The 576,716-nt window shown below is 44.8% G+C and overlaps 3 protein-coding genes and 1 pseudogene across 7 annotated transcripts; all 4 read right to left on the bottom strand.

Moving 5' to 3' along the window:
- Window positions 1–8,638: 8,638 nt before the first annotated feature.
- On the bottom strand, window positions 8,639–11,126 carry LOC121439261 (annotated as a pseudogene).
- Window positions 11,127–60,385: 49,259 nt separating this feature from the next.
- Window positions 60,386–71,327, bottom strand: LOC121439327 (cell division cycle-associated protein 7). Its single transcript, XM_041639816.1, has 9 exons — window positions 71,246–71,327; window positions 68,229–68,351; window positions 64,853–65,089; window positions 64,389–64,472; window positions 63,554–63,754; window positions 63,072–63,209; window positions 62,275–62,424; window positions 61,756–61,892; window positions 60,386–61,469 (listed from the first exon to the last, which is right to left on the bottom strand). The coding sequence occupies exons 1-9, from the start codon at window positions 71,264–71,266 to the stop codon at window positions 61,439–61,441; spliced, it is 1,122 nt and encodes a 373-aa protein (XP_041495750.1). The 5' UTR covers window positions 71,267–71,327; the 3' UTR covers window positions 60,386–61,438.
- A 37,362-nt stretch (window positions 71,328–108,689) lies between these two features.
- On the bottom strand, window positions 108,690–264,058 carry LOC121439270 (mitogen-activated protein kinase kinase kinase 20). 3 transcript variants are annotated; one of them, XM_041639723.1, is made up of 20 exons: window positions 263,959–264,058; window positions 252,112–252,302; window positions 193,179–193,266; window positions 186,309–186,410; window positions 182,428–182,493; window positions 179,505–179,533; window positions 179,252–179,389; window positions 172,237–172,323; window positions 167,149–167,223; window positions 161,898–162,004; window positions 153,493–153,628; window positions 141,811–141,855; window positions 139,905–139,935; window positions 139,673–139,812; window positions 134,923–134,985; window positions 133,473–133,565; window positions 118,422–118,538; window positions 115,946–116,020; window positions 114,702–114,852; window positions 108,690–110,036 (listed from the first exon to the last, which is right to left on the bottom strand). In XM_041639723.1, the coding sequence occupies exons 2-20, from the start codon at window positions 252,268–252,270 to the stop codon at window positions 109,336–109,338; spliced, it is 2,403 nt and encodes an 800-aa protein (XP_041495657.1). In that variant the 5' UTR covers window positions 252,271–252,302; window positions 263,959–264,058; the 3' UTR covers window positions 108,690–109,335. The 3 variants fall into 3 exon arrangements, with proteins under 3 accessions (XP_041495657.1, XP_041495655.1, XP_041495656.1); XM_041639721.1 differs by lacking the exons at window positions 108,690–110,036; window positions 114,702–114,852; window positions 115,946–116,020; ... (4 more) ...; window positions 139,905–139,935; window positions 141,811–141,855 and adding an exon at window positions 149,426–149,825; XM_041639722.1 differs by lacking the exons at window positions 108,690–110,036; window positions 114,702–114,852; window positions 115,946–116,020; ... (5 more) ...; window positions 141,811–141,855; window positions 263,959–264,058 and adding exons at window positions 149,426–149,825; window positions 254,279–254,284.
- A 20,142-nt stretch (window positions 264,059–284,200) lies between these two features.
- Window positions 284,201–546,127, bottom strand: LOC121439272 (rap guanine nucleotide exchange factor 4). 3 transcript variants are annotated; one of them, XM_041639726.1, is made up of 31 exons: window positions 545,793–546,092; window positions 509,747–509,889; window positions 507,539–507,627; window positions 493,638–493,784; window positions 401,438–401,510; window positions 398,274–398,293; window positions 360,987–361,040; window positions 360,570–360,676; window positions 357,563–357,684; window positions 355,767–355,950; window positions 342,723–342,807; window positions 342,163–342,223; window positions 340,163–340,239; window positions 339,677–339,823; window positions 337,735–337,850; window positions 332,482–332,570; window positions 329,786–329,864; window positions 317,800–317,950; window positions 315,674–315,762; window positions 315,024–315,054; window positions 314,730–314,808; window positions 314,069–314,215; window positions 312,198–312,295; window positions 306,894–307,019; window positions 306,307–306,485; window positions 303,418–303,508; window positions 299,368–299,418; window positions 298,518–298,605; window positions 298,044–298,108; window positions 288,452–288,506; window positions 284,201–285,428 (listed from the first exon to the last, which is right to left on the bottom strand). In XM_041639726.1, exons 1-31 carry the CDS (start codon window positions 545,855–545,857, stop codon window positions 285,301–285,303), a joined length of 3,036 nt encoding a protein of 1,011 aa, XP_041495660.1. In that variant the 5' UTR covers window positions 545,858–546,092; the 3' UTR covers window positions 284,201–285,300. The 3 variants fall into 3 exon arrangements, with proteins under 3 accessions (XP_041495660.1, XP_041495661.1, XP_041495662.1); XM_041639727.1 differs by lacking the exon at window positions 360,987–361,040 and having other exon boundaries at window positions 545,793–546,091; XM_041639728.1 differs by lacking the exons at window positions 284,201–285,428; window positions 288,452–288,506; window positions 298,044–298,108; ... (17 more) ...; window positions 342,723–342,807; window positions 360,987–361,040 and having other exon boundaries at window positions 355,763–355,950; window positions 545,793–546,127.
- Window positions 546,128–576,716: the final 30,589 nt, after the last annotated feature.

Raw genomic sequence — 576,716 nt, 5'->3', positions numbered from 1 at the left:
ATTTCATCATGTTTATCTGTCTGGGCCTTTTTATTCCACAGCTGTTTGTTTGTTTATTTGTTTTCTTATGTCGTTGGTGTTTTTTTCTGCACGTATGTCTATGTGAGGGTGTTGGACCCCTGAAACTGGAGTTACAGACAGTGGGTATTATATAGGTAAGGAGTAAATCTAATTATTACTGGTTATTGTTGTTGTTTTATAAGATAACCTTTCTCAAGGTAGACTATTAAATTGATAATACAAATTTTTAAAATACAAAAATGACCTTGTTAAAATAGGTTCTGTGTTTGCAGCCTGAAATTCATGTTTGGAGCCACCGGGGTCCTTGTCTGGAAGTTCTACGTGGTTCTTTCTTTAGCATTGTAATAATAGCCGCCTCATTACCATTTTAAATAATTCTTCAGCATCACTCATTATGAAATGTTGTTACAAGAATTGCTTTCTCCAAGACCATTTCACGACCATCATAAAATTCATTTAATTAGCATATTTCAAAAACGAGTACACATTAAAATAATGAAACTCACAAATTAGATCAAGACTCGTTGTTTTCAGATATATTGATACCTTTCTGGGGGAATCTTCAGAGCCTGCAGACCAACACTAGGAACTATTGTCCCCCTTTCCCAGAAAGCCCAACACTGAGACTCGGCCCTGAGGAAATAAGAATATGCCAAAGATTCACTCCCAGAATAGTAACGCAGCACCCACTAAGGAAGCTCTGAATAAGACAGGATCTCAGTTTCCCCAAACCTAATATGGCCCACCAGGCCCGGCAGCACACACCTGTAATCCTGGAACTCCAGAAGCCGAGGCTGGAGGATCATGGGTTCAAGACCAGTGTATCAAGTTATTTTCTGTTGCTTTGATAAACCACCATGACCAAACATGACTTATGGAACTGTTTATTTTGGTTTACTGGTCCATAGTGGTTCCATTGTGGTGGGGAAGGCATGGCCGCAGGAGCAGGAAGTTGGAAGCTCACATCTTTAACCCAGAGCATGAGACGGAGAGGATGGGGTGGAAGCAGGGCAAGGCTGTGTACTCACAGAGCCCATCCCTGCTGGCATAGTCCTCCAGCAAGCCTGCAGCTCTTAAACTTCCCCAAACAGTACCACCCTCAGGACCACATGTCCAGATGCCTGAGCCTATGGGAGACATTTCTCGTTCAAACCAGCCTGGACTACACAGAAAGCCTCTCTCCCAATCGCCACGCCCCCCACCAAAGCCATGGATCATTTATAAAATGGATCATCATATGCCCATTAAAATACTGTTGTAGGGGAATTTTTTACCTAAATGAATTCTTGGTATTTTGATACAGATCACAAAATGAAATCTATGCTTGGATCTCAGTCTGACAATTTATTGTATCTCTGCCTCAACTCTGCCTCCAGTATCTCTCCTGCTGCAGTGGGCTAACCCCTTAAAGCATTTGCTCTTTGCCGGGGAACATGATCCTAAGCTTGTCAGTAGAGGTGCGAGGTCCCCGTGCCTCCCTTTTTTCTTTCTTGTGTTACCAGCTGCACCTCCAGACCCTGCAGTCCCTCCGCAAGCACTCAGAGCATCCCAACAGTGGTTCTCCTAAAAGGGACACCGCTCACCTCTGTCTTCCACCTACCCTGTCGACAAAGTAACTCCTGATGCCCCAGCTACCTCTGATCTGCTTCACGGTATGCTCCCTACCTCCCCAGTAGCTAAGGTTCAGTCCTGGCTCAGGAAACTCAGTGAACTTCACCGTGATCCAATGCAGCGTAGACAACTTCTCCATCATGGACCCTTCTATCTTAGGGAGTGGGTTTCCTATGATGCTCTTTCCTTACACAGTCTTCCTTCACCACAGGGTTCTTTAGCCTTTTCTTTTCACCTTCCTAGTTACCTTAATATTGTATTTAATGGTTCTTTAAAGTAAATTTTCTCTGCTCAAATGGCTTTGGGGGGTTTCTGTACACTGTTTGGGCTTTGACCATAAGCATATTAGCACATAGGAGTGGGAAGAGGCACTGAGACAAAGAGCCAAAAAGTTCACAGTGACTAAGTGGACCCTGAGATTGTATGTGTCTTAAATGCTGGTCTTTGGGATTTAACAATAGTTTCCCAAATTGTTTATCCTTTTTTGTTTGTTTTAATTTCTGTTTCTACATTCCGTTGTCAACAATGAATGCTAGCAAATGGCGAGCTTTGATGACAGATCCTGGTTTGGCTACGAAATTCCAAACCAAAATTAATTTTGGTTCATTGGTATATTTCAAAAATCATCAGACATTAAAATAAAGACCCCCCCTTTATTTTAAATTCTTAACTCTAATTCTTAATCCTACTAACTCAACTTTCTAAGTGCAGGGGTTACAGATGTTCACCACCAAACCTGGCCCAACTCCACTTTTAAAGTCACCCCTTTATTGCCAAGGCATAAAGAACTATTTTTATAAATAGTAAGATAATTTTTTAAATACTATAGCAATCTTGAGAAACATATCAGGAGATCTTACTGCCGTATTCTGGTCTGTAGAGAGATCCGGCCAGAGATGGAAAACTGACTTGCTGCAGAAGTCCCGGGAACACAAGGAGGCTTTGACAGGTTCTGCGAGGTTCCTAGCTCTTGCTGTACAAATGCCTTTTCCCACTTATTCCACCAAACGCTTCATAAAGGAATTTTTCAAATATAATAAGGTCCCAAACCTGTTGTTCTTAAAGCAGGGTGGCTATCCCTGGGAGCCGTACCTCGTTGAATGGACCCATTAAAAGCAGAGGCTTCTGTCTTGGCAGCTGCAGGAGAAGATGAAATCAAGAGATAGGACACATGGGGCTGGGATTCAACATGGAGAACTGCCCCGTTGTTGAAGTTAAGGGTGACCAAGTGGCAGTCTGGACAGTCGGGGATGTCAGGCCAGGACCTTCATCGTCTGACAGGCAGGAAGTAAACCGCGGGTTTCAGTTTCACAACCTCAAAGAATTGAATTCTGCCAATAACCTAATAGAGCTTCCCGGAGTCTTCAGCTAGCCGCAGAAACCAAACAGTGAACAGACTGGATCTGGCTGCTGGCCACCTCCTGGTTTCCAGGATGCAGACTCCCGTGGCATCGTCCTCAAAGGAACTACAGAACGTTTGGAATCGTGAGCCCTAGTCCCACTCGTCAGTATGGTGTCCTTGTTGACAAACCACCCTGAGCACCCTGATACAAAGACGGCTCTAGATTAGGGAATCTGGGCTCTGGATTATAGAGTGTCAGGTTAATTGCTGGACATATTTCCTTTCTGTTCCTGCAGCTAGAGGATATCATGGCACAGATGAGCTTCTCAGATGGTAAAGACTCGGGAGACAAAACCACACTACCTGTGTGGAGTAGAGTTGTATCAAGCTCATAGCCCTCCTTTCCTAACAGCTTCCTCTTCCTTTCTATCACCTTTTCCCTTCCCCCACTTCCTACAGTGTCTCTCTGCAGTTGGGCAGCATTTGTGTACACAGTCATTTTGTTGTTTGGTTGGTGTTTGTTTTGTTTTTGTTTTTGTTTTTGTTTTTCTACTCTATCACTTCTGGTGCTTGCACAAGGGTAGGAATAGAAGAAGCCTTTTTTTCATCAGGAACTTGAAGTGATTTTGCCAATGAGTTTCGAAATCCGCTCTGGGAATTAAAATCTAAATCTACATTACCTTGGATTATTTCTGCTGGTTATGAGAAAAAGGAAAAGCAAAGATTTTAATTGGGGATAATAAACTTGGAAAGCTCTGAACAGAAATCTGTCACTCGGAACCGAGAGGAAAGAAATCGCTCCTCCTAGGTGGGCCCTTCCTGCTGTTGGCAGCAGGGTCTTTGTGCCGTAGTCTCCTGATAGGTATTGATGCTGGCCCATTAATGCTGAAGGCCTTGACAAAGAGTCACTTCTCGTGTTTGCCATGTCACTTCAAGGGAAAGGCGAAAGAAAGTTTCATTTCCCTCCCGACAGTGGCCTGGAAATTGAACCGTGGAAGCTGTGAAATCGCCGTCAAGCCCAGCCAGAAGGGTGGCCAGGCACACTTCCTCTGTTGACAAGAGTGACCTGAGGTGTCGGAAAAGCCCGTTATAGGCACTTCAGTCTGCACTCTCCAAGAAAGAAAAGGATTTCGGAGTCAAGATGAAAAGTCAGTGAGGAGATGCCACCTGTTTGTCTTTCATTTCCTCAGAACCTCAGGAGCCAGTGCTTTCCCGGTAGAGAAGCTGGGAGCCGCCCAGCGCCCTTGTGGGTCCGATGCAGGTTGACCCATGGGAAGTCTTTCTGACAAATGCCGCAACTGGACTTGTGCCCCCTAAAACGCATAGGCCCTAGCTACCAACACCTCAGAACGGGAGCCGACTTGGAATGTCAGAGCTCCTGATGTAATTAGACAAGACTTTAACACACACTAGAAGAAAGCAGCCCTTTGTGCCGTGTAACCATATCTAAAGAGAAATTCTTCCTCATGTACAGAAGCCACATGAACATTAGAATTATGTGGCCACAAGCTAAGGAACTCCTGAGAACTGGGAGGGAGGCCCAAGCCAACCCAGCCTTCCTGGACCTTGGTAGGAACATGACCCTGCCAACACCTTGAGCTCACACAACAGATCTCCAGAACAGAGGCACAACAGATTTCTGTCCACTAAAGGGTACCTATTTTGTGACATCTTGGTTCTTAGGAAATGTGTACGGTAAGAATAACGATTTTCCTTTCCTTGCTTATCTCTGATGATCATGGCTAGCATGAGCCCTCAAGCCAGCTTCAAGTCACAGGACATCAGAATTAGGAGGCAGGACAGGGTTTCCTAAGATGTCTGATTCAGGACTACATCAGAGATTTCAGGGAGGTGCTGTCTGAACAGGCAGTGGTCAGGTCTGCAAGTATGACCCCTTGCTACACCGTCTTGCTTGGGTGACTTTGTCAAAGAGCTTCTGTTCCCCACTTACCACCCAATGTCCCAGTCGGCTGAGGGCAGATAGGGCCATGGAAAAGTCTTGAAGACACTGGTCTGGAGACAGTCCTTTGCTCCTGCTAGTAACTATGTATCTACAGACATGTTTTAAATAAACTGGAGTGCATGCGTGTGCTTCCCACACAGCCCTGTGGCTATTTGGAAAGAGGTTTAGAACAGGGAGCTAAAGGCCCATGTGACTTCTGCCCGTTTCCATTGTTAATATAGGACACAGGTTGTTTTTGTCCTATGGACATTTTTTTTTAATTAAAAATTTACTGGCTCATGAGAAAAATTAGGATTTTTTATTTTTCCAACATAGAATATAATAGAGCAAAAGTTTTATGAGTTATTTATCTTACTTTATGTGTATAAATGTTTTTCTGCATGTATGGATATGGGGCGAGGCCGAGGTGGAAGGAGCCTTATACTGACCTTGAGATCTTAGGATCTTTGGACTATTGCTTGAACTAAACCCATTTGGCCTCATCCTCCAACATCTGTGTAAAGGAATGCTACATGTATGAAGTAAAAGTGGAGAGGGTGCCTTCAGCAAAATGCAAAGGGGCCCCTTCTCAGAGTCAAAGGCTAAAACTAATAGAGTTTATGGTACATGATAATTTACATACTTGAATGAGAAAAGAAGTTAAAAATAATTTTTGTACATCATTGGGCAGCTTTTTTTTTTCCAATCTCAGTTTCTTCTAGATTATGTTTCCTTGCACATTCTGTTATCTCTTAAGAATCACTCAAGGTCCTACTGCACGTACTGGCTTTGTAGGAGCCTAGGCAGTTTGGATGCTCACCTTACTAGACCTGGATGGAGGTGGGAGGTCCTTGGACTTCCCACAGGGCAGGGAACCCTGATTGCTCTTTGGGCTTTCAAGGGAGGGGGACTTGATTGGGGGAGGGGGAGGGAAATGGGAGGCGGTGGCGGGGAAGAGACAGAAATCTTTAATAAATAAATAAACAGAAAAAAAATAAAAGTGGGTTTTCCCTCTTCAAATGACTTAAATAAAAAAAAATTCCTCACATGTGTAAAAAAAAAAAAGAATCACTCAAGGGTGCTGGATGGGGGGGGGGGGGGTGACACGCCTTTAATCCCAGCAGAGGCAGGTGGATCTCGGAGTTTGAGGCCAGCCTCATCTACAGAGTGAATTCCAAGATAACCAGGGCTACACAGAGAAACCCTGTCTCTAAACAAAAACAAAGAGACAAACAAAAAGATCACTCGAGCGCCTGTCCCAGAAAATTCTTCAAGGAATCTCAGTGTCATTTTATGCCCTTAATCTTCCCTGGGAGCCTCCTGTAGCTCAGTGACAAAGGGAGAGAGATCTGGGCTACTTAGAGGGACCCCTTCCGGTGGCAGCAGAGGCTGCATTGAGAGGCATCCCTTCTTGATGAGGCCACCGCTCTGCAGATGACACACAGCACACTGTACCTTCAAATCTCTGGCTACAACACCCAAGTTTGACTTTAGAAGGCAGGGAGGGAAAATCTTTTTTAACCTATGGAAAGTGGAATAAAACTTTCCAAAAAAAAAAAAAACAAAAAAACATGACCAGTAAGCAAGACATCCTAGTTGGAAGTAGATCCTCCTCTTAACTCAGGTTAGGACTGGAAATGTTTGCTCCCAACTAAAAATAGTTGGATGGAGATATGTCTATTAGCTTAAGCCCACCTTCACCTTCTCTTAGAGAACTTCTGAATCTACTGCCTCTAGAGAGTCCATCAATGAAAGCTAACATATTTGTGAAAATCCAGACCAACACAGTGCTGTGTGCTTCCCAGTTTTATGACCCATCAGGACGGATTGAAATAGATAACACTCTCCGGATGAGAACAATTTACTCTTGTCTCACAAGTAGGATCACAGACTAAAAAACATTCAGAAGGCATGATATTCAGGTCACATGGCTCTCGGACATGAGGTTCTGCCAGTAACTCGGTCAGTTGCCAACCCCTCCTGTTAACTTACTGTGCTAACGGGTCTTCTGTGGCCATTCAGTCTTCACCCATATCTTGAAGCATAGGCTCACTAGAAACCACAGGTTATTAATCAGACCAGCCTCTGTACCCACAACCATCCAGAACACAAGAGGTTAAACAATTTCAAGTTTGCCATACAAGGTTGAGAGGGGGGGAAAGCAGGCAATACAGACCTTTGAGGACTCTGCTCAGAACTCAACTTTATGGCTGCCCCTCGCTAGCACATCGTGTGAAATTAGCTCTTTGACAGGGGAAAGCTGATTTTACAGCTTTCCAATAAAGATAGTATTTAAAATATTTATACTATTTCCTGAGTTATTAACAGTTGATGCAATGGCTAGAGGGGAAATTGCCTCCAGGTAACAGCGGGGCAGACAAAGTTCTACCTACCATCTTCACATACAGACACACACGTCTCGTATTTAAAACTAGTGACAGGGAGGAAAGAAACATCACAGATACAAGGAAGTGCAGTATTTTTAAAACACAGCAAGCTTTCAATTAAAGCTGATTTAAAATGTACCACCAAATGGATTTAATCACAGGGAAGAAACCACCAGCCAGGAACAAAGGCCATGAACTGCATAAGATAGGAAGTGTGGGGAGGGCGTCACATGACTCTTTAAAAGTCACCCAGACAGCTCTTTGTAGGTGACGACATCCTGCATGTGTGCCAGGCCCTAGTTCACACCTCTGGCAGTCTGGAACATTTGCCGTACATCTGACACGGAAAGACTCTGAGGCTGTTTTGTAAGTAAAAACAGGACGAGAGCTTGCTGGGACAGTCTAGAATGTAAGGGAGGAAGGAAGTGAGTGTGGCTTTAGCAAGCTTCGAGGAAGAGCCCCGCCATTAGCCGGGGAACGCTATCTAGAAGTAAACAAAATCCTTTGCGACAGCTGTGTTGCAGAACTCAGCAATGTTAGGAATTTAGAGTCATAATTCAGGGCACATGTCACATATTATAGATATGTAATATCCCCACTAAAGGCTGGGCAGCGCTCCATACGCTGACTGTATAAATGTTTGTCCTGAACGGGATAAATAAAAATAATCAGTGGCCTCTTTTCTGATCATACCAGGTTTTCCTGCCAAGGGAATTACGCAATAACTTCCCACTCTTAGATTGTACTTTTTTAAGTTTTAATAAAAACGCTGCTTTGGGCCTATTGCAGTGCAGAATAGGGCAAGTGCAGAATTCCAAGCAGAGAGAAGAAGAAAAGTAGGTGGAGTCAAGGAGACAACATGTAGCCACTGAAGGAGAAAGAGGCCCACGGGAGCCTTTTCAGACCTTGCCAGTAGGCCATGCACAGATTAATAGAGATGGGTTAATTTAAGATAGAAGAGCTAGCTAGCAATAGGCATAAGTGATTGGTCAAGCAGTGTTTTAATACAGTTTCTGTGTGATTATTTTGGGTCTGGATGGCCAGGAATGAACAAGCAGCCTCCAACAACAACGTGTGAATGAATATATGAGTAAACAAGCGCTAGAAGCAAGAATTACAAGCAAAGCCTGGGAACGGCCATGAATGCAGGTGTGATGGTCAGTGGAGGAGACATGCTCACCTGGGAACAGCCATGAATGCAGGTGTGATGGTTGGTACAGGAGACATGCTCACCTGGGAACGGCCATGAATGCAGGTGTGATGGTTGGTACAGGAGACATGCTCACCTGGGAACGGCCATGAATGCAGGTGTGATGGTTGGTACAGGAGACATGCTCACCTGGGAACAGCCATGAATACAGGTGTGATGGTCGGTGGAGGAGACATGCTCACCTGGGAACGGCCATGAATGCAGGTGTGATGGTCGGTGGTGCAGAAGACACGCTCACCTGGAAACAGCCATGAATGCAGGTGTGATGGTTGGTACAGGAGACATGCTCACCTGGGAACGGCCATGAATGCAGGTGTGATGGTCGATGGTACAGAAGACATGCTCACCTGGGAACAGCCATGAATACAGGTGTGATGGTTGGTACAGGAGACATGCTCCCACAGGGAGGGAAAGGCTGAGCATATCTATTGTCTGTGCTGAACAAGCATCCAGAGCCAGGGTTCTTGTTACTTGAGAAAAGTAAGTCCGTGTTGACATAAATCATCACTTGTGAGAATTTTGTTGTTGTTACTTAAAACAAGAAGCGCCCTAACAAATTGAGCAGTTGTATAGTCTTTTCACTGTTACCCCCTTGCCCACAGCGCACCTTGGCAACGTATTGAGAGACTTTGTAGTCTTACGAAAAAAAAATTGAGGTTTTTCAAATTGCAAAATTTTTGCATTAAGTTTTCTGGTATGACTTAGTTACAGGTGTATCTGAAGACTATAAATAAAATGTTTTAATACTATGTGTTAATGTTGTATTGAAGGAGCACGTATGTGCATGTATGTATGCACACACACACACAATTACTACTACTAAAACTCAGAATGCTAAGTACTCTGTATTTTCTATTCTCAGGGACAGGAAATTCACACTGGAAACTGAAGCATTCATTAGTCTAATTAATCTTAATCAATAAAAACCCGGGAGTCAGATATTGGGGTAAAACCTGGAAGATGAGAGAACCAGGAGCAGTTACCAGTTGCTTCCTACCTGTCTCCTTCCCCATCCAAAAGACCGGAGATCCTGTTTCTGTCCCACCTTATCTCTCCCTAGCTGGAGTTAAAGGCAGGAGCCACAAGTGCTGGGATTAAAGGTACATGCCACCACTGCCCAGCTTCTATGGTTAACTAGTTCCACCCTCTGATCTCTAGACAAGCTTTATTTGTCAGAACATAAACAAAATATCACACAACAGGATCACCCCCATACAGCCCACCCACCCCCTTCCACCCCTACCCATCCCTATCTCCTGCCCCTTCCTATTTCCTGCCAAAACTCTGACTCCACTTGCTTCTTACTGGGTCTTCATTACTCCAAATTCAGGAAATTCATAGAGGAAATGATAAGCAAATAATACACAGTCTTCATCATATTATTTCCTCATGAGTATGTTTTGTTAATAAAACCACACACATATGTATATATGTATATGTATATATGTGTGTATATATATATATATATTTATTTGTGTGTTGATGTAAGTATTCCTGTGTGTGACCAAAAAGTTGATTCCTGTTCAAGTTGACAATATCAAAACAAATCGCTGTGTTAGTGTGAATGACTGATCTGCTCTAGGGGAAGTCTCTCCACTGCCTTTCCCCAGAACCTTCCTTGTCCTTTCTGCCCACATCAGCTCATCCCCTGTAATCTTCCAACAGGGCTGGGACTCTCCAACACTGTGACGGAGCCCATCAATAATCTGATTGATGTCTCGTCCATGTCTCCATGGTCTCCAGAGACAAATACATCTCACTCAGCTTCCTGGCAGGCATTCTGTTTCCTTCCATCTTCAGATAGAATTCTTGCGGGTGGGTGGGAGCTCATTCCAGGAGCACATGCTCTGGACTACATTCTCCCACACCAAAGTTTGGACGAGCAGGCTCCTTAACGCTGCTCTTCAATTCACCTGTCTGGAAGACACTTACTCTGCAGGTCCCCAAGGCATCTGTGATACTACTTGATAGAGGGTTACATTGAATTCCATGGCAAGACCTCTGCCTTTCACAAAGAACAATAATGCAGAGTCTCTAGGCAGAGTGACCATCTAAAGATACAGATAATTGAGGAAGTGTTGAGGCAGGTTTGATTATGTATTAGTTTTTCTATTATTATTATTTATTTAAAGTGATTTTATCGCTCCGGTACACAGAAGAATGTAGGCCACTAGACAAGAGACTGTGGGTGACTCCCGTTTCCAACTGGGCTGGAAAACTCGCTTAGTCCTATAATAACAAACCAGTAGGTGAATCGTACTCTCTCTAGATGCAGCGGGATTTAGCATCCTTATCTTTCTGCTCCTCTCAAGATGCCTGGGGATAGCAATGGCTTTCCTAATCAAATGCAGAGAACCTTGGGGAGATCAGGAGCAAAGCCTTTGGACTTAAGGATTCTCGAGCTTTTATTACCAGTCGTGAGATGGACCTGCACCACACCATGGGAGTCCTTTAGGATCTCACCTATTTGCAAGGGAGGTGGGCTTTTCTTGCCCGGTTTGTAAAGTTCTTCCTTCACATGTTAGATGCCAACTTCAGCTAGATGGGGATGCTCCAGAGGTAGAGCAACGCCAACTGGGACAGGCCCATTCCAGGAGCATGCATGCGACCCATCATGGTGACAGTCTGGCAACAAAGAGAGTGTTAGCGTTTGTAATAAGACAATGTCTATATTTTTAATCTTTTGCATGAATGAAATATTTAACTATTAACAAATTCCTGTGAGCAGTTGTTGTTGGAAGACAGACACGATGCAATTGTTGCCTTTAAAGAAAATTGTATGAAATTATCAAAGGATGAATTAAATCAGTTTAAAAAATTTAAATGTCCTCCTTAAGTCTGTTGAATAGTAGCACAGTTGTCTAATTTTCTGGAGGGAAAAAACATTTCTGAGGCAACAAACAGTTATAAAGTAGTTGGAAGGGGCTAAGCCCTCAGGTGGACAGGCACAGAACCTAAGGCAGCATGCTTAAGCCTTTCAAATGAGGGAAGAAGGAGGACGGGGAAGAGGGTAGGGAGGGCATGATGCTGCTCCATATGGATGCACTGGACAAAAACCATCTGGAACACAGCAGATGGTCTCGGGCTACAAGTCCTGCCAGGTCACAGGAGTCCTGGGATTTTCTCTGCTCTCTTAGGCAGGCCAGAAACACAATTTTTATAAAGTGTAATCCTGGTGATCACTTTTATCTTTGGGATGTAAACTGTGCATCCTTTAACTAAAGAAGGCGAAGGGGCCTCCTTTTATCCGTTCAACCTTGACTAACATCGTAGAAGAATAAATCTTTGTCGAAGGTGGTCTAATGGTCACCAAGAATTGGCAAAGCACTCTGTCATCCGTCTCCAGGAGATATGTAATGTAAAGAGTAATCTTAAGACTTCAAAGTGTAATAGATTTGAGGAGGTGAACATTTCTTTTATTTATCTAAGTTCCAGGACTATTCTAAGATTTCCTTGGGGGAAACGTTAGAGAAGGACAAGAGGTAAGGCATGGGTTCCACAGGCTTCTGAACCCCCAACGAGAGACACACTTCTATAAAACCAGCACCTAGTGCTCTTGGGAAAGGCCAGCCCTGAAAGGATCAGGCCAAGGAGTTATCCGTCTCAGCAGTGTGTGTTGCCTGCAGATCTTAATGGAACCTGTACTTCTGCAGATAGGATTTTACTGTTAAAAATGGATTAAGACAAGATAGGCTCGACAGAAGCTGTGGGCAGTGCCCTCTCACAATGCAACTGGACTTGCTAAAGCCAACTTTGACCCCTCTATGAAAAAAAAACGAAAATAAGACATGAGCACCCAATGGGAACTATCTGATATGGAACCATTGGATTCTGAAGTACTTTATAAAGGAAAGGGAGAGATCAGAGAGAAGGGAAGAAAGCAATGTACTGTTGAAACCCCAATCTCGGGAGGAGAGCATTCTTTATTCAAGGAAAGGAGGAAGGAAATCAAGTTGAAGGAAGAACCTTTTGCTTTCCCTTGGGCTGTAAGACTGGGTGCTCCAGGGAGGGAAAACTAAGCCAGTGCATTGGAGAGAAGGAGGAGGATGTGATGTGGGATGTCCTTCTGTTTAAATGTTGCTCTTATTGGTTAGTGAATAAAACTGCTTTGGCCTCTGGCAAGGCAGAATATAGCCAGGCTGGAAGAGATAGAGAGAGAGTATACAGAGTCAGAGAGACACCATGAAGCTGCTGAAGGAGAAAGACGCTGCCGCTGGAACCTCGGGGCAATACACAGATTAATAGAAATATGTTAATTTAAGTTGTAAGAGTTGGTCCACCGTGGGGACTGTATTCTTAAATCAAGAGCCAAAATAAGTTCACTTTTGTTATAGCAACATGATGTGGGAGGCCCCTCTGTATGCTGTGATTACCATTAATGAATAAAGAAACTGCTTTGGGCCTGTTGATATGGCAGAACTTAAGTAGGCAGAGAAAACTAAACAAAATGCTGGGAAAAAGAAGACAGAGTCAGGGAGACACCATAGAGACGCCAAATACAGACACTGGGAATTTTACCCAGTAAACTACAGCCTCATGACGATACACAAATAAATAAAAATGGATTAAACTAATAAGAGTTAGCCAATAAAAAGCTAGGAGCTAATGGGCCAAGCAGTGGTTTAATTAATACAGTTTCTGTATGTTTATTTCAGGTGTAAGCTAGCCGGGCAGCCGGGAAGAACAAGCGATCCCCTCCCTCCAACAGCAACAAGCATAGTAACCAGTATACCCTGCTTTCTGGAACCACTTAAACATCAGGGATATGTTATATTGTGATCCATCATTGTCATGTCAGTTGGTCATCTTCTAGGGCAGCTCCTTACATGGGACAAAGTATTTTTAAAAACAGGGGTATTCCACAATACTTCCAGAGACATGTTTACTCTCTGTTGCTAAGCAAACGTTTTAGAACACAGAGCCCAGGAGGACCTCACTTAGGCAGAAACTGAACTCCCCTCATACAAACCTAGCCTGGATTCTGTTTTTAAAACTGGCATGATAATTTCTCATAAGTAAAGAGCAGCAACCAATGTAAGACCAAAATTCAGTTGGATTGGATATTGACTCGTTACTGAAAAAAAAAAAATAATCCACTTTGTAAATACAAATTAAGATTAGCTGGATCAAGTAAGGGGAGCATGGCAAAACCAAGCTGTGTTAACACCAAGGATACCGTGAATATTAACTCAGAGCGTGTGGTTCGGTGGGGTGTTCGGGGGACCAATTTGCGTAAATCCAGAGTCTCAAACACCTTTTTAAAATGTCAAACGTGTGTAGGCTATAAAGAAAGACTGAGCAGTGAATGCAATTAGCAAAAATAGAAAACTGGGCAAAGTGAAAGTCTGGCACTTGTGTTTGGACCCCACATAGAGATAAGTAGGGCTGTGAGTCACCTGAGTACCAGGGCTTTGTGTCCAGACCCAGACTTCCACCATTGTGCCATAGAAGCCCCCATGGAGGAACGCCTGCAATTGGCTTCTCGCTGTGTTGTCACTTTAAACACAGCTAAGTGAATAGCAGCAGTGCCCAGAGTTTCAAAGTGGGACATGGGGCATGCTGCTTGAAGCCTACTAATCACGCAGTTTTTGATCAAGCATGACTTAGTTACATCTTAAGGAGTAATAAGGGACATTTCAAAAGTAGCATTCAATGACACATGGTAGGTCAACTTCATTTCTTCTACGGCATCTTTGTGAACCCCACTATGAGTTGTTGTGCCTTTGTTTTTGTTTTTTTCCTTCCTGGCTTTAAATTTTGTCTATGTCTTAGTGCCTCTACTATTTCTAAGGGGCCCTTAAAACAGAAGACACGTAACGCTGCAGAAGAATCAGGGTAAAAGAACTAAGTTATATCTGCCGAAGTCTACCAATGGTATCTGTTGACTAAGCAAGGAAGAAAGCATGAAGAGAAACCTAAATTGAAGACTTTAGTGAAGGGCATTTGTCAGTACATAGCAAGAGATTTGAAAATGCACATTCTGTTCCATAGCCACAGCCTTATCATCAGAGAGCAATGGTGGGTTGTGCAGATCTGGGACAAAGGTCAGCAACACTCAACATTATAGCTGGTATAGGGGTTGAAAGATGACTCAGAGGTTACTAGCATTTCAGGGGATCAAAGTTAGGTTCTCAGTGCTTATGTCTGGTGATTCACAACCACCTGTGACTCCAGCTCTGAGGATCTGACAACCTCTTCTCTTCTGGCCTCCATGGGGAGACACGCACACACAACTAATAAAATAAATCTTTCAAAAGCCCGTAAATGGTTTACCTCCATGGTAGCGTGCTGTCAAGCATGTATAAAGCCCTGAGTTCAATCCCCAGCACATCTGAGAAACAAGAAATTATAGACACTGGAAGCAACCAGAACTTTGAGCAACAGGAGATTAAGGAAATAATATATAGAACATTCAGATAATAAATAAGCTACAAGTCATTAAAAATAATATTAGAAATATTACTGGTCTTTCTTTGGACTGCCAGCTCCCAAATAATGACATGGAGACTTCTTATTAAGTATGAAAGTGTTGCCTTAGCTCAGGCTTGTTCCCAATTAACTCTTAAAACTTAAATTAACGTGTTTATATTAATCTACAGTTTGTCATGTGACTTGTTACCACTCCTCAATATCATAATCCAACATCCACTTCTGGCTGGTGAATCTCCTAAGCCTCCAATTCTTTCCAAGAATTCCTTTCTCTCCCCAGAAGTCCTGCCTATCCTCTCCTGCATAGCTATTGGCTGTTCAACTCTTTATTAAACCAATCAGATGGTACCTTAGACAGGACAGAAACTTCAACAGGACAGGAACCTGGAGGCAGGAGCTGATGCAGAGGTAAAGGAGGGATGCTGCTTACTGACTGGCTCCTCATGGCTTGCTCAGTTGGCTTTTTGTAGATCCTGGAACCACCAGCCCAAAAGTAGGCCCACTCAGACTGGGCTGAACCCTCCCCCATCCGTGACTAATTAAGAAGATGCCCCACAGGCTTGCCCACAACCTGATCACAGAGAGACATTTTCTCAATGGAGGCTCCCTTCTCTCTCTAATGAATCTAGCTTGTGTGGGGTTGACATAAAACTAACCAGGGCAGACCCACCTGGAGAAAGGAGACAACCAACTCCCACAAGCTGTCTTTTGATCCCACATGCATGCTGTGACATAGGCACACACACACAAGCACACACACAAAATAAATAAATCAATACTAGCAAAAAAAGCTTTAACATCTCTTTCCCTTCCCAGGACAGTGAAATTGCGCTGGTGGGCAGAAATGAGCCACGGTGGGAATATTTAGGATCTTCTTTATCAGCATCCAACTGGAATAATCCCAGGCTCCATACAGGGGGAGACTGTGCATGTGACCCCCCAGAAGCTGTAGGCAGTAGCTCCAGGCCTTCCCCTCAGCAGCTGCACTTTTTCAAAAGAGTCTCTCTGATGCCTGCTCCAGAAATATGTTGCCTTATGATCACCTTAAATTCCCTAGTGAGCTGTCTTAGCTCTGGCTTTTAAGTTTTTCAAGGAGAGAGAAACATGAGGATAGACGGTACACCTTGCTCAAGCAGCTGATGCGCCCACGGGAGAAGAGGTGGCCGTCATTGTATTGTTCTGCTGGGGCCAACACTTGGAAGGCAGACCCCTGAGCCCTCCTTGGCTTAAATGCCAACAGTTGAAATAGCTTCATGTTCTTCCCCTCCCTGTGCGGGTAACACTTGAAAGCCCTCTTGCCACAGCGCGCCCAGATCCGTGTATACAACCGCTTCTCAGTCGTGAGCGCTAACGTGGACTGGGGTTCAAAGAAATTAGAGCAAACCCAAGAACGATTAAGTTATTTGTATATATGTGCGTTACATGCATGCCTAGTGGCCAACGGGGCTAGAAGACCCTCTGGAATTAGAGCTGCAGATGGTTGTGAACCACCACGTGGATTCTGGAAATGAAGCCAGGTCTTCTGCAAAAGCAACAAGTGATCTCAACTGCTGAGCCGTCTCTCCAGTTCCACGTTATTAGATACAAATAATTTTGAGTGGAAAAAAACAAAAGCTCCAATCAAAACTAGAATTTTAATAATAAAAGGGAAAGACTAACCAAAAAAAAACCCAATGTAACCAAACAGAATGTTTGAGTAGCCAGAGTACTTCAACTCTTAATATTGCTTAAAATCAGCTTAACAATTTCAATTTCACATATACAATGAAAAAAAAATTTAAAAAAAGACAGACATTCTAAGGGCTTCTCCTCTACTAATTTATTTTTTTTTTATTTTTCCGAGATGGATCCTCTCTGTGCAGCTCATGTTGACTCCAAACTCCCTTTGTAGACCAGGCTGGCCTTGAACTCACAGAGATCCACAGAGGCCTTTTGAGTGCTGGGATTAAAGATGTACACCACCACTGCCCAGATCACAGTAACTCTCTTGATGCAGTTTCCCCAAATGCTGGGGTTACAGGTGTAAGCCACCCTGCTCAACCTCAGTGTAAAATTTTAAAAAAGTAAATTCCCCAAGGAAAGTATTAAAATGGAATTTAAAAATCATATTAGACTTAAATTTGGCTGTTTAAAGAGTTCATAAATAATTTAACCCTTAACATTTAGAGCTGAAAATTGGTACTTCTATAATTTGATGCATAGGCTATTTATGCTATGTATAAAATATATTACACACCAGGTGGTGGTGGCGCATGCCTTTAATCCCAGCACTCAGGAGGCAGAAGCAGGCAGATCTCTGTAAGTCTGAAGCCAGTCTGGCCTACAGAGTGAGTTCCAGGACTGGCTCCATAGCTACTGAGAAACCCTGTCTTGAACTACTCCCCCCCCCCATATATGTGTGTGTGTGTGTGTGTGTGTGTGTGTGTGTGTTACAATACCAGAATGATACAGCCAAATTTTAAGTCAAAGTATCTAATTTAACCACGCATATTCTGCAGTAGGAGATTTAAAGTTCATTGAGTCCCTAAGGAAAAGAATTGAGGTGTTTAATAGCAATTTATATTTCTAGCTTTATAGAGGTACTTCAGGTACTGTAAGCATTAAATTCTCCGTTTGGGCATGGCTTGGAGGAAGAATGCTTGGCTGGCATGCACAAAGCTTTGGGTTTAAGCTCTCCGGCACCAAACACAAACAAAACCCATAAACTTTCTGCTCGACTGATGAAAACTCTAGTCACGTGACAGTGATGGCTACTCAATAACACGTGCATCACACACACAATGCTGAGCTGCCACGCCTACTGCTTCACTCCTGCTCAGAACAGTAAGCTTTCATTAGAAGGCAAAGTTTCAAATTAATTTCGAAACATTGCTAACTTTATTCCTTTATTCTAGCTGTCAAAATATGATCTAGGGATGTCATTCTAAGAATAGGGAAGCCCTTATGCCCAAAGATGTGGATGTCAATATTAAACCCAATAGGAACCAGAGTAACCAATGACAGCAAAGGGGGCATCTAACCAGTGGCTCCTCTACACCACAGAACGGCAGGAGGCCCAGTGCGGAGGTCACAGTGTTTGCCTCTTCATGGAGGTCTCAGTCAGCCACTTGCCCCCTCCCCCCCAACAAAAGATGATTTTTTTTTAACGTTTGTAATTAATCTTCTGGATGTGATTCTGTATTTGTAAATCTAAAATGTGAATTAACCCCTCAAAAATAAAAATATTTCTGGAGAGAGGTCTCAGCAGTTAAGAACACTTGTTGCTCTTGCAGAGGACCAGAGTTCTGTTCCTAGTACTCACAAAGCGGCTCACAAATGTCTGTAACTAGAGGTTCCAGGGGATCTGTCACCGTCTCCTGGCCTCTTTTGGCATGAGGCGTACACACACCTGCAGGCAAAAAATACTCATGCACGTAAAATAAAGTAAATCTTAAAAAAAGAAAAAAAAGTATAACGAAACCCATTATTTTGAATGCTAAGTTAAAATGATTTAGGTTGGGGGAGGTACCATCAAATTGTTCTACATATTTAAGGGTACTCCTGGTCGTTTTGCCCCCTGGTAAGTAAGCACAGTATGGAACTGATTCTGTGGGTGGCCGAAGGAAAGGGTAAGTACAAGAAACAGAAAACACACCAATCTCGACTCAAGTACACTCTGCCCAGACTGGCATGCTAGAAAGACTTCGAACTTAAGGGTTTTTCAGTATGTTATGAACAGTGTGCCCAGACACTGAGCTAAGGCAGTCCAAGGCTACACGGAGCAGGTGGTACCCACTCATGTCGCGGTCCGTCCGTATGTGTCTGTCCGTGTGTCCTTCCTCCCTTTCCCTTCTCCAGCTGGCAGAACCCAGCAGGGTCGGCTAAGATGAGCCTCAAAGTTTTCAGGTTGGACGAAGTACAGTTGCTGATCCAGCCGGCTGCGTGTTTACTCCCGTCCTAATCGGCTTCCTCCGTAAGATGCTGCTGAACGGCGAACGCGTGCGAGCACACCCAGTCTGAGGACAGATGGCGCTTCTGTGTGATGAAGACAAAATGAGGGCGAGAGGAACAGCGCTTTAAAAAAAAAAAGAGAGAGAGAGAGAGAGAGAGCGCTGTCTTCCCCTGCCCCCCTCATCGCCTGGCTTCCTCCCCAGCCTCCTCCTGTGAGCCACGGCTTTCTCCTCAGCTCCTCCCACCTTTGTGAGGGATGAAAGATGCTGTAGGTTGGAGAGGTAGAAGACAACGCTTAATCCTAAATCCCCTTTGTGCGCTTTAGTGGAGCTCTTGTCCCCCCAAGTCAAATAAAGAGGCCCGGGGCAGCTGTAAAATGGCAGCAGAACGGACACAAAGAGCACGGGGCATATGGTGACCTTCCTTTCTCTGATGGGTTGAGACTCAGTTGTCATGCTGGGGGGCTGGTTTTAAATATCATTTGAATGCTATTGTTTGTTAGAGGCCCAGAAAAATGCGACTGTCTTGCTGAGCTGAAGGGAAGAGTCATCTAAAAGGGATTTATGGAAATGCCTGGAAATTTTGCCAAAATGTCAGTGTTGTTATTGTCTGCCGACACACATCTGAGGCTGCCCTGTCTCTACACAGGGCTGAAGTGGAAAGTATATTTGGACTTTCACCTTGTCCCTTAGTCCTGCCTGCCTTGTTTGGAATCAGGACTCTATAGCCTTCCATCAGAAGTTGGTGGTGGGTGTCACAATGTCCATGACGTGCTTCGGTGACAAGGGACCCACAAATTAGGTTTCCCATAGGAGTTACCATTCCAAGTGTTCCGTTTCTGTAGAAGTCAATCAGCGCACGCCTTCTTACCCAGCCATATGTCACCCGTGTTTCTGAAGCCACAAATAACTCAGTAAAGATCCCGTTTATTGCGAAATGAGCAGAGTGGGCATGCATAAATACTGAGCAGAGGAGAGGAAGGATGGGAGGACCAACCCTAACCTGGGGCAGTGGATGAGGCTTTAGTTTTAACTTCTCTGTTTCCTGGTCACATGGCACTTGTCCAAGAGAAGTTAGCTTCTCAGTCTTGGCTTTTTCATCTGGAAAGTGTGTGTGTGTGTGTGTGTGTGTGTGTGTGTGTTGTCCTGGAACACACTGTGTAAACCAAGCTGGCCTTGAACTCCCAGAGATCCACCTGTGTCTGCCTCCCACGTGCTGGGATTATAGACGTGCCCCAGCACACCCAGTTTCCTTTTTTAAAAAAAAAAAATTCTTATGTGCATTCAGATCCCAAAATATATCTTCTAATAAGAGCATAGTCCATCCAAGTCCCTAATGTACTTTTTCCCCGTGCCTCCTGGCCAGATGAGTCAGTTGTGTCTCTAGGGTTGACCACTCTGCCAAGCAAACGTGGGCTACCCTGTGTAGGCAGCCAGCCCATAGACGTCACCCAAGCCCAGAATTATTTAGGTCTATTGCCTGCCTTCCTGGAAAAAGACTTGTTAGCATCAGGAGAGGGGACTCCAGGGCACAAGAGGCTAGAATTAAAATAAATTTAATTAAGAATTCAAATAAACAGTTTAAGAATAAAAGAGTAAGTGAACAAAACTATGAAAGTAGAATATGAGCAACTTGAGGGCCTGCACGGGGCTGTCTTATGATGCAGAAAAGACATATGAATGTATAGTTATAGAAAGAATGCTTTGCCCTTAACTGCATGCATTCAAAATGTGGTCCAGCTTAGAGGACAGAAGGAGAGCTTTGGAAAACATTTTCAATCTCATATTTAATATGCTAGAAAGAATGTTACTATACCACGCCATCATTAAGTAAAAGCTGGCAGAGATACAAGAAACATGCCTCGTATATAGATATGACTCAGTAGAGAGCTTCCCTAAGCAAGTCTTGGCTTGGGCCGTAGCACTGCATGACCTAGGCATAGTGGCACACGCCTGTAATCCCAGAACTGGGTACGTAAAAGTAGGAATATCAGAAACTCAAGGTGACTTTTATTACACACAGAGTCCCAGGTCAGCCTAGGCATGAGACACTGCCTTAAAATAAATAAATCATAACTTAAAACATTCATTTAGAATTCCTGGGCTCAGAGGAAATCTCAAAGGCGAGGGAAAAGCAAGAAGCCCAAAGCAAATAAAACACCTGTATTATTACCTGCCTGTAATACACCACGGCCTGGGGCCCAGGGAGGAAGGAGAGCTGCCTGGAGGCTAAGGGGAAGACACAGCCTGGGAAATAGGGAGGAGGCATGTTTGGGCAATGACGGTGGAAGAGCCTGGACAAGGCTAGGAAGCAGGCAGCACGTGAACAACACTGCTGCTAACCTTTCAGTTACCTCATTATCTGATTCTGTTTCTACAGAGGTAGTCTTTCTTTTTTAAACATCTATTATTTTTAATAATATGTCTGCCTGTAAGTCTGTGTGGGCATGCCAGGCCAGCAGAGGCCAGAGGCATCAGATCCCAGGAAGTTAGAGTTAAAGCCAATTGTTAGCCCAGGACGTAGGGGCTGCAAAAACAATACTCTTCACAACTGAGCTATTTCTCCAACCCCAAAAGGAATTTTTCTTAAAGAACTGATCCCTTCAATACCTGGAGGAGATCTGGCCATGGTGATGCACACCTCTAATCACAGAATTCAGGGAACTGAGGCAGGGAGACGAGGGAAAGTTCAAGGCCAGCTTGATTTACAGAATGAGCCAGGCCAGGCCTAATGAGACTGTTTCAGTTAAAAAGGAAAAGAAAAAAGAAAGAAAGAAAGAAAGAAAGAAAGGAAGGAAGAAAGAAAGAAGGAAGAGAAAAAGGGAAGGGGAACTGGGGATCTAGAAAGAAGGAAGGAATAGAAGGAGGGAAAGAATATGTACTCTGCAATCCTCTAAAACTCTTCGTATTTTCTAGAAGCGCAGTGTCCTCGGGTCCAAGCCAAGAGAGCTAATTGGTGGTCCCCATCTTCAGCATCTGCTAAAGTTCCTAGTACAGCATCCCTGAATGGAACAAAGGTCGTAGTGCAGCATCCCTGAATGGAACAAAGCAAAACAAATGAACAGGCACTGAAGTATAACACGAACAAGAGGGAGGTCTGCTTCCCTTCATCCTTGCCCCATGCATCCTCTCAGGGCTTAAAAAATTCAGTAGAGAGAAAAATCCTTTTAAAAAAAAAAAGCAGGCCGGGCGGTGGTGGTGCACGCCTTTAATCCCAGCACTCGGGAGGCAGAGGCAGACGGATCTCTGTGAGTTCGAGGCAAGCCTGGTCTACAAGAGCTAGTTCCAGGACAGGAACCAAAAGCTACGGAGAAACCCTGTCTCAAAAGTTCAAAAAAAAAAAGCAGACTATTCACATTAGACACACAGCTGTTCCAACTCTGCCACAGACCTAAGCATCTTTTCTAGCTAGAACAACAGTTCTCTACCTGTTCAGGTAGTGGTCTAACCATCCCACACAGGTTATTTCACAGCTGCCACTAGTCCTCCCACAGTTACCCATTAGGAATCCATTAGTCCTCCTTTTTCCAAATAAAGCAAAGCGATTAAGGCCTACCCAGGTCACATGACCCGTATCAACCACAAGTGTAGCCCCAGTGAATTGTTCGAGTTTGGCTTTTAGGTGAGTGTGTTCACTAGGAATGCAAGCACAGGTGGAGGCCAAAGAGAGCTCGTCTTCCTCTATTGCTCTCAACCTTATTTTTGAGACGGTTTTTCGCTGAACCCGGATCTTGTCACTTCAGCTAGACGGGCTAACTGGCCAGTGAGCCTGACAAACCAGCCTGTCTCCATCTTAGGCTTAAAAGCCATCTTGTAGTAAAGACAAAACTAGGCTCATTCCTGTTTATGACTAAATCTCTGCTTCCAAAGGGTGGACTATGCCCCGCCTGTAACCTTAGCTACAAAAGGTTTTGTACTGCCTGTTCCAGGAAACAGCAACCATAACTTAGTTTCAAAAAGGTGTTTTGTAAAACCATACCTTTGTTTCAAAAGGTTGTGATGACTACCTGTTGTTAGGACTACTTTGTTAGGACCACCTTGTCTTTGTTTCAAGAGGGACTAACTTGTGTTTATGTTCTGCTCCTGTAACCCCAACTATTTTTTTTTTGTTTTTGTTTGGTTGGTTGGTTGGTTTCTTTTTTGAAACAGGGTTTCTCTGTGTGCATTCCTGGCTGTCTTGAAACTGGTTCTGTAGAATTCACAGAGATCCACCTGTCTCTGCCTCCCACGTGCTGAGATTAAAGGGGTACTCCACCACCGCTGCCAACCCCACCTATTTTGTCCACCAAATCCCCCATTTGGAAACTCCTTATTCCTGAGATATAAAAATCTTGTGTTCCTCACACCCAAAACTGACCTTTTGAACCCTGCCTTAAGCACACACACACACACACACACACCTTGCTTTAATTAATTGCTTGCTTTATTTAATTTGGTCATGATGATTTGGGTCAGTGGTTTTTCCTCCTCCCATCTTTGGGACAAACAAACCCTCAGGGTCCTTCTTTCTGTGTTCCCCAGCATCTGGGGTTCAGGCTTGTGGCATCATTCTCGTCTTTTTACATGGGTGCTAGGAATCCCCAATCAGAAGGGCAAGCACCTTACCCACTGAAGCATCTCCTCAGCCCAGCATCTGTCTTCATAGTCTTTACTCAAGATGCTGAAAGCAGTTTGCTAAAATGACACGTCTTTATTTTAATATATCTCCTTCCTTGTGAAACCATCTGTAAAGCCTCTGCTCCCATTTCTTCAATGAAGTCCGCAATTAGAATACGGTTAAGAAGTGTGTGTGTGTGTGTGTGTGTGTGTGTAAATAGAAAAAGAAAGACGAAGTAGTTCAAAGAAATCCAAGTTTGAGAAAGTGTTGGGGACATATTTGTTCATTTTGAATTATTTTTACAGCAAAAACGCTGATGTTTTTCATCTCTACCCCATATGTTTAAAATAAAAGGCTCTTGCTAAGGCAAAAACGAAAGCAAGAACTGAGATACAAACGATTTGTCCTCAAAGAAAAAGAGTGCTGGAAACAACCCAGGTCATTGTCTGTGAAGAGAACAATAAACAGGGCACAGACAGAAGCAGCAGGGTTTTAGTCTTGTTCTTTTTTTTTGTTTGTTTCTTTGTTTGTTTGTTTTGTTTTGTTTTTTATTTCATTAAAATGTTTTAGGTCTAATTTAAGTCTTTTCTGTGTAGGTCTCTAGTAATAAGGAGAGCCATTGATATAATATCATTTTAAAGTCCTACCTCAAGTGATCATCAGTATTCCTAGCCATAACCATAGTGCTTAGACAATTTAATTTTTATACTAGAGATGCCTGAGGGGGTTGTTGCTGCTATTCCTGTCCTTTGCTTTGTTTTTGAGGGAATTTTGAATCTAATAAATAGCCCTCAATGGGCAGGGTCTGTAGTTCAACTGAGTGTTTGTCTAGTGAGGAAGTGGTCCTGGATTTCATCCTCAGCTTGGAGGGAGAGAGGACTGAAGGAAGGAAGAGAGGGAGGAATGAAGAGAGAGAGGGAGAGAAAGGAAGGAAAGAAGGAAGGAAGATCCTCATAGCCTTAGGGGAAAGTGATTGCATTAATATGTAAAAAGAGACCCCTCCCTCAAAAAAAGATTGTGTTGAAAGAGAATACACATGGCATCCCAAGAGAAAGTCCTTGGAAAAGCTAGCTCTGGTTGAAGTACACATTTAATATCTTAGGCTTGGGTTTCACAATTTCTCTTCCCATCATAGGCCTCCACAGCATCAGAACAGACAAAAGACCTAGATCCTGGTTATTAAACAAAACAACAGCCTAATCAAAAAGAGAATTCTAAGATCATGAAAGCGAGCAAAGGAAATTAACCGTTGGAAACGTCTCCATTTTACACGCTTAACCCAGGGCGTGACCCTGTCGAGACGCGGTTTCATTTGATCGTTTCCTCCGCAAGTTCTCTTTAATGTGCTTGACATGTATAACCACTCCCGGATATAACTCAATGAACCTTTTTAAAAAACATCTGAAGATGAAAAATAAAAATAGAATAAAATAAAACATCTGAAGATGGGGGGAGAAAGCAAGGAGAGGCCTGGACAGCCACTGTGGCTAAAGCACATGAAGTGCCTAGAAAGGGAAGGATGGGTGATTGAATCCAGGCCTGGCGGACATTGCCTATGATCCTCCTTGGGATGCTACGCAAAAGGGCAGCGAGTTCGAGGCCAGCTTGGAAATCTTCGGAGGGGAGGAAAGAGAAATGCTGTTCGCTTTTTACTTTGAGATGTTCTGACACCTAGACACGTGTTCCTCAACATAAGCTGGAGTCAATCCTGAAAACTCCCCCAGAAAGCTGAAAATATCAGGAGACAAAACACATTTAATGCACCTTATCTGCTGGCCACCCCAGTTTAGCCGCCAAGTCCTCTCTAGAGCACCCTTGTTTCCCCCGGTCACTGCCTGGCTGACTGAGGACCCTGGCTTACCGTCGTTGCCCAGAATCATGAGAGACTATTGTACGGTTTAATTTTTATTACTAGCCTGAGGGGGAATCAAAATATGTCACAGTTTCCACGGAGGGCATATTGCTTTTGCACCATCACGAAGTCTAAAACCATGCATGAAATCATTGTGAATCAGTAATAGATTCGAAACTTTGCAGCTGGGGTGTTGACCCCTGGGTTTCTTAATCAGGCCATTTGTTAGTATCACAGAGTAGTGGTACTTTCTTAAGAAATACTGAGGGGCTGGAGAGATGGCTCAGTGGTTAAGAGCATTGCCTGCTCTTCCAAAGGTCCTGAGTTCAATTCCCAGCAACCACATGGTGGCTCACAACCATCTGTAAAGACGTCTGGCGCCCTCATCTGGCCTTCAGGCATACAGACAGAATATTGTATACATAATAAATAAATATTAAAAAAAAAAAAGAAAGAAATACTGATACCTTGATGCAACCCAAACCAACTGCTCCAGACTCTCTGGTCACGGAGCAAAGACAGTGATATGTTCCCTGCAGGTGTGTCGCCGCACGGTTTGAGACACGCTGACACAGACAACTCAGCCTTTAGAGACCCCCCCCCCCCCCCCCGCCCCAGCATTGGGTTCAGGTCACAGCTCCATTAGAATGATTTGCACAAAGCTGAGTCTTGCCGCCTTGTCTGGGAAAAGGAGGTGTCAAGTCCTCCTTTGAAAGATAATTGTAGAGCCGAGTGTGGTGGCATGCACCTTTAATCCCAGCACTCAGGAAGCAGAGGCAGGTGGATCTCTGAGTTCCCGAGGCCAGCCACGGTCTACAGCAAGAGTTCCAGGACAGCCGGGGGTACACAAAGAAGCCCTGTCTCAGAAAAACAAACAAACAAACATTTAAAAAGACAATTGTAACTATTAGAAGAGAAACTAAGTGGAAGACATTCATAATCAAAGATATTAAGTCTAATTTCTCCCCTTCATTCCTTAACTGTTTTGTACTTTGCAACAAATCTAATTTTACTTGACTATTTTAAGAAAGTGGGGGCTGGAGAGATGGCTAAGTGGTTAAGAGCACTGCCTGCTCTTCCAAAGGTCCTGAGTTCAATTCCCAGCAACCATGTGGTTGCTCACAACCATCTGTAATGAGATCTGGTGCCCTCTTCTGGCCTGCATACATACATGCAGACAGAATACTGAGAATACTGTACACACAATAAATAAATAAATCTTAAAAAAAAAAAAAGAAAGAAAGAAAGAAAGTTACCCAGCTGGGTGGTGGTGGCACATGCCTTTAATCCCAGCACTCGGAAGGCAGAGACAGGTGGATCTCTGTGAGTTTTAGGTCAGCCTGGTCTACAGAGGTACACAGAGAAAGCCTATCTTGGCAGGGAAAAAAAATTACCCAAATGGCCAATGTCTTTTCATTCCTCCCAAAGAATCGACTTTCCAATACCTGCAATGAGTGATCTAATTCTACCATTGAAACTGCCCGTCTCTAAATAGGTGGGCTGTGGATGCTTGACTAGCATGCCTAAGGCCCTGGGTTTCATCCTCAGCACTACATCCCCCAGGTGTGGTGGATCACACCTGGAACCACAGCACTCGGAGGTGGAGGCCAGAAGATCAGAAGTTCAAGGTCATTCTCAGCTACCCGGCAAATCCAGTCTGAGAATGCATGAGATCTTTTCCCCAACAAATAAATAATACAGAGTTGAACATTTTCCCCTAACAGTACCCCACAAACATGGCACGTAATAAGAGTCTGTCAGAGCCGGTTCCCTTAAAATAAGGTCCACAAAGTGATCTTGAGACCACAGCAGATCTTACTGCAATGACTTTAGAAGCCCTGGGAGATTTTTCAGTGGTCACTGTCAACGGCCAGCACAGATTGCTGGTACACAAGGTAGCCGTGTATAGCATCGGGTGTACTTACTCCCTGTGGCTTAAACCAGAGGAGCGTGAGAAGCCAAGTGATGAACCTTCCCCTCGATGGAGCCTCTCTTCTACAGGTCTTGAGCCAAAATACTTCCTGACCCACTTAGGAGTCCAAGAAGAATCTGGAACTTTGTTGACTTTACTGCAGAAAGAAAGGAAGAACTTTTTGTATTTAATCATGTCTAAGCTAAACACATGGTGTTTAATATATATATATATATATATTATGCATATATATGTTCAAGTTTGGATTTTCATCAGTCAGAAAAAGCTGGTCCTGTCCTGGGGTTCAAGCCAAAAAGCATGGGCTAGGAATTTAGTTCAGTGGCAAATTGCTTGCGTAGAAAGCAAAAGACCCTAAATTTGATTACAAACACCATGCACAGAAAATGACCTCCAACATAAATAGACACAGTAACTCCATCAAAAGGACACCAGATTCTACTCAAATAAGTGTACACATCTCATTACATCTGTGCTACACTGCGGAACTCAAATCTAGCTGTAGACGTGTCTACACTTCTCACTGTAAGACGTGTCTAGATTAAGCAGTATTAAATAATCATTAAAATCTGCCTTTTCCTTCATGAAGAACAGCTCCCAGCTCCAGTCGAGCTGTGTGTGTTAATGGAGCATTAGGTATTGTGTAAAATGTGAATGGTAACTGTCTTGTGGGGAAGACAGTTGGCTGAAGTATTATCTGGAACACGTGCTGATTTACTAACTTCTTATCCATTAAAAAAAAATCCCTGGGTAAATAAACGTGCGACTAAAGGATTGTTGCTCTGCATAATCAGATGAACAGATACGACCAGCCAAGATCGCTGTCATTACGCCTTAGACGGTGCTCAACAGATGCTCGTGATCCCTTTCAAACAGTGTGCGGTACCAACCTGCTCCCTTCTGTCTGGGCTCTGCTTTTCATCACTGCGATGCTCCGTATTCCAAGTAAATCATTGTCCTGAGATGAGAAGGTTGTTCTGTGTCTTCTCCTTCCACCCTTCTGCCCACCCTGCATCTTGTCATCTTGTGGCTGCTGTTGTTTGTTTTGTCTGTCCAGCTCTAACCTAGTTCTTCCCCATGTGTAACCTTAAAATCAAATCATCACAACTTAGCTTGACAACAGCTGAGAAGGAATAAGCTCAGTAGGGTGGGAGGATGATGGATTCAGTCCGAGATGTGCTAGGTGTAAGATGCACAGTCGTCGATAGACCTCCAGGAGCAGAGGTGAGCAGAGGAAGAGGCACCTACAGAGGGAGGGGGAAAGAACTGCCAAAGCTGGGGCGAAGGACCAGGAGACGGTGGTCGGGGACCAAAGCCATATGCTCCATTCTCTTTGTATCAGTGATAGCCTTGGCCATGTAACTGCCTGGGGACTCAGCATGTCCCCTAACTGCTTAGGAAACCAGACAGGCTGCTTCCCACTTAAAGTCAATGAGAACTTGCGGAGGGCCAACCTAATCAAGGTAGGAGAAACACCTGCATGGGGGAAGGCAGCGCTCTGTTCCCAGACTCAAGGAGAGCTTGCCGTGCTAGCTGGTGCCCAGTGACACTTACATGACCTGTTTAACCTCTTAACCTGTACAGAACAGGACGATGGTGGTCATGGTGCAGACCAGATAGGGTTCCCGATGGAGAAGCCTCAGGCAGTGCTGTGAGATCTTGTTCCAAACTGCACTGGGGAACCAGAGAGTGCCACAAGGATTTCTGTGCTACTGTGGTTACTATGTGGTTAAACGAGATGAGAACATTCCCTCATATACAAGGAGGGCTGTGCTGAGGTGACCATTGTCACCAGCTTGCCTGTGAGAGGGAGCCCTACCTCTAGTCCCAGATCTTCCAATTATTTTTCTATTCACAGCCAAAGCCTAGAAGGATGCTTAGGAACCACGGCTCAAGTCAAAGCGAAGGAGGAGTATTAGAGGAACCAGCAGAGTTTTGGCCCTGCCACTCCTTCCACACTGATACAAGTCCCGGATCCCTGCCTCTCAGATGTGTTCACTTCCTGGGTGGTTTACTACCTCACTTGACATCTCATGAATGACTTGTACGTGCACACAGCGCACAAAGGTTACAGTCTGAGTGAATCAGGAGAGAGCAGTCAGCTTCAGCTTTAGGAAGCAGCCATCAATATTTCTCTTTTCTTTTCATGGAGCTACATACACATTGCAGAGGTGTATGCAGAGGCTCCCTCGATGAAAATCCAGGAGAGTGGAGGTAAAGCACTCAGAGGTGGGAGGTGAATGCCCCCAGGAGAGGCATGAGAAGGGCAGAGATAAAGTCCACGACCGCTTCTTATTTCCCCATGGGCCCTCTCAACGTCCCAGCCACCACAGCCCACAGATCTTCCCTGGGCCACCTGGGACGCTGGTGCCGTCTGTGGCTGCAGCAATGGACCGAAGCCCTGGTAATTACCCAAAGTGGTGAGACAGAAAGCCAGGGGGAAAGACCACATCAGTGCAAGCTGAGACGACTTTGGACCACCCAGAAAGACACTTAATTCTGTCAAGTTCAAGCAATCTTCGGACGCAACATTATCAATAGCAAAATAGATGTAAACCCCAAATCAGCGCCTCTAATTATGAAACTGTTGGGAACAACCGAAATCAAGGCAGCGGGCTTCTGAGCTAGCTGTCAAGACGCATTCAGCGCCACACGGACTATTTACTCAAAAACAGGATCGTTTCAAAGTGCAGACTCTGCGGTCATTGGCTCTGATTAGGTGATTGTATTTACGGAGATGTCATGGACAAGGCAAAGATTGTAAGGGTGCAGCCCTGTCTCTACTGAAGCCTGCGTCCTAGGAACCGCAGCAATTGGGCAGTATATAAGGAGTGCTAACTAGTGTCACTTTAGCCGGAACAACGCAGAACTGGCAGGTCCCCAGGGAAAGTTCTGTAGAAGAGCCAGAAATTGAGCCAGAGTTGGAAAAGATGACTTTCCACTTAAGAGGAGTAAGCATCTGGCACACAGGTGTGCAGTCAGTACTTGCTGGATAAGCATCACTGGACAGGGACATCCAATGGGCAGCATCCTACTACGAACCTACCTTCCCCCGCCTTCCTTCTGCTACAGTTTATCAACACATCCCCAGGGAAAAGCATCAACAGGCTTCATTCCCCCATCACTCTTTCCACTCTAAGTGAAGGAGAAAGAGTCCGTCTAGCTTCTACAGAGGACCTGACTATACCCGCTACTGTCCTTCAAAACCTCATAAAAATAAGCCCTTAGGTACCACTTTATAATCTGTACCATTTTCTTAACTGGCAGTCCCTACTCATGCAGTATGAGTTAGCTGTCCCTTGCTGTCCCTTCGAGGACACAGTAGGTGCTTGCAATCTGTCGAAACTCTGATGAGGCCCTGACTACGCCTCCTCGCAATACAATTCCCTCATTACATAAGTGAAAACAAAAACGTTCGTGGTCTTGCGTGTGAAAAGCAAAGAGCCGTGCCTGCAGTGATGTACAATAGAGAAAGCGAAGTAAGATCCCAAAATGGCCACGGGGCTTGCAATTTATAAACTAAACACAAGGAAATCCTCCTGTCCTTGTGTACACCGAAGCCTACAATCTACTGTCAGCGTAAGTGTGTGACCAGTCTCTGTGTATTCACAGGGACACGTTTTAGGAACTCTGAGTGTGTTTAGAGCACTGCCAGTTCCTCAATTCAGGAACCACCAGAGTCTATAGAGCAGAAAAGAGAAGCCCAGAGAGGCAGCTCTTTCCTCGTGTTCTGCATTTCTCAAAGTGTGCACTGGCATCCTGAAGATAAGCTCTCTATTAAAAGGGGGTCAGGCCATGATCAGATACAGTTTGGGAATTCTGGGTTAGACAAAATTGAGTGGGGTTTTCCTTGGTTTATTTAAACTATAGAGTTTATAGGAGTTGTAGCCAGCTTTCTTTCCACAAATTTAGGGACAATGGGACGGAAGAAGTTGAGGACCCCTAGGGACAGCAATGCTCCAATGCTCCAAGCAGCACAGCCTTGAGCTGCCTCTTAGGTACACGATGGGCTGGACCGCTTTTCACATGACCTGCCCACATTTTGTTAGGCTTCCTCCATCTGCCTGCTCATCCCCCAGAGTGGAACGCGGAAGACATGACGGAAGAGTCCCTTAACCCCTTGTAATTACAGTGTGAGGGTCTTTTTGTTTCTCATTCTAGAACCAAGAGAGAGCAGCAGGAACCCAGCACTGACTGGAAGCCCAGTCCATCCAGCAAGCTTCGCCAGCCCCCGAAGCTGCCTGGGGTTGGCGCCCTGCCCAGCACACCGACACAGAGGAAGGAAGCATCAGAGCGCATTCCCTGCGGAGAGCAGAGGTGTGCAGGGGAGGGGAGGGGCACGCGGGGAAAGTGCGCTCTTTTTCCCCCCCCTCATTTTTTTTTTTCTTTTACTGCTGATCACCTGTTTCTGGAAGGTCTGTTCTGCTGTGTTTCTCTACAGGTATTAACCACTTTCCTCATCCAGGGACCGCGCAGACCGAGACCTCTGTTTCTGGTTCAGCGACATCATCTACGGACCGTGTTACCAACCTCTGTGGCAGGGAATGCTGAACTCAGAAAGGGCAATGGCCGTGATAACCCGCGGACAGCGAGCAAAGTCGGGTTCTCAGAGTTAGGGCTCCCCCTACTGGAATCAGAAGCCAAACCCGGCTGTAATTTTCTTCTCCGGAAACCCAGTTTGAGCCTGCCTTCAGCCCTCCACTTCACATTCAGACACGGCTTCTTCCCAAAGACTTGACTGGCATCTCTATCCAGACATCTGTGAGTCCCCCCTCTTCGCCTGTGTTCTCTTTCCTAAAGGATGATCCAGCTTGCCCAGCCCAGGCTAAACGGGACTTCCGATGCTAGAAATTTAGGACTGGGCTATTTCCCAACTTTTCCTCAAAGTAGATCTTTGTAGGACAAGTTTTCCCTAATAAGAATTACATTTTTCAAATGTTTGAATATCGGATCCCTTGTATTGCTCAGTTGAATGTGAACGAAAGGAGAAGGGGGAAGGGTGGCCTGTGGGTTCTAGAGGGTGGAAGGTGAATGAGAAAGGCCTTCGGAGGCCGGCAGCTCAGCCCTGCAGAGGAATCTAGTTTTACTCCGTTCTGGTTGCTAAGCCCCTTCTGTGGCGCGGGAGAATAAACAGTTAATCTCGCGGGTCTCTAGCTTCCTCCGGCTTCTGAGACTTGAGTCTCTGAGAAATTGCATGGCCCTCCATCTGGAGACTCTCCCCCCCACACACCCCAGGACGCCACTATTTGTAATTGAGAAGTCTGCGTTTCTTTTCGTTTGTCAAAGATGAGGGGAAAGGAGGAAGGATGAGCCGCATTGAAATGGAAATCCGGCTTTACCGTGCCGAGGGCAGCAAGGTTTCTGGCTGTTCCCGGTCGGGTGATGACCCATTATGATGCGCTGGCCTAGAACTGGTGCCTCCTCAAGACCTGAGAAGTCAGGGCCTGTTAGCTGTGCTTTCCAGCAGTAGAATTTGTACCCACTTGGGGGCTCACTGAAGAGAAGGCACGGAGGGCGAGGAGCAGTAGCTCAGTTGGTAGGTGCTGCCCTGGGTTTGATCCTCAGCACATCATAAACCAGGTGTAGAGATGAGACAGGCCCACAATCCTAGCCCTTGGGAGGCAGGGGGAGCAGGGTGAAAAATTCAAGGCCATCCTCAGCAAGTGGAGGCGACCTGGGATGTGAGACCTTTTTCAGAAGAAATAAAGGCAGCAAATTCAACCAAATGAAGGCATACCTCTTTCAACCCCATGAATAATTATTCGCGTTTACGAAAACGAATACTAAAATGAGCACATCTTCATTTTAGAGCAGGCTGCACTATGGGATCCCTTTACATTCCAAGTTCCCCTGATGCATAAAACATATGATTAGATTTACAAAAACTTGATTTACACAGGTTCTTTTTTTTTTTTTAACATCTTTGCAGAAAGATTAGGTGTGATTAGATGCAATAGGAGCCCCTCTGGGGCTTCACTGATGGGCGATAGTAGAATTAATACCCAAACACTCTGCAGGCCATTTGTCAGAACTGATGTCAGTTCTGTGAGACTCCTGGAGAAGTCTTAGGGGAGGCCAGATGACTGCTTAACAAGGGTGGGATTGTAACTCCTGACAAGGGATGCTTCGGGATGTAGGTGCTGTTCAACCTTCACGAACTGGCCTAGGAGGTAGAGCATCACGGGTGGGCAAATAGGATGCAGGAAGACAGCTCCACTGGTATGGGGTCGTTAACAGGAGAGGTCCCAGGTGGCCAGAGAGCTAAAGGAAGGAAGCTATCACACCTAATTAATCGATCCATTCTGGGAATTCTAAGAAGACCCTCAGAGCCCACACTATTGTGCAAGTTATTGAACTGGGCTTCTGCTTGCAATTCCCACCCTTTCTGGGCTTGTCTTTTTCCCCATGAAGCTCTGTCCTGAACACAGCAAACAACCACATAGTAAGGGATATGGTGACGTCTCACCTTGCTCTCCTCGAGTGGTCAGAATCAACTTTATTTTTAAATACAGATTAGGGATAATTAGCCGTGATAACCCTGAAAGAGGAAGAGAAACAGTTCACAGATGTCTTTTCTGATAAAGAGCTCCTACCCTGCACCGTTTTGGACTGACTGGGAATTTCTGTGGTGCTGTGCTCTGACTCCCGTTGGTTTTGAGCCTCCTGAAGGGAGGAGAGCAGGGGCTCTGAGCATCCACATCCAAGCCCCTTTCTCACCCTGCCTCCTGCCCAACACACACACTCACGGCAGCATTTGGAGACGGACAGAGAAGGCAGTTCCCGATTTCCCTGTCCTCTCATCTCTCTCCTCACAGCTTCAAGGCTGCAGCAACACTGAACAGCTGTTCACCCCTGGCCGCCACTCCCCGGAGCTGCCATCCTTGGCCTGTTTGTTTCTGATCGTGCACCCATTCTGGTGACACAGCACACTTGTGGCTCATGAATATTTGATACCAAATTAAACGATTTGTCATTCTAGTACTTAAAGAAAACAATGTAGTCCAAAGGAAACCATTTGAAAGAGAACTCATTATTACGTACCTGGATTTTTTTTTCTTTTATTGTAATGCTTTGATTGTTGTATAGACAATACATGACTTCCTGCCTCTTTCTTTTAATTCCTCTTTTTGTGTCTTAAAAAAAACCCTGTCTTTTTACATTATGAACTACAATACTTGTTTTCATTTAAATAAGAAAAAGTATTTTTCCAAATTATTAAGTTGTTTAATTTAGAACAAAGAGATTAATAATATTTTCCCAGGAGAGTGCACTTTGAAAATCAGGGAGAGCATACATGCTCCTAAAATAACAGTTTTATCTCATGATTTAGCCAAAAAGACACTTGTGAGACTTAACAACCAGTCCTTCTGAATGTTTGTCAGTGGAGAGTCTGTGCTGGTTTGCACGGGTAGGTTTATGATTCAGTATGGATGTGTTATAAATGTCGGGTCTTTTTCAGAACTATCTGGAACTGTTTCTTTGCATATCCGATTAAATTCCGGCTGTGAGCAGTGATGAAAATAACTGGAGTTTTGTTCGGCGTGCCGAGCAAGCCACGCACTCTGATTTTTAGAACTACCTGGGTGCAGGAACGAAAGGCAGCCCCCCAAAGCCTGCCTGGTGTGCCTCCCACCCCGAAGACCATAAATTAAGTACATGATTTGCTGTCTATAACTTTGGGCAGCCTGAGTACCCGTCACAGTGAGTGGGATGTCACCAGTGGTGCCCAAAGGGAGAGGGTCATTAATGTACAGAGGAACAGCATTGTTCCCCAAAGTGGCAAGCGCACACATGCTCCTGCATGGTCACCAATTCATTTAAAATAACTGCTTTCTTGTTATTTTTCTTTTCCTTTTTATTTGACCAAGGAAATGCAGGAAATGGTTTTAGGGCATTAAAAAAAATCACCCAATAAAATAAATCAAGTGATTTAAAGCACTCTGAAATCAGTCACTTGTAATGCTTACCCACACAAGCTAAGCCACAGAATCAGACTGTAGGATGTCATCAGCAGGCTTAACAATATTTTCATATTTTCATTTCATTTTCCTCCCTATGAGGTTTTTTTCTCCTTTCCAAGATCTAAGATAATACTTCTCCTGCTCAGCATTTGCCAATTCCCATACTAATATTAAATGGGTTTTCTTAATTAAAAGGCTTCTTTGGGTGTATAATTTAGATTAACTATATTCAGACATAACTAGGGGAATCAGACTCCTGCATTCTACTTCATTGTATAAAGCACCAAAAAGTCCTTGGTTGTTGCTTACCCATGATGGTCCTATTATGTGATTTTCCTTATAAACTGACAGAAATGTCTGGTGTGTATCTGCTATTAATCCTAGAATAGCAAATGGTTCCCCGTGGTTTTTAATTATGCTTCCAAGAGTCTGGAGACAGAATGGTGCTGGTCAAGTTCCACTGCGTCTTTAATAATCTGTGGAAAGTAAACAGGGTCTATACATTGCTGCAACCATTTTATCCCCATGATTGGGCTTCTAGTTAAGTGATGAGGAACGTCTGATTAGTCCCATACCAGGCCCCTCCCATTACAGTTTGTATGTTAATATTAGTTGCCCATTGTGGACAGATGACTCCAAGGAGTAACTAACTCAAAGGTGGGCTTTGTTTTTAGAAGTTAGACACAAAGGTGGAGTTGGGTAAAAGGAAGGCCTATGTCCACAGTCTCTGACGGGTTTCCATTTGGTTTGTGAGCAGCGTGGTTGCTGGGTTGCTCCATCGTGATTGCTTCCTTGAGGGTGCAGTGTCCTTGACTGAAGACTAAGGAAGTCAGAAAGCTTGATTTCAGGTTGGGTCAACTGCAGTACCCTTTAAAGACTGGTTTATAAAATGAAACTTGGATTTGGGAGGTGGGGTTGTGAGATGACCTAGGTTGGGTTTGTCAGCAGCCTGGTTGGTGGCGCTGTCAGGTCACCCGGCAGATGTTTTGTGTTTCAGAGGGCTGAGGCCCTCTGAAGTCTCTGCCTTCTGCTGTTTGTTGCTGTTGTTTGTGTTCGGCACACAAGCCCCCTGACCTCCCACCTGGCTGCCTCCTTTCTTCTCTCTCCTCTCCCTCCTCAGCCCAACATAGACTCCACAGTCACTCTTTTTGATTTCCCTGGTTCCTCTACCTGGTTTGCCCCCCTTCTCCCAACCCTTGCAAGTGTCTCCTTTTCTGTGACTTCAGCTCATTTTGCTCTTCCTTTTAACCTCTTGTTCCTAAGCCTTGTCTGCTTCTAAGTCTCCTTTAAAATTGAGTTTGGCCATGAGCGGTGCCATGTGCCTTTAATCCCAGCACCTGGAGGCAGAAGCAGGAGGATCTCTGCGTTCGAGGTCAGCCTGGTCTTCAGTGAGGACTAGGCCAGCCAAGACTACATAGTGAGATCCTGTCTCAAAAATATGAACTAACAAATGGATAAAACTGAGTTTGCCTCTGTGTTCCTAAAAATGAGGGCTTCAAAATCTATGAGGGGATTACCACCCTCTTCTTCTTACCGCCTCTTCTCCTTTTTCTCCTTTGTTTTCTTCTTCTTTTTTTCCAGTGCTAGAGATGGAACCCAGGTTCTGTGCATTCCAGGCAAGGGTTCTGCCACTGAACTACATCCCAGCCCTCGGGTTTTTCTTATTTAAAGAACATAGTTGCTCATGGACATAAAATAGAAGAAAATAAAGAGAATATTTTTGTCAGTGATCTGGGCTCTCTAGGAACTCAAAGGTGTCCAAGATACCATCAAAAATTAAAGATCGGCCCCCCAAAAGGAAGCCAGTTTCTCTTGTGATATGCACCTAAGTGAACGTGGCCTCCTCCCATGGAGCAGGTAGGACTTCACATTGGCTTTGAAGGCACTGAAGTACCTTAGTGTTGAGACTCACTTGATTATATCATTCCCATTGGCCAGTGAGGCTTGTCTTATTGCTCAGTGTGGCAACTCATCACCAATAAAAATGACAGGAAAGGGTACCCATTCCTTCTTCTATCCAGCCACCCTTACGTGAACAGCTTTCAATGAAATGCAAAGCGCCATGGAGTTAAAGGCTAACCATATGAAGATTCAAACTGTCCAAAGTCTCGGTAGAAAGTAAGGCATTTAAATGCAATGCTGAAGGCTGTAACAAAGAGGTTAGTATCCACGGAGTAGGAAGGAACGCTATTCGGGTGTTTATTAGCCACATTTTCTAGCAACACACAGTGCAGACAGAACATGAGATTCTCTATCTGGCTAGTTTTCAAAAAACTTGGGAAATCCTTACCCACTTCTGCTAGTACCTGGCTTTTCCTGGCACACATAAGATTCCGTCTTCATTCTTCTTACAAATGAGGGAGGGCTCTTAGGGCCAAGGCTGTCCTGGACCTCAACAACCCTTGCCAGAGTCTGGGGTTGAATTGTCCCTTCTGGAAATCCTCACAGTAGGACCAAACATTTGTTCTCCACAAATATGTGCTGAATTTGGCCAATCAAGGAGACTTGTATAAGGGCTAGATTTAAGACTGTCTCCTGTAATTGGACACTGGTGATGCATACCTTTAACCCCAGCACTGGGGAGCAAGGATAGGGATCTTTGTGAGTTTAAGACCAACCTGGTCTACAAAGCCAGGGCTGTTACACAGAGAAACCCTGTCTCAAAAAAACCATTAAAGAATAGGGGAAAAACAAAGAAAATCACTAGCTCCCATAGGTACGCTAGGAAAGCCATGGGTGATGGTTAATCTTGTTTGCCAGCTTGATTTTGATGAAAGACACCTGGAAGATTGGTAAAATGCATTTGTGGATTGTCTCCTAGAGGTTGTTTCCAGACAGGGTTAACTAAGGGGGAAGATTGAGATTAGGTTTGGAGGCCGGGCAGTGGTGGCTCATGCCTTTAATCTCAGCACTCGGGAGGCAGAGGCAAGCGGATCTCAGTAAGTTTGAGGCCAGCCTGGTCTACAAGAGCGAGTTCTAGAACAAGCTCCAAAGCTAAAGAGAAACCCTGTCTCAAAAAAAAAAAAAATAAAAAGATTAGGCTTGGATGGCAAGGTCCAATTGATGAAATAACTAGATGAAATAAAAGAGGAACGAGGAAGCCCACTAGCATATTCTCTCTCTCTCTCTCTCTCTCTCTCTCTCTCTCTCTCTCTTCCTATTTCCTTCCCTCCCTTTATGGTCTATCTCCACTCCCTCTGTCTCCTGCCTCACTCTCCTGTCCTCCATGAAGCAAGTCGCCTCTACCACATGTCCTCATTATCATGAAGATACCTCATGTTTCAGGGTGTCCAGAGCAGCAAACCAGCCCCTCCCCTCCCCATTCTATGAAGCCAAAATTCTATGAAGCCAGGAGCCAAAATAATCCCTCACTTGAAGTTATTATTTTTCTCAGGTATTTATCACAGCGATGCTCTACTCACTACACTTAATGTGTCTAAAAACATCTCTTTAGATCTCCAAAAGCCAAAGTCCAATTAGGTCAGTGAGGGGGAGGCAGGATGGTTAAAGTCCTTGAACTTGACCGAGGCATGGAGAAAAGAGCCAGACTCCACCTGAATCCTGATCTTGAGCTCCATGGTTAAAGCAACGCTGCCTCTGAAACCTCAACACAGCTGAGCCAGTACAGGTCAGTGAGCATCCACGGAGGTCCTTGCGGGCCAATTCTGAGTAAAGCCATGAAAATCTACAGTAGCGACTGCTGCCTGGAGGTCAGGTTCACAGAGCTTTGAGGTCCAGCACCGCTTCAGTTCAGGTCACAGGAGCCTCTGTTAGGCACCTCTGGCTGCCTTGGTCGGGCTCTCCGGGAGCATCTGGGGACTGGGAGTGATGCTGGCAAGGAGAGAAGGGAACAGGCACCCTCAAGATGCTCCAGAACTTTAACCATCTGTGGCACGGTTTAGAAAGCAAGTCTGCCCAGATGACCTGAGACCCCTTGAAACTGCTGCCTTCTCTGCCGTTAATGAGGGGTGACAGTGGCTGCAGTCATGAGTAAAGGCTCTCTGGGGGACAGTATCCTGTTTGGATATACTCGGGTTCATTCTGTTTGTTTCCAAATCTTAATAAACACCCTCAGTGACTCCAGTGCACAAATTCTTATTCTCGGGGCACTGCCAGGTGCAGACGGCACTGAACGTAAAAGGAAAGACTTTTGCCTCCTGCTCATCTGTTTCTTGCGGGACTGTGTCTCTTGAACAAGCCTTAGCATCAAAGCAGTGGGGCAGGACCAGGAGGGCAAGTCCAATATATTAGATGTGTCTTGAGAGTGTTAGCGGGATTGTTTAAAAAGAAGTACCCTGCCATCCAAGACATCTGCAGGCGCCTGCATTGTTCAAACCAGCTCACCTTTCTAAAATAAACAAGCCTCTTCCAGTTGTGCTGGCTGAGGTTTGCTCTGCATCTCACGATTCAGCTACCTTAGGTGTTTTTAACCAGCAACCTCCCTCCCGCCCCTACCCCACCGTTTATCACGTCATCTTATCACAGTCTCTTTGGGAGACGCAAATAGCACACTAATGTTTCCTTTTGTCAGGGTTAGTTGTCAATCTCCTCCGGGAGGGAGCAACTACAGACAGCTCTTCCTTTTGATAATCTTCCTGACACTTGCGGGGAAACTGGTTTATCCATCACACAAGAACCCCACTCCGGGGAGAGAAAACATGCCCAGACAGGCAGTCAATCAGTGTGGATGTCACTTTGTGTCCATCAAGAAAATATGTAATTGTGAACTATCACGTGTTTTGTTCTAGTAAATAGCCTTCCTTTCTCCCCGAACCTTGACTGTGTGTCGAGGGCTGACGACAGTACAAACACACGCACACAGGATTGTGCCCTTTTGAACACGCAAGTCTGAAAGCTGTCTTTTGTGCAGGTTTCAATGTGCCAATGTACTCCGTTGTTTTCCATGATAAAGGGGATGGGGGGGAGGTCACAGACACGGAGGCTCCAAACGCCCCACGCCCCACGTCCCACGCCCCACGTCCCACGCCCCACGTCCCACGCCCCACGTCGGGTTCCCTGTCTGAATTAGGAGTGCTGGGTTTGGTGAGAGACTGTTTCTCACCCTCATCAGCCATTGGAAAGCCTCATGCTGGCCAGCTGGTGGCGGCGCACGCCTTTAATCCCAGCACTCAGGAGGCAGAGGCAGGTGGATCTCTGGGAGTTCGAGGCCAGCCTGGTCTACAAGAGCTAGTTCCGGGACAGGCACCAAAAAGCTACAGAGAAACCCTGTCTCGAAAAACCAAAAAAAAAAAGAAAGAAAGAAAGCCTCATGCTTGGCAGCTGTGAATGAGCCGAGGGCCCTGCGTTAGAGAACTAGGAATACAGAGCCAGAAAAATAGGGCGAAGCCATTTCAGCAAACAAGTTTGTGGAAGTCAGCCTAGTACAGGTCTGGAAAATTCTCTCAGATGCATTCCTCCTCTCAAAGGAGAGAGAATCATCATATAGGAGGGGTTTTTGTTTTTTGTTTTGGGGGAGGGTAAGAACATGAAAAATTTTTATTCATCTTTCTTCCTTCCTTTCTTCCTTCCTTCCTTCTTTCCTTTCTTTCTTTCTTAGTTGGCTTCATGGTTGATCTGGAACTTTCTATGTAGCCCAAGCTGGCTTCAAGTTCAGAATCCTCTGTCATCCTCCCAAGTGCTGGACTGCAGGGAGGAAATGAAAGAAACTATTTATATTTGTGTACTAGGTGAACAGACCGGCCACTTACTCTGCTAGGTGGGCAGACTGGCCACTCGCTCTAGTTAGCCCCATCCCTTCCAGTGATGGAACCAGCAGCCACCCAAGATCCCTCGCGACTGTTCTGAAGCCTAAGATCTGTGACTCGTACAGTGACTAGAGACCCGTGACACACGTCTACCCTGTATCTAGGCTTTGAAAGAGGGTGATCTGGAGAAAGCCAAGTTACCTGGTGGTAGGAAGGGTTAATAAACAGCAGGAAAGTAGACTACGGGAGCATCAACAGCCCCTCAAAAACAAGATAGATCTTGGTGCCTTGCCTTGGAGAAGTGCCCACCACCATGTGGAAGTACCCAGCTTGCTGACCTATGACACAGACACTGCCCCCCATGTTTTATTTCTAAAGGTTGACGGTAATGCCAGCTGCCTGCGATGGACTTTTCGGAGCTACGCGCTTGCATTTTCAATGTTTTCAAATACTTATTTGAGTTTTTAAAAGTAAACGGGTATTTGCCTGGCTGCTTCTTTTAGGACAGTAAGAGTCATTTGTCTATTTTCACTCACACATGTTCCCTGGTGAAGGTTTTTATCCGCCTTCATTGCTGTAGAAAAAGAGGGACATGTGGAGTGTGGGGTGTGTGTATGTGTGTGTTTGTGGGGAGGGGTGATAAGATGGAAAAAAAATCTATTTTTTAAAAGTTATCAGGTCCAAAAAAAAAGCTATCAGGTCAACTTTGCCCCCCTTTGGCTGAGAAAATTAAGATTTTGGTGTGTCCTGCCGATACAAGAGAATTGAATTGAATTGGTTTAAATGGAAGAGAAACTAGTTCCTGTACACCTTCCACAAAGGTCTGGGGATTCCACGACAAAGAAATAATAATCCTCAAGGCTTCCAGACTAAAAAGAATTCTGTAACATTGATGTAAACCAACAACCGCATAAAAACCCATCTACACGAATCCCTGAGATTTATTTCTACTGGTCTCTTTGACTGTAACGTTTCAAAAGCCTTTTAAAAAGTTTTTTAAAAAAAAAAAACAAAACTGATCAGGAAAATAAACCCTGAGTGAAAATTCAGCCAACATGCCAACCACAGCCTTGGAGGGCTGTAAGAGAATCTCCTCCTCATAAGAAGCATGGAGTGTTTACACAGAAAGCCTGGGGTTGGGGCCCGAGACGCTGGAGCAGTGATATTCATGGCTTAGAGTGGGAAGGAAAGTATCGTGTGTGTGCACGGGGCGCTTTCCAGCCAAGCGGAAGAGGCCACATGGCAGGGGCCTCACTCAGCCACAACCCTGCAGTCAACCCGCTTTTTCCTTTGGGGTTTGTTTTTTTTTTCCCTTCTGTGGTCTGAAGGAATCGAATGATCTATGAACAAACTCTCCAGCAACTCCAAATGAAACCCGGCGAGAATTTCTGAATGACTTGAAAGGACATGACACATTTAGCATCGTAAGCAAATCCACCGTGTTTGAACTCAAATATGCCTTGTGTCTCCTGCTCCAAGGTTGGGCTAGACGGGGACTACTAGGAACACGTACACACACGTGTGTGAGTGCACACTCACAGTCCTTTAGCATGCACCGCAACATGGCTACACGCTGAACAGAAAACAAGAAAAAATGAACAGTCTAAAATATAGTGCTTATAGGGCTGGAGAGATGGCTCAGTGGTTAAGAGAACTGTCTGCTCTTCCAGAGGTCCTGAGTTCAATTCCCAGCAACCACATGGTGGCTCCAAACCATCTGTAATGAGATCTGGCACCCTCCTCTGGCGTGTGGGTGTACATGGAGGCAGAAAGTTGTATACATAATAAATAAATAAATCTTTAAAAATAAAATAAAATATAGTGCTTATAAATGCTTGTAATTGGGGATGGGGGCTTAGCTTAATGGTTTATAGACTACTTACCTAGCAGACATGAAGTTCCATGCTCAAGCTCCAGTCACACACACACACACACACACACACACACACCAAAAATATTTATAATTAACTGATAAGTTAGTAGATGTCTATAGTCCTAGCTACTAGGAAAGTTGTTTCTTGAGGCCAGGAGTTCAAGGCCCTGTAGCAATTTGTGAGACTCCATTTCAATAAATAAAGCAACCCCCCCCCAAAAAAAAGCCCCAAACACCTCATAATTAGTAATAGCAGGATTAAGATATGGTTATAAAATCTTGGAATGCTTTTGCTCATAATGGTATCCTAAGGGCAATTGTTAAACATAATTATAACAGAATAGAGCTAAATGCCCGTCATTAGTTAAAGTAGCTTACAAATTAGGCTATACCTAATAGTAGGATACAGACATTCAAGACAGGTGATGGTCTGGGGATGAAGCTCAGATGTAAAACACTTGCCTAACATGCACAAAGCTCTGAGTTCAACTGCAGCATCTCACACACACGCACACACGCGCGCACACACACAAGCTTGGTTTTACTCGTATATAGGTGTTATATAAAACAATAATTATATACTTATAATATATGTGTGTGACACTTGTGTAGCTTGGTCTGTTTGTGGGGCTCCTAGCAGTAGGATCAGGACCTATCCCTGGCAATTGAGATGGTGTTTGGGAACCCGGCCCCCAAACTGGGTTGCCTTGCCCAACCTGGATGCAGGGGGAGGTTTTGGTCCTGCCTCAACTCGATGTGCCTTGCTGTGTTGACTCCCATGGAAGGCCTGCCCCTTTGTGAATGAAGAGGGAGAAGGAGTAGATGGGGGGATGGGGGCAGAAGGGTGGTGGTGGGAGGAAACAGGAGGGAAGGAGGGAGGGAAACTGTGGTCAATATGTAAAATAAATGAAAAAAATTAATAAAGTATTTTTTAAAAGTGAGGTCAGACTGAAATATCATACGATAATATGACCCATTCTAGTAACAACGTGGGTCATACACAAAACAATTGCAGGCAGGGAAGAAAACAATAGCTAGATCTTTGGTGTGAGCTATTTTACACTATCTGTGTGCCATTATAAGGTATAAAATAATGGGCATGAGATCTGAGAGTGACCACCTCTGCCATGGCGTTAGGAAGAGGGACAAGGCAGTTGGTAGGACTCAAAAAGCATTTTGCTCTAGGAAGTAGTGACATGGTTTGGATGGGTTTTTTTTAAAAGCTGTTTCAAGTGTTGAGATACTTCCTTGTGGTCTGCGCAACTTTCTGTGTGCGTACTATACTTCAATTTGGGGGGAAAACATATCACTAAAATGTCTTTGAAAAACACTGTTTTTAAAATTCTTACCAACTCTGCTACTTTCTTACTTAATGACCATATATATGTGATTTATAATATATGTAAAATTATCAAAATCATATATAATATACTATATATACCACTTACATATGATCTTTTATAACCCCCAAAAAGCAATTATTTGGAAAAAAAAAACTCAAGCCGTAAAGATAGGAATCCTAATGATTTCTCAAAATTGAGATAAAATCTCCTTCTATGGGACTCTTTTCTGAATTTGCAGTAGATATTCAACGCCCATGTGTGTTTTCCATCCCTTCTAAAGATGTCCCCCAGCCGCAATGAAATCAAGTTTTCCCTCTGTGGTTCAAGGTGTAAGGAACATGGAGACCTAATCCTCCTGCCTCATTAGGAAAATTCCCAGCCCAAAGAGGTCACCCAACAGAGCAGTGTCCAGCCCTGGAGGGAAGTGAATGGGGAACGGGATGAAGGCAGCCCTGTCTCAGATTCCTGCCGCTCTGGCCTAGAAGTTGAAGGGATCCGTTGAGGGATGTTGCTGTGTCCTTGCCAGGTTCTGTTTATTTCATGTTCTGAATGATTTCTTTTTAACCTACCAAGTATTTATAGCCCATAGAAACTCAGAGATGAAAGTTTTCCCAACGTTGCAAAAGCCACAAATGACAAAATCTTGTTAGAGTGGCCGAAGCCAGGAGGGCTATCAGGCTCGTGTGTGTGTCCATCCGTCTGAAGCCCCGTTCATTACGACGGGGCTTTTCTGGGCTGGTCCTCAGAGGAGAATGGGTGACCCTAGGAAACCACTACCACCACTGTGTTGTGAGCTGAAGGAGAGCCATTGAACACAAACAAAAGGGATGCTTCAAGGGCGCATCGCAACACAATCAGAACCATGCCACGGGCTCTGATGGCTGGAGGGGACAGCAGGAGTGACACAATTAGGGACAGGAGTCGTTCAATTTAGGGGGAAAAAAAACTAACAGAAGTGTGCGGTCTGCCGGACAAAGAGGCCGAGTTCTAAAGCACCCCCAGTAAGCAGCTTCCACAAAGCACTGACCATGGGCACGGAGCAGCCACCGCAGCCGGCTCTTTAAGCCCCACTCAGAGCTGGTACTCTAAAAAGAGTTCGGGGGCAGCGGGCTTGCAGGCAAGGGAGCGAGGAGCTGCGTGAGAATGTGCGTGTGCCCTCATGTACCACAGACAGTGGAGGCCAAACAAAGCCTCACCTGGCGGGACTGGTGAGCCTCCAGCCTGTTTCTGCTCTCTTCCCCTTCTTCCTGTTCCGGCCTCCCCAGCACTTCCCTGGCTCATGCATTTTGAAGTGATGAGCCAGTTTAGAATTCCCACATCTCATTTGTTCAACCGTTTTGGTTACAAAGCTTGCTCGACCCATGCTTTTGCTCCTAGCAACAGTTTTCAGAAAACAAGGGCTATGTTCTGGAAGAACAGGCTGGAAAAGGCTGTGTTGCATCTGCCGGGAACCCTGTAAGGTCCATTGCACCCCTGATGCCAATGACTGGTATTGGAATAACTAGAGAAAGGAGCTAGGGAGCTGGCTTCATCAGCAAAGGGCCTGCTGCACAAAGACTGGAGTTTGAACCCCATAACTCACATAAAATGCTAGATATAGTGGCTCACGCTTGGGATCTCTGGACTATGGTGACAGAAAGAGACATGAGGATCCCAGAGTCTAGTTCATCAGCCAAGTTAGCCCAGTCAGTGAGCTCCAGGCTCAGGGAGAGATGATGTAGGATTGAAAAACATCAACCTCTCACCTAAACACACACACACACACACACACACACACACACACACACACACTATTAGAGAAGGAAAGATATAAGTGGCAACAAATGAAATGGACATATGCTTAACCCAGCCGTTCTCCTGAACACCAGACCCAGGTCCATTCTTCAGATGGTCATGACAGATGAATCGGGACCAGCCTTCTATGATCTGTCCTCCTCCCCCTTCCATGGAGGGGGGATGAGGACCTACCCTGCTGTTGAGTTTAGAGCAACCTGCCCTGAATAGCCCATGGCCAACTCTTCAGCCACTAAGTGCCAATGTTTGATTTCTCTTACAGTACGTGGGGCACATCTTCAAATAAGAGCACAGCTGGCACTAACATTAGTGAGAGGAATGTACTTCCATCTTTCAGGAAACATAAACATTGTGAATTCTGCCCATTTAAGGAGGCAGACATTCTGGAAGCTTACGGGAAGATTCCTGCCTTGAAAAAAAAATGTAGACTTCAAATGCATCACAAAAAGAAAAGAAAAAAGAAAAGAAAGATCAGCCATGCCAAAAAACAGCCTGTTGTATTAGACTTGGAGCCTCCGAATATGGCTGTAAGTTTATGTCCTGAAAAATATCTTGGGGGAAGTGGGGAAATTCTCAAATAGACTTCAATGGGCAATGTGGCCTACAGTGTGAAGGTATGTTGCTTGGTGCAGCCAAGGCGAATGAAGGTGCATTGTAGAATACTGGTATCCTGAATCCATGCCCGCTTCCATGTGGTGACTGGGCAGTGCCAGGCTTGCACACACCTGTCCCTTTGTGCATGCTATACCCCAAAGCGCCTCTATCACTAAACAAGGATGTGAAAGATTTTGCACGGTCATGTAGCCATAAGCTTACCATATACCCCTCAATAATAGCAATTTTCCATGTTTTAAGATTCTACTATGAACCAGGGTCTGACAGATGGCGTTATTTAGTCTCTTACTTCCTGAGCTCAACTGACCTAAACACAAACTCGGGGCTGCCCAAGCCCAGGGACCACCACTTCCAGCCAATCTCTCTGACCTTCGTTCAGTTCCCAGGGACTCTGATCTGTGGCTGGTGTTTTTCTCCATCTTAACTCTTCAACATGCATGAACCATGTCAGTGCTGTGTGTGTGTGTGTGTGTGTGTGTGTGTGTGTGTGTGTGTGTGTGATTACACCACCTCAGGCGCCATTCCTCAGACACTGGTTTGGGTTTTTTGTTGTTGTTGTTGTTGTAGTTGTTATTTGCTTCTTTTTTTGTTTTGTTTTGGTTTTTGGTTTTTCCAGACAGGGTTTCTCTGTGTAGCCCTGGCTGTCCTAGAACTTAGGTCCTCATGTTTGTGAGACAAGCATTTTTAATGATTGAACCGTCCTGGCACCTCCTCCTTTGAGTTCTCAGCTTTGTTAAGCCTTTCTCCAACTATGTGAGACACCCCCACCCCCTCATTCTGTTCCCCTCCTTGCAATGGCTCTGTGGCTTGTATTATGCCTGTCCTAATTCAGCCTCCACACTGAAGCACCGTGAGCCTTACAGAGGCAGAGCTGTGCCTGTCCCGTGGATCCCTGGTCACCTATTGCCTGGTGTATACTTGAGCTTATCCGTGTCCCACTGAAAAAGGATCAAATGAATGAATGACTGATGAGGGCCTATATAAGGTGACTGCAGCTTCCACTGTGGTGTCTTGAAATGACTTCTTGTCTGCCAACGAACTTGCAGTCAGCATTTGAGCCCTCTGCAGAATGATTTTTTTTTGTGTGCCTGTTAGGGTTCGAATACCTCAGCCAACACGGCCCAGGAGCCTCCTTTTTGCACGGCTCTCCCTGGGACTTCACTCAGTGGGCCACCTCCTCATCTTCTGCAAAGAGAGCTCCTTGGCCTTTCTTGAATGCTGGGATTCGGGCCTCTTATCCCACAGGATAGACATCTTCCCAAGACACTCCTGGTAAAATGGAGGACTGCTCACTGCTTTTCCCGTCCCCGTGACTCAGTCCCGCCACTAAGTACAATATTATTCATTAGTCTCATGTACAATGATCATATTATAGTGATATAATACATTCTGACAATCTTGATACTTTCGTTTGACAAGCCAACAAACCTGACAATCTCTTTTTAAGGTATCTGCAATTTAAAGGGAAAAAAATGTACACTCTAATGTCATTGTGCCCTCCCCAAAAGAGGAGGGGTTGGACCCACTCGGAGTACGACATGCTGAAATGCTGTCAGAAATCTTAAAATTAAACAAAAACCCTCTTGGTGTTACAAGCGAGAAGACAATAGCAGCCACTACCTGAATAGATAGCTGTCACTCTAGAAGACAACCTGCTGGCGATGCAGAGAAGTTGCTTCTGAGGGGCTGTTAAAGCTGGGGCTAAAGAAAGTGCTTTCCCTGGGTACCACATTGTGGGTGGGTGGGAGATCTTCCCCTGCTGTGTGGTGGTTGGGGATGTCACTCATCTCACGCCACCTTTCTGTCTGCGTCCGGAAAACAAAAGCTGCCCGGGATGGACTGGGAGAGACGGGTTGTGTGGTGAGGGCACGTTCATCCAGAAAACTGCCCACCAGGGCTGTGGACACTCACTCCTCCCTAAGATTTTATGATTCCATTGAACTCGTGTTTTTTTTTAAAAAAAAAAATACTAATATGGCTGCCCTCAGTTCAGTCTGGTTCCTTTTCCCCTACCTCGTTCAACACGTACAGTCTCAATCAAAATCAATTATTTACATCCTTAAGGAACTTAGCTCATGCTCTGAAGGAAAGAGAAGAATTCGAACCAGTACTGATCCTCCAAAAGAGGAAGAGTCCCAAGGAGCTTAACGAGGGACACACACACACACACACACACACACACAAACCAACCATCTCTGCGCTTGCATTTGTGCAGGCGCCATGCTCCACAGCTGGCTTTGAAAAAGCAGAGCAGAGCTCGCGCCTCAGCGGTCAGAGTCAAGGCCTCACACTTGCAGGGCTGCGTGTGTCTGGAATCATGTCCCAGGCTTAATCAGAAGCTCTGTCCTTCCCAGGCAGCAGATGTGCGCCCCTCTGTGACCCCAGCACGCGGCAACGCCGCGCTCCTCGGAGGATGCTCACCTTTGGGGAAAAGAAGGCTCTAATCTTGATCCTGTTCCCACCGCTGCAAGAATGGCCCTGGTTGTGTGGCCCCAGTCTTTTTTCTTGCCTGGCTACTCTGATCCTTTCTTACCCGGGTAAGAGAGAAAGTGGTGCGGCCGCGGGGCTCCCTCCCTCCGTCCTCATCTGGGTAGCAGGCTTTTTTTTTTTCAACCCCCAGTCCTTCCTCACAGGTAGGAAGCACATCACAACTCATTAGTAATTTACTGCTACAGTAATTTTTATAATTACTGCCAGGAGGCCTCATTAAATTTGATCTAATGAATAAATATTGTATTTTTCAACGTGATTACCAGAACAGCTTAAGCTGAGTGCCATAAACAATTATTTTCCTCAGTACTCAGGATGTTGGTGACTATTGATTTTTATTTCATAAAGAATTTACTGTAGTAATATACCAATATAAATGATTTCAGAAATAGGCACCATCCCTATGTCAATTCACAAGCAACTCCGAGCCCTGGAAACAGCAGCTTGAAAGGGCTACAAGGTAGACAAATAGGAAAATATGGCAGAAGAGAGAGACCCCGGTGTCTGTGGGTCTGCTGGCTGTGTACAGCCAGCCAGGTGCCACCAGCCTCAGACCCTGGAGGGCTGGTGAGCACTTGGGCTGGACACAGAGCTGGAAGCTCTGTTTTTATTTTAAAAAATAGAGTCAATAAATTTACCTCACTTAAAAATTTCCAAAGTAAAATATTCACGCCAGAGCACAACAGGAGGCTCCCATCAGACACCCTTGTTCATGTGCTTCTTTCTTCCCGCGGCTATTTTGGGCTTGTTTTGTTTTGTTTTTCGGTGTAGGGTTTCTCCAAGTAGCCCTGGCTGTCCTGGAACTCACTCTGTAGACCAGGCTGACCTCAAACTCACAGAGATCCACCTGCCTCTGCCTCCCAAGTACTAGGATTAAAAGATGTCCAGGGCGGTGGTGGCGCACGCCTTTGATCCCAGCACTCAGGGAAGCAGAGGCAGGATGATCTCTGTGAGTTTGAGGCCAGCCTGGTCTACTACAGACTGAGTTCGAGGACAGCCAGGGCTACGCAGAGAAACCGAGTCTCGAACAAACAAACAAACTAGCAACAACAGCAAAAGATGTGCTACCAAGGCCGCCTGGCTAAGGGTATTATCTTGATGGGTCGCCGATGTGACAAGTCCCAGTCTGAAAGAAGGCAGCACCATTCCCTGATTTGGGGCCCTCAGCTGTATAAAAGCTAGCTGAATACTAAGTGCATGCATTCATTCATCTCTGCTGTTGTTAACCTAGGGGACTAGCTGTTTTCAGTTCCTTTCACCCCAGCCTCCCTGCTATGCTGAACTCAAACCTGGAACAGTCAGCTAAAATAAACTCTTTCTCCCATAAGTTGCTTTTTGACTGGATATTTCATCGCAGCAACGTCCAGCGGGAGGAGGATCAGACTGGGTGGCAAAGGCGATGAAAAGAAGGTGGGCCTAGCAGTAAGATGCTAGGGCAATTTCTTGGAAAATGCCATCTACCACGCTTAGACAAAATGTCAGTTCTGTTTCCTTGTTTGGTTGATTGGTTGGTTTTGGTTTCTCGAGACAGGATTTCTCTATACAGCCCTGGTTGTCCTAGAACTCACTCTGTAGACCAGGCTGGCCTAGGACTAACAGAGATCCACCTGCCTCTGCCTCCCAAGTGCAGGGATTGAAGGTGTGAGCCACCACACCTGGCTGTTTCCTTGTTCTTAAAGTGGAATATGGCAAAACCTCACGTGCTTTGTTGGCGTGGACCCCACGACGACCACTGCTGCTTGGCCAAGTTCCAGCACCCCAGCATTGCAGATCGGTGCGCCGCCACCTTTACGTCCATCTTTAATGATTCTCGTCGTGCCTTATGGGAATTCCTTTATGCCTCTTCCTTTGGGAAGTTTGTGTGAGTTTTGGTGAAGGATGAAAATGTATACAATGACAGCCTCATTAAACAAAATAATTCATTAGAAAAAAAAAATCCCCACCACTGTGGAACCACATAACTCTGCCGACTCCCCACACAGGACTGCCCATTGGGCCCCCACCTGAGTACACCAATAATAGAAAAGTTAAAGATTTACTAACTGGGCATACCAGGTCCCGGGGATGAAAAACACACCATCAAGAGAAACAGTGGGCCCAGGGCCTGAGGTCATTTAGGGCAAGAGTTCAGTTAATAACTGTACTAGAACAGTGCCCAGGATTAGTGGCTCACAGAATGTGTGGCAAGATATGGTCTGCCCCGTGGGGAGCAGACTCTATTAATAAGTTAGACGGGCTTGATCCCCCTCTGCTGTTTTATAGGAGCATAAAGAAATCAGAATGGTCCAGCACAATGGAAAAAGAGTAAGCTTATGAGGGGAACAAAGTCCGCTATCATAAGACCAAGGCACAAAGGAATGCAATTAAAAAACAGCTCAATGCATGTTGGTCTATACATGGTACAAACGCTGCATCATTACCCTTGAAGAAGGAAAATTGCTCTTCCGGGTGTGTTTCTCAGGACTCAATGGCTGACACCGCCTGACCACAAGGGCTGAGACCATGCAGTAGGCAGTGTAAAAGGGTACCTAGTGGGGTCACTGAACCTTGGAGAACAACAGGCATTTAGATTCTTGCTACATTTAGTGAGTTTTGTTTTTCTGTTTCTGTTTTGTTTTGTTTTCTGAGACAGGGTTTCTCTGTATAACAGCCCTAGCTGTCCTGGAACTAGCTCTTGTAGACCAGGCTGGCCTCGAGCTCACAGAGATCCGTCTGCCTCTGCTCCCTCCCCCCCACTACCACTACTGGGATTAAAGGTGTGCACCACCACAGCCCGGCCTAAACTTAGTGTTTTGCTTTAGGAAAATGCTGTGATGATGTTGCTACCATCCTGACTCACTCAGATCCTCTCAGTCTCCTTCCCTGGACAACTTCACACTTCCTTTTTGGGACCTAAACCTGGAGATAGACTCTGGACTCCCGTGTTTGGTTGTTGAAAGGGTTAAGTAAGAGTTCTAGAGCACAGTGCCTGTACCCGGCAAGGGATTGGGAAACCCCAGTTACTCTAGCATTTGGGACCAAGCTCTTTATGCTAAACACACCTAGAGGGATGATCGCAAGCCTGAGGCTGGTCCCACCAACCCAGAATCATGGCAACCCCTTCATCCCATCCCCATGGCAACCCCTTCATCACATCCCCTCTCCAGTCACATCCAGTTCCTCCTTGCTCAAAGCCCAGCCTCCTCATCCCTCAGAACCCAATTGTCTCCACAACAGTGCAGGAATGGGAACGTGGGACTCCATAGTCTCCTTTAATTAACTCAGTTCTCTCTTGCCTGAGCCTGCTCAGGGGGATTTGCTTGTGCAAAAGAGGAAATTGAACACGTTTAGGCAAAAAAACTAATTTGAAAATGTGCATTGCAAAAACAGTATCTCCATTATTTCAAGCAAATAAATGAAGGAAGGAAGGAAAATGCACATATATGTCCAGACACAGAGAAAATGCACATATATGTCCAGACATAGAAAATTTTAAACGTTGAATCTTATGAATGTTTATGCCTGCTGGGCAGTGGTAGCACACACCTTTAATTGCAGCACTCAGGAGGCAGAGGCAGGTGGATCTCCATGAGTTCCAGGCCAGCCTATTCAGAGCTAGTTTCAGAACAGCCAGGGTGTTACACAAAGAAACCCTGTCTGGAGGGGGAAAAAGGAGAATGTTGATCTCAGGGTGATGAGGTCCTAGGTCTCCTTTGTGCTTTACATCCCACATCCCTCACAATGAACAGATCATCTCTGCAGCCACAGCAGCAACAAAAACAACACTGATGTATTTGTCCTTTAGGGGTCGTCATTTCTACAAAGTGATAGATGCTGGGACTGACACTGTGGTGCAGGGAGACCTCTTAAGGTCCCCAGCAGTGACTACCTTACGATCACTGACTCCTCATGCTACTTCCCCGGTGTTTGAAAAAGAAAAATAAAAGGTATTTTATAAGCGCTTATTCTTTCAACATGGTTGAACACTTGGTACTCATTTCTCACGCTGGAGCACAGGGTGTTCTGTGCATGTTTTCCTTCCACACCGATAGCAAGGCACACTCCTGGATGGTCCAGTTTTGAGCAGATTAGGGAAAGAGAATTAGTATGTGATTTGTTGGGACCAGGCAGGACAGGGCAAAGCCCTTGTTATGTAGGAGAATGCCTCGACCTGTGTGTGAAGCACAAGGCAGCTTGGAAGTCTGGCACAGAAAGAATGGAGGAGGTTTGCTTGTGTCTCCCGACCCCACCCCCGACCCTGAGAAACAGAAATGAACTGCCCACGGACGGAGGAGAAGATGGATTAACGTACACTGGGCCCTTCCGGTAACACCCACCTCAAACTAGAACTTGGAGGTTGGGTCTCTCAGAGCCGGAGTCAGCTCCCAGCCTTTAGCCTGAAGTCACGTCCCCTCACAAGGCGGCCCGGCTCAGCCAGCCAGGGTCAGCCTTCCCATGGCCCCATTCCTAAAGACATGCTGACTCTGAGAAGCATGAGGATGCTGAAAGAGAACCTGCAGCTGGCAGCAGGATAAAATGAACTGAGCTGAAGGGGCTAAAGAAAGGGCGTTCTTCAAGAAATTGGAAATAAATTCCATGCCAAAAAAATGATGCTATGAAAATGAATAATCACAGGACAGTAGTGGACTCTTGGAAGTTAAAAATATGGCTAAAAACACAACTGTTAATTGAACTATATGAAATTGGTGATATTTGACCATGTTGTTGTGCATAAAAAGCAATTCTACATGACCAGACCTAGGTTGAGGATTTGCAGCCTCACTAGGTGTCCACAAAAGAGAAAGATAAAAACAGGGGACCAGTGCAGCAGATCTGGTACGCAATAACGAAGAATTCAGGAGTAAAAATCCACACACAAAAGTAACAACAAAATTGACGGAAGTAAATTATATTTAATATGGAAAAAGTTTCCCTTGGCAGAATAGGATCGTTTTAATTAAAGAGTATCAGTCAGAACAAATTGCGGGCGGTGAGAGGGTGGAGAGAATCAAAGCAAAAGTCACCAAGAGACATCATTGTGAAATTTCGGTACCCAGAAAAATCAAACCTCGGAAGCTTCCAGAGAGAAAAATACAGGCTTCTACCTGAAACATCTTTCACTGGCACAGTAGATGCTGGGGGGCAAAGGCCCCAGCAGGAAAACTGGGAGAAACAATTCGGCTTCAAATCCTCCTTTCCTTCCAAGCTACCCATCAGGTTTGTAAAGAAAATAATTACCAATGCACGCAGGGATGTTCCTCCTATACTTTCTGGAGAAATCGCCTGAGGATGTGTTCAGTAAAACTGAAAGGAGAAACTGGTGCAGGGGAAAATGAAAGTTAGGGAATGACGGATCTCACCACAACCACCACCATCACCACCACTCTTACGCCCAGATCCGCGAAGTCCCCCAAAAACCAACAAGGAGAGCAAGTCCCATATGTAAAAGCAAAGAGCCTCTATTTTATACAAGTTTGCAAACTTGGTCTCTCCATGTGTCCAACGTACTGGAATACTCAAGAGCCCCAAGCTCAGTTAGAGTTGGGTTTTTATAGTAGTAAAGGTGGAGGTGAGGGATTTCTAAGGTTCAGGACCCCTGATTGGCTGACATTTGTCTAGGGGTGTCCTGGTGAGTATGTGCTGGCAGGTGATCCTATCTACAGTGGTTGGAACGTTAGGCATTTCCTTTGGATGGCTTGTTCCTGGGTGGTGCTCAGGTAATCTCAGTTTGTGGTTCTTCCTGCAACCAGGTATTGCTACAGGGTAAACTACTGAGACTCAGGCCTCCATTAAACTTATCGAAGGCTGAGTCCTACACTGGCAGGTGATAATGGTTGGAAGTAAAGAACTTCCTTTTGGGTGGTCTGTTTCTATTTGGTTTATCAAGACTGGCTCCTACAACCACCTCCACCACCTCAGCGGCAGCTGCCACCACCACTCCCTCTGCTCAACACCCTCCTTGTGTGTTTAGCTACTTTTCCTGTTGTCCCTAAGAAAAGGAGCTTGATGGGGAAGCTCCCAGCTCCAGGGTACAGTCCATCAGGTCAGAAAGGCTTGGCAGCAGGAACCTGAGGCACCTGGTTACATCAGTCCATGTTCTGCTCAGTTTTCTTTCTCCTTTTCTTTCAGTCCAAAAATGGTGCCGCCCCCTGAGGACCTAATCTAGGTAACCCCTCACCGGGATGTCCAGAGGCTTAGCCTGGTCCCCAGGGGGATCCTAGATGCCATCAGGTTGACAAGGGACATTAGCCACCGCATCACCCTAATTAAGACACCTGTGCGACACAAAGGGGATCACAGAGTGGACTCTAGCGAAAAGGATGCTGTGCAAGGTAGGATGAGAAAGAGCCACGGGCAGAGGAGAGGACTGGGATGGACGACAAGAAGGGAAACATGTTAGTAAGGGAAGGTGAGTTCTAACCTGGGAGAGACGCTAAGGTGTCTAAAATGGGAGAAGAAAATTTAAATTCACAAGTTGTGTGTGTAGTTCAGGGAGAAAACACCAGCCTCACTTGTATCAGACAGTGGGTTTATTCCCCACTACCGCACACACTTAAATACAATTTTTCTTGGAAAAAAAAAAGTGACACAATTTTGAAGAATCACTGCAGTGTGCAAATAGAAAATTGAGCCAGTGAGATGGCTCAGCGGGCAAAGCCACTTGCCACAAAACCCGACAAGTTGTCCTCTGGCCTTCCCGCCCGTGCTGTATATACATATGTACATGTATGGAGACATATATTGCACACATACAATAAGTGATAATCTCAAAAAATAGAATAGAGTGGGGCTGGAGAGAGGGCTCCATGGTCAAGAGCACTGGCTGCTCTTACAGAGGACCTGGGGTTGAGTTCTCAGCACCCACATGGTGGCTCTGGCTGTAACTCCAGTTCTAGGGGATCCGATGCCCTCATCTCATTTCTGAGAGCACGGTATGGACAGGGTACACTCAAATACATACAGGAAAACCATTCAAACTGAAGGCAGTGCTACCCCTGAGCAGGTATCCCTGGGGTATATAAAAAAGCAAGTTGAGCAAGCCGCTGGAGGCAAGCCAGCGCAGCACTTCCTCTATGGTGCCTGTCTCTATTCCCCTCAATGAAGGACTGTAAGCCAAATAAACCCTTTCTGCCCCAAGGTGCCTTTGGTCACATCATGTTGACCCAAGCAACAGAAACCTAAGTGGAACACTATATCTTGTGCATGCCAAATATCCAAAATCGGCAGTTGTAGAGAAAGGAAACAGATGGGTCCAGGAGCTTGGAGAGGGAAGAAGAGAGAGGACAGGCAGTCTTTAGATCCGCGTTTTCAACCTGTGGGTCGAGACCCCACAGCTCTCAGATATTTAGATTACAATTCACGGCAGTAGCAAATCTGCGGTTATAAGTACTGAAGTAGTTATGAAGTAATTTTAAGGTTGGAGGTCACCACGACGTGAGGAACGGTATTAAAGGGTCACAGCATCAGGAGGTTCAGAACACTGTTTTTGGAGTAAGAGACTTGGGAATGTTTTGCAGTTAGTGAGGCGCTACACAGCACCGTGAATGTGCTGGAAGCTAACGAACTGTAGGCTTTGAAATGGTAAATTTTATTTTTTTTTAAGTTAAAAAAAAAAAGAGTAACAAAACATTGAACACACCAGGGGCCCAAGAAGCTTGATGCTAGATTGCTTGGGTAACTTTCCTGCCTGGTTCTATGGTCAAACAAACTAAATTACCACAGAAGCTCTACCATTCAGGGTAGCCCTCCAGTGGGTTAGTCCCCTCATTGTGCCGGCTAAAATCAATTAATAGAGTTCTTGGTGTCTACCCTAATCATCATGCAGGCTGAGAAAATTTAGTTAATATCTTCTTCTCCCTCCCCAACACTGAATAAGATAAATAGGCTCTATCTCCATAATCTCACTTAGTCATTTAGCTCAGTAGCATCTGTTTATCGTGATTTACAAGAATCTGGCTCGCAATGAGAGTTGCTGGAAGCATTTGCATAAAGGAATTTTATTTACATATTTTCCTCTCTAAGCACCAGAGGACTCAAATGGTCATGTCTTCGAAGCCCAGGCAAGCTCGGGAGACGGTTTCTGCTTTCTGACCACAGTGGTGGTCATTGAGAAGCAACAGAACAGCTACTCAACTTGGAAGAAAAACTTGAGGACCGGTCTATTAAAATACGGGCAAACAAACAAAAACGAGAGAAAGCAAAAAAAATATGGACTCCTGTTACTGTCAGCAAGTGAGGAAAGGGAACAGGGCAGGTTTGTGACCTCACACCGCCAACTTCTGTGTGGCCGAGGAAAGCATTTTCCAGATTGTATTTCTCTGGAACTTTTAATTATATGTTCAAACACTATTTGAGTATTACTCCAGGATTCTTTCTACGGCATTATTTTTTAATTAACTTGTGTGTATATGTCAATGCTTCCCACGGCACATGTATGGAGGTTTGGAGGACAACTCGGGGGTCTTTCTTTCCACCATGTGGGTTCTGGGGCTCAGATTCAGGTCGTCAGCTTTGGCGGCAAGCACTGTGCGTTCCTCCTTTAACAGTGTGTGTGGCTGAGATAAGTGCAGTTTCTATTCTTCAAAGAATATGATAGGAGGCTGAAGAAAGGGCTCAGCCGGCAACAGTGAAGACACGCTGTATCCGGCAGGCACGAGGTTAGAGAAACACAGGTAGATCTGGGCAGGCATAGTTGTGAACATCTGCAATCCTAGGAAGGAGGATCAGGAGTTCAAGACCAAGTGGGTTTAACAAAAAGCAAAGCAAAACAAACTGCACACAGTGGCTGACTTACCACTCCTAGGAACCCAAACAAAGTCACATTGCTCTGCCACAATATTCATGGTTTGGAGATCATGCTTCTGGGAGGATACGTTGCAATAACAGTCATTATAAATATCTCTTAAGTAGATACATGAATACTTACATGCTCATGTTATCTTCATTTCATTATTTGCAGTGATAAAATATTCTGGGAAAGGCGATTTAGAGGAGAAAAGGTTTCCAAGTTCACTGTTGGGGGGGGGGGCGGCGGGTCCTTTGGAAGAGCAGCCAGTGCTCTTAGCTGCCGAGCCATCACTCCAGCTCCTGCCCCCACCCCAAATTAAAGCTTTTTTTGCTTCAGGACAGTGGTTTTCTTTGTAACCCCGGCTATCTTGGAACTCACTCTATAGACTAGGTTGGCCTCAAACTCAGAGCTCCACCTGCCTCTGCCTCCTAAGTGCTGGGATTTAAAGGTGTGCACCACTGCCCAGCAAAATTAATTTTTTTCTTTTTAAAAACAGGGTTTCTCTATAGCTTTGGAGCCTGTCCTGGAACTCACTTTACAGACCAGGCTGACCTCGAACTCACAGATATCTGCCTGTCTCTGCTCCCGAGTGCTGGGATTAAAGGTGTGCGCCGCCACCACCACCTGGCTTAAAATTGAAGCATTTCCAGCAATGTTTATCCCAAAGTATAAGAATGCCTACAGGAGGCCTGGGAGGCTGGACCCTGGAAACTCATCCACAATAGAAAGCTCAATTGGGAATTCGGGCTGACTACCTCACTTTCCCCAGTTTCTGCTGGATGTCTGGAAGCCCTCAGCGGGACACCACAGTATTGCAAAACCCCAAATTCCTGAGATTGAATAAAAGTCAAGTGAGTGGCTTTTGCTTTTGTTCCTTGTTCTTTCCTGCTAATGTCTTCACCATTCAACTAGCACCTAGTGCCTTTGGCTCCCCCTTAGATGGTTTTCATTCATGCAGGCCTGCAGCGAAAGCTCCTGGTTTCTGTCACCCATGCGAATAATCCATCACCCTGGGTAGCCATCATTCCACACCCTCGTCCTGAGCCTTTCTCTCCAGCAAGGCCCCTGGTCCTCAGGAGCCTCCACTTCCTCTCAGCATTTGCTCAGCCAGATTGGGCTGGGCACCCAGCCTTCCTCTCCAGACTGAACTTAACCATCTTCCTAGGCTTTCTTGTTCCTGCTAGGGCAAGTTCAGTTTCCTTTCCTGGGGTTTAGGAGGAGCCTGGGCAACATACAAGTTCCTTTCTCAAAAACTGGGAGGGGAGCATCTATGGCAGAACTGCCTGAGGAGAAAAGTGCTGCCTCCCTTCACTCCACAAGGGACGTCACTTGTAGGCTTTTTTCAATAGTCCCTCTGGTAGACTACATAGCTCCTTTAAGATAAGGTGTCACAGTGAACAACTGCTGATCATTTTAAAGGAAAAACCGTATCCTTTACACTAACATCAAAAGCTATGCAAATCAGCTGGGGGTATAACTCAGTGGAAGACCCTGGGTTCATTCAATCACCAGTCACAAATGTCAAATAAACCAACTTATATGAGCTCTGGCATTTAAGCTCCTCAATTACACTCAATGGGGTTGAATTACAACTTGGTTTCTAAAATGTGGCTGACTTCTGGATCCATGTACCAAGTGAATGACTTTCAGTCTTGTCCTACCTAAGAGTGTACCTCCATAGTTTACCACTGTTTACGATATAGTATTTTCCCCCTATAAAGAGCCAGGCTTGACAAGTCAAGAGGGCATTGTATCCCCTGGAACCGGGGCTATGAATGGTTGTGAACTAACACATGGGTCCTTCCAAGAGCAACGAATGCCATCTCTCCAGCCTGCCGAGTGCTTTGAAAATGAAAAAACTTTTACAAATGTAAAAAGGTACACGCAGTAGGATGTGCATGCAGACTGTAATTCACTAATCCTGGTTAGAAATTTAGTTATAAGAGCTCTGTACAGGAGTCTGGATGGCTCAGCAATTGGAGTGCTTGCTGCTCTCCATGGACTCCGTTCCCAGCATCCGCATCTGGCGGGTCACACTTCCTGTGATTCAAGCTCCATGGGATCCCACATCCTCTTCTGACCTCCCGAGGGCAACTGCACATATGCAGAAGAAACCCATGCAACATATAAAACAAAATCTTCTCTAAAAAATAATAATTTTTTTTGAGGCTTGCCTCAAATTTGCAATCCTCCTGCTCCAGTCTCCTGTGAACTGGGATTCCTCGTACCATCACAACCTGCTCTAGTGTTTCTGTCTTTTGTATGTTCTGGTTCTTACAGTCTTGAAAACTCAAGGCGTGGAACACATTTATTAAGTATTTGATAAAAGTGGGCAAGTCCTGTGAACAACAAAGGAAAACAATACAAGACTTGCCAAGCACACGCGTGTTCTGCTAAGAGTCACATCATCAAATGGGACCCTGCTCAAAAGAGCTGCCTGTGGGCATCAGAAACTTAAGCCAAGAGAGAAAAGTTTTAGTAGAAGAGGCAGAAATGACCTTTCAAAACACAAGGGGAGAAGGGGACTAAGTACAATAATACTGATTTTTAAAAAGCAAAAATAAACACACAAGCTTAAGCAAAATGTTTTATTATTAAAATAAAAACCTTTGTATAAAAGCATTAGAAAGCAAAAGCTGTATTTACACCGAATGATTCAAGGCCCAGCGAGCATCACAAACAGAGCAGGACACAGCGACAGGAAAGGGGCGGGGGGCGACTCACGGCATCTGCCCATAACTGGCAGGGGTAGCTCGCTACCCATCTCTAAGAGGTCACCGCTCACTGTCACAAAACTGTTTAGAATCTAAAGGAAACCCTGGACACAACCCCCGGGGAATCCTCTTCAGGAAACTTCCGGAACCAAAGGAAGCTATTTAAGTTTCTGAAATCACAGCAAGATTTCAATCGGCCCATCACAGAGACGGATCGTCTTCTCTTCCTAGAAGGCTTCTTCTACAGCAGTTTAAGTAATTCTGGTACCACGTTACCACAAACCTTTGGAGACTGTGCATAGATGGACCACTCTAACTTAGGGACGATCTTAGCAGCAATCGAGTCTCCACTGCGACAGGGTGGACGTTGAGCACAACACAAAGGAGTTCTGTGTTTCCAGAAAGTCATTCAATGTGCTACTCCACTTCCCAGCAATCACCTAATTTCCCACATTGTTTCCAGACCTTTGTTTGTGCCTCGGCCTGATCCATTTCAAACGTCAGCCGACAGCACGCAAGACTTAGCTAAGCAAGCATCGATTCTGTGCAAACAAGTGGAGGGACTTGTTCTCTGCAATCTAGCAGAACCGTTGTTCCCAACACTACTGGACCCCTAAGTGCTTGGGTTTACTGGTGTGTCCTGAGACGATTTCAACACCAATAAAACAAATCTGCTTTCGAAAACTGCCACTTTAAGAAGAACTCAAGTGGTGGCAAAGGACCGTGGGAGTGGGGAGGCTACAAGGTAGGGGCCAGGGCAAACTTTGGGGAACTACATGTAGCTGAAGAGTAACTAGCGGTATGAGGTCCCGAAACAAGTGTGAATCCCACAAGATTAATCTGACTGACTTCTAAGGGCGATGGGCGTCCATCAACGACAGCGTCAAGAAGACAGCATTGAGAAGCCGAGAGCAGGCAGTGGATCTTCAGGCCTGCATTTCAAATTCCTGCTTCAGACTGTGAAGGGCAAAGAGGAAGATGTCAAGATGGCTCTAAACCAATAATTCGCTCTGGAAAGTCAAATTTATTTCTTAAAAAAAAAAAATGGAGCCCTAACATATATACTGTCAACACACGAGTACTAGTCATCCAACCTATGTTATATCCATGGCCTGCTCAACTGAAGACGCATTTCCGCTAACCTGCCCCGAGAGAGCCTCTCTCCAGACGTCTATCATCTTATTAAGGCGCATAAATGCAACCAAGACTCAGACATGAAAGAGGAAAAACACATGGCGGTTACCTTTTCAAGTAAGCATGCACATTCCCAAAGCCATGAAACTTGGCTAAATACACGAGGACTCCTGTGGCGCACCGTCCATCCCGCTGGCGGCAGAAGCTGCAGTTGCAAATTCCTCGGCAGGGCGGGCAGTGCCAGTTCTGAAGAATTGTGGGAAAGCACCCTGAGGCTAAGCATCCCTTCACCTCCATCCATTGGTTCCGTTTCTTTAGCCACTCAAGTACTCAGCATCAACTCATTTACCCTGTGACTTTTTTTTTTTAATGAATAACTAAGTCATAAAACAGGAATCCAAGTTTCTGGCTCAGCATGAGAGCATTTGTCTAGCGTATGTAAAGCCCTGGGTTCTAGAGCCCTGGCACACACACACACACACACACACACACACACACACACACACACAGAATCGACCTATGAGCAGCAGCCCTGAGCTCTCTGGACAGTTACATCCATGCAGAACCACAACATGGACTCCTGACACCGCGAGTTCAATTCCCTCCCCCAATCTTTTCCAGCACCTACTGGGTCCAGCAGAGCGTCCTTGACTTCTTCCCCATAGCGGTTTCGAAGGCAGGGCCCACAGAACTGGCCCCGGATGCCCCAGCAGTCTGGGTTCCTGCAGTTTGTTTTGGTGTCAATGGTTTTCTGGCGACACTGATGACATGTAGAACCCTGAAAGGAGGACCAGATGAGAGAAGAAGCAAAACCTGCTGCTGTTTGCAGAGAAAAAACAAAACAAAACAAAAAATGACACAAAGAACACCCACACTCTAATAAGGGACCTGAAACTCGATCTTTGAAGTTCACTTAGCACCCGCACACACAAATATGAAAATAAGTACCTCAAGCAAGGCTTCCCACTCTATTGGTGGGACGATAGTAGTGTCATCAAAACTACTGGGGTGAGGAGGAGGAGATGCGACTCAGACCAGAGTACACGTTTAACACACTCAAGGTCCTGGGTGTGATCCCCAGCACAGGAAAAAAAATGCCACCAAATCCATTTTTCTTCTCCCAAATCCATTTGAACAACAACAACAACAAACCCCTTTGGCTCACCATTGCATTCCAGTAGCTACCGATACACACACCCTAACAGTACACAGTAAATCCAAGCTGCACGAATCAACTTCTATGTTAAGAAGATATAACCCTACTGCAGACTTTCCAGGCATACTGTAAAACTCTTCTTCCCTTGTATAAAAAAACAAAAAACGTGCAGGGCTGAATGTCCAGACCACACATATACCATGTGTGGCAGGCACCCTTAAAACAGGGGCTGTCTGTCCTCTGGAGGGGGACAACCCCGGGGCACTCACCAGCGACCGGTTGTAGATCTTCTCCCGAGAGTTGCTGCAGATGTTCCTGATCTCTTCCTCGGTAACTTCTTCCACAGGGCGGATTATATGCGGGAGGGTCATGGATCCAGGGCGACGGCTTCTGGGCATGTCGTCGTCCTGCAGAAGAAGCAGGAAATCGAGTTCCTCTCTGTAGCCCTAAATCTCAAGATGCTTCGTGTAAAACTTTTCACAGGAAATTCAGTCTGGGAAATCTTTCTGGCTCATGAAGAGAGGGGGCAGCCCGCATAATTTACTGTCAGGATAACTAGCCGGAAGCGTAGAAACAATTCTTACAAATATTGGGAAGTTGAAAATCTGGCTCTTGTCCGAGAACAAAATGAAGGACGCTTACGTAGCATTAATGGCTTAGGTAGCGTTGATGGCGTGGAGTGGCCTCAGGCTGTGTGTTCAATGCTAAGCTTCCCGAGGGGAAACAGGAGATATCATGGAGGAGGACTCACATTCATGTAGCCATCCATGGACTTCCTCCTCCTCACTAGCATGTATTTATCCTCTTCCTCTTCTTCCTCCTCCTCCTCTGTGGGCAGAGCGCCCAAAGACCCCAGGATCCGGGACCTTGACCTGGTAAGAGGCCGGGCTCTCCGTTCAGGGTTCTTTCTGGAAGCCACGCCTGGGAATGTGCGTCTTCTAGGGGACTTTGACTGGTGAAGGAAACACACAATACAGATCCACTTCTTAGTAGGGTATGACTTGACAAAGAAATTCTGTGTACTTTTACCTCAATATGTCTTAAAAAGACCGATTTTGAGCCAAGCGGTGGTCGCACACACACCTTTAATCCCAGCACTCAGAGGCTGGTGGATCTCAGTGAGCTTGAGGCCAGCCTGGTCTACAAAGTGAGTTCCAGGACAGCCAGGACTATGACACAGAAAAACCCTGTCTTGAAAAATCAAAAGCAAACAAAAACAAAACACAAGCAAAAACCCTATTTTGCATATAGCATGTAGGAAAAAAATATGCTGCTTGAGTACACAGAAACAAGTTATCAATCTTCCCTGCTGCTAGTATGGAGAGAACCCATCAAAAGGGGCATGGTCAAGGGTGGCAGAGGCAAAGCAGATCTCTGTGAGTTCAGGGCCAGCCTGGTCTACAAGAGTTAATTCCAGGACAGGCTCCAAAGCTACAGAGAAACCCTGTCTTGAAAAACCAAAGAAGAAAAAAATAAAAGGGCTGTTTCTAATGACCCCACCCCCCCCCATACAAAAACAAGACTCTAAAATCTCAGAGATCTGTTCTGGGCGTGTCCAAAACAAGAGTTCAGGAAGAAGCACTTACACCTTTGGATCCATGACCAGAGAGAGAATGTCTTCCGGAGAATATGCCAGGGAAGCTTTCTAATTCTGACATCAGCTTTGCAAGCTAAAGGGGGAGAAAGTAAACAGCAATTGTAACTGGTGACAAGAGGCAATTTGTGGGAATAATACTAGCCTATCCCTCAACCTTCTACTTAGTAAAAGCACTTGCTCTTGCCGAGGACCCGGGTTCAGTTCCAAGCGCCAACATGCTAACGCACAACCAGGCTTAGCTCCAGTTCCAGGGGATACAAAATGCCCTCTTCTGGCCTCCAAGGGCACTGCACGCATAGCAGAGCCCCTTCCCCCACGTAAATAAAAACAAATATAAACATTCAAAACACATCATTACGTCTTCACAGCTACATGCAAACACAGCGGTAGAAGAAACTCAACTGCTTAGAGAAAAGCCGGAAAGGGTTCCTTCGGGTGCATCCAAACACCTACCATTGCTTTGTTTTGCTTTATATTTAAAGCCCTCTTCTCCAGAAAGTTCATACCGTCTTCTTCCTCAGAGTCAGAATGGGAATCATTTGCAGAGTTCTCAGGGGGTTTTGAGGGGACAGCTTTTTTGTTGGCTGGCCCCCGCGGGTTTCGTGCTGGGAACTTCATGGCTACCCTGAGAGGTCCCGAGGGACGGCACTGACTTCGGGTCCTGCAGCCTTCCCTGTCCAACTGCAGTCTCTAGTCAACCAGAGAAAGGGAGTTGGTAAGGACCTGCTGACTGGCATATACAAGCGAAACCAAAGACCACTACAAAATCCTTTTGGGGGGCGGGTAGCGGTGGCAGACGCCTTTAATCCCAGCACTCAGGGAGGCAGAGGCAGGTGGATCTCCATGAGTTTGAACACAGCCTGGCCTACAGAGTGAGTTCCAGGACAGTCAAAGCTACGTAGAGAAACACTGTCTCAAAAAAAAAAACCAACAACAACAACAACAACAAAAAAATCCATTTGGAATAAAAGACAAGGACAAATCAGCCGTAAGTGGACAGCAAGGATCATGGGTAACAAATCAAGACTTGAAAATGAATACAACGGAGAAGAGCTCCACTCGGTTGCTCGTCTCAGACACTGTCTTTACAGTCTTGAGACCTATGCTTCTGATTTTTTAAAACATGAAAACTCCTTCGGGCGGTAGTGGCACACGCCTTTAATTCTAGCACTCGGGAGGCAGAGGCAGGCGGATCTCTGTGAGTTCGAGACCAGCCTGGTCTAAAAGAGCTAGTTCCAGGACAGGCTCCAAACCCACAGGGAAACCCTGTCTCGAAAAACCAAAAAAAAAAAAAAAAAAAAAACTCCTGCCCTCTTCCCATTTCCTTAAAACCAATCCTTAGTCATTTTCATAAGGTCCTCTAGGAGCACCTATGCTCACCCACGAACATGGTTTCAATGCCTCCGATGGCAATAAATGATCTCCTAAACTGTCCATATCAAATTCATTTTTAATTGTGATTAAAATGCACATCACTATGTGCAGACCATTTCAAGATTTTTCTCTTCCCCAACTGAAACTTCAGGTTCGTTCAACAGTATGGTAGGTTGTGTATGGGTGTGTAAACTCTACATGTAGGAACCCTGAGCTACACAGCGAGTTCTACACTACACTGCCAGATCCTGTCTCATAAACAAGCAAATAAAGAAAAATTATCCGTTCTCCCCACCACCAGTCCCTGTGACAACCACCATCTTTCTAGTCTTTGAATTTGACCAGTCTAGGTACTGCACAACTTAACTTTTTGTATGTCAAAAAGATCTAGATAGGATACCACTTCGTATCAACTAATACAGCTTGCTCAAAAGTTAAAGTCTCTAGAAATCCCAACCACCTACTCCTAGGTCTAGACCAAAGAACACAGTCATACAAAAGCTTTGGACAGGACTGCTCACGACAGCGTTACTCTCATTCTTGCACGTGTGCACACGTCAAGCCTGAGTTTAGTATCAGGAATCACCCTTGACCTTGCTGATTGAGACAGGCTCTCTCAATCAAAGCCAGAGAGCTCTTGGATGTGCCATAGCCATGCAAGCTGTCTTGCCAGCCAGCTTGCCCTAGCGACCCTATCTCTGCCTTCTGAGAAGCTGGGATTACAGATGAGCCACTACACCCACTAAGCATTTATACATGGCAAGCAGAGTCATCTCCCCAGCCCCTCGAAAAACTGAATGGGCTGTGGATGTAGTTCAGCGGCAGGGTCTATGTTTAGCGTGTCTAAGGCCCTGGGTTTGCTGCGCAGTACCCACTAAGGATCCCCATGGGCAGCTTTCATTGTTCCCGGACGGAGGTCATGAAACAAAACTGTCATGAATTCTTAGCACTTTCAATCAGCCGCCACTTTCTTCATCACAAGTTAATACCTACAGAGAGTTAATGGACTGCCTAGGACAGTCAGGCCACAGACAAATGGGTCACACCCAGATCTGCACACTGTCCCCAGCCACCAACTGGGACGAAAGTCTTTGATTAGGGGAAGCATGCATTGTTACGGACGGTGATAAAATAGTCCCAGGGCCAGTGCTGTCCCTCACAGCAGTGTCACCCGATGGGTGGCCTGTGGGGACCGTTGTCAGAGATGGTGAAGATAGTAGCATGCAGGTGGTTGTAATATACACCCCGCTCGCTTCCTTAGGGGAAAGTCCAAGGCTGCTACACTCGCTCCAGCGTATGCGGGCCGGCGAAGCGGACCAGAGAGCAAGCAAACACAGAAGCGGCAGAAGCCCTACTTGGTATCACCTACACGATGTCCTTGGCAGTTCTCAAGATGCAGGCACAGCTACAACTATGGAACCTGCCTTTGTCAGCTCTGGGCCAGCACTGGGCCGGGTACCTGCATCTACGTGCCGATGGAAGCAGTCTAGGACATATGCATTTCCTGTGATTAGGCCAGATCTGAGGCTAACAGCCATCGGGAGGCTAGCCAACCTTGTTGAACAAATTTCCAAGATTTGTGGAACCTTAAAAAAAAAAGTCTAAGGCCTACAAAGAGGATATGAGTAAACATGGCTTTAAGAAGCGAAGAAAGCATTTGATCAGGGGTACAAGTCTGGCAGCTGAACTGACAGGAGAGCTGGAGGGAGGGTGATGATGGGGGGGGGATGGGAGGGTCAAAGAGCAAATCTCTCCAGCCTCTGCATGCACCTCACTTCTTGATACTGGTGAACTTCTCAAACTCACCATTCCATCCTGTATCTCACTCTCTGAAAAACCGCAAAATGATTCATCATCAGAGTCGGCATGAAAAATGCTGGCCAATTCGTTAGCGACATCTGGCCTTGGTTTCTGCAAAAATCCACAATGGCTCAATGCATCTCATACCTCACCCTTTGGAGAGCCGCAGGAAGATTATCAGAGCCCTCATAAAAAACATTAGCCAGTTCTCCACTGATATCTGACCTGAATTTAGGTTTCTGTGAAATAAATAAATGTGGTTGTAGATTTTTTTTTCTTCTTTCAAGAACCAATTTTCCATAAACCGTGCAGAGAGCAAATCACATTTACAAGTGCACTACAAGAGAATGGCTTTTGTTACAAAGAAAAACGTTTCAGAGGTTTACAAATGATTTCTGAGTTGTTACAGCGAGTCATCAGTCCTGTTGGGTTAGGCGACATTTCAAAAGGACACAACAAGCAGCTAATCTACCTCCAACAATTACTACCTAGAACCACAGCAAAGAGCGAGATGAAATTACAGCGCATGCCATATTTTCCTAGCGTCTGTACAGAAATGCAGGCAAAAAGCAAGCGGTTTTAATCGCACACAAAGCATGTTGGGGCATTTGGAGCATCGCAGACTCAATTCTGTTTATTCTCAGGCCGCACTTACTGTGTTTGCAAAATTATCGGAAGCAAAGCTGTCACAACTGTCATCAGAGGAGGACGACGTTTCCATGGAAATCAGCTCCATATAGCTGACGTTCTTTGAGTCCTTCACTTTGAGAGCCTTTTGCTGCAAGGAGAAATGGCAACACTGTTGAGTGGTATGCTTCCTGCAGCACAGGACCACTAAAGACATCTTTCTCAGTCTGCAGAGGAGACAAACACATTGCTATTCCAGGCCCTACAGAGAAAGAATGAGATTGGCAATGGCTAACCCCCCTCCAATCAACTCAGGTCAAACTCTGAGAAAGGATCACTCCCGGAGAACATTTTAATGATATTTATCAAGTTATCCAAACATCTGCAGTACTTCTCTTCCCACCCTATAGTCCTAAGCATCAGCATTATATTCAGCTCCACTGACTTTAATGCCAGCTCCCAAAATCCAACCTCATTTTTTTTCTGATTGAACTGTACTTCTCAAAGGAGATTTCGAAAGTGCAAGATGGCAGAGCAAGTTTTCTCCTTCAGCCAAAAACCAAGCTAATGAGGTCTTTTTATGTAGGCTTTGAGCGCTGCACTGTCATGCTAATTTCCCAAACTACAAAAATTGGGCAGGTCCTGTGCTTTAAGATGGCAGTCATCCAAACAGCCCTGTTCCAGTGAGGAGGGGTACGGAGGTGCTGCACGGCCCTTACAAATCAAGGATTATCAGCCCACAAACACATGGCCCAAGAAGCCAAGTTAGAGGGCAACTCATACTCAAAGTCCAGCTGAGCTCTCCATGACCGTCTTCATGCAGAGCCCTCTCACGGCTCCTTAGGCCTTGAAATGGTGTGTGTGTGTGTGTGTGTGTGTGTGTGTAGAGCCCAGTGGTAAGCATTTGCCTAGTAGGCAAAGTCCTGGGATCAATTCTCAGCCCATGGGGAAGAGGTGGTTTTTTTTAAGTTTTCATAAGGTAAAATTACTTGGAGATACAAAAATGCTCCACTCAGTCCCATTTACAGCCCTGTACTGTTCACTAGAAAATGTAACTTCACTGGTACAGAACTAGTTCTGCAGACCAGGCTGGCCTGGAACTCAAGAGATCCATCTGCCTCTGCCTCTGCCTCCCGAGTGCTGGGATCAATGGCACACGCCACATCACCTGGCCAGATCTTATAGTCTTAAATAGATTCACGGAATAGCACTGAAAACTGGAAAGGCAAGCTGTTACCAGCTCCACAAGAGTGCCCAGATGCGTTAGGGGGAGAGAGAATGCCTAGATGTGGAGAGCTGGACTTCCTCACGAAATTCTGTCTCTCAGAGTCAATAAAATTATTTCCCAGCCGGGCGATGGTGGCGCACGCCTTTAATCCCAGCACTCGGGAGGCAGAGGCGGGCGGATCTCTGTGAGTTCGAGGCCAGCCTGGTCTACAGAGCTAGTTCCAGGACAGGCTCCAAAGCCACAGAGAAACCCTGTCTCGAAAAAAAAAAAAAAGATTATTTCCCAGATGATGGCAACCCAACCTCCCCTCATTCCATGTGGCGAATGGGTAAAGCTATAAAATATAGAAGCTGTATTTACAGTAAATGCTCGAGCCAGTGTGTTGTCTGGAGTCAAAAGGAAACCCAAAAGTCTCTGCTCCGTTTTCCAGATGAGAAAGCCCAAGACAACACAACGCAAAACCCAAGAGATCCCCTAAAACAGCACCGCTCCTTAAATGACTTCGAGTCTCTTCACTTTTCTAATCAATCTATGTCATTAGCCCTCCATGTCAGCCAAGAAAACAGGCTAAGCTTTAACAAGCCACGGCAGGCCAAAAGTCATCCACCAGCCAAATATATCCTAGAGGGAAAAGGCACAGAAAAGCAGAGGAAATGGCCACGCCTGGGGTGAACTTTCTTGGCAGACATAACTCTAATTCCATTTATGGCGAGCGTTTCTTGGCGGCAGACTTGCTAGCGATGTTTGCTTAATATTTTGAAGCAAAGGTGGCATTATTACTATCACTTAAATCAGGAAAACTGACGGCAGACTTGCTAGCGATGTTTGCTTAATATTTTGAAGCAAAGGTGGCATTATTACTATCACTTAAATCAGGAAAACTGAAACTCGGAGGGGTGAAACCGATTCTTCCAGCCGGGTGCCCAAATGCGCATTCAGTCCAATTCCCCACGGGCGGAGATAATCGTAATGATAATGATCAAACCACGACCCCGCCTACTCACCCAGACCTCCCCAGAGGGTCCCGAACCTCTAATATTTATTTTAAGTCACTGTCTTCCTTTCCGCCCATCCCCCTCACTTTTCGACCCTCTTCAGGGCAGGACCTAAGTTCAGGCTTCCGTTGGAGCAAAAAAGTAACGTTCCACTCGGGGCAGCTCGCAGCTGCAGTGAGGTAGAAAAGGGGTGGGGAGGAGGGGACAAGGAAGCACACTTTAAACCGCCGTGATACACGGCTTGCACCGCCAGACCCTTGAACTGGGCTCAGTCACAGCCTAGGACTAAAACAATACCTTCCCCCACGTGCACAACCCAAGTTCTCAAGAGATGTTCACAAGGCCTTCAATCCTAAACCCACAGATCCAGAGTGGTTGAAGGGGCCTCAGAGCAGAGGAAGCGGGTTCCAGGGCCACCGGTGCACGCGTGAAAAGTCACGCACCCGTCGTGAGCAAGTAATGCAGAGCTAAGTCCCAGGGGACGGAAAGGCTGGGGATTCGTCCGCCGGACACCACCACCAGCCACCAGCGCCCCCCCCCCCCCCGCGCCGCCTCCGGCGCGCACGTGTAGCACGAGCGCACCTACCGTAGGCTCCTCCAGCACTGCCAACCCCGCGGCAGGCGCATCACCTTAGCCCAGAGTTATCCTGGGTGCAAAGATTATAAGAAAAGCAATCGTGACTTCCCCCAACCTGGCGACGAACAGAAGCACCGTGGGACAAGAGTGCGGCGCTCACCCGCGGAGTCGGAGGGAAGTGGCCCCTGCCCGCCGGCGTCCAGCCACCCACCAACTCCGCCCCAGTGCACCCGGCCGGGCCTCACCCGCGTGCGGCGAGCCTCCATGCTGGCGGCGGGTACCAAGCGGGGACAGGTCTTCGGGAGCCCAAAAGCACTTGCAGGCGGAGCAGAGGGAGCTCCGGGGCAGAGGAGGGGCGCGCACTCTGCCGCCGGAGGGGCGGGGCCGCCGACTTTCCCGCGCCGGCTCACAGGTCCTGCCAGCTAAGATGACTACTCTCTCAGCGTCCGTAGAGCCCAAGTCCCGGGGGGAAAAATACCGAAGCGGTTTCGACCATCGTAATCTTTAGTGTCCTCGGGAACTGCTGAATGCGCTTTGAAACATGGCATTTGGGGGACTTATTGCTGCCTTTTCTTTATGAAGCTGCGCGGTCCTGAGAAAGTGGCGCGAAAGTGACTGCCGTGGTCCTGGAACTGGCCCGCTGATTTGCAAGCGCCACGAGGGAGGGGAGGGCTGGCAAAGACTGCGTGCAGAGCCAACCCCGGCGTTCTCTTTTCTGCTGTGGTTTAATCTTTTAAAAATGGACAAATGTCAAAGAAGCCAGCAGCGACACCACCCACAACTAGCTGATTTATCCCGGGCGTAGCACCTCTTATCTAGCAAACCACACCATTATCTGTCTGAAGTCTTTAGCTGTGTTAAGTCTTGGTGCTTCCAGAAAGATTCTGAAGTCGACTGTTTGACCCTTGACTCATGGGTTTTAAAGTAGCAAACATTCCTTGCAGGTCCAAAAAGACTTACCTGGAGGGTAAAAGTCTTTAGAGATTTATCTTTCTGAGATACAAGCTGCTTCAGGTAAAATTGGAAACTACCCGGGTTAGTTTGAAAGAAGACCTGTTTTTCATAACCCTTCCTGTCAAACCAGCCACACCAATAAAATAAGTGAGGCTTCCCTCTTTTTGTTTTTTTTTCAAGACAGGGTTTCTCTACCTTTGGAGCCTGTCCTGAAACTAGTTCTTGTAGACCAGGCTGTCTTAAAACTCACAGAGATCCGCCTCCCTCTGCCTTGCAAGTGCTGGGATAAAGAGTTCTGGGATTAAAGGCGGGAGCCACCATCTTCCGGACAGGCTTCCCTCTTTTAAAGGGCAAAAAAAAAACACTCGCTTAAAGAAGAAAGAACCGAATAAACTGTGATGCCTTAAAAAAAAAAAAAGCCTTTAATTATAATCATAGATTTAAAACAGTGCTTGAAGTGAAAGCATTTTCCCTCATTTCAAAACTTTCCTTTGGTATGATGCCACCACAGTCCATGGCTGTGAACAGAGCATGGAAACATGCGTGCATGTGCACATACAGTTTTCTCTAGATATTGACCATAAAACCTTATAAATAAATAACGTGGGAAGACAACGGATGGGAAGAAGCTGCCCAAAGGTCACCCTCCATCTGTGCAAGAGACAAAGAACTCCAGAATCAGCGTTTGGTTTGTTTAGAAAAATTCCTGGTAGCAGCCAGGTCCTCAATCAACATTTGTCGGTCAAATAAACAACTAAGTGAACGATGAGATAAAACTATCCTTCTGCAGTGTTCTTGTGAATATAGTTCTGTGCAAGTAAAACAGAACACGTGGGGTCACAGAATGAAGGGAACATCCAAGTCGCTTTGCCTGTTAAAGTTCTGATAAAAGCATTCTTAGTCTTTTTATTTATTTATTTATTTATTTATTTATTTATCTGGAGACAGGGATTCTCTGTGTAACAGCCCTGGCTGTCCTGGAACTACCTCTTGTAGATAAGACTGGCCTCAAACTCACAGAAATCCTCCTGCCTCTGCCTCCCGAGTTCTGGGATTAAAGGTGTGTGTCACTGTCACCCAGCAGCATTCTTTATCTCAAATTTAGAAGTGGGGTAGTGGTGGTGGCAGCAGGTGGTGGGGCACACATTTAATCTGAGCACTTGGGAGGCAGAGGCAGGGCGATCTCTGTGAGTTCAAAGCCAGCCAGGTCTACAGAGCAAGTTCCATGACAGCTAGGACTATACAGAGAAACCCAGTCTCAAAAAGCCAAAAAATTTGGTTTACATGTTTCTTTTTTTGTTCCTTCTTTGTTTTTTTGTTTTGTTGTTGTTGTTTTTTGGTTTGGTTTGGTTTGGTTTGGTTTTTCTAGACAGGGGTTCTCTGTATAGGCCTGGCTGTCCTGGAACTAGCTCTGTAGACCACACCCCAAACACACAGAGATCTGCCTGCCTCTGCCTCCCAAGTGCTGAAATTTAAAGCATTCCCCACCACCTGGCTGGGTTTACAGGGTTTTGTTTTGTTTTGTTTGGATAAAGTATCTTTTTGCGTCTTTTTTAAAGACTGCTAATCTTATTAGTGATCAGGAAAATGCACATGAGACATAGAAATATAATTTTGCTACCAGAGAGAAAAAGTTGCCTGCTGAGAACAAGCATTAAGTAAGAATAGATCAGTTCTTACAAAAACATTAGTACTGTGGATTCCACTTACTGGAGAACAACTCAAGAACAAAACCACTTCAAGACAGGTGCACTAGAGGAATGGTTTCTGCTGCAGGTTCAGACCTGTAGGTAGATTATGGCGTCAATTCATTGGGCTTCAACCAGCATATTTTCTTCTATTTTGGTGTGTGAGCTTGTAAATACATTAATTTAGTAATTATATTGTTATTGGCAAGACTAATTGATACAGTCTCTACTTAGAATTTGAAAATAGAGTCTATGGTGTTGTTGACAGTGTTGAAACAGCAACCTTTTAGGATCAGTTCAACTTGTTTCCCTGGATGGTCACTGTATTAGTGACTCCCCACTTACCCCTCCCTCCAGGCCCCTGCACCAACCCCACTCTGGCTCCCATGACCACAACAATTTCAACTACCTGGTAGATAGTGTTTGTTCTCCTATGTTCCTCTGTTTCTTTCTCAATGAAATAGAATGTGAGCACAGGAAGGGTGGGTATTGTTTCCTTGACGAAACAATTGTAATGTGCTTGTGTGTGTGTGTGCAGGCTTCACCATCAGGGGCTTTCAAGGCCCTGCCCCTAACAGTGTTGGAGGGCTAGTGCAGCAGGTGCTGTTCTGAGTACTGGGGATACGAGGGCCAGAGAGTTTACATTCTGATGGAGGAGCTGGAGTACACGAGAGAGTTTCTGGTGTAATCATTGTAAGAAAGATAAAAGCAAAGGGAAAAGCAGAAGGTAGGAAATAAAGGATGCTTACCGCTGTGGAAGTTATACAACCAGGTACTACGCAACCAGGAGCCTGAGCAGTCAGGGACGCCACAGGAAGAGAGGAGGTACTGGTTTCAGGCAGGTGGCATCTGGTCTCAAGGCTACAAAGCAGGAAACCCCGTCTGTACGACTGAGAACGAGAAAGAGAGAGAAAGTAGACATTTGCTAGACATTTGCAGCTTCCTAGCTATGAAAGAGCTCTGCCTTTATTCCAGGCATGATGGGAAGATGCTGATGGATTTACAGACTGGGGCCCCAATCTGACCCCATGGATGGTGTAGATGGAGGATTGGCCAGGAAGGGGTAAGAGCTGGGAGGCTTAAGATACTAATGGTCACTGTAGAGCACAGAGAAAGTATTCAGATTTAAGAGATGTAGGGATAAGTCCCGCCCCTTAAGGGGCGTGTTCGCCTCGGGCTAATGTCTGCCTATAAATTTGGCGAGCAAGCTCCGAGCTTCTCCCTTCTGCTTTCCTGGTCTCCGCAGGAACGGTGGTTCTGTAAGTCTATTTATACATTAAAGCTATATATATATATATATATATATATTTTTACACTCTGTCTGCATTCGTTTACGCCGCTACATTTTTGCCCCCAACGTCGGGCTATTTTGCCCCCGACTCAAGCGGGTAGCCCTCTAGCTAACACAGCACCCTCCCGGGTGCTGTTTTTCAGTTCATGACTCCGGCCTCAGTGCCGAGTCCGAGACACACTCGGCAACACAGGCCCATTCTGCCTGCCTTGGCTAAGTTTTGCAGCGGAACCCCACTGCCTGAATTAGCAGAAGCTCAAGTACTTGCGGTTTTGCAACAAAAGCTGCCACAGCGTCAGATTTGGTCTGTTACAAAGTGACTTGGCCGGTTGTGGTGGCCCACGCCGGTAGGATTTGCTGAAGGAGGCAGAGGCAGGAGGATCACAAGTTTGAGGCCGGCCAGGCAGTGGTAGAGCACGCCTTTAATCCCAGCACTTGGGAAGCAGAGGCAGGCAGATCTCTGTGAGTTTGAGGCCTGCCAGGCCTTGGTAGTGCACGCCTTCAATCCCAGCACTTGGGAGGCAGAGACAGGCGGATCTCTGTGAGTTCAAGGCCAGCCTGGTCTACAAGAGCTAGTTCTAGGACAGGCTCCAAAAACACAGAGACCACCACTGGCAGGAACCGATCATTGCAGGTAAAAAAATTTTCTTTTATAAATAAAATGTCTGAACACATTACTGTTCAAGAATTTAATGATTTTTTTAATTGTACCATGTGGGAGATTTTACAAGAGGTGTCTATCACCCCACATATATGGATCCTTCTGGGATTCGTAGTTTTCATTGGCACCAAATGGTTTGATAATAGAAATATGATAAAGTCTTTACGAGACGAATCCAGGATTCTTAAGGTAGAGATTGACCGCTTAAAAGCAATTGAGAATGACAACAATCTTCTCAAGAATCAGTTTGAAGTTCTCCAGGCTGATAACAATCTTCTCAAGAATCAGTTTGAAGTTCTCCAGGCTGATAACAATCTTCTCAAGAATCAGGTTGAAGTTCTCCAGACTGATAACAATCTTTTCGAGAATCAGTTTGAAGTTCTCCAGGCTGATAACAATCTTCTCAAGAATCAGATTGAAGTTCTTCAGGCTGATGTTAAGGAGAAATTCATTATTATGGAAGAGGGAACAGCTGATCTGGACCATAAGATTCAGTCCCTTTCTGTAGGAAATGAAACATTAACTGAGAGAATCAAAACTGCTGAATGTGACAATCGGATTTTGTCTAAAGCTTATGACAGATTGACGGAAAGATTGTCAATACAAGAAGGCACGGTTTATGCCATAAAAATTATGTCCAAAGATGAGATGTTATCTCTAACGGACAAACTTCATACTTTAGAATCCTCAATGAAGGCTTTGGAACATAATTCTGGACAGGAGATTCAGACATTGCAGAAGGCAATGGTGAATAGAATTGAAAAGATTGAGGAATTTCTAAATTCTGATGAGGAAGAGCAAAGGGTAGAAAGGCAAATTTTAACTACATCTGTGGGTAAGTCTCTCCGGGACAATTTCCACAAAGCTCTACCTACAGCTCTACCTGCCTTTCCAGTAATAACAACAGAGAAGGTGATTGGTTCCAAAAACCCTAGGGTCATCAAGGAGGATACATGGGAGCCTGTGCGTATGAATGATCTCAACGAAATAAAACAGGCTGTCATGACTTTTGGGATGCAAGCCTCTTTTGTTAAAGAGATGCTAAGATCTTGGGCCACGACAAGCAGAGCAACCCCCTCAGACTGGCTCCAGCTGAGCTCTGCGGTACTCGAGAGTGGACCGCAATTGAAATGGAAATGCTTATTCAGGCAAGAGGCTAGACTCTTAGAACAGCAGGAAAAAGCGAAGGGAATTGACATTTCCCTAGATCAAATTCTAGGTGAAGGGCTCTTTTCCGATCCTCAGGAACAAGCTAATTTGGATGAAAACACACTCTCCATGTGTACTACAGCAGCCTTAAGGGCTTGGGACAGGGTACAAGACCCAGGACAGAGAATGGAATCATTTGTCAGAGTTAAACAGGGTCAGAGAGAACCCTTTAGTGACTTTTTACAAAGATTAACTAAGGCTGTACAAATAGGAATATCTGACCCAGAAGCAAGACGTATAATGATTGAGTCTTTGGCTTATGAAAATGCAAATGTGGAATGCAAAAGGATTTTGGGTCCTTTAAAGCTCAGATCAGCGCCGTTGGAAGAATGGGTCTTGCATACACTCAATGTTGATACATTTGATTATGGCACTGAAGCATGGGTAGAAGAAGCAATTTCCAATGGTAAAAGGAGACACCAGAATACCAAATGTTTTAATTGTGGAAAAATGGGTCATATTAAAAGGAATTGTAGACAACGGATTTTCAGAAATAATAATAATAATAATAATGCATCTTTCAGAAATAATAATAATAATGCATCTTCTAGAAATAACAGAAATAGGAGGACTCAGCCTTCAGGTTTATGTAGAAGATGTGGAAAGGGCAGACATTGGACGAATGAATGCAGGTCTACAAGAGATAGACAAGGCAACCTGATACAGCCGGGAAACGTGAGAGGGGGGGCCTCACAGGCCCCCATGGCAAACATGGTTCAGTCATATCCAGTTTCTGCAGAGAACGTGCCTCATCAGGACAATTAGGAAGTCCCATGCCTACTGTTACAAGCAATAATGATCAGAAAGATAAGTTACGTGTGTTTTGGCAAACTTCTATAAATGATCAAAGACCTAAACTGAGAGTGTGTGTAAATGGCATTTTTATTACTGGCCTGCTGGACACAGGTGCTGATGTAAGTATCATTACCCCAGAATCTTGGCATCCGTATTGGCCTCTTCAGAATGTAAATGTTCAGCTCCTGGGAATTGGAACCCTATCTCGAGTAAGGCAGAGCACGAGATGGGTTGAATGTATAGGGCCAGAGGGACAAATAGGAAAATTAAAGCCATATGTAGCCAATATCGCAATGAATTTATGGGGTCGTGACCTATTACAACAATGGAATACTGAAATTAACATTCCTGCTAAATCTAGAGCCTATATTTCTGAGAATAATATTAAAAGATATTACAAACGGAGAAAACCGGCCATTCGGGCTGTACAAGAACAAGCAATTGATGTCCCTTCAGAGATACCAACAGCCTTGCCTCTAAAATGGTTGACTGAGAAACCAATATGGACAAAGCAATGGCCTTTAGCTGAGGAAAAGTTAACAGGCTTTAGAACAGCTGGTACAAGAACAATTAGATGCTGGACATATAGAAGAATCTACCAGCCCTTGGAATTCTCCTGTATTTGTGGTTAAGAAAAAATCAGGTAAATGGAGAATGGTGACAGATCTCAGGGCCATCAACAAGGTTATTCAACCTATGGGCCCTCTGCAATCTGGAATTCCTTTGCCCTCTTTATTACCAAAAGGATGGCCTCTCATAGTTATTGATTTAAAGGATTGTTTTTTCACTATACCTTTGCAAAAAGAAGATAGAGAAAAATTTGCCATCACAGTGCCTACTTATAACAATTCTCAACCTTCGAGGAGGTACCACTGGACCGTTCTCCCCCAGGGTATGTTAAATAGCCCTTCCCTGTGCCAATATTTTGTGAACCAACCATTGCAAATAATACGCAAGAAATTTCCCAAATCTATAGTATACCATTACATGGACGACATCTTGTTATCCGATTCAAACATGGATACCTTGAACAGACTGTTTGAAGAAATAAAGATACTTTTACCTAAATGGGGATTGCAAATAGCTCCTGAAAAGATTCAGAAGGGAGATTCTGTTAATTATTTAGGTTATAAAATAGGTTTGCAAAAAATTAAGACACAAAAAGCACAAATTAGGAGAGATCGCCTACGGACTCTTAATGACTTTCAAAGACTGTTAGGAGACATTTCCAGTCTACGACCAGCTATTGGAATAACACCTGATCTAATAATTCATTTGAACAAAACCTTGGATGGTGATAAGGATTTAAACAGTCCCAGAGAATTAACAGCTGAAGCAGAAAAGGAACTGACAATGATTGAGGAAAAATTACAACAGGCACATGTGGACAGGGTGAATCCAGAGCTCGATTGTATTCTCGTCATACTACCATCAAAAATTTCTCCTACAGGAATTTTAATGCAGAGAGATGATATTATTTTGGAATGGATCTTTTTACCACATAAACCAAGTAAGAAACTGAAAACTTATGTGGAAAAAGTCTCTGAGTTAATTATAAAAGGCAAGCTGAGACTTCGTCAACTAGCAGGCATAGACCCAGCAGAAATTATAGTGCCTTTCACTGCTGATGAACTAAAGAAATTATGGGAAGATAATGAACCATGGCAAAGAGCTTGTGCTAATTTTTTGGGAGACATTAATAACAACTATCCAGCCGGGCGGTGGTGGCGCACGCCTTTAATCCCAGCACTCGGGAGGCAGAGGCAGGCGGATCTCTGTGAGTTCGAGACCAGCCTGGTCTACAAGAGCTAGTGCCAGGACAGGCTCCAAAGCCACAGAGAAACCCTGTCTCGAAAAACCAAAAAAAAAAAAAAATAACAACTATCCAAAAAGCAAGCGGCTTAACTTCATAAAGAGAACTTCTTGGATTCTTCCTCGAATCGTCCGTGATGCTCCAATAACTGGAGCCCGTACATTCTATACTGATGCCAATAAATCAGGGAAGGCAGGTTACAAATCAGAAGACTTGGATAAGGTGGAACAAAGTCCGTATACTTCTGTCCAGAAGGCGGAATTATATGCCATTCTTATGGTGCTAAGGGATTTTAAAGAACCTATTAATATAGTTACAGATTCACAATACGCAGAAAGAGTTATTTTACATATTGAAACTGCTGAATTTATACCTGATGATACTGAACTAACCTCATTGTTCCTCCAGGTTCAAGATTTGATCAGGAACAGGCTTTGCCCTATGTACATAACACACATCCGATCCCATACGGGTCTGCCAGGTCCTCTAGCACAAGGTAATGCAGAAATTGATCAATTATTGATTGGTAGTGTGCTACAAGCCTCTGAATTTCATAAAAAACATCATGTTAATAGCAAAGGTTTGAAGAAAGAGTTTTCAATTACATGGCAACAAGCTAAGGAGATTGTAAAGAAATGCCCTACTTGCTCTTTCTATAACCAAACGCCACTGCCTGCAGGGGCTAATCCAAAGGGCACCCAAAGGAATGAAATCTGGCAGATGGATGTGTTCCACTTTGCAGAATTTGGCAAATTAAAATATGTACACCACACCATAGACACATATTCAGGTTTTCAATGGGCTACTGCCCTGAGCTCAGAAAAGGCTGATTCAGTAATCACACATTTATTGGAAGTTATGGCCATCATGGGTATACCTGCGCAAATAAAGACAGATAATGGTCCAGCATATGTATCTAAGAAAATGAAACGCTTTTTTGATTATTATAATATAAAACACATTACAGGTATACCAAATAATCCTACAGGTCAGGCAGTTATAGAAAGATCAAATCGTACTATAAAGGATATGCTGAACAAACAGAAAGGGACTGAAAATACCCCCAGAAATAGATTACATAATGCTTTATTAACCTTGAATTTTCTTAACGCTAATGAGAAAGGAACGACAGCAGCAGAAAGACATTGGATAATGGAAAAGTCTGCTGAACTAAATCAACCGATTTATTTCAAAGATGTGCTGACCTCTCAGTGGAAGCCAGGAGATGTGCTACGTTGGGGAAGGGGTTTTGCTCTTGTTTCCACAGGAGAAGAAAAATTGTGGATACCATCAAAATTAATAAAGATTCGATTTGAAGAGGAGAAACCTCTTGGAAAGGAGAAATGACAACTCATCCACAACGATGATATTCATACAGGTGGTAAGAAAAACATATAGAATGGGGGCAGGGTTCTGTTCTTATCTCCACAGGAAAACACTCATCTTTGAGAAATTCAAGGGACCCTGGATGTTTGGATACTGACAGATGGAAAAATACCTGCCCAATAGGAAATATCAAGACAACTGAATGGGTTGTGTAAGTAATATTAAACCATATTTCTAAATTTATAAAGCTGGTTTTGAAGTTGGACTCTGGCTCAGTCCTTCTCCAATTCCAAGCCTGTTAGTAAGAGAAAAACCCAGAGTTTCTGGAGTTTCTGTCTCATGTCAAGAGCCATCATATGGGACAGAAAGAAATATGAGTTTAGAAAACATCTATGCTTTTCTTCATATCTATCATACTTTTCATTGAATATATCTATCATGTCTTTCATTGAATATATATATATATGTCTATATATGTCTATATGATTAATGTTTAAGTTTTTTATAATGAACAATGAGTTTTTCCTGAAGTGACATTTGAAGTTTCCAGGAAGAAGATGGGGCCCCATAACAACAACTCCACCTGGTTGATATGACGTCATGATACTGATAGCGCTACTACAAGACCTGCTTTGGGTACCAGCTGCACAAGACAGTTCCAACTTGGTTAGCTGACATGGTGCACATCTTATACAACATTTTGGCCAGACCTGCACGAAAATACTCAGAGACTATTTGCAATTTTAAAAGACATTATCTTGAAATTTAACCATCATTTTACTTTCACAGGATCCCCCAGAAAGAGCGTCGCCCCTGTGACAGCTGGAAGTAATTCTAGAGAATGACGTCCCCTCTCCCAGTAAAGTTTGCCCTTGGGTTTAGGGACATCATTCAGGGGTTGATTATAATTAGTATATGATTGAGGGTTGGGGGAGGAATTTTATAAGCTCAGGGATCATTTTGAAAAAAAAAAAGAGGGATGATGGGATAATAGACAAATATATTGGTATAGATTCTTGTATATTGATACAAAGTTAAATTATATTGACTATTGTATGCATGCATGTTTCTACCTCTGTTTAAAACATTTTTATGTATTGACATATATTGTATTGATATATATATATATATATTGTATATATTTACCATATTGCAGTGTACATTTCTACCTCTGATTAAGATACTTATATAATATTTGTGTATTGATATATATTTACCTACTGCAATGTATATTTGTACATTGTTTATATTTGGAGGTCATTGTCCTCATTTGTTTCACAGTCGTTTATTGTCTTAGTCTTTAAGTTAGATAGATATTGAGAATTATATAGACTAATTGTCATCTAAGTTTGTCATTTATAATTAGACTAATCAGGTTCTTTAGATATATAGAGATTATACTCAGTATAGATAGATAATCTTCAACCTCTTCAAAGAGCTGTAGAAAATGGCCTTTAATCTAACTCAGAGTTTCGTGATAGTGAGACACAATTGCTCCTGGCAACACCGCTCTATTCCCGAGAGAATGTTGAGCACCAAAACCACTCCACCTGGAGCCTTTCTATTTGGCAGAACTGGCCTTTGGGCAAAGAAATGCCCATACCTCAACCACTGACACAGATACAGAGCGTGCATCAATGGATAAAACAGGACTGTCATATCCTGCCAAGACAGGGTAAGATAGTTTTGAAAAGTTCCTTGCCTTTAATAATGGTATGTCAGTTATGTTAGGCCTTAGCCAAAATTGGTTGACTCAACGTTGCAAACGAGACTTTGGGTGATTGCCCAGGTAGTCAGTTGTCTCTGTCAATTGTTGCACATTTTGGATATATCTCGTTTGTTGAGTAGTGTTTATTCCCTTCTCAGATCTTTGACTGAGTTGAAGATTATATAATTGTAGTTACTCTTTACATTATTTGGACTTCTTGAGATAGAATGTTTAGCAAAGCTTTTGTTCTCAATATTGTTTGTTGTATTTATTATTTGTTGTTATTGTATGTAGTTGTATTTGGTTTAGTTCTGTCTTATTTAGACAAAAAGGGGAGATGTAGGGATAAGTCCCGCCCCTTAAGGGGCGTGTTCGCCTCGGGCTAATGTCTGCCTATAAATTTGGCGAGCAAGCTCCGAGCTTCTCGCTTCTGCTTTCCTGGTCTCCGCGGAACGGTGGTTCTGTAAGTCTATTTATACATTAAAGCTATATATATATATATATATATATATATATATATTTTTACACTCTGTCTGCATTCGTTTACGCCGCTACAAAGAGACTTTATTTTGAAGTTGGAGCCCAGTTGGGCCAGAGGAATAGCGGGCTTGTTCTTATTATCAGGGCAAAATACTGCAAACAAGCTAAGTGACACTTGTGTTTGCGTGCCCTCCCTAAAACAAAAGTCTGACGTAAACATGGAGGTAGGGAGACGAAGGAGGAGAAATGTATTTGGCTCAGGCCTTCAGAAGGTCCCCATAGGACGGTGTGAGGAAGGCCAGAGTGCCACAGACAGTATGCATCTGTCTTAGCTGCGCTCTCCTTTCCCCTTTGGTTTCAGTAAAACCCCCAGTGTGTGCAATGAAGACCAGTTCCTTTTTAGTTAACCCTCTCTGGAGACACCAGAAGACACACTCAGGGTTGACAAGATTAACCACGGCCACCCCTCAAAAGAGATACGATTCTGGGAGAGAATAGTGGCACAGGCATATGATAGAATTCAAACAGTGGTTCCAAGCAATGGAGTACCAATTCGTGCATCCATGTGGCCAGCTCCTAACACAATGTTGAGCGAAAAAGGGAACTGCAAACCCGTCTGTAAGGGTTACCCCCTAACGAAATTTTAATTGCATGAAACAGATAAACCGTGAAAGAGCAAACATGGGAACCAGAGGAATAAGATAGATGTTCACCCTAAAGAGAGAAGGAAAGGAAGGCGTGGAGGAGGAGTGATTGGGACTCTTGGATCATGAGTGCAAAGAAGAAGAGGCGGGAGGGGGAAAGGGAGGAAAAGGGGAAGGAGGAGGCAGAGAAGACATGGCATCATTATCAGGCACATGCCCATTATCCTAGCTCTTGGGAAGGAGAGGCCAGAGGATCTATGCTCAAGGTCGGCCTAGCTCATAGACATAAACAGCATGGAGCAAATACGGCAGATTAATAAAAGAGATGAGTAAGAGTACCTTTATACTTTTAGTCTCTGGGATTTTTTACAGTACGAAACCTTTCATAATATTAAAATGTCAAGTTTTAGCCAGGCAGTGGTGGCATACTCCTTAATCCCAGCACCCAAGAAGCAGAGGCAGGGGATCTCTGTGAGTTCAAGGCCAGCCTAGCACAGAGCTAGTTCCAGGACAGGCTCCAAACTATACTGAGAAACCCTCTCTCAAAAAACAAACAAAGAACCCTTCAAGTTCTGAAAAATGTGTGCATGTATTTTATGTCACTAAAGGCATGGCTAGACTTACATATGCATTTCCTTTACAGGGTCTGATGAGTGGGGATTCCACATTACATCACGGTGCAAATCACACACTGGTGCGCTTTCATTTTGAATGGGAGGCTCCCGATGAACTAGTGTTGGGGAAAGATGAGGACTCAGACTTCCACAGCAGGAGAAAGGAATGTCGTTTCCCAAGCCTGACACAGACAGACAGCATCAGAGTGCTGGGAAACAGCAGGCATTCGGTAAGCACTTGCTACTAACTAAAATGATTGGAAGTGGACTTTTAAACCCGTGAAGCCTTCGAAGCGACCCACCTCCTGCGCAGGGCTTTGCCTTCCTTGGGTTATCATGCACTTTAAGGATGGCACTGGGCATTGTCTTCAAGCCTGTGGCTTGTCTTCCCCTTGCAGGAAGAATTCCACTGCCTCCTGTTTGAAACCCGAGAATGAGGCCCTAAGCCTTCAGCTACTATTATAATGAGGTGAACCAAAGTCAGACTTTAACTTACAGTGGTTGGATTTTGAACAAAGAGAACAACAAGGAGTAAAATATATCATTTTCAGATGAAATTTCAAAACAGTGTTGAAGTCTGAATGGATGCTGGCTCTACCTACCCAGTCCTCGGGTAGTAACACAATCCCAGGCGGCATTGGCGAGCAAACCTTTGAGTAGACCAGACGCACCTGGAGACAAAAGGCCCGACCCACAGTTTTTACTGTGTTGGTGGGTATGTCAGACCACAAATCTCTACTTTCAATCACCCTTTAATTATAGATTTACCTCCCCTGTGTCCGCTTTCAGAATGCATAAAGGGAAAAACCCCTAATAGACCTTCTGGCTATGAAGGATAACTCAGTGGGAGGGCTCAGCCCCTTGCCACCCAGGGACTTCTGGTAGTTCACAGATATTTCCCTTGGATTGTACTGAAATGTTGGCTATTCATTCTAGGTCAACACTGTCTTACTAGGTCAGTTTGCTGACAACGGATACTTGATTACAGAATATTAAAGAAATGAATGAAAAGATGTGTGTGTATCCATTCTTTCTTTTTTAAAGATTTATTTATTTATTATGGATACAGTGTTCTATCTGCATGTATGCCACCAGACCAGAAGAGGGCACCAGATCTCATTATAGATGGCTGTGAGCCACCATGTGGTTGCTGGGAATTGAACTCAGGACTCTGGAAGAACAGGCAGTGCTCTTAACCTCTGAGCCATCTCTCCAGCCCCCGTGTGTATCCATTTTTTTTTTTTTGATTTTTCGAGACAGGGTTTCTCCGTAGCTTTTGGTTCCTGTCCTGGAACTAGCTCTTGTAGACCAGGTTGGCCTCGAACTCACAGACATCCGCCTGCCTCTGCCTCCCGAGTGCTGGGATTAAAGGTGTGCGCCACCACCGCCCGGCCGGCCTTCCATTCTTATCAGGAATGAAATATATTTTCTTGGATGAATGTTTTCCATGGTGAACTGCAGGTGTTAGAACACTGCACTTTTTAAAACTGTATTCTGCGGATCTCTGTGAGTTCAAGGCCAGCCTGGTCTAGAAGAGCTAGTTCCAGGACAGGAACCAAAAAGCTACGGAGAAACCCTGTCTCGGAAAAAAAAAAAAAAAAAAAAAAAAAAACCTGTATTCTGTGTGTGTCTTCAAATATTCAGTGTAAAGCTTAACTCTGATCAGTTCCATCCAGTCAGTTTCAACACTAAGGGACCTCAATTACAACTCAAACCTAATTCTGCCTCTCAGAGAAATAGAATATTTTTTTTAAACCTGTTTTGTTTGTTGTTTTCTTTTGTCTTTTGAGATAGGGTTTCCCTGTTTAGTCCTAGCTACCCTCGGTCTCACTATGTAGAGCAGGCTGGATTCAAACTCACAGAGGTCCTCTGCCTCCCCAGTTCTGGGATCAAAGCTGCACACACCACCACACTCCAGCTCTTCCCTATTACCTTTTGCTTGTTTGATTTTGCAGTTGGGAAAATTTTTGGTTTTATTCCATGGACCTACTCTTTCAGTGTTAGCAATGGCTAGCAACAACTAAACTTCAACCAACAAATCTTAGTGGAATGCCTTCTTAATCCCTCCTCATAGGGAACAATGGTTTGTATGCTCTTAAACTGCCACCCATGGGCCACTTCTGGAGCAGCGCCTTCTCTCTCCTTCGTGGACCACGGGAGCAACCTTTCACATCCCTGCTCTAGTCCCTCACCTTGGTACCCTTCCAATCCCACACAGTAAATCAATTCATACTTGTCTTTCTTCTTCCAGCTTCATGAGAGAGAAGAGTCTGGCATTGGCACCTGTGTGTGGCTGCCTGAGGTAACCTCTAGCCTCTAATATAGAGACTATTTCTTTCCAGAGACAAAGGCACTTTTAGATTACCTGCCCTGCCCCCATAACCGTCAGTACTACAGGAAATCTATGACAGCTTTGTCTTAAAAGAGGAACTCATTTGCAGTTGAGACTTCCTTATGAAAATGTAACATCTGTACCATTTTATTCTAAAGAAATGAAAACTATTTATTGACCACTGTTCACCATTATCCACAATAAAGTAAACAATATACAGTTGGATGATATTCATATATTAATATTACAAAACTATTTTTCTGGCTTCTGTTGAACCAGTAACACTGTGGGATTCCCCTGTGTATGCTGTGAATATGATTTATTACCATTGGTTAATAAAGAAGTTGCTTTGGGCCTATGGCAGCCCAGAATAGAGCAAGGCAGGAATTCCAAGCAGAGATAGAGGAGAAAAGAAGGCGGAGTCAGGGAAACACCATGTAGCTGCCTAAGGAGACAGACACCCTGGATCCATACCAGTAAACCACAGCCTCGTGCCAATAATGAAATAATGAAAATTAAAGAAGAGCCTACCAGTAAGGAATGAGACAGGTCAATGCTTTGTGTTACCAAATGATTGTGTTACCAAAATCTGTCCATTTATGCCAGCAGGTGCTAGATTGCCGACATCTCTAACCATGATTCCATTTTCACAAACCTTCTTAGCATAAATCTTTTAGTATATATATGACATCTTTCTGTAAAGGAATAACTCACAGGAGGAAACTGTGCATGACCATTTAAGCCTTGGTTAGTGTGATGGTGAGTTTCTGTCAACTTGATACAAACTAGAGTCATGTAGTGTCTTAGTCAGGGCTATCATTACCGTAATGAAACACCATGACCAAAAGCAAATGGGGAAGGAAAGAGTTTATTTGGCTTATATGTCCACGTTGTAGTCCATTATTGAAGGAAGTCAGGGCAAGAACTCAAACAGGGCAGGAGCCTGGAGGCAGGAGCTGATGCAGAGGCCTTTGATGGGTGCTACTAACTAGCTTGTTCCTCATGGCTTGCTCAGCCTGCTGTCTTAAAGAACCCAGGACCACAAGCCCAGAGAGGACACCACTCACAATGGACTGGGCCCTCCCCATTGATCACTCATTAAGAAAATGGTCTACATGGTTGCCTACTGTATTAGTTGGGGTTTTCTAAAGTAACAGAGCTATATACATTAAGGGGATTTATTAGAATGACTTTCAGGCGGTGGTTCAGCTAATCCAACAATGTGTGCCTATGTATGGAAGGTCCAAGAATCCAGTAATGTTCAGTCCACAAGGCTGTGTATTTCACTGGTCTTCAGTGTGCACTGGGATCCTGAAGAAGTAGGCTCTCACGCCAGTGAAGGAACGGACTTGTTTGCAAGGTGAGAACAAACAGGCAAAGATCAAAACTTCCTACTTTATGTCCTTATATATACTGCCAGCAGAAAGCATGGCCCAGATTAGAGGTGGGAATCTACCTCAAAAGATCTGGGTTAGCAGGAGGCAGAGGCAAGTGGATCGCTGTGAGGTTGAGGCCAGCCTGGTCTACCGAGTGAGTTCCGGGGCAGTTTTCTCAGTCTACAAAGAAAAACCCACAAAACCAAAACCAACAAACAAACAAAACAAAACAAACAAAAACCCCAAACCACCCCAAAAGATCTGGACTAAAGGTTGTCTTCCTGTCTCAAAGATCCTGATTGGAAGTGGACCTTCCTGCAAAAATCCCTAGCAGGGGCTGGAGAGATGGCTCAGCGGTTGGGAGCATTGCCTGCTCTTCCAAGGGTCCTGAGTTCAATTCCCGGCGACCACATGGTGGCTCACAACCATCTGAAATGAGATCTGATGCCCTCTTCTGGCCTGCGGGCAGACACACGGACGGAATGTTGTATACATAATAAATAAATAAATAAATAAATAGTAAAAAAAAATCCCTAGCAGGTGCATCCGTCCATTTTGGGGTTTTAGTAAATTCCAGATATGGTCAAAGTTGACAACTAAGAGTAGCTATTACAACGACAGTCCAGTCTTATGGAGATAGTTTCTCAGTTGAGGTTTCCTCTTGTCTGATAGCTCTAGCTTGTGTCAAGCTGACATACAACCAGCCAACACATCCAGAGAAAAGGCATCCCAGCTGAGAAGATGCTTCCTTCAGATCGGCCTGGAGGGATATCTGTGGGGCATTTCTTGCTGAATGGCTGATGTGTGAGGACACAGCTTACTGTAGGTGGTCCTGAGCTGTAGGCATTTTCTTAATTAGTGAGCTCCATTTTGGGGGAAGGAATTCTAGTCAGTTTGTCCTTATAAAAAGCAATTGCAATTTGAGGACACTTCATGTATGCGCTTGCCAGCCCCAAGTTGGCCTTATTTGAATTCTTCCATTTCATGAGAAACATCAATTCTCCACAGCTGTCTGTGGCACCAGGGATTTGTTCAAGATCCTGACCTCCAGCCGGGTGGTGGTGACGCACGCCTTTAATCCCAGCACTTGGGAGGCAGAGGCAGGCGGATCTCTGTGAGTTCGAGATCAGCCTGGTCTACAAGAGCTAGTTCCAGGACAGGCTCCAAAACCACAGAGAAACCCTGTCTCGAAAAAAAACCAAAAAAAAAACCAAAAAAAAAAAAAAGATCCTGACCTCCAGCAAAGTCTGTTGGCTGTCAGCAGCTATTCTTTTCTTCTGTTTACTACTGTCAAAGTCACTGTCAGATAAAGATTCCCCGTCTGTTTCATCTTCACCAGCTTTTTGACAATTACGAAAAACAATTCGATTAATTACACATGTAGCTCCACCTAGATATACGTTGTGCAACAGTTTCCTCCCATAGTCAAACCTTCAGTCCCAAACCGAAGCTCGAGATACAAAGTGAACAACTCAAAATAACTTCAGAAAGTCCCTGAAACTGACGAGATTCACCAGGCCCCTCTTACCCAAGAGTAAACAGTAAAAACTTCTGAGCGTTATTCTCATACCACTAGGCTGCGAAGAACACTCTGAGACCAGATCAGCTGCCTGCAGTAAGCAGAAGTCAGCCTAGCTGTTTGGAAGGCACCTGCAAACCTGAAAAATCTGTTGAGCTGCCTTCAGGCAGTGCGGCTTGCTCCAGGTTCAGCTTTTGTGTGCTGGGTGGGCTGTGGTGATACAGCTGTTTTTGAGCCGATATTCCTCTTATAAGGAACCCCTCACCCTCCTCCTGTAAGTCACCCCAATAACACTCATAGGTTCATCAAGCTGGAGCTTGTCATACAATAATATAAAAATTATGGCAAGCAGAGCACCCAAATATAGCTGATTGTGGTGGAATACACCTATAACCACAGCCTAGGAGAGATTGCACTCCAGGCTAGCCTTAGCTACATAAATAAAACTTATCACAAATAATCGAACCCCAGAAGTTAGAGTCTGTATGGTTCTGCAATAATAAGTAATGGAAACAGAGAAGAGACTAATGGTTGACAAGGGCTAAGGCGCTGCTTCAGGCAGAAGGAAAGCAGATGCAAGAATAAAAACAAAACTTGAGGGACACTCTATCAGTGTCAGTCATGCAGTGATACTGTACTATTGTTATGCCCACATCACGGGACCCCCAAACAAGGCCACTACAGAGCCCGTTATCTGATGCAAACACACTAAAGTTTATTGATTTTTTAGGCTAGCCTGGTTGGAGTTGCAACACAGGGGGTGGAGAAAAATGGCCCCAAGGCTTTAGGGTAGGGGATTTTTAAAGGGACAAACCACAAAGCAGGGTGGTACAAGCCTTGGCTTTTTAGGATAGGGTATGGGCATGCGATTTTTAAAGTCATTGGTTGGATACAGTGGAATTTTCAAAACAACAGTTTGATCTGATGCCCACAAGGACGTCTGAGTCTAGTGGATGCAAACAGATATTGTTTGGGTATCCTGATAGGGTCATTCTGACCAGTGCAGACATAGTGGGTGACTTTTTCTGGACTTGTTACGATATGATATATCATATGATAATGGTGTTATGATAATGGTGGTGATATTTCATCAGAGTCATATTATTACTTAAAAATTGAGAAACTTTGGAGTCTCAAGGTAGTAGCAGAATAGCAAGAGAAAGAACTCTGAAATGCCCAGGTAGCATAAAAAGTTTTGCTAGTACAGGCAGACAGCCAAGCTGCTTGCTATCTCCTGCGGCTGCAAGCTGAATTCCAAACCTCAAGCAGTTTGCAAGTTAACTCTTTCTTTCCCAGTGAATACAAGTAGGCCTAGGGTTCCAGGCAGAAAACGACATTTAGCTTCAAGCCTTAACAATAACAGTTAATGACCTGGTCCTCAAGTGGTAGGGATTGCATGAAAACAAAGGTTGTTTCAAGCTCTGACCTTGAATCAGCAACAACACGTGGGAAGATGACCTCGTGTATTTGTCTCTAGGGGCAACCTGCCTGCTCCTCCACATTATCTGGGAAATATTAAGGTTGTGGGAAGCAACTAAACAGTAGTGAAATCTCTATAGTTTCTTCTGGCTGCATGAAGAGACTACAGTTATCTCAAAATGGAAGAGTTTAATTGTTTGAAATGAAGCAAATTGGGATATAGCTCAGTGGCAGTGTCTGCCTGTCACTTCCGTTCTCCAGCATTATATTATTATGTATTTTATCATTATATTATAAAATGATTACAAATATAATTATATGTAACATAGAGATTTTTAATTTAAATGATGTCTGTGTGTGTGTGTCTGTGTGTGTGTGTGTATGTGTGTGTGTGTGCGTGCATGTGCGCATGTGTGCATGTGTGTTCGTGCGTGTGTGAGTGTGTGTGTGTATGTCTGTTTGTGTGTGAGAAGCTGTCTGCAGAGACAAGAAGAGCATGTCAGATCCCCTGGAGCTGGACTTACAGGCTGTTATGGGCCACCAACATGGGCTCCCAGTATCTGAACCTGGGTCCCCTACAAGAGCAGTCTGTGCTGGTACCTACTGAGTCACTTCTCCAGTCCTGCTATTATTTTTTAAATGAAGCTAATATGCAATTCAAACCTAAAGGAAAAGCCTTCCTGAGCTCGCCCAGATTGCTAGAGGACTGTAAGACAACAGAGCAGGACAGAGATTCCAGCTGTTGGTGTCTGAGCTTGAGCCAGGCCCAGTTAACTTCCTGTTAAAGCCAACAGCTGGGACTCTTTGGGACACTAGAACACAATCCAGAGTCTCTAGGGTGTCTTGGATGAAAGTCCCAAATCCCTAGATATAGAAAAACGAAAAAGAAAATCCAATTTAACAGTCAATGCAGACTGACTTGAAATTTCTCTAGATGTTGAAAGTAAAAATGAAGGCTTTTAAAACATTAAAACTAAAAAAACCTAAAAACTAAAAATAAATAAATAAAACATTAAAACTATGGTTAAGGGGATGGAGAGATGGCTCAGTGGTTAAGAGCACAGACTGTTTCTCCAGGGGACTTGGGTTCAGTTCCCAGCACCCACATGGCAGCTCACAACCGTCTGTAACTCCAGGATCCAACACCCTCACACAGACACACATACAGGCAAAACACCAATAAAATAAAGTTTGAAAATAAACAAACAAGCCACGCTTAAGGGAAGAAAGGAAAATACAATAAATACACAAACAGGAGATGTTAGCACAGAGACCAAAGGTATAAAAAGGAATCTAGTGGAAATTCTGTGACCAGAAACACAGAGTAACTGAAACAGAATGAGGGGCTCATCAGATGGCTGGGGAGGATGCAAAAGTAAAGAATCCTAAAAGCAGATTGTTTGGAATTATCCAACCTGGAGGACAGAGGGAACGTGCTTGGCAGTGTAGGAAAGAAAAGTAGCTTAGTGTCCTCTGCGTCCAGAGAAACCTATGAGTAATTAGAGACCCAAGAAGAAAGGGAAGTGAACGGAACAGAGGAGATATTTGAGAAGCCGTAACTAAAAATTTCCCAAGCTTACAGATGGAGGAAGCTTATTGAACCCCAAGCAGGATCAATACAAAGAAACCAAATCAGCAGTTTCAGGAAAATGTATGAAAACCAATTTTAAGTCTTAAAAGCAATTTTACTAAACGAATACATAACATACCCAGAGGTGACAACACAAATGGCTACCAGCTTCTTCAAATTCCTTGTCACTTAAGTGTTCTAAAGTCCATGTTCTAGGTGTCACTCAACTTTAGCAGGCCACCAGTCAGAAACGGCAGTTGTGCATACCCTCGGCAGATTTTTTTTTCCCGCCATTCCATCCTCCAAAATAGATCAAAGAGCCAGTTGCTCCATGGAGACTAACAAAAACCTAGTTGCTTAAGAAAATAAAGGTGTGCCTTTGTTGAATAAATATTGGCAGTAGGTTGTCATATCAACCCTTGAAAAGCCAAGGTAGGGAAGACAGGTAGAGGGGAGATCAGAAAAAAAAAAAAACTACAGCTGATTAAATTGGATTATCATCCTGAGAGCCCCTTCTTCTAATCTCCGGTCAATGCTGTCTCTCTAGGGGTTTATTTTCTTTATATTCTTTGGCTAACAGAAGTGTTCGTTTTTCAGGTGATATTGACCTGGTCCAGGACTAGAGTCAAATAGCTTAAAAGAAAATTTTACAACTCTTTCAGCCTCAAGATCAATGTAGCAAAAAAGAAAGGTAACAATGGATACTTCTGAAATGGAAGAAGTTTTCATCAGAGACATTCATACAAATGAACTTAGAGAGGTATTTGAAAGTTATTCTCACAATGGTCAGAAATACAAAGCAAGAATCAAATGAAAAAACATAAATCAGAAGTGCAATTGAGCATTTTATACTGATTCTTACAAAAATGTAACAACCTGTAAGGATAAAAACATCTCAGGGGACCAAAGATAGACCCTCTTAGAATGGCTACATTCTCAACAACCTTTATAAGTTATAAGACCTGATTCTAACAATGGCACTGGACTGAAGGTCTCAAGCCTTTGAATTCTCAAGTCCACATTTCTTGTCCTGACTTCTCTTCCAAATTCTAGATTGTCTTCACCTCTGGCTGCACGTTCGGGGAAGAATGTTATCGAACAATGTTTTCCTAGCTTTGCTAGTTCACTCCTGTCTTGCTGTAACCATGTGACCCTTAGACGGTCATCTAACGGTCATTAAGTTTTAGTTGAGATATTTTTGTATACGTAAATTTTTGAAGTCATGGCTAAAAGTTAAAAATCCATAGAATTTTCCAGTAATAATATGGTGGAGAAATGCATAAAACATGATTAAGGGTTAGTTGCATGTTGCTGTCTTCTGAAGTCTGACTCCCATTCTGGCTTTGCTAACCAAAAAGAATCCAGTGATAAAGAGCATATGAACATCAGATTGAGACTTCCTTAATGTATTTAGGAAGACTTCTGTAGGATTAGAAGAGAAATTATGTTGCATAATTTTATGTCCACTTCACAGTAAACTAAAGTCATTTGATGGATGGGAACCTAAATTGAGACAATGCCTCCATAAGACTGGGCTGCAGGCAAGCCTGTAGGGCGATTTCTTAATTGGTGACTGATGAGGGAGGGCCCAGCCCATTATGGGTAGTGCCATTCCATGGGCTGGTGGACAGGGTTCTATAAGAAAGCACACAGAACAATCTATTAGGAGCAAGCCTGTAAGCAGCACCCCTCCATGGCCTCTGTCTCCAGGGAGCTGGGATTAAAGGCGTGCGCCACCACCACTGGCCCCCAAAGTTACCTTATGCAGGTCTTTTGTCTCTCAACAAAGATGTAAAATATTGTAAGGCTTCAGAAATAAAAGAAGGAGGAAGGCAGGTTGGGGGCCAGGGGAACAGGAAAAACACACAGTCCTGTGGGTAGAGACCAGAGAGTTCTGGTGCTGGCAACAGTGCAATAAGAACTGCAGTAATTCTCCCATAGGAAACTGTAAGGAGCCGGACAGGATCGCCATTACAAGATGGCGCAGACATCCTGTCTTGTTGGAAATAAACAACTCCATATTTGACTATGCCTTTGGGAGCTGTGCGTTCCCCCGCTTCCCGCATGCGGGGTGGATAAGGGTCCTTGGGCCTATCCGATGCAGTCTGGTGTCAGCTGATGGTGGCAGCCAATCACAGGGCGACCCGTGTGCCAATTTCCTATATAAGCAGCTGCCTTAGTGCTCTGGGGCCCCTCGTTCCCTGCCCCTCGTTTCGTGCCTCTCGTTTCCTGCCTCTTGCTTCCTGCTCTCCCTCAACCAAGGGCACTCCAGTAAAGCGTGATCTGAGAAGAATCCTCGTGTGGTGGTCGTTCTTCCTCGCTGGTCGAGAAGTTCGCAGCAGGAAACAATCGTCAGTTCTAGACAAAGCTTCCCAGCTCTTCAAAGAATCCAGAGAGGGAACAGGGGGCAGAAACTGCAGACCTCTAGCCTCAGAAACAGGAACCACAGAGGCCAGCGGAATGCCGCATCTACCTCGCCCCTTCCCGCATGTACAGTATGGCAGGCAGAAGCCTCTGAAAACCCCATTTTAAGCGGTTAGAGACTGAGACCTCGGAGCTACAAGGCCTGACTTGAAACCTAGGGTGAACGCCCAGAAAAGGAGGAGCCACAGAGAAGGGGGTCCCCACATCTACAGCAAAACTGTCAAATAGTTTGTCCGCCTCTGAACTCTGCTTATTCACCGTGCTCAGTAGACAGGGAAAGTTGGAAGCTTGGAAGAACTGATCAGGCAAACCCGCTGTTGTCTACTGCCTTTGAGGGCTGCCACATTAAAGAGACCGAATAAACACCTTGGGTTTTAAGTAGGCCCACGGTGGTGATGGTGGTGGTGGGGACATCAATCAAGACTCTTAAACTTAGCCGGGCGGTGGTGGCGCACGCCTTTAATCCCAGCACTCGGGAGGCAGAGGCAGGCGGATCTCTGTGAGTTCGAGACCAGCCTGGTCTACAAGAGCTAGTTCCAGGACAGGCTCCAAAACCACAGAGAAACCCTGTCTCGAAAAACCAAAAAAAAAAAAAAAAAAAAAAAAAAAAGACTCTTAAACTTGAGGTGGCCAGCCAGTAATTTGTTTATAGAACGGAAATCTTCAGAGAAACGTAACAAAAGCCAGAGTCCCCACAAAGTATCACTCGCAATGTTCAATAAAGCAGGAAGTAGCTAGCACATGGAAACAGGAGAATTCCACCTTACAGGCAAGGAAAAGGAACTATAAGGTAGAAGCGCACCTAGAGATGGCACATGTTCGAATTAGCCATCAAAGAATGCAGAGAAGTTGCTGGACGGAACACTATAAAGAAAGTCACAAGGAGCAAATGTGGGGGGATCTCAGCAGAGAAACAAACATGTAAGGAAGATTACACTGAGAAACGAAACCTGAGGACACAGTTGCAAAAATTGCTAGTTTACAGGATGCATTTAGGAATAGAGTTTGGCTTGCTAAATATGAAGAGAGCAATATAAACTAGTCTACCTTTATGATCAAGGCTTCTTATATGCAAATATGACAGTGGAGCCTATGGGTCTGAAAGAGTACAGCAACAGTACTGAAAACTAAAACAAGTTGCCAAGCGTCCTGAATCATACGTGACGTGATATCAAACAAACAGGCCCCCACCTGTATTTTGTGTATTTTGTGTCATCTCCTTTTCCCAAACCTGTCACTCTTTCTCATCCACTCTTGTCTGCTTTACTTCTCTCTCTTCTTCCCATCTGGGAATTTACATCCTCTGGGAATAATATGCAGAGAGCACGTGAGTTTTGCTATAAAGATGTTCATTGCAGCATTGTGTATAACTTGGAAACAGTCAAGCAATCTCAGTGCTCAGGACAGGGAATTCATTAAGAAGAGACAATAGGGTATAACTGAGAGTGAAAATGTCGCCCAATTTTCAACCACGCAAGGACGGGAGTGTAATATTTTAAAAATTTCAAGGCTAGGTACTGCGGTGCACATCTTTAATCCTAGTACTTAGGAGGCAAAGGCAGGAGTTGTGTGAGTTTGAAGTCAGCCTGGTCTACCTAGTGAGTTCCAGGCTAGCTAAGGCTACACAGTGAGGCCTATACTAGGGGAAAAATTCTATTAAAGAAAGTAATTGTATATACAGTCTGTTTAAACTCTTAGCTGGGGTCATAATTGTTTATTGGAGACATGAGAAGGGAGAGGAGGCCCTCACCCTGGCTCTCACTGAAGCCTCTTGCTAGCAGAGAAACGAGAATTCCAGCACTCTTAACTGCTTGAGGCATTTCTTCCCAGCTACAAAGGATGTTCTGGGAATCTCCCCAGAGACCTCTTTTTACAGGGACAGGACTTGCACTCACTAAAACCCTTGTGTAACCCTGGGGCTTCTGGTTTTACCTTATCAGATGATCACTTCCCTAAGATGTCTTCAGAGCCACCCTATAATCTTCCTTATCAAAAGCCAGCAAGCCAGCAAGCTTCCTAGCAACCAGATAAGATATAACTTGAAAGCCCAGAGAATGGTCTATAAGGTTAAGGCTAAGACATGAATGGAGCCATTGTGCCTCTTCCTCGAGCCCATCCCACAGTGGGACGTATCTTACGTTCTCTGTGTTCTCTGTTCTCCCATGGGAAGCACTTGCCCACACTTGGATATGCCTTACTTTTTCTGGGCACCTCTTTGTCTCCTAAGCCTCACTGACTCCTAACTTTATAGCAGCTAGTCCAGGAATTCTTTTCAGGGTTGACACCTTGAATCAGTGACCAATGCTACAGCACCACATGCAGTCTCTGACAAAGTGTCCTCATCATCACTGTCTTGGGGAACGTGATCATTGGTAGACAGGAAGCGTCAGGAGGGCCTTCTGGCTCAAGCTCTTTTCCTCTCAGTGACCAAATGAGGTGGTTTTGTCTTTGGTGTTTCAATAAACTAGCAGTGAGATCTCAAGACATTTCCCTAGAGAGGTAAAATTTAGATGTGGTCTTTGAAGCATGGCCTCAGACTAAGTGGGGGTTGGGTGTGTGGAAAACATGGGCTTTAAGGGACATAGGTTTGGTCTTCAGCCCCATCTCTCAAACCCTCCCAGATGCTGGCACATGCAAACACCTGTGTTCCAGACAGAAGGTATACAGGAAGCAAAGGAGCAAGAATGAAGTCGGGAAACGCTCGTGCAAGCCCCTAGGTAAGTGTTAGACAGTAACTTGGACATGCCTGTCTCTCTGTGCAGCAAGTTTCAGCAAGCTGAGTTGGTTGTTTTTTTGTTTTTAACAGCTTTTGTATATGTGGGAACATCACTGGGTGGGGCTGAAATGAAGGTGGTGTAACCCTGGGCTGCAAAATAATAAGGGAGAACACATTCCAGCACCTGACTGGACTTTCTAGCCTCAGAACTTAGGGGCTAGCACTCTAGTTTATTAGAGACCCAATCAAGTTTGTTTGCTGGGAAGCTAACTTCCTGTTAACTGCCAGTTAGCTTCCAGTATTGCCTGTCAGGCAGAAATTGCTTTGGAGATTGTGTGCGGCCGATTCCCTTCACTATGACAATTGTGAGCGCGGTTTACTGATTTTGTGACAGTGGTTTTCATGAACCAGGGCCAAGCATGGAGGCAGTGTGCCACTCAATGGACTGATAGGTGTTGGAGTGGATCTCACTTTTATAATATTGATTGTATATTGTAATAGCTACTTGTATGCAGGGCTCTCACGGTACTAAGCAATTTAGCTTATGCGATGGGGTAGGTACTATTATTATCTTATTATGCTCTTCATGAAACCCGAAACACAGTTTGGGTAGGTAATTGATCACAGTTTGAAAGTGTGAGTTGGGGGACTGGAGAGATGTCTCAGGCGTTTTAGGGCTGCCCTTCCAGAGGTTTTGAGTTCAATTCCCAGCAACCACAAGGTGACTCGCAACCATCTCTAGTGGGATCAGATGCCCTCTTCTGGCCTGCAGGCACACATGCAGAGCCCTCACCCATAAAAATACAAATAAATCAAATAAAAAAAGAAAGCATGTGTCTGAGTTGGCGCTCAGATAATCTGGTTTGCCCTCATACCTGTGGTCCCCTGAGTTCCATCCTGAGTTTTTGTTCTTCGTGATAATGGCACCAAATTCAGAGCCTTGTGCATACAAAGCACGTGTTCTGCCACTGAACCTCTGCCAACCCCAGGAGTTTTATCTTTTTTTTTTTTTTTTTTTTTTTTGGTATGTGTGTGCAAGACAAGTTCTGCTGTCAGCTCTTACTTGAGAGACAGCCTTTCTCTTGGATGTTGTTATTTGATGCTGTGTACTCCAGGCTAGCGGGCCTGAGCATCTGAAAATCTGAAAATCCTGTCTCTGCCCTACATCTCTCCTGAAGATTACAGGGGTGAACACAGCCTGGTGAAGCTTCTGCGGGCTGTATTTCCCAAACTGTGGCTGAACTCGGCCTTGTCCTGCGGTGACAGTGTGGTGAAGGAGAGCACAGTGATTGGACAAAAGACGAAAGTTAGGTTCCTCTGCATTCTAATTCGGATGGCTTTCTTGCTTTCCCTAACACCTCCTGGAAATTCTTTCCACATCTGGAAAGCGTAGATAAGGTGTCTTAACACAGGCAGCCCCTGGTAGCTCCCACATCTGAGGCTTGCTTGTTTAGCACCAATGACGGCCAGGCACCGTTCCATCTGATAGGTTTCCTGTTTGTCTGAGAAACTCCAGCTGTGTAAAAGTGATGGTCTTAGGTACCAGGGGCAGGATGTTTTCTTTGAGAGAACCCGGCTGAGGGAAACAGAGCTCGCAGCAGAACACGGTAGAATACAATGACCTCACAAGTATGCAAACTGGCTTTTATTGAGAACCAAATCACCACAGTCATATACCAAGGAAAATGAACCATCTCTCTTTAAGGACAACAACAAGCTCTCAAGATAATGACTAGACAAGTATCATTAATTCCTGGTGCCTGTAACAAGCACAATGGTCTGATACGGGGCCACCCTGCAGGAGCACTCAGCTGCTATTCAGCCTGAAAAACTGTCCTGCTAGAGAAACTCCAGCCAGACAAAGGCTCAGAAAAACAAAATGGTCAACAGAACAGAACTGAAAACAATGCAGGACTTGTGAGGTCCAATGACACACTGAGAAAACACTTGACACACAGTGACTGATTCTGATGATGGCCACTTCTGGGGCCGGGTGAGAATAAAGGCGGAGACCTCGGGAAGTGGCTACAGCCAGGTGATGGGGAGGCAAAGAGAAATCGCTTCTGGGTCTGAGTCTCCAAAACAAAGAGGTCTAAACAACAGAGATCTGTCACCATCTTCCTGTGGCTTCCACCATAGTTCACTGGGACCCAAGTACCCAGCAGGTAGATAAAAACAACAGTTTGGGTCTCAAGTAGCTCAGCAGCTTTCTTTACACCCCAGGGTCCTGCCCACCATCTGAAAATGAGAAAGGCTGAGCTAAATTACTATTGTCTAAAGTCAAACAACTTTATTTATTTATTTATTTATTTTTGGTTTTCGAGACAGGGTTTTTCTGTGGCTTTGGAGCCTGTCCTGGAACTAGTTCTGTAGACCAGGCTGGTCTCGAACTCACAGAGATCCGCCTGCCTCTGCCTCCCGAGTGCTGGGATTAAAGGTGTGCGCCACCATCATCTGGCTTCGAACAACTTTTTAAATTATTTACTTATTTAGGTTTTTGCAAGACAGGGTTTCTTTGTGGAGCCCTGGCTGTCCTGGAACTCACGCTGTAGGCCAGGCTGGTCTTGAATTTACAGATCTCCCTGCCTCTGCCTCCTGATTGCTGGGATTAAAGAGGTATGCTACCACTGCTGGGCAATTTATTATATTCCTATAAAAGGAAGAACATGGGCTGGCAAGGTGGCTCAGCAGGTAAAGGTGTTTGCAGCCAAATCCAATGCCATGAGTTCAATCCCTGGGACTCACTTGGTAGAATTGTCATGGTATATACAACCTGCCCCCACCTTTGCATAAACAAATTAATAAATGTAATAAAAAATTTAAAGGAGTGTTTGGAAGAAAGAGATTATTACATTCTCTAAGTATTATTACTCTGGTTATAAATGTTTCTTAAACACCACCACTGAAAAGAATATCAGCGTCGTAATTTACAGTTGTCTTTCAATGTTTTACCGCCCTGATGAATCCATAAACTAAATGTAAACAAAATCAATGCCATTTCATCATGTTTTGAGACAAGGGCTTACTCTATAGTGTACTCCAGGCTGACTTTGAACTTAAGATCCTCCTGCCTCAATCTCAGTGGTAAATTATAGCCAGGAACTACCATATCTGGTGTTGTGAAGACTTCATGTCCTTTAGTATGTGTGCAGGATGTTTGATCACACTGTGTGAAGATGTGTTGCTGTTTTACCTCACCTGCCTAAGATACCTGATTGGTTTAATAAAGAGCTGAATGGCCAATAGCTAGGCAGGAGATGACAGGCAGGACTTCTGGGCAGAGATACGAACTCTGGGAAGAATCTGAGAGTGGGGGATTTGCCAATGAGATGTGGAGGAAGTTGGACATATGGTACTAAGGAAAAGTAATGATCCACAGGGTAGAATGTAGATTAATATAAACAATTTAAGTTCCAAGAACTAATTGGGAGCAAGCCTAGCCTAGTGTAGGAGGTCCTTCTGTTTGTGTGTTGTTTTCATTGGTTGAATAAAGAGACTGCCTTGGCCTTTTGATAGGACAGAACTTATGTGGGTGGAGTAGACAAAACAGAATTCTGGGAGGAAGAAAGCAGGGTCATATCTTTTGCAACCCTCTTGTCCTTTCCCTGTTGGCTACAACTGACAACTTAACTGCATCAATGGAATAACACCAGCGCGAGGGCTTAGCATCCCAGGCACCTCAAATTCTGAGGCATTCTCTAGTCTTTGTGGGTCCTACCCTCTTATGGTTCTTCTTTTCTTCTAATTACTTTGGGTAAATAGCTAACCTCCTCAAGTGGAAAATGGAAACAATAGTAGCATCTAATTCATAGGTTTGGGTGGTTAAACAAGGAAGGAATTTAGAACAGGCTTGGCACAATACAGTGAGTAAATGCTAACTATAATCAGAAGCACTACTTCTGTGAGTTTGAACAGATACAGTGTCTCTTTCACTGGCAACCATGCAGCCCAGGGCCTGGCACATGCCAGGCAAATACTTTACCATTGAGTCACACCTCAGTCTAATGTCAAAGCCATTTTTAGGGTTCAAACGTTTGTCATAGATTAGGCTGCTGAAAAGGAACATTTCAGGGGCTGGAGAGATAGCTCAGTGGTTAAAAGCACTGGTTGCTCTTCCAAAGGACCCAGGTTTAATTCCCAGTATGCACATGGCAGCTCACAACTATCTATAACTCCTTTTTCCAGGGGATCTGACACCCTCACACAGATATACATGCAGGCAAAACACCAAAGCACATAAAATACAAATAATAAATAGATTAAAAAAGGAATGTTTGATTTGTTAATCCAAAGATTGGAGAAGAAAGACCAGACCCAAATCATACAGCCAAATTAATTAAAGGAGGCATTTTTATTTGTGTACATGGGATGCTCCCCATAAGATGGTGTTTCAGAAGTCAGCATTGGATGTGAGGAAGACAAGGCTTTTTATAGCTCAGGGGTGGAGCTTTCCAAATGTAGATTTGGCAGGCAAAATAGGGGGGAAGCAGGAGCAGAACATAAGCATAACAAGTTAATCATAATGACCTCCTGAAACAAACACTTGATTGCAAGGTGGTCATAAGAACAGGCAGTCATAACAAGGTAACCATAGCAACCCTTCTGAAACAAAGGTAAGGTTGCAAGACAGTTATTAACTTTTTGAAACAAAGACATGACTGTCATTCCTGGAACAGGCAGTGCAGAACCATCTGTAGCTAGATTACAAGAAGGGCATAGTCTAATCCTTGAGAAACAGATTTAATCATAAACAGGAATGAACCTAGTTTGTCTTTATTATAAGATAGCTTTCAAGCCCAAGATGGAGGCAGGCTGGTTCTTCGATTTCTTATAGTTCTGGAGACTGAGAAATCCAAGTCCAGGGTACTAGCTCTTCCTGTTCTGTGTCCAAATGAACTATGCTCACATTTAACTTATAGATTGTGGAAAATGTAAAACAAGCAAAAGAGACAAAATTAAGATTCAAATTACAAAGGGGAATATGGAGACTATGGGTGTCCGTGGTAGTCAGCTTACAAAATGACCTTCCAAGGACTTTCACTGCCCGGTGTTTTCTTCCTTTGAGCCTGAACAAGGTTAACCTGTGCAAGCAGCAAGATAGTCCATAAAGAACTTGGAAAGGAGCAGGGCGGTGGTGGCGCACACCTTTAATCCCAGCACTCGGGAGGCAGAGGCAGGCGGATCTCTGTGAGTTCGAGACCAGCCTGGTCTACAGAGCTAGTTCCAGGAGAGGCTCCAAAGCTACAGAGAAACCCTGTCTCGAAAAACAAACAAACAAAAAAAAGAACTTGGCAAGGGTTCTGAAACTAAGCGAAAAATATAGTGTGTCTGTTCTTAGCCTCTTGGGTAGCTCTCTCCTAAGAATCCAGTCACTATACCACAAGTGCTTAGAGCTTGTGGAAAGACATACTCAAGGAGAAACTGAGGCATTTTGCCAACAACCAGTACCATTAGAGAGACCATCTTGAAAGCAGCTTCTCCTGCCTCCTTCATAGGAATGCAACTCGATCAACCCTCTATTGGTACTTCTTCAAAAATCTCAGAGCAGCCCAGCATGATGAGACATGTGCAGTGAGACATTCTAGAGGCTGAGGCAGGGGGATCACAAGTTCAAGGCCACTCTGGACTAAATTCAGTTCCAGGAGTGTAAGAAACAGCAAGACTGTGGTGGTTTGAAAGAAAATGGCCCCCAAAGAAAATGGCACTATTCGGAGGTGTGGCCTTGTTGGAGGAAGTGTGTCACTGTGGGGGCGGAGCTCGAGGTCTCTTTTGCTCAAGTTGCCTTCAGTGTGACTGTCAGTCAAATTCCTGTTGCCTGCAAGATATAGGACTCTCAGCTATTCCTCCAGCACCACATCTGCCTGCATGCCGTCATGCTCCCTGGCATGATAATAACGGACTGAACCTCCAAATTGTAAGCAAGTCTCTCATTTAAATGTTTTCCTTATAAGAGTCGCTGTGGTCATGGTGTCTTTTCACAGCAACAAAACAAAACAAAACAAAACCCTCTAAGACAAAGACCCTGTCTCAAAAAACAGAACCAGCCATCAAGGCCACTCCTGAATTTTTGACCCATAGAAACCATATGGGATCATAAAGATTTAAGTTATTCTTGGGGGACATTTGTTACACAGCAATCCAAAGCTATTACAAGGTCTGTAATAAAGATGTGATTGCTCCCGAGGGACATTTATATAACACAAAGGATTCTTAACCTTTCTTAGATGTATTCACGCACCAAAGCCTATCAAGAAGCCATTGTTTGTTAGCTGGAAGACATGCAAGGAGTTCAGAAACAAATGAAGCTGGCTGTTTTCAAGAAGATCAGAAGCTGGGGATCTGGGGTGGGGTGCAAGCTTTAAGTGCCCCTTGCAGATGTCACACCCCTGCTTTGATGTCACATTTTCCATCTGTGTTGATGTTTTGAGGACATCGACTTTGGCTGGGGCTGCGGTGGCTGGAGAGCCTGCTCATTCTTTCGGCTGTACAGTTGTTTGGTTTTAATAAGAGTGATCAATACCGTTAGTTTTCCCTTTAAATGCTAATGATGGCTTTAACACAGCAGATGCAGACATACAGTGTAAAGCAGATTAAAATTAGGCTCAAAATTAAATTGCTTACACATAGCAAAGGAGCTAGTTTGGACATCTTGATAATCAGGCACAACCAGCTGACAAATCTTGAATTGTCCTGATCAACATAAAACCTCCCCAGCCTCAGTGAGAATGGGCATTGTGAGGCCCTTAGAGTGGTCTTAGGACCTGGGACGGGTAAGGACAACTGCCAGGGGCAGGGTTTGTGCATAGTTCTGGGTACCATACACGCAGTATCTTTGTTCTTTGTCCCTCCTGTGACAGCAGTAACTGAAAGCCGGCACTCAGAGTGCTATGCTGAGTGTACGACTTCCAAACAAACATGAACCCAGTTTCCTCCAAGGCAAGGAGAAGCATTTTGGGAAAACCAGGCTGTTCTTTCCTGTGAAGGCCTCAGGACACCCAGAAGTCACTCCCATGGCCCAGAACATAACCAATGTCTCATCTTGGGGTTGTGTTCAGGGGCAGACTCGTGAGCAAGTTCTCAAGAGATGGATGTAGATGATATTAGAAAGGCAGCTGCTTTAACACTAGATCTACTTTTTGGTTTGGAGGCTCTATTAATGACACTCGATGAGTATGTAATCAGAACAAGAATTTAGAGGATTTGAAGGTCTGGTAGCCACGTTAGTTACCATTCCACACACTTAATAGATTGAGTATGTTTAAAAGCTCTGTTAGTGACCAAGATACAATAATTAATATAGTATAATATGTAACAATATACAATATATGATATGACCATGCATCTCACAGCCTAGCCATGCAAGCAAATGCAGACAGACCTGGGGAAAATTCCAATAGAGAGATCGATATATGTGACTGTGTTGCCAAGCAGGGCAGGACAGGGCGGCGGCTGGAGATCATGGAACACTCCCGACAGAGAGCAACCTTTCTGCTGCAGGCTCAGGCTGCCTGTGGAAGTGGGTTGGTGTACAAAGTTTCAAAGTTAACAGACAAAAGGGCGGCTAATTTGCGTGGCTGAATGGGATGCCTGAGTGAGTCCCTGAGGGCCTGAGGAAGTGCAACACAGAAGAGGGGCTAGAGCTTGGTCACATGATCACCACCACCACAGCTGTGTACTTTGCAGACCCAGTGGATCCCTATGTCCCTTTGGGTGGGCCTTGCTGGTGATTACTGTTCTGCTTATGTGAGCTTTGACAGAGGGTGGCCTTTGTGAAGGCTTTGCTCAAATCTTTTCTCTCAGCCGGACTCCGAGGGCTGAGAGAAACACAGCTGTTGGTAGGAAAGGGACTCCTCCGGTAGACTGAGTTATCAGGGCTGAACTTTAGCTGTGAACAGAGGTTGGAGAAGCCTCCAGTTTTGAACTGTGGTGGCTTGGCCAGGCATGACCACTGGTTAGGTAAGAGGGTGAGAAAGAAGCCACTGGCATGAGTAACTGGAAACTCTCTGCCGTGGGTTTGGCTCTTCATAAGGCAGTCGCAGAACTGGCAGGTGGACCAGAGGAGCTAGGCCTAGGCCTGAGCTCTCATCTCCTCGGGGCAGCCGGGACTCAAGGTAGTTCTTAAATTAAGGTAGTTCTTAAATTCAACAATAGCAAGACATTGTTTAAGGCTCCTAAATTGCAGTCTCTGTAATTTCAGAATTAATTGATGCTCCATTCCGGACAAGTTCACACAACCAAGCCCTGGCAGCTCATGACATCAGTTTCTGGAGCCAGAGTTCCGGAGCATACCACATCTGTACCAACCTGTTGAGGTGGAAGACTCCGTGGAAGATGGCTCCAAGGAAGTTTATAAATTATTTTGGGACCTCTGCCTTGGAAGAGGCACAGTGGAATCAGAGTACTTTGAAGACGTTTCAGCCTTGCCATGTTGAACTCCTGGATATTCTGACCACTCTGTTCTGACCCCAGGATACTTTGATGCTGTTTTTATAGATAATTAGATCAGTTAGATAAATATTGAGCAATGGTCTTGTTAATACAAATACAGAGTAAATATTTTTATCTATTTAATTTCCTTTGTGGTATAACATATTGATCATTTCTCTGTGTGTGTGTGTGTGTTATGTATGTTGTGTGTGAATGAGTGAGGGCATGTACCTGACAAGGCATGAGCGTGGTGGTCAGAGGATAACATTCAACAGTCGGTCCTCACCTTCCACTTCATGTCAAGAAGTCTCTCATTTCTTTGCCTCCCCTTGTTCTCGAGGCTGGCCAGCCCTCGAGCTCCTGGGCCATTCGCTGCTTTTGACCTCATCGTGTGCACACCAAGTTTGCAGTGCTGTCTCACTGTCAGGCTTGAGCAGCAAGTGAGCCCTTTCCTTGGCTCTTTGATATTATCATTTTCCCTCGGAATGGGTTTTTCCCATGGGTTTAATATATAATTTAAAGTTTACAAGGAACATATTTTATGTAATTTGAAACTTTTGCTTCTACTTTGCCCAACTCCAACCAGGAGCTGGCTTTTGCGGGAAGTTCCTTAACCCAATTTCCTGCAGAAGCATTCCACCTCTGTACCAACTTGCTCAGGTAATATATATTGCAGAGAAGGGTATTAGGGAGCCGATAAACTGCTTTGGTACCACTGCACTGGGAAAGGTAGTGAAGGTAGAGTTCCCAGGTAGATTTTACTGACCTAAAGTTCACTCTCCATCATTGAAAGGACATTGTTGTTTAATTTTTCACATTCGCTGTTAAACCAGATGAAAACAATTATTGGTCTGCTCGCTTGTGAATGCACGTGTCCTGCTACGTGCTATACCTTAAGTTCTTACCTAGAAATTTTCCCGTCTGCCCTAACCTCAGCCTCTTCCAGCTAACACATTTCCTGACTGTTGGAAAATGATTCACTTTGTTGCTTGTTTTGAGAACTGAACCCAAGGCCTTCCGGATGCTAAGTATGTAACTAAACCCTAGGCTGCTATTTTTTTACATTTCTGTTTTACCAGTTATTTTGATGATACATGTCCTGTTAATTCTGTTCTGCTTTTAACTTACATTCGTCTTCTAACCTGGCAAATTATGTTTGATGAGTAAGCATCAGAGAGAGAGAGAGAGAGAGAGAGAGAGAGAGAGCCAAGCCAGAAAAGCACATCCAACTCTTCTGTTTCTTTACAACCCAAAACCAGACTGCAGCTGTTCTTGTTTTGATTTTGACTGGAAGCATCAATGCTGACAAGTATTTTTCCATGAGACATTACAAAGTGGTCAGTTTGTTGGGCTGCTGCAGTAACTTTTTTTGTATGCTCAACCACTGTACAAAAGAAGGCTGAGAACATGCCGTCACTTTAATGCCAGTTTGGATTTTCTAACTCGGGATCCACAAAAGCAAGATGGTGGCGAGGAGCACGACACCAACGGGTCATTTTCACAACACCTTTTAAAAGGGACGTGTCACCGCTTCCCCACACTGTGTATTTGCTGTACCGACTCACACTGCGCTTGCTGTTCCTTTCAGAGTGACTGATTCAAGACAGCATCCAGCTGTTTATCCAAAAATTCTCTAATAATGGACTGCCTATTTGGAAACAGCATATAAAGATAGCACTTTGCTCAAACACTTTTTGTTGCTGTTGTTCGAACATGAAGAAAGGCCATAGGGAAAAAAGAACTGGAGACAGGCTTGGCTTGATATAAAGGCAGGGAGAAGAGGAAGAGTAGGGGCTTTACGAGTTGGTCCGCCATGATGTACTGCATAACCACCAAAATGATCTTGATTTGCACACCCCTTGCTTTGCTTGTGAGTTAGTGCAGACGGTCAATAAAATTAAGTTGCCGAATCAATTTTGGGTCATGACATTTCCCTTGTCAATGAAAGTTATTTCCTACCGTCTCGACTTTGATGCTACAAGATCCTTGATGATCCCAGCAGACCCCATGTACTGCACTGGAGTGTGTACACATACAGTGAATCAGCCTGCTCTCTCTAACATAAGACGAGAATTCAACCCTATAGAACACCCATGACTCATCTGGAACCCCACGGGGCATCCAGAATCCCGGAGAGACCAAAGGGCACCTAGTGTTTAGTGCCAATGAGTACTGAAAAGAATCTTAGCATACCGAGGGTAACATTTATCTATGTAACGCACAACAGGTTTGTTGTCAACATGACTTTCTGATTTGCAAATCAGGAAGCATTTCACAGTGCTGTATTCTCATCCTCGTATTCTCGTGTATCACAAGCTTCCGGCTCTAGACTACACGCAGCCTCCTCTTAACTCCCTGCTGCTCCATGCCGACTGGCTGTAAGGCTGGGATTTATTGTCTTGCTCTAACAAGGCTAATGGTAATTTCCCTGGATTTTAGCCTGAGATGGTATATCCTGCTCCATCTGTTTTTTTTTTGTTTGTTTTTTTTTTTTTTTTTTTTTAGGTTTTTAGAGTTCTGACATCCCAAGGATGCTGTACGGACTGTTTCCCCCCTCCTTGCTCCTTCTTTGGTGAAGGTGGGAACTAACACCCAACCAGAGTCCCGGGAGCTCAGGAAAGGAAGCAGTCACAAATCTCCAGGCCATTCAGACCTTTTGTCTGATGAGCCTCAATAAATGAAACAAATACCATACAGTCAACATTAACTTTAACCATCTTTTTTATTACCTAAAAATGACAAGCCAAATCACTTCAGTTCTGACCACGACAGAAACATGAATATCTCACTAAAATAAATACTAACAGGGTTGAGATGAATTGGGCACAAAATTTAGGGAGGCATTTTAAAAATATCCCTCAACAATAAAGATGATATATTTTTTTTATCGCAGTAGTTAAATCAACGCAAAAAACTCACGATGAACAAAATATCCACATTTTAAATAAAGGATCAGCCACAGTGCCTTGCGGAGTATTCTTGGGACCTTAGATGAAAGGGAAAATAAGACATGTCCTGTTTTCATCTAGAAATTTGATATTTCCGTGGCCCACACTAGCTAGCTTTATCCTAGTCAAGTTGGCTAGGGAGAACCTGTCCAGCATGGAATTAATGGCACAGCCCTTCCTGTTTCAATATTAATTCAGGGTACGAAACATAGACAGTTATGGTCAGGTCTAATCGCCACCACTAGAAAACCAACGGCCATAATTGTGACCCTGCTTTGGTTGTCCTTTCAATTAAAAGGTGTTTCCTAGCCCCGAAACTAGTCTTTTTTGGTTTCTGGAATCTGAAGATGTCTTGTTACCAAAAGTCTATTGCACAAACCACAACAAAACCCGCTTGGAAAAGCCCATCTGATTCAAATCATCAAAAGTTCCTCCGCCCGCGGTAGATGCCCCGGGTTCTCTCCTTGCCACTCTTGGCCGGAAGTTGCCTGTGTGTCTTCTTCCGGTTCTCCACTTTAGTCCATCCCCCTTCGCTCACCCTGCTCTCCTCTTCGCCTCCTCTGGAGGCAGCCTCGGGGTGCAGAGGCATCCCGGGGATGGTCCTGGGCTCACGACGGTCATTCGGGTTCCTCTTGAAGTCAGGGGACTGATGAGTGTTCAGTGCTGGCTGGGGCACCCTGTAGTACTTTCCAGAATACCTTTCTCGTGAAGGTGCGGAATGCTGACTTTTGCCCCCGTACCTTCCCCTGGGGGAAGAGTTGAGGGATGCACTCCCGCGGCCGTATTTGTTTCTGCTGCGGTCTGAGTAGCGGCCCCTCTCGGAGGAGCTGTCGGTGTTGAGGCTGGAGAAGCCGCTGTCCCTGGAGTTGAGGTGCAGGGAGGAGAAGTTTTTGGTGAGCCCGTACTGCGTCGGGGAGGAGCTCCTGGAAGGGTTGATGGGTGTGATCTGCTGGTACTTGACGGGCGTCTGGGTGCGCCTCACCGCGGCGGCATAGGAATCTTGGTTGGCAAAGTATGAGAAGAAAGGGGACCCCAGGATGGGGTTGCTCTGGGAACGCTGTAGAGAAGTGTGGGATGCAATCTGCCGCAAGCGCAGAGTGTCTAACCACTGGCAGTCCGCACCTGCAGGGGAAATGGAAATGAGCATCTTCCATGCCACAAAACTGAATGCCTAATTCATAAGCCTGGCCCAGGAAATCAATCTCCGGGCTGCTTGGGGGGCGTGCCAAGCATTGCCATGCATGGAAGTGTCAGGCTAGGTATATAGACCTTTTTCTTTACTGCCACGAACCCTTGGGCAGACCGGTAAATTGTCATTAAGAATACATAATGTGGTTTTCTATTTCTGCTGCCGTGATTCTAACTGTATTAGGAATCTCATCTCCAAGGAATGATACAGTATCGCAGCACCATTTCCTAAACTGCCACTTCTCTACGGGTTTAGCTTCCAAGAGGCCTGAGTTTGGGCTCCTGTCTGCAGCCATGTGTGCCAAGGGAAGCTAGGCCTCTTCTGCCCACGACAGACATACAGTTGGCAGCAAAGGACATATTGCCGTTCCGTGCAAAGCAGAATTGGTGTGGGGTAGTCGCCTGGATTCCAGGAAGGCATTTCTACTAAATAGGAGAGGAGGTCAGGACTGACACCTGGTGCCTTCAGGGCATCACTTGTGTTTCCAGGGCAGCAGACTCAGCAGCGAGGCCGTGGGCAAAGCCAGTACAGCGAGGATGATGACAGGAAAGGAAGAGGCCATCCCTTAAGACTCCATAGTCAAACTTGCTTGTCGTATTGCATTCAGAGCCTATCACCTTTGGACTTTTAGCGATGGAAGGCAATACATTTTATTCATTTAAATCAGTGTTTGAGGGACCTCAGAGGGTTCCTTAAAATGCAGACTGCTGGTTCTAGACCTAGAACATCTGCTTCGGTACATCTAGAGATGGGTGGGAGGGTGAGCATCTCTGACAGGTTCACAGAGGACATTGCAGGACCAAACTGTGAGACCCCCTGAGATAAGCCAGGTGAAGCTGGGTTTTCTGTAAGTAATATATAGTAATGAAGCTGGGTTTTCTGTTACTGGCAGGCAAAATAGGGTGTGACTGATCTAGCAGGAGATCTGGAGTCTTCCCATCCCACTGGAAAAGTGAGTCAAAGGTGTGTGGAGGGAGACAGAAGGGAGAGACACAGGCTGAAAATTGAAGGAAGCCAGATGCAGCTTTTCAGAGGGAATCAGTCTGGAGCAAGTTCAGCCGGAAGTAGAAGGTGCTGACTTTTCCAGTGTACACTCTTCCAGGAAGAATAATTTACTGTTTCTTAAAGATCCTGCTTATAAGATGTAAAGGACATCTATTTGGGGTCTGGGCAGAGTCCTGTTTGGGGAAAGGAACGCCATTGTCACAATGGTAATGGCCTCACAACCCACCCCCAACCCCAGCCTTGTGCCCTGCTATCTGCCACCATCACGCCCTGGTGGTACAGTTCATTGGTTATGGGCGCATGCATGGAGGAAGTACTTCCGTCAGTGTTAGCACAGGGATCTGGAACTGAGAGTGATTAAAACAAATGTTTATTTGGTGACATGGTAGGATTTGAGTCATGTAAAACTTAGAAGTCATTGGAAGCCCTTTTGTGTAATACGAATTTGGAAATGGGAAGAACAGCCTCACAGAAGAGGAAATATAGGAGAACAGGATTCATGGGGGTGTTATTAGGATGAAACAGGATGGTAGTTATAAAACCCTATAGAAGTAAAACGTGCCCTACAAACAGGAGTGTTAGAAGTCGTCCTTTCCTCTTGGTCTCACTCTGAGAACACACTCTGTAGCCTCTGATGACCTTGACCTTGCACTGCTCTGCCTGCTTTACTACAGGGGTAAGCTGCCACGCCAGCTAAATGAAGTACGGAAAGGATCATAGCAGACATACCAGGCAACATACACAGACTTAAACATAAATGGGTTTAGAAGTAGTTGCACGAGAGGAGCATGGAGCCAGACCTACTGTGTAGAATAATCTCAGGAAAATAACAAACCCTGAAAAGCCTGACTGTGTGCTGTGCTTGTAGCTAAAGAGTACTGACAAAATGCCAAGCCTAACCTGGTGGTAAATGTTAGTATTCTGGCGCCCCTTGGAAACCTGGCAGTCATCCCTCTGCTTGGCAAGCAGTTCTGGCTGGACACAGGCGCAAGGGTCCCTTTAAGAGACAAACTCCACCCACTCTCAACTTCTCTTCCCAGGAGGCAAGCTAGTCTAGGTCTTTCTACCACTCTCTTCTCTCTTTCTTCCCTCTCTCCCCCCTCTCTGCCTCTCTGTCTCTCTCGGTCTCTGTGTTTCTTTCTCCCCTACCCTCCCAATACCCTCTTCTCAACAAACTCCACATTCACGCTCTCTCTGCATGGACTATTCTGTCACCAGCTGCTGTCCCCACGTGCAGTGGGTCCTGCCAGGAGTCCCACTTGTGTGCCCCTATCTTTTTTGGTGTTGTTTTTCCAAACAGGGTTTCTCTGTTGCTTTGTTGCCTGCCCTGGAACTAGCTCTTGTAGACCAGGCTGGCCTCAAATTCACAGAGATCCACCTGCCTCTGCCTTCCGAGTGCTGGGATTAAAGGTGTGCGCCACGACAGCCCGGCTTGCGCCCTTATCTTAAAAGTAACACTGTACCCTGATGGTTATTTGCAAAACAGTGTAACCAAACCAACTCTGTTGACAAAGGTGGTCAGACCTGGCATGATGTCAAACAGTTTGCTGATGGCTTTTGAATGTTCTTCAGGATTCTGTCCACCCTGGCTGGTGGCTATTTAAGGATATTTGTCCTGCATGGCAAGTCAGGCCTTACAGTGGTCAATATAAGGGCCAGGCTGTCAGAATTCAGTGACACTTGCCACTGGGGACAGTAGGTTAGAGTCCTGTCTTTGTCTCTATGCCTGACAAAGAGCCCTCTGGTATGCTGTCACAAAAGTACTCTTCTCTTGGAGAGGAAGAAGTGCTGGCTAGTAAGGCTGCATCTCTGCTGTGCTTTGTGGGGCGTCTCATGGGTAAGAGGGAACTGCATACAACTTTGTATCTGAGCACCTTCAACATACTTGTGAGCTTGTCTTGGTCCTGGAGTTATTAGAGTTCCGAGCCTACAAGTAGGGAGTAAGAACCTTTGCTTGAGTTCACCAAATAATGACCAATTTCCTCACCAGTCAGCTGACCTTCAGTGCTTTTCAATATTTTTTAAATTACTATCACCATTATTTATCATGTACATTAAATTTTTTCTCTTTACTTTAAATTTCTCAGCAAAGAGAAATTTTCTCTTAAATTTTAAAAAACATGTATTTATTGTGTATGTGTGTGTGTGGGGGGGGCAGCACATGCCATGAAGTCTGTGTAGAGACTAGAGAACCACATATAAGAAAGAGTCATTCAGGCTTGTGGGCCTTTGTATGCTGAGCTGTCTTGCGGAACCTGTCATCTCCGTTCCTACGTTACTCTTGTTTTGTTCATCCTTCTCTTCCCCTCCTCAGCTCCCTTCCTCCATCATTGCTGTGTTTTGTTACTGGTGTTCGAGACTCATGAAGTACTCGTGGCTAGAGATGTATCTGGGTTGGTAGTGTGTTTGCCTAGCGTACGGAAAGCCCTGACTCCATCCCCGGCACCCATCAAACTGCGCGTGGTGGCCCACGCCTATAATTCAGAGCCTGGAAAATCAGAAGTTCAAGGTCATTCTCAGCTATATGAAAACCATTCCAGGCCAGCCAGGGGCACACAAGACTCTGCCAGAATGAAAAAGCAAAGACAAGAAATACTGGTCACAGCGGTGGCTTTGTAGGAATGTTAGCTAGAAGACTTTTAGGAACTAAACAAGCAGATGTTTTTGCCATTGCAATGTAGCGAAACTACTTTCCATCATTTGAGTTATCCAGATAGTAAATCTGGGCAATGTGCTCACATTTACATTTATGTCTACAAATATGACTCTCTAATCTATTTATAAAAACAATATTAATGGGTGAATATGATTAAAGTGCACTGTACATATGTATGATGTTCTCAAAACTTAAGACACACTTTGAAAAAGCAATATTAGAAAACTGAGAGGGAAGTACTGTTAGACAGCTGAGCCACACGCTGCCTGGCGCTCACCTCCGTGGTCATGGCATAGCTAACCTTCTGGACTCAGTCACACGCTGCCTGGCGCTCACCTCCGTGGTCATGGCATAGCTAACCTTCTGGACTCAGGCACACGCTGCCTGGCGCTCACCTCCGTGGTCATGGCATAGCTAACCTTCTGGACTCAGGCACATGCTGCCTGGCGCTCACCTCCGTGGTCATGGCATAGCTAACCTTCTGGACTGAGCCACACGCGGCCTGGCGCTCACCTCCGTGGTCATGGCATAGCTAACCTTCTGGACTGAGCCACACGCGGCCTGGCGCTCACCTCCGTGGTCATGGCATAGCTAACCTTCTGGACTCAGGCACACGTGGCCTGGCTCTCACCTCTGTGGTGGGCATAGCTAACCTTCTGGACTCAGCCACACGCAGCCTGGCGCTCACCTCTGTGGTGGGCATGGCATAGCTAACCTTCTGGACTCAGGCACACGCTGCCTGGCGCTCACCTCCGTGGTCATGGCATAGCTAACCTTCTGGACTCAGGCACACGCTGCCTGGCGCTCACCTCCGTGGTGGTCATGGCATAGCTAACCTTCTGGACTCAGGTGCACGTGGCCAGGCTCTCACCTCTGTGGTGGGCATGGCTAACCTTCTGGACTCAGGTGCACGCGCTGTGCTCCGACACTAACTTACTTGAGTCAGATCTGCTGCCAGGGTTGCCGTCCGAGTTGGAGAATAACGTCTGGATGGCAAGCTGGACCGCTTTCACTTCATCCTGAGGCTTCGTTCTACTCCACTGAATGCAGTGGACATGCTTGGTGAGTTTCGGAGATCTGACGTCACTCTGTTAAATCAGAGTTGAAATATATTTTCAGAGAGATATTTTATAATGTTAAATATAATTTAACAAATATAATTTAATTTTATTATTAAATATAAAATAAAGAAAATTTTAAATGGTAAAAGACATGAAACTTTAAATCTCTCTTAAACAAAAGTGCAAGGTATTGCTAACTGTTTTGTATTGTACAGAAGATCTTGATTTTTACAACACAATCAGGTTCCCTTTAAGGCTTAAAATGCCTCTACTGACTTCCTACTATGCTCATAGTGAGTTCTTACTGGGTGCCCGGATCTAACCTTGCCCACCCTTCTGGCTTCATCCTTGTTCTCTGTGTCCTAGGGACTTGCACTTGGCGTCCGTATTGCTCTTCTCTGACCACACAACCAACCATTTTCACCTCTCACTCTCTGACAGGGTTTATTTGTGGCTGGGTTATTTTCTACCCCTGTCGACAGGTAGTGCCAAATGTGTACATTTTAATAGTATGGGTTTTTTTAAAGGTTTATTTATTTATGTATGAGTGCTCTATCTGCACGTAGAACTTTATGCCAGAAGAGGGCATCAGATCCCACTACAGATGGCTGTGAGCCACCACGAGGGTGCTGGAAATTGAACACGGGACCTCTGGAAGAGCAGCTTTTAACCATCTCTCCAGCCCCCATGTTTTCTTTTCTTAATGTAACCTTTTCTTTCTTTTCATATAAAATTCATGGACTCCATTAATTTGGTGATAACAATAAACTCCCCAGAGTTGGGATGTGTGCTGGTCTTTTGAACAGTCACTGATCTTCTCTCCTGAACTCTTACTTCCAAATGAGTTCTACTCACTTTTAACATTATTAGATGGGATATACAAAGTGTTCAATCAATATCTAATAAAAGTATAGGAAAGGCATTATCCCCAATTCTATTGTGTTATCTTTCCTTCCTAATACTTCATTAGAGAAATCTCATTCATCTTTGCATATGCATGCCGGTATGTAATTTGCCTCCCAGTAAACCCACATACTAACGTGTAAGCACCCTGAGAGACCAGACAGATCCCGGCTCACTAACAGAGGGTGGAACTCCGCCTCTGTCTTCAGGAGCTTACCTCATACGTGACCGTGCACTCCACAGTCTGATCCTCCACTATCCCTAGAATCCACTTTTCCATTACAAACGGTGGCTGAAACACAGAAGTTAGGATAGCATAGTGTCAGAAGACAGCCGGTGCTGCAGAAGTTAGGATAGCATAGTGTCAGAAGACAGCCCGTGCTGCCGTGTTTCATAGAGGTCAGCTGTGCCACACACAATTTTCAAGCAGGGACAGAATACTAGATTATCATAAAATCATGCTGGCTTACAACATTCTTGTATTTTGGGCTTTACTATTTTTATACATTTGCAACCAATATCTTTGAGTGACTGAATGAATTAGTGCTTGTCCTACTGATGGGTAGGTGGTAAGTCCTGATTTCCCAGTTTTCTGTGTTTTTTTTTTTTTTTTTTGGTGGGGGAGATAGGGTCTGGCTGTATAGTCTTGGCTCAGAGTTAGTTGACGATCCTCCTGCCTCAGCCTCCCAAGTATTGGGATCATAGTTATACCACCATGTAGGTCCTCAATCCTCTCTGGGGTGATAAAACATGACTCCATCCTTTCAGTAGGTTGTTAATTCATGCTGCTGTTTGAAATGGTAGCCTAAAGCTTTGTCAACAGTAAGATAAAGCCATGACAACATGAGAGGTCCCAGAAGTATCTTCCAGAGGGTAGGCCGTAGCTTGCATAGTGTCTTTGACAATCAGTTTTCTATCTGCCAGGCTATTATGCCAGAGGCTTGTACCAATGAAGACAGCGTGGTGTTATTTTACCTTCAGATTAAGACAAAAGACTAATGAGGCCTATATTTTGGATCTTATGCTAATTCTGATGAAAATTATTTTTTTCATTTTTTTCTCTTTCTCTTATCCTTCCAGGTTGGGGCTATAAAACAATGGCTGTATATAAGTTGGGTATAGATTATAAAACAGATTTAACTGGGCTGGTTTTATATAAATTAAGACTGTTATTGCTTCTATTGTTTTTATAAGGTTCTGTAAATTTCGAATGACTTTTCCAGTTCTGTTTTTCCTGTAAGCCCCATTGATGTGTGTTGTTTTGCGCTGGCGCATAATGGCCGAAACAGCCAGTTCTACAAATGCATTTTTTTATATTTATTTATTATGTATATAATATTCTGTCTGTGTGTATTCCTGCAGGCCAGAAGAGGGCACCAGACCTCATTTCAGATGGTTGTGAGCCACCATGTGGTTGCTGGGAATTGAACTCAGGACTTTTGGAAGAGCAGGCAATGCTTTTAACCACTGAGCCATCTCTCCAGCCCCAATTGCATTGTTTTTGCACTGAGCAACTTCTTTCTTATGGCTACATCTTCTTAAGGACATAGAAGCAAGGGGACAACAGTGGCAACTAGAGAGGACAGAACTGGGACCCAGGGGAGAGCATCTATCCTTTCTAGACATCAAAATACATTATATCCCTACAACATAAGGAAACATTAAGCCAAATCATAGCCTTATGTTAAGGTAAGCAATACTATGGAAGTTATGTAGAGGGATCCAACAATGAATTCCATACTAGCCTCCTATGAATCTACTCAAGTTACAAGGACTCGGTCATTTAACCATCTTACGTCTGTGCAGAGAACACACAAGTCAAATGCCATGGCTTTGTAGACTCATTTTGTTTCCTACTTATGTCTGTAGTCTAGTTCTTTGCAAAAAGCTTTATTTTTCCACTGAAATTCAGTGCACAGTTAGGTTAGTCATGGGCCAGCGCTGATGGTTACTTGAGGTCAGGATGACCGTCCTACTGACACTCTACCTACCACGCAAATTTTATGCTTTTTGTTTTCTAGTGTGGCTGGGAAAAAAACTGAATTCTTTCCATTCTGAGGAGTAACTTAAGCATTTCTACTGGATTTTCTTGGGGTTCCAGTGACTCTGGACTAGTAACAAGCCCTCCAACCACTCTAGGAACTTCTGGTGTGAACTCGGAGAAGCTGAAAGGCAGCAACATGTGTCCCCCAAACAACCTTATCTCAGTCCTAGAAACCGACTAGAGCAGCCCGGGGATACGGCTCAGGGGTGGAGCCGGGGATACGGCTCAGGGGTGGAGCCATTGTCCAGCCTGCCTATCACCAGCAGCGAAGGGGAAACAAACGAGGTCTTCATCATCACAAGTTTTTTTTTTTCAAAGTTTAACTCAATCCAGTTTGAAGTAAATATTTTCATTGATAGCATTCTCTTTAATAAATGGTAAAGTATCAAGAAATGTAGGATTAAAAAAAAAACTTAAATGATACTTTTTTTGTTTGCAGTGCTTTTCAGTTCACACAGCATAAGTGGAATTTTAACACAAAAAATTATTCTCTCAATCTGCTAAATAAAATGTGTCTTTCAAGAGCTAGCCCGAAGCTGAGCTGATGTGAGCATCCAGAAACACAAAAGCCCACTGCTGGGGCATTTTAATGTCTTTGTTTGATATCTGCGAATTCAAAAAAGCTTTTAAGCTGTAAATAGAACCTTACCTTTGTCATCTTTAAAATCTCGGCATCAGGGAGGCTTGTGTTGAAAGTCACGTCTTTTATGTAAGTTATTGCGATTTCGTCCCCATCCATCTCCATATACATTTTCCATTTACAGTCCTGGAATTAAGAGTAAAATTATACAATCGAGAGAGTGAAACAATTTTATTTTCATTTTAGTGTTTTATAACACACAAAGTATTCTGAATGAAGTAGTGTGGGAGTGTTTCATTTTTCCTCTTTCAAAAGAAGACATGAAATTAGCCCCTTTTGTACATCTAATAACCCCAGTTAGTGCAGCTTTGAGACGACATTTGTCAGTTGAGGGGTTTTGTTGGAGGAGTCACAAACCCAGAATTCTAAAGGGGCCAGGCAGAATACAAGTTTGAGTAAACCTGTGCAGTTACGTTATGGAGCCTTAAGATGGAACCTCTCACAACAGATCTATATAGTGTACATATTAAATATCACAATGACATTTTAATTTTATCATTCATATAAAAATCTTATTCCTCCTTTTCCTTTTTTTTTTTTTTTTTACTGTGTTGCCCTCTTGATCTGCCTTCCTCCATTTTCCAGAACTGATAATGGTGTGGGCTGAAGACACAGCTCACCGTCCTCTCGGTGAGGACAGGAACACTGCAGATGGGATTACTTATGGTAGCTGACAGCTGAGCAATTATGGGAGGCACAGGGATCCTGGAAGTCTGGGCAGTCGCCCTAAAGACATAGTCACTGCCCAGCCTCCATGATTGTTCCCACGAAGGAATATGAGTCCAGTTTTGCTTGGGCCTTCAATGTTTCATGAAAGCTAGAAATTTGGATTCTTGTGTGCAGCTACTTCATTTTTAATGATGGTATATCAAAATTAGAACATTACTATGATATAGTTCTGTATATCATTGGTCAATTCAAACCACAGGGAGTTACTATCACACACCAGTGGAGTGCCTAAGGCTGATACCATCAAATGTTGGTTAGGGTTTGAAGCTACTGGAACTCCCATGCTCTGCTGCAAACATATAAACAGTATAATCACTTCAGAAAACCTTTTGGCAGTTTATTACAGAAGTAAACACACACACATGACTAAGAAATTTTACTTGTAGAGGTCTTTAACACATGGAAATGGAAAAGGGTTTGTGTACTTTCTTAGAAGCTTTATTTTAATAGCTGGTACAGTGATTAATGTTAATTAAAAAGGGAATAGAATTACTGCATATACCTAGAATGGACAGTACGGAAATTGCTGGTACACTCAGGAACATGCATGCATCTGAGAACACAGTGAGTGAAGGGAGAAAGAACCTGAGGGTGAGGGCACTTTGCCCTCAACAACGTTCCTCTGGGATGGTGAGTATGAGAGAACTTTCTGGAAATGGTAGGGATCTTTTGACAGAGCTTAGGGTAACATAAGGGTATGTGCATACTCGTCAAAACCAGTATACATAAGCTCTATATTTCTTATTGAATCCTAGTGAGTTCTTTTGGAATGTACTATGAAGTCAGTATTGCTCAGACAGCTGGAGAGATAGATGAGTGATAAACGAAGTAAGCAGAATAAAATGTTAATAGTTAGGTCAATACAAAAAAACACTAGTGTATAAAGAATTTAGCAATAAAACATTACATGTGTATGTAATTCAGATTCTACCTCTGGACTATAAATTGACAATCTCTCTTGCATTTTTTTCCCAAGTCAGGGGTTCTCTGTAACTTTGGAGCCTGTTCTGGAACTAGCTCTTGTAGACCAGGCTGGCCTCGAATTCAGAGACCCGCCTGCCTCTGCCTCCTGAGTGCTGGGATTAAAGGTGTGCACCACCACCACTTTGCAGTCTCTAGCATTTTTTGCGGAGCCAAGGGTTGCTGGCTGCTTAGACCATGTTATTTTATTTGGCATTCATAATAAGCCTTAATAAGAATCCATAATAACTCATAAATATCCAAGTCAGGTTTCTTTCCCCTTTTAAATCAGTGAGGAAAATGAGGCCCAGACAGATGAAAGAGTTTTCCTGATGGAAAACTTGACCAGTGGTGGTAGAGATGGATGGGACTCCATCTGGGAAAGGTGGCTGAGGGGACACCAGTGGGGAAGGCAGTAGAGGGGGACCGAGCTCACTGCTGGTTCTGCTCGAGAAAAGGATTCATGTATCCCAGGCTGGCCTCAAACCTAGTGCTGGCAGCACAAGGCCGGCTCAGTAAATAGAAGGACTATGTTATTAGCTTCTTCCATAAATGGAACATGTACAACTAATTTGGTCCTCCCCTGCGCCAACATGTCTCAATACAGCCTTGTTAATAAGACCCAGATGTCTGGAAGTACAGTGGCTATTAAATGTGATTGACAGCCAGAGAGTCTCATTTTTGGTCAAGGTAAGGCGCACAGAAAGACGAGCTAATTTGACTGCGATCACAGAGGTAGCTAATGGCCAGCTGAGTTTGGACTTGAATTAGTGTAGTCTCTTTTGGTGCTGTGAAGAGCCCGTCTCCTGTGTTCATTTTTCCATCACTCTGATAAATATATGATATAATCAACGTATAAAAAGGTTTGTTTTGTCTCACAGAATTGGAGGGTTTTCATTCATAATCATTTGGCCATTTCCTTGGGGCCCATAGTAGGGGCGGTGCCTCATAGTGGGAGCTATGTCCTGACCAGGAAGTACAAGAGAGGTTGAGAGTACGCCCCCCGTGACTTAAGCCCCCACTAGGACAGCTCATTAAAGGTTCCACCACCTCCCAATAGCTCTAAGCCGAGGACCAATCCCTTCAGACATGGCTTCATTCCAGATTTAAGCCACAGCGTTTGCTCTCTGAGTCCTGAACTTTTCCCTGTTAACCAGTTAGTACTGGACAAACATCGGTATGAGGACGTTCCGTCCTACAAAGAGAGAGTTGGGGCAAAACTGCAGACAGCCCAGGTTCTCCTGGTTAATCCATCGTCAGGACCCTATCTCCACGAGGTTCAACATAGCCAGTTTCACTCCATCACTGCAGCAGGTATTGTTGGAAGTGCATATAGTACTACTGGAACCACTGAGCTCCATGCCCAGCTGGCAGTGAACCATCCAAACCAGAAACAACCGGCTTGTCTTGTTGCAGATGCAAAGACAAGGCAGGCCACAATTACCCTGGATCTTAATTTCTTTTTTTTTTAAGGGTTATAAATTTAAGCATTTTCATGTAGCATTTTAAATTGTTTTTATTGAGCTATATATTTTTTCCACTCCCCTTCCTTCCTCTCCCCTCCTCTCCTACCCTCTCTCATGTTCCCTGTGCTCCCAGTTTACTCAGGAGATCTTGTCTTTTTCTACTTTGCATGTAGATTAGATCCATGTATGTATTTCCTAGGGTCCTCTTTGTTGTCTCTGGATTTTAACTTCAAACCTAGATTCCTACCCAGGATGACTGCACATGACAGGAAGGATCATCCTGGTGTGCCTTTCTAGAGAGAATCACCCTGGCCCACAGGGAGATAAGAGCCCAGCTTAGCAGAGGGCTGAGCACAGGAACTGTTTATGCTGGAACTCTGGGACTTGGGGCAGCAAACATCGTCCTTGCAATTGTCCATCAACTAGCAGGTGCACTGCTCTGCTGGTCTGTAGGAGAAATGTGGCATCCTGTTGGGGAGAGGGCAAGTTTTGCATTTGGAATGTGACAAACCGGAGAATTCTTCTCGCCGCTCAGGACACGGACACTTCTCTGATCACCTGTTGAGACACCTGGACAATTCTAGGAGCCCGTGTGTGCCTGATGGAGGATGAGAAAGCATCCCAACTAACTGCTTCAGGATCGCCAATTATGTGGAAGCATTTCATGAATTAAGATTCTAGGCCAATTAAAACGGTGATTCTTGCCCCGTGGAGATAAAATCCTAAACAACACGCAGTTGATGCTAACTGAAGTATCTCTTTGTGAGAGCTCACTGTTACCCACTTTGTGAGCTGCTTACAGGTCCTTGGAGTTCCAAACTAGCTGAAATGATCAAACACAGACAAAGAAGGAGGGCGGAAGGAATGGAAGAAAAGAGAATAGTAGAGATGATGGTAGCTTTTCTAAATAGGAGAAAACCCAATATTAAAATAGCACAAGCATACCAAACTTCAAAGTTCTGGGAATTCAGAGGCAATATGTTGTTGTTAAACATACATTTTCCCCTACCAAATTAATTGGTGCCATCAACACCATAGATTAATCGTCAACAGTAAAAATCCAGTATCATTCTGGATGCTTCAGAGAGAAAGTGGCCCCCAGGCTTTTCCAGATTACCTTTTCCTAAGAAAACAGACATTTAGAATCAACGTGCTTTCCCACCAAGGTACGATCTGCATGTAGTGAGAACACAGGTTTTTATCTGTAGAGGTCACAGAGTTGGACTCGTATCTACTATACCCATGTAGCCAAAAAAGCCAGTAAGGCATCTCCAGTCCTCTAAAATTTCCCTTGCCCCAGCATGCCCGCTTCCCACCAGCCGGAAGCCGCCACGATTTCCATTTATGTTGCACAGATTCAACGTTATGCGGCCACTGCATTCCTTGGGCATCGTGGTTTCAAGATCTATTTAGGCTATGTAACCCTTATGGTCTACGCTGTTCTAGAGAACACAGTTCCCATTTTATGGATGAAGAAATTGAGGCTTGGATACTGGAGAAATACAGCCAGCCTCGTGGAACAGGAATTTGTGTCCTAGATACATCAAGTTGAATCTTAGAGGCACTGGCTTCCAAAACCCCCCACCTGCTCCGCGCTTTGCATAAATGGAGAAAAATAAAAAAATCACCCACTGAGGAAGTGCTTTAAAATATAAACTCGAGGGGTCAGAAGAAACTTCCTGAGAAACCCGAGCAGGGAGAGAGAGATGCAGTCATAGCAACTGACTGACTTTTGCGGAGTGTAAGAAGCAATCCCAGATGAAAACAAAACCCACAAAAATAATCTTGGTCAGGGCTGTCTAAAAAGTAGGGGGGATGCTGCTGATGGGGGCCTCTGAAGGCGTCCTTACATGTGTCACCATTATCCAGCTCAGCTGCCGGAACCTGCTGTGCCGAAGGCAGGAGAGTGGCACGTCCCAGGAAAGCACCTGGGTTATTTATCATTAAGTATAACCCCGCCACACTGTATTTTATTACGCTGTCTTTGGAAGGGAGATAATACAAGTATGGTTAATTTGCTTCTCTTCTCTATCCATACAGTGTCATGACCCATTGCGGCTTTGTCCCAGGAAATTGTTTTTTTTTCAACCCCAAAGAAATCCACAAGAAAGTCCCCCTAAAAATTCCATTAATAACCTCTTTCAGCCGCGTATAGGTTGCAGGGTCTGGAACTAAGAATGTTTTAATCTCCCCAGCAAAACAATGTCTCATAATGATGTACAGGACTATTGCCGCACTGATGAAGAATCATACATAATTCAGCACCTTTCCCTTTGGCACAACTGTGATATCCTCATTAGCCGTGGCTCACAGTGTCTGTCAGATGGTGTCCATGCGAACGCAGGCATTATATTGTCTTTGAGATGTGCAGCTGCTTCCATGACACTGCCAGTATATAAAAACATGACGCCAGTTTGTTTTATTTAGTGCTAAACCTTCCAGTTTGTAAAAACAAGGCTGACACGGAGCCTGACATGAGGCAGTGGAAATAATTAGCTCCCATTTTCTCAGCCCCCGATCTCCTTCTCCCTGCTGTGTTCTCTTTCCACTAAACCACCACATGTCAGTCGAAATGGGAGGCAATTAGTGGGCTCATTTCAGTCCCCACAACTGTGCTGAAAAGAAAGTATTTATGATGGCACAATGAACAGCTGAAAGATTAAATAACATTTGCCTTTTGAAAAGAAAATGACTTCTAGCTAAATGGGCAATTTTTGATTATTCTCAAACAAGCTTAGAGTAGTTGGTTTTTTAAAATACAAGAAAGGAAAATGAGTCATTTTTAGGTGAAAGAATCAAATAAAACTTGACACAGTAATGCAAATAACTGATGTTTTATTGCAAAATATGTAAATGTGTTATACCCTTAACAATGGCTTGTGTCTAAGGTCAGGGCAGACCGGTGCCAAGTAGACACCAGTGGAGATAAGGTTGTTCTGTCGCCTTTCGGGGGTTTGTTCTTGGAGGTATGGATGAAAGGGGACCTCAAGGAAGATAAAGGGGAGCAAATCAAGTGAGACACACTTTCACAGGATGCATTATACTTGAGTACCTAAGGTGGTTCGGGTGCTAGTTAGCAGGCTCAGAAAGGGCTTTAAAAATTGTATTTAAAAGCGGAAGGTAGTTGTCTTTAAAAAAAAAACAACAAATAGTTTTGCTATTTATTAAGAATATTCTGTGTTGGACTGGGTTTCTTAATGAATATAGACAGAACCTGACTTACCTAACTACTCATCCAATTCTTTCAATACTGAGAGATTTGTTGCCTTTATAATTTTGACTCAGGACCCTCAGAATGTAAAAACAGCTACCGTTAAGGTGTTCTTCTATCCCTGACTCTAGGGATGGTGGCAAGCGGTAGATTTCTGAAAAAGCCCCGACCTGGGGAATAGGCACTGTTTGCCATTTGAGCCATTTCTGATCCAAATTCCAACGTCCAGGCTTAGTAGAGTGTCTTGTATCCTTGTATTCTAGTGCTTTTAATTTGATTGTGACTAATCTGTTCATTTCTTTGGAGTTCATTATTCTCAAGACCTGGAAGTCGCCTTCTCAATACAAAACTAACCAGCGGCGCTCAGGGGCTTCTCAAAGCAAAGGCCGCAACTGCGCCTGCCGTGTGGGAATCACCAACTCTGCTGACCCCAGAGGGTTTTAAAAGACAGGCACAAATTTAGATATTTGTTTCCCTGTCTCTATTTTTACTTCTCGCAAATCCAAATCTCGGCATTTGATTCAGACAACATGGTCAGTGTGAGGCAATGCGAGCCCCTGTTGATTCAGGAGAGCATAGAGCACGGCTTCATTAAAAGACTAACGCTGTCCCCAGGCTAACAAGATCCTGGTAAACAGCAAGAACACGGTCTGTGATTGATTTGAGCCGGCATTTGCTCACATGCGCTACACCGCCGTTTGCTATTTTTAAAGTTGCTCCTAATCCAGAGGAAGACTAAGAATGATCCATCCGATGGTGTGCTAGAGGCAGCTCTCCTAAGCTGACTCTCACATATGGCTTCCCAGCAACGTTCAGTGATGTCAGATGGAGAACTTGCAATCAGTCATGGCAGAAATATTTACATCCCAAAGTCTGGAAATGTGACATAGCGTGGCTGCTTCCTCTGGTTGACAGACAGTCCCCGGCATGTACGAGTGGCTGTCAGCCGTCAGCCAGCACGTGCTGGGCACCGCACCCAGTCCGGCTCTAGCGCTAGAGGTGGCTCTCCCACGCATCGGACAAGGCACGGCCGCTTATTAGAATCAGCAGTGACTTAGGAAGCTGCAAACGGCGTTTGCTTCGGTGCTGTCAATTAAAACCGCTTTTCTTTCTCTTTTTAAAAGACAACTTTATGGAGGTTTGATTGACATGGTAAAGCTGGATATACTTAATGTGAAGAGCTGGACCAAACCATCACTGCAGCCTGCGGCTTCCTGGCCATCACTTCCCTAGTTTCCTCCCCCTTCCTTCCTTCTTGTTAATTTTGTGATACAAACACTTAAGATTCCCCATCCTACCTCCGATGGTGTGGTGCATGCCTTTAATCCCAGCACTCTGAGGCAGAGGCAGGCAGATCTCTGTGAGTTCGAGGCTAGCCTGGTCTACAGAGCGAGTTCCAGGAAAACCAGGGCTACACAGAGAAACCTTGTCTCAAAAAATAAAAAAAAAAAAAAGAAAGCAAGAAAGAAAGAAAAGAAGAGAAGATTTCCCCTTTCTTGTGAATGTTAATTGTGACACTGTGCCATGCTGTGGCCCTCTAGGACTTACTCCCTTTGCAGATCAAGCCTCACATGGTTTGGCTAATCCCTCCTTGTTTTTTCCTCTCTAAATCCTGCATGTCTTCTAGAACTCTGGCACCGCAAGTTTCAGCACTCAGGTACATGAGCATAGACATGGCTGGGAGTACAGCCCTCCTCCAAAGCTGAAGAGGGGATGCACTTCCTTATACGGACTTCATGATAAATCCAGTACCCATCAGAGTGAGAAGCTTCCCTCTCAGCTGTTCTGAAATGGACAGAAGGCACTGGCTGTATGCTTGCTTACAGAAACCTTTTCTGGGGGCCCTGTTATTTCAGCCATTTTTATCTATCCATTTACAAAAATTGCATGCTAATAATAAAAAAAAAACCCTATTTGACAGTTTCTGATATTTATGGTATTCTGAGAAAGGGCCAGGTTCTCACAGGACAAGAGTTGGGGAGGAAGAGGAAGAAAGTCAGGGAGAGCCTTCCAGGGACAGCCAGCCTTCTGAGGGACATTGCCAATCTGCTTCAAAATCCTCCTCATTTTCTCCTTCTGGGCCTCTCAGGAGAGCTCTTCTGCCTCCTTAGAAGATCCCTTAAAAGTGAATCCCGAGTGACGGCCATTTGGAAAGGGTTCCCTGACCTGGACCCAGCTCCCTTTTGGGAGATGCTGAGAGACGGGCAGTGATATTTCTGCTATGGCAGGCGATGTGCCCAGGCCTGCGGGGACACAGCCTCTGTCTGGGGACAGGGACAGATAAGGACTCCAGGATGAAGTCTGACAGTTTGGCACTCACAAGTGACGGATGGCATCCCCGTAGTTCCTGCCTCTCTCTGCTCTTGCATTTGTATGGCACAATGTGTCGGAAGCGCTTGGTGAGAAAAGTACCGGGTGATTTGGTAGTTTATCCCGTGGCAAATTGAGCATCAATATTCCTCACTGGTGAGCTGATAAGAGACATAATACTAAACTCTATGCAGCTGAATATTTCAATAAAAAAGGGTGGCTGCTGCCCTGGGGAGCGCACGAAGCTGCCTGAGTTGCTCGACGCGGCTTTCTTTTGTGCCAAGCCAAAGGCATTACAGCACAACACACAAAGCATTCTCCACACAAAACGGAAATTGTCAGAGTATAGTATTAACTCATCAAAATCCAATCGACCAGCAATGCACAGACCCTGAGGGGATGCCGGCACTTTCCAGAAGGAGGCGGTGGAGCTGCCCCTTCCCAGGTAGGGGATCTGGGCAAGGCACCTCAGCTCTCCTTGGCTTCCTCCCAGGGAGGCTAATACAGGGGTGCTGCCCCCGTCACGCTGAGTTGAAAAGATGGCATTCAAAATGTTCGCAAAGTGTCAGTCAGAAGTAGGATATGGGCATAGTTATCAGAGGAGTTAGAGTCATCTCCCACCTCTCACACGGGACATAGTCAAGCTTAGGAAGACCCAATTTCTCTCCGTTTGATTACATAATTTCCATATTTATATATGTGTGTGTTATTAAAATAAATAATTAACTTTGCTCTTTAGAGCTGGTCAAATAGAGCAGCAGGTTGTCAGCCAGTGAGCCGAGACCTCCATAAGGATCATATTTCAGATATTTACATCACAATTCATAAGAGTAGCAGAATTGCAGTTATGAAGTAGCAAAGAATAAATTTTATGGCTGGGGTCACCACAGCAGGAGGAACTGCATTAAAGGACGGTAGCATTGGGAAGGTTGGGGACCACTGTCTAGAGTAACCCCAGGACCACTGAACCAGAGGAAGGCTCATCTTCATCCGAGTACCACTGGCATAAACATGCTTTTTCCTCCCTGCTAGGTTGTTTTAGGGCAGGGAATAAAAAAGGACATTTTGCTGGTGGGAGAAGGTCTAGGATGTTTGTAGCGCTGGAGGCTGACAGGAGAAATAAAGATCGTAGACCAGGTGTCGTGTGGACATTTTGGCTCGTGGTGAAGACACACACGTTCAGATAGGGATGAGTTCCTAAGGGTCTTTGAATCAACCTCAGGCCAGAAGCCATTTGGTGAAAAACTGAAGCTAAGAAAAGTCATTTAATATAAACTCCTAGGACAAATGACCTCTTTGCCCTCTGAAGCTATTTGTATATAAAATTAAATCTTCATTTTTGTTTTGGAGGCCATCAAGTTATTGAGATGGAGTAACACTTGAAATGACCTCTGCGGGCTCATGTTTGGAACACATTTCTTTAAATGGTGGTTCTCTCTTTTTTCTTCTTTTAAGATTTATTTGTTTATTTAATGTTTGGAATATTTTTTCCTTCTTTCTTATTTTATTTTTTTAAATATTTATTTATTTATTATGTATACAGTGTTCTGTCTGTGTGTATGTTTGCTGGCCCAAAGAGGGTACCAGATCTTATTATAGATGGTTGTGAGCCACCATGTGGTTGCTGGGAATTGAACTCAGGACCTCAGGAAGAGCAGTCAGTGCTCTTAACTTCTGAGCCATCTCTCCAGCCCCTTCTTCTCTCTTTTTTCTTCTTTAAAGATTTATTTATTATATATATATGAGTATTCTATCTGTATGTATGACTTTATGCTTGAAGAGGGCATCAGATCCTATATGTATGGTTGTGAGCCACCATGTGGTTACTGGGGGTTGAATTCAGGTCTTCCAGAAGAGCAGCCAATGTTCTTAACCACTGAGCCATCCCTCCAGCCCCAGTGGTTCTCTTTTAGAAAGTTGTGGAATGTTTAGGAGGTGGGGTCTGATTGGTCGAGGAAGGTCGCTAGGGGTGGGCCTTTGAAGGCTATATTTGCCTGCCTGTTCCCATCATGCTCTTTGCTTCCTGGCCCACCCTGATGTCAGCGGCCTCGACCCCAAGCTCCCTGTTAAGAACTGAACTGCTGCACATGCCTTTCCCGCCACAAGGGACTGAAATCCTCTGAAACCGTGGGTCCAAAATGCATGCATCTTCCCTTGAATCCTTTCTGCCAGGCACTTTGTTACAATAATGCAAAGGCCTAGAGACTCCACCGTCAAAGGCAGAGAGGAGGGGTGGCCGTTATTCCCACGAAAGGACTCACTGCCACGCGTTATTCCCAGTGACTTCTGTTGGGACATCCTTCTCATTTTACTTGTGAAAGAAAAGTGACATCAAGCAAAGGGTTTGGGGAGGACTTCAGAATTCCAGTGTTGTTGGGAGCTGTGACCCCTCAGATTCGGAATTTTTTGTAAAGAACTTGTTTTCCTCTGCTCTGAGACAGCTTTCAGCTGCTCTGAGCACAAGACCCTCAGGAGTTCCTGATGGCAGGGGAGTGGTTTCTGGTGCGTTTGGCTGGGGCGTGGCTATCCCTATATAAGCTGCCCCTGGACACAATAAAGGGGGCATTCTTGGAGCATTCTGGCATCAAGGATGATCCGTGTCACTGTCTTATGTGTTTCAATCTCCAGCCCCTTGCCTGGTTCACGAACTGTATGGTAGCGCATGGAGCGCAGACGGGCGTGGTGCGCTACCGTGTTTCTTGCGAGGGAAGTTTCTTTCTAGTCTAGGAGCAGGTTGCAGAGTAGGGTTATGAGAACCCAGTTTACAGGAATTTTGAGGAAGTCTTTTTCCTCCCTAATAGGTTCTACCTTTAAGGGTCCAGACTTCTCATATGGATCTCATTGCCATGCAAAGCATGCTTATGAAGAAGTATTTTGTTATTTAGGGTGTAGAGTGCCATAGTGGGGTACTGTAGAACGAGACAGTAATCTATTCTCTGGCTGTTTTATGTGGGTTTAGAGATGGCTTCAATGAGTTAGCACATACACAATAGAAACAAAAATCAAGCCATAATTTTTGGTTCTGGCTGTGGCCGCCTCATCCCAGGCAAGGCACATACTTTGTCCTGTTATCTGTTTCTCGGTCAGCGATGACACCATTGTGTCATGTGCACCTGGCATAAATGCCAAGGGACTGGTGAGATGGCAGTCATACAATAGTTAAGATTTCTAGAAAGTCTCTAAAGACGGGTTTCATTTGTGGTGTTCAGGTAGCTATTTTGAGGTGGCCCATCAACCTCTTCCTCAACCTCTTCCTCAACCTCTTTGAGCTCCAGCTCAAAACTTAGGCCTTCCCCAAAGTATTTCCTGCTTATCCCATGCCAGCTACTTCCTTCTGCTCCTGGCACCTTGACAGGGCACCCACACAATAGGGTTTCCTTTTGATCTGTTACTTTATAACACCATCTATCCAGCTGCTCAGTTAGAAACCTTTGTCCCCGTCCTGGCTCCTCACTTTTCCTCTCTCTCATCCCATCTCGAGTGAGTGTTAAGTCTCATGGCTTCCATCTCAATGTGTCCTGGGGCCCAGTTTGTCCTCATCACTTTTGATTTTGTACGTTTGTTTGTTTTTTTGAAACAGGGTTACTTGGTGCAATAGCCCTGGCTGTCCTAGAACTCACTTTGTAGAATAGGTTGGCCTCGAACTCAGAGATCTGCCTGCCTCTGCCTCCAGAGTGCTGGGATGAAAGGCCACCACTGCCCAGCTTTCCTCCTCACTTTTAGCTTGATTCTCTCTTGACTCACAGATCTTCCCCACACTGGCCTGGCCTTCCCTGGATTCGCCCTTCTCAGATTCTGAGCAATGTTTTAAAAACACATGCCAGCCCTTACCTGTTCAGTTTGAAACCTTTTGGTTCCTTAGCTTGGCACAGTAAATGGGTCTTTTTGTGTTCAGCAGCCCCTCTCCGGCCTTCCTTTTCATCACACCACTTCCCTGCTCTGTGCCAAATCTTCCCAAGGTCCATGAAAAGGAGCCCAAGAGGAGCTTCCTGTGTTTGCCTGGCTTCATGAATACCGGTTCTTCTGCCTTCCATACCAAACAAATCCCAGTGGTTCTACAGTTTGGATTTTGGCATTTTATCAGGGAGACTTTAAGACCATCCCTCACTTCTTTCTTACCTACAAGTAGACATATATCGTGTGTGTGTGTGTGTGTGTGTGTGTGTGTGTGTGTAAAGACTGATGTATGTGGCACTGGTCTGTATCCACTCACAGATCTTGTCTATTTCCCTCAAGATGCTGTGGATTCCTTGTAAGCCAAGGCTGTACTTTCTGACTTTGTATTCTGAGCACTCAGCAAAAATACAGGCACACAGTAGGCCCTTGGTTCTGTGTGCTGAATGAGTGTGGGGTGACAATTCTAAGTGGGTGACCAGGGACTCAGACTATCAAAAGTTGTACTTGTCTAGAGCCCAGAACTTAAAAGGTACACATTATAGTAAAAAAAAAAAAAAAACAAAAAACCAGCTTCTGAGTTTTACTGAAAAATATGTTTCGGATTTCCAAATTACCAAGTACATATTTTCAGTACCTGCACACATTTTCCTGTTTGAAGCTTTTCTTGACAAGTTTCTATCAAGGTCATTTTCCCTCTCTCCCTACAAATCAGGTTACATTAAAAAGGCTTTAGATCATCACGGAGTTGACACTAAAGGAGGCAGATGGGAACATACACCTTGTTTGCTATGCACAGACCCGAGTGTGTGGCACGGTTGGAAGGTCCTTCAGTGCTGCCATAGAGGAAGGGACTCACTTCCACCCTCATTCTTTCTGCCTCTAACAGGAGCGAGTAGACAGACAGTATTTGCAGAACAGCTCTCCCGTATTTACATGTTATGACCAAAAGAGAGGACACACAGAGCCCCCTCCCCCCACCCTTAGTTCATCAACACACTGCGGTGGTGAAGGCGGAACGTTCCCCAACAGGTGTCCAGGAAGAGCAGCGTTTGAAGTTCCAGGTGAAACTCAACCCTCACAGTTTACAGCCATTCCCAGTTCCCAGCACTAGAGCCGGGACTGGCTTGAGAAAAGCAAGGTTTTATTAAGCATTGGCCTGGAGACCAGCCAGGCCTGTGCAGAACCTTCCCTAATTATACAAGCTACAGGTGGGAGGAGTTAGTATCAGTCCCTGACGCCGCCAAGCAAAAGTACAAGATATACAGTGGTCAGACACGGGCTGGGGCTGGAGAGATGGCTCCGCGGTTGTGAACACTTGCTGTTCTCCCAAAGAATCTGAGCTCTAGGGAATACCCTCTTCTGGACTCTGAGGGAACCTGCGTGCATGTGCGTGCACACACAGACACAGACACACAGACACACACACACACACACACACACACACACTGTAAACATACAAAACCAAACCTCAAATCAAACAAAATTTTAATCCAGCTACTTTCTGGTTATGTATGTAACCCTGGGATGGCAAGGCATTTAGCCCTTCCGCGTCCCAGCATCCACATCCGCAAATTAGGGAAGAGTCGCATTTATATGCTAGCTTTGTGACAATTCATCTCCACTGTCAACTTGACTGGATTTAGAAATTATCTAGGAGACATCCATCTGGGTCTCAAGAAGGCATTTCCAGAGAGAGTTAAGGCCCTGGGGAGGAAAAACCCACCCTGAGTGTGGGGGGCACCATCCTGTGGGCAGGGCTCCCAGACTGAGTAACAAGTGCAGGCATTAGCATTCCGTTTCTCTGATTCCTGAGTGTGGCGGCAATGTTTGCCACGTCTTCCCCCTGTGATGGATTGTATCCCTTCTTCTTACACCACAAGCCCAAAGGATCCCTTTTTCTTAAGTGGCTTCTACCAGCATTTCTTTGCAGCAATGAGAAAAAGTAATTCATACAAATACTCTTTGCATATAACAATTAATAGATACTATTAGCTATTTACAGTAATCTGAGGTAACACAGGCCCACGTCCTACCTAGGCAGATCACCACCACTGCCGCCACCTCCCGATCCCCCGTCCCCAGGCCTCACTGGATGAGCGTAGGTCAAATGCCCTGCTGCCCTCCTGGAGCTGATAACCCAGATCCCGCGTTGTCTCTGTTCTACTCTCAGTGTGGTTTTATTCTGACCTTCCTCAAGAGTCAGGAGCCAGGAGGCAGAGTGAGCAAGCGCCAAAACTCACGCGGCCTGTGTTTTGCTATGTGATCTGGAGAGTTTGGGTGGTCTCCCCCAGGATTCTGTACTGACAGAAGTTATACGTTTCCTGATTGGATTCCAGAGGAAGTTGGCAGCCTGTCAGCTAGGTTCTGTTTGACGAAGCCTTTAGTCTACACTTTTATTACCAATCATGTTACCAGGTGGTTGGGGCTGGGGCAGAAAAACCACTGAGTTACAGATGGAAAATACCCAAAGGGTTGGAAACTTGTTACCTGTGGGCCAGTTCCTGGCTTCAAGTGAAAACCAAAGACAAGTTCAAGGTTCACAAGTTTTTCCTCATTTTCTTCAGGTTCCCCTCCTGAACCCTAAAATAGAAAAGCCGATACGGTTCTTAGAGACGGTGTCTTCACTTCGACTTCTCAGGTAAAGCAGGCCACCCCCCCGCCCCACACACACACAGGGAAGAGCCCACCAGGCCCCTACTGCTCAGCCCACACTTCATGGTCAGTCCCACGCCTGGTTCTGTCAAGGGGTCCCTAGGCCTGATCGCCTGCCTGCACTTTTGTAGTTCTCCAGTGCCTGGTGCTAACAGGGTTTCCATTCTACTCTTTTATTGAACTTTTATCATTAGATCAAGATATAAGCTGCAACTAATGGCTGAAAGCAAGACAACCGACACAGCCTTGAGAGCCCCGCGGAGTGACTTCTCCTCTGCTCTTCCCAACGGTGTCACCTGGGTGGTTTTCTGCATGCAGCTGGCATTGTGCATTTCTTGCTGGAAGCACATTTTGCACTGGATGCGTGGTAAGATTCCAGACCGAGAGAAAGAGTCAAAACACTCAAGGCATCTCTACCCTCTTTCCAGAGAGGAAATCTGTAGCTTCTCCAAGGTATGTGGACTGAGAGACCCAAAGGCTGAGAGCTGGGATGCCATAGCTGCTGGCGAGCTAGCACAGCTCTGGGGAGTAGTCCCAAGCATTTGCTAATTTTCTAATGAATCATGTCATGCACCCTTAGGCTATGGCCACAACCAGATGTTAAGTGCAGTAGGTCCCTCTTGGTTCATGGTTTTGTTTCCCACATTTTCAGTTACCTGCAGTCAACTCTGGTCCAAAAAATGTTTTAAATAGAAGTTGTAGAAATAAACAGTTCATAAGTTTTAAAATAACTTATTTTATTACTGGTTATTGTCAGTCTGTCACTGTGCCCAGTTTATATATTAAACTCTCTCACAGGCATCTTGGAGCAGGAGAAAGCAGTATATTTGGGTTTGGTGCTAATCTTGCTAATCTCAGTTTCAGGCATCTGCAGGGAGGGGTGCTGGGGTGTATTCCCATGGATTGGAAAGGGGACTGTCGTTTAATGTTCTACATGAATGACACTCCTCCACCCCCAGGGTAAGTGGCAACCCAGAGCTCTGGTGTGTGACTTCCTTTAGTCACTTAAAGACCTCTAGAATCAGGCACGAGGCCAGAGGCCTTCACCTACAATGTCTGTGAGGGGCACTATTCTTATCTTGAATGTGTTGTTAATATTCCAAAGTGTGGGAAACACATGCATGTAACTTATAGAGATCATAGCCATCAAAGGGGCTTTTGTTGGACAGATGTAATTAAATTTCACATCAAACAACAGTTTGAGACATTAGCAAACTTGGGTGTGGACGTGGCAGGTGCCCATGCCAATAAAAGTAGGGGCCTTCGGTGAGGGCATCTCACTCACCTTAATTAGTGGTGGGAAGTGGAACAGGTTCAGGTAATCGTGGGCTAGCTTCTCAATAGCTGACTGCAAGGAGAAAGATCACATGACTTTATTAATGATTTCAAGATACCAAAGGTGGTTAAAATTACCGAGCCTACTCCCCCCCCCCCCCCCCGCCCCCGCAAAAGATTCTCTACATAGTACATAGACTATTTTGGGGATGTTAACATCTCCAAGATGTTGCTTGAACATATGTCTGCTCGTCAAAGTAGAGGTGGTAGTTTGCTATTATTGGAAGGAACAGGATACTACTTGAGGGATGCGAAACCACGGCCTATGTAGCTCCTGCCCCACAGGTGAAGCCTGCCAGGCCGCTACTGCTGGGGTCACACTTGCAGTCAACTTAATGCCTGGCTGCAGCTATGAAGGACTCCCTGGCCCTGACGTCCCTGCCCACACATCTGGTGCCAGCAGGTAAACAGTCGCCACCCTACCAGACCTGAGCCCACACTCCTGCTTAACCAACCAATCCCAAATGGGCAAATCTGAAAAAAAAATCCAGAAAAACATGTCTTCTCCAAAAATTACTTATCCCAGAATAAAGGACCCCAGGGGGAAATGACCTCAAAGAAATCCTAAATAATTCAAGAGAATGATTAAACAACCCAAGATAAAATCTAAGAGATGAATGAAATAGAAAGTCAATATAAGATGTGAAAATATAATTCAATTAAGAAAACGAATGTGGGAAAGCCAAATTGAAATGATGCTGGGAATGAAACATCCGATAAGCTGGACAGGGATGCTAAACCTCAGAGTGAACAGTAAATAGAGCTGGCCTTCAAACCTGGGCTGGGCAGGACAAGTTAGTGCATCAGTGTTTAGCACACAGCTGTCCCAGCGATGACTGGGAACACAACTGGGCATAGGAGTGGACCAGCAAAGCCATCAGGAGGGCTGCAACCTCAGCACGAACCAGCAGGGAATGCTAAGAATCGTACAGAGGGCGCAAGCCTTTAATCCCAGGACTTGGACTTGGGAGGCAGGCAGATCTCTGTGAGTTTGAGGCCAGTTCCAGGACAGGCTCCAAAGCTATAGAGAAACCCTGTCCCGAAAAACAAAAAAACAAAACAAAAAAAAAAAATGTGGGTTGAGACCCTTTTTTGGGGGGAAGGAATCAAATGACCCTTTTACAGGGGTCATATATTAGATATCCTGCATATCAGATATTTGCATTATGGTTCATAACAGTAACAAAATTACAGTTATGACGTAGCAATGAAATAACTTTATGGTTAGGGGTCACCACAACATGAGGAACTGTATTAAAGGGTTGCAGGTTAGGAAGGTTGAGAACCCCTGCTCTAGATAGTGAGCCATTACTCAGCTTTTCTGGGAACTGACCATGCACAGACTAAGAATCCCAACCCAGGAAAACTAGATACATTTTTTTTTCTAAAGCAAAATGAAACTTCCAACAATGTAAGGAGTGCTTATGGGACACTTAGTTCTCTTCCAGACATTGGCTCCTCCCTAGGAGGCTGGGGGAGAAGGCAGCTGACAGGCTGAGTGGGGGGACCCCGGAGAAAAGCTACGGTGCTATTCTGAGCCAGGTTGCAGTTTTATTGTTCCCTTAGGCTGAGAGACTCAGAATACATGTTGACTGTGCCTTCCGCGGTGACGGAACAGAGAAGGGGGACAGCTTCTTCCTGGAGTATGTTCATGTGTGCAGCAGACAGTTCTGGCAGAGACCAGGAGGCTGCCTCTGGTATGGAATGCCCATGGGCTCTCATTCCGAAGGCCCAATGGAAGCCCATTCATGCCCGATGTCTCCAAGAGCTCACAAAGAATCAGTTAGAAAAAGTTCCCACCGTCTCTTCCTTCTCCTCTTCCTCTCACGGAAATCTCCCTGCCCAGGGCTCAGCCAGTAGGCCAGGCTGGTTGGCTCTGGAGCCTCCGGCACCTGCCCAGCTCTGCTTCTCAGCCCTAGGGTTACACATGCATAGTACCAGGCTCAGACTTTTGCAGCTTTTACTCAGGTCCTGGGAATTGAACCCAAGTCCTCATGCTTGCGCAGCAAGCACTTTGCCTCCTGAGCTATTTCCTCCGCCTTGTGTTATTTTTAATGGGGTGAAATTCACATACCATAAAAGTAGCCATTTCCAAGTGTTTCCTTCAGTTGCCTCTACTTCCTTCACACAGTTATGTAGCCCTTTCCTCTCCAGTGTGTTCCAAACTTCCCATCATCCCAAGGGGCTGTGACACTCATGAAACAATCACTATCCCTCCCCTCCCTGTCCTACCCCCTGGTGACCACCACCTCTATTCTGTTGGGATAATCTTTTTGTATACAGTGTGCTGTGTCTCTGTCCTTCCTCACCTGCCTGAGGCATCTTCTGATTGGCTTAATAAAGAGCTGAATGGCCAATAGCTAGGCAGGAGAGGATAAGCAGGACTTCCAGGGAGAGAGAGGAACTCTGGGAAAGAATATGAGGTGGAGGGGATTCACCAGTCATACCCAGATGATAGACATACTGTACTAAGGAGAGGTAATGAGCCACATGGCAAAATGTAGATTAATATAAACGGGTTAATTTAAGTTTTAACTTAAGTTGGGAATAAGCCTAGCTAAGGTCAAGCCTTCATCATTTGGAGCTGGTCCAAAGAAAGACCCGTTATAACATTCTGTCTCTGTGGTGTGCTATTCTGGCTACATTATGTACATGGAATACCAGCGTGGCCCTCTGTGCCTGGCTTTTCCCACAGATGTTGTTTCTGGGCTCATTCCTGCTGTAGCGTGTGTCTGCATCTCACCACGGCTCCTTCATCAACAGCCCAGCTGGCCTCCTCTGTTCGCCATGCCTATTTCTGCTAAGGAGTCAGGCAGGCCGTATTTCTCAGTGTTTTAATTTCCTACCTGGAGTTTCAGACCCAGCCTCTCCAGAAGTCAAATTTAAACTCTCTAGCTCTGGTCACATCCAGACATCCAGCCTGAAGCTGGAAGCAGTCCAGGGGCTGGACTTCCTTTCCTGCACTTCATCCTGCACTGCAGCCACCCCCAGGTCTGCTCCAGCCTTATGTTCCACCAGTGCAGTGAGCCACCCACTGCTCCTCTGAACAGAGGCAACCACCCCTTTCATTTTCTTTGGTCCATCATCCCCATCCCTATGGACGTCTTCTGTTCTGTCCTCCCCCAGGTCATCCCCATCCCTATGGACATCTTCTGTTCTGTCCTCCCCAGGTCATCCCCATCCCTATGGACGTCTTCTGTTCTGTTCTGTCCTCCTCCAGGTCATCCCCATCCCTATGGACGTCTTCTGTTCTGTTCTGTCCTCCTCCAGGTCATCCCCATCCCTATGGACGTCTTCTGTTCTGTTCTGTCCTCCCCCAGGTCATCCCCATCCCTATGGACATCTTCTGTTCTGTCCTCCCCCAGGTCATCCCCATCCCTATGGATGTCTTCTTTTCCGTCCTGCCCCCCAGGTCCAGATCAAAGCCCCCCTCATCTTCATCCTCTATCACGAAGTCTCTCCTCTCTGTCTCTCTCCACTGTCCCTTTCTTCCAACTGCTTGTAAGAAGTTGTCCACTTGTGTCTCTTCTCTGGGATGTAAATGCCGTTAGGGCAGGGTGATTCTTTAAATTCCCACAGGCCCAGTCTTGTAGGCAGACATGCACTGAATTTAATAAGCCATAAATAGGGAGCTGGGACATTACTTGTCTAATGACACCAACCAGCACGGATAGGACCCTTCCGTGTCCCACTTGTGTCTAGAAAGAGTTAAAGCACTTCTGGCTTGCTAAAGTCTCACAGCGTGTAAGTCCCTTCCCCTGGAAGTTGGTGAAGACAGAAGAGGGTGTGGTCGGTGGGAGTCTCTTACACAGCATCTGCTACACAGGACAAGATTTACAAAATGTTTCTTTGGCAGCGCAGACACCTCTGTCCTGAGGAAAGTAATTTTCCTGCGGTGGCACACCTAAGCCAGGAGAGATTACGTGCTCGGCCAGTTTTTGCAAGGGATGTTTGTGCATGCGTCTTCTTGTCTACCTTGTAGGGAAGACGTCATGGTCCTGCTTCGCCTTGCAGATGCTCTCTGGTAGGTTAGTGCCCAGCCATTGTCCCGAGGTCACTGAGACACTACAGACATGGTTTGTACAAGGTCTGGGCTCTTTGGAACAATGTGAACGATTGGTTCTCTTTGGACTTGAGTGGGACAGGCATAGGAAAACGAGGGTGAGGTACTCTGAGTAAAACGGGGTTATTGGCAGAACCTTTGTGGGGGTGTGGCTTTAGGTGAAAAGCCGTGTTTTTGTCATTGTTTCTTCCCTTCCCCCTTTCTAGTTACGGTCCTCTGGCCCAGGAGGCTTCCTCCCTCACACACCTGCAGTGCAAATTCCTTCACCTGGCTAATGTTCCTTGTTCTGAGCCTTTACGACTTCCTTTCAGAGATCCGCCCCCAGCCCAGCCCCCTCCTCTTTGAGGCATCTCTCTTGCTGTCATTCCACAGGATAGTGTACAGTATTTCTCCCACCCCACCCCCAGACTAGAGGCTTCCTCACGGTACAGGGGTGTTACACCATGGTGGCCAGGTAACTGCTGTGGGGTTTTGCGGTGGGAACAGGGGTGGCACAGGTGTGGCAGCTGGTTAGGGACAAGCCTGGAGGCATTTCAGCCCCTGATGTCCTCCACTGTGATGGGTTCATCCCTACTCGCTAATGACCCAGTGTCCAGCACATACTCAGCTGACTGACTGATGCTCTCCCACCGGGTACCTTAAAATGAATGATGTGTCCCCTGGAGACAATGCCCATGTCTTTCAAGTCCTCCTCATCCAGAAGCAGCAACCGCTTGCCTGTGATGTTGTTTTCCTTAAACAAGCTCGCGTAGCTGCTCATCTCTACTGAAGAGTCACCTGGGGGAGACGTGTAGAAGGCAGGAAGTGAGGCAACATCATAGCTCGACAAAGTTAACTCCATAAATGAGAACGTAATTTGTGTCACTTGCCTTTCCGGACAAGCTGCTGAACCCAAAAGTACTGCGAAGAGAGGACACACAAGGTTCGGGAGGGTCACATACGGGCCTTAGCCATTCTCAACAAGAAAACAGTTTTCAGTAGATTCAGATGTCTCTAACTTAGCCACAAGGGGAAGATGAAAGAGCCCTCTTTGTAGTTTTAAAGCCTCAAGCTTTCAAATTGGGGATATTCCTCCTGCAGGAGGCATGGGGCAGTTGAGAGACTTCCTTGGGAGAGAGCTTCTATCTTTCCTAGAGGAGGCTCAATAATGACGTTTCAATTTACACATGCAGGTAGTGACTGCCACGGTACTTATTTCGGGAACTGTATGAGTAGCAAGGGTCACACGGCAGTGGACAGAGAGATGGACAGAATGAGGACCCCTACTAGGCCTGTTCAGCCTTGGCAGCCATTAGGGGAGGGGCATGCGAAAGATGGTACTTTCTGTGTCGAGTGAGGTGGTTCTATCCAGGGGTCCTTGTCTCTGTATATCATCTGACACCTGTTTACTGGTTGCCTAACATTACCTTGGTGAAGACACACAGAAAAGAGGCCTGGCTTAGTCATGCTGGTTCCCCCGGTCCCTTGACAATAGACTTTTAGTTGAATGGCATGGAAGTCACTTAACCTTGCAGCAAAGACTAAAAATAGCCCAGAGAACTCAGTTCTTTCAAATTAATTTCCTTTCAAAGGAGATGGACCACCCTCGTAGCTGGGGAGGAAGCAATTAAGTTCAGGGCCGGGGCTGGCAAGAGGCTCGGCTTCTAGGATTCAGGGAATGGGGAGAGACAGGAAGTTGGTACCCAGCTTCTTTACTTTGTGGGGTCTATGCAGCTGCCTTCTGTTGATGGAAGCTCACTTTATAAAAAACAAAGGGTAGAGGGGGCATGCCCCAGCCCCACACCAGACTGAGGTGTAAAGCAGGTATCCTGGATTTCCCAATCAGACTCTTTCCCTTGAGGTGCCCTGGGGTGTCTGTCTCCCTGGGGTGGAGCCCATCCTTGCTAGGGCTGGCTAGCATTTCACCTTTATTTCCTTCTTCACGTAATGATGCCCTTGAGCTTGTAAAATGGCTCTGGACAGGCGCGGGTCCCCGAAGTCTCTCATCAGCAGCTCTCAAAATTGTTTTGCCATTAAGGAAGCAGATATGGAGAGAGAACTGGCTACCTGGGATTGCTCCTCAGGGAGTCTACCCGGAGCTGCACGCAGCCTTCCTGCAGACTTAAGTATCCTACCTCCTGGGATGTAAGATGATGGGGCGCACTCTGTCCATTCCTCCTGGGGAAGGCCAGGGTCAGGGAGGCGGTTAGGCATCTTGTCATGTAATGAGCGGGCCTGGGGGGGGAGGGGAACCTGTGCAGGGAATTCCAGCCTGTCATTGTCTCTCTCCTCCATGCTCAAGTATAGTGCTGGCATCGAAGGAAAGTTTAAGAATTGAATATTTTTTCAAGAATGTGTATTTGGCATCCTGAATCATAGTTTTTATCTTGCTATTGGTATTACTATATTCTGGAGTATATATATATATATATATATATATATATATACACACTACACACACAACACACACACATATATACATATGTGTGTGGTATATATAGATATATATTATATATAATATAGTATAGCTTTTATCTTGCTATTGGTATTACTATATTCTGGAGTATTTTCACAGCCAGTTAGGAAGATGGAACTCTCATAATATCTGAAGAGCTAGTTGCTTTTGCTATTGAGTCCCTATTTCCAACCACTACTAAATTATCTATTTATGTAAAAGAGAAGCTTGTTAATTTCTGCTCGTTAGCTCCAGCTCTCCCTAACTGCACTTCCGAACATGTGGACAATTCTGCCTGCTTCCTGTCTAGGTCCGATGGGGCATTAGCAGAAGCAGCTTACCACGTCGTCTTCGTCCCATGCACTGATCTCAAAGGAAGGCAGCAGCTGCGTGGGAGATACGAAGGACATGAAAAAGGGAAGCGACATTACCCTCACCTTTCTGGTGTGTCCTCTCACCTCAGCTCTTCCGCTGCTCTGGCTTCCTCTGGCTCGGCTGAGAGGAAGACACTTTCCCTCAACCTTCTGGGGAAGTTTTCAGTGTCCAAGGACGCTGAGCCCAGCAGCCAGTTAGTAAATCAGTTCCTGGCAACAATGCATGCTACCTTATGAGCTGCTTTAAGGGGGACTTGGTAGAGTCTTCTTTGGCACGGGCCTTGAGATCAAGGCCTTTCTGACATTCACCAGCCGTCAGAGAAGCCTTGGAATTCTCGACCAGCAGTAGGATAATAGGAAAATTTACCACCGGAAATTCCAAAACAACCATAAGTAACCAGGTGACTTGTTTTGCCTATTCTCACAGGGATTCCTGGGGCTTAAGCATCTCCCTTGCATGGAGGAGGCAGAACATGTGAGGTTGGAATTGTCCTAAGGTATCTGGGTTCCGAGTTGCTCCAAAACAGACTGACACATCTCCCTGTCAGGGACACGTGTGGAATGGGGATTTGCAGAGCCTGTCATCAGTGTGGTCCATGGTTATGGGCTAAGCAGCACATCCTTTCATAACTTGAAAAGGCCTGTATCCCGTGGGCTAGAGTGTGGTGTAGCCAGTAGCTTCAAGTAACTTGACTTGTCAAGATGTGTATTCATGATTCATGACTCATGATTCACGAAAGAATATGCCAAAGTATCACTGGGTCTCTGTTACAGACTGTCTTTCTTTGTGAGCAGAGAGGGAAAAGGGATTAGACCGGGGGAGGTGTGATCTAAACACTTTGTACACATGGGTGGAATTCTCAAAGGACAGCAAGAAAAAGGTAAGAAAGTTGAATGCAGTTGCTTCTGCTAGTGCGACAGTCTGATGGTGGCTAAATTAATCTTCCCAACTTAGAGATATTTATTGCAAAACCGCAAGCTCAGACTGCTAGGAAAGGCATGATCCCTATAAAGAATTTTACTAGACCCGAGTGGAACATCTGTGGATTATATTCAGGAGAGGCCACTTTTATCATTGTTCTTTTAGTTACTAATGCATAATGTTTGGTACATTTGCATATTTGTATGTGTGTGGGTACATGCACATGTGTACCCTTGGAATTCTTGACCTTGGTGCATCTTTCCTCAGGTCCTACTCGCTGACCTGGAGCTCATCAATTAGGCTGGGCCGCCTGGCCAGTGAGCACCAGAGACCTATCTGCCTGTCTGCCCCATATATATCCCTGACTGGGATATGAGGTCATGTCACAATAGCTGGCTCTTTATTTATATGCTGGGACTTGAACTCAGGTCCTCAGACATGTAGAGCAGGCATTCTGCCAACCCAGTTCTCTCTCTGGCCCCACCTGTGTAATCTTTCTCATGCTATCTTATAGAATGAAACGGTAGCATGAAGGACATATGTATTCGGATTATTTGGTAGTCTGCTCTGTGTGGATAGGCATACGAAGACTGATGTCCCACAGCATATAACGGGGGAACGGAAGGCAAGTGGCTTGGGCTGAGGATTGCAGGCCCTGGGGAAAGAGAAGGCAAGGAAGAACAACTGGGTAGATACTGGCCATGGGGCTGCCATAGGTGTGGCATGCTCACTTAACTGGAACACAGGATGCAGTGAGTTTGTGTTGGAGTAAAAAGAGAAGGAAGCCAATTCTGGGTGTGGCAGAGCAGATTTTATTATTTTGAACCCCACTGTTGAAACATGCGTGGATGTGCAGACTCTACGTACCACATCTAGATTGCAAGGCTATAAAGCGTGTGTTGAAGTCAGCCACGTTCCCTACATACCCCACTACTCGTGTGCGTCCTTCCTCTGAAACACACGCTCTACGAAGGAGTCACCCAGCATGCTCGCCTGCTTGAACCGTGTGGATGAGTGGATCTCAACCAAAGAAAACACATGACAGGTTTTACCTCTCCGTGGGGCAGCTGGCTCCAGCTGCAGAAACATTCCATCCCTCCCACCCACCGCAGATACCAGTGTGAAGGAAGAGACGTAGAGATACTACCACAGAAGGATTGTCCTACGTTAAGGCTCGTCTCTACAGGATGTGTGTCAGTGCCTGTGTGACTGTGATGTGGGCTGTGTGGGGTGTTTTGACTTTTATATAATTTCCAAATGTGCTAACAAGACTGAGGAATAACTATTTCTTGATAAAGACTGTAAACAAAACAGCCGACATCTTCAGTTTTAGTGTGCAAAGGACAGCGAAGTGCTCGCCTCTCCAGGGCTGGATCGTCAGCGTCATGGCGCAGGAAGACCCGAGCCTTGCCTGCCGAGCCTTCCAGCAGGAGTCAACAGAGGCTTGCAAAGATCAGTGAGAGGAGGGCTGGGACCAGGCGCCACAGCAAGACGGTTTGAATTCGGCAAGACAGGGGCTAAGAGTTAACGATCTCCAGCCACACAGAGGCTCGCGTCTCCTTCATGTTCCCTGTGCCTTGTTAACATATCAGCGCATCTGCCGGGGATGAGTTCTAAGCCTCTCTCTTTTCTTTGGGGATAAAAAAAAAATCCCTCACGACTGCCCCATCACTTTAGAAATTCATTATTTATACTCCGTCAGACTTGAGAAGAGAGAAGCTAGCGCTCGCGCTTGTGTGCGTGTGCGTGACACTGATTTCCTCAAAGGATGTTGGGAATCCAGTCTAACAAAGATCTTACGTACACAGCGACACAGCACAGGGGTTTACTGTCAAAACGTTTATTGCAAAATGGAGTCTTAGAACAAAGGAAAGCAGAGAAAAGTTCACATCAGAACGAAATGTATGACACCAACTTGGATTTCAGAACACATTGTGGACTCGGTGCTGGAATATCAAATTCCAACTATGAAGCCGGCAACTACACAGTCTGACCACACAGGATCGCAGTTTAATCTCCCATACAGACATTATACATGGCATTTGGCATAAGACTTGCTCAGAATAACATTGCAGTAGAGCGGGGGGGGGGGGGGAGATTGTTATGGAAACACAGCGGTGATGCCGCCTATTAAAACTCACACTCAAAAAGGGTAGAAACGTTTTCTATAGCAGTTCCCTAGAGTGCAAAAGCAGTGTGTCATGTCGGAATTAAGAGTATTCGCACACGCTGTAAACCAGTTGCCTAGTGCCTGAACTCTAGTTTGAAATAGCTAACCACATGCCAGAAAGTTTCTCACACAAGCAACACAGTGCCCACAAAGCTGGGGTCCGAGAAGACAGGGCCTGTCCCGATTTCCTGATAGACATTCATCTTTCAATCACAGAATGCCGCCAGGCTACCCTACGTCCAGCAGGGTGGAGCCTCTTGCGGCAGTGCGGAAGTCTACCCAGGAAAGCGGCCTTTCTCGAAAGCAGCAGACGGTGCCTGATTATAGAAAGAATTAGGCTCTACTGTGTGTCTGTGGTGTAGCGGGACTTGACGAGTTTCACAAGGCTGCCCCGGTCTAGTGTGGCAAAATCGTTTTCAAAGTATCCGTATTTAACTCACTAGGTTTTAAAACCATCTTTCATCTTAGCATGCTAATGAAAAACTCAAGTTATATACATACACAGTAACTTGAAGGGAAATGGGTCTGAGTCTCTGCTAAGCCCCTCCCTTCCTCTAGGCCCTTTGATTTTAATGGGGATCAGGTGTGAATACCTCAGCTGGTGTTTAAAGTCTAACGAATTCATTGCATTTTGTTTTTAAAGTTACGGGTTGAAAAAAAAAACAAAACAAAAAACAAACCCAAAACAGTCCTCAGTATTTTCAGAACATCAAAAGCAGTGTGCCCTGTACCTTCAACCGTATCCCACTGGCGATTCATGAAACAATAAAAATGTGCTTTTAAAAAAAAAAAAGATGAGAAAAAATTCCCTTGAAATGACTGTGCAGAATGACAGCGTCTCCACCCGGGCTGTACCATTGTGGAGCCTCCTTAATGGGCCAGCACCCCTCCCGCAGGTGGGTGCAGTCATTTCAGAGCGTTCCTGCCAGCAACTGGAAATCATTTCCACAACCAGGGTTCTGGGAAAAAGCTATAACTTCCTAAAATGCAGGAGGTGTTGTTAGCGTTCTGAAAAGGCTGGGGTAATTTTGTCTGGGGGAAAAGTAGAGCTGGACTCGCAGACGTGTGAGGGACTGGACAGTGCTGTGGGGATTTCAGATGGGAATCTTTGCAAGGTGGGGCTGTCCTTGGCCAGCTGGGTGCCATCAGGCTAGGCAGTACTCTGGACGGTCAAGGTGCCATTACCTCCCCGCTAGGAACTTCTGCAGGGGTCCTCAAATTCTACCTGCTCAGCTTTATGAGTAAAGAAAGCTAACTGGTGATGTATTCAGCCGTCAGGCTGACAGTTGTTAAGACATTCTAGGGTTCTAATTCTCATTCTGAACCTTGACGTTGTTTTGGGATTTAACTTCTGAATTGTGTTTCTTTGTAAGTCAGGTCTTTGGAATGAAATCTAACACTGATCGTTTGTCCTTTCAAAAACTGATCCAAGCACTGAGCTAGCGCCACGTCTGCATTATTAGAAATTCTGCACGTGGCTAATAGACATTTCTTTATAAAATTAATTGAATCTAAAGCTTTCTAGTAATTTTTACAGATGGTGTGAGACCCCTAAAGGATCCTGTTTATATGAGCCAGATTTCAGGTATGCTTGAGCAATTTTCCCCCACACCCCAAACCGGGTTTCTCTGTGTAGCCCTGGCTGTCCTGGAACTCACTCTGTAGACCAGGCTGGTCTCGAACTCACAGAGATCCTCCTGCCTCTGCCTCCTGAGTGCTGGGATTAAAGGCGTGCACCACCACGCCTGGCATGTTGGAGCAGACGTCAAATAGCCAATGGTGTATTATATGGCTCCAGACAGAAGCTTTGGAAGGTCTTCACCAAGGCTGGTTCTGCCCTGCCCCAAGTCCTCCATGACTGAGTACTGAGCTGTGAGCATGGCTGCAACATTGGTGGAGAAGAAGCAGCAGTTAAGAAATGGCAGACATATGCCTGGTAATGGTAAACCTAAGTCTGCAGCTAGAACCCAGTACCTTCCCCTCAGTGACACTATCTGGCTGGCTTTTCATGCACTAAATTTTTTATATAGAATATGGATTTAGGTATTAATTTAGGAAAACAACATTATTTCGATGGTGTTTGTATGTTCTAACCAACTCTTGATTAGCGGGTGGTGAGGCGTATGTGTGTTCTTCCTTCTAGGGGAGAACTCATTCCTCATAGAGATCCCTTCACCTTCGGGTCTGCAAATGGTACCCATCAGCCAGGCCTTTTCTGACCACGCTTTGAAGGCCTCTCCCACCAGCCTCCTCTTCAGTCTTGCTTTAATCTCTAGCACGCACTTCAAACCACAGCATTCTGTGACGCACGCTTTCCTGACAGCGCACTCCTGCTCACTAGCACACATACTCCATGAGTGCAAATGCTGTCATCTAGCTATTCTCGAGAACTCGGTAGACCTGTTGGTCAAAAGCCTTTATTTTTTCCTGGGCAGATGTGCAAGAGGCTTTAAGACCCTGCATCTGCTGCCACTGTCTCCTTCAAGTACTTGCAGCATGCTGGGGAAGTAGGAATTGCTAGGCATCCCTTCTGCTCCCCCTAAGTTGTTCTGTTTGAGTGGCCTGGCCACCAGTCTAGAATACATATGTGCAGAGGATTACAGCAGGACGGGCACGAGGGGAGCCATCTCAGGCAGACTGTACCCGTACTGCCCGTAAACACCTAGTACAGGTGGACCTGGCCACGGCGCACAGGTTCCCAGAGCAACCGAATTAAATCTGTTTGCACACTTTACATCCTAAGAACTGCTCTCTCTATTTCTCCTGGAAGCTCTCTACTTTTAGCTTCATACTTCTGAGCAAGCCTCACTTGCAATCGATGGTTTGATAACCCAGAAGGTTACTGAACCCACTCGTTTCTCAGTGTCCCTTTCACTTGGCAGTTAACTGTCGCCGGTGTGATGTGGCACCTGCTGTGGCTTGGCGCTATGCTACAGGGTCACACACCTTCTTCTGATCCTCTTCCTGTCATGACCATGACTGCCCAGCAGACAGACACCTAGAACGCTGCACTGGTTACTTCTCCCCTGACGAAGCTGTAGTGTACGCTTCTCATTTTGGGTGATACTTTTCCATTCTCCTGGAGGATTAGAAGCACATCTCATCTCAGATTCCCAAAGACTTAGTAGGCGACCATCCTCGTAGATTAGTAGATGGCTTCTAATCCTTTCTTGGGACAGAGTCTTGCTGGGCAGCTCAAGCAGGCTGTTACTAAACTCCCTGTCCCTCGGCCTCAGCCTCCAAGTGCCAGGATGTGGACACACCCACCTGATGTTGGTGCTTCTAAACAAAGAGGCCCACCACAACTGCTTCATTTTCGTTGTCTAGTGAATGACACTAGTTCTGAGTTAGGCTGATAAAGAGTTTAGTTTTGTTTTGCCTTTGATCTGGTTGTAATTTTTATAGGAGTTTATAGCTTAAATAGGTTTTGAGAGATAAGCTTGTCTGCTGAGAGTGTCTCTAGGTAGCCTGGCCTTCACGGTAAGTAGCACCTGAATTTATTTCTCAAACCAACATCACAGAGCACAGGGAAAAGGAAAGAAAGAGGTGGGGGCGACGCTGTGTCAGAATGCACTTGTGTCTAAGAAGGATAATTTGTATTTCCTTTTTATAGTGTTCATTTTTCCTACACATAGATTAAAATCTAGGATTATTATTATGTACCTCTGGAAAACAAAAAACAGAATGTCTTTGTTGGATGTTCAGAGCAAGAGTGTGCTCAGCCTGTTCGTGCCTAGACAGGTCCCTGTGGGACCATGTGCTTCTGTGCAAAGGACAAGCTAAGCCTAGGGTGACAGTGTGTTCATATTAGGATGTTTCCAGCCAGCATGGGGGATGCAAGCTTGCGCTGTCTGCTGCTTGCTTCAAATCAGAGTGTTTCTCCTTCAAATGTCACTAGAGAACACCATTCGGGTTTTACTTGGAGGAGCTGTGTGCTATTTGGTTTGAAAATTCTTGGCATTTACGTATTTCTGAAGAAGCATTTTTTTAAAAAAAATCTTTTATCTCAGCCTTTTTTTGTGTAACTGGGTTTTACAGTCATCAATCACTTCTGCCATTACAGTGTATTGTACAAGGAGGAAACCTCAGTGTGCTGGGGAAGAAACAAGCGTCAGAGTGGAGTCAGGAGTAGAACTTGTCCCAACCCACCGAGTGAAGAAAATACGATATTGTCAAATACAAACTACACAGTATGCACTTTAAAGAGGAAAGGCCCAAAGGTCGTTAGCTTAAGAACGTGATATGTATATAACTACAAATTTCTATAACCAGGCACCACACTCGCTGATAAATATGCTTTTAGCTTAATTTCCCTGCCTCGATTTTCTGGATGCAAAAGCAAAGTCACCCCATGAGGAAACTGCCCTCTGTGAGCTTGGCCTAAGATGCAGTGCTTGGTGCTCGCCTCCCTATGCTGCTTTTTGCACAGACTGAGATAATACATTTCTTCTGTTTGTTAAAAAAAAAAAAAACAACCATTTTCGATTTTATTGCTTTCTGCCGTCATTCACTATTATTCTCCATGTCATTCTCTTCCTCACCACCACCATCATCATCATCATCGTCATCACCTTCTGACAAGTCAAAATCACTGAACCCCAAGGCCATGTTGACTTTCTTCCCCCGCCTCTTAGATGTGGTTTTGGATGAATTCTGCTTGGCTTGCATGTTTATCTGCATCCCAGAATGCAGCACAGCTCCTGCTTTGTTCATTGAGAAGACATCCCCAAAGCCCATGAGCATCATGGCCTGCAGACTTGGCTTCATGCCATGGCCCTCCCCGTTACTTGTTGCTGTGATCTGGCATGACACCTCTGCACTGTTTGACTCCTCTGTCTTAGATTCAAAGTAAGACTCCTCAGACATTCTTGCAGCAAGAGGCAAGAGAAGCTATCAAAGGGGAAGAAAGGACAGAAGTGAAAAGAGAAATTAGTACCAGTTTAAATCAGGAGACAGATACCACAACATCAGTTGGTACTATGCAGGAGGTGAATGGTGAAGACGGACATCCTAACAGGTTCGGCACGAGTATATTGGCCATAATTTACAAATGACAGCGGAAATAATAACTGAAAGATGGCAAAGCACCAACCGTGAGCCAAATTCCAAATGGACAGGTAGGGACCAGCTTTAAGTCCTTGCTTCGCTTAAAACAAAAAAGGTTTTAGGATGGTCTCTTTATAATTATTCCCAGTTTCACCTCCGTACAGAAACATTTGGTTAACCACTCAATTAATTAAAAAAAAAAAAAAAAAGAAACGAAGCAGAGATTAAATCTCAAGTTAAAAAAAAAAAATCTAGAAACCCTGTCCCAAGAAAGAGCTCAGAGGAAGGGCAGAAGCAGCTAGGCTGTGTGTCTGGCTGGGGACCTCACGGGCTGGTGCCCAAGCACACTCTGAAGGTCACTATTCTCGCTCCCTTCCGTTCATTACTCAACTCCAGCTAGATCTGACGCTGTGTAGTTCATTCAGGTTCTTCTATAGCCGACCTGGGAACAAATTCTAGAGCCTGTCTAACTTTTAAGTCTGGGGAAACTGGGTGAGCATGCTTAGGATCCCCGAGACTGCTCCTTGCTGTCTCCACTGCTCACGGCAGCTTTGTCTATGTGTTCTTTCTCACGCTGTCGTGGGGTAACAAGTGTTTATCTTCTTCCTTGTGTAATTCAACAGCCAGCCTAATCTCTAATGTCTGGTTCTATTTCTTTTACAGTAAAACTGTCAGGATATAAAAATGATGTTTTTAGCTGGGCAGTGGCGGAGCACACCTTTAATCCCAGCACTCGGGAGGCAGAGGCAGGTGGATCTCTGTGAGTTCAAGTCCAGCCTGGTCTACAAAGTGAGTTCCAGTACAGTCAAGACTGTTACACAGAGAAATACTGTCTGAAAAAAGTTTTTTAAAATAATGTTTTTATATCTCCTTTTGAGAACTAAGCAAATACGGTGCGTACTCTGCACATGATGTCACATGCATGAACTTGGGGAAATGCACGGGCCGTGAAATTCCCGGATGAGCTTCACATTCTGACTGTGAAGGCACCAAATATTTAGTGCCATTTTCTTTTTAATTTTAAGAACTTACAAACCTTATCTACTATTGCTGCAGGCATGCGAATGCCTCAGGTGCATGTGTGGAGGTCGGAGGACACCTTTGGGAGTCAGGTCTCTCCTACCCTGTGGTCCCCAGGGACTCCACTCGGCTTGCCCTGGCAAGCACGTGGAGCCGCAGAGCCATCTCCATGGCCTGGTTTTCTAGTTTGAGTTCCTGTTGAACTGTTTTCAAAAACCAGCTCATTCTATTAGAGAATTTTGGCGCTGTAGGCTCTGTCTCAAGGGCATGGCGTCCAGCCAGTCTCAGGTCCTGCCTCGTGGGGCAGGGCCTCACTCCCCATGGCCATCCTTCCCGCATTCTCAAATTGGCTCTCAGCTGATGGGAACTCTAAGGAGCTCTTCGCTGTTCACTTGTTTTATCATCGCTGAGGTCTCGTCTCATGTAATGTTAGCCTGGAAGGCACTCCATAAATATTTCTCAAAAAAGACTTTATCTCTAAGACAGCAAACTGCAACAATAATTAAAAATCAGCATCACCCCTAGTTATGCACAGAGAACGCATCGTTCCAAGCCTCTTTTATGTGTCAGCTTTAGGAAGGGAACCGTATCCCTGAAATCAATGTGATAGTATTTTTGTGCAGTCGTGCAAATGTTCGGCTGTTGTATTTCAGAAGAAGCTACCTATATATATATATATATATATATAAAAGCCCAGTCTTGCCACTTTTAAAAAAGATGTCTCTTGTTCTCAGCAGTCAAGTTTAAAGCCAACTAGAGCCTGACGTGAGGATAAAAGGCAGCTGCTCATCAAATACCTGAGCATAAACTCCTTCCCCTTAGGAATAGCGGCTCTAGGCAAAGAAGCCGTTGAAAGCAAGTATTATAAACAAAGAAAACTTGGGCCTCGGAGGGAAAAGGGAGGGAGCCACGCGGAGACATGCACCATGCTGTCCCTTGTTAGCTGGTGGCCCGCAAAGCACTTTCTTTAAACGAAGTTTTCTGGAGCTTAAAAAACGCAAGATACAACCTACTAAGCACCCGTGGCGTTTTATTCTTTAATCCACAACGGTGTTACCAGCAGCAATAATGTGTGAGAGGCAGCCCATAATTTCTTAGCAAAACTGATGCCAATAAAGCCAAGGCGAGGTTCTAAAGCGCACTCTAATAGGCGGTTGAAAGTTTCCTGACAATACTGCGTTTAGATGGAGTCAAGCCATGCAGCGCTTTACAGTTAAGGTTTCAGTGCACTTAAAAAGCAAAACAAAAGAGCCCTCAGCCTTCAGCGGATGGGCTCTAGGGACAGGCTGCATTCTCACTCCTGCTCCCACCTGCCCTGGGTGCACCAACTCATTCTGAACGGGAGACTCGCCCCTTTACTGGTTAAGTCCACAGGACTCACTCACAAGAGTGAGGTACCTTTTTAGTACCCTGTGACAGTCTTATGCACAGCAATGCAGTTCTGACCTTGGCATTCCTGGGATTACCAAGGGCATTTTTGAAAAGGGGTAAATCTGTAATATTTAGATGCATTCTCTTTTTTTGGGGGGGGGGGTTAGAGGGCTTCTCCATAGGAATTGGAGATAGAAACAATTTCTCTTATTCTTTAGACATGGGATGGCATCTTGCAGTATACCACAGGCTGTTCAATGGAGGTTAAGACTTGTCTAGATACGAAAGGTCTTTGAGGAACACAAAGTGACGAGCACGGAACTTTTTCCTTGATAAATTTGTCAATCACTTTATTTTAATCTCTCATTCCTTGTGATTTGAAGTGGATAAAAACTGCCCACTTGAAAATTCTGGAAAGACCAATCGTAAGCTTTTCTTGCTTTCTGAAAGTCTTGCTTTCTGAAAATCTTACTTAAAATCTAGAAGAATGATGAAACGCGATCTCAAATTTAACGGACAGCTTAAACTCGAGGTTAGAAGATAAAGACCCAGGGCTCCTCTGGGTTTAGGAGAGAGTAAGAGTCTTTCTAAAGGTAAAGCAAGCAGGCTTCCTGTCCCAGGAGAAGCCTTTGCCCCATTTTATGCCGCTCATAATCATAGCACTAAATTAATAAGGAATATTAATGCTCGTCATCACTGTCAGCGGCAGGCCGGCTGGATCTTAGAAAGCAAATGTGGCTAAGTTCTGACACACCCAGACATTCCTGGCTGCCCTGCCATTCCAGTTATCCATTGCTGAACAGCAGCGTTCCAACAGCGTGCTAAGACCCTAATGGATGGCCCAACAACACCGCAGAGTGTACTCTAGTAACTTCAACGTACAAATGCTCCGAGAGAATACCAGTTCTTAAGGAAAGATCCAGAAGGAGGGATTCCCCTCTTAAATAGGTTTTTCCTTTAAATATGTGGTGTTTTGGTGTTTTATACACTTTACGACCAGAGCAGGCCTTCAATTCTCAGGAGCAGGGCAGGGAAGAGCTAGAGGTGGGGGGATTAGGCATGTTGCCATGCTCAGCCAGGCTTGCGCGTGCTGCAGGGAGCCACTAGGTGGCGTACTCACCGGGGTGTTGGACTGCTCGGTCAGCTTCTGTTCCCACATCTTCAAGCGTCTCTCTCGTTCTTTGAGCTCCTGCTCTTTAAAGCTGAGGTCTCGCTCTAGTTTCTTCAGCCTCTCCAGGGTGGCCTCAATCTCGCACCTGCAGAGAGGTAACTCAGTGAGTCTCCGCTGCTGGTGGGACTGGGGACACTCAGTGGGTGTATCGGAGTGCTAACCAGGTGAAAAGCTAAGGTGTGGGCTTGGAAATTGGCCAGGAACCAACCAGAGAAGCAGGACTCTTTAGCCTTCAAAATCAACAGGCAGTTTCTAGTTGGGAAAAAACCAAAAACTCAAAGCATTTCAACAAAGCATTGAAGAGATCGGGAACTACGTAGCTCAAGCCAGGAGCTGGCATTGTGGACTGGTCATTTAGTACCTGCTTGTTGTTTATGAAGCTTTACAACTCACAAGGCACTGTCTCAAGGTCTCTCATCTTACTTCTACAACAGCCCCAAGAAATGGGTACCAATCTGTGGACCGGATGGGTGAGTTACTGGGCTAGCATTCTTGCCCATGATGGGGCTCAGCAAGGCTGCTTAACCTAGCAGTTTCTTTGGCTGTAAGGGCAATGGTTATAAGATGCCAGGGTTCTAAGGTGCCTCATCCTGAGAAGTCCTGGGCCTGCTTGTTGAAAAAAATGAAACATGGATGCCTACGACTCTATCTTAGAGCAAGTGCATGAATTGCTGGCTGGGCAAGACTTGACTTTTTCCACCATTTAACAAGCACAGGTAGGGTTTTTTTTTTCTCTATTTTTCTTTTATTGAAAATGGACATTTCTCCAGCTGGGCAGTGGTGGTTCACACCTTTAATCCTGGCACTCCAGAGACAGAGGCAGGAGAATCTCCTTGAATTTGAGGTCAACCTGGTCTACAGAACTAATTCCAGGACAGCCAGTGCTACCAGAGAGAAACCCTGACTTGAAAAATAAAACAAAAAGTCATTTTTTTCCTACAATATTCTCTGATTATGGTTTCCCCTCCCCAACACCTCTGAGATTCCTCTTGCCCATCCAAATCCAAACTCTTTCTGTCTCTCCTTAGAAAACAACCAGGAATCAAAAGAATAAGTATAAAAATAGAATAAGATAAACAAAAACACACAAACTAGAATAGGACAAAACAAACAGAAGAAAAAAGGCCAACGAAAAAGCACAAGAAACATATACAGGTGCGGACATACAAGTTTGTACACATAGGAATCCCAAGCAAATGAGTTTTATAATCTAGCAAGCATGAGTTACTTCAGTCCAGAAAAATTCTGCATTTCTTTTAGACTCTATAATCTTAAAGAAAGTTCCTTCCCTCAGGTCTGGGCCACTTAGGACACTGTGCCCAGTAACAGAAACTGAAACTGGCAAGAGGCTTCAGCAGGAACGCTTCCTCCTTCAGGGCTGTCACAATGGGAATGTCTAAATTTATGCCCTGAGAACTGGAAGTTCTCTCCCTTGGGTTTCTGAAGAGCTTGCACACAAGCCATGAGCCAAAGGAGTGCTAGAAGGGCCGGGGTGGGGTGGTGGTGCAGAGAAGCCTGCAAAGGAAGCCAGGAAGCCTGAAGGACACACCTCTGGTGTCCTGAGAGGACTCTCCCGTAGGCTGCTGAGACAACGCCCTCTACACACTACATCGTCACTGCGAGACCTTGGGTGTGGAAGGAAAGGCAGGGCCCCCAGAGCTTAGCTAAGCAAAACCTGCCCTGCATTTCCAGGGAAAGTCAGAAGAAGTGGACACGTTACTCCACTCCTTAGGCATGAAAAGTGAGTCGCTCAGCTCACGGGGAAGCCTGGAGGAGGGTCTGCATTTGAACCAAACTATTCTTTCCCTGCCTGTAGGGAAAGTCCTTCACTGGGGCCGTGTGACAAAGCACGGAGGGACACTGAGGTCACAGTGCAGTTCCAGAACAGCCACGAGAGCAGAATCTTTCAGAATTATGACTTTACCGTAAAATCCAATATTTCTGAAAGACGTCTCAACTGGGAGGATAACCTTCTGCAGTGCTGCAGGCCCGGCTTCCTGGCACTACGCCCTCTTGAATGCCAGGAGAGTGAGTGGCCCATGCCCATGGGCATGAGAAGGCATCACCCCCTCGTGGTGTCCTTTGTTCTGAACGGGCGCATCACTGTCATGGATGTGTTGATATACAACCCTTCCACCCCTAAAACCTGTCGGTAAAAACCGATTCTCTAACACCAAACCCAGCCAAGGTTGATTTCAGCTAGTATCAATTTTCCCTTCCCAGGAAATGAACTGCAGTTATTCTCCTCTAGTTAGACAGATTTACTGGGAAATCGTGGGTCAGTCTGAAAAACTACCCATATGGCTTGTGGATTACACGGTGAGAAGAAGTATATTCGAGTTGTGCTAAGGAACACATAATGGGTCCTAATTCGCACATGGCAAAGATTACAGTTTTGATCTCTGCTTTTTGTTCACAAAAGGCATATCACACCAAACAATACTTTGGCCACCATGGAAAAACAACCAATAAAGTGTTTTGCTAACAGGCAAAACCCGAATTCTCCATTCCAACCCCTCGGTTCATTCATGTATATTACTGCAGGCTTGTAGAGTCATTTGAGGTGAACAACCGGAAGCAGGAGCGTTGGGACGCAGGCTCTGCTCCAACTGCTTGGACGTCAAGGGGAGGGACAGCCAAGGAATTGATGAACTGAATCACACGCTCACTCTTTCCTTACACAGTTTGAGTGGCCTTTAGTAAGCTAGTTTTACAGAGGATTTTTAGAATCATTTAATTTTCTAAATTGGGCGTTTTGTCTGCCTGCGTGGAGAGAAAGTTCGAGCAGGAGGCCATCATCTGCGTGTATCCCAGCATGCCTGGACTTACACTTCTCTGTGGCTCCCATTTGCTGAAAATCTTTGGACCCTGATGAACGTTAGGGCAAAGGAAGCAGTAGTATAAATGTCCTCTCCTTTGACCGCCGGGTGATCTGAGACCCTACGGCATTTCTTTTTGGCATGCGGCACGCTGGAGGACAGCTTTTTGACTCGATTGATAACCTAAGATGATCACACCCTGCAATTTGCTTCTGAGCTAAAAGGAAATCAGGTGAAAAGAACCCTGCGTGTTAAAGGGCAGCGGGCGTGACCGACGGCCACAGTCCAGTGTCACGGCGCATGCGCCTCATTCCGGCTCCACCGGGGTACAGTATAAGTTCAGGTGAGTTACCCAGGCTGTTGAGGCCTCAGAGAGATGTTAGCTCCTGGGATCTGAGTAGGGCTGTTATGGAGATTAAGAAAGATAACCCGGATGAAGTGTGGGCATCTGGGGGAGCATGACAAACAATAACTCTTATCAGTGTTACAGCCATCATCCCCCGGGCTTTAACCCATTGCCAAGTTCGGTTACCTGAGCTCGAGGCTCTGCTGCCTCCAACTATTGACGACTCAGGTGAGGCTCACTCGCTCTGTCAGCTCCTGAGAGGCCCCTGAGGAAGCCCCTCGAGAAACGGGGCCCTCTTACTGATCAGGGCACCCTCCCCCCATTCTTACTACCCATTCTCTTAATTTCCCACCTTCAAGTGTGGGGTTTGTTCGCCCGTGTTTGTTGTTGAGATGCAGTTCTGCTATATTACCCAAGCTGCGCATGAGCTTGTGATCCCCTCTCCCTGACTCTCTTGAGTAGGAAGGTCTCTAGGCATGGACTGCTCTAGCTGGCTTTCACCTTGAAGTAGTTTAAACATCACATTTATCATTCAATTAATCCAGGCTTAATGTAGAAGTATTTAAAAAAAAGGCAAATAAAAAACTACCATTACCCAGTGACTCACTCTCTCTCTCTCTGACACATTTTCTAATGTGCATACACACATTAGTATGCACTGGTTTTATTTTGAAAATTCTATCATTTTGAATAACTGAGACCATAGTCTCCATTTTATGCCCATTTCTCAGATCCACTGATCAGAGCTCCTGGGCAGGGCTGCATCATTCTGGGGGAGGAGACACTGTTTTTCCAAAGCCATTCTTTTCTTACACAACGTTCCGTCTCCAGCTTTGGTGTTCTGAACGGGGCTCTCTGAACAAGCACCCATACACTCCGCCAGAGCTTTCCCATTGGTTTGCTCTGCAATGACATCGTAACTATGGCAGCGCACTGGGCAAAGCCTTTGAACATTTTTAGGGTGTCTAACTGTACCACGCATGCGTGCGAAAGTTTGAAACTCTGATAAATGAGCAGTTCTCCCTTATATTTACTTGTTTGCTGAGTGAGGTTGATTATTTTCACATGCCTATTTGCCACTTGACCTCTTTTTAAATTAGGTTAGGTTAGCATGCAAAGAATGCGTTTCATCACGGTATCTTCATACATGATTCACTGTACTTGTTCTTACCGGTCCCACCACCCACTGTCCTCCTCTGTGCTCCAAACTGCCCAGCTAGCGGCCACTTCTGCCCACTTGTCACAGGTACACTGTTGCCTTTTCTATTTCCCTCCTCCCTCAAAATCCTTCAGCCCTGCCGTGAACCTTTTTCTTTTCCATTCAGCAGCCCACACATATACAAATATAAAAATAGACATATAATTTTATCTTGCATATATGTGTGTGTGGTGTCGTGATTTACCATCTGTTCTTGTGAGCACGCACAGGTGTGTGTATGTGTGCGCGCGCATGTATAAGCTGGAGGTTAATGTTAGGTATCTTCCTCAATCTCTCTCAGTTTAATTTTTCTTGCTAGGGTCTCTCATTGAACTTGAAACCCACAGACTTGCCTAGGCTGGCTGGCCAGTGTGTATCAGGGATCTGCCTGTCTCTGGCTGCCCAGCGTTGGGGGGTTTACAGACACATCCTACCGAGCCGCTTTAGACACACACACACACACACACACACACACCCCACCTGCATGCACTTGTACGTTCTGCCTATAGAGAAAACACATGAATCAGTCAGTCTTGTTAGCTTAACACAGTGATTTCCAGTTCTATTCATTTTCCCTTATGGTTGCATGGAATTTCCTTTATCCGCTCATCTGCTGGTGGGCACCAAGCAGGTAACGGTCCCTGGCTATTGTGTGTAGTGCAGTGGATGTCCAAGTGTCTTAGTGCTGTGTTATTCTGACCTTTGTTGTGCTTAGAATAAGAATAATGCCCACAGCTAGGCAGTGGTGACATGTGCTTTTAATTCCAGCACTCATGAGGCAGAGGCAGGTAGATCTCTGAGTTCAAGGCTAGCCTGGACAACAGAACAAGTTCCAGAACAGCAAGGGCTACACAGAGAAACCTTGTCTCAAAAAAAACCAAAAGCCAAAAGAAAAAGGAAAAGAAAAGAAAAGAAAGAAAGAAAGAAAGAAAAAGAAAAAAAGAAAGGCCCCCATAGGCTCCTATTTGAATGCATGCTTAGCCATCAGGGAGTGGCACTGTTTGAGAAGGATCAGGAGGTGTGGTCTCATTGGAGGAAGTGTGTCACTAGGGATTGGTTTTGAGGCCTCAAAAGTCCAAGCCAGGAGCTGGCGTTACAGTCTGCTCTGAGCCTCCTGATGTGGGTGCTGGGAACTAACTGCAGTTCAGGAACAGTAAATGTTCTTAGCCCCTGAGCCATCTTTTCAGCAGCATGAATTTACTATTTTTAAATGAATTTTCAGTTCTATTTTATGTAATAAATACTATCATATATGACTCATTTACTCAAAGATTTTTTTGGAGTCCCCATAATATTTTAAGAGTGAAATCGAGATGCGTGAGAGACGGCTCTCTGGGCAGGGGTATTGAGGACCGGGCTTGGGATCCTGGCACACGCACACAAAGTTGGCGGTGGCCGTGTTTGTCTACAGCCCCGGTACTGTCTCTGCTGGCCAGAGACAGGAGGGTGACTGGGACTTGCTGCCCACGGCTTAGCTCCAGTTTCAAGGGAAAGGAAAGAGTATGATAGGGTCACTCAACATCCTCCTTCTGTTTCTGTCCACATGTGTGCACTTGTGCCCGCACACACCCATGTATACAATCCCACCATGCTCGCTCACACACAAACAGTGAACCAAACAGTCGAGAAGCTCTAGTCTACCACACAGTGGAAGAAAGTTATAGCGGGATGCCATTTCTCTTGCAAAATTATTCAGGATAGGTATTGGTTTTGGATTTAGGAAATTTCAATTCTTTTTTTTTTTAGGAAATTTACTGACTTTGCTTTGTTTTCTTTCTTGGAGCACTTAAAGAAGCCTATCTCCGACACACTAATACTCACGGGCTTAAAATCCCGCTAATCCTTTGGATAACACATCAAATAGCATTTCCTCAGGGAACCCCTGCATTATACACCCAGATCGGAGGATCAGATTTCACTGCAAATGCTCTATTAGCCATGGCTTCTCTGTCCTATGGCTTACCACACACAATGCGGATGGTTATCAGTGTTCTTACGTCTAGCATTGTAACATGGATGCTTCTGAGGCTGCTACTGGAGAATGCCACCCATCTGGGGACATTGTCCACATGACTGCAGCCCAGCACCTAGGGAAGGAGCAGCCTCTCTTGCACCAGGAGAGGTTTCAGGAATGTGATTGTAAGCGCTGTGCCCAGGGTATGAGAGCAGGGTTCCCTGTGTCACAAGTGCCACTCTCCCTGCCTGCCTACCTGCTTTCTTTCCCTGCTGCCTCGCTTCCTTCCTTCCCCATATGTTTCCCGAGCAATTGCTATTGGACAAGATGGAGACAGAAATACAGCCAACAGTTTGCCTTTTCAACCCTCCAGCGGCGAGGTACATGAACTCAGTGATCTCAGAGCCCGGTGGCACTGACTGGTGGGTGGGTGTTGCTCCCTTGCAGGTGAGCTAGGTCAGCAGTTACCTAGACGGCTAATGGGAGCTGGGGGAGAGGCAGGAGGAAGGTGCAACCGAAACAGGGTGGCTATGAAAAGGAGACCGCATTGCAGAGGTTCTGGAAGAGCGAAATGTGCCTTCGTGGGGGGGACCAAAAGCCCGAGGCTCGGGGCATGCTCAAGATAACGGGGTCTTCTGAAGGGCGAGCGTTTCCATCTTTGTCTGAAAAGCAATGGAGCCCACATACGGAGTTTGAGGGGGAGTGATATGATTACATGTGCACTGACCTGTCACCATAGGAAACAATGTCTCACCGGGGTTTTGTTATTTTAGACCAGGAAAAAAAAAGCCCTCAGCTCTGGATTAGAGCTCGCTGCATTAATTTTGTATTGCCAAGAAAAATTCATGAAAGCGACTGGTATTAGGCACTTATTTCAAAGGAATGAAAATAAGTAAGGTCATTGTAAAATATCAATCAAACAGAAAGCCCAGGGTAATGTGTGCTGACTGACAGCAGTCAAGATCCAGAGGCTCGCCATGTGCACGCAGTACTGACTTAGGACCAGCAGGTGGCGTAGGGCATTGCGTTACCGCCAGAGATAGCAGGAGCAGGGATGAAGTTACTTCAGATCTCTGCTGAGTCAGGGGAGGAACGGCGTCCAGCTCCCAAACAGGCTATTTATATTCCCTGCGTCATTCGGTCTAGTCCAACTGTTTCATCTTGGATTTACTTTTTCCACTTACACAATACAAATCTCTCTTTACTGATTTGTTTAGCTAGGATTTATAACATCTAACGTGTTTTTTACAGGTTCCCCATTCCCTGCACTAGCAAATACAGTGCATGGTAAGGCTATCAGGATACATACCTATTTCTTATTTATTTATTTATTTATTTATTAAAGATTTCTGTCTCTTCCCCGCCACCGCCTCCCATTTCCCTCCCCCTCCCCCAACCAAGTCCCCCTCCCTCATCAGCCCAAAGAGCAATCAGGGTTCCCTGTCCTGTGGGAAGTCCAAGGACCACCCACCTCCATCCAGGTCTAGTAAGGTGAGCATCCAAACTGCCTAGGCTCCCACAAAGCCAGCACGTGCAGTAGGATCAAAAACCCATTGCCATTGTTCTTGAGATCTCAGTAGTCCTCATTGTCCGCTATGTTCAGCAAGTCCGGTTTCATCCCAGGCTTTTTCAGACCCAGGCCAGCTGGCCTTGGTGAGTTCCCGATAGAACATCCCCATTGTCTCAGTGTGTGGGTGCACCCCTCGCGGTCCTGAGTTCCTTGCTCGTGCTCTCTTTTATTTTTTTATTTCTTTTTCTGGGCAGAGGCTAAAGCTTCCTAACACAGAACGTATACAGAGAAGGTTCTGGAAATGCCCTTTGCTTCAGAGTATGTGATTCGACACTCTTCCCAAACACTTAGATGCATGCTATTTAAGAAAACAAACACAGAGAAACTCTTGCTTCCTTATGCATGAAAGGTAAATCTTAGCCTGCGCCCAGCCCCAGTAGTGCTTAGAAATCAGGACTGTCCATCAGCTCTCCAGTCTTATCACTGAAGCCGTGGGCGGGGACTCGCGCTGCACCGGAGCTACTCACCTCCATTCGGCCTTGTTGTGCAGGAACGAGTTACACTGGTCGGGAAGGTTCGTATCGTTGGACATAGACTCCAGGATCGAAATGATTTGCTTGAACGATGGCCGTTTCTGAAGAAGAGAAAAAGGAACCACCGTGAGACTTAAAGGAAATGGGAGGAGGGAGCGGAGCCACAACCAAGGAAACCAAGGCCGGGCTCCCTCTTAGCGTTTATAGCCATCAGATCACACAGGTGTAGGGAGCCGAATTCTTCATCTGCGGTGAATTATCCAAAGGATAGATATTATTTTAACCACAGGGCATCAGGGTAATGAGTACTCTTTTGTAGGTAAGAAGAGAGGGACCAAGTCCTTCTTTGAGAAATGACCAAGAACTCTAATCAAAAAAAAAAAAAATCTTAAGTCACCAGAGACCTACCTATGTGGGAGAGATAGTAAAATCTTAACTGGATTATTTATTTTGAATGTTCTGCTATTTACTACGCAAATGTTTCCATCTTTTGCCTGTTTTTTTTTTTTTTTTTTTGTGAAATGTGTGTGGGCAGGCAGTATCTGCTTACTGACCTAATGGAACTAATAAAATTTCCCAAATCAATTGGTCTGAAAAAAAAAAAAACTTAACGCCATAATAACATCATGGTTCTGAGGGTTTATCCCACACTGAAGCCTGCTTTAGTCCAGGACGTTACCAGGCTGTAGACAGAACTGGAAAAGCACGCTCCACCTGTCTCTAACAAGCACTGTCTACGCTCACCTCTCTCCGCTCCAGCCAAGGCTGAGACAAAAGGTTAAAACAAAAATGGAGAAAGATAATAAAAGGATGATGCACATCCTCTCCTCATCGTGCCTCATAATTACACCATTTCAGAGCAAATTACAGCTACAGCAATTAAAACACGCATTTTAATTTAGGAGCACAAAAACAGGAAGGAACAGTGTTGAGGTGGCTTGCTCTCAGGACCTGGGTGCCTCTGACATTATTAAGAAAAGCACTTTCCCATAACTCAGGAATACAAAGCTAGGATATTTACTGACTTCTGCCTTGTTTGTTTTAGGGGAAGGCGCACAGGTGTGTGCATCCACAATGCTGCGTGTGTGTGTGTGTGTGTGTGTGTGTGTGAAGAAATCATGCATAGTCAAATGTTACCGACGAACAAAGGAACGTGCTTTAAATAGGACGCAGGAAAAGGAGCCAATGTTCTTAAACTCTGTTCCTATCTTCATGTCTTCCACCATGTGTCAGGTTTTAAATGGAAAAAGAAAGAAGTGTAACTGCTTAAGAACTGATTATAAACACAGGCGACATAGGATTTTCATTTTGCAAGAAAAAAGTAGCAAGGGAAGCTAATGGTTCCTGTCTTTAAAGAAATAAACAGAACAGCATCACCAATCCTGGTCTCATGGATCCCGGGCTAGCCTCCAACTCTGAGTCTGAGGATGACTCTGAACTCCTGATCTTTCTTCTACCTCCCAAATGCTGGGCTCTGTAACACACCTAGCTCATATAGTGCAGGGGGCTGAAACCAGGGCCTCGTGCATATGAGGCAAGCATTCTACCAACTGGGCTACATCCCCAGTCCACCTAATGAACCTTTAAAGACTTGTTTCCCCCTACATGTAAGTATTTTTGAGATAAAATTAAACTCCTTCATATTCAGATCTCAAGCATCCCCTTAAAAAAGTCATTACTGGGATAAGGATTAACCTCCACCCACAGCCAGCTGCAGTGGGACATTCCCGTAGTCCTAGCTATTTGGGAGGCTGAGGCTGGAGGATTACTGGAGCCCAGGAGTTCAGCAATGTACAGTTCTTCAGTGATGGTTTAAATGTGCTGGGGACCTGTGGCTCCTCCTCTGAAGGGCTTAGCTGCCTTTGGAATGTCGTTACAGATGGCTTATTTTAAAAAGAAGCTACAACGAGGACCACTTATCCCACTAAAGGAATGTCTTCACTTCTTACATCTCTATTGGCTATTTCCATTTCATACATAGGGCATCTAGTTCAGAAAGGCATATGTTATCCAGCGTGACACAGGAGCTGGTCACAGAACCTGGACTGTGCTCTTAAACTTCCAATCTTTAATCTCATAGAGTATGATAACAACTCCTCCCTGCTTATCAGCTCCAGGGATGTCATTTAAAGACAAATCAATACTCATCTTTCTTTTCTTATTTTCATTCATACACACACACATACAATTTAATTTTTGAGGTAGGTTTTGAATATCCCAGGCCAGTCTTGGACTTACTATGTAGACTTCTAATCCTCTGCCTCTGCTTCCCCAGAGCTGGGATTGTAGGCATGACCAACCACACTTGGTTTATGCAGGGCTGGGGTTTGAACCTAGGGTTCAAACCTTTGTGCATATTAGATAAGCACTCCACCAAACTGAGTTACATTTCCAACTCCAAGAAACAATTTTGAGCATACGATATAGGCGACCAGAATGCTCTGTCATTTACACAATGCCACGTTTTTCCTACATCTCTCTTATTCACTGCAGAAGAACACCAGCCCCGCAGGGAAACTGCATAGTGTAATCTGTGTTAACACTCTGAAGTCTAAAGACTGAAAATGGGAATAAACTACTTTAACCAACCCCTGCTCTCCATTTACCATAGGACGGCACCAACTTTGAGCATGAAAATAAACCTCTCAGAAAATTTACGGTGGTCTGGCTTCTGCATCTACTTTCTATTGCTGCAAAGTGCCACAGGAACTCGTGTGTGTATGTGTGTGTGTGTGTGGTGTTCCTACATGTACACACACACACACACACACACACACACTCCCTCAATCCATTTAGCAAGAAAGGCTAGGACTATACAAGCTAGGGTAGCAATCCAGACTGATTCTGGGTCTGGAAAAGGGTTAGCAGGTGTCAGGGAAGACTCAGTGGAATGCCACCCGAGAATGAGCGTGCTCAGGGCATGATGCATGTAAGATGTGTGTGCCGATTAGCACGTGAGGACTGAAGTGTGAGCTGCAACTGCTGTCCAATCAAATCAAATGCAATGGCCTGCAGTACTTCTTATCAGAATAAGATGTCAAAAACTTAGGAAACAAAAAAATTAGTTTCAGACTTCTTTTATACTTCATGTGATTGGAACATAGGATTCTTCTGGTCCTAAAAAGGGCTCTACTTCCTACATGTTAAAGACATGCCAGTTTCATAGGCTCTGCTTTGGGCTTAGATTCCTTGTGCCATATTAAAATGTAAGTGCACATTCTCAGGATTTTAACTAATACAGTATGAGGTTTTTGACTGAGAAACTAAATCATACTAAAATGATTCCAATCTAGCAATCTGGCTGCATTAATCTAACTCAATGCAAATAATCTGAGGTGAAATTTTTAATTAAGCACAGGTAAGATTTCAACGCTATTGAAATCACTGTATATATTTTAACAGACACAAAAGTTAAACAGCACAGGTTTGAAAATAAACGTGTAAACATCTGCTTACAGCTTAACCTAAGTAGCTGTAAAATGTACATTTCTTCTGTTTTTGTTTTTGTTTATTTTTTTTGGTTTTTCAAGACAGGGTTTCTCTGTAGCTTTGGAGCCTGTCCTGGAACTCCCTTTGTAGACCAGGCTGGCCTCAAACTCACAGAGATCTGCCTGCCTCTGCCTCCCGAGTGCTGGGATTAGAGGCGTGCGCCACTACCGCCCGGCCATTTCTTCTAATGCTTAATGCAACACCACATTCTGAAAAAAATCACACACTGGAAATAAGAGGGTCTATTCAAGGGTAGGACAGAACACTCAACTTCTTTGCCAGTGTACTAATAAAAATAGTAACAACGCAAACATTGCATTCTTTAAGAAAAAAATAATACTAAGGTATAAAGGACTCCACTTGCAAAGAGGCTGCAGAAAGTCTGAAGAGCTGCACTGGAAGCCGGAAGCTGCAGGACACTGGGGCCAAGGCAGGCTGTGCATGGCTGCGGAGCCCAGCAACTGAATCTTCCCAGGATGGAAGCAAGGCACAAGGTGGGAGGCTTCCCCACCACGGCGGGCTGCTGCAGCACCACTGTGTTTTGTCTCTTTGGAGACAGTGTGCCGGAAATACTCTGCATACATCAACATGAAGTCTGCCCACACGGCCAGTTTGTCTCTAAGCCATTTCCACCAAAGAAGCACATTGCCCTGGAACAGACTTCAGTCATCAGTGTTTGTTCCTAGGGCTCTCGGGGGGAATGGGTATAAATTGAGGAAGAATTCCATGCTTTTTAGGTTCCTTTGCTATTTTTTTAGGCCTCTATTTCTGAATCAGTTGCAATATCTCTAGTTCCATGAAAAAAAACTAAATAAATTTGAACTGTGAATTTTGCTTCTCTCTTGAATTTGATCTCTCGATTGTTTTAATATTTAATCTGTGAGACTCATTTTAAAATTACAAATTTTAAAATGACTTTTATTATGAAAATCTAAGCACGCAAAAAGCAATGTCTCTATATTCTATGACTGGGATCAAAACTCATCACTTCCAGTCATATTTAACAGTATTGCTGTCCACAAACCTTCACTTGCTTTTGAAGCAAAGCCAGGACCAGCTATCATTTTATCCATGACTATCTCCATATGCATCCAAGAGTATCTTCTTAAAGCTGATCTTTGTGGGGAAAAGACATTAGCTACCGATGCTTACAAGTGACAACCGCATGAAGGCCTAGTATTGGAATTTTTTCAGTCTTATTGTGACGGCCCTGGGAGGATACACTAAGATTCTTCTAATGAAGTATAGCATCTGCCTTCTTCTCTGTTGGACAGAAAGGTAGCAGAGTCGACGCTAAGAGCCATGGCAGACTGTCTGGGTTCACATCCAGCCCCACCAGGGCCCCAGGCCATGGGGCCTTGACTCATCTTTAATCTGTGTGTGCCTGGGCTCTCCATCTGTGAGCCGAGGGTGAGCTCAGCTCCTCTATCCAAGAGTTAGTAGAAAGTGCTCGAAACACAGCCTCACATAGAGTACTGTGTTAGCTGTTCTTACGAGGCACAATGGTGGTGATTAAAAGCAAAAGAACAAAATTGTCTTTTGAGTCAAGAATGCCAAGGAGTTCTGTTAAAGGAAGGAAGAGTTGATGATAATCACTTGATCCAGAAGTCGAGCTGTAGAGGTGTCATCATGGGGCTTCTGGGGCTGCAGGCTCGGCAGTTCCCTGCCGCTGTGTAAGGCTTTTGGCTACGCCAAGTTTTCAAAACCCCAAAGTGAACAGGTAAAACTTCAGAAGTTTGAACAATAACACAAGTACCTTGGCATCGGCTTCCCAACACTGATGTAACAGCTCAGCAAAGCTCCTAGGGCAGCTGCTCGGAATGGTTAATCTCTACAAAGAGAAGGCAAACAGAAGAAGAAACAAGGCTTTACTCTTCGGGACAAGGAAGTGCCCTTTGCAGAATCATCAAAGAACTAATTTAGAAACCCAAACAAGACACGGGATCTAAAGCATCCCTGGATTCATAGATGACAGGAGGATTGACGCACAGATTTGTCCTGTCCAATCTCCGAAGGACCCCACTTGCACACATGGAAATCATGGACGATGGATGGAAAGGTCAGGTTCGTCATTAGGAAGAAACTACAGCCGGAGAGGGGCAAGCTGGAACATAATGCTACATCATCTAACACCACCAATTTATTGCTCTGTTTTTATAGGCGACTTGTGATTCCAGCTTACCAGCCCGGTAACTAGGAAACAAGTTGAGTTTTGGCAATAGGTGTGGAGCTCTGAAAACATCTTTGGCACAGAAGATCACTCCGCATTTGGGAAATGGTAATTCTGAGTGTGTCATTCAGAATACACGATTCATCATGGCTCTACCTTCGCGAGGATCAATTCTACTCTCACATCCCACCGTTCTGGTTCTCATAGACCATGGCACGTCCCTATTCCCAGAAGAATTTTTGTTTTCAAAGGCTTGAGGGGCCAATAACTCAGTGACAGCGACAGAAGGGCCTGGCATGGATGAGGCACTGAGTTTGATCCTCCACGCTATGAAAATAAATGATGACCAGACATCCTTCAATATACCATAAAAGCACCATATAATCAAGGACTCTCTTACAAGCCATCAAATTGCAAATGTTCCACGTGGGTCTACATTAGCCTAGTAAACAAAACCAAGTTTATATAATTTTCTGGACCTGGCCTCAAACTGAGTTACAAATAAACAGAAATATTTTTGAGCAGTTTCCAGATGCACCAGACTTCCCAAGAGTGCAACACCCACACACGAGAAATCAAAGGGCAGTGATCTTTGCATTATTCATAACCTAACTACGATTTTAAGGACTGTCACTAGCAACCGTGCAGGTCTCGGAACTAAGTCATTAGCACCGCTTACTCTATCAGGCGGTCACTTATGGCCATTTCTGCACAAGGCTCAGCACCTTAAATGGCCCCATCATCTTGTCTAGCAAGATCTTGCCTGAGCATGTGTGTACTGCAGGATTTCCATTTATTCTTCGCATTACAGGGTTCCACTGACTTGAAGCATGGTGCCCATGGGCGAGCTGAGGCTTTCTGGCTTTCTTTTCAGCAGAGCAAGTTTATAACTATAGTTGTTAGGAAGAGAGCCCTGGGGTTGGAGATGCATCAGTGGCAGAGCAACGGGCGTGCAGGAAGTCCTGGACCGCATCTCCAGTACAGTGTGTGTGTGTGTGTGCGCGTGTGTGTGTGTGTGTGTGTGTGTGTGTGTGTGTGTGTAAAAAGACATACTACAGTGGCACGCATTTACCTGCATGCACTCTTTATAAACAGAGTGGGTTTCAGATGGACACACTTCAGCACAGCCTAACCTCAGTGGTTAACAAGGAAGCCACTGTCAACAGGCTTGGGTGTCCTTTGCTCCTCTTTTCTTACTGAGAAGCCTTTTTAGACACGACATTTCAAACATCACACGCAGAAAAAGTAATGTTTGATCTCTAACACTATCAAGTATTAGCTAATCACAGACTCAGACACATTGATGTGAGGGATTTTTTTTGGGTGTCTAAAAAAGTACTTCCAAATAGAATCTGAAGTATTTATGTCCTGATCACACAACTTTAATGCGATCCTAATGATTCCAAACATCTCGAAATGGCCAGATACTATATGGAGCATTACTTACGGTTTAGATGTTTTGGAATAAAGGCTTCATGTTTATAAGAAGAGTACCTACTAATTTAGAGTAATCAAATTAGGTGGGGGCATTTTTTAAAAAAATATTTCTTGTATCATTTTACACATGAGATGTGAAAACAACTACGTTTTTATTTTTCTGAAGTTCAAGAGTAGTAAATGAAAATTTAAGTTTAAAAAATTTGTAGATAAACATATTTTAATTAATTAATTAATTGTGTGTGGGTGTGAATGTGGGGGAGCATGTGTGCATGTACAAACACACAGCTGTGCTGTGGTGTGCACGGGGAGGTGAGGAGACAGTTTGAGAAAGTAGTCTCTCTTCTACCATGTGGGTCCCAGGAACTGAACTTAGGTTGTTAGGTGTGGTAGCAAATATCTTTACTTGCTGGTCCCAATGAAATTTTTAGTTTTATTAAGATTTTTTTACACTAATTAATTTGCTATTTACAACAAAACACATTTTATGCAAGAATCCAAGTGTTTATAAATGTAGAAATTATACCCTAAAATTTTCTGAAGGCCCACTGCTTTTCATGGAAACCCTATATTAAAAACCGTGTCTTAGCAATGCTCTCATAAGCTCACGCCTTCTGTAAGGTTCACTGCTTACTTTGTAAGGCGTAACAAGGGTTTATGAGTCTATTCCTAATAGAAGTTAACGTCAGGGAAAATGATGAGTCAAAAGCCTTATCCATAAGAGTCAGAGGCAAAGATCCTCAGATACGATGTTAGCGTGATTGTCATACAGATCTGTGTGGAGGAAGAGATGACTGCCACCTGGGTAAGAGTCAGTCCCCATCCTCACTGCCCAGCTCGGTGCCACTGCAGCCATATAAGGGATTAGCAGTGGGGAAGCTGGGAACACTGGATTCTCTGTAATATTTTTACAGACTTTTAGGAGTCCATAATTATTTCAAAATAAAAAGCTCTTTAAAAAAGCAGCCCTACTAATTGGCTGTAGATGTTACACAATGACTAGACAGTCCACACTATCAATTCCTCCTTGGCAGTTTAAACGCCATTCTTATTTAAATGAAGACGTGAAAATATGGGAACCTTCCTCCAACCCAATAACTGAAAGTATTCAACAGTAAAGATAAAAAAATTATTGGAGGCTGAAGAGGTTTTATGAGTTACGCTTCTTGAGGTCTCGGGTTTGTTCTTACGTGAACTCAATCTCTGGGAATTGCCTTAACACTGTGTGAGCGGAATTTGTTTGGATAGTCAGTGCCTCTAAGGTGGTGGGATGAAGAAACCTTCTGGAACGGCAACACTGGAAATCCCATCTAGGCTTAATTTCCACATTGTTTTTTCTTTGACAAGTAAGTGCTGTGCAGATAATTATCCTTAATTCAACCGGTTTTTCTTCAATTCATTGGCAAGCTGAGAGAACTTTTGTCACCGTGTGGGTTCTCTCAACTTCCTACTTCAGTTAATGAACAGATCAGGAAGTCTTGGAGTCTCCCTCATCGCAGCACACCACGGTATGACCCATGGGATCAGTAGGGGGCAGAAGGCAGTGGCTTCCTGCATGTGATGCTATAGAGTTCTGAGGGGTGTTAGTGGGGGCATCCCAACTCTCAGGCAGGACGGAAGCTGCCATTCCCTTCCCCTTTAAATACCCAATGCTTTGGAAATGCTTTGGACTGGACCTATTCTGCTTTTCTCTAGATTGAAAAAAATTATTGTGAAATACTAATTATTCTGTCAACTTTGGAGGATCTGGATGACTCTCTAAACTCCTCTCCTAATCTATCTTGTGTGGTGTAGAAATTGCTTCGAGGTCAGCTGAAGGCCAATGCTCTCTTCATTTGGATTCATCAACCTGAACGAAATACTCAACCATCTCTCTGGCAAAAGATACTGAACAGTGGATCTCGCGCCCCAAACCATTAGTTATCTTAACCGAACAGCACGTGGAAATAATGATTATCTAATTAAAACCTAACAGCTCTTGTGAAGCAATGAAGGAGGCCTGGCCTTATGTGGAAGTCCTTCCATCCCCTAGCCTGGCAGTCCTCTCCCACCAAATTCAGCCACCGCAATGTGCCGCCCTTTTCCAATGAGTCGGGAGGACAAATGAGCCAAATAGCTTGGGATCTGGGAGACAGAATCTTGGTTTCTTCTGGTCAACAGCGGCTTTCTGATTAACCTAGCATACTCCGTAGTCACTCAGGGTACAGATCAATCCAGTTCTGCTAACACGCTAAAAGGGGGCTATCTTTAAATATTCTTCTGGAGAATATTTTTTCCTTTGAGGTCTCTCTCAGCCTTTGTATACAGCTATGGAAATGAAGAAGTTCTGGGAAATCAGTTACTTTGCCTGGCAAGCACCAGCGTGCACGGCCGCAACACCATCTAAGTTCTCCTCACGCCGTGAGATGGGATGCTGCGTCCTTATGCTGTGCGATTTCCATGGCTGTGCGTTTCAGCGACAATTTGAAACCTTTCAAAATGTAGTTGCTCTCTTTGATATGGATGTGGCGTGTCCTCTGATGTAGGCTCATAGGTCCAACTAGCTGAAAGCCTCAATTTGTGGGAAGAAGAAAAGCGAGGCCGGGGACACAGCACAAACGGTGTTTACGCCACTGAAGTCCCTTTGAAATGGAACGACTCTGCATGAAGAAGCCAGCACTTGTACCACTGCCTCGCCAATTCCAGTGAGGAGCTCATCTTCAATGTAGTGCTCAACGTAGGTGGCAAAACTGTAATTTTTCCCCTTTTTGAAACTATTTTTTCTTCTTTTATTTTTGAAATTCTCATCTAAGCGACAGTTTCTTGTACTATAGTGACTCCTGCTGGGAGAGGTAAGTTGAAGTAGCTGAAGGTCTCTTACAGATATATCAACTCCCGGCCAGTAAAAAAGATGTCCTAAACGCAGGAGATGCAGTTAAACTGTTCCCCTACCTTGGACGCAATGGCTTCTTTCATCACTAAGAACAAACCCCCCGGTTTTACAATTGAGACTGAGAAACTAGTACAGTACTTGTACAATTTTTGATCTACAGCATCACGACGTGAAGCTGCAACAATTAGATGTAAAGGGGCCATTCATGAGGAATAACATCACTTTGACCCTTTGTGTTAGCTCCTACTGCTAATCTTTCCATAAGCGTGAACTTACTTTCAATTTGAAGAAGATGAAAAAGTCTTTTGCAAAACCCCAATACTGTTTTCTGATCTATGCACCTGAATGGAGAAACGGAGTCTTACCTCGTTTTTTTCCACTACAAGCCAAGCTACTTGCAATCCTTCCAAACCTTTAAAGGGGACCTCCCTTGTTAGCATCTCCCAGAGAACCTAGAACAAAAAGGAAATGGAATTTTTATTCTGGTACTTTATATTGGTATATTACTGAAAAATGTAGCTAGCATTTAATTGTATCCAATTACTAGACGTAGCCAACCATCTGTAGAAACTTAGACTATGTATGTATATATTCATACATAGGACTTTTACCATATGTTATATACTTTCATGTTCTTCGTATGTAAAGAAAAAAACTTGTCTTAGGAATTGGAATGTCTACACTTAAAATTTTATATTAGTGATTAAACTTGATCTTTACACTCTGTGGAATTTTCACATATTCCCAATTTTGTATTTTGTTAGAGAACAATCTTTCTGCCTTGAGCCTCAGATACATTTTTTATTAGATAGTAACCAAAAATTCAACACAGTTTTAAAGGTTCAACAATGGCCACATTAAAAAAATCAAAGTCCCCAGTTCAAATCCCTAGCAAACTCCTCTGCCCCATACCAGAAGATAGTTTTAAATTATAACATTTGGACTTTGTGATTTGGACAAATTTCCCTCAGAATGAGTCAGTCTGAAGGATCCATTCCTGTATACACATATTATAGCATATTCTCAAGTACGGTGCACATTTAGTACACATACATGCTGACTGTGTGCTGACTGTGTGCAGGAGTGAATATGGGCCCCCAACTGTGTGTAAAGCTCAAGGTGAGTGTGGACATGACCATCAACCCGGATGCTAAGAAGAGCCAACTGGTGCTAGCATGGAGATCTGGGCTTCTCTCTAAATACTGAATAATGGGGATTTGAACACCCAACTGCCATCTCTTCTTATTCAAACAGACATCCAATTTCTTTTTTTTTTTTGGAGACAGAGTCTGGCTATGTAGCTCAGGCTAGCCTTGAATTCATGATCCTCCTGCCTCAGCCTCCGAAGGGCTAGAAGTACAGGCATGTGTCACCATGCCAGGCTGACACCAAACATTTAGTCTACTAGTACTGGGCAAAGCACAGAATCAATTCTAATTTTGCTGATAATCATGATGTGACAACCACTATGATTTACTGAGTGCCTAATATGCTCCAAATCCCATCACATGTTTCACCTTGATCACAGTCAAGCCTCAGATACCATCCTTGATTTACAGGTGAGGAAATGGGTGTCTAGGAAAGTCAGATGAACTTGCCTACAGACACCCAGCCACCAAATGGGACAGCAGGGACACACACTGTTTTCTTACTTGGAGGCTGTGCTCTCATTCCATGTAATTCTAGGGCTGGGGAAAGCCCGGTGGTCGACAGAACACACCAGGCTCTGATGTAGGCATGGGACAAGGCAAACTCAGGGCGACAACTCTGCAAGGTAGGCTTTGCTCTCCCTGGCTGCAACTCCAAAGTCTGTTTCTACACAGGAGTCTAGATTGACGGCACGGCTCACTTTGAGTAAGTCCTGTAAGCCTTTAACTGTATAGCCATTATATCCCCAGCCAGCCTGCTGCCGTCTTGTTCAAGCTATAACATGTCAAATGAATGCTGGCTAATACGAAGATAATTAGCAGGAAAATCAGGGAAATTGGCAGATGCTCCTCAAGAGTGAGGGGGAAAAAAGTCCCTGAAGTCTCTTTGGGCTTTTAATCAAGAGCGTAAGGTACTTCTTCAGAAAAACTACTGCGTAATTCCATTTGAGTCGCTCAAGCGATTAGGAAAAGGTAAGGGGCTACCCTGGAAGTCTAGTGCTGGCTGGGAGGGAGGGTGAGAGTCAGCACAGGGAGTCCCGTGCTCCGCCTCCGCAGGGGAGAGGGCAGAGCTAGGCTGAGCGGGAAGTGAAGTCCCTCACTTTGCTGTGATGGCCACACTCTGTTGGTACTGGGGACAGAGGGGGAAAGGAGGTGACGAGTGGGAAAATTGATCGATTGGGCATTGGCTGAGGGGAGGGAAACAAGGAGGCAGCGTCAAAGAAACCAAAGGCTCCAGGCCCCCCCCAAAAACACTCAGGTGAACCTTTCAGGCCTCCCCCTTTCATAGTCTGGGGGAGGGCAAGCACAACTCATGCACAAATATGTGCCCACGTGTGGAATCTGCCTGCATTCTACAGAGCAAAATGCACCCCCCAGAGTCTGATGCAATAACATCAGAAGGCCACCTTTTCTTCGTTTTTTTTTTTTTTCCAGACCAAAATACTTGCCTGGACAATAACAAAAGTCGAATAAATTAGGAGTTATAACCCTGAAACAACTGGACGGTGTCACTCTGCCTGTGTCTCTGAATAGATGCAACAGCCAAGGGAGGTGCTTGAGGGATTTAAAACTGGGGAGACTGAGGTGCTAACCGCCAGAAGCCTCCAGTTCTGGAACCTTCACGAGGCCTTCTATTTGGTTCCAGTATCAACGCCTCCCATGAACTCCCTTTATTAATTCCCCAGATTTGGGAATGCACCCAAATGAAAGCAGAATGAGCTAGGGTGGCTTTTTTCTGCATTCAATAAAAATGACATTTGGCAAAAAAAAAAAAAAAAAAAAAAAAAAGTAAGTTTGTTGAGGAAGTCACTTGGAGGTCTAAAAATACATGAAGCCGATGCCTTAAAATACCAGTTCCAAGGACGCAGGCCAAACACGGCTGTGAGCTTTCACCTCCAGAATATTTTCCAACTCATTGTATACTAAGACGTCCTCTCAGCTAAACTGCACTCACAAGGAGAATTTCTATTTTCAGTTTACAGAGCAGAAACTTGGATGAGACTGTATATTTCTGCCTTTTCTCTCACAAACAATAGGAAGCCATTACCTGAGCCCGGCTGGTTCTGGAACAGGGCTCCAGACAAGTCTCAGAGGCTGCCCCTTTAGCTAGTCCAGTCCAAAGCTGGCTTTGGCTGGAAGTTCCTGGGAAGGTAACCCTGGCCACTGGGGAGGGCGACGGGCCGTGGGGTCTCCCCAGGCTGTCCTTTCAGCCATCTGGGCTCTTTTTCTTAGCCGGTCATACTCTAAACCTACTCCCAATCTTTCAGGAGACACTCTCTTGGGGATGTACAAACATCTCCTCTCTTGTAAAATGAGGAAAGGACAATTGCCTGCCTAGCACTGCTTGGAAACAAGAAGTTTCTCGGAAGGCAGGGCAAGGCTAGTTAGTCTTGCCACGTGTTAAGAAGCAACACAAAATTACCAATCCGAGAAAGACGAAAAGCAAAAACCTATCTTGGCTTTTTGGGGTGAGTTTCAAAAACCAACTCTTCGATGGCTGTGCTCTTCATGAACTATGGGATATTTTATGTTAGAATGATGCTTTTCCTTTATATATATATAAGTATGTATATATTAGGTTGATGTAATTTTTAAACTTTGAGGATTGCAAGCTCCTATGCCCAAAATGGCCACAATTGGAACAACTACCCTTTCTCTCTGGTGTCCAACCCACTGGGAACTCATAATGGCTTTTCAGGTTTGTTTGTTTACAACAAAGGGTTCTGGAGAGCAAGCCTTGGCTTTTCCCTGTCACTGATGACGCTTATTTAGAATGAACAGAAAGAGAAGGGGCAGTGTTAGATGCAATCCCGAATGCTTATCATTCAATCAGCACAAGCGCACTTCCCTGGAGTTCTGCTGACAGAGTTCTCTGTGAGGCTCGCCGGCCTTCTCGGTCAAACCTCACTTAAAGAGAAACTAATGGCAGAAGATGATTTTCCCTTCACTTATTTTAGCATGGCACGCATGCGGAGGTCAGACGAGAACTCGTGAGAATCTGCTGTCTCTTAGGGATTAAACTCCTCAGACTTGCCAGCAAATACTTTGACCCACACAGTGACATTTCTCGGGGCCAGAAGCTGACTTTGTTGTTGTCTTGAGATTTATATTTACTTTTATTGTATGTTACATTTGCTTAAAGGTATGTCTGTATCTGACATGTGTGCAGTGCCTGCAGAGGCCAGAAGAGGGCATCGGATCCCCTGGGACTGGAGTTACAGAGAGTTGTCAACATCCGTGTGGGTACTGGAAAGTGAACTGAGGTCCTCGGAAGGAGCAGCCACCTCTCAGCCCCCTAGAAGCTGTTTTTAAAAAGACACGGAAACATTTCTGTTTCAGGAACTCAAGGGCAGGAAGGCTCTTGAATGAGTTTGGAATTAACATTGATAGAGCCAGGGGACTGGATAGCCAGGTTCTCCACCACACCTGGTGTGTGGTGTAGTGTAGTCCTGGCAGCGCGGGTATTTTAGGAAACGGTCTGTGAAGTTCCTGTTAAGTCCCTTCCTCAGCCAGCAGGACAGCCCATGTCTTTAATACCAGAGGTTAGGTAACAGGCAGATCTCTGTGAGTTCCAGGCCAGCCTAGCCTCCACAGGAAATTCCAGGTCAGCCAGAGCTACACAGTGAGCTTTTGACTTAAAAACAAAAGAGAACAAAACCATCCTTTCCCCCAAGAAAGCCGAAGCAAGGCAGGCAAAGGTAGGGGTGGTACACATACAGACATGCAGAGACCCTTCTCTCAAAAGTGGCACGTAGTCTCTGGAGTGAAAGGTTTTTACAACAGATGGAAAACCCACTGCACCAGAAAGATGGATTCAGACTGTGCTTAAGGAAGTGATCAGTGAGACCTGCCACAGGGATTTAAAGACGCGGGAGAGATCCTTAGCTGGGTATCAGAAGTCATGGCTCAGCAACTATGGTTTCCAAGGCAAAAGGCATCAGTTCCTGGCTACAGGTACCGAGAGGGCACAGTCTTAAGGAAAAGGAAGAATGGTGTTTCACACAAAGCCCAGGCATCTGGAAGCATTCGAAAGAAAGCGACACAGAGCTTATTTTCATAAATGCAATAATATTGAAACTAAACCTTCATTCTATACATAACTCATAGCTGTGAGTTTAGGTCAAAAATTTCTAATAGGGAAATTCCAAGGCTTGGGGAAAGTTGTCAAAGTAAATACAATACGTGGATTGTGGGAGTAGAAAATAAACCTCAAAACCCATCTGATGAACAAAACGGTGCAAGCTACTTTAAAGCCACGGCTGCCTAAATATGGTTTTCTCTTTTTATACACTCCTGCACATGCGAGGAAAGTCACATGATCAGCTGGACCATGGCCAAATGACCCACGTATGTCAGCCACTCTGCTGTCTTCCCGAATCCCCTTGCTGCATAGAGGGCTCTGCAGAGTACGGCCCTGCTGCAAAGCACAAAGTGGTTCTGCCTGTTAAGGAGCTGGGAAGCAGCCTCAGCTGCCAGGTGTAAGCAGTCCTCAAAGACAAAGCCATGGCTGCCTGGTCCCTTATAGAAAACACACTGGCTTCTGTTCAACAGCATGAAATGAGATACCGGTACTGTCAAACACGCTATGTAAAATGTAGTCAAACGTGCTATGTAATATGTATACCATCCAGCCCACAGACTAACTCAATAAGCGATCATTTTCCCTAAAGTAAAGGAACGTGACTTGGTAAAAGAAAACAATTTCACAAAAGGTTTAATTTTTTTCCTTCTGTAGGTTGGGGATTGAAGAATTGAACCTAGGGCATATTGCTAGGCAAGTGTACCAGTACCCAGCTAAGCCCTAGCACAAAAAGTCTTAAATTGCAACAAAGCTCCCATTTTCGGAATTTCTAGATGAGTGTGAGATAATAATTCCTGTTACAGAAGGCAGCTTCAGAAGCTGGTGCCCTCCGGAACAGTTATTCTGTTTCTTCAGAAGCTGGTGCCCTCTGGAACAGTTATTCTCTTTCTCCCCTTCTTTCATGGAGAAATACTTTTTCATTCTCAGTAGTAATGTGGTTTTTATTCTTAGAAACATTCAGAACTAAGGGGAATTAGCTACTTGAAGTGGTTACTATTGCCATCCTTTAACCTTCAAAACCCTAGATTTGCTGGGCCTGATGGTGCATGCCTTTAATCCCAGCATTTGAGAGGCAGAGGCAGGCAGATCTCTATGAATTCCAGGACAGCCAGGGTTGTTACACCAAAAAACCCTGCCTTGGAAAACAAAACAAAACAAAACCAAACCCCTAGACTTTAGGCAAAAATACATAATCTATTCTTGAAACTGTTTTCAATAGCCAACAAAAGTCACCTGTGCATAAGAGGTTCATGACTTAGGAAGCACTAGCCAGCTGGAAAGGCCCACATGGAAGGAAGCCAGCAGACTGATCAGAGAACGGGGTGTCCCTGAAAAGTGTCCTTCTCTGGTCATTACCTCCCACCTCAGGTAAAAGGGTGTGCAGAGGGGGCGTGAGCTGTTCCTTACAACCAGTGTCTCTTCTCTGCAAGGTAAGGGGAAGTAGCATCTGTGGCACAGCTGGAAATATGACCTAGAGAAGAAGCATTCCCCATGATGTTCTGGGCTTTTTTCCCCCTTTACAACATTTTAAGGAAAGCATCTTTAAAAGGGGGGCCACAAAGAATTCCTTCCTGCAGCAGGAGCTACCCTAGTAGAAGCCTTTCCCTACTACACGATCCTTCCTTATCTGTCCCCCCATTCTACCCTTGCTCCCATCTGTCAGCTCACGTAGCAACGTCAACACTTGTTTTTGTAGGGTGTGCAGCAGATCTGGACAAGGTTATCTGGCTTAACTACATGGCCTTTTGTAGTTTGGGAAATGCATAAGTGTGGCTCACTTAGCAGCTACTGGTGGTCACACACCATGTGGGCAATCTATTACAATCAAGTGTACTGCAAGAGACCCTCAGTGTCAGTGAATTACACAGCTCTTCTGCCCTGTTCCCACTCCTCACAGCAGCATCCCGGGAAGCGGGCAGCACTGATCGGGTTCTGGATTACTTGCTTCTTGGAAGTAGTGATGGTTCTTCTCAGTGCGGGACAGAAGTGATCAAGCCACACATCAGACAGCTAGAAAGCTCTGTCCCTATGCCGCCACCGTAGATGATCCTCCTGTCTGAGACACAAGCTAAACTTTGGCCCACTTTCTTCTCTAGGCTGTTTGCCCTTCCTATGTCCTTTGGAAAACAAAGAAATAAGAAACACACTCACCACACCATAGGAATATGTGTCACAGGTTTCAGACACAGGGAGACTCTGGATAACTTCTGGAGCCATCCATGGGAAAGTTCCAACCAAGGACATGTGTGTGGTGTGGTTATGGAATCGAGAGGCACCGAAGTCACAGATCTGAGGACACAGGAACCAATGTTAGCCTTCTACCCAGCACTGATGAGAGATGATTGGTCACAAGACCTCCATCAGAAATGAACAACTTTCTCCAAAGTAAAAGATTCGGCCCTACCTTCAGGACTCCATCAGCAGCAATAACAACTACAAGAGAACAGAGAGGAATTAGGATAATCATTTTGTCTGAATTGTCTTACACTGAAGAGAAGCAGAGCTTCACATTTCTAAGTTTGATATTACTGCATTTCTAACTTCACATTATAATCCGGGTATGGTGGTGTGTCCCTGTAATCCCAGGCTGAGGCAGGGGGACGATCATGAGTTTGAGGCCAGCCTGGGCTATAGAGCAAGAACCAAACCTGTCAGGGATATAAAACAAGACTCTGTTCTAAACACACACACACACACACACACACACACACACACACACACACTCTGTTCTAAACACACACACACACACACACACACACAGAGAGAGAGAGAGAGAGAGAGAGAGAGACAGACAGACACTGAGATACACTCAGACAGAGAGAATTTTATATTATAAAGGGTAAGATGAAAATATTTGCTGCATCTGAGAGTTTGTATGAGGGAGGAAATATTTTTTAAAAGCTTAATTCCAAGAGGTGCTGCTCTGAGTGGCTTTTAAGACACTTGCATCACACAGATGCAGTGAGGGTAAGCCAAAGCAGCTGCACCGCACTCGCCAAGAAAGGGGATGTAGGAATGGCTTTTTCAGGCAGGAGGGGTGGGGAAGAAGGTCAGTCTGGAAACAATACATTTTAAACTCATGCAAAATATCTATGCAAGTATTTCTGGTAAACAGTTTCAAGGCTGACATTAACCTGGGAGTGTTGACACGGCGGGGGGGGGGGGGGGGGGGGGAGGAGAGGGAAGCTGTTACGGGAGAGGGAAAACCATCGAGGCCTGAGCACGATAGATCATCAATGCAGCAGCTGTTCCTCCTAGTGATTTTGGTAACCGGAGAAAGGATTCTGTGTGATCTAATCCATAAAAATAGCCTCAAAGTAAATGTGGGATTGGGAGGCATGAGCTGCATGCTTTTATAAATAAAAATGTAAATAAATATTACTATTCTATCTGCTCCCTATTCCTCCTTCTTAATGTGAGATTAACAAGGGCTCATTTACAAAATCACATTATAAAAATACTTCCTTTGGGGGCTGGAGAGATGGTTCCCTGGGGACAAAAGAACTTGTCATGCAACCAGGTGACCTGAGTTGGACCCCAGAGACCCATATAAAGGCGGAAGGAGAGAACCTGACTCCACAGAGTTGACCCTGCCTTTCAAAGGCACATCATTGCATGCGCGTGTATGCAAACATGCACCAGACATGCATGCACACTAATAATGTGTTTTTATTTTTATTAGATTTATTTACTTATTTTATGTATGTGTATAGGTGTGTGGGTGCATCTAGGCCACGGGAAGCACATGGAGGTCAGAGAACAGCTTGTGTGTGGGGGGGTCAGTCCTCTCTTCCTAATGTGTGGTTTCTGGGGACTGAACTCAGGTTGTCTGGCTTGGTGGTAAGGGCCTCTACCCACGGAGCCATCTTGCTAGCCCATAACTTAAGCTTTCAAAAAACACTACAGAAAATGAAGTCTCTCTCTCCTCCCAGTAAAAATAAATTGCCAGCGTTAGGCTGATATTCTTTTCTTGCTAATGTTTCCTATTAGCTACAGAACTTGTAATTTTTTTTTTTTTAAATGAGGAATTCGCCATCATTGTATAGCCTTCATGGGCTTAAAAAAATCAGAGATTAATAGTACAAACTGAAGTTTTGGTCACAAAAGTCTGCTATTTCCTATCTGGTTAGAGATTATTTTCCATTAACTTCCTGTCAGCTAGCTCTGTATCACAACTATGTCTGTCTCAGAAGAACCAAAGAGCAAGTGAGGACGGAAAGGGAGTGACAGTCAGCCGAGCCAGCCAACCAGGTTAGGAGGGGCCAGCTTGGATTCCTGATGGTGGCAGCTGCCTACAACTTCCTGTCCTTCCTGCCTACCACCTGTCAGACCCAGGCCTGGAGGTCCCGAGTGTGAGCAGCGCCCCTGGGGCTCTGCCCAGGCTCCTCTTGCCCGCTTGCTGTCATCGCCCATTCTCAGGACCACACGGCTGGTAAATTCCTGTTTTAGCTGCAGCGATCTTAAATTCCTAAAACTAAATGCTTTTCTGCCTACCAAGAGCCACTGAAGAGTGCAGAAATAACCGATAGCAAGCAAGGGCTGCTTTCTTTCCTCTCTTAAGCAGAACCCTCGGACACTTATTTAGCTCTGCTAAGTAAACAGTCCTCCTGTCTTTCTGCTAGCTCTGAGGTGACGTCATGGAAGAAGGTAGCATCTAATCCTGGGAGCTATTTTAAGGAGCTCGCTTTCCAAACGATAAGTATAGGGCTCATAAAGTATAGAAAGCCCAGAAAAGAGAAAGAAAAAAAAGGAATGCCTCTACATTCTGAACTCTCAAGCATGCTGGTTATCTTTGGGCGCTAGCTACTTCAGGTAACATGGGCATGAGTGACCAAAAGATGCAAACCATTGGAATTCAGAAATAAAACTCAAAGTTGCTGGCAGAAGGAAGGATCTAAAAATAGGAGGCTTAAAATACACGACTACACACTCTGACCTGGTGGTGCAGATTTTAGAAAAGGACCCTAAGCAAATAATTAGAGATGTGTTTTTTTTCTTAACAAAAAACAAAAATAAAAAAAAACTTGGCCAAAAGGCATTAAACATTTCTTATTTTAGATAAAAACAAAAAACAAAACAAGCCAAACAAAGAAAGGAAACGAGGAGCATAAGCAAATGCAGTAGGCTCCATCCTGTGTTAGACTCGCCCAGAGCATTAGGCAAACCTCAAATAACACACAGACGTCGATCTCTGCTGACAGTGAAAATGTTTCCAGGGTAGTGCAGACCACCCACGAGCTACAAAGCCATGGGAAGCATCGTGCTGGTTATTTCCTGGTGCCAGTGAACTGGGTAAAGTAGCAAGGTCAGACGGTGTGACCACTTACCGTTTCTTGACTTGAGATCTCTGTGGATCACCTTGACTGGAGCCTCCATGTGTAAGTAGTGCATCCCTTTCATACAAGAGGGGAAGAGGGTTAGTGGTTTGCAGTATCACATCAGTAGGAACGTTCAGAACTTTGCAAAGAAATCCACAGCAGAGAATACGCCCATGTGTTCTGCCCGTCCAGGCCCCACAGAAGAAGAACCACCTCTGCCCACATTAGTGGCAGTTTCTCTAGCAAGGCCAATGCGGATCTCTACTGTGGATCATCTTATTTCTTACAGTACCTAAGAAAGTCACCATCATTTTCTCAGATCTGCAGCAAAATGACCAAGATGGCCTCTGAGCACCCACTGCCAGGTACATGCTACGTCTGCCCAAGCTGAGGCTCCTCGTCTCTCACCTGGACGTCTGCAGCTTGAGCTGCAGTGACATTATTCTCCAAGACCTGAGCTTGAAGACAGAATGGGTGGCCAGCAGGCCCACTGGTGGATAAGGGTGCTGTGGTCTCCTAGTAGATGTACAATGCTTACATCTAAAGATAGGTTTTTCTCACAAGAATAAATCTCCAAATTCACTCTGATCTATTTATAATATGAATTAAGGTACTCTATATACTGCGTGAATCAAATGTCAATAATTTCATTATTTTGAATGAGAAATTATACTTTATGATATATTTCATGGTTATCCCCTTAAAAGTATTTGGTCTTTTTTTTTTTTTTTGCCAAAAACAGAAAATAGAGGGAAAAATAAATTTTCTACACAGTATTTCTGAAACAGTCCTTTCTACATCAAATCAAACAGGACCTTTTTTTTTTTTTGATGAGATGCTCATGAAAGTAATTTATTAAGTACATTTGGGTTTTTATTAAGTACACAGAACATTACAATTTTATAAAGATGAATTTATTAATAGCTATTCTTCTACTACTCTGGTTATTCCATACGGAGGCATCAAAAGAACAAAGAAAATAAGAAAAGAGTTTCAGCTCTTGTTACATAATGATATCACTGAAAAGAATCAAGTTAGCAGAAGTATTAGTAGCTTAAACGATCTTAACCCATGTAACTGGGATAAAGGGTCTCATTTAATAGCAAGTTCCACATAGTCAAACTGCAGAGCTCCTTGTGTGGCATTTCACAGTCTATACGCCTGAACTTCACAGTCACGCCCTCCTTGCTTTAAAATTAAATCTCCAAATAATTTTCAGGTAGAGTCTATTTGACTATGATTAGGAGGAGGAACAGATGGTTTTCATACTTGCTGACAGAATTTCAAAGGGGACGATTTGACTAGAAAAAATTTAAAATATAGGCATTTTTTTACTCCATGTCAGATTATCAGAAGAAAAAGTCTAATAAGTTATTGGTGCACAGAGCATAGTAGTGGTCAACTCTGGAAACTCAGGAACATCTCATTATGTAATCAGAAAACTCAATTATTTTGTAGTCACTTGCTTTGTTTTTATTGCAAAACCATTGAAAAGGGCTGAAAAATACTTTCATCTGGTTTAACTATCTGTGAATTCTCTCTCCTTGTGGGGGGCTCGAGACAGGGTTTCTCTTTGTAACATCTCTGATTGCCCTGTAACTTACTCTGTAGACCAGGCTGGCCTCAAACTCAGAGATCTGTCTGCCTCTGCCTCCTGAGTGCTGGGAGTAAAGGCGTGCGCCACCACAGGGCATATTTGTGAATTCTTAATAAGATCTGACAGGTACCAGGGAGGCTTGGGGGACTTGGGATGGAGGCAGCATTCGAGTCCGCGCCCTAATTGTCCCTCACATACAACTGCGGATGCACATGCCTGCCCGCTCCCCTTCCTCCTCCTTCTGGGAGGGAAGAGCACCCTGGCAGCTTTGAGTGCAGCTCCCAACAGCAAAGACGTTGAGCAACGCCTATTTCCAAATGTGTGAGTCAACTCTCAGGATGAATTATTCATTCTCTGATGTCTCAACATGTTATTGCTTCAGTGGCTTCAATCATGGTGAACCCAAAAGGCTCACAGGCTGAATTAGAAACAGCACCAAACAGAGCCAAGCCTTGGTATTTAAAATTTACACTTAGCTGTAGGGGACAGGGTTGAAGTCGATCTTAAAGTAGGGGTTCCATCTTCCTTTTTCAGACCATCTGGAATAATTCCTACATATTGCATATCACTTAGGATTATGAGTAAATGGGTCCATTTTCTGGGGCCAAACACATGGGAATTTATCTTTTCGATTCATTCTCTAATTGGGCAAGGAGGTTTTATTAGCTTGGGACCGGGACTCTCCCCACCTTCATTTCCCTGGATCTCTGCTTTCATTGTGCTACTTAACTCTGCTCCTTTTCTTCCCTGTTCTTCTGCAGTGGAGAAGCAGCTCTCCTGAGAAACTCAAAATAACAGTGCTACTCTGGAGCCAAGAGAGGTGGCCCTCAGGCAGGACCATGTGACAGAGGGCCAAGTGGGTGCTGCAGCTGGAATGGGGGACTGTAAGGCAGAGGGAGCACAGCTGGAAGCTGCCACTTGATTTGTTTGCTGCCTATCCACCCTAAGTACCACTAAGTCATAACAGGAGTGTAATTAACTGAGCACCCAAAACATAACGTCAGTAGAGTGCAATAAGGACTGTGTGTGTTTCCATCCGTGTAGGCGCATTTCCACAATGCTGCAGGCAACCGCCAGCATCACCATGGCCTTGCCTACTCGCAGGTGCGCCGCGTGTACTATGGACACTCACGGGTGCTCCTTGTGTACTATGGACACTCACGGGTGCTCCTTGCGTACTACGGACACTCATGGGTGCTCCTTGTGTACTACGGACACTCACGGGTGCTCCTCGTGTACTATGGACACTCACGGGTGCTCCTCGTGTACTATGGACACTCACGGGTGTTCCTTGAGTACTATGGACATTTAGAGAAGTGAGTATGATATTGCATGAAAGCATCTTCAATAACGTGGAATGTTAAGATAAATTTAAGATGTCTGATGCATGGATACATAAATAAGCTCATCACCACAGCCCTAGAAGTTTGGCATCACATTCAAACATAGGGTTGCTTATATCTAACTCACAGGTAGCCAGTAGCAGCATTAGCATAAAAGTTTATTTGCTTTCTTTTACTTTTCCTGTTTGAGGAATTTGGTCGGTGCTGGCGAAACATAAAGCATTCAAGATAATCCCCCCACAAAACAGTTTCATCCTGAAGTCACTATGTATCTTTATCTTTGCCATGAGAACAAAATATAAGCTGCTTCCCTTACCGAACACTAAGCGACACTATATATATTTGCTTTGTAAAGAGATGTCTGTAGGAAAAGTGTTAGGATGCACAGGAGCTACCTGCCCAGGTAAAGTGCCAACCACTTGCTACCTAGAGGATCCCAGAATACAAACGTGAAGACCACAGACATTACTTAGATAAAGCTGATTCCAAGGCAGTTATGACGAAGACCTGGTCAGGTAGGAAAGTGCAAACAAGGAGAAAAATTACATATTCAGAGCCAATAAGACCAACCCTACCATAAGTCACATTTTAGAGACTCATGGAGAGACTCTCAGGACAACAAAACTGTGATTTTTACATATAATATGGCAAGAGAGTTTGCCAATTACAATGTCACAAAACAAAACAAAAAAATCTCTGCCCTGAAGCTTCCTGACTTTGTAAAACTTGATTTATGGAAAGAAATGAAGAAAGAAAAGGGGGGTGGTATTCAGTAATGGAAAGGCAATGACCTAAAAATATTATCTGAAAAAATAAAAATATTATTTGTAGATTGAGTTGAATTATATTTTACTATATCTGATCTAAAAAAAAATACCTAAAGACATAGAATAAAGAACTTCCTGACATACGATGACTCCGCCCACCGCTGTCGGTGCTAAGCAGCCTACCTTTGGCTACGTCGGTGGCCCAGGTCATGATGTGATCCATGTCCATCTCCTCGCTCCTGTTGCTGTTGATGTAATCATACAGGGATCCCAGAGAAGCATATTCTGTTTTAAAAAGGAGTAAGACACAATTAAAGCTGTGCTTTGGAAACAAGACTCTATATTTTCATTGAGAAAACATATTAAAGAGTTTAATAAAAGATGATATTAAGACTACGTAAGAGTCGCCTTGATCATGGTATCTCTTCTCAGTAATAGAATAGTGACTAGGACAGTTTTATTCTTTTTTTTTTTTCCCCAACTTGAGGCTTTTTATCTCTTTCTCTTGTCTGACTAGACTGCTGGAGCCTTCAGCACAATGCTCGATGAATGTGGTAAGAACAGAATCCATCTGTGCCAGCTTTTCAATCATCGAGCGTGATGTTAGCTGTGGAGTTCTATAGCTGCTATTTACTGAGACAATTCATTTTTACTCCTAGTATGAGGGGACTTATCATTATCAATGGAGGTCACAGTCTCTCAAGTGCTTTCTGTAAGGACTGCAGATACAGCTCAGCGATAGGACACTGTGCTAGCATGCCCAAGGCCCTAGGTTCAGCCCCTACCACCACCAAAAAGAACCAATACAATCAAATCTTCTCTTGTATCTTTTGAAGTGTCCACATTTTGTTTTCGTCTTATATTCTATTACCTGTTATTGTACCCTCTATTAACTGATTTCAGATGTTAAGCCAACACCTTGTATTCCTGGAAAATATTCCACTGGTCATGGAGTACAATCTTTTATTATTGTCAGGATTTTTTAAAATTTAATTAAGGCAAAAATTATATCATTCCTCCTCTTTCACCTCCCTTCTACCCCTCTCATGTCTGGCCTTTCTCCCAAATTCGCAGTTCCCTCTTCTTTAACCAATATTATCATATATAATGCAATATAGATAAATATATATTATATACTATTCACATATATATAAATATATATGAATAAACACATGCACACTCCACTGAGTCCCCTTATAATGCTTGCGTGTATATGTTTCTAGAGATGACCATTCTGTACTAGCTAACCAGTCTGGGGCTCATCCCTGGGGTAGACTATTGCCTGTAGCTCTTCATCTAGGGGTGTGGTCAGTGAGATTTCCCCCTGTCTACCTTGGGATGTCCACTGTTGTTGGAATTATTCAGTTCTTGCTTACACAGTCCTGTGATGGAATACAACATTTTTTAACATGTCACCAGTTTCTTTATGCTAATATGGTTACAAAGTTTTGTATTGAATGCATGAGGGATGTTGACTTTGTTTCCTGATCATGTCTTTGTGTGGTTGCTTTGGTGTAGGTATAATACTGGCCTTATAGACTACTGACCTCTCTGTCTTCAGACAGTATGGGGAAGGAAGGTTGATATTATTTCTTCTATAAATATCTGATAGAATTCACTAGCAAAAATAATCATCTTTTCTTTATGGAAATATTTTAAACTACTAATTATGTTTTTATTATACATAGATCCAGATTTATTCCTTGAGTCAGTTTTATTGTTGTTGTTTTATTTTGTTCATTTGAGACAGGGTCTTAGGTAGACCAGGCTAGACTCAAACTTGCTACACAACAAAAGCTTGCCTTAAACTCCTGATATTCCTGCTTGCACCTCCAAGAGCTGATATCATTTCAGAGGTCCAGCTCTAGAGTCAGGTGGATCATTGCATCATCTCAGGAGACGGCTGATTGCATGCAAGCAGGCTTATTTATTAGTACAGCTGCACGTGTCACTCATGAGCTTCTGGAGCTCCCTCAGGAATCACAGCCTTCTTTTCTCCCCATCCATGGCTTTGCCAGGGTCTCTCTTTTCTTAGTCAATCTGGCTAAAGAGTCACCAATTTTGTTAAGTGTTTAAAAACCAAGTCTTTTTTTTTTTAATTTTTCTCTGCCATTTCAATCTTCCATTTTATTGCACCTGTCCTGATGTCTCACTTTTTCTTTTCCGTGTCTTACTTCGGTCCTCTTGGATTCTCCTTTCTGCTCTTTCTTCGGGATGAAGATGCTGATGGTACCAAGCTCAAACTTGCTTCTCTTACCATACAGCTGCTGGAGATTACACACTCCCTGCTTAGTGCTGCATTTGATAGTTCTGGCATGTTTCCGTTTTATTCTATTCTAGTCTAGTACAAATCTTTAAGGCATTGTGATTTCTTTGGGGATCCAGTAGGCATTTAAAAGCATGGCATTTAATTTTCAAATACTCAGTGTTTTTTTTTTTTTTTTGTTTGTTTTTTTACCATGTCCTTTGGTTGCCCATGTTTAATTTAATTCAACTGTGGTTGGAGAAAATGCATTGTACAGTATCAATGATTTCTGATCTACTGAATATGATTTATGATTTAATGACCTCACGCTATATCTGAAGAGCATCCCTTGTAGATGGTGCGCTATGCAGATGTGAGTTAGGGGCATTTGGCTGAGAAGGTTCTTCAACTTCTTTATACCTCTGCCAATTCTGTTTAGTTATTCTACCAATTATTGAAAGGAAGATTGAAAGTAATTATTGTTGAATTGCTACAATTATTACAGATCTCTAGTATATTCACCCCTTTATCATTACAAATTGGCTTTATTTGTTTCTAGTATTATATAAATTCTATTTTGTGTGATGTTAGCATAGATACCCTGGTTTCTAATGAGTATTATTGGCATAGAACATCCTTCTCTTTCTTCTTATTTTCAACCTGTGTCTTTGACTCTGATATATGTATTGTAAATAGTGAATACTTTAACCCTGCTTTGTTATCATACCTAAAAAGTCTCTGCCCTTTGATTGGAATATTAAGACCACTCATATTTAATGTAATTAATGACAAAATTGGGTTGACATCTGCCATCTTGTTTTTTTATGTCTCCTGGCTTCAGTCAGATGTTCCCTATTTATTGCACCCTAATATATCATTTTGATTCTTTGACTATTTTACAGATTTATTTTCAAAATTGTGGCGGGCGGGGGGAGAGATGGGGATATGTATACACGAAGAGCCCATCGCCATTAGATACAACCCTGGAGATGGAGTTACAGGCAGTTATGAGCCAGCCAACATGGCTGCTTGGAACTGAACTCAAATTCTCTGCAAGAGTAGTATGCATATTAAAACAGGCTCTCATTATATATCCGTGGCTGGACGTAAGATCACTCCATAGACCAGGCTGGCCTCAAATTCATAGAGATCTGCCTGCCTATTCTCTTGAGCGCTGGGATTAAAGGCGTGCACCACCAACCAGGTTCTTAACTACTGAACCATCTCTTCATGCCTTTGATTTTTTTAAATAAGGTCTTCCTGTACAGCTTGGGCTGGTCTCAAATTCACAGTCCTGTGCCTCAGCTTCCTGTGCACGTGGATCATAGACTCCTGCCACCTCCTGATCAATGTGTTTTTAATTTCTTGAGTGACGTCTTTGTGGCGACTCAAGAAATGATATAACACATTTCATAGCACAATAATTTCAGATTTATACTAATCTAAAATCTAAAATATGTTATACTCTTTTCTCCACTATGACTATTGCTCCCTGATCTTTTATACTATTATTGTAATATGTTAAATTCCTATGTTTTAATCAATAAAACATTCATTGCTCTATTAAATTTTGTTTTTAAACATGTTATGAACGAGACATGAGAATGTATTTAAAGAGTCTTATATCAGGTCACCTTTTCACCCTTTTTCTTGCCATGAGTTCTTTCCTGAGATTCTTTCATTATTTAGTGTCCTCCTTCAGCTCAGAGGACCTACTTTAGTATTGCTTTCATCTGTTGTTTCCATACGAAGGCTCACACCGAAGGCCTCCTTGCTGACTACATGTTCTACGTGATGCCCTAAGCCCAGTATTTCTATTAAGCAGATCTTCCTGCAATAACACCACTCATTCTCTGTCCCAGAACAACTTTATAGTTATTTCACCATTAGGAGACATTTTCTTTCGCTTGATGTGCTCCTTTCTTTCCATAGGTACATATCATTTTATTGGCATCTGGCCTCCATTCCTGAAGATGAAAAGTCATCGCTGATCATTTTGTCTTTTATATTTTGGGGCTGTTTCCCCCTTACTTTCTTCAAAATTTTCACTTTGGCTTATCAGTGGATTGGCCATGGTTTGGATGTGAGCTCTTTTATAGTTAACATTAGATGACTTTAAATCAGTGACTAGCAAAACTAACATCTTAACTACTCTACCAAGGGAGTGAACTCATCCACCTTTCGTCTCATTGGGAACTGAAGACTCACCATAAATCCATACGGTTCTCAAATCACTTTATGTTTCCCTAGAAGTTAGTTTATTGAGCTTCAGTGTAAAGTATTTGTTCTCTCTCTCTCTTTCCCTCTCTCTGTCTCTTTCTTTCCTTTTTGTGAGTAAAGGTCACAATTTTATTGTTTTTATAACAGCTTAGAACTGGATCACTTGGTTCTTTCTCTTATCGACTCCCAGTTCAATGCTCACATTTCTTACTAGCCAGCATCCTCTCGGATGCAGGTGGGCTCAGCAAACTCAAGTCTCACTGCAATCTTCTTTGTAGTTTTGCCCTTTGGTGGAAAGTAGGCTCAGTCTGTCCACCATAGCTACTCTGCTTCCTGTCCTAATGCCACTTTCCCTGGGAATACCAAGAATCCTTGCTCTTCTTGTCCTGTGTCCTGTGACTCCTGCTTGCCGTGTTGTTCTGCAGAATGTCCAGTGGGTCTTGGGAACGTTCACCATGTTAACAGGAGCAATATTGGCACAGAAAGCTCTGCTTTAATTCTTTTTTTTAAAAAAAGTTACTAGCAGGGGCTGGAGAGATGGCTCAGTGGTTAAGAGCACTGACTGCTCTTCCAGAGGACCCTGGTTCAATTCCTAGCACCCACATGGCAGCTCATACCTGTCTGTAACTCTAGATCCAGGATATCTGACACCCTCATATAGGGAAAACACATCCACATATTTTTTAAAAAAGTTTTAAGGAAGTTAAATATGTTCTTTGATTTCCAAGCTGTTTTTTTTTCTTTTGAGTTTTATCGTAATGGTAGCAGGCTCTGAAAATGCAAATGTGTATATATATATATATATATATATATATATATATATATATATATATATATATTTATCCCTTAGAATCCTTAGGGGATTGAGTCCCCCCCATCCAGGTACTAAAATGTCTATATAGGTTTTTTTCTATAAAACAACAGTGTTTGCATAACTATGTAACACACACAATGTAAACAAATGTATTTTTGTTTTGTTTGCTTTTCTTTTTCATTTGTTTTTGGTTTTTCAAGACAGGGTTTCACTGTGTAGTCCTGGCTGTCCTAGAACTCACTCTATAGACCAAGCTGGCCTTGAACTCACAGAAATCTACCTGCCTCTGCCTCTTGAGTGGTGGGATTAAAGGTGTGCCCCACCAATTCCCAGCACAAATATTTTTTTTAACTGAAATATTTTAATTGACACATATTCTATAGAAAACATACTTTGAATTATGTTCTCTTTTTGATGGTCTTACTATCTTGCCCTACTGAACAGCAGCGACATCAAGTCGTGGCCTCCAGTCTGTCGCAAGGGTCACAAAGGGTACCCCTCATATCTTACAGTGTGCTGTGTTGCTGAATTATAATGTTTAATAGGGTAGGTACGCTAAATGCACTTTCGTCTTGGATACCGGCCATTTATGGCGGGCTTACTGAGATTTCAGCCCACTGTGGATGGAGGAACATCTGTTCTTAGAATCATTTCTCTACCCCTCACACTAGCAAATGGAACGTAGACGCTAAGCAAACAGTGGTTATAGTACATTGCTTTCCATCATCACTGCCCCCCTCCCACTCTGGTCTCTTTCTTTCTCTCCTTAGTTGGTTAAATTCATGAATCGGGAACCTTTGCATATGGAGAACCCAGCGTTCTACTGTTGCAACAAATATCATTATCATGAAACTTCCTCATAAGGTGCCACCAAGATGACGAACCTTCGTATAGATTACGACCAGTGAATGTCTGCAATCTGTTCTAAACTGCGAGACTTGCCCCTAATTAGCTAATGAGAAGGACCAGTCAATAACAGAACACGCAAATGAGATGTGTCTGTGATTAAAGCAAACCAAGGTCAAGCTGAAGGAAATGAGTTTGGGGACTTACAATTAATATGCTCTGTGGTTGAATTGAATGAGGACGCGGCTGGACCTGATCAAAGCTGTTTACTGTAAAACTGTAAAATCCAACGTTACAGGTACAGTGGCCCTATCTCTGCTCACTAGGACGTACAAACGTAAGTGTAAAATGTTTACAAGTATATCTTTTGTAGTTTCTTGTGGCCAAATTTTCCATGTGCTCATTCTCAGAAAGGGTATTTCCATCAGCTAAAAATTCCTGCTCAAAACTACGTGATAACTTAGCTCAAGGTCGTTATGAGCGCAAATGACCAAACCTGAAAAATATGATCCTCACATCAGGGACCCGAATAAAGAGCGCCGGTGGGATCAGGATGCGCTGCAAGACTTACAACACGAACAGCTCCAGAAATCTTAATTTATAAAAGGTCACAGAGTTACAAAAAACATCTCTCACTTCAACTAATTAAATGAAATTTTAGTTAAGTGGCACCTTACATATCGGCACTGAGCTGCAGGTGCATTTGCATCTACACAGGTGTAATTAGCACAATTAAACATGGGAGAGTGGAAACACCATTCTTAATTATATTGATATAATCAGTTTTATTAATGCTTTATGGCAACAAACGTGGCATCTGTCAGTAGTGCACACTTCATGACAGAACCTAATATTAAGCATTTTAGCACATGAAGGAATCAAAAGTCAGGCACCTGGGAGGGAAGACAGAACAACAGTGAGGTCCTACCTGTGACGATACCGTAGTTGGGAGGTTCCAGAATGACTCCATAAAACTGGATGATGTTCCTGTGGCTGAGGACGCTCAGGATCTCAGCCTGGACGAAAACAAAAGATGGCACGGTGTAAAAGGTCACCTGTGTGCGTTTTATTACATAGGCTTCACACATCACATGTGTACATATTAATACATAGGCTTCACAGTCACCTCTATGAGTCTTATTACATAGGCTTCACACATCACATGTGTACATATTAATACATAGGCTTCACAGTCACCTCTGTGAGTCTTATTACATAGGCTTCACACATCACATGTGTACATATTAATACATAGGCTTCACACGTCACCTGTGTGAGTCTTATTACATAGGCTTCACACATCACATGTGTACATATTAATACATAGGCTTCACAGTCACCTCTGTGTGTCTTTATTACATAGGCTTCACACATCACATGTGTACATATTAATACATAGGCTTCACAGTCACCTGTGTGTGTCTTTATTACATAGGCTTCACACATCACATGTGTACATATTAATACATAGGCTTCACATGTCACCTGTGTGTGTCTTTATTACATAGGCTTCACACATCACATGTGTACATATTAATACATAGGCTTCACACGTCACCTGTGTGAGTCTTATTACATAGGCTTCACACGTCACCTGTGTGAGTTTTATTACATAGGCTTCACATGTCACACGTGTGGGTCTTAATACACAGGCTTCCCATCCGTGTTGCTTTCACTTACATGGAAAAGACACATGCATGCTCAACAAGAATGTGATGCTGACAAGACTGCCTTCAGAAGCATAGTTCAAAGTCTAAAACTTCCTGACCGCGACTGAGATGGCAACAAGCGTCACAACTACTAGTCAGTCCACGTGGCAGGGGTGGAGGATGAAGAGGCAGACAGAATATTTATGTTCAGTAAAAGCCCTTTTCTAAGCAGCCAAATATATTTTTCCTGTATACTGTCTCTTTGGTGCGGGGGGGTGGGCAGCAAGCCTGGACTTTTATCAGCTGAGTGAGTCAGAATTAAGCTAGAAGTTCAACCTTCCTAACGCTGGGACCCTTTCACACAGGTCCTCATGTTGTGCTGACCCCCAACCATAAAATTATGCCATTGCTACTTCAGAACTGTAATTTTGGTACTGTTGTGAATCGTAACGTAAATATCTGATATACAACTCCCCGGAGGGGGTCACAACCCCCAGGTTGAGAACCACTGCACTACTGGAATAGATTCACTTAATTCTGTTATTTATAGTGTACCCAAGGTATAGTGATTTTCCAATAAGTAATTAGAAATACATTATCACCGTCTTCGCATGTGAATGCAGAAAGGTAGATCCCTGATGTTTGCTGGAGAGCTAATAGGAGGCCATGTTGGTACAGTTTGAAATGTGTTACTGCTAGGAAACTTTTCACGAATGGCATGGCAAAATAAGTTACATTTATTAAATTTAACTTTTAACTTAAAAACGTCATAGTGCATATTTGCTAATATCTAAAAGAGGACATTGTATTGCCGGATAGTTTTATGCCAACTTGATGTTAGAGTTATCGGAAAGGAGGGAACCTAAACTGAGAAAATGCCTCCATGAGACCCAGTTGTAGGGCATTTTCTTAATTAGTGATTGATGTGGGAGGGCCCAGCCCGTTGTGGGTGGTGCTACTCCTGGGCCGGTGATCCTGGGTTCTTTAAGAAAGCAGGCTGAGCAAGTCACAGGGTTAAGCCAGTAAACATCATCCCTCCATGACCTATACCTCTGCTCCTGCCTCCAGGATCCTGCCTTGACTTGAGTTCTGGCCTTGACTTCCACCAGTGATGGACTATTACCTGGGAGAATAAGATGAAATAAACCCTTTCTTTCCCTAAATTGCTTTGGTCAGAGCATTTTATCACAGCAATAGTAACCCTAGCTAGGACAGAAATTGGTACTAGAATCATGGGGTATTGCTGTGGCAGACATGACATGCTGCTGGGGTAGGGGCCATGTTTGTGGGGACTTTGGAGGGACTCTGCCACTTTGGGCAAGAGACTTCAGTGAGTCTTCAATGCTTGCGAGCTGTTTCGTGGGAATCTGGGAGAGAGAGAGAGTGTTGACGGCAATGTGGAGCATGAGATCCCGGGTTGTGAAGTTTCAGAGAGAAGTTTAAAGACTCTATTGGCGCCATTTGCTATTTTGAATTTGGATTCCGTGGTTCTGGTTACTGGGGCTGAGGAGTTGGCTGTGGCTAACAAGATGTCAGAACTCATTAGGACATTATGTACATAAATCATATATATATTACAGTCTTATTACACTATGGAGATAAATTATGGCTAATCAAGAAATTTAGAATGTAAGGAGGCATAAGTCAAATATAGAAAAGGTTTAACATTTTAAGTGTACAGCATATTACTGGCAACCAGAAAACGGAGTTTTAATTCTCCAGCCTAGGAAGGGGCTACCAAGAGGAAAGTCAGAAAGGGCTCCCCAAGGGAACCTATTAACTATGAATTAGTGAGGGATTTCCTACATATTTATTTCCATAAATAAGAGTTGTGATTTCATCAAAAACACACCCTGCAACTAGTAAGTAGGTAGAAAATAAATGAAGTTTTGAGGGTTGGTGTGAAGTTGATACTGGCAAGTATAAAATACTGGACAGCTCAGTTGTGTCAGTAGCCAATCTCTTCTTCGACCTAAGCTAGCTGGAAGGGTCCCTTGAGCTAGATTTCAGAAAAATGACTGTCCAATGATGCAAAGGCCAGGTGTGAAATTTATGTTCTACAGCTCACCCTTGTCTTAAACTTTGGGAGCTAGGATTTGATGGCAGTGCTTCAAGTGTCCCTGTCCAAGACAAACAAGCACCTTTGCTAGAGACGCCCCGCTTGCTTTTCTCTCTTTGAGCACACCCTGTGTCTGGAGTGAACCTCTTAGGGACTCAATGCTAGCCATGTCATGGTCATGGGAGGAGAAGCCTCAAATGCTAACTTACTAAAGCCAGCAGCATCCCTATCAACAACCTATAAACACTTGTCCTTAGACCCACAGGTAAGTGTAGTCTTCACCACGTGCTAGGGAGACTTCTCTTTGTAACAGACAGAGACCACCATGAAAAACCACAACTAACCAAAAACCAAAATGCAGAGGTGTGAAGCCAGGCCCAACAGATAAGTTTCAAAACATGCCCAAGCCTACAGCTCAGGGAATATTGCAGAAGAAGGGTAGAAAGCTTGTAAGAACCGGAAGTTCAGGGAGTTTGCTGGCAGATTGTGTTTCCTGGTAATGTCAGAAGCTACACCCATCAAGCCTCACCAACATAACTACTTAAACATGAAGTGAACAAGAACAATGGTACACATGTCAAAGTGGATGGGGAAATGACCCCGAGGCTCAGTCCTACAGAAAGAACTCTAGGCCACTGAGGGAACCTGGGAACAGGAGAGACAGCTTTCCCCAGGGAAGGGCACACTGGTTGTCCAGTGCCAAAACATACACCTTAGTAATATTACATGGTCTAAAAGGTTATATTTAGGAATATATTATAACACACACATATACACATACGCATGCATAACAACTAGTGAAAAAAGAGGCCATAAATTTGAAGGAGAGCTGGGAGATATCTATGGGAGGGCTTGGAGGGAGGAAAGGGAAGGGATAAATGTAATTATATTATTTCAGAAATTAAAAAAAGGCAGACGCTTACTCAGCCTTAAAGCTTCTGTCTGCTCCATCCTGCCATCTATTTCCAGCAGGTGAGCTGCGTGCTCTGCTTCTCTTCACGTCGCTGCAGCAAGTGCTCCTCCCCAGTGCACGGAGATGGAGCCCCAGTGCTCGGCAGGGGAGCCTCTTTATGCAGGCTGCTCGTGGTGAGCAGCAGGCATACCCAGCAAAGATGCAGCAGGCCCTCCAGCAGAGGGAAGCTTGTATAAAGGGAAAGCCCTGGTTCCTGGGTAAGGAGCACTCCTTATCTTCATGACCACAGAGCCCACAACTGTTGTCCTTAGTAGGATAGTGGACAAGGAGCAAGAGATCTTGGAGCTCTGAAGGCAGTACTTGGAGACCTGTGAGGCCAGACTGCCTACTTCCTTCAGGCCGGGGCAGACCTTCCCTTTCCGTCCCTTCTCTGCTAACTGCATCACACTCTCATCACCAAGACAAGGACAGTTCTCAGTCTCAGGCAAAAGGCTTGTATGCAACAAGTTTTGGGGGCTCAAACGGACCCAACCCTGAAACATGCCGCCCGAATCACTGCATTCATGGCTTGGAACATTTTCCTAAAATCAAACCCCCTTTTCAAAAGTGACTCATACATAGTGGTAAAATGGAAAACTAGCCCCTTGACTTTGGAAAAGCTGTCACAAGAACAACCTACACAGCAGGATGGGGGGTTTAATCACCAGAGTGTCAGGCACAGGTCAGGCCTTTTGAGTCACTCCAGGTTTAATGAGACCCATTCCCTTTCCAGCGAGGCTCCCCAGGTACTCAGGGAGGAAGAAAGGCTAAATGAACTGAATCCGGGCTCCATAATAGGAACCCTATATCCCTAAAGAGATTTGACGTCATAAATACATGTTTTTTTCCCTTCTAGGAAACTGGTTACAGATGCTAAGAAAAACAAAACCAGTCATTTTCCCCGTGTTTCTTAAAAACTGACCCCAGGTCGCGTGAGGCTTTCGTCAGCCACGTCAGCAGAACTGAGAAGTTTCTGGTTGCTCAACCGTTTTCCTGGGTGGGATGCTACAGCCAACTCAGCACCTGGAGAGGGGCCTTGGCCCTCTAGGTTAGTGCATGCCTAACTAAACTAAGATTAGACTAACCTGGCTGAACAGGAGGGTGGTAAGAACTTAGTGGAACAAACAGTGTTCAGGCCCAAGACCCAAAGAATGTCTTAAACCACATGTTCATTGTGCCTACAACTGGGTATAGTTGTAGTTTACATGAAAAAACAAAATACCAAAACAACCTGTGCTTAAATTTGGATGACCAAACCACATGTAAAAATCTGGCTTTTGATCACAATGTACTTACCCTGTCAAAGAGTTGGTCGCATTGTGCTAAACTATTAAACAAAAACGTATAATTCCAAAGAAAGTCTTGGGTCTTGCTTTCTTCCTTGAAAATGACTTGGATGAACACATTTCCCGATTGCTTTAGTTTTAAAGTCTGATGATAAGTAATGTATTATTAATGATAATTAATATATTATTAATACCATTTTTCATGGAGGAGGCACTCAATAACTACCCAGTGAACTGGACAGGGTATATTAGGACCTCCTTCTCTGCAGAGGGACTGACTTTTGTGTTAGCCTGCCTGTGCTACTTAATGGGGGACTGATAGAGTTGCATTTTTAATGCCCCAAAGCTCTATGTGGTAACTAGAGGCTCAGTCTCTTGTGTGGTGCTACTGGGGGATAGCGAGATCTTGAAGTGGAGGGCCTGGAGGGAAGTCTTACCCCTCAAGAGGAAAATGGGGTCCTAGACTCTTCCCCTTCCATTTCTCCAGCATCCAGACATAAACAAGCTCCCTCTACCAACATTCTCATCATATGCTGTGGAGCCTCAGGAGATGGGGTCAATCAGTCATAGACTGAACCCTCCCAAACTGTGAGCCACACTAACCTTGCCCCCGGGTTAAGAGAATTTGTCTCAGGAGTTACATTACAGTAATGGAAAGCTATCACTACCAAAGGACTCTGGGAAAAATTAAGACTCTGAGACCCACTCTTCTCACTTGCGACACAAGGGGACAGAAAGTCCTACCCCATTTCCAGCAAATGCCAGGTGCTCACCAATGTCAGTCTTTCCTCTGCTCCTCTGGCCTCTTCCCTGCTCCTTCCATCATGAGTCAACCCACATTTTCAGGCTGATTAATTAATCTCCTCTAACAGTGGATTCCACTGACATAAGTTGCTTGATTTAGTTTCATATACTTATACTTGTCTTTCCATGTTTACCTATGGTTTCACCTAAACACAATGCAACATTTTCAAAGCATTTATCTATTTTATTGTATTTAAATGTTGGAGGAGGTGGGCCTTAGATGGGTTAATTAGCTCAATTACCAGGGGCCTACTAAATATCAGTAATAAAATCTGCTTTCCCACTTCTGCCTCTTTTATATATGTTTCTCGTCCTTGTTCTCTTTAAAGAATGGCCAATAAAGTTGTCTATCTTGGCTTGGTGTTGCACATCTATAATCCCAACCCTAGGGAGGTAGAGGTAGGAGAATCAGAAGTTCAAAGTCATTGTGAGCTATACAGGCAGTTCAAGGTCATCATGGATGCTGTGCAGCACTGTCTTAAAAACAAACAACAACCCCACAAAACCTAAATAAATAAAAATATTTTAAAAATTATTAAGATAAAATATTTACTAAGAACTGCCTTGCTCAAATAGATATGAATTTGCAGAGTTCCCTATATCAAAGGCTACCATTTTTTTGAGTGCCTACTCAGTATGAACTAGACTAAGCGTTCCTTTTCTCACAACAAACCAGGGCTCCTGTCTAGTTCCACACTTTCTACAGGGGAAAGAAACCTAGGTAAGGAGATAAGCCCAGGGCACAGTGGATGACAAAGCCAGATTTTAAACACAAGTTGTGTAATGTGGGATTTTCCCTCTGTATGCTGTGATTACCATTAATGAATAAAGAACTGCTTTGCATCTATAGGAGAGTAGGGGAGGCAGAGCAGAGCTAGGTGGGGAGGACAAGACTGAATGCTGGGAGAAAGAAGGGTGGAGTCAGAGAGAAGCCATGTAGCACCACTGGAGACAGATGCCTGGAACTTTTCCCAGTAAGCCACAGCCACATGACAATACACAGATGAACAGAAATGAGTTAAATTGAGATGTAAGAGTTAGCCAATAAGAAGCTAGAGCTAATAGGCCAAGCAATGAAAACAACCAAGTGACTCTCTTTCTACAAATTGGCACCCACGTGACCAACAAGAATCCACTTAAAAACCTGAGAGAACTTGAAATTCTAGACACAAAAGAACAGAGTTTAGCACAGTTTCTTGGCAGTCACAATTTTTTTCTAGAAGGGCTTGTAGCAAGCAAGGCACCCTGGAGCACAGTAAAAAACTGTGAGGCTTCTTTTTAAAAAGCGGTAGTTTCCGATAGAACATCCCCATTGTCTCAGTGTGTGGGTGCACACCTTGCGGTCCTGAGTTCCATGCTCGTGCTCTCTCTCCTTCTGCTCCTGATTTGGACCTTGAGATTTCTGTCCGGTGCTCCAAATTGGGTCTCTGTCTCTGTCTCTTTTCATCACCTGATGAAGGTTAATATTCAGGAGGATGCCTATATGTTTTTCTTTGGGTTCTCCTTATTTAGCTTCTCTAGGATCACTAATTATAGGCTCAATGTCCTTTGTTTATGGCTAGAAACCAAATATGAGTGAGTACATCCCATGTTCCTCTTTTTGGGTCTGGCTTACCTCACTCAGGATAGTGTTTTCTATTTCCATCCATTTGTATGCAAAATTCAAGAAGTCCTTGTTTTTTACTGCCCAGTAGTACTCTATCGGGAATTCACCAAGGCCAGCTGGCCTGGGTCTGAAAAAACCTGGGATAAAACCGGACTCGCTGAACATAGTGGACAATGAGGACTACTGAGAACTCAAGAACAATGGCAATGGGTTTTTGATCCTACTGCACGTACTGGCTTTGTGGGAGCCTAGGCAGTTTGGATGCTCACCTTACTAGACCTGGATGGAGGTGGGTGGTCCTTGGACTTCCCACAGGGCAGGGAGCCCTGATTGCTCATTGGGCTGACGAGGGAGGGGGACTTGGTTGGGGGAGAGGGAGGGAAATGGGAGGCGGTGGCGGGGAAGAGACAGAAGTCTTTAATAAATAAATAAACGGGGAAAAAAAAAAGCGGTAGTTTCCTGGTCTGCCAGCACTAATGGCTCTGGCTCTTTTGTGAGGTTTGGCTATTGAGCATTTAAATGGGGTTTATGGACAGTGTACTGCAATTTACTTGGTGGCAACATGGGCAGACTGGTTATCAGAGTCGATGTGGTAGGATGGCTCCCACCAGCAGTCTCAGGCATTAATGGACTTCCACAATGTTAGACTGTGTGGAGCAAGCAGGAAGTACTGTATATCCTAGTAATGCCACAGCTTAAGTTTTTAAGAAGTGCTTAGCATTTTAAGAAGTGGTCCTGGACATTAAAGAATTACAGATATGCAATAAAGACAAATCCAGATGGAAAAGACCTCTAAATGGGTCACAGTGTTAGATAAATGTATGTAAGCTTGGGAGATAGAAGAAAAACAAGTAAAGACGGAAACTTCACAGAGTCTGGATTATGTATATTACTGTGTCTTCTTTGAATTTTTTGACTGTGAAGGAGCTAAGTACAGAGAGTCATTTCATTGTATGGACTGCTAAACTAAGCCAGCAAGTATATTATAAAGGTATCTTGACTTCAGAATCTGAGTCTAAGGATATGTTGTTTGGAAAAGAGGTTCTTTTGTTTTCACAGAAGATGAGAACCTGTGGATTAATTCCAGACTAATATAGTTTGATGGATCAAGACCCCTTGAAAGGTCTCCTTGAACACCTCTCAAAATTTACTTCACCCAATAAACAGCAGGAAGCAGTTTGGAGGAAAACTATGCTCATATTCCCAAATATTGTTTATAAATGTTTGTTTACATTTAAAGAGGGATATGCTATAAAGATTTGCATTGGTATGGATCTTGGTTTATTGATACAAACTTAAGGTCAATTGTGTTATATGTCCACTTATGCTCTTAATTAAGGTATTGTGTTTGTGCAGCTCATTTAAAAATGTAATGTATAATTTAAAAATACAGGTTAATAGATAATCATCTATAATAGTCAAGCTTGTAGTCATGTTAGTTAGGTTTTCTAGATATATAGAGAGATATTTCAGTTAGGTATTCTTCAAATATTTTAGAGACCTTCAGAATATGGCATTTAAAATGTTTTAAGAACATAGAACTTTTCATGACAATGAGACACATCTGCTCCTGGCAGCACCAATTGCTTCAAGAGGAAGATGGGCATTGAAGAGGCTCCTTATGGAGTTGGTTAGCCATTTGGGCAAGAAACTGCTCTTGCCTGGACTGCTTGATGAACTGGACATGTAGGACCCACAGAGAAATGACTGTTGAATTTGCCTAAAGGTGAGACGATCCTTTGAGGTTCCTGCTTCATGAAAGAGTCTGCCAGACATTCTGCAGGACACAGAAGAAAATGACTGACAAACTGCCAACATAGGCAGAACTGTCATTGAAATTTCCTGCTTTGTGGAAAAGTCTGCTGGATACTATGGGCTGAAGACAGATGCCCCAATGGTATAGAAGAACTTTGGGTGATTGTCCAAGTCACAAAATGTCTGTCAATTTTAGAGTTTTGGACATTGCTTACAATGCATTTCCTGTTTAGTTAGGTAATATTATATCCTTCTGGAGTCTTTGATGGAGTTGAAGAATTTATAGTTACAGTTATAGTTTTCCTTAGTTATGATAAAAGATAAAATAGATATAAATATTGTAACTATAATTCTTGCTTGATACTTTTTTGTTATATGTAATTTTTTATATTAAAGTTAAAATATTCCTTTTTATTTAAAAAGAAAAGGGGAGGTGATATGGGATTTCCCTCTATATGCTGTGATTACCATTGATAAATAAAGGAACTGCTTTGGGCCTATAGCAGAGCTATAGGGGAACAGCGCTGGGTGGGGAAAACTAAAGTGAATGCTTAGAGAAAGGAGGTGGAGTCAGAAAAAAGCCATGGACCTTGTGGTGTTGAACAGATTAATGGAAATGGGTTCAATTAAGATGTAAGAGTTAGAAAATAAGAAGCTAGAGCTAATGGGCCAAGCAGTGTTTTAAATAATATAGTTTCTGTGTGATTATTTTCGGGTCTGAGCTGCCGGGCAGCCAGGAAACAAGCAACCTCCTTACTACAATTAACAACTGCCTTGCTCAAATGGACATGAATTTGCAGAGTTCCCCATATCAAAAGCTACCATTTATTGAGTGCCTACTCAATATGAACTAGACTAAGCGTTCCTTTCTCACAACAAACCAGGGGTCCTGTCTAGTTCCACACTTTCTACAGGGGGGGGGGGGGAGGAACCTAAGTAGACAAGCCCAGGGCACAGTGGATGGCAAAGCCAGATTTCAAACACAAGTTGTGTGATTTCAGAACCCTGCTATCAGCACCCATACTCTTTACCTACAAATAGGATTTAAGAACAGAAAGGAACATGACTTTATAGAGAACCAGACATTACAAGAGGGCTGGAAAATTCCAGAGCCCTCCTAGTTACGGAAGTTTAAGGGAACCTCTCAGTGACTCCCTCTCAGAGGCTGGGCCACTGTTTCTGCTACAACATGTCCACACCTTCTTGACATGTGACTGTGCAAGATCCAGTTCTCCCCAGGCACCGGGACATAAGGCCTGCCAGCAACCACGGATTTATAGCTAATAAAACCCGTTAATTGCACAGCATGAGACAGCCTCTCTCTATGCAAAAATTACATGGTAGGAATTTTGAGCAACTTCACAATCTGATTAGCTAAGTGCTTTATAATATTACTCTACAGTGCAACAGAGTTTGATTATTTACATCCCATAAGAGAAATGTTTGCCACATTTATTATGGAAATCTACAAAATCACTTAGAAGAGTTTAGGCAAATTTAATTTTAAAATAGTCTGAGAAGTCCCTCAACATCTTCTGCACTCCAATTAGACAGTATCTTGAATACCTGGATACTTCAGCTAAATTAATAGTGATTTTACTCTTTTGGTGTTCTGATAACATACTCAATAACTAAGGATGTAAACATGTTTGATATCTGCCGTTATTGATTGAAAAACAACAGCACCAAACCCTACACATACGGTTTGGAATTATAGGATTTTAAGAGCTATATAAAAGGGCATGGTACCAATAGCAAGCAGATGTGTACACCAAAAGAGGACCCACTATAGCCACGTGCTTCCTTATAAGGTACCAGAAACAAATACTGGAAAAAAGGCAAACTCTTCAACAAACAATGCTAGCAAAACTGAGTCTCCACGAGTAGGAGAATGAAATTAGATCCCTATCTCTCACCCTGCACAAAAATCAACTTAAAAATGGACAAAAGAACTTAATATAAGACCCAAAACTTTGAAACTTATATAAGAAAACATTTCAAGACATAGGCATAGGCCCAGGTTTTCAGAAAAGGACTTCAACAGCTCAAGAGATAATTGCAAGAACTGGCAGAATGGGTTCTGTGAGATTAAAGAGTTTCTGCACAGCGGAGAGAACAATTAACACAGTAAAGAGGAGGAAACTTCTGCCAAGTAGCTGGCAGTGGACTAATATCTAAAATATATAAAGAATCCCAAAAATTAAACATAAAAAACATCCCCCAAATGATCCCATCAGTCAATCAATCAATGGGCAAATGAACTGAATAGTTCTCAAGAGAAGAAAGTCAGGAAGGAGTTGGGTGGATGACTCCTGGGTAGGGTGCCCTCTGTGCAAAGCTGGGAACTTGAGTTGGGATCCTCGTGACCTAGATAAAAGACCAGGTATCAGGGAGTGTGCCGGTAATCCCAGAGCTGGGAAGACAGAGACAGGAGAACCTCTGGGGCTTGCCTGCGTTTTAGATGAATTGGTGAGCTACACGTGCAGCAGGACACACTATCACAAAAGTTAAATTCAAGAAGTGATTGAGGAAGACACTCGGTGTCAACCTCTGATCTCTTCTATGTGCATATACACAACACAGAAAGCATACAAATGACAAATAAATATCTGAGAACATGGTCAATGGCCTTAGCCGCCAGGGACATGAATATCAAATGTATATTGAGTGCCCATCTCACCTCAGGCAGAATAATTATCGTTAAGAAAATTGATCAAAGAAATGCTTGGGAGGTTACAGGAGAAGAGACCCTAACACGCTGCCAGTGTGCAGCTATTATGCAAACCAGTCTGGAGAAGGTTCTTCAGAAGAACTAAAACCAGGACAATCACATCATCACATCATCCAAATAATTATATATATATATATATATATATATATATATATATATATATATATACTCAAGGGAATCTAAGCCAACACACCAGAGATCCATGCACACCCTTGTTTATTATGGTACTACTCACAATGGCCAAGATACATAATGTGGATGCCCATAGAGAGGTGAATGAGGTTGGGTTTGAGAGATGGCTCAGTAGTTAAGAGCACTTGTAGAGGACATGGGTTCTATTCTTACTACCCACATGGTGACTCATAACCACTTGTAACTCTAGCTCCTGGGGATCTGAAAGCCTTCTCTGGTCTCTGCGGGCACCAGGCTTGTAGTGCATATACATGCCGCAGGCAAACACACATACACATAAACCAAAAGTAAATCAGGATTTGAGTTTGATCTCCAGAATCTATGAGAAAATCTGGGAATGGTGTGTGCTTGCTATAGCAGCACTCAGGAGGCAGACAGACAGATTCTTGGAGCTCACTGGCTAGCCAGTCTAGTCTAATTGGAGACCAAACAGTTTCTGGTGAGAAAGCCTGTCTCAAAATCCAAAACCAACAATGTGGATGACCCCAGAGGAACAACTCTGTACCACATATGTTCGTGTGTACTGTACATGTGTGCACACGTGCACATACATGCATAAACAGAGAAAGAGATGAGTGGATAAAGAAAATGTGGCATATACATACACAATGAAGTTTTTACTCAACCAAAGAAAAATAAAATTTTGACATTTGCTATCTTTAACATCACAGTTTGCCTTTCTTTTTTTTCTTTGTTCTAGACTAGAAGAAACTGTAGTACACCATGCTAAATAACATAACCCAGACTCAGAAAGACAAATAATCACATTTTTATATGTGGAATCCAGACTCTTCAAAGTATATGGTATTTTCTGGGCAGTGGTGGCACACGCCTTTAATGCCAGCACTTGGAAGGCAGAGGCAGCTGTGGATCTTTGTGAGTTCGAGGCCAGCCTGGTCTACAACAACTAGTTCCAGGACAGGCACCAAAGCTACACAGAGAAACCCTGTCTTAAAAAAAATAAAACAAAACAAACAAACAAAAAAAAGGGACATGAAATAGAAAAGTGTTTGTTTAGGGGAAGGAAGGTATGGAGAATGAAAGGGAGGAACAAGAGAGGGAAATGGGGGAGGAAAGACAAATGTGTTGTGTTCTCTCTTATATGAGAGAGCAGAGTAGAGACACACATGCATAGAGAGCATATGTCTATATCTATGGAAACAGAAGGATGATGACTTTGGGGATAAAGAGAGGATAAAAGAGGGCGGATATGAGCAAAGTACAATGAGAGACATGATTGAAAGTGTCATAATGAACCCGTTATTCTGTAGGCTAATTTTAGACAACGAAATACAAAATAGAATCTTAAGGATGAAAGAGATTAGATAACTTCCAATCTTTTCCAGCCTAGTGTTCACCCACAGCCTAGGTAAGCTCCACTATCAAAGGGAAGCCTGACTCATACAGTGGGCACTCTAACTCAATCATATGTAAGGTTATAACATTAGCATAATGATCGTAGCAAAAAGAGTCTCTGTGATCGTGGTCCCCAATAATCGGCTTGCTTTCACCCCATTGCTTCGGTGACTACTTCAAGTCGGCTGCTAGGAAGGTTAAACGGAAACTTGTTACCAACAGCTAGAAAGCATACCCAGCCCAGGGGCACGTTTTTATCAGGTAACCATGGTTCACTTTCTGTATTACTGCTTATTGACTGCACCTGGCTCCCGTGATGCAGGGCCTGCTGTGGGAGTGTACCAGAGAAGAGCTGCCATAGCATACCAGGCAACCTGAGACATTTAGACAATTTACAGAAGAAGATGGCTGAACTGGGCTGGGCTGTAAAGGTTCAACAGCGAGCCCAGGAAAGATGCTGGACAGGAGAATACAGATTCTACAGAAAGATACACAGCACCCAACACACATGAACCCAATGACATAGTTTCATTACTATGATCCTTTTGCAATCCATGAATGTAGTAACTACAAGTTTCAGAAGTTGTACGCTGAGTGCATTCTTATTCATCCATTACAGTAGGTATCGGGTATGAAGCATTTCCTATGGATCACTGTCATCATATTGTTCTGCATGCACCAACTTGTTTGATTAATGACTTAAGTATCATTCCTATCTCTAGTTTATCGCAAAGAAACTAAGGAGCAAAGCGTTAACCTGCACACGGCCAGACAGTTAAAACACAAGGAGGCCAAGATTCAAACCACACAATCTGGCTTCAAAGCCATGGAATGTGAGCTCTGACCCTGAGAACACAGAGATGCACATAGATGCACATGCATTTCTTCCACAAAGGTAGCAAACAGACTCCCCTGAAATTTCACACATGCCAAGGACTTGGGTCATAATAAAACCCCAGCTTATGTATTGAATCTGGGGATGAGAAGAACGACATAATCATTTCTCATCCTGGCTGTGGTGCCTAGGCGAGGACATACGGAATGACCTATAACCTCTTCACGCATTATAATATTCTGAAGTCAGTTTGGCTTATTTGGTAAAGGTCTGGCCATCTTGGAGTTTCTCTGGGTGAGTCTGGCATGCAGCCAGGACTTAGAGCCGCTGAACTGCAGCCTAGTTGCTTTGGAGTTAGAAAGCCCTTCAGCTCAACTTCCACTCAGCCGATAGTCTTGCTATCTTTAACATCACAACTTTGCTCTTCCTATGGGAAATAAGAAAGCCACTATCAGCTTAAAACAACGGCACCATGCCTTCATCAGGCGATGAAAGGAGACAGAGACAGAGACCCACATTGGAGCACCGGACAGAAATCTCAAGGTCCAAATCAGGAACAGAAGGAGAGAGAGCACGAGCAAGGAACTCAGGACCGCGAGGGGGTGCACCCACACACTGAGACAATGGGGATGTTCTATCGGGAATTCACCAAGGCCAGCTGACCTGGGTCTGAAAAAGCCTGGGATAAAACCGGACTCGCTGAACATAGCGGACAATGAGGACTACTGAGATCTCAAGATCAATGGCAATGGGTTTTTGATCCTACTGCACGTACTGGCTTTGTGGGAGTCTAGGCAGTTTGGATGCTCACCTTACTAGACCTGGATGGAGGTGGGTGGTCCTTGGACTTCCCACAGGGCAGGGAACCCTGATTGCTCTTTGGGCTGATGAGGGAGGGGGACTTGGTTGGGGAAGGGGGAGGGAAATGGGAGGCGGTGGCGGGGAAGAGACAGAAGTCTTTAATAAATAAATAAATAAATTTATTAAGAAAAAAACAAAACAACGACACCAGACTCAAAGGTGAACCTCAGGTAGACACGTCTCAGTCTTAGCAGTTAGCTACAGTGAGCTGAGAAAACCGCCCCAAAATGTGTAGAGCGTGATCTGTAAGATGAAATTTCTTTCTTTCCCAAACTGTTTTTGGTCACGGTGTTTTATCATGGCAATGGCAACCTAACTGTGTCACACAGACTCTTCTCCACGTGTTCCTAAGTCAGGTTTCTGCCGCATTGGTTTAACCAAACGGGCCCCTAAAACAAGTACGATATTATGCATTCAAATATGCAAGGGCTTCTGATTCAAAGTCAACAAGAAATATATCTTTGAGTTATTTTTTCAGTTGTGAACATGAATCATCATGAGCCCTTATCTGTCATGAAATGATAAATGTTTAAGGAGATGGAAACACTAATCACCGTGGTTTGCTCATTACACGTATACGAAATGATCACACTGTACCCCATCAATAACAATTAAAGCATAAAACAGACCAGGGACAGTGTGGCTTACCTGAGAGGTGGAGGTAGAAAGATCAAGAGTTCAAGGGCAGCCTCAGCTCCATAAGATGGGGGTCTCAAACTAAATTATTTCTTAGCGCGCCTGTGTGTGCGCAGACACACTTGTGGGGTGGAAAGAAGACGGTGATGACCTTGGGTATTGTTCCCTAGGCAACATCTACCTTGTTTGAGACAGGGTCTCTCATGGCCCTGGAGCTCACCAAGTAGGCCAGGCTAGGTTGGCTGGCCAGCAAGGCCCTGAGATCCACCCGTCTGTGTTTGTTTCTCTATTGCTAGGATACACTGCCTCCATACCAGGTTGTTTTCTTTGCGTGGGATCTGAGAATCAAACTCAGGTCCTCACAAGCACTTTGCCGATGGGGCCATCTTCCCAGCTCAGAGAAAGTTTTATCTCTTAACCCCCAGAGGCTACAGGGCCAGAGAAATGAAACTGTCCACAGAGGGCAATGTGGAAGGCAGCATTCGCGGGCATGGCAGAGTCTGACCACCTCTGGTGTAGGCCGGACTCTTCAGCCTTTCTAGACGCTGGAAACCCAGAGAGTGAGAATAAGAAAACTTATTTTCATTAGATCACATTTTTAAAACAATCTTTTTATTTTGTAGAAATTTTTGTCCTAATATTCCCAGCAGCCAGTTCCCACACTGTTACATCTTCCCCACCACAGAACATAACTATAAATCTAAGCTCAGGCTTTATTTAGATTTCTGGCAGTCATGGGAATCAAACTCAGGGCCCTGTTAGGCACGCATGCTAGGCAAGGGCTCCAATACACAGCCACCTCTCCAGTCTCTTTACTGAGATTTTAACAATGTCTTTTGAAGGTCCTATTTGTGTTCCAGGACCCATGTAGTTGTCATGTCTTCCATATGTGCTCTATCCTCATAATCGTAAGTTTTAATAAGTATTAAGTGGGTGTGAACACACTTGGTAAAATACCACAATAACACAACTTCCTGCGGTTAAACAGCACATGGGTTCATGCATACAAAGTACCAGAAAACTCATTGACACATGTTGTTCACCTTCAATTCCATGAATAAGAACAAACCTAAATATTTATTCCTGCATTGTGGCTACTTGTACATGGCTCTAACATGTTTCGGAGTTCAGAACCTCATCTATGACTACAGATTCTATTTCCTGATGAAGTCAGTCTTAAGAACCCTACCAGACCTTCAGAAGTACCCTGCTCAACCTAAAAGGACAGGAAACACAAGGTATAGGCAGAGGCACTGCTAGACCTCAGAGGCCACCTCGGTTTGACCTCATCAATCTCAGTCTGTATCCCAGTGTTACCCAGTCAAAGACACTAAGCACTCAGGCAAGCTTGATGATGCATTAGATAAAGGCAGGGATGACCTCCTAAAACCAGCAAAGAAACTGATGTTTTCTTATTACGCCACCTGCACACAGCATCCGAAGACCACAAGGAAGGCAGGAAAGACGACTGTGGGTGAGGGACTTCATTCCCCAGCACGGACCTTAAAAAGGGCTACGCATATCGCTCACCTGCACATGGGGGCATAGTGAGACCAACTTTCTGTTCCTTTGGAACAGGGAAAATCCAGAAGAGATCCTGCATCCAAGCCTTTACTGAGGGCACTCAGCAACCTGCCTCTTACAGCGTAACATTTTAACCGAAAGTTCTCAGAAGACTTTATGACCAAAAGGGAGGGAGGAAGAGAGGAAGGGAGGACATTAAATCATTTCTGAGGAGAGAGGCCAACATGTCCACTTAAGGGTAAGTAAGTTCGTCAAGACCATTAAATATTGCACAATATTAGCAGATGGACAAGAATTAAGGTGGGTTTGGGCAGCAAGGGCAAGTAGTTGAATAGAACTAGAACATAGGAAATAACTAAATTCTTAAATTATAATAAATGCCATTCTCTTCTAGTTTCTCACATTATCTTTGGGGAAAAGATATATTTAATAAAAATAACAAAACCCCATTTTCTCTGCCCGAAAGTCAAACCTAAGCCTTGTGTTGCCAAGAAAATGCTCTACCAATGAGTTACACCCCCAGACTCAAAGAAAAACTTTGGAAAAGTCTTATTGTGAGACTACTTATGAATACTACTTCTTTAAAAGATATTTTGCTATATTTATTTATTGTGTGGGGGCACGTGTGTGGAGGTCAGAGGACAATTTGCAGGAGCTGGTTCTCCCCTTCCATGGGCCCTGGAGAGAGAACCCAGTGTCTGGCTTGGATCAAGAACCTTCATCTGCAGACTCACCACACCAGCCCTGGATACTTCTTAATCAAGTTCATGTTGACTACAGGTTTTTTGGTCCTTTTTGAATTACTCATAGGAGATGTTTTTGCGTCAGATTCCCATTTCAGCAAGGTTAAGGCAACTGTGGCGTCTAGCGGCACGTCACCTCAAGTTAAGTCTTTTTTTTTTTTTAATATTTATTTATTATGTATACAATATTCTGTCTGTGTGTATGCCCGAAGGCCAGAAGAGGGCACCAGACCCCATTACAGATGGTTGTGAGCCACCATGTGGTTGCTGGGAATTGAACTCAGGACCTTTGGAAGAGCAGGCAGCGCTCTTAACCTCATTTCTATCCCAAAAAGAACAGAATGAGCAGCTCAGCGTGTACAGCTTCAAGACTGGCTCAAGTTAAGTCTTGAAGCTGTACACGCTGAGCTGCTCATTCTGTTCTTTTTGGGATAGAAATAACCCCAAACAAAAATTTCACGTCCCAGGCTGGAGAGACGGCTCAGTGGTTTAGAGCAGAGTATTGTTCTTACAGAGGGGCATTGGTTCAATTCCCAGCACCCACCTGGTGGCTCACAAATGTCTGGTAACTCTGGGTCCAGGGATTCTGATGCCCTCTTCTGGCCTCTGTGGGAACTGTACACACAGGGTGCGCAGATATACATCCAAGCAAATGCCAATACACATAAAATAAAAATAAATAAATCTTTTTTAAAAATTCTAAATCCCAAACTACTTTTAAAGCTACTTTCTACATGCAAATAAAGGAGGGAGGGCTGGACCCCTTCCTTAAATAAACATAAAATTAACTTAAATGGATCACAAGCATAAACATAAGAGCTAAAATAGTAAAACTCTCTGTTTTTTTTGTTTGTTTGTTTGTTTTTGTTTTTGATTTTTTCGAGACAGGGTTTCTCTGTAGCTTTGGTGCCCATCCCGGAACTAGCTCTTGTAGACCAGGCTGGCCTTGAACTCCCAGAGATCCGCCTGCCTCTGCCTCCCGAGAGCTGGGATTAAAGGCATGCGCCACCACCGCCCAGCCTAAAACTCTCTGAAGAAAATTTAAGACTAGGTCTTAAGGACCTGGAGTTAGGCAAGGGCTTCTTAGATATCACATAAAGGATAAGCAAAAAGGAAAAGATAACTTGGACTTTCCCCAACTTCAAAGTGCTGTGCTTGGGTAGATCCCATCAAGAAAGGAGAAGGGTGACCACAGAACAGTTTACAGACACAGTTTAAGATTTTCTACACAAGCATGATACGTTCGTCTGCAAATAAAATTTTATTTTGGCCTCTAGTATCTATACCTTTGATTTCTTTGATCTCGGTGCACCGAGACCTCCTCTATCCCTGAACAGAAATGTGAGAACAGGCGGCCTGTCTCCTTCTTGATCTTCTAGAAAAAGACATTCAGTATTTCACCCTCCGGAGGAAACGTGGACTCCAGGTTTTGTGGTAGAAGCTAAGCATCAGACTAGAACTTATGGAAACTCATGAGGCCATCATATGGTCCATCCTGGAGAAGGTTCCATGTGCACCTGATAAGAATGTGGAGCTTACAGGTGTTGAGGATAATGTTCCAAGTTGCTTAAAGGGAGACACATTTAAAAACATAAGCCAGGCGTGGTGTCACATCCCGTGGTCCCACTTACACAGGGGTTTGAGGAGGAGTGAGAGGTGTCACATGAGTCTATGAGCTAGAGACTATAATCTGGGTAGCATAGCAAGGCCTACCCAAATTAATAAAAAAAAATAAGTAAACGAAGTAAAAAGAATCTCACAAATACAACTGTGGGCTTGTCTGTTGCTTCCTAGTTCATTACAATTGTTTTACTTAGTTTGGAAACTCTGCTGGTTGGCATTAAGGGCTGTTAATATTTCATAAGTAAATCACATCATCCACACTGTCTATGAGGAACTCTTGGCTTTCAGTGTGGACCTTAGCTATGCTTTCCCACTGCTCATCTTGGTACTTTCTAGCAACCTGTGTCTTATACTTAACTTTTCCTATAGACAGCACATAGCTGGATGCAAATCAACAATCTCTGCAATTAATGGGGCTTAACACACTTCTGGTGCTGTTGGGTTTAAGCTGATGGTCTTGTCTTTCCATTTGTTTACCTGAGTTTTCTTGTTGCTGTCCTATTCTTCCTATTGTTTTTTTGAACTCCCTTTTTCGAAGTATTTTACCAGTTTTGTAGTTCTGTCTTTTTGCTTTTTACTTGCTTTTTTTGGTGTGTGTGTGTGTGGGGGGGGGGTATTCAATGTCTGCTCTAAGACGCCAACCTTATCTTTATAACAGTCCACCTAGTTTGTAGATGTAGAACCTCTCCATATATATTCTGATGGTTCTGCATATAAAACCTATACTATAACACTACAAATATTCTTTTAACAAGACAGTGCTCTTTTGAAGGAATTAATGTAACAAAAAAAAAGATATTTATATTTCCCCTCAAACAAACCATACTGTGTCATTTCTTGTAGTGAGGACCTGCTGGCACAAATTATCTTATATTTTATCTAAAAATGCTGCTGTCCTGCATCTCACTCCCATTTTCCAGGAAGCCCTAGCTGGATATAGAATTCTGATTGGCAGCTCCTTTGCTTTCTTTTTGCACTTAGCTGTCCTCTGCTCCCCCTGGCTGCCACCACTTCTGATGAGCAGTTACCAGTGATCTGCGTTGGTTTCCTTGATGCAATGTGTCATTTTTTTTTCCTTGACAGGTTTCATAATTTTCTCTTTAATTTTTTTTTATAAATTTAACTTGGCAATACTTGAGTATGGGATAACTCAGCAGTAACTGGGCATGGCATTTTGTTTTTGCTTTAAACTTACCTTGCTTGGGGTTTGTTGAACCTATTTGAGCAAGCTTAGTATTTTGCACCAAAATGGGGGAATATGCCCATTTTCTCTTTTTCCTTTTCTCCTCCCTTCTTCCCTCTTCCCTCTATATTTCCAATCTATTAATCATGTAATTGAATATTCTATGTGTTGTTGATCTATTGTGTTGAGATGGGTTTCACTTGGTGGCTTAGACTGCCCCCCCCCCCAATGATGCTCCCACGTCAGTCTTTATGGGATCACAGGAGTGTGCTGAAATTGAGCGTTTGGGTTTTTTTCCCCAATCTTGTCCCTTGCATTCCTCAGATCTGACCATTTCTATTATTATCCTCATATCTACTTAACTTTCCGTTTGCTGTCCTCAATCAGCTCTTAAGAGAAGTTCCATTTCTGATACTGTAGCTGTAGAGTTCCAGAATTTTCATTTGTAGACTCTGTTGAACTCCACACTGTCCTCTCATTTTAATTATATTTCCATTTAAGTTCTTGGACATTGATAGAAGTCACTTTAAAGACTAGGACAAATGCAATTTCACATGCTTTATTATGTAATGATAAGAATGCAATTTTGTAAAAAAAAAAAAAGCAAGCAGATACCATGTAAATAAAACTTTGAAGGTAATTTTTAAAAAGTAATGAGTTGGTTCTACATATAGTTATATGAAAAGATGCTGTGCTCTCCTAAGTCTAAAACCCAAGTTATACAACCTGTGTATATAAAATATGATGATCTCATTTTTTGTTTTAAGGTGATTGTAGGTGACTGTAGTCGGAAATAACACAAGGAAGTCCCACTGTTTCCGTCGTTTGATAAAAACCTGCCGACGTCAGCAGAGTTTGTCAGGTGCCCAAGCGCCTGGGTCCTACACCCTTGGTCACATGTATGCATTTGATGGCTACCACCACAGTCGAGACACAGAGCAGGACCACACAGCTCCCGGGGACCACTCTTTCCAGAGCCTCCATTTTTACAGGCAACAGTATAGCTGAACACGGGAGTGCGGGGTGGGGGTGGGGGTGGGGCACAATTCTGGGGTGCTACAAGATGGCGGTGTAAAGTGTGGGGTTTGCACAGAAGGAGGCGTGACTCTTTGCCACCATGACTATGTCACCTTCGCACACAAGAACCTGGAAGACGCACATACCTGCGTGGGCGTATGTGGTGGCGACCTGCGCAGATTCACCATGAGCAAGTCATCGGAGCAGAAGTTTCACGACACTGTTCTACTGATGTTCAACATGATGGGATCATCTGGGAACCTGCCTTTCTGTTACGGCCACACATTGGCTCCCCGCACTAAGTGAGGAGCTGTCACTTTGGGTTACTGAGGCTGACTCTAAAATGTAACAAAAAGACCAAAAAATTTGCAGAAAAGCTAAAAAGCTAAAGTAAATGTAGTTCTTTTACTTACAAATAAGAATTAAGGGACAAATGGGCCCCCAGCATGTGCCTTTTGATAAGCGCTTCCATGGAGTCTAATTTTAATGTTGGTTTTTTTTTTTTTTTTGAAAAAAAATCACATTACAGTATTATAATAATTCTTTTCTCCTTGACCCAAAAAGCGCTATTAGGCAGCATGCGCAGGGGCTCAGAATTGCAGAGAACTATCTAAGTGCAGAGTTTCCACAGACGAAATGGACGTCCCAGGAGGTTAGTGAGTTCCCAACGTTACCAACCAGAATTCCAGCAGCAGCAAAATGCCCATTTGTGGCAGGAATGCTTGCGAGGACACTCAGGCATGAGAAATACAGTCAAGAAAGGGCTTCTCCAATGCTGTGAGCCTACCAAGGGCAAAGGGCACTAGGCCCATGGCCAGGGAATTTAGATCAGTTCTGGTTTTTCCAGTGTGATGTAGGGCATGGCAGAGCTTGCCGCATCATCTGGAGAGGGAAGACTGTAGCCACAGAGTTTAATAAATGATAAAACAGTGTCTGAATCATCATGTCATTCAACCCTGGGAATGGTGCAAGGCATGCCAGGTTAAAGTCTTAACAGGAGTTACATAAGCCAGGCACTAAGGAGAACTTCTGGATGGTAAGGATTAGGGAACTCACCTCATAGAAGCCTGTGCAGTTTTAGCAACAAATATCTAATTCTCAGTATCTAGGGTAATCTAAATAGAATCTTGATCTAGAACAAAAGGCTGAACTGGAGATTTATGGGGCACCAGGTTCCTGATGGCTGGAAGTACCAGAAGGAAACCAGGTGGTTTTGGCTGCTAATGCAGAAGTGTTATTAGATGCCGATCATTCAATAAAATTGCCCTTCTCTCTTAGGACAAGCATGGGGAGAGAGTTGCAGGAATCCTCCCGCCTTGGCCTCCTGAGTACTGGATTAAGGTGTACTCTATCTTGTTCCACTTTCTTTGTCTTTAAAATAACCACCTGCCCGGCACCAGTGGGGAAAAAAGGCCAGCGGAAACTATTGGATCACCTTTGTGTAGGTTCATGGCTGAAGAATCTTCTTAATTTTCTCTTAAATTGGTGCCCAAGAGCTGAGAGTGTTAGGAAATGCTCTGCAGGCTGCAGCTCCTGCCAGCACTTTGAGTACTGAACAGACGATGAAGTAGGCCTTGGCCCCTTTGCTCGGGGGCTGCCATTTTTTACCTTTTAGGACACCTAGACTTGGACCAGAGTAGTTTACAAAAATATATTAACAGCCACATGCCGATTGACTGATAGAAAACACTAACTTTTCATTATTAAATACTCTCCTTATCACAGAAAATTGCTTATACGAAAAAAAGAAAGAAAGAAAGAAAGAAAGAAAGAAAGAAAAGAAAAAAGAAATCTCAGACTGACTTGAAAGCAAACAGCTGCTTCTTTTTTGCTTGGGCCAGGACACCGATGCTGCCTTCCCTGAGAACTTGTGGTATTTACACGGTTTTCGCCTCATGCCGCATTGCATGCTGCACCTCAACATCACGGACACTCTCACAATGCAAAAAGTTCGCATAGCCATAGTCTCTATTATCATTTGGGTTAAGGATTCTGGCAGATTCCTAGTCTAGCTTGTGAGAATAGACAGGAATTCTGCATCCGAATTTCATGGTAAATTAGTCTTACATTTAAAATGGAATAGATAAAGAATGAAGAGCTTAAGAAAGCCTAACATCTTGACATTCTCCAGTTGTAAACGCCAGAAACCACACATTCCCATGCAAAGTTCACCCATGGAATTACTAACCCTTTTTAGGTTGGGAGATAAATTGGCAAGAGCACAATCTTCTGGATATTTCTGTATCCCTAAAAGCTAGGGCTTCTTGCAAGAAAAAGATGGAACAAAGATCCTAATGTCGCAGGTCTGAAAGCCGGCCACATCAAAACCAGGTAGAGTGGTCCCAACCTAAGCAGCTGGCGAGCTGCAGGAGAGATGTGGGCACTCCTCTGCCTAATAAAATCTGAATCAAACACTTTGCATCTGATTCTCCATGTGAGCTTTTATGCAAACTTCTAAAGTGCACGGAATCCTGGGGTGGAAGAGCTATTCTGAGAGATCTCACATAGTTCGTGTAATTAGGGAAAGCACTTCCTTTGATTGTAAGTGTTCAAAACAGCCGAATCCCTCCTATCAAAGGCTCTCTGTGATTTGGGTCACCTCCCTTCCTTCCTCTTTCATGTCTCTCAGGATGAGAGGTGAAGCTGGAGAGCACATTATTTAGGGGAAAAAAAGACCTGGCTTTTTGTTTTAGGGATTGAACTGGCACTATTCAAAAGACCGTCATTAGAATCCCCCTCCACCTCACCCTCTGCCTCTTTCCTCCTCTACAGGCTCTTGGGGCTGCAGAGCACACCAGCCCAAGATGCCAATTTAAGGCTGGTGGAAACCATCGGATTGTGTGGAAAAGGCTTCTTCTAACACTCGTGTTTGGTTTCAAAACATTGCTAGAAAAGCAGATAGCTGCAGGACATTGATCTCCATATTATGAATTTTTATCATTATAACATGGAATGAGGAGAGAGGAGAGAGGAGAGAGGAGAGAGGAGAGAGGAGAGAGAGAGAGAGAGAGAGAGAGAGAGAGAGAGAGACCGCACCATCAGTAAACAGAGCAAGAAGGTACCGCTTTGCTCTGTTCTCCTAAAGGTACCCTTTCTCCCTAAATGTGGAACACAGGCTCACTCAACGCTGCTCTTGTCAGGGCTGATTTTGCACTGATGTTGTTAGTGTATCCAGGACAACTTTCTAAAATACCTTGGTCAGCTTAGCACAATGACCTCTGTCAGCGAGTGTGCAAAAGAACTCACTATCGACCATCGCTCTCGTGGCAACATTCCCAGAGAATGCTCTCTGCTGCCATCCTCGAGATTTTCTAATTAATTTTAATTTGAGTTCATTGGAATTCTAGGTGTACTAGAAACTAGTAAGCAAATGTGATGAGGTGGCCTAGAGCGGCAACACCGGCACCATGTTCACAGCACTTCCCCTTCACAACTCAAGGGTGTCACTGGGCCGGAATCAGACCCATCCCATGAGCTCCGGACACGTAAGCAGAGCAACCAAGCATCCCAGTTAACAAGTGCAAAGGGAACGTGATTAAGAGATGAAGGGGAACAGCGGTCATGGCTCCGGGTTCCAAATGTCTACCATGATTGGAAAATCACAGTAACTTCTCTGGCAAGCATCTCACATTATAACATATTAAAAACCAACTGTAAAAGGACCATAAAGTCACCTCTTCCTCATAGTCTACTTACAGTTACTTTTCCAGGATTTACACGGGCTGCTGCTGCTGGTGGTGTGTCTGTTTCCACCCCCTGGGCTCTTGCTTTAATCTGCGGGTATCTTTTTGGGCTCATACTGAATCTGTTAATACAGTCTTCCTACGATCACAGCAGCAGAGCAGAGCAGATACTGACTAACCTACCAACACAGGTACTCAACAGGACTCTGAGTAAAATTAATTATACAAGAATTGTGTGTTCTTTTTTTTATTTATCTTTATTTTATGTGCATTGGTGTGAAGGTGTGAGATCCCCTGGAACTTGATTTTCAGACAGTTGTGAGCTGCCATGTGGGTGCTGGGAATTGAACCTGGGTCCTCTGGAAGAGCAGTCAGTGCTCTTAACCGCTGAGCCATTTCTCCAGCCCGAATTGTGTGTTCTTTATGCACTAGAAAAGTTACTGACAAATCAGCTAATTTACTTATGAAAACATTACCTCTGTATTTGAATTTCAGGACCAGATAAATTTTGCCTTCCAAACAGTAATCCAAACTCCTTGTTCAGATACTTCAGCATTTTCTTTAAAATAGGTAAAATGTATCGGATACTTATTATGAACCAAGCATTGTGTTAAGACAAATTGTGGTTTCAGAATGAGAACTCCAAAGCAAAGCTGTCAGAGAGCTTACCTATAGACCTGCCTAGTCAAGGGGATGACCTAGGGATTTCAAAGCAGATCTTTTAAGGCTAGAGCCCACATTTTACAGCCTTGCTTATGTTTGGAAAACACTTAGGAGTATATCATTATCAGTTCAACTGTAAGGTCCCTGTGGGTCTCCCATCCTTCAGCGTAGGTCTAGAATGTATTCCGCTTTTAGTAATTGCCTTCTGAATTAAGTTGGAGCTAGTACTTTAAGGATGAAGAGGTCTCTGCAGCTTAAATAAAAAAAAAAATAAAATAAAAGGGGGCATCATGGCTGCCTCCAAAGACAGTGTTTAATGGCTGCCAGAGGGAGGAAGTAGGAGATCTACTACTAATTTATATAGTTTGAGACAGGCTAGACCTAATAGACAGAATTACGTCTACAGCTAAAACCAACTAAGACCCTTAAGAGAGAACAATTCAAAAGAAGAAAGGATGCCCTGATTTAAAAAAAAAAAATTCCCACAACCAGAAATGAGTCAAGCGTCCATATAACCAAATGATTTAGCAAGCAGTCACTGTCATATTGAGAGTCTCCCATTGTGGCCCTCACATACCTGTCCACTCACCCTGAACATCAAGCATGAATGCTCAGATAGGGGAGTGTGTGTGTGTGTGTGTGTGTGTGTGTGTGTGACCGCACACGTGCGCACACACACACTCTCTACTCTGAACTGAGTCAATCAGAATCCTTGTGGAATGTTTTCATATGCCCACCAGGTCATTTCAATATATCGTTAATCAGGGAGACTGGTCTCCTGAAGTTTTTTTTCGGTTTTAAGATCCTATAGCCCATGAAGCTTGTTCTCAACTGTCTCTTAATCTCATGATTATATTTCAAATTTGTAAGCCCACGCCATGTTCTGGTTCCTGAACGATTCACTCTCCACGTTAAACTCTGGCCTCTCCTCCCTTTCACTAGAGCCTTTCTAGCGGTCAGCAGGACAGAGAATCTTGTGGCAGTGGCAGTTTAGAAAGGGCGGTTCCCAGATGCTCATCCCTCCAGACGACTTTATCAGCTTTCAGACCATACTCCTGTTATCACCATGGACAAAATGCTGGATAGCAGCTTCCGGCAGTAAAGGAGCCCAAAAGTTTACAGCGCTTTGCTACTGCGCTATTTCATAAGTTTACAGAATAAAATTAAAAATATGTACTATTAATTGTAAAATATGGGGGAGGGCTGGAGAAAGCATTCAAAAAGATTATCCCCTAAAATGGTTATTGTGGCACAAGACCATAAATCCAGTACTTGAGAAGCAGAGGCAAGAGAATTATATCTGTCTCCATCATCAACTTATCAGAGAAACACTTATTCAGAGCTGTACATAAAGAAAAAAAATCACATTTCAAAGTCAATAAAGACATTTATTACTATCTGTAAAGTATAATTCGGAAGGGAGTTTAGAAGCAAAAAGAAGAGAGAAAAGCCTAGCACACACAAATCCCTAGATTCTCAGCTGTGGGGGGGGGCACATGTACATTTTTTATATGTACTTAATATTCCTATGTACTAGGAACTGAGTAAAATTCCTTTTGGGCACTAGCGTAGTTCCCTTAACAAGCCTATATGATTGGACATTTTGTAAATGAAGAATGTGAGATTTGATAACGGCTGAGTACTGGCCTCGGGTCACACAGCTAAGGAAGTGGTGTAGGTGAGGCAGATTCAAGCCGAGGGCAACCACTTGGTCTTGTAATACTACCCTGGGCATCTAACTAGGGAGGGGAGAGTGGCCCAAGCACCCCAGGACAAAGGCTCTGAGGAGGAAAACACCCATGAAAACACACAGGGAAAATGTTCTTCCACGGGGAAGAGAGAGGGCAGGGCAGCTGTTGTTTCAACTGGCTTCTTATTGTTCTTACTAACACCACGACTGTAAGCAGCAACGTGGGGCTGAAAGGGCTTCCAGGGCTCACGGTTATACTCCATCATCAAGGCCAGAGCCTGGTGAGAGGGATTAAGTAGGGACCATGAAGGAACACTGCTTACTAGCACTCTTCCTAGCTTGCTCTCCTTTGCTCGTTCCGCCTGCCTTCTTAAGCCAGCACCATGTGCCCAGGGATGGCACCTCCCACAGTGGGCTGGGGGCTGGGTCCTCCATATCAATAATTCATCAAGAACAGGCCCCACAGACTTGCCCACAAACCAATCCTGGAGGGATTTTCTCGACTGGGTTCCTTCTTCTCAGATGACCCCCTCTGGTGTCACCTGGCTGGACCCAGGAAGCAGCACAGCTATGAAGAGGGGGTGCTGTAAAGACAACTTCTGATAGCTCGGGAGGAGGAAGATCACACCCTGCCCGTTTGGAGATTGTCTGTCCTCCCCCATGCTCATCCTCGCCCTGAGGGAAGGAGCAGAGAAAGAAAACTTTGGCTGGGGGTTGATGTTTTTAAAGGGCATAAATGCCTGATGGAGGACCGAGGATTTTTTTGGTGCAGATGTGGAGAGTCATCAGAGGTCTGGTCCAAACCTGGCATGGCCTGATCTGGCTTTCCTCTGTCTTAAATGTGGTATCCCTGAGGCAGAGGGATCAGAAAGGAACAGCAACAAGCTGTCGGGTGGTGATGGTAGCCTGAGTTAAGGGCAGCGGGGAGGGAAGCGGAACTTTAAAAACTGTTTCCATTATTGACAAAGCTCACACGGTTGGGAACAGCTCGTGTACACCCATACCTTCAGGAGGAAAAGACTCCCAAAATAGAGTTCTTCTAGTCCCTAAAGACTTTCTTTGAGAGTTTGGAGGTCCTAGCAGGCGGGTGAGCTGCACATAGACCCTTGACCAAGGAACGATCTCTTCCACTAGGAAAGACTACACTCTTCAGCCAGCTTCAGGAGACACGTGGAGGGATGAGGGAAAGAGGTGTTACCTAGCCACTGTGATCAGACAAGCTAACCCTGGTGATCAAAGGGTGACAGACAGCCAATCAGAGCACCTTTCCATCCCAGGGGCTTTGTTATAGAACCCATTGGATTCGCCATGAGATTTCTGCCAGGGTGGTTTGGGGGTGAGGTCATGGCTAGTTCCAGAAATCAAAGCACTAGACATCTAATACCGGTTGAAACCTGCCTGTAAAAATGGGGAAATATATAAAAGTCACATCAAACCAGTGAGCTGACCTCTGTGTGTGCCTGTGTGAGTGTGTGACGCCATGTGTGTGTCCCAGAGGTAGCGATCTTCCTCAATCATTCTCCATCTTAATTTCAAGACAGGCTTTCTCACTGAACCCCAAACTCACCGATTCAGCTTAGCCGGCCGGCTAGAAAGCCATGTGTATCCTCTTTGTCTCCACCTCCCAGTTCAGGATTACAGTTAAACGCTGTGGCCCTTGTGCCCTGCTCTTTGACGTCCTGGGAATCTGAGCTCGGGTTCTCATGCTTGCATGGCAAGGCTTTATCAGTTGCTGTCTCCCCAGTCCTAGCTGCCATCTTGTGCCCTGCTTCTGTCACATTGTAGTTGTCTTAAACCAGCTCTGTTCCCAGAGTTTGCTTTGTCATCAATTCAGAGGCCACTGAGTGTCCCTAAAAGACGCTTGCAGCTTGATGGGCCGCCATCCTTTCAGATTTCTCCATTATTTGCTGGATTTTACTCATCTTTGATTAAAATATTTCCTTTCAAATGTATCTACTATGTCACATAGCTAAGGAGAGACTGCCCAGTCCTTTGGCTTATAAAACAATAAACAATATTAAGCAACGACCACAAATTAATATTCTTTTTGAAACATGTGTTTTCCTTTTAACTATTTTGAAAACCGCACACATATAGGAATGGTTTAATGGCTCCTACCTCTGTATAGTTTATTTTTCGCATCACCTCAAAAGGAAATTGGTGAATTCCTAAGCAACTCTTTCCCCATCTCCATCACACTGGGTATCCATGGCAACAAGTCCTGAAGAACTGGTATTCCGTGGCATTTCATTGTTTAATGGAGCACCTAATGTCAATTACTATACATATAACTTTATGTGTGTGTATGTTACTTAATCTCCTTTATATTCTCTAAGGCACACAGGCATCTCTGACTCCCCGGAGACAAAGCCTTCTCCCCTCGAGTGGAGAAAAGCCAGCGCAGGAAAACAAATGAGAGCATGCACGGAGATGATTTGAGATCTGGGGCTGCTGCTGTTTCTGCCATTTCCACCAAGCCAGAAGACAGAGGCAAGGTTTTTACCTGCACGAAGACACAAATGTTCCTACTCCATGGCATAATTATATTCTCTCACAGGCTGCGTGCACATTGTTTCCAAGGTGCCCATAAACACATCAAAATCTGTTTTTTAGAAGCACCATATTTGTGTAGTTAAAACTATTTGTTTCTGTAGACTTTTGGTACATCTGAAAGCCGTGACACCTTCTGAACCCTGCTGTCACTAGAGCGCTGGCTGTACACTGATACAGTGGTACTCTGTATACGTGACGTGCTGGTGGCAATGACCACCAGCAGCCAGGACAAAAACAGGCAAGGGCAGAAATGCAATCTGTCCTTGAAGGAGCACTCTCCTAGGGAAGTCGTTACTGCTTTTCCTGACCAATCACACCCCAGCATTCCAGTCCTTGCGGTTTAGGGGCAAACACAAGAGGGACACTCCCCTGTCATAGGCAATTCTGCACATCTTAAAGTCTGCACTTACGTTTTGAACCAGAAAGTTTTAATCACAAGTGTCTCATGTTACAGATGAAACAACCAGGCAGGAGAGGCGACTCATTTCAGAGTCGAGGGTAACCATGTGAACGCTCCTGTTCCTTGACAGCTTACAACCCCCTGCCCTGCTCATTATCCTTCCTGAGACCTGAACCAGGTATCACCTCCAAGCTGCCCTTCGCTAAAGCAATGCATGTTGTCTACCGATGTTTTATAAAATATGTAACAGCCATGATTCCATGCCAGCAGATATTGGTCTAAACCACTGTTTCCCAAACCCGGTTCATCGGCAGAGGATACCAGGATTTATTTACTCAATCCTGAACAGAATTTAGGTTGTGTTGAATATTTCATAAAAAAAAAAAAGGTAACATGAGCATTGTCCCACTTTTCCCAGGTGTACTTGTTTACCCATGACTAGGGTATATAATTAACTGTGAAATGTTTAGGCCAAGAAAGTATGAACATTCCAACAGATAACGCATGTTCTTCAGAACTGGCAATTTACGATCGCCAACAATGAAGACAATGCCTGTTTCCCAGGCTCGGTAGATATTAGCTATGTTTGCTCTCTCTCTATATTAACAGCGAATAATCTATTCTTTTGTGAAACGCTCCTTCACTTCCTTTCCCCGTTTTTATAACAGTGTATTTATCCCTGTGTTCTTGACTCCACTTTAGTTAAGTGGGTCTTGATTATAACTTTAAGTTTTAGAAATGGCAATTTTTACGTGCTTTTCATATTTCAAATTCAAATAACCTACCTAATGAAGTTTCCTTTCCAAATATCTCCACATCGCTTTTCCTAATGGGATTTTGTCTCTGGAAGCACAAATGTAACTAGTAAACCCCAGGTCTGCAGTCAGGGAACCAGGCTTGGGGCTCAGCTCTGCTGCCCGAAAACTTTGGGGATTATTGACTTCTTCAGTCCTGGGTTCCTCAGTGGTAAAACCACTTTAGGGCCCCTGTATTGCAGATTCTATGACGAGTGTTTCTTCTGGTGTGGCTAAAATTGTTCTGTATGATAACTAAGGATCACGCAGTTTTCACTGGCAGTATTCCTTGGTAGTGCACGCAAAGCCACCATACAGTCAGTAGCACAGAGCAGTGCCCACCTAGCCAGTCTGAGCTAAAAGGGAATGAATTTAGCAGGCAGAAGGTGCTCTAGGTGGCCTCGTAGCCTTACAAAACTCTACAATTTGATCTCAATGTTTACGATTTGCAAAATTCAGTTCCTGGGTTTTATCAAACATGTTTGGAATTGCTTCATTTTCAAATGACCACAGATACAACGGCTCTTACTTAGAGCAATCTGACAGGAATTCTGACCGAGTAGGAAGTGATCTATTATTCTGGACTTCCAGGAATGAATCCTCTCCCAGCGTCCCACCGCCAGGATCTGAAATGGATCTGAAATGGAACCTCCCAGCAGTTGTGGGAGAAATAATCCCAAGAACAGCATGGGAACATTTGATTAAGGTCGGCTTGACCCTAATGTTTTCCATGTGCCGCCTGTCACACAGTTTTCTGCAGCTGCGTTACTCAGCATCATTTCCTGGAAGACAAACTAGAAATCTACCATAGAAAATAACAGAGGTGACGTCTAGCAGGAACAGAAGTTGAGAGTAACGTGAGGGGGGACAATGTATTTCATAATCTTCGTGTTTTTGTCTTAACATAAAGCCATGATATTTAACTTGTCCGTCACAAAGAAATATGTTAAGAGGTTGTGGGAGGAGCTGGCAGAGGATATGAGCTCAGGCTAGGGAATGCCTCAGTTGAGAGAGAAAGTGAAGAATCTGCACGCCAGAGGCCAAGCGAATACCAGCGGAGTTTTAGTTCGATCCCAGATTGACCAGAGGACTTGGGGCTCACAAACTCACTGCCCTGCACTTCCTTATCCGTGCCTTGGATATCACGTCCAAACTCATAGAGGGTGTCCCTGTGCTCAGATCAGATCAGCCAAGGGACAGTCGTGCCGATACTCATCCGCACGCGCGCACTGTAGAGCTACTGGTTTAATCTCTACTCTTTCTGTTCTAATTTAGATTAGATCTCCCCAACATGTTTCCAACCAACACACAAATTCTGGAATTAGCATTTTCCTTTCCAACTCCACTCCCATATCATTTAGGAATTAGGCGATTTGAATATTTAAAAAAAAAAAAGATCCCCCAAACCTGGTCCGTTTTAGCAGAAACGTAGCAAGCTTTTCCTCATCTCCCACGCCAGCTGCTTCTCATCGGCTTCCCTCCCCGCCAACACTCTTCCAAATGAAACCAGATCTGTTTATAGCTGAGGCCCTGAATTTGAAGTGTCATATCTTCACCAGGATCCTCAAAAAAGTGCAATCCCTGTGTCTGAAGCTTCAGAGGAGTGACATGAAGGCCCTTCCCCTCCCGTTTTGTCCTTGTTAGGAACAGCACGGCGCATCTCAGAAGGCCCGAGAAGGCAGCAAATTGTTAATTAAATGTTTAAATCATAATTAAATAAATTTCTGAAGTGAAGGAGGAAACGGAGGAGGCGAGTGGTTCTCCTCCCATGGATGTGTCTCAGCTCTTCTGGACGTCCTGAGGTAATCAGCGGGTCGATGGCTGCTGGGTGGTCCTCCCCAGAGGAAAGCTGCTTTCCTGTGACCACTGTATTCATTTGGTAATCGCAGTCCTTCTGTTTACAGAGTGGCCACAACGCGAGTCCCTATTTCCTGTTGTGTGGTGAGGACAACCACAAAAACCAAGCCAAACAGGATTGTGGTTTGGTAAGGAAATAAGTGTCCGTTCTAAAACCGCAGGACCCCGCACGACCGGCACAGTGAGAATTGCCGTTGGGCTCTGGCTCCACCCCGCTGAGATCCAGAGAACTCGAATGCCCTGGCGGGAGACTGAGGCCAGCATTGGCCTGAGCTGGGTGGGCACTGCCTATCTGGATGGCTACCTTGCTCTGCTAAGCCTTCCCAGCGAGATGGTAAGGGCATTCTGCACCCCAAACAGTCCCTACACCTCTTTGCTGGAAAGTGACATAAAAACAGGAATGAGAATCCTCATAAAGTTCCATTCTTTCTGAACTTGGACACCACCTGGAGACCATGGCATGTTCTTACCTTATGCTTATCTGTCTTTCCCCTGACATGCTTCCTAGCATGAAATTCTCACATTCCTATAGTCACTCCGAGTTATATAAATCCTACTACGTGCTACTGGCAAAATCACCACACTGGATGCTTTTTAAATGTATGCATTTCGAAACAATGCCTCTTTCTTTGCATTAAGAATAAAGAAATGTAATTACAATCCTTCAAAGCGGTTGTTCTTAATCATTCCCGTGGTATAATTTCCTGCTCTTATAAAGGACAGCATACTGAAACACAGTCCGGGGGGAAACGTACGCCCTTCAATTTAACAAATGACAAGGAAACAAAGACAGGCCTTTCTGAGGAGCCTCCCTGGAATGAAACGCACCTTCACTTCCACTCCTCGGTGTGCTGATGGGCTTGAGGGCTCGACAGGAAATGCTGGCGCATTCCATGGCGTAAGGTTCTATTTTCAAAGTGCAGGCATGACAGCTTACTGTGAGACAGGGGGGCGAAGCCCATGAAAGCTTGCGGGGCTACTGGAGGGCCCCCGCTCCTTGCCTTGATGTGGTGTCAAGGGGGATGGACTCCCCACAGTAGGAGCTCTGAGGCTCTGAGTTCTTCATGTTCAGTCCCAGGGTTTCTAGCCATGTGAACGGAGGCTGAAATACCAGCCAAGAATGTTTTAGAGAGCAATACATGTGACCTTGCACAAGGGGTATTTTTCAGAGTGGATTCAACATAGGAATCTTCCACAGAATGTATTAAATAACAACTACACAGGGATTTTTCAACATATTCATTTCTTCTACTTTATAAAATGTGCCAGGAATGAATCATTTGCCCCTTGGTTCTAAGTCTACACTGTGGCCTCCTGTGTGGTACCTATGCCAGACCCTGTGGACATTTCTTCCTGTCCGTTGTTATAACTGCAGGTTTTGCTACCATAGGCATGGGAGGTCATCACAGAGACTCTCTGGTCCCTGCTGCCTTTTCCTTCCCTTTCAGCTCTGTTGCCAGCAAAGTGAAGGGGGCCTCGTGTACCGCATCTTCCAGCAAGTTCTTCTGACTCCCTAGCTGCTCGATTCTTGTATCCCAGCTGTAGCATATCACAACCTGACGGTAGTGTTCTGTCTACCAGCTCTGGACCAATGTCACCAGCACCCTAGCAGGGAGCTTGGGAACCGCCCCCAGCCCATGGGATGCTAACTAACTCCTCTATGGTCCATTCATAGCTACAGCCTCTTTAAGAGTCTCAGCCACAGCCTGGGCCTGGGCCTTCCCCCACATCTGCTCATCTTTGAAGAAGCTTCATCAATGCTAGAGCTTATACCTGCTCTCTATATCTGTGACCCCTGTATTCCTGAGTCTGCTATATCCCATTTGGTAGCCACCTTTACCAGCTGATAATTCTCTATACCAATTATCCTGGCTGAACCTGAGCAATGTAGGATTCGTCTTCTGATATTCCCAGAGATATTCTCAAGAAGAGAACTTTGGGGTTAGTTTGGCTGTGACCTTTGACTGGAATGTGGTACCCATTCCCTGCCAATGGGAAATGGAAGACTTCAAAGTAGACTCAAATTCAGCCAGTTACCCCCTGTGGTGAGCTTCGATGAAGTACTGGAGCCACCAAAGCTTCTGTCCTGGACTCTTAGAATACGCGACATGGGTTTGTAAGAATCCTTTTGGATGCAAAGAAGCAGTTACTCAAGGGAAACAACTGTGGGGCCGGGAGATGGCCCAGTTGTTAGCGCGCTTGCCACTCTGCCGAGGACCTGAGTTTGATTCCCAGTACTCAGGCTGCTCACAACTGCCTCTAACTCCAGTTCCAAGGGATCTGATATTCGTGTGACCTCCACAGGCACTAGACACATATGTGGTGTACATATACACAAGCAGGCAAGACCACTTCTACAAAAAAAAAAAATCTTTAAGAAAAATTCTTTTAAAAAAAAAAACAACCATTAACCCCCATGCCAAGTGATGATCCAAAACCTGCCCGACGGCTTCTGCCTCGGCTTTCATTTTTCATAGTCATGGGGCTCAACTTGCCAGAAACCAAAAATAAAAAGTGTTCTGCATGGCTAAATTACAAATCTGTTGAATTCTTAATTCCAACGAGTGTCTCCTGTGAGAGTTAGTACACTAACTCTGGGAAAGAAGGGCACTAGAAGCCAGAAGAGGGGCATCTGGTTTGTTTCATGATGGAACCAGCAAGTCCAGCCCCCAAAGAAACTCTGTGGGTACCTAGACCATGGAAACAGTTTACTCTTGTACCTCTCAAAAAAAGTAGTCATCCTTTGTTGGGAAATTTTTGTTGCATAGCCTCCCCTGGAGTAGATACCACTTAGTAGGGAGGGAGGTGCCTGTCCCTTTAGGGTTTGTCATAACCAGTTACTGTTTTCAATCTCAACATGCTCTAGGGGCACATAGCGTCAACCGAGAAGGAAGTAACACATACACACACACACACACACACACACAAAATCAAATAAACACACAAAAAAGCGAAATCCCTGGAAATGTGTTTAGGAAATCTCAGTGCTGTTAGAAGGAGAACAGGGAATATACACAGATGAAGCTGCTTTCGTGACTGAAAATGTGAAATGTCTTAGCTCTGGAAGCTTGGAAGCATCTCTAACAGTTTATATGGCTAGCTGACTGAAACTTGAACTCGATGTCATAGGATTGAGATGCCAGACCTCCATTGGAGAAAAGCCAAAGGCATATGGATATATGGCTGTTGATGAGATGAACCATGTATGACTACATATGTACCGGCCTGGGATGGTTCGTTTCCATAGTTAACGTGACATAATCTAGAATCATATGGGGAGAGAGTCTCAGTGACTCTGTCTGCATCAGGCTGGCCTGTGGGAACATCTGCAGCAAGGGGGCGGGGTGCGCTGGTCTTGATTAGATTGGGAATATCCACCCACTGTGGGTGTCACCATTCCCTAAGCAGAAGATTGTGAACTGTGGAAGAGTGGAGGAAGCGAGCTGAGCACAAGCGCGCATGCATTCCTGGCTCTACATCTTACTACGGGCATGCTATGACCAACTCCCTCAAACTCCCGACACCTGACACCGTGACTTTTACGATGGACCATAACCTAGAGCTGTGAGGTAACATTTTCCTCTAAGTTGATTTGTCAGGGTATATTATGACAGCAACAGGAAATGAAACTAAGTTATACCTCAACCACTATCTCAAAACTACACTCCTGAGAAGGACCGGAGACACTCCCCTGCATTGAGACCCTAAAAAATGCATGCATCAGGGGGTCACCGCATCTCTCAAAGTTCATGACATTTGATTTTGTAGACCAGATGTGACCAAAGGATATGCCAGCAAACACTTCAGAGATTCTTTAGGCATGATTGCATCTATCAGAACAGCAGAGGCTAGGTACCGAAGACATAGTTGATACACTTAACATCAAAGGCAGCAAGGATGTACTAACCAAATGCTCAAGCCCACAGGAATATCCACTGGGAACTAATTTATCCTGTTTCCCAGGAATAAAATCAGTGTGGAACATATTAGAAGGTTGCCTTATCGACACATTAGAAAACAAACAAAAAGGGTTGAAGAGCTGGCTCGGTGGTTAAGAAGAGCCCTGACTGTTCTTACAGAGGACCCAGGTTCAATTCCCAATATCCACATGATAGCTCATCACTGTCTGTAACTCCAGCTCCAGGGGATCTGACACCTTCACACAGACATGCATGCAGACAAAACACCAATGAATGTAAAATATAAATAAATAAATCATTAAGAAAGAAAATAAGCAAAAAACTGTTATATTTGACAGCCATTAAGTCACCTCAGTGGAGAATGACAGCATAATGCCCAGTTTCTAGGCACTGGCCAATTGAAAGGCCCAGGACCCTCTGATGGAAAGGAATGTTAGGTGAGGTCACCCACGGTACAGCACAAACCCTCCAGGCCATCACCAAACAAACCTGTTGCCATTGGTTAGACAGAGAGAGCAAGAAGGCGGACTACTCAGAACTTCAAGGATTACGAACCAACAGCCTTGGATCAGCTTGAAGTCCCCCACATACCCACCACAGTTAGCGGAAGAATCAAACGTGAGCTCAAATTTGAAGCGGTCCTGTGTGATATGCTGGTACTAACTGGTTGAGAACACTTTATCTTGAGCGTTCTATCCCAGTTAGGGATGACCCCCACGGAATAGCACTTCAGGAAGGTCCTCCCAGAAAGCAGGACTTTGACAATTTATTTGGTGACTCACTTGGTCTGGAATGTGAAATGACCCAAACTCTGACTTTCTGCTAACTCGCAGCCGGCCGAGCGCTTACAGTTTGGCTGGGTGACAGGCACTCTGATGGGTAAGGATCAGACGATGAGGGTCAAAGAACCTGGGAAGATGTATGTATAGAGACCTTCCACCCCAGGGAGACCGTGTCCCACATGAAGGCTCAGAGAGCATCCATGGCAGGGGAGGGTTCAGGCATCCAGTGAGAGTAGATGACAAGCTCTGCAGGTGTCGCCCAGCCTCTTTCCCAGCGGTCCCATGCTCCATGGGCCTGAAAACAGACTGGCCGTGATAGCAAGTCTGGGGACCACAGATGGGGTTACTAAATGCAACTTTCCCATCACGGGGCTGAACCGTCTGCTAGTCCTGGTGAATACATCTATCAAGTCTGCTAATGGACTTTGAGCCCAACCGTCACCATTCCCCAGAGGACATGTAAAGGGCACTGGGCACGGGGGAGGAATTTATCTTCACTGACACAAACACGGCTCCTTGACAGGATTGTGCTGCTGACATTCTTCGTCCCCTGCCTTGCCGAATGCCTCATCCACCGTCTTAGTATTCCACGGCCGGCCGGCTGCAGATGGAAACCACTCATAGCACAGGAAGTGAGGCAATCGTCTCATAGCAGTGGGATTAACTGAGCCAAACTCGCCATGCACCACACAGCCCTCCCCTCAAGCAGCAAAGTGGAGCGGCTGGCTCATTGCAGACTCCGTTACAGGGCTGGGCCAGCTGAGGAGCAACAGCTGCGGGCGATTCTGGCTCGTCTACAGGAAGAACTAGATATGCTTTGCATCAACCTAGACACATGGGTTTGGACTGAAGGGGAGGGTGGTTCCTATCTCTGTGATGCTCAATGACCCACTCATTTTGGGGAAGCGAGAACTTCACTTGTGCAAAGGACAGCTGATCTCCACAGGCGAAGGCGTAGACCTGTGTCACTGGTGTGTGGCAGTCCAAATGCACGCACAGGGTGTGTGCAGAAGCAAAAGGCACGGCATTGCACGCAGCACCTTTTGCTCTGACTCATAATATCTCTATAGATAATTTTTCTCTGCCAGATGGCACCATGTCGGCCCGTGTCAATAAATGGTGCTGAAGACGCCACGAGGCACAGGCAAAGGAAGAATATTTCTCGGGTGGTGGTTTTCCCTCCAGTGCAACAGGTGCAAGAGCTGTGGTTACACACCCTTCGGTGAGTCTTATCAGCGCCTTGTGAAAAGATTCTCCAAGACTGGCTCCAGCTCCATCCCTCCAAGCAGGCAGCCTCCCACGTGGCAACAACAGCCTAGGAATTCAAAGGGATACCACAGCAAAGCCTCCCGCCACCCAGGGGGCTACACCACATCATCCTCCCAGATGAAACCCAGATTCCAGGATTGGGGCCGGGGCTTCCCCCACTGTACAGGTATCACTGTGCTGCCTCTGATTTTCCTAGGTGGTGAATATAGTGCTGTGTCTTTCTCCATACAGTCTTTCCTAAAATTATTTATTGTTTTATGTATACGAGTGCTCTTTCTGCAAGTATGCCTGTACGCCAGAAGAGGGCATCAGATCTCATTACAGATGGCTGTGAGCCGCTGTGTGGTGGCTGGGAATTGAACTCAGGACCTCTGGAAGAGCAGCCAGTGCTCTTCACCACTGAGCCATCTCTCCAGGCCATTGCACAGTCTTTTAGTGGTTAACTATCTTGTGGTCTCCTGACTGGACCCTAATTGATGTAATCTACCATTTCTGTACTGAAGGGTCTATTATGTCATAGCATATTCCTTGGACAGAATATACAATTGAGGCAGCATACACCCAACATTTAAGTACAGCTACTCCTAGGACTATTAGTTTTATAGTATTTGAAGGAAAAAACAGGAAAGGATGTACTTCCTTGAATGAAAGATGAGAGAAAGCAAGTTCAAGTGATGTAAATACAAAAATGATGGTGAGTGATCATAATTACCACTAACGTCTGGGCTGAGCTGAGCCATTAAGAGTTCTGTCACCATCAAGGAATCTCTGTCAATTACCTTCTGCAGCCCATGCGTTCCCTGACACTGTAAAGTCATTGTATTCAGAACCTGCCCCTCTACACACGTGCTTGTGGCTCCCTGGGGTTCAAGTCCTCTGCAGCCAACATGTAAAAGATTTCCATTTTTGCCACCTGTTGGTTTTTTCCAATCGGATTCTCTATGACAAAGTTGGAACAGAAAACTAGACAGTAGGAAAGCACCTCAAAATATTAAGCTGGCCCGTGAGAGCCCGTGGCTAGTTCTCACTCCCATGGCTAAATCCGTTAATGTTACTAAATTCAGCTCTCGTTCTAAAAGCACATGATTCTGATCTCCTTAAAAACAACAACCGAAGCCGGGTGGTGGTGGCGCACGCCTTTAATCCCAGCACTCGGGAGGAAGAGGCAGGCGGATCTCTGGGAGTTTGAGGCCAGCCTGGTCTACAAGAGCTAGTTCCGGGACAGGCACCAAAGCTACAGAGAAACCCTGTCTCGAAAAACCAAAAAAAACAGCCGAGGATGAGGAGTTCAAAACCATCTGCGACTCACATTGTGAACTGACTGCTACATGAGACCCTGCCTCAAACTGTGATGAAATATAATCAATCTTAAGACCTACTAAATAGTCAAGTTCTCTGCCTCTGAATGGGCAGACGCAGCAGCTGGCTGCAGATCACGTGCATTAGGGCTCAGAATCTCCTGATTATCACTATATACAGACCAGAAAAACCTCTTGGGGTAGGTCTTCAGCCACAACAAAGATTTAGACGCTAGAGTCTGGTCATGTCTCTCCATTTACCACATATACAGACATCCACCACCCCAGCTCTCCCTCCACAGTGTGAAGAACGACAGGTACATCACCCTGAGGCAGGGGAGGTCTTTATAGAACTTGATGTCTTCACATAACCTAGGAAGGAGGAGCATTGCCACTATGAGGTGCCAGAAATGAGTCGCAAACATGGTTTAAATCTGCCTCATTCAGACACGCTCTCTGGGTAGAGCATCCCACCCAACAATGTGTTGTGGAAACCTGGAAATTATTAGCCAATTCTCATCATGCAATTAAGGGTGAACGTCACTATACTTTATTATGAAGAACATAAATGAGGAAGTTTTAAAGTTTATTAGAAAGGAACTCCTGACATAACTTGTTTGGTTGTATAATGATATGTTATTTGTGTTTTAATAAATAAGGCTTGCCTGAAGACCAGCAGGCAAAGCAGCCACACTAGTCAGCCACACAGGCCAGGGAGTGGTGGCACACCACAGACGGGTCTCTGTGAGTTCAAGGCCACCCTGGGCTACACAAGATTGAATCTATCTAAAAGAGAAACAGAGCTCACACAAAGGTGATCCCAGCGCTTGGGATCCCATGTCTTTAATCTCTGCACTAGGGAGGTGGAGACAGGAGCGATATGGCTGGGCGAAGAGAAGAATATAAGGAGAAGAGATAGGAACTCACTGGAGTGCGGAGTTTAAGGAGTCATGGAGACAGGTCTCGCCCCTTTGGTCTGAAGATTTGGTAGAGATAAAAGGTCTCTCTAGTGTCTGGCTGCTTTGCTTTTCTGATCTTTAGGTTGAACCCCAATATCTGTCTCTGGGTTTTTATTATTCGTGCTACATGGTTGTGTTTTTGTTTTGTTTTGTTGTTTTGGCTGAGCTGTGGAACACAGGGCCTTGCATGTGCTCTCTTTTGACATTATTTTTAAAGTTTATTTTATTATTACTATTATTATTTTATTTATTTTTATTTTATCTATTATCTATCTATCTATCTATCTATCTATCCATCATCTATCTATCTACCTAGTATTTTGAGACATGGTTTCTCTGTGTATCACTGACTGTCCTGGAACTCACTCTGTAGAACTGGCTGGTCTCAAACTCAGAGATCCACCTTCATCTGCCTCCCGAGTGCTGGGATTAAAGGCGTGCGCCACCACCACGCGGCTTAAGCTTATTTTTCTTTTAATTACATTCATTTACTTGTGTGGGAGTGGATGGATTGATGGATGGATGTGCACTGTGTGGGTGTACATGGGGCACAGCACACACGTAGAGGTCAAAGAACAACTTAGGGGAATTGGTCCTCTCCTTTCAGGGTGGGGGTTTTGGGACTGAACTGAGGCTGTCAGGCTGGGTGGAAGCACCTTTAGCCAGTGAGCCACTTCACCAACTCCATTCTTAAATTCAACTGAAACAGTTCTCAATCTTTCAGATATATTTCATGGATAAATTTTAAAGGAACTAATCCTTTTCTTGATTTCACTGTCTGCATTACTAAGTACTAATGAAAATACGTCCTATTAAGTGACCTATAATCACAGACTAGAGATGCTCTTTCTGAAGTCTCTTAGACCTGCTGCTGCCTCCAGACAGTCTTGCTCTCAGCAACAATCTAAGTAGAACCTCCAGGGGCTCAAGGTTTGGGACCCACTCTGCTTCCGTTTCAAGTAGGCCAGGAACCTGGAAGTTTTTTGCAAACTCATCTGATTTTTTGAAGATCACTGATGCATTTTAGAGAGGTGGAGGATAGATGTGCCTGCACAGCACTGGTTTCCACCCGACTTAAACAATGGGCCAGCATGTATGCTGTGCACAGTGGTGGTGCCCTGTGCGCTTTCCCACAATTCCTATCACTTCTCATTGTGCAACGCTTGGCTGGTTTTATCCTTTTACACTGCCGTGTGGAGACACTGGAGTTTATAGGCCTGATTAAGATCGAAATTCCAGTTCTTGGACTTCTCGGTGTTGCAATGTTTGTCCAATGGGGAATCTATTTTTTTTTTTTTTAACGAAGATGAAAGTTACTGAAATTGAACTTGTGAGCAGACATGCTAATACTTGTTTTCCTTTCAGGAAAGAGGAGAACACGGAGCTAGGAGATACACCTGAAGTTACTGTGCTTGCCCTTAGGTGAAGAAGACAAGGAGCAGGATGTGAGCCCAGACACAAATGCATGATGGGAAACAACCAGGTGTGGAGGCGAGGACATCCAGAAGGGAGGGCGAACCTGGGACTCATGGCTGGAGGCCCTGACGAGGATGAAGCCTAGCTGCTGGGAGGGTGGGTAGATAGATAAGTGCAGCGCGGGCTTCTCATAGAGTGGTAACAGCCATTCCAGCGAGTGGCTGAAGGCAAGGGGAGCTGCAGGGGACGGTGGTAGAAAAAAACAAACAAACATTTAAAGGGATTAATTTTTTTGTTAGTTAACCACCTAACTCAGCCAGCCATGACACCATTCCTTTTTATTGAGAGGTATATTAAAGTCAACTTTGGCGAGACTGAAGAAATGCTGATCAAAATTCTACTTAGAAGGTCTAAGTTCAAGTCATCTCTTGGGCCTCACAGTGACAGAGCCAATCTGTTCCCAGAGCAGTTCTTAAATGTTCTCACTACAAATAAGTACATGAGGAAACACCTCCGCTAAATAGCTGGATTTAGCTCTATATAATGTACATATTTCAAAAGGGAGAGAATTATACTTTAATTATCAATTAAAAACATAATAAAAATGATTTTGCTTCTGCTTAAAAATGGAAAGCATAGTAATTTTACTTATATCCTACTTTCTATCCAATTGAATTCTTAGCTAAGAGGAAGGAGGACACTCCTACATTCCCCTGAAAAGACAGCCCATCCTCAAGGGATTTCCTAACCTGCTAGAGTAAAAGAAGCATCTGCTGAATCAAGTGTGGACCAAAGCTACAAGGTAGATTTAATAATAATAATAAAAAAATCTCAAAGCCTGATTCCCGGAAAGTGTATTATAGGAAGATCTGCTAGGGAGCTGAAGGACCTGCATGGGTGGGCTCTGCAGGAAAAGGGGAGCTGGGGAAGGGAAGGCTTGTTGTGCCCAGATACAACCCCCAGCCTCTCTACACTCTTTTGTTTTGTTTTTCGAGTCAAGGTTTCTCTGTGTAGCCCTGATTGTCCTGGAATTTGCTTTGCAGACCAGGCTGGCCCTGAACTCACACCTGCCGGGATTAAAGGTGTGCACAGCCACCTCCCAGCTCCTCTGTACACTCTTGAGGTCTGCGGAGTCAGACTCCACGTTTCTGCTTCTTCCCTAAACTCTGAACAGGGAGATGATGGAGACTCTCTCCTCCTCTGTAGACCAGGCTTAAAGAAGCAGTTGTGTGCACTTTTCTCTTTGTATTGGATTCTTCAAAAGGAAGATTTCTTCCTACTTACCTTGACAAGTGGCTGTGGGGAAACATTCCGAGCTTTTTATAGGTTTGCTAAAATAAACACAGGGTGTGTGTGTGTGAGGGGGAGTGCCATAATAAAGAAAAAAAAACCAATCGAAGTACTATCCAAGTACTGCTTACACATTCTTTCTGTTTCACCTACAGAGCAAATACAGAAGCAGATGGAGCAATCCATAAACAAAGGCAAAACTCTGAAGCCTTGCTTGCTCGTGAGAGCACTGGCTGTTCTAGCTGTGCTCCTCGAGGATTCTAAAAGAAGAGAAGCACCCAGCATCCAGGCAGAATGCTAGAGACACATTTAAAAAAATCCTCAGGGGAAGTAGAAAAAGACAAGATCTCCTGAGTCAATTGGTAACATGGGCACCTTGGGGAAGGGCTGAAGGGGGGAAGCTAGAGGCAGGGAGGGGAACAGAGAAAAATATAGAGCTCAATAAAAATCAATAAAAAAAATCCTCAGGATTTCCCCGGCAATCAACTAAGACCTATAGACACTTACGTGGAACTCGTGTTAACTTTCTACCATACCATGCAGGCCTTCATGATGGCAAAGAGACAGGAGGCTAGGGGTGGGGGTGGGGGGATCAGAACTCTGCCATCACTGACATCCAGGAGAGCTGAAGCAGGGAACACCCCAAGCGAGTAGTCTACTTTGAAGGCATTCCCTACCCTATGAGTGAGAACTAAACGGGGATGAACTTCCCATCCGCACAGAACAGTAGAATTAATATAATTTCCTTTTGTGCTTTCTACCCCACCAGATGGCATGCATTGGGTTTCTTTCTTTTCTTTTTTCCTGTGTGTTTATAAAAGAACATGCAGGGCTAGGGAGAAGGCTTCATGATGAAGCATGAGTTTGGATCCACAGCTCACACATGAAAAGCCAAGAGTGGAGGCTTCTCCCAGTGGGTTGACAAAGATGGGAGAATCCAGGGGCTCACTGGTCACACAGTTTAGCCAATGAGTTCCAGGTTCGGTGAGAAACCCTGCCTTAAAAAATCAAAGTAGCTGGGCAGTGGTGGCGCAAGCCTTTAATCCCAGCACTTAGGAGGCAGAGGCAGGTGGATCTCTGTGAGTTCAAGGCCAGCCTGGTCTACAAGAGCTAGTTCCAGGACAGGCTCCAAAGCTACAGAGAAACCCTGTCTCGAAACAAACAAACAAAAACAACAACAACAACAAAAAATTAGAAAGTGATTGAGAAACACACCCAGTGCTTGCCTCCCGCCCACATTTGCCTCCTGTCCACACACCACCTCCACGTACTTGCACACACAGAACACATACACATGAAAAGGATATCCGTACCATTTCCAATTCGCACCGATCAACAATTTTACTCTGCAATTTCCAGCGGACATGGGGCATGTATAGTTAAGGATGCTTAAAATAATCCAGTTTATAATACAAAATGCAGAAAGTAAAAGACAAAAATATCGTTTGCTGGTTAAAACGCATCCTTGAGATTATGGAGTTTTAGACTTTGGGAATACCACAGGACGACGTGATGTAAACAGCTTGCAACAGGAAAGATCCGCAGTAATGTGTGCTAACAAGCCACAGAGAACACTGGGTGTGTTCAGACGCCAGGCTGCTGACGAGAACAGCACTAACAGTTGTCCCATACAGGAGCACTGACCAGGTGCCAGGAACTACGTGCATGGACCCACACGGACTACTTCAACTGATCCCCACAGCATCTTTAGGAAGCCAACCCCATTATTATCTGCATTTTATAGCAGAGAAAACTAAGGCTTGCCTAACTTGTCTAGATGCCAAACAAGCTGGGGAACTGGGATTTGAATCTCCACGGACTGGGTGAAGCCAAAGCCTGAGCTTTTAAACACCACATTACACAGTGTCTCAGGAATCCAACAAAAGATGGAAGATATCTCTCAGAATATATACTTCATTTTAAAATATGCAAGTGGAAATCAATCTGTAGTTTTCATAAATACGTGTCGGCTATCTTTGCCAGTGGAGTAACTTCTCATTGTGAATATACAGACAAGGTTTGGTTGGGTTCACATTTCCTAGTTTCTCAATCACTACTTTGCTCTTAGTGATTGCTGAGTCACTAAGAACCCAGATCACACAAACCCTAGCATTTGGAGTTAGGGAAATTTTGTCTTTGGAGAGATTTTTTTTTTTCAGTGCATGCACTTGTAACAGGTTTCTCAAGTCCAGTTCCAGAGGCCAGAGAGCCCTAACACTACCCTGCCCTAAGCTGACCCCACACCGTCCACTCTCATGGCTCCAGGGCCAATCTCACTGTGCCTGTTTCTCCACGCTTGCATAACCACCACAAAAGTGGCTGGGCAGCCCTGGCGCTCTGCCCATTAATCCTTCTGTGGCCACACGTTTTTCCAGCTGCTCCCAATCCCCCACCTTTCCATTCTCCCTCCCCGGCAAGCTCGGACTCTATCATCAACTACATGTCCACAGTCCAAACACCGAACCTCTTTTCTCAAATTTCCTCCTCTCCTCAGAGAGAAGTTGGTCCCCAGGGCAGGCCTCTCACTGGTTGCTGCTCTAACTCTTGGCATGTGTTCCACTGGGCCAGGCTCAGCAATACCACTTCAACTGTGCTCCTCACCTCTCCCTAAACGCTGAGCCTTCTGCCATCAGACCGCATCGGTCACTAGGCTTCGTCGTACACCAGTTCTCAAGATGCCCATCACTGGGAAGCTGGATGAATTTAGCCCCTAACTCATAGCCACATCTTCTCATCACTATTCCCAGTGGCACAGCGGCACAAGCCTATAATCCTGGCACTCAGGAGACTGAGACAGGAGGATGGCGACTTCAAGATCAATCTGAAATACAGAGACAGTGCCTTAAAAAGCAAAAGGACCTTCAGGTGGTGGAGGCACGTGCCTTTAATCCCAGCACTCAGAGGTAGGTTACAGCCAGGGCTACACAGAGAAACTCTGCCTCAGGAAAAAAAAATTTGCCCAGTAGCAGGTGTTAATAAAATGTTGTATCATATTAAAAATACATATCCAATGATTAAAATGAGTGTGTATTTCTTAAAGTCAACTCTACATTCCAGTAACAGAAGCAATTCAGTTCCCACCAAAGGACGCACTGCCCTGCCAGAGAGATGACTCAGTGGGTAAGGGCCATGGCTGCCAAGCCTGACCATCTGAGTTCGGTTTCCAGAACCTGTGGGTAGAAGGAAAGCATCAAAGCCCCAAAGTTGTCCTCTGACCTCTGCCCTGTACACACTCATATAGAAAAGAAATAACTGCACGAATGTTAATGTCGTGAGTTAAACAGATTTTGTGCACTAACGGCTGAACCCGGTCCCTCTCACGGAGCATGGGAGTGTTAGTCTCCTCCCTCTTTGACGGAGGCAGCGCCAATGTCACCACATGCTTCCCCTCTTTTCGGGGGAGCTTATCTAAAGCAGCTAATTTTATCAAGCACCGTTTTCCTAAAGGACTGTACCAAGGAAAGAAATCATTTTTATTTCAAGCCATTAAGATCCTGTTGGGTTCATGTCACTGGGACACTATCATGATCCCCAGATCATGAATCAATGAACATGTGAGGTTAATGGGGGCTAACAAAGAACATGCTGGGGGAGTCTTTTTGCAAATACAGACAAAATGCAAACAGATAAAGTACCATGGCCATGAAAATCATTCTTCCCGGCAATAGAACAGCCTTTCATTCAAAGACAAAGTAATTTACTAAGAGCTAAAAAAAGAAAAAAAAGAAAAAAAAGAAAAAAAAATCAACCAGACGTGGGGAGGGCAAGGCCATGAGGAGAGACAGAACAAGCCAGGTCCCTTGCTATATAGATGTAGAACTAGCGCAATGCTCTATAAATTGAGACTATTGCATGTGTGACTTCACTCAGTCATGCACACACCAACTGCTGTCTCGCGGTGTGCAAGGCACTCTGTGTAGTCCAGAAGACGGTGATGAAGAAGACACAGCTCCTGCCCTCAGGAAACTCACATCTGAAAGAAGTCTATGTGGTCCCAAAGGCATGGACCAGTGCCAGCCCAGGAAGTGCCGTGAGGAAGAACTTTCTGGGAACTAAAATACTCTAAGAGCATGCATCTCACACCACATACAGCATTGACGGCCATGCTAAAAAACCAACTGGATGTCCTGCTGAGGAGTGGGAGTCAGGCGTCGGTAGAAAACCCTTGGCCGTGCGGTACTGATGCTTGAGAACCACAATGAGAGTGACTTCTCGTCTACACCAAGGAGAATTTATAGGCACCTTTCACAGCCAAGTGGGAAGATTCTAGTTTTGGAGACTAAAAAACAATCCTATGTATTTCTAAATTTTATATATACATACATATATATGTATATATATACATATATATGTATACACACACACACACACACACACACACACACATATATATATATATATATATATATATATATACAGAGAGAGAGAGAGAGAGAGAGAGAGAGAGAGAGAGGGCGCACTTGTGCCATGGTGTGCATGTGGAGGTCAGCTTGGGCACATCTGTTCTCTTTCGCATGTGGGTCTGAGGCAGGCCGGGTTTGGTAGCAGGTGTCTTTCCCCTCTGAGCCATCTTGCTGGCTGATCACCCCTATTGTGACATGCTCAGTGAGAGCTTTCTGAAACCTTTTCAGATGTTTAGAGGCATTTTTTCTCTCTTCTAGAATGTTTCAAGTGTCTAGCTATTCTTCATTCCACTTAGGCTTTCTCAGACACTGGGGTCCTGGGATATGCCGTTTTTCTTCTGTAGCAAGGGCCTGACTTTATGTAAAATCAGTTAGTCTGGACATAACATTTTTACTGGGAGACATTAATCGGTTTGATTTCGCCACACTGTTTAGAGCGTGGCTGAAGAATAAACATTAACTAACCGAAATGTTTATTGCTCAATATACCAAGATCAATAATACCTTAATGAGAAGCTGATATGACAGCTGTAACAGTGCTCCCTCTGTGACCAATGAAAGCAGTCTCCACACACAGCAAATATGGAATCTTAGCAGAAGGATAGATTTTTTTTAAGCTTTTAAAAGAATAAGTAGCAAAAAAAAAAAAAAAAAAGAAAAAAAAAAGAAAGGGCTTTTGCTAGCAAATAAAACGTTTCTTGGTCCTCTCGATGAGGTCAGAAGCAGCACACAGTGGTGCTGTCTTCATGCATTCACAGAATATGGTGGGTCCTTTGTAAGTCTTCTTGGCCCTGGGGAAGGCTGCCTTACTGACTGCTCCCGTAAGTTTCACCTTATCTTCAGACATAATTGAGAATGTGTGGTCACTCATTTAACTCATATATTTGTTCAACATGGGGCCAATTTTCCCTATCTCTTTTATTGCAGGTCACATTGGCGTGGCTTTGATTATAAGCTCCTGGTAACAGAACTGCCTCACAGAAGAAGGCTGAGTGAGAGATGCAGTTTGGCTTGCACTTCTGGAAGATGCCCATATCAATTATCAACAAAACTATTATTATTATTATTATCTTGGCTCTTTTCAAGACAGGGTTTCTCTGTGTAACAGCCCTAGCTGTCCTGGTACTAGCTCTGTAGACCAAGCTGGCCTCAAACTCACAGATATCCGCCTGCTTCTGCCTCCCAAGTGTTGGGATTAAAAGCGAGCACCACCACTGCCCGGCCACAATTCATTATTTTACTATGCTTAATTTTTAATTCAAAGCATGATTTTTACATGAAGAATGTAGTTAAGACAGAACACTATAAAGTGCATGAAAGTCCTTAAAGAGAAATGGCAGGTCAGTCTTAAAGGAATGAAAATCAAGAGGTTTTATAGATTCAAACATCAGGTCCCCTAAAGCGAAGTCATACCCAAGAGCCCAGTAAGTACATAGCTGAATGCAAGCCTGCTATTGTATTTACAGGGATCCGGTAAAGACAGATGTGTTCTACAGTGGTTACAGCTGAAAGCATGTAATAAAGAACATGCATGTACATCAATATAAGACACCTCTTTAAGATGAGCAACATGAGAGGGGAGTCCTCTGTTACACAACAACAATACCAAACACCAGGACAGATATTTCAGAGTTTACCATGAGCAATGCACAGGGCCCAGCACCATGAGACTTAGCAAAGAAAACCCACACGAAGGATGCTACGTGCGTCAGCTAGGAGTCAAATAGAAATCAGAATCCTGTAAGGCGACTATGAAAAGACCAAGAGCAAGAATTGTGGCAATGTGCTTGGCACACTGGTGTATGGCCAAGACGGAGACAGCACCAGCTAAAGAGACAGACTTGGCCTTCTGAGACTGTGCCACTAGGATCCTGAGCATGCTGTCTGTCTTGTTTCTTGTTCTACGGCTGTGACAAAACCCTTAGACAAGCAACTCAAGGGAGAAAGGGCCTATTTAGCTCACAGCTCCAGGTCACAGTTCACTACGGCAGAGGAATCACAGTGGCAGGAGCTTCAGACATTACGTCCACAGTCAGACAAGAATTATAAATGTGTAATTCTACCCGCTGAGGTCCAATATGCTGAGGAAATGGTGCCGCCCACAGTGGGCAGGATGAAGATCACCTCCACAGTTGGGTCCAACAGTCCGTCTCCCAGGTGATTCTAACTTCCGCCACGTCGACACTAAGTATCACACCACCCATGGGCTTGCCCACACATAGTTACCTGGGTCTTGCCAAGGCTCTCTTCCTGTTGGCTGTAAATGGAGTACCAGCTTCCTGCCCAACATAGACCCTAGGTATGAATTTGTTAAAAGCTTCCAAAAAGATGATCCCCGCCTGCTGGTCTCACTTTGGAGGGCAGCTGAAGAGAAACGGACGGCTGACGGTTTCCCAAACCGATCCTCGCGTTGAGTGCTCTTCCACACAGTTGACATCCATTGTCTCATTTAATCCTTCCGGACGGCCCCGAAACGCGGGCACTATAATTAGCCCCACTTTTCAGCTGAGCAGCCACAACCAGAGCACACGGAAAGTTAAGTGACCACTTCTGACAGGAATGTTACCATCACGGGCCAGCTCTAATCCTATGTCAAATTAGAGGTTTGGATGTTAAATGGTATAAATTCAGAAGAAAGAGAAAATTATCATGGGGCTGAGAATGTTCATGAAAAAAAGAGGAAATTGAACCTGAAAACTTAGTAGGACCTGCCCGGGTGGAGAAGACAATGATATTACAGGTAAAGGAAAGAATGTGGCCCGGGTTGCGGAAGTGAAAGCCTACAGAAGGATGATTGACAGGCTGGGAGTGCAGGTCCGCAGGTGACAAGCCCAACAGAGGAGTCAGGGGAGCACTGGGGGTGAGGAGCTGAGGAGTCAGGGGAGCACCGGGGGCGAGGAGCTGAGGAGTCAGGGGAGCACCAGGAGCAATGAGCTAAGGAGTCAGGGGAGCGTCAGGGATGAGGAGCTGAGGAGTCAGGGGAGCACCAGGGATGAGGAACTGAGGAGTCAGGGGAGCACCAACGATGAGGAGCAGGGGAGTATCAGGCATGAGGAGCTGGGCAGAGGTGTGGCCCTGAGGGCTTTGTTTTGTCCATGTTTGTAAGTCAGCCAGCCAGTGGTCCTCTATGCTCCCTGAGACTGGCCAGCAGGACCTGGGAACAGATGCTCCTCTGCACAGGGAGAGCTGAAGGGTAGCCCCAAATCAAAGGCCTGCTAATACCGAGTGACGAATTCTCAACACAAGATCGCCACAGAAACCATGCCAGAACTTTATGCCAGGGATATGCGGCACCGACATTTTATCCCCGGGCCCATCAACATGCCTAACTATTGAAAAGACTTACAAAGGGTGTGAGTTCTTCTTTGTCATGTTCGGGGACAGAGAAAATATTAAAACCAGAGAACTCATTAATAAAAATGCTCCAGAAATGCACAGACAGGAAGGAAGGGTCCCCTTGGGCTAATGAGCAATAATATTTAACTGGTTTTTCCCCAGCGGAAATAGCACCACACTGATCCACTCGGCATAACAAGGCTTTCGTTTTTAATCTGAGTTCTAGTGGTCCCCATATTCGACTTTCTAACTCATACAGAGAACCTCTCTCTACACACAAGTTACAAATAGCTCCCATCATTATGACCAGTTAACTCTCAGTTGTCCTCTACTTACAAATATGTACAGTACTAACCGGTTTTAAAATCCGAGCTTACTTGGCTCTCAATATTACTAAAACTTGGTAGGAGTGAGTTTTTTCCCTAAAGGGAGGGCGTGGCATAAACCAAGGCCAGAGAAGAAAAGGCGTTCTTCTCTTTTCCTTCTTGAGGAGTCTGCCTTCTTTCAGTTTGGGGGAGAATGTTTTCTTCATTCCTAATATGAAGTGGTGTGTCAACATCGTTAAGTATCAACAGATTTCAATGTAACATAAAAGCAGTAATGGTTAGTGCCATCTTGATTGGCTTGAGGCATGCCTTGGGAATTAGCAAAGAACAAAGCTATGAAAAGAAGAAAAGAAAGAACAAAGCTTTGGGGGCATTTCATTTCCAGAGGTTAGCTTGGAAGAAAGCACTACCCTGCATGTGGGCAGTACCATCCTATTGAAATTGAAATAGAAATGTATACCCTGGCAATGCTGACACAAGCATGGGCAGCCCGTATATGATGGTCTGTTGAACCCGTATTTTGGGTTTCATGGTCTAAGCTAATGAGGACGACTGACCAGGTCTCTCCCTCAAGAGGACACCAGACCTCATTACAGATGGTTGTAAGTCACCATGTGGTTGCCGGGAATTGAACTCAGGACCTTTGAAAGAGCAGCCAGTGCTCTTAACTGCCGAGTACCATCCTATGAGCTGGGCTAAAACAGGGAAAAGGAAAGCTAGCTAACAGGTATACTCTCAATCAACATCACCCTCTCCCTTCCTCCCTTCTTTTCCTCCTTCCTCCCTCCTTCCTTTCTCTCCCTCCCTCCACTCTCCTCAATCCCTTCATTCCTTCACTGTGAGCTGCCCTGTCCCACCAGGCATTCCCTGCCATGGAAAAGTATGGACCCAAGCCACAAGCACGGTCCCCCCCAGAGCACGGTCCCCCAGAGCACAGTCCTCCCAGAGCTTCTGGCCTTAAACTGTGAGCTGAGGCCAGGTTATTGGGAGTGGCAGCAAACAGCTAACACAAAGGCCTGCAGGTTGCCATCTGCACCAGATAGGGACAAAGTCATGTGTAGACACACCTGTGCCGAAACATCATGGATTCTAAGCTGCCATGTTTAATCCCTTTTAAAGGTTCACAATGTGAGACTGGCGACCTCTTCCTTGCATGGGGACGGTTCTCTGGGCCTGTGGTGGCAAATAAGACAGGCGATCACAATGACTTTCTCTGGCACTTCCGCTCCTTGCTGAACTACAGCCTGAGCAGCTCAGCTTCACCCAAGACAACCAGCAGGTACCGGGAAGACATGTTAATGACGTCTCTCCTTACTTCCGGTGCATATTCTAAAGATGGCATGTTTTCCTGTCATAAACATCTTTCAGACAGAAAGGAAACTGCGCACTGTAAGAATATCCCTAACAAACGTAGACAGCTGGGTCCTGAGCTCTGGGGGCTGCTATGTATGGGGCAGGAATGTGAAATGAAATATCCCACATCTCAGAGAACGTGAGCCTGGACAATGAGTGTTGTGTGGAGCTCCGTCCACCCACCATTCCCAAGGCGCTGCTACAGACTGTCAAAACCGCACTTTTTAAAATGCATTTTTCCCAGTTAGAAACGCAAATCTATGTCCCGGTCAATCCACATCTCTAAAAACCTCATGACACACAGGAAAATCAAACCGCAGCTACGCCTGAGCTGGACCAGTAATAAACACGACGACGTATTTAAGGGATGCTGGCTGCCGGGGTGAAATGCATCAGACAGAGGGATGAGTAAGAGGGTAGAGAGTTGGCCATACAGGTGATGAAATATTTGTGTTAATTATATATTCTATACATTGTGTATAGGGATGGTCACTGTGATAGTCACTTTATGTTTGAAATTTTTCATAATAAAATATTGAAGGAAAACATGAAATCATAGAAAACCACAGACATTCAAGGAAAATAAAAGCGGCCCACAGACACCGAGTATATGCCCGTTTTATAAACTGTCTTCCCCACCTCACCCCCAATATACTCAGCATTTTCCGAATGGCATATGATGTCACCGTACAGGCAGCACTGTGTAGCCTCCAAGTCTTCGCCATCACCCACCTGACACGAATCCCTATTCTCCGCATCCCTGACGGACTTAGAATAAAGTCCCGGAAGTACAATTTCTGACTCGGGAGGGAACCATTTTGAGGCCTGCTTTCGCGTGCTCCCTTTTTCTAAGCCCTCCTCTGGAATAGCAAGCACATCACAGAACCTGTCGACCCAGGGGCCTCTGAGCCTTAAACACTCTCATAAATAAAACCTCTCACTCTCATTTCTACTAAGAAACAAAGGCTCTTTTTCAAAAAAAATATCTAAAATAGGTACCGCTAGTACTTCCCAGTTTGTTTCCTAAATCCAAGTCGGGGTGCTGACTCAGGACTTCGCCCCAGCAGTGGGACAGGAGCTAAGTGAGAATGGGGTACCTTTCTGTGTCAGTAAGTAAAGAGAGGGCCAAAAATCAACAGGGCATGTCAAAAGACACAGAAGCCAGCCTGAAGAAGCCCTTACATGCTGGGTCTAATTTAAATACAAAAGTGCATAACTGTAATGGATTGTAATTGGAGTGTAAAATTGTCTATAAACAAATAAACCAAGTGGCCAATATGTAAAGGGAGGGCAGAAGGAGGAGCAGGGAAGAAAGGCTCTTGCTCTCGGCACAATGCACTAACACGGTAATGTTCTACCTAAGACAGAATCATCAAGGGATGCAAGGCTGAAGAACATTTACATAGCCTCAAAGTAGCTCCCAATAGCTAATCACAAAAGAGAAATAGGTATTTTCACTGCAGAGGAACTGAGTGAACTCATAACTACAGGCTCAAAAGTAGCATCAGAAAAACTAAGCCAAGCAATACCCATGAAACTGCACCAAGGACCACCAAGGACACACAACCCCTATGACATTCCCACCACAGCCACATAAGCCAAACGAAGGGGAAATCGTTAAGTCCAAAACAAGGGTAGTCTGCGAAACAAGTGTTCTCTGCTTTGCAAAACTGCCCAAGTCTTAAAAGGCAAAGAAAGGCAGGGAAACTGTTCCCAAATAAAACAGACTAAACAGACACATCAGCTAGATGCCATCTGTCGTCCTGGAGTGCATCCTGGCTTGGAAAAAGTTCCCATAAAAGTCTCTTGGGACAAAAGGCAAAATCTGAAGGCAGACTATCCAATAAAGTAATATGATCATTCAATTTCCTGGATTTTTAGGAGATGCTGAAATACTTTGAATAAACACATATCGCATCTGTAACTTATTCTCATAGCCAGCAAAAATAAAATAATTATAACTGCATATAAGTCAATAGCATAAATAAAGAGAAAAGGCAGATGTTGCAAAATGTTGTTAAGTGGTAGGCTTTAAGTGGTATTATAGAGGTCATGGCAGTCTTGCAATTTTTCTTAGTGTTTGCTTTAAATGGTTTCTAAAGACATTTTAAGTACATGTAAATTTTGCTATTTTCAGCAGAAAGGTAACATGTACTTTTTTTTTTTTTTTTTGGTTTTTCGAGACAGGGTTTCTCTGTGGCTTTGGAGCCTGTCCTGGAACTAGCTCTGTAGACCAGGCTGGCCTCGAACTCACAGAGATCCGCCTGTCTCTGCCCCCCGAGTGCTGGGATTAAAGGCTTGCGCCACCATTGCCCGGCTTACTTTCTAAAAGAGAGGGAAGTACCGTACCTAACTACACTAGAGGTCACAAATGAAGGAAAAGCCAATAGTCACACAAGCCGAATTTAAGAATTTGGCCTGCAGCCGGGCGGTGGTGGCGCACGCCTTTAATCCCAGCACTCGGGGGGCAGAGACAGGCGGATCTCTGTGAGTTCGAGGCCAGCCTGGTCTACAAAGGGAGTTCCAGGACAGGCTCCAAAGCTACAGAGAAACCCTGTCTCAAAAAACCAAAAAATAAAAAAGAATTTGGCCTGGGCTGGACAGATGGCTCAGTGGTAAAGAGCACTGGCTGCTCTTCCAAAGGACCCAGGTTCTACAGCACCTACATGGCAGCAAAAGTTAAAAAAAAAAAACCCAATACACATAAAATAAGTAAATAAATAATTGTCCAGGTGGTGGCGGCACACATATTTAATCCCAGCACTTGGGAGCCAGAGGCAGGTGGATCTCTGTGAGTTTAAGGCCAGCATGGTAAGCAAAGCGAGTTCCAGGACAGCCAGAGCTGTTACACAGAGAAACTTGAAAAAAAAATTGTCATGTATCATGTACATTCTCCACATTTGACTACGTTCATAGAACACACATTTGTCAAATGTCAGGTAATTCTCAGAGTCCTGTGAAGTGAGTTACAGGAGCTGTATTAAGCGGTCTGTTCCTTCTACAACTCATTGGAAAAGTAACGACCCAGGAGTGGATTGAGAGTACAGACATGGTGTCGGGGGAGGGAGGGAAGCTGGAGCTCATCACCTTTATCACTTAAAAAGCGCTTAGCCAGTAGCCACCACACGTCTTGTGAAATACGAGTCCATGGGGACGCACGCTTCCCCTCCAGTAGCTGCGGGTGCCCCAGCAGACTTCCACGTAGAACTCCTTCCTGTGAGTTTAGCTGTGCGGGGTGCCTTGTCGGGAGCCAAATAATGACCATCTCTGACGACTACAGGCCCCTAAGCGGAACTGGAGTTTCTGCTTTTCCCCCCTCACACGTTCATGAGTTATGCTCTTGCCATAGCAAAGCAGGATTTGGCAGCGTCCTACGCTCGCTTTCGTTCTGCGCTTTCCTGTGTCGTTTCCTTGGCCTCTCACACTGTAAAAGCGGGACGATGTATGTATACAGGCAAGAGAGGTAGGAAGAGAATGGGCTACAACCTCCTTTCAAAACCCGCGTCCTGCCTCATCCAATAACCATACAAGAAGTTCGTTGTATCCAAGTCCCAACCTACCACGTAAACATCCTTATGTAAATGGATAGGACTGGCCTCTTTTGTGTTCTTACCTGGTCAGAGTGAAATCCTAACGGACAGGAAGCCTGGCCTCCTGAAATCCACCTGCTCCTACTGGAGTGGCTATTACACTTCTCAATGCTCCGCTTCCCAATCTATAAAATGGGGACAATAAGGCAAACGTACCAGCTCCAAGAGTCCAGTACCAGAAACGGTTCTAATGCAAGAACTGATCTTTACTTAGCACCGCTCTACTTCATGTGAAACCTACAGACAGACAGTCCCAGCCACCTCAGTGTTACTGTCCCGGCTTCAGCACTGGGCACGCGAGTGGAGTGAGGAGCTCCAGCCACTGCTGGGGGAACCTGCGACGCTAACACTGGACGGACATCGCGAATCAGTCATGATGGTTCACTGGTGGCAGTCAACGACAACACTAAGATACTCACTGGGGGAGAACGCATATTTATGGAAAAGCTTGCTTGAAAAGAACAATACTTAGCAAAAACTGTACATTAAAAAAATGGCCAAAATAAGCACCAAAGGGTAAATATTAGAAGCTACCAGCATGGCAACGACAGACAATGGTAATACACTGTGTATCTCAAAAAGCCAGAGGGAAGACATTTGGATGTTTACACTGAAGAAGAGATGTTACACAAGGCAATGGATACAATGACTTCAACATACAACGCATGCACGTGTTGAAACCTCATAACATGGCAGGCTCATAAATTTTTTTTGTGTGTTCGTAGGATCAGTTAAAAGGATCAGTTAAATTTTTAAAAAGAACTTGAAAGAGAAAGCTACCATGCTTAACACCCATGGGTCACTTACACAAGTTATTTAATTCCTGTGGTACCAAACACATCCACGCCACATCCCTATGAAAGATGAAGACCCCAAGAGTTCAGGGCTCACCCACATCGAACACAAGTTCCAGACTCTAAAAGACAAGACCTTATTCTAATTTTACAAAGAAAGGCAACTCTGCCAAGTGCCTAATTCTTTACTTCGCAAAGACTCACCACTGTGAGCCAGTAGAAGTGAAACCTAAGAAGCCAGTATTGATTAATTCAGTAGAAAAATAATACTCTTATTTTTTTTAAGACAACAACTAGGGACCACCCCCAACGCGAGGGGTAAAAATAGTAACCAATGTAAATGTTACCTGTTACTCTGTGCTGCCCCCTCTTGGCTGCCCCGGAGAAGTGAACCGCTCAAACGTGCCTGTTTCTGTAGGCCAGCCAACACAGAGAGCACGGGGCTCTTTTATACCATGGAATGAAATCCTCTAGCTTCAGATGACCCCTAGTAGAACTCAACCCTAAAGCACACACTACAATATTTTCTATTTATGAGGTTCCCAAAATGGAAATTGGGAAAGAGCCTCTTGGAGCGGTCCCAAAGGACCTGCCAGATCCCTTGCAGCTCCGTGACCCCTGGGGCCTATGACATCCAAGCTGCTGCGACGCCTCTGGTAGCAGAAGATCTTACCTCTTTCTCTATCTTGAGTAACTTCTTTACAGCCACCTCCTTGTCCTGTGATATCCATTTGGCTCGATAAACACTCCCAAAACTTCCTCCACCGCAGTTTTCGAAAAACTGCAAGTCGTCGAATTTAATTTGCACAAAGGAGGCGCCGAGAGACGACATCTCATAATGACAGTAGTAAGCGTCCTCACAGTCTGGAGAGAGAAAGGAGAGACACGCTGGATCACAAACAAGTCAGAGTCCTGCTGCCGATATTTATACCGAGTCCTGTGAAACTTCCAGAAAGAGCAGGATGACTTCAGAAAGAAAAGCGAGACGAACACATCGAAATGAAAGCGCTCACCCTGGCAGCCGGCGCAAAATTCAACAACGGCTTGTCCAGGCTTGGGACCGGCTCAGATTCCTCCGCCGCAAAACCTGTCACAGCGCTTCCTACACATCCCGAGGAGCTCTGCCTAAAGGCTTCTGTGTCACCAGGTCTCCTACCAGGAAGGCCTGACACACAGAAACCATGCTTTCTTTCAACAGTAAGCTAGCATAGCTCGTCTGGCATGTGCGGCATGCCGTCTCTCCGTGTTGCCCTTACTTCACGGGAAAAGTACCCAGCCTAAGCCGGTGCACATCCTAGCGCCAGCACAGCCAAAAACGCTGCAGAGTAAACAGGCATTCAGTGTTTAGACTCCAAACAAGATTTCACCGAAGAGTGAAAGAAAAGGTGGCCAAGTGCTGCCAAACGGGTCTCACTAGGCTGCACACCATAGCAGAACCTATTTTCTGAGACGTTGTCTCTGTTTACAATATATTAAGTTACCCAAAGAATACTGCCAAAGATGTTAAATTATATATATATATATATATATATATATATATATATATATATATAATGCTTGTTTCCAGAGGAACCCATGACTCCTCCCGGAGACTACTTCAGTGAGATGCGCTGTGACTGAAGGGCTCTTACTCTTGCCCAGGTGTGTGTCCATTCCTAATCCTCTATGCCAAACCATAAATTAGCAGGAAAAGCAAAACCCTAGACACACAGATGATGGCATAAGCTTCTGAGCAGGCATAAAAAGCTGCAGGTGGTAGATGAAAGAATCTGCATGCGCGCCCTTCCTGGGACTGTAAACCAGAATATTATAATCATGGAGTGAAAGGTGGACCTATATTTGAGGACCCATAAAACAATTGGCTTATGCTCCCAACGGTCACCATCATGAACGACTTTTAACAAATGAAAAGAAAACAGCTATATAAGAACTTAAAGGCATCTATGATAAAATGCAATGTGCGGCCACTCTGCATGTATCTTCTATCTATAAACATTGAGACATACTGAAACATGACGCCTGCACCTTTCCTTCAGAGCATTCTGACACCATCCCCCAAAGCACACGAGGGAAGGGGAACACAGGCGTGTAAGAGGGAGAAAGAAACGTGACAGAATTAAGAGCAAATCAGAAGGCTGCACGGGCCTTTTACTACCCTGGCCATTTTCTATGAAGCCTGAATTTTTTTTTTCCTTCCAAAATAAAAGGTAGAAGGAAGCAGTCTGCAGCACTAGAAAGCCAGTGTCTCCATGTACAATTCAGCGCTTTGCCAAGAGACGCACGCAGGCGGCTAAGAGAGTTCAGTGTGCAGCTGGCTTAGCCATCCCATTTTAGGAGCATCGGCTCACTGAAGAATGCTGATTCCTTATACCAAGTCCAAGTCTGCTCCACGTTAGGGAGAAGGCAAGAAAGAAAAATGAAGCGATTTGTTTATCCTCAATGTTTAGAGCCTTCCACTGTTTAGAAGACAGAGCGGCCACAAAAACAAAGGAGGGGGACGGCTGTGGGGATCGCAGGCGCAGTCTACTGACACATTTAATTTAGCGATATTTCATACAGACTCCCTACAATCCATAGTTAACTGCAGAAAAGAAGGTCTATAGAAAATGTAGGAGAATATGCCCGACCAACGCAGAGAGTGTGTGCAAAGCAAAAAGCTTTTATAATAAATGTCAAACGCTATGCTAGCTCTCCGCGGGGCAGCAGAGGATAGGTCTATGTTTTTATAATCAATTTATCAGGTATAGGAATTTAAATAGGCCTGCAAAGCTTATCAGATAATGCAAACCCACTGCCTCCCTGTCCCCCACTTAACTCTCACCGCTGAGAAAGCCACTCACGCCGGCTCCTTTGAGGATTTGCTCTTCTTTACCACATTTCTGGGGGACGTGATTAAACACCGTCGCTTCTTAACGTTTCCCATTTCAGATCTTGTTACAACAATTCCCTGCAAGGGATTCAGCTCTTACACATCATCCTCAGCCTCCACAGGCTCAGGCGCTAGGGTGTTCTAAACCCTCTGTTCACAACCCCAACATTTGGCTAAGTCAATATTCACAGTTTGTAGTAGTCTCGCAAAGTCAATATTGTTCCCAGCACCGTCATGCGGCGATTATATCTTACTTAGATAACTTTTGTTTCTTCTGGAGTTACTAGTTGCCCTGTGTTTTCTTCTATCGTTTGTTGAGCTTTTCATGCTACTGACAAACTTAGCCAACCCATCAAATTCTCCCAGGACTGCAAAACTCTCAATGAAGTAAAACAAAACAACAACGACAACAAAAAACAAACAACAAAAAACACCAAATCTCTGTTATCCTGGAGGAAGGGAGATGCTGGTTTTGATAGAGACATTCTTTCTTAACACCTCATCTTGATTCAGTCTGGCTGGAATGGCTGCTTCCCAGGTCAGACTGTAACTGGGATTTCTTCTCCTGTGCTATTCAAAGACCTTCCTTCTCCTTCACCCTCTGAGGGAAAACCTTGCCCTTGGAGCTTCAGTTTCTCTTTCTTGGTTTACTTCTGCACCTTGACGACATTCGTCTCTCATTGACTCTTTGAGTAGAGGGCACAGAATGGGGTTTTTGAGTCTCCACTAGCAACCTGTCTGCTGTTCTAGGAAGAGTATTATCCTTTATGTAGTTGTGAAAGTATATTTTATTTTTTTCACATTTTTTAAAATTAACTTATCCACTCATTTTATGAGTGCAAATATTTTGCCTGTATGTATGTCTGGGGTGCACAGAAACTAAAGGGGTCATCAGATCTTCCGGAAATGGGGTCACACAGATGCTTGTAAGCCACCAGGTGGGTGCCAGGAACTGAACCCGGGTCCTCTGCAGAGTACCAAGGACTCTTAATCAATGAGCTATCTCTGCAGTACTCTCACTGAATTTGTTTTTCTCCAAGACTTATCTCTTTATTATATGTGTATAAGTGTTATGCTTGCATGTATGTATGTGCACCACGTACATGCCTGGTGTCTGCAGTGTTTGAAGAAAGCATTAGATCCTCTGGGATTCGCTACAGTCATCAGCTTCCATGAGGATGCTGGGAATGGAACCCAGGTCCCCGGAAAGAACAACACATGTTCTGAACCCCTGAGTCGTCTTTTTAGCCCCTTCTTCATTGCGAGGGCAGCTATGGACAGGTGGACGTTACTCCGGCTTCTAAACCCTTTTACTTTTTTTTCCCTAAAAGCTTTTAGAATTACTTTTTATCTGTAGCATTCCGCCTTGGAGATGATTTGTTTGTTCCCCTCTCACCGATAGGATACTCAGTTCCAGTCTTTAAATCGTGTCTTTGAGTCTCAACCGTCCCATGTTCTTTACCACTTGAGCCCCGTGTATGTCACGTCTCATTCCTCACACAGGCATGAAACCCTGCTCGCAGTCCCCCTTATGTGCTGACCTCTGCCACATCTGCATGATGGGTGCAGGCAACACAGCTGCTTCAGACGCCCACCTCCACCTAGCAAACCTGTCCCTCACATTGTCTCCGAAGCCCATATGAAACATTACACTCTTTCTATGCAGCCGTCTTTCCCATCACACTCCCACCCGAACATAAACCTCCTAAACCCAGAGTTCATTTCTGTCCATCCTGGGTTTTCAGCACCAGACACGCAGTACAGCACCTTTTCTGCTCTAGCTTGTCTGTTCAATTAATTAATGGCTTTTAGATAATTTTCCCATTATAATTCCCGGAGCTGCAAAGATTTCAGTCAAACTCAGGAAACTCAGACCTGCAGTTTTCACAGCGCCCGCAGAGGACTCTAAATCAAATCTGTTTGAGAAGCTGCCACAGGCTTCTTGGGGAACCTGGGGCCTCCAGTACTGGGTGCCTCTCAGTCTGGGTTGAGACAGAGGAGAGGAGGAGAAACCCTTTCCCAAACAGAGAAGAAGGATGTGACCAACAAGAACTAACTTGAACCCCCTAGCCAGGACCCTTGGCTATGGTGGCCACCCTGACGAGAAGCAACAAGGTACATTTGTTCACATCAGTTACTCATACTGTAGTATACCCCGCTGTTGGGAATTGGCTCTACATGAATGAATGATGCAATTACTTGGATGTTTTATTGAGACTGTAAAAAAATTAAGTCCCTTCTAATTTCTGAAGAGATTAACAATTTTAAGAGTGTGTCAGTGAAGGTTTTAACTCCAGTGAGCTCAGCAAGGCATCAAAACCCTCAGTTAAAAAATTTGGTTTAGATCTCCATCCCTGTATACATATGTACATATGTGTGCATACATATATGTGTGTGTGCATGCGTGTATGTATGTACGCATATATTTCAGGCTACATATGTATATTGCTTCCCCTTTCATTTTAACTCGCTATTCAAAGATCAATTTACAAGGAGAATGAAATATGAGTTGCCACTACCCAAACCCAGAGCATCTGGGGAAGAAACTGATCAAATCACAGCATCAAGACTTGATCAAATTATGCTAGAGTTTCTCAGAAACATCTCTATTGTTTAGACCGATAAAACCATCTATTAGACAGGGAGCCAGCTATACCCATTTGTTTACAAAGGCTACCAGATGACACACAATGTTTTCAACCCACTCCCCCGGCTTTTACATAATACAGACAATCCCACAGCCCTGCAGGTGGACTCGGAATAGGAACGTCACGAAAATCAGAACATAATAAGGGGTCACAAATTTGAAAATAAAAGCAAGTTGGTTAAATTCAGCCATCCGCTGACTTGAGCAGTAGCCAAAACTTGGTGATTTCAAAAACGTCCCTAAATTAAAAATACAAAACTAATTTCAATTATTAACTAAACAGATAAAAGCATACATAGTATCATTTAGTTAATTGTAAAAGCAGAACCATATAAAGGTGGAAAAGTCTTAAACGGAATATTATTTTACATTTTAGTTTCCCATCTTCTCAATGAGGGAGCTGGGGTCAGGACTTAGCTCACGGGTCTTTAATTCGCCTCTTAATTTTTCGAATTGGTATTAATCTCAGGTCAGTTGTCTGTCACTTTATTTCTGTCACAGATAAATACAAATAAAAATAAAAGACTACTTGGATGTCTATCATTTGAGAAGCAAAGTTTTACAATTAGATGGGACTGAGTTGAATTAATTCTGTCTCCATCTCTCTTGAAACAGCCACGTTTCTTCCAATGATGCCATTTTTAAACCTCGTAAATAAGGGTTTTGAAATCACCTCCATCTGATAATCCTGATGGCACCGGAAACGGAAGCATCACTTCTAAGCACAGATAAGCAACACAGCCAAGAGCAAAGACCCAGTTAGCCAGAGCGAGCCGCAGACTCCAGTTCAAGCTATCTGAGCTCAGTCAGGCGAAGGACTGTGTCTCTGCAAAGTAGGCTTCCCGCGGCTTCCCCCAGACTCTTCATGGGGAAGCAGGGGAGGTGTGGAATCTACACACAACAGGTGGAAATGGAGGCCCTCTAACTGTTATCTAAGCTTTGATGCCACCCATTCTTTCAGCCTTCATAATCAATCAGTCATGTTTCCCCCTCCCATGTTCAGAACTGCATTCTATTTTATTTCAGTCGCTTCTGCTGCCCAACTGTTGACAAACAGCCTGTGGATTTCTAAGTGCTTTTCAGTTGTGTTTATGTGTCTTAACTTCTTCCTACCCTTGTGTTTCCTCTCCCTTTGGAGGTTGTGTAACTGTGCAAAATCTATCTTACTAGCAAGGATTATTTAGTTATTTCCCACACAAGGTCTCACTATATTGTCCAGGCTGGCCTTGAGCTTGGGATGCCCCTGCCTCAGCTTCCCAAGTGCCAAAGTTAAAGATGTGTACCAAGATGCCTAGCTATACGTGTAACTTTTTTCCTTTCAAACTGTTTTTTCAAAGAGATGAATCCTATTTAAGTTACTAGAAGGTTTTTTCTTTTACTTTTAGATATTAGTATTTGTAGAACATATTTATTCTATTACAGTACTCACTTTCTGTCATCTTCCTTCTGACTCAAGAAAACTATAATCTGCCTTATCAAATACCTCCAAATCATAATGAAAATATTTTTTAAATTAACTTTACAAATGAAGTCTGGAATTTCTCTGGACTTTTCTCTTTTGGATATATATGAACCCATTATTTCTAATGTATATACTTCCTCTTTTTCCATCCCTAACTTAAACTTTTCTTTCTTCACAAAAGTAGTTCTATATTTATTTCTGGCACAACATAAGAAGAAAAACTAATTTGTGTCACTGTGATCAAAGTAAATTTTTAAAGAGATTTCTCAGGCTGAAGAGATAGCTCAGTGGATGAGATTATTTGCTATGCAAACAAAAGGACCTGGGTTCAAGTCCCTGGCATCTAGGTGAAAGTCACGCACAGCAATGCAGGCCTGTAATCCCCAGCACTAGCGGCGGGGACTCTGGGAGCTTACTAGCAAGCCAGTCTAGCCAAAACAGCAAGCTTCAGATTCAGTGAGAGACCGTGCCTCAAACAATAAAGCAGGGAGAGACAGAAGACACCTAGCATCATCCTCTGGCCTCTGCATGCAGTTGCCCATGTATATGCACACATAAACATGCATATACCACACGCACACAAGGAAGGACGGGAGGGAGAGAAGAAGAAAGGATTTGGGGGTCAGCAAGATGGCTGGACAGGTAAAAGCACTTGCCAGCAAGCCTGAGTTCGATCCTAGGAACGCACGTGGTAGATGACACTCCCACAAGCTGTCCTCTGACCTCCATACATTTTGAGCATCCAAACATATATATACATAAACAATAAATAAATTTTTTAAAAAAACTTAAAGGTAATTTTGCAAAAGCAGCCCTCAACCTCTAGCCAACTGATGTGTGTTTCTTCATACAGTTCAGTAAGTAAATGTATCAAAACCACATATCGTCGTGTGCTTTATAATGCTGTTTGGAATTGCTGCCCTGTATTCTTTTAAGGGCATATTTTTTTTCTAAGAAAAGGGAAGTCTTTGGTTTGATATATTTCTTCATAATGTCAGGGTCAGAGATTTAAAAACACAATTCTTGAACAGACTGCTCTGTGCCCGTCTTTAAAAAAGAAAATCATTAATGATAACTAAGTCTATTAGGAAAACTAACTAGAAGCATGTCTACTTTGCTATTTTCTTCTAAACGGCTTTCAGAAAAGAACCCCTCACATAACATAGGTTGGACCCAGGAAACAGGGCTCCTTCTGGCATGTGTATGAGAAATTCAGCTTTAAATGAGTCTAGACGAGAACGGATGATCTCCCTCTCTCTCTGTGCTTCGCCATCTATGTAACATGACTCTTCAGTTGGAGCAAAGGTTACAGTAAAAACAAGCTAGTTAAATGAAACATTCTTATGCATCCATTAATATTCCAATAAATGAAAATCAACTTCCGTGGCCTACTACCTTGCCAGAAACGCTGTTAGCAGAAATAAAATCAATGAGAAAGTGCATCCACGTCCGGGGCTACTGGAGCAGCTCTTGTGGGAAAAGAGATGGGACTGCCGCTGAGTAAAGACGGAGAACACAGAGAGGACATAGTTCTGGGGCTGCCTAGACGAAGGCCAGGTGCCTCGGAGTGGGGCTCTTCTGGGGGCAAGGCCCAAATCCTAAGCCAGCCTCCCACTCATCCTGGGGATTTGCTGTACAGTTCTCTCCTCCAGAACTGTCCCTGTCAATCAGGAAACACCCAAGCAGCCTGGCTTCTGACAAATAAGGTGCAAGCTCAGCCTGGGTAGCTGGAAGGAATGCCTCCTAACAAGGGTCAATCAATATGCAGGTCAGAACCGGATCAGCTGAAGGCGGATGAAAGATAAGACAGACACCAGGAAATTCAAATTAGCCAAAAGCAAGATCCAGATTACGCTTTGCTGACTGAGAGGTAGAAATTAGCTGTGGGTACAAGTTGCACAATTGCTGGTGACTAGGATAGCCCCGCAAGAATCTATTCTGCCCTCTTAGCAGTGCGTGACGCATGCCTGAGTGTTCAGCAGGAGGTGGGGGCGTGGAGAAGAGATCCTGCATCAGCGAGGCAAGAATGGGTGTGTCTGTAAAGCCTGCTCCAGCCTCACTAGCATGACTAACCAGGCTAGTATGAGGTCCTGAGAGACCGTCTTCCTTTCCTGGGAGGCGCATCTGACAGTAAACGCGAGGGGATGTTCAGCAGTCTACATGGCTGATGGAAATAGTAGAAGTTCCGGGGCCACACTCTTGGAATTCTTCTCGCATAGCTGGAGAGGTCCAATTCCAATGTCCGTCTCAAACTCTTCTCTCCCATCCCCAAAGTAAAGCGCTCTTTCCATCTTGAGACCATCAGGAGAACCACAGACTCTATAGACTCCTGGGATGGATGAACTAATTCCATTCTTTCCCTAGCAAAATGGAGTCACTTTACCTCTTCCATCAACCTGGGGCTACAAACCTCAGCAGGGCCGACCCCATCTTCCCGTCTGCATATTCCCACATAAGTAGCATACGACATTGCAGAGGAGGTCAGTGAATCCTACTTTCTGACCTTGAAGCAACCATCTGACTCTAAGATGTGGAGGAGTAAATGTGTCTGTTTATATTGCTTTGCTTAGTGGAGTTAAGAGAAGACTGGAAAGCCCACATGAATTTTTAGGGTTAAATGAAAGATTTTTAAAGCAAATGTCTGCCTACTTTGGAGGTGCTTATTGGCTGCAGACCCGCAAAGGGACACAGTCCTTCTCCTTCACAATAGGGTATCCTGATAGAAAAGCTTAAGCAAGTATTTACTCTGTGACCTAGAGATAAACTTGTTCCTTCTCTTTTAGGGTTTCCTATGTGAAGTCCAGAGATGGGTCCAGAAAGGATTGATGGACCCTAGAGAGAGGAAGTACTCAAAAGGAGCCCTACAAACGGTTCCAAGAGATCTTAGCTCTGCTTCTCAGCCATAGCCTTCCCATGTTTCCCTAACTTCCAAAGTCTTTATCTATGTGTCCCCAACACAGAATATTACAGAATTGCTTTAGAAACCCTTGTACACAAGAGGAGTGGCTAGTATGACCCCATCTCAGCATATGCATTTAAGTACGACAGGAACAAGGCAAAATACTGTGTGTGGGCAAGCCTTGCCGGGCAAAGCTGAAGCAAGCCCCCAGCTTGAGAAACGTGGGAAAGCCCTTTCTGCACTCAGTCGCGGTAAGCTGGAGTTTCCCGGACTAGCCCCGGCATTTCCACACGCTGTCTCATAGACATCTCCCAGGAAGCAGGTATCACTGCCTCCCAAGGGTGTAAATGTCAGCCAAGCCTCATTTACAAACGACAAAACTGGGATTCACCTTGGGTCACCTCCTTTTCTTCCACCGCATATTCTACTCCATCATTTACTGCCTCCTGATTTTCCTCTTAAATAGCTCGATGGTTTACCATCCACGTATTTGAGGCTTTAGTTTTCTACAAGCAATGGTGTCAATGAGTAAAGTATCAGATGTGCCCCTCCCCCCATTCTCACGGTGTATTAGTAGGCTGGGATTATTTAACTCCTGTTTTACTCAATGCTTCAGCTGTCTCTCCAGGGTCAGCAACAAAAGCCCCTGAAGTGTTAGTCAAACTATCTGGCATACATGGCTCTCTTCCCTCACAAGTAACAACTTCGGATACAGATGTAACTATATTTGTTTATGTGCAGTGGGTCAAGGTTAATAGGCACAAAGGAAGCAGCCTAAATCTTCCCCATAGTAAGACAGAAGGTGTCTCAGCTGTTGCTATTATATTTAGATAGACCAGTCCCCGTCCCTTGTCAACCTGTCCAGGGCAGAATAAAATGGAAAACAAATGATCCCAACTTTTATCCCCAACATCTGAGGGTACAGAGGCTTTCTTATTCTGATAACACTGTATCACCATGCACACCTTTTCCCAGTGGAACAGGGGATCTCACTGGCTCTTCTCTGAATGTGTCAAGCTCTAAACTCCACTGTCCGTTTTGCTGGGCGCACTGTGAGCTTCCTCTGACCTCTTTCACGAAACGTCCCTGCAATTTCTCCAGTAGATCCTCTGATGATTCAGTTGTTCACTCCACGCCCTTCGTAACTCCTGTTGATAATTCTACAGCCCTATCAGACTCAGTTCCACTGCTGAGCCCAGATAGGCACGGAGCCAATGTATTGCCAATAGCACTCACTCTGCACTAACTTAAAATACACAGCGCAGCTTGCCAAGTTTCCTTATTTGGCTAGAAGGTCCCTCAGTTCCCAAGATCTTTGACCATCCATTTTTAGATCTAAATCTGTGCGCTTAATATTTGGTTATTACTTCTCTTAATGTGTTCTTATGCATATCCCCCCTCCCAAAAAATACTTTTAAAGGATCAATCATCTACTCGCTTCCCTGGACAATAAAATGTTCCCCACTTAAACTTTTGACTTGCACATTGTTAAGTTTAAAACACACAAACACGCTTCACAATAACTCCAAAAAGTACTTGTAGAAATTATATTGTAAAAGTTTAAAATAAACAGTACACAGTGTTCCAAACGACCATTTTCCTCTATCATAATTCTCTTTCCAAACAAGCTAAATTCATGTTCATTTACAATCTCCCAAATCTCTCACTATTGTAGCAGAAATCTAAAACAAAGACTTCACAAATGACCATAATTAAAATGCAGCCGTCACTTTTTAAAAAAAAAAAAATCAAAGAAGGCATGAAATGTCAGTGTAGAAACAGGCCTACGACAAAGAAGTCTGGTCTTGGACCATTTGTTTATTTTTACCGTTAAATATTTTGGTAGGTTTGGATCCACTAAATCCTGATAGTCGTTTTCATCTACGGTCAAGAAAGCCATCTGGGGTAAAACAGGAAGACACTTTAACCACAGCCTGAACTCAGATATCCTCAATCCATTCTGGAAGCCGGTTCTCATACGCATTATTAATGAAGGCTGCTTATTGTGAAATCGCTGGAACGGGCCACCAAATGGTGCGCTTTCATTATTAACGAAACTAACAAAAATAGCAATTATGTTCCCCATAAACAGTGCTTATGCAGGATCTCCAGGCGCATGAGAAACATACACTTTTGAGCAACCCAACAATGACGTGCCACATTGTTTTTCAGGCAGTTCCATGTCATCTGGGCAGTTTAGAATTAAAGTTTTTCGGGAAGCTGTCACAGCGGGGCGAGGCATGGCTGCGGCCCGGAGACACTCACAGCCAAATCGGGTGTGGGTCCCCGAGCCCACAACACCCGCGTGTGCTCCCACGGAAGGGAAAGGTGCTTGGGAAGGGCAGCCGCCGCAGGCGCCCGGGCTGTGTGAGGCCGGGCTCTTCCGGGCACCGACTGCTCCACGGGACTGTCCCGGGCATGCCCAAGCCGTACTCGGCCCAGCGACAGAGAACCGCGGGGCCTCAGGGTACCGGGCGCAGGGCTGCAGGGCACAGGGCGCGGGCCGAGGACAGCCGCCCGCAGAGCCCCGGCCTCCCGCACCCGTGCAGCCCTAGTCCCCACAGGTCCAGGTCCGGGCCCGGGCCCGAGCGATCCTCCAGGGTGGTGCTCCCTCCCTCTTCCCCGGTCCCCCGTGACCCTTACCTGGCTCCCGGGCCGGGTGCGAGCGGCGGCGGGGGTCGGGGACGGCGGCCCGCGCTGCTCCCACGCTTCCGCCGGAGTCAGGAGTTGAACATTCCGCCTCTCCGCGCGGCGCCAATGAGGACGACGTCGCTGCAACAGCACCACCTACCTACGGGCGCGGTACCGCCAGCCCCCCAGCCTCCCGGCACGCCCGGCCCAGCGCCCTGAGGAAAGACCAGGGCTCCGAGTCACACAGACCCCAAATGCTGCACGCCCCCGCGGGACCTGGTGCTCTGCCTGGGAGGGGGACAACAGGGAAGTCGATTTCTGTGGAGACAGGGTTGCAGGTGCCTCAGTTGGGACCATCAACAGGTACTTTGGGAATTTTGAGGAGGAGTCACGGACTGCTGCTCTGGTTGGTGACTTTAAGGTGAAGTCCCTGAGATTTCACATTGAGGTGACAGAGTCCATTGCAAATGTGGAAGAAAAAAAAAAGTGGCACCGGACTTTAGGAAATAATAATAATAAAAAAATTGGCTGGGGAGAATGGAACTGGAGAGGAAAGAGAGAAGAGATTGCAAAAGTAGGAGAGTCATTTTCTGAATAAGAATTTAGTCATGCACACACTTGGAGAATTATGGAAAGTGGGAGCGGAGTAAAGTGGGTGTTTGTTTTAGCGCATTGCTTGATATTGGAGCGCGTGGCTTACAAGCCCTAAGATTTTAAGTCACGTTCTTTACTTCCCATTCATTTTACTGGTGATTTAGAGAGTTGCTTGGGGATGGGAAACAGGATTAATGGGAGATATTGTCACTTCCTGCTTACAGATAGGACCGCGAGGACCTGAGTTAGAGGGTGCAACATAAAAAAGAAAACTGGAATTTTGAGAGACATGTTTCAGAAAGAGGCCACAGAAATTGGTGACCCATTCGATTGGGAAAGAAGAAAGCGATGATGCCAGGATTTGAGACCTGGGTGTCAGGAAGAATGATGGTGTCATTGACAGAAATAGAAATCTGTGGAGAGGAAACTGGCTTCCTGCTGAGTTTTGAAGCCATGAGAGGAAGAACAGGTAGAGATGAAACAAGAAACGGAAATCAGAAGGGAGGCCAAAGGAGAAATAGAAATTTTGAAAAGCGTTCATATATGTTTAGGGTATGAATGTGGAAGGGTGGGTAAACATAAATTAATAATTTTAAAAAGCCCTTCTGGTCTGTTATTACAAAGACTGAGGGTTTTAGATTAATAAATTACATCTTGGTAACCGAGAAGACTGAAGAAAACTTCCTCACTAAAAAAAAAAAAAAATTCTGTGCAAGGTGATCAAACGATTGTAGAAGCCTCCGGTCTACTCAAAAAAAAAAAAAATGGATGATGGGCTGGCTCTTCAGGGCACTGTGAGCATGAAGAGACACTGGCACCTACCTTAGCTTTATTAAAGGTGTTGGATTGTGTCGTGACCCTAGCATGGGAGTCAGAGAACCTGGCGTTGTTGTTGGTCCTCCGGGTTATCAGGCAGGACACGTGGCTGGACAGATTTCGATTTCTTCCTTACCAGAATGAGGTGTTAGGCTCCAGCTCGGCTACCAGCCAGCCAGACACACATTACTGGGAGCATGCAGCTCCAGCATAAGCCTCCATAGTTTAACCCAATCATCCCTCCACCTCACTCACTTTTCATTCATTCTATTTCCCCTCTGTAATTAGGCTGCAGGAACAATAGACGCTACAAGATAGTTTCGAAACCATACTAGACGGAGCATCTCAGACATCCAATTTATGTTGCAAGTTTCTTGAGGCTATACCTTGTGTCCCATTGAGCAGGACCACGACTGTAATAAAGGCACAGAGATTCTGTGATCAACTGCCTGCCTCAACCTCTTTTTAAGAGTTACTTCTATTTTGTGTGGATGACTGTTTCGCCTGCACGTGTATATGTGCACCATATGTGTGCCTGGTGCCTACAGAGGTGCCTACAGAAGAGGATGTCAGGTTCAGTGGGATTAGAGTTACAGATTGTTGGGAGCCTTCATGTAGGTACTGGGAATTGAACCAAGGCCCATTGCAAGAGCAGTCGGTGCTCTTACCCTCCGAGCCATCTTTCCAGCCCCGTGGCCACAACCTTTGATTCTCCCAACTGCCTGTTTACTTGTGACTATGTTGCTCTCTTAAGATCCCAGAGCTGACAGAGTCTATTATCATGCTTATTCCTATCACTTATTCGGCTGTTTCAAACTTTTAAAAAAATCTTTTGGCAGTTTGATTTTTTTGGCTAATCCTCACTGGGCAGAATATAGATTTACAAATGTAAACGGCAATAGCAAAACAGTTCTGGTCAAAACTCAATCAAACCTTGTTATTCTTTCATTTCAAAGGCTTCCACACAAAAACATAGATGTATTCTCAGCAGTGATATGGTTCAGAAGTCCTTAGCACCCTCTCTCTTTTTTTTTTTTTCTTTTGGTTTTTCGAGACAGGGTTTCTCTGTGGTTTTGGAGCCTGTCCTGGAACTAGCTCTTGTAGACCAGGCTGGTCTCGAACTCACAGAGATTCGCCTGCCTCTGCCTCCCGAGTGCTGGGATTAAAGGCGTGCGCCACCACCGCCCGGCCTTAGCACCCTCTTATAACCAAGAACACCCTCAAAAATCAGCATGCATTCTAAGTGTGTGTATGTTTTAAATATACTCGAACAAAAATATTACCTAATCCCTTATTCAATGAGATTGTTTCCTCTAAACTCCCCTTTAATAGAAGTCCCGGAAGTGCCACTAGCTATCAGAAGAAGAGCAAGGAAGCCATCCCTCTGCCCGCCTCCCCTGCGAGTGCCAACAGCTGCAGCGCAGGCTATTCTGGGGCATTTTCTCCAGCCATCTTCGCCCTTCATCTCAGATTGAGAAACTTTGATGTCTGGACCACAGCGTCACATCTCAGAGTTACCCACCTTGTCTCCAAAGGCCAGTGCTTCAGCTGCGGGACAGCTGTGAGCGCCTAGGAAATTAAGGCATGCAACCAAGCATCCTAGGCGGTGAGTATAGTCGTTGCCTTAAAGTCAGAAATGACGCCTGCATCACTGTCTGCAGAGGAAGGCTCGCTGGAGATGCTTCTTCCCTCCCACTACGGTTCAGTAATGAACACCTTGATGTGCTGCTATCTTTCGGCCCCTATATAACAGACTTTAAGGAAGAGCCGCCAGGTGTGGGGTTCACAACAGTAACCCCAGCATCTGGACGGCTAAGGCAAGGTGACAGTTGTGACGTTCAGCCAGCCTAGGCTACGGAGAGAGACCTTGTCTCAAAAACCAAAACAAAATGAAAAGTAACCATTGGTAAGGCTTCTCTCTCTCTCTCTCTCTCTCTCTCTCTCTCTCTCTCTCTCCCCCCCCCCTCCCCCCTTTTCCGTTTCAGAAAATCTCCTTATTTCCTAGCTTAAGTAGAAGACATGGGTTCTCACTCTGCTTCTTCATTTAAGGTATTACACCACACACATGTGCCCTCTGGAGAACTCTACACTCGTGGAACTACACAGTAAACTAGTCTTAGCCAAGCCCCTGAAAGGGTTGTGGTTGCTACTACAGAGTCTAAGGATGCCCCATAAGCCGGGGGGTGGGGGGGAGTTAATTGCTCGTATGCTGTCTCGGGACAATGTCTTAGCTGCCTAAAATGGGGGAAGAAAGTGCTTTGCTAGACATCAGAACTTGTGCAATGCAGTGCCACCCTTATGAAGCTCTCCAGCATCAAGTCTGGCCATCTTCAGATCCCCCCTCTGCCTTTCTTGACCGTGAGAAACCGAGAGTCTCCTAAAAGCTGTGTCTTTTTAGTAATAATCCCCTTCCCTGTGGGTTCTCATAATATTTTACACTAGGATTTTACTCCACAATATAACCATTTAATAATTTACATGCCCGTCATTTCCTGCTCTTCCTGAACCTTAAAAGCAAGATCCATGGGTATCATTATTGTGTCTGGGTCCTATGCGTACCCGAACTGACACAAAGCAGTATTTAAAAGCACTCAAATATTTAATGAGGAAAAGAAAAATGAATTACACTTGGGTTTATGATTCAATTAGTTCCATCTTTAGCTATTAGAGACTAGAGATGGATGGAAATGAACAATGTGTGATCATTAATTCTGTTAGGCAAATTACTAGGAGCATTGCAAATACATGGATTGTTAAATGTATTTAATCCATAAAGGAGGAGCTGAAGGCTCATATGATGCTGCTCAGTTGGCTCAGTATCACATAGCTCCTGAGTCAAGCCGAGATTCGAGTAAACCGCAGTTGGCCGGATCTCGCCTCTCCTTTCTATTTCTACTCCTTTCGTTTCCTTTCTATTGCACTGTGCATTAGAGGAAATGTACTTTTAGAAATGGCTGATAATGTGTGGCTTTTCAAGTAGTGGTTCTCAACCTGTGGGCTGTGGCTCCTTTGGGACTCGAACGACCCCTTCACAAAGGTCACCTAAGACCAGCAGAAGACACGGCTATTTTCATTGCAATTCATAACAGTAGCAAAATTACAGTTATGAAGTAGCAATGAACATAATTTTATGGTTGGGGGTCACCACCGTGTGAGGAAGTGTATTAAAGGATCACAGCATTAGGATGGTGGAGAACCACTGGCTCAGCAGCATCTGCCGTTTCCATGACTCTTTCCCAAAGGGTGCAGCCGTCGTGAAAGATAAGGTAGTTTGCTGTGCCCATACCTGAAGGCTTTTATGTATAATCAGGAGGAAAAATACATATATTCCCTGCCTTCATTTTTTTCCTGAAAGACTTTAAGCTTCTTTGGTGATATTTAGTAAAATTAAGTTTCCCAACTAAATAGCAAAACTGCAAAGGTACTGGGTATCCCTTCAGGTAGGATGCTTCACAGGGTGAATACACAGTTTCTCATTATAATGGTCCAGGAACAGACTCCCAGACCTCTGTCGAGACTCTCTTACAGCTCGGTGGTGGTGGTGAACATCTTTAATCCCAGCACTTGGGAAGCAGAGGCAGGGGGATCTCTGTAAATTCGAGGCCAGACTGGTCTGCAGAGTGAGTTCAGGACAGCCAGGGCGACACAATAAAACCCTGCCTCGAAACAAAACAAAACAAGAATATCTTCCTATATATGAACCTGCCATACTAATGAAGTATTCAAGAAAGTGAAACACTCTACACACCTCGGAGGGTGGGGGCATGTCTCCTCAGGACCTACTCAAGTCTACTCACTACCTTCGATTCCTCTACCACTGTCTCCCTCCCAGCATCTTTACCTTCTTGACGTCTTTCCGTATCAATTCTTACCCTTGGCATTGCACCTGGCAACCGAACATGCTCTGCCTCCATCACAGGTGTGATGGTAGAAAACTGTTTACAAAGAATGCTACTGAACTCTGAAGGCTAACATGTAGAATAAAATTACCTACACCCAAAGTGTAGGGACGATAGTCAAGTTTCTGCAGTTGAGGCTTCTGTGCCAACAGATGCAATAGAGGTGGAGAGGTGAGGCTCCATCCCCAGATGCTGCATTTGAGACTCGGATGAGCTGCTAAGACACTGTGTTTTAGTTGTAGGCAAGCTGGTAAGACCCACTATTATTTTTACACCCTTGTATCTTCCAGGAAAGAACCCTTGTCATCTTGGATAAAACAGATTCTCAGATTCAAACTTCTAGGTATTTTAAGAAGTCAATGGATAAAATCTCATATGACATTAAGTTTTATTACCAGTTTCTTGAATTTAGAGCCACTTTTTCCATTGCGAAACATCTGTTGTTATTTGAAAAATCAGCAATTCTATTCTATAAGGAAATAGCTAATTCCATTTAGTAATTATGCATGAATCAAGTGATGTAAATAACCTTATATTAAAATTTTAGGTATCTATACATTGTTTGTGCATGCCTTTCTTTTTGAAAAAGAATCTTGCTCTGTAAGTCAAGTTGGCCTGGAACTCACTATGTAGCCCAGGCTGACCTGACCACCCTACTGCTTTTGCATCAGACTCTCAGGTGCTGGGCTCACAGATGGGAGCCAACCACGCCCAAGCTTACAGCCTTTTTTCAGTATATATATAATTAAAAGATACTGTTAATCCCAAAGATGCGAGGAGAAAGACCACTGACCCAAAATCACCAGGGCAAAATTGATTAAATTAAGCAATTAATTAAAGCAAGCTTTTTTTATCCTTGTACACGGGCTGCCTTCCCCTAAGGCAGGGTTCAAGAAGTCAGCATTGGATGTGAGGAAGACAAGATTTTTATAGTTCAAGGATAGGAAGTTTTCAAATGAGAGGTTTGGCGGGCAAAATAGGTGGGTTATAGGAGCAGAATATAAGCATAGCAACTTACAAAAACTTGATTGCAAGGTGGTCATAACAACCTTTTGAAACAAAGGTAGGTTTGCCAGATGGTTATAATATTTTTATTTTGAAACAAAGACATGATTGCAATTTTCTGAATGACCAGTACAGAATCATTTGTAGTTAGGGTTGCTGGGAGGCACAGCCCAATCCTTAAGAAGCAGAGGTTTTCATAAGCAGAAATGAACTTAGTTTATCTTTACTAGAAATGACTTTTAAGCCTAAAATGGAAGCATACTGGTTCATCATTACCTATCGCCAACAATAATTCCTTTCTCTCTCGTCTTCATTTATCTTTTACCGTTAAGCCTGATTCTGTTTTTTTTTTTTTTCATTTCACTTGCGCCTTCCCCCCAAAGTACACAAGTAAGCAACCTAGGTCCGCTGCTCTGCTCACACGCAGGACCTAAGGATCGATTGCTCCTCACAACCCGGGCCAGATCCTGCCCACGTAGACCTACCACACCAGCTTTCAAGATCGAAACGTCTGGCCAACTATTGCATTCATTTGCTCTATACTTCTTATGTATTATTCTTCCTCACGTTGAAATTTACCCAACTAATATTTTTGTTAAGTTCCAATTGCCCTTTTCTTTGGCCATCACCGGCTCTTCTCTTACTTTCTAAGGTCCATTTGTATTAAGGCTCTGTCCACACTGTTGTTCGTAACACCTTCTAATTTAGCAGCATCTGCAAATTTCATTAACATGCTATTTACTCCCTCTTCCAGATCATTAAAAAAATGCAATTTCTTATGTATTAAATTTTGCGGTCGAATAGATTTAATTTGCTATTGTAATTTCAATGCGTGTTTTCTAAAGACACAATGCCTTTAAGAATGGCCTTAACATAGGCTTAAATCCATACCCAGTTTATAGTTATTTCACTATTATGCAACCCATTTGTGTTCCTTAATCAGCACTGTTGTGAGCTCCATTGAAGTTATAATCTATTGATTTTCTCGTCCCTATTTTTCAATACAGTCATCATCGTGGCTTTAAATGCACAGCAATAGCACAGTTAGCCATTGTTGTGCTCAAATCCACAGCTATTTATAAAAGGAAATTAAGTCTTTTTTTTCCCCCCGTGGATGTTCTTCCACTGATGTAAGAAATGTTCTACATTCAAAACTCTAATTCATAGTCATAATATTTGTTTTTTCTGTGCACAGTATTGATGAAGTAGATCTACAATCTCCTTCATGTTTGTAAGCAAGGAAATAATGCATTAGGTATAAATGCATTATGAATTTTATAAAATCCATTCACTATTCTGTATATTTATATATTTATATAAAGATGGTTATGCTATGTATTTATGTATTATTTAACTATGTCCGCTGGCCCCTAGGGATCTGAGGTGACTTTGTTTTTTGACAACCGACTCCAGCAAACCGCCGTCAAATCAGGGTGTGAGATTTATTAGGCCTTCGCTTCCCTTTTTGTCACACATCGCCCTCTTTATTAGCGTTCTCCGGTACTAGTTTGCATTTTCAGTAAGACGAGTGTCTCCGCCTGCCACTTCTGGACATATGTGGCAGTTTTAAGTCATTAGACAGCCAATTAGTCTTGGTGTCCTCATCTTTGTTTTCTCTCTGTCTCTTTATTTCTTTCCTCCCTCTCGCCCCCTGCATCCTTACAATATGATCCCATAGTGACTTTCTATTTTATACCATGGAAGGTTTTTTGTTTGCTTGCTTTTGTTTTTACTTCTAAAGTGCAGTTTCCCCATGTGAGCTGCTCTCCTAATAGCTGTGTGAGCCATCTCAGGGTACAGTCATAAAGTTTACCCGTAACTTTAAGACTTATTTCTAATTATGTATATCTGTGGGTGTCTGCACCTGAATGCAGGTGCCTGTGAAGGCCCAAAGAGCGGGCTGGGTGCCCTGGAGCTGGATAACAGGCAATGTGAGCCCCCCAGTGCTGGTGCTCGGAACTGAACTAGGGTCCTCTACAAGAGAGGCGTGTCCTCTTAACTGCTGGCTGCGCCATCTCTCAGGAAAAGGGGATTATACGTTTTATAAAAGCAAATAAAATAATATAGTAAAGACAAATTCGTGTTTTTACAGAGAGTTTAAAGGCTGCCTTCCTGATAAGTTTTGTTTGAGAGCATTTTCAGAGCCAATGCTGATTTTTCTCAGTAAATGTCAAAATTATCTTATAGCTGGTTTTGGATACAGTCAAACATTGAAACCACAATTTTGAGAGAAATTTTTCAGTATTTAGAATTTCCCTCTTTTAACATAATTTTATTCCTCAGATTTAAAAATAACTCCACAGTAGACATAGAGAGTAAAGAGATAAAGACAATAAACTAGTTAAAAGCCCGGTGTGATGGCTTAGTCCTTTAATCCCAGCACTTGGAAAGCAGAAGAAGGAGGATCAGAGGTACACAGTAAGACTGTCAAAGAAAAAAAAAGTGAAATTTGTTTCCCTGTGGAAACCCATTTCTTTTCTTTCTCCTTCAGGTCTTCCTCTTTTTCTTTTCTTTTTTCTTTTTCTTTTGGTTTTTCAAGACAGAGTTTCTCTGTAGCTTTGGGGCCTGTCCTGGAACTCCCTCTGTAGACCAGGCTGTCATCGAATTCACAGAGATCCACGTGCCTCTGACTCCTGAGCGCTGGGATTAAAGGCACCATACACACAGGCTTTTCCTATTGTTGTTAACTTTTTTAAAGGTTTCAATTTTTTTTTTTTGAAGACACTAATTGGGCCACTTACTAACTTCATTTCTGTTTAGAACAATGTGTCTTATAATAATAGTTGTGTGTCTGTTTGTAACAGAGTTTCACCCACAGCTTTGACCACCCTGTGTAGCCTAGGTTAGCCTGGAATCTGTGATCCTGTGCCTCAGCCTCCTGAAAGCTGGAATTAAAAGAATGGGCTGCCACCTACGCTGAGAGTTGATTCCTGAGGACACTTGACTCACCCTCTGCTCTTAGCATCCACCTTCCGGACATGCTCCCATTCATTTCCTGTCCTATTTTATGATAATTCTTCATATAGTTATCTTCATTTTCAGCCTTTTCTTTGAAATTGTCTGAGGTAGTCAGAAAGTTGCCGTTTCCTGGCAGAGGAAGAAACATCAAACACACAGGTTACATGCTAGTAAGTAACAAGTGGGCAGGGCACATTTTTGTTCCTGGAGCCTGGACTGATACAAAGGGCTTCATTGGAGGGAGTGAAGTGGAGAGCGCAGCTAACTAGCCTCGTGTTTCAGGCGTAGACACTTCTTTCCCAACATACTTGAGTATGCAAATACATTTTCCCCTCCGTTTCTTAAACATTTCACTCAAGATTCTCTTGTGGCCCGATGTCAAGAGAAATGTGAACGAGTAGAAGTAGCTGGATAATTGTGTTAGTTTTTCGCAGCATTAATGTAGAGGGAGTCTTATTAAATCTTTGTGGCAGACATTTCAAAGTGATTGTAAGTCATATTTGCCAAATTCCACTGAATTATTTCAGTTGAGTAATCACACTTCTGCCTCACTTAGCCGGTCTGCCGATGTCTCGACAACCAGTTGGTCTAGGTCATTTTGCCATGAAAATTAGTTACACAAACCTTCCCCCAAGTTTCAGTGTGTTAGATTACATGTTGGACAACATAGCCAACATTTCCATGTCTGAAGGAAGTTGCCTTTAGACGTATCTCTTGATGGTAGAGATTATTCCCGACGGATCTCGATCTGGTCCATTTTAGAGTCAACATACTGTTGCAGAACAAAATTCCTAGAATCTTCACTTCCTGGACCTGATTTCAGCCCCATAATACAATTGCTCTAAACAGACATATAGAGCGAACCAAGTTCTAACTCTCACTCTTTTGCAGCTTGGGTAAGTCAGGACGAACCCTGGGTGATCTTATTACAAGAGAACTTGAGACTGGTGGGTCCTAAGAATAAATGTGGACACAGAGATGCCCTGAATTCAATAAGAATCTGGGGGCTGAGGAGAGGGCTCAATTGGTAAAGTCCTGGCTGAGCAAGCATGAAGACTTGAGTTTTATCTCCAGACCCCATATGGAAAAGCCAAGCATGGACGGAGACACATTAATTCATGGGGCTTGGGGCCTAGCCAAATCATCAAGCTCCAGACCACTGAAAGACAAAACCAAAACCAGATGGATAGGACAGGACCGGAGGATTAGCACAGCATCTGACATCGACCTTTGGCCTTCATACACACACACACACACACACACACACACACACACACCACGTACACAAACACACAGTGCGTATACATATATACACATAGCAAAGATTAAGGCATCATGGAATAGGGACTTTCAAAAGGAACTCTGGCGCTAGATAACCCTGCAATAAGAACTGGACCATCTTCTTTTGTGCTCCAGCACTTTGAATATTTTACTTAGCCTCTCTGGGGCTCATTTCTTCATCTACAATTTGAGGGTAATAATTAGGTTTTGTTTTGATTAATATATATACTATATATATAGTATATATATTATATATATTATATATATATATATATATATATATATATATATATATATATATAGAGAGAGAGAGAGAGAGAGAGAGAGAACACTAAAGACAAGACCTGGCCCAGAGCCCATGATCAGTAAAGTTAGTTATTGTTATGATTAATTGTAGCTCACATGTTAAACATTTACTATTATTGCTGTTTTTCAATTCCCTGAGTTCCTTGCTTTCCCTAGAGTCGAGTTTTCTTTTTCTTTAGGTTTTACACTACTATGTTCTCAAGTATCTCTAATACTACTGGTTATTCCTTATATATATATAAAAGGGAATTACTATTCTGGCGATTTGGGAGAGCTGGCATGGATTTTCTTCTGCTGTTAAGACTAGATTTCCCCTCTAGGCATGTCTCTGAAAATATCTAGCATGTGGTAGGATAGGCTGGTTGACTGGCTTACTTGAGGAAAATTGCTATAGCTTGGTCCTGAAGTTCCCAACAGCCCAATAATGAAGCCTTGAGATTGGAACTCAGCGAAGGGGTTTCTAGTTTAGTAATTAGGTTTATCTCCTCAAAGAAACCAATGGGACCACATCTTTTTCTTTCTCTCACTTTCCTATCCTGGCCATCAGGTGAGGAATTTTGCTCTGTCGTGGGTTTCTGCTACAGTATGCTGCCACACCACAGGCCCAAAGCAATGGTCCAACTGACCATGAACTGACATCTTCAAAACCGAGCTGAGCCAGGTGGGTAGCGCCCCCTACAATCTCACACCCCCGGAAGCTTGTGGTCAAGGTCAGAGCTATAGGAAGGAAAAGAAAGGAACAACAACAAAGACTTTGTGCTAGGTTTTTTTTAAAATTTATATGCATGTGTGCATGCCTGTGCGTGTGTGTGTGTGTGTGTGTGTGTATGTGTGTTTATATGTGGAAGTCAGAGAGGTAGAGAGGTGTCAGATTCCCTGGAGCTGGAGGTACAGGCAATTGTGAGCTGCCCGATGTGAGTGCTGGAACCCAACTTAGGTTCTCTGCAGGAACAATATGTGCTCTTAACCACATCTCTCCAGCTTCCAAATGACTATTAAGGAGGTAAAGATCAGGGGAGGTTAGGAGGTGGCACAAATATTTTGACCTGATGAAGGGCACAAAAACATCTCTCTTGCCTCTGAGCAGCTACCAAAAATAGCAAGGGCTGGGGGACAACCTACCCCTTAATGAGTTCATTATGACTTGGTGGCTTTAATGAGAAACACAGAGTGACATCAGTGTGTATTCTGGGAGTTTGTCTCCAAGTGGAGTGAGCGGCAGTGACTTGGTAAGGCTCCTATTTCTGTGAGCATGTCCCATGCTGAGAAACACTTGGGTACAGCCTGGCTCAGGGAGGTTTGGACACTTCACTTCCCCCGCCCCCTCCCCCAATCTCTGAGTGCAACTAAACAGGAAAGAGATTTGCTGCTCCTGATAGGAATGTCACACACACACACACACACACACACACACACACGGGAGGAAGAGCTGGGGACAGTGGGTTTTAAGCAAGTGTGTTTTCCCGATTTTGTATGAGACCAGAACTGCTTCAATTGTTCTGAGTTAGGGGCTTGTTACCCAGGCTGATCTCCAGGTATTGCTCTGTTGTTTTGTTTTGTTCCTCCTTGCTTTTCTGTAACTGTACCTTGCTGTACATACAGCCTTGGCTGTCCTGGAACTCACTATGTAGACCATCCTGGCCTCGAACTCATAACAATCCTCCAGTCTCTGCTTTCTGTCTCCTAAGTATCCTGGTCACAGGTGTGCGGCACTGTCCCTGATCATAGGTGTGCGGCACTGTCCCTGGTCACAGGTGTGCAGCACTGTCCCTGGTCACAGGTGTGCGGCACGGTCCCTGGTCACAGGTGTGCGGTAAGGTCCCTGGTCACAGGTGTGCGGTAAGGTCCCTGGTCACAGGTGTGCGGCACTGTCCCTGGTCACAGGTGTACGGCACTGTCCCTGGTCACAGGTGTGCAGCACTGTCCCTGGTCACAGGTGTGCGGCACTGTCCCTGATCACAGGTGTGCGGCACGGTCCCTGGTCACAGGTGTGCGGCACGGTCCCTGGTCACAGGTGTGAGGCACGGTCCCTGGCCACAGGTGTGCGGCACGGTCCCTGGTCACAGGTGTGCGGCAAGGTCCCTGGTCACAGGTGTGCGGCAAGGTCCCTGGTCACAGGTGTGAAGCACTGTCCCTGGTCACAGGTGTGCGGCACTGTCCCTGGTCACAGGTGTGAGGCACTGTCCCTGGTCACAGGTGTGCGGCACTGTCCCTGGTCACAGGTGTGCGGCACTGTCCCTGGCCACAGGTGTGTACCACTGTCCCTGGTCACAGGTGTGTACCACTGTCCCTTGATCACTATGACCAGTCTCATTCCAGCTTATTTATTTATTGATATGGTCATGGGTAGCACCTATCTCTAGCAAATGGAGCCTCATACCGGAGGCTCTCCTCTGTTCTGCAGCACAGACAACAGTCTTTAGCAAGGTAGAAAATCTCGAGTTAACATGACTCAAGGACCCCAACAATGACCTGCCAGCCTCTAAGGTGGGGTGGAGAGAACAGGAGGAGATAGAAGAAACCAGGTGACTGGCAGCCACGATTGCCAAATAGGATTGTGCCCAATGAGGAAGTTTTAGCATCAAACACTCTGGGAGGCTGTGATAAAACGCCCTTCTCCATATTTTCCACAAAAATCAGTGGTGTATGTGTATGTGTGTGTGTGTGTACAGTTCAGTTATGTGTTGACTTCTGTGGAGTCAATTTTAATAAATAAAGCACAGGGAAGAGCAGGAAACCCCAGGGGACTGATCACACTGCCTTAGAGGAAGTCCTACAGCTTTCCTTAAAGGGGCCTTTTCTTCATGGGCAAAGCCTTTCTGTAGCTGACTTACGACACATGGAGGATCTATGGAAATTTTATATAAGGGCTGTCCACACATACATGCACACACACACACACACACACACACACACACACACACACCCCTCTGTATTAAAAACTCCAGGGAGGGAAATACTCATAGGTTGTTAGACTAAAACCTCACTGACCATTTTGCAATGGATAACCAATTTGTACTCTTCCCAACTGGTCAGCCCTGAAAACACATACAGACTGAGCAGGCTGTATTTAGGAATATATATATATATGTCTATATACGTAACAACAATTAATTTTAAAAAAGGCCCCAAATTCAAAAGAGAGCAAGGAGAGGTATATGGGAGGTTTTGGGGGGAGGAAAGAAAAGGGGAAAATGATGTAATTATAATCTCAAAATAAGAAAAGTAATAAAAAAGAAAAAATCGTTCAGCTAGAAGATAAATTACCTCTTAAAGTACTGAAGTTAATTTTTTCAGACAAATAAACAAACCAAAAGAAAACCACAAAATACCTCCCTGAGCTATTTTTCAGGTGGTCTCAGCTACTCAGGAAGGTGAGCCAGTAAGTACATCACTGGAGCTGCACAAGCTGAGGCCAGACTGGGCAGCATAGCCAGACCCCAGCTGGAATAAGTAGATGCATATATACATGTATACACACACACACACACACACACACACACACACACACACACACAGTCTCAACTGCGATGTTTTGCAAAACTAAATCTCATTCCTGAGCTTCCAAATATATTCCACTGATTTTACTCTGTGGCATCAAAAGTATACAGTATCAGTCCTCTGGGGGCAAAAAGATGGGCACCCAGAGCAATCTCAGCATGAATGAGGACACCAGAATTCGGTCGATTGACTAGCGACCCCAGCTTTGGTTAGACTCTGAGCATGCAAACTTGGCTAACAAATTTATTTCTGTGTGATTCCTCAGCCTTATTCATCTTCTGGACATTTAGAATAAAATGCCAGGCATATGTACCGGGCACAGAGTGGGTGTTGAATACACGGTAGAACTGATGGGCACAAAGCATTGGTAACTGAACCAGCATAGCCAAGGCCATTCCCTTCCAAAGTCAACATTTAGAAAACCTCACTTTTAAAGCTCTGAATTCCTTAGCGACCTTTCTTGTCCTCCGACTAGGGAATAAAATAAGAATTTCCTTCTTCTCCCTATGGCAGGCATGTCTTGGCATGCCAAAGAGCTTCAAATCCGTGTTCCAGACTTTCCAGTTGTTCTAAAGACGCACTGTGAAAGGCTTATGTGACATCTGTACAGTAAACCCATAGTACAGCCTCGTATCTTAGTCATCCTCACCCCACCCCCACTCACAACTGTTTCCCTGTTGACTTAACGTTATTCATTTGCTTGTATTGCTATTGAGAAGGAATTCTTAATTAAAATGGCCTGGCATCACCCAGGTCATGTGGAGTGTCACAAGCGACAATCCCTAATTTATTGCAAACTTGGCTTCATGCTTACAATTTAATTTCTGAAGCCAGAAATATGAATGGATTTTAGAATGACGTTTGTGCATGAGAGGAGAGGGGACAGGATTGTTGACGAAGAGCTGGTTTGTTAGGTGAAGTCTCAGAACCATGCAGAATTGTTTCTAGATTGTGTGGGCTGAACTTCTCAATGAACACCCAGGCCACATTGAAAACTGAATTTCTAGTATGATTTATACGGGTAGGAGCTGTGTTTTTAATTTAACATTTTGTATTTGGTTCTCTTTCCTTTTTTATCACTTGATCCGTAGGTAGGAAGTATGAATTTGGGGGTGGAGAGATGGCTCAGAGGATAAGCGCACTTACTGATCTTGCAGAGGACCAGGACGCAGTTCCCAGCACCTATATCAGGAGGCTCACAGCCGCCTGTAACTCCAGCTCCAGGGCTCCAACAACGCCTTCTGGCGTCTTTAGGCATCTACACACACATGGATGGTGCATACAATCCCATGCAGGCACACACATATACACAGAATTCTTTAAAATCATGTTTAATAAAGAAGCCCAAGTCCTTTATCCTATTTCTCCTTCTCTTTCTCTTCATTCAGCAAATTTTAAAGTGCTAGCTGATTGCTGCAAAGAATTTTTAAGCCATCACTGCACATGGATATCCATAGGTCCAGAGGAATCCTGGTTTAGCACATCTGTCTAACCGTAGTAACGCAGGTTCGGGGAATGAAGGGCAAGTGCTTGCCATGATTCCCAAACTGTCCCTCTTCGCCAAGTCCTTTTCAATGACTCAGAGCTCTTGTGGAGGTTTCTCTCTGTTTCCATCTTTTTGGAATATATGAGCCCAAGTTCACAGCCCAGGTCTGTCCACCACAGCCTATGATAGGGATGGTGTCATCCACAGGGAAGTCCAGTTGATGGCCACTCCAGCAAGGTGGCAATAACTAGAAAGAAGCCCCTCTCCCCGACCCGTGCATAGGAAGTATTGATGTTGGGGTGAGGGGCAGCAGGAGGGGAGTCCCAAGTCAAACCCAGACCTAGCAACGCTCAAGCTTGATTTCTTTCTCTTGTCCTGTGTTGCTGCCCCTGGACTGCTAAAGTCACCAAGACAAACACTTGAAACAGGTATCAGCACCAGGTCTGAGTAAACCCCAACAAACAAGGGTGGCAGATTCTCCCGCGTTCCCACCATATGCTGCGGTCACTCTAGCAGATGGTTTGCAAGACGGTAATGACATCCCATTCCCTGCTTCTACCGTTTGGGCAGGGCGACCCTGAAGCTCTGCCCTGGTGAGGTGGCGAGACAGAGCAAAGTGTTCAGTCTAGGTGCGGAAAGGGTGTCGGATAAAGTGTGGTGACCTCTGTCTGACAACACCCACAGATTTGAACAAGAATTACCTGGCTTCAGTGTGTGAGCATCAGCTCTGGGCTGCTACGGAATGGAAGAAAAAAGGAAGAAAGATCTAGAGTTACACAGTATGCAATTGGGAAGATTTATTGAGAAGACCCTGGTCTGAGGCCGTAGCAAGGAGGTACGGAGCCCTGTAGCTTGGGCCAGAGGAAGACTATGTCCATTGATCAGGTTGAAAATGACGTGGCCCTCGCTGGAACATATAATCCCTGGTTTAGCTTAAGCTCGTATCAGAGTCAAGCACATTCCCGGCTCCAAGGTCCAGTTGTAGAGTCCCACATGCTACTGACTGTTTTGGCTTCTTATGGTCTGCCGGGAAACCAAGCAGAAAACTGACAAGTGTCACTCTGGGACGGCCCCGGCAGCTGCAACTCAAGATGGCTAGAGTCTGGTCAGGATGGAGCCGTCCAACACAGCGCCATTGGGCTGCCCACTCGCTAAAGAGTTTTAAATGGGAAGTTTCGGTTTCTTGGGTATTATCACAGTAAGTTGACACATGTCCTACAGAAGACTGAGGTGGGCACGTGACTGTAGGAATCTTGATCCACCTCTGGCTTGTCACATCTGAAGGTTTTTGTAGCCGTCTCTGCCCTTCCTTTTAAAAACTGCATAATGAAGTAACTAAGGTGTTCTCCATAGGTCAGGGCACCGAGAGATCGGGTCCAGGGTCCAGGAAGTTTCCACAGCACTTGGTCTCCACTCTCCCCCTAAAAGTCCACCTACAGGTTGTCCCTCCCTGTACTGTCTTCCTTTGTCCCTCCCTCCCCCACCTGATCCCCCTGTTTCCATCCCTACCCACTCCCACTGCTCCCATAGAAAGGGATAATCACACTACAACCCACAAACCCAGAGAGGCTAAGGAACAAGTTCTCCCTGGGAAGGGGAAATGGAAACATTTCTCTCTTAGAACACATTCTCTTCCTCTCTCCTTCAGCGCTCAGCCCAACTGCCAATTCCACTGGCCACACTTCCTCACCTCAAGTTAAATCCTCATTTTACATGCTAACCCCATAACCTCCCTTGAGGGGGCTTTTATAGTTGGCGGTCTGGTTATGCAAGTGGTTTCTCCTCTTTCCCACACTGGGTGAGAAGCTCTGCGAGAAGCGGAACTCTCTGCGGTTTGTTGCAGCATCGAATCCTCGGTCCGCAGAGGCCTCCTAAAATGCTTAAGATCTGAGGAAGAAAACTATATTTTGGTTCATGGTCAGCAGTTCCAATCCATCATTCCTTTGGCCACATTGCCTTATGGTCTGTTGTAGCCCATCGTAGAGGAAACTGCTGGCATCAAGATGGCCCAGTAACAAAGAGAGAAAAATAAGAGAGCTGGAATCCCAACAACGCTTGCTCCCAGTGACCTCACTTCTTTCCATAGGCTCTGCCCCATAAAGGTTCCACTATCTTCCAATGTCACCATGAGCTGGGGACAAGCCTTCAACATATAGGTACTTTATAGTCACTCAAGATCCAAACTATAACACATCCTAACTATCATCTGCTAACGAATCAATGAACCAATGAGCAAATGGAAAAAGTGACCAGCGAGAGTTGAGTTGAAGGTTTCCCCCAATTTATAAATAAGTAAAGGCTGCTGGGGCCTGCTCGTACCATCCTCCACTCTGCTATGTAGGACAGATTCAAATCACTTGGAAGCAAGACGTGTAATGCATTTGAGATCGACAAGCAAAGGAAAGCTATTCAAGGCAGGGGCTTTTTTACCACACTGCTCCCTCTCTGCTGAATTTTTATTATCATCAGGAGCACAATTTGAAGCCGAGTGACACTTCTTTTAATTTCCCCACACTGGTAGTCATTGATCAGCATGCATAGCTGGAGAGGCGATGCCATTAAATTCAGGAGGGGAGAATATTGAACCTGCATGGCATTCCAGCGCTGCTGTGAGAGCTTAGGTACCGGACACTACGTTGGTGACCTTGCTGAGCAGTTATGTTAAACACTTAAATCTATAATTTTCTACTGGAGCTTTAGAAAAGAAAAGAAATATTCTTTTTCTCCCCCCCCCCCCACCCCACATCTTTCAACAAACCTCATTATCCTTCTTATAACCCCGTAAGCATCTCATTTTCTTTTGGCCTGTTTGCAAGTTTTGCAGGATTTACCACATTCTCCCCATTCAGGAAGGGTCGCCTGGCTCTATCCTTTTCAGAGTATCAAGCTTTTGACCTCATCATTTCTACCTGGAATAAAGGAATTTAATGTATTTATATTAAAGCCAGTCATAATTAAAACCTCTCTTATTTTATAGTAATTGTTCTTCTCATTTGGGAGACCAAGGGTAATACACATGGGAGACGATGTATTCATTTTTAATAACGTTGGAAGCAAATTAAAATGAGGTTATAATGTGTCAGTCACCATGGAATTGGGAAATGGAGCTGGTGAGCTCAGGATACCAGCGTCCAGGGAATGTAGGAAGGAAGAGGGTAAAATCAAAGCAAGGAAGAGTGCACAGTCAGCCTTATTAAAGATCTTATAAATTATCCAGAAATCCATACCGGTGAAAACTTTGCAGCTGGTTGATGCCTTATGATATAGTGCAATATTGAATAGTCATGACTATAAGAAAATTTACTCTGTGGCTTTAAAAATATTATTACCGTGTAGTAAATCCAAGGCATTGTATGTGTGTACTTCTGGGCAGAAATCAATACCGCACAAAATAACACCTCTATTCTTTAGGGCAGTAAAAAAATAAATAAACACAGAAATCCGTTTACTTGTTTTAGTATTTGGCAAGGTGGGTTTTAATTGTGAGATGTTACACACATTTTAAAAGGACCTCTTAGCACCCTTAATATGTTAATGAGAACCAGGGCTTATTTGTAAGAACTGGATATACTATGTAGTGGCCTTCAAACTTATTTGAAGATTGTCTTCATATTTTCTTGTCTTCATGGTTGTATTTCGGTCTATGGAGAAATAATGTGAGTTTGTGAGACTAGTGCAGCCTAAAATACAATATGGACAAAAATAGCTTCCTTAAGAAATGAGCAGGTCCATAACAGGAAGAATTTGGGTATCTCCTTCTTCAGTATTTATTAACAGCTTCACACTGAGAGATAAGAAGATACCCCACACATGCAGGGCCACCACCCAGAGCCTCTTCCCGCCAGCAGCATCTCTGAAGGCCAAAGGGTGATGAAAGGGTGAACAAAATGAGGCTGACCCATACAACACGTATTGACCAGCCGCGGAAAGGAACGCACGACTGACCCAAGCTGTAATGTGAAACAATCACAAAGGCATTATGTTAAATGAAAGGAGCCAGACACCAAAGGCTTGTATTGCGTGATTCCAATTAGCGGAGGTTCAGAGCGAGCTCTTATTGACGGAAGGTAGATTAGGGTTGCCTGGGGTTGGGAGGAGAAATGAGAAAAGAATGCTAACGACTGTCCCTTCTGCAAGGTGACAGTATGATGTCAGACAGTGATACTGGTTTTTACAACATCATGAGCATACTCACTGGAAGGATTATTGTATGATTTTGTTTCAAGTAAACAACAGCAACAAAAACCAAGTTCAGGCTGAGTGTGAACTTAGCATGTACAAGGCCCTGAGTTCTGTCCTCAGTACATGCACAAAAATAAATAAATAAATGGTAAAAAAAAAATCCAGCACCCACCATACTTGAAAGTGAGACTTCCTGTATCCAAGAAAATGACAACACAGCTATGTCTTGTCAAGGGTATTTAATGAAGATACTGGCTGTTATTTACAGAAGAGATATGTACAGACAATGCCTACACATTAAATGTAGTCTAATTGTGAAAACAGGAAAAAATGTATTCCAAAATTTCATACTAAATAAAATAAATAAAAAGGAATCATTTGGCACAATGTCTATCATGTAGCGAATAAATAACTCTATACCATTGATTGCACGACCTATTTACAATCTATCTGAAAGTGCAAAACAATTGCTGAAAATTAAGATTTTTTGTAGTAACATTTAAGTCCAGAAAATACGGTTTTTTTCATCAGTAACAATAAATTTGTAGAGGAAAGGTTTTTAATGCCCAGGAAAATATCTCAATTTTGAAAAACGTTTTGTGCATATTGTGCTCTTCTGGATGCTGTTCTCCCTCTTAATGCCGACGATATTAAGAGCTTCAGTGTTTCTTAGCAGTTATTACATACGCGATCCTGATTTGTAAATTTGTAAGAGTTACAATTTACAATGTAAACATATTTTCTATAGTATCATTCGGAAATTACAGACCAAATAGCCACGATGCTTCATTGTATTGTGGTGTGGGCTCTAGTCCTTCAGAGGTAAGATTATGAAGATGGAGGAATACGACCTATAATTTGGACTTTTATGGTTCCTCCACACCCACCCCAGACCCCATGCCTCAAATCAAGGTGCTAAGTGAAAAAAAAAAACCCATTCAATTATATCATCATCAATGTATCTAAGTCAAACCCACCAGGCACAGTCTCCTACCACAGCCTGGAAGGGGATGTCAGGGGCTTGGCATTCCTCAGCAATCGCGTTTCTTCGTGTGAGCCTGATGACGGCATGGCTGGAAATGAAGAAGGGTGACTATAACGGATGACCCCTAAGCTACGGCAGGTCAGCGTCACACAGGTCCAATCTCTTCCTCTCGTGTGGGATGCTCGGAAAGCTGGGTGTGGCCCTGAGGGGGTCTCGGGATGTGTCTCTGCTCATTCTGGAGAATTCTCTAGTGACAACACAGTCAGTAGTCACACGCACACAGGGCGTTTTGGAGAGATTGTGGACCGGAGACAGAACACCGCTCAGAGCCCTTCGCGTGCCTATGGCCTGCGAGGCTCTAATCTGTGTGACATCTGTGATAAAGTTCTCTGGTTGTCAATCACGTTTAATTGCCGTACATAACTCCGGACATCCTGATGGTTTTTATTAGCTTGAGCGGCGTCGGGATCTGTTAAAAGAAGAGCAGGCAGAGTTGGCGTTGCCTACTATCTGCATGTGAGATGCTGGCTGACCACATTCATCACAGATTCCCTGGGTTCCGCCAAGACCTGGCCACGCACCACATCCACAGAACTGCTTCGACTTGGTTGGTCCCTCTGCTCCCTCCTACCCTCCAGTTTCCCTTTCTTCCCTGGAACCATCTCTTTTGATCATTTTCTTTTGCATTGCACACCGGGAAAAAAAAATTAAAAAGGGTACCAAATAAAAAGGGAAGCATCTGTCTGATGGCCCTGGTGGCAGATGAGAATTGTTTTCCCTTCCTAGCTCACCTCTGTGTCTCACACCCTGTCTCCACCTCCTTTGATCCGGATGAGGACCAATGTCAAAGATACAGTTTCATTAGTAACTCCCAAGAATACTTAACACCTGGACCGCATTGAAGCGAGCCCGTGGGCATCAGGCCTCGTGGGCCCCCTGAGCTTGCACGCACACACAGCAGCACTTCACTGTATGCCCCTGGGCACGGTCCAGACTTGGGACAGGCCACCTTCTGGCTAATTGATGACTTCTAGTACAGCTTTCTTCTCTGATGTGACTTGCTCTGATCTATTTTGATCTATCCATGTGAGCACCTGGGCTATCAAAAAGGTAAATGGATTTTATTCAAACCAGGACTCCAAGGAAATCTAACACCCATAGTTCCTACACACATTATTTATTAGAATGAAGAAGGCCAGATTCAAAAGCAGAGTGGAAAACTGGAAACACAGAACCTTGGGAAGCGGCTACCTGGTGGCTCCTGAATGCAGCCACCACATAGGAATCTGTGTCCAGACCAGCCGGGTCTTCCCTGTGTTTCTCTGTTTCTTCTTTTTATCCCTCTTTTCCTTTTCCTTTCATTCTTTTTGAAACAAGGAGTCTGAATTTTTCCCCTGTAAAGTTCCCCAAATTGAAATGGAGCCCCTATAGGCTGTTTATACACAGCCCAACCCTCTGCTGCAGTCCATGGGTCAGGGACTGATCCGGGGAACTATTCCTTTCTCTAGCAGTCAGCAGGAGTGGCCAAGTTGGAAACTGGACTCTGGACTGAGTTCTCTCCTCCCACCCCAATGCTGCTTTCTGAAGTCCAGTTGCTCCTGCTAGATCCACCCACAACTCCACAAGACAATCAGAACGCCATCTGCTTAAGGAGTTGGAGGGGGGTGAAGCAGGTCTGAGCACAGACGCAGAGACAAGCTACAAAGGCCCCTGCTTGCTGTAAGAACAAACTCATCAGTATAATTATCACATATAAATAATACCACAGCGACCCACAGAACACATTGTGCTTAATTTCCTCCGCTTCCCACTGGCAGTATACTCTGCATGTACAATGTACTGTAATTACATTGTATATATCCCCACAATGTTTATGAATCTATTCCTATAGCTTTATCTATAGATTGTTGACTTCAGCGACGAGCAGCTGCTGTTTACCCGCAGTTCCTGATAAGTTCAACAAATGCACTGGAAATTTATAACAAAAACATGAAAAATCCCTCACTTTTCTCAAAGATATGGAAGAAGGTAGAATTTACTGCCCGAGAGACTGATGAAGCAAGGCTGAGTCTTCTGTGGCTCCTGTTTGGTTCTAGAACCTCCCCGAGAATCCTTCCCAAAGGCTCTGAGCCCTCTCCAGCACACAGGACTTTGCATGTGATTTTGAGAATGTTTTGGAATCTTCTGAAGGGACGTGGATTCTGGCTAGTAAGGCCTGTTTGTTGTAACTGGTACTGCTTCTCCCCACTCTCAGCCGATGTATGGTCCCACCTCTCACCCACAGAGTAAATCACTATAGGGAAGGATGTGAGGTGCTTGACCGTTGGCAGGATCCAGGCCGAGGGGTTGGTAACATGCAAGACCGTTCTCATTTTCAGGAACGAGAGGGCACGGTTGTATGAATTAAGCTTTTTTAAAGCCCTTCTCACTTCCTAAGCCAAGATTACTTTCTCTAATTGTCTGTCTGTCTTTCTTTCTTTCTTTCTTTCTTTCTTTCTTTCTTTCTTTCTCCTGAACGTTTAAAAAAAAATGAAGTGTGAGGCTCTGACATTCTATGTTAGCAAGCTCTGGCTTTGGGCCAGAGCCACACTACAAAGAGCATACCACTGTGATTTTTAAAACAAGAACCTGTCAGTCTCTTAGGACAGGATCTGCTGGAGAGGATGGTGAGGTAGGCTGCTGTCTTATCTGTGCCATTGGCTCATGTTGAGCTAAAATGCCAGCCTCTCAGATGACTCACACAGTGGCATTAGCACCGAACTTCAAAGGGTTCACCTGCTCTCTCCCAAACCAGACCGAGGGAGGAAAGCTCTAGACCTTATCCCGGGTCCTAGGCCAGCAAAGACAGCAGCACCAACCTAGTGTGGCCAGTTGGCACGATGAGGAAACTGAAGTCCCAACAGTTTAAAACAGTCATCTGCTAAGAGTAATATTTTATACCTACAAAAGCATAGCACTGGTACTTATGACATATGGCCAACATTTAAAAGAATACCTGGGAACACTACAAACGTTATATAAAATTCTGCCATGGGACTTTTTGCCAATGTGTTATAAACATTAATGCATTTTCGAGAAACAATAAATTATCTTCAGTTTATAAACAATGGTGCTGATTTTCCAAGGGTTGCTAAGTTCCTTGGCACTGAGCAGTGCGTCACATCAAGAGCGGCACGGGGAGGCAGGCTTTCACGGGCCTTTGCAACCTGTTCTAGCTACATCGGCATGAGCAAAGGAAGCTCCTTCAAACCCACTCACTGAAAGAGCATTCTGACCCATATTTTCTTGTGTTACAGCAACGTGACTATATCTTCTTAATCTTATAACAGCCAAACAAAGTTCTTAGACCCAAGGCACATGTGTGCTTCATGGTCCAAATTCCATTTGACACAGTCAAATGCTATCCAGACTCCTAGGGTGTCTTGAAAGTCTCATTAGAAAGGACTTAATCGCAACCACATGCACGGCAGCATGCCGTAACTCAGAACTTACTGAAGGGCTGGCTTCTGTAGTACCGTACGGTTCTGGCAGTATTGGCGATCATGCGCTGTGAGGAAGAAGAGAAGGGAAATGGCAGTCAGTTTAGTGTGTAATCTGCCAAGGGGGAAAACATTAGCTATTCCAACAACACTTGGTATCACCGGAGACAGCAGCATGCCCTGGCATGTTGATCCTCGGAAGGCACCTGGTTGATATGTAACTTGCAGAGTGACGTTAATGAGGCATCCTAGTACAAAGCGCTTGCAGGTAACGAATATTCATGGCTTCATGACACAGCTCTTTGTCTTGCCCTGGGCCTGCGCCTCATGTTGTAAAAGTGCACCTGACACTCTACTTTGATGCTGAGAAACTGCTTCCCCCGTCCTTTGAAACTATCTAGGATCTGAAGGAGGTTAGCTTTCAAGTTTCTCCTAGTTAGCAGGCAGTGAGGTGGTAGATTACACGGAAAAGGAAGTCCGAATATTCTGCTTGGGATTATTGCTGCTCACTATGCCTTCCTGACCCTTGTCAGTGCCAGAAAAAGTTTCTGTTTCAATCTGAACTCTGTTTCCCTTCCTTCTTTGTTTTTACCTCCTTATATTTATAACACTGCCATATAAACATTGTAGGAAACCAAAATGGTAAGAATAAGTAAAACCATGTAGGTTATAAACTCAAGGGGCAAACACATTTTTATTCTGGTGCATTTTCTTCTGATTTTATAAATATATATATGTATTTGTATATATGCTTGTATCAGGCATATATCTGAAAACAATAAAAAAATAATAAAAATGGTTTTGGTTTCTTGAGAAAGGGTTTCTCTGTGTAGCCCTGGCTGTCCTGGAACTCCCTCTGTAGACCAGGCTGGCCTCAAACTCAGAGATCCACTTCCCTCTACTTCCACCGAGTCCTGGGATTAAAGGTGTGCGCCACCACTGTCTGACTAGCCTTCTAATAGTTTAGAAATGAACACACAAATTCATTAAAAAAGTTAAGTCATACTCTGCATGTATATTTGATTTTGGTTTTCACTTCTACATTGCACTGACTTATTCCCCACGCCATTTGCATCTTAAACATTCTCTAAGCAGGACCAAAACTCAGTTGGCCTTTGTTAATTTTGTCAGTCAGAGATCTTAATTTCTTTAAGGCTTTGGTTGCAATAAAAATTTAAAAGAGCATTTTTTGTGTGTGTTGCATACAGGCACAAAGGAAGCAGAAGGGCTGGGGGATGGGGCCTAGTGGGAAAGTGCTTGCTGAGCAGACGAGAGACCCCAGACTTGGTGGGCAAGTGGAAGAAAAGGATAGACACCTCTACCATGAAGGCTAGGAACCGAGACCTCAGACTCCCACAGAAAAACCCTGGTGAGGCCTAAGCACCATTCTTCAGCCAGATGTCAGGGTTTGTTTAAGCTACTTGAGCAGCAGCTTGGCTTGGAAGTCCCTGCTACTGGACTTGGATTCTCAGATTCTGAAGGGAACTCTGCAGAGCGGTGGATGAATAGCTCTCTCAGCAGACAACTGGAAAGGTTCCATCTGGGTAAAGCAACCCCCTATTTCCAAGGAGCTATGTAAACCAGTCCCCACTTTTCGCTCTCACAGGCCTTGGTTTTGCTAATGTGCAAGAAGATGCCTTTGAGGCGATGACGGAAGAGCCAAGGCCCACAGATGTGTATACAAGAGCATCACAATGTGCCCTTGCCGTTCCCTTCCATTGCAGGGCTCTGGCAAGCGGAGGCAGCACGTGTTTGTGCGGGATGCTTTCTCCCACACAGAGAGGCCATCGGAAAAGTTGCTCAAACTTTACTGTCATAAAGGATGCTAAAGACCAGCAAGACTGTTGATGGGCATGAGAAACAAACGACCAGAACCTCCAAGGAAACGTAGCATACAATGTATAATTAGCCCCTGGTATACGGAGCCCCAGAATAAACAGTAACTATGATAATTTCCCTGCTAATTTACTTTAAGCTGTTTCTTCACTCCTCTGAAGGCTCTGCATCGGAAGGGCACAAGTATATTCCATGTAGAATTATTGTAATTCTTCAGATATTGAATGGAGTGTAATTACCGAAAACTCCATGAAATGCTGCCAGTATGCCCCTCTGAAGAATAATAAAACAATTAGCAGAGGTCAGAAACCTCTTCCTATACCATTTTGTAGGGAGTAATTGTTCTGCTTTTTAGTTTTGAAAGATAAAACACCTCATTCTGACTTTAGTTTTAGTCTACTCTTTATAGCTATCCTCTGAGGCTTCATAATTTTTTAGCTCATTATGTAGTTTAAAATGTGAGAACAATTGTTCAAATCTGTAATTTCTAGCCCCGAAGTTCATTTTACCCTTCCAAATCTTTGATTAATTTTCACAATGGTTTTAATTTTGACGTATCCTTTTAATTGTATTGCCAAGATAACTTCAGCTTAACTTCAAAATCCAAATTGGGCTTTATAAGGAGGTCCATTCTTTCTCCACGTGAGGTCCACACAATAATGTTTAATGGTGTGAACTCCGTGATGTTAAGTGAGGCCACCAGCATTGCTGGCCAATCCGTGCTTATAGAATTTTCCAGGGGGCTGAAAAGGGGGGGGGGGTTAACATATTTTAGCTCCAACCTCTTTTGCTTTGCACCCATTGACACGTGCAATATTTAATATGCTACTGAGACTCCAGGAATCACCCCCCCCCCAGCATTCCAGGTGCATAACGCCTTCTATAGTCTGCTTATACGCCATGGCTTCCGGGTGTTCAAGTACACCCAGCAGTGCGAACGCACCACCTCCAAAGTCAACCTTCTCATCTATAACCATTTCTGAACTAGAAGTTCATTGCTGGTTGGAGTCAAAAGTATTTCTCCTTCTTCTTTCCAGTCAATGAGCTCTGGAACCTTAGCAGAAAGGTTAGTTCCTCAAACACATAGAATCGTTTCCTTGGTCTCCCTTATTCAACCTAAACACCCTGATTTTCCAGAGTTTTTTATTCAGCAGTTTTATTCATTTTGTGTGTGTGTGTGTGTGTGTGTGTGTGTGTGTGTGTGTGTAAGCGGGGGGAGGTTTGCTTGTTTTTTTCTGAGACAGGGTGTTTCTCTGTGTAACAAACCTGGTTATTCTGGAACTCACTCTGCAGACAAGCTTTCCTCCTTTTCTTGAGCTGGCTCAGTTATACATCTAAGTCACAATTTGGATAAAATTACGTAGCTGACATCTGTTGGACGTTGGAGAACTAAACCTCACCGCCTGGTTCACTGGGCTGCTGCCCGGGTTCAGCTCTCTGCTCTGGCCATGTGCAGCCGATTTTGAGGACCAAGAGGGAGGATTTTACACTCATCTCCACTAAAACTTATCTAGTTAGTCTATCTTTTGTGTCTCAAAGGACCTCGCTCCATGTGTCATCTTTGGTGGCAGACAAGATTATCCATGGTTGCGCTCAACTGAGGCTGGCTGAAACTGAAGTTCAAGAGACCTGGGTTTCGTTATCCAATTCCCATCACAGGCAGAAAGCAAAAAAATTACACCCTAGATTTGGAGGTTTTTGCCAGAGCAGGTTGGCCAGGCTGGAGCCGGCCAGGCAACTCTCCACAAGGCCAGGCCTAGGGTGGGGTGGGGGTAGTACAGGGGGGGGAGATGTGGGGGGCAAGGGGGGGATGCTTGATTACTCCAGAGCAGAACATCAAACCTTTCTCCATCCCAACAAAGCTGAGGATTACGACTCCTATTAACAATTGCCTCATCACCAAAATGATTTGTAATTTGGGGTGGTTGTGAGAACACCTCCATTGGAAGATGTTCCACGTTGGTGGGGTGGACAGGCTGGAACCCCTCATCAGAACCCCTGAAATAACTCTCTGGTTCCAAGTGCAGGCCTTTGGGGCTTGTTTACACCATGCAGGGCTGAGAGATGGACCCAGTTGAGGCTGAGGAATTGTCCCCAGGATGAGCATGTGCTGAGAGCTCTCAAAGGCAAACGGTGGTGCTGTGTGAAAGACTGTAGCCGCGTCCAGGTATTTATTTCTCTTTACAGCTGAAGACAGATGCAGAAACAGATGTGCTGCCCGGGGCCTAAGAGAGCAATATGGAGACAAGCAGTGCCTGTGCTTCACATCTGGGGTGATAAGCCAGACACGAATGTCCCTCAAGCTCTGAGGTAGATATTTATCCTCGGATCCAGTGGGGTGGGAGGTGTCTTGCTCAAGGCCTCTGTCTCACCCATTTACTGACCTGTCAGCTAGCCTTTCAGGAGAAGAGTCGCCCAACCAGGTCTTATCACTCATCTCTCCATACCTGTATGGACCTGGGCTTATCTGCCAGGCCTCTATGCTTCCCAGTCTTTCCAGCTTCTTCCTGCTGACCCTTGGCTCTGCCCGAGCTAGCTCACCACTCCCGGTGTTGCTGAGAAGGTTTAGGCTTAGGTGTCCAGTGTTCAAGCTCAGACTTGCAGGCCTCCTGGCAAGACCACCTGCTACAGGCTCAGACACCACCGCTACAGCCTCCCTGGCCTTAGGCCATTGGCTTCTCAGCTAGGAGCATCCTGAGAGTGCCTCTTCTAGCAAGTGTCTGTGGGAGCAGTTTTTGCCTCTCCTTCTGTTGACAGTTAAGATATCAATACTTCTTATTCTCTTTATTTTGATTTTCAAAGAAGATCTTGCTCTAGTCCAGGCCGGCCTTGAACTCATGACCCTCCAATGCCGGCACCACTGCTCTCCTTGCTTGCCTGGCTCTCTTTTTTCCTCTGACATTTCTGTCCGGCCTGCTTTGAATCTCTCCGTCTCTGTGCTTATCCAGGATAGGCCGCCTACAGCTCTTCCATGCTTAGCATATATAACTAATAAAATTTATACACAATAGACTGCTCCATATTCAGGACACAATTTTCCCCAATAAGAAGGTACAGAAATATATAGTCGCTCTTCTACAAAGATTATGCCAATAGTAGCAACAACTGGTTATGCACACAGTAAGGCCCAACTTCCCAGAACTCAACCAGCCTTTGCTGTATACATTCCTGAAGAAGCCTAAACTTTGTCCCCAGGGGTGGATCTTTGTGACAGACACACACATCTGTCATATATAATATCCACAGTCTGTTGTACATAGGAAGGCCATGGGACATCACAGCTCAGGCATATGTGGAATGTTGTGTGCATCTCTGCACACACTGAAGGAGATCGGAAAGATCCTGAAGGACAAAGTGCCATGGGGTGGGGGAGGGGAAGAATAATGTCCATTCTGGAACAGATAGCTAAGGGAAAGAGAAAGACATCCTGAGTCAACTCTCAGGTTCGTGAAATGCAAAACATGACACCCTTGCTAACTCAGTTTCTAACAAACAGAAAATGCTTTTGGTTATCATTTTTTTGTCATAGAATCCTTTCCAAATGTCCTTCTTTATCATTCTTCTATTTAATGATTATTTCTTGCCTACTTAGAATACACTAGACACATTTATGGACGCTCATGAAACAGCAGAGGACAAAACAGACAAGATCCCTGGTCCACAGCCCTCACCTTCTAGTGGGGCGGACAGATGAAGAAGAGCAAGCATGACCATCTCAGACGGTAAGAACTACTCTCAAGGCTGAGCAATCACTCAGAGCGCTTGATGCGAGAGAGCAAAGGCAGATGGGGAGTCAAGGGCACCCACTCAGAGAAGAAGCATGGGTTCAAGCCTGAACCATGGAAAGGAGCCCGATACCTGAAAGCTGGGGAGAGAAACCTCTCAGGCAAAGACGGCAGTTAGAACAAAGGACTCGAGGCTGGAAGAGAAAGAAAGAAGGACAGCTTTGCCAACGTGGGCTCTGTTCAGAGTTGAAGTCTGAGAGGATGCCTGATGGGTACTTAGCATGGCTGGATCTTCTTATGTGACTGTATGCAATGCGGTTTTCTCTGCTGCTGACATGGCTGCAGGAACTTCTCAACCCAGCTGCTTCTTTAGTGCATGTCCTTCACTACTACCATGACCCCTGCTTTAATAACTTGTTAATTTTTAGTATTCCATGTGTTTTTATCTTATCTTTACAACAGCATATATTCTAAAGGACAAGGACTACTCTGTAAGGTTTTCCCCACCTAGTGAAATCCTTTCCCTGGGCACTCTCATCTGCTCTGTTGCTTTGAAGCATTCTCTTTGGAAAATCTGCATTTGTCTTAGTCTGTGAAGTCTATATAAAGTGTGTTAGTCCCCAAAGTATTCCTATAGATTTCCTTTGAATTGAGAAGGTCTTGGGCACCAGGCAAATTTGAACGCTTAGATTTTTACCTAAGGACTCTTTTCCATTGCTGCAGGTAACAAAGCCAGCATTCCACAACTGCTGCTGGAAGTCACACTGTTGCTAATTATATAATGGAATGCCTAGAAATGCCCAGCTGAAAGGATTCAAAACATCTCTCTTCCTTAATAAGCTTCTGTTCATGTTTCCAGAAGTCTAGAAGTTTCCTCTAGGCTTCTCATTCCAGAAAAAAAAATGACTACTTCCAAATCTTATTCTTAAATAAATATACCTAAATATGGCTATGTCTGAAATAGAACCAGCCTTCCAGTATTGCAGCAACTGTACCTATCTGTGTGCTTTCTGTAGCCAGGGAGAGTGGCAGCAGGCCAGCGCTTATCCTCCAATCCATAGCCAGTCTACCTTCCGAGCCTTATAAATATTCATACAGGCCATAGAAAGCTATGAGGGGCTTTATTCAAACATACTCCTTTATGTTTTCCCCCAAAGAAAGAATGCCTGAGAATTTTTCTTTTTTTGCACTAGGACCAGAGTGTGAATTCTCTTTTGTTCATACCCACAGATCCTGAAAAGCAGTATGCAACAAATTCTCTAATCCTCATTCATACCTCAAGGGGGAAGACACTCAAAACAAACAAACAAACAAACAAACCAAAAATTTAGCATTGGCATGCTGGCTTGCTGTCCCCTTGTGAGGGCAGCTCTACCGAAAGGCATTGGTGTCCCTGGCTACCCTGGTGTCTTCTGCCCCTGTCAGGGATTCCCACTGAGGACAGAGCCCAACAGGTGCACAGACTGCCAACCCTGCTTGCACCTGGGCCTTGCTGATGGATGATTGACAAGAATCGAGAAAAGACAATGCAACCTTCTCCAAGATACTTAAGAGGAACCATGTATAATAGTGATGGATGGGGTGGTGCCTGGAGGGAGGGTGGGCTGCCTGAGGGGAGGATAGAGTGGGAAGTGGACCAACACTGATTGGTCAGTGTTGATGGATAAATACCACATTGATCAGTCAATTTTGAAATTCATTTTCTGGTAACATCTAACTCACAGAAGGGCATTTCCAAAATCGAATTATCTGGTAACACAGTTTATCAAGTCAAATCAAATCAAATCAAACTTAGAAAATTGCCGGTATAAAGGACTAAAGGCACTTGGCCAAACCTCTCCCTCCCTCTCTTTCACAGCAACAGCCTCTTTAATTTCTAATGAGGCACACACAGAAACCCCAAATAAGAGCTATGTTTTCTAGCCTTCCTTTCAAGTGACGACATTTCTAGCCACAAGGTGATGAAAGTGACCAGTACAGCTTCTTCCACCGCTTTAATGGGAACAAGCGTGCCCTGCCCCAGCCCTGTCCCCTTCTTCACGGCTGGAATGTGGGCGTGATGGCGTCCCATCATGGACCACGTGAAATGAAAAGAGGGTTGAAGCCAGGAGCATCAACTGCTCCTCTGAGCAAAGCTGCTATGCTCACTGAAGACTTTGACATGCAAAGAAACAAACTTAGCTGTGCTTCTAAATTATAATAATGACATCCAACCCGTCATTAATCTAGGCTTGGGCATTGTAGCTGTGATGCCAGCTTAACTAATCAGTGGCTGTTGAACAAACATGGCCACCCAGAGAGCAGAACAGTTAGGGCCTCTTTGCTTACTGCCTAGCAGGGAGGAGTTCATGGCTGTGGATCTGAGGTACAGGACATGAGGAGCCCTACTCATGGGTCATCTTGACTTTCCTTCTGCAGGCTATGGAGAGGACACAGCTCTGGGAACTCAGAGACAACTCTCGGCCTCCCTGGGAGACGGCTGGCTCAGCTCGTGCTGCCAACCTTGCTTGCTCTGGCCCGTCTTGTTCATGTTAGCAGTCCTAAAGTCAGTCGATTCTCCAGGGAATGCTGGGCTTCACATCTCTGCTTGTATTTTATAACCCAGTGGTTGGCTTAGCTTTTCCTTGATCTAAGAATGTTCTGTATAAGTGACTCAGGAGGCATTTTCCTACTTGCTAAACTGTCCACTTTGGAAAAACAAGCATTTGTCTTTCTCAGAAAGGCTGGGGAATGTTTAGCTCTCTATGCTAACAAGTGAGCAAGGAATCACTATTTGCCCATGCTGCAGTGTCTTTGAGGAGGGTGTGCTTATAGTCTGCTTCCTCAAAAGTCTAAGGCAGTGGACTTGAGTTGTGCTTCCTAATCACAAGCTTATATGAGCAGGGCTGAGCCTTAGCCCGCATACAGTGGGGTGTTTCAAATTCTTCCACAGACATACACACTAGCTTGACTTCAAGAGACAATTGGAATTACAGGTTTCTGCTAAGCCCTCTCCAGCACTTTCTGACATACAGGAAGGCTCATGCACCACTGTCATCTACCATCTATCAGCCTGGAGGTGGCTAAAGCAGGCACAAGCCCCATTTTTTTGTTGGGGAAACAGACTCACACAAATCATGAGGGATGCAAGGATGGAACTGAGTACTGATCCCCATATGTCTCCCAAGTTCCAAATCCCAGGCCGTGTTCACAGTGCAAAACAACCTTGGGCAAATGCTTACCCCTTGGGGAAATGAAGCTCTACCACTCTGTCCCTCCGGGCGACACGCAGCCCAGGGATTCATTCGGAGACAGTGTGACGTTCCATTGACACGGACTGTGCGGCTAAAGAAAGGCTCTGGCAAGGGCCGGCCTTATTGCTTCACGGAGGGTGAGGACACAAACTGCAGGGCACCTTCGCCAGACTCCCTCTTCTCTGCGTGGGGGTGGGGCGGAGGAGAAGGGGCTGGGAAATACGGACTAGGCAAGGGCCAGTTTCCCATTTGTTACTGACATTTCATTGTTGTTGTTGTTGCCGTTGCCGTCGTTATGGAGATCTCGGAGCCTCCAAGTCCCCTCACTGAACTTGAGTGAACTTTATGAGACTAAGCAATCCACACTTAGATTAATACTCTGCAATAAAGACCCGCTCAGCTGCGGGCGCTGCCTTTCCCCTACAGGCACTCCCGTCAGCCTTGGCAGAGAAACATTTCAAAGGCGTCCTGGGGCGGTCTAGCTGCACAGACCTCACCAAACAACCAGAAACCCAGAAGTCACTCTTGAACATGCGTGCATTTTAACAACAGGCATCGGAGGGACGGAAACACGCGGGCATAAAAAGCCGGCTGCCGCTGAGAGCCAAGGCACAAATACCATTCAGCTCCACAAAAGCGTACTGACAGCAGAAGGGGGAGCCAATCGGAACCAAATGTTTCAAAACTCCTTTCTGTATAACTACCTTTGTAACATGGCAGCGCACACAGACGTTATTTGCCTGATTAGTACAAATGCAAATTTTATTTAAAAAAAAAAACATTGTGGTTAAGGTTATAATACGGCACCTACCATTTTTTCAAAGTTTACTAGATTGTCAATGAAAGTCTTGTTCCCCTCATGAGTAAATGTCATATCTGTAAAGAAATAAAAGCCACATTCCAGTCACTAACCGAAATATGTCACACTAAGAAAGCACAATAGCACCATTAGCATATGCGGGCGGATTTGCATAATACTGCCGTTGAAAAAGCTGATAATAGTTTCTTTTATGTTAGGTGTTTAACTTTCCAAATCACTTTTGCCTGAGGTTAGTAAAATCTCTAACATAAACCGTTTTTTTTCACTCACAAGGCTTCAGAAATCACAGGCGTTTCCTACCACTGCCTTCCCACCTCCCAACCCTTTCAGGACGCTTAGACCCAGGAATGGGAATCAAGGCAGGCAGTGTCTTTCTGCCAGACAACCCTCCCAGAGGGTGTCTGTCCTTCATCCTCACCCCTCCAGTGCTCCCTCCAGCCTGGCCTGGGTGTGTCTTGAGATTACCTTTAATGAGCAAGGGCATGAAAGGGATGATGGGAGGATCCAGTTTCGCTGCTGTCAACCTGTAGGCCCTGTGGTTTCTGGAAGGATCCTTGGGAGAAACAAAGTGTGGCTGGTCAGTGGTGAATGACAGAAACCACACCCCCCTTTCTAACCTCCTAGGACACATAGCCTCAGCATCCCACAAGCGGGGTATTTGGGATGAGATGTAACTATGGAAGAAAGGCAGATTTAAACAGGTTTGATTGGGTTTTAAAACAACTTCACGGATGGATGAGACAGTATTGCATGTTTGTTCTCACTAAGAAGCCTACAGGAGCCAAGGAGAGGCATCCTTTTGAATGTAAAATGAACCCGTAGGACAAACTTCCACAGATTCCCCACTCCCTGAAGCCCCACCTCCTCCCTGAAGGTTGGCTCCCCACCCCATCCCCTACCTTGCAAAGCCAGTTCTAACTCGCCCTCTGAACCACCCCCTGCCTCCCAGCAAGACCCATTCGTCCCGTTCCTGTCTGGTTACACCTCCCAGACAACGGGGAGACATAATTTTGGCAAGCCAAGAGATGTAGCTTCCAACCCCTGGGCAACCTGAGCTGTGTTAGGTAGGAACCCTATTACACTGCTTTTCTAAGTTACGCAAATTGACCTTATGTGGGACATAAGTCCTCTTTAAGTTAGTTCCTGAGGGGGCCGTTCATTAGTCAGGCATGCTTGTTTTAGCAGCACTAAAAGGGATCATAAACTTCTTAAAGTCATACAAGGACAGATAAAATTTCTGCCACGAGAACTCGAGCTAATGGGAAATTGGATTAACGCGGACGGCGGAGGGAATGGGAAAGCTACTGTCACTTACCATTAAACTCTCGAACTCCGCGTAGAACTTCTTAAACTTGCTTGGCAGTTTCTGTTCATCAAATGAAAATGACACACACATCTGTCAGAGACTAGATCTAGATATGGATTGTGTGCGCTACCGTTTCTAAGGGAGATGCATTTCTTCTGGCCCTCAGTCAACCGCCTCTGAGCCGGGATGAACTATCGTGCGCCCCGTCGCCTGGGAATCATCTCTGGCATATACGGAACTTGCCTTTGAAAGGTCTTACTGTTGTTGAACTCCACGAAGCTATGAATGCATTGGCCTTACTGCTTTTATAATATATTCTTGACTGGACGGTTCATAATCAGGATTGCCTGCATTCCTGAGACTATAAGTGGCCTGGACCCTCCAAAGTCTTGTTTCTGTTAAGTCTTTGATTTCCCCAATTAGACATTTAGCCTGGAGAATGTTAGGATTCAGAGCCTTAGGAAAGATGCAGCCCTTCTCCTTCGTTATGAAGACACGAAAAAAGGGCCTTCTTATGGTGTTTCTTTTTGTTTTTATAAACTGGTTTCTCCTTGGTTCCCAACAGTGCTGAGGTACAGAGACGCTCAGTTTCCTTCGAAAAGTTGAAGCCTGTGTGTTACCTACGGAAGAAGTTAGTCTTATAGCCTGCCTATCCCTAAGCCACGGCTGGCCGTCCCTGGTTCCTCCGGTTCATAGTCCCTGCTTGCTTTTAGATCACTTCCCTTCTGTGCTCCGAGCTGCCCTTCCAACCAAGCCCTCTGGCATAGTTTCTCTGCCTGGCTCTATTGGAAAAGGCGAGAGGCTACCAGGATGCTGGCTTCTCCCGTCTACACATTGGTGCTTGGCAGCACCACTCAGAGCACCTGTCAAGAGAGGCCAGGAGATCAGGACTGGATCCCTTTTCAATCCACTGCTTCCCATTTTGCTCCGAGTTGCTTTGGTAAAGCTGAACTTTCTACCGAAAAACCCAGATGAAGCAGAGCAATGTGTTTCTGCAGCGCACAACGCCTGTCTGCGCTCTATGCGCTACTATACAGTTTGCAAGCTTTGGGCAAGGGGCTGGAGGTTGAAACATACAAAGACTCACACAGACAGAAAGACAGAGACACAGACCTCTAGTCACTGGTAAGAAGCCCTCTATGCAATAGCACCAAGGAGGCTTATATACCCAACAGACAGGTGGGCCAACAGGTGAAAACCTTATGCTCTGATCCCCAAGGCCAAGGCAACCCGTGCTCGTGAAGCAGAGCTGGTAAACAACTTTGACACAGCTTTTAGCCACTCAAATCAGAAGGAAAGTGAAGTTCTCTAGCAGGGAAGAGCAGCTGGAGGCCAGGACTCCAAACGGTCCCAAAATGTGTCTCCAGCGTGAGAGTGGGTGGGTGGGACCTGGAGACTCCCAGAAGCCCTGCTCTGCTCCCTGTGGTCCCCCTTCTTCAGCTGTTCCACCCACTAGCCTCTGCAGTCCTCAGAGAACTCTTCCCTGGGGGTGTGGCTCAGGCTGTCAGATTCCCATCTAATCACCCATAGACCTTCTGTTCTGTTTCTGGAAGCCAGTGCCTTGCGCATCCTCCACATCCTCTAGAACCCATTTTCAAGGATGGGAGGAACCTTGTATTATCTCGCAGAAGATGAACGCCAGGCTGAAAGCTGTGACGGGCATTAGGGGTCTGAGGATGTCACGTGGAGCATCACCACGCTGGATAGTAAATATGGTCCATTTTAAAATCTAAACCTTCCTTGAGCTGGCCATGGCAACACACACCTTTAACCCAAGCACTCTGGGAGCAGAATCAAGGGGATCCCTGCGCATTCCAGGCCAGCCTGGTCTCCATCGTGTGTTCAAGGCCAATTAGGGCTACATACCCAGGACTACACATTGAACAGACTTGTGTGTGCTAGAACTATTTTTTTTAATCAACGTTCATGGAAACAGTCTGCTTTGGATCACACCTCTGTCATTTAGCCCTCTTAACTCAGCCAGATTCTCAGACAAAGGCAATACCCAACATAGTAATAAACCGTTTGGGGGCTCTTAAGATTGTTCTCTAGCCACACAGTTTCCAAAGATGTGCCTCATTGGGGCCTTTAGCCAATCCAGGGATGGCTAGGAAAGTCAGCAGGCATTTCTGCTGTCATGACTGCGAGGTGGGGGTGCTACTGAAGTAGAATGGGTGTGGTCAGAGAAGGAAGCTCAGTACCCTACAACATAGGGAGCCCTCCACTACAGGGTGCCAATGTCTCACTAGGCCAAGGCCCGCACTTTCGGTGGCTTCCCCTCAGATATAGGTTGCTCTCCCGCTTTGAGCCCTTCTTACCACAAGCGTTTTCACTTGCTCCTTTGCACCCTAACTGTTCTACAGTCCCCTGAGATCGTGCACCACCGTTCCTTACACTGCCTGTGACATCACTCTGGGGCTCACGGGAGCTGTGTGAGAAGCCCTTGCGAGGTTTTCATCAAACACAGAGAAATAATCCAAATCAAGATGCTCACGAGCGGAAGTTCTCCTTACAAAATCACATAATCACACTTCAACTCAAAAAACAAATGAAGGTTTATCAATCAGGAAAAGGCTGACTTTTTCTGTCCGAGACAGGCAACGACCGAAATAGAAGTTCATACCCGTGGCACTCTTATACTCGGGAAAGTAAAGGACTGGCCAATCAGCTGGCTGGATCCTCTCTAGGGGCTTCCGAGGCAGCCGGAAGGGTCCAGATTGTGCTGTCTCGCTATCTGGTTGCTGTTACGTGGAACCTACAGCTGGCCTCCATGGGCCCTCCTCGAAAACCTCTAGAACTTTCCTTTCTTCTGACCCACCCTTTTGGACTCTGTGCGTGGGATCAGAAGCCAGAGACCTACTGCGGAGGGCCGACTCTCTGAAGGGAACCCTGGGTTTCTTGAGATCCCAGGAAGCATGGGCAGCAAGACGGGCGCTGCACAACGGTTTCCCTGCTCGATTATTGGCACGCCCACGCTGCTCTTCGGCTTGCTGGAAGCCGATATGGCCTCGCATGGCTCGCAGGCCTCACCAATGCCCTCATGCCTATATTCAGGGGATGAACGGCTGCAAGCTGCATGCTGCCTGGAATTTGAAGGGAAACTCAAGACAGAAGGACGTGTGAGGACTTGCCATAGAAAACAATGGAAATATTTAGGGAAGCGGGGGGGGGGGGGAGAGCTTCAAGGGGGAAATGGGTGGGAAAAGAACGCCAAGGGGAACGGGGACGCAAGCGGTGGCTATTAAACACCGTGGCAGAGAGGGTCTCTCAGACACTCTTTGCCCTCTTCCGCTGCGGTCCCTCCCTCTTACACATGCCTGTGTATGTTTATCAGGACTCTATTTTCGTGAGTATGTTCTTAGAGTTTAGTGATTCTTCAACTATGTCACACGGAGGGGGATAAGCACTTCCCGAGTGCTGAGCTAATGACAGCTGAGCGTGTTTTTGAGCGAGTCAATGAATCACTCGCCCTGTTTGCTGCAGAAGTTTGTAACACACCTGTATAACTTTAGCTCCAAAGACAGTCCGTGCCAACTGTTGCTCCTCTCTGGAGGGAGGAGTCGCCAGGTGGTTATGAGATACTGGGTCCTTTGCTGTTCCCAACAGCTGACATTTTTTTTTTTTTCGGAAGCAAAATGACTACTTGGATAAAAATGGATCTTCTGCCCTCTTTCAATCATAGGGAAGGCCCCGTGCAAAAGCAATAAGCAGACAGTTGGGAGACAATTGAACCTGTGTGCAAAGCGACTTTTGCCGCCATCAGATCTAAGCTGCTCCTTCGTGTTATGCCTAAGACCTGCATTTACGACTATTTACAGTGTAGAGCCGGAACCGCTAAGGTTTTCCGCCCCTCCCCTTCCTGCCCCCACCTGGCCAGTATCTTTTTAAACTCTCACGCTGCGGTAAGTAGAAAGAGAGGACTGGTCATCTCCCTCCGAGGGTCCCGCCTTTTCCATTGTTCCACCAGCGCAAAAGCTATTTCTATAGAAGAGCTCACCGGAGAGCCTCTGTTTTTATGCCTGTGGCAAAAGTCACAGCTGGATCCCAGCAGCGGCTTACCTCCCACGTTAGTGCCAAGCGGCTCACGGCGACGTTGCTGAGTCCCATGACGATGGCAAAAAAGGAATTTAGGTTTTTGTACTCCTTGCAGCTGGAACACAAAGAGGTGCATGTTTAAGTAGAATGCCACTTTTGAGTGAGTTTTTTTTTTTAAAAAAAGTTAGAGTTATATTTTCTGATAGTCATTAATATTCATCAGGACTCGTTTATATAACAGGCAATGAGAGACTCAGCACCCTGTAGGAGTTCTGCTTGGGTAGCTAGGCTCTGCTGTTTGACACCCCCCTATAGCTTTAGAAAGTGTATGGTTTGGGCCATTGAGGTTTGAGTCTTGAATATTTAAATTTACATCCCCAGAAGGTTGTTATTATAATCCGAAATCTGCTGAAAGCCGTAGTGAATCTGGGCGTGGAGAGGGGAGAGACATCCCATGGGATTGGGAAAGGGAAGGCAAATGTTGGAGAATTTGAGACCTGGAGGTGGGAGCTCGGACCTGGCAGGTAGAAAGAAGTGAAGGATGTCACAAGGCTGCGGTCACCCTGCCTCCTGCACGCTAAGTTAATGACACTAAATTGTTGAAAAGTATCAGCTTCCAAGGCATGGTCCCGGTGGCTTGGGCACTAGTTCTCCAGGAATTTGAAGTTGGGAGATAATTTATAGCATCAATAACAAAAATAACCTTACTTTCTATTTAGCTGACGTTAGGGAGGCTGATAATTTTGAGTCTATGCTTATGCCATTATGAGAATTTATTTATATTTTGGAATGAAGCACATGGACCAAGCCTTGAAATTAACTTCTTATTAAATTACAAATTTAATAATAAGTATATTATAGAAATTTAATTCTTATTAAAATGGTGATATTATCCCAGGTACTTGCTCTACCTGGTGGCAAACAACAATAACCACACCCTAAGTTCTTCATATCAGGCCCCTAAAAAGGGAACACATTCATTTCATAATAAACACAAATCAATATGGCTATCTAAGTTGAACAGCATCATAAATAAATGTTTGAATAAACATTTTTGTAGAAGGCTCACTAAATGGTTGCTTTGGCTGCTCATATTCAACTCAAAAACCAGCAATGAGCCCTTCTCTGCGTCTGTGGAGATGAGAAAATGCTCGCCAGAGGAGCTGTGGTGGTCAGATGGCACATGAGAAACAAGCTAAGGCATGCCAGTGCTGGGATAGCAGCTCCCAGGCGAAGGGCTAATGCTATTCCGTGGATGATTTGTCTAAGTGGCTGTGGGAGAATGACCCAGAGCCCAGACCTGCTCTGTTACCTATTTCGCTTACCATTCAAGGCAGGTCAGGAGAGGACTGTGTGTCTCATTTCTTCTCATGTGAGGCAAGGATAAAAAACATTTACCCCTGGCCTGTGCCTCATCTTTCCTAAGCTCCTAACAGGGCTGAGAGCTTAAAGAAAATGCTGTAGCTCTCTACAGACAGCAGGCCAAAGAGACCCTATTGCCTTTCTGTTTCCTTCTTGTAGACTCTGGGTTCCGAAAGCCTGCAATCTTTAACAGCCAGGCTGAGTAAATGGGTTCACTAAGGGACAGTCGCCTTAGAACGAGGCTGAAATGATGCTTAAATAACCGGTTGACGTACAGGGAAGGCCAAGTCCATCTAAATAATTAACAGGAGTCAGAAGGATAAATTACAAAGGCAGAAACATGAAAAAAAAACATATATTCCTGAGTATTTTGAAAGGTTCATCTGTGTGGCCTCCATAAAAACAACAGGCAGGCCTCCTCTTCCCTCGGCGGGGCACTTGGCACCAGCAGGCTAAGGTGAAGAGAGAACACGCTCTCGGGGATGGGAAAGCACCACCCAGTCATAGTTTCCATAATCCACTCATTCCAAACACATGAAGGCATTCGCCCACTGCACAGAGGCCGTTCACGCTGCTCGGCAAAGTGGCCACACTCGGCTAACCCTTTCCTCAGACAGACAGCTTTTCCAGAGAAAGAGCAAGCAGCGTGTGCATTCAGAGGACCTGGTATTCTATTGTGCCCTCAACATTTTTGGCAAAACAACTCCAGGCATTTGGCAAGCCGGCACCTATAAAGCACCAAGTAGCTTCTCCTTCTTTGTTTAGCTCTGGAAATCAGCCGCCCTGTGGGATAGGAACTGTTTGGCTCAAGCAAATTGCCTGGCTGGGGCCACTTGTTCTCCCAACCTTCCCGAGCTCGCGCTCGGCGTCTAGAAGGGGAAGAAGTCTCACAGCCACAGGCCACATTTAGCTTTTTTATTTTTAGTACTGTGGTGATACCAAAAACATGGAAGTAAACAGGAGGTCGTCAGGCGTATCTAAATAGCCAGAGAAGATTAAATTCATGTCAGGGAGAAACCTAGCTGGCCCCCGCAGTAAATAAACGGTTTCCCAAGAAGGGCATTAAAAGAGAATATTTATAAGATGTTTGCTTTCTCTGATGTGTATGGAGATGATGGCCTAGTACCAGGTTAGCTGGCCTTTATGCATTTTACTGATTTTTATTCTGGCCGAGTTGGATAAACTGTTGTTACAGTGTGTTCTACTGCCCTCTACTGGTGAGAACGTGTTATGTGGGACAGGGCTTCAAGAGCCTTGCAACAGAAATTCCTGCAGAGGAACGTTTGTTTACTTAGAGCCCTCTTCAAACACAAGGAGGTTTAAAAATCTGAGGTGCTCAGAGCAAAACTGAGCCCCCCTTTGACTCCAGCACCCGTATTACAAGATGTGAATTTACGTATTGACGCTAACCTTTAGAAAGCCAGAAGACGGTCTTCTCTCACAAGAATCAGCTGCCTTCAGCTCCTCCACCCTGCTCTTCATTTTAAGCTGTATTCCGTGAGAGCACAGCTCAAAGACTATTATTTTCCCTCCAAAGTTAAGGCTACTTACTGAGCTGCTATCTTGATAAACTTCTTCAAAAGCTGAACACGCTTGCTGAGCTGGGAACAAAGGCAGATCTCAGTGACAACCCAAAACTGAATTTCATTAAATCTCCTCAGGAACAAATCCAAGTTTGCTGTGGTCTTTTTAAAATTATGCCTTCCAAATGTGTGGTAGATTAGCTCCAGCTAGAACAGAAAGGAAAACAATTTCACTTATTTGTTGGCTTTTAAATCAAAACGCCAGCCTGGCTCCTCTATTTGTCAAGAAAGCGTTCTATGGAGCAGCAGATGTGAATTCAATCACTAACCCGGATGTGACTTGTCATATAGATTTGAAGGGCCTTCATGAGGCTCGTGGAATATATAAATATAAACTAGGTGTTATCGGCTTAATATACTCTGGAAGACATAGCATACCATCACAGAGATTTTTTTCTTTAATATTTGAGGATTTTTATAAGCTCGGCATTCACAAAAGCCCTCATGTGGCTTCCAGATGGCAGAGCCCAGAAATGCAAGTTGAGTGGAGCAAGCAGACCCCATCTAGAGTCTCCCGGAACCCGGAACCCCTGGATGCTCCCGGCATGACCTCACCTCGTGCACGCAGTTGAAGAGTTCCCAATCATACGTGGTCATCTGGTACGCCAAGTCCTTCGAGCTCATCAGCTCAAAAGTTCCCACTGTCCCAGTGGTGGGGCCTTCTTGTTCTGGCAAGGGAGTCTGGGAATAATTGTGGGAAACTGGATCAGAATCACAAAAGGGTTAAGTGCCAAGTGTCAAACACCTTCAGGAGCTTTTGAGGGGAAAGGATTTGGGGAACACGGTCAGGCATATTTTGAAATGTTGGTTTTGAGGTTAAAAAATGCCTTTGCCGTTTGCTGTGCTTGCTTCAAGGCCATCTTTGTCATCACCACCACCATCATCATCAACTGCAAACCATGGCAAATGAGATTTGGCAAAGGATGACCCAGGAAGGTTCTCTGTTGTAGGATGTTTAGATTGCAGTCTGACAAAGTTTGTTTTGAGTCAGAGTGGAGCTAGCTATGAGCTGACCAATAACCATAGAGGTTTTGGAGGACTGCGGGCAGATAAAGAGACAGGAAGTAGTAGGGTGGGTCTTAGAGAGGGTTTCAACCTTTTGGATGGAGGAACGAAAGGGATGAGAGGTCACTGGTTAGCCGGGCTATGGTAGCGCACGCCTTTAGTCCCAGCACTCGGGAGGCAGAGGCAGACAGATGTCTATGAGTTTGAGGCCAGCTTGGTCTACAAGAGCTAGTTTCCAGGATAGGCTTCAAAGCTACAGAAAAACCCTGTCTCGACGACCCCCCCCCCCCCAAATTGAGGTCACTGGTCACTTTCAGGTTCTTACCCTGGTATCTGACTCCTGAGTTTTTGTTGCTAACGAATAACTAGATAAACACTTCAGGTCTCCTTTGCCTGGGGCTTGGAGGTTCCTGGAAACTTCCTTTTCTGTGGTAAAGATGGAAGATGATCTTGGAGACCTTCCGCTTATGTTCTTATGGAAACTATTATAAAGCCAAGTACTAGCATGGGAGCTTGAATGTCTACCTGCAGTACCACTTAACTGCTGGTGGTGATGGCAGTCAAGTTGCCACAGCCATGTCTGCGCACACCACCTGGAAAGGTGAAGTGGTGGCAAGTGTGTGAACTGAGACTATGCAGGATTTCCAGTTCCCTGAGCTGAGAGTGTCTGAACATTAGTCACGTGTTTGGGCCAAGCCCAAACTCTGTGGCTTTGGCCAAGACTCTTGGTCAGAAGTTCTCATTTGGTCCACTTATCTCCCTCTGTATTTGGAGAAATGTACTATAAAGTGTCTTTACCTTGTAAAATGTGTGACTGGAGCTTATAAAACCTTAATGCTTATCTGTAAGCCAGTGAGCATATAGTGATGAAAAGAATGTCTGCCAATATGATGCTAACTGTATTTGGATATTAAATATTCACGTCCCGGTGCTAGGGATACAACTCTGGCTGTGTACTTTCTTTGCATGTTCAAGGCTGTGTGCTCCAGCCCCAGGAAAGGGGCTCATGTTAGAAGCACTAATATTATACAGGTTTCATCCGCATCTCCGTTACCACTGTGCTCTACAAATGCCCCTGCTTTCTAGACACCAAAGAAATGACATGGTCAAGGTGTAGGTGATACCTGCATTGCAAAGTTCAGTCTATGAGATGAGCAGTCAAGCTTACTATATAGTAGTCACCCTCTACCAATGGGTGCAATGCTACTTGTGGATACAGTCACTTGCTGGGCTGCTGTTGCACATCTGGAGACAGAGTGTCGACATACTAGACTACTAGGTACCCAGACAGGCAGGCGGAGGCACCTGAATGGAAAGATGCTGCATACCTGGGGTCACTGTGTGATGGAGGATTACAAGAGCCAGGGGGCAGGTGAATGAGAGAAGCCTTGCTCAGGACGGTCCATATTAGGCTGATAGCAAGGGCGGCTTGGAAGTGGGGAAGCTGCCAGGAGACTTGATTTGCAGGAACAGATTGCACAGAGGGACCAAATAACAGCTTTTAAAGAGCCTCCGAGTAGCAGCTTAGGAGACGGGGTTTTGTCACAGGCAAGATAATAGACCATGTTAGCGCCGGCCTCGGCAAACAGCAGACTGAGCATAAACCGCACGATAGCAACACATGCTTGAAATCGTCCCCTAATCTTTTGACTGTCTCCAGCTCCAGGAAATCAGGGTTATACTACCTAAGTTGGCAACTTAGGGTATTAATACCAAGGTTTGTTAAGAGGATTAAATGAGAGCGATTTAAGTGCAGCATGTAAGCCCAGTCCTTGGCACAGGGAGGGCCCCTCTCTCAAATTAGGTCTCCTTTCCAGAGCGGCTCCAGGGCTACACACGCACAGGAAAGAAAGTGTGGTTAGGGCACCATTCAGGCTAAGAGCTGGGCATGGAGTCACTCTGCAGAGTGTGGAGGACAAGGCAGAAAGCAATGATTCCAAATAGACCTGACACCGATGGGCAAGTAGCTTATGGGACCAGGTGGGAATGGTTTCAGCCAGGGCAGGAATTTAGTAGAAGGCCTTAGGACCATGACTTAGGTTGGACTGGTTCTCTGTGATCTCCCTTGCCCTCCTATAGCGGCTGCTGTGAGCACAACCCTTCTGCTCCACCCCTCAACGCCCTCCCCCCACTCTATTCACCGACTCTGTCTCGAGGCTCGGTGACTCTATCTACCCACTAGCAGTTTCCTGGAGATTTTATGGTATCTGATAAACAGGACTAATTTACCAGACAACTCCTGTGGAGATTTCAATACTAAGAAAGACGGGGAACTCTTTTGGTCATGGGTGCTGGGCTGGTGTCTGGACATCACTCCAGGGTGTAAAAGAAAGCCCTGTAGACTCTCCATCTTCCTGTGGTGGAATCTGTCATAGTGGGCTCTCTCTGATGGCACACCGGTCATCACAAGCTCCGTGAGGAACATGGACTATGAAAGGTTTGTCTTTCCCACAGCCAGGAACGTCCACAGAACACGGAACAATGTGGCAGATACTAAATAAAAGTCTAAGGAACTCAGTGAGTGGATACAAGGCGAGCCAAATTACAGTACACTGAAGCTCTGTTGTAATTGGTTTTGTACTAACATTTATACTCAAATAAAACTTCAAGAGAGTAAATCTCCTGAATCCAAGCCCTGCTCTAGTCGGATCAACGCTGGCACTCTACTGGGTGTAGACAACACAGTTTAACACCAAAATTCATTTTCTCCCGGACTGTTTGGGTTACTCGCATCCTGATTTGACTGTCATTGTCGTAAGGACAATGCTCCGGGGCACTTGTCCTGTTGGCCACAGAAGCAGGCACAGCACTGAGTGCTTAGCAGACACTAAAGTGTGTGCTGATAGATCTGAGGGTTCTGTCGACATGCAGCCCTGCAGTCGCCCTCTGGATGACTCTTTCTAGAAGGGCGATCCTCACAGGAATGCTTCAGCAAGTCTGAGAGGGAGGGCTTCAGGTAAGGTCCGACCTCTGTGAGCACAGAGACATGGCACCCCCCCAGCTGAGAGAGCTTCCTGTCCAGGGTCCTAGTTGCCAAGCAAATTCCTTCCAACCAGTCAGGCCTTAAAATGGAAGATAAGCAAGAGACCAGAACTTGGAAGGCCGAAGGACTGTGTTCAATAAACAGAAGCTTAAAACGTTAGTGTCTGCCCCCAGGGAGCTGGAGACATTCCACATGCCTATCTATCTACCCCCCTGGCTCAACACAGCGGCCAAGAACCAGCTGGCAAGAGAGGCCCCAGCACACTGTGTGGCAAACACATCACCCAGCACCCTCGACGGAACATCAGCAACACTGGCTGTTCGAGACGTGAGTCTCCAGGGGAGGGTAGCAATTTTTAAAAATTATATGTCTATGCATGATATGTGCGGGGAGAGGAAGGATAAATGGTTCATGGCCATGACCAGTGGAACACTTTGTGGGAACACTTTTCCCCTTCTGTCTTGATGTGGTTTCCTGGGTTATTCATTTCATTTCTTAATTGCTCCCTGTTGAGAGATGTTTATTCAGAGAGGAATGAAGGCAGGTGACCGAGGAGCTCAGGGATACACAGACAGGAGTGTGACTCCATGCTGAGATTCCTGGGCTGGTAGCTAGGGTTAGGGCTTGGTTAGGGAATCAAAAGCACCATGTCACATTTGTTCTTCCCTAAGTGAAAGCAAGATGGTCAAAGGAGCTGTCCCACTGGGTCTGGCTGCACACACCCATAATCCCACAACACGGGAGACTAAGGAATGAGGATTAAAACCTAGCAGAGGTGTCTCCTTTTAATCCCGGCACTCGGGAGGCAGAGGCAGGTGGATCTCTAAGTTCGAGGCCAGCCTGGTCTACAGATCGAGTTCTAGGATAGCTAGAGCTGTACAGAAAAAACCCTGTCTTGAAAAACAAGCAAGCAACACCCCCTCCAAAAAATAAAAAAAAAAAACATAAAACAAAAAGCAAAACAAAACAAAAACAAAAACCCCAGGGTTCAGCATGGGCTACATGGCAAGCCCACATCTAGAAAAATGAGTGAGCAAAGACCTGTGGCCTTCCCTGAAGCAGAAACCAGTCTCCCGAGCAGGAAAAACAAGCTCCATGGGGCCTCAAAGGCCACCAAGGACTCTGAGTCCACCCTCCAGCCCGACTCCCTCCTGAAGTTCCAGCAAGATCTACTTGCTAAGGAAATGGAATGTTCTTCAAATTTTCATGTGGTTCACCTCTCACTTACTTACATACTGATATATATATATCAAGGGAAGCTCATGGGTCCAGACACAGGAAACTCACTTTGTGAAGCTAAAACTGGTCCTGCGGCTTCTAATATCCTTTAATAGCTGGTCAATTCCACACTTAATTTCTATAGGATAAGCAGAAATGAATGTGTCCTTTCTTCACAGAAGTTCTGGGTGGCTGGGGACAAGTGCTCTGACCTCTAGTATCCCTACGAAGGTTCTGAGAGTGTGCTGAGGGAGAAGCCCTTCTAGACCTGCTGCTGGCCCCGCCACCCGTCCTCTTTCAGAAGTCTCCGAAGACTGGTACTTCCCTTATAAGCAATCACTGCCCTCCTGATCTGAGCATCCCGATTTCAAACGCTAATACTGAATTTAAAGACGTTTCAATGAAATGAATCACCCCCAAGGTTCCTAATACTAAACTGTCTCCGTGGTGGTGCGGCTTGGCTAATTCCCACAGATCATCTGCAGCTGGGAGCATCTCTAGAGAGCACCTGAGGCTTTCCGGGCAGACCACAGTGTAGAACAAGCCACACCGCAGTCGCGATTTTTCAGCCTCAGTGTGGCTGTGAGATTAAGCTGCAGACAAGGTTTTCTGATTGCACACACCGCTCCAAGGCGGAGGCCATTCACACCTACCAGTGAGTCGAATTGCTCTCGCGGGCAGGCAAACAGGCGTCCATTAATGGTGAGCGTCGTAAATACTGAAACATCATTAGGTTTGAGCACCACCTTTTCTGTGAACATAAAAAGCATGAGATTGCCTATTAAATCCATCTGAGATTCGCTGCACTGCCCTAATCACACCAACAAATTGCCAGCTCGGTGAATTACCGGAACACGCAACGCGCCTGCATAAAACGCAGGGGTGAGGGGATCCACTGAATAAAAAAAAAAAAAAAGACAGTGCTTCGGATAGACGCATGGTGTTCGGGATGCCGTCAGAAATGACCACACAACAGGAGTGCGGACACCCAAGGATCCATTTGCCCTGATCTACTCTGCAGCCATTATTATTTATAACACCTGCACAGTCGTTTAGATAGCAAGTTAGGTTTCTTGAGGGTAACAATGCCTGGCCTTTTGGAGAGAGAAAGAGCATTGCTAAAAACCTTGGTGGATGTTTCAGAGATCTCACATGGTTTTAGTTGCAAAAATATATGTTTTTTTTTTATTTGTTTCCAATTTGGAAGGGAACAGCATTAGCTACATTCAGCCCTTTTCTGTATTTTACAAATTAGTTTATTGAATATATACTTAGTACTTACTATGTACCAGACACTGGGGACACACAAAGAAATGATGGGAGGATAAACTATAAATGATAGAGAGATATAAAGCATAAATTAAAAATTCCAGTCAACACAGAGGGTTAACGAATGTGTGTGTGTGTGTGTGTGTGTGTGTGTGTGTTAGTGAGATGGGATAAGGGCCACAGAGAACAGCAGGGAAGGGGGTTAGACAGTATGTGGCAGGGGAGCAGTTAAGATTTTAGATGGGACATCAAGGAACAGGCGTCAACAGCAACAATATCATTTAGGCGAATACCCAGTTTACCAGGACACCTATGGGAAGAGTGTTTGGTCATCCTGGGCCTGGACCAACTGGGACAAAAACAGAATGCAGGGTATTGAGAATCCATCATCCACTTTAAACCCTGAATCATTGGAATCATCTACCTTCATATGAGGCAGAAATGCTCCGCTCCACTCCTAAAGGGCCCCTCAAATGGCTGTGAGGCCTCCCCTGGGGAATTCATACCCTGGCTCCTTCCCGCACTCTCTCAATGCATTGTGGGTGACCACTGTCCAACCCTGCTGGCATGGGGTGCAGGTGCTCATTTACTTCCTAACCCCTCCCGGCCTGGAAGTGACTCACGCACACAGAGTGTGTCTAATTCACCCTTTTCTGTCATTGCTACGTGCAGCTTCCCAGGGCATTCAGGATGACACAAAATGACATTTCAGGTATGATATAAGCAGGGACAAGGGAAGGTATTTTAGTCCCAGGTTGGGGAATGATGTACTCCTCATGCTATGAGGGCAGCTGGGCTGGCTGGCTCTAACAGATAAAGAAGAAATTGTAGTCGCTTGAAAAGAGTGAGCCCTCAACTGACCCAAGCTTCAGGTTTGCAGACACCAGAGCCTTAGCTGGTCAAGCTCCATGCACCTTTCTCAAGGATCTTAGGCCCAGAGAGTTCTTTTATGGTTTCCAAGGAAGGAGCCCCAGGCTGTCACATACGCCAGAGGTTACAGACACAGCTGCCTCCCCAAAATCCCTTCTCTTCTTCCTCTTTTCTGTGCGAAGCTCTGAGGCAGGGAATGTCAGACATCTGATCAGTTCACCTCTTCCTACAATGTTTCTGTCATTCTAGGAAGCTCACAATGTCTCTGCCATCCTCCCGGGTCAGCCACGAACGGCCTTGCTAACTTATGGTTAGCTAACAATGGTTCTTATTGGACAGGATGGTTTCTTTCACAAAAGCCCAAGATGCTAATCCAGGCTGTTACCTCCTCCGGAGTTCATCTTGACTATGATCAGCCCTTCCCCAGAGCCGAGTTTGTCAGCCACCGCACTGATGACTTCCTTCACCGAGGCAGCTACGGGCACCCGGATGGTGGTATAGGTATGGTCCACGCAGTACACCTTAAACAAGACTTCAGAGATGGATGACAATGTGAGAAAGTGGTCACAGGCATTTAGAGAAAAGCATAAGCAATGCAATAGTTAGATGTCTGTGGTCAGGGCCTGAGCCCTGCTCTTACTAATGACCGGTGTGTGTGTGTGTGTGTGTGTGTGTGTGTGTGTGTGTGTTACACCTTGCTCTGGGAATCTATAAGGTTCCCACAGCCTTCCCACCAGTTCTTCAAAGAAGTGATGATCTTGACAACCACGCCCTGAGAGAACCCACATTCTTTTAAGAGATGGTGACAACTGTGGAGAGGCAGTGCCAGTCAGGTGTGGGCAAGCATTTCAGTTCTGTCTGGGTACCAGACTCCAAGAACATAATTTATCAGGAGACCGAGGGGCACATCCAAGAGCCAAGAGCTGGGCTTTTTTTTTTTTTTTTTTTTTTTTTTTTTTTTTTTGTGGTAGTGGTGATTTCAAGGTGATGATATCCAGGGACAGATGTTAGCCTGATTATAAAATTCCACACAAGAGATTGCTCACCCTCATCAGAGCCACGAATCGGCTGACGTTTCTGGGCCCTCTCGTCACCTGTGTTGAACTGCTGCAAAAGGACCTTGTGCTGCAAAAATAATAACCGCAAGTGACGTAAGGCAGAGCGAGTGACTAACATTCCCTAACAACTCCGAGAAGATGCGCCTGAGGAGCAATTAGGGCCACGGAATGAAGCAAGTAGATTTGTGTGTACAGAGGAGACATCACTCCAATATACTGTAATCCGGGGCTTCTGGGTGATCATAATGCTACAGATAGAGCCGGGCTCTGGAGACCCCTTACCTTCTTCTGTGGCGCTTTCACATCTTCTGAGCTACAAGAAGCAGAGAAAACACACTGTTGAGTACCATTGCTGCTGTTCTTTTAGCTTCATTTGTACATCACTTTCATCTTGTGATTAGCAATGAAGTCACACAATCCCTCTGGGCAGCAATGGGAGACATCCCATTCTCACAGGAAGAGGCCAAAAATGCATGGAGGTGGCAAAACCATTAGCTCTCGTCACAGGCAGATTCTGAGCAGACCCGAGGTTAAATGCTCTGGCTCCTGGCTTTCAAAGTCAAACTCCTAACTCACTCTCTTAATCTACCAGTTCACTGACAGCAAATATTTTCAATCAACAGCTTTAGCAGCAGAGAGTGAATTTCCCATCTAGGTAAATGTCTTCAAATACCCAAATGCCCATGGACTATTTTATTGCTAGGTGGGCTAAGGGGCCCATAGCCTGCTCGCACAGAAGGCATCCAGCCCTCTGCTCATCCAGCCTCACTACCACCTGTGCCTGGGGCCCGTGACACAAATCAGAACACTGTGGCTAATGATAGACCAGCCTCAGCCACTTTTGCAGGCGAAGACTTTTTTGGAAGATGTTCTAATCACGAGGCTGGCACTCACTTGGGGAAAGCGCACCCCAGAGCAAAGCCCCTCCTTACATTTGTTTGACGATCTTCTCCAGCTCCGGCAGCTGCTCCTTGAAGGCAGCCATCATCCGGGCGTCATCTGAGACAGACACATAGAACTCCTGTAATCGGCAAAGGCACAGGATCTTAGTGAGAACGGAACGGAGCACGGCTCTCTAGAGAGCCTGGGCCGTGAATGTGGCTAGCACCCCCAGCTTCATGGCCAGGAGAGGTTAGAAGGGGGAGGAGGACGGGAGAGAAGAAGGAGGAAGTCAATATTTACATTGGAAATTTTTAATGAGAAAAGGTCCTGGAAATAGATAATGGTGATGAAATGACTATCAATGAATTATATATTTTAAATTGGTCAAAATAATAAATTCTATGCTATTTACATTTTACCATCACAAAAATTAAAACAATAAACAGCAAGTGAACTTATGTGTCACCATGTGAAAGAGGGTGAACGGCGGTGTTTTGGAATAGACCACTTTACAATCTATACTTTAAAAGCTTTTTTCTTTTTTGTTCTTTTATCTCCAGGGAATTTTAATATTTATTCTTTTTCTTTTTTCAACACATGGTTTCTCTGTGTAGCTCTGGCTGTCCTGGAACTCACTCTGTAGACCAGGCTGGTCTCAAACTCACTGAGATCTGCCTGCCTCTGCCTCCCTGAGAACTGGGATTAAAAGCGTATGCCAACTCTGTCCAACTTAATATTTATTTTTGATATTACTGTAGTATTTTCTGTTTATCTAATATACCACGGGTGTGGTTGTTAATGGTACAAATGCAGACACGGTCCTCACACTGTGGGCTTGTGCCGCCATCCCAGCTGACTCCTCAGAGCTGTGCCGAACACCTAGTAGCAACAGCAGCACCCATTCCCTGTGTCTCTCAGGAGCAGCGGTCTCCATGGCCAGCCACCACAACCATGGTAGTTACAGAGAGGGGCCCCAAGTCAGCATATTTCTTATTTTCAAAATCCTAACCCCTTGAACAACGCCCCCTCAGAGTCCACTTTCCCTGATGCTGCATCAAAGACAGCACGAGTCAAAAGGAGGCACAGTTCCTTTGGGAAATTAATTTTAGAGTAAACCGACTGGAAATTTTGAAACAGAACCGCACTGTCTTCTCCCTGTACCGGAGTATTCCTGGAGAGTTGTGCGGGGGGGAGCATGAGTACAAGTGTCCCCCTTCTCTTGGGAGAGTCATGTCCCACTGTGTCAGTTACCTGTCACCAACTGCAGTCTGGGAATACTACATGGAGAATCCCAGAAATACATAATTTATCAAATTTAAATACTTTGATTACAATATAGGTAGTATTTTCCTACTGGTTACTGTCGTTTACCTCCTAGTGTGCTGAGTTAAGAAACTTTATCCTGGGTAGATATGTGTAGAAAAAAAACCCAGTAATATTCAAAACTTTGTTCTATTAGCAGCACAGGTCTCTGCCAGTGGACACTGGGGCACTACTTACGCTAGGGTTAAAACCCAAAGCCCATGCTGCAGTGAACCACAGGAAAGAAAGTCAGCTGAGCAAGAAGAAGCATTGACCAAGGAAGCAATGCCCATTCAGAACTGCCCCCTGGCTGCCCTGAGAGTTCCTCCTGAAATCAGCCTGCTTCTTAGCAGCCAGACTCACCTGCCGTTTGTCTGAGCGATCTTACTCCTAAGAAGGAAAGGAACATGACAAATCTACATGCACAAAATATTTGTATTCCAGGGAGGAGAAAATGGAACAATACGGCACAGATAAATACATTTGTGGGTGGTTTACTGGCTGGTCATCAGAACTTTCTATTACAAAGACCATACTGACATGGAAAAATCTTTACAGAGCTAAGTAGGAAACTCAGCCTGCAAAATGCTGGACACTAATGTGTTTATATGCCTTTCAAACATACAAAGAGAACGAGAGCAGACGATAACACGTTGCAATGCCACCGCTCGCTGAAATAGAATAGCCGTATAGTAGATGATGGTTGTTTTGTTTTCTGTTTTTTTTTTTTTTTTATCAAAGTACCTCTCTGGCAGCGAACATGCTAACAAAGCCGGGAGCTGGCAATCCCAGCATCTCTATAGAGTTTGCTGTATAACCCTGTATTATGAGACGGGAGAATATTCTTGGAATGAATGACCTCCCCCCCACATACCTCCAGGAAAGCCATGGCCACATCATCTTCTTGGAGCAGGTCCCCGTACATGGCAGCCCACTGCAGAACCAATCGGATGACCCGCCTCTTGTTGTTGAGAGCATAGTCCATTCTCTCCTGTTCTGTGCCTTGAGAAGGCTGTGCGTGGTAAGTGCCAAGGAGTCAAGGAAACCACAGACAGAGCTACTGCCCACCCAGTTCTGTGTGCTACTGGCAATGCAGAGAGTGAGAAACCCCAGCTGTAGACGGCTGCGATCTCCTATGTTGGTCCTCAAGGAGGCTTCCCATCATAGGGTCTGAAGCACACACATACACACTCTTGGGAACTCCGGCACACTTTCCCCCTGATAGCTGATGGAGGAGTTAGACTATAGACTACATAGACTAATGTGTTGACAAAGATTCCTGTCGGCTCTACTTTCAGCTCCATTCCCCCTGCCTGCCCTCTACCCCGCCCTTCACCTCTCAGGATAGTAATGGGATTTCCCATAGCTTATTTCTGGCTACTTTGCTTTATCCCGTTGGGTCTCATAATCGTACCTACATCTTTAGGATCCCCTTCTTTACATGAATTTCAATTTCACTTTGCTGGGTGGATGCCCTTTCCTGCCAGGACCATGTTCATATGAGCAAGCAAGGTGGGGGTAGAACAACTCACTTGGTATCAGGGAGAGAACACCTTTATATAATCAGCCCCTGATGAGGGCGCCAGACCCTCCTGTACCACACCTTCTTCTCTCACCTAGAGCCACATCCTACATCATTGTCAGCTTGGACACAAATGGCCAGCCCTCCGGTGCAAGCCCTGTGAGGCTTGGGCTGATGCTGTTTGCCCTATGCTCTATACCAGGCCCAGTGCCATGACCTTCATCTCAAAGTTTGACTTATTCACCAATAGGACTCAACACTTTGTTGAGTGCCCACCACATGTAAAGGGCCACGATGTCATTGACTCTCGTGTGAGGATGATACAAGTATTTTAGACAGACTTTTCCTTTTTGAGTGATTTATAGTAGCGCATATCGTCATCACCTAGTTCCTAAAACAACTAGAATTTATAGTTTATGCCATAAACTACACCGGAAGGACCCTGGCGGAGCTCTCTTTCCCACCTGTGTAGGAACCGTTGTTTCCTTTCTGAGAGTGAGCAGAGCAACACGAAAGGGCTATGATGACCTAGCGACAGGGCACCGCTGGTTTCGAGTCCAAGACTCCCAACTCCAGATACAGTTGTTCCCATCGAAGCACATTCCTCAGCCTTGTCGCAAGCCACGAGACCGCCCCCATCCTAGCTGATGGCCAAGGCTTAAAAGGCAGCTTAGAAAACTGCCTTGTGGCAGGACTGCGGCCCGGAGCTGAACCAGAAAGGGCCTTTCGGAGAGAACCATAAATAATCATGATCAAGGGGAATGACAGGACCTTAAAGCAAAGGTTTACTGCATGTAAATGGGTTGCAAAATGGCTTTCATAAATTGAGCACGAGATTCATAAAAAAGAAAATTGCTCAAGCTGTATTGCTACAATTCTCTCTGAGCTTACAATAAAAAGAGGGAAGACAGATCACTTTATGTGAAAATTATTTCTTTTCTGATTAACCCTTTGGTCTCTTGAATATATGTATACACACACATATACATAAAAATGCATAACTTAGATTTTCTTTCTTAAGAATTACAGCGCTGGTTATAAAGTCGTGTGGCCATCGTATACGGCAGGCGTCAGCACTGTTGGGAGTGACTGACGAAACTCAGATACTGGTTGGCTCAGCAGAGGCTGAGAATCTGGACTTGTGCCCTTCTGTTCCCACTGTCAATTGCTTTGATTTGGAGTGAGTCACTGGGAACTAGACTTCCGTTTGTTCACCTGCGGGACGAGGTGAGATGAGACAACTTCCAGCTTCTCTTCAGATATATTTAATGACACCTGCGTGAGGCTGATCCAAAGAGAATGAGAGACCACAAACCAATAAAGCATAACACGGTCTCTTTTGCTTAATTTTAACAGTAACCCGTGTGTCGTGTGGTGCTAGTTTTGATATGGTATGCTCCCACTAAGATTCAAGTCTAGGTTTCAATTCTCTAACGCAACAACACCACAAGGTGATGTCTTTTAGGGACGTTAATGTCTTTGTGGAAAGACTGTATGACTTCTCAGGAATGGATTGGTTCTTTCTAGAGTGAACCATTGTGAGGCATGTGAACTCCTTTCTTGGCTCCCTCTTTACAATTCTGCCATTTGCCCTTCTGCTTAGAGCGGGATGATGCCTTTGGCAGACACTGAGCAGATGTGGCCCCCTGGAACTTCCAGCCTCCAGAACTGGGAGCTAATACAGCTCTTTTCCTTGTAGCTGCCCCAGTGTCTCGTGTTCTAGGGCAACAGCAAAATGAATCTCAACTCAGGAGGTAGGAAAAAACTCGGCTTAGGCCAGGCTTTGCAGAGTTCCATTTTAAAATTTCATCTTTGGAGTCAGTAAGATAAAGTAAGAATGGCTAAGTGTGGGGTCTGGTAAGTATGAGGTAGTAAACTTATGAAATCCAATAGAGTGTGTTTTAAAGCCCCTGCTATGCTGGGCTTACTCCGAGCTCTCTCTACGCCAGCTATCGTGACTTCAGGCTGTTCCCACTTCACTCTTCCCCTCAACCCAGGCCTCTCTCTCTCCACTTCGCTAGGACTAAGTGATATCGCCTATGGAAAACATCTTTCTTAAAGCCCTACACTGTTGAAGTGTGCATATATTCTTGAACGCGTCGTTTCAACTTTAAGAGAATGTCACACTATGTCCTGTCTGATCAGACTCTTTAAAAAGATTTCATTATACATGCTGTATGATTTCGAACCACTCGAAGACGGCGACCCCATACAAAGGAAAATGGAAGCAACTACGGAGCTGCTGTACGGGATGGGAGAGCTGCCTATCTCCTACCCTATCGCTATTGCTAGGTTACAAGTCACACCTGGCTTTACATGGGTTCTGGGGACCTGAACTCCATCCTCCTGTGTTCACAGTAGTCATTTTGGTAATTGAGCCATCTCCCCAGGGCCTGGAATCTGTTCCCTAAGGGACGCAGAGAAGACTTCATAGGTAATAAGCTAGTGGTTTCTGTTCATTCCCACAAAAATCTACCCCAAATTTGAGAAGGGTTGATGGTCTGGAAGAAAATATATTGTTTAAATGGCCAAACTTGTCACTTATACGCAGCTGGCTTCAGATGGGGCAGGTATTATAGTTTCCATAGCCTTTTGATAGCAATTCCTTCAACTATCAAGAGACAGAGCAAGATTAAGCGATTTCCCAGATTTTAACAATGAAACTCTTAGGACTGGGGCTCAAATTATCACATCCCTACAATAGTCTTCCCCCATGTAATATTTCATGTGATACTCACTTCCTTAGCAAACATGTGCTATGTAGTAGATTTAAGTCTGTTGGGAATCAGGAAAATTCACTGGAGATGGAGAGAAATGTACCCGAATTCTCAAAGCATGCCCAGACCATACAAAAAATAAAAGTACAAGTGCTACTGCTTGCTTGGGTAAACTGAGTCAGGGAGGCAGGAGCTGCTAATGTCTGAACTAACATCTGCACTGTGTTCATTGCTGTCAGCGTCGCCATGACTAAGCCAACCCTGTCACATCTACCAGCTCTTCCAGTTCCGGCCCCAGCCTTCTCTCTAAAGGGGAGTGCGCTGCAGGCAGGAGCACCGAGTCGGAACCCTTAAGAGCCAGGTCCAGGTTTTAAAGTCACAGTGGATCTCCACATTTACTATTTGGGGACTAGGCCCAAAAGAGACTCAAAATGCTGGTTGGGTAACTATCTTAAGTCAATACACCATTTGGAAATACCAACACAGAATGTACTTTCCCCAAAAAAATTACTTCAAAAATATCACAGCTTCTCCAGACTTTTATCCAAATGACCTGAAATCTTTCTCTGCGAAGATGTCAAACACAGCTCACAGAGCTGTTTCTAAATCAGTTCCCAGTGATTTCAATGCTACCAGGTACAGGAAGTCCACGCAGATGTCAAAACATCTGGCCCATCTCTTAAACGGGAACTTTCAGTATCAGTTGCCGAATCTACAAGATGACAAGTAAGCCCTCAGGGCGGCTGTCTCCATGGGAGAGGACCAGCTGGTTCGGCACTGGGTCCTAGGGCTGCGGACAGACCGGGTGTGTGCTCAGGGTTGAGAACGGAAGAGGTGCAGGCCGGAAGGCAGGCCGCACTCTTTTTACTCTTCCCGACAGCAGGCTTGATGTTCCATTGAGTCATTTTCCTCACGCCGGCTCTGCCGTTCAAACACTGTAATTATTTCATATATTTTTACCTAGTTATTATCTTACTCACCACAGGCACCTGTAATTTTTCTGTATTTTTTTTAACTGCTCATTTACTTATTCTTAATTCAGCTAATAATGGTGCCATGTATTAAAATTATCACAGGGAAAGTAAGTGAAAACCTCCTAGGATGTGGAGACAGCAGATTCATTACAGCCTACAACGGGGAATAAAATATTATGTATACTTTTTGCAGTAAGTACATGCTAATTATGCAGCTATTTATAAAACACTTATCAACATTCAGACTGATACTCCTCAATGTTGTTGTTTTCGAAAACCCTGCTTTGCATACAAGATCTCTGCTTGCAACCTGAAAACAAACTTTGGGGGTCACCTGCCCCCCGAGGAGGCAAAGCTTTAGCCGGCCTTGCCCGGTGCCAAACTCCTCTCACGATGGCACGCTCGTCATGGCGGTATTTAATGGGATGCCAAGGTTTATAATGTGCGTTCACACACAGAGCCCCATTTGATCTTCATGGCACGCCGGAGAGTGGGGAGGGCAGGGATAATTCCTCCTATTATACCGAGGGTCACCTCGGGGTTACACATAATTGCCCATGTGGTTGGGAAGCTGCGGACCTTCCACATGACCTTCTGGCTTCAGAACACTTGCTCTTCCCTCTCTGACCTGGGACCTCTTTGCTGCCTGTATGCCCTGGGGAGCAGTTCAACACTCTGGCCACTGTCCTTTTCTCAGATGGATGCTCAGGCTCTAGAATGGGATGGCCAGGTTCACACGTGAGCTGTCTGCATAGATGCTCTTCGGTTAGCTTCAAAGCCAAGGGTGGAATGGGCTAACGTAAGACGTCAGGCCTACTTCTGCAGCAGATGGAGTGTTAAGCAGACCTTAGCCATGGTACTTCTCGCTGCCCTACCTTTGGACCGACTCTAATCAGTGACCCTGTTCAGACCAACACACATTGCTCCTGTGTTTATGTGCAACTGCTAACTCCAGGCTTCCAGAAGCATCTACGGTGCTGTCACTATCTTTACACATCTCTCATTTTCTTGCTTAGACTGGTTCTCCTTCGTTGATTTTCAGAATTTCTGCCTTTAGAAGCCCCTGCCTCTTAGGATTCGCCTTTCAAGTTTCAAAGGCAGGGTCTGCACTGACTAGGGTTCACACTTTCTGTTAACACTGGGTGAAATTGGGAGCACCTTTGTATACTGCCTAATCTCAGCTCTCCTACCGGAAGAAGCAGGTTGAAGAGGCCACACCCCACAATGCTGATATGAGCTGAGAAAATGTCTTTGAGGAACTTTGCTGCTTATCTTCCAAGACGGTTGTTTCCTTCAAATCAAGGCATCACGTTCATAGCAGCAAATCAACATTTCCTTTCCAGGAAGAAATCCTCAAGCTGCATGACTGCCGAGGGGAAGTGTTCTGAGGGCGATAGACAGACAGACTTTCCCAGAATTAAATAGGGGTTATAATGTATTCAGCTTCCAGGAAATTGAAGTTGGCAATTTTTCCTTTTAGAAATCTAAAGAGGGTCTGGGGAGAGGGCTGAGAACTTAAGAACACATCTGCTGTTCCAGAGAACTCAAGTTCAGTTCCCAGCACCCACACTGGGCAGTTCACAACAGCCTGGAACCCCAGCTCCAGGGGTATCCAATGCCTTTGACCTCCATGGGTACCCACACTCGCTTGCACATACCCATATGCAGACATACAAATGCACATAATTAAAAATAATAAGTCTTAAAAATAAATCTAAAGAATGTCCCCGAAAGCTCACTTCATCTAAAGACTATGAACTTAACTGCTTTATTAATCTTCTGTCTGCGACAGAAACAAGCTTTGATACGCAGTCCCGTTGAGAGGCCCAGCCAATTCATAAAGACAACATTTCCTGATCAGGTACACAGAGCCATGACTGATGGGGACACTGTCTTCTCAGAACGAGACCCTGTTATGTTTGTTTCTATATAGGAACAAGATACATAAAAAGACAGTTTTAGCTAGAACTTAGTAGCACATCTATATTCCATTTTGCCTTTTTAATTTGGGAAACTAAATAAATTACTTTCATATCAAAAGCATAAAATTTGTCCTGATACTCAGCCAAAGAAAATTAGTATGCTAATAGAAAATATTGAACTAAAATTACTGCTGTATTTAAAATTCTATACATTTAAATATAGCCCATTTATCACTTAGGATCCTTTTAGCTTCAGTCAGAATTCATTCTAAATAACAAAGACTGGTATTCACTGACATAAAAAAAAAAACAAAAACTATTGGCAGGGTAAGTTCCAGACTGGTCCAAATGCTGACGATGCCATCACAGCCCCCACCTTTGTGACTGCAGACTCTTCTCAGGTTTATCCTTGAGTTCTTCACTTTCCTTACCATCCCCAGATGGTTAGTCCTAGAAACTGGGCTTAGAGGCTTCCTGTTCTGTCTTACATATTTCCATTGTTTTTGGCCAGAAACCCAAGAAGCCTTTCTCTGAATGTTCACTGGCCCAGTCTACATGGGGGCCTCGAGATTGTCTGCAAGGGCAGCTAACACTAAGCCTGCCAGCCTGGTCTCCAGTGGTGGCTTACGTACAGGTGAGTCAACCAGAACACTGACTGCCAACAGCTATGTCCCTGTGACATGCCCTTCCTGGCAGTCGTGTTTTCCTTGGTCCTCCCGGCCTCAATCACTCTTCTGTGTCAAAGGAGATAAGTAATACATCCTTTCTTTTGGCCTCGTGTTTGAGAAATGGATATTAGAAAAGCAAACAATATGAGAACACTCAATATCGGGCGGTAGTCATCAAATTTCAAATAGAGTTAACTCCTAGCGGTCATCCACTGGGCTGAGGGCTATGGTAGAGTTTAATCTCAAAATCTCAAAGCAGAAAATGAAGACACCAGGAGAGCAAATTGGTTAAAAAAAAAAAAAAGAACCCCCAAACACTGTAAACAAAACATTCCATCTCTCCCCTTTCCTTCCCCCATTTTCCCCAAATCTTGGCATGTTTTTTTCATAAAACTCTTAACAGTAGAAAGATGTCAGGTGGAGTTTTCTCTTGCTCTTTCCATGGCAACCGGAAAGCTTCGTGGGAACAGTGTTGTGAAAATGGCAACAACCGTTTATTACCAGAAAGATATTCCATGGCCTGGAAAGATATTCATAAAACCTTGTAGTGAAAAAGTATATGAAATGATAACACGGTCCCATTCTTTTATTTACAACTATATATCAGGCTGGGGAGATGGTCAAGCTGACGAAAGCCTTGTTGTATAAGCGTGAGGATGTCAAGTTGACACCTAGCACCTGCCTAAAGAAGCCAAGCATGGTGATGTGTACTTGTAAGCTCAGAGCTGGAAGGTATGGGCAGGTGGATCCCTAGGGCTCACGGACCAGCCTAGCCTAATGACCTAGCCCGGTGCCCTAGTGAGAGACCCTGACTCAAAAACCAGCATGGATGGGTCCTGAGGAACAGCACCCAAGGCTAACTTCTGGCCTTCACATACATACATGTACATGTATGCCCTTGTGTGTGTGAACACACACGCACACACACACACACGCGCGCGTGCACACACACACACAGGAGTGGGAGACAGAATGAGAATTTCCTTAAAAGTATTTATCTACATGTATTAAAAGGATGACTAGAATACACACCGAAATGTTAGTCATAGTTCCATCTGGGAAATGATAAGGTTTTATATACGGGCAGCTTTAATTTTCTTTTTAAACTAAAGGAAAATTGAATTGAATTTTAAATGCAGATTTTTCAAAAGATTTTAAAAGCTGGCGATGAAAAGTATAGAAGTGAACAAATATGATTTTAAGACTCATTATAAAGCACTTGTATTCATCAGGTCAAATCATGTCCAAAGTGTATCTAATGAATAGAGTCTCTCTCATTAGCACATAAAAGGGCTCATATATTAATGTTAAGCTGAGTTCTACCACCTTTTTTTCCATGTTAAAAGCAAAGCTGGAAGAGACACACAATGTGGATTAAGGACAGAAATACGTGTCAGTGGCTCGGGCTTGAATCTTTTCTGTGCTGGTAATTACCTTTCTCAGAGCAAATCATAATTTTTCATTATCCTCGTTTATTGATTTGGAAAAAGAACAGGGAAAAAATACTGAGTACTTCTTTGCAGAGCTGCTGTGAAAAGTCAGGGATGTCAAGCGCTCTGAAAACACTCTGTACTTTACCAAACCCACCAAGTTACAAAATGTGCTTAAGTAATTTCCCATCTCTGTGCCTGTGCTAGGAACGAGGGAGTCAACTGACTTACCTGAGTGCCTATTCAACATCCCTGCTGCTTCTGGGGTGCAGCAAACATGCACACACACCACATACATACATAATGCATACATGCATATACACATACATGTTGCTGTTGCTTTGCCTGATCATCAGCCATTTCTCCATTCATTCTCTCTTGTCAGGCTTCCTCTATAAGCCTATACAGAAAGTCTTTCACCTCCCCTTGCCCAGATGCCTACGGATCGCAATGCCAAGTAGACCCTCATTCCCAAGGATGTGGGAAAGAGGCAAAGGCACAGAAGGTTTGGGGTGGATCTGTCCCACCAGTAAGGCCTTATGTTCCTGCTTGCTCAAGCCCCTTCCTAAGGATCATTGGAATATCTCTGTTGCCAAGTTACCCCATTACCTTCGGATGGGTTCCTTTCTTCCTTAAGTTGGTCACAGTTGGTTTGTGTTGCTTGTAACCAGAAAAGTAGCTCACCTACGGGCCCTGTCCACGTCATCTCCTTGAGAGGAAAGGAGGACTAAAAACTGTAATATACATACCCTTAATCATATATGCCCTGGAGAACAGAGCCCCTCCCCTTTTCTTATTCATGCCTTCCTGGGACATCATCTCCAGCCATCACAGAACAGTCCTCATTAGAATCTCCTGCCCTCAAACGTAAGGCCGAAGCTTTTGCAGCCTAATGTGGTAGCCACTAACCTCATGCCGCAATGTAAACTTAAGACAAGGACAGTTAATCAAATCAAATTCAGTTTCGCAATCCCAGTTTAACTTAGTAGCCACTGAACTAACATTAGATTGAACCGTGGTGACTAGACTATATCATGGCCCAGAGCCTCACTTTCAATCCTCTCCACTTGCAAGGAAAACTCTTTATTAGTTTGTTGGAATATCCCTGGGTTCTCTAGGGAAATATCCAAATGGGATCCCTTAATGGTCTTCACATTCTAGAAACTATTAGAACCAAAAAGGCCTCTTCTTCCTCTTCCTCGCCCTTTTAAAGAAGAATCTTTTAAAGAACCCCAAGAATGTTTAATACAGGTAGAAGTTCTACAAGACATTTTCTTTGATTTAAACAAGGCCCTTTTGTTTTACCCAGCTGAAGCAAAGATAAACCTGTATAAAATGCAATGTATAGTCAAGAAATGTCCTTTTTTTTTTGAGACAGGGTTTGTGTAACAGCTCTAGTTACTAGCTATCCTGGAACTCACTCTGTAGACCAAATTGTCCTTGAACTCACAGAGACCCACCTGCCTCTGCCTGCCGAGTGCTGGAATTAAAGGCGTGCATCATCACTCTCTGGCAAGAAATGTTCTTAAACTGCAATTAAAGGTTATAGAATCACTAAAAATTTAAGTAAGCTTTTAAAGAAATCAATTATAAAGAAACCAAATGATAAATTCCAGAGGAGAGTTGGGGATACTACTCCATGTTTTGAGGGGGGCTCTAAGGTCCACATTTGCAAAGGAATGTAAAGGCTAACTCAACAGAATCTTGTACAGATAAGGTGATGGAATATAGTCCAAAGCTCTTAGAAGAGTGTCTGAAACTCGGAGCTGATCCAAACTAGAATGGTGAAGAGAATTTAAGTCTTCATAGAGCCCGGTGGGAAGGAGGAAGTCAGGAGGTGCCAGGTAGTGTTAGTTACAGCCCTTTCCATAGCCTAACTTTCCCTAGTCTGCTGAGAAAGGTCCCCTATGACTGTGTTGTTTACTTTCTTTCTTCTTCTCCTTGCCAGCACCATCACCCCCACCCCTCTCTGCCTGGGCATGGCATGAGCCTTCCCTCTGGAACTGCTCTTTTCAAAACAAGCCTGCATCATGAACGCTCTGAGTCCCTCTTAAAGGGAGAAGCTAAGAAATGAAGAGACAGGCACAAGCTTCGTGTGGAAGCTTTAAGTTAGAAAGCCAGGGCTTGGCCCACCTGAACTCTCACATTCTTTTGGTTTCTCTTGCTTTAGGCTTACTGGCATGCTAACCACTGAGAAAAAAATAAGGCGTGCTCAGTAGCGGTTTTTATTTTCCTTCTAGCAAATCTCAAAGGTCTCATAATGATCATCACGTATAGAGAGGAGAGAGCATGAAGAGACCCTGAATATGTTAATTTTACTTTACAAAACTGAAGATGAGCCCGAAAGAATACATAATATAGGTAAGACTCATTAAGCTGTCATTACTTGGAAATATAGTTTCCAGGCAAATAAACACCCAAATCTCACTCTCGCAGCTCCCTCCGAGTAATGCATTCAACTCAAATCTCCCATCCCCACATTCTGTTGACTTCAGAGAATTACGGGTGAGCAAGGAAATGAGAATGAGGTAGGACAATTAGAATTCTGAGAAAGGAAAACATGGCATCATTGATTGGCTTGCTCAAAAAAGAAATAAAGTGACAATCTCTTTGAGTATATTTAATTGCTCAAGAAGGGCAAAATGTTTGGGGGTCAAAGCTTTTTTGTGACTTTAGAAATAACGCAGAATTGGAAAATAAACTTTCACGTCTCTTCCAAAATCGAGGGAAACTCCACCCACAAAATTCACTTCTTTTCTTCGGTTTAGCGTTTTGGATGCCTACAATGCCAAGCTCACCAACTGGTTGGCTCACACCATCTTTGAAAAGTTGCCATAAGCTAAATGGAGTCTTTGATCTATCTAGCGGATTGCCCTTAGTCCTGTGTCTTTGTTTTAAGACAATGTTATGTAATGGGGGTGGGGAATCAATCTCAGAAGAAATGTCAGCCTTGCCTTCCTGAGTGCACGGTTTATGTTGGGTTCATCTTTTCTGACATCCGGTTGAAGACTGAATGACATTTAAGGTTTTAAGCAGTAATGAGATCTTTAAGGGACAATTAGTCATGGAGGTGCTGTCCTCTGGATGGATTAATGTCTCTCTCTGAGGGCAGGGCTAACACCTCAGGGAGCGGAGTGATGTCTCACTCTCTGGGACTGAGGAGTCACTGAGAGGACTAGCTGTTCTGAGTGAGGAAGCCACACTTTGTGTTTTGTCTCTCTTGCACATGCCTGCCCACAATTCTGCTTTTGTCATTTAATGCCACAGGGCAAAGTCTTGACAGATGCAGCTCTCTGGTCCCCACAACTTCCATCTTCCAGAACTGTGAGCTATACCAACTTTGTTCTTTATAAACAGCCCGGTGTTGGGAATTTTGTTAGTGCAATGGAGAAGCGGATCGAGACACTGAGGTAAACTGGCTGGTACTTCATACACCTAGTAAAACCATAGACAACAACAGGCAGATGCCCTTCTAACCCGGGAAAATGCTGGCATCTTAGAGTCTAATATGAGTAAAAAGTAGAGCACCACCTAAGCCACGACTTACCTTCGGCAGATGGAACGAGGCAACGGCTGGGTACGTGTGGGGGTTTCTGAGAGTAGACACTCACCACAGCAAAAGGATATTGGGCCACCAGGGCAGGGCAAAGCTGGGTATTTGGCATAAAAACACAGTGCATCATAACAAAGTCGTTTAAAACCGAGTCTGGAAAGGTGAAAAGAGAGGAGATTACGTTCTTGTGGTCATCTCTAGGCAGCAAGAGGATACACCTGTTCTTAAGGGTTATTCAGGTATGCGTGTCTGTGTGGGAATGCCTTATTCTGAAATTAATGATACAAACAAAGCTTGAGATCAAAATTCAATTTCTTAGGACAGCGAAAAAATATCTACAAAAAAAGTTAGCCTTGTGTGAGCAGCTTTGGTCGCTTTAGCCACAATTAATTTTTTTTTTTTTTCTGTGCTGGGACCTTACAAACACTAAGCAACTCTACCATGAGCTATCACACCAATCTACATGCCTAAATATCTATATCTATATATGTTATTTGCATGTTGAACATATTTGTATGTTATTGTACGGGACAGGAGCTCGAGACTGCATTAACAAACAGCCATTTGTCTATTTTATACCCACTTTGTTGCAATATCTCTCTTCTTTTATCTTTGTTTTTACTTCCCTCCAGAAGGAGCAGGACAGGTGAGAGTAGGCTAGAACCTTGGGGAAATGGAGAGAGTAAAAGCACAGAACTGGGGGGCCGAGGGACTCAGCCAAAACAGACACGATAAGGCCTGTGAGCTGTGCCGGAAATGGCAAAAGCCAGCCCATGGATGAGAGCAGCGACCTGCTCTGTGCCGGGTAAGAAGGGAAAGGTGAGAGAAGGAAGGCTTGTCTCAGGACTGAGTTCTATTTACCGCAGAGCCAGCACGCGTGGTGCTTCTTTAGTGCAAGGATGACATTTTGCAGGCCTTCTCGAAGGGAACGAGTGTTTCAGACAAACCTAAAAGCCCCGGAAGGAACTTTATCGAAACTCAGAACCCAAGGTGCTTTTTTTAATTAAAAGGAAAAAAAAAGGAAATGGAATGGGTGGGGGCGGTGGACTTTACCCATCAAGACTTGTGGAACTTTCTGAGTAGGAAATGGGGGAAATGTGAAATTTTAAGTTAGATTTCCAATCCAATGTCTTTAGCTATAGTATACCGCAGAGCCCGAATCTATGGCTAAGATTTAATCACTGTATGCGTAATCAGTGTAGTATGTTGTAAAGTCAAGCTGCCATTCCCTGGTGTCACTGAGCATTCTACGCTGGCTCCTTACGCTCAGTCTGCGAGGGGGCCTGAGAGAAGCTGTCTTGACCTTAGTTACAGAAGGACACTTCTGCTCTGGCTTTGGGGAATGCTTGCCTTTCGTGACACCCAGAAGGTCTGTGCTCCACAGTCGTTTAAATTCTCTTTATTTGCTTATTTGTTCTTGTGGTGCCCGGGATCAAACCCACACCCCTGAACACACTTGGCAAAGGCTCTAGCAATGAGCTATATTCCCAGCCCTGCAGGACTTTCTGATTCGCCAAGGCAGAGATTGGCCACTGGTTCCTGAAGGCTGAGGAGCTGGTCACATCATGACCAATCTCCCAGCACTCCCCTTCTCCCCCTCACTTTATTTTGTTTGTGATAGGGTCTCTCTACATAGCCCAGGTTGTCCTGGAACTCACTAGGGAGAATCAGGCTGGCTTAGAACTCACAGAGTTCTGCCCCACAAGTGCTGGAATTAAAGGCATACGCCACCACAGCCGGTCTCACGTTTCAATGTGGTCTTTCTCTCTATTCATGGACAACAACTCTTGAAAATTTATTTCAAATAGCCATACCCTAGAAAAGACTGTCCCAGTGATTTGCTGACTGATGCTGGTCACAGAAGTCAAAGGCTCGGACGCTCACAGATCTTAAGTAGGAAGGCACACTGATGGTCTGGTACCTCAGGAGGATGTACTGCCACAGCCAGCCGTGTTCATGTCCTTAGTGCATCCAGGCTCCATGTACTCCCTACACTGTGGATCCACAAGTTCCTTCCCACTCTATCCACAATTCATGGACCTGACCTGGAATTATTTTTCGTGTCTGCAGCAGTAATGGGGATTACTTATAAAAAACATCAGGGAAACTGCAGTGAATGAAGTATTATATTAAACGGGACACTGGCCATGGAGACAGATACGCACAGAGGAAGACCATGTGAGGACTCACTGGCCAGTGTGACACTGGGGTGGTACATCCACATGTAGAGAAATACCAAAGATTGCCAAGGGACACCAAAAGCTACTGAGAGGCATGGAACAGACTCGTCAGAGCCCTCCAAGCCCCCATAATGAAATCAGCCTACTACCACCGCCATCTTGAATCCAGAACTGCAGGGCAATCGGAGGCCATTTTCCCGAGCATTAGAGCAACCAGCAGTAAACCAACACAGCTGGCACTTAGTTACACTCTGGAATAAGACCACCACAGAGAGAACGGGTTATCCTTGGGGTGGGCAGCTTCAAATGTTCTATGACAAACTAACGGACACTTTCAGGGTGTGGGTGGAACTGAATGGCATTTTAACAGATGTCTACAAAAGTCTACGCCTAATGAGCTTGAACAAAACCGCATCACAGCTAGGGATAGGTGAGCTCGGCACCACCCAGGGATGCTCTTAGAGAAGGAATGCACCTGACACCCCTCTAAGACTGCCTCGGCAGCACACACTGACAGAGAATTGGGGTTTTCTTCCTCACAATTCCACACGTGGACTTACTGGACATACAAAACTCTCGTGGGCGCGTACCTGTTGCTTCATTCAAAGACGGCTCGAGGCGTATTGTTTCTAAAAAATGCTCTAAAATTTTTTCAGGCGTTCCTGACATCACAGTGTACCTGGACAAGAAATCAAAGGGCATTAATTTTACACCAGTGAGCATTCACGGCGAGAAACAAATTACTGACGTATAGTTTTGAAAACTGAGATACCATATGACTACTCATGACTAGTATGTTCTCCGTGGTGAGGGAGATTGTGTGCACTGCCCAAGAACACAAGAAGGCAGGGGAAAGACAGTCAACAGAAGCGGTTACACAAAATGTTCTTTCTCCCCCCACATGGAACTAGAGGACCATCTCAGAGAGCAGCCCCCACAGCTGGAGCTGAGGAATGCCAGCCTTATTCCAAGAGAGAATGAAAAGTAGTCTATAACCCCTGGAGCAGGACAGGGCCGGGCAGGGAGGGGAGCTGCTGGGGAAAAATGATGGTGGACTGGGTTATCCAGACATGGGTCACTCCTAGAAGATGTCAGTGTCACACTGGATTTCCTTATCGGTTTCTAGAATGTTCCGTCTTTACCAGCTGCACGCTGCTGTGTGCCTTGGAACTCAGCTAATAGTAAACAAAGCAAAACAAAGTCCCCAAGTGCCAATGAGCAAACAAACCCAGAGAGCGTCAGGCATGGGAAATGAATCAGAAATAGGAAACTACATGTAACTTATTCAATGTCAAATTTGAATTACTTTAGGGGGCTGCATTAGTCATTACTTCAGGGGATCTATTTGGGGCACTCTCCAATCAATGAGAGAAGGTTTACTTTGAAAATTGGATGGGGGTTAAAGTCAGAGTGGAGACAGGGGCGACCAGCAAGTGATAGCTGTAGGGGGGCAGAGGACATGAAGATGATGCAGGTGTCAGTCAGAACTCAGACCTGGCCATCCTGCTTGGCTCAGTGACAGAAAAGGAATATCACAATGTAAAGAACATTCTCTTGTGTTTGGAAAGCAGAGACAGAATGGAGCTCAGGGGAACCCTGCTTCCTTTGCTTCTTTACCAATACGCTTTTCCTGCCCATTTGAGACTGGGGAGAAGGTGTGGGGAGAAGACAAGAGCATCTGCAACATCACTAGGGTCTTACCTCCTGCCCAAGGGATGGAAGAGACACGAGAGAATGTGACCCTGTGCATACGAAACAGAGCGAGTAAAACAGCCCCGGAAACAGAACTCAGGGCCTCGTGTGTACCAGGCAAGCGCTCTGCTACGGAGCCACAGCTCAGACATATGAATATGATTCACAGACGAGCTGCCAGGGGAGGACGACATGACCATGTTAGCCAGGAAATGGAGGGGCAGTGGCAGTGGACAGGGCAGCTACACCTGCCTGGTGTTTACTATGCCCCGACAACTAGGTGGGGTCTGGAATAGGTACCCCTGTTTATTCATGCTAGTTAATACTACCTCTGCTCTGCCGGTGGGGAAACTGGCAAGCCTTAGAGAATGTGATTGTGTGTGACTGTTTGCTCGTTTCTATCCAGCAAGACGCTCTGGTGGAGAGAGGCCTGGCCACCAGGAGCTCACTCCAAGCAGGAAATTCCCCACATCACAAAGAGTCTTGCTCTTTGATGGGACTTCCCTGTTCTGTTTGGAAAGCAATTTGTATTTAAAGAAGAGGTCAACGCATTCTTTAACTGAACACCGAGTGGGTCCAGTCACGTCACTTGTTGTTTGGGGAGCCAGATCCGCTGGTAATGCGTCCTTTGTCAGAACTTTAATTCTGAAGCAGTTTGTGTTTACATAACGGTTCTCCTTGTTTGGACTTCCCTTAGGCAGCGTGCTCTGCCTGCTCACACAGACTAACGACCCGCTGGCAAACCACACAGGCTGCCACCTCAATAGAGAGCAAGTGTCTTCTTTAGGCTCTGCCTGCCTGGCCAGTCACACCCCACTGGATCTTTCTTTGGTAACTGACTCCCTCTAGTGGTACAGCTCTGTGGTTTCTTTACCTAGCCTCTAGCTCCACAGAACTCAGGAGTTTGGACGGGGACTGAAGAGAAAAAGAAGGCGTGGAACTTCTAGATGGCCCCAGTTTGACCTAAAACACCAGATTCTGGCTTTACGTCCCACCACAAAGAGGCAGGTGCCCGCTGCTCAAGTCCTTGTTATGTGGGGTCGTTAGTGCTTGAGACCATAGAGTGCAGCTCCTGTCAGGTTCTGGTAAGGAACCTGCCTCCTTTCAGTCAAAAGCACACCCCAGTCGGCTACCTTAGATCAGCCAGCATGGTGTCCTAAACTTGTGAGAGGAAAATCTTTTCCTAATCCCAAGTCTGCATTTAGAACAAACAAAGCAAGGTGCTGGGGGAGGAGGAACAAGAAAGTGGATCTTCCTGTGACCAAGCTGAGAGCATCGCAAGGGAAACCAGTCTAAAGAAAAAGGCAAGTCCCGGAAAAGGACAGTCATCTCAAGGGCTTGTCTTATTACAGTCTCACAACCCAGCACCCAAGCCATGCCACCAAAGGGCATGTCACAGTGAATCTGTCATCACTGCCACTAACTTGATATCCACATTGATGCCACTCTCAATATCTAGTGGTTTGGGCGGAGTCAGGCAGTTTTGGAAGCTTAACGGGTAGACATCAGCTAAGCTGTATTTCTCAGGGGGAAGAAGGTAAATCAGAAAAATAACGTCATTGCTACCAAGAAGGCGATGTTCTCCGAGTTCAAAACTGTATGTCTCTGCAGACATGGTTGTTGGCATGTTATCGAAGTCATAAATTTTACTTACAGGGACTGTCCTTTTAGCTCTGGTCGGTCTTGGAACGTGACCCCTTGAGAGACTAGCTTTCCATTCTTTGGGGAGCTGACTGTGTGGTGTATTGTTTGGTACTCAGTGAGTGACGTTTCATAAATGGCTTGCTACAAAAATGCAGGGTGCATTATTTTTGAATTATATAAGAAATTTGGACTGGATGACAGGACGCAAATGAAAAATTGATATGATACTAAAATAAATGTAAGACACATGGTGTCTTCTTTGATATAACCTTTAGTTCAGCTTTTCATTCCACTGAAATTATAAATTGGAAGGCACCCTCAATAGAAGACTTATAATAAACACAGGCTTTTGATTCCTCCTTTGTATAGGCAAGAGGTAAACAGAGGCCTCAAGGGCACTTTTTGATCAAATGTTTTAAAGTTAAAGAGAATTTTCCAGATAGCACAATTTCCCTGAGACAGTATTAAAGAAGCAGGCATCTACAAATCATCTAGCTGTAAATAAAAATCTTGGAAGTAGCATAAACCCTCACACACACACACACAAAAATTGTTGTTGTCATCTTCCTCAGTAGGCTACAAAGATAACTATCAAAAGTGGATAATAACAGAGATAAAAGAGCTGGGACCATAGCACAGTGGGAGAGTTCTTATCTAGCACTTATGAGACCCTGGTTCTACACCCGGCACAAAAAGAACAGATAGAGGCAAAGATAATTAATAAGCAATAGAGAAATCTGGAAGGGATGTTTAGAGATTGGTAAGCGAGAGAACAGATTCTGACGCAGTTCTTTCTAAGGGCACCCCCTTTAAATTTGCAGCATTTACCACAGAGTGCTGAAGATTCACCATTTACCTAGTTACCACTCTCTCTGTTGCACTTGGTACTGCATGCACACTGATATCAAAACATGCAGCTGTCCCGGTCCCTCGTACGGAAGAGCATGCATGCACCTTCCCACTTACTTTGATTTGCTCTAGGTTGCTGATAGCACCATATATTCACTGAAGAGATAATGTGATATAAAGAGCTGCCATTCTGGATTGTTTTTAAAGAACAACTGTAGGGGGAAACACGCGGGCATGTTCAGATGACTCTCTGAGTATTTGGGGACCAGTGGAGCCAAGGACCCTACCACTCTGTTTTGCTACTGTAAGCTAGAAAGTGAGAGGAGCAGAAAGCTGGTCAGGCTGCACTTCCCTTTAAGGCAGAGTTCTTGGCCTCCTGTGGGTCCCTTTGGGGTCGAACGACCATTTTACAGTGGTCACATATCAGACGCCCTACAGCTCAGATACTTATATCTTGATTCATAAAAGTAACAAAATCACAGTTACGAAATAGCAGTGAAGACAGCTTTATGGCTGGGGGGGGGGGGGCGGGTCACCGCGACATGAGGGCCTGTATTCAAGGGTCGCAGCGTTAGGAAGGCCGAGGACCACTGCTATAAGGAGTCATATGCGTTCTGAGTCCTCGAGCAAACCACTTGCCAACGAGAGCTGAAATGCCTCCGTCCCTTTCAGAGGGGGTTGTTGTGAGGATTCGACAAAATTTGCAAAACATATTGTGCTTATTTAATAATACGTTTCTTCCCGCCTTCTCAAGTGTGTTGACTTATCCAGATGAAAACATCTGAGTCATAGGCTTTTAGTCGAAACAATAGAAACTCATCAGTTTTGGTGAGCGCTCTGATAAAGGGAGCCCCACTTTCCTTGGCAACAAAGGAAAACGCTCTTTCAACATATTATTTGGTGATGTTTCTTGAGCAAATAAACATTCATTTGCTTTTCTTACATACAGATTGAAAATTAATCCCCACTTAAAAACCCAGAAGCCCTGATTTCCTACAGGCGCATTTCTAAGTCTCCTGTCTCGGCGCTCCATTGTGGGTACATTTCATGACACAGTCTGAGGTAGGGAGCTACAGCAAGAGCTGACGCTGAATCCAGCTGGTCTGGGAATGACTCGCGCTAAACAAGAAGCCCAAGAAATTGCGAAGTGAAATTCCTACTTGGTGCTGGCGAGAACGAGGACCCGGGAAGCCCGTGAGATAGCACATGGTTTCTATTCAGCCTCAGAGCTTCATCCGTGATACTTAGTCGCTCTGATAACCAGGTGAAAGTGCTTTTAGAGAAACCTCCCTCGGATATTCAGATAGCACAGATTCTCATCCCTGGGTGGGGCCTGCGCCCTGAGCTGCCTGGCAATGCCTCCTTGCATTGTTCTCGTAGGGTCTTCTTTCTGAAGCTATTATGGCTGAACAGTGTGGAGGGAGAGGCTTCGGGGAAGGACAATATTCTCTCTGGCATTGCTCTACACAGCACCAAGCTCAATGCAGTGCCAGAAATGGATACATTATATGCCACAAGATGTGTGATTAGTCAATAGAGAGAAAAAAAAGCCATACACTGCCATCTTCCACAAAAAGGGAGAGCACGCTATTGTAGACATGATACCATGTGAAAGGTTAATCATAGTCTGGCAATTACAGTGTTGGATGCAAACATACTTTTGCTGAGGCTGTGAGTTTCCTTGATTAGAAGCTCTGCTCCCCGCTGGGACCTTCTCCAGCACCAAGACATCTTGGTCATGTTCTTTAAGTCTGACTGTATTCGCCTCAACGTCCTGCAAACACAAATTATACCACATACAGATGCTGCCGTTCATTCAGACAATGACAGAAATTTCCAAAGCTTCAGAAACTCATTTGGCGCTTGTGATGTTAATTGTCGCGTCTACAAATTAAGCCATTTTCAAAGTCAAGGGCTGGAATGGTCAGAGGGAGGACCAGATGAGGTTTGAAGCATATGGTCTGAAAAACTGCTTTTTTACCCTAGTCTCAGAAAATCTCCGGAGGGGCCTGGTGTGGTGGTGGGAAATCTCTGGGGAGGGCACGGAGCAGGCTAACTGAGAACCAGAGGCATTTGTTCTTCCTAGAAATATGTGGCAAACAGCACCGAGCTTCAGCAAAGTCCTTTCCTGTGATCCTTAGGAGTGGCTCGTCTATCTACATAAGCAACTGCTTTGTTTTGATTTTGACACATGTGGGATGTGTGTGCATCCATGTTCCTTTGTGTGCACTCCACCTGTGCAGTTGTACACGCAGAAACCAGAGGTCTACACCTCAGCCGCTCTCCACCTATTCTTTGAGACAGAGTTGCTCACCGAACCTGGAGCTCTCTGACTCAACTAGACTGGCTGGCCAGCGAGCCCCAGGGGTCCGCCTGTCTATTTCCCAGCTCCAGGGCTACAGATGCACGCTACTGTGGTTGGCTCTCTAGGTGAGTTCTGGGGATCTGAACTCAAGGCCTCTGGCTTGTGCAGCAAGCCCTTTACAGACTGAGCCATCTTCTGAAGCTCAAGCAACAGTTCTTTCAAAATCAAACTGAAATGCGATCCAAGCCCTTCTCAGTTGTTTTGCATGGCTTTATAAATGATGTCAGGGATAAAAACGCTCCAAATATGACTCTCTCAAATAATTTTTTTGGCAGAGTGTAACCTCATGTGTATAAACGCCAGAGTTAGTCAAGTTCACCTAAACATTAATATACTTTAAAATAGTCACTCTGAAAATTTTACTAGTTTTTCTTAATATTTATTTATTAAACTCACAGCCTCATGGAAGAGATTTTGAGGCTAGCCTGTCAATAATAATATTTTGCCTCCATTTTAAATGACACTAGATAAGGACCAGATTCCTATGATTCCCTATATTATCCAAAGGTATAAATTTTATTATTATTAGTTCATTATTCATTATCATCATCATTATTATCGTTTGTTGTTTTGTTTGTTTTGGTTTTCAAGACAGGGTTTCTCTGTGTCGCACTGACTGTCCTGGAACTTGTTTTGTAGACCAGGCTGACCTCAAACTCACAGAGAGCTGTCTACCTCTACCACCTGAGGGCTGGTAAGATTAAAGGTGTGTGCCACCACCACTGCGCAGATGAATATACTTCATTGGATCACTAGACTAGGCATTAATTTCCATTGACAAGCACTCAGTAAATCGAGATATGAGATAGATATGAGAATGGCTCAGAATTGGGAAGAGTTAGGACATGGACCATAAGAAGACATGGGGCCAAGGGAAGCCGCCACTCTGCTGGACAGTAGGGTAGAAAAGGGCATAAAAAAGGATGAAATCAAGACCAGTGAGAAGCTTCTTATTAGACTTTATATTTTGCTAAGGCAACTGCTATTATTGTCCATTCATATGGATCAGTATAGGCAAATGTAGAAGTATTTGATACAGAAAAATATTAGGCGTCTGCTGCTGGTCTCCAGACTGTACACCAGCACACGGAGCAGGCCCGTGTCACAGCTAAGGCCCTTGGTTCAAGCATCCCTTTGCCGCAGTCCTGTGGGGTGAACAAGCCACTCAAACCCTTTCTTCTTCAAGAAGGGGGAAAACAGGAGATCCTTCTGCCAAGGGTGGGCTCTCAACTCACCCTCAAAATCCGGTTGAAATCTTCCTTGTCGACTCTTAGGAAGTGACAGTTATCTTCTCGGAGAACAATGGAGGCCGCTCGTGGGGCATCGTTCACAAGAGCTAACTTGCCAAAGTCATCTCCCTCATGCAGGGTGCAGACCACACCCTGGGGAGAGCAGGACATTCAGATAAAACGGGTCAGACACCCTCCTTCCTCACCCCCAATCCCCCCAAACACCGTGTATATAAATGGGCTGCATCTAGTATTATATAATTCAATTAAAATGGCTCAATTTTTCTTTCACGGAGTAAATACAGTCAATGAATGGCTGAGTGCAATAATTGAGAAAATTTATGATCAAAGATGAAATTATGTCTTTTCTACAGGTAGTAACAATACCATGGTAAGTTCGATTGCAGCAACGTTTGTTACTACTTAGAGACACACTGGCAAATGGAACACAATTAAGTTTCAAAAAGGAAGACGATATATATAGATATATACCTTGCCATAAATGACTACATTCACCGATCCTTTTAGAATAATGTACCAGGAGGTACCTTCTTCCCCCTGGTTAAACACTAGACACAAAAAGATAAAGAGACTTATGACAAGAATAGAAGCACATCAATATAAATTACAGCTTATCAAATCATCACTTTTAAGTCCCCAGAATTACGCATACATAAAATACAAAAAAAAATTTACTGGCAAATCCTAACTAATTCAGGTGGAATATCATTGTCTTTCTGTGGAACATGAAAGGACAAGAGACGGTACGATTTGCTCTGCCCTGAAAGGCAGGTGTTTACTGGGTATCAATTTACCAACCAGCCATTTCTTAATGGAATGCATGTTTCCCCCACAACTCATAAAGCATTGTGTCGTAGAAAATAGGTTTTAAAAGTGACCTGACCAGTAATGCAAAGTTTGAAAACATGCAAATCGGTGCTGTCGCATGTTGATAAATATATACCTCCACATATGCTTTCAATTGGTTAGATGATAACTAAGATATTCAAAGTAGGAACCCCCGGGGGGAGGAGAGAAGGGCAGACTGAAGGAAGGGGCATGTATACTTCTGTAGAGATGGAGTGTTTGATAAAAAAGGAAATATTTCAATAGTCTGTGTTTTCATCCAAAACATAAATATTTTATAATACAGTGGAAACAATGCGTGGATCTGAACGAAAGAATTAAAAGACAAGCAAAAATTGAATTAGATGAAAAAGAATTAAGAGACAAAAATTAAAAAAAAATGGGAACGTGATTCTGGAAAGGCAGAGAAATCAGTCTCTTGCTGACGGAGGCGACAGAGTTGGAAACAAGACTCCTAATGACCAAAATAACATATTTTAAGATACGATTTTTCAAAACGCATTTTGCGTCTATAATTCACATTTCCTATTTAATTTTAGCGATTGTGATGTAGCTACCAAAGAGCAACACTTTCCTGGAAGTTTGTCTCATTGATGTCGACTAGCAAAGTGTTCTGTGTCACCGGGTTTAGGAAGTGTCCGTTTATACCTAACTGTCATTTTCTCTTTGGCACAGAACCCCGGAGAACCTTCGCCTGCTGATTCACCTCCTGATTCTGCCACCGATTAGACAAGGGGGCATTTCCTGGCCTTAACCCCAGCTGTGGGAGGATTTTGTAGGACTAGCCGAAAGACCAGCTTCGGGAACACCGCTTGTCTCTATTGGTACCAGAGTTTCTTGCCTCCAGGAATGAGCACAGGGCTGGATGACAGCTTAGATCTTAGAGAGATGCCCCACGTGATTGACACGCTGGAAGTATCTGAGGCCAAGAAATTCTCCTGGGCTTGGAGCCCATGGTGCAAAGTGAAGAAGCCCATGAAACACAAGACTTTAACTGTAACAGGAAATTTCATAAGCCAAGCTAGTTCTTTAAAAAGTTAATTTAAACTCTTTGTGACTGGCTTTTATGTAGCCCAGGCTGGTTTCAAACTTGCTATATAGCCAGGGATAACTGTGAACTTCAAACTCTCCTACTTCCATCTTCCAAGTGCTGGGATTATAGGCATGAGCCACCCTTCCAATTCCATCCCCTGATCCCCTGGGGTTTATGCAGGGCTGGGGATAGGGACCAAAGGACTGTTTCACATGTGCTAGGTTCTGCTAACTGAATGATCCCCCAGTCCCAAATTAGTTCTTCCAAATCCACAGCTTGAAATGAAGTCACCAAGGAAGCTACCACCCACAGCCCTGTGAGGAGAGCAGAGACTTCATCCCACCCATTTTGGACACTGTTGAACCAGTGGGTAGACAGCCAGGAGGACCAGACAGGCAAGTGGTACACAGATGGTGCTGGGAAACCACCAAACTTCAGATTAATGGATGCAGCTGGAATAGCCACAGGTCCAGAGAAGGGCGAGTGCCCCGTGCCATCCTTCCAGGATGGGACCAACAGGGAGAGTACCGCATTGACCTGGAATAGCACACGGCGTGGCCAGGCACAGCGCTTCATTAGGGCTCACACTTACGCACAGTTCCTCCTTTGGCGTGAGACTCGAAGATGAGAACCCCTGCTAACTCCCGCTTCACCTAGAAGGGAAAGAAGGGCTGTGGGACGGGGAGGTAAAGGAGAGGGCTCTTGTGTTTTGTGTGGGTGCCCGTCAGCTGTTGTCCCCAGCCAGGCTCACCTCAAGCTGTCTCTCTCACCTTGATTATACAAACTCCTGTCATCCAGAACTACTTTCACTAGACTGGGATCTTTGCTGCTGGGATCTCAAGGTCTGTACTAAAACAATAGAAACTCTTATAACAAATTCCCCTGGGTGGCATTTATTGATCTCGTGGGGTGCCAGCAGGCCACAGTGAACATGCGTGAGAGTTTGCTCTCTCCTTCCACCGTGAGGATTACTGGAATGGAGTTCGAACCTTAGGTCTGTACCTACACCCATGCTGGGTCATTTCTTAGGCTCAGATACTGTGTTTTGTTGTTGGTCTGTGATTTTTTAAATTTATTTATTTATTTATGTTTGTGTGTGTACAGTGTTTGAATGTATGCCCATGTGTCACAGCTTGACTAAGAGAGACTTACTGTGGTAGAAAGATGGGATAAGGCTTTGATATGAAGGAGCTCATCATAGATAATCTCTAGGTCATCCACAGTCCTCTGGCCAGGTCTACAAAGAAAGACAATGACAAAACATGCTGTTATACAAGATTCAAATAAGGAAACGGATCCCGTGGTCAGTAACATGTCCAGGGGTTTGTTCTACATGGGAAGATGCTGACTGAGGGAGACATTGTGCCATAACAACCCCCAAGGTACCAGAAGTGAATGTACTCACCAGTGGGAAGGATATGGGAGGAGCTCTGTGTACCCAGGCTCCTCTCCCTTCCAATCTCAGGGGGACAATCACCCTACATGGTCATTGGTTAACTTGCCTGACACTTCATACATAATTATAAAACTTTGCTTCTTATTACATCCTTCATCAACAATGATAAAACTTGCCTCTAACAAGGGGACACTTGGTTGATGAACTTGACAATAGATTGACATTCCCTGAACTCTGGTGTAGGATCTTAGCCTAACGAAACGGTAACGTTGCTGCTCTTATTGTTCCAGGTTACGCTCAATATTCCTCCCAGAGGACTCCAATACGGAATGATTTCTTACCCAACCCTAAGGAGCCATGTGCATCCGGTGAGAACAAGGCAAATCACAGCGCCTGGGATTTCAAAGAGAGGGAAAGGGAAGTACGCCCATATATCTGAAACTCTGTTCTATGGACTACCATGGCCCACAAAGGGTTAATGATTTGTGTTACTGATTTTTTTTTTAATGCCAAAACTTAGTACTATATAAAGTTAGAAATATACTTCTGATGTGTGGAGTAAGGGGTTATTTTTAGCATAAGAAGTTTGAATAAATTCCTAACCACTCTTTGTCTCTAAAATTATTTTGGAGCCACTAAGGGCATTTGATAATATTAATGATAAGAGATAAGATTAGTCAGTAATTTTTTTTTAATGTTCCTTGCAATATAAGGAAGTCTGACTAACATGTTCTTGAAAGTTGTAGCTAGGTTATTAATCCTGAGAAGGCTGGGAAGTTAGAGAAAAGGCTTGTGTAGTGACACTCATCATCTGTGGGGCTGAATGAGGGTGGCCCCACAGGCTCCTGTATTTGAACTCCTGGTCTCCAGTGGGTAGAACAAGAAGTGTGACTTTGTTGAAAGAGGTGTGTCACTGGGGGTGGGGTTGAGGTTTTAAAAGTCCATGCCATTCCCAGTTAGCTTTCTCTGTCTTGTGGATTTGTTTCAACATGGGAGCTCTCAGCGACTGCTCCACTGCCTGCCTGCCTGCCGCCATGCTCCCCACCATGACGGTCCCGGACTCTAACCCTCTGCAACTGTGAGCTCCAACAGACCTTTTCTTTTATTAATTGTGTTGGTATGGTGTTTTATTGCAGCAATAGAAAAGTAACTGCGACACCATCCCTTTAACCTTCCATGGGAAAACCAGAGATGGTTCCTTCTTGAGAGAGATGTGAGATTTACGCAGAGCCGTGAGTGTTAACGAACCTCCATAGTTATTCGTGTACGTGGAAAACAAAACCCAGCAACATGCTACCCAAACCTCAAACCAAAGTGAAACAAACTTCAGGGAGAGTATGGCTTTAGTCCGGTGATTTAGATCGGGGACTTAAGTCAACTGTGGAGTGTTCCGAACTGCGCTGTAAATACGCTGGAATGGGTAGCTGGATTAAATAAATTTGCAAACACATAATCGCACAAGGTAAGTGTCAGGCCTACTTGGAGACAGCTGGGGAAGAAAACATTAGGACTCACACATGACCTTCATAAGGGCAGCTTTGTCATGAACAAAAGAATTCTACGTCCTTGTTACCCAGACTCAAAGGAAGATGACCTGTTTATTAATCCTAACTGCACAAACACGAAATCCAGGACTTGGGAGATGCCGACCACATTCATTTCCTGCCAAGGATCATCGCTGAAAAACACAATGGCACGCTGGTCTAGCGCTTAGCTGTGTCACCTGGGAAGTGCAGACCCTCAAAAGACACCGAGGAGAAGCTGGGGCCCCAGGGGTGCCAAAGAGACAAGCCCTCTTAGCAAGTGCCCAATCTAGCACTTGACTTACTCATGGGGATTTTGTAAGGAGTACCCTTGGGGATTTAAAAGTCAATTAAGTCAGCCCCATGCATCTGCGGCCATAGAGGCAGCCATGGGGGAAAGCACAGGTAGGTATAATAGGATTACAGCTCTTCAGCCGGAGGAGCAGCGGAGAGGTCCCACTGTTTGGGCTTCTTGACTTCAGCTGCGACAGCACAGTTGTTCCTAGATGTTTGTCTAAAACAGAGGGAAAGACTGGACAGCCTCAGGCTGGAGAAATACTCTTTATCTTAGCAATAAATGGGAAGTAGAGGCATGACCTCTTTGACCCCACACAGCTCTCGTGAAGCAGAGCCTGCTGGGAAGAAACCTAGTAGAGAGGTCCACCTTACTGCTTTCAGGAAAGGCTCTCGTGGGGTACCACTAGAATACAGACACCCGAGTGGTAGCCTGCCCCAGCCCTGGCCATCTATCTTCAGTAACCAACCCATGGGAATAATACCTTCTACAGGGACTGACCAAGTGCTGTGGTGAAATACGTGGGGGGCCCTTTGAAACCAAATTAAACAATGTCTAAACACGGGCTAGCTTTCAAATGAATGGAAAAAGAAAAGGAAAACATTGCAGCAACAACAACAACAACCAAACATTTCCGTGGTCTGAAGTGTTCAATGAGAAGACCAGGCTGACTGCTGCCGTTTGGCAAAAGACGGAGGTTGCCAGGAGTTCTTTGGTCCTGTTTACAGCAAGTGCTGTAATGAGGTAAGAGAAGTCAGGGTTGCAAGACAGGAAGAGACTTACTTCTTAAAAACGAGTCTATTCACAATTCACAAGTGATTTAAAAAAAAAAAAAAAAAAACATTCGTAAGAGATTTGCCCAGAGCCAGGACCCTGTCCCTCTGGGGCCTCAACATGTCATTAGGATTGACAGTTGAGGTTAATGCTAGGGAGAAAGCCAGACGGAGCTAAAATCAGTCTAGTCAACCTGCACCCACCTAAGCAAATCAAAACGTGAATCCCTCTCCTAGCCTGAGTGAATCTCAATGTCGGCCAGCCATAGGAGTAGCCACAACGCATCTGGCTGCTCCCAAGGGCACCAGCTCAAGGCTGCTGTGCCATCTAGTGTCTTTGGGAAGGTTCGTCTCCCCTCTCTTGCTCTCAGATGGAGGTACTCCCATTGATCTGCCCCAAGCCCTCAAAGAGCACCTGAGAACATCTAACACTGAACCTTCCCCACCACAACCTCTGAACAAAGTCATAGTTTTAAAAGCTGGTCTCTCATAGCGAATAGTGGCATTAGGCACCTTTCGTGCTTTGGTCTTTATGGGGGTGACAGGAGGAAATGGAGAAGCGATCCTACAAATTAGTCCCCAGCCTGTTCAAACGGCCATGAAAGGGTCCCAAGGGCTGAAGGCAATTTGGCTTTTAAGAGGAAAAGGAAACGGGATGTGCCGGGGGGGGGGGGGGGGGGGGGCGGATAACTCCCATGGACCTTCAGAAGGGGTACCTACAAGGCCAGGGAAGTGAATTGACTCTCTGGATATTCTGAGTGGCAGCTGGTGAATGTCCCTGGTCTTTACTTGTCCTTCTCTGGATGTCACAGGGAGAGATGTCAGGCATTCCTGCTTCTTTACAAACCTGCGTGGTGCCAGACTGATGTGGATTTGCTGCATCCCGCTGGGGAAAGGCCTAGTTTCTGCAAGGGCTGCATTCTGGCAGTGATGTCTAGTTACAGACAAGATAATAAACAGGGATGGAGGGAGAAGCAGTTTATACATTAAAGGATGGGCGGGCTCAGGTGATATTGGACGCTGCTGGTAAATACCGCTTTATCAAGGAATTTATCAAGGTCAGAGGCAGTTCCTCAGCTGTCGGGATGTGGGTAAAATGAGGGATTCACCCATTTACCCAGAAGCATATAGGCATGGCTGGGGGTTAGGGGAACAGGACAATATGCAGCTGAGAAAGCAAATAAACTGGTTCCAGTAGACCTGCTATCTGGTAGACCCAGTTTGGTGTGGAAAGTCAACAATAGAAATACAAGCACAAGTCATGTTTAAGCTTCTAGTTTCCAACAAGTGCTTTGTTTACCTCTGGAGGGACGTTTGTTTCTGATGGAGGATTTTACCACCATCCACTTGACACTCTACTTGTATACGTCATGTTTTAGCCTCCCATTACTTTCAGGTGCTCTTGAGACTGTGTATAAATCTTACTTCTTCCAAGTGTGGTAGGGGTCTGTGCTCTTGTCTAGAGAAACAGGTTGCTGTTGTTGTTTGTTTGCTTGCTTGCTTTTTCCACCTCCCAATATCCTTCTTCATGCATGTCAGGGGCATTACCTGTGACTAACAGGGAAGTGCCCTGCCCAGCTGCCACCCTCTCAAATTAACCACCAAGAAGTTTGCTAGATGCAAGTAGCTATTTTTCGTTCTAACTGGCAAGCCTATGTAGTCGGGCTTTACATGTCTCTATGAGATTAGAAACCTATATAAACTCTCAGCAAACAGCAAAAACTTTCTGCTTGTAAGAAAGAGTGCCATCCCATAAGACATGGGGTCCTAGTTCCATAGGTCAGAGACTCTACACCCTAAATGCTTTTAGGACAAGGTGTTTGGTTGAGCTCAGGAATAGAATATGCCTAATAGTCTTCCAGAAAATGTCTTACAAGAACACTCTACTATTTAAAAAACGAAAGAATTGTTTGTTTTTATCTTCTATGTATGGGTGAATTCTTACATGTGTGTATGAGCACCATGTTCCTACCTAGTACCCAGAGCCCAAGAAACCCAGAAGAGGTTGTCAGAACCTCTGGAACTGGGATTACAGGCAGTTGTGAGTCACCATGAAGGAATAAGAACTAAACTACAGTCCTCTATAAGAGCACTTAAGTTCCCGTAGCCACTGAGTCATCTCTACAGCTCCTAACATTAAACTTTGTAATAAGTACAACTACTGGTATTTTCCTTTGAAATACCCAAGTATTAAGTGAAGGAGGACACACCAAAATTAGGAAGGATTCAGATGGAAAGCTCACACTTTGCCTTTGGGTACAATAGAAAATGTAAACTTTCAGATGTGCTACAAGGACATATTGTTAGCTTTACTTTTTTTCTCAGTAAATTGTCAGTTCTTATCTGGGATAGTTGAATTATCCCATTTTCCCCTTATCCTCATCCTCTCCTTCCTTCCTTCCTTCCTTCCTTCCTTCCTTCCTTCCTTCCTTTTTTCCTTTCTTCCTTTTCCTCCTCCTTCTTCTGTAATTCTATCCTAATTTATTAACTCTACTAGAAAGGAGAAACCCAAAGCAACATTGTAGGAAGGAAAGAATCAAACAAGAGAAGCCCTTGACATCCATTAAGCACAACTTCTTCTGAACACAGAAAGTTATAATTAGCCATGTAGAGTTTGTAGAATTATTTAATGCTTCAAAGGGATGAAGGATGTGAGGTCACCATGTAAAATACCCAGTGTTATTCAAATGTGAGTCACTACATCTTGTGTGTGGTGCTGAGGGAGTAAAGTGGTTCCTTTCAGTTGTGGTTTGTTTTCCAGTACCTCTCCTAGACATCTGTAAAGACAAGCCTATTAATAATTCCAAGTCAGGGACCAGTTTTAGCAATATGCATGAGAGCCAGGCATGGTTGTGGACCCTGTTAGTCCCAGCACTCCAGAGACAGAGGCCAGCAGGCATCTGTAAGTTTGAAGCCATCCTGCTTTACAAAGTGAAACTCTGCCTCAAAAAATAAATGCATGAAGCACATATAATTTTAAGAAAGCATTGTTTATCTGAAATCTAAATTTAGTTGGGCATCCTATATTTAATCTGGAAATATGAATCATAAGTCCCTTCATTTCTGTGGCATCAAGTTTTGACAATGTCACAACTACACAACCATGTGGACTCTGCTACTGACAACACAGAGCAGAACTCAGTGCACCAGATACACATAAGAGGCTCCTGAAGCCTATGAGGAAAGAATAATATCCATTATTATAATAACCCTTTATGGACAGAAGAATCATCAGGACCTCTCTCAAAGCAGAACACTCTCTCTACAGCAGACGGTACACTTACATTCTATTCTACAGGGTAATAATTTATTGAATGAGTTATGCTGGTATTTCAGATTTATAGAGGAATGATTTAATGAGATGAGGTAATCTTGTAATAACTACTTTAAAATCCAATTTCCATGATGTCGTTCTTCACCAATGCCCAAGACATAACCTACAAAGCCATTCTGAGACCCTTTAGGACCATGGCAGCACCAGAGTTAGACATCTGGATCAAATTCGTAGTCTACCATGGTCTGGATAACCACAGGCAACAGCGTTTGCCTAAGCTTCTGGCTCCCAATCTATAAGGTGGGAAGTACGTGCATTAACTACCCCTCTGTTGGTTGAGAGAACGGAATTAAAGAAGTATTTAGCCCAGTGCCTAGCACACAGGCTCTTAATACATGCTGCCTATCACTAAGTGTAATTGCATTTGTATTTCCATTTACAAGCCCTTGGAAAGGAGGGAGAGGCTTAGCAGGCATTATTAAATCTTTGAGATTTGCACCCAAGAGATGTTGGATGCGTGGTGGCAGATTTGTGAGAATAGAATCCTGGCTCTCATGCTCCATATTACTGACAAGTTATTTAGCAGGCTCTTGGATTGCATGCATGTATTTCAAATGGTATCATTAAGTTCTCCAAAAACCATTAATTTTAATCTCATACAAACATCTAGCTGCTCTCAGTCTTGGCCCATCTAGTCCATTCTCTACAGTTACTATAGTTGTCAACTTCAGAGAAGTCAATACAGTGCATAGCTGACCATTCACACTGTCCGTTTATGCTCTTCCATGGTTCTCTAAAAGGACTGCAAATTCCTTCTAATGTCCAATGATGGCATAACTGGCCTTCCTTCATCTGACTACCTTAACTCTGCACCTGGTCCGGGAACTCCTTAAACATCCAGCAGCTCTTTATTTTCCGAGCAGGTTTCTGGCCCACCCCTATGCTGTGCCCCTACCTGGCTGGAAGCTCCTTCTCTGTTCTGAGAGGAAGAGCACCAAGGCAATAATAGCCTTTACTGCTCCTAAGAAGCAGAGAATCAACCCACATAGGTACCCACCACAAAATGAATGCACGTGGGGACATTCAGAGGTCAGATAGTACATTTCATACCATAAAACCCTCATATCAGTCCTAAAGACCCTCATATCATTAATTGTAGAAGAAGAAAGAGGAGGAGGAAGAGAAGAAGGACAAGGAGGAGGAGGAGGAGGGCAAAAGGAAGAAGAAGGAGGAGGAGGAGGAGAAGAAAGGCTTGAAAATCACCAGATAGCTAGCTCCCAAAATACTAATCACAATTTTATATCTGGGAGGTTCTATGGATTCTTTTGAAACTCCTGGTAGTTTCCAGATTTTCTACAACGAAGAGATCAGCTTGAACAATAGGAAGTGATTAAAAACTTGAGCTAATCTTACCAGGAACCCAAATATATAAGTGTTTAGCTATAGTACTGCTGCCCTAGACCAGTTCCAGTTCAGTTTCCAGTACCACATCAGGCAACCCACAGAGAATCCAATATCTTCTCTGGCCTCTGCAGGTACCTGAACACACACACACACACACACACACACACACACACACACACACTTCAGTGCACTTTCTTGGGTATGCAGGCATGAACAGAACATAGCACACTGCTATTCTACAGAGATGTAATTCTAAACTCCAGAAATGACCCATTTAGTGGAATCACTTACGCAGGTCCACTCTCTAAGCTTTCAATAAGGTCACAGCGACCTTTGCAATGAGAAGAGAGGCTGTACGCTGAGCACCGAAGGGTTCAATATGGGAAGGGCCCACAGTGCATCCTGTTTCACAGCTTCGGCTCCTGGGCTCAGGCTTCCTCTCTCCTCTGAGCACCATGTGGAGATGAATGGCCCGATGGTGAACATTCTCCCGGAGAGTACATCCTCCCCAGAAGTGAAAACCACCAATGACTTTTAGCTGGAGAATCTGAGATCTAAAATATCCTCATATCCTCAGAAACAGTCTGGACAAAGAAAGATCCAGTTAAGACAAGTGGGGATAGAGAGATGGCTCGGTGGTTAAGAGGGCTTCCTACTGTTCAAGAAGACCTCAGTTCGGTTCCCAGTGCTCACAACAGGCAACCCACAGGGAATCCAATACCCTCTTCTGGCCTTTGTAGACACCTGACACACACACACACCACCACTACCACCACCAATAATATAATAATAATAATAATAATAAATATTTTAAAAGACAAGTTTTGCTAATTAAGAAAAAGCACACAGCCCCCCGATGTCCCCCTAACAACTGTATAGAGCATCCCGTCGGCAGGGCTGTTGGGCATTAGAGCCACCAATTGGCACGGGTGGACAGCCTTTGCCTCTTCCCAGTGCTCATTTGCTTTCCAGACTCAGATGCCTAAAACCTTTCACTGATCACATAAAATAAGCGAATTGCAGTTTATGAGTTTCAGGCCCATTTGGAAGACAGCAGAAGATGCTAACAACTTTCGATATGGCAATCTAATTTTCCTGTGCTGTCCTCCCTACCCCCGCTCTTTCCAGGCTTAGTGGATTTCTTTTTTAGGAAGTTTCAGGAGGGCATAACTCGAATGAGATTTGAGAAATACAATCTTCATTTCTCTCCCATGGCAGGCCTCCGTGAGACCCCTGTAAAGAGTGGGACACAGTGTCTCTCTCTTCATGGAGGGAGCAGGAAGGCTTGACGGCAGGAGAATCCTGCATCCGTGAAGCCTTTGTTTCCAGGTGGCTCCACCTTTTACAGTATGGTATCCACCTGGCCATCTCTGTATCTTTTGGCCCATGGCTTCCTATCCAAAGTGCCTGCTTCAATTGTACCCAAATGCCCACATCCGCGAGGAAGCACTCTGCTGTATCTGTGTGCGCAGAGTAACCTCCTGCATTCAGGCTTATAAACAAAGCGAAGTCAAAACAATAAGCTCTGAGAGTTCGTTTGTGTTTGATGGCCCTGTCTCAAAGCTACAACAACAGCACTGTCAGCTTGTCACCGTTCTGCAGCATTTGCCCCCAAATGCCACGCGGGTCCACACCTGCGCAACCACGATGGGCATTGTGAGCCACTCTGTCTGCCACCACATAAAAAGCTAATTTCACATTCAGAATGTATGTTTTTTTTTTTTCCTTTCAATACCAATAGCAACAAGAGTGTGCCAAAAAAAAAAAAAATTCCCCCTGAAGCTCTATTCTGTTTTTTAAACTGCGGAACATTCTTTCATAGTTTGACAGTTGAAATGCTGCAGTTAATGTAATAAACAGAGAATTTTTCTAAGTAGCCTGTCAAAACAAGTGACACTTTTTTTTTTTAAGCTAGCGAGTCTCAGCCTCAGAACAATGGGAAGTACCTTTCAAAGCAACATCTTCATTATACAATCAAATTCTCAAAGTAATCTTCTCATCAAAGAATATTGTGTTATTTCTTCCCCAGTAATTATCAGAGTTCTGCAACCTCTCTGGCAGTGGCGACTATCACAAGTGCAGCTGTGCTGAGTTCAAAAACTGGGGGTCTTGGCCCCACTGACATACAGCCAACACATGCCGTGGCTCCGCGGTTCTCAGTTACTTGGCGGTGTGCACCATAAGGAGCCAACTGCCCCAGGACCCACAGAGGTGGCCTCAGTCTCCAAGAGCAAAGTGCTTCGTCGGTCCCTTCAAGAACAGACCGGGTGTGGGTGATTTTTGATCAAACTGGCTTCTTTTCTTTCCTCTTATATAGAATCAAGTGAGATTACCAATGATTACTAGAAAATTGAAAAATAACTAACCAACAAACAGAGGGGGGAGTGTGTGTATGTGTGTGGTTAGAACTTGAGTGTCTATCTCTCTCAGAATTAGATTCCTTATTTGTCACTTTCCCATCCTTAAGAGCTGTCATTCAAATAGGAAGAAAGTACATACGCCTAAAGAAGCATCGCCGGTCCAATCCCAATGATTGTCAAATTAAGAAAAAAAAAATGCTGGGAAGATGCGAAGAAAATCCCAAGTCATACGTCTTGGACTATCAGTGATTGCTTTTTTTTTTTTGAGACAGAATCCCCGTATGTAATCCAAACTGGTCTGAAATTTGCTACATTGCCCAAGATAGCCTCCAGCTCCAAATCTTCCTACCTAAGCCTCTCGAGTGCTCAGACCCAAGGCCTGTGCCACAACACCAAGTGCAAACAGTTCAATAGCCAGAGTTTGGGGAATCAATGTTTCTTGAAGACTTGAGTATCTGGGGTTCATGCAATTCACTGGATTGTGGACGAAAATGGGAACAGCACCATCTCTCCTTGGGGGCGCTGGGAAGTGAACTCATAGCTTCACTTACATGTGCTAGACCGGTGGACCCTATTTCTAGGGATGACTCATGAAACCTAGGCCAGAAGTCTCGAGCATACAGCACATACTCAATAAATGTCTGTCCCATTTGACTCTGACTTGGGACTGCTTCTCTCATTGGCTTACAGACTCCTCAAAGGAGCAGTTACTCTTTCTACATTTTAATCCACTTGGTAAGCGCTTGAAGTCTTAGTGAATTCAACGGCAAGAAAGAGCTGAGAGGGAGGCTTGGCAGGGGCTCTGAACTCACTCAGTCATTCAAAAATGTTTATTGATGGCTTCCTTGTTGGGGACTGTGGTGGTTTGAAAGAAAATGGCCCTGACAGGGAGTGGCACCATTAGGAGGTGTGGCTTTGTTGGAGTCAGCATGGCCTTGTTAGAGGGAGTGTCTAATTGTGGGGGCAGGCTTTGAGGTCTCCTATGTTCAAGCTACACCCGGTGACACCATTCGTTTCCTGCTGCCTGTGGATCAAGATGTAGAAGGATCTCAGTTCCCTCTCCAGAACCATATCTACCTGTATGCTGCCACATCCCACCACGATGATAATGGACTAAACCTCTGAACTATAAGACACCCCAATTAAATGTTTTCCTTTATAAGAGTTGTTGTGATCATTGTATCTCTTCACAGCAATAGAAACCTCATCTAAGACAGGTACATAGCCTGACTATTTCACACTAGGGAAACCCTCCCCCACAGTATAGAATGCTAACACACACTCCCTTGTCCATTATAGGATGTCGTACAGCCCTGATTGCATCCCTGCTCATGGGTCTCGAGCTATCTTCTGCTCACACAGAGCTCCAGAAAGAAGGCACACCCTCATGTTCCTGCTTAACTCAACTCCAGAGCATTCAGAACAAGTTAGGTGGTCAAGAAGTGCTGGCGAACAAGGGGTTAATGAAGAAAACTGGCACTGTGTGATTGCCTTTCACAGACTCCCAGTGTCTGGCTGCTTCTCGGCAGCGAGAAAGCAAATGTGCAGGGCAAACGCGGCAGGGATCCTTGACATTGGATGCCTTTAGTATCCCCTAGAGTCTTCACCGCCGTCCAACGGATGCCCACAGCCTGTGTGTCCACTCGTGTTCTGACAACCCAAACATCCCCACGCATTTAGGGGATGCCTCAGCCGGACTCCGAACCTCAGAATGATGGTGGCTTGAATGAACGTGACAGCAAGGAAAACAGAAAAAAAAGAGAGAGATGAAGCCAGGAGAGATGAAGAAGGACAGATGGTGAGTGAACTGGTCAGGAGGAAGGGAAACAGTTTGCCTGGAAAGAAAATGTGGTTTCTGAGGCCATTATTTATTTGATTTCCACAGCCCCGGGGAATTCTTGTGCCCTCAGCCATCCTCCCCATGATCCTGCAGGGCAGACAGAGCACAAATTGGCTGGGCAGCTTCCTTGGACCCCACTCCTGCTTAGGTCGGTGCAGCTTTGGCTTTTCTATTTGATATTTTGGATCCTTCTATTCAATTTCTGTTTGAAAGAAGGGGATTGAGGCTGAAAGAGCTGAAAACCATGGTTCTAGAGTTAAGGATGACAGTACCAGCTGGGATGAGGGGAAAGGCCTTTGAAATGCTCTGTGTAGAAGATTTGGACAAAGGGGACACGGTGTGACAAAAATGACATGTGTTGAAAAGCCCATGCGGCCTGGAGTATGGGCCAGCGAAAGCGAAAGTGTCCTGGGGAAAGGAGATAAAGCTGCCCTCAGAGGCCACTGTGAACTGGTCCAAGGGGCAGTTGCTGGGGAAGTCCGTCTGAGGGGCAGCTCTCACTTGGAAAGTGCCCAGTGGACATAGCAGATGTAAAATCGAATGTTCTTGCAGAGACCCGAGCATAAAGGAAGGTCGGCAGAGCTAGTGGCTCAGGGTTGGCATCCATAACCGCCTGGCACTGGCTGTACGGTGGAGGGGGCTTCGTTTCCAGCATGAAGCAGCAGCCTGTGTGTGGGGTTTCCCAATCTAGTGCCAAGCCACCTTGACTGCAAAGGTTTCCCTGAGAAAGACTGGGAGCGGCCATGTGCTTTGCAGGCCATGGAGCAATAACAGAATGCCTGGGGTCGAACAGGAGCTTCACACTTTTCTTCTTTGACCTAATTAAATACCTCAAGGTTGTCAGCTTGTGGCCAGCTGTGGCCAGCTGTGGCAGACAAGGGGGCTTCCAGCTGCCTCACTGACTGAATGGCGGCCATGAAGGAGTTTTACCAAAAGAAGAAATGAATGATTTAATGAATGAAAGAACGTAACACGGGCTTGGGAGCCTTGCTTCTGGGGTACTTGCCCTCTAGAACTATGAAGAATGGGGCTGCCTCAGTCTGGCATAGAAGCAGAACAGTTTCTGCTTGCCATTGGCAAAGGCCATTAGTATGGGCGCTCTGGTTTGATATCCTGAGTCACCTGCTAAACTCACATGAGTGGACAGTGGAGTTTGGGGAGGGGATTGAAGTTTAATAAAACAATGACAAATGCCACTGTGGTATCACCCCCTTAGTCATCCCTCCTCTGACGTGAGGGATGGCCAGGACTTCTGCCACCAGCCTGCACCCCTCCCTGGATGTGCGTGCGGCAGCCTGGGACCACCAGGCGAGCCGCGAGCTCCCACTTACGGTTTGCGCAGGATCATCCTCATGTGGGCATCGGGGCCCATCTGAGACAGCAGCAGCATGGTGTCCTGGAGCTCCTCATCACACTCCTTCTTCTCCTCCTCAGTAGGCAAAGGGGCATCCTCGTGCTCGTCATCCAGAAATCGATAAAATAAATATTTGTCTTGGAAATGGCGCTCCTGGTCCACTGTGGGAAGCATAGAGGCCAGGGTCAGCTGAGGCTTGAAGCTATGACCCACGGCTCGCTGGCAGGAGTACAGGGCTGGAGTCCTGCAGGACAGCCATGCAGCGGCTCAGTTGGGAGCCTGAGTCCTTCGAACTCCACCTCACTCAGGCGGGGCAGCTAGAAGACCAGACGTCCGTCTACAGTCATCTGAGCCACAGCCTCCTGGACCCGCCCGATTCTGCCTCTCTGAGCCTCCTGTGGGCACCCACCAGCTTTTTTAGAATGAGCGAGCAATGCCTTGGTGGCATTTTCTACAGTGTGGGGCGTATGTCCCAAACTGGTAAGCTCACTGTCAGAGCTTGCTTGCGGACTGACTTTGGGAGTGCGGTCTTACAAGAGGCATTCCTTTGGGAGGTCAGAACTTAGGCTTTTATTGCTCAATGTACCCGTTAAGACACAGTTTTCTTCCCACTAGGAGGGGGAAAAAAAGGTTTACAAGAACACAAAGATCTGAACAAAGCCGAGCAGACCAAGCTTCCAGGCCATAGATCCCTCGAAGGAATTGGTGGTCATTTTTCTCCAGTTTCGGTTTCCAGAAAGCCATTCCCTCACTTTCTTTTGGCAAAGCTGGGGAACTCAGACCCAGGAACTCACACATCCTAACTAAGTGATCAATAAGATTTAGGTCTTTGTTAGAAAAGAAGGTGGGCTGGGCTAGAACCCCTCATCTAAATGTCTAGAAATCACTTAGTCCGTCTATAGCACGGACCGTCAAGATAAAAGACAAAGAACAGTGGTAGACCCTGGCGGATCCCTGAAATAGGGATGGCAGCAACACATGGGCATTATTGCAGCACAAGGTGCTTAGAACCCATCCCAGACCTGCAAAGTTGGAATCTGCTTTGAGCGAGAGCCCCAGGTGATTGGTACGCACATGCGCAATGGACGTCTGAGGAAACTCGAACAAAATTCTTTCTCCCACATTCCCAGATGCTGGCGGATGAAACGGCTGATTTGAATATTTTCATGTTTAGAAAAGTGGGCTTAAGCAAGTGGTGTGAGCAGTTCAGTGGCGGTCACACCCCGGCCCTGAAGAGCTCTTCTGTTCAGCGAGAGCTGCGGCAGTTACTAGAGACCGCAATTGCAGCGCACAGCTCTGATTTTAAACATGGCCATCCGGCGGGGATACAAATCGGCTTTCCCAGACAGCGGCGCAGTGAAAAGGCAGCTTCTGAATTCATTAATGACTCTTGTGTCATCAGCCCGGCCACACATTCCACTGCTCTTTCATCCTGCGCCTGCCTCGGGACCGCGGTGCAATGCTTGGAGTCTAATCACACCATCAATGAACCATGAATGCAAACTAATAAACATAATTGGAGCTGATGCACTCTGGTTGCAATTTCATTTTCCTTTCCTTCGGTCTCGGAAGTTAGGAAGGTACAGTGGTGGAACGCGGCAATCAATAGCATCCGCTCGCCGCATTTGTATCGCTAAATGAAGATGCTAGCGTGGTGGTTCCTTAAGGAGATCATCATTCTCTCTTGCCCCTCTGAGAATGCAGCAGTAGCTTACCCAGGGCAATACACTTCACATGACTTGAGAGTTTTGCAGAGCCTGGGGCCCATCTTACCGTGGTTGAGGACGCCGTCTTCCAGCAAGACCTGCCACATGCCAACAGCTTGAGTCCGGGAGTGAACACAGGACGTTTGCTGTACCATCCAGTCTACCAGTTCAGTCCCGACACAGCATTGTCTAAAGGGGATGGTTGAGACAGAGGATGGAAAAGTCACACCCCTTTGCGGAGAGAGTGGGAGATAGCCTTCAAGAGGAGAACCTTCCGAAAACTGTGGTACCATAAGCGGTATCAAGGAAAAGAAAGTGTTGGGTTTTTTTTTGTTTTGTTTTTGTTTTTTTTTTTTTTTGTTTGTTTTAGGGTTATAGCCTTAGGCTCTTGCAGCAGCCATCTAAGCAGGGTCGTGTAAATAAAAGAACACTAGAAGACAGAGCACCAAGCTACTCAAAGGGCTGCTAGAGGGAAAATATTACCCTCCCTTCTAAGTCTAACACTGTGAGCTGGCCCTGGGACAGCTCAGGGTGAGGGCTGCTGGGAGAAAGAAGCAATTAGCAATGCAAATCTTTCCGAAAAGGTTCTGTGTCATGAGCATTACCGTGGCCACAGAATCTGCCACCTAACAACACCAGATGCTCCCTGTACAGCCATGTGTTAGTCCCAAAGCTGTCCCCTGGTGTGGGCAGACAGGCTATGAGTGTTAGTTAGGAGATACACAGTTAGACACTTATGTATTAGGAAACTCTGAGGGAGGTGAAAACAGGGCAGGTGTTACTCATGTGTACAGGAGGAAAGTGCAGTCCTGAAATCCCAGGGACAGATCTCAAGGGACAGTGGAATAGGGCAGGGAGGCCCAGAGCAGATGGCGGCCTGCAGCTGGGCCTGACTCATTGGTGGCCTCGCTTGGCAGGCCAAGAATGGGACCGCCTCTGGGGATGAGCAGAGACAGGGCCAAACCTGAAGAACTCTAGCATAAACTGAAGCAGATTCCTTGTCCCGGGCCACTGGGAAAAATCTTGAAGTGGTGGAGTTATCGAGTTTTCTACTCATTAACTATGTGACTTTGGCCATCTCTCTGGTTCTGTTTCCTTCTCTGTACGGTAAGGGAAGAACAAGTGATGGCCTTGCAGGCCTTCTCCAGTTCCAATATTCTAGAATCTCAGAAATCTATCAGTTCTTGGGATGCAGTGACCCTGACCCAGGGAGGACGGTTGGGAAGGCCAGCTCTACTCATCCGTCACAACTTCAAAGGGTGAAGAAACACCTACATCTTCACTCTGAAGTAACCAAATACTTCTGAGCTAAACATACAAAACAAACATTTCTCTTATAATTTGGTAGATTATTAGTGGAAAAGTTCTTATAAAAGTATAGAAATAAATTTTATTTGGCTTTTAATTCAATGATTGCTCTTTTAAAAAAAAAAGCGACAAAGCTGATTCAGAGCATTGAATTTCTAGGAGAGGCACAGGGACTTTGGAGCCAGAATGCACAACAGGGGCACATGGCAGAGTCCCTGGGTATCATTTCCGCTAAAGGACACCTAATCAGAACTGACTGTCATCCACTCTAGCATCGTGGTCATTGGGACGACACTGGATCTGGCAGGGCCTCAACTCTCTGATAAGGAAGCAGACACACAATGAGATAAAGAGCGGGAGGGAGGAGACGGAGCTTGCCAGCACGGATCTGGGGCAAGAACTCAGACCGCTGCTGCAGAAGAAACCGTGCCCAGGGCTTCCGGTGGGGCCCACTGGTCATCACCAACGATCATCAACTTATGTCATAGGGTGTGGAGCAGACATAACACCTCCGTGTCAGGGACTTAAGTCTCCGCAGGATGGCATCAGGAAGAGATCAGCTTCTGACTTCCCGTTTCCAGGATGGGTCACCAAACATGACATTATTTAATGGAATTTCCCCAACACGAGTCAATAGTTGGGCGAGCATACTCACATTTTAATGGGAAAGAAAAATAACTAAAACATTCAACGAAAAAGATCTTTTCAGTCATGTGAGCTTTTAAGGTCCATGTAAAGCAAAAGAGTCAAAGGGCTAATGGGGTTTAACTCTGGGGACATGTAGCACACGTGTTTTAGTTTTGTTTGGCTTTGTTTTAAATCTTGACTTTCCTTAGAACTATACTGCATGAGCCACAGAGTCCAGGCAGATTAGCTCTGAGGGCTGCAGAACAAGACTGAGCCTCTGGAAGAGACGGAGAAAATGTAGCTCTGGGGAGCTGGCTCGGTGGGCATCTGCCCCACAAGCGTGAGGACCTGAGTTTGAATTGCCAGTGTAAAAAGCACATGCCTGTCACTCCGGTGCTGTGACAGGAAGAGACAGGGAATCTTGGGGGCTTTCTGGCTACCAGCCCAGCTCCAGGTCTAGTGAGAGACCCTGCCTCGAAGGAATAAGATGGACAGAGACTGAGCAGGTCACCCAGTGTCCTCCCACAGCTTCAGCAAGTGCACACCCGCCCCCTGCCAGGTTAAGTAGCTTACTAAAATAAAACTTCACTAGAAAACAAACTCCATAAATGATTATATATATTTTGTTCACTTCCGTATACTTAGAGCTTGTAACACTATGACTTAAAAATTAAATTAAAAAAATTTTTTAAAAAAATCACTGAATTTAGAGATCAACCATACTTGGTGTAAAACTTGCTTGTGTGCTCTCTGGACACAGGACTTAGTGAAGGGATACTATTTGCTCTCTTTGCCCGGGGTCAGTTTTGTCATCTGGGAAATGAACACATACCCAGATACGCCTTTCTGAAAGGGATGCGGTGGAGATAAACTTCATGATCCCATGTGGGAAGTGGCATGGTGCCACCCTTGGTGTGTAAGAACTGTGTGAGTGCTAGCTGAACTTAGTAGGGCCACCAAAAGATGCTAGCAAAAAACACAGGGGCTCCTCCTCTTTGTTCATGCCTGCACACATCAGCTTGCAGTGTTGGGGCTAAAATACGTGCAGGCTGGAACCCCGGGGTTTATAACAGGCTATTTGTCCCACTTTTATAAAACATGAATTGGAGGGGCCAAGCCGTGAGGATGAACAAACATACCTGTACGTCTTTAGGTGGTATTTTCTGTCTCTTATCATGTGGGGTGCTCGAGAGAGAATGGCAATTCGTAAGATTTTCCCAGCTCGGAGGATCTTCTCTGAAGGGACCTGGGTTTTAATCAGATGGGAGGAGAAGAGGGGAAAGGAGAGTTTACGGAAGGGAGTAGACCTGGTGAATTCTTAAACTGCTTTCTAATCAGAGTCCGGATAGAAAAACACAACTCACTCATACATATTTACATTGCTCACTCATGAGACATGTCACTGTTATGTTGAGAACTGAGACACGCTGCATATTTATTGGTTCTGGGAAGTGGCTCTGAGGGGCCTTGACTTGACGCTCTGACACAGGAACCACCTCCAGTGGTACTTAAGAAGCGAGCTTGGATGGCTTATCAACCCACCTACGTCCCATTACCTTGGTAATGGTGTTAGCAGGACGGAGAGGAACGTGAGGTTCAATGAGAGGTGTCTGAAAAATAAAATGTTAAGGCAAAAGAAAATTAAACAAAAAATTCAGTAAAGAAAATTATGGGTTGGGGATAATAAGAAACACCAATTTTTATGAAACTCAAAATAGAATTGAGAGAGAGAGAGAGAGAGAGAGAGAGAGAGAGAGGCATCCTAAAGAACTTGAATGCACAGGCATTCAAAGGGCAAAATTGGACCATTCAGTTTGCCAACATTTAAATATAAATTGTTTATAAAAAATGAAAAAAAAAAAAGAACCAAACAGGAATGATTTAATGTTCATAGGCTCAATGAGAAGGGAAAAGGCAGCTGGTTGAAGCATAACAAACACCACAGCAGGGAGAAAGCAAACAAGGTAAACAGTCAGAGGTTACAGTGACCTGCCCTGGGCTGTGGATAAAGTATTGATTTGGGGTGGGAATGCTCCGTTCCCTGTTCTCTTGTGCAGTTAAGACTCTTTCTCGGCAGTGGTTTTTTTGTTTGTTTGCTCATTGTTATTTTCACATGTAGCTTCCTGCACTCAAGCTCCCAGAACCCAAGAGAGGGAGGCAGCTGCTGTGCATCTCTTTCCTGAGAAAACTGCAGCCTTCAAGAGTCTATGCCAGTCAGATTAGCTCCAGGACCTAGCTGGCACTCTTCAGACGGAACACATTCTGTGGATGGATGTGTTGCATCTGAAACAATGGAGAAGTCCAGTTTCTATAAAATGGTAGCCCCCAGCCTTCATTATCTCACATGTCTAACAATGACCTTTCCAAAAGTGTCAGGTCAAAGGTGGAAGAGTCATGGATACAATGTTAAAAGGTCAGTGGTGGAAGAGTCATGGATACAATGTTAAAAGTGGTGGAAGAGTCATGGATACAATGTTAAAAGTGGTGGAAGAGTCATGGATACAATGTTAAAAGTGGTGGAAGAGTCATGGATACAATGTTAAAAGTGGTGGAAGAGTCATGGATACAATGTTAAAAGTGGTGGAAGAGTCATGGATACAATGTTAAAAGGTGGTGGAAGAGTCATGGATACAATGTTGTTTGTGACACTTTTGAATAGCATGATTTGATTTGATCTGATGAGTCCTTGGGCACGTTAGTAGTCTGGGGTTCCTTACCTACAACCCCCAAAGATGCACACATCTTTATGCTCAGAACCTTCGCGTATGGGGTTACATGGCAAAAGGATGCTGTAGGCATGGTGATCACAATGTGGAGACCAGCCTGGTGTTTCTGAGGGTTGTGTTATCAGATGCAAAAAGGAAAGGCAGAGTCAGCACCCAACAGCGGAAAGAGGAGGAGTTGGCAACTCAGGGGCCTTGAAGCTGGAAAAGTCCAGGATCCAAAAGCACAGAAGTCTCCCCAGGGGAACAGACAAAAGGAAAAAAAGAGCCCCCTTGAGTCTCTGAAAGCAGCATGATCTTGTTGAGCCTCCATTTTAACCCAGAGGCTCACACTAGAGGTCTGGATCACAGCAGGGAGGGCTCATTGATTTGATTATCTCAGTGAGTGACAGTTTGTTATGACGGCCCCCAAGCACTGACATAAAGATTAACACACTGTATAGCAACACCTTCCTGCCTTTTGCGAATAGGAGTTAATTACAGCGAAAATACATTGGTGAGTTCATTTCTACTTCTCATTTAAAACACTTAACCACTGAGGGAGATGAAGGTCACTCATAGTTTTAAGAAACGTTTTAAACCTCAATGCGAATATACACACATGAACATTATATTTGCCTTTTATCAATGGCAAATTTTGGACGGGCTGGTGCTTTTAGCATTATAAAAGAGTTAAAGGGGTAAATGAACACTGAACTTCAAAAACCAGCAGAGATGAGCCATAGATTTGCTTCTAAGACTGTCTCCTTGAACTCACCCATTTCAACATTTTCTTCCTGTGACTGGCATCCATCCGGCAGACCCCACCCACTGAAACGCACGGTGTGTCTGCAGCACGCCACTTAGAACAAGCATAGACCAAAGGATATCAATGTGGTGTAATTCAAAATGGCGAACCCTGCCAGCTCCCGTGTTCTTTACAGTAGACCTGCTGATGGGTGAGAGGCTAAGACCAGGCAACTCTCATTCTCAACACAGAACATTGGCCAGCCAGAGAAACAGGGCTATCGTCCATCAGGTCCCTGGAAACACACAGTTGAAGCTGGCTGTGAACTTCCCAGTTATGAACTTCAGCTCCAGTGATGATCCAGTGATCCTGTCCCTGCCATACACCTGTGAGGCTTCCTGGCTACAGATCTAACTGTAAAAGCTTCTGGTTGTTCCAGAAAAAGATGCTAGGAACCTGTCCCTTCTTCCCGTTCTAGAAGAAGTCTAGAGCAGAGGGAGGCGGGGTTGTTTTCCGGACCCCGCCCCATGAAAAGCTGACATTTATCAGTTTGTCTCTGAGAAGCTGGCCAAGCTGGAGGTCAAGAGGAGGCCCAAACTGAGGACGACTAATAAATGTTTTTTCTTTTTGTTCCTGGTGAGCTGAATGAAACTATTCAAAGATTAGAGATATTTTTAGTTGCTTCTTACTATAACAAAAAACTAACAAGTGGTACCTAGTTTAGTTTACTTCAATGTGATGGAGGAAGGTCATTGGCTAATAAAGGAACTGCCTTGGCCCATTTTATTGGTTAGAGGATAGGTGGGAGGAGTAAACAGAACAGAACGCTGGGAGGAAGAGGAAGTGAGCTCAGTCTCGACAGCTCTCCTCTCTGGAGCAGACGCCTGAGGAAGAGGAAGTGAGCTCAGTCTCGACAGTTCTCCTCTCGGGAGCAGATGCCTGAGAGAGACGCCATGCCCCGCTCCCGGGATGAAGCTCCGACCCAGGATGGACATAGGCTAGAATCTTCCTGGTAAGCGCACCTTGGGGTGCCATACACAGATGATTAGAAATGGGCTAAATTAATATGTGAGAATTAGCCTAGAAGAGAATGGATCAGGCAGTGTTTAAATGAATACAGTTTGTGTGTTGTTATTTCGGGCATAAGCTAGCCGTGCGGGCGGCTGGGGTGCTGGGGACAAAGCCCCGCCGCCTCTTATTACTACATATGGCGCCCACATGGACAACTGAATCCACAGAAAGCCTGAAAAAGCTTGGGAAAGAGTAAAGCATGTTTTCTTGATAGTGACAATTTCTCGGGTCTGCTCTGCTTGTTAGAGGCAAGCATGCACTTTCTTCTAAGAGAAGCTTCCTGACTCAGCTTTAGCTGCAAAGCCTGCAGCTCATTAAGAGGTCCTGCCACGAAACACTTAAACGGTGTTGACGAAAAGCTGAACGCATGCTTTTCGGTTTTCAGCCATAGCAGGAAAAAAGCTGCGCCGTTTAAAAATGCCGGCTTTCTGGGCCATCCTGCCAGGGCAAACTCTGACTGTTTGAGGCAGGAGGGCCAGCTACCGAGAGAGGACTTGAGTGTTGTCTGTTGTAGCTCACTTGCTGGCAGGGACCTTGAAATGCCATACAGTTGTTGCAGTAAACATGGCTACAGCCTGTATATCCGCCATGAGGCTGGAAAGCTAACGAATGGACTGAATCTAGCTGGCAAAGCCATGCCTTTAGTCCTACTGAGATTGCTTGGTAAATTAAAGATTCATGTGGTCAGAAAAAGAGAGATATACAGTAAAGAGAGATTCAAAGACAGAGAAAATTTCTGAATGGTTTAAAGTGTGTTAAAAATATATGCAGACTAAAAGTTGAAGTTCTTAAAGTAAAAAACAAAAAAAAGGAAGAGAGTTGTTGTGTATGGTAGCACACGCCTTTAATCCCAGTGCCTAGAAGGCAGAGGCAAACACTTTTACTATCTGAAATCATATCCATTGACAGTATGCAGCATGCTTAGTCAGAATTAACTTTTTTAAAAGCAACTTTATAAGAATAAAACATTTACACCAAGGAATTGATCTCTAGGGGATAAGATAAATGTGTCAGAGAAAGGATGTCACAGAAGTCCACCCAGGAGAACAAAAAGACACTCAGAGATCTGATCAGGGACAGATCTCTCTGCTGGCAGAGGGAGATGGGGAAGCCAGCTGGATCCACTCAGCCAAGCCCCAGGTTGGCAGAAGAAAGCCTTTGGAAAGAGTGCAGAGGAGGAAGGAAAAAGCCACCAGGCCTTGATCTAGGTACCGGAACTTGGAGGGCATCAAGGAGCCCTTGAGGCATAGCAATGGTCAGTGATGCCACCAGTCTACCCACTGTTAAGAGGAAGGCAGGATTCTCCATGCCCATTCTCCCTCTGGACAGAAACTAGAGCTATGAGGAAATCATTTCATTATATCAATTATTTCATTATATAGACTAGATTAAACAGAAGAGAGAGAAACAGCAACATAGCAATATTAGCGAGAACCAAAGGAAGAAAACCAGCCTGAAGGTCGGGGAGCCAGGAAACATGCCTCCCGCAGCTTTTAAGAGCACTGGAAGGACAAAGAGGTGCCCTGAGGGGCCAGCCCTACAAGGCGGTCACAGCAGCCACAGACTTGGGCAGAGCCTCACCGTGCAGTACCCCAGTCCTCTTGTTGGCCTATATCCTCCAGGCACATTTTCTGTGCCGAAGAGGAAGGCAGATGGGAAGCCAGTATGGCACAGGGACTTCATTAATGATGCCTTAGTTTGTGTCCAAGAGCTGGCCTCTGCTTTGACCTGTAGCTAGAATGCACACAGCACAGGGAACTGGCTGGGCAAGGAATGGGCCTTCTCTGATTAAACTGCGTACATTTCAACACATTCTCGAGTTGATAGAAATTCCTGTGGGCACGAAGGAGTCCAAACCAGGCTGCGAACATGTGACCCTCAAAGGCAGGCAGGAAGGACAGATAAGGGCAGAAGCCTCCAGCATTTTCTTGGCTGTCTCCCCTGAAGGCTTCCCTCAGGATTAACCATAATTGGTTTTTGTTTGTCTCAGGGAAGGGTTTTCTCTTTCAGCAGCTTTTTATTATGTTTCTATTACCAGTGAAAGGGGAAAATAGTGAGAGAGAAAAAATATTCCTTTTGGCATCCGAGCCAATTCAGAAATACTAATCAGGTGATGAAAAATATGAATTTAGCTTCCATTACAAGGTGCACAATAACCCCCACGTGGATATAATGAGGTAGACGAGGCCTTGTAATAGGCCTCACGGAAAAGCATATTCAGGCCCCTTTGAAAACAGGGTGATTCTTTTTAGTCAAGTGTTTGCTCACAGACGCCTTTGCAAGACACAACATCTTAAGCCAAGAGGAGACAAGAATAACAAGCCAGAATGGGGCCACGGAGCTCAGAGCAGACGCTGGCAATCCGGGGCAATGAAAAGTCATGGCAGTCGCATCCAACCAGATCTGGAGATTTAATGAAGGCCTACGGTGTGGGAAGCAACGGGAAAGGCTAAACTAGGGATGAGGACGGAGAGCGTGCCCGATTTAAATGAGCTCTTGAACTTTCTCTGGGTTCGCCAGTCCGCAAGTCCAGCTGAGGCCATAAATAAATGCTACAGCACCGTGGCTTTCAAATCCCATCAGTTTTCTTAATGCTGATGAACAAAAGAAAAGAACATTGAATTTCTTAGTGAAAATGACACACTTCTCGGAGTTAATGTCCCTTGTTTTGATATTTTGAAATAATACAACCAAGCCTTTGAAATGTTTGCTTTGTTCTTACCATGCCCACCACGCCACCACCCTGGTCCTGAAGAGATGAAATACAACTCAGGACTAAGACACATAGGCAGATTCCACGACTCAGAAATAACCAAACTTTTCCACTCCTGAAACCATGGGAACAGCATCTCTAGACTCCTCTGGCCTCTGTCTGCGAGGCTTTTCTTCCTCTGAGACTTTCCTGGTTCAAAACTGGTCTACAGAGAAACGCTTCAATGCAAGAAGTTTGGAAGGCTGAGCAAAATGAAAATCACTTCTCCTGGGCACAGAGAGCTGAGGCTGCAGTCTACACAGACCATCTGGGAGCTGCAGATATAGACAGGCACTCCCACCCGAGCCGAGGTCAGCTGACCTATGGCAGAAGCAGCACAGGGGCAGGAGTCCTCGAACTTGGGTCCTGCTGAACTGCTGGAGGCCAAATGTGGACCAGTTTTCATGGGAACCCTTGGTAGTGGGCAGCAGTCTCTGGTGGGCCCCGTAGTTTTGTGTTTATTTCACCCCTAGTAGGCTCTCATGGTTGTGGCTCAGGAAAGAAGGGGCTGAGTGTATTGTGAACTACACTGAGGGCATTCTCCAAAGCAAAGGCCCACTCTCCAGGAAGAGATTCCTTGGAGTCTGAGCCCACCTGGAGGAGGGGATTTAGCATCCACCATCCTGCATTACCTGAGAGGGAGAACAGAAGCTAAGAGGCAGTCGTGGGAACTCACGGAGTCTCACTCCTAGCTGAGAAGCTCTGTGCAAACTGACTGGAGTGAGGGCAAGTTGTCTCCTAGAACAAAGCTCCAAAAAGACTGCTCATACTCTCCAGTCGATAGTCCTACCCCTGCACATCCTGATGGGACTAACTTGACTCAGTCCAGAGAGAAACAAGGAGGGGAGTTGGGAAAGAATAGGAGTAGAGGGATGGAGGAAGAGTTGGGGGTGAGTAAGAGTGGATTTGATCAAAATGGTATGTGTGCATAAATCTGCAATAAAAATAATTTTAAAAAGGAAGGTTCCAGACTCAGAATCTGGAAGTTTAAGAAAAGCTTATGAAATGAAAACAAACAAACAAACAAACAAGCAAACAAACACATAACCAGTTGTAAAAGTCACAGACTGGAAGTTCATGCTATCGAGGCTGTGGAGTAAGGGGAATACTCATCCATTGCTGGTAGGACTGCAAATTTATATAGTTATTATGGAAAACAATGTGATTGTTCCTCAGGAAGATAGAAATCAATCTTCATCAAGGTCCAGTTATACCATACTTTAGGCATATACCTAAAGTAAGTTTTATCCTACTACAGAGATACTTGTTCAACCATGTTCATTGCTGGTCTATGCATAATAGCCAGCAACTGGAAACAACCTAAATGTTTCTCAACAGATGAATGAATAAAGAAAATGTAGTACACTTACATGATGTATGTGTAACCATCAGAAAACTATGTAGCCATTAGAAAAAAAATGAAATCATGAAATTCACCAGTAAATTAATGGAACTAGAAAAATTCATCCTGGGTGAGGTAATCCAGATCCAGAAAGACAAAGAGGGTGTGCATTCACTTATATCTGGATATTAGCTGTTAAGCCAATGAGAGCCAATCTACAATACATGGAACCACAAAGCTTAGATATGGAGTAAGGGGCTGGAGAACAAGGAGAGAACAGATATATATCCCTAGGAGAGAGAAATAGAATGAATGATTATGTATGGATAGGGGTACTGAAATGTGAGAATCAGGGGATAGGATAAAGGGAGGGACTGGGGGGTGGAATGTAGGGAGAGACAGCTAAAATTGAGGGTCATTTGAGGGGTGGTATGGAAATTTAATACAGTAGACACTTCCTAAAATATATGCATATACGGAGGTGACCTAAATGAAATTGTTGATTAATGGGGAGAGGTTCCAACTGGCCATCTCTTGTCATCAAGTGAAGCATTCAGTCCTGAGACTGGGTTATATCTAACTGAGTTGTTGGCCAAAGAGATCCCATGGAAATCCCAAACAACCCAGGTCAGGCTGTCGCCGTGACTACAGGTTGTTCTACACAAACTGACAGCAAGGGCTCATTGTTGAAGACAACATCTACACAATTCGTTGAACGCGGAGAGGTTGAGGTGGTGCCTACCCAGAACCTTCACCCACTATGTGCTATTCTCTTGGGTACAGGAAGGTATTCTGCGCGCTACCAAAAGAGAAATGTACACACCAACCGAGCTACAGACCCTTTGTCTACAACGGTGTCCTTCCTGCAGGATATACTAGCGCAATGGTGGCACAACGCTTATGGGAGTCACCAACCCCTCTTTTATTTGACTTAAGGCCCACACTCCACAAGATAAAACCCACACCTGACACGCCTTGGATGACCAATAACCTGAGACTCGATGTCCCAGGGGCCTAAGGTAAACCAAATACTATTGTTTTAAAAAAAAATGTAACAATAAAATGACTCCTAGTGGCAAAAAAAGGAAGTCATAGATGGGGACACAGGCCATCTACTAACAGGACTCTTACCAGCCCTCTCACACCTCCCCAGCACCAGCATAAAGACACTGCAGTCTAGTGGAAGGAGTTGCAAGACTCGAACTCTTTCTTTCATTTATTTATTTACTTTCTTATGTGTATAAATGTTCACCTGGACATACATTTATGTATCACTTGTTGCCTGGTGCCCCCAGAAGCCAGAAGAGGGCATTAGATTCCCCTAGAACTGGAGTTACAGAGGGTGGTGAGCTGCCATGTTTTTGTTTTGGGAACCAAACCTGGATCCTCTAAAAGAGGAGCTAGTCCTCTTAACTCTGTGATATCTCTCCAGCCCCTGATTCTAACTCTTTTTAAGGAGATTTTTGACTTCTCATAATATAGCAAACATTAAATACCACCCATTTCCTGGACAGATTAGCAGAAAACTTTAGGCTAAAGGAATGAGAAAGCCCCCCATAGGCTCACATGTTTAAATGCTTGGTCCCCATTTAGTGGAACTGTTTGGCAAGGATGAGTAGGCTTAGTTAGGGTTTCTATTGCTGCAATGAAGCACCATGACCAAAAAGCTGGAAAGGAAAGGGTCTATTTAGCTTACACCTTCCACATTCTACGTCGCTGTTTATCACCAAAGAAAATCAGGACATAATCTCAATTTCTCTCTCTCTCTCTCTCTCTCTCTCTCTCTCTCTCTCCCTCCCCCCCTCGCTCTCTCTCTCTCTCTCTCTCTCTCTCTCCCTCTCTCTCTCTCTCTCTGCCTGCTTCCTATGAATCAGGATGTAAACCTTTCAGCAACTACTCCAGTACATGCCTGTCTGCTTTCCACAGTGATGATAATGAACTAACCCTCTGAAACTGTAAGCAAGCCCTCAATTAAATGCTTTCTTTTATAAAAGTTGTTTGGTCGTGGTGTCTCTTCACAGCAATAGAACAGTAACTAAGACAACAGTCTATTTACCTCCATTCTTATTACAGATTCCACCATGTCTGGCTTTCAATAATAAAAGTCACAAGGCAAGATAAACAAGAGAAATTTCAGTTTGAAGCACAAACCAAGCACTGGAATAAAATGTAGCTGTAGCACCAATTTTTGAATGGTCAAACAGGACATTTAAATTAGTAATGTAAGTTAACGATGGAATATTAGTCTATTGATAGCACTAATTAAATTATATGCAAAATGCAAAAAATTGGGTAACATAAACCAGAGAGATAAAAATATTAAGAAAAAATCCAACAAAACTCTGCACATCAAAGCCCTATAAAAGGAAGAACGACGTTGACATTCTTAGTAGTAGAATGTACACGGCCACTAGGGAAAGAGTCAGTGATCCTGAACATGGGTCAGCAGAATCTTTCCAACTGAAATGCAAAGAGGAAAAGATACCGTCCCTGTGTCCACACCCAGAATATCTAAGAATACGGAGACAATTTCAAAGGCAAAATACACATGTGATGAGAAACACACATGTACATGTGATGAGAAACACGTGTATATGTGATGAGAAACACGTGAACATGTGATGAGAAACACATGTGCATGTGATGAGAAACACATGTGCATGTGATGAGAAACACATGTACATGTGATGAGAAACACACATGTACTGTACATGTGATGGAAACACACGTGTACTTACAATACTACAATGGAAAAAGTAAAGAGAATAAATACTTTAATGGCTCAGAGTCTCTCAAAAATTAAAGGCGGACGCCAAGTTACAGATCCAGGAAGCTCACACAGAACACCAAACAGAATAAATAAAACCAAACAAGAGCAGCAACAACACAAAAATCCTGCACAGAGGCACATCAGATGCACACTGCAGAAAATCTAACACAGAGTAGGCGAGATAGCCCTGCAGGTAAAGTATTTGCTGAGCAAATCTATGGCGTGGGTTTGACCCTCAGTACTCACGTAAAGGGGAAGGCCAGAACAGAGTCCCCCAAGTTGCCTTCTGACCTCCATATACAGACCATGACAACACGTATTCACCTCTAAGCCGTCTCTCTCTCTCTCTCTCTCTCTCTCTCTCTCTCTCTCTCTCTCTCTCTCTCTCTCACACACACACACACACACACACACACACACCATACAAGGAAAGAAAACATCAGCTTTCTGAGACAAACAATCCCCAAGCCCCAAGGGGAGATGAGATGTGTGTCAATCAACCACAACATTCCACAAATACCACCGCCTTCTCGACCCTCACAACTGTAATTTTGATGGAAATCTAAGTTCTGTGAAAGATTACTAAACCCTCTTCCCTCCCATCTTACAGATTTAAGCCTTGACCTCCATCACCCTGACTTCCATTCTGAGAAATCCTAGCACCAAAGTTCAAATCTGGGAATAGTGTGTTCTGTAATCTCGGGAAACAGAGACCATGATTGAGAGTCACATCAATATTCAGCATGCCCATGGATGGAGACTTATTAGTGGTAAGTCTAGGGCCACTATTTGCACCATTAAAGTACCTAACCTAAATCTGGGTGTGGTAAAATACTGAAAGTTTTAGCACTTACTTAACACTTAAAAATATGCTGGGCATGTAAAGTGGATATGAAAAGACATGATAGAAGCTCCACCCACTCGGAACCCAGGCTCCAGCTCCTGCTTAGCATGCTTCCAAGGCTGCAAATAACTTGCATAGCACGTTTTAGAAAATCTAATTGTGCCGAAATGCTAATTACTATACACAAACTAACATGGAAATATATATGATCTCCCCTACTCTCCTACACAAATGATATAAACATTGGCCTCATTCTTGTGTTTATCACCTTAAAAGGGTCCTCAAAAATTTTCATATCAGAACATAAAGAGTTTCCTCATGTGGTTTTGCACTTCCATGCATTGTTTTTGAAGCTGTTTGGTGATCACAGCATGGGCACGGCATGACTTGTTGAACGATCATCTACTGAGAGACACTGAGCACTGTTAACCTGAGTTTGGGGCCCATCAAACAAAAGATAAAACCAATGAAAAGTTATGGGATGTTCTGTTATCTCTGTGCTCCTGAAAACCCAGGATTCCACGGTGGGGAGAAGTATAGTTTTAAACAATGACACAGCAATAACCACAAGTGTACGACATGACTTCCTGAGGGGCAAGTGATGCAGCTGCAGCAAGCAGACTTGCAGCAAATCCTTCAGACGCTTTGTACAGAGCTTGTTAGAGCAATTTTCCAAAATTCTACTTCACTGCACACTTGGCATGCAAGGAAAAGCCGGACACTAAGACGAGACATTGGAAATGACAGTGTGTGTTATTTTTCTGGTATTTTAGTGGGTTTTTTTCCCCCACAGCCCATGGAACATCTGCTCAAACACAGTGGATGGCCTGCGTGACTGAAATGTTCTCAGAATACCAACTGTAGTGCCAGTCATGTAGAAGACACTGGAAAAGGCCAGAATAATTTTGGCCCCAAACATAAGTGTTTTAGGATTGATTGGGAAACAGTCTTTTTAATTCATGAATTATTACTAAGTACTACCTGTCAGTAGCCCATGACTCCACAAGCCAGGAATCAAAACCATGGTGATATTATCTATGAAGTCAAGAATTACACAGTTCAATATATTAGCCACTGGCCTTATATAGGCATTTACATTTATAGTAATTAAAATGTAAAAATTCAGCCCCTAAGCTGAAGTTCATGAACCACATGCCAAGAGCTAGTATCAGGATGTGTTTTGTCCCAGCCAAAGACTTCTCTTGCCTAGAAACTGTGATGGTGGCGTTAGAAGTTTGCATGTCTCCATCTTTCTATATTCCCCATCATTCTCAAGTCCATAGCTAGCACATCTTACAACAAACACAGATCAGAAGATGTTGCTCTGCAAAAATCCAACGCTCCGACCTCTTCTTCCTACTCATAATGCAAACTGAACTCTACAGCCTGAGCCGTTTAGCTCCTGGCCGCTCTCTGATCTCCTCTGTTCTCTGGTCCCTCCTTCCCTGTCACTTCCCATTCTTCCTTCTACCTAGACACAGTTCCAAGATGGTCACTGGCTCACACCCCTTCCAAGTCTCTGTTCAAACACCCCTTACCAGAGAGGATACTCTGCCCATCCTGGAGGATGCTCTGCCCATCCTAGAGGATGCTCTGCCTGTTCCTGCTGGATGGAAATCAGTATTCTGCTCCTCTTGCTACACACACAGCCCCTTAAACCTTTGATACAAATGTTATCATTTCTTTTTTTTTAAATATTTATTTATTATGTATACAATATTCTGTCTGTGTGTATGTCTGCAGGCCAGAAGAGGGCACCAGACCTCATTCCAGATGGTTGTGAGCCACCATGTGGTTGCTGGGAATTGAACTCAGGACCTTTGGAAGAGCAAGCAATGCTCTTAACCACTGAGCCATCTCTCCAGCCCCAAATGTTATCATTTCTTGTCTGTCCTCTCCACTGGCTTTGTGAACTTCTCCATGCTCACTCTTTTGTCCCCCGGCTCTTGCCATACAGAACTACTTGAGAAGCCATTACTGATGAATGGATGGTTTTCTTCATTAATGAATTAAAGTCTCTTAGCAGACTTCATTTATCTGTGACCAAAAATGCAATCTGTGTGTTTGAGTATGTGAAGGAATGTTGGGAGGAAACCGGGGCTGTTTCCACTGAGCTGTGATTGGTCAGAATCTCACGGGGGGGGGGGGGGGCAGGGGAGACAGAGGAGACTTAAGTCAATGTTTTGCACATCACACAGGGATCTCATTACAGTGCAGATTTGGGCTCTGCTGATCTGGGATTCTCTACTGACTAAAAGGTATTGATCCTGCTGGTATGTGGGTGTCAATTTGAGCACTGGAGAATTCAGGGTGTGCTAGTGCAGTCTGCACATCTGTAACACAATTCTTCACTAAGATGATGTTTCCTGAAGATTGGGCCAAGGTAACATAGTCAAGAGGTTATCACACTAGCAATATTCACCTACATAAACTGAGATGACTCCTTCAAAGGAATCATTTCCCAACCAGGTTTTGGTTATTTGTTTGGTTATTTGTTTTATATAAAAATATTTTATATGAAAAGCCAAATACTAGTAATTTAGTAAAGAAAATATAAGCCTATTTGAGTAATGTACTTAATATTCACGAGTAAAGGGCTTTATAATTTCTAAATTACAAATAACTAGTTTCAATCCAAATTATTGCACAAACATAAGGATTTCAAGAATAGTTAAAATACAACAATCTATGTTGGCTATTTTTATGCCAACTTGACACAAGCTGTAGTCATCTGAGGGAAGAAGCTTCATCTGGAAAACTGCTTCTCTAAGGCTGAGCTGTAGGCAAGCCTGCAGACCATTTTCTTAATTAGCGATTGATGGGAGAAGGGCCAGATCCTTGTGAGTGGTATCACCCCGGGCAGGTGGTCCTGAGTTCTGTAGGAACCCAGTAAACAGCACTCCTCCATGGCCTCTGCATCAGCTCTGGCTGTAAGGTTCCAATGTAGTTTGAGTTCCAGATAAACCCTTTCCATTCCAAGCACACTTGTTCATGGTGTCCCTTTACAGTAATAATAACCCTAACTACAACAACATCCTAAAGGAAGACAGAAAAAGATTCCACATTTATAAAACTAGTACTTGAAAACGGAGGGAAATGTTTACAAAGTGAACCTAAATTTCTACAATCTATAGTACTCTCAAATTGGGGGCAGACATAATAGGTTATATTCTTGGTCTGGCTAGTTAGGGTAGAACGGAAATGTATTCATGGATAATAAAAATACCAGAATCTCTAAAAGAGCCACAGAGAGCCACACTGGGGGTCGATAGACTCAAATTCACCCCTTGACTGCGACTTCCCCAGAACAGACAGTGGACTGTGAAAACCTGCTCCACCCCTGATAAAGAAAACGGATTCTGTTAAGGACGGCAAGAGTTTAGGCCACATACCGGGGGCTGAACTGTTTTCAGGGAAACCGAATTCTCAAGTGTGGCGACACCTGGATTCAAGTTAGCATCCGTCCCTGAGCAAGGCAGGAGGAATGACTACCAGGTGTAGTTCAAAATCTCAGTACAGAGAACAGTTACAGATCCCACAAGCGTTGACATGTGTGCAATTTGTAACCAAGATTGCAGCAATCTTAGATACCCTCAAACACGGTTAAAGTTTCACGTCTTATAAAATTGTAGAAATACTTTCATAACCCCCCCCCCCCCCCCCCGGGCATAGGCTATTCCTTAAAGTCGTGCAACATAATGACACACAGTAACACCCTATCTGTAACAACATGGCATGACGTCATTGTCTGTCATTTTAATTTGACTCCAAATGTGCAAATGTCAACCTCATGCATATTTTAGAACATCAGCAGAGCAGCACTAAACTTAACCCAGAAGAATTCGAAGACGACTATTCTGGTAAATGATGCCAAGCTTGGGTTATAGTCCCAGGTTTGGGTGACAAAATCCTTAAAAATAAAATCGGTCTGATTGGGACACACAACGGAATGACCTGAGAAGCTCTAGAAACTCGCTACAGGGGACTTTTCTCATCCTTGGAAGTTTTATAATCAGGGAACTTGGTGAGACAAAGAAGAGAAGCAACCTCTGGAGAAAAGGGCATGCACTCCTGTTCTTTTGCTTCTCTGTTTGTTTTGTGGGATCTCTGTTTCCTCCCCCTACCAGCTAGATCTGCCCTGGGGACCCCTCTGTGTTTCCCCAAGCTCTGCTCCTGCACACGCTTCACGGCTTGTACCACAGTTATTTTGTGTGTTTATTTTGCTAGATACTATATGAATTCCTTAAAATCAAAACCCAGGTCTTTGTTATCTTGGAGTCCCCATGGTGCTGTATGTAGATTATTCATTAACTATTTACTGGAACAGCAAAGAGGCATCTCTGAGGCTGGAAAAATGAAAAAGCAAGGGAAGAATTTTCCTCTTTTCGCGTCTGACATTCCGGTTCCACTTTCCAGAGTTGGGTAAGGAGATCCTAAGTCTACGGGATGATGGCAACTGACCTGTGACGTTGTTCCTACTGCCTTCCTAGACAAATTTCTCTCCAATCAAATCTACAACAAGGTGTTGTGCACTGGGAAATAAGAAACATGGATTTCAAGGTAAAACCTTTGTATTCCCTTCAGATTGAGGAAAGTTCTAGAAAGTAGATCATCCTCAAGACTGGAAGCTACTGTTTTTCACCATCTTTTGCTTATGTTTTCCCTTGATAAAAACAAGATCAGTTTGAGAGTTTTCACTGTTCGGCTAATGTTTTTTGGGGGGACAGTTTTGAGACCATCATAAAAGTGATACTTTAAGACACAACGTCCAAGATGCTGCTTGTAATTTCATGGATTAACAGACTTCTGGAAGTCCCTACACAGACCCTAAACCTGAACAAGCATACTTTTAACTCTCCAGACACCAATGGTTAAATGAAAACCCAGCAGAAATGTACAGATATATTCACTAAAAGCCATAAACCAAGATGTCCAGGCCAAGATGACCAGGCTGCTGATCACAGCAGCCCCCTGCCAGCAGGAGATGTGATATGTTCCCACACTGGAATGCTGAAACAGTTTATGGCTGCACACCCATGCAGTCTAAATCCCCCACACAATGCTCAGTAGATGAGCGGCCATGGAAGGCAAGTGACAGATGGTTTTCATTGACACAAATCACTGGTCCCTTAGAAGACAGGATAGCAGGGAGAGGTTGGGAGGAAACGGGGTGGCCGGAGCCTCAGTTACAGCTCTGCTCTGCTTCCTGTACCAGACGGCTTTTTGAAATAGTATTGACATAATGGAGGTGTGTGCTCTCTAGGAATATATTATGTTTCAATAACGAGTTAAAAGAGAAAAGTCTGCGCTACAACAAGAAATCAACTTCATCTCCTCATAAAACAAGTTAGGAAAGTATGTACTTAGCACCCTCGTACAGGTGAGGCCCACTCTGAAGGAGGCATTAGGGTTTTAGATTTCATCTTGAGCAGTCCCTGTGACCCTGAGGGAGGGTAACAGTTCTTCTACAGAATGGCCAGCCTTAGTTGGAGACTTAATGTTCCTTTGAAGTGTGGCCTGAAGGGGAAGGGAATGCATATACACTTCCATCCATGCAAGCATCTTTCTCTATGATTGCACCAGCAAGCTCCGTGGGCGGCGGTACAGGACAGCAGCCTGGAGACTGAGCCTAGCTGACCACACGGCATTTTTAGAAATATTTATTCTTTTGGTGCTTCTGGAGGCATTTAAAAGTACTCATTGCAAATTTCAAGTACCTCTTGTTTAAGACACAAATACTACTCTCAAGGACACGCAAACACACACAAAATGAAACAAAGAGGTGCAAAAGTCAGCACGTAATTGAACGTTGTACAGCTCTAAGGCTTCACTAGCGATCTCTGGCCAGGCACACACTTTCCAGCAGACCAGAGTGTTATTTTATTCCTTCGTATGTTTCTCTGCAAATATGATCTGATGCCTTCTTCTCAGATTCAACGTCTAAGAAAGCCGGGGATCTGACTCCACAGAGAGACACAAGCTTTTGTCTACAGGGTTCTGAAGACAAAGGTAGTGGTGTAGGAGGTCCTTCTGTCTATGTGTTGCTTTCATTGGTTAATAAAGGAACTGCTTTGTGCCTATAGCAGAGCTGTGGGGGAACAGAGCTAGTTTTCATATAATCTACTAAATTTGAAATGAACGGGTCACATTTAACGTCGCGTGCTGTGAAAGTCTGCAATGTGTTCTTTAGCCAGTGAGGAGCAGCGTGAAAACACTCAAGTTAGAGATGACAGGTGACCATTCTCCACCTGCCACCAGTCAGGGGCACTGATGAATACATGTCGGGGCTTCCCAGGGTCAGAGGGTTGTGCAAAATATGATTATTTTTTTAGGATACAGATAGAGATCCTCTCAATGAGGCACGGGATTTGCTCTGTTTTCAAGCAAGGTGATGGAGGAAGGTCATTGGCTAATAAAGGAACTGCCCTGGCCCATTTTATTGGTTAGAGGATAGGTGGGAGGAGTAAACAGAACAGGACGCTGGGAGGAAGAGGAAGTGAGGTCAGAGACTCGAAAGCTCTCCTCTCAGCAGCAGACGCCAGAGAGAGACGCCATGCTGCGCTCCTGGGCAGACACACGCCATGAAGCTCGACCCAGGATGGACTAGGCTAGAATCTTCCCGGTAAGACTGGTGCTCACCGATTATTAGAGATGGGTTGATCGGGATATCAGAATTAGCCAGTAAGGGCTAGGGCAGAAGGGCCAAGCAGTGATTAAATGAATACAGTGTCCGTGTAATTATTTCGGGGCATAAGCTAGCCGAGCAGGCGGCCGGGGTGCCGGGGACGCAGCCGCCGCCGCCCCTATTACTACATATGGCGCCCACGTGGACAACTGCTTCCACATAAAGCCTGAGACAGCTTGGGAAGTAATTCTAGAACAAAATGAAAGCATTGTGCCTGGTTTCTTGGTAGCAGCAATTTCTCGGTTCTACTCTGCTTGCTAGAGGCAAGCAAGCGCCTCATCTAAGAGAGGCTTCCTGACTCAGCTTTAGCTGCAAAGCCTGCAGCTCATTAAGAGGTCCTGCCACGAAACACTTAAACGGTGTTGACGAAAAGCTGAACACATGCTTTTCGGTTTTCGGCCATAGCAGGAAAAAAGCTGCGCCGTTTAAAAATGCCGGCTCTCTGGGCTGTCCTGCCAGGGCAAACTCTGACTCTTTTACACAGGCAGTTCGTGCGGTTTGCAAGCACAGGCTGCTTAAGCTCGCCTGCTGACAGGGACATTGAAACACTGTAGGCTTGTGGCACTGAATGCTGCTCTGGCCGGTACCTCAGCCATGAGGCTGGAAAGCTAAGGAATGGACTGGATCTAGCTGGCAAAGCCACGCCTTTAGTCCTACTGAGATTGCTTGGTAAATTAAAGATTCATGTGGTCAGAAAAAGAGAGATATACAGTAAAGAGAGATTCAAAGACAAAGAAAATTTCTGAATGGTTTAAAGTGTGTTAAAAATATATGCAGACTAAAAGTTGAAGTTCTTAAAGTAAAAAACAAAAAAAGGAAGAGAGTTGTTGTGTGTGGTAGCACACGCCTTTAATCCCAGTGCCTAGAAGGCAGAGGCAAACAGATCTCTGTGAGTTCAAGGTGTAGTAGCTTATACCTTTAATCCCAATGCCTGGGAGGCAGAGACAGGCAGATCTCTGAGAGTTCAAAGACAGCCTGGTCTACAGAGTTACTTCAGGTCAAAGATACAGAGAACCTGTCTCAAAAAGCAAAGAGTTAAAAGTAAAAATAAACAAAATAGAGGTTAAAACAAAGATGGAAAATACACAGAGAATCTTGATACTGTATGCTATTATGCTCTCTTTGAATTATCTGAATGCTGAGGAAGGAGCAACAGCTGCTAAAAGATATTTGTTTATAAATGCTGCTGAACTAATCCAGCATAGATATTTTGAATTTGTATCTAAGGATATGATACTTTGGAAAAGAGATTCTTATTTTGTTTTCACAGAGGATGAGATGCTGTTCATTTCTTCTATTCCGATTTGGTATGATGGACCACGTCCTCCTGAATGGTTCCTGTGCACGCCTTCAAAAAATTGCGTCGCTCAACTGCCAACTGAGATGAAACTAGCACACAGGTTATACCGTGAAAGACCTAATTAACGACGCCCCCATTCAGCAGGAAGCAGTTTGGAGAGAAAAAAACTGCGCCCATGTTCCCAAATATGGTTTATAAACGTCCTTTTACATTTAAAGGGGGATATGATATAGGTATGAATAATTTGCATTAGTATAGATTTTGCTTTATTGATAGAGATTTACGGTCAATTTTGTTATATGTATAAGTGTTTCTGATTTTGATTAAGGTATTGTGATTGTGTAGTTCATTTAAATATGTACTGTATAATTGAGAAATATAGGTTGTTAATGGATAATCATCAATAATAGTAAAGCTTGTAGTCATGTTAGTTAGATTTTCTAGATATATAGAGATATATTTTAGATAGACATTCTTCGTGTCTTTCAAAGATTACATAATAGGACATTTAATGTTTTAATAACTGAGGACTTTTCATGACAATGAGACACTCTGCTCCTGGCAGCACCAATCTACTTCAAGAGGAAGATGGGCATCGAAGAGGCACCTTATGGGGTTTGATAGCCATTTGGGCAAGAAACTGCTCTTGCCTGGACTATTGCATAAACTGGAAACAGAGAACCCGCAGAGAGAGGACTACTGAACTTGCCTAAGGTGAGATGATCTTTCGGGGTTCCTGATTCATGAAAGAGTCTGCGAGACATTCTGCAGGACACAACAGATAGTGACTGAACTGACTTTGAATTTTCCTGCTTTATGGAAATGTCTGCTGGATACCATGGGCCTGAAGGCTGAAGATGGATGCCCCAACGGTACAGAGGAACTTTGGGTGACTGTCCAGGCAGCGAGATGTCTCTGTCATTTCTAGAGTTTTAAAAGTTTCTTAGTTCTTGTTTACTTAGGTAATATTATATCTTTCTGGAGTCTTTGATGGAGTTAAGAATAGTTAGTTATAGTTATAGTTTTCCTTAGTTATGATAAAGATTATTGTAACTTTTACTTGATAACTGTTTTGTTATATGTAATTTTGCTATGTTAAAGCCTTTTTTTTTTTTGTTTAAACCGAAAAAGGGGAAATGATGGAGGAAGGTCATTGGCTAATAAAGGAACTGCCCTGGCCCATTTTATTGGTTAGAGGATAGGTGGGAGGAGTAAACAGAACAGGACGCTGGGAGGAAGAGGAAGTGAGGTCAGAGACTCGAAAGCTCTCCTCTCAGCAGCAGACGCCAGAGAGAGACGCCATGCTGCGCTCCTGGGCAGACACACGCCATGAAGCTCGACCCAGGATGGACTAGGCTAGAATCTTCCCGGTAAGACTGGTGCTCACCGATTATTAGAGATGGGTTGATCGGGATATCAGAATTAGCCAGTAAGGGCTAGGGCAGAAGGGCCAAGCAGTGATTAAATGAATACAGTGTCCGTGTAATTATTTCGGGGCATAAGCTAGCCGAGCAGGCGGCCGGGGTGCCGGGGACGCAGCCGCCGCCGCCCCTATTACTACAGCAAGGTGTAATTATACTGTATATTAAAATACATAACTTCTTGCTTACATAATACTAAATCATAAACAATATCCTATAGTACCGTAGATTCTTTTAAGGGAGAAATTTCTTTAATTGCATATTGATAATTTAATAGTTCTCTTGCCATACCCTAAACGCGGATCTAACTCTATTTTATACACACAGGTCTCTTAAAGAGACAGGCTTGTGCTGGGGAAGTGGAAAGAGAGGATGACAACCAGCCTGGTGGCTAAGGGAGCCTTCCTAGGTGGGTGGCTCTCCAGCCACCTGTAGTGTGAGCAGGATTCGATGGACACAAAGGAAGCAGAATAGAGCTGCAGACTGAAACCAAAGTCACATGGGTGGGAGCTGAAGACATCAGGATTTCTGAGTCTGCAGGTGTGCAGCTGGGGGTGGGACGGAGCGAGAGAAAGCCTTCGAGGACAGGATGCAGAAAGATACTGCAGGAGACACTTCGGATGCATCAGTGCTGGTGGCAGACACTAGACAGCTGGGTTGTGAATTGCAGCAGAAGCTTATGTTTAATATTTGGATTTTAGCCGTTTTCTATTATAAAATGATGTATGCTCATCAGAAAGTGTAAAAATCTTAATCATTCAAAGCAAAATATGACTATTTCTTTAGGATCTGAATATTAATCCTTCTAGATATGGGGTTTGCTCTATTCTTAAATAAGGCATAACCACTCTAAATAAAATTTTATATTTCCTCATTCTTAGCTAGCAATAAGTCATAAAAATTTTATCTATTTCTTTTTTGAATGAGAAATTTTATTAAATATATGGCATAATTTAATGGTTTTCTTGTCATTTTACGTTCAAATTTTTTTTTTTTAACAATTTTATACTAAAAATATGCTACACGCTTAGGCCAAAAGTTCCCATCACCCACTCGCTGAGGTCTACCTCATGGAGTCGGTTTTTAGAAGGTAGAACATGAACACCAGGGCTACGTTTTGAGACTCTGGCATATTGGGATGCTTTCACTGAAGGCAACTTCAGATGGGCTGTTTCCTGTGTGTGGACTCTTAGGAAAGTGGTCTATCTTCGGCTTCCTAAATAGACTCATTCTGTATTAAGATTCATAAATATTAATAGGAACAAATTAGTCAATTAAAAAAATTTCCAACAGGAAAACACAAATACATTTTCCTAACATGTCAAAGCATCCTATCTAAAATGCCGGCAGCTATTATTTTAATAGCTTTATAGCTCCCAATTGGGAAAGGCAAAACAATTACTAAAAAGAAAATGGGATTCTTTGTCTTTACTTTGAGTCGAAAACAATGCACTCAATTGACTTTTGTACAGTCCTCCCTCTACACGGCATGGATTTATCTGTATTGATTGTAAATTCTAAAAGAGTACAGTAAACACAACCTGGGGACAAATACGAGAACACACAAACAAACGACTCTGATAACCTTTAAGAGTCTGAGAACCCGAGAGCGGAGCGCATTTGATCCACGCTATACAAAATTCCTGGAATAGTAAAGGCCTATTAATGTTTTCAAGAAAGCTTTTAAACCTTTACAAAGCTCATCAAAACAAAAATGATCAAAGCCCTAAAAGCATACCATATAAAATATGAAAGCAGGCTGGCCTAGCAGCACACTGCGTAAAACACCAACTCCATTTCCGAGCTGGCTCATAAACCAGGTGGGTTCCCTAAACGCGGTCCTGTCGGCGTTTCCCTTCAGCCATCGGGCTGGGCTGGTGCAGACAATGGCTTCTATTGCGCTTACGAGATCTGAGTGCTTCCAAGGCCAAAGAAATGAGTGGCCAGATATACTGGACATCTAAAACCGCTATCACGCATATGTTTTTCTTCCTTCCTTCTTCCATAATTTTCTAAGTGCTTGTAGTGTGCATAAAAAGACCAAAACGTCTCCAAAATTTAAAGCCTCCTTCTTACTGGGGAAACAATAAGCATAGGGAGGCATAAACGTACTTCTACTTCAGTGGTGCAGTTTGTTCCTTTAATCCAAAGTCATTGGAAAGATTTTAGAAATACTTGAAACATTTGCAAGTACGATGAGAAAGAATCAAAGGTTTTCATGCTCCTTTATTGACTAGAAACGTAAACTCTGTGGACAGGATCGTCACGGGTTTTCAGTGTCTTGGGTGTGATGTGCTAATTGCCACTGCCCCTTGATTAAAGCCGTCGAGCAGACTGTGGTTAAACACTGTGGGAGTTGATGAGTAACAGGCTCCTTTTTTTTTTTTTAACCAGAAAGTACCAAAAACTGTATTCTCTCCCTTAGCCAAAGTTCCAGATGCTGTACTGAGTTTTATAGCCATGAAATCAGAAGGAAGGGGAGTCACAATTTGCTGAGTGAGATAGACCTCTTCCGGCACTTGTCCCTGAGCTGTAGGACTTGTCTTGTCTCCCACTCTCTCTAACTTGGGGAACACTACACATCTCTGTTTTGTGCAGCTTAAAATTCTTTTAAAATGGTAGGCATCATTTTAAAGCAAATCTCTGCCAAATAAAGACACAACTATTAATACACCATTGTCTTACCACTTAAACCTAAAAAGGATCGCCAAGAACTGATTGTGTTCTTTTCCCACAGTGTGGCTCCCTCCAGAAGGCGAAGAGGCCGCTGGCCTTGCCAGCACAGGAAGGAAGGGGAGGACAGCTGGCTCTGATGGTCACACATTTCCTCTAGGAGGGAGGGAACCCCTGTCTGGGTGAATTATTCTCTTACTAAATGTTCTTACTTCAAAACTTCGCAAGCCAAGCGCCTCGAGTGATTGACAATGCCGGAAAACACTACGAATTCCTGTTTTCGTTTTCCCTTAATAATCTAGCAATATCACTTCTGTTTTTACTCAAGTAGCCATTTCGAGAGGCATTCTCTTTGGTTACCATTAGGAGTTTAAGCCTGTGGATCCTCCCACATTGCTGAAGGAGTGTGTGGGCATCTTTCTGAGGGTACCCGGCAGAGGACCGTACAGTTTCCAGAAGAACTGTTTCCCGGCATAGACCGGAGTGTGGGTTCTTTTCACCACTGCACACACAACTGTACTCTGGTTACCAAAGCAGACGCGTGCACAGACTAAAACTGAGGTGAAACGCAAGCTCTTAAGTTTTCTTATCTGATGCAGGGTGGTGGGGGAGGGGAAGCCATTCCATTCTTCATAGCTCACCCTAAAGAACCTTTACAGCAAAGCACACTGTTGGAAGTAAGTGATGGAGAAGGAGAGGGCACAGAGTCTGGATTTATCCAGAAGCTGCTACACAGGACCCAGGAGAGGGCAAGAACAATTATTTATTAATTTCGACATGTCGGTGCTTCAACTCAATGCTGAAGACTAACAGCAACACTTTGGTGAAGGGACTCTCATTAGTCCCATTTCACAGATGAAGAAATCAAGGCAAAGCAAGGTCAAGTCCCTTTGATCACCCTTCTGGAATCTTGGTTACTTATGCAGCCTTCCTAAAGCAGGCTAGAGTTCCCAATAGCAACAAGACATCTAGGACCCAGACACTGGTTTCTAGTACATCGTTGAATAAAAGAGAAAATGAATTATTTGGCAAAATGATTAATTATAATTGTGGGTAAGGTAATGTATTAGTAGCATTTAGTTATAGCAGAAGACAGTGCTCAAAAAAATAAAGAAAACACCAAGAAACAGTCGTGGAAGAGAGGAGCTAAAATTAGAACAATGTAAGGAACAAATTCAATTAAGTAGTGCTACTATAGTGCCTAAAGTATAAAACAGATATCCAAGACTCCATAATGGTGCACAAAGAGAATGAATTAATAAGTAATCATTGAGAAGAGACTAACTTCCCATGAGAAGGAATTCGAACACTTCTGTTGCTGTTGTACCATCAAGGACTTGGGACACAGCTCCCTGATCCTCTAAAAGCTCACCATAGGTTGTGCACGGAGATACCCTTCCACGGTTGTATGCAAAGCGGGGGCAGGTAGGGACAGTGACCTCATGGAGGAGAAACTTGGCAGTTACGCCTTAACCAGGTGAGGAGCAAGGTCAGCAGCAGCGGCTGGTCACACTGACAGGGCATATCTGATAGGACTGGACAAAAACGGTCCACCTCTGTGTTTTCTTCCTGGAGCCTAGAATGTGAACCTAATTTGAGAAAAAGACCGGATAAATCCCAACTGAGGGAACATGCTACAAAACACCTTACACTGCCCTGCAAAACAGTCCAAATTCATCCAAACAAAAGTCTAAGGGACAGGCAAATGTTGCCCAAAGAGGCGAGAACTAAATGCACCACGGTGTCTTAGATGGACCCCTGGGAAAGGAGACGGATGCTGAGCAAACGTGAAGGAAAGCTGGGTAGACCACGGGCTTGAGGACCATGGTACACATTAGCATATTCACACCATCTCAGGAAACCATCCTTAGGGATGAAGAGAAAGTAAAGACATTGTCAGTGAAGGAGGACGTGGGAGGACCTGTAGTCAGCCGCCTGCCCTTCCAGAAATTCTGACAGAAGTGATACCAGAAACTAAAAATATTAGGAACAAAGGAAGAACTGTAGTAAAGGAACCAAAAATAACTCTGAAAATGGGAGGGGAATAATGTGAAAACTTCGACAAGATACATAGATAAAATGTAAAAGTGTAAAAAAAATGTAAAATATAAGAGGGAGTTCCTGCTTCCTGCTGTATGGCTCAGTCAATAAAAACTCTACTTTCAAAGTCTTTCTAAAAACTTAATTGAAAAAGACAGGTAAAGAACTATACATAGTGTAAAATATCTATACACACACATATACATACACACATAAATATACATGTGTATGCAGGGGTGTGCGGCATATGTGTAGATGTGGTACGTGTGCAAGTGTGAGAGAGTATGGTGGCCAGAGCAGCTGGTGTTCTGCTCCATCTCCTACGCTCCTAGACTCAGATCTCTCACTTAACCTAAGGCTAGGCTGGCAGCCGAGAAGTTTCAACCATCCTCCAGATTACAGGTAATGTAACCGCTACAGCGCTGAGATTACACGTACATATGGTCACCCTCAGCTTCTCATGTGAGAACTGGAGATTTGAACTCAAGTCCTCATGCTTGTGTACGAAGTGCTCTGATCTGCTGAGTCATCTCCGCAGCTGTGTGTGCACATGCATGTGCGTGCATGTTTGTGTGCATGCGTGTGCATGCGTGCATTGCATGTGTGTGCACATGCATGTGCGTGCATGTGTGTTTGTGTGTATGTGCATGCATGTGCATGCGTGCATGGGCGTGTGTGCAGATGCATGTGCATGCATGTTTGTATGTGTGCGTGCATGTGCGTGTGTGTATGTGCTCATGAGTGTGCGTGTGTGTACTAGGTGGTAACATTCATAGGAGTTGTAAAAATAATTTGATGCTTCCCAATAGCTAACATAAACTGTCATATTTATGGTCAGGAAAACACATTGCAAAATCCACTGTCTTGCTACACTTCACTTTAGGCTCTTGGCAGAAACATTTCCTTTAGGCACAGATTCCAGACTCCAGTGGCTTCTCTCTGAATGTAAATTTGGCTCCCAGACTTCAATGACTTAAAATCGAATAGATAAAAAAAAAAGAATTCCTTGAATATTCTAGAAAAAGCGGGACAGCTTAGGCCACACGCCACTTCAGCACTGACACCCAACTTGCTCAAAAGCCTTAACAAGATCAGCCTTCTTAAGCCCCGTACCACACGTGTTCAGAAGACAGCGGGAGAGACACGGTGATTCTGATTGTGTGGAACACACGGGATTTCTAAGCACAAAGCTTCCTGCAATCAAGGCTATTGCAAAATGTCATGTCAACATTATTCTCCCTAGTGCTTCTGCCCCATTCCTCCATAAGCAAAGAATGAAGACTCCCCGCAAATGAGATATTGATTGCATTATGATGTTCTGAGTACCTCAGACCGAGAGGACCGGAATTTTAGCTGTCAGCTGCATGCCCGCTGTCGGGAATGAGAGAGACAGGCAGTGGTTATTTCTCTGGTTTCCCCTTTCCTATCTGCAGAGCGGAAACCACAGTAGAACTGTATTCACATTCGATGGCTCAGAGTCTCGGTGGAGGGGTCACATGACCCACCCTAGCTTCAACAGGGTGTTTGCACAAGATTTCCTCACGGTAGATACTGGGGAATAACCAAGAACTAATGGAGACATACTTCCAAGGCTTCCAAACAGCAGGAAGCAGAGCCCTGAGTTCCTGTTAGTCGAAGGCCAGCTGTCATGCTCTCATCCGCAGACCCAGGCAGCCAGCTCCAGCTTCTCCTCTTGACTGCAGAAGGTGGCTGCATGTGGGTTTCTCTCTCCTGTCCCTGCACAGTCTGGAGCTACAGAGTAGAGAAGTTTCGTAGCTGCAGTCTGGTGTGGAGGCGGTGCACCGGGAGGCGACTAACCAAACATCCTTTCTCCAGAGAGCCTCAGTGTGCGGGGAGGAGGATGGTGTGGTATTTGCTGCTTGTTTCCTCCCATACCTGGATATAATTGTGCACCACCCATCTCTCTTTCCTGCTCTATAAAATCGGGAATTTATTTCACTGCGCATTGAAGCCCCAGACCAAAGTATAGAGCTAGGATAGTGCACAGTAGGTGCTTACTCAATACTAGCTGATTTCAAAAACAAACCACGCTCATTTTTCTTATGATTCCAACATTACCTCACTCCTAGAAACTTTATTAATTGGAAATTTGTAAGCAGGCTAGAAAATTAATTTATTCAAGAAAAAAGTGGTTATTAACTCATGTAGTAGTGTAAGAGACTGTAAAGAGAATGATTAAACTAATTAAGAAAATAAATTGTTTCAAGCAGGCCATAACCATTTAGTATCACCAATTCGTATAGAAATAATTTGTGGGCTCACTTTCAAATAATAGTTCTCTACCTATTCATTAAGTAAGGTCCCCGAGGATGTTTATTAAGTAACACTTTGTTAGGCTGGCTCATTTATTCTTTGCACTTGAAATATTCCAGAAGTCAGCCCCTTATTAATGGGAAAGGTGACACCTGCCGTTATACACAGTTTACCCACCAACATAAATTCTCTTAAAATCTACAAAACCTAATAAACTTCTAGCTGATTCGTGCCTTATTCATTAACTAACTTCTTTAAGATATATTACCTTCCATCCATTTGCTGGGCAGACGCTTTTAGGTACAAGCCCCGAGCGTCTATCTTCCCGTTCTTTTCTGATCAGACATTTCCCGTCATTAACTATTGATTGGGTGCAGGTAGAACACTAGAGTCTAAATCACCCCGCATTCCTGGATATTGCCTTGAACACTGACCTTGAACCTAGGTCCTGAAATCTTTCTCGTCGATGACAACTGCATCTTTCCACCCGCTCAAGCCAAAAGCCTGGGAGTTATTGTTACAGTTCCTCCTACCTCACTCACCAAATAATCCTACAGAATCCATCTCTAAATCCATTCTGGATGCGGTGCTGTGCCGGCCGCCTCTGCCGCAACTGTGCCCTCCTCTGGCTCTCTATAAGTACCACACTAATTTCCTAGGAGTCAGAGAACTTAGCCACGCTGTTTCAATTCTTCCCGTCCCCTCCTGCTTATTGCTGTGACTGTTTCCCCAGTTCTTACCAGGGCAAAAACCAAGAAGAGCCAAATTACAAACCAACAACAACACTGAAAACAAAAACTGATACCAAGCCCCATTTCATACAGACAGCTTAACTCTCTCATTTTGAGACAGTGCCTCGACGGCCGAGGGTGGCCTTGAACTTGGTGTTTATCCCAGGGTGACATTGAACTCCTGATCTTCCTGTCTCCACCTCTTCAGTGCTAGGATTACACTGGACCACCACACTTGACTCCTAAATCATTTAATAAGTAGCTCCAAGTCACTCAGGAATGAATTTCCAATAACAATGAACCTTAATGTTTTATAATAATAATGTATAAAATACTCCTTTGTTTCTCTAGTTGTGCACAGCTACTGATGACCATTACTCAGTCAAGAAGAAAAATTGCAATAAAAATATTTGGCCATCAGAACTTTGAACACACCCAGGCTTCGGTTTCCACGCCTGCTTGAAGACGCTGTGTAGAAGAGAGTGGCCCATGAGAGACTTTCAACTACAGCACGCATCGCAGCCTGGAGCTCCGAGGTTTTACCCTGGACAAGTAACACCTGCACCATGGAGAGGCCTGAAAAATAAGCTGCTATTTTACAGATGACGCTGTCATCAGAGTGTTCAAGCTCTGGGCCTACAAGGATACAGTCATCCAGCCTAGGATCAAACCACAGTTGAGTAAGATCACATTCTTGGAATGTGACGGAAGGAGAAAAAGAAACTAAAGGATGCTTGTAGTATTTTTCAAATAGCAACCTATCGCTTCTTGCAATGCTTAGCTCTGGAACAACAAAGTTAAGAAAGTACTCTAAAATGAGCCGCTGATCAACAGACTTAATTCTTGGGAGAGTGTTTGTCTAAGGGATTGGAAGCTCCAAGTCTTTCTGTGGACTCGCAGGCTAGAGTGCATTCAGGAAAGCCGAAGATCACCAGCGTGACACACTAGAACTATACGTTCACCTCTGGACAGACGGGTGGCTAGATGGATGTCACTCTGGATTAGTTTGAATGTTCCCAAGTCCTTGGAATCCTAGAAAATCACGTTTATTATCCACATTTTCACTAACCATCTTGCTCTGTGTAACTCAAACTTCAAGGTTAGGTGTGCTGGAAACACTGGGATGGCCACCAGAGGGAGCCCGTGTGTTTTTCTGAGTCTACAAAACACTAAAAGGAAAAAAAAAAGCTTAGAAAACATAAAGCTGGACAGGAGAGGGGAGAGGGGCTGCAATCATTTCAAAGACTGTCTTATGGATGCCAGGTGCATCTCCCACTTACACTACAAATCCCCTCACTCGGCAGCGGCAGCGGTCTCTCGCAATGCTTTGATGCAAAAAAAGCTGATTAGCCAATCATAATAGTTTTAAAAGTTCACCTACCCTAAGACTCGAAGGTCCAGGGGGAAGTGCTGTGATAGCAGCCATAGCTCTCTGCCGTGCCCCAGGCAAGGCTTCTGCAGCTGTCCTCACCATCCCTGCTTTCTTTCTCTATTCCGGTTCATCTTTGTGCTCAACTTTGGGATAAGGTTTGGGTGTGGCTTCCTCACTTTGTTTGGGATCGGGCTATCAAATTACAGCACTTGGTGTGACTTAGGATTTTTTTTCCCTTCTCCTATCTGAGCCAACTGATGAGGGCATGAAAAAGAATGACTTTTTCACTTGTCATCTTGATGACTCCCTGGAATGGAAAACTGGACCAAGTTCTAAACAGGATAAGAGAGGGCCTCCACCAGGAAGTCTAGAACTGAGCTCATGTGACCCATGGGCCCAGCTCAGCCTTCTGCAAGCTAGAGAAATGTCCTAGATCTTTCTAACATCCCAACCCCTGCCATTTGACAGCATTATCAAACTGTGTAATTAATGTCCTGTTAATTTTTAGGGGGGGCCGTTATACTGAGAGCCATACATTCGTCCACCAGGAAAGTCAAAAACTCACACAGTTTCAAGTTCATTTTTGATAGCAATTAAGTGACAAGGGCACAAACTTCGAGGAAGATTCATTTCTGGAGCCATGAATCCTAACGCGTGCATATCAAAGTCATACATATTCATATCCTCCGAGATAGAATTTTTCTGTCTTCCTTTCCCTCCAGTTACAATTGAAAGTGTGTCAGGAGTGAATTGAATGACTTAGCCTTGTTTTCCAAGTTTCTTTTTCATGTCTAGATAGGGTAATTTTATAATGTATGCAAATAAATTAGCGCAAACAAATTGAATGCTACAGGGTTAGGTCCTCGGCTGGATGCTGGTGGGCTTAACGTGCTTATTAATGCTTCAGATACGGACTCAGAGACATTATTATCAAATTTAGCAATGACGCCCAATTGGGTGGGATGGCTGACAGTTAGGAAAACTGGATTGAAATTTAAAATGACCTTGATGAACAGAAAAGGGAAAAGGGGGTGAAATTTAATAGAAATCTTTGCAAAATAATTCACTCTAACGATGTGAGGCAGCAAAGAAGAGAGAAGTGAGCAAGCGCTGACTGCACAATTACGGCAGGAAAGGAGCTGGAGGTCAGAGTGAACAGTAGGCTTCAGAGACATCAGCAACCTGGTTCTGTCGCTTTAAGAAAAAGAAAGCAGGATTTCAGGAACAACAAAGGGGGAAATTATTACCCTAATTCCTCTCCTAGATACAAATTAGATCAACCTGGGAGAAAAGGTGTTGCTTGGACCCCAGCACCTACCTATACCTTGGGAGGTAAGTTTGGAAGGCAAAGTTTTTAAGTTTATGATTGCTGACATTAACCCCATTAGACAAAGTTCTCAAGCTCAGTTCCTTTGCTCACGGAACGCTCACAGTCTAGAATTTCCTTTCTCCTTCTACTTCTCCGTGCGGATGTTCTGAGTCCCTCCCCTTCCAGTGTGTCCAGCCACATGGTGTGTGCTTCCACAAATCAGATGGCAACCAGCACTGGGTGACAGTGCTCCCCACCCCCCAACCTCAAGGAGGATGAGGAACTCTCTGCAGTGCTGTGCTCAGCAGCTGTCAGGGCTGGGACTTTCACTAAAGGCTAAAGAGCTCTTAAGGCCACACTCCGCTGCCCCATGGGCATCCGCAGCATCTTAATGTACTTATTAGCTTGGTGTCTGCCTCTCTCTGGGGCTGCTGTATCTGACAAGCAGCACCAAGTTTTATTTATTTTTCATGGGCCCATTCAGACCCTGAGATTGATTAACAATGTGTGTTAAATTCAAAGTTTTCGACTAAACAGGTAATATATTCTATGGGTATTTCTGAGTTATTCTTTGACTGAAAGAAAATAGAAAATAAATTACAGGGTAGTGAAAAGAATTTAAATAGTTCTGAAAACTGGTACAAACCTGACCCAAAAATACTGATAGTGATTGGACAGCTTTATAAAATGCAAAAGAATGGAAATAGTTATATATCTTTGTACACACATAAATTCTTATGTATGTATCTACATACAGTATGTATACATCTATAAACATTTATCAAGTTATCATCTATTGTGAATATGATTTTCCCTAAAGGCAAAGAGAATGATTTAAAAAAATTCTATTATCTGTGCACTCAGCAAAGCTGTCTTGACATGGAATTCAAATTCTAAATGACAGGGGTAGGAGAGATGGCTCTGCGGTGAAGAGCACTGGCCTGCTCTTCCAGAGGACCTGAGTTTGAGTCCCAGCACCCACATGGCAGCTCACAACCGTCTGCAACCCTAGTCCTAGGGAATCTAATGCTCTCTTCTGGCCTCTGCAGGCACCAAGCACGCACATGGCATACAGACATACATGCAGGCAAAACACCTATACACATATAAATAAATAAATAATTTATGAAATAAATGAAAAAAATTTTTTTTGTAGATTATAAATGACAGTCAATCCTAGATTGGATCATCTCATCTGAGAAAACTGTTTCCTGTCCTTACCATGAGACATAGCTGCAATTTGGTCACAAAACAGAAATGATAAAAACTCAACTACATCAAACCTAAAAGATGCCAGCTCCGAATTAGTTGAGATAACTCTAGCCACCCACAGTGATGAAGAAGATAACCAACCACAGCACAGGATAAAATGTTTCCAAAGACAGCCAGGCACTGTCCTCAGCTGCAGAGCCAGCGTGGCTGTGCTTTACAGAGATGTGACGTGATGCTCTACTCCCTTGCCAGCGCTGGAGCTGCTTTCCTGCAGCAGAGACCACCGAGCAGCCTCATCTCATGACAGGCCACCTATCAGAGAGAAAGCCGGAGGAGGCTGAGTACGGCGGAGACCTCAGGCCTTTGTCATGAACATCATCATCTTGTACATCCAACTCTACATTGCCTCCCTCCTTCCTCTGTGATCTTCCCCACACACCAAACTCTACCCACTGACAACACGGTGAGAACGTTCTCACCATGACAGAAGCTCCATAAGCCATCTGCAGTGGATAAGCTCTAGGTCAAGATATTTTAAAGACTGCGAAGAAGCACAAAAAACAACCATCAGATAGACCCATAACATCATAAAAACAATTCTAAAATACACAGTGAGGCACCACCCAGGATACCCAAAGCATCCCCCTCACTAGGCAAACTCACAGTCAGCAGGTACCAGGCTCCAAGTGGGAAAACAATCAGATGCCACCAACCCCCTGACCTAATGAACGACGCATCCAAGTTTAGGGCGCTACCTACATCGGCTGCTTCCTAGCTAGACAAACAGCAACTACAAACCATCTTAAAACTTCAGCCACTGTGTCACGGCAGAAGCTAGAGAGACATGGGACGGTCCACTTTGATTGCAGCCGATGAAGGGAGAGAAGAAAAGGCAGAGGGAAACCCTCCAAGGACATTCCTCCCATAAAACGCATAACTCACAAATACAAAAACAAACATCTCTTCAGACGCCAGAGAGCTGAGGTTGTCCTTGGCACCTTGGCCATGAAGTCACTGGTGATTTCTGGGAGGTGGAGCAGAGTACAGTCTTGGCTGGCTGGCTGCTCCACCCTTCCTAACAGGCCAGCCTTTTTTTTTAAATAAAAAAATAAATCAGTATTTACACACCACACAAGTTGCCGGACCCAGGAACAGCTTGGCTAAATCTAATCTCTACCCTGGCGATAAGCAATTTGCCCTTCAAATTCCAAAAAGGCAGGCTTGGGATTTTCTGAGGCCCTAGAATTGTGTTGTTCTGTTCTGTGGAAGCTCTCTCTGGGCCCCGTGTCGGTCACACGTGCATTCAGATCTGCATCGGTGCTAAGGTCCTGGCTAAACCACAAGGACCCAAGGCAGAGGGAAACAGCTCCTAAAGAGCCTTGAACCCAAGGCAGGATGTCTTCACAGGCTCACGACTTGATGCAGGCCTTTTACAAGCAGCTGTTGTAAAGTGGGCTCCACAGAAAAGTATGCGAACCCAGCATCTGTGCTAAGGCTGGCATTGAAAGGGTTCACCCAGTTTTAACGGATATCTGAGATTTTTACAACCTAAGTTTTTATGAGGACACACACTTTGCTTTCTCTGCACCAGGCCCAGAATCTCACGAGAGCAGTGAAATAATAGCTGGAACACATTTGATCTGCTTTTTCTAACCTTGACAAGTGGTAGCAGCAATGAGAAAGAAGTCACTAAACGCTGTTAAGGTCCCTAACATCCTGACTGATAGCTGCCTGCCCTAGACTGTGGTCCTTTCCTTTATGAGGTGGTTTAAGAACTGGTCACAGTTTGCCCTTACCAAGAGATGAGGTAAAGCCTTAAATCTACCAAGTGACTTCCCTGAATGGTTCTTCGTCTACACAACTAATGGTTTTTCAATGTTTGAAAAACTCTCGCCAAAACTAATGTTACACGAGGTCCTCCCTGTCTGTTGTATGAAAAGGAGCCATGCTAGCTCACTTGCTCATACCTAGGTGTGTCCAGACCTGCTCGGAATCATCACCTTGAGATCCGTGGGGATCCTGCTGTCTATGGGCCGGGCCCTATCTGCTCATCACACCATCGATTCAGTAGCTGCCTAGGGATGAACACTTCAAGGGAAACAAGATGTTGGTAATTCAGGAAATTGAATTTATTTTCAGCAGCCCCCTGATCACAGAGTCTATTTTCCTGCTTTTTCCACACAGAAAGGATAGAACTTTCCAGAATAACAAAACTTCTTGGCAATTGGCTCTCTAAAGACTCAACACAACAAACAACAAAATCTCCCCGGGGGCACAAATCTCAGAGAAAGGCTCCTTCCCTTAAAGGCCAGCTGTCACGTATGCATTAGCTGGAGAGCTGGGACCTGGGGTTTTAACTTCAGTGTTAAACATGATCAGCCAGGTATGGCATGGAAAGAAGAAAAATAAAACTCCTGCTCAAACAGATCAAAGAGAGGGATTTCTTTAGAAAACCAACAGCCTCGAGCAATCACAGCTGTGTGAATACAGCCCACTTGCATTCTTGGCTCCAAACTCATTTTTCTAATGTATCTCTGCATCACTGCATAGGTTCCAGGATCCTGGGTCCACCTGACACTGATGGCCCCAGCCCTCAGAGTGGGTAGCAGACAAAATAATCCAGCAAGTGGCAATGGGGAACTAATGAAAAAAAGAAAGTTCTTCTTAGGCACAGTAAGACCTGGTCTGGAAATAAAACAGAGCTGGCAAGGTAGTTCAAAATCTACATATCGATGTCCTCATGTTTGATTAAAAGTCAAACACGGTGATTAAGGAAACCGCGCGTGGAAGCCAGGGAGGAGAATAGATTCCTTCTACAAAGACTTGGTTCAGGCACCGGAGCAATCACCCAAGCTCTTTCATTCCATCCCACGGGCGTATTATCGTTATTTAGGGAATACAGCGTCTCTCAGCGTGTACTTAAAGAAGAGAAAGGATAAAAGAAAACATCATATCCCAACTCGTTCCTTTAAAGGGAAAAATTTCAATTAGCCCCACTTTAGGGCTCTTAGGCCTCTTTTTATCTCTCTGGACTCCAGCTCTACTCAGGGAGGTCTTTCATCTCCTCTGCCTTATTTGACTATGCATGGAGATCCTCCCAAATTGCATATGGCATCATTACATCTGTTCTGTTTGCTAATACGGAGTCCATGTGCTTGATGGTTTGCCGGAGACCGATCAAGAATAACCCAAGTAAGTATCTGCTCGTACTAAGACCTGGGTGCCAGCTTGCCCAGTCCCCCAAATCTTTCAGGGTAATATGTTGCCCACACTCCACTGAGGTTCTGCAAAATTCAGATTCCTATGAGATGAGTACATAACAGCTGGTAGGGCCAATGCTTACGGTCCTCCATCTGCAGGTCCCTCGGCAGGGGATGCCCAACCTAAAGGTCACCCAGAGACTAAAAGTGATGAACTTTCCTTTTGAAGCCTAGAACATGCTACCCCCGCCCCCTTCCAAGGCTTGGGCATCTGTATGATTCTCTAGATCACCAGCTGTCCTGGATGAGGAAATCTGAGGTGATCTGGCCATCTTGATTGGCCTCACGATCTGCAGTCTAGCGGTTACATAGATGCATTGGGGCTCCTGCATACAGGGCAGGATCCGCTTGCAACTACTTCCTGGAAAGTCTGTTGCTGGTGGATCTTGTGAGACCAATTCTCTAGCTTCTTTTAGACACATACAGACTTGGGGTTTTTGTTGTTGGCATCGTTGCTGGTTTGCTGTTTCTTATTTTTGTTGCAACAGCAGAAGATAGGCAGCAAGGGTCACTGAAGAAAAGCCTTTTAAGGAGGGCCACAAAAGGCCCCAGGACAGTTCCTTTAGAAGGGGTGAGGCCACGTCTCGGAGATGAACAGATAGCTGGAAAATGATACAGTGCTTAAGAAAATACTAATTACAGTGATAGTCCTAACATTTCTCCGCTCTATTGTTCTCACTCTGCACGCTCCATAAATGATCTCATTCAATATTCATAATAGAATTTTGAGGTAGTCATGACTAACAGCCGCATTTTAAAAAGCGAGACAAGGCTGTTTAGGCAAACAAAGCAGCTTATACATGGCCCATTGCTGCCTTCTGAACTGTTTTCCTGAACTAAAGAAAGTCAAACTTGGGCGTGACTTTGGAAGTGGCGTTGCCTAGGCTGGGACTCCTGCCTGACGTGGTGGAGCAGTAGGCTAGGGCCAGCCGGCTCTTCAGACACCAGCACTGTGAAAAGCGGATGGCTTACAGAGTCAGCGCTCTGGAAAGGAAAGCAGAGATAACTGGAGTTTAAACACGACTGTATCCTGCCCACAGTGGCAGGCCCGAGAGCAGAGAAAGGGAAGCGTGACAATTCAGTAACATCGTCACTTAGGTCCAGCAATCGAGAAGAGGCTTGCAAGGTGGTACGTGTGCGTTCCAGCCAAATATCATGACGGTCATCCCAAGGCATGTTCACCAAGAGGCCGTCCACACTGCACCGTAAGCATTTATTAAGTGCACTTAATAGATTTAACACCGTCGTTACCCGCATGAGCAGTATGCTGCTGAGATACTACTATCCTGGGTACATACCCTGGACACGGTTGGTGGAAACTGTACCTTTTTTTTTTGTTGGTTTGTTCTTTTGAGACAGGGTCTCACTGTGTAGCCCTAGCTGTCTTGGAACTCTCTCTGTAGACCAGGCTGGCCTCAAACTCAGAGATCCACCTGCCTCTGCCCCGTGTGCTGAGATTAAAGGAGTCAAACACCACACCCGCCCCTGGAAGCTGCGTCTTAAATGGCCTCTCTCACCTGTTTTCAGAAACCAATTACAGCAATTAGCCATCCTCAGTTTCCAAAGAGAAATGCTGATCTCAGTGTTAGGAATTTTTTTTCTAACGCAAACTCTCTACCAATGCAAATTCCCAATCAAGCCAAATCAAAACAAGCCAAATTAAGAAATATCCAGGTTTAGTGGGAGTACTGCGCTCTCGGGTGGCCCCGAAAGCGAACACCAGGAGGAAGGAAGAGAGATCACGTGATCCTCTTTTGGGCGTTCACTTAAATACTCTGTGGGAGTAGTCCTGACCCCCCCCCCCCACACACACACAAGGGAGGGGACAGGACCTGGCATGCTGGGATTTGGAGTCCAGACCAATAAAACTCTCAAGCCTGGGAGCTAGGATAGATGCGAGGGGCTGGGGTCTAGCTCCCAACTTAACATTGAGTGCACTGGGATATAATTAGGCAAACTCATCAGCAGACCCTGGTTTTCGTCATTTACATTCCCAGTAAGGAAAAATAACCGGTTTTCCTCACAGAATTACAATGATTTGTTTTATTGACGTATCTGCAGCATGGGAAAAAAGAACCCTCAGCCCTTGCAAGCTGTTCCCTTATCATAACCTTCCTTCGGACTAAATACCAGAAACATGTGACAATCATGTCAGAGCAGTCGCCCTGCTCTCCTGGGTATTTTAAATGACTCACCCAAGATGGCACAACAAGATTAGGAGACTATTTATTGCTCTGTTGACTGCGCATGGAGAGCTCCCTTTGCTTGGAAGGTCACTCTGGTTGTGTTTTACCTTATGACAGTTACAGAAGTTAGGCAGAGAGAGTGGCTACTCACATTCTCCTTGTCGGGAATCCCTAGAAGGAGGAAAGAGAGACAAGAGAGGCCATGAATTGTGTGATCAACCTCTGCAACGGAACCAAAATCCTTTGCCAATAACACTTCTATGTTTTCCGTTTACGCACCCATGAAAACTCACATAGAGAGACCATGGCACCCATACATAGCTCTGAATCAATGCATCAGGAACGGAGCTATGTGTCCAGGAGCAAAAGCGGGATTATTTTGTGTCCACCAGACGCTTTACCCTCCCAGTGGTAAAAATCTCTCTGTGGCTCGTTGACACCACGCAAGCAGCTAACCCACTGTCTGGATGCCAGCACGCTCAGAACTGTGGACAGATAAATCTATTCTCTAGCTGCGTGCACACATCTCTACGCTACAAACCATCTCCTTCTGCTCCAGCAATCTGAACTCTGGTGCAAGCAGCATAGGAAACCCACCAGAACGCAAGTTCTGCAAATGAGTTCCTTCCTGTTGTGCTCAGGCCAGGCCTGAGCATGGCAGCGGCTGTTTCAAGACGAGGGTTATCTCAGCTACCTTAGCTCAGAAAATGCACCAATATTCCATGCGTTCATCTGTTCACCCATTTACAAACATTACGGGAGCATCCACGAGAGGCAGCTCCTGGTCTTTTTCTCTTGGTGGACCTTGGGCTGCCTCTGGGAAGCTACTATTGAAGGTGATTTTTCAGCCCTGGAGGTCTTGACAGTTGGGATAAGGCGTGAAGATCCTTGGGCTGCCACCTTCTATGGGAGGCAAAGGCCACCATTAAAGAACTTTGCACAACAGGAGGATAAGAACAGCTGAAAGAAGGGAAAGGAGCAGTTCAAAATTAAACAATAATTTATTGGGATTACATACTTGTAATCTTAGTGTGCGGGAGACTGAGCCAGGACAATTATGAGTTTGAGGCTAGCCTGAGGTACTTAGTAAGACTCTATCTCAATAAAACGGGGGTGGCGAGAAGGCTCAGAAGTTAAAAGTGCTGCTGCAAGCTTGACCTGAGTCCAATCCCCTGGACCCACATGATGGGAGGAGAGAGCCGATTCCTGTAAATTATCAACTGATTTTCATGCATGTGGTATGGCACATACTTGCACAAACGTTCACAGAATAACAAACAAATAAATGTGATCATTGTTATTTTTAAAAAGACACCAAGATCAGATACAGTGGCTGCCACTTGACAGGGTCCAGTTCGGCAGTTGTGACAAAGATATTATATTTGGGAAATCTGAATATTGACTTGATAATGGCTGTTTTTACCGGAAAGCATGGCAGCTCTTCCATGTGGTTGAAGTGCTGAACACACAAGGAAAAGCCTTTCTTTTCAAAAAGCCAGGGGCAGGGCTGTACCTGCAATCTTTGATACTAAGGAGGCTGGGGCAGGAAGATGGCAAGTTAGGCTAGTCTCGGGTCTGTAGTGAGACACAGTCTGGCCAGAGAGAGAGACCCGCGGAGAGAGAACCAAGTTCAGACTCCTAAGCTTTCAGGAGAAAGTAGAAGGACCGTGGAAGTGTTGAGAGTAAAGCGGAAACACCAGGATCATGCAGCAGAGCCCTTAGGCCCAAAGGAGAACAGGGCTGGAAAGTTGTTAAATTAATAAGAACAGTGGGAGCCACTGAGGCTATGGTGACGGCCAACTGTGGAGTACTTCATTTAAAAGTATGGGGCAGAAGCCAGGCTTGTGGGGCTAGTGAGTGGCTAGGGGTGAGGATGTGATGCATAATTATCATGTGCTCATCAGACTTTTGACACATGGCATGCGTGGATTCTTTTAATACTCACAACAACCCTAGGGGGAAATTGAGGCACAGTGCATCTGAGTGTCTTGCCTGAGGTCACATAGCAAGAAGATAACACAGTTGATTTTTTTCGGCTTGGACATTCCTAAAGAACCCGTTATTTCTAGTTCAGCCGAGGGGGAGGACAAAAAAAAAAAAAAAGAGAGAAGGAGAGAAAGAAAGAAAGGGAGAGAAAGAGAGAGGGGGGGGGGGAGGAAGGGCTGATGTTCCTTTTTCCTGCTTCCTTTTCAAGGAGGCAGATGTGGGGAGAGGGCAGATGTGGGGAGAGGCTCTAGAGACAGAAAGTGACAGCAACACTTGGGACAGAAGATAAGGAACCCTGAAGATTCTAGCCAAGCAAGAAGGTGGCCCCTGCAGAAACTAACAAATTGGAGAATGACAGTGACCTTAAAGGAGCAAGGAACAGGGTGGAAATGCTGTTGGCCACGTCCATATCTGGCCATCAAAGTGCCATAACTTCAAATACTCCAAGCTCGGTACTATGTTACACACACACACACACACACACACACACACACACACACACACACCTGCAACAGGGATAGGAAATAGAGAGTTGGCTCAGCAGTTAAGATCACGTACTACTCTCCCAGAAGACTGAAGCAGTTCCTAGCTCTCACATCAGATAGCTCGCAACTGCTTCCGGGAATCTGATGCCCTCTTCTGGCCTCTAAAGGCACCTGCACTCTTGTGCACACGTACATACATAAAAAATAAGACAGATCTTTAAAAAAGCACCAGACAGCTCACCCCTCCCCTAGCTTTAGACCTCAGCCATGGGTGGATCTCTTAAAGGAGTCTGATTTTGTTTTGCTGGTGTACATTGAACGTGCATACCATGCCACTTGACTGCACACACGTGTGTGAACTAAATACCAGAGTTAAGCTATCTATGACCTTCCTGTGTGGGAGAGCACGCAGCACCTAGCACCTACCAAAAGCCTGGGATTGGAAGGGCCGTTTAAAAAGAACTGGTGGGTTCTGCTTCTCCCTTTGGTAGATAGAGCTAAAGTGAACAGATATGGGGTTCCTGGGGACCCCATGTGGCTGAGACAAGCACAGCTTGGGAATCCCCTTCTGAAAAGGGCACAGAATGTTCCAAGCATGCGGATGTCCAGTATGGAGGTCCCAGCCTGCACCAGAGCCGGCCACTCTCCGCTATGAAGACCCTACAGGACAGCGCACAGACCACAGGTGCAGGCTCTGCAGTGTGAGCTGCCAGTCTGGGACACACAGCAGAGTCAGGGTGCCTCCTCTGTCGTGCTGGTATACAACACACACCTTTTTTTTGCCACATAAAAACACATACCACAAAACAAATTCTCAGATGCAAAATGCTCACACTTCACTTACTGTCATTGTTGGAGCCCGTTTCCATAACACCATAGGGAGGAGCCAGAAGGCCGGCCATATACTGTCGGTATTTCTGAAAGACAAGATTGTAAAGTCAGCACGCAGGTATTTGCCTGCTTGAGGCATTCATTTATTTACATGTTAAAGAGCAGAAACCCTGAGTATCAGGAAACCTGAGTCTCTTATTTTTAGAGCCAAGAAGTGTGTTCTCTGGGGCTCTGGGTTTAAACTAAAGATGTAGGGTTCAGCCTGAGGCTTCCTGGGTTGAGACTGGATGTGTCCCCTGCCCCAGGCAGGGCCCCACCCAGCCACTTCATTTGTGTGTTACGCATTTGTTGGGAAGGAATGGCGGGGTTCTTACCTCTCCCCACCCTGTAAACACAGGCACCTGACAACCAGTGTGAGTTGACAGGCTCAGACACAGGCACTGTGCCGCCTGCCTCCGAGGTGAATGCCTCCGAATCAAGCTCTTTCAAAGCCAAAAGAAACGCAGCAGCTCTTGGAACAGGTCTTTTTGAAAAGAAGCTGACTCGCTCCCATTTACCTCCCTCCTTTTACGCTGTACACCTGTCTGCTACGTGACCTCCAAAGCACTTTTGTTACATCGTCAAATAACATCATTTGGCTTAATTTAGATGCTCCCGAATTGTCTGCCCCTGGCTTTTGGTCCAGACATGCTCGGAAACTTGGGGCTCCACAATATATGTGATTAGCCTCAGGAGTCTGTGCTGCGTGGGAGGCATAAAGGTTGGTGAGCATTGGGCTAGAAAGGAGGGGCAGTTACAAAGAGCGGAAGGTGAATGCTCTCAGGCAGTAAATGTGGCTTCCTCCCAGGCAGAATGAAAGCTGGGCAATTTCACTGATCGTGTGCTATCACGTATACTTATGGTTTATAATTACCGTGGCACACATCAATGTTCAACGGCATCAAAAGAACCAGCACACCATAATATGTGCCATACAAACGCCAGCAGAAAGACTTTCATCTGTAGCAATGGGCTTCTGGCGACATGTGGTACCCCAGCCAACCATCTGGCCCATTTGGAAGGTTTGAACAGTGTTGGCATGGTACTTTCTCTAAAGAGCTTTCTAGTCAAGATGTGACTAGCTCCTCCCACCCTACTTTTTCCTTCCAAATAGGAAGCAACTATACCAGCTTGTATGTGTGTGCCAAGGTTAAGACGGTGGTTTTTCCCCATCTCTGAGCTGATCACTCGAACATACCTATAAGACTAACATGTCACCCAGTATCGCTGTCTACCCCTTGACAACCTCCCAATTCTGACTCTCTTCTTTCTTACACTGCCATTTATCCTTCTCTTTCATGGGTTAGCACTCTGGGCATTTAGCTAACTTGTGTTCTACATGGAACAGTTTCAGAGAAGGCATAAGAGATCTGTCTCACCCCAAGAAGCTTTGTGACCCTCCTTCAACCTTTGGAGTTCTTCCTCTTGTTCTTTGCAGTTCTCTTATGAGCTTCTAAAAGAAATCATTCCTGCTCAGTTTAAGGGGCCAGTTTGTTTTGCCTAGAAGTATTCTCTTGGGGCTGATGGTGCTATTTTCCTCTGCATGTCAATGCCAATTCCCATGGACTCAGGAAGCACCACTGACCTTCCTCCAAGCCCAGAGCACCTGGTCTGTGGCTCGGCTCCCCCAGTGCAAATCCCTGGAGCTGCTGTTTTGAGGACAGAAACCAGGGCAGCCTCTAGGGAAGACCATACGGGCTAAATTTAGAGATGCGTCTTTGGAGTTTTCACCATGGGAGTGTGGTGTCCCAGGCACTGGGCACACCGAGAGAATAGGAGACAAGGATCCCTGTTCTTGTGATGCATCGAATTACCGAAACACGGGGCACAAGGACTTGTGCTTACTGTATTAACTCCCCATTGTCCATGGAGTTCCCATCCCAAGGCCAACAATGGACACCTTCAATCACGGACTGCACTAACCTTTATCTATACTGTTTTTACCTATTCGCATATATATACAGGGAAGTTTAATTTAAAAATTGGGCACAGTAAGAGATTTATGGCAACTGATAATACAAGAGAATGATTCTACCAACTCACTGCAATAAATGTCAGATGAATATGGTCTCTTCTCATTCGTTCCCTCAAAATATGCCTTTGTACCCAAGTGGGACTATAATGGATGGGAGGTAAGTAAAACCATGGGATGTAACATCACAGGCAACTACCATTCATACTTAACACTTGCCTGTTGATTTCAAGCACACATCTAAACAGACAAAACACCGTGTATTTATATACACGCGATCAACAACTGGTGGCTGCCGTTATCTCTCTATGCATATAACTGCTTATCCTTTAGAATTCTTTTGGGCTAAATTTTAAATATCACACAAATTAATCAGTAAGTATTTCAGTAGGAGTTTATGAAGGATAAACGCTCTTCTTAAACAAAATCACGGCATCGTCCAATCTTCTTAGAAGTCCATAATACCCAGTTGATGTCAGAATTCTCGTTTCTTTGTAAACGTCATCAGTGAATTGAATTTTAAAAGTAGTTTATTTAATAAGACAAGAACTATTTAATACTACAACAGCTTTTGGTCTTAAGTGAAGACTATAAAGACAGGCTTAACATATCTGTAAGTAGAGTAAATGCTTTAAAAGGAGGAGGGGAGGGAGTGGGAACTGGGATTAGTATGTAAAACGAGAAAAGATTAGTTTGAGGGCAGGCTCCATGGCTACAGAGAAACTCTGTCTTGGAAAAAAAAAAGCATTTGAAGTGTGTGTGGTGTGTGTGTGTGTGTGTGTGTGTGTGTGTGTGTAGAATATGAAGAGATCCTGACATTATCCCCAACCTCCACTTGTGCCTGCATGGGTAGGCATGTTTGCATGTCCATATGCACACAGGCATACACTACACAGACAAACACGGGCAGTCTAGAGCAGGGGTTCTTTACCTCCCTAATGCTGTGACCCTTTCATACAGTTCCTCATGCTGTGCTGACCCCCCAACCATAAAATTATTTTGTTGCTACTTCATAACTATAATTTTGCTACTGTGATGAATTGTAATATAAATATCTGATATGCAGGATGTCTGCTCTGTGGCCCATCCTTGGCATCACTTCCAGGGCAGGAGTGAAGAATCTTCCAGATCAACTGCCCATAGACAGATATATCATCTCTAGCAATTCAGGGTCATGTTGGCTGCTAAGTATCCTCAAGTTCAGATGTCGTGGAGAGAGACAAGTTGTTCCCACTGTTTCCTGATCCAATTCCTGCCCCTGCCCCACTGAATCTGTGACCATGAGAAAACAACTTTTGGTAGATGCCACTACATTTGGTGCAGATTAGGATACAGCAAGAGAAACCAAACTGGGAACTTGGTGTCTGACGGTGACGTTGTATTGTAACAGAGCATAAAACGTGTGACTTTGATCTGAGGATTGAAAAGCAGGAGGAAGCATAGTGGGACTTATAGGGCTGTGGATGGGGGCTTAAAGAGGAGGACGGTGGGGAAGGAGGAAAATCACCTTTCGTGATTCTCCGTAGCCAACAGAATGTAGCTGTGTGATTTACCTGGTTAGACCACAAGCACATGGTCTCTAGAGACCTGCATGCTCCAAATGCTACCTCTTAGAAGCCACTGACCATGCTCTAAAAACACCCACATTAAGGTGAGAGGCCACCTGGTAGTGGACAGTTCAACTGAGCTCAGTCTCTGTGGCATCCAAACTATTCCAGCTACCCTGACCTTCCAAGCTGATATCGAGACAGGGTGTAGCAGACAGTAACCCTCCTGGGCCTTGTAGAACACCTGACTCAGAGAATCCACATGCAATAAAATGATAATTGTTTTATGCCAAGTAGGCTTGGTGGTGGCAACAACCCAAATACCAATCATACACACACACACACACACACACACACACACACACACACACGTACGCACACACTGCATCCTATGAGAAAGCAAATGCTTGCAGTTTTCAGTTCTGGCTTCCACAGTGGGTAGGCAGGGCTGGGGGGACCTGCTGACCCACTCTTCATGAGGTCTCTGTAGTTAGTGACCCTCCAAACAGTGTACAAATGTTACCAGTGTCTGTAAAGCCTGCCGTTATCGCCTGGATTGGAGGGGGGCATGAGATGGCTATTCTAGGCTTGCACAGGGACCAATAATAAACAAACAAGCAAGTTCTCTTTCTGTGCATCTAGGAATACATGAGAACCAAGAGATCTGTGCAGACTCAAGAATGGAGCATCTCTGGCTGTGAAAACCCAGGCTATCCCTCTGCTAGTGGGATCGGCTCCCGGGAGCATTCAGCCTCAGAGTGTATGTGGCCCAGGGAGAAAGCAATAATGCCTCAGTGGGGTGACAGGGTGAAGCATGGGGGAGGGAGTAGTCCCCTCAACTCCGACGTCCTCTAGAGGCTGCAAGAATTGAGAGACTGGATACTGGAATACCTTCTAATAGTGTTGTATGAGCCACAGAGATCAGCTGGGAGAGTAAGAGCAAGGTGATTGTGTTGATAAACCTACACTGTACAGCAGTTTATATTTTTATATTTTGGTTGTGAGCCTAGCCTTTAATGGCTGAGCCGTCTCTCCAGCCCAACAGCTCATCTTTTTATATATTTAAAAACAACTGCTATTTTCTGAAAAATAAAACAAACCAAAGGTGGTGTAAAGGCCACACTTAATGAAGTTCACACGTCTACGTCAGTACTGGTCAGCACAAACCCATGGGCATCAGTCTTCAGAGGTGACCTGGGAGGCCTTTATGGCTGTCATGGCCCCCTCAAACACACACACACACACACACACACACACACACACACACACACACACCAGCTCTTTGTCCCCATCTCCTTTGGAATCCTGGTTGACATTTCCCCCACAAACCCTTTCTCTGGACCCCAATGCCCTAGGCCTCACTCAGGCGCTTTCTACAGGGCCCCAGGTGCTTAGACAGGAACTATGCCACTAACCCAAGTCCTGAAAGGACAAGTGTCAGTAGAGGTGAAGCAGCAGTGAGCTGAGGGAAGATGAGAATCAGCTCTGAGGTGGAGAAGAAAGTGCCGAGCTCTGGTGTTACCCCAAACTCCTGCACGGTGGCCCTCAGAACATGGCCTTACGTATGACATGTAACAGCCCAGGCTTTCTCCCATTCACAGCATCCTCCAGAAGGTCCTGCCTGGGCTGGAGGTAGGAGCACAGAGAATCAACACAGGCTCAGTAGGCTATCTGGAGACCCAGGGTGTCACTGTGTCTTTTCCCAAGAGGCACTGAGGGATGTCCCTCCCAGTCTCTCAGAGAAGTTACAAAAGCAGCTCTTCAGACGAGAGTCAAGCCAGAAGAGCCACCAAAGTTTCTAGGAGAACCTGGCAGGTCTAGGTCTTTGATGCTCTCTGAGAGCAGACACCTGAAGAGTAGCTCATCAACGGGGCCCCTGCAGACATGTTCCCCCCCTCATCAGTAAGATGCATGCTGAGTCGGATCTGGGGTGTTTCAGCTTTGTTCCACACAGTTGGGGGTGTCGACAGAACCCTGAAGAGAGACGTGTCATGCAAACACAACTTTCAAGGCCTGTGGGAAGGCGAGCATCTTTACTCTCACTGATTTCATAAATTACAGCTTTAAGTGCAATTTCATTTTTAAAAATGCCGTTGGTTCCTAAAAAAAAAAAAAACTGAAGGTTTCCAAACCATGATTAAAGAATCTCTAGACTTCTCAGTAGATCGCTGTCACTCAAGCGCCTCCACAAGGCATCAACAAAGCCTGGTTTAAGATTGACTAGGCAATATTCGCGGTGGTTCTGCTCTCCCTAATAAAGACTTCCACAGTCATGGATGGATGGTGTGTTCTGTCACCGAGAAGCTCTTCCAACAACAAAAAGGCACTTATAGGGGCTGAGATGGGAGGATCATGAAACAGAAGCCAGTCTGGGTGACATAGTGAGTTCCAGGTTCAATCAAACAAGGGGCCGGGGTAGAGGGCAGAGGTGGAGCCCTTGGCTAGCCTGCCTGAGGCCCTGGAGCTGATTCCTAACTCTGCAGGGGGTGGAAGCAACCCACACAGCAACATTGACCTCCAGCTCAGGAGTGAAGCTCCCCAGAGTGGCACCCAGCAAGGCAGGAGGGAGTAGAGAAGGACAAACAGCGGCTCCTCCTGGAGTTTCAATTTTATTCCATGTCAAGCAGTTGAAAGGATTACTTTTCTACTTTTATATTATAGAGTAGAAAGATAAATTTGCATAAATTTTAAAGATTAAAGCAGGCGACTTCAAAGACATTCTGAACTAGCTGCTGGCTACTTCTAGCTACAAAGGGTCTAGACCCCAGGCACTGTGTATTGATTTCCTCTGCATTCAGGAACTTCAGTGGAAAAGACCGAGGACCTCTGATGTTGGGGAATGCAGGCAGACTTTGGCATCACGTAAGCCTGCAGCCTTAATTCTGACTCTGCCAAAAGCTACCTGTGTGGGCTTGAAGACACTCAACCCAATCTCCCAGATAAGGAACTTGGGCAGTTACACCCAACTTTCAGACCCTTGTGAGAGAAAGAAATAAAATCTATAAAAGTGCCCAGTGTAGTTAATGGATACTGAAAATAAAAAATAATACTGAAAGTAACAATAAAGCAAGGCTGAGTCAAGATAACTGTAGTATATTTGAATTCTGTCATCAAATCATCAAAACTTTGGGAAAGGTCACTTTCTACATCACATTACTGAGGCTGTGACAGACACATTGTATAAAGACTCTAGTAAACCTGTGATTCTGTGTGCTAAACAGGGCTATGGAAACATTAAGAACCTAAATCATAGGCTTAAAAAAATCAGAGAAATATAATCATTTAAAATATTGCTGATTTGCAATTGTCTTAAGCACATAACTCATAGAGCTTTAAAAATAATTCTACAATGTAATGGTACACATCTGTACTGCCAGCATTTGGAAAATAGAGGCAGAAGGATCATGAGTTCAAAGCCAGCCTTTACTACATAACAAGTTCAAGACCTGTCTGGGCTAAGTGAGGTCTTACCTCAAAAGAAAACACCAAAAACAATTCATAATCTACTACCTACTTTGTATCCACATAACAAACTGGTTTTGGGAAGAGACAGCAGGCTTCATGGTGATGGGAAAAGGAGGAACACAGAAATACAAGCGCCAGTACAACTGCCTCACGATGGCCCTGACGGAAGAAGGCCTCCAAGCTGGGTCTCTTAAAGAAGCCAAAAGCTACAAATGAGGTCACTGTTAAACCAACCCACTCGAAATACCAACGATCCCCAAGATGCTGGCCAGTATGGGTGGGTTCCCTAAGTGCTAGCAACCGAAAGCAGAATGGCCACTTCTAAGCACTCACTGACTAAGTCTCAGTTCCCAGAACATGGTCACTTTAACACGGAAGGCAGAGATAGTAAGTACGCTTTCCTTCCCACAGTGCTCGCTGACTGATGCCTGCTCCACCAAGACTAGGAAAGCCCAGCGGAGTCTGTGAAGAACTGTGAAGTCTCACACAGGATCCCACCAACAGGGACAGCCATACTAGAAAGTCCTAGAGAAGGCTGCAGCCATGGCTGGGAAGCCATGGGAAGGGGTGTGACAGTTTATATTTAGACATCAGGAAAACGACAGTGAATCAGGGATGAGGGTCAATGAGCAGGAAGAGGCGGGTCGAGAATGAACCGAGGCCAGCAGGGTAGAGGGCAAGGATACAGAGATGGGGAAGAGGCTTCAGCATGCAGGGTCTCACAGGTCATGGTTAGGATGTGGGCCACTGCCACAGTGTAAGGGGAAGCATTCGGATGGAGAAGTGGGAAGAGCGTGTGCGTGTTCTCAGAGCATCCTGACAGCTGTGAGGATGGTTTTGATAAGAACATAGGAAGGCCCTGTGTATCCGAGAGCTGGCCTGGATATGGCGCAACCAAGGAGCCACGGGAGCTGTCCGGAATGAGGGAAGAGGGAGGGGTGCGGATGGAGATGAGGACGTGTGTCCCTAAAAGCAGGGGTGAGGCCACCTCACCTGCTTTCTGTGGACAATTTGTGGTTGGAATGCAGCAACCCTGTGTCTTTAAGCTAGCTGGAAGGTCGGGGGGCGCTTCAAAGGGCTTCCTGGGACAAGTAATTGAAGTCAGTGCTCAGGGTCCTCTAGCCATTAATCACCTGAAGTCTCTGTTTCCAGAACTCAAGCCGGGAGCACGGCGCACGCAGTAGGTCAATGCTACTGTGTTGAAAGTCACCTAACAGTTTGTTCTGGCATGGTGACTGCATGGCAAACTCTATGGTCACAGTAGGGCTGAATCCAACGTGGCCCAGCCAACACCCAAGTACAGCTGTGAATGAGGAAGCAATTAGCAATTGCCTCCTTGGTTGTGGGAGACAGCTGACATTTTATTTAACCATGTAAACCCTCAAAAGGTGGTGGATCTCACACAGGGTTCTTCCAAATGAAAACGAATGTATAAAACCCCATTTCTATACTAAAACAATGTGCGTTTATTTTTATTTTATGTGTATAAATGTTTAGGCTGCGTGTGTATAAGTGCACGGACGGTATGGGAGGCCAGAAGGGGGTGTCGGATCCCCTGGAAGTGGAGTCACAGAAGGTCGTAAGATGCCATGGCAACAGCAGTCAGTGCTCTTAACCTCTGAGCCATCTCTCCAGCCCCTTATCAAATTAACAATAAGATCAGCAATACAAACCATGAACATGGAAATTCCAGAATAAATGTGCTTCAGTATTGGTAATACAGACTCTGGAGGACCCTGCAGAGGAAACTACCCATGGTGGGTTTCTTGCTGTACAACTGCACAGAGGGCGGACAGCGGGAAGAGAGCTCAGCAGAGGAGAGTAGGTCCAGGGTCAAGAAGACCTCACTGGCTCAGAGACACATGAACTCCATCTAGCTCAAAAGCCTCTTACCACTGGGGGACAGGCACTGCCCTGGGCTTGGTTTGCTTTCTCCAGAAACATTCATCTTCATCCCACCCTTCCTTCCTCCTTAACTCCCAGCCTGCCTCGTGAGTCCCAGTGGGCACGTGACATCCGCGCAGAACGACCGGTCACATATTCATACACAGTCCACACCAAACGAGGACACTGAGGATGGTTTGTCCCCTCAGCCACCCGGAGCGTACAATGCAGCCCATAATTCTTCTCTTTTCAAGCATTTCCACTCCGAGGCATCTCAGCCTGCCCAGCCTCCCCCCCCCCTCACCCCCTGCTGTTAGTTAGGCTGACTTTATTCATGTGCCTACACTGGTTCTATTTATTTTTATTTTATGTGTATGTTACAAGCTCCAGTGAGCAAACCTGAGAGAGCTTTGTCAAGATAAGCAACATATATTTATTGTACATTTCTATGCAGCCAGGGCTTGAGAGGCCCAAGCACTGTGGGGTATGGAAATGCTCAAATTCTTTACGCAGATCTTGGGTCCTGTCATCTCTCTACTCCGGGTCATCTGCACCGCCCTCTTGGCACTGAGTTCTTATTGGCTGCACCCAGTCTGGACTGTCTGATATCCCTCTAAGTCTCAGTGGCAGATTAGGTCCCACTTCACCCGGCGTGACCACTAAGAGGACCAATAACGAAAGTGACGCTTTAGCCAGCTGGAAACAGTATGGAAGAGAATGCTAAGATGTCTCGTGTGTGAAGAGGTGCCGTGTGACAGTGGGCAAGGCTGAGCGAGTTGTGAGGACATGGCTTTAAGATTCAGGTGACTGCAAGATCCAGTTCCAGCTACGTACATCTCTGTTGGTGCTGACAAGACTTGGGAACCTGCCCTCTGTCCTACCTGCCTGTCCCTCACCTCATAGCTCCTCAGCCTTCTCCCGGCCACTCCTTTCCAAGCACATTGGCTTCATTAGAACTCGATCCACGGGGCTTCCTGTAGGAATGTACTCTCCCACACTCTGCCTTGCTAGTATGTCATCTGAGCTTGCTTCTTGGAGTGCCGGTCCCTGGTCCCCTAGTCTACATGAGACTCTATTGTCTTAGCGTCATGCCTCCAACGCTAATGTGACCATCATTTACTGTATCCAAACATGTGCTGCTCCATTACAAGCTAACAGAGGGCAGAGACCATGCTAGATCCACCTTCACTATGTGCCTAGAGTCCAGGAGATGCTATTACTGTGGTACCCTCACTAGGATGGAGGGACTGAGGAAGGTCACTGAGGGTCCTCATGGCTCTGGCACACAATAAACATTAATTCCTACTTCCTCTGCATCATTTTTTTTTTTCCGAACCAGTTCTGTCAAAGGCCTCGTTTTCATTTCAAACAACTATTGCTTGAGATAAAAAGTAGCCCAAATGCATGAAGATCCATTGTGGAATAATCTTCTGGGGCACTGTGAAGACATGTCTCTCTGATTGGTTTAATAAAAAGCTAAACGGCCAATAGCTAGGCAGGATTTTTGAGGCACAGAGGATATAAAAAGAGCAGAGACGCCAAGAGAGGGGGAACAAGCAAGACAAGCAGGAGGAAAGGTAACAGCCACGGGTCATGAGGCAGCACATGGGTTAATAGAACTGTGTTAATTTAAGTTATTAGACCTAGTTAGAAAAGCCTAAGCTACCAGTTGAGCTTTCATAACTAATATGTCTCCATGTCATAATTTTGGAGCTGGCTTGTGAAATGGAGAAAGACCTGCAACCAAAGGCTAGTGAGCTGGGTTTGAGATCACATGATGGTGTGCCTGAGTATCTTTGTGGTGTTTGTTCTTTATGAATGAGCTTCCTGCTTTCAGGCAGGAACAGAGGAAGCAAGGCGATTGGTTGATGCTGATAAAAACAAAGCCTGATGTGGGATTTCCCTCTGTATGCTATGAATATCATTGGTTAATAAAGGAACTGCTTTTGGTCTAGAGCAGAGCTATAGGGAAACAGAGCTAGGTAGGGAAAACTAAACTGAATGCTGAGAGAAAGGAGGTGGAATCAGAGCGAAGTCATGTAGCCCTGTCAGAGACAGATGCCGGAACCTTGCTGGTAGGCCACAAGCCTCATGATAAAATATAAAATAATGGAGATGTGTTAATGCTATATGGAAGAACTAGCTAGCAATACACTTAAGTAATTGGCCAGTTTCTGTGTGATTATTTCGGGGCTAAGTGGCTGGGAACGAATAAGCAGCCTCTCTCCCTCCAACAAAAACCTAAGCTTAATTTACCCCAAATCTGCGAATGTTGTCAGCTGTGATGGCTCAGCAGCAAGGGTGCTTGTCAGGCAAGAGAGAGACATAGAACCAGTGTAAAGACTGTGGGTGAGAAGTGACTTCCAGAAGTTGTCCTCTGACCTCTACACAAGTGCTGTGCCACACACACCCCAACAATATTTACAAAAGTTTGGTACTTATTTATGAATACTTATTTGTAACTTAAAAGGAAGTCCAGAGGGCAAGAGAGAGAGAGAGAGAGAGAGAGCAGAGCCAAAATATATTCATGGAATTTTAGAGAACCCACGTATAATTTTCATTTTAGTCTCAAAAGCAAGATAGCGGGGTACAATTTTATACAAACTGATAAACACACACATCACCTCTTAACTTTACCCGACAGCCCCATCTCCTTCCCGGCAGTGGGCTGTCTCTACTCAGACTAGCAGCACAGTTCTTATAAATTCGGTAAAAAAGGCCTTCATATAACAGATGTAAAGAACAAAGTGACTGTCAGAGGAGAAATGAACTTTATTCAAATTTGGTTTAAATGAAAACTCCAATCTCTGGCAGTTTGAAAACGATAAGACAAATTACAGAACATGACGGGGGATGGTCGGTGACTTGTGTTTCACGGAACCCAATTTGTTGAAACTGGCTAGGAGCTCGTTGGTGCTTATGTAATTTCACCAAACCAACTTGTGGCTTTCTTTCCCTGGCCATTTTTAACATTTCATTTTGTTCTGGATGAGCTGCCCATGCTCATCTTGAACTTACATTATTGCCCAAGATAGACTTAATTAGCCATCCCCTTGCCTCAGCCTCCCACGTGATTTTTGGTCTTCTCCTTAACCCATGTCTTCCAGTCTCCCTGAGCACTCCAGGGTCACCCTTGACCATCTGTCCTCTAGATAAAACCCGAGTTGGCTGCCCTCATTTGGCACTGTCATTTTGATCACTGACCACTGCCCTTAGGGGTCAGTCTTACCTCTCTAACTCAGTTCTCTGGGAAACACATTTTAGATTCCTTGTATTCTTCATAGTGGGCTATATTAAGGTCCAAGGGTCCCATTTATCCAACGTCCTGTGTGCCAAGAGCCAAAGATTCTATTTTGTGCAGATAATCAGATTGCTGATGCAGTTCAGAAACTTAACTTCAAATGTTAATGCTCCAGTCAGAAAACAGACACTGGGCCTCCCTGTACATTAATTCCATAGCACCAGAAGGAGAGATGTGAGCTTTCCACCAGCCAACACAAACGAGGCAGTGTGATCCGGGGATACCATGCTGATGAGTGTTGCTCAACACTGGCAACCATGGGTATTCTTGACTTTATAGCAACTTAAATAAAAGTCCTACTAATTTAAAAAAAATATTAAAATTTACCCAAATTAATAGGCATAAAGTGATACCTAAATCTTGCAGGAAAGCTGTGGAACAATCTGAAGAGGACAAAACTTTAGGCAGTAGAGAATGACCTTACTAAAATTTTCTTAGAGCCGGGCCGTTGTGACACACACATTTAATCCCAGCACTCAGGAGACAGAGGCAGGCAGGTCTCTACGAGTTCGAGGCCAGCCTGATCCACAGAGCAAGTTGCAGGACAGCCAGGGCAACACAGAGAAAAACCAAGAATTTTTTTCCCTAGAAAGTTTGCCCATCTCCTTCCCACCCACATACACAGCACACAGCTGACCTGGAAAGAGGCTACTCTCTAATCAGTGAATATGGCAGGAGCTGACAGTCCCCGATGTGGTGACAGCCCATGAGGTGGGAGCCTGGAGAAGGAGCCTGATCCTAGACTCCAGGGCCTTGGAGAATCTAGCTGGGCTTTCTCTGCTCACCCACGGTCCCATAAATGATGGCATTCTAGCGTGTCCTCTCTGCTAATCAAAGCCAGCTGGTCTAGTCTGCCCGCACCCAAGGAACAGGGACGGTTGCCCAAAGGCCTTCCCACTTCAGCTCGGAGTGAGTGTGAGGCACTGGCCAGAGGCAGGAGTTTAGAGATGAGGAAGAAAGCTGAGCAGTATTTAGCCTATGGCTTGCAGGGTGAGGAGAGAGGTGGGCCCAAAGCAAGCTAAGGTAGCTAGAGCAGTGACAGGGTGGAGTATTCCTGAGTGTGAGCTGCCGGCTATAGAAGTGGACGAGATCCCTTCCTAGGGTGCAGGGTTCAGTGGCACGCCAAATTCCTCCTAGTTCTCCTGCCCTGCTCTGGCTTTGCCTGCCTCGGGTCTGGCTTCACTCCCCACCCTCCCACCCCCCCACCCCCCCCCCAGATATTTGCCAGGCTCTCCTTCCTTTCAGACTTCGGCTCCTACTTTGAGAATCCTGATATCCGGAGCCTCCGATCTACCTAGTACCTACATCTGTCTTCTTAGCTCATCCCACTTCCAGCTGTTGGGTCTCCCGTTGTCCCTAAGACAGGCAAGAGTTCACTCAGCTATATACAGGTAGAGCGGTAAAAAGAGGGTCATGGTGCCAAACACCACTGGCTCTGTTCCCCTAGGCAGACACATGGGAATCTCTAGCCCTAAACCTGGTTATGTTGGGGCCCAGGTTTCCCATCTTGGAGCCCGTGAGAGAGTCCTTGGCAAGCTATAAAATATTGCACATGAGTGGAATTGCTGTCCTAAGATGCTCAGGCGTAGGCTGAGTGGCAGTTCCAAAGACCAGAACTCACACTTGGAGGCATCCTGATAACCAGTCCCTTTATTTCACTGACAGAATTACCCAAATCTAAATTCCTGGAGAAGACTAGCTCAGGTTCGAGGTGTCATTCTGTGATCAACTTGTGGTGGTTGACAGTTGTACATCACACTACGATTTAGAAACCATCGAACTGTGAACTGTAAGTAGGTAGACTGTGTGATGTATGAATCGCGCCTCAGTCAAAAGCAGAGAAGACGCAACACGGACCTTAGGACATGAACCAGAGTAGCCTCATTTCTGTCCAAGGGAGGGACAGAAGAAGATGGGGACACCTTGTCCTGGGAATTCTGAGTGGGCTCTGAATTTACCTGTGTGGGGCCAGCCCTGAGCTGCCTGTGGGGGGGTGTCGTGTGGCATGGGAACTTACGTGTGTATGTTCCCCTGTGCCTGAATCATACAGAGCCGTGCAGGCTATTTTCAGCTTTTGATTTTTCCAAACAAAAGGAGAAAACAAGCACATAAAGCCCAACAGTGAACTGACAAGCAACTTTGCATATATATAGAATTTCCAGGCAATAAAGCATGTGCTCCAACAAGTGTGCCTTTGTTTAGGGGGAAATTGTGCTTTGCGTTCCCACAATGCCCTCGTCCAAACCCAGTGTGCCCTCCTAATTTAAATTAGTCTTTCAACTGTAGGAACATTCCAAAAGAAACTGAATTTCCACAGCATCCATTCATGGAACTTAACTAAAACTTGAGGTTTTTCTTATTTTTTTTTTTAAACAGGGGGTGGGCGGTGCAAACCCACAATCCAGTAAGTTTTTCTGCTTTGCACAATCCTAAGAAAAATCATTTCCTGGATATCTATAAATATTATTTTGATGTGTAAATGGCTTTAAATAGCTGTTTATGGAAAACCAACAATACTGTAAGACTGCAAAGAAGCCCGCCCAATATAAAATGAGAGTGATAGAATTAAACACAAATTGCACAATTATATTTTAATTTCTAGATTATAATTCAGTGTGTCATAATGATGTATCCCGAAAATTATGCTATCAAAAAAAAAGATTTTTAAAAAGAACCGATTAAGATAACTCTTTTTGTGAATCTTAAAGTAGTTCCTTCATCGGCTGGGGTAAGTTCATTCTGCTGTCAGAATAAGGACAATTCAAAGGAAAGACCTCAAGGGAAGGCTGACAGCCTCCAGCTCCAGTAGGTTTTGCCTTCCTGTAAGTGAGATTCCCCACCTGTGTGGACAGTAGTCATCTAGCAGAAAAGTAAGTTGTTTTTAACCCTTAAGACTTGAGTTTGGGGCCTGGGGTCTGGCTGGTGCTTGAGAGCACTGCTTGCTCCTCCAGAGGACAAATATCATCTCCTCTCTGTCATGTCTCCTGGGGATTCCAGCTCCAAGGAATCTTCTGCCCCCCTCCCCCCCGGGGCGCCCGCTTCCACATGGCACACACTCACTCAGACCCACGTGCACATATTTGTGAATAAAAATAAAAGTTTTGATTCTAAGATCTCCATCACTGGCAGGGCAATGGTGGTGCACACCTTTAATCCTAGACCTCAGGAGGCAGAGGCAGGAGGATCTCTGTGAGTTCGAGGCCAGCCTGGTCTACAGAACAAGTTCCAGGACAGTCAGGGCTACATAGAGAAACTGTATCTCGGGAAAAAAAGAAGGAAAGGAAAAAGATCTCCGTCACTGATGTATGATCCCACTGCGGTGCAATCCCAGATAACCCTTCATTTTCACTATGCTCTTCTGACCTGAAGCTGTGGTGTGACGATGGCAAGACAATGAGGGTGTAGAAGCAAACATGTAAGACTGTGCTGATAGAGCTCTTGCTGGAAAGGGGAACATTTGGAAATGGCTCTGGAGAAAACTCTAGCAACAGGTATTGTTTGATACTTGCTTTTAACCCTTCTTTCCTCCAGATTCCTTCCTTCTCAAATACCAAACTTAGATATGCATTTCTGAGAACCCATAAATGGATTGGGTGTGTCCTTAAAAATCCTATGCAGGAAACGCCTTCCCCAGGTCATCCAGGTGGAGGATCAAGACGACAGAGGCACGCAGGAGTAGATTCAGGTCACTGTGGCCAGAATGGGCTTGTTCTGAAGGCAAGCTGTGCCCTCTTACTCTGCCTCGCCCATGTGAGATATCACGCCACATCACTAGATAAAGCCACTCCACCTTGGATCCCTCAGCCTCCCGAGCTGTGAGCCAAGTTCATTTCTAGTCCTTACAAATTACCCCATCGGTAATATTCCAATACAGTAGTGCCGCAGTGACTAAGAGAATGCGCTCGGTGGATTGGAACATTATTTGTAGATAAAGCACAAAACTCCACATTTGACCATCTCAGAAAACCAAATCAGAAATAGAACAGCTTAGATAGATATATGATAGATAGATAGATAGATAGATAGATAGATAGATAGATAGACAGACAAAACTCCAATAGGCACCTGAGAACAATAGCCACAAAATGTGCCCTGTGGCATGTTTGTTTGGCATATTCATCTTATTTCAAAGTCCTCAATCCTCAGATAAGGGAGCTGAATGGGTAGAGAAAGAATCCTGGCTCCCAGGAAATGTGTGCTGGCACTACTTTCGAGCAATAGTTACCAATGGTAAGTTCCACAGAGTCAATGTTTTAGCTAATCACTACAGTTCAGATTCTTAAGAAGAAGAAAAAAAACCACCCACAAGAATGGCTCACAACAGGAGAGGAATTAAGAGTCCCGAAAGCAGAATCCAGCTGCTGTCCAAGGAGGACTGAAAACAAAGAAGAGAAAACATAAAGAGAAGCAGTACAGGATGCTTCCCAGGGAGCATCAAAACAGGCGGAAAGTCACAAGAGCCTCCACTGCCCGCCCTCATCCCTGGCATCCCAGAAGCCCTGAAGAGCTCTCCAAAGAAAACCCAACACAGGTCTTCTGTTTGGGGCTCTTTGAAGAGGCTCAATAGACAAAGCGCTAAGTGGCCAGCAAGCATGAAGAGCTCAAAACAGCTCAAACCCGGCGTTGAGACAGTATTCCATGATGTGCACGGCCACCTTCAAGGCCAAAACAGTGAGTGCAGGCGCTGGTGGTCGGTGGTCGTGTGACTATTTCACAGGGTTGGTGTGATCTGGAACGGGGAACAGACGGCAAGGCAGAGAGACCCTCCCGATGAGCTCGGCACACCCCAGGAGCAAAGGCACATCTTGACACACTCCTCGCAGTCACGGATCGGCTTTCTCTTCTCATTACCTCCTCGCTCTATGGTCTCCACTCCTATTCACAGTGCATGCATGGGACCTTCTCTCCCACTCCGGTGGAGTTGCTTCCACTTACTTCCAAAATGCACGCTCACTTAAAAAAAAGAAAAGAAAAGAAAGCTCTGCTACTCTCTCCCACCAAATCCTTTCCCCTAGAGTGGAAAGAGAAGGAAAGAAAGAGAAGACCTAGAATTACAACTTTGAGAAAGATCACCTCTGGCTTTCCATTCTACACCTTGCAATAAATGGGAATTTAGATTTTCAAAGTTCTCACAGGAAACCAGTATCGCTTTAGTGCCAAGAGCCCAGAATCTTGGGCCAGTGAAGGACTATCATGGGTGACTTTTCTAACAAGCAAGCACCCATAACGAAGCTAAAGTGGCATTGGGAAACCCTATGGACAGCAGAGATGTCCACAAGGGTCACTGACCTTAAATACTCTCTGGGGACCAGGCTACACCAACCAGGGGCTGAGCAGGGAAGAAGGGAAATATGAGTGGTCTCGGGCAACGGATCTTCCTAAAATCGTAGAACCAACAATACTGCACATTGTCCTCCTGTTACTGCCCAGCCCCCAACTCCATGCAGTTTGCTCAACTATTCTAAAAGTAAACCCTGACGATTAGCGATTCTTTCCCACGATGCACACACTGCACACACAGAGTGGGCTGCCCGGACTTTGTATGTCTGTCAACCAATGAAGAGGAGGTCTTAATGGAGCGTGGGTCTTCATGGAGAGTGGTGGATTTTAAAAAGATTTTCCTAGCAGCATCTTTCCAAAGGGCTTGGGAAGAATCGTGTACTGGTCTGCACCCAAAGGCTCTCACTGTGACAATGTCAACCCCAATATGCCATTGAGTGGGGCCAATTTTAGGATGGGTTCACTTCTGTTTACAGCACAGGGCCTTGGACATGCTAGACAAAGACTCTACCATCAGGTTGTCCTCACCTCAGCCTTTGGAGGTGAATTTGAAAGTGAGAGTTAGCTGCCCATAGATGCCTAGATCAGGACAGGAGGTGCTCCAGTACCAACTAAACAGTTTTCCATAAGGAGCTAAATACTGACATTATGTCAGGACTTTTGGGCAACCCTGGATCCCTAACTTCTAAAAAAGACAAAGTTCATACTTAATAAATTCATTGTCAGTATGATCATGGCTAATATTCTATGGCTCTAAGGCCCTGGCTAAATCAAAAGACTAATTTTTTAAAATATGAGATTAAAAATGTAATCTTATGAAGAAGAACAGGGCCAAGAATCCCGAGTCTCCAGCCTTGAGCTCAGCACCTGTAGCTGAGAACAGCGGCCTTCGGATGGGCAGAGGTTAGCGGTTACTGGGCCCATGACTTTTCTATGCTCCGTCTCTCTTCACCATCTGCCACAAAGGACGTCCATGTGTGGTCTCATCTCAGGATTCACCAGTGTCTTCAAACTCTGTTCCATTGCCCGCAGCTCCCCCCAAGGACTGAGTCACGTCACCCCTCCCGTCTTTGCTCAGTTTTCTGCTTCCAGGTGATGTCCTTCGCCCTGCGGACCATAGATGGCCATTTACACTGCGTCCTCACCCAACTCGGGCCAGAGCGCCGGCATCGCCTCTCTCTAGTACACAGCACACTTTTAGACGTGAACCGCTCCTCGTTTCTCTTTCTCAGACTCGCCTGTATTATGGCGCCTGAGAAAAGGGGGCAGCTTTCACAAACATTTGCTGCATAAATCAATAGGAGATGAGAGGTCATAAATATTTGTGAAAGTTTTCAACAGGACAAACATTCCTGAATTTCCGGTTTCCTCTTCTCTGAGATCGGTCTGCAAGCAAGCCTGTAGAGCATTTCTTAATTAGTGATTGATTGGTGAAGGCCCGGGCCATTGTGGGTAGTGCCACCCCTCGGCTGAGAAGAGTGGGGAGCAAGCCAGTAAGCAGCTCCCCTCCGTGGCCTCTACATCAGTTCCTGCCTCTGGGTCCTACCCTGTTTGCGGTCCTGCCCTGACTTCCTTCTGTGATGGACTATATGACAGGGATGTTTGTGTCAAATAAATCCTTTCCTCCTCAGCTTGCTTTTGGTCATGGTGTTCATCACAGAAGCAGTGACCCTAATTAAGACAGAAACTGATATCAGGATTGTGGGGGATTGCTGTAACAGACTTGACCGTGTGTTTTGGGGAGGATTTTTAGAAGGAATTTGAACTCTGGGCTAGAAAAGCCATTGATTCTTTGAAGCCTGGTGAGCTCTCTGTGGGAGCCTGGAAGAAAGCACTGAGAGCAAATGATGGGGGCCTGGCTTGGGGAAGTTCAGAGGGAAGTTTGAAAACTCCAGCAGGGGCGTTTGCCATTTTGAATTAAGAATCCGTGGTTCTGAGAGTGAAGAATCGGCTATTATTAACCAGGCACCAGCACCGCTGAAATGAACGGAGCCCTTGATTTCCTGGGACAATTGATGACGGCCTGTTGGAACTGAGAAATTACCTCGGATTAAGAAGAGATCAGCATCATCAACATGAAATCTTCTAGGAAGCGTTCCCTCAGAGTTCAGCACACACAAGCTGTGTTCCAGAGGTGTGCCAAGTGTGGACATCATGCTGCCAGCCGAACTCAGTACTATGAGAGTCACCCAGGTGGTATGGATTTTGAAGGCATGAAGGTCATGGAGAGCAGCTGAGGCTTGGCACTGTGTGGCAGGTCTGGAATCCCTGAAGAGAGCCCAGGAGACGCTATCGGGGAAAGCGCAGGACAGTTGCTGCAAGAGACCCCAGCATTTTGGAGATTGCCAGTACCTTGGCATGAATGACCACCAAGAACAACACCAGAATTTGGTTTGGCTTTGGTTTGTTTATGACTATACCCTGGTTCTTGCTTCTTGAAAGAAGAAAGTCTTTAGCTAACTTCTATTTTACAGGAGCCCACAGTTGAGAGACTTCAGATTTTCAAAAAGACTTAAAGTGTTTGGTTTTGTAAGGTTTGAGGGACTTTTTTGAGTGTGAAAATGTTCTGTACTGTGATGTCAACATTCATGTGTGATCCTAGGGATGAATAAGAAAGGAAAGGTTGTGGCTTAATCATGACATGTTGGTATGTCAAGTTGACAAGGGATCGATTGGGCTGGGTATTTTTCTGACAACTTGTCACAGGCTATTGTCATCTGAAAACAGGGAACCTCAACAGAGAAAAAGCCTCAAGAAGATAGGGATGTGGGCAAGCCTGTAGGGCATTTTCTTAATTAGTGATTGATGGGGGAGGGCCCAGCCCACTGTGGGGGGGGCCACTCCTGGGCTGGTGGTCCTGGGTTGTATAAGAAAACAAGCTGAGTACGCCATGAAGAGTAAGCCCTCCATGGCCCCTGCATCAGCTCCTGCCTCTGAGATCCTGCCTGGTTTGAATTCCTGTCCTGACTTCCTTCAGCGTTGAAGGAAGTGTAAGGAAATAAACACTTATGTCCTGAACTTGCTTGGGTCGTGGCTTCTTATCCCAGCAATGGGAACCCTGACGAAGACCAGAGGCGTCTCCTGCCACTGACAGTAAACCCGCTGTAACTCAGCCCTCTCGAAATCAGCTTAGTAAAGTTCCCGGTGTTCACAGTTACTGGCAATCTCTATGCCAATTGGCGAAAGGATGGACTACCTCTCTTCCTGATGTTTTCCTAGCTGAACTTACGTCATCACCGCTCACTTGGTAAGAAAGCCAGATGCCCACTCGTTTCTCCTTGCCACACACGCCCCCTCCGTCCGTGCTCTCCGCTGCCTCTAATCCCACCTCGCAGAACAAACGACCATGAGTCTGGCTCTCCGTGTTTTGTAATTAGACTTACTTGTCCCATCAAGCATCTTAGTACTTAGTACTGGCCCAGAATTCTGAGAGAAACAGATGTCATGGCAGTGAGGTGAGAAAAGGGGCCATAACAGCAGAAATTTGTCAGGAAAAAATGTCTTTTAAAAAAGGAGTGCCAAGGAGACAGCTCCGTGGGGAAAGTGCCTGCTGCCCACGCACAAAGTTCGGGTATCTGGAACCTTCAGAAAAAGCTGGGCGTAGCTCAGCACTGGTAGGTGGAGCCAGGCAGAGCCTGGGAGTTCCCTGACAAGCCAGTCTAGACAACCGGGGAACTCCAGGATGAGTGAGACACCCAGTATCAAGGAAATAAAGCAGAAGAGGTCAGGGAGGACGCCTGGCCTTGGTCTCTGGTCTCCACGTGCACACACCCAGGCGAGCACAGAGAAAACACATGTGACATGTGAGTAGACCACATACTTACAAAAACATGTGTGCACATGTGAGTAGACCACATACTTACAAAAACATGTGTGCACATGTGAGTAGACCACATACTTACAAAAACATGTGTGCACATGTGAGTAGACCACATACTTACAAAAAGAAAAAGAAAGGTGGAAGACAAGAGATAAAAGGAAGCAAACTACATATTTAGGGCTTGGGAGAAGCCAGAAGACACTGAGAGACCCCCCAAGCTAGCATCTGACAGAAGTTGCAGCCACGCATGTAAAGAATAGGCCGGCACCAGTCTCGGGACTCATAAGGAAGAAACATTCAATCAGACCCAGCTTCTGGGGTGTGGGACCTGCAACTTGTGCAGTAGCCATCGGAGGGCGCTGCTCCTGGCTGACTGCCGTGTTGCTGCTGTCCTGGGGTTCGTAATAATTTCTCAACAAAGAGTCCCATGTTTTCATTTCCACTGCTGATTCTCAAAGGATAGAAATCGTGGGATAAGACATTTCCTGTGGCGTTTGGTGTCTCGGCGTGGAGGGAGTGACTTGAAGGGGTTTTCTTCACACGCCCCCTCCCTGTTTCTCACGGGGTTTTTGCCAGCTGCCTCTCTTGATTTAAAGATGCTAGAGAGACTTGCTGGGTGGAGGAAGGAATCAGTAACCTGATGTTGAGTGCGGAGAGCAGGAAGCAGTGCTCAACAAAGTTCTAAGTGGAAGAGATTCTAAACTCCTTCTGCCGGCTTCCTCTTCCTCGTTTGCAGAGGTAGGAAATGACATTTCAAAAGACAACCCAGGAAAGCTCTTCAGAATAAGGCTCCCTTAGATAAAGCCTGACTTCCTTGCAAAGAAATTCTTCGAGTCCCCTTAGAAGGGGAGGGAGGCAGGAGAGGGCACCAAGGGTCACCCTGGAGTCCTCAGGGACAATTGTGGAAATGGCTGTCGCCAGTCCTTCAAGTTCTGACTGAGCTTTGGCTCTTATCAGTCATCTAACCTTCCCAAACTTCCTGTCCTTAAATAGAGCCACTACAAATGTCACCAGCAACTTTCCTTAGCAAAAGCCGAGTTCTGGCGTCAGGGCTTCAGCTGCCCAAACTGAAAGCCCTCTCTGTGGTTCTCGGTTCACAGCCAAGGTCCCGGTTACATGCTTTCCGGCTACATGTTCTCCCTTCACGGTCCAGCAGTTGAGTGTCTGTTCGAGTTTTGCTTTCCAGTCCCGGGACTGCTATAAGTGGCATGCAAACTCGGCAGTGCCGACAAAGCAAGCCACGCAGCCTCCTTCCTTCTGTAGCTGCTCCTACGTGTCTCATGCACCATCATACAGTCCCGGAGTCTGAGAGACGGAGCCTTTAAACACCTGCATGGGAGAGTGCCTTTTTCCTTTGCAAAAGGTTTAATTACTGATATTGACCTGGATCTTGCAAAATTCCTATCCATATTTAAAATTCTTGCCTTGCTGGTTGGTCTTAGGAAGTAATGAAGGAAGCACAATCGGACATGTGCACATGGTCTGGATATATGTATACAAATATATTTGATTATAGCTCATCCGTGTGTCTAGGCTGGTCCTCTGGTAAGACCTTTTCCTGTCAGGGGGAACTGCAGGCTGTAACGGCCTCCATGGGAGAAGAAGCATTTGTTATTGTTACTTGGACACCATCCTAATTGCAAAGTCACTCAGTGAACAGAGACTAACTGTGGCCGGTGTTTCTAGTAACAGGACATAATCCAGTCTCTAAACCACTGAATTCTATTTGTAAGCAATCAAGACCTCTTTACTGACGTTATTATAATGCTTAAGTGACTGCCAAAGCTTGAACCATGAGAAGCCAGCAGAAAAAAAAAAATGGATTTCTTTATTAAACATGCCCCAAAGATGTCAAAAGCCCATTAATTTAAAAGGATTCGGGGCCATGTGATCGCTCTCTCAGCTCTTCAGCAAGGAAAAGAAATGAGTGTCTCGACGCTTGGAGTGTAACTTCGTTAAGTATTAACGGAGAAGGTCCAGCTTGAAGCTCTCATTCAGATCTGCTCTCCGAGATGATGAATATGGCTTTCCTGGTATTTAAAATGAGATCCAAACCACCTATCAATCTCAGGAATTGTTTGTCAGCACTCACGCACTCCTTTCCCTGTCTGCAGGCTCTCCCCCAGTGGAGAGGTGTCTAGGAAGTCGATTAAAGTGCACGCTCATAACCCCGTAAGTGGTTGTCAGCCCCGGGAAGATGGACAAGTGGGCTCTTCGCCAGATCAAATGCTTCCCATTAGGCAGTCAGAAAATGTGAAGCTCCCAGCAGCTCGCTTGTTCTAGCAACATGAAATCACCGCCACTCAGATAAATAGGAGAAACGGTTGAAAACCATTGCTTTCTGTTTTCCAGTTCCATCTTTCATGAAAAGGGAGAATATTAAGTTGCTTGTCACATCCAGGTCACCAAGCTGCGGCTACCAAGATCATCATGGATTCAAAGCAACTTTAAAGGTGTTTAGGTTTAACTGACGAGGCAACGACAGTACCAGGGATGGTGAAATATTCTTAAGTTCCAAAAGAAAAACTAAAGGGGACAAAGATGTCCGAACGCCTTCAAATGAAGCATGGAGGTTAAACTCTCACTATCCTTCGTTTCCTGCTATCGGAGGTTGGACTACCAATAAACACCCAGCTTCCTCCGGAGGGAATAAAGAATTAACAATTCTCCCACCACCTCTGCAGCCAACACACTGTGTCTAGTCACATTCAGACCCTACCCCACGGCACTGCACAGCTGAGAGAGTCAGAAGAGCCAAGGGCTCGTCTACTAGGAATCCTGACCAAATCCCCTCTTCAATTGCACCTCTTGTTTTCCATCTGCAAGATGGTTGGAAATGGGGAAAGTAGGAAACAGGCGACCCAAGTCCTTTACGGTCAAGAGTCTCCTCCTGTGGCGTGTTTTCTGTTGCCTCTATGCAATCCTGTATGCTGCTACAAAACATCCAATGGGGACAGTAAGATAGCTCAGTGGGTAAAGGATCTTGCCATACAAGCCTATTGACCTTAACTGGATCCCCAGAACCCATGTCAAAGTGGACAGATTGACCCATCTCCGCAAACTTGCCCTCTCATCTCCATATGTAGCACACATGTGCTGTGGCATGCACATGTGTATTCAGGTCATACTCAGATAATAATAGATAAAACATTTAAAAAAGATTCTTCAATGCTCCAACTTGAATGTGTCATTGTATCATCTACCTGGATGCAGGACCTTGATTGCGCCCATACTATAGCAGGAGAAAAACACTAATCCAGGCACACTGAGGCCTACAGCAGTAAGTCATTTTAATGCCTACCTAAGTGTCTGGGAATACAGAAGGGGAAAAAAATACATCTGTGGAAATTCAGAAGTTTTGCAAGGAAGATGAAAGCTAAGCAGAGATGCTAGCTTGTACGCTGTGTTTTCTAAACAGGAAAGGACAGGGTGGCTTTGTAGCCAGAGGCAGTGTCACATAAAGAGCTCAGACATATGCAGCACTCTAGCAAGAAAGGCAAATGAAGAAAAACGACGGGTTCGGTTAATTACAAAGAGCTAAGTCTTATTCAATTTTGAGTTCCCATGCCAATTTACCTAACCCCACCACACACAACAAAAAGAGTTTTATTTGGATCATGATTCAGGAGACTAGAGGGTCCATATAGCACAGATCAGCATCCTGGAAAGGACCCATCAGAATATCACATGACTGTGAGGCAGAAAGGGGACCAACCTTGTGTGCAGGAAGGCATATATGTGAGTGAGGAACAGAGGGGGAGCAGACACAGTCTGCTTTAGCAACCATCAGTCCTGTCCTACTGCACAAAGGGAAAATGAATATTCATGGAGGTGGAGCCATAGGACCTACCTTCAGCTAGGCCCGGCCTCTTGAAGTTTCCATCACACCCCTACTCCAGGGACCAAGTGTTCTGCACACGGACCTTTGAGCCACAGACCATATCCAAACAATCACTGGCTTCCTAGAGCAGATCAGTACACGCACTCTGCAAAGGCTGGACACCTCAGGTCATCCACAGGGAAAAGTGGGCACAGACAACGCATAACTAGGTGAGCGTGGCTATGTTCCAAAAAATTATATTTACAAAACCAGTGGCAGTCTGGCTGTACACAAAGCTGTAGCTTCCCAGGTGGAGATGCTCAGACCGACAGTGGCGAGAAGCATGGCAGATGTTAGTATTTTTTAAGTAAAAGAGAAACAATGCAAATCTGTATGCTAAAAGAAATAACAGCCGCATCCGGGATGGACATTTTCATACTTCGTATGGTCAGGATAAAAGCGATATCCTCTCTGTTCTTTACTATGCTCTGATTTCCTCAAGTTGAACCCAGCATGGTCACGTTTCCCCACGTAAACATAAAAGCAGGGAGACGTCCTTTTTGATCTGGAAAGCGGCACAGCGCAGCACGTCCCACCTGCCCTGAAATACCTGAGCGAAAGTTCAAGATTAAAAAAGGAAGTCTCTCTCTAGTCCAAAGGCCACCCGTGGGGCCAGGGAACAGTCTCACGGTGCCACAGAGGCAAATCCCACATTGTCCGACAAGGTCCCTAGGGAGGCCAGGCTGTCTGCAGAGGGCCTCTTGTTGTTGGTAGTTCTGCCACAGCGACACCCACAATCCACAGGACAGGGACCAACAACAGCAAGGAGGAAAGAGGGGCAATATTCCTAGAGCTGCTTTCAATTCAGACAGTAAAATAATATTTATATTTTGTGTACTCTGGAGCACTGATAGTGCCCTATGCTAGGCCACAATGGTGAGCAAGGCACCTGGCTCCCAAAGAGCTCCCGATCTGGGGAAAGGGTCTCTGAACTTTTTTTTTTTTTTTTGGTCTACGTTTTTAAAGGAAACCTTTTTCTGCGCAGGTGACCCTGCAGCTGCATAAGAAGAGAACAGGTAACGTGGAGACCAGTGGATGCAGGGGTATTCTAGTAAAACTGTGTTTTGTTCAGAGTCTGAGTTACAAACAGCTGACAATAAGTCGGGGGTGCACACATGAAAAGCGTTAAGGCACAAGGCTCCATGCAAACTTGAGTTTGAGGTGCTGGACCAAGTCTGAGAGGTCCAGGAAACAGCTGAAAAGTAAGATAGTGGGAACAAACGCCCCAGAAGAGGAAAGGGGGTACAGAGAGACTCAGGCTAGTGGGCTGAGGCACACGGAGAGCCCTGGACACGGCCAGAGGGTCTCAGGCACTGAAGGACAGGAACAGCCAGGTCCCTTTAGGCCAAGAGGATGCATTAGGGATCTTGGCTTCTATTCTACAGTAAGAGAAAAGCATTGAAGGGCTCTAGGAATTGATTGGTCTGCTGTAAGAGATTTGGAAGTGGCAAAAGGCCAGGTAAAATAGGCCATAGGAACCTAGGTAGAAACTTAGAAAACAATTCTGTCTTGGTTTTGGCTCCACTCACAGTCCGGCAGAGTTCAGGTCTTGGTTTGCACGGATTTTTGTATTTGGAATCTCAGAAAGCATATGGAAGGGGAAAGTGGGGTGGAGGGGAGACAAAAGCCAATGCTGCTCTGGACACTGGAAATCAATTATTCTGGGGACCCGCTAAGGAGGTATGGGGTATGCACTTACACACCCATCCATATGGGGATAAAGAGCGTACAATCCTCATTGCTTGAATGAACAGGGGAAACCTGTGCTGTGCTCGGCCTGCAAAGGCCCCTTGATTTCTGTTGTTTTAATAAGGAACCCTAATAAAAAACAACACAGGGGAGGAAAGAGTTCATCTGGCTTACAACTCCAGGTTATAGCGCATCACCTCAGGAGAGTCAAGGCTGCTGGTCACATCACGCCCATGTTTGCCTCCTAGTACTCAACAATCTTCCGCTACGCACTTACACAGTCCAAGGCTCAGCCCATAAAACAGTACCGACCACCTTCAGGGTAGAGCTTCCCGCCTCAAGTAACAATCAAGACAACCCCCCACAGACATGTCCACAGGCCAACTTGGTCTAGGTCAGTGCTTCTCAACCTGTGGGTCGAATGACTCTTTCACAGGGGTCACCTAAGACCATTGGAAAACATAGATATTTGCAATACAGTTCATAACAGTAGCAAAATTGCAGTGACGAAGTAGCCATAAAATAATTTTCTGCTTGGGGGTCATCACAATATGAGGAACTATATTAAAGCATTAGGAAGGTTGAGAACCACTGCTCTAGAGAGTTACTCATGAGATGCTCTTCCCAGTGATTCTAGGTTGCGTCAAGCTAACAGTTAACCTAACCAGCACACCTTGCTAGTGAAGAAAGCCATCAGACAGAAAGAGGGGGTTGAAGTAGGACACAGAGGACCAGTCCACTGAGCTGCTAGGCAGCTGAGGCACGGTAATGTATAGACGGCACACCAATAGCATTTATGCAAAGTAAACTTTCTGTTTCGTCTGAGTAAAACAAGAACACTAGAAGCTATTTTCAAATGCCATCAAATATTTCTAAATAATTGATTTTTCTGGCCAATGTCAAAAAAAAAAGAAAAAGAAAATGTCTACAGATATGAGGTATGTTTAAACCATTGAACAACTGAAGCATCACAGACAAAGATAATTCAAAATTGACTCCAACGCTGTCAGGGTGTGGTGTGGCACGCTTTTACTCCCAGCACTCGGAGGCAGAAGTGGACGGATCAGTATGAGGTAAGCCAACCTGGTTTTTATAGAGAGTTCTAGGCCAGTTGGGGGTCACTGAGACTCTTTGTCCTACAAGAAAAACAAACAAAAACTCTTGAGGATGAACTGGACGCATAGCAGCCCAGTGCAGCAAGGACTGAACAAACTCAGAGGAATTCCCACAGCAGCAGGAATGTTCTGGACCTCAGCTAGAGAAAGTGTACTAGAAAGTGCAACCTGACTCACGCTGTGAGAAAGACAGAAAAATCCCACATGAGTTTCTTCAAGTCATATCTTTGGCCTTCTGCACCTACATCTGGCATCTATAGATTTGACCCATGATTGAAAATATTTTTAAAGTTGTTATCTGCACTAAAAATGTGCTCATTTTTCTCTTTGTTGCTCCCTAAGGATGACAGAATAGCAATATTTACACTGTGTCAGGTATTATAAGTAAGCTAGAGACCAATAGAGAACATGGGCGGGGAGGGACACAGGGCTCCTACAGACAGTACTCCACTTTATATAAGGGACTTGCATGTCAGAACCTCTGAACAATGGGGAGTCAAGACTCTGCAAACACACTCATCTGAGATGGGTTTGCAGGAACCAACCCACGAGCGTTACTGACTGCAAACACCTGCTTTCTAACCAATCTACCTCCCTGCTGTAAAATGGGGCCTAAAAGTGCTGGTTACCCAAATTACAGTCCAAGGTCACCATTGGTATTAAGGTTTTGTATCTGAAGGTAAAGAATTTCAAACCGCTTTCATGGTTTCACACTCGGAGTTACTGAGGTAGGAACGACCTCCCAGCGAGGCGCGGCTTCATGCATTTTAACGGCTCACTGTTGGTGCCCTGGTCCTGGGTGGAGGTGCAGGGCTCTAGTGGAATTTAAACACTGTGATCACAGGTCACCGTCGCAGCAAAATTGCTGTGGTGGCAGTTTAGTGACTAGAAGACGCCTAATCGATGAGGACAGAAATTGGTCTGATTCCATAGCTGCTGTCCCAACTCCATGAGGCCAATTATATCGCTGACCACATACATCATCTCTCTCCTTCCTCACTCAAAAATAACTCCGACACAGAGTCTGTTGTTTTCACTCACCTAAATACCGGGTAAAGGAAGACTTGGCGCTCTCGCCTCCTTCCAAACCACACTTTGCATCTCATTCCTATACTGCTTGATGTTTGTGCGAGGACGGCTCAGGTTCATTCCGTAACTAAAGTCCACTCAGACACCGCTGGGCTTGAACAAGCTTCCCACACAGCCCACCTATTGGGAATCATCTTAAAGGACAGCAAAATGTGGGTAAAACTCCACCAGGAGGTTAGCCAAGCAAACTGTTCTTAATGTTGGTCGGGCTCCCTGAACTTCCTCTTGTGTTTCTTCAATGAACTTTTCTCTTTAAAGAGTCTATCCATCTTCAGCAGGTTCTCTCCAAGGCTGCTAATATATTCTCTCTCTCTCTCTCTCTCTCTCTCTCTCTCTCTCTCTCTCTCTGTGTGTGTGTGTGTGTGTGTGTGTGTGTGTGTTTATACATACGAAACACTTTGTTTTAAAGCTACCTTATTTCTGTCTCCTGACCACATCCCTGACCATCTGATCCCATACTGATCCCCTCGCCTTGGCTTCATTCTCTGAAATCCGTGGATGGCAGGCCATTGATAAAATTAAAATTGAAAGCTAAAACATGGGTTAGAGCAGTGATTGAACTTGAAGCGTGCAAGAGCAAGGAAACAGCCCGATGCTGTAAACAGCCAGAACCTCAGAGTTGGCGGGTCCAACACTCATCATCCTAACAATGCCTATGGCATAGCAATGATGGTGGCTATTGACTTCTCACAGGATGGAAGACAAGGCAACTCTGGCTCCGAGGGCAAAGGTGCTTGTCCCATGAGCCTGCCTGATGGCCTGGGTTCCACTCGAAGAACTCACGCGAAGGTAGAAAGACAGGCCTTCGCACACATGCATGCACACACTCATGCACGCAGACCATACACAATAACACATATTTAAAAATTGAAAGGTCAGGATATAAACGTAGGTCTTGAGATCAGGAATTCCACCTGCTCCCTTCACAACCTGCTTTCAGCTCCTCCCTCCTCTCCACAGCAGCTCATGCTCCTGTCTCAGCCTTGTCTCTCACAAGCATGTCCGACTGAAGTATCTAAAGTTCCGGGATTTCATCAAACTGGACAGCTAAACTGGCCGAGTGTCCATCACCTATATAATGAAGGCACAGCAAGACCTAGCCTCCAGGCCTCCAGGGTCAGGCAGCCCCGGAGGACCCATAGCCACAATGAGGAAATTCAAACTGGATCCCCAAAGAGGTCCAAAGAAACCAGAAAGAGTAGATGGGGGAGGGGCACATGGCAGTCATCTGCCAGAGCAAATTTCAAGTTGATAAAAGAACATTATTGAATCGTCACAAGTCATCTCATACTGTGTGCTCCAAGACAAATGGCTCCTGCAGAAATATGTCATTTAATCGGAGAAATTTAGTATACCTTTAAAAGACAAATACCGGATCAACTTAATTATCAACAGATTCTCTATTCAAGCCCATTAACATACCATGTATTATTTTCATCTTTTCCCATCTGTAGATCTAAATGAACTTTTGGGTAAAATCTAGTAGAAACGGGAGCTGTCCCCCATCTCAGTTCAGTACATCCCTCATGGTGGTACTTCCTATTACTTCACCCCCTGCAACCTTCCTTCGTCTCCCAGACAGCAGCTTCACAATGGTTTTATGGGTTCCATCGCCACCCCCTTCCAAGAACAGGGGTTCACAGAAAGGCTGCTGAGAAATTTCTTCGATAAAAACACAGAACTCTGTCTCAAGCCAGATTCTCAGAAGAACTCTAAAAGCAGAGGTGCGGCCGTGTGCTGGAGTGTCACGATGCTAATACAACGTTTGGCACTTTAGAATTAACCCGTGGCTTTCATGAACATTGGCAAAACCAGTCTGAGCCCTGGTGGGAGGAGACAAACTGAACTCACATAAGTAGCAGGTTCAGAGTTAGAGTCCAGCGTCTCTCCCAGCAGCTCACAGTGCTTCTCCCTGAGTACAGGACATGATGAGAAGTCTAGACTGGTCCACAGCATTGTGCTGAACTCAAATTAAAACTGGAGAAGAGTAAACAGAGAGTCAGAGCTGGTGCCACACGCCTCTAATCCCAGCCTGGACTAGAAGGGAGCGACTGTGAGTGAGTGCAAGGATGGAGGGAAGGGGGAATTTGTGCATGGTAAGGCTTTGTCTGTCTTAACTATATGGACTAGTGATGTCAAAGAGGAAGAAAAGACTCAACCTCCGCTAGAGATGCAAAGCTTGCTCACCTGATTCATCAGAGAGCTCCTAAGGACCCTCATCAGGTCACTGTTATTTATGCACAACTATAGCCTCCTTGGCTACCCGATTCCTCGGAGGACAGCCTATTAAAAGGGGAAATTATAATGATGAAGGAATGTGCTACCCACAGGCCACTGAGAGTAATAAGAATTGACAGCTGGCCATTAAGGGAGCTAAGACAAACGAGCTGAAAAACCAGGGTAGCCATAGAACATGGCAGTGGTCCACACCTCTGTGGGCTCAAGCAGTATTTCTGGGCCTTCCGCAGGACAGTAATTGCTGCTTATGATAATGTTCCTGAACCAAAAGGTGCGCTGCTTGTTAGAGTGTTTCAGGAAATGACTCCATTTCTAGAAGATGGATCTCCAAAGTTAGTTAAATAATAATCACTGGGTATTTAAAGGGGAGTGGAGAAAACCTCATGTCACATACGTTCTGGAAAACAGCCAGCAGGAACAACAATGAGTGTCCCCATCCACGCGCTGTGGCCACTGGGAAACCTCTTCATCCTTATTTCACTGAGCCCCAGAAAGCATCCCGGGAGGCACATGAGCAGCGGTGTGCCCCGTCTACAGAGGAAGAGGTAAGACATGGGAGGTTGATTTGCAAAGTCAAAAGTCACTGCCTGTCGACTCCGAAGTGTGAACACCAAGCCAACCTGGCCACAGCTTTAACTGGACCAGCTTTTAGTTACTATGCTTTTTTTTGCCTTTTCTCTCATATCCAACCACAGCAAACTCCAGTTTCATTCATTTGAGAGTGAGACATAGGCTACATGGATGACTCAATGGGTAAACCGCTTGTTTTGCAAGCAGAAGAACCTGAGTTTGATTCTCCAAACCCTCAGAAGCCCAATGCTGGGGAGATAGCGGTAAGATTTCTGGAATGCACTGGTCGGCTAGTCTAGCCTAAATGGTGAGCTCCAAGCTATTGAGGGATCTTGTCTCAAAGGATACCTGTCTGGCCACACACAAACACACACCCCACCTATATACCCTGTACCTACATACACATTGTGGGGCTGGAGAGATGGCTCAGCAGTTAAGAGCACTGGATGCTCTTCTAGAGGATCCAGGTTTAATTCCCAACGCTCACATGGTGGCTACTAACTATTTGGAACTCCAGTGCCAGGGGATCTGGTACCCTCATCTGGCTTCTGTAGGCACCAGACAGACATGTGATACAGAAATACAAGCAAAGCACCTATACACACAAAACAATACATTTTTTAAAAGTTGCTTGAAAATCAGACGTATCGTTCATCTAACAGTCATTTGTTGAGCATCTTGTGGGGCTTGGGCACTGGCCTGGGGCCTGTGGATACAAAGATGAACAAAACACAACTCTTGCTCAGAGGCAGGAAGCAGAGCAGCGTGGGAGACTGGCCCACCAGCCACCGATTACTCTGCAGTGTGCACGTAAAAACAGAACTGCTGTCCAGGGATGGCCATGCCCGGCCTGACCATCAGTGACCCAGAGAAGGGCATTTCAAAAGACTGTACTCCCCTGAAGCTCATCAGAGCCTGGATGTTGCCTTCACTGTCTGAGCATTGGGCTCTGACCCCGGGAAGGAGCGCGCACATTGGCGACCAGAATAGCGTCTTATTATAACCGTCTCTAATGATGACCACGCTAGTCCAGTCAGCATACGAGAACAATATTCCCCACGCACGCACTCCAACCTGCAGGTAAGTGGTGGGCTCAGTCAGCTTCGCAGGTCCGCCTTGTCTGCAGGCAGCACAGGTATGTTTTCTGGAAAGTCTACGGGGGGGGGGGGGGGGACCTCTCTCATACCTAATTATATAAACAGACCAACCACTACCAAAATAAAAAGAAAAAACTTCCATTACACCCACCTGTGGTTTCCTGCATGTAGGCTTTGGGAAGCAATTCTGAGTGCCTTTCCCAGAAAACTAAACTTCAAGCCTCCTATTTTTATATAAAGTTTAATGAATTCCATAAACAATCCAAGAATTCATTCTTGTTATGAAAAAGTCACAGGTCAGAGTATGCAGAATAAAATCATGTAAGGTTCTACTTCACTCCCCACTCCCTTCCCTCCCATCCCAGGCAAATAGCTTAATTTACAATATTTCATAACTCCAGGTGTTCACCTACACCTCTGCCTACACTCACACAGATCTACGGCTTTGGGCCCATTTTACCGAAAATGGAATCATGCCCATAGGCCCTGCCTTATAATTTCCTGGTTGTGAATGAACAATATGTCTTGAAGATCTGCTCAGATTTATATATGTGTTTCTCAGGGAGTTAAATAGCTTTGTAGTCTTTTAGTTGGGGCATGAATTATGATTTAGACAAGTATCTTGGTGGATAGTTATGATTGTTCTGGTTGTTTGCTATTATAAATAATAATGCAAAGAATATTCTCTTTTAGTCGGGTGGTGATGGCACACACACTTCCTGTCTCAGCACTTGGGAGTCAGAGGCTGTCAGATCTCTCAGTTCAAGGCCAGCCTGGTCTACGAAGTGAGTTCCAGTACAGCCAAGGCTACACAGAGAAACCCTGTCTGAAAAACCAACCAACCAACCAACCAAACAAACAAACAAAGAATATTCTCTTTTATTTTATGTGTGTGGGTGTTTCGCCTACATGAATGTCTATGCACCATGTGCATGCAGTGCCCATGGAGGCCAGAAGAGGGCGTTGGATCCTCTGGAGCTGGAGTTAGAGAGACGGTTGTGAGTGGCTATGTGGGTGCTGGGGATTGAATCCAGCTCCTTTGGTAGAGCAGCCAGTACTCTTAACCTCCTAAGCACAACACAATCTCTCCAGCCCTGCAAAGACGATTCTATATACACGTCTTTGTGACGATGTGCCAGAGGGAGAAATGTCTGTGCAAATGGTACGTGCAAACAAGCCGTGAAGTACGATTGGCATCAGCACCCACCCCAGCAAACTCCGGGAATGCCTACTTCCCCGCTGATATTTGTCAACGACTTTCCCTGCCATCGGCTGTCTTTATTTGACTTTGTGATGACCAGGAAGTGGGCATTTACTGGTCATTTCTACTCCTTTTTGGATTGCCACATATATTGTTTGCCCATATTTCTTGCTAGTGGCCTTTCCTTTTCAGTGGATGAAATCTGGGGGACATCCTTAAGATTTCTCATCCAGACAACATTTCTAAATCAGTCTAGCCACCTGGATGGATCTGATTTTGTTCCCGAGCAGGCAAATACGCCAAGAATATTCTGATGGCCTTGATGAAGCTCTTCCCTGAATCTTCTACCCACAACTGCTAACCACCCAGATGTCAGTCACAGGAATAAACCCCCTGCCGTCTGGAAGGGTGCCAATAAGCTCAGTGGCAAGTTTTGTTTTTTTTTTTGTTTTTTTGTTTTCTAGAAACAAGCAGGCTGGACATAGATCTCTTGTGACAAAGCACACTGCCCCCTCTGGAAACCTGGAGTGGATACTGGAGTGTCTTGAGCTAAGGTAGGAGATGCAAACAAGAACGGGATGCTGCCATGTGAGGAGCAGGTGGGGGATGCAGGAAAAAACATCTGGCAGAAGAAACAGTTTTGATAGAAAAGGAGGTGTAAAGAGCTAAGCAAACACGATATAGACTTAACCACAGCGTCCCTCCTCCTGTCTCTAGTCGTGCCTGACCAGCTCCAACCTTGAGCTTCATTTTCTGCACCAGGTAGGTACAGTTAACTCCCGCGAAGTGCTGATTCTGAAGCAGAGAGCGCTAACCAGTAATTTGTTCCAACAAGTTGAAGGCTGACTCCCACAGCAAATTAGCGATGCTGGCTGAGTCATGAAAGGGTCACAGACAAGTTTCATAGCAACTATTTGCCTCTATTCTTAGCAATCCTCTCGGAGCGAGAGAATAACAAAGATTTGGGATCTATTCACACAGCAGACTGTTCGTATGTTCAGAATTACACAGCGCCATCATTCTCATCGTGAGGGTGGCTATGCCCTGCCCCCCTCCACCGTGGAGAAGACGGAAGGTCTCTCATGCTTAATGCTTTCAGGGGCTTCAGAGCAGCAATGGAGGGAGGGCTTCAGGTCTGCACATGACTGTATGTTTTACAGTCGCAGGCAGCCAGGGAGAATGGAGAAGTCTTGGACCTCAGAGGCTGAGTATGAGGCACTCCGGTTCCAGCAGGTGCCACCATTTAGTGAAGGGAGGAGAACGAGGCCTGGATCTGGCATGCATGTGTCTGCTAAGCACCAAGCTCTGGGACCAAGCTCCAAACTTGTTCCTTGAACCACAGTTACAAGGAAATCTGGATCTGAACCATCAAATTTGCACACCATCAGAATTCTCTGAACGACTATGTATCATTGTGAACCAGGGAAAGGGGGCAGCTAAAGGGCCAAAGGAAGCGACTTGGTGCCGCTCTTCTAGTGTCTATAAAATGCAGAGTCTCAGGAACGTGCCAAGGCTGTGCCAGTGGATGGGGCATGACATGTTCTGGATCTAAAAAGGAATCAGCTCACATTTTCATTGTGGTCTCAGAAGCACAGGTGTGTATACACACAGTAGCCATAAATCCCGTAGTGAAGTTCTGATTGGAAACATGGCAACATTTCCAGATAAGTTGAAAACAGGATGATGGCTCGGATAAAAATATTCTTGCTGCTACAATTGTTCCAAGGACTATCAATCAGTAGTTTGAGATTTTGAAAACTCATCCCAGAGGGTTTTTTTTTGGGGGGGGGGTGGAGTTTTTGTTTTTGTTTGGTCAAGATTGTTGTTCGTTTAGTGCTAGGGTAAAACCAGGGCTTCACTCCTAATAAGCGCTGGTAATACCACCAGCTCCTTCCTTTGCTTCAATATGCACTTGCCTTTGTTGGTCCTTTGCTTTTTGAGCAATGCTGTCATCTCAGAATATTGCTGCAAGTCCCGCTTTGAGCTGCCTATGGTGCAAAACAAATCAGCCTTTTTCTTTTGTCAAAATGTAGAGATGCCTTTGACAAGGTCTAGAGAATGAAGGTTTTAACAAATCTCTGCTAGGACCGCAGTGGCTTGGGGAAGGGGGTAAAATGGGTCAGAGGTCAGGATGAGTAGCCGAGACTTTGTGCCTTGCCACTCACTACTCTCTTCCCAACCCTGGACTCGGTGAGGCTACTCTCAGAGTTCTCAAAATAAAATTCTCTGTGATTGCCACCTCTCACTTCAGTCAGTGCCCTCACTGGCAGACAGCTCACCACCATGCCAAGAGACCACTGCACCCCAGAAATCAGCACAAGTGTAAGACAAACCGTTTGACCAGTTCTTTGAACAGCACTGAGTCCTTTCTGATTCGTCTGAATAAATAAAGCTTCCTGCCTCTAATTCCTGCCAGCTTCCAGATGGGGCTGGCAACCCTGAGAAGGACAGATCCCCAGGGGAAGAAGAAATGTCTCCCCTTCCCCCTAGGAAATATCTCTGAATTTGAAGCAGTGGACACTAGAAACGCCACATGAAGCTAGGTTATCTGAGTAACCTATGGGGTCCACCCTTTTCTCAGTTCTAGAAGAAATAGAGACACTTTACGCCAAGTTGTGGGACTGAGTTAAAGGTGCAGAACTCTTTTCAACGCATTTCAAAAGTTTTGCTCAAAGCCACAGTTCCCCAGGGTGTTCATTCCACAAAGCAACACCTCGCAGTCTGCCATCAGCTGCTGGCTCTGCAGAGGGTTTCTTCTGAACTTAAATCTCAAGCCCTAGACAGGAAAGGTTGTCAAAAGCTGTTGTAGGGATAGAAAACAGGCACGGAACTAAGTAACCTCGCCAGTCATATCCGTTCAACAGAGAATAATCTACTGCAGCTTAAAGAAGCCATGACCACCAATAATTATTTAGGAGGACACCAGAGCGTTGTGACCCAAGCCACAGCCCTGGGGCTCATCTGCAAGGCTGTGGCTTCTCCACACCAGGCTGAGGGGAAAAAATCCTGTTCTAAACCAATGAAGGCTGCAGTTGCTTAAGAGGGAAACAGAAGCTTAAAGATTGAGTCAGGATTTTTTTTCCCCTTTCAGGGAGCATAAAAATCCCTACAAAACAGGGTCCTCATTCCCCTCTCTCCCTCTCCCTCTCTCCCTCTCTCTCCCTCCCTCCCTCTCTCTCTCTCTCTCTCTCTCTCTCTCTCTCTCACACACACACACACACACACACACACACAGGGGTGCTTGACAGTGTACCACCACACGTATGTGGAGGTCAGAGGACAACCGTAGAAGTTGGTCCCCTTCTTTCACCATGCAGGTCCCCAATCAAACTCAGCCTGCCAGACTTGCAGCAGGTGCCTTTTTTCCCCTCTGAGCCATTTATCCAGCCCCGCATGTGTTTCTCATGCTTCAAAATGGGCAAAATTAAGTGATAAAATCAAAAGCCTTAGTTACAAGTCATGACCTGTGGTTGTTAGGGTTAGTGGATAACACCTTCGGTTTAACCAGCCCTTGCACGGTCTCTCACTTGAATGGGTTTACCACCGTAGGGAGGAGGCCATCTACCATCCCAAACTTCAGAAATTTTTATGGAGGATCAAACCAAATTTGAAAGGTGACAGCGGCAGTTTGCGGCCCTCCGGAAGAGCACCTGCCCCCACTTAGAAAGTGCTGAGTACCGCACGACTCATTTTGCGGTTCTGCTCAATTTTCTGCAGGCAACAGTAAGTGGTGGCGACAAGGTGTCTCTCTCTATAGCTCAGTCTGTCTGTCCAATGCAGGATGGGCTGAGCTGCTGATGGATTGGCCTTGGCACAGGTGATTCAGGAGGATGATAGCAGCAGATCTGCCCTTTCCTATAAGAAACTGTATAGGACCGTCCTACCACTTGAAAGTAGACCGGAACTTTTTTTTGTTTTGTTTTGTTTTTCGAGACAGGGTTTCTCTGTGGTTTTGGAGCCTGTCCTGGAACTAGCTCTTGTAGACCAGGCTGGTCTCGAACTCACAGAGATCCGCCTGCCTCTGCCTCCCAAGTGCTGGGATTAAAGGCGTGCGCCACCACTGCCCAGCTAGACTGGAACTTTTAAGAGTTCCCTGCATTAATGTCAGTTAATAAGGGTGAAGACGGAACCACAATTCTGCCCTCTGAACTGACAGGTAGCAGTAGGCTCACACAAACTGTCTGTCTCCACTCTGGGTATCTGTGAGGGACACACCTCACAAGAGGCACAGACATAGTTAACAAGAGAATACACATGGCTTTCCAACACCCTCCGCCCCAGAAGTCCTTCCCCCTTTGCCTCCTCCCCAGCATTCTAAGCTCTCGTTAGAGCTTAGAATGGTGCCAGGTGGGAAGTCCTTCACTGACTGAGTGCATCTACAGTATGGGTTTAATCCCTAGTGCCCCTCTGTCCAGAAAAAAAGAAAGGAAGAAAATAGAATGAAAAACCAGAGACGATCTGAGCATGTTATTTTGCCGACAGCTATAATTCCATAAAATGAAATACAGGACTCATACATTCCAGAAGCACTGGGGTGTCAACCAAGTTTAGAGTTCTCTGTGGATCACAAACGAACCTTGAAGCCAAGGTCTCTCTTTTGGTTGAGGAGTATCATTAAGAATCTGAGCTGTGTGAATAATATTGATTAGAACCCATTTAGTTCATGTTCTGATTATTGCAGAGATTGATTGCCAGGATCTGGGTTGTGTTAGGTGTTCCAGTGGTCGGCTCCTTCTATTGCAACCCGTGTGAATGCCATTGCCTGCCTGGGCAGAGAGAGCCTAGCAACCGAAGCATATAGCACTTGCTCTAGCTTATCTGCCGTCGCCTAACAGTTAAAATCTGGATTAATTTAGGTATAACATGATTTGCATCTATGAAGCATTCCATTTCAACTCTTGAAAGTTCAAGTATTTTCTACGTTCCTCAACAAAAGTGGCCTTAAAGAACCTAAATAAGCTACACTTTACTTTCCTTGTCTGACGTGGCAATTCTACTTCCTCCACATCATATGAAATCTGCATGAACAGTTAGCCAGGGTCAAAGGTTCAAACCAGTTGGTCTGTCTCCCTCCCTCCCAACCCTATCTAGGCAGGTTAGTCTGCACCTATTTGATCAGGTTCAAACTGGTTAAAGCTTGGCTCACTTTCCCCACAACTTATTATAAAGACTCAACAAAAAGACAGACTCTCAGTTATCAACCCAGATACTCATGAGATGCTGAACAATTAGAGTCTTTCCAGTTCATTATTTCCAGTTTCAAAGTGACTGCTGCCAGCAAGCTCGGATGCTAAGTGTTCCAGCGGGATAAGTGAAGGGGTGTCTCCTCGGCCTTCAAGTTCAGGGCCAAGAGTTTCTTCCTGTGGATGAGTTTTCTGACCACAAAAAAAACCCATCTCTTTTCCCCTTTCCTTGCTAGTATAGTTTAAAGAGTTCAAAGTTTGCACATCACTGCTTCCATGGGATCACTCAAATTACCTCAAGACACTCAAAGACCTGAAGCAACCAAAGCTGTTTTTTCAGGTAGCCTAACAGACTCTTACAAAAAATGTAAAGCACAGAAAGTCAAATCATCTTTTTATTTTTAAGGCAGAAAAGACTTTAGTGTATTAAAACTTTTGATGGGACAAATGCCCTGATATATATATGTATACACACACACACACACACACACACACACACACACACACATATATATATATATAATTAGAAAAGGAGCGAGCAAGAATGAAGCTCACTTCTTGACCTCACTCTGCAGGTTTGGAGGGGATCTCCTAGAACAGAAGATCCGGACTTCTCATCCCTAAGTCAGGCCAGGGTCACCCAGCGTGGCAATCAGCAGCACATGATCACCAGCAGAAAAGCACACCTATGGATGGGGTCCCTGCCCACCCCTACCAGCATTGGAAAAGAGTGGTGCCCCAAAATAGCCAAGCTTTTTGTTTATTTCTTTTGTTTTCTAGAGACAAGGTTTCTCTGTGTAGCCCTGGCTGCCCTGGAACTAGCTCCATAGACCAGGCTGGCCCCAAACTCACAGAGATCTGCCTGTGCGTCCTGAGTGCTAGGATTAAAGGCATGTGCCACCACCACCCAATCTCATCCATGTTATTTTTTATTATTACTTTTTGTTTATTTATTTATTTATGTTTTGTGTGTGTATGTGGGGGTGTGCATATGCATGTGTGTGTTTGTGGTGTATATGCATGTGTTTGGGAGAGGGATCCATTCACCTGTACCACTGTGGATGCCGGAGGAGAGTGTCAGGCTTCCTCCTCTATCACTCTCTATCTTATTCTTTTGAGGCAGGATCTCTCCCTGCATCTGGAACTTTCTTTTTTGCCAAGTTAGGCTGGAAGTCAGTCATGTCTCTGGTCTCCACACCATTCAGTCCTGGGGTTACAGATCACGTGCACGGTTTGTTAAGTGGGTGTTGAAATCCAAGCTCAGCCCTCACGCTTACATAGCAAGTACTTTTAATTGAGAAGCCATCTGTCTACCTCTTTATCCATGTTTTAACAGCATATAAAGAAAGGCAAGAAGAACACGAGAAAGCTACAAAAAAAAAAAGCGCATTTTAAGAAATGGCCTACAATGTCTGATGCTGAAGAAAGATTAAGAATTAATCTTAATTCTTAATTCAGAAGAATTGAGATAATCGTCTACATTCGGGACAAGAAGGCAACAGATGGTTTCAGCTAGTGGGGTGTCTATAAAGCGTCTGGGGTACAAGTTAAACGATGGTGGGCTGAAGTGTATCTGGGAAGAGGCAGAAAGGATACAATAAATACTGTCAATTCCTTTATCAATTTTGACTGTAACAAGAAGGCAGGGTCAAAACCCACAAAGGGGTACACTGGGAAGATGAAGGTTTTGTTTGGTTTTATTTTTGAAGATTAGAGTGGCTGCCCATCCGTCCCCCACGTACACTAAAGATGAAAAGGAAAAGTTGTGGGAAATGGAAGAAATTGATCGGAAAGCAAGAACTATATTAAAAAAAAAAAAAGATGAAGGTTTACAAGGCCCAGAACACAAGCACAATAGTCTGAATGAAAAAAAAGAAAGAAAAGAAAGGGAGGGGGAATAAAGATTTTCTTTTTTTATTTTTATGGAGATAAAAGTGAGAAAGCAGGCAAAGGGAAGAGTCCAGGCTGAGCATTATTGGCAGACTAAACCTGACCAGGAGAGGAGAGAAGGGGAGGGAACAGCCCTCAGACCAAGAGAAGTGGCCAGGGTCTAGAGGCCAAGAGACCAAGAGGCCAAAATGGCTGAGTTATTAAAATCAGGCTGGGGAAGGAAAGTGGAAGCCCAGACCCTGGGAGGGTTTAGGGTAGGGAAAAACAGGGTGAGCAGTGATGGGAGGAGCCACAGGTACTGAGGGATGCTGGGAGAGCTAGCAGAGTGTCTGCTTTGATATGTAATCAGCACCTCAGTCAGCCATTTGTCCTGGACTTTTGAGACTTAACAGAGTCTAAGGTGAAAACAAAGCTTTTAACCTGAGTAAAGAAGGATGGAGGAACACAAGTGGACAATTAATGTGCATATATATGTATATTTGTTGATATTTGTAAGTCCTTCATTCCCCCCCCCACCCAGAAGGAAAATCTGCTGAGTCACTCTAGCCCTGTACTGGTGGAGGGCAAGGAGAAGGAAAATGGCGGGCAGCAGCAGGCCTGCTTGCTCTATCCAGAAGGCAACATAGTAAGACAATGAACTGAATTAGCTTGGCAGCAAGGGAGGACCTCAGCAGAGAAGGGACTGATGGTTGTGGAAAGAGCTAGAATATACGGGGAGGAACATGCGTAAAAAGTGGTTTTCAGAGATCTTGGTCTTGGTTGACTTATGTAGAAACTCCCAGTAATGATTCCCCTTGCTTTCCAAGGATGTCAGATGTCACTTCCCTGGGATTAACTCTCCTCAAAGCAGCCGGTTTTATTCTGTTTACATAGGTCATAGACTTGGTACAGGAAGGAAACCTCGCAGGGTAAAAGCTGAGGCTATCTGCAGACCAAGAGGGGAGGTGTGGTTTATCCAGGATTTGAGGCCTCGTACGAAGATCTGCCACACAGGTGTTGAGAACCATGAGAGGGGCTTGTAGGGTAAATTCCTGGCTCAAAAACCCACCAAACCCCACCAGTCTCTGAGCTTGAAATCCCACCAATCCCTGGGCTTGCCCCGGGCTCCGGGAGACGCTCTGGGAGGAGCCACAGGTGCTACCATCTTTCCCAATAAATCTCTTGAGTGAGGTTTGTTGTGTGGTGTGGCTTTGTGGCATTCCCTGACTCCCAAATACCAGGACACCTTTCCCCACCGGGAGCTGCAACACAGCTCTTACTAAATTCACAGTGACGGCTGAGTTATGTCAAGGGGTCCCCTGAGGCTGACAGTCACAGTTTGCAATAGCATCTGTCTGAATAGCAGTGGGTTTTCCCCAGAAGTGGCCTGGTTGAAGGAAATAGAAAACATACAACTGGATCTCTTCTGGGTTTGTATTGCCCCAAACAGGACAACTTCACATCCAACATATCCAACACGTAGGAACCACTCAATAAATCTTTACGAATGAATGAACGAACAAACGAACAAGACAGTTGCTAATCTGACTAAAGAGTGGTTGAGATGATAAGCCATCTTATCATCTAGTATCCAAACTGAACAGGGAAGGAAGTGAAGACAAGGGGACCTGAAAGAGGGACCAACACAAAGGGTCCTATTTCCTCAGCATCCTTAGCCCCTGAGCAACTTCACACCCGAGACAATTTTGAGTTGTCTTTGAGTCTTAGGCACCCCCTGGTGGTTGGTCTGGGAGCTGGTAAGTCCAATCCTCTTTCTACACATACACCCCAAGTGTTCCCCCCTTTCACCCTCCAGCACTCCCTAATTTCTCCTTGGACCCTCTCCTTCTCATGCAGTCTTTTAACTTGATGTCTCTCTTCTCTCTTTTTATTGCCCAGTTACCCTAGGTATCTCTCTTTCTTTTGGCTTCATCTGGTTTCCCTTTTTAGCTTATGAAAACAATCCCATCATGGTAATTATGGATAATCATAGAACACACAGTACATGGGAAAGAAGGGCGAGGAAACCTTTACATTGCAAAGTTCAAGAAACCAAAGCTTCTCAGAGTTACAGGAAAGAGACACAAATTTCAAATGTTACAAACTACATCATCTTGTATCTAATTACCCTGTCCTCACCTGAGCCCCAGCACTCAGAACATCTTCTATTGTGACATTTCTCATTAGTTTTTAAAATTATTAACATTAGAAGTGTGTTGCTGTTATTTTTTTTTAATTGCAATGTATATGATTTCTGCTGCCACATAGGTTGGGTAGCTGTTTGGAAAGCAAAGACGTTTATGCTGTTGTCCAAGTGGACTTTTGGACCACAACCTATTCGCCTGATTCTTTGTTTAGATTTCCTGACGTTCACAATAAGCTACTGAGTAATAACTCTTGATAAGGTTTATTATAAATCAGAATGAGTGGTGACTGTCTGAAAGGGTCAACCAGCCACCTTTTGGCTCCCACTTCCTCTTGTATACCAGGCTATTTTAAGATTGTTTCCATTCCCTGCGCTCTTCTTCCCAACCCTGACACTATTTGTATCTCTTTGGTGGCGTTTTTGTAACGCAAGAAAACTTAAATAAGTTCCAAGACTGCCGAATACCCTTATTGCGAATCTCGTCTGGGAAAAATTCCAAACACACATTTGCCATTTTAAGCCAGTCCTTTGAATCCCCACTATTGTCAGCAACAGCCCCATATTATTGGCTTCTTATTGATTTTCCCCTTTTTCCTTTCCAGAAGTTAGCTAGAACATTCTAATTTCCTCTTCTCTCATTATGTTTTCTTCTGTCCCCCAGTTGCTGAAACACAAGCGTTGCTTTAGCTTTTTGACTTCCAGAGAAAACACTTCTCACCATAAGTCACACTGTGCCGTTCTGAAACCCATCATCCTCTTGTTACTCCACGCTGTGTCTCTTCAGTCTCCCTTCTTCACCTTTCTCTAAGTCACCCCACGTTCACACCTCATCTCCACTCACTCCCACCTGCTTTATCATTTCCCCTGCCCATGTTCTGTCCCAAGGTCCTGCTCCAGCTCCAGACAGCTTCCCTACCACATTTATGCATTCTCTTGCCAACCAAGCTCCAGAGTCCACTCCCTCTGTGGTGAATCCTGTGCTCTTGCTTTGAGAGGCCAGGCCACACCTCCCAGATATGATGGTACCCAGGAACTGCTTCCTTAACTCTCCCAACACGGAAGGAGGAGCCTTGATTTCTTCGTTTCACAAATGAAAAAACTGGATTTCCTAAAATCCAGGGAAAGAAAATGATCTTCGCTGTAATGGGTCAACGAAGCGCTCAAACGATAAAGACCCCATGTTCAGTCTGTTTAGCATCAAGGAGAAACCTCAAGCCCAATGGTTTTTAAGAGACGGGATTGGTAAGAAAGAAGCGTGACTTCAAGCTTCGTCCTTCAAAGAGTTCTTAATCTAGCTACAGTAGTGTAGGGAACATGGTAGAGACACAGCGAATGCTAAATTAATCCTTGGTGTATCTGAGACCAGGGACAGGAAAGCAAGCCTCGCTGCTCTCTCAGTTTGACTAATTTGAGATTGCGTTGCTTGGTCCTAGGATGCTTCTTAATATAAAACATCCTCTCGCCTGACACTTCCTTCTGGCCCAACCCCCTGACCCCCAAATCAGAACAAGGCACAGTTAGGGGAAAAGGCGTTGCAATTCCTGGGCTCCTTTCCAGCGCAACAGCACTATTGACTGTTCCTAACGACAGGATAATTATTGCTGGCTATTACTCTGGGATTTTTCCATATGTCCTTTAATTTGGAGTTGCGATAACCCAACACTGCCTTTTAACGCTTTCTGACCCCGGCCCATCTACAACTTTGCCTTTGGTTTCTACTTTTATGATGACCCAAACTTCATTTGCCTAATCAGTGCCTCGTGCGGTCCCTGCTGCTGGTGAGTCTTCACTTTGCCAAAGCCTCCTTGGAAGAGGGCCTTTGTACTTGCAGCCGCGCCTCGTTTAAAGCAAGTTCTTGCTACGTTCATCACTTTGGCAAACAAGGACAAGTTCAAGGAAATGAGAGGCCAAACTTGACAGAGCCCTGGGTGCAGCTGCCGGCCCAGCTGTGCGGCGATTCTCGGCGGGTCCATTACCTCACGAACACAACGACTCAGCACGGCTTCCCAAGTCCAGCTACTCCTGTCGGCCCAATATATTTGGTAACAGCCATTATTTCAGAAATGAATGCCTGTGTGTATTTATAGCAGATCACATGCCGGCTCTATCAACAATTAAAGAGATTAGGATTCAGCAGCCATATTTCTCTAATTAGGACAAGATGGAAGGCATCGTCCATAGAATGATGCAGTTGGGACAAGGTTTCTTCTTTCCTAGCAAGACTGCCACGCTGCATGTCAACGGTCGGACATCTGACCTCCCTAGAGCCATCTCCCCCGTGAATGATACTCACTTCTCTGTCTGTCCCATGGAATTTTCAGGCAGGGGATTCCGTTTCCAATTGGCCCTTCAATTTTCCCCTTCTTTCTTCTAGGCAGCCACACGATGGGCTCAGTGGGCTGTTTTAAGGCTTGTTTTGAAATAACATGTGGACAGCATTATGGGGCCATTAATGTCATTTAGCGACATTTGTTCCCTGGAGCCTGGGTGTACGCTACATCCTCACACTTGAAAGGCCTCCCCTCTGAACAAAAGCCTGATCTCAGGGTCTGGGCCATAAATTCCATCTTGCCTCTCTCCTGCTCCTACATTATTTACGTAATCTTCTCAGGGAGCTGGCTTGAGACTTTCCCTCATAACAACAATCCGCAGGCACTGGAAGCTCTGCTGTAACGGGAACACGGGCTCCGGGAGAGAGTTCCACCCATTCACAGTCTCGATAATAAAATATGATAATCTAATTTGGTAAAAATAAACTGTGAAATCAGAGATTTGAGGCAAAAAACTTCAAAGACGCAATTCAGACGAGCAATCAGTGTTCATTCAGCCCTGTACCGTCTCGGCTTTCTCCCTGCACAGACGCTTAAGCGATGCTAAATTAAATAATTGACAAATTTTTAAAACTGCTGGGAATTACCATCTGTACTTAATTTTGGAATATAAAAAGGTCCACAGAAAACACCCTTTATGATTATTTTGTCTAATAACAGATATGAAACAATACAAACATCCTAGTCATAAAATATAATGTGTTTCAAGCACTCTGGTTTACAAATTCAAACACAGTTTTCCAAACAAAAGCCCACAGGAGATGTAAAATACTGAGTTATAAATACATTTCTTTCAAGAAAAAATGTCTAGCAAAATAATCAAGTTATTAATTTAAGATGTACCTCCCTCTCACCTCCCATTTCCCTGCAAAATTTTTTTTAAAAAAATTAAAATAATAAACAAAATTAATCTCACCCCAGGCTTCCTATAGACAGTAACCATGAGCATTGCTTCCTCAGATTCGTCTCCTGGATACACACTGAGCTAAACGGTCCTCTCCCCAGAACTTTATTAGGTGGTGATTGCATTTCTGCAGAATTAAGTCTACTACTGCAAACAGACACGCTGGAGCTTCCAGGAAAACACAGAGAAGAGAAACAAGCTCCCTAGACAGGAACGTACTGGCAGATACGAGAAAAACAAGCTGACACTTACACCGGACAGTTCTCCCAGGTCCTGCACAGCAGCAGCCCTGACGGTGCATCCTAGTCTTTTCTAATCCATGTTCTGCTCTTCTCGCTGATGGGACCACTCAGGCACATGGTCAAGTTGCAATCAGCTTCCCCCTCAGTGATGTACGAGAGCTGGACCGATTTATCTTGTCTTTCCACAGCACATTAGCACTAATGTCTGCCTATGCATCCTACCTTTCTTTAGCCGTTGCCCCGGCTTTATCATTGGTAATCTAAATTAAAGAGCCAGTGAGCAGAGCAGGGTTGCTGTCCCACCCCTCCCTGTGTTCCATGAAACAATTGCCAGGCAGTCACTCCCAGACAAGGATCCCACTGTTTATTCTCTCGAGCCTCTCCTTCTGTACCCCATTGAGACTAGAAGTCTGAGTGGCAAGGGACAACAGGCCAGCGAGGCTGTGGTGGCTCAGAGGTAAATTTACAATTTATGTTCTATCACAGCAGATGGCCCCAGGAAATCCTAGAGAGAGAGCTGTCATCTACGAGTGTTTCAGCTCGGAATTAAAAACCAACGCTTTTCACTAAAATAGCAACCTGATACCTCTCAGAGTGCCCTGGCTGCAGGTCTAGCTTCATGTTTTTCTCAGAGACTTTCTCAGAAATGTCATCCTTCTTCCACAGGTACCTGGCTCACATGTGCATACCCCAGTGTCTGTTTTGATAAGAAATTTGAATGCAAGTTACATACAAGAGGCTGAATAACCTATTTAAAAAATTAGGGAAATTTATCAAACAAATGGCTAACCTTCTGGTCACCTGCTATCGAAAAACAGCTGATGAGGGGAGCCAAAGACAGCGCTTAAATCTTAAGATGTCCAGTCCTCCCTTTGAGACACGCATAATACTTCCCTGGTCTCCAGAAAGGTCTGGGACGCAGAAACATATCGGAGTACATTTTTCAGATGAAAGTTTTGGGTCTCTTTAAAATGTTGCTGTGTTAGCCTTTAAAACTAGATTTACAGTAAGCATCGGACGAGCGGTAGGTTCGTAGTCTTCTTTTAGGCACTATAGCTAAAGAACAGCTGTGAGGAGCAGAACTTAGTGGGTACCACAGACGCTCCATCTCTGTTTTGGAGAAAACATGATTGTTTTCATCGCTTTAAGCATGTTTTTGCCTTCTTAATTTTGAGTTTTAAAATTAAGAAATTATGGGACTGGAGAGATGGCTCAGCAGTTAAGATCACTGGCTGCTCTTCCAGAGGGCCCAGGTTCAATTCCAGCACCTACATGGCAGCTCACAACCATTTATAGCTCCAGTTCCAGAGGGTCCCAGACCCTCCTCTGGTCTCTATGGGCACCAGGCACTCATGTGGTACAGAGACATGCATTCAGGCAAAATATACACACATATAAAACAAAAGACAATTTTTTTAAATTAACAAATTGTAACATACCTGTTTATCTGAAAGTGTAAAATATAGGTTTGCCATTTCTTTTAAGATTATTTTATTTTTAATTATGCAGGGGGAGGGGTATATAGGTACTTGCATGTGAGTATATGTGCTGGTGGTGGCCACAGCCATCAGATTCCTTAGAACTGGACTTCCAGGTAGTTGGGTGTTGGGTGATGGGAACTTGACGCGCGTGCTGGGAACTGAACCTGGGTCCTCTAGAAGAGCAGAGTATGACCTTAACCACTGAGCTATCTCACTAGCCCCCAAACTTGTCCTGTTTAATAGCTTTACATATTCTTCAGCTCTCTCACCCTTGGTGTTCACACTGCCTCTTTTGAGGGGGACAGTAGCAGAAACTGAACCCAGAGCCAAGTGTATGTTACAATTTTTATTATAAAAATGTCTTTATTCATATCTCAACAGTGTAAAAGGAGATGTTTGTTTCACATACAAATAAATACCACTTAAAAAAATAAAGCTCAAACTTTCTGTTTCTCAACTTTCTTTGCAAATTCCAGTTAGTTGAAATAAGACTTGGAGGGTTCCTTAAAGACTCCCCGGGCCTGCATTAAATTTTGAAAGTGTGTATTAACTTCTGCACTCAAAAACCTAGTTACCCTGCATCGAGCCACAACCAACCAGAGAAATTATATTCAAAATTTCCATCCAGGCTTGTTACTCAGCAGCTTGGACCTGCGTAGTATCCCATTGCTCTTAGGAAGGAAGCCAAAATCATAACCCCAAGTACTCAGTCCTATTTCACTGGGAAGAAAAGCTCACCTTCCCAGAACTGCCCCGCTGGGACTTGGAGGCGTCCGTCAATCCAATCCCGAGTTCCTGCTCTTAACTGGCCAGTCCTGTGTGCAGAGTAACGTAGCAATAGCCCAGAAGGCCATTTCCACTCCCCAAATCAGCTAAGGCAAAACCTGAGGAGTAATTCCAACTCAGGAAAGGTAAAGATGAAGAATGGGGAGCAGTCCTAGGAGGAAATTGATCCTTTGATGAGCCTTGGGCAGAGGAGAAAAGGAGACCCACCAGCAGGATCAGAGACAAGTATTGCCCGAGTTGTTCTTAAGACTGCTTTCAAGATCTGCGCCTTATGCCAGCCAATAAGTATTTACCCCATGGCCACTGTTTGGTGCTTTGTAATAACTCAACCATACCCATGATATTCCCATCAAAATTTCTTTCTTCCAAAAGCTATCTTTATTTAAACTACAGCAAACTTTGCCGGTTTCTAAGAGGCTCCCAACCCCCTCCCCCATCACAAGACCATGAAACTGAATTCCACAAAACTAAAGACCTCCCTTGTAAGGAGTGCACAGTGTTTAACTATAGATAACCTCAATATAAAATAGTACAAACACCTGAAAACATCTGGGGTACCTACTAAGTGAGGAGACCTTGGCGTGAACTCAGTGCACAAGGAACTGTCCCTGGAAGGTCCCGCATGGCCCAGGATATCTCCTGTACCTCTTGCCCTTGTCCTGAAGAGTTACGCCATGAGATCCTCAGAAGAAGTTCTAAGACGCGGCACCAGAGACCTACGCATATGTGCGTATGTGTGCATACGTAAGTGCGGACATGTTTTAAGTTTGCTATAAGGTGTGATGATAGAGTTAGTCTGGTCTTGAAAGTAACTCTATCAGACCAGACATCCTGCGGGAGCTAGGGGTAAACTCTAGGTAAAATAGTTGAACGACAGCAACAAAAACGGCTGAAAGACACGGGACAGCAACTGGAGGCAGAGGGAGAAACTACATGATGCTGACACTTAGATGAATGGGGAGCTGACCCAGTCAGCAGCTTGGTGGCCATCTCAGAGAGAAACCTGTGGGCTTACCATCGAGCAATCAAGAAGATGGACCAGAAACATAACAAAAGCTAGACAATGAGGGAGGAAACCCCAGAGAGAAGACAGACGCACAGGGAAAGTTCCAAAGATCTGAACAACCTTCTGCCTGATCCCGGTACCAGGCACGTGTGGAGGCTGCCTGATCCCGGTGCCAGGCACGTGTGGAGGCTGCCTGATCCCGGTGCCAGGCACGTGCAAACTAGATTCCAAGCTACTTAGCTAAGTTAAAAAGAAATTTTCCTGTGACTCTGTAACCAGAAAAGAAAAAAAAATAGAATATTGGTAGTCATTTAAAGCTTGTGAAAATTCCAAATCTCCATGATGCATCATTTACAATATTCAAGCTACATTTCAAAATAATTAGAGAAAGAAACATAAAATATAAGCAGCCTCAAACAAAACAGGTGGCCCCTGGACAGCAGCCCTGAGATAATGCAGGTATTCACCTGGGCAATTGTAGAACAGGAGAGATGGCTCAGAGGTTAAGGGCAATGACTGCTCTTCCAGAGGCCCTGAATTTGGTGTTCAGCATCCCACAGTGGCTCACAATCATCTGTAACTCCAGTTCTGGGGAATCTGATGCCCTCTGCTGGCCTCCCCAGGTACCAGGTGCATAAGAGGTATTTATTCAGACACACATGCAGGCCAAACAACCATATGCATAATATAAATTTTAAAATATTAAAGTGGAATTTGCAGTGGTTTCTGGGGCTCTCTTCTCATCTATAAGACAGCTGCCAGTCAGCTGTAAGAAACACAGCTAACACCTCCAGCTGCGTTGCCTTGGACGGAAGTTTTGTTTTTCAAAGCTGGTCCGAGGCCGAGCTGACAGGAACAGACTAGCTTGCTCAGCAGCCATCTCTATCCCAGCATCCTCCACCAGGTAGCAAAGGTGCTCTCGGCCCAGCCGTGCTGTCTGGGGCTCCCTTCTAACCCCATTTTTCTACTTTCTGCCCTTCTTTCACCATGACAGATGTCTTTCTGCTCTATCTCCTCTTCTCCTTCTGTGGTAGCAAATGAATCTCTCAGACACACACCTCCATCTGCTTCCTGGGGAGCCTAACAAATGTAGAATTCTAAAAAACATCAATTAGTGTAAAACAAGGCATGAACAAATGAATGAAATGAATAAAACAAATGAAAAGCACATGGGACAAAGCGGGGACCTTTATTAGGGGGACCTAAGTGGTAGTTCCCCCCACCCCATCAAGGCTCAGAGATCTCTACGGGAGAGAGGAAGGAAATTTCTAAGAGTCAGAGGAGGTGGATGAATTCAAGGAAACGGCGTGGAGCTGCACATACAAACTCAGAGATCGCAACAGTATGCACCAGACCTGACCAGGCTCAAGCCAGATAAAACCTCAGCGCGGAACAGGGGAAAAAGGGAATGAAGTCCCATTCCTAACCAAGGAGCTGTTGGAACTTGATTGCCACGGGTGAGGGAAAGTCAGTTTTCTGCAGAGGAGCACCACTTGGTATATTCCATTCTCTAGAGCAAGTCCCACACCCGAGAGCCGTGGGCAAACACAAACTGAACTCCAGGGGTTTGATTTGTTTTGTGGGGGAGGAAGGGAGGATGTCTATGACATCGGATAGGTAGGGAGGCGGAGGAGGACCTAGGAGGAGATTGTGGAACAGAATGAAGGTGATTAAAATATATTTCATAAAATTCTCAAAGGATAAATAAGACCATTTTAAAATGGGGTGTGATGCTTATAATTCCAGTGCTGGGAGGCAAACTCAAAAGAGGTGAGAGAAATTATAAAAACCAGGTGGGAGGCTCCTCATGTATATTAAGCACCTGAACAGACTCTTACTGCCGCCCCACCAAACAAATCATAAAAACCGTAAGTTTTCAAAATGGGAGGGGCCCCATTCTATTATCTCCATGCCTGTTTAATTAATAAAAGCTTGAAAACTACAAACCATAAGAGAGAAATCACAAGAAAGTGGCTGTGGGGCTGGCAAGATGGCCCAGTGGATAAAGGACTCATCATATGACCGTGAGGACCTGAGATCGAATCCCCAGAACCCACATAAAAGCCAGACACACGGAACAAGGATTTGCAACCCTGGTGCTCCTACAAAATGGTGGGAGATGAAGAAAGGAAACCCCCTAGAAGCTGGCAAGCCATCTAGCCTTCCATATACATTGGAGAGACAACACCAAGCCCCTCTCTCAGACAAAATGGGAGCTGTCCCCTGACCTCCATATGTGTGTTGTAGCACAAGCACACCTGCATTTGCACACGAATATGCACAGACGCACGTGTGTGTACACGCACACTTATCGCCACAAGAAAGTAGCTGTGGCTATACTACATCATATGAATGGCATTTCAAAGGAGAGCGTGAGCACCATAAAGAGGGTATTCGATCGTAACAAAAGAAGCGGTTCATCCATGAGCACTAAAAATAAAATCCATATTGTCTAAAATAGAATGCTACAAAGCAAGCTGCAACAGAATTTATTATTAAATGGCCAAATTCACAACATTAGTTGGAGATTTTTAATACTCTTTTCTCAGTAGCTGACAGAACTCGGCAGAAAACACCCGTGGGCCTTATGCTAAGGGTCTCACCCAGAACCACAAGAGAAGAAAAAAAACCAGCGGAGACACAAAAGATCTGACCACCACCAACCACACAGCGCTGACGTCCTCAGAGCGCTGCACCCGATACCTCCAGGGCTTGTGTGCATGGTGCAATGACCAGTACAGAAGCAGGATGTGTTACAAACAAATCTCGATAAATACTAAAGGATAGAAATACTACAAAGTGTGTTTTTGGTAATAATTTAGCCAAATCAATAGCCATAGCGATAAGATACTTAGAAAACTCAAAGTATTTGGAAATAACACGTTTCTAAAGAACTCAAGGAAAAGAAGAACTCATAACCAAAGAAAGGACTCACAGAGGAAACAGAGGCGGCTCTGAGTGGCAATGAGAATGGGCCACTGTGCACTCTGGGGACACCGCTAAAGCCGGCTCAGGGAAGCCTGCAGCTTGAGGTGCTCCCAGTAGAAAAGAAGAAAGAAGAAAGGTCTGGAGGCCAGGAGGGAAATCTTTACAAATGAAAACAGAGAAATTGTTTATGAATCCAGCACTAATAGAAGGAATGAATTTTTTCATAAGAGCAGAAATCAATAGAATAGAAAATTTGAAGAAAAATTAATGAAACCAAGCATTGGTTCTTTGAAAGAGAGCAATAAATGTCTAACTACAACCATCAAGAAAAATCTAAAAAGAGGGGAACATAAATTCCCAGAATAAAGGGTTCTCTTTAGAAATGCAGAGACCTAATAACTAAACAAATAGTTTTATGCCAATAAAGTCTAAAGCTTACGATAAAATAGGTAAATTACTTGAAAAATAAAATAAAAGGCACAAAGGCAGAGAAAGAAAGAAATGAGAGTCCCATTACATACAGATGATATGACTGTTTGTACGGAAAAGTCATATGTTATCTCATGGGATTATATTTACTTCCTGTATGTCTGCTGGCTCATAGAGCTGAGCACTCAGGAGGTAAAGGCTGCACTCTCAAGAAGACTGTCTGGCTAGCCAGAACCTACGCCTTCTGATTGCATCTGACTCCAGTGACCAGTCTTCCTAACCCTATGAACATGCAGACCACAGGCCGTCGAGTTCACTGTGCATCCAGACCACAAAGCTGTAGTTAGAATGCCCTTCACTACATGAACTCCATCTGCCGACAGCTTCTCAGGCAAACAAATCGCAATTCAGAGAAGCCAAGCGACTTGCCCACAATATCATGTTTGTGATCAAATAAGGTCTTCTGAAACTTGGGACACATTTTCCACTGGGATTGAGAAGGGACTGAAGGACATGCCCTACCGATGGTACCTAACCAAGGACAGTGCCTTTATGGACACAAGCTACATCCGGTAACAGCCTCAATAAGGGCTGAGGGGAGCAGTTCCCTGCCATTAGCATAGATCCTGGCGTTGTCGTCAAAAAGCAACCACCATTCTTTCACCTCATTACTGTGGTCCCTAAGATGCATGCACCCTTTTCCTATGAATGGTCCCTTAGACTAAATGACAGAGGCCCCTGTGAGAGATCCACCTCTCTGCCACACCACTCAGAGACGATTTGGGGTGTAATACAAATGCGGGGTTCTTGGAGTGTCTTCCCCAGATTCACTGCAGGCAGTGGGAATGCTGGAGATATCTAACCTCGTGTGATGTTTTATCATCACCACCACCACCATCATCATCATCATCATCATCATCACCACCACCATCATCAACATCAACATCAGTCGTAGTAGTAGTTAGAAGCTATGAACCAGCTCCTAATGTCTAAGGGGAAATCAGTGACAAGCCTCTGGAATTACTTAAAAATCAATAAATCAGAGACTATGTCAGGCTAGGTGGCAAACTTGTCTAGAACACGAGTAAACCTCGTTCTCCTCTCTTTTAAGGAAAGGAGCCTGAAGAACACTCAAACTAAGCATCCCTGAGGGCATGAGCTAGAATTCATTCACAAAACCTAAACTAACAGACATGGAATATGGCATCAGCCTTATCTTCTTCTCCGTAAAAGCCCCTGAAGCCTACTGTTATTTGTTAGGACTGGCTAATAGCTGCCCTACACTCAGAATAATAAAATGGTTACGGTCCATCAATATCACACTGTTTTTCGCTAATACAGACACGCTCTCCGACTGTTCTTAAGCTCCCCTAACGTGTTAGACAGGATTTAAATTCACATACCCTCCAGTCCGCAGGCTGCCATCTAGAGCATTGAGGAGCCCATACAACTCTAAGGAGCTACAGGGTTCCTGGAGATCAGTCCTGGCTGGACTCAAATGCTGCTCACAGGGACTCCACGGCCACCTTTTCTCCAGATATGTTACCACTAAGGATTTTCCAACACAGAAGCTTTTAAAGACTTTGATCTTCTGCAAAAACTCAGTAAGCAGAATGGTAATCTTCCAGCTGAACAAACAGACCAGGGTGGACCCCTTAGCGTCTTGTCCAGCTCCACCTCAGTGTTTCATTAAAGTAGTATCATTCAGAATATGCAAATGACACAGTAACCCTTTAACAAACAAATGAATTATGTGCGCTTCCATGGGCAATTTACCCGAAGTAATTAAGAATGCTAAATCAAACAAATTATCATTTTAAATGGCAAGTAAGTTTTAATTAAACATGATTTCTACACTAAAAATGAAACTACCAACTCAACAAAGGAACCTTGTGTGGATAAAAGGTGACAGACATATTCTAGGGGGAGAGTATCATGACTTTTCATCCACAAGAGTAGGGCTGGGTCTCACAATTTCCACAATGGCACCAGCTCAGAGAGCAGTTTCATGCTTCAAGTCAGTTGACTGTATCTGAGCTGCCTCAAGTGTGGATCATTTGAAAAGGCAAAGAGAATCTTCAATCATAGAATCAACCCAAATGCAGGACAATTTCATTCCAATGAACAGCTCAGTCTTTGTCTACCAGTGAGAAAGGAATCTCGGCCTGGTCTACTTAATTAGTTCCAGGACACTCAGAGCTACATGGTGAGGCCTGTCTTGAAACAAAAAAAAAAAAAAAAAAAAAGAAAAGAAAAGAAAAAAGAAGGCAGAAGGAAGAGAGGGAGGGAGGGAGGGAGGGAGGGAGGGAAAGGAAGGAAGGAAGGAAGGAAGGAGGAAGGAAGGGAAGGAGAGAGGGAAGAAGGAAGGAAGGAAGGAAGGAAGGAAAAAGGAAAGAAAAGGATCTCAAAGGTCAGAGCCCACCAGCAATACAGAGTCCTTTGTAAGGGGCAGGGGCCTTGAACCCATACTGAAACCACCAGAGTAGTATGATAGCTGTCAGCCACACAATAAATGAGTTTGATGGATCCATCCAGTCAATAGTCATGAAAATAAACATATGATGAATCTCTCCAGTCATCCAACATGTACAAAATTCACACATAATCTACTAAAGATTACACATACGTATTTTTTATAGAGAATAATTCAACCTTAAGCATAGTGATAGTTTACATTAAAGCTTCAGATAATCTCTAGACCAGATGTGTTCACATCTGCGCCCTGGTTAGGACTTTGCTCCAGTGATGCAACAAGATTCTCACCTGACCCCATCCAGCAGCCAAACAACCAAGAAAGCCCCCAAGAGCCACCTGCTTTCTTCTCCACATGAAGCACCTCCTCTGGCTCGGCCTCCTGGGTCTTCCTAGTCTACCTTCAGCCCAGGACGCACAGATGTGTGCTGTCCCCTCCACACTCGGCTTTCTGGTCAGGCCAGATGACCCAGGGCAGGAGTCTCAGAGGAGTTGACAGCATGAAGCAGGGTGGTGGCAAGGCTGAACAGGGAGGGGCCTGAACCCCGGCTGGGGAAGCCATTCTGTCACCACTCCTGGCATCTGGGCCTAGTCACCTACCCACGCGAGATCATTTTCAAGCTGTTTCCCTAAATAGTCTGGCCTCAGAGTAACCCTGCGAACACAATTAGGATGCTGATGACAGCGGTTAGGAGTTGTGTGGAGGTTGTACAGAGTGGAGCTGGAGCCACTGGCTGTCCTGTTGTCCCGTCTCACTCTGGAGAAGCCACACAGTGTGAACTCTGAGTGAAGGCAAGAGCAAGTCATTTGGGAGACTCGAGAGACAGGGAGGGCACGGTGCGTTTCCACTGCCCTGTGCCCTTTGCTCCTGGTTGTTCCCAGAATGAGATGTAGCCAGGCATTCTCTCATCAAGCCGCCACTGACATTTTATACTGCATGCCAGGCACAACAGAAAGACCCCCTTCTGCTACAGCATCTCCGCCTTCTGTTGCTTATATTCCTGGGAGTGGAACTAAGCAAAACAAACAAGCAATTCCTAAACGATGTGCTGTGGTAGAATGGGAGCACCTAGGAGGAGCACAGAGCCTGCCTGGAGTGGCATGGTTAAGGGAGGGGGCACAGCAAGCTGCTTGTGGTCTGTGACCCCTGTGTCTGCTCCTTTGACCCAGCAAAAGAATTATCCATTCGCAGAAGGGAATTTTTGTCACAGGTTAGAGTAGACGTTCCAAGAGTGTAGGCCATCTGCCCCCAGCTCTGCCCTGAGCTGTGCAGGATCAGCAACTATTTACCAAATACGAACTTGGATTTTTTTTCTTGGAACTTATTTTAAGCAGGTTCTTAGAAGGCAAGGAATATAAAGATCCTCCAATAATCCATCCCTCTAGAGTTCACAGACAAGAATGTTCTTTAAAGATACTTATAAGCACATGGAGAGATACGGTGGAGTATAGCCAGTCAGCCGGTAGAATAGTGCTCAGTTACACAAACACACACACACACACACACACACACACACACACGGGGCGGGGGGGAAGCGGGGCAGGCCATGCTATTGTAGAAGAGGCATCAGCACAGTTGCTGCAAAGAAGACTACAGATTTGCAAGAACTCCCACCTGCTGATTTTGGATTCCATGTCTTCTCCATCTCTCCCTCCAAGTTCCCTGCCATCCTAAGAGCAGTTATTAAGGACTGTAGGAGGGACGCCATGGGACTAGAACCTAAGGGGTCTGCGATGTCCCCAGGGGTGGGTGATGAAAAGCTATAGAGTCCAGCATTGGTCGAGTGGGAACAAGGCTATGCATGGAGTCAGTGCCGCAGAGCTATATGTATTTATGAAAGCTCCCATAAATACCTTGCCCATTTTCGATTTACTTGGGAGTAGACAAAGTTTCAGAAACATTTCGTATTCCCTCCCTGTCTGCCAAATTCATCCCATTGCCACCGAGGAGCCAGCTGCTGTCCCAGCGATGTCACGTCAGGGTGTCTTAGTCCAAACAGCTCTAATCTGCATGCCACATTCTATCGCCGTCCTGCTGGGTGGTAAACACCACGCATTAATTATAAAGAGAACTAACCTGGGCTTGGTTTGCATTTTAACCCTGCCCACTTCAAAATGACTGACAGTATTCAAAACAGCTCACACAGGGCCATTCCCTAAGCTATCAGCCATCTTATTAAGTGTCCCAACCACAGTTCTTTCCAAGTGTAAGAGAGGGTGACTGCCCTGTCATGTGTTTACCTGCGGATTATTGCAAAATCCTCGCTGCTCAACTAGAATCCTATAGATCCAAAAGGCTGTCAACCGTCCTACTGGCGTATAACTCAAAACAGCTCCAACCTGGCTGGGATTCACCACAGGGTCCCTACTGCACATGTCATTTAACACAGTCTTCAGGGATAATTCCCACAATGCTTTGTGACAAAATCATTGGGATTTGTATTTCCTTTAGACAATTTGTAAGCTTGTCACAATTTTCTTTCCTTCCTCCTAGGAAGAAGACAAGTTTAAGACTGAGTATGTGGCTCAGCTGGTAGAGTCCTCGCCTGGCACGCTGAAGCCCTGGGTTCAACCCTCAGCACTGTGTACACCACTGTCACGGTGCATGCCTGCAATCTCAGCACTGCATACACCCTCTGTCATAGTACATGCATGCAATCTTAGCACTACATACACCTGCCATCATGGTGCATGCCTACAATCTCAACACTACATACACCTGCTGTCACAGTGCATGCCTGCAATCTCAACACTACATACACCTGCTGTCACAGTGCATGCCTACAATCTCATCCCTGCATATACCCGCTGTCACAGTGCATGCCTGCCTGCAATCTCAACACTGCATACAGCCACTGTCACAGTACATGCATGCAATCTTAGCACTGCAGACACCTGCCGTCATGGTGCATGACTGCAATCACAGCACTGCATACACCCGCTGTTTGGTGCATGCCTACAATCTCAGCAATTTGGAGAGACCATGAGAGAGAAAGATAAGAAGATCAAAGGTTTCCCTTGGCTACACAGCATAACAAAGATGCATAAGACTATATCTAAAATGAATATATAAATATATTAGTGAATAAATAAGCAAATAAAAGTAATGTTTTTCAAACAGCAATAAGGTAGGAAAGGAAGGCAGAAGAAGGGGAGGAGGGAAGAGGGAAGAGAGAGCAGGAAGAAAAGCTGTATTAACACTTAGTAAATTCTCAGAGATGCCAATTTATTAAAAGCTAGCACCAGGATCTGAACTTGTTTCGCCTGGATGTTTGCTTGGTCTTGCACACCGAAAGCAAAGCTTATTAGAAACCAAATATTTTCTACCTCAAAGATTATATTAAATGTATACTTTCATCTTTGGATGGCTTAAAATATGCATGCTATTGAAAGGAACTAAAATATACATGTAAAAACACCAAAGCCCTCGGGTCTCCATCTATGAAATAAAATGTAGGAAGCAAGCATTGCACGTCAAATATCTGAAAGAGTCCTCTGAGGGAAGGCTCTCCTGCCAGCCACACGTCACTGGGACACATTGTGGCTGAGCTTTCTAATTGTGGTTTTTTGTTTTTTTTTTTTTTTGTCCGACTGGATTTTGGTTTGGGGGACTTATATTGTTTTCTACAGTTAGCCAGCTTCCCGCTGCATAACTTTCTGATCGCTAGAGATCATCAAAGGCAACCTTGGTGATAAAGGTCGTTGGCTCTCACGCTCGAGAGCACACAGCTGACTCCCTGTGGGATGAGAAACAAAGAAGATGAAGGAGCCAAGGTGGGGAGCATCACCACAAACAGCCAAGGTTGTCTTTCCAGAAGAGGCCCAAGATGTAGCCTGTGCGTCTGTGTTCACCGAGAGCTTCATGCCCAGGCCCAGCCCTGCAATGGGTATCTGGAGGTCATCTGAGATCTCAGAGATTAACCCTGGGCCGGCTCCAAGGTCTCAGGGGTTCAGTTTAGGACACTGAGAGGAAACTCGCAGGTCGAGGCCATTCTGTCCCTGGGGGATGGTACTTCTCCCAGCCTCACTGGGGTGGTGCTGACAGGGCACAGAGACTTGCCTGGTATTGTCTTCTTAGCCAGCCTGCTGCATTTGGCCTACACTGGAGTATGCATCCATCAAATGTATTTGACCACAAAGATTAAGTATACATAAGGCAAAACACAAATACTATATTGATACTGTTTCGAAAAACCTTACAATTTAATGGCCATGACAACAGCAGTAGTCAGAGATGAAGCTAGCCCATCCTGTGGGCTAGGGGATAGCTCAGTTGAGAGAAGTACTTGACCTGTAAGCACAGCTTACTGCGTCCCAGCCTCTTCAATGCTCAGTGTGAACATTACTCCTTCATGAGCTGAGCCTGCCTGGAAGGGATTTCTCTCCCACTGCTTGAAGCTTGAATGGCGCCCAATACGAACCCACCAATCACTGCATGTTAGTATGATCGCATCGCTTTATAATGTTTTACACATATCTGCTAGATAACATATTCTAGCCTCCAGAGGAAAATGTAGCAGTGCCTATAAATGAAAACATGATCTCTGTGGGTTCGAGGCCAGCCTGATCTACCTACAAAGTGAGCTCAAAGACAGCCGAGGCTGTTACACAGATACACCCTGTCTCAAAAAATCAAAAACAAACAAACAGAAAGAAAAAGAACAAAGAAAAGAAAGTATGACCGAAAAAAATCAGAGACAATAAAAATAAAGTGTAAGTGGAGAATCATGTAGTTGCAGGAAACTACAACTTTTCAAGTCACTAAATTACCTTCACACTATACAAAGTGTACATTCAGGCATGAGCATGTCTGTGTGTATGTGTGTGTGCACGTGCACGTGTGTGTGTGTGTGTGCATCCAGCCAACATGTGGACTGGATGTTTGCTGTGAGACCTGTGTGTGTGTGTGTGTGTGTGTGTGTGTGTGTGTGTGTATTCAGCCACATGTGGACTGGATGTTTGCTGTGAGAACTGTGTGTGTGTGTGTGTGTGTGTGTGTATTCAGCCACATGTGGACTGAATGTTTGCTGTGAGAACTGTGTGTGTGTGTGTGTGTGTGTGTGTGTGTGTGTTTGTGTATTCAGCCACATGTGGACTGGATGTTTGCTGTGAGACCTGTGTGTGTGTGTGTGTGTGTGTGTGTGTGTGTGTGTGTGTATTCAGCCACATGTGGACTGGATGTCTGCTGTGAGAACTCTGTGTGTGTGTGTGTGTGTGTGTGTGTATTCAGCCACATGTGGACTGGATGTCTGCTGTGAGAACTCTGTGTGTGTGTGTGTGTGTGTGTGTGTGTGTGTGTGTATTCAGCCACATGTGGACTGGATGTCTGCTGTGAGAATTGTGTGTGTGTGTGTGTGTGTGTGTGCATTCAGCCAACATGTGGACTGGATGTCTGCTGTGAGAACTGTGTGTGTGTGTGTGTGTGTGTGTGTGTGTGTGTGTGTGTGTGTGTGTATTCAGCCACATGTGGACTGGATGTCTGCTGTGAGAATTGTGTGTGTGTGTGTGTGTGTGTGTGTGTGTGTGCATTCAGCCAACATGTGGACTGGATGTTTGCTGTGAGACCTGTGTGTGTGTGTGTGTGTGTGTGTGTGTGTGTGTGTATTCAGCCACATGTGGACTGGATGTCTGCTGTGAGAACTCTGTGTGTGTGTGTGTGTGTGTGTGTGTGCATTCAGCCAACATGCAGACTGGATGTCTGCTGTGAGACGTGTGTGTGTGTGTGTGTGTGTGTGTGTGTGTGTGTGTGTATTCAGCCACATGTGGACTGGATGTCTGCTGTGAGAATTGCTTCCTCATTAATAATGGAACTCTAAGTGGCATTTAGGAGATGGCAATAACCGTTCCACAATCATGCAATCACTCAGGAGTAATCAGAACATGGCAGGATCCAGCAGTAAACAGGGCTGATTCTTGTCAAATGCCATCTATATCAGGACTTCTTCAAAATGGAGACCATGAGGCTAAATCGTGGTCATTAGTTTTTTGGGATCAATGGCTGTCACCAGCTCAGGCCTGGAGTTACATTCCTCACTTTTACATACATGCAAATTTTTCTGAGGAAGGATCGACTTCTTTATCAGAATCCCAGGGAAGCCACTTAAAGCTTTATCTTATCACATCTCCCCAAACCCTCCTCCAGAATTCTGTCAGGGTCCAACTTGGAACTACTGATAGAGAAACCATGGCTGGTCATCCTGGGATCTGTGAATCTGGGCTGCCACCAAAGGTACCATGCGGATCTGAGCAGCCTGCTCTGCCATCCATGGCCACGGTGATGTCCAGGCCCAAGCTGCTGCTGAGGGCCATGTCTGGGTCCATGCCCTACCGAAGATGGGGTCTGTGTTGATGTCCATGGCTCCTGTTACCACCAAAAGTCATGCAGATGCCTGGAGTCTGGGTGGACACCTGAGGCCATGTTGGCATCTGAGGGTCATACTGCCACTGGGGTCACACAGATCTGAGGTGTCTGTGCTGCCACCTGGGGCCATGGTGACATCCAGGCCTGAGCTGCAACTGAAGGCCATGTCTGGGTCTGTGGCCCTGCCACAGCCAGGGTCTGTGTTGATGTCCATGACCCTGACACAGGAGAGCTGGTCTTGCCCCTCATTAGGAAAGTTGAGCCCCACACTTGGGAAAGCTGGCCCCACTGCTCACTATAGGCATGGAAGAGCTGGCTCTGCCCATCGCCTGAGGGCGTGGCCCCAGTGGCCCAAACTGACTGCATCAGCTACCACCCAAACACGCATCTTTGAGTTGGCCCACACCAACATTTGCTCCATTTCTGACCTGCTGTGGTCCCACAGAACCTTATCTGTAGGATCTCCATGGCTCAGGGGAAAAGCAAGATATTCTAGATGAGTTTCAGTGAGGGTTCAGTATTGATGCTATACCAGAAGTCAGAGGCTTTAAACCTGACCAACAATCCATTACACAATAAGCATTTGCAAGTAAAGCTGTTTGGACGGGGTGGGGGTGGGGGGTCTACTGCATGACACACAGCAGCTCCCAGTGCCACTAAGACCAAGGAAGAGGTGATGGAAACATGGGAAAGACGGAGGAGCAAAGTGGTTTTTTTTAAGGGGGTGTGTTGTTTGCTTTTGTGTTGCTTTTTGCTGTTTGTTTTATTTTGTGAGGGTTTTGGGGGGTGTTTATTTTAATATTTTTGGAGAGGGATGCTATAAGGATGGAGGGTGGACATGGAGGGACTGGGAAATGAGTGGGAGTGGGGGCATGATGGGAAATTCCCAAAGAGTCAATAAAATAATATGTTAAAAAAAGAACTTCTAGACACTCATTTGTAAAGGGGATTTTCTGAATGATCCCTAAGATAAAATAAGCCTAAGACTTCTCCAGGCAGTTTCTGTAAGAAATATAAAGAACAAGAAGAAGAGGACATGGGGGGGGGGGGGAGAAGGAGAAGAGAAGGAGGGGGAAGAGAGAGGGAGAGGAGAGGGAAGCTACTACCTCATTTGCGCTTTTCCGGTAGTTTTATTTATTTTTTCTTATAAAAGAATGGTACTATTCATCTTGGTTAAAATTGATATCAAAGGATTCATAATAACTTACTTCATAAATATTAACTGTGCTTTGCCATGTGATAGTCACTAGACATGGCCTTTTCCCTCAGTCTTGGTTCTAAGAGTCAGTCTTTTCTCTGATTGGTTCAATCCAATGCTGAAGATAGTTCTAGAAGGGAGATGGTCAAAGTGCCCAAAACTGAGAGAAAGACACAGGGAGCCAAAGAACAAACGGTTCATCACTGGGAGTGCGGGAGAGGGATCACGAGGCTGCTGGTAACTAGGTGGGCTTAGCTGGCCTGCCCTGTGAAGTAGGCATCCCCTCGTTCCTCTGCCTTTTAGATCTACGTGATCAGTTAGGAGAACAGCTTTCTCCTATATAAGGTAGTTAAGTACTGCGAGACAGCTGAGAACCCCAGAGCCAGCTCTCGCAGGAGCAGATCCACCTACAAACCCAAGGAGGGGAGACACAGATGCTTAATGACCAACTTAGACCCAAGGTTCTCCCTCCTCACGCTCAAAGTTTCAGAGGAGGAAGGAAGGCTTTATAAAGGTCTGAGTTAGAGATGGACCACAAGGCAGAGTATCAGAGAAAACAGGCTTCTGGCATGTGAGGGGATGGGAAATGAGCCGTTGAACATTTCATCGTTTCTTGATCCACTAATTGTCCCCTTAATGGTATATTCATTATTTCATATGTATGTGACTTAATGATATATTCAGTATTTAATATGTATATGACTTAGCATATAAGTTAGACAGTCACTTGGACCCTTTGCCCATATTATATTTTATCTCATTTGTACAATGGTATACACTAACTAAATAGTCAATAAATAGTCTATGAATTAATAAATGAGGTTTTCTCCCTGGAGCTTGGGATGATGATAAAGCAGTACCTCGCAAACAAAGCATGTTCTTCTAATTCACCATAGGCAGTATCTGTTGTGTACTCTTTAATTAGAAAGCAAAAATGTAAATGAGCGCCTCGGTTCATCACCGACCATGCAGGAGGCATGGGGGTCTTAGCAGAAGGAGCCACTTTCTGATTGGTGCATGGAGACCTTGGGGAGGGTGGAAGACAATCTTATTTTACTTCTATGTCTGAAAAACGAATCTGTATGTCTTACAAGAAAGAGAGAGAGAAGATACACATGAATGGATCTTGATTTGCTTTGATATATCATTCATGCAATCTCTCCTCCTCCTCTCCCACCGCTAGGTTTGGCATACGGTGCATATACAGCCATTCTTTAGATAAGTTTACACATTTGTGAACTAAATGCCTAGGGAAGAGAAGGTATCCGTGGAAGACAGTACCTTTCAATTATAATTTAAAGACATAGAAAATCTTCTGAAATAACTTCCAGATCAACAGATGCTATGATAATACATATAAAACATATACATAAAATATGGTAGAAAGTTAAACATTGGCCTCATCATCACCAACATATTTAGACAGGTTTTTTTTTTTTAAAAAAAAAATCAATGTGTTTATTTTCTTATTTACTGGTTTTGATTTAACAGGAATTGAACTCGGGGCTCACATCCACTAGAACCCTACCCCTGAGCTACCCCAGCTCAGATACCATTCAGTTTATTTAAGACATCATCTTTATAGCAACATGAAGTCCTCTAGACTCTCCTTTCCCTTTGGCCATAACCCGAATAGCTAAGAGAGGGCTCATATTGTATTTACCTTGCTTCGTTTGCTTTAAGTCACTCACTTCAGGGTAAAAGCTTGCAGATAAACAAGAGAAATACTGAGGCACAGTTCACCGCACTTCCTAGTACGTCTTAGCGGACGCCATCATTTCGATGACCTTGGTCTTGGAAAGTGATCAAAGGCCGGAAAAGGGAGGACAGCTTTTGCTTTGTTTCGGTGAGACCCAATAATCTTGCTTAAAACAGGTTAGCCTTGAACTTGCTGGAGAGCCCTTGCTCTCCAGCCTCCTGCCTCAGCCTCCTAAATGCCTGAATTAGAGATACGCACCATAACGTTCAGTTTAGGAAGAAACTATTTGGGCATGCTGGGCACTGAACCCAGGGGCTTGTGCATGCTAGGCAAGATTTCTACCATGGCACCAACTCCTGACCCTCCTTTTACCTTTTATTTTCAGACAGCATCTCACCAAGTTCAGGTAGGCCTTGAACTTGTGATCCTCCTGTCTCAGCCCCCCAGGCCTGTGGCTCAGGTCTAGCTGTGAAACACTTTGAAGAAGATGTTGTTCCTCATCATGACGAGACAGGAACAAAGTGGCTTTATCTCACAGCAAACCAGAGTGAAGACCTTCAGAAGGACACTTCTCCTTCTTTCTTTACTGAGACATAGTCTCACTATGCAGCCTTGGCTGGCCTGGAGCTCACTTTGTACACTAGGCTGGCCTTGAACTCATAAAGATCCACCTGCCTCTGACTCAGGAGTGACCAGCCTTAAAGAACATTTCTTGTATGAACTGATTGATAGGTTGTGGGAAAGAACTATTTTTTTTTTTAAAAAAAGCAGCTTTTTGGGGTAAATAGATATTCTTTTCTTAAATATCTTGACTTCTCACCCCAGGATCACGTGGGAATATGATCAGCCTAGGGGGTCACTGAATGTCTGTTAATTTAACTCAATGCTGAAACTCCCATCTTGGGCTGGCAAAATAGATCAAGTATTTGCCTTGTAAGTGTGAGGGCCTTAGTTTGAGCACCAGAATCTGTGTCAAAACTGGCATTGTGATACACACTTGTGATCCAAGAGTTGGAGAGGGAGAGATGGGCAGGTCCCTGGGGCTCACTGATCTGCCTGCTCAGCCTCCTTAGCAAGTTCCCGGCTCTGTCTCACTGCGCAGGATTTAATCTCATTGTTCACTCTTAACTTTTGTATGCTCTTAAAATCATTCAAATTGTAAGCCAATGTGTCTACATCAAAAGGCTAGAAATGGCAGAGGGGGCAATTTTTGTAAATCAAATAAAAGGGGGAGGGCGGAGGAGGTAGACCTGGAAAGGGAACTGAGCCTGGATCCTCTCAGCTACTAAGCCATCTTTCCAGTCCCATGTCTTTATTTTCTTATAAAATAGGATTATAAGTTGAACTGTCAGGAGCATCAGATGAGACAGTGGGTACAAGATGTCTATTTAGCAGAATGCAAGCCCTTAGCGAGCATTATATATATTCCTATTTTTTTATTACTTCACAAGGCCGTCTTAAGGAATCAACAAAACTGTGTGCACATACACACACACACCCCAAACTGCACTTGGCACATATACATGCTAATGCTGGTGTTCTATAAGGACATGACTTAATACTCAATGTGAGCCATCTTCCTTACACACCCCAGGCAATTTTCTGGAATGACTGTCCTGTTGGCCACACACTTTGATGTGCCATTACATCATACATACATACCTAAGTGTCTCTCGGCATACACAAGATGCTCATCAATCTCTCATCAGAATAAACTCTGAAAGGGCCTCCCAGTTGCCAAAGCTCACAAGGAGCAGAAATCAGCATCGGATACTCAGCTCTGCAGTAAGAGTCCTGTGTACGTGACTATACTGAGGTGTTTGTCTGAGCTGTGAAAAGCAGGAAAGGGTCAGGGTACGAGACACCAGCCACGGGCTGTTTCTAGTCCTGCTTGCATATTCTAGCTTTACCTGCATGGGCAGTGTGCCGAAAGCAAATTTATCGCCAATGCCATCCAAATAATTACAGGCTGACTGGTCCTGGCCCCCGTGTCCCAGCCTCGAGTCTTTCATATGACTCATCGGTTCAGCCGGAAAGCAGGAAGTGCTCCATTTGAAGGAGGAAGTCACAAGGATGCCACGCCCCGGGACAATACTCTTCTTACCTAAGTGGTGTTATTATTATTCCCGTCTGTCAGGGAACACCCAAGCAGAACACATTTAGTCACGTCATGAGAAAGGAAGGTGTCTTGTGGGACAGCCAAGAAGCTTGCACTGGCCCACCCGCTGACCCCTGGTGGTCTCAAGGCGCAACCGCTAACCCGACAGCACCCGGTCAGCTTATCTAGGCGGCCCTTTATTTCCTTAGATGAGTGTAGGCAGTGTGGGTGTGTCTTGTATGTATTGATGCAGACATGCAAGCCCATACACGAGAAGATTTTTGGCACTCAGAAGGAAGTGACTGTGAAGATCTTCATTGCCAGGGCTGCCATTTTTTAATAAACCAGCATTCTCAAATAAAAGCCTGAATCTATATCAAGATATGACATCTTTTATGGAATAAAAATACATTTGCAATTCAAATGGTGAGGCGTTACCTCATCTACACTTTCCGGATCTAGAAGGTTGTCCAGATGTGGGTGGGATGGGGTGGGGTTTGGAAAGCCACGTTCAAGCTCACCTATGAAGCCTTAGATCCACAGCCCAGCTGGGACCCTTGGAGAAATGAAATACTACCTAACCTTTGCTCTCTCACCCTCTCTCCAGCACTGCCACTGGAAATCTGACTTCCGACCTGGACGTACAAATGATTAAGAGGTTTTTTACTTTATTTGAAAACTGTGTGTTTGGCAGTTAATAATTATATTTTTTGTATATCACTGAGATATGAGGTTTTCTTGTCACAAATATCGGGCATGAATTCTCATGATTTATATTTAGAAAACATTCAAATTCATACCAGTTGATGGCCAAGCATAGTGGCAGAAATCTGTAATCTCGGCACTTGGGAAGCAGGAGGCAACAAGATCACAAGTTCAAGACCAGCTTCACTAGGTAACAAGTTCAAGGCAAGCAAAGCAGTGTGAAACCCTGTCTCCAAGATAATAACACTATCAACTTCTGTATATATAAAATTCTTATAATTTACAGAATCCTTTCACTTTACTGAAGATCCATGTGCTAGAGACTCAGACACGCTTGAAGAAACACAGCAGCATACTTCAGACCATCACAGAGGCAGGAAGCAGTAGGGTCCTATGGTGGTCCATGCCCATCTATCAGCTAGGCCATCTGGCAGCTTTTTCCTAGAAACTGATCTCTCTATTCGTGAAAGACCTCACATATTACAGGACGCATGCGCAGGGCAGTGGACATTTAGAAATAGTGCCTCCTGAAGATATACATCACTTCACCCAGACACCACTTACCCAGCAATCACTTTACACACATCTACTTGACACAAACATAAGTAAGATCCGCAAAGAAGTCTTCGAGACACCAAGACAAGGGTGGCATTTGCCTTGCATGTTCCAGCTAGGAGACGCCACTGCTATGACCAGACAGAACTCCTTAGTGTTTATTTATTTTGTTCGAACAACATGTTAGAAAGCTGAGCCATGGTATTCAGCCTTTACCTGAGAAACACTAGGGGAGGGACCAAAGGGCAGAGAGAGAGAGAGAGAGAGAGAGAGAGAGAGAGACGATGCCCAAGAGAAAAAGGAAAACTAGAGAAGTCTGTTCCAGCTGGTGCCATTTCCCAGAGGGTAAAATTTAAAGTAATTTCTAAATAAGTCTTCTCCTGTATAATGATAATGACCAATTTTTTGAAGCTGGAGAGACAGATCAGCAGTTGAGAGCTCTTGCAGCTCTTGCAGAAGATTTGGGTTTTATTCCCAGCACCCATGTCATGGCTCACAACCACCAGAACTCAAGGTCCAAGAGATCTGACACCACATTCCGATCCCTGATGACACCAGGCACACATGTGATGCACATACATCATACACAGGTGTAGACAAAACATTTATATGCACAAAATAAAAACAATATTTTAAAAATAGCAATAATAATGTGTTATAGAGTCCCCAGAGGGTTTTAAAGTTGTGTGGGACTGAGTCTCTCTCTCTCTCTCTCTCTCTCTCTCTCTCTCTCTCTCTCCCCCTCTCCCCCCCACTTCTATTCCTTCCCTCTTCTTTCATCTCAACAATAAGCATACTTACCTACTAGAGCATGATTTTGTGTTGCAAGGCTTCCAGAACTTTCCTAGCAGAGTTCCTCAGCTCTTTTCTGTTGTTCACCAGAACTGTGTTCCACCACAGTTACAAAGAGACTCCAAACCAAGTTCTTAACTAAGAGGGGTGTTCCTCCTTCATCTTCCTATTTGACAGCCTTTCTTAGCTCCTCTTCAAGCTGTACCTTCTCGTAGGGTTTTCTAACATTCTACACATGACTATATCCTAACTTTCTAGATAGTACACGGAGCACCCAGCAATGCGGAGATGAACATGTCAGGTCTCAGTGCCTGGAGCTCTTTAGTTTCAACCCTCTCAGATGGTTCCCAAGATCCTTCCCGATCAGCAGAGAATGAGAGTCCATGTCCTGTGCGGGCAAACCATTGATCTAGCCAAGAAAAACAGCACACGGCATAATTCTAGAATGGTTTTATTTTTCCCTTTGGCTTCTCCCAAATAGATAAGGCTGAATTACTGCTGGGAACTGCATTTTGCAGCCAACAAATTGGGATCCAGCAACCAACTAATTTGGGACCAGCTTCCAGAAGTAGCAACTCCTCAATAGCAAACGGATAAAAATAACATTAAATGGATAAGTTAATTTCCAGGGCGAGTGTTAGACAACAAAATGACTTTTCAAAAGCTTGGCAGTACGTCCTTTGGGAGGCCTAACCGGAACACAGGTCACTAGACAGAGATTAGCAGAAGTGAGTGAAGGAAGGGAGTTAGAGGACTCCACGAAACAAGCCAGGTCCTGTCGTGGAGCTGGGTCCATTCGGCAGTGACCTGGTGGGTTCTCACTTCAAGTTCCTCCAGCCGGTCACACAAAATATCATTAGTGAAGACTTAGGTGTGCAGCAAAAGGGGTCTGTTTCTCAAATTTCAAAGGGTTCCCATGAATTTGTGAACTGTGGCTGTCATCCATAAGACTACCTAACAAAGGGGGTAAGTCTGCCATTCACAGATGGAAACGAAATAGCAACCACTGAAGAAATGGTGTTTTGTAAATGTTCAACTTCTTAAGCTAATTAAAACTTAAATTTTATTAAAGACTTAGCTAAGATTAGAGTCTCGGGGAAACACAAAGCAATATAGCAACACAAACCTTTTCTCCTCAAAAGTTTTTTCGGAGTTTTTTTCGTTGTTAACATTTTTCAGAGTTTTAAATTACCTATGTTGAAGAACTGACAAACAAGTTAACTCACAAATTGTTGGAAAGAGTGTAAATTGATGGAGGCTTGGTAGAAAATAATAATAATAATAACTTATTATTATTATTATAAAATACATACCAAATTTTAAATTTTACATAATGGATCCCACAAGCATGAACTTACTCAACAAACGAGGTCCACTGAGAGACATGTTGGAAAATGTCCTTTGGAGCAGAGGTTATAAGAGCAAAAGGTCGATTCAACTATCAACAGGGCAGTGGTTCTCAATCTTCCTAACACTGCAACCCTTTCATATAATTTCTCATGTTGTGCTGACCACCAACCATAAAATTATTTTGTTGTTACTTTGTAAGTGTAAATTTGCTACTGTTATGAATCATCATGTATATATCTGATATGCAACCCCAAGGGGGGGGTCACCATCTATAGGTTGAGAGCCACTGCGATAGAATAGGTTGAATAAATTATAGTAGTCTACTCAATAGAAATGTAGCTCTATGTGTTCCTATCTCTAGCTCCCAAGCATCCGAAGTGTGTATGTGAAGGTTATTCCAATACTTTCCTCTGGAGAAAGGAATCGGGAGCATGAATAAGGAAGGAAAGGCAGAAACCTACTTTCATCTCAAGCATTTCTGAACCCAGGGCTGACTGAGCATATAAAACCCCAGGCACACGGGCTGCTCTTCCGATGCCAGCATCTTGAAATCTTTCCGAATTCTCATTTGAACATCTACAAATAAGTGGAACTCAGTGACGCTGTGGATAAGTGGACAAAGAAATCCACACAAATGTGGCCCATGCTCTGCTGCTGTCATTCCTTCCACGCAGAGACCTCACAGCGTCTCCAGAATTCTGGTGAACTCACGAAGCACGGTTTGGAGCAAGGACAAGGTAAGCGTATGATCACTTTGATGAGCAAACCTGGATGTGCCAGATCCCCAGAGGCTCCATTTTCTACTCTAACCTGGACCGGCTTTGAACTCAGGCGGACGACAACAATGTTGGCGAAGGAACTCTATGGCATTCTGCCTTATACTGCTTCCAGCCACTAGCAACCATTTACACTTAAGATAACGGCATAAAGATAAGGGGAAGATGAGCAATAGGAGAGAATTCTTCTCCTTCCAATCCTTCCTCACTCATCAGTAAATTGAATAAAGTGTTAGCGGAATACACAAGCCTTGAGATATGAAATAGAAACAGCTTGGCTCCGTCTGACGTACGGTTCCCTCTGTCCTGATAAGAACAAAATGCATATGCATTCACAGCTAAGAAACATAAATGGTAATTTCAGGGGTTCTGCTTACAAGTTCTTCCATCTGCATTTTAAACTGGCTTTGCATCACAGAACGAGAGATGGTAAATTTATGCTAATAATTTCATTTCTTTACTTTTCTTCACTTAGAATAATATGAAATAGCAGATAAGAACAAAATGAGGGGTTGAGGTACAGAACGCAGAGTAAAGGAAGCAGCTTATTTTACTCCCATTAATGGCATTTTAGTCACTCTGGGGAGAACAAAGGACCCTCACGCATTTATTTTGCGCTACGGGCAATATATTACGCAACTGGCCTTGTCTGTAGGATTTGAATTTTGTGTGTATGCATCCTACTATTGTGTGTTTAAAAAAAAAAAAAGCAGGATTCTTTTAACACGTACTGTCTTACTCCTTTTCCTAATAAGCTCTATGTTATCCCTTCATCCAAATCTGTTTTAGATCCGTTTCTTCAAAATAAGAACATAGCAGTTATAACAGCAAGATCTAGGGAACTGTAGCATTAAAAGAAGGCGCCCGATGAAGAATGATTCAATAAACAAAGGCTGTCCGTCATGCTATTATCCCTGTTCCCTTTTCCTTCTGTGGGCACCTATTCTCCCTGATTTACAGCGCGGGAACCATAGTGAGCGCAATGAAATTAAGCAAGAAGAGTATGCCAGAGTCGAAAACCCTGATTCAATTTTATGAACTCAACTAACGACAGCTCCGTCGCCACCATAAATATTTATTCTCCAAAGGGCCATGGCTACAAGGTCATCTACAACATAAGGGCCGCCTGCCTCTGACGGGGCCATATACATCAACCCTGGAAATACAGACAGTCTGGACGAGTTGTTTACAGGCCTAATATCACAGAAAATTAATGCAAAAAGGATTTCTCATGGCACATTACTAACATGATGTCACACCTCCAATGGCCAATTCCGTGAAGACCAAAAGAAGGTTTTATATTTACTTCTTTTAATATTACTGAACACCAATTCTTGAAAGCCACGAGTTAAAATTAATTATTTACAATGACTCTGTGCCTGTTTGATTCAAATTTTCTGTTTGTAATGTAGTCACATTTTGCAATAACATTCTCAGATTTGGTGTTGATAGGATATGTAGGTTTTCGTGAAAGGGTTTAGTAAAAACAGTTCAACCAAACAGAGTGAATAAATTACAACCTTGCAAATATGTTAGGGTCAATTTATATCAAAATTATGGTCTTAAAATGTCCCTAAGTTTTATTTTTTCAAGTTAGGTTGTTTTCTTTCCAATATTCTGAGAATATTCATGCACATTGTAATTCTACCCAGTGGTCAGTTAAAGACAATTCAGCAGAAGCCGGGCACAGGGCTGCTCTGGGGAGGGCATGCTGTGGTGGAGTCATGGAGGGCACTGGTTTTCTTGCATGACTTGTTATACATTTAAATATTTTTTATCAGAGGCCCACCCTGATTGATCTCAACAAGTTTTTGATACAACCACAAGAACTCTTGGTCTGGGAAGAAGACTCAGTGGTCTTTGCTGCATGAATGTGAAGAGCTGAGCTCAGGTCCCAGCACTTATGTAAAAAGTCAGTGCCGCAGTGGGCACTGCGGACTCAGTAGGGACGGTCTCTGGACTGGCAGGCCAGCCAGTGAGCCAAATCTACAAGCCCCAGGTTCAGTGAGAGACCTGTCTCACAAATTATGATGGAGAACAATTGAAGAGATACCAACATAGAACTCTGGCCTATAAATGTGCATGTACACCTGAGCACACAGGTACACACACAAATATTGCATGCACACACACAAATAAGTAGAGAAAGGATAGACAGACAGACAATAAAAACAAAAGTTCTTGCTTTGAATGATGTGTGGGTTGTGACTAATTTCCTTTTTTTTCCTTCTTTTCCTTTTTTGTGCACGTGTCTGTATGTGTGTTTGTGCTGTATGTGAGCATATGCATGTAGGTACATGTACCTATACGTACACGTGCAAAGGTCAATGTTACATGTCTTCCATAATCACCCTCCACCTTAGTTTTTGAGATGGGGTATCTTCCTGAACCTGGAGCTCAACTGGGAGACAAAAGGACCAGGAAACCATCATGTCTACGGTGCTGTGGCTGTAGGTGCACTTGTAGCCACAACCACTCTTACTGGATGCTCTCTGTCTCCCACGGTGCCACGGTTATAAACACACTTGCAGCCTGGCTATAGGTGCACTTGCAGCCACACCCACCCTTACTTGGTTGCTAGGGATTCAGGCCTGTGCGGCAAGTGCTCTGTCCCACTGCACATCCTCCTGTCACCGAGGCTGGCTTCTTCAAGCGTCATTGTCTCAAGTTGCCTAGTCAGCCCGATTGGCATCATTGACTGGAAAGCTTGGTGGGAGGTGTATATGTGGGGGATACAAAACCTCATGTCCTGAAAACATCTTTTCGGGCATCCTTCTGGAACTGGGTGGAATATGCTCCTGGAACCTCATCCATCCACGGGGATACTTGATCCCTACATTAGAAAAAAACTTCAAATTTCTTCTAATATGGACATTAATAGGCCACCTTGAAGCTTCCAAGGATCTGTACTTGTCTCTGGAAGTTGGTTTTTATATTTTCTGATAATTTTCTTCCCACTCCAAAAGTCCTTTGGAGTGGTCAGCATGAAGGTAGACATCTGTAATCCAGCCCTTTAAAGACTGGTGCAGGAAGGACTGTATAAAGTGCACACGCTGCGCTGTATAAAGTGGTCCTGTCTTTTAAAAAAGGAAATGTTTGGCAGAACAAATGGTAAACTGTGTGACTCACTGGGCCCCACCACAGCTTCCATGACAAGATCCTTCTTTTTTGTTTGTTTGCTTGATTATTTTTGTTTTTGCTCTTTGTTTGGCTTGGATTTTGTTTTTCTTTTAAATTTGGTTTTGTTTTGGGGGGGGTGAGTCGCAAGGGCTGAGGGCAGATGCAGGGAAATGGGAAGATAAGTGGTATCTGAACACATGATGTAAAATTTAAAAAGAATCAATAAAAGTAAAAAAAAATGTTTTGCTTTGTTATTTTTTTCCTTTTAAGTTTTGAGATAAGCATGCTGAAGCTTTAAAGCCTGACGACAATTATTTCTCCATTTCCACTCCTCTAATCACAAATTCCATACGAATATGCTAAACTTCTTCTGATTTCCAGCTTCTTCCAGGCTCTCTAACCCACTCTATATCCTTTTGATTCTGCAGAAAACAGTCTCTGATCTTACGAAGGTGGCAACAGATGCCTGTCAGGTTAGAATAAAGGCTACAGGACATTTCGGAGGAATGTGTACACATAGAGCAATGTCAAAGGTCAAACATCTGGGCCCTGAACCCACGCCCACCCCTCTAGACCACACATCCCACAATTAAAAGTGCCTGTTGCAACCTGTCTGTCAAGGGATGAAATGAGGTTTTCTTGCAGTTCCTGAAGGCTGAAAGTGAACATTTGGATCTAATCTTGAGTGTTTCCTAAACCAGCTGAAAGATTTTTCATTCCAGATGTTTCTATATCTGAAACCTTCAATCCTATTCTTGAGACTAAGTTGATAATAACTTACTACCACAGAGCTGATACATCTAAGTAGTAATTAAGAATGCTTCCAGTCGTCAGTTGGTGGGAGGTCAGACCCATCTGTTATGGTTCATTCTGTGTTACTCACAGAGACCCACCCTGGAAATGCAAGATCCTAAATGACTACAGTATTCTTGGATCACATCTGGCCTGAGGCCAAGCATCCCTCAGCGGGATCCTCTCTGCACCTCATCTTCCTTCTGCATCAACCCAGGAGGCATCTCCATGTCCTGGAAAAACATGGGGTGGAAAGTGAAGTGGAGAGTATGGACCTTCTGCGACCTCCAACCCGGAGCTGACAGCTAGCTCCATGCCAGCCAGTATCGGCAGAACCACACAGCAAGCAGAAGGCACCTATTGGTAAACATCTGCCACGATCATCCTTGTCATCCCAGCTGCTCAGGAGATAGGAGCAGGGGGTTCACAAGTTCAAGGCCTGCTTGGGCTACAGAGTGAGTTCAAGGCCACCATAGGCAACTTAAGAAAGATTACGTCTCAGAGTTTTAAAAGTTAAAACACAAATTATGACTCAGCAGGAGAGGGCCCGTGTAACATGGGCAAGCCGCGTACCTGGGAGAACATGGGGTGGAATGACAGCTGTGTGCCCAGGTGACATGTCCAAAGACAGGTGGGCTCCAGAGTGTCTTAGACAAGGCTTAGTGCCCTCTGAGTCGGTTTTGTAGCCACATTTGACCCCTGGCTCCAGGCCTTCTAGACTCAGGACCCTTTTTCTTGTTGGTTCTAAGGAAACCTTCATTTGTTTCTAATTTGAGCAATGGCAGGATTGGCCTTCCTGATACCCATCACCTGAGCATACCTTGGCTTCCATAGTAACCTGTCTTATTAAGGAATCTTTTCGATCGCATAGCTTAAGTCTCCATTCCCATCTTGTATCTCATTTTAAAATTAAACCTCCAAGAGGCATGTAAGGTGTAAGGTACCCTGATTCCTCTCTAAGTTGTCAGTGTTGCCCACTGGCCCTGAGGAGAGTGTAAGAGATGATGGTGTTGGGACGGCTCCTTGGAATGGAAGAAAACAAGGGTGTTGAAGAGAAGCAACAGGAGCAGGGGCGGCCTCCGGGATCTGACCTACAGTACTCCCGGGTCACACTGGGAGAACCAGCGGACACATGACTGCGGGATGGATCGCTGGGGATGGGAGGTTTTCAAACCCCGCCCTTTTGGGGCAGGAGAGATGGCTCAGTGGTTAAGAGCACTTGTTGCTCCTGCAGAGGATCCAGGGTCAGTTCCCAGCACCCACAGAGTGGCTCACAACTCCGGCTCCAGAGCATCTGACACCCTCTTTTTTCCTCTTTTTACACAGGCACACATGTGGCGCACATACATAGAGGCAAAAATATACACAAAAAGTAATTTTTTAAACTTTGTATCGATTCTTTGTGGATTCACATCATGCCCACCAACCCATTCTTCTCCCTGCCCCTTTGTATCCACATCTGCCCTTCAAACTCCTCCCCAAAATAAATTAAAATAACATTTAAAAGTTTTAAAACATTTCATCATGGAAGCTATAGTGTGTCATAGAGAGTCACACAGCACTGCCTGGCTAGTTCACCCAATGCTGTGGGCAGTGAAGGGGGCGGGGGGGGGGGGTGGGGTGGGGCTCAGCTCTTCTGTTCTCATGTCCTCAGGGCTGGCTCACCTGCAGAAGCGCACGCGCGCGCGCACTACCAGGGTGATATTCTGCTCTACTGTGCTGCCCAGGCAAGGTGCAGGACCCAACCTCCTGCGTGCTGCAGTTGGTGAGAAGCAGGACCAGTTCTTCTACTCTTATGCCCTCAGGGCCAGCTCTCTCACCTGCCACAGGTAGTGAGGGGTGAGGGTGAGCAGTTCTTCCTCTTTAACACCTTCAAGGGCTGGCTCACCCAGAACCCGGCCAACAGGGTCAACTCTAGAGCACTGCTCAAGTGAGGTGCAGGGCCTGTTCTCCCAAGCGTGGGGCAGGACCAACTCTTTCTAGTCCTGCAGCCAGTGGGGAGAGGGGGGAGACTAGCTCTGTGCAGTCCTTGGATATCAACAATGTCCCAGGAGGCAGTCCAGACAAGGGACATCCACATGGCCTTTGATGCAGCATGGGCCATGGTCATGGACACAGATTCCTGCTGCTGCATGGTCACAGACCCAAACATGGCCCTCAGTGACAGCACAGGCTGGACCTTCACCATGGTCTCAAGTGGCTTCTTGGGCTACACATATCAGGCTGTTCCTCTCTACCTTGTCTTCAGATCTGCCTCTCTTCACAGTGCTCAAGCTCTTCGGCTTCTCTTCCTCTCCCCTCTCTCCATCCCATGTGGCTTGTGCTGCTAGGGCCACACCCTGGGCAGGGTCTCTGGATGTCTTCTTCCTACCCACTCTGCATGGCTGCAGGCAGGGCCTAAGGGTGCCTTCAAGTGTTTGTCCAAGCCAAATCTTCCAAAGGAAATAAACCTCTAAAGTAGGAGAATAAAACTGTACTTCAACATAGAGCCATCAGGTCTCCTGGTTGAACCATCACCACAACTAGAGAGATTAGCAGTTAGGCCATTACTGAAGTAGGAATGTCCAGTCAGTTGTGGGTCCCCATTCTGTAGACACTGCTGTTCTTCCTGGTCTCAGCTGTGGCTCTGGAAGTCACAGTGACTCATACAGTGGTCAACTTTCTCAAAGAAAGAAGGCATAAGCCCACTAGAACTTGCGTTTGTTATGTAGCTCTTGATGGGCAGTGTAAGTCACCTTTTCCCAAGGAGCAAGAACAGCAACTGCCTTTGCATCTCCAGTTCCGCCTCCCTTCTTAGCACACAAACAGCTCATCTTCCACCTCCCATTTGCTCGATTCTGTCTCTCCCATCCCTCTGCCACCTACACGCTCACTTCCCACAGTGCCCAGCCTGGTGCGGGGGCAGGTGTGGTATTTGAGCTTCCCAGCGTGGCTGCCTAACCAAGCAGGCGGGCAGCATAATTAATCTAAAGAAGATTAATTAATTTAAAAAGAAAAACTTTTGAAATTGCCAGGTGTGGTGGCACATACAGTTAATCTCAACACAGAGACAAGTGGATCTCTGTGAGTTTGAGGCCAGCCTGGTCTACAGAGTGAGTTCAGGACAGCCAGAGCTACACAGAGAATCCCTGTCTCAAAGACACAAAACAAATGAGCAAAAATTAATGAAAACAACAGAAAAATATTCCAACCATCATAACAGGCTGTCTCTGAGGTAACTCTCTCCAGGAAGAGATTGGAAAGAACGGTAGCTTGCCCTGGTAGTCCATGGCATGGTCGCTCAGCCTCTCAGCAGCAGGAAGATGTGTTCCTAGGACTACTCTGTCCACCGCCAGGGCACAGCAGCGGCAATCTGCCAGTCAGATCTGCAGTGGCCATGCCCACTGCTGACTCCCCCAGAGGATGGTCTTTCTTCCCCCTCCCTCCAGCCTACTTGTACCTTTCCTGTAGCCACCATCTATCTATTATATCTGAATACTTCTGTCCATAAAGATTCTTTATTAGACAGTTAGTACCTTAAGCCCCCCTGCCCCACTTACTGCATCCTAGTACCCCGCTCAGCTCCTGGCCTTCAGCTCAGGCTCAGATAACGTTTGCTGATAGGAATTAGATTGATAAAATCCACACATCAGCCAACAGAGGTGAGACAGTTAGAAAGGAATGTAGGGCAAACTTTAGGAACTTTGCAGCCTCAGGGTCAGTAGTATCAACATTGCCTCCCAACAGCAGTGAGGTAAACTGAGCATCTGAATAGGCCCCTTGGGTTTCAGAAACTCTGCCATCTGTGTGTCCATCCCCACCACACCAGGGCTGGCTGCTTCTTCTGGGCTAAGAGGTTGATTACACTAGGCACTTTCTTCCTCCTATAACCCAACTTGTTATGCCTGTGCTTATAAATGGGTTTAAAGGAAGATACTCATGGACCTGAGACCGCAGTATCTGAGATGCAAGGTCAGGAATGTCACCAGGATCAGACGGATCCCAGTCCCTGGTCTTTGCTGCCTCCTTGGCACTGGCACTTGAGGAGGGGGAAGGGAGGTGTCAGGGGGTGGTGGGATGGATCACAAAGGGCGTGGTAAATGCACAAGCCAGCAACCAATTCCAAAGGGGCTAGTTAGGATGGGGCTAAGCGGGAGAGTGTGTGTGTGTGTGGGGGGGGGGGGGGGGGTGGAAGACTGTCGCAAGTCTGCTGCAAGCTTTCGAGCTGCCAGCATTCCAGCCACCCTTGCTCTTTGCGAAGGGTAAGACCCCTCTCCAAGATTAACACTCCCAGAAGCTCAAGTTTCTCCCCAGATAAAATGGAGTATTTGCGAAACCCTATGCACAGCCTCCCAAATACTTGTATTTTGCTTTCATTTCTTTAGATTGTCTAGGCCAAGCTAACTTTAACCTCAGAATTACCAAATTACAAAATTCACCTCCAAATTCTTGGATTACAGGCCTGATCCCCCATGCCAATCAACTCTACATTACTTGTGATAGCTAACACAATGTAAGTTATTCCTAACTAGTTATTACACTGTGCTGTTTGCAAAATAATGACAGCAAAGTCTGTATATGTTCAGGCATATTTTATTTAACTATTTCAACCTACTATTTCAGCCTAGGAGTTAGGCGGACTCCCTGGTAGGCAGACAAATAGGGAGAGGGACCATGAGTAGATAATAAGATGGCCAACTTCTTTTTAACCTTCTGACTTGAGACAAAGGCCTGATAGCTTCCTCCTCCCACCAGCAAGGCCCCTGCTTTTGGGACTGGCTCAGCAAGTTCAAGGCCAGATGAAGACTGTCACACTGACCAATCAACCATCCTAGCTGCCTTCAAACTGACCAATCCTCAGAAGTTTTCACACACATAACCCACCCCTGCCGCCGCTGCCCTCAAGAGGAGCTGGATACTTGGTGTCCTAGGTCCCCTTCCCTTCCTACTTTAGCATCTTTTTCTCTGTGCCATCTGCCGTGTGCATGTTTTCTTCACCCCCAATGACCGCCTTCCTTCAACTGCTGATCCTGTCTGCGGTGCCTGAGGTTTCTCTGCTGCTACCTACTTCAGAGTTTTCCTGCTTTTTAATTCATTAACTGGCAGAGAAAATGAACTCGATCCGGATCCCTAGACTGCATCATTTCAGGACCCCTAGACTGTATTATTATGATTGGTTAAATCCACAGATGCAGGACCAGAACTGATCTCACTCCTTCCTTTTTCCTTCTTTCTTCCTTCTTTCCTTCCTCCTTTCTCCTTTCCTTCCTCCTTCCTTCCTTTCTTTTTTCTGAACATTTGAATAAAAAGTTGAAGGGGTGAAGATAAGTCTGGTATCTCAGAAAATGTCTGAACAAGGAACATAGATGAAGGAGAAGAAAGTCTAAAGCAACAAACAAATGAGAATTTAAAAGGAGCAAGTCCCAGCTATGCCAAAATTTTCTTGTCGAATGTATTATTAGCAGAGGAAGGCATCAGCTACTGAGACCACTGTGCACTGCTTGGCAGCTATTATCATCAGGCCTTTGCCAAGGATTTTAATTTATTACTTATCATTTACTAATCACCATCTTGTTAAGTGCGTTATCCATTATGTATGTGGAATGTTTCACTGGTCAAATGTTTGGGAAGGAAAGTCTAACGTGAGGACAAGTCAGAACCTAAACCTCCAGCCTTCCACTGTCGATCGTTGACATCATACAGAAACCCAAGCACCAGAGCAAGGATGATCAGAGGCTAGCACACACAAGTCCAGAAAAGAGAGCGCAAGAAAATGTTAGTGTTCATCCTAAAAGAGAGTCTAGCCAGAGGCTATAAGAAACACCTGGGGGATTGAGAGTGGGGCCTGCTGGACAGCACATGCCTGGCATGCCAGAAGTCCTGGTATATCCAAAAGAAGTGGGGGAGACGGGGGTGGGGGAGCAGGAGCGGCAAGGAGGGGGAAAGATAATTTTCTTCTTCTTTCTTGTGAAGAGAGTATACAAATTAAATATTTTTGAAAAATTAAATTTAAAACACAGAGATGCACTTGGGTGGGTGGCAGGTGTGTGTGTGTGTGTGTGTGTGTGTGTGTGTGTGTGTGTGTGTGTGTTGGGGGTATGCCACTAGATCTCTCTGTCTCTCTTCCCAGTGTGGCCACGATGACCAATCTCCTTTTTCTCCTTTTCACTATTACCTTGGCTCTCTTGATTGGCTTGTTAAGGCACAGGTTTGACCCCTAAATCCAGCAATGACATGGCGATCACAGCAGGATGAAAAGAGACATTTGGAGGTGTCTTCTGCCCGTAGTAGTTGACCACAGATAAAGAGGCAATACGGAAGTTCCCAGAAGCCTCTGGAGTTATTTGACTCCTGCAGTATTACACTCTCCATGTGAGACCAGCTGCTTTTTACCTCTCCTCAGCGATGCAGGAAACATTGGATTTTGTTTTGGATTCTTGAGAAAGTCAGATCCTTGGAGTACCCCATTGTGGAGACCACACCATGGGTGTGACTGAAACTTTGAGGCCCCTGGAAAACTGGAATAATGGGATCACTCCCATTCCCACCCTGCCCCATGCCTTCATCCTGTGACCTTATTAACTCTGAGACACGGAGCTCTGATGGAACGTCACTCCCTGGAATTCTGCCTAAAGGAATTCTGCCATCTTTAAAATACTTTCTAAAACTCAGGGGAGAAAAAAATTAGTAACTATTTGAGAACTTGTCGCAATGGAAGGTTTTTAAACTTTCTTCCAGCACCACATGGAAGACGGTTTGCTTTCCAAACCGTCTCTGAGCAGAAGGAAGATGGTACGTTTCAAAACAAAATTTTAAAAACCACAGAAAAGCTAGGTTTATAGTGAATTTAATGGATTTTCAATGAATTTCCATAAACTATTATGAAGAGTGAAGGTCAAATATATTGCAAATAAAAAGTGTATTAGTTATTAACAAGTGTAAACGTCTCAATCAAGTAAAGCATCTATATGAATTGTATATAATTACTGTCTGTATGAAAGACATGAGAAAAAAGAGACGAAATAGCCAGTGAGGAGAAAAATAAGAAAGCTTGGCCTTCTGAGGGCCAAAGAAAGATCTTTTTCAATAATAATCCACATACTCACTCACACATGCACACACACGCACACACACACACTCACATACACACATTTGAATATGTATTATAGCCATGCTGGCTGAGGTAAATGTAACAGCTATGCTAAAACGTTTTTGGTAACACAATGAAAGTCATTAAAAATAAAGGCAATTAGACCAAACTACAGCTCAAAGAATGCATAACAAAGGAAAGAAACATATTTACCAAGAATTAAAAGTGTTCACACTTTTCAAATTAGTATTGTTTTTCCAGAAATGCTTTCTAAAGAAGTAATTCTCAGCCTGTCAGTGGTGGCACACGCCTTTAATCCCAGCACTCAGGAAGCAGAGGCAGGTGGATCTCTGTGAGTTCGAGGCCAGCCTAGTCTACAAGAGCTAGTTCCAGGACAGGCTCCAAAAGCTACAGAGAAACCCTGTCTCACAAAACCAATAAATAAATAAATAGAAGTAACTCTCAAACTATAGTCCAGGGACAGCCAAAGGCTCCTGACATTCTCAGAAGACACAAAATCCCAAACTCCACAATAACCCAGACATGGCTTGCCTCCCTTCCTTTCTTCCCTTGCAGGGTACCATGGAGTTCCCCAGGGGCTCTGATGTGAACCAACACAGGCACAGTTGTGCTGACAGCCACAAGACTGTGAGCTCCTAGGATGCGGTAAACTCTGGGTGATTTTGCACCTTATGTCCACATGTCCAACAGCTATACACACAGGCACGTGTATTTCATGAAGAGCCCCCCATTCTCACTCAAGCCCTGACTGTCACTACCGCTTAAGTGTGACTTAAGCCTAGTTTGAGAGCAGACTGTGTGGAAGGAGGAAAAGACATAGGAAACCTAACATAGAGTAACAGAGGACATTGGCAGAGCCTGAGCCCTGGGCAAAGACGCCAGCCGGGAGCACTCCAAGATGAGCAGGGAGCATCATGGACTGGCAAATCCCTCGGTGCAAAGGCAAGGTTGCTTGGAGAGCCACAGCGGGCTCTTCCCACCTTCTCTAGAGTTTCAGATGTCTATAGCTTAGGGCAGGCACAGGCATGGGACTTTTTTCTTTTTAAGCTTCCCTGGTGATTTGAATGTGGAACTAGAAAGATACCAAGAATTCCTCCCTTCCACGAAATATATTTTGATAGACTACACACCGTTAGCTCATATTTTATCCTCTCCATCCATATGATTTTGTTTGCAAGCCAAAGAGGAGGAAACACGAAAGCTCTGAACAGGTAACACACATAAGTAATAGACTAGCATCAGTCTTGACCGCCACAGTCAGTGCTCCAGGATGGAAGAGGAGAGAGAGGTTTCTCTTTCACAGTGAGGACCCAGAAGGCTGAAGAGCTCTGCAGAAACTCGCCCAGCAATGCTGGGTTAAGTCAAGATGAGCCAGACCACCAGATCCCATGAGCAACTTTAGAAAGTCAAGCTTACATTTACTGGTCTGGGCTAGGCTGCTCTAAACACTGAGGTCAGGGAGGTGAGGCTGGAGCAAGACCTTCCTGAGCTCAGAGGCCAGCACTGTGAACCCACTTCCTGCAGAGTCCTACAGGATGCCAGATGCTCTCTGCCCAGGTACCCCAAGCCTGCTGTGGAATCGGGACCCGGCAGAGCAAGGTCACCACAGGATCAAGGGTTCTCTAAACATAACGAGCTTAACACACCCTCTAGTCCCACCGCAAGCTAATTCTGGAAGACTCAAGTTCTTCACATTTTCTCACTAGAAGTGCTTTTGCCTGAGGGACCATTAAACCTCAGAGCAGAGTGATCCAGATGAATTCAAACAGAAAACAAAAGCCAGTGTTTGGAAACACAGCACATGACCCCTCCATGAGGTCCCTGAGAGGCCCAGTGGCCTCTCAGAGAAGGAGAACCCAAAGCTCTGAGCGACAACCTCAGAGAAAGGAGCCTGCCCTCTCCCTGGGGACAAGACAGTCTCCCACACTGTCATTTGGTTAACTGGTCCCAGCGCTCGAGGGAGGCTGAGTAACTGCCTACTTAGCCACACAAGAATTCACAAGCAAAGCCTTCTCAGTACAGAATGAGACCCTGGGCAGAAATCACTCTTGCCGCGCTCCTCTGTGGCCTTCTGCACACTTTCTTAGAGTACTTTCTGGGTTGCCTCCCTCAGTTCATCTTGCGTTGATGTCTGTCCTTGTCTGTCTTTACAACACTATAACCCACAGGAAGACAGTCAGAGTGGATTCTGCAACTCCACGTGGTGGGAACCAAGCACATCTGTTTGAATGTCACAGTCTCTTCTCTGAAGGGAGTTGAGTGGTTATTTAGAAGGGCAGGCTGTCCAGGGGTTTAGCTAAGTGAGCGTGGAGGGCCCCTGCAATGTCTTCTCTCAGGAGACAGGCTAGGAGGGGTATCAACAACATGGAGACAGACCACAGTTGTAGACCATTTCAGACTGGTCAGCATAACCCAAAAAGACCCCATCAGAGCTGCGCACTGTCAAGATGAACATCTGCATGAGCCTAGGCCAGGCGGGGTGACTGCCGGTTGGTAACGGCACCCTACCAACTGGCCTACAGAGCAGCATCTGGGTATGCCTGGCACCTGCCAGCCAAGCCTTGATACGCTCAGGTCCCCTGAGAAACTTCTGAGAAACAGTGGGGTTACAACGGGGGAGCTGGTTAGGCTTCCTGTCATCAATAATGGAACAAGATTTCCATAAACAATAAGGATTTCAAATATCTGAGAGCTACCGGCAGAATACCTACTGGGCATTCAGAGAACAAAATACCGCCAGCCTCAATCTGTTTCCCTACCCAGGTTTGTTTTTAATGTATGCCATTCAAATACCTCATGGGATAAACATATATAAATAAATTATATATAATATATATAAACACATGTATCAATATTAAATATAAATAAAATATATATTTAATATTGATATGTGCAATGTAATCCTGTCTACTTATGAACTGTAGCCTCAAGAAATGTATTAAAAATCATATGACTATCAGAAAAAGGATGAATCACCACTTACCCCACCCCCTAACAGACAGCCACAAACAAAGATGAAAGAAAACTATGGCCGTGCCTTGGGACACGTCTAGGTAGAACATAATCAGAAAAACCAGACGCATTCTGGAGCAATTCCTCCAGTCAAACAAGAGCTGTGACATATACTATTCCCCCAGCCTCCCACCGTCTCTAAAGAATCAAAGACCCTCTGACCTTGTACAGCATGCAGCCGTTGCTGGAGGTCTCAGACATTCAGTGAGTGGCCGGCCTTGATCTGAACAGCACAGGGGACCCTCATCACCAGCAGGTCCCTATTCAAATCCTCGGCCAGTCTCTGCAGCCACAGGGAGGGAGCGGCGCTGAAGGGTCTGCAGGAAAACTTGGCCACTCACAGGTAGCAAAAGACTAACTTTTTTTTCTTTTTTAAGTTTAGTTCACGCCTAAGAACTTCACTCCTTTCTTCTCTGGATTTGAATCACCTCTGCCACTCCGTGGAGACACTTGAGGACTGAGGCGTGAGACCTTTGTGCTGGCATCAGGTCCGAGTCATCGGCGCGGGCTTCCGCTCGGTTTGAAAGAGTCAGAGCTGTGAGGAGAGAGACCAGGGGACCAGCCAACAGGATGTGTGTGGCTGGAGTTCCTGGCATGAAGTCTTGGCTTTCATGTTTATTTTTGGATGTATTTTTCTTGGGCCTTTGATGCAAATTTCTGGCCTGGGAAGTAACCCTACAGCAGAAAATCCAAAGTTGCTAAAAAGTCAGCACGGGCCTCTGCCGCAGGAGAAGCAGGGTCCTCTGCTCCCAGGCTCCGGTGCTACCTAGGATGAAGGTGTGGATCTGGGGACAGACTCTTTCCCTTGACAACCATCTGAAATGCTGGTCCACTCACATGAGAGTGAAACAACCTGATGCAAACATGTGAATGGAACCACAAAACCTACCCGGCTGACTCCTGACATCTGTGTTCCCAGCGACTGTGTTTTTGGTATCTGGCTTTCATTTTCGTGACAGTTGCAGACAGCTAGGGGCATCGAGCTGACGCGGGCAGGAGCGGATGACTCCTGAAGGTATTGTTACAGTATGGCTTTTTCACACATGTCAGCCCAAGACCACTCTGCTGTCATGTCAACAGTTTCCATCTCACGGTGGCTCCGGAAATTATTAATGGAAAAACGCTTTGTCCCCTCTGAATGTAAAGGAGGCAGTGAAGGAAGATAGCTAAAAAGCTCTTCATAATTACCAATACTTCTGGTAGAATCTTCTGGACAAAATTACCACTCTGGAAATTGGAATAGAGAGGCACAAATACCTTTCTCCAATCGCATTCGTGGCTCTGAGAAATAGCCCTGTGACAGATTGGTTTCCTAAGACAGAACCACGTTCTTCTATTTATTTATTTTTATTTATTTAACTTTTTTTTTTCCCAAGACAGGGTTTCTCTGGGTAGCCCTGGCAATCCTGGAACTCACTTTGTAGACCAGGCTGGCCTCAACTCAGAGATCCACCTGCATCTGCCTCCTGAGCACTGGGATTAGGGGTGTGTGCCGACACACCTGGATCTACTTATTATTCTTATCATTTAAAATGTATATCTCCTAAGACATGAAACAGCATTTTGGCTTTTCCTGAAGCCACAGGCATAGTTGGGGGATAAACCCTGCCAGACACCACATCTCAGATATGCCCCTCTGGCTGAAATCAAATCATGGTAGTATACCATCAACTGCGTGGTTAACAGCTACAGCTACATAGCCGCTTTCATCGAGAAGGCCCAATCTATAAGTTTAAAATACTGCCTTTATGTTTAAATGCTATGATCTCATTGCCATCTTTAAATTTTCAAAGATGTATTCATAAACATATATTACTTGAAAATGCTCAGATATGACTCACGGTAGAAGGAACAGTTCCAGAGTGATGTTTCTGCTCCTGAAAGGTTAGTAAGAGTGATAGACTGCCGGATCTAGGGTGTCCGCTGACATCTTTCCCAAATCCAATCAAGATGGCCTCTCTCGCCTACTTCTCCAAACACATACACCTCACTCATGGCTTTGGAGAGATCTCAAAACAGACCCCAAAGCATTCTCATGGAAATATAATATTAAATACAAAGAGGAAAATGAAATAACAGCCTACCACCATTGTTCTTCGAAACCAGCGGCTCTCAACCTGCGGGTTGTGACCCTTTGGGATTCAAAGAACCTTCTCACAGGGTTACCTAAAACACCCAAAAACATAGATGTTTATATTATAATTTATAACAATAGGAAAATTACAGCTACAGAGTAGCAATGAAGTAATTTTATGGTTGGGGTCACCACAGCATGAGGAACTGTGTTAAAGGATTGCAGCATTGGGAAGGTTGAGAACAGTGTTCTCATCAGAAACTGAGCACTAAGAGATTCATAGAACTGGATAATAAATCAGTTTTATATTTATTCCAAGAGCCACCATCCATCATAAATACCTATAATCTTGGATCAACTATTAATAATGGGTTTAAACTCCCAAACCTCCACTTAACTGCTTTGCCATTTAGCTTCCTTACAGAGCCTAAAATGCCACCGGTGTAAAGGAGTTTAAGTTATAAATTATAGTTGTCTCAAGTACTAAAAGTGGCTGCCCAAGACTTCCAAATTAATTTTCTCCTGAATGGAATTCAGACATCTCACTGTCTTCTGTCACTCCAATCCTGTATCCCTCTTTGCCTAGCTTTCCCTTTGAGATATGACTGGAGACTCGGACGTTTTAGACCTTGGCTAAGGTGTCAAAGAAGCATGAGAAGAGGGCGCATTATTGACCCACTTGAAGTAAATTTCCCACAATTCCCTTCAGCTAAGAAAGCAAGAATGACTTTCCAATGGACCAACCCAGCATCCTCAAATCAAACCATAAACTGGAAGCTAAAACATTGGAAGAAAGGAGAATTACTTTTCCTTAGGAAGACCTAAGACGGAATACTATGAAGCTTCCGAGCTGTTGCCTTGGTTAGATGTTGCAAAACATTTCTGGTCACAGCATGGCAATTTTAAAATATCCCAGAGCTGCCTATATGATTTAGAACATAAGAGACCACACAAAGCCAGGCGCCCTCACAGGGGAATTGAGCAGGATCCCAAAACCTCCCAGGATCCTTGAGTGAGTGTCTGCAGGAGCCTGGGGGACCCACCTTCCACCTGGGAAGGGTGGGGACTTCCTACCTCGGCTCAAATCCCAGGATGCAGCTGCTTGCACTGCTTCTCAGGCTGTGCCGGCTGCTGATGACTGAGAATCACAGTTTCAGTTCCTACAGCCCCTCTGAGCGGAGTTAACAGATAATCTAAGGACCACAAGCTACATATAAGGCTTCTCACCATAAAACAGACCACCCGTGTGGCATCTCCCCTCCTCCCAGTGACCAGATGAGAGGGACGAACATGCATATATGGAGCCAGACTGAGGTTCTCTCATTTTTAAGACCTGGAACGTCTGACCTCACCTCAGCTCTGTGCTCTGGACCTGGTGATACCTTCTCGGAGACTCGCAGGTCAGCGACACCCCCCACTTGCATCCTGGACTCCTTCCTCAAGTGTTTTCTAACAGATCCAACTTGGGGTTCAGTATGATGCTGGATAACAGAGCCACTTACAAGGGGTGACTGGATGACTAAATTATAAACTGAATGGTTTGACATAATCAAGAAGAAAACTATTTGGTTATCAAATGTTTCACTCGCAGAGAGTGCTGTATTTGCCACTGGTATATCCCGATATTCAGGGAATAGAAGCAAAGCGTATCGAAAACGATGCGCCCTATTCTGAAATGGCACAGTTGATGGATTTGCCGTCTCCTCCAAATGGCGAAGTGGCAGCCCCTGCTCTGAGAACAGAATCCTGCCAGTCTTGTTCACTGATGCCTGACACAGGGGAACTGCTTAGCATTTGTTGAATAAATAAGCCTTAAGGTGAGCATGGTTTAAGCTTTCCTGAGAAGCTACTTTAGACTTGTACGATTTCCCGGGATTATAGGCAGTGTGTCTGCACATGGATACCCTTTAATAAAACCTTGGTTAACAGACGAGAGGCTTATTGAATTTCACTTCAGGTGGTTTAAGCACTGACTGAACACCTCGCTCGCACCCTGAGTGTAGCTACATGAGCAGGAAGCGGCTGACTGTGTCCTCTGGGTACAAGTTTCTGGTCTCCCACCTGTAAAAGAAGTCGGGATTAAAAACATCCCCTCGCCGGGCGGTGGTGGCGCACACCTTTAATCCCAGCACTCGGGAGGCAGAGGCAGGCGGATCTCTGTGAGTTCGAGGCCAGCCTGGTCTACAAGAGCTAGTTCCAGAACAGGAACCAAAAAGCTACGGAGAAACCCTGTCTCGAAAAATCAAAAAAATAAATAAATAAATAAATAATAAAAACATCCCCTCCTTTCAACTCGGAAAGTCTTTCTGGATTTTGTCCCCATCCTGGGGGACTAGAGCGATCAGAAGACAGAAGACGGGCTCTCAAGCTACCAATGAGGGGTGACCCACAGAACTGGAAGACACAAGCAAAGCTTTGGCACAGCCATGACAGCCCTCGGGGTTAGTGCTCCCATTTAACAATTCCTCCCTGAGAGGCGTACCAACAGGAAGCAGCCTGAGGTATGTAGATGGAAGCTACCCAAGCGACAGACACGTGGCCAACAGGAGATAGCCGTGACCAGCCTCCTTACCGCATCCATCAGCAACCCCAGCACATTTTCTGGGAAACAAAATATTTGACTTGACTGGGTTAACTTTTAGCCCGAGCATCTCTTTACCAAAATCCTGGGCAGAGCATCAACGAAGATAACATGAGAATGGTCAGACAAATTTGGGGTGAGAGGAAATTGACCAGGCCTTTTAAAGAAGTCAGTGACAAGAGGAGGTGGGAAAGAAAGGAGGGGAGACGAGACAGAGAGAGACACAGAGAAAGTTTTAATATCACAGTCAAATATAACACGCTTTGTTTTGATTTTCACCTGGACCTGGTCTGAAAAAAAATACACATCTACAAAACATATTTTTGGAACAACTGGGGAAACATGAAGTCTACACCAGTTATCAGATGATTTCGAGATACTAGGTGTTCACTCTGTAAGTACATAACACATAATGGCACTATGGGTTGTGGCAAGATGCTAATTTCCTTGAGATACACATTCAGTACTCGGGATAAAATGTCATAAATAACATTAAAGAGGCCCAGAAGAAAAGCAAGATGAAGCAAATTCAGCTTTGGGTTAACTGCTGGGCTACATGTCCAGCAGCGAATACTCCTTGTATTATTATTTTATCTGAAGAACAGTCCTACAGATTGTTTTAACGTTCTTAGGCAGCGACTTCTCAAGAACTTCCCTCGCAACCCTGTAGGCCCCTGACTTAAACAGGTATTCTGTATTTCTCCAAAGCTCCCCTCCCAGACTGGCCACAAACAGAACGGCTACCGTGGTACATGGTACCTTTAGCCACGGCTTCCTTTCTTAAGTCAGTTCCCAAATCCCCATCACAAAAACAATCCGCTCATTTGCCTGGAACCTGGTTCCTTCCGATTGACAGAGCGCCTTTGCCCACATACCCCGCATAAACTGACTTTTCACTTTTCCTTCCTAAAATACCCAAGCTTTGTCTCTGAACTTTACAGAGCCGTTGGAGCTCTTTAATATTTTCTAAAAGAAACATTTCAAACAAGCAACCCCACAATTTATTCACGGCCGCCGAGAATAAAGGTAACAGGCTCCCCCAGCAAGACCTTCCAAAGCTTCTGCCTGACTTTTAAGGTTGAGCGTCGTGGCTCGCTCACCTGCAGGCTGGGCCCCGCAAGGAGCCAGTCATTTGTTTGTCTCGGGAGGAAGCTATTTGATTACACAAAATTCCTTTTCGGATCAAGTTCGGAATCTCAGCCACACTGGGACAAGTGGCAAAGCCTGCCAGCTTGACGGGTGGACTTCCGGACATACTGAGCCAGGGACAAAGACAAGGAGCCACCACAGGTTAAAATCCAAAGCTAAAGGAGCTGAAAAGGAACGAGAGCATAAAAAGATGCGAGGCTCGGCCAGGCCTTTATCAATGCTCTACCTGCCATGACTGCATATAAGATGATGTATTCCTCGCACTTCCTGTAAATGAGCACTGTGCCCTAAGGGACGCTGGGGAGCGTCGGCAAATGCACACGCCAACAGGCCCAGCGGCATTCATCCGCTGCTGTGCCACCTATGCATTCTGAAGCTGGCAAGGAACCAGACATCTTTACGGCCCCCCATTTTCCTTACCTTATTACAGAGCGCATCATTTTTAAAAGCATTTAAATGAACCAGATGTTAACCCCATTCATTCCACTTTCTCCGGGAATGTGTCAATAATGATTTTTAAAATGCAAAAGAAAATGTCAAAGTATTTTGTTCCCTGGCTAAGAATACATCCGTGGAATAGGAAAGAGAAAATTCATAAAACACTCTATGGTCATTCAAGAAATAATTATAAGGTATGTCAAACCACAGAAAATCGAGCAAGCACTAAATTAGCAACCAAAAAAAAAAAAAAAGGATGTCTCGTGTCAAAATGGCTTTTTCACTCACTCATTTGAAAAACAAGTTTTGAAAATTAAGTTCCATCCACCGGCTCAGAACAGCACACATTAAGGCTTGACTGTTTGGCCATTATCCACGCGGCAGTGCTCTCTCCCTCCCTCCCTCCCTCTCTTTCTCACTCCCTCAAATGCTTTAATTGACAGGAAGCCTTGGGGCTCACCTCCCATAGAGTCTTGAAGTCGTCCTGCTCAATGCGGAGGAGTTCACTGCTCTCTCTGGTAACGATGGTCGCATGGCGGGGCGTGTTGTCCAGTATGGACTCTCCAAAGGCTGTCCCGATCCCCAGGGTGCAGATGGTAACAGCATCCTGAGAAGCATCCCCCCCAAAAAAAGGTCATTAGAAAATTAAAGATGCAATGGATGAGAGACTAATTTTTCTTCAAATTAAAGTATAATTTGTAAAAAAATAAGTACCCAATTCTTATTGTGTGGTTCAACTTATTTCAGTAAATGTATACACTGATATAAATGATATGCCATCAAGACTTATGACCCTTCTTTTACTCCTAAAGGTTCTCTGTATCCCTGATCCAGGCAAGACCCCTCCCCATCAGAGGAAATCACAGCCCTGATGATTTCCATCCTCAGAAGGAAGTTTTGCCTGCTGGGGAACTTTACAGAGAAAGAGACAGTAGGCTCTGATCTGTAGCTGGCTTCTTTTGCTCAACGTAACATCTCTGAGTTACCCCCGTTCTCACACAGGTCAGTAGATGTGTATCCTCGTGTAGGTGAGTAGGCTTTGCACCCCACTGCGTGGCCACGCTACCGTCTGCGCATCCACTCTCGTCCTGAGACCACTAGGATGTGTCTAGTTTGTGAATACTGTGAACACTGCTGATGGCAATAATCTGATCTTTTTAGAAAATGCTGGTTGCTTTAAGAAATGAAGAACCGTTTACTGAAAGCGGACTGGGTCCTCTTGGCGGGCAGGAATGATCACAATGTTCAGGAAATTGGAGCAGGACTAATACTGTCCCTGGGGACCTGAAGGTCTGAGGAGTGAGCTCCCAGAGGCCCCTCAGGTCAGGCAGCAAAGAAACCACAGAATGAGATCTAAGTCCTTCCAATTGGAGATGCCAAGCTGGAGATGCCAAGCTCTTTGTATCACGCTGCCTCCTGCAGCCGGAACAGAGGAAGAGCAGCACCAGAGAAAGCACGGGTAGCTGTTTATAAAACATCCTGAGTCCGTGCTCAAGAACGTGCTGAGAAAATTGTAAAAACGGATTCCTCTCCAGATGCAACATTGGCAAGAACATTTATATTTGGTCCTAACTCCTTTCAAACAATGCAAAGAGCCGCTCGGAACCATCCGGAGATGGATTCTGCAGGCGTTGGAAGCTAAGGAGACACACAAGGGTTACCCTCCAGGTTAGAAGATGCCCTTTTCCTTACATGCATCTAGCACAGAGTCGTAGGCAAATATTATTCAGATCCAGCCAGTGGCTCTGCAGTCACATCTCTGAGACAAATGCACACTAGAATCCAGGCCCTTGGACCATGGTAGATTGCTTCTGCAAAAATATTACCCTCTGAAACTATGTTCAGGAAAATAAAAGTCAATAATATTTCAGAAAAAGAAAAGAAAAAGATGTGGGGCAAATTTAAGAGGAGCCGTTGATAGACTCTCCAGAAGGGCGCCTGCAAACAAAGCCATTCAAAGCGTACCCAGGACTGAAATATCAGTGGTCGGGAAGTTAGTGACTAACTTTCACATTCTAGTAGAAGCAGGAGATGTGTTGAGACAAACCACAGGCTCCCATACATCCCCTAAAACGAGGGATCCCTGGAGGCTCCCACTAGACCGCTGTATTCTTCTATCAATTCAGATTCCGGACCAGTTTTTTGCTTAATACATACTTTCCAGTGTCGAGACTTGTTTATTTGTTTATTTCATTGTTGTGTTTTTCGAGACAGGGTTTCTCTGTGTAGCCCTGGTCCTGTCTGTCCTAGAATTCTCTCTGTAGTCCAGGCTGGCCTCAGATTCAGGAGTCCCCCCCCCGCGCCTTCTGAGTGCTGGGGTTAAAGGTGGGTGCCACCACATCGTGGCTAGTGTTAAGACCTTTTAAGACTTGAGAGAGACCCATCATGAGGATCGCAGCAAGAGTGTCGCGAAGACGTCAGTCACACAGGAACTAACTGGTGCTTACAGATTAACTGGACATCGTTCTCACCTCCTCTCCTGATACAGGCAGTTTGTCACCAAAGCACACACAAATATGGACTGTGAAACTCAACATGACCTGTCTTCTTGGGCGAGAACGGCTCTTGTAATAAAGACACAAGATGGACTGCTTGCTTTCCCTTGGAGCTTTCAATTTACCCAGGCCTAGTCATATTCCAAAACACAGTTGTGGTGGTATTGCTACCCACACTGCTTGGAATATTCCACTGAACAATAATGTCCACTGTAACAGGTGCCCAACCACTACCCGAGTCCAAGGATCTGCAGTCACCAGAAGTGACTGTGTGGCCAACCCTTCCTAAACCCCCTCCTTTGTGCTTGATCCAGTCAAATCTAAAGACAGGGAGTCACAAATGACAAGTGGTATAGCACTTGTCTAGGGTGCAAGAGGACTGAGGATTTGATCCAGCACATCAGTCAAACTCCATACACGTTCTCATCTTGAAATTCAGGCTAGGAAATCTCTCCACATTGTTCTCAGCTCCAGACTTCAGTTTCATCCAGTTCAAAACAATTTTTAGGTCAAACTTACTTAGGAATTGGAACGGATGTGGGAGGTATTGGCTAGGCACTGAGATAGTTGAGGCCAGGGAAACTGAAGGGCTCAGAAACCATTCGGACTTTCTAAAGGCTAACCGATGTGCTTGCGGTCCACAGCTGCCTCTCCTTGACATGGAAGTCTGGGCTCCTTACAGGCTCAGGAGGAAACTGTCAAATGAAATCACATCCAAACGTTCTCCCAAGCTTTGGGGTTAATAGGCTGTTGTGAACACGGGTTAGAAGACAAGATAAGTGTGGGTGATTGTAGAAGATCCTGTGCCCACACTCCGATCTCACTATACCCCACAGGTCAGCATTCAAAGCCTGGACCCCTGTAGATGCCTCTGCCTGTTGCCACGCATGTCTGTTTCTACATGCAACATGAGATTTCTTTAAAGCCAGCACGGAAGCTGCAGGTCTACTCCCATCGCCACGCTTATCCCTCAGGTACGGTTCAGGAGAGCATTCATGACATCTGCTTGTCTACGGATTGCTTACTGAGGTCACCTGAGAAGAAATGGTTTCGGTACCATAGAAAATGAAGCAAGCAGTCAGCACTGGTCAGAGAGCAGGGAAACACTGGATAATGCCCTGTTCCACATTAGCTTTGAGGACCTTTCGAATGAGAAGTAAAGATTCAAGAATATAAAAGACTTCATGAGATGAAGGAGGGCTTAGCCAAGGCTGCTGGAGCCCTACCAGGTTACCCCTGCATGTTCCTAGTGAGTGAAGGCTTAGGATCAGATTTCCCATTTGTTTAAAGGCTTTGAAATACTTGTATTACATATATGCACATATTCATACACACATATGTGTGTATATATGTATATATATGGGAGGAGACCTCAGTCTAAACACAAAACCCTTCTGTGTCATATTTCCTCACGCACAGTCTGAAAACAACTCCATACAATGTCCCTGACGAGTCGGTACACACACTGAGCTGTTCTGTGTAGACATGTGTGCGCACATGTGCAAGGGGCTGTAGAGGAGCACCCGGGGGAGTCCCAGGCGGGGTCTTTTGAGAGATCATTTCTCACTGAGCTCAACACTCATCAATTGACTGGGCCGGCTGGCTAGCGAGCTCCAGGGATCCGCCTGTCTGCACCTCTCCCAGCCCCTGTCACGGCAGGGTTACAGAGGCCTGTGACCAAGTCAGCTTTGTCACGTGGGTACTGGAGACCTGAATGTGAGTCCTGGTGCCTCTGTGGCAGGGACTTTATTGAGTGAGCCATCACTCCATTCCCTGAACTGTGTTTGAACTGCCTGCCATACGGGATCAGATACAGAAGCTTCCATTCCTAGCACCCCAAAGTTTCAGAACTTGAACCGTTTAGGATTTTGAGGTTAGGAGTGCTATCATCCTGCACTAGCATCCCCGTTATCACTGTTTCATAAGCTAGACAAACCCAGACTCAAAGATGTTCAACATCCTGCCCAAATCAGGCCAGTTATAGAAAGAACCGAGACCAGAAACTAGCTGATCTCTTTGCCAAGATACACACGGCCTATTCCTTCTGATCCTTGTAAAAACATACTGATATGTCATTTGACAACACAGGCAGTCTGTAGCCCACAGCCTGCCTGGTAGTCACTCTGTGGGGAGCATTCTGAGTCAGGCGTATGCGGAAGTCCAGCTCCCCACTGGGTCTGCTTCCTGTCTAGTTAGGGTTATTGATGCTGTGATGACACACTATAACCAGAAGCCACTGGGGCAGGGTTTGTGTCACTCACAGTCCCATATAGCAGGGTGGTACCTGGAGGCAGGAACTGATGCAGAGGCCACAGAGGGATGCTGCTTACTGCCTTGCTCCCTCTGGCTTGTTCAGCCTGCTTTCTTATATAACCCAGGACTATCAGCCCAGGGGTTTCCCACCATAGTGGGCTGGACCCTCCCCCATCTATGATTAATTAATAAAAAACCTTACAGGCTTGCCTACAGTCCAATCTTACAGAGGTTTTATTTTTATTTTTTTTCAATTTGGGTTCTTCCTCTCAGGTGAGTATAGCCTGTATCAAGTCAACATAAAATTGTTCACATGAACCTCAATCTGAGGGTACCAGTAACTAAATCTGCCCGGGCCTTTGCTGTACAAATCCGCAGCTGTCTCAGATGCTGGTATAAAAATCAAAAGATGTTAGCAAGCCTCTGGTGACAGGCACCAACCGCCAGGCAAAGGAAGGCCACACGGAGTCATACAAAGGTGAATCAGAAGAGGCCTGAGTCTTGGTAGGCCTAGATTACACATCCTCCTCCACAGCTTTGGACAATATGTTCCCAGAATCCTTAGTGAAATAGCCACACTCGCCTTTAATAAGATTAATAGCAGAGTACATTTTTAAACATTTATTTGGGGGGGACAACCGCCATGACACACAGGTGGGGGTCAGTGTGTCTACTTGGGGGAGTTGGTTCTCTCTTTCTACCACGTGGGCTTCAGGACTCGAACTCAAGTAGTCAGGCTTGGCAGCAATCCCCTTTGCCAGCTGAGCCATCTTGCCAGAATTAAATAGGAATAAACAATATAAAGGAAACTGTAATTCCTCACTCCGTCACATTGCCACACATGTATAGGTTTTCTCCACTCCTAAAAAGCAAATTATATTTTTGCTATTATTTAAACAACAGCGAATCTCTATAGTCATGTTGTATTAAGCTTCATCTAATGACAGCTTTCAACACTTAAATTCCAAGTTTCTCTGTACCCCCCCCAGTCTGGATGTCAAGTGGTTTGAATGATCCGCAAAACACTTGAGCTCTCTGGGGGAGCACGTATTCAAAGGAACCCTTCTGGCAATCCTGCCGTAAATCAAAGAATCCTTTTGTACTGCATCTAATCACCCCTAATTTATCTGCTTTGTGTGTCTGCATTATGGAAAACTCACATCTTAAAGGGGCGTTCTCACTAAAGCCATTTCAAGTTTGTTTCCTGCCTGCAGTACGAAAATAGGGGTGGGGCGAGGAAAGCCAGGGTTACAGGGTCGCAAGCGGTTAAGATCGCTGTCCGAGCTAGGAAACACGGGCCTGGCAGATGTTCTGGGGGTCTCAGAGTAACTTAATCGATACATAGATCTGGGCATTGTCGGCGTGAACACATGGGGGCTTCCTTTTCTTTTTCTTTTAATTATTCTGTAATGTTGAAGAGTTATCAGGTATTAGGCCGGGTGTGGTGGCTCATGCTTCTCAACTACGCACTTGAGAGGCAGAGGCAGGTAGATCTCTGAGAGTCTGAGACCAGTCTGGTCTACTGTATAGTAGGGCCCAGACTAGCCAGGGCTATATAGTAAGACCTGGATGAGAAAACAAAAACCAAACCAAACAAACAAAGTACAACCAACATTCCCCCCCCCCCAAAAAAAGAGTTATGGGGTCTTTTAGTTATTCAGACTTTACTCATTTCCATATTACTAAGTCAAGAATTAATAATCTCATGTGTTGGGTTATCTTTAAGTGTGTAGATAGACTCAGAAGCATAGATTCTTACAAAGCAAATGTTTTTTACAGTGTTCACTTTCAACCTATAAGAGACACTTTGCCATTAAGTTCCAGAACGCTTGCATTTAGCTTGTGAGCTTGAATCAGCTCCTGGAACTTACTGAGTCCTCTAAGCACACTTTTAAGAAATAAAGTTGAATGGAACCCAGTTTCAAGTCAGTCAAGGTATCCAACTGTACATTTGTCAAAAGGATTTACTGCCAAGCAGGAAGGCAAATACTTCAAGTCCAGTGTGTTCTCTGGCAAACAGCAACAGCGAGGCAGGTTCCTTTCAGAGCATGTCCCTGGCGTTGGCTTCTCAGCCAGCTGAGGGACATCAGATGAGCAGGCTGGGGACAGCTTGCAGAGGATAAACAGGAGTGGGCATTTCTAACCAATCAGGAGGCCACACACACCGAGCGGAGAGCCGGTCTCACTAGTACTGTGCCACCCAGACAAAGGATACAGAGCAACCAAGCTATGTCAGGTGAGTTGCTAAGTCGATTAAAAAGCTCTCTTCCTAAAAAACATCTCAGCCACAGCCAGAGCACAGGCAGGAGTCGGCATGACAACCGGTCACTGACAGCTTGGCACCGTTCACATCTTCTAGGTGGGCCCCCTAAAGCCTCTTCAGAAATGTGCCTGACAAATGTCTCCCCGAAATGGTGATGTCACCGAAAACAAAAACAAGGTGGAAGAACTGAGTGGATGAACCGGGGGAGGGGAGGAGAGATTGATTTGTGCGTCAAATTTGATAAACGAAAATGCCATCCACAAAGGCATCTTTGTTGTAAAGGCAAAGGCAGGGACGACTAAAGGTTCGCTATTTGACCTTAGCGAGAAGAACAATAAGAGTGCTTTTTTCTAAAACCAGAGTAAAATTTGCCAGATAATGGCGCAATGACAGATGAGGGGGTGGGGTGAAGAAAAGACCAAGGCCAAGTGCAGCCCTGATTCTCTGTTCCCAGTGAAATGGCTAAAAATTAAACTCCTGCCTTTTCAAATACGGAGCTGTTTTTCCTGCTTTTCGTGTTCTAACACTGCCCTCTTGTGACCAATATCAGCATTGCAGGCATGGCAGCCCGCAGCTCTCCATTCTAGTCACCAGAAAGCACAGGGACCCTGCTCTCTCCAAAGTTTTGTATTAAGTGCTTTATATACATCGACTCATTAAAGCAGAAACTATTGGCCTCCGTTAACAGGTTTCTAATTGCACATACTCATACCCAACCAAGTTCCACGAGGAGACCTCAGGGACCTCGGGACTTAGCTGCTGGGTGTGCTCAAATAAAGGCAATAGTGAGGTAAGTGCCACAAAGAAGCACATGCTTTCACGACCACTATTCTCTGTGTTTGAAACATGAAATTCTGTCAACAGTCTTTAGGAATTGGTATGGTTAAACATTTGTTACAGTTTGGATGCTTCTAAATTAGTTTAAAAAATAATACATGTTCTTAGGATTTAGATATACCATAGTCTCCCCATCTACAAATCTGCAGGGAAAAACAAGACCTTACACACACACACACACACACACACACACACACACACACCACACACACACACACACACACACATTATGCACGCACAAGTTGGGTGCTGTTGTCTGATGTAGTGACTTTTATAAGCCTTCTTAAGGTTTATCATGATTTCTTGTTTTTTAATTGTTTTTATTAGTCTATATTTTTTCTCAGCTTCCCTCCCCACTCCCCTTCTACCCTCTCCTATGATCCCCACACTCCCAATTTACTCAGGAGATCTTGCCTTTTTCTACTTCCCATGGGGATTAGATCCATGTATGTCTTTCTTAGAATCCTCTTTGCTGTCTAGGTTCTCTGGGACTGTGAATTGTAGCCTGGTTTTCCTTTGCTTTATGCCTAAAAGCCACTTATGAGTGAGTACATATGATACTTGTCTTTCTGGGTCTAGGTGACCTCACTCAATATGTTTTCTAGATACATCCATTTGCCCACAAATTTCAAGATGCCATTATTTTTTACTGTGCAGTACTCCATTGTGTAAATGTACCATGGCTTCTTCATTCTTTCTTTGGTCGAGAGGCATTAGGATTGTTTCTGGCTATGACAAATACTGCTGCTATGAACATAATTGAGCACATGTCCTTGTGGTACAATTGAACATCCTTTGGGTATATACCCAAAAGTGGTATTGCTGGGTCTTGAGGTAGGTTGTTTCCTAATTTTCTGAGACATAGCCATACTGATTTCCAAAATAGCTGTACCAGTTTTCACTCCTACAAGCAATGGAGTAGTGTTCCCTTTATCCCACATCCTCTCCAGCATAAGCTGTCATCGGTGCTTTTGATCTTGGCCATTCTTACAGGTGTAAGATGAAATCTCAGAGTTGTTTTGATTTGCACCTCTACCTAAACCGAGAACTCTCGACAGATTTTTTTTTGTTTATAACACATTATACTGTTCGCTTCTAGCCCTGATCCATTAACATATTAATGAAAAACGCATTCCTATAGTTCACCCGAGTGGGACTTCCCAGCCCAAGTAAGCAGACCTGAAAGTACCTGAGGTTCTGGGGCTTGATTTTGGTGATTGGCTCTGATGTCCCTGGAGGGAACACAGGTATCCCTGAGGAACTGGAAAGGCTAGTCCTCAACAAGATCCCCATGGCCAAGTAGAACTCTTCATGAATATGTGAGCCATGTTGGGACTCCATTGGCCAAGGATGCTGCCTGTAGACATGCCCCCTTGTTTGCTGGTCATAGTTTTTTTTTTTGTTGTTGTTGTTGTTTTGTTTTGTTTTGTTTTTTCGAGACAGGGTTTCTCTGTGGTTTTGGAGCCTGTCCTGGAACTAGCTCTTGTAGACCAGGCTGGTCTCGAACTCACAGAGATCCGCCTGCCTCTGCCTCCCGAGTGCTGGGATTAAAGGTGTGCGCCACCACCGCCCGGCCTGGTCATAGTTTTATAAGACAGAGTAATGGCCAAAGTCGAAAGGCTGCCTGAGAAGCTAGGGGACACGCCTTTAACACTATGCATTTCAGTGGGCCTGGGTTTTGTTTGAAGGCGAGAGGGTTAAACATGGTGTATGCAAAGATAGAAGTGAGGGTTTGCAGGTCTCTGGAAGTTCCTCAGCACAGGAAGAACAGAAGCCACTCTGCATTTCCCAGAATTCGTAAGGCAAACATGGTTTCAAGGTAGCCATGCAGAAATAAGAGCAAGAGCTTCAGCTCCTCGGGGAAGGTCTCTGCATGGCGGATCATGTCCCTTTTATCCCATCCAGGGGCTTTCTCCCTCCATCCAGGCTGCTCTGGAAGCCTTGATCTGGTGGAACTCCGCTGCCCAGAAAGCAAGGCTGAAGAAGGAGGGTGTGTCTCTGGGGTCCAGCAGGGAAAGGAAGAATGTAATCGATTGAGAAGTGAGCTGTGCAGCTCGCAACAGGATTTGGGGTCCTTCAGAGACAGAGTGAGGTTGTGGGCAGCAGTTCCGACCTTTCCCTCCCTACCTGCACCCCCCACCCTCATCCAGGTGGCTGTTGAGCTGATCAGTGGGACCGAGCCTGTGCTGGGAGGTAAGCCATCCCGTGGCCTGAAGCCCAGTGGCCTGTCTTCATCCTCCCCACGAGCAAAGGGCCTGGAGCTCATAGACCCACCCATCCCCTGAATAATTTTCAGTTTTCTACAATGTGGGATCAGTGGGTTTCTTACGGTGATCTCAGGTATCTGCGATTCACTGAGCAACCATGTACGCACACTGCCCCTAGATCTCCTGGAGACTGCTGAGGAACTTTTGGACACCTCGAAAGGCCGTGCATGGTGACTAACGTTGACAATGGCAAAGAAAGGACACGGGGATTACAGGAATCCTGGTGGCCTCTGGCTCTTCAGCTTCCCACTCTGTCATCCTAAGGAGACCATGCTTTCTCTACGGACAGGCGTGGCACAGCACACAGGGGACAGGCCCTGTGAACACTGAGGGTTCCCACCACTTGTGTGGGGGACGACGCCAATGAAAAGCGAGTACAACCTATACCCTAGGGCCCAAGAGCTCAGTACAATCCATCTACACCAGACGCTGCTGGTTCTTAAGTTAATGAGCACAGCTGGGGGCGATGCAAAGGAGAAATAGGATGCTCAGGAAGGTGAGAGGAGCTTATGAGGCAAATAGAATATTTATATATGCATCCTTTAACTCCCCCATCACTACATAAAATAGGGTAACTTTCATTTTAAAAAGGTATCAAATCAATAATACCCAATACATGTATAGCATAAGTAATACTTTGTCAGAACTTGGGCCCATCCCTTCGGGACATCACCGCCCACTTCTTCACCCAAGTCAAGGTCCTTCCTTTCCCCAGCTGCCCATCAACATCCTTTCTAGTGATTTCGCCTCTGTCCTATAGCCTGCTGTCTGTCCCTCAGTTTTCTCCCCTTATCTACCTCACTCCAACCTGGGTGTCCTGTGGAACGCTGGGCCACGCTGGTTTAACTGCACGTTACTAGATCTACGAGGTGTTCAAGGAAGAGAAGGTGGGTGTGGAGGTGAGGGACCAGGGCTCTGGGATGGCATCACATGCAATGGAGTGGCTGGAGGAGCCAAGGGGAAGCTGCCGCTTCCAACAACGGTGATCTTCCCTCTTCCCATCCTTTGAACATTCCTTATGTGATGTGGGATTGCCCTCTGTCTGCTGTGAGTATGTTTTATTGCCATTGGTTAATAAAGAAGCTGCTTTTGGCCAATGGCTTAACAGAGTAAAGGCAGTAGAAAATCTGAACAGAGATGGAGAGAGAGAGTAGGCAGAGTCAAGGAGGTGCCATGTAGGGGCCGAAGGAAACAGACAGACCCTGGAAATTTACCTGGTAAGCTACAGCCTTGTGGTGATACACAGATTAGTCGAAATGGGTTGATTTAAGATGTAAGAATTAGTTAATAAAAAGCCTAAGCTAATAGCCAAGCAGTGTTGCAATTAATATAGTTTATATGTGATTATTTTGGGTCTGGGTAGCCGGGAAAGGAACAAGCGGCCTCCAACTACAATTATGATACAGGACTATAAGTCCCAGCATCACAGGGAACTGACTGCCACACCTAATGGACATCAGCACATCAGTGGGATCAAATGAATCCCACCAGAACTCTCAAGAAAACAAGAGGTGTGTGCAGGGAGTGGCCCTTGAGATGGGCAGAGGATGCTCAGTGCACAGCTGCCTGTAGGTGGCGCTCCTGAACCAGTCTTGCTCTTTGCTTACCATTCTGGTCCAGAAAGCGGCTAATGCACCCACACACAGGGGCTGGAACTCGGGGTGCACTGGGGAACTTGTCTTTGTGCCCTTTCTGACTTAGTGAAAAGACAGACAAACAGCAGAGAGAGGGTCTTAGAGAAAGAAAATGGAGACGCAGGCTTGCAGAGAAAGGCTGCCCTCCGCTCTCGCGTAACTTGAGCCTGAACAGAGTTCTGCTCCATCCTCTCTTGTTTTCCTTCAGTCCCTGTAACCGGTTCTCCTTCTCTTTCACCACGTCGCACCCCTCACCCTCCACCTACTGTGTGGGCAGCGGGAAGAATAGAAACTTTGGACGACGTCAGACCTGAATCCAAAGTTGATCCGCAGCTCTGCGGCCCCAGGAGAGTTGGAACCACTGTCACGGACCCCTGTGACCAAGTCTATGGTACACCAGCATCTAAATGCTGAAGATGAGGCCGGTCATGTACACAGGTGTAAGGGATAGAGTGCTATAATAGATTTTCTAGGCAAACCTAGTGGTAATTTCCTCGGGTAAGCACTAGATGCTGTGAAGTCTTTTTGGATGTGATTAATATTACTGTAAGTAAAATTTAAATTTATTCCTTTTTATGTGTTAGTTGAGGGGGACACAGCATACCACAGGACACATGGGGAGGTCAGAGGACCGCTCTGTGGAATTCAATCCTTCCTTCCCCCTTTTGCAGAGGTCCCAGAGAACACACTGGGTACTCCAGGCTTGTACAATGAGCATTTTTACCAGCTTAGTCAACTTCCTACCCATAAATAAACTTCAGAGAAAGTAAATTACCTTCCTCAACGTAGGTGGGCCTTACCCCAACCAGCTGACAATCTTTAGAACAAATCTGTTCCACTTGGGGTTCCCCATAGAAGAAAGAAGGGTCCAGCCTCCATGCTGAAGAAGGCAGCCCCAGCTCTTATCTCCGCCCCTCTACCTTCATGCCCCCCACCTTCCCCACCCCTAGCAGCTGCCCTAGGCATTGGGGTTCGCCAAGCCCCACGATCCTGGGAGCCAACTCGTTAAAATCAATCCCTCTCTCTGCCTCGCTGTCTCTGTCCTCCCTCTTTCTGACTCTCGCTCTGACTATTGCCTACCAGGGGTGACGATGCAAACAATTCAGTTGTTTCCAGATCCAATGGGAAACTGAGGCAGCTGATAAAAGTCAAAGCCCTCTCTGAAATCCAAGGAATCCCTGTCCTGAGAGAGAATAGGAGACAAGCCAACACAGCTGGGGGCTGGGGGCTGCAGGCCGCGTCTGGTGGATTCTCTGCACTGCCACACTGGGGAAATGCCTGTGGGGCAAGGGTGACGTGGGCACCAGAGGGAGAGAAACCATGCACTGCAGTGGGCCTGGCACAGGAAACCAACTGGGTTCCAGCCCCATGCCACCATCAGATGGATGCCTCTGCAGATCTGAGAGGGTGACTGTGGGCTGGAGAGATGGCTCTGTGGTTAAGAGCACTTGTTGCTCTTTCAGAGGACCTGGGTTCATTTCCCAGCACCCACACGGTGGCTCACAACCATGGATAACTCTAGTTCCAGGGGATCTGATGCCCTCTTTTCACTTCTTCCAGTATCAGGCATGCATGGGGTACACAGGCTTACATGCAGACAACACACACACAATAAATAAATAAATAAATAAATAAATCTTATTTAAGGAAAAAAGAGAGAATGATTGCCCACAAGTCCCTACAAAATGTAAATCTCAAATTTAGAATAACAAAGATTTTCCCATTTGAAGTGTGCTGCCAAAAAGGGCTCAGAAACTGTCTTAACTTATACATTTAGTGTGTGTGTGTCTGTGTGTGTATGTGTGTGTGTAGGTCAGAGGTTTCAGTGTTGGGTGTCTTACTCCATTGGACTCCACCTTATTCATCTAACCAGGGTCTCTCATTGAATCTGGAACCCATCAAGTCACTGGCCAATATGCTCTAGTGATTGGCTTGTCTCTGCCTCCCTCTGGGAATTATAGATATATATGGCTGTACCAGGCTTTAAAGTGGATGCTGGGCCTCCAAACCGGGTCCTTGTGTCTATAGAGCAGACATTTTCCTGACGAGCCATCACCCTAACCTAGCAGAGAGAGGTCGTGAAGGGCGTCTGCGTCAGCCACTCTCCCCTGCATCTCGAGCTCCTAGGAGGCCCATGAGGGTCAGTGATACACAGAAAAAGTCACAGCACAAGGGAGGCAGGGAACACTCTTCCTTCTGGTGCTCACCTCACCTTCTACAGCAAGGATGCACCTGTCTATCCCCCTGCAGTAGAACTGTCTGCACTTCTCAGGAGACAGCCAGCCGGTGCACTGAATGTTCCAGCTCCCGACACCGAGCTCACATCACACAAGCCTTTCAATGTCTGTGACATGGCTAAAGAACAGAATTCAACAAGGACTTAACGTGGAGAAGTAGATTTGAAAAGGTGTCTGAGAAAATAGCATGGTAGATGAGGTCATGAACTTGAGAAGGAGTGGGGGAGGGACACAAGGAGCTGGAATGGGAAGGGGGACAGGAAATGGTGTAAATACAGCACTCACGTATGAAATTCTCAAAAAATAAACATCAAGAAAACTGAAAACAACATAATAAAGCATCTATCAGTTTTTCTTAATGACAGGGGAGATTACCTGGTGGCTGCTAGTCTCAGAAACTTTAACATCCAAAGACCCGGCTAGGACAGCGTACCAGTTGGTTCCAATATCACCTTGGCGAAATACTGGAAAAGAAACAATGATGTAAACATACCGTGTACAGATTTGCTTGTTTGTTTGTTTAACCAGATAAATCTTCACTGGGTATTACAAGCATGGCTTATTCTCAACCTTCCCTCTCTGCTCCCACAAGGACACAACACGGCTTTCCTCCATGTCACCCATCCACAAAGCTCATCCTATAGATCCAACATCCTCGGAAGCAGATGCCCTATCTACAGAACACTCCCACACGGGGAGCTGCAATAACTAACTGATCATCCTGACTGCAGGAAGATCCATTGGCCCCACATAGTGACGCAAGCCTTTAACCCCGGCACTTGGGAGCAGAGGTAGGTGGATCTCTGTGAGTTGGAGGCCAGCCTGGTCTACCGAGTGAGTTCCAGGACCAGGGCTACGCAAAGCATTGACTGTAAAGATTCACTAACATTCTGTGAGACTTACTTTAAATACACTTCACGGCAGTGTGACGCTTGGAAGCTGTGAGTCTAAATGGGGACGAGGCTATTTGACTCGCCACACTAAGCCATTCAACTTCACGGCTCTGTATTAAAGGCAAAAGCACTATGACGGCACACCCACAGTCCCAGCACTCAGGAGGCTGAGACAAAAGAAGACCATGGGTTTGTGGTCTGCCCAAGGGATATCACAAGACCCTGCCAGTAAGTAAACAAGTTAATAAATAAATGAATGCATGTAATGTGTTTTGTAGACTAATGGGCTTCCTTTTAAACTGACCAATGGACAGCTGACTTTATTTATAACACTGTAAGGACAGGGTCGTTGCTTTTCTGTTTATTTTCTGACTTCACTGCATTTAGGCATTTGACTATGATCCTCACCCTGAAGTTTCTGAACCTGAACTGTCTCTGAGTTTGCAGTCTTAGAGAAAGACCTTTTAGATATTAGCTCACATAACCTTGAAAATCATTGGAAGGGCTGGAAAGATGGCTCAGCAGCTAAGAGCACTTACTGTTCTTCCAGAGAGTTCAGTTCTGAGCACCCTTGTCAGACAACCACATGAAACTCCAGTTCCAGGGGAGGCAACATCTTCCCCTGACCTCAGAAGGCTCTGGCACACATGTAGCACACACACACACACACACACACACACACACACACACACACACAGGGTCTTCTTCAGCCAAGCCAGATTCTATGCAAGTTCACACCCTCATCTACAGGAGGCCTGGTCCAAGAGCTCCTGCCCTCGTCCCACTGGCATGGTGAAGATTGTTCTGGTCAATCCTGGACATCTCATCAGCTTTGCCAGGGATTGGTCTGGACTTTAGCCACGCGGTACAACTCTGGCCAGTGACACCGCACAGGAAGTCTGCTGGGGGACTCGGGAGACACAGTCCTTCAGCGAGGATTTGGGCTGTGGACCCAGAAGACCTCCTCTTGCTGCAGCTGCCTCAGGCACATGCCAACAACCCGTGAGGTAAAGGGGGAGACTCGGGGGGACCAGAAGCCCTTCTCTACCAGCTACGAATCATCTCACCTCAGGGCGTTCATAGATGAGAAACATTTTTTTTTCTTCTGGAATGAGTCATTGGTTACTCAACGCAGTTGGATGGAAGTGTTCTGTTAGTGAAGCATAAAACACACCTAGAAATGGGGAGATGCTGCTTTCTCAACGCAAAGAAAAACACCCTAAAAAAGTACTGTTCACCCTGTGGTTTCATCCTCTCTGCCCCTGATTCACACAGGATGGATAACATTTATTACTGAGGTCTGTTCAAAACATAGCTAACAGCATTAGATAAGAAAGCTTTGTCTGCAGCCCAGCCACATCCTTCCTGGATTAAAGAAGACCGGTATTTGAATCTCTAAGGACACAGTTCAATGAATGTGTCTGTCTATCCTTCCTAAGGACACAGTTAATGAATGTGTCTGTCTGTCCTCCCATCTGGAGAGTGAGCTGCTGCCCCAGGGGTAGGGATAACAATGCCCCCCACTGTGAACATAAAAGCGAGAAGCAGAGTAAACACAGAGGAGAGATGTCAGCTCACTTGGAAGCTCGGACATCTGTCAGAGGACTCTGTGGGTGCTGTCTGTCCCCACGCGGCAGACACGAATGAGCACAGCCACACAAGCACATGCCATAGGAGTTCCGGGGCTTACGTGTTATTCCTTTCTCCAGGTTCTCATAATAACCGCATAAACAAATCTGATGGAGAAGGTTTGGGTGGAATTTCTCAAAAGCTTTAACTTCTTTCAGGCGCGTGAAAATTATGTCCACATCTTCACTGGATCGCTCCAACGGCCTGCAGGGTAGGGGGAGGAGAGACAGAACCTGTTAGGTCTTAGTGAGAAGTAGGCCACAAGGTGTAACTCTAATTACAATTGCTTGTTTATCCATGATGAGACAGGGTCTCTAGTAGCCTGATCTGCTGTAGAAGCTAACTCGATTCATGAAATAACCAGGCTAGCTTAAAGGATAAACAATTATATTTTTATTTATCATAAGGGGAAACTCACACCACAGGAACGGAAAGTCCAGGCTCTGCTCGGTTGCAGTGGAACCCCACAGAGAGAGGGCAGCTGGTCCATGAACACATTTTTTTCTCTGGGTCCCAGAAGCCACCTCTCATCCTTGGATCCACCTCTTAAAGATAATTGGCTAACAAGATTTCCCATCAGTCTGCCTGAACTTAGAATGTAGGCAAGGATGACTTTGAACTGCTTATCTCCTCCCTCTACCTCCCAAGTGCTGGGTTACAGCCCTGTGCCATGAAGTTAGGCAGCTATCCCAAGTGTTCGCTCCAAATATTTAGTCCCCTATTCTCACCATAGGCATTTCTCTCTCTGTCCATCTTAAGCCCTTTCTGTTGCAAACAGCTAGGGCTGGTCCGCTCAGGGTCAAGAAAACCAGACTGAAAGAAAACATGCGCAGTCCTGGCTAGCCCAGCTGATTCCCACAGAGAAGGAATGGACGAGACTTCCTGTGGGAAAATGGAGACCTGGGATGTACAGTGCCCAGAGGCTCAGACAACCACGTACTGGAAGAGTCGGGGATCCACAGACATCACTAGTACTGCAAAACTTCAAGGTGACCCTGCTTTAAGAGGCCATAAGGTTTGTGCCCTCATGAAAGGATCATGCTGCTGCCATGGGAACGAGTTCCTAGTAAAACGATGATTGTGGTACTTTTGCCTCTTCTCCAGGCCTTTTCTCTTTGACTTCTGCATAGCTGATGCTGTTCGCCTTCTTTCTGCCCACCATGGGTGTATGCAGCAAGAAGGTCCAGCAAGTACGATTTCCTCCCATCTTCTAATGGATCACCCAGAGTGCAGAACTGTGACAGATACTTTTTTCTCCATAAATTACTTAGTCTGTGGTATTCTGTTATAGCAGAGAGCATCTCAGGGTCCCTTTCCATCTACCACCCATGGAGGACTTCCAGACTCCCTGTTAGAAACAAAACCCTCGAGGCTCAGGACTTTGAAATGAGCTAGAACTATGTGAGTGAACACAATGCTGCCCAGAGAGAGTGTGTGAGCTGGAGGGAAGCATTTTATTGCTGCACGCCTGACAGCAGGGCATCCCCAGAGGGCATCGAGTGCGGTGGGTACATGTCACACCGTTGGCACCCGCAGGAAGTCAGGCCACTGCCACAGGAGGCCTGGGATGGGCCCAAAGCAAGGCCAAAATGGAAAACGACCCCTAGAGGAATCACAAGGCAGGAGAGTTGGAAACCACACCCATGTGCTGGATTCTGTCTTCATGGGAAAAACAAGAAGAGGTGAGGGTCCCTCTGCTCTCACCAAGGAGAGAAGACACCCGTGTTTATTCCCCCTGAACACGGCTTTTATTAGGAAAGCAGGCCAGAGCAGCAGAAGGTCGCTGGCCAAATGCTCCAAAGGAGAGACTGAACACTCAAGGGCAGCCGGAGAAAAACATACTTCCCTGACGTTCAGAGTGAGCCAAAAGATCGACAAGGTTCAAATCCAGACTCTAAGTCACAAAAGACATCAGTGGCTTTGTGATGTCGCCCATTGCTAAACATTTAAGTTCCCCAAACAGTGAAAAATGACGATTTTTAGTTAAAATATTTAGAAAGTACATTTCTTTATTTTGCATCCACGTCTGTGCCGCCTGTGTATTTGTGTGTGCATATGTTTATGCAATGCTGGAGCCTGGGCCCAGAGCCTCCTGCATGCTAGTCACTCTGCCAAGTATGCTAGCCCATTGTTGTCATCTGCAAATATCTCCTGACAATTAGTGTATATATTTCAGAACATTAGACAGAAGGTCAGCTAAATACACTCGAATTAAAATGACTTTGTGGCTCAGTTTGACTTTTCATTTCAACAGGAAGTGAATATTAAAAAAAAAGATATTTCTCTCCTTTAATGAGCAAAGCTAAACTAACTCATGTGATCACTCCATAGATCACACAAGGCTACAGAAGCTATTACTACTACTACCAGTACCAATGTCAACATGGCCATTAGTCACTAAGACCTTTAAAAGGAGCATCTAATGACGGGCTGAGGAAATGATCTGTGGATGAGGTGAGATCCAGACCCAGTGAGAGACCCTGCCTCAAAAATCAGGGTGGAGAATTATAGAGGAAGATAGTAGATGTTGACTTCCAGCCCCCATATAGTCACGCATGCATGCGCGTGCGCGCACACACACACACACACACAGAGAGAGAGAGAGAGAGAGAGAGAGAGAGAGTATTTAATGAAAGCAATGAATACAGAGCTTGAGATATTTTTTTAGACATGTGTGTATTCTTTTCTTTTATAACCATAAGATCTTAAACAATACGTACTTAGCAGTCTCAGTCTTTCTAACACTTAGCTTTTCAAAGGGTTTTGACACCTATAAAAATTTTTGATCCTTGTGGCCAATTAGATAAAGCTCATAAAATGAATTCCATTTTTCTCTCAAAAACATTTAGACATGTAAGTCAGGCAACTCCAAGGATGCTGAAATCGTGTGTATTTATAGTGCCAGGGATGACGTAGAGGTGTCAAAGGTCTTTGAAACTCAAGCTGTTTGCCACTTATTAGGTTATCATCTTAATTATCCAATTATTAACCACTCACAACACTGTTTACTTCTTCCTAATTGCAAGTTTTTCCAACAATGTCAGTGAAATTCAGAAAGAAGGAGCTGATGATGGTTCATTCAATCTGCATATATTTACGAAGGAAGTAGTAAAGCCATCTGATAACATAGATCATGTCTGTGTGCCCAGTGTGGGGGGGGGGGGGGGCATCTGTGCACAAACATCAATTCCTAATACAAGGACAAGAAAGAAATTCAGAAAAGAGATGTCACTGTGGGTAGAATTCTACCAAGACCTCATGAGTACATTGTTGTGAAAAGCCCTAAAATCGCCCCCTTCTCATTTCTCCTTTTGTAACTACAGCATCACCGGCTAGCAACTGAGTCGGTAAGTTTGTGGATATCACTTCACATTTTCCCAAGAGAGCCCTGCTCTCCTGGGTCCTCCCCTGTTCCTTTCTTATTTATTCACTACACGTGTGCTTGCATGCATACCTATGTATGTACACGTACACAAGTTGACACACAGATACAGAGATGGAGACACGGACACACACCTGTCAAATGAACACACATCAACTCAGTTGTCACAATTTTCCTTTGTCTGTGAGCCTTGATTCAGCTACTGAATTTGCAGCTACCCTTAACTAAGGCATGAAGGGTTTCTCAGTCTTTTCAAGAGCTGTCCACCTGCCTCCGGGAAGCAGAGCCCAGAGAGTGGGCAGAGTCCCACTTGGTAGCCAGACCACTTGCGTTTTACATCACTATAAACAAAGAGAAAAGAGCCCTTCTAGATCCAAATTTAAGAAACATTAGTTATTAATCCTTCCTGTCAACCGTTGTAACGCCTCTGTTTACAATTAGAATTCACATCTCACTATCTCTCCTACTTTGTAAGACTTTAGGCGAATCTTTTCCTCTCACCCACCTTGCAAAACCTACATGCAAATATTTTAACACTCTCCCTCCCTACAGTACACCCCTGGTAAAACCTTCTTCTACACAAAGGCCCTGCTGCATACTTGGATCTTAAATGACTCAGGAAGCCCACTCCTTCGCACGTTCCTTCATTTCTTCTGTGCCAATTCTTTTCTAACTAGCCAATCGTGAAAGACTGTGAAGTCGATCCCAGCCACAGTCACCGCTTACATTAGACTTAAAAGCCCAGCTGACTTCCTGTCCCTGCACGCTTGCTCCCCTGCTTTGGTGAGTAGCTGATTAGAAGGGAAGTTCTTCCTTGTTGAACCGCTTTCATTGGAGTGGTGGTCTCTCCATGACCCTGTGCTTATTTCTAACAAAATGAGAACAGAGGTTGTGATAGGAGCTCATGAAGACCACCATTTTGGCCTTGAACGAAGGTAAGGATGCCCACATACCTTTGCCTCCCACTTGACACACCTGTTATGTCACAGGTCCCACGGGGGACAGAAAGCCACTTCTCTGTGTCCCTTGAAAAATCTCACTGTTACCTGGAGGCCAGGACCAGCCCTGGTCAGGCTTAAATGATACTGAGTTGGGGACGCGTGAGCAAGTGGAGAGGAAGAAGGCCTTTTTGACCATATTCTGTCCTGTCTTTTATTTCTTGACATTTAAACCACAATGCAAAATCAAAGTACAGCCTCATTTTGGGGGCTGGAGATGTAGCTCAGTTTGCCTGGCATGGACAGGTTTGATGCCCAGTACAGAACAGGCCGCATCGACGTTGGACACCCAATCCCAGACATCTTCTCTGACTGTGCCCTAGTATCTGAGGTCAGTATTGTACCATCAGGCTAGGCACACACCCCAGACACAGGTTCTGCAGACGCCAGCTGAACTAGACCCCCAGTGCACAGAATAGAACTGTGAAATCCATGTGCCCTGCTAGCATTCGGGGAAAACTTAGTTTCTTTCAGTTCCTGACACTCTGGAGGAGCATCCAGGATGAGTCAGGTACCAGATGCTTTCTAAATGTTTCAGGCTAAATCAGAACGAGTGACTTTTCTTCCACGTGAGTCACAGAAGACTCAGCAAGAGATTGTCATGAGGCTGGCGCACTCGGGGCCTTGGGCTGTGAGAATCGGATGTTCCTGACAATCTTTACTCTTGTTTACTTGCTTCTCTTTTGTCTGTCTGTCTTTCTGTCTGTCTGTTTTGGAGTCAAGGTCTCATAGGGCAGGCTCACGTGGAATTTCCTAAGTAGCTTAAGTTGGCTTTGAACTCATGATCTTCCCTCCCCAGTGTTGAGTTACACCTGTCTACTAATTATACCATTCTTGAACAAAGATAAGGGAAGCCATGCATTTCATTCTATAGAATTCCATGTATTCTATATTGAAGCCAATGGTGCAGGGCAGCACAATCCTGAGTCAATCAACCTTGTCTATGCCAAGGCAACAAAGCTGACTTTAGTTAGCTTGAGCCAATGATTTTCAAGTTTGTATCATCTGGACCTGTGTGAAGCATGGGACACACAGCCAGCAGCAGCAGCAGAGAGAAACAGTGATGTAGGACGTCCTTCTGTATATGTGTTGCTTTATTGGTTGATGACTAAAGCTGTTTTGGCCAATGGCTTAGCAGAGCAAGGCAGGCGGGAAATCCAAACAGAATATAGAGTGAGAGAAGGCAGAATTAGAGAGATGCCATATAGCTTCCAAAGGAGAAGGACACACAGACTCGTGGTGATACACAGATTAATAGAAATGGATTAATTTAAGATATAAGAACTAGCTAGAAATTTGCATGAACCATTGGCCAAACAGTGTTGTAATTAATATAGTTTCTGTGTGATTATTCGGGTCTGGGCAGCCAGGAAACGAATGAGCAGTCTCCGTCTACAAAACAGAGTTTGGCACAGAAGTTTGAAAAAGACTCTTTAACTGAACCAGCTTTTGGGAATTTTGAGTTCGCTCTGTAGCCCTTGGAGCTTTTTAACCGTTTGTTTGAGTCCCTGCTCTTCATGGCACACTTCTGGCTTAATGCTGCCTTCCCATTAGCACCAAGTATCCCACAGCACCTGCTACTGGTGCCCCTGTTCTTGACAGCCTGAAGAACACAAAGGAAGGGTGAGCAAAGATGCTAAGCTGGGGCTCATTTCATCAGATCATGAATCTCTTACTGAGTCATTAGCCAATAGCCGAGTGCAGTCCTGTAATTGTGGCTGGCTGTGGTACTTAGAATGAGGGTAGCTCCCATAAGCTTATATATTGAAATACTTGGTCCCTAGTCGGTGGAATTGTTTGGGAAGGATTAGTAGGTGTGGCCTTGCTGGAGGAGGTATAGCATTGGGTGCAGACTTTGATATTTCAAAAAGTCCAATACCCTTTCAACACTCTCTCTCTCTCTCTCTCTCTCTCTCTCTCTATATATATATATATATATATATATATATATATATGCTTCCTTCTTATAGATCAGAAGTAAGCTCACTGCTACTGCTTCAGCATCATATTGGCCTACCTTCTGCCCAGCTCTCTGCCATGATGGTCACAAACTTACACTCTGAAACTGGAAGCCCCAATACATTCCATAAGTTGCCCTGGTTATGGTGTCTCTTCACAGCAACAGAAAAGCAGCTAGAGTATTGGCTAGCTAATGCTCATATTTAATAATTAAGACTGGTCATTTAAGCAACACAGAGAATGACAATTTGTTTTTTTCTAATAAAAGGAAGTTTTTATTTATTAAAAATTCCAGCAGGGCATTGTGCTATACACCTTTAATTCCAGCACTCAGGAGAAAGAGGCAGGGGGCTATCTGTGAGTTTGAAGCCATCCTGGTCTACATATCAAGTTCTAGGCCAGCCAAGGCTAATGAGACCCTGTCTCAAAAAAGAAAATAAAAATCCATGGCATAATTTGAGGAGATGTTATCACACATGGGGTCCTGAATTTAATCCCCCCCCCAAACACACACATCTCTTGTATCACTATTAAAGAAAGAGAAACCTCCACTTCATGCTGTGATGGACTACTAATTAGTACAGCACTAATTCTTCCAGAGTAAACAGACATTGAGCAAACTACATGAAGCTTTCAGACGTTAGACATAAGACAGCACAGGTCTGCGGTCCAAGCAAGGAGGAATCCGCATAACATCCTCATTGTTTTGCTGATACACCTCTGTGAGACACAAAGAAGGAGCATGGCAGACTCACCGTGCTGATGGGGACAATATGCAGGGACATGAGTCACAGGACAGGACAGGGAAGGACTGAACTGAGGGGCCTCGTTGAGTAGTGATCTATACATGCACAGGCTGGCTCCTACACAGGTCTGGCAGAACCCAGCTCTGGAAAAGAGCTGTTCGGGACTCTGCAGGTCAGCCATTCTCACAGATGCAGGAGCTCTGAGCAGACAAAGAAAACAGAGCTCTCTCCAACCCCTCTGGACATTCATCTTACACTCCCTAAACAGTACTCCAGCCCACGTCACAGACTTCCGCAACAAGGCTTACAGATAAGCCTGGTAGGATCAAGCTGATTGATAGGTGAGTTAGCTTCCTATCAGAGTATAAGCTGGTCTTCTTTATAAAAAAGAAAGAAAATCTAAGCTCTCAATATCACAGCATCCAAAATGTCTAACATTACACCATAAAATACTATAAATTTAGTGGGAAAATGGAAACAGAAGTAGAGATGACGGAGATGTGGAAAATACCAAGAAATACAATGGTCATGATAAAAAGTGTTTAAGAATTTAAAGGTGGTGCTGTGCCCCTTTAAACCCAGCACCAGAAGGTAGAGATAGGAGGATCTCTGAGTTGGTGGCCAGTCTGGTTTACAGAACGGCAAAGGCTAGCCAAGGCTACAGAGAAACCCTGTCTTGAAAAGCCAAAAAACAAACAAACAAACAAAAACACTTAAAGGGAAAGATTGGCAGAATGAAGAAACAGCAGCAGTGGAAATATTAACAAATTTGTAAGCAAATGGGAATTCTAAGGCTGAAAAAAAATACAAAATGGAAAGAAAAACAATCCCCCACCATATGTAATTAAGAGAGGATTGAGTACAGCAGAGAGAAGATCAGCAAACAGTGAGGGGCAAGGAAAGTTAGCTGGGGAAAAGCACAGAGCGAGCAAAGACTGACTGAGACCAATGAGCAGAGACTCTGTGACCTGAGAGACAAAACCGGGAGGATTTTACATACTTGTGACAAAAGCTACAGATGGAGTGAAAGGGAGAAAAAAGGGAAAAAAAATTTTGAGAAATAGTGGCTGACTTTTTCCTAATTAAAAAAAAAATGCAGTAAATAGTAGAAAAGCCTAAAACATCAGAGAGTGACATTTTTGCTTTATGAAAGACAAGAATTAAAGATGACCAGAAATGTTTTGCCACCTCCATCAAGAAGTAGAATTTGGGGGTGGTTAAGAATCCTGGCTGTTGGGGGCTGGAGAGATGGCTCAGCAGTTAAGAGCACTGACTGCTCTTCCGGAGGTTCTGAGTTCAATTCCCAGCAACCACCTATAATGAGATCTGGTGCCCTCTTCTGGCCTACAGGCAGGATACTGTATAAATAAATAAATAAATAAATAAATAAATAAATAAATAAATCTTAAAGAAAAAAAAAAGAATCCTGGCTGTTCTTCCAGAGGAATCCAGGTTCAATTCCCAGCACCTCCTAGGGCACCAGACATACACAGACATATGTGCAAAAAAGACACATCTCTACACATAAAATAAAAATGAATGTTAAACAAAGGTATTTTGGTTTTTGTTTTGTTTGTTTGTTTCTATATTTGAACAAGCAGACTCCTTTTCCCTCTTTGTGAATATGTGTTGGCCTGTGGCCAACTGAAGGAGACAAGCATTCAGCCCCGATTCTGACAAGCTCTGATGCCTCCAGCAAGTACTTGGTTACCTGGTTCGTGACTTCAGTGGGGGGTGACATTGGGGCTAAACTTGGTCTAGGATCTTAAGCAGTTTTGGAAAAGTCTACGTTTAGAAGTAGTTACATATTGGGCCTATAAATAAATGCAGTCAGAAGGATATGTCAATCATCCTGCCATTATCTGGAGCTTCAGAATCAAAATGTCTTTAGCCATTTTAACCAAAACATCCCTGTACCTTCCACATGTGGTGCTGATTCAAAATGCACATAAAAATTAGATCTTTAAAAGTTGTCTTGTTTTTCATGCTACAGCTGGCTTTGGTCTATAAATCAAAGAATATTTAATATAGCGATCTACCAGTGAAAAGATGTTCATGACCTAAAAAGTCCACAAAGCTCAGTAAGATAACATACAATGATGCTTTCTTCCATGGCGCTGAGATCATAACAGTGGACAGGATGTTAAATAACTCTGAAGTGGAGAGAAGACAAAACATTTCTTAAATTTTAAAGAAGATTCAATACTTTTAAAAACAAACATTGATAAAAGCAAATTCTTTCAGTAATACACATTATTTCCACAATTTCCACGTCACAAATGCAAAGGGAGCTGGTGCCCTGAATTTCCCTCTGTTGGGAAGGAGCTTCCGGTCCCCCCTGCCTGTGTGAAATGACAAGGGCAGTTCTCGATGGTGACACACACTTCCAGCATGCCTCCCTGCACAAAATAAAAGCTGCAGGAGCCAGGGCGTGTGCCAAGGACATATGGCAGGGTGATGATCCATGATGAATGAGGACTCTGCCCCGAGGTATTTGATTTCACTGTTAGTCATTACCGGCTTCAGAGAGATCAGGATCAATAGTCGGGAGCAGGTAAGGTAGCATGCAGAAAGTTGGTTTAATAAAAAATAATAATAATAAGAGAGACACCAGCCTTAAGCCTAGCATTTTATTTCAGACAAAGTTCAAATTCTTACATTCGAAAGATTAACAGCCAGGTTGGAGAAATGTCTCAGGGATTAAGAGAACTTGTTACTCCTCCAGAGGTCCTAAGTCTGGTACTCAGCAACCATGTCAGAGGGCTCACAACCATTGTAACTCCAACCTCAGGGGATCCAATGCCTCTGGCCTCTGTGGGCACCTGCATATACCCACAAAAGCGTGCATGTGAGCACAAACACACAATAATTAAAAATAATAAAAATGAAACTTTTTTAGAAAAAAAATGCTAACCACCAGCAATTATGACTACCAAAGCAAGAGATGTCCTGAGGGGTCAATGTCCAGGCAAAGCAAGGGGCTTTACATACAGTCAAGTATGGTCAATCAAGCAAGAAAGCATTGTGACTAAGTAGCATGCCCAACAGAGCTCTGGTTTGAGGGACACCAACAGACTTTGTAATTCTACCCCTGAGGGCCAGCAAGACAGTTCCCAGACTCCAGACCCCAGGCAAACAAAGCTGGGAGAGCGTTTGTTCCACACTTTGCTTCACAAAAGCAGAGATAAATGACATCAGAACTTTGAACCTCTATCTCTAGCCCCTCATTCAACAAGACTGTCCTCTCAAAGCAGAGGGCAAATAAGCAAATTCTTTGAGTCTTTGAGCCTCACATGGCACAAGACCAGGTCTGTCCTCTGCTGATTTCTGCTCCGTTGGGGAACTCAGTGCGTCTCAGTTCTACAAGGCAAAAAACAGCCATGTCTCCACGGAAAGACACAAAGAAAGAGGTCTGTATGGACTTCTGGGGACTCAAAGGGAGGACTTCACAGGGAGCCCTTTTTCTTCTAATTCCCACCTCTCTCAGCGCTAATGTTGGTATTTTAACTCATTGGGGGAGAGTGGGTAGAAATTGTGTAAGTACCAAGACGGGAGAAAGGTTTCTGGCTAGCCAGACAGTGAAGTGTGAGGAGAGACTGGGATGAAAAGTTAAAGACTGGATGATGGCCAGTGGCCAAACGGTTGGAAATGCTACAGGCACCTCAAAGAACCCGACTAAGAAACAAAAGTGGATCTGATTGGTCAGGACCCCAATGCCAGTCAACCGGGTGCAGACCTTAGTTTACTAGCTCCTGGCGAAAAGCAGAGATTTGTTTGTTTTGTTGTTGTTGTTATTGTTGGGTTTGATTTTGTTTTTTTAATCAGAGCCATCATTTTAGAAAACCCATCCCCCTGAAGGAAGTGGACTGGAAGGGGAGGGAGTAAAGGTATGCCGAGTAGTTGGAAATGGGCTTTTAGGGCTCTGTGTGGCATCGTTTTCCCTACCACCAGCCCTCGTGCCTGCACACTTACAGAGTACCACAAGTTCTTTTGGGTGTCATAACACACAAATGCCTTCCCTTTCTTTCCAATGCACACTTAGCGGTACTGTAACAGGAAGTCTGATCTAGAGACAGTCATGGCATAGACTTTTAGTCCCTGTGAAATTATTAATAGTGCCCTCGTTCACTCTCAAAAGTGTCCTGGTTTAGACAATAAATTATGCATGCACCTTACTTGGAAATAACCCTGCTCCTGCCCCCTCAGGGTGCCTCTAGCACCAAGAACTGCTACCTACAATGACAGCTTCTTCCTTCACCGTGATGGTCCCTCAGTTTCCCAGCTCACCCCAGCTCCAGGTGATCCACATTGTTCTAACTTTGCAGCTCCCATTGCCTCTCCCCCAAGCTCCAGGTCACTGAGACAGAGCGGGATTCAGATCCTAGCTTCTGGGACCTAGGGATATGCCGAGGTCCAGAGAAGACTCTCAAGACTCTCAAGTAAGGGAGATGGAGGACAAAGGCTCTCCAGGTGCTGATGAATACACTCTCAGGCCTCACTCTTTCTCATCTACAACCATCAGGAGGGTGTGGGCTGATGAAAGGGTATGTGGGTTTGGGGAAACAAAAACAGTAGCCTTGACTACATGAAAGTAATACTAATTACAGTCTTTGATTGAACATCATATGAATCATTTGTTTCTAATTACAGTGCTGCCCAGGAATACTCATGTAAATCGCACAAGGTGCCGAAGTGTTCTTAGTGTACTGTTATTTAATTACAATTATAAACACGCTATGCATTCATAATTATGGCTTGTTATGCCTGATCGTTTGAATCCAACGCTAACACCGATTCCTTCCATTACTAACAAATCATCTTATCCACTCAGAGATCAAGATCTTTCAGGCACTGATGAACTTCTATGAGAAAGAAAATGCCAAACAACAGAAATGATCTCTACCATTATAAGAGTGAAAAAACAAAAAACAAAAACAAAAACCCACGTAGCATTACATTCCTGGGTGGGTCCAAGTTCGCTAATGAAAAGGAGAGCCATGCAGCAGCTCATGCGAGAAGAACCTAATGCATTTTTAATCACAAAAAGATCTGAGAATAATCTCCAACGCTTTCAGGAAGACCCAAGCACTGAACAGACACAGGAATCGCTGGCTTGCAGTGCACCACTAGCCACAAGGGCAAGTACAGCTAGTGCAGGTAAAGAAAGAGCTCAAAGGGCTGGCTGCGAGTGTGATTGTTTGGGTTTTATTTTGTTTAGTTTTGTAATGCTTGGGACTGGACCCAGGGCCTCACAACTGCTAGGACGAACACTCAACCCCTGAGCTATCCCCTCAGCATCCCAAATGTTCATTAGCTCCATCTGAAAGTGGCAAGCCAGGTCCAGCACCAGGCACCTCCCGCTGCTGGATTGTCACACACTAGTTCACTGACCATACTGAGGTCTTGTTAATCATGAGATTTTTTTTTATTTTAAAATAAACTTCTGCTGTCTTAAATATTTATCTTTATTCTGAGTTGGGTTTTTCCTTTTATGAGTATTCAGGATTCCGCGGGTATTAATTTCTACTGGGTATCTTTTCATTTTTCCTTATGAAGTTGGCATTTTAGTTTGGGTTTTATATACCAGCTTTATCTAGTTCATCAGTGTTTAGAGTTTACTTACATCTAGGAGCCCATAAATTAACTTTTTTTTTCAGTACTGGCATATCTGCTAGGCAAGCACTCTGCCACTGAGCTACAGCCCAAGCCCTAACATTAAACAGGTAAAACAGAGCTGGAGAGATGGCTCAGTGGGTAAAAGCCTTGCTGTGCAGGCCTGACCACCTGAGTTGGAGGCCCAGGTTCTCAACAAAGCCAGATACTGTAGGTCAAGTATCTGCGGTGCCAGCACCATCTGTCTACTGGAGAGAGGAGGCTGAGACAAGAAAAATCAACCCAAGGCTCGTTCCTGCCTGGCTGACACAGGACAGAAGAGGTGGAAAGGCAAGAACTGACACCTGCAGGCTGTCCTCTGACAGACACATGTGTGCTGTGGCACACACACCTACACATAAGAACAGGTACATACAAGTGTATCACACACACACACACAGAGAGAGAGAGAGAGAGAGAGAGAGAGAGAGAGAGAGAGAGAGAGAGAATGAGAGAGAGGGGGGGGCGCTATTATCTAAATGTTGGTATTACCCCAAAGTCACAAATTGAAATCCTAACCTAAGGTGATAATAATCAGTCAGAGGCTTCAGAGATGGGGCCTTGGGGTAGCGACCAAGTCGCAAAGGCTCTGCCATCATGCATCAAGATGTGTCCTTATTAAAGAGAGCTAGAAGAGTTTGTCTGCCCTTTACAGCCTGACTGGACATATCAAGAAAGCACCATCCAGGAAACAAAAAACAATCCCTCAGCAGACAGTAAATGCACTGGCATTTTGTCTTGGATATCTCAACCTTCAGAACAGTGGGTAGTAAATTTCTATTGAGTATAAGTCACTCCAGCGTGTCTCAACTTTTCTTAAGTCAGGACTGTCTAATAGAAAATTACATTTGCATGTTACAATGGAGTAAACTGATGTGTAGATGGAAGTTTCTGTCCTCCAGCCGTGCAGTCCCAAAGAAATGCACAGAGGCTTGTATTAATTATAAACTGTTTGGCCTATTAGCTCAGGCTTATTATCAACTAGCTCTTACAACTTAAATTAACCCATAATTCTTACCTATATTTAGCCATGTGGCTTGGTACCTTTTCTCCATAAGGCATTCTCATCTTGCATCTTCTGCATCTGGCTGGTGACTGCATCTCTGCCTTTCCTCTTCCCAGAATTCTCCTATTCTGGTTGCCCAGCCTATACTTCCTGCCTAGCTACTGACCAATCAGCGTTTTATTAAACCAATGCAAGTGACAAATCTTTACAGTGTACAATGGCATCCCACAGCACTGATGCATACCCTGCTGAACTCAGGTAACCCCACAGGCTCCAGAAATTAGACCCTTGAGTGTAACAAAAATGACTGGGAAGTTCTGGCCTAGAGAACCCATTCTGTAAGTGTGTCTACTCAAAAATCAATGGGGGAAATTTATTCTTAAGATGTCAACATTCATTCAGTTCAACAGCTGAATCAATGGCATTGTTAACCATCTGATCCTCACAATAGCCCTGTAAGGCAGGAATTATCCTCCTTCAGACAGTGAAACTGATCTGCAATGTTGAAGAATTTCCTGCAAACACCACAGGCATTGGAAACAGCCAGGATTGGAGCCCCATCCACTTGAAGCCTCTCTCTACCATAATTCTTCTATTCAGAGTCACTCAGAGGTGTGTGACTGTCCCCAGGCAGATGAAAGAGTGGGGTCTGCTTCAAACATTGTCTTATCATTGGTTCCATATTTATCTAAGCTGGGCAGAAGAAGGATACCAGCCATGACAGTCCTCAGGTACTGCTGTGTCCTCAGACAGTTCAGCGGTGGCCACTTTGCCTCCCTCGAGCAGCAAACAAACACAAGAAGTACAGACACCAGCATTTTAACCCCGTTATTCATTAGTCCCAACTTCATAGAAGGAAGCTAGATTACTATAGTTAACCATTATCACCTTATCCCACAACCAAACAGGAAGATGGAGGCCAATGAGATGGTTTAGTGAGTAAAGGCATCAACGCTGACAACTGGGTTCAATCCCTGGGACCCAGCCAGTAGAAGGAAAGAACTAATCCTGCAAATTGTCTCCCGACCTCCACACATGCACTGTGCTGAATGAATGTGTACACACACACACACACACACACACACACACACACACATTACTGACTCCATTTGGCCTTGTTTGCCGTTCTTGCAGAGGACCCTAGTTTGGCTTTGCAAGATACTCACACCAGATAGCTCACACTGCTTGTAACTCCAGTTCCAAGACCCAAAAAGCCCTCTTCTGATCTCCAAGAGCCCATACACATGGCTTGGTGCCAAGACATACACATAAAAAAATAAATATCTTTAATTTTGAGAATTTCAAACATGAATGCTATATTTACATTTTTACTGCCACTCCTCCTGTCTCCAACGTCTGCCATATCCCCAACTGCTACTCAAAGTCATGGCCTCTGTGCTATTTTAGCACACACACACTACTGAGTCCATTTACCGTTGTTTGCATGAACATGTGTTTAGGGCTGGCCACTTGGGATTAGAAAAACCTAAAGTAAATATTCCTAAATCCTTTTTTAAGAAAACAGACTCTCTAGGGACTGCGTGATGGGATACTCTACAGGTAAAGGCGCTTGCCACACAAGCCTCATGGCCTGAGTTCAATCCCCAGAGCCCACGTAAAAATCAGAAAGAAAGAACCAACTCCACAAAGTCGACCTCTGACCTCCACACACATGTCATGACATGTGTTCCCCCACACTCATCATGCACACTCACAATGATAAAAAAAAAATTAAAATTTCCAAAAAGAACCCTCCATTCCAAAGCAACATTCTTTATATGGAGAGTTTGGTTTTTTGTTTTGTTTTGTTTTTATTTTTAAATTAAAATTCACCAAGTCTTGCAAATACAAATACAGCAATCCTCCCAAACTTGGCTTTCAGGTAAATAATAATTTCAATCTAAGTATATCCTTTCAATAAAAGGGGTGCATTTATACCTTTTTAAATTTCTCACTGATGTGAAATTCAAACGAATCAGTTGTCTTGCATTTTATTCGGAGCTCTGGGCAAACCCATTTTCTCCATTCTCCTTCTGTTGCCAACAGTGATGACCCCAGGCAACTGCTTCAAAGCCTCAGGGGCGAACCTAGCTTTTCTCCCACCTCTCTGTGGTATGATCCGCCCGCTGTGTGCACAGAGGAGTGACCCAAGGCTCTGGTCAGTATTGTCACTTTAGTGCCTCTCAACAACACTGGGAACCTGTCGGACCAGCCCGACTCCATCTTAAGACTGAAAGCCATCTTGTTACATGGTCACAAGAAGCTCATCCCTGTTTTCTGTAAAACTTGGGTTTGACCTTGTATTGACCCATTTTCTGGCATGATACTCCAACTGTTTTACAGCTACCTGTTAGCTGCTTTGTCTACAATGTGGGTTTCAATACAGGTTACGAGCAATGGTAACACTGAACTATCTAAAACGTTTATCTTTCTGTAAACTTAAAGATTAAAACACGCGTCAGGGAATCGGAACTTGAATCCACCTGTCACGTCCATCAACAGCCTGAGCTTCCCTACCTATAGCCTACTCCCGAGGGGGAAGTTCTGAAACAAGACTTTTCTTTAAGCTCCTTACCTTTGACTTCTGTCCCTATTCTATTTTCTGTCTCTGAAGATTCCTACTCAGCTGGTAGACAACACCCAGAAATTAGCTGCGGACTACAAACTGCTCCAAAAGGGACCTACACCATGCCAGCCCCAAGGAGTCCTACAAAGCCACAGCCCAGACTTGCTGAGAGCTGGTGTGACCCAGTTCAGCGGGCATAATTGCTCCTTGTCTCTTCAGCTGGGCCAATGAGCCAGACGCTTCTGATGACTGCCCCATCGCCTGAATCCCCTCCCAGCCTTTGAGTAGCATTCCAGCCTTTCTGGGCCCTGACAATAATGTTCTAACTAGTCACAGAATAGAATGTATCACCCCTTATCCTCAACGAAGACTGGAATGTTAAACCCAGAGGAAACTGCATGACAAAGGAACAAAGTGACTATATAGAATGCTTATTGGCGTACCAGGTTCCCTCACTGTCATCAAGACACCTGTTAAAGCCAAAGAGAGCAAGATTTATCAACAGGTAGATTCTTTAGCTAAAATAGGTCTACTTTATGATAGGGCACCCAGAAGGGATGGTTTTAAGAAAAAAAGTAGTCTTTCTGTGCTAACCAATCAGATGCAATGAGAAAGACCCTAGCCATGATACAACTAGAAAATGTTAATATGCCCGCTGTCTGCTGACATTATCTGCCCACACAACAGATAGAAATGACTGCTACCTATCAAATAGTTGAAAGGGACACATGAGACGAGGGGGAGAATGACGGACCAGCCTGACTCCATCTTAAGATTAAAACCCATCTTGTTACAAGGTCAGAATAAACACATTCCTATTTTCTGTAGAACTTTGGTTTGACCAGGTCTTGTCCCATTTTCTAGAATTCCATCCCCATACCCTAACCTCTACCCTGATAAGATGTTCCACCAAACAATTTTGAAATGTTCTGCCGAGTTTCTATGTAACAAACAAACAAACACGCAAACCAAGAAAAAAAAAACACCACCTTGAAAACCCCCTAGCCTTGTAGTTTGGGGGTTAATATAAACCCCACCTTCTCCTATGAATGATGCTGTTTCCTCAAGCCCCAACTTAGGGAGATAGCCCTGTCTGACAAAAAAAATAAATAAATAAACCTAGCTTATGACTAAAAGAATGTGGGTAATGGGCTTTATTTTCATTTGGTGGGATTAACAAACGAATTAGGTCTTTTTCAGGGTGAAAATTCAAGGAGTACTTAAGAGCTGAGCGATGCAAAGAGCCACTGCTCTGAGCATCAATTTTACTAAAAGATTTGGCAAGAAAAGTTTGTGTGTTTAGAATTTTTACAAGAACCTGTCATGTGAATAGCAGGCTGCTTGTTTTCATCTTGGACAATGTACAACTTCTTCCTTTCTTTCTTTTTCACGAAAACCACGTGGCCATAATATGCTTATGCGCAGTGAGAGACTGCACCCCGTGGTACTCCGAAGGGAGCAAGATTACCAGAATCAGCACTGCAGGCAGAAACAGCCAGTCATGCCTCGGTGAGACTGGGGTACTGACGTCACTAAGCGCAGCTGGCTCTCTTCTGCCCAAGCATCCCTGCCAGGAAGTGCTATTTCTTGATGAATCCACAAAAGCTTTGCTTTTTATTTTTTTTCTCCCCACTTTTGGCTGCAAAAAAATCTACTGGCTCCCACGACAGCTAGTGCAACTTCCAACTGAAATTGCTTTAAAATGTGATAAATCAAATATTTCATTTACAAAAACAAGATTATAAATAGCTCCATGTTCTGTTCAGAAGAATATCTGTAGCACATAAAGCCAGCCAAAACAAAAATTTTAAATAATATGTATATTCTCCCTCTTTGCATTTCAAATTGGCAATACACCTAAACAAAACAATATGAACATCTGTCTGTTGTTGCATACATACTTTCAATGACCTTGATTCCCAAGATTTCACTTGGCAGAGAGCTGGGTTGTCTGTGTACAAACAATATATATTTTTTTGTCCCAATCAATGAAAACCTCACACATCCCAACAATGTAACTCACTAAAGACTATGGCACATAATGTCCCCATCTTAGTTAGAGTTTCTCTTGCAGTGATGAAACACCTGACCAAAAAGCCAGTTGTGGAGGAATGGGTTTATTTTGCTTATACATCCATACTGTAGTCCACCATTGAAGGAAAACCAGGACAGGAACTCAAACAGAGCAGGATCTTAGAGGCTGGAGCTGATGCACAGGCCATGGGGGGGTATTTCTTTCTGGCTTGCTCCCCCTGGCTTGCTCAGCCTGCTTTCTTATAGAACCCAGAACCACCAGCCCAGGGACAGCTCCACCCACAATGGGCTGGTGCCTTTCCCACCAATTACTAATGAAGAAAATGCCCTGCAGCTGATCTTATGGAAGCATTTTTCCCAATTGAGGTTCCATCTTTTCAGATGACTCAAGTTTGTATCAAGGTGACATAAAACTAGTCAGGACAAGTCCCCTTTTGATGTGTTGCATCTTCAGGAATAGAGTCCTACTGTCTAGATTTGGTACACACATGAGGAATGGCAAAAGCTTTTATTGTTTTGGGGACTCCAGGGCCCCCATCCAACAACTCATTAGGAGGTAGCTAATCCTGGCACCGGGGGTTTTGTTTAATACCCCATGGCTTCTGGGTAAGGATTTTTCTAACCTTGCAGGTATTCCCCTCCAAACATTTAAAAAATATTTTTATTTCATTACAAAACAGTAGGTTTCCATATGGCTTTTGTTCTCTCTTCATTTTGGTAGAAGAAACAAAGCAGAGGGGAGCAGGAACTCATCACCTAACACCATCCTAGCACTCCAAGGAAAGAGCATTGTTGGGGAGCTTCTAAATGGATGGAGTGGTTTCAGAACACTGGAGAAAGGCAGACACTTCCTGGTCCCCACCCAGCTCATGCATCATCTCTCGTGTGTGTGGTGTGCAGCTGTTTTGAGTCTCCATTCTCTTGTCCCCTATAGTTTCCCTTCTTCCATTATATTTTCTTCTTTCCTGATACTCAGAGATTCCTCCTTTCTTATTTCCATTTTGTCTCAGGCACTTCCTTCAGTCATTCCTTTTGGGTCAGGCGGCCAGTGACAAATCTGAGTGTCCCCGACTAAAAGCACCTTGAGTCCCCCTCATACAGAATGGTTGCAAGGAACAAAGGACTGTGTATTGATGATTCTTTGTTTATCTTTTTGTCCAGACCATTATCCATAACATCTTGTAACCAACACTCAGAGGTTTCTGTCCTGACTGGTCACACAGCTGGTCAGTCCCAAAGAAACACACAGAGGTCTACATTAATCATAAACTGGTTGGCCTATTAGCTCAGGCTTCTTATTAACTAATTATTAACATCTTAAATTGGCCCATTATTCTTGTCTATGTCAGCCATGTGGCTTGGTACCTTTTATCAGTGAGGCATTCTCATCTTGCTTCCTCTGTATCTGGTGATGACTGCAGACCGACTCTTTCCTCTTCCCAGAATTTTCCTGTTCTTGTCACCCCCACCTAAACTTCCTGCCTGGCTACTGACCAATCAGTGTTTTATTAAAATAATACAATATAAGTGACAGGGCACAAGACCATTGTTCCACAGCAGTAAGCCCTCAGTTTGTGTAGAGTTTGACTAAAAGAGAGCCATTGTTGTCTAGACGTTTGTGCTCCATCAGGGCTGTCCCTTTTCTTGGTCCTATGATCACAGATAAATAGGCTTTCCTTAGGATACGTTTTATAAGGGTTTTTTTGTTTTGTTTTTAATATTTCTGGGTCAATGTATATTCCAACACCCATCGTGGGATATATATGTGACAAAAACAAAAAAGACAAAAACAAAAACTCAGAGGACTCCCTGTGTGTCATCCTCCAGCAAGAGAGGCCCCAAACCCACCCACTGTTTCCTCTCTACCTCTCGGAATCGCTTTTCTGTTTGTTTCATATACAATGTCAGAGCTCCCGAGTGAACCTCAGGGAAGGAACGTGGAGAATTGCAACCACTCCGTCTTATTCACAATCAGAATTCCATGTTTGTTCTATGGCAGCAATTTTTCTCAGGTAAACTGGGTAGACACAATTTCACACCCTCTAGATGCACCAAAAGCAGGCATTCGGGAGCTAGAAACTATACAAAGGTCATACCTTCTCCCAAGCAGATATGTTTCCAGGGACATGGCAACCAAAGGGCCATATGCTATCTGTTCATGGCATGCCAACTCTGGCTGTCCTGATAATGTCACTTCTACATTTCCTAGCAGCCTGCGTGCCTCGGCTGCGGTGGCTTGCTTTCTTGGTGCTCAGGACTTGTCTTGGGGATGTTGAGTCCCTATTCTCTTCCCATCTGCTACATAGAAATAACACTCTAAGATCTCATAACTGCAGCCATGGTATCCTCACTCTCATTCTCTGCACCTCCCTCTCTCAATTTTTCAGCTCCCTGATTTGGACTGCGCCTTTACTGTGTTGTAACTGGGCACAGGTTACATCGGGAGGTGCAGTATATCAATGGGTGCAACTTAGAAGAGCCACAGGCTCCCCGTGTCTCCCCTTGGCCTTCTTTGAGTTAAGGGTTCTACTTCTGCAGGAATTCCTTATAAGAAATACAAGTATTTCTGACAGAGAAGGCACACTGAACACCTTAACGCATTGGCCCAGGGTTAGGACATTAGCACAGTGAGACTTGGAAACTAAGAGCTGCAAGCTAGGCTGGCCCTGCCATCTTCAGTCCTTTTCCAGGGATGGGGCCTGAGGAGGCGGCCTTACTCCCTTTAGTAGAAAGGTTGGTCAACAAGAGAGGTAGAAAACAGAAGGAACTGTCAACCCAGGCATCTAAAGAATCAGCTAGGCACATCTGGGTACACCCAATGTTTTGAAGCGGCTCCTGGAATTCACCCACAGCAGAAAGATTACTGAGAAGGCTAAGAATTGGAATAGGCTGCCCTTTTGCCAACCACAGTATTTGTGGTGCCCCAAGAGAGTGCAAAAACGATTTTTTTAAAAACGCTTAATTCAAATGAGCCATATGATTTCAGCCACTAAAAAGTATATTTATAAAAATCGAGCTGGGTGTGGTGAAACACGCCTTTAATCCTGGCACTTAGAGGGCAGAGGCAGGCAAATATTTGAGTTCAAGGCCAGCCTGGTCTACAGAGTGAGTTCCAGGACAGCCAGGACAGATTCACAAAGAAACCCTGTCTCTGAATGGGGGGGGGGGGGGACTTATACAAACTTATGTTTATAAAAAAATAGCAACCTAGGAAATGATCATCCTGTAAGTATTCTATAATGTTCATTTCAAAAGTCACAAAGGCATTGAGTCTGGGCTAAAACATGCTAAGAAATACTCATACCGAAAACGCTGCAGGGAGTAAGTACAGTAAAATCTATGACCAACTGTCCTGGGTTGAACAGGTTTTGACAATTCTTTTATTTGACTCCGAATAAAAGATAGTTTTGCCAGGCAGTGGTGATGTATGCCTTTAATCCCAGCACTCAGGCAAGAGAGGCAGGTGGATCTCTGTGATTTCAAGGGCAGCTTCATCTACAGAGTGAGTTCCAGGACAGCCAAAGCAGCACAGAGAAACCCTGTCTCAAAAAAACTAAAAAAAAAGTTCCAGTTACAGCCTGTGTTGTTTTCCTTTCCGTCTGGGAAGGAGAAAGATGTTATTCCATGCTACTTAGTAATAATCTCAGAAAGGAGGAAAGCAGAGAGGGGCACTGTGCACTCCAGAACCCCCCAGCCCAAGGGAGGAAGAGGTGACGGTAGCTGGGTCACAAGTGAGCGCTTCCGTGGTGCCAAACGTCTTACATCTAAAATCAGGGACTCTAAATGTTCTCTTCTGTAACTCCCTTTCCACTCATTTTAAAGGACTTTGAGATCTTTTCAGCTGCTTCAGGGCTATCGCCTTGAGATAGCCTCACACGGGCGCAATCTCCCCTATGTAATGAGACAAACAAGCAGAAGGCAGCACACGAGATCAGCCGTGCACGCTGCTCATCCTGACAGAAAGGAAGAGATTTAAACTATTTTCCCTAGTCCACTCACAGGGGCAATCTCCTGCGGTAGAGCTTGACTGCGGCAGATGAAAAACCAACAGTGGGTGAACAAATAGCATAACATGAGGTTCAACTATAATGAAAAAAATAAAGAAAACCTTACTTTTAGGTAACTGCTCCATAGTCTAAAAGTAATTTCTTTTATTTTTTTCCTATCATTCCTCACTCTCTTCTCAATGATACCTATATGCATTCCCTCGGAATGATGATTAATATAGTCATATATTTAACTTATTTTGATTTCATTATCTTTCAGGTAACCAAAAACAACACTAGCATTAACTAGCCCTCCTGCCTTCTGCACACTCCCCTGAGGCACAGTTTTCTCGCCCATTTCTCCTGACGCTAGAACTTCTGATAAGAGAGACAAACTATATATTAATTCTCTAAAGCCGCAGGGGTTTTAAAAATTAAATTTACTTTGACATCCAGAACCTGTTGAATGCTGAATTCTAAAATGAGCCTCCGACATTAAGATAAATATCCAGCCGTGCGCTGAAAAGGTAGGAAGCACAGTGGTAGAGATAGGATCAAATTCAATTGAGGGGAAGATAAGGTGTTTTCACAAGCTTATAATAATATACTGCTACAGCGGCAGGAGGTGAGCGCGGACAGGACACATGCCCTGCTCACACTGAGCCAGTGGGGTTCCCAGCCTGGCTGTGCCGAGATCTGCTTTAGGCGTAAGCTGCCTTCTACAGCGGCGCCCTGCTGTAGCAGAGAGGACTCCCTTATCTGTGCCTTAGCAATCTGGATAATTACACAGGATTCCTGATGTAAGTTTCCAAAGTATTTTAGGCAAATAAAATAGAAAGTCTAGCCAGAAGCCAGATAATTCCAACTCCACAATTTAGGTCTGCAAATACCATCAGGGAAGTCTGAGTGAGGTAGGCTAACACCATAGCAGACTCGCTATTCTCAAGTGGGATTCAATTTCTGACATAAGAAAAGAAAGCTTACTGCTACTGCTAAATTGTGTTCAGGAAACCATGATATGGACACAATACACACACACAAACACACATACACACGCACGCGCGTGCACACACACAATGTTCAAACTAGCAAACATATCTTTCAAACAGGAAACTGGCAGGATTTCCAGGCCATTTCCTTCTAGGACTTCAGCCTTAGAAGCCTAAGGGGCCCCAGACTGGCACTAAATTCTCTCCCAGCAAAACTAAGCCAGGTGGATACAAAAATCCCAAGTTCATCCTTAGAGTAGGGATGACGACAGCAACACTCACAACCTTGCCGCTTCTGAGCCGAATGACACTCGGCTGTTTCCCAAAGGCAGTTTTGCTTTTTCCTGAAAAAACAATTATTGTATTGGAAAACTAAGGTGGGTGGGAGGGGACATTCCTATAATCCGAGAGTTCCAGAAGTTGGGATAGAGGTGAAAGTGAGGGCAGAGATGCACTCCTATAATCCCAGAATTTGGGAGGCTGAAATGGAGAGTGTGAACTCAAATCCAGGTCGACTACACTACAGATGATGTTGAGAGCCATAAAGAGGAGAAGAGGAAGAGGAAGAGGAAGAGAGGCAAAGAGGGAGGCTAGGAAGGGTGAAAACTAAAATGAATTACATTTTCATTGTACCTTTAAAAAATGGAAGGTGTTTATTTTATTTTACGTGTTAGTGTTTTGTAAGTAGGTATGTATACCATGTGCATACTTGGTGCATAGGAGGTCAAAAGAGCACCAGATTCTTCTGATATTGGAGCTATACGTGCTTCTGAGCCACAATGTAGATGCTGGGAACCAAACCCAGCTCCTCTGTCTTAGTTACTGTTCTACACCACGACCAAGGCAACTTTTATATATGAAAGCATTTATGAGGTTTGCTCATAGTTTTAGAGGGGCTCGTCCAAATCATCATGACAGGTGGGAAGCAAACAGGCATGGTGCTGGAGCAGTAGCAGCTGAGGGCTTTACATCATAATCTGCAGAGAGAGAGAGACTGAGCCTAGCAAGGGCTTTTGAAACCTCAAGGCTCACGCCCAGTAATACATCTCCTTCAACAAGGTCATACTCTGAATCCTTCTCCAAGAGTTCCGCTAACTGGAAACCAAGCATTCAAACCCACGAGTGTACGGAGGCCTTTCTCACTCGACCCACCACATCCTCTGCAAGATCAACAAGTACTCTTGACAGCTGAACTTCAATTTCTTCAATTTCTTCAATTTCTCCCTCCTGGTTTTTCGAGACAGGGTTTTTCTGTGTAACAGCTCTGACTGTCCTGGAACTCACTTTGTGGACCAGGCTGGCCTTGAACTCACAGGTATCTGCATGCCTCTGCCTCCTGAATGCTGGGACTAAAGGCTTATGTCACCATTGCCCAGCTCCAATCCCATTTTTAAATATAGCTCTAAATAATAGTATTTAAAAATAGCCCAGGGCTGGCTAAATGGCTCAGTAGGCAAAGGCGCTTGCCACCAAGCCTGATGACCTGAGTTTGACCCCCAGTGCCCACAAGGCAAGAGAGAACAGATTCCCACAAGTTGTTCTCTGATCTACACACATGTATCATGGCACACATGTGCCCCCCACAAACATACGTACATACTTACCCAATAAATAAGCAAGTGTGTAATTTTTAATAGATAACCAAGAATTCTAAAAGCCTTCACTTATCCATTTCATGAAATTACCTTCATCTATTACAGCAACAAAAGTAGTTAACAAAACACGGGTACTTTTTCAAAGTCGGATCTTGTCACAAAACAAAAGGATGCACCATACTTATTCAGCCTGTGTCCCCACCATGGGCGCCCATCCAACTCCGCTCTCTAAAATGTCTCATCCACCCATTCGGGATAGCCTGGATTTAAATTAGATTCAAGTAACTCGAGGCTCTGAATGAAGCGTTACTTCAGTAGAAAGACCTCTCTGGCCATCCTCTTTCAAATAACAGTGCCTCTAGGTCTCTTCTCCCGGCCTCTGCTTTAGTCTCCAACACTGCTCTTGTCACCGCTGAACGTGGCTGCAGAGATGCTTGCACGGCATTGCCTACTTCTGCGTCCCTGTCCCTGTATACACCTGCCTTTAGCTCCAAGGCCCTGCTCACTGCTGTAGTCTGTGCCAGCTGGAAGAGGGCCTAGCACACAACCAGTTACTCAGTCATGTCCTGAGGACTGATGGAAGGAGTATCTTCTTTCCCTTGAGTATTTCAGTTTGCAAGGTCAAGGGCTTTGTCGGTTTTCTCACTAACGGGCAATCAGCAAGAGTGCCTGGCATGTAGAAAGCAAGGTCAGGCCCGAGTGAATAAATGAACACACGACAGTAGGAAAAAGGTGACTAAATCTGATCAAATCAGATGTGCCACATCTGGTTAGGGGAAGGCGGAAAAGAGCGCGAGGCAGGGAGAAGGAGGCGAGCAGGGAAGTGAGGAAGGCCTGGCATGGGACATTGAAAGCAGAGCTTTCTTACGCCACACATTTGTTTAAAGAGCTGATGAAGACAACATGCAAGACTTAAGCAGCCAACCCTCCTGTGGCATACTCAATAAAGAACCTTGTAACAGCAGGAGAACTAGTCCTCCCCAGGAAACAGCACACTGACTAGTTACCCAGTACCAAACGGTCAGCTCTGAAGGCACACATACATACAAGTAACGGTATAAAGACATAGATGCGTGTGTGTGTCCATAGATGCTTGTAACAATAGTTAGCAAAAAAAGAGGCTGTGAATTTGAAAGCAGGTCAGGAGAGGTGTGTGGGAGGATTTGGAGGGAGGAAAGGATAGGGGGAAATTTAGCAATTATATAATAATCTCACAAAAAAAAATCAAAGGAATGATTTTTTTAAAAGACTTCAAAATAAATAAATAATGAAACCAATAAATAAATAACCAGGGACTTTCCTAACCAAGAAGCCATCCGAAGAGTAAAAAGGCCGCCCATAAAATAGAAAATATTTTCAAACTGTGTATCTGGTAAGAACTTAATATCCAAAAGATAGAGGAAATCATACAACTCAATGGCAAAAAAAAAAAAAAAAAACCAAAATGGACTGAAAAATGGGCAAAGGACCATTTTCCCAATGATGACACACCTCTGGCTATGCTTGTGAGAGCGTTTCCATGGAGAATTAACTGAGCAGTGAAGACTTACCCTGAACGTGGATGCTATCACCTCATGATGGTGACAGACCAAATAGAAAGGGTAAAGGAGATTCACTTCATGACTGGGGCTACACTGTCCCCAGCTACCTCGCACCCCAGCCCCCAACCATTCCCTGCCTCTTAACTGTGAGTTAAAATAACTCCTCTCCCATAAGTCGCTTCCCCTCAGGTGTTTGGTCACAGAGATGGCAGAGGGTAACTCAGAAGTACTATGTATGATAATATACATGGATGAAAGGCATGAACTCCTAAAGGAACTGATCAAAAACATGACCAGAAGAAACAGAAATCTTTTAGCTATGAAAAAGTTTGAATCAGTCATAAAAAAAAATCTTTCTACAAATTAAAAACCTAAAACAATAAACACGTTTTCAAGAAACAGTATCAATCTTTGACAATTTCTTTTAAAATTAGAGGGGAATAAAATAGAGGAAACACTAAGAAGCCCAAAGAATCATGATACTAAAACCTGAAAGAAATATTATTACAAAGGCACCAGCTTCCATCCCTCATCGATAGATGTGAAGACAGCACTGATAAAATATTAAACAGCTAGGCAGAGCGAGCTATCAAGATGTAATATAACATGACAAAGCTGTATTTCAAATCGGAATCAATCGGTGGATTTATCATTCAAAACTCGGGCAGCTGTGGTGGCTCAGTATGTGATCCCAGTTCTCAGGAGGCTGAGGCAGGAGAATGACTGTGACCTGGGAGCAGCCTGCAGTTCCGGGACAGTCGAGGTGACAGAGCAGGATTGTGTTTAAAGAAGAATGGGGTGGGGGGGAGGGAATCAATCAAGGATTTTATGTTTCTAGGAGAAACAAAAGAATCCGAAAGAGAATCAAAAATTCACAGGATCATCTTATTTTAAGAAGATGAAACTCGCTTTAAAATAAAAGAAAGTATAAGAAAGGGGGGTCTCAGATGGGGGGTAGGGGGTCATCAGACCTAAAGTTCCACGGTGAAACAAAAAGCCTTCCTGTAAGGTAAGAACTCAAAGGTGCTCTCCATCTTGGCCTTTTTTCTTCAACCATGTCCCAGAATTCATAGCTAGTGTAGGTAGGCAAGAAAAATTAGAAAAAGCAAAATTAATCAAAACGAATAAGTGAAAGTACCACTATTTACAGACATTGCGTAAAACAGTTATACAGTAACTCATTTGCTTGGCGAAAAATTTATTACTGATCAAATCAAGCCAAATATCTGAACCTACATACGGTGATCCCCAAACTCATGCCACCTCCGCTACTCAGACTCAGACAAAACCACTCAGTTGTCCTTGAATTGGCCGCAATCCCAGCACGGTCATCACTGCAGCTTTCTCTGAAGATAAAAGATTCAAGAATAGAAGTTCAGAAAACAGAACAGCTTGGTCCACACGGCTGGTGAGTGGCAACGGTGGAATTTGAATCCAGATCGAGCTACCTAAAAGGAAGCTGACCTGGCTGTGAACTGATGAGGAACACCCAGGATAAGGCCCTGGAAGTGAACAGAACACAATGGTAAAGGGGAGGAAGGATCGGTGACTCCGAATGTCCAAAAGGACATAGGTAGACTCAAAAGTCTGAAAATACAGAAATGTGATATTGTCGATAAATCAAAAGAAGGAAAACCTAATGGGGACGAGGGGCGAAGAGAGGTAAGAACTTTAGACACATGCCAGCTTGTTAGATTGCAGGTGGTTTCAACAGCAAAGGGGGAAAAAGCACAACAAAGAGTAGCTTCTAGGCGCACAGGATTGTTTTCCTCACGAGACAGAAAAATCTTAAGATACACAACAGCTGAGCAAGGTCAGCACCGGGCCTCGGTCTTGGTCCCTCCTTTGGGGTTACAAGACAGCTGTCACAGGCCCAGGCCTTCTGGACAGCAAGGGTATCAACATCTCTATCTTCCAGGAAACCATGGGCCGTCCTACAGTCGTTCGGTAGTCTTCTACTACATCACTGTGTGACGTGGACACCTGGACTGGAGCAAGAGACCGGAAGAACATCGGCTTTTTTCCCTTTCTCTCCAGCTTCTGTGGCAGTGGAGGGTGAAGGCAGTGCACCCCCAAAATGTCAACAGGGTATCACAAGGGCACTGCCCTGTGCAGAGACGAGTCTACCTGGTCTGTAACATGGGCCTTGGGCTCAAAGTTTGGGTAATCTTCACAGTTGGGGGGGGGGAGACATGGAAGAAAGAGCACGTATGGAGAAGAAAGAGAGAGGTCACATGTTTCGCTTTTCCACAGGAGATCCTCGTGCTTCACAGAGGCAGCTGAGTCAACACGGCCAGCTGGAGACGGCTGCTGCCACCCAGGCCGGTCTGCTGTTTTCCTTCGGAGGTACAGCTGCTTCCCTACCTACCATCCACCCAGCTATTTCCATCTCCTTCCTCTCAATACTCCTTAGGCCAGAGCCTCCTGCGCCTTTGCTCTCGGGGAGAAAGAAAAGCAGAGGATGGCCACTCTCTTCCAGGCCTCTCTTGAGGACGTAGCTATAAATCTGCCAGAAGCAAAATCAGCCTGTGGCTTGGGGGAATAGTCTGGGAGGTTAACCTGGCCCTAAGGAAGGGTGGTGAAAGCTTAGAAATCCAGGAGAATTCTGACAAAGGGCAATGTTAGTCTCACTATCACTGGAGAAGAGGGAGGCTGCACTGGCTCTGCTGGACATCACTCTCCTATGGACAACTCAGTCTCCCAGACTCGGCAAGGGACAGGTGGCAGGGCCAAGGGTGTACTGGGCCAGCTGCCCCTCTCACAGGCTCACTGGTCCTCGTGCCCATGTCTCGTCTTGAGGGCATCAGATCTGGCCATGCCTCCCTTTCCGAATGCCCTTCTGCAAATAAAACCAGAGCCAGAGCACTAACCCCCATTAGACACCGGGCTGTGCAGCGTGCCCTCTTACTGCTCCGCATATACACAGCATGTGTTTCCATGGTCTCGAGGCCACAGTGAGCTGTCCCCTAAGAAGCTGCAAATGCAGAAATATCAGACATGAAACTTGAAAATAATATATTGCTAACATCACAGAAAGAGATCGATGGACACCATGGGCCTTTTGATGGAATGCCATAATTCCACTGAAGTTCTCACCAAAACATAAATCAGAATTTGACCAAGATAACCCGAATGCCAATTTCAGAAAATACAGATGCAAAGGAAATAAAAAAAGTTTTGAGATAAACAAGGAACTTTGAATATTTGAATATGTTAGGGAACTAGTGTCAAAATTTGCAATGTATAGTAATGGCAATTTATTATTATTATTATTATTATTATTATTATTATTATTATTATTATTATTATTTTGAGTGATAGGCTTTTCCTGTGTAGCCCTGGCTGTCCTAGAACTCACTATGTAGACCAGGCTGGCCTCAAAATGAGAGATCCATCTGCCTCTGCCTCCCAAGTTCTGGGATTAAAGGTGTGCACCACCATCACCAGGCACTATTTTCTTTATAAAGAACCCTTACCTTTTTGAGCTATGTACTGAAATAGCTGCAGATTAGAGACTGCATGTGGGGACTACTTCAAAATAACCCAGGGGTAGGAGGCTGGGGAGAAGCTCGGTGGGTAAACACTGCGCACATGCCTGACAACCTGTGTCCAGAACCCACATACCAAAGCAGGACTAGGTAGCATGGATCTGTAATTCTAGCACCCCTAACAGCAAGGTGGGGGGCAGCAACCGAAGAATGGCCCAGAAGATCTGGGGCCAGTTAGCACATAGCACACTGTGAGGGAGGAAGGGGTGACCTGCTCAAACAAGATGGAAAGTAAGAAGGGACTCCTCCTGAATGCTCCTGAACTCAGCACCCACACACTGCAGCGTATGCACACATGTGCGGCACACACCGTACACAACTAACTAACTAACTAGCTAACTAATTAACTAACTACCTAACCAATCCTGGGGACAGAGGAGAATGAATGGGCATAAAAATAAAGCAGGGTTAGCAGTGAGGTCATGATTTTTGGGGGTGGGAAGAGATGGAATAGAGACTCTTACTAGTCTATGCATTCTGAGATCTTCCACCATAAAAATAGATTGAATTTTTGAAACAGCTGGCTAAAATAGTTATGATGCGTCTCCCTACCCCCACCCCAAAGCCAGGATTCGCATCACCCAGGAACCAGGAGAAGCAGAGGCCCATGAAGACAACGCTAATCCACCACCTACGCCCTCCATCTTGCCAGAGAGCTGCAGAGGCCACCTGGGCACAGAGGAGATGATGTATGTGATCACCTCCCCCTGGCCCTGTGAGCACCTTCCACACTGAGGGCAGCAGTCAGGTGCTGGAGATAAAGGGATGAATTAGATACAGCCACCAATGTTGAAGGATGTAGACCGAGAAACAAGCAGGCAGCTACCACGGAGTCTGACTTGTCTTATTACAGCGGACAAAGTGCACCCTGGGAGCTCTTTCCAGTGGTCATCTAACTAGAAAATGGGACAGCAAAGCTGTCCTCAAGTGTCCCCAGAATTACCTTGCGATTAGAATTCAATTCCCACCTCTGTGGCACTGGGAAAAGAACACACTCTGTAGACTGGAGAAGCAAGTGAGCATTCTGACCTCCTGGCAGCCTAGCTTCCCTTTGGAAATTCCAGAGATGTGCTTCTGCTAATGACTGGCTTCCCTCCTCAGCTGGCCTCTGGTACAACTGCAGTAGCCAAAAGATGAGCTTGTCCACTAGTCGGCTGATACAAATTTTCCACCAAGTTAAGGACTGGTCTCGAAGGTCTCAGGAGTCTGATGCCTGTGTAACCACCCCTGAAACATGCATGCATTCTCAGTATGCTGACAAATCAGGAACCCTGGAGTGTGAGCAAGGCCAGCCCTGAGTCCTAGAGAAAGTACCAGAGGAGTACCATCCCTAGGGTCCTGCCTAGTTGACACCAGCCTCCGCAGAGCCACAGTTCTGCTCTGTGTGCATCTTTGATCCTCTCCATCCCTCTAGAGACCATATCTGACGTTTCTTTGATTTCTGAGCCATCTTCTCGCACCGTGTGTCCTGCAAAGTATTTTGGTTTTAGCGAACGTGCTCCTTGATTTCTTTCAATCTCATTCCTACCACATCAAAATACTAACATACCATCTATATGGGAGCAAGTCACGTGCAAAGGAAGCATCAACATAAGTGTGTATGTGTTTAAAGGAAACATAAATACAAAAATTTAAAAAAAGAAAAAGATATAGTTGCCTTTAAAAGATGACAGCCTGAATGGATGGATCTAGAAAACATCAGATTGAGTGAAGTAACTCAGACCCAGAAAGACAAATATATGTACTCACTCATAAGTGGCTTTTAGAATAAAGGGGGAAAAAACAGTCTACAATTCACAATCCCAGAGAACCTAGACAACAAAGAGGACCCTAAGGGAGACAAATATAAATCTAATCTACATAGGAAGTAGAAAAAGACAAGATCTCCTGAGTAAATTGGGGATATTTTGGGAGAGGATTGAAAGGGGGGCAGAGAAAAATATATAGCTCAACAAAAACAATTAAAAATAATAAAAATTCAAATTCCCAGTAAAATAAATAAGTAAAAGATGACAGCCTGTCTGACATGCTCCACCATCCTTGACTTCATCTTCTGCTTCGGCCTGTGGGACAGGAATCTTCAGGTAGAATAAACAACCACACCTCCCCTCCCAAAACTGTTACAGAACCTCAGGCAAAAGGAATGGCAAACTCTTTCCAGAGAGAGAAGATGCTCCTGCTACCTCTAGTAGCTCACCATCCTTCCCTTGGGTGAGCGGCTCGTCTCGAGCGAAGGACAGCCATGTGTTCTGGGGAGGTTCGTTCACACAGTAAACATTTAAGCTCTGTGGACCACAAGCCTCCTTGCCACTACCCCACTCTGCCGCCGCAGCGACAGCAGCCACAGACAATATGGAGCCAAGTAAGTGTGGCTGTCTTCCAATAAAACTGTTGATGCACACTGAAATTTAAATTCATATAAATTTTATGGATCGTGAACTATTACTCTTTTTATTTATTTTCCAACCAATCAGGACCTTTAGAGCCATTCTTGGGGGATTCACGGGCCATGGTCTGCTGAACAGGCGATCCCCCAACCATGTGACTTGGTGATGCCCTTACAAGTCATTACCTAGAAACAATTCTTAAAGACACAGGAAGCCAACTCAAAACCTTTCATTAAAATTAAATAAAGGTCATCACATTTTTTTAAAGTGCCGTTTGACTATTTTAAATCCCAAATAGTAGGAATGAATTATACAATTTCATTTCTAGTGAACCGTCTCAGCCCCAGGAGAAATCTATGTAAGATCCATAAGCAATCAGTAAACTTGCTTCGCATCCACGAGCGTTATCAAAACTTTCCAGTGTTGGTTTATACATCCTAATGTCTGACATCACTCGAGGTTTTAGGCATTTATAGACACCTCAGAACGACCACATCCATGACTGGAAGCAGCTGACACTAAAACACTCGGCATTTTCTTTCTTTAGCCTAATCGGCACATCTACGTGGTTTGGGGCTCCCTCTTCACATGTGAGTTTAGAGAGTGTTGTCCCAACCAGGACTGCTTTGTAGGCGTGCCAAGTGCACACTTCTCTGCTTTATTTTCCATGGTGGTATGTTTCACTTCAATTTTCCTTATGTATGCCTTCTCTCAAGTAGACTTTTCTATTTCTTCTTTCTTTTCTTTCTATAAAGTTTGGTGTGTGTGTGTGTGTGTGTGTGTGTGTGTGTGCGTGTGTGTGCGTGTGTGTGTGTGTACCTGGGCATACATGTGCATGTATGCATATGTGTGTGTTATGCGTGTATGTGTTATATGTGTGGATGTACATGCATGCAGAAGTCAGAAGGCAAAGCTGGATGTCTTCCTTGACTGTCACTCTCGACCTTACTTTGTAAGGCAGGGTATCCTGTTGAATGTGGAGCTCATGAATTTGGCTCGACTGGCTGGCCAATAAGCTTCTGTCTATGCTCCCCCATTGCTGTACCTGAAGACATTTGCTGCAATGCCAGCAATGTTGTTAACACAGGTGTTCGGAATCCAAATTCAGGTGTCTGTACAGCAGATGTGTTACTGACCAAGCCACCTCCATCAACAACACCCTCCCCTCTATTCTCTTCTGTCCCAATCTCAGGGCTCCTCTTTTTCCCAGAGAGTCACGCTGCTGGTCACTCGGCTCCTGCATGCATTTGAACTACATTTCTGAGCTGAACTCCCTCTGTTGCCAGCAGCAGAGTCCTGGTTCCCTCTTCACTGCATCGTTCCTGCTTTTCTTATGCACACTTGGAAATGGCCATGAAAAAAGATTTAGAAAACAGAGTGTATTTTCCTGTAGTCTAGATTTGGTCACAAGAGGAATTTGAGGTGGAGAGGGAAGCAGAGTCCCTTGCCACATCAGTGTGCCTTTGCCCAAGTTGCTCATCCGTCCGTCCTGACCTCCTCCCTCTTCTCTGCCTTTGGTAGAATTGCCCTCAGCCCATTACATCCAGGCCTGACTGCACTTCCAAAGCACTGTACACATTCTTATTCAAACATTTATCGTGGGACTGCAGTCACACAGTTACCTAGCTACCCCACCACAAAGCCATCAGCACCCAGAAGCTAGGAGCAACCCTCATTTGTTGCGCCCTCAATGCCTAGCCCAGTGCCCGGAACAGGGTATTAATACCTCTCAGGCTCATTAAAGGCAATGCCCCAGGAAGGAGGCATTACAGGGAGCTTCCCAGACAATTTTAGTCCACACTCTCAGCCTTCATTCTCTCTTTTAAAAAATTAACAGATTATGTTTTAAAACGTAACTTCAAAATCTGCCTCCAAATGCCCACTTGCGATGAAATCGCCGCCGCTCCTCAGGGGCTCTGCTTAGGAATTCTGGGATCAAGGCCATAGGACAGGCGCACCAGGAAACAAAATGCTTAGCCTGCATCCCTTGTTTTCAGTGCATTTGGCACCTTTTCCTCCTCCCTTCCATCTGTCCACCCGTTGCTGGGAGGTGAGCTTTTTCCAACTCAGGAAGTAAAAGGGATACGAAGATCAGAACTCGCGAGAGCTCTGAGGATCGGCCCACTCCCCTGCCCTTCAGAAACACCAGGTTCAGGAGCAGGAGTGGGATTTTGTTATGGTTTGGTTACTGTTGTTGTTTGCTCGTTATGAACGGTGGCTTTAGAGTGCGGCACCATGTTCTGGAAGTCCATTCCAAACACAACCGGGTAGGCAGATGCGCAGGTAGAGACGTCAAAGGCGTCCCAGCAGCACCGATCTGTGACTCCACAAGTCCTCACTCACTGAAGGATTTCCAATGACTGACTGACTGTTCAAAAACTGTACACTGCGCATTTCTGCCAAGAGAAGTTATGTTGCTTACGACCCAGAATTACCACTCATGAGGATGCGCTGCTAGCTATTTATAGGCTAAGTGCAAGCTCTTGATTATCTCTTGTTTTATAATTCACTCCTCCTAAAGTATTAAATTTAGATTACTGATCACATTAGCAGGCACTCCGCTTAAATATGACTTTAATTCCTCCACAGAATTCTGTATGACTTAACCATCTCTTCAATTGTCTTAGTGTTTGCTGTGTGTAATTTCTCTAATATTAGTAGACACCATTTTAGTCGGGAACGGGGCAATGCCTGCCAAAAATATTCCTGCTACTGTGTGGTAACTAAAAGCCAGGATCGTTTATCACATTAAGTTACTCAAATGAGTTACATTTAGCTCTTCTTAGTTAATATCTTCTCATCAAGGGCCTATAACAGTAAAACAGGCCACACTTGAGATCCTCAAGTTTGATCCGGTTACAAATCTGTTCATTGAAAAATGTTTAGTATGGCAGAGCCCAGAATATTTCCCATAAATGCAAATACAGATATCATGCAGATAGTGGCAAGGTGTGAACCCCTGGCCTTTGGCACCGAACTCTGAGATTCAGGGGCGGTTCAAATGCAAGACCTTTTGCTTGTTTCTGTCAGAGTTCGGATACAGCACCTCTTTCCTTCGGGTAATAAACTATAATTGCTAACATACCGTGTAATGTTTACTGTTAAATTTGCAATCTAGACAAACAGAAAATGGCACTGTCAGAGCCTGGAAACAACTGCAATCCGTTGTCACCCACAGCACCTTCCTCAGAGGCTGGCCAGAGTCAGCACTCTCTGCCGTTTAAATTCTCTTTAGAGTGAGGGTCTTTTCTGCTGCTGCAGAGATGAAGACGAAAGCCACCTCCCAGTGACCTTCTTAACACAGACCTTGAGTGAGCGCCCAAGGTAAGAGCTGTGGATTTCAGCAAGAGACTTGACAGCTCCCTTGAGTCCCTCGCACTTGGTTTTCAGAAACAAAAAAGGTGACTCTACACCTGCATGACCCCCCCGCCCCCAACACACACACACACCTCCTGGAAACTTAAAGGACATGCATCCTAAGGGCCTGGACAGTCTGAAGCCTCATAGATGAACTCTCTCAGGTCTTACTGCCAAGGGAAACCCCCACCCACCCACGAGTGGAGCGTGGAGTCTGTGGGGCGGAAGGGGACCAGGGCAGGCTGGCGTCTTGTCCCCCGCGGCGCCGCATTCCGCTCCCCAGCACGTGGAATGCTCTCCCGCAGGTGGCACCCCACGAGTGGCTCCCCACGATCCAAATCCCACACCCCACGCGGCATACCTTTTATCTAGGCAGGCAATCCACTCAGCCGAGGACGGAGAGTGTGCAGCGTGCGCAGCGACCATGTTGGGCAGCGGCGCGCGGTGGCCCCGGGCCGCGGCCACCTCCCGCGCGCCTCCCGGCGGGCTCCCGCGGCCTGCGGGGCGGGGACTGAGGGGCGGGCCAGGCGCGAGGCCCGCGCTGCACTGCGGCGTCCGCGTGGGAGCCCCGCCACCCCGCCCGCCCGCCAGGAGCCGCGACCCCGCGACACCTGCTGCAGGTGTCCCGCTCCGCTAAACCCGCGGCCACCCTCACCTCGGAGCCTCTGCAGCCGGGTGTCACCCCAGTGCGCGTGGGAAGGGGATGTCAGACTCTATATATTTTTCATATGGTAAATGCCACTAAAATGGCTGCTGCCTCTCCGTTTCCTTAGAAACCCATTAGTCCTCCTCAGCGTCTGTCAAAACTTGCTGGCTGCTCCTGGCTCACCTTTACAATCTCCCCCACTTAAATAGGGACGAGAGAGCGCAGGGCTGTGAAGGCTGGCCATGAGGTGGGGGAGGGGGGCACTATGGTCTCTTGTGTGGATCCCAGAGGGTAAATTATTTTGAAGGTTGGGGACGTTGGGGGCTGGGAAGGACAAAAAGAGGCAGAAGGACCCGGGAGACCAGAGGATAACAAGGGGTGGGGGTGGGAGTGAGGGAGCGCAAAATGAAGTCTCTAGCCTTGAAACTTAGACTTGCTTGGGCTTCATGGCCCAAGAATGACAAAAATAAACAATTAAGAATGGGGTTTCTCTGAGTCCCAAGCAGAACTGGGGTCTCAGGTGTGGAAGCTAAGTTCCTGGGCGCACTATGATCTTGGGTGGCAGCCTTTTCTCCTCCCTGACCCAATGCTGAGGGTGGCCACAGCTGCCTGTCTCCTGTGGGTGTTCACAGCAAATGTTATGCCTAGAAGTTGTTCAGTTATACTCTGCCAAAAAACCAACAAATTTACAAGGACGGTAGTTCAGGAATTTGGGGACAAGTTAAATCTGTTGGACTCCTACCAAACGCTGTTTTGATGTTTGTGACATCATTTAAGAATAGGCAAGAGTAGAAAGGGAAGTTGCTTTGCCCTCTTTGTTCGTTGCTACTGCCCGCCCCCCCCCCCCCCCCCCCCTTTCAGGGCAGGTTTGGGGAACCTGGGAAGAAGGAAACAGCTCGTGCCTTCTGGGATGCTTTTGTCCTCATAAAACAACCTTGACCTTAAATCTTCCCAGAAACATTTCCATTTCCCCACGTCCAATAGGCAGGATCCTGTTTCAGACCGGGCACCAGCTGTCTTCAGCGACACCTCCCTGCTCAGGTTTGTCCCTCAACGGAGCTTCATTCTGTTGATTTCTCTTATTTGCCATAAATATCACTTAACATGATAGGCCACATTAAGATCTCCAAAGTCGTCAGCTTCAATGGATCAAAGGAGACATGTCTTCTAAATATCTTTGTTTTAAAAGGTATCGGAGTTATTGGAACATTTCAAGGTTACCGAATGCTTGCTAAATGCCTCAGGAATATTTGGAAATAAAGTGCCAGGGGAGAAAAGGGCGAGACATCACCTGTCCTCACACAGAGGCTCAAGGTGGCCATGAGAGGTCACAAGGCTGATATTCACTACTTGTTAAATCTGCTAGGTTTTAGGCATTGGGTGGCTTTCTTTATGTGTATGCTAATCTAATGAAAGGCAGAGACAGGGGGATAATACTTCACAAGGGACACTAAAGATCTTTGAAAATAGGATGAAATAGTGAACATTATGTTTTGATGGAGAATATTTTTTTTATTGAGAAAAGGAAAAAAAAAGTATCCGCCTCCTCCCAGCCTCCCATTTCCCTCCCCCTCTTCCCACCCTTTTCCCCCTCCCCCCCACTCCTCTCCCCCTCCCTCTCCAGTCCAAAGAGCAGTCAGGGTTCCCTGCCCTGTGGAAAGTCCAAGGTCCATCCCCCTCCGTCCATGTCTAGGAAGGTGAACATCCAAACAGGCTAGGCTCCCACAAAGCCAGAACATGAAGTAGGGTCAAAACCCCGTGCCATTGTCCTTGGCTTCTCATCAGCCCTCATTGTTCGCCATTTTCAGAGAGTCCGGTTTTATTCCATGCTTTTTCAGTCACAGTCCAGCTGGCCTTGGTGAGCTCCCAATAGATGAGCCCCATTGTCTCAGTGGGTGGGTGCACCCCTCGTGGTCCTGACTTCCTTGCTCATGTTCTCCCTCCTTCTGCTCCTCATTGGGACCTTGGGAGCTCAGTCCAGTGCTCCAGTGTGGGTCTCTGTCTCTATCTCCATCCATCACCAGATGAAGGTTCTATGGTGATATGCAAGATATTCGTCAGTATTGCTATAGGATAGGGTCATTTCAGGTTCCCTATCTTCAGCTGCCCAAGGGACTAACTGGGGACATCACCATGAGCTCCTGGGAGCCACTCTAGGGTCAAGTCTCTTGCCAACCCTAAGGTGGCTCCCTTAACTAAGAATTGTGCTTCCGTGCTCCCCTATCCAACCTTCCTTTATCCCAATCCTCCTGTTTCCCCAAGATCCCCCCGTCCTCCCCTTTTCACCTTTCTCTCCCCATCTCCCCTTACCCCCATCCCACCCCACCCGCAAGATCCCAATTTTCTCCCCGGCAATTTTGTCTACTTCCCTTAGCCAAGAGGATAACTATATGTTTTTCCTTGGGTTCACCTTCTTATTTAGCTTCTTTAGGTTCACCAATTGTAGTCTCCGTAACCCTTATTTATGTCTAGAAACCAATTATGAGTAAGTACATCCCATATTCATCTTTTTGGGTCTGGGATACCTCACTCAGGATAGCGTTTTCTATTTCTGTCCATTTGCGTGCAAAATTCGAGAAGTCATTGTTTTTTACCGCAGCGTAGTACTCTAATGTGTATATATTCCATACTTCATCCATTCTTCCATTGAAGGGCATCTAGGTTGTTTCCAGGTTCTGGCTATTACAAATAATACTGCTATGAACATAGTTGAACAAATGCTTTTGTCAGATGATAGGGCATCTCTTGGGTATACTCCCAAGAGTGGTATTGCTGGGTCCAGGGGTAAGTTGATCCCGAATTTCCTGAGAAACCGAAACACTGATTTCCACAGTGGTTGCACAAGATTGCATTCCCACCAGCAATGGATGAGGGTACCCCTTCCTCTCCAGCAAAGGCTATCCTTGGTGTTTTTGACTTTAGCCATTCTGACAGGTGTAAGATGATATCTCAAAGTTGTTTTGATTTGCATTTCCCTGATTGCTAAGGAGGTTGAGCATGACCTTAAGTGTCTTTTGGCCATTTGAACTTCTTCTGTTGAGAATTCTCTGTTCAGTTCAGTGCCCCATTTTTTAATTGGGTTAATTAGCATTTTAAAGTCCAGTTTCTTGAGTTCTCTATATATTTTGGAGATCAGACCTTTGTCTGTTGCAGGGTTGGTGAAGATCTTCTCCCAGTCAGTAGGTTGCCTTTTTGTCTTAGTGACAGTGTCCTTTGTTTTACAGAAGCTTCTCAGTTTTAGTAGGTCCCATTTATTCAATGTTACCCTTAATGTCTGTGCTGCTGGGGTTATACATAGGAAGCGATCTCCTGTGCCCATCTGTTGTAGGGTACTTCCCACTTTCTCTTCTATCAGGTTCAGTGTGTTCGGGCTGATATTGAGGTCTTTAATCCATTTGGACTTAAGTTTTGTGCATGGTGATAGATATGGGTCTATTTTCATTCTTCTACAGGTTGACATCCAGTTGTGCCAGCACCATTTGTTGAAGATGCTTTCTTTCTTCCATTGTATACTTTTAGCTCCTTCATCAAAAATGAGTTGATCATAGGTTTGTGGGTTAAAATTCGGGTCTTCTATACGATTCCATTGGTCGACTTCTCTGTTTTTATGCCAGTACCACACTGTTTCCATTACTGTAGCTCTGTAATAGAGTTTGAAGTCAGGGATGGTAATGCCTCCAGAAGATCCTTTATTGTATAGGATTGTGTTGCGGGAGGTCCTCCCACTCCTCCAGCCTATCACCGCTGAGGTACCAGCCCATTGGGGCGTGGTTTCTCTCCCTTTAAAAAAGCGGCCACTTCCCTCTCCTCTCTCTCTCTTCACTTCCTGCTCCGCCGGCGACTAGACTCCTTTCCTGGTTGTGTAGAGGGCTGTTGCCTGGGACAGTGATCTGTAAGTTTTTTCCCCTTTAAATAAATACCACCCTAATAATCATAACCCCGAATTGGTGTGGCATTGTTTGTGACTTACGCCTTCAGGATTGTTTTGGCTATCCTGGATTTTTTTTTTTCCATATAAAGTTGATTATTGTCCTCTTGATGGAGAGTATTTAAAGACACTTGTTATGGGGTAAGTTTCCCAGTAAGTCTCCCACACACATGAGGCATGTTAAATCTGTCTGATAAAGTGCAGGGGCACTGACTTACCCCTAAGGACAAGCAGAATTATTTAAATATTATCTAGAGGGAACACCAACAACTATTAGCTCATTCAGAGCATCCCTGGAGGTAGGTACCAGTGAGTCACTGTGACCTTGAGGTCGACAAAGGGCCCGCCACTCAGACACTAGAGCCACCTCCCTTCCCTTAAACTGGAGTTGGGTACCACTAACTTCAGAGGGATGGTTCTACTCTTTCCGTCAATGGAAGGAGAATATAAGGTCTGGCCAAAATGACTTCTTAAGTGATAAGAACTAAATGGTTATAGGGCATTATTCAAATACAAGAATGGGGAAACATCTCAGGAATTAAATATACATAGAAACAATCCCCCGAAGGCACAGTCTTATTGATATACAGAGTATTCTCATGGTCTGAAAGGGATTTGACTGTTAACAAGAACTACAAACGTAAAGACGACTGTGCAACTGGTTATTATGATTGGGAAGAGGAAGAAGGCCAGGCAAAGAATCAAAGGCTCTTCTTCTACCTTTCTTTATTGTTAATGCTTCTTTCTTAGATTTATCTACTTTATTTTGTATGTGTGTTTTGCCTGCATAAGCGTACCACACGCATGCCTGGTCCCCAGAAGGTCAGACGGTGTTGTCGGATCCCCAGGAACTGGGGTTATGGATGGTTGTGAGCCCCCAGAGAGGTGCTGGAAACCAAACCCAGGCCCTCTGCAAGAGCAGCAATCCCTCTTCACTATCTCTCCAGCCCCTCATTTGAAAGGACATAAAATTACACTGGACTAAAAAGGACCATATATGAAGTGTTTCCATTTTGGAAAATGTCTAGAGAAGGTAAATTTATAAAGGTAGAATGTAGATAGGGCATTGTTTGGAGCGGGGCAGCAGGGTCCAAGACAGGCTGTCATGAACTCAAGAAATGACTGCAAATTGCTCGTAGCCAGGAACACACATGTCATAAACTCACATAGTCCCTGAATGATGTGTTTACAATGAGCGAATGTTATGGCATGCAAACAACATCACAATAAAACTGTTTAAAGGGAACGATAAACTCACCTGCTGAGGGGGGAGAACATGCACTGATTAGGAAAAACTTTTTAAAGTTACAGGAAAAAAAATAATGATTTTCTATAGTTCTATCACCTAGAAATTATCTTGTTAATATTTTAGTGAACTTTATTCTAAACTTTTCTATTTAAAAAAGATACAGGCAGGGGCTGGAGAGATCGCTCAGTGGTTTAAGGCACTGGCTGCTTTTCCAGAGGTCCTCAGTTGGATTCCCAGAGCCCCCATGGTGGCTCACAGCCACTTGTAACTCCTATACCAGGGGATTTAATGACCTCTTTTGTCCTCCACAACACTGCACACAAAATACCCTTACACATAAAAATACACGTTTTAAAAAAAAAAAAACCAAGTATATCCATAAACACATACATAGAACTGGCTGTCTATAGTCAATCATTTATGTTTTCAAGGTGTATAAATATATCCCTACAGACTTGAAAAAATTAATAGATTATAAACTTTTCTACTAGTAATGAAATGTGCTTTACATGTTCAAAATATGTTCGTTAGGAATTTTGGGTGGTTTCAGAATACTCAAATGCGTTCGAGACCAGCCTGGTCTACAAGAGCTAGTGGCAGGACAGGCTCCAAAGCCACAGAGAAACGCTGTCTCGAAAAACAAAAAAAACAAAAAACAAAACAAAAAAAAAAAAAAAAAAACAGAATACTCAAATGCACAGCTTTCATTTACATTAGTCCTCTAGACTGTTTGATCATTGGAATAAAGTGATGTTCTGCATAACCCTCTCCCTGTAGTTCAGTGACTTCTCTCTACAGCAGCAGGTATGTACAATACAGACCTCCCAATAGATACAGAGTGCTGTCATATAGTGGATATCTGCTAATGCCTGCCGGCCCTTAAATAAACCACTTATCGTTCAAGCTGCATTTTGTTTATCTGAGCAGAAGCTAAGCTATCAGTTTGGAGGTAGGCCCCTCAGTTCAAATGAAGATCCTTCTTCCACTAAGAATTTGGCCTTAGATGAATTACTTAAGATTCTTTTTTGAGTGGAGTGGGGGTGGGTGTGAACACCCTTAATCCCAGCACTCAGAGGCAGAGACAGGGGGATCTCTGTGAGTTTGAGGCCAGCCTGATCTACAGAGTGAGTTTCAGGACAGCCAAGGTTAGTTACATAGAGAAACCCTGTATAAATATATATATATGGGGATTCTGTTTTGTAGACAGAGACTGCTCACTTGTTTCCTGACCTCTCAGACCCAAATAATCACACAGAAACTATATTAATTATAACACTGCTTGGTTTATTATCTCAGGCTTCTTATTAACTAATTCTTATATCTCAAATTAACCAATCTCTATTAATCTATGTATTGCCACAAGGCTGAGGCCTATGGGCAAGGTTCTGGCAAGGTTCTAGCGTCCATCTCCTTTGGCACCCACATGGCCTCTCTCCGACTCTGCCTACTCTTTCTCTGTATCTCTGTTGGAATTTACTGCCTGGCTTTACTCTGCTAAGCCATTGGCTGAAACAGCTTTATTCATTAACCAATGGTAATCAAACATACTCATAGCATACAGAGGGGTCTTTGAAGAGTTGAAGATTATCTATCTAACTGAAATACATCTCTGGATATCTAGAAAACCTAACTAACGTGACTACAAGTTTGATTATTATAAATGACTATTAATCTGCAATTTTCAACAATTTTGAAAGTTGCTTACAATGTACTTCCTGTTTACATAGGTAATATTATATCCTTTTGGGGTCTTTGAAGAGTTGAAGATTATCCATCTAACTGAAATACATCTCTGGATATCTAGAAAATCTAACTAACATGACTACAAGTTTGACTATTATAAATGACTATTAATCTGCAATTTTTAATTATACATGGCATTTTTAAATGAGCTGCACAAACACAATACCTTACACAAACACAATACACAGTAACAAATTGACCTTAAATTTGTATCAATAGAACAAAGCCCATACCAATGCAAAGTATTGATCTCTATATGACTGTTTCATCAGTCAGTGGAAATATTCATGGCACTATGTGTGAGACTCATGTTTGTTGGACTTATAGCAAAGCACCAAGTACAAAGTATGCTCTTCATTATTATCCTCTTTGTTATTGTTCTCTGTACGATACAGATAAATAATATTACCCTCTGTGTTTCCTGGGAACGCTGTAATAAATCAGTGAGGTCCCTTATATTGATGGCTCTCCATTTACATTCTGTAACTTCAAAATCTCCACTGTGAAGGATTCAGGAGATGGTTCTCCCTCAGAAACAATAATGCTTCCCACTCAAGCTATTTTGAGCTTCCTCTCACAATCAGCGCCATTCACTCTCCGCACAGCTCTGCAATTCTTCCAATGAGAGCTACACGCACGTAACCCTGGGTAATTATTGCCATATAGAAATCAAAGGCACAGCACTAAAAATCAAGTAGAGCCCTGCATATTCGCATCACTGGGAAGTCCATGGTAGACTGGGTATTCACTGACATCATGACATGACAACAGGAGCTGAGAAGCCCCTGGTATGCTTGCTAGAAAATGGAGACCCAAAACAGCTGGTAGTGCAATTCAAACTGAGTTCAAAGATCTGAGCTCCAATGATGCTGATTGGATAAATCTTGGGTAAAAGACAGAGAAACATGGAATGTGACGCCTATGTTCAACAGAAAGACAGGCAAGAATGCAAATCCCTCCTTCCTCCTCTCTTTGCTCTAATAAGTTTCTTAAGATTGGATGATGCCCAACTTGGGGAGGAAAGACTGCTTTGCTGCATCTCCCACCAATCAGCTGCTGGTCCTCCTGTTTAACCCAGGGAGAAGCAGTGAGTAGGCAAGGAAAGGTTCTTAGGTACTGGTCTCTGGCAGCTTCTGTATCCTTTGGCATTAGGCAGTAGAGTGATGGCAGCAGGGAGCGGCAGCAGGTGGTACTTTCTAACATCAGAGCTTTCCTGCAGGTCTCAAGAGCTGGCATCCTCTGCCCTGCAGTCCTCTGCCCTGCGGTGAGAAGAGTTTTTATCTTTTGGGTAGACCAAGGAAGTCCTTAACCATGTCATAGTTCCTAAGTTTTTATGTTTTGAATCCAAAATGTCTCCTATGGGTTCATGTCTCTGGCTAGTGGCACCACTGGGAGGACCTGAAAACTTTGGGAGGTGGGACTTGGCTGCAGGAGGTGGGGGTGATTGCTTGGGGCCATGTTGTCATGCTTGCAACCTCACACCTACCCCAAATTCCTGGCTCACAATAATATGAACAGAGATACTCTGCTATGTTATCGCTACCATGATGGACTCCATCCTCTGAAGCCACAGCCAAAATAAATCTTTCTCCCCTTGGTATTTGAGCAGTGTTTTAGTCAGTGTTCTACTGCTGTGAAGAGACGCCATGACCAAGGCAACTCTTATAAAAAAAAAAAAGCATTTAGTTAGGGCTTGCTTATAGTTTCAGAGGCTTAGTCCATGATCCTCATGGCAGGGAACATAGAAGCACACAGGCAGACACCGTAGCTGAGGGTTCCTCATTGGGATCCACAGGTGGTAGGAAGAGAGAGCCAGTGGGCCTGGCTTGAGCTTTTGAAACCCAAAGCCCACCTCCAGTGACGCACTTCCTCTAACATGACCATACCCACTCCAACAAAACCCTGTTCCTAATCCTTTCAAATAGCGCCACTCTCTGGTGACAAAGCATTCAAATATATGAGCCTATGAGGGTCATGCCTATTCAAGCCACTATAGGCACTTTGATAGGAACGGAACTAATACACAGGTCTAGGTATGAGGATTCCCTGGTCCTTGGTGGTGGCTGCTATTCCATCTCCTGCCCCTGGGGAGTCTAAGACAGATTCTGCTTCTTCCACTGCTGATGGATCATCAGGGCCACTGCTGTTGCATCTCCAATACTGTTCCCCTATGGGTTCCTCTGCCATGATTGTAACTGTTTCTCCCCTCAATTCTACTACAGCTCTGTTACCACCCTGACAGTTCTGCCACCACCACTACCAAGTTGCCAAGGCCACCATCTAGGTCACCATGGTTCCTGTGGCTCCGCCTCTTCTGTAGCTCTCACAGCCATGGCAGCTCTCCAGCTATGCTTCTGTGACTCCATCTGCCAGCTGCTCCATGTCCCCACTGTCAACTCTCCTTTGTTTCCAGCTCAGCCCACTCTACCAATATCAGATATCAAAAGCAGACAAGAAAGGGCTCATTGATGGAAGCCTTTTTATTGGGCCTCAGGTTGACACACCAGCGAGGGTGCACAGAAGTGTGCCTCCTGACCAGCTTACAAAGCTGGCTTCCCATGCAGCCAGAAACGTGGCATGGCACCAATCACAGAAGACCTTCGTGCAAATAAAGGACCCTGTGTACGCCAATCATGGCTTTGTCTTTTTTTGCACCAATCACAACTATTCCTCTGCTAGGCCACCTTGAGAATGCTCTGCCAAATGGGTGCAGAGAAAGCAGCCACATTTGTCATGTAGCTTCTTCGTGATGTCCCAATCAACATGGCCAGTGTGGGTATAGAGGTAGACCAGTTGGCTATTTGGCTGACCGTCCTTGAGATATCACTGGAGAGTCTAACATTGTCAGTTAGACAGTCACATTGCCCTAGCCCTTAAGGCTTTCCTTATTTACTAATAGGTAATTCAATTCAGAAGGCATAGCTACAATAAACTACTTGCTAACGGTGGTTTTAGTAAGTCGTCACAGAACTTTGACGGTGCTTAACACCTGCCTGGCACCCAGGGACAGGTGGGTCCCCCTACTCTACTTTAAATCCAGTGATTCAAATGCTAATCTCATAGAGAAAAATCCTCAGAGACACACCCAAAAAATGGGCATCTCTTGATGCTATCAAGTTGACACATGAAACCAAGCTGGGCAACTCTTCAAGCCAGCTCTTGCTCAATTCCCAGCTCCTAAGCACTTTTCACTCTTCCTTTGTACTTGGATGTCTTTATTGAGCATCTACATCTTTGCATCTCTCCATGAAATCTACATCATGCATCTCGCTTCCACTCAGTGCCTCAGAAGACTCCTGCTGTAGAACAGCTGTGATCTGGGCTAACGATGACGACTATATCCAGTCAACTTCCTCCTCTACACCTTCAGTACACAGGCCCACACAATTGAAACAACTGCCTTCCTAGGTAAGGCGACTCACCTGGGAGTTGTAAGGAATCCCACACTCATTAGCAAAGTACATCTCTGTGGACCCTTGAGCTTTCTAAGGAAAAAGTGTGTAATTAAAACCATCCAATCAGGGCTGGAGAGATGGCTCAGTGGTTAAGAGCACCGCCTGCTCTTCCAAAAGTCCTGAGTTCAATTCCCAGCACCCACATGGTGGCTCACAACCATTTGTAATGAGATATATGCCCTCTTCTGGCCTGCAGGCAGAGTACTGAGAATACTGAATACATAATAAATAAATAAATTAAAAAAATCCAATCAGGAGAACTCCAATTTGTGGTTTATATTAAAAAGGTTGTGGTTTTGAAGTTTTGTCCATTTCTGAGGAGGATAACTGGGTTACAGCTTTAAAACAGTAATAGAGGGGATAGGAAATGGTTAAAATTTTGCTTATAATAATTCAGTGTTCTTAAGTTTCACCAATAAAGCAAAATCCCAAGTGATCCATGTTTAGAACCTCAATATTTAGTATTTACAATATTTACTATTTACAATACTAAATTAGGCATTCTGAGATTTCTTTGTAGGTTTGCTGCTGTTGTTTCATTTTGTATTTGTTTTGTGTGCATGCAAGTGCATATTTGTGTGCATGCATGTGTATATTTGTGTGCATGCATGTGTATATTTGTGTGCATGCATGTGTATAGGTGGATCCGTGCCATGGCATTCGTGTGGAGGCATGAAGACAACTATGGACAGTCCATCCGCTCCTTCTGAATGAGAATGAGGGCATGGCCACATCACGGTATGGTTGAGGAGATAGTCTTTACTAAGATAGAAGGGAAAGCACAGCCAGAGACATCGGGAAGAGTCCAAATTGGGAATGGCCAGCAGAATAGACTGGACCTTGAGGAAGCAGAGTTAGAGAGAGGAAGAGAAGAGAGAAGAGCAAAGAGGGGACCAGGAGCGGGAGAAGGGACAAGAGAGAGGATAGCCAAATGACTGAGTTAGATGGAATGGGAAGTCAGAGAAAGGGAAGGGAAGCTCCGGGGCTGGAGAGGTTTGGGGAAAGGGATGAGGAACGCTGAAGGAGCCAGGGCTCTGTAACAGGTGCTTGTGATCCTGAGAGGGCCTAGCAGCCATAGCGTACTTTGGCATGTTAAAGAGGCACCACAGTTAGCCACTTGTCCTGCGTTTCTTCGGGACCTGACACCTTTCTCCAGGTGGGTCCCCAGGCTCTAATCTAGGTGGTCAAGTTCAGCAATGCTACCCTCTGAGCCTTCTCGCTGGCCCTCTTTTTAGAAACAGAGATTTGTTTGAGTTTGCTTTCTGTATGATCAGGGCATATAAAAGTTTATTAAATGAAGAGGAGTTGCCTATTTCGTTTCAATTGCACTTTAAATATATCAATGGTTAGAAACAAAGGAAGATTCATCTCATTGTCTCACAAAGGAACCAAGTGAAACCAAGTGAAAGCATCTCTGAAAGGATTTTTCCAAAAAAAAAAAAAAAAAAAAAAAAACAGGCATCAGAATCCAAGCTGGACGACCACACACAGGGCAGGAGGTTGGCCTAGTTTTTATTTTAACACCTGTAGTGACTGTATCCTTCCCCCATTGGCTGGAGTCAGACCTCACAGACTCTGGGATTGGCTAGCTTTAAAACAATCAGCACAAACAGAACTAAGAATGGGGGGGGGGGGGGAGCCAACCGAATGCCTTTGTGGAAAGCAGACCTGAAAGGAGAAATTAAAGTACCTGAATAAAAGTTTCATGAGACAAGGGAGATTTATGAAATTTTGGCCCTTGACAGGTTAGCTCCTTTGATAGAAAAACAAAAACATTTCTCACACAATTTTGGGTCACCAGGATTAAAGTCAATGACCATATACCATGAGAGCTAGGGAAACCATAGCTTTGGGAAGAGATTGACATCCAGTCACCAGGTTCATATGGGGCTAACGGAGAATTCAGGCTATGTAGTCTCTAGAAGGGCGTAGATGTAGCTGTCCTCCACCCCACTTTACAGGAAGATACAGTGTGGTGGCACTGCCTATAGTGGTCAGGTCCAAAGGAAACACAAATTTCCCGAACTCCAAAAGGCAATGAGTGTACAAGTCTGGAAATGACGGTTTTAGCTTAATTCAAACTGGACTCTAGAGGGATTTCTGGAGGCTAGAGAAAATCCAGCATTATTTCCCTTGCCTCTGGCAGAAGGGACACCTGGCTCTCCTTGGAAATATACCTGTGGCTGTCTGTCAGCATATCAAAGCCCAGGCTAGCCTCCAGATACCTCCAGTCCAAAATTATACATTTCAAAGGCCCCACACCAGCATCCTGATCCCTTCCCCTCCCCTCCTACTCTAAACTCCCAGGACTATTCCAGCTCAGGGACACCCCCCTCTCAATTTTCAATCTCTTGCTATTCCCTGCTCTCTCACTTCCCTAGTCCTAGCCGTGACCAGTCTGTTTCTTTTTAGATGCCTCTGGATATTTTTCTCTGTCTTACCCACAATAAAAACCTTCCCCATAAAGGAACAGTCATTTCCGAAGTTTCCTTACTGAGCCCCCTCACACACGTAGTTAAAATAAACTTTCAACTAATAAAAAATAAAAAGCAATTGTATTAAATCTTTTTGACTCAGTCGGTAATAAAATAAAAATCCTAAAAGGAAAATCTTTGACTCTGGAAGTAAACCTTTATGCTCGGGAAACTCACTGATATCAACAAAGACACTGGTAGTTACGCTGACTGGCATGCTCTGCAAACTCCTTGCTACTAGGCTGCACGAGACCCTGAATGTTCTACTCAACTGTCCCACGTGGACTGGGACATTTTCTCTGGAATTCCATGGAAATGGCAGTCATTGATGTGTAAAACGTGAAAATAGTGCCTAAACTTTATCTAAGGACTAAGCAAGCTCAACTCTACCTATGGCAAAGTCTTCCTCACCAAGCCCATGGTGACCCTGCGCAGTCGTGAAAGCATGTGTGATATCAGCCACATCCTCGGATTAAGATGGTAAAATTGCAGAGTAATTAACTTGGGCAAACCTGTCATGACTTTCCCCTTCCATTCTCTTGGGACATACCAAGGTGGTGCTGCTATTCAATGTTGTGAGAGTGATCCATAGAATATTCGACTCAGAAAAAAATCTCTGGGGGCATTATTATATACATGTTTCCCATTAATAGAGGAAACCATCTTTAAAACTTCCCGGTGAACTACGGCCACACAACATTTGTTACAATTTCCTTTTGTCTATAATTCAATATGCTGGCTACATGCTTCAAAAACAGATTACTTTATATAGTGGATTCTCCAGAGAAGACTGAAAATCATCCTGATTGCATTAAAACAAGAGCAAGGAGAACTTGGAAGGAGTAAAACGAACAGCGGCCATTTATAGTAAGTAACAGGTTTCAGGTGTATCTCCAAAAATCCAGTCCATCGAATGGTACCCCCACAAATATACGCAGACGTCCTAACACCCTGTAGGACATCACGACAAACACACAGACACACGTCTGTGTGACTTGACCTCTTTGCATGTGTAATCATGATAAGATGAAGTCACGGGGTAGGGGCCTCTTAATCCAAACTTTTATCTTTACAAAAATGCAAGACAAAGACACATAGAGAGACCGAGGATGGAATTAGGCATCTACAGTCCCAGGAAGAATTTCTGCAAACATCTGCTCCAAGAATAAAGGAAGATTCACGCCTACAAGCAACCTAGAGAGCATGGTCTAGCCACACTTGTAGACTCCGGAACTGTCACACAGAACATCTCTGTTGTTTCTCAGGACTTCGGGCACTCCATTCCAGCAGTCCTCGGAAAGTAATCTACAAGGCAACCAGCTGTGTGGGGTTGTACCTCCCACATAAAGCGCTCACACTTAATCCTTGCCTGAGGTCTGCTTTCCAGAGAACCATTGCTATGGCAACGCAAAATCCTGGATCAACCGGAGGAAGATTGTTTGAGGGATATTTGAGTTCACAGAATATTGACAGAGGGAAGATTTGGATGAAAGGCCTGACATGGCAGCAAGCTATGGGGAGGACTGAAAAATATTAAATCAGCTGGAGGAATAAAACAGACATGATCCAGGGCCACAGGGAGGACTTGGGCTTGCTGTTTCCTTCCTTGCTATATGTCAAGAGAGAATTTACATATTATGATAAAATGACCAAGTCTTAGAGAATCTTTTGTGATTTTTTTTTAATTAAAATATAACAATCCAATACAACTGCTTTACCAGATGGTTTTATGTCAATTCGACGTTGACTTGATGTTGAGTCATGGACGGCTTGGGTCATCAGAGAGGACAGAACCTCAGTTAAGACAACGCTTTCATAGATAGGGTTATAGGCAAGCATGTACGGTATTTTCTTAATGAATGATTGATGGGGGAGAGCCCAACCTACTGTGGGCGGTGCCGTCCTTGGGCTGGTGGTCCTGGGTTCTATAGGAGGGCAGGCTGGGCCAGCTATTTTAGGAGCAAGCCAGTAAGCGGCGCTCCTGCATGGTCTCAGTATCAGCTTCTGCCTCCAGGTTCCTGCCCTGTTTGAGTTCCTGTTCTGGTTTCCTCCAATGATGGACTACAATATAGAAAGGTTTATCTGATAAAGAAAGACAAACCCTTTCCTCCCCAACTTGCTTTTCAGTCATGGTGTTTCACCACAGCAATCAAAACCCCAACTAAGACAGCTGCCATCCAGATAAAATTGCCTTTCGCCTCATTGAATTCCTGCCTTTGGTCAACATAACTCACCAGCTTTCTAACTGAAGATAACCACTAGTTGTCTTTATTGTCCTAGGCTCTAATGGTCTATAAAGAACCAGGGGGCAGGCAGAGTAAAGCTTTTGAGACCCTTGTACTGCGCACACACACACCATCCCCCCCCCCCTTGTGTAGAGGAGTAGGGCGCACGCCTGCGTAAATTGGGTTTGTTTACACAGTCCCTGGCTGGCGAGTGGTTTGAGCTGTTTGCGGCTTAGGCCTGTAATGGGTGGAACGGCCAACTGCTAAGTGCGTGTATGTTCACTTCTTTCTTCAGCACATGCAACCGTTTCTCTCGGCGTAAACCCGCTCGTGAACTTTCTAGGGCAACAGCAAAAGACTCAAGAAAACTCCCTTAGTTTTTCAAAGTGACTGCACGGTTTTGCGCAACCCGTGAGAGCCACAGTCATTCTATAGCCTCGCCAAAAGCTGGAATTGTCAATCTTTTTAATTTTAGCCCTCCTGGTGGGTGTGCAGTGGTATTCACCATGGTTTTAATATGCATTTTTTCCTAATGACTAATGATGATCGCCTTTTAATATGCCCATAATTACTTAGCTTCTTTTATGAGATGCTCATCCACGCGCTAGGCTTTTGTTTTGGCCACAACCCACCTCCCAAATCTGTGTGAGTGATCCATTGCCACCTTACAAATCACTCACAAACCTTCCAGCTGACAGGGTCCTAGGCCTGGGAACAGCTGAGCAGGTGTTCCGGCTCAGTCTTAGGCTCAGTGGCGATGCTGACTGGGGCTGGCATCAGATGAAGTCTCTGTGGGGTCGGAGAAACCACTTTTAAGCTCGTCCCCCCATGTTACATGGGAGAAGTGTTTCATGTTCCTCGGTAAAATATTTAAAAAGCTCAAAGAACCCCCTGCTAGCCACACAGACCTCTCCGTCTCAGTTTGGAAAACCGCATCCACAGGGAGGCAAAGAGATACAAAGCTCACAGCTAGCCGAGGGAGGGAGCAATATACACATCTTCAAGTGCAGAAAGCGGTTTGCAGTTGCTTGTTGTCATTAAGACCCACTGCTGCACTTAGTTATTTAGTGTCACCAGCACCCCACAGACTGCTAGTAGACCCCAAAAGCTACCTGCAGAAATGCACACCTGAGCTAGAAGGCACAACGTGGAGAAAGCGCCCAACAAAATTCTTATCAATGCATCATTAATTAAAAATCTAAACCCTTGTGGAAATTTATTCTAAAGGGTGTTACTTTTGCTTATGCTACATTTGTTTAACTCTGTGAAGCTGTGATTCTTTGCCCGTATAAAACACCTGGTGGTCTAATAAAGAGCTGAATGGCCAATAGCAAGGCAGGAGCAAGGAAGGACGGGGCTGGCAGGCAGAGAGAATAAATAGGAAGAGAAATCTGGGGAAAAGAAGAAGGAGGCATATAGAATAAGGAGAGGAGAATGTTGAGGACCAGTCACCCAGTCATGCAGCAGCCATGGAGAAAGAGGGAAAGTAAGATATACAGACATAAGAGAAAGGTAAAATCCCAGAGGCAAAAGATAGACAGGTTAATTTAAGCTAGGAAGAATGGCGAGAAGCAAGCCAAGAAACCAGGCATTTTGTAAGTAAGAATAAGCCTTCATGTGTGTTACTTGGGAGCTGGGTGGTTGGACCCCCCCCCCAAAAAAACCCCTAAAGAATAAAACAACCAACAACACTAAACTGTGGCATTATTACAGAATCAAATTGTGGCATGAAATTAAAAGTGATAGGTACTGTACATGGGGACAAATTAATTAAGTCCTGGCTCCATACCCTGTTACTCAGGGAAAGCATGCTGTTGACAGCTCAGTCACAGAACGTGAGGTTAGACCACAAAACCAAAAAATTAACAAACAAGGATACCACTAGGTTTAGGGCAGTGGTTCTCAACCTTCCTAATGCTGTGACCCTTTAATACAGTTCCTCATGTTGTGGTGACTCCCAACCATAGTTATTTTCATTGCTACTTTATAACTGTAATTTTTCTATTGTTATGAATTATAATGTAAACATCTGATATTTCCAATTGATGTGGGATTCACCTCTGTAAGCTATAAATATGTTTAATTACCATTGGTTAATAAAGAAGCTGCTTCAGCCTGTAGCATGGCAGAAATATAGCCAGGCTAGAAGAGAGAGAGAGAGAGAAAGCAGAGTCAGATGCCATGTAGCTGCCAAAGGAGACAGATACCAGATCTTTACCAGCAAGCCACAGCCTCGTGGCAATACACAGATTAATGGAAATGAGTTAATTTAAGATATAAGAGCTAGCTAGAAAAATGCCTAAGCTATTGGCCAAGCAGTGTTGTAATTAATATGTGTGATTATTCGGGTCTGGATGGGCGGGAATGAAAGAACAGTCTTCAACTATATTCGATAGTCTTAGGAAATCCCTGTAAAAGGGTTGTTTGACCCCCAACGGTCGAGACCCATAGGCTGAGAAGTGCTGGCCTAAACCAATACAAAACCAGTCCAGTTAGAGCTGGCACACAAACAATAGGCAAAGACAAGACGCATTGTGAGAAAGCAGAGAGTCAATTATGCCTCCAGCTTCTCTTGTACCTAGTTAACTTAAGCAGTTATTGTCCTGGCAGTCACCATTCATTCTTGGCATCCCATAGGGCCTTCTGAGTAGGGGGAGGGCTTCCAGGTGCCTTGAACACTTTGCCAAAACCTGAAGGCCTAAAGCACTCAATCTTTTTAGTTTTTCTTTTGTCTTAGAGGTGGAACCCAGGGCCTTGTGGTTGCTAGGCAAGCACCCAGTTACTGAACTACATCCTCAGACCTTCTTTATATTGATTTAAGAAGCAAGCTCTTACTAAATCGCCCAGGATAGCCTGAAACTGTTACCTAGGATACCTCAAACTTGCGTTTCTCCTACCTCAGCCTCCTAAGTCTGGAAGTCCAGGTCACCATCAGCATGCTTGGCTAGATCTGATTTCACTACAGCCTCTCTGATGGGTGATTAAGATGGACTGTCTCAGAGTATGTCTGTCTCCATTGAGTCAGACTCTACTAAGTCTTAGGCATGCTGATCAGTTGGGATTTTGTCCACCGCTGTAATATAGCATTAATTTGTTCTCTTGCCCCTCGGAGGCACTATGTGTTTCTCCTTCCCCACCCTCGTGCTTTCTCAACAATATAAGTGCCAGCAGTCCACCTGCCCAACCATGAGGCCCCAATCCCATGAGGCCAGGATGCTCACACAAGACCATGAATAGCTCAGGAGTTCCTGACTAGGTCACATCAAAACGTTTTTGCATAAAAAAGAAAACTCGCTGAGAATGCTTTTGCACAAGAAAGAAAACTCACTGAGATCTTCCAAAACTGTGCTGCGTGACCAACAGACAATTGCCAAACTACAGCCCACCCCAGAAAGTCAGTAAAAGCTTGCTGCTTCCTTTGTTCAGGCCTCTGGCCTGTGCTAGCTGCCTTTGGCTTGAGTTGTCCAATATCACTTCCAATAAAGGAGCTTTGCCTCATTTCTATTATTTCCATGCCATAGAATTTCAGTGTTTATTATTATGATCATTAAGAAGTAATCATCAAGAGGGCTTCGGATATAATGCAGTAGGAAATTCTAAGGAATGTCTACTGTATATAGGGAAAAGAAATGAAAATTGTCAGGTGATATCATTTATAGACACACATGAGAAAAGTTAGAAAGGAAAGCTCTAATAAGCATGTAAAAATGATGAGATAATTGCACCCTGGTCTAATCATTACATATTGTATTCATTTACTGTAATGTCATACTCAGCCAGGCGGTGAGGGCACACGCCTTTAATCCCAGCACTCAGGAGACAAGGCAGGCGGGTCTCCGAGTTCGAGACCAGCCTGGTCTACAGAGTAAGTTCCAGGACAGCCAGGGCTACACAGAGAAACCCTATCTCTAAAACAAAACAAACAAACAAACCAAAAAAAGAAAGGAAAGAACCAAACCACTGAGAGCAGCTGGAAGTAAACGCCATTCGACACGGAAGGGGCGGGGTCTGACGCTCTTAACTACATAAGGCACGTTTTTATTTAGGGACCGATTCCTATTCTTCCAGCTCTGCTGTTTGCTTTCCAGCGCAGTCAGTAAACTAGACAGGGAGTTGATTGGTCATAGATTCATAAGGTTGGGGTACTAGGAAGTAAGCATGGAACGAACCTGTATATCCACTGCTCAGATGCGGAAGCCTAGGAGCCTTCGAAACTGTTTTCGTTAAGGGAAGTATGGCAGCGTCCCAGCAGAAATACCAGCCCTTTGTAAACAGAGGCAGGATTGAGACTCGCGGGCCGGTGTAGGCTTTGTGTGAGACCCTCTCATACAGCGGAGAAAATAATCATGGCTTTAACTAAAATATTTTTGAGTTATGAAAAAAAAAATACCTGAATCCTGAACCAATCAAGCAAAATTTAGGTGGCGGCAGGGGAGAGGGAGCATCTAAACTTCATTTATTACTTGGTCTGTTACATCTTCCTGTGGCAGTTTCTATAAATAAGAGCCCCAAGGCAAGGATGCCGCCTTAAAGGCAAATCTGAGTCGTGTTTCTAGGGACAGCCTTGTGCACGCAGCCAGGAGCTTGGCTGCAGCCCCAGCGATGAGGTCGTTTTTTTGAGCCCATGCCATAGTTCTTACCTCACCTGACCATGGCGGTTATTGGTAATTAATCAGAGTTCTTTCCAATGAGCCTGGACAGCACCTCAGCAGCTTCCCAGCACAGCAGGACCGGCCTCACGGAGGATCATCCCGAGTCGGTGCGTCAGATAAAATCTTTATACCACTGCAAAACCCTTTAATAAATGCCGTCTAACATTTTAGCCTTTCATCTTTACAAGCACGTGAACGGCAAAAGTCATGAAGAGAGTATCTCGTGAATGACCTCATTCCTATGATTGGCAAGCCCGGTAAAATCTTACATCACGGGGTTTCCAGTAGGTGTTTGTCAAAAGAAGAAAAGGAGAGTATATTAAGGTTGTCTGTTTGCTATAGCAGTCTGATTTCAATGATTATAGTAACTGAAAAATATTTTCTTGCTCAATAAATAATCTGAATTGGTTCCAGGTTTGGAAGACAAAAGTACATGCATTCCATTCTGTCAGAAAAGATCCAAGCTGATAAAGGGTGTGTGTGTGTATGTGTGTGTGTGTGTGTGTGTGTACGCATGCGTGCGTATACATACACACACACATATACACAGAGCATCTTTAAGGGTTCCTGAGAAGACATAAGATAATGACCAAGTCCTGGGAAGACCAGCTATAACCTGTGTTGATAGATATCACCTGTCAAGGTTCAGAAGGCCTCCTGGAATGAATTCACAGCCTCTTGTTTCCTGTGGAAACAAAAGCAAAACCACTTCTCCAAAGCATTTTTGATTTCCATTTGAGAAATACCTTTTTTGACTTTTTTAAAGTTAAGGCATTCTTAAAGTACTAGGCTGGTTCGATTCATCAGTCCCTCTTTCAATCCCATGTCTCTTAGCAGCTTTTGTTTGCTCATCAGTATTCAAAAAAATTCAAAATCAACACAATAGCATAGAGGAGCCAGACTCCCTGTGTATCTCCTGTCTTTATGAATCTTTTTCTCTTCTATTATGTTTCCTGTGACTCTTTTTATTTTTTAAAACTATTTCTTTCTACAATTGCCTATACCCATCTTTTTCCTCATTCTTAAGCCTATGCACATTGTAAAAAACACTGGACCCTCTTTACAGTTTTTCCCATCTGGCCTTCTTTTACTGCTTATCTCTAGTCTTTTTGGACTGCACAAGCAAATTTTAAACTGTTAAGCTCACCACACCTGCAATTCAAGCACCCGGGAGGCTGAGGCAGAAAGATTGCCATTCTGTTGGTGCACAAACCTCATGAAGACACATGCAGGAAGGAGGAAGGACGCATCTTTTCTAGGCAGTGCCATCTCAGAGGACCACTGTCATAGGTATGGTCTTAAAGCAGAATAAGGTATCCAATTATTAGATACTGATTTATTGATTTGGTGGATTATTTAAAGCATTGCTTGTATTGCTTATTTGCCAAATATGACTTCCCTTGCTACCTGAGGTAGAACGATCTGGAGAAACAGCTGAAACAATGGGCCGTTGCCCTTAACAACCTGCTGACTGCCATGTACACTTCTGTCAGATCTTGCTTGCTTGCTCACCCCATCTTGTGGCTTTAGAGTATAAAAGGAGAAGACAAACTGGACCCAGGACCAAAGCTTTTCAGGCGATAGACTGTTCTGGGCCCCTCGGTGACATCTCTCTTCCTCTCTCATTGATCCCAGACATTCCTGCAACAATCTGTCACTAACTGAAATGCCACTGTGCTGCACACATCAGTGTGCACACGGCACATACTTAACAATCACTTACTAAGCAAATTCTGTAGCTCTAACTTGAATAGTTATGTTATTTGTCAATGTAAACAGAAGGGTACAGTGTAAGGGGCGGGATGAAGGGGAGACCAGAATGGCATCTAGGAATTAATAATAGAATGGTCTAGAAACAGTCACAAGGGAAGTCTTTATATAGCTATTAAAACCGAATGTTTCTATAAGAAGTGCCCAGCAAGGGCAGACCACTTCAGATATAAAATGAGCCTGGGTTGGGGGTAATCTCAAATGAAATTTGGTGTAAGTTAAAAATGATGACCTCTGACTTAACATTTACATATTTTTAAAAATGAGTTTTGCAGTGGAAGTTGGCACCAGTTGGCAGCTGAGCAAAATACATTCCCCCAATTCTTTCTATAAGAAGCTTAAATAAGGATACAGAAGGAGCAATGTTCAATTAAGAGAAGTTCAGTCACATGACAGTTACAGCTTCAGACTCATCTTCAGGATGTGGATGCGATGGCCAGCCCAAGGGAAAGAGACAGCAGCCTCAAGGGCGATAGAGACACAGGGTGGGAACAATATGGTCACCTTCTGTGTGCCTTGAGTCTCTGGATAATTTTTGCTGATGTCTGGCTCTTCCAGCAGAGGGCAGGCAGGGATAGGAAAAACAAACCAGCCCCGCTAATGTGTTGATTGCACTGACTGGCAGCCCCGGCCCTGCACACAGGGTGGAAGGTGAAAATAACCGGGAGAGCTGGAATCATTCAATACATCCTAGGGACGGCAGCGAGGCAGCGAGTGTTCCGTGGCCTTTAGCAATTTTTCTGTGTAAACATTAAGACTTTAACATTTACCATCGATAACATTTACCGTTATAAATGGAAAGGCATTTACTTTAGGCCTTAGTTCATACAGTTTATGACTTTAGAAATAGGGACAATCGAGGTTTTCTTGGTAAATCAAAATTATAAAATGTAATTTTGGATAGCGCCTCGGGTCTTGTCCTTTGTGCCTTCCCTATTTGTCATACTCCTTCCTAAATTTGGGTCAGTGTATAAATGTTGTAAAATATCACCACGATCTGCTGTAATGTGCACTTCTTTGCCAGTATCCCAGTTTTCCCTGGGACACCTCCATCTCGGCCGCTCTCCCGAATTAAACAGAGTGGGTATCTCGGCTTTCCCATGGTAATGATGTCATTGTACCCATGGTCAGCTCTTTCCTCTGTCACTCTGCTGGTAATGGAGTCAAATTTCCCCTCAACATCTTCTCTTTCTTTGCTGCAATTTCCTCATTGCTCACTGGTTGCCTTAGCTTTAGTTACCTGGTGTTTGTTTGTTTGCAAAATGACACATGGGTTAATCAGAAAACAAAACGATGAATTTGACCGTCCTCGGCTGAAGGGATACACAGTGCTCATTCAGCACAGACTTTGAAAAAGTGGTGTGACGAGCCACTGACAGTTCTGCACCTGTTATTTATACAGAGATTTGTAAACTGAGGCAGTAGTGAGGTGTGTACTTTATTCAATTTCTCGCGATTAATGTATGCTATATCTTAGCCTGCTGTGTGTTGCGTGAGATTGGCTGTAGAAATTTATTATCTGTGCTTAGGAAACCAATGTCTTCAAGGCTGTTCCCCCACTTTCTCTTCTATCAGGTTCAGTGTAACTACATTTATGTTGATATCTTTGATCCACTTGGACTTGAGTTTTGTACAGGGCGTTAGATATGGATCTATTTGCATCTTTCTACATGCTGACATCCAGTTCCCCAGCATCATTTGCTGATGACGCTTTCTTTATCCCATTGTATAATTTTGGCTTCTTTGTCGAAAACCCAGAGTCTATAGGTATGCGGATTTATGTCAGGGTCTTCAATTCCATTGATCCACCTGTCTGTTTTCATGCCAGTACCATGCTGTTTTTATTACTATAGCTTTGTAGTAAAACTTGACATCAGGGATGGTGATGTCTCCGGCAATTTTTTTTAATCTTACAGGATTGTTTTAGCTATCCTGGGGTTTTATTTTTCCAAATGAAGTTGAGTATTGTTCTTTCAAGGTCTGTGAAGAATTGTGTTGGGATTTTGACAGGGATTTCTTTGAATCTGGAGATTGCTTTTGGTAGGTAGGATGGTCATTTCACTGTTAATCCTACTGATTCATGAGCATGGAAGATCTTTCCATCTTCTGAAGTCTTCTCCAATTTCTTTCTTCAAAGACTTGAAGTTCTTGTCATACAAGTCTTTTACTTGCTTGGTTAGAGTTACACCAAGATACTTTATATTATTTGTGGTTATTGTGAAGGGTGTTGTTTCCCTGATTTTTTTCCTCAGCCCTTTTATCACTTATATATAAAGGGGCTACTTATTTTTTTTATTAATCTTGTATCCAGTCACTTCATCTCTGGGATGAAGCCCACTTTATTACAGTGAATGAGCTCCTACTGAAAATAGGGAGGAAGGATTGTAGGAGCCAGAGGGGTCAAGGACATCACACACACACACACACACACACACACACACACACACACACACACAATCAACTATTCTGGACCACAGAAACTCACAGAGTCTGAACCAACAACCAGGAAGCCCACAAGAAATTGTCCTAGGCCCTCTGCATATATGGGCAGCTGTGTAGTAGCTTTGTCTACTTGCATGGCATCAAGCAATGGAAGCAGGGGCTGACCCTAACACTTTGGCTGGCTCTTTGGAACCTATTCCTCATACTGAATTACCTTGCTCACCCTTAATACAAGGGGAGATGCTTAGTCTTATTGAAACTTGATATCCCATGCTTTGCGGGTACCCATGAGAGGCCTGCCCCTTTCTGAACATAAACAGAGGAGGAGTGGATTGGGAAGGAATGGGAGGAGAGGAGAGACAGGAAACTACAGTTGGGATGTAAAATAAATAAATTAATTAAATTTTAAAAAGACAGCAGATCTGGGCAGAGTTCCTGGTAAGTAGTTGGGTTAGAGGGAAAACAGATCTCAGCAATGATGAGATCCCAGTAAATCCCTCTGTCCTCAGGAACACTAAGGCAACATACCTTGGGTGGAATTGAATCCAAACAAGCCACCTCAGTTCTGGGTCGGTTCAATATTCACCCAGAGTTAATGGGTATCATTACTGCTTGAGCCTTCATCACGGCCCGGCATCAAATATAAATTCGTTCTGAAGGAAGATAGTACCCCCAGTGGAAATATTTCCAAAATGAAGATGCAACAACATGGTTAACAAGTGTGTGTGAAGGCTATTTGTAACCGTAGGATGCATTTTAAATGAAACGAACTCCAACGGCACTCAGCCAAGCTAAGTGACCTCAGCTAGCACAGGCGCGTTCTCAGCAGATATTTCTAGCTATAAGAACCCAGCTCACCAGAAACAAATCAGAGTTCTAACTTTGCATGCGTGTGATAATACAGAGGGTGATGTCCTGAAGAAACCACCCTAAGCGGAAAATATCGTAAGTCACAATTGCCTGTGCACCCAACCAGCTTTTAATAACGTCGGAAGAGGTACACTGTAACACGCGTGGTTTCCCTTTGTGACCGGGGGCTGCTTAGAGCTCTGGCTTATGACCACTGCTCACTGCCCAGGTCTTATAAGAAAAGGCTTTACGGCCTAACATTAATCTCAGGAAAGAGGTCAAAATTCAAAACACCGCTTTACGTCTATTTACGTATTTGTATGTATAGGGGGTATGCTTCTGTGTGTCACCGGGTAAATGGGGAGACCAAAGGAAACTTGTGGGGTCTGTTCTCTTTTCCTACCATGTGGGTCCTGAGGGTGGAACTCAGGTCATTACCAAGCTTGCATTTTGCCCACTGAGCCATCTCACTGGTCCCCAAATTCAAATTTCGGTGTACAGCTTCTACTGTGTGCACACTGTTTTCAAGCCATAGTGAAACAAACAAACAAACAAAAAATTGTAAAGTTGAGCCATGGCCGATCAGGAAATGTCTGTCCCCAAAATAAGTAAATAGAGGTAGAAATAAAACTGGCAGTCTTGAAAAAAAAATTTTTTTTTTTTTTAAACTTAAACTGGTTAGCAGCTTATGGGGCTTAAATCTGTTATCACTTGGTTGGATTTAGAAACACTTAGGGCTTTAGTGAGGAACACACTTGGGGGTGCCAGAGAGGGCATTTCCAGTGAGGATTAACATGGAAAAAGACCAAGATGGGGACATCGCCATTCCGCAGGCTGAGGTCCTGCGCTGAACAAAGAGGGGGAAAAGAGAAAGGCAGTTACATGCTTCTGGATCCGCTCAGAGAGAAGCAGGCAAACATGGTGATCGCTGTGGACAGCATCCTTTAACTTCCAGTCAACCACAACCCCCCCCCCACACACACACACACATCTTTCTCCCATAGGTTCCTTTTTGTTGAGTTCACAACAGCGGGAAAGTAACTAATACACAGTCTTTTAAACTAGGGGCCTCGAGGGATGGCACAGTGGTTAAGAGCACTTACTGCTCTTGCAGAGGATCCAGATTTGGTTCCCAGAACCCATGTGGCAACTAACAACATTCTTTGAGTCTGTAATTCCAGTTCCAACCGATCCATTCTGTCATCCTCTTCTGACTTACTAAGGCACCAGGCATGCATGCAGGGCAAATACATACACGAAGACAAAGCTCATAGACATAAAATTAATGAAAAAAAAAAAATCTTGTGCTGGGCTTTGTCTCCTGCTGTGATGGAGAGAGAAAACACAGAGCTGTGTGTGCTTGGTAGAAAACGGGCAATTACCCACGCATACCCTAAGCAGAACTCAACGTTAAAGATGGATTTTTATTCACGCACATGGGTGCTTTGCCTGTGTGTACGTCCATGGACCATGTGTGTGCCTGTTTCCCACAGACAGATGTTGGATCCCCTGGAACCGGAGTTACAGGTGGCTGTTAGCTGCCACGCTGGTGTTTAGACCTGAATGAGGGTCCTCTGGAGAAACAGCTGGTACTCTTCACTGCTGAGCCATCTCCACAGTCCCCAGAGGGCAATATGAAATTGGTTGGTTTTTAAATGCATTCCATATAGCTCTCCAAGGAGACACTGATGGCTTTTCTTCCCCCTCTACAATAAAAACGACGCTGTGGGCTGGAAGTCACTCTAGACAGAGATGGGGCCACGAATTGTATGCCAAGATTGTACTTCAGAAGAAACAAATGTTGAATTTTTTTTTTTTTATCGTTTTGTAGTTTCCAGCTCTTCGATGAGGTACTTCTGGTGGTTGCCATGGTGAGTCCTCTGGGCAGTAGTTTTAATTCTCCTCATTAGCAAGTAGCATATGGTGAGGTTATACTGTGCATTTTTTGTGCTAGAATAATAACTATGGGAAGTTGTCATGTGGGTGAGGGACAGGCGACTCCATTCCTGCTGCTTGGAGGCAGAGCCTTAAAAGGGGGGGGGCACTTCTCCCATCACATGGTCTCAGGAATGACACATGTTTATTGAAAGAGTAAGGTCATACTAATTGTTTAAGTATATTCCCCAATTTGGGGGCAAGGCCAATTTAATTGTTGAGGCCAATTTACAGCTCTAAATATTTCAGAAGACAGTACCTTAATTAGCGCATGAACTAGAGAGCATCACAGCTTGGAATATTCTAGAGTAGGAGGACAGTTGTCCCATCCATCATGATTAACTTGATGCTATACCTGGAGTCATCTACCGCCACATAAAAATATTCTTGATGCAGCAGAGGCTGGGGAAGCTGTGTGGAAGCAGAAGCTGGGGAAGGAGACAGTAATGGCAGGAGTCTACCTAGGTCACCTGCGACAATCACAAGGATGTGAAACCACTAAGAATAATTCCAAATCAAGCATGGTGGCACACTCTTGTCAGTCTAGCCTTCAGGAGACTGAGAGTGAAGAACCATAAGTTAAAGACTGACTCGGGCTAACCAGTGAGACCCTGTCTTAAAAAAAAAATCATATTTTGAAGATATTGCAATATTGTGAATAAGTAGTCTTACTGGGAATATTGAGAAACCCTGCTGATCCTTTTTTTAAGATTTATTTTTACGTGTGTGTGTGTGTGTGTGTGTGTGTGTGTGTGTGAGCCTGTGTGTACTTATAGGTACACGTCTGGAGGGCCTGCTTTGCTTCAGTCCTTATGATGTCACAGCCGGCTCTCTTAACTACTGACCCATCTCTCCAGCCCCGAACAGCTCTTTATAAAAGATGTTCATTGGAAGAATTGCAGCAATACAATTTTTCCGGGAAAAGGAAGCAGAGATATATTACAGGTATCTAGAATGTGTTCTTGGAAAGCTTATTCATGGACGTCATCGTAGGAAGGCGTGTCACGAACAGTAAGTACTCTTCCTTGCTGATCAGCCTGCTCCAGCAGATTATGAAAAGACAAGAATCCAAATGGCCCAGAGAGGTGTTCTATTACAGCACAGTTTGCTGACCTTTTATATTCTATTAAATAGATTGGTTCATCCCTGAAAATATAAGATTAAAAGATACTATCTCTTGGGAATCTAGACAATGAATTGTCTATTGTTGCACAATAAACAGCCACAAAGTTCCTGGCAGAAAACAGCACAATTCCTTTAACCTCCCAGTTCCTTTGTGTCTATTTAGGCTCAGCTGGGTTTTCTGCTTTGAGTCTCACAAACCTATAACCCGAGTCCCAGGCAGGCTGTGCTTTCTTCTGGGAGTTCAAACGGGGAAGGAACCTCTCCGAAGTTTACTCAGTTGTAGGATTTAGGGTCCTGGCTTCCAGGTGACTGAGAGCTGGCCGCAGCACCTAGTTCTAGCAGTAAGAGCCTCTTGGGCTTTGCCAACAGGGTCACCTATGTCACTGAGCCAACCAAGTGGTAGCAGTTGGCCAGCAAGACAGAGTCATTGATGATGCAACATCTTCTTCTTAGAAACTAGATACAGTGGCCAGTTTAACTGACACTACCAATACTGCTCCCAGAGAGAAGGAAAAGTTTGGTCAACACAGTCTCGACAATAGAGCTATCATTGTCTAGGAAACCACACGCCAGCCCCATAAACAAGCCAGACTTACTAAGCTTGCTGCCTGGTGGGGAAGATAGTACCATTTCTTACCATCAGACATATCTCCTCTGAGTAGCTTCACTGTTTAACCAATGTGATTTAAGTACAGTTTAAGCAAAGTTGAGTCACTGAAACCAGAGGTCCGCACCAGAGCCTGAAGGCAATCCCAGATGCTTCTTATGTGGGCCAGTCCTCATTCTCCCAAACTGGAAGAATTGCTTACTGTGGGGATTAGTCATCACCTAGTTGCCGCTGACGAGGGAGCTGTGGCTGACCACCAAATTCCTTTTTGTTTGTTTGGTGTTAAACTGTCAATGACTGTACACCAGTTTCAGAGACTGTGGTTCCAATAAAGTAAAAAAAAAAAGTCTAATTTGCGTATCCAGCAAATATGAATTGGGCAAACACTCTGTCCAAACCCCCGAGCTTGGGGTATTCCAGGATTCAGTAATGAACAAAATAGAATGCCATACCCCATGAGTGAGAGACGTTGGTGGGTAAATAGTTAAACGTGTATGCTATTGGGTAGAAGATGGCAACAGAGAGTGTCTGTGAGATACGTGAAGCTAGAACTTGACACATAAGCGTCTGGAAATAGAAGGAGGGTCAAAGAAGCTTCCACAACATGATACTAAGAGTTCTAACAGCCAACAGACCTTAGCAAAGCTGAATCCATGACGGATGTACCATTCAGGCCTTGGAACCCAGCATGTTGGCAGCCCCACCTGCCAAAAAAAAAAGAGAACAAACAACCTAATCCATCAAAGTCCACAGTTCTGGGGAAGTCCCCAAATGTACTAACCTTGCTTTTTAACTGTTCTTTTAAGTGAGGTGTATCAACCCAGGGTGTGACTTTTGTGCTTAAAAGCCCACCTCGAGAAAGGCTTAGTGACAGGTGGTGGTGGTGGAGCGCATCTTTAATCCCAACACTCTTGCAAAGGCAAGCAGGTCTCTGAGTTCGAGGCCAGCCCGGACTCCGGGGGAATAAAAAGGAAAGAAGAAAGGCTCAGGACTGAACACTGTATAGTTGCTGCCCTACTTTCTCTGGGCTTGAACCCACCTCCGAGTGGTCTTCTCTGATGGATTCCTCACAGCAGAAGAATGGCCTCCTGCAAATGTCTCAAGCATTGACAGACAAACAGCCTCAAATTAAGGACACCTTTCTCCTGTTTGTTTGTTGTTTGCTGTGGCACTTGTGTGTTTGTGGCAGAAACATCTCTCAAAGAAGGCGATGGCTACTAAGAGCACTGAGTTCCACCTGGCTTCCAAACACAGATCTGTGGTTTTACCACTTTTCCTTCCTGCTCTCATTTTATTTTTCTTCCTCTCCCAGTAGTTCCCCCCATAAAGCCTGCAGCAGAGGGAACAGATATGTCGGGAAACAATAAGCCACAATTTCATCACCTGTTGGTCCCGTTCCCACAGCAAATGCCTGAATAGCTCCTGGTGGTCCTTTCTGAGCCACGCCCTCCCAGTAAATAGAATGCTTTTGGCTGTGAGAATGCTTTCCAAAAGAAAGTATTCCAGCCGTCATCTCACCCCACCAACACCCTCCTTCTTGTACAAAAGACAGGGAATATTTCTTTGAATATGCTAATTTGGGGAAGTTAGAAACCAAAGAGCACCAACTCAGCAGACATGACCAATAAGACACCAACTGGCATCATCCCTAAAGCCACGCATCACAGGCTACTCCTGAGAGTTTAATTGCTATCTGTTTAGGTACCATCGTGGTAACGGGATCTCTGCAAGAATGCCCGCATTTTTACGTTCTAAACTCAATAGTTAAATCTTCTAGTGCCATCTTCCTGCCCAGCATTCCTCGCAGAATTTCCTTCTGGTGGATCCCACTTAGGTAAACCAGCAAGCCAATACAATCTTTAAGTCTCATATGCCCAATCTGGTTTCTAGAAGTTTCTTTTGCCTTTAAAAATGTTGAATCTTGGGCTGGAGAGATGGCTCAAGTGGTTAAGAGCATGGCTTGCTCTTCCAAAAGTCCTGAGTTCAATTCCTGGCAACCACACGGTGGTTTACAACCATCTGTAATGAAGTCTGGTGCCCTCTTCTGGCCAGCAGACATATACACAGACAGAATATTGTATACATAACAAATAAATAAATAAATAATTTTTAAAAATGTTGAATCTTCCTTGCTTTTATTCGTGCAGAAACACTTAAAAAGCACCTACTTTTGTGCCAAGACTGG

This window comes from Microtus oregoni, unplaced genomic scaffold (assembly GCF_018167655.1).
Source record: "Microtus oregoni isolate MIOR12 unplaced genomic scaffold, Mior012 000060F_ref0000265, whole genome shotgun sequence".
Classification (NCBI taxonomy): Eukaryota; Metazoa; Chordata; class Mammalia; order Rodentia; family Cricetidae; genus Microtus; species Microtus oregoni.
This window is presented reverse-complemented; position numbering and strand designations above follow the sequence as displayed.

Bases quoted from the DNA above. Each gene is read 5' to 3' on its own strand.
- LOC121439327 (XM_041639816.1), bottom strand. From the start codon at position 71,266: ATGGAGGCTCGCCGCACGCGG. The intron at 68,352-71,245 runs GTGAGGCCCGGC...TTCTCCTTGCAG, and splicing joins TGGAGGCTCGCCGCACGCGG to CAAAAGGCTCTCAAAGTGAA. The intron at 64,473-64,852 runs GTAGGTGTTTGG...CTCCCCCTTTAG, and splicing joins TAAAGCAAAACAAAGCAATG to CTTGCAAAGCTGATGTCAGA.
- LOC121439270 (XM_041639723.1), bottom strand. From the start codon at position 252,270: ATGTCGTCTCTCGGCGCCTCCTTTGTGCAAATTAAATTCGACGACTTG. The intron at 179,534-182,427 runs GTAAGTGGTCAC...GTTCTCTTGTAG, and splicing joins AGATCTCAAGTCAAGAAACG to TTGTTATTGCTGCTGATGGA. The intron at 162,005-167,148 runs GTACTTGTGTTA...TCTCTTCTTCAG, and splicing joins GTTGGGAAGCCGATGCCAAG to AAACGGCCATCGTTCAAGCA.
- LOC121439272 (XM_041639726.1), bottom strand. From the start codon at position 545,857: ATGGTCGCTGCGCACGCTGCACACTCTCCGTCCTCGGCTGAGTGGATT. The intron at 509,890-545,792 runs GTATGCCGCGTG...CCTACCCTGCAG, and splicing joins ATTGCCTGCCTAGATAAAAG to GCCGTTGGAGCGATCCAGTG. The intron at 288,507-298,043 runs GTAGGTGCCGTA...TCTTCCTCACAG, and splicing joins TAGTAAACTTTGAAAAAATG to CGCATGATCGCCAATACTGC.